We start from the raw sequence: 576716 nt of genomic DNA, 5'->3' as shown, positions 1-576716 counted from the left end.
TTTTTGGTTAAAAAAATCCCAATAAGTGTATTTTGATTGGATTGCGCAAAAGTTATCGCGTCTACAAACTAGGGGAAAGATTTATGCCATTTTTATTTATTTTTAATTTTTTACTAGTAATGGCAGCGATCTGTGATTTTTAGCGGGACTGCAACACTGCAGCGGACAGATCAGACCCCTAACTGACATTTTTGACACTTTTGGGGTGACCAGTGACATTACTATAGTAATCAGTGATAAAAATATGCACTGGTACTGTACTAATGGCACTGGCAGGGAAGGGGTTAACTCAGGGGGTGATCAAAGGGTTAAATGTGAGCCTGGGGGGGGGTTTCTACTGTGGGGGAGATGGGCTTGTGAAATCAACACAGAGACCTATGTTCCTAAATAGGAGGAACACAGGAGCTCTGTGTTGATAGCTGTGTTTACAACAGCAGACCACTGTACTCTCTTCAGAGGGAGCAAACGCGGGTGCCCAGCGGCAATCCCGCCTGCCAGCCCCATGGATCGGCTTCCCCGCTGGCGAGTGGGCGCATGTTCGCACCCCCAGGATCACTGCTACATACAGGTTCAGCCATTGGTGGGAACCAGCCGCCGTATAACAGCGGCTGGTCGGCAAGTGGTAATAACAAACATGTAACGCTGATAAAAAAAAAAAAATAGTAGATTTTTACCAATAATATTGATTTTACTTGTGTAATGTCTGGTCTTCTATGTCTTTGTTTAGCTTCCTATCACCAGTGTATATTCAGCTGTTTTGGAGAAAAAGATAATATATCTATTCATTTTATTTGCTTTAAAAACAATTTATTTCCCAAATGCTCATTTTTAATGCACAGCAGATGCATTGGGCTATTGCAAGAGCAGTCCCAACACATAGAAAATGCAATTTGTTCTCTTTACATTTAGGGATATCCATACTACTGCACTGCTGAGGTGTGCACTAATGCCTCGCACACACAATCAGATAATCGTACGGAAACAAAATCACTTTTGAATTGATCATGTGATAATCTGATTTTTAGTACACAGCTTTCCACAGCCGATCATGACATTTCGTCCAACAAAATCCAAAGGGACGAACACAAAAACGTTTGTGGTGCAATAGTCTAGTGAACGACAATCGTTTAATCAGTACAGTATGCGTTCGCTAAAATTCGATAGACAAAGACCACGCATGATTAGAAACATGAAAAGAACCCAGAAAAAGCCTGGCTGCCATTGTTTTTGTTTTGCTACGCAACCAGGAAGCTTTCCCAGAATCGTACTGAAAAAAATCATACGTTTAGTACGCATTGTTGAATTCGATACTAGTATCATGCAACAAAATGCGAATGATAAGTCTGATCGTGTGTACGAGGTATAAAAAAAAAAAAAGTGGTAGGACGTATATATTTTTCAATGCAGTGCACTGCATCGCAATGCCAATGCAGTGAATAGAACTGAATGAAATGTCACCTTGTGACATTTCGAAAAAAGTTTCTTACAAAAAAGTTACAATGTGATGTGCTGTTTTCAGTTCAACAGCACTGCCCCTGTGACACGGCACATGCAGCTGCTGGCGGGGATAAGCCCTAACAAGATGGTCAGCACCTAACAATATTTTAATCTTCAACCAACTTTGATTTGAATGTTAACATTATGCTTAACAGAAATGTCATCAATTAACTGCATTCTAAGTGCATTAAAACAAATGATGTGCGAAGTCTTAGGCCTCATGCAGGGCCGAGACAAGGGGTAGGCAGGAGGGACGGTTGCCATGGGCGCAATGATTTGTTGCAGGGATGGGGGGGCGCCTTGACCCTAAACCTAAGGGAAGGAGGGGCGCAGTTTGGCATCTTTGCCCTGGGCACTGGGCGACCCTGTCCTGGCACTGGCCTCATGCACACTGGACATTATCAAAACTCCAGTAGAAAGCTGTAGCTGTAGAAATTTTTTCAGCTTTTTTGCAATAGCGTTTTTTAGCGTTTTTCAGCTGCAGCGTGTTTTAGCAAAACTATACTCCCACAAAAGCCTTTGGCTCAAAAACACAGATAAAAAGCAGAATATTTACCAAAAATTGTGTAGCGCTGATACATGAATGGTGAACAAATTTGTTCACCATTCATGTATTAGCGCAACACAAATTTTGGTACATATTATGTGGACTTTTTTCTATGGGTCTGTGTAAGCAGCTTTTTTTCACATCATAATTTTATTCACCATTTTTTGACTTAGCGCAGAATTTTTTTGATTTATAAAAAGCAGAAAAGTCGCGTTTTTTTCCAGCGTTTTTTGGCGTTTTTCAGCGTTTATCAGAGTTAGAGTGTTTTTACAGCTGAAAAACTCCTCTCAAAACCCACTAGTTCTGGGGGTTTTTTTCCAGCCAGAAAATGCCCCTGCTAAAAACTGCTGATAACAGCCTATGTGTGCATGGTCACATAGGATAACATGCTGCGGAGTTTACTGGCTGCAGAAAAAATGTCTGATGCCAAAAACAGCCGCTGTAGAAACGTCCAGTGTGCATGAGGTCTTATATTTTAGAGAAGCCTGACCCCTGCCAGTATGCTGTAGAGAAGGGTCCTCATTTTCTGTTGGGAAACAGTGGTCTCTCTCCAGAGGTCTGCCTTTTCCCCTGCCAAGTCAGAGCCAGAGTTCACCAATCAGCAGGTAGAACAAGGTTATGAAACTTGCTTTTTATGTTTTTCTGCTCCAAACTTTAACTTCTCCTGCTTGCAATAAGGGCAAGACACTTTGTGGTCAAACACAAAAGTACACCAGCATTTGACCTAAAAAGAAAAAAAAAAACCCCACTAACAGCTACATCAAATCTAAACTATGTGAGGGTCCAGCTCAGGATCGGATGGGATCGGATGAGAACAGACAGGTGGTCCACTCTCATCGGATCTCCCATAGAGAACAGCGGGGATCTGACAGCTCAGTCTCTGCACACAGAGCGGAGCTGTCATCCACCTGCTCAGGGGGTATCTGTGGATCAATCCCCCGATGAGCAGAATGGACTCTGTCGGGCGCACCGTCCGTGTGAAAGGGGACTACCTCTGCTACCTCTGCTAGATTTCAGTTGATATAAGTGGCTGCCATTTTTTTTTTTTTTTTGCTTTGTGGAATTTTCCAGAATTGTTATCCATGTCTAAGTGCATAACCTCTAGCAGAAATCTATACAAAGTTTAGGTTAAAATTATAGAATGGAAGGGGGGAATTTACTAAAAGGGGTGCACACAGAATCTGGTGCAGCTGTGCATAGTAACTAATCAGCTTCTAGGTTTTATTGGCAAAGCCTAAGGCCCCTTTCACACACTCCGTCCGTCGGACGGACTCCATTTTTCTCAGCGGGGGATCGATCCGCCGACCCCCCGCTGAGCAGGAGGATGACAGCTGTTCTCTGTGCTGTGTGTGGAGACACAGCTGTCAGGTCCTAATGCATCTCTATGGGGGAATCGGATGGGAACGGACTGTCGGTCCATTCTCATCCGATCCCATCTGCTGGAAGGATGGAAAATAGTGTTTCTATCCGTCCAGATTTGACGGATCGGATGTCATCGGACATGTCTCGGCTGACATCCGATGCCCCATAGGGATGCATGGGGGGACAGTTTAGATCCGCCAAGAAAACGGACAGGCGGATCTAAACGGTCCGCCTGTGTGAAAGAGCCCTAATTGAACAAGCTGAATTTAGAAGCTGATTGGTCACTATGCACAGCTGCACCAGATTCTGTAGTCTTAGTAAATCCCCCTCTAAATTGCTTCCAGACTTCTGGGGATGCATTGTTGCACGAAAAATGGCACCCCCAATAAAATCCTTATGTTTACTGTAATCGTGGATCAGCTTTAGTGAATTACAACTAGAATAATGCCAGGGATATAATAGAACTGATCACATTACCAGGATTTTTCATGTATATACAGTAAAGTATTTATTTCTTCAACAAAACTGAATTTCCCTTTTAAATAATAAAGGGTAAGTACATGGCTAGAACAATCGATAAAGCTGTAATTTAATCATATGAAGCACCATTATTTCACATCTTAATGGAAGCACTTGCCTGCTGAAATCTATATATCCAGTTCTGCTCTGAGTCCATTAATCTCTGTATGGTCACAATATTTGCTGGTTAGCATGAGGCTGTGAGTGCTGAGTGAAGAATTACCCTGGATTATTGGACTAAAGCACTGCGGAGTCTGGTTCGCTTGTCTATAGTGTAGGTCTCATACAGATGTCTCATGTTTCATACTCAATTTCCAGATTAGAAAGCTTTCTGCTGGTCCATTGTTGAAGGGGATGTAATGATGTAACAGGGCTGTGTCTGCAGATGGATTTGAAAACAGTCCTATATACAGGATAACAGGGCTGATGCCTAGGGGCTTCATTTCTAGCAGTGATATGCAAACTGCAGAGCCCCAGTCCAACTGAACTGAGTTCCGATTGCAATAATTGGATATGAATGGATATGAATTTTGATTGGTTAATATGGGTTAAAAACGAGAAATAGTTAAAAGCTTTGTCCAAACTTCTACATGTGGGTCACGGGAGTGCATGTACATTTGCACTCATGTGACCCAGAATCAGGCTAAAGTCTGCTCTTGGCTGATGTCACAGAGCTAGTCCAGTTTCTGGATGTACTCTTGACAATAATCTCGGGATCCACTAAAATGCCTGACCACCAGCTGGCTCAGCCTCTCAGCACACTGCTGAGCTGCTCCCACCCCTCCACAGCCCAGCGCTCCAGTGAGCACTGGAGGGGCAGAGCAGAAAGATGGCGACTGACAGTCTCTACTCTGTGCTCGGAGCAGACCAAGAACTGACCAATCAGTAGTTACATCATTGCTCATTTTTTGGGCTTAGAGCCTGCAGGGGGATGACTGGTTATAGGTGAGTATGCATGTTTTTTTTTTTTGCTTCCCACACTTCTCCTTTAACCACTTGAGGACCGCCCCACGCAGATAAACTGCGGCAGGGTAACCCTCCCACACGAACCGACATACCTGTATGTTGGCTCGTGCTCTGGGTCTGGGGCACACACTGCTGGCAGCCTGCTCCCGCTGTGACCGGACATAGTGGGAGCCAATTAATGGGTCCGGCAGATGCGATGTCCGCCAGGACCCTTCGATTGTTCCGAGAAGAGGCAGAATGACAGTCTGCCTATGTAAACAGGGCAGATCGCCATTCTGTCACAGAGGAAGATGGAGATCTTGTGTTTCTGCTAAGCAGAAACGCCAATCTCTGTCTTCCTCTAGTTAGGCCATCCCCCACACAGTTAGAAAGCACTGCCTAGGAGCACACTTAACCCTTTGATTGCCCCTGATTTGAACCCCTTCTCTGCCATTGTCATTTATACAGTGACAGTGTATTTTTTAAGCACTTATCACTGTATTGATGTCACGGGTAACTAAAAAGTGTCACCCGTGTCAGATTTGTCCACCACAGTGTCGCCGTCCCGTTACAAATTGCTGATCTCCACCATTAATAGTAAAAAAAATAAAATAAATAAATTACATAAATCTATCCCATAGTTTATAGACACTATAACTTTTCGCAAACCAATCAATATACAATTATTGGGATTTTTTTTGTAGAAAATAAGCATTTGCCAACAATGCGTTACCGCGACTCCCGGAAAAGGAGAATCACACCTCAGTGCACCTCAACACATGTGCTTTTCAGTGCACAAACATGCACCAATGTAAATCATCTGTGCATTGGGGAAAAAAACCAAAACAATAGGATGTCTAAGCTTCACGCACTTCACCCCCAAATCAAAAAAATAACTATCTGGAGTGGCCAGCGTGATTGGCCTAGGAGTGTGGCTATTAAAAACATAATTGTAGGTCTTGTAATGTGGATGTAACCTACAATTATCTCCTAAATATATGCTTACTTTTTAACCTTTTGTGGCAGGTGCAACTTTAAGGCAAACTGTACGGAGAACAATATGGGAGGTTAACATGTTTTAACAGTGCTTATTCCACTGCTGTCATCCTGATTCTGAGTTCAGCACCTAGTGAGTCACTGGTCTGATTTTGTCAGAATTAGAGGAGAAATATGGCTGGAATGGCCAAGGTGGGAACAAACCTTTGGGCCCACCTCGTTGGGATTGCAATCACCCCCCCTTAGGTTAGGTTAGGTTAGGTTCATTTAACAGGGTTTGGCTATACATATTTCTCGGAGTTATTTAGAGTATTGGCTTATTTAAATGTATGGAGCAGTTTTTGTTTGTTAAAGGTCATGATGTTTGGTTACAGCTCAAATTCTGACAACTGGGCCAAGAAAGTTTAATGTAACCTGTGTATTGTATACTCTTTAACCACTTTACTACCGGAGGATTTTGCTGTCTTACGTCTGGGCCACTTTTTGGGATTCGGCACTGTGCGAATTTAACGGACAATTGCGCGGTCATGCAACGCCGTACCCAAACGAAATTTACGTCCTTTTTTTCCCATAAATAGAGCTTTCTTTTAGTGGTATTTTATCACCTGTGCGATTTTTACTTTTTGCGCTATAAACAAAAAAACTGCGACAATTTTGAAAAATAACAATATTTTTCACATTTTTTTATATGAAATTCCCCCCAAAAAAATGTAAAAATCAAAATTTTTTATCATTTTAGGCCAATTTGTTTTCTGCTACATATTTTTGGTAAAAAAAATTGCAATAAGCATATTTTGATTGGTTTGTGCAAAAGTTATTGCGTTTACTAACTAAGGGAAAGATTTCTGTCGTTTTTGGTGTTTTTTTTTTAACGAGAATGGTGGCGATCTGCAATTTTTTTTGCGGGACTGCGACATTGCGGCGGACAGATCGGACCCTTGACTGACATTTTTGACACTTTTGGGGGTACCAGTGACATTACTACAGTAATCAGTGCTATAAATATGCACTGTTACTGTAAAAATGACACTGGCAGGGAAGGGGTTAATTTTATTGGAGAGGGAGGGGTTAATGTATGCCTGGTGCTTACTGACATGTGTGGGGGGAGGTGACTGAGTGACACAGGGACAGATCGCAGGTTCAGCTATGCTGAACCCTGCAATCTGTCACTGTCTGTCACTTAGGAGATCCGCCCGCTTTGTTTACACAAGCGGGCAGATCTCCAGACTCGATTCCCCTGACGATCGGGGAAGAGCAGCGGCGATAGCTGCTCCTCCCCTGGCCCGACTCCCGCTGTGACTGAATACAGCGGGAGCGAGCCTCCGGCTGCATGCACGCGCCGCCGAGAGAGGGGAATGTCTGGCGACGTAGGTCTACGTCGCCAGACGTTATCGAGCCACTTTGCCGCAGTAGAGCTCCAGTGAACAGTGCGGAAGTGATTAAATGCTTTAATGGTTAATGTTGATGTTTGTTCTTGTTATCACCAATAAAGTGCCGTGGCCATTTCTTGCCACTTTGCCTTATGTTCTTTTTCTTACTGTCAATTGGTTGTGCTTGGGGACTGTGTTGGGGGGGTTGGGGTTGTCCTGCAATGTCCATGAGGTGCACACATATATTTTACTCCCCTTTTTTTTTTTAATGAACTACATTTTTCTAACCTTCTATGCAGAATATTAGGGAGCGTTTTGCTTTACTCACATCTCTTTTCATTCTGTTTTCTGCTGTTTTCTGAGCCCCTAGCTTCCAGGATCCATGCTGATTGGCTCCCCTGCTGCATTGTGAACACAGAAGGTCGGCACCATTCAAAGAATGGATTTGCATTTTCTGAATGAATGAAAAGCATTCTCTTATTGCATATCACCTCCCCACCTTATTCAGTCATAGAAAATTTTGCTTTTATAAATACAAAGCATTCTCTGAATCGCACGCATGACAAGCGGCCAGCTGCCTGTGTTTGCCTTGCAGCAGGGCAGCCACTGAGCATGGAACCTGGAAGCAAGTGGAGAACATTGGAGTAGCAATGACTACTTCTGTGATTTCCAGCTTCCAGAGGCATCAGGCAGGTATGGTATATACAGGGCTTTTTTTCAGCAGAAACGAGGGGGAAACGCAGTTCCGGTACCTCTAGCATAGAATTTATGCAATGGCAAGTGTGCTGGGGGGTCTACTGATGCTGGTTGCTGGAGGATCTATGGTCGCTGGGGGATCTATTGTTGTGGAGGGTCTTATGTTGCTAGGGAAATTTATTGTTGTTAGTGGAGGATCTATTGTTGCTGGAGGAGGGTTGATTGCTGCTGGGAGGCATCTACTGTTGAGGGAAATCTGTTGTTGGTAATTGGGGTTTATTGTTGCTGGAATGGGAGTATTTTTTATTTACTGATGGGGAGGGGGTGTCTGTTGTTGTTGGCTGGGAATCTATTGTATTTGCTTTTCTTGTTATTACTATCAAATTCCATACAAATGACTTGGTTCGGTATTCAGTAAAGGGGATGGTACTGGAAGGTGGGTAGGGGGTGAAAACTTAGGGACGGTGCTCGGAGGTGGGTAGGGGGCAGAGACAAGGAAGGAAAGGAAGAATTTGAAAGGAAGGAGTATCTGCACCTATTCTCTGAGAAAAAAAAAGCCCTGGGTATATACATAGTTACATTTTTCCAGGCTGGACCAGTGTAATTACCGTATTTTCCGGCGTATAAGACGACCCCCCTAATTTTCAAGTTAAAACATAGGTTTTGGGCTATACTCGCCGTATAAGACTACCCCCCCCCCCCTTCTGAAGTAAGGCAACACCATTGAAAAACATCAGATTTCTCATAGATCTCCAAGGTACCCCAAGTACTGTAATACATGTAATCTCTCATAATATCTCCAAGGTACCCTAAGTATTACCAGTAGATGTAATCTCAAGACGCTGGCTGTGCGGGAATCCTGAACTTGTATACCGTATGTACCGTAGCTTCGGCTACATACAGTATACCGCGCTGAGCCAATCACAGTGAGCGATGTATTCTATTATTGAATGCAAAGCCTGCTCGGATTGGCAGAGTCAGAGAGGCAGGCTGATGTTACCCCGCCAATCCGAGCAGGCTTTGTATTCAATAATAGAATACATTGCTCTTCCTGATTGGCTCAGCGCGGTACACTGTATGTAGCCGAAGCTACGGTACATACGGTATACCGGTACAGGATTCCCACACAGCCAGCGTCTTGAGATTACATCTACCAGTAATACTTATACTTAGGTTACCTTGGAGATATTATACTCGGCGTATAAGACGACCCCCCCATTTTTGGGGGATTTTTTTGAGGTTCAAAAGTAGTCTTATACGCCAGAAAATACAGTATATATAAAATATCCATACCTGGAATACCTCTTTAAATGTAGGACAGGGCAGCTGAAAATTGTATAAGTAAGAGGGAAGCCCTATACAGACATTGGCCCAATATCCTGCATCTTTTAGCCTCATCTCTGCACTGTGCAGGGTAAAGACAGGGTTGGAAATGTTCAGCGAATGGACTAATATTCTTGGTGATCAAAATCTCAGGATGTCTCCTTCACTCATAGTATATGAGCTTGCACGTGTAACTATAAGACAGAAAAGGATCTTTTATTAGTTGAATTGTCAACATCATCTTAAGTCTGTTGGGCCTGTTGAAGCTAAACTCCAAGCAAACATACATGAAATACATACATTTTATTACCAAAAGTATTGGGACGCCTGCCTATACACTAGGATTGCCACCTGATTCCTTTACACCAGGACACACATTAATTACACAGGTTCTGTGGCTGATTAAGGTGGTAATTAAACTCACTAAGGCCTCTTTCACATGAATGATCCGATTAGATCCGCCTGTCAGTTTTTTAGGCGGATCTGATCGGATCCTCCATGCATGCCTATTAGGCAGCAGGTGTCAGCGAAAACATGTCCGCTGACACCAGCTGCCACCCGCATCCGATCCTGTCCGTAAAATCTGGATGGATGGAAACCCTATTTTCTGCCAGTCCGCTCTCATCCGATTCCCCCATAGAGAGCTCTGACACCTCCCTCTCCGCACACAGAGCGCCTGGCTTTAATTCATCCTAAAGGTGTTCTATCGGGTTGAGGTCAGGACTCTGTGCAGGCCACTCAAGTTCCTCCACCCCAAAATTGCTCATCCATGTCTTTATGGACCTTGCTTTGTGCACTGATGCGCAGTCATGTTTGAACAGGAAGGGACAACCCAGAACTACTCCCGAAAAGTTAGGAGCAAGAAATTGGCCAAAATGTCTTGGTATGCTGATGCTTTAAGAGTTCCCTTCACTGGAACCAATAGGCCAACCCCAACCCCTTAAAAACAACCCCACACCATAATCCCCCCTCCACCAAATGATTTGGACCAGTGCAAAAAGTAAGGTCCATAAAGACATGGATGAGCGAGTTTGGGGTGGAGGAACTTGACTGGCTTGCACAGTCCTGACCTAAACCCAATAGAACACCTTTGGGATGAATTAGAGCAGAGATGTGAGCCAGGCATTCTCTCTAACATCAGTGCCTGACCTCAAAAACGCGCTTCTGGAAAAATGGTCAAACATTCCCATAGACACACTCAAAAACCTTGTGGACAGCCTTCCCAGAAGAGTTGAAGCTGTTACAGCTGCAAAGGGTGGGCCAACTCAATAGTGAATCCTACGGACTAAGACTGGGATGCCACTAAAGACAGGTGTCTCAATACTTTCGGTAATATAGTGCATACAGTTCCTTGCGAAAGTATTCGGCCCCCTTGAACTTTTGCGACCTTTTGCCACATTTTAGGCTTCAAACATAAAGATATAAAACTGTAATTTTTTGTGAAGAATCAACAACAAATGGGACACAATCGTGGAACGAAATGTATTGGATATTTCAAACTTTTTTAACAAGTAAAAAAATGAAAAATTGGGCGTGCAAAATTATTCAGCCCCGTTAAGTTAATACTTTGTAATGCCACCTTTTGCTGCGATTACAGCTGTAAGTCGCTTGGGGTATGTCTCTATCAGTTTTGCACATCGAGAGACTGAAATTTTTGCCCATTCCTCCTTGCAAAACAGCTCGAGCTCAGTGAGGTTGGATGGAGAGCGTTTGTGAACAGCAGTTTTCAGTTCTTTCCACAGATTCTCGATTGGATTCAGGTCTGGACTTTGACTTGGCCATTCAAACACCTGGATATGTTTATTTGTGAACTATTCCATTGTAGATTTTGCTTTGTGTTTTGGATCATTGTCTTGTTGGAAGACAAGTCTCCGTCCCAGTCTCAGGTCTTTTGCAGACTCCATCAGGTTTTCTTCCAGAATGGTCCTGTATTTGGCTCCATCCATCTTCCCATCAATTTTAACCATCTTCCCTGTCCCTGCTGAAGAAAAGCAGGCCCAAACCATGATGCTGCCACCACCATGTTTGACAGTGGGGATGGTGTGTTCAGGGTGATGAGCTGTGTTGCTTTTATGCCAAACATAACGTTTTGCATTGTTGCCAAAAAGTTTGATTTTGGTTTCATCTGACCAGAGCACCTTCTTCCACATGTTTGGTGTGTCTCCCAGGTGGCTTGTGGCAAACTTTAAACGACACTTTTTATGGATATCTTTAAGAAATGGCTTTCTTCTTGCCACTCTTCCATAAAGGGCAAATTTGTGCAGTATACGACTGATTGTTGTCCTATGGACAGAGTCTCCCACCTCAGCTGTAGATCTCTGCAGTTCATCCAGAGTAATCATGGGCCTCTTGGCTGTATCTCTGATCAGTCTTCTCCTTGTATGAGCTGAAAGTTTAGAGGGACGGCCAGGTCTTCGTAGATTTGCAGTGGTCTGATACTCCTTCCATTTCAATATTATCGCTTGCACAGTGCTCCTTGGGATGTTTAAAGCTTGGGAAATCTTTTTGTATCCAAATCCGGCTTTAAACTTCTCCACAACAGTATCTCGGACCTGCCTGGTGTGTTCCTTGTTCTTCATGATGCTCTCTGCGCTTTAAACGGACCTCTGAGACTATCACAGTGCAGGTGCATTTATACGGAGACTTGATTACACACAGGTGGATTCTATTTATAATCGTTAGTCATTTAGGTCAACATTGGATCATTCAGAGATCCTCACTGAACTTCTGGAGAGAGTTTGATGCACTGAAAGTAAAGTGGCTGAATAATTTTGCACGCCCAATTTTTCAGTTTTTTTATTTGTTAGCAAAGTTTGAAATATCCAATAAATTTCGTTCCACTTCATGATTGTGTCCAAGTTGTTGATTCTTTACAAAAAATTACAGTTTTATATCTTTTATATGTTTGAAGCCTGAAATGTGGCAAAAGGTCGCAAAGTTCAAGGGGGCCGAATACTTTCGCAAGGCACTGTATGAGAGCAATTTTACCAACTGAACAACCTGTATTTATATTTACATGCCCCTTCTAGACAGCACAGCGTGATTGGTGACCTCACTTTTTTCTAAGGGTCCTTTCACACGGGATTTCCGCCCGGCGGACTCCGTTTTGCTCAGCGGGGATCGATCCGCCGATCCCTGCTGAGCAGGCGGATGAGAGGTCCGTCTTACTTTGCAGAGACAGGCCTGTTAGATCCCTGCTCTCCTTTATGGGAGATCGGATGAAAACAGACTGCCTGTCTGTTTTCATCCGATCCTATCCAATCCGATTCTCCAGACGGATGTAAAATAGGGTCTGGACTTCACAGACAGGATTGGATCGGATAGCAGCAGAGATGTCACCGCTGACATCCGCTGCTCCAAAGGGCTGCTTGGGGCATCTGATCAGGTCCGCCTGAAAAACTGACAGGTGGACCCGATCGGAAAGCCCGTGTGAAAGGGGCCTTACTGAAAATGGCTTAGTCACCTCACTGCCATCAGCCACTTATTTGGACAGTAAAGGAGCAACAGTAGATAGAAAAGGTCATCCCTGTACTCCTGTCAGCCTGTCTCCTTCCCGCACATGTGCATGAAACAAACCTGATTGGTCCCTACTGCTGCCCCTCTCTCTCCAAGTCTGATTTCTGCAATTTACATGTACTTTCATTAGCTGCAGTTAAAAATCCATGTAACCATTTTTAATTAATAATACTTGGTTACTATTTTTATATCACTAGGGCAGCTGCAAGCTTACAAATAACACACGTACAGTAGATAAAGGTTTTTTTCAATAAAAGATGTGGCACGTGTTTACAATAATGCTCATCAGAGACTGAAGCAGAGTTTCCTTCTTCAGATACTTTCCTCGTCTGCAGAGGATGTTCCCCACATCCAGGGAGGAAGTCTATATTTATTCAGGGTCCCCAGAGGAGAATCAGCAGTGGGAGAGTGACTGAACTCCTGCAACATTCACATCTCACATGTTTCCCATGTCCTGTAACCTTGAGGAAGCCTGTAAGCCACTCAGCACAGAAAACCCCAGGATGTGGCTCCGGAAAAAATAGATAAATAATCAAACGGTTTAATCCTCCTTTCCAGTGGCTGGGGGTGCCTCATTTCCTGCTGCTCTGTTTTTGCATGGAAAGTGAAATCCATTTTCAAAGACATCCTAAAAATAACTAATCAAATACATTTCTAGATGGAGAAACTGGAGAACCACATGGGACATGATGATTGTATGGAATATTCAAATGGAACCATTCTCAATCTTTTACATGATGATATATAACTGCAACTACAAATGGAAAAACTGACTTTAAAGTTAAAAAAAAAAAAAATGTTGAAATAAAAAAACAGAACATTTTGTAATGATTTTTTGAGTGGAACAATTCACTTTGCTTCTGTACTGAATTATGCACTTAAAGTGGTTGTAAACCTCAGACTTGAAATCTGAACAAAAGCACATATTTCTACAGTGTTTACTTGCCGCTCTCCAAAGCGCTAAGTGTTACTTCTCTCTGCTGTCTAGTTCCTCTGTGATCAGCATGAGTCACATCTGACAGGTTTTCCTGACACCAAGAGAAAAAAAGGTGACAGGGGAGGGTTCAATCTGTGACTGACAGCCTCAGCTCTGTAAGGCCCCTTTCACACGGGCTTTCTGATCAGGTTCTCCTGTCAGTTTTTTCATGCGGACCTGATCGGATGCTCCATGCAGCCCTATTGAGCAGCGGATGTCAGCGGCCAGAGTTGTATAAAGTACTCGAAACCCATACTTGAGTAAAAGTACAAGTGCTCGATCAAAAAGTGACTTGAGTAGAAGTGGAAGTGCTCCATCAAAAAGTGACTTGCGTAGAAGTAATAAAGAATTCAACATTTTTTGTACTTAAGTATTGCAAGTAGTTTTTTTTTAAATTTTGCTACTCAAGTACTGAAAGTAAAAGTACCAGTAGTTTTGAAAAAAAAATTGCTACTCAAGTACTGAAAGTAAAAGTAAAAATTCTACTCCAGGAAAGTACAGATAACGCCTTTCGGTACTTAACCACTTACCGCCCGCCCGCCGTCATATGACGGCGGGACGGTGCGGCTATTATCCTGGGCGGACGTCATATGACGTGACCCAGGAAATGCACGGCAGGCGCGCGATCGCGGGCGCGCCGCCGTGCACTGCCGGTGTCGGGGTGTCCCCGGGACACCCCCCGTCACCGGCAGGGGGGAAACAGCCACTGGGCGTGGCTGTTTCCCACGTGATCGGCTGTGTTCCAATGACACAGCCGATCACAATGGAGGCGGCCGGGAGATGACCGCGCATGCGCGATCGGGAGCGCGCAGCGCGGTCATGTCGGTGGCACTGTGTTCCGTAGGAACACAGCTGTCACCGGCAGTAGTAAACAGTCACTGACAGTGACTGTTTACTATGTGATCGGCTGTGAATCCATTCACAGCCGATCAGAAAATGTAAACAAAGAGCAGTAACTGACTGTTACTAGCTCTTCTCCCCTCACACAGTTTCCAGTATGAGGGGAGCAGAGCTAGAAATAGTGAGTTACTGCTCTGTACACAGGTCAAAAGTAAAATCACACTAATAAAGGTCCCCCCACACAGTCCTCAGCCCCCCCCCCCAATGTCACCTGTCACCCAACAGTCACCTCATCAGTGCCCAGAAATTGACACCCATAACGTTCACATGTGAGCGCAGCGATCGCGGGCAGAATCACAGCGATTCTGCCCGCAATCCGGAAATCATTGCAAATTGCGGGACGCCTGTGCGTTGCCCGTTTTTTGCAATAGCACCCCAAACGCTGTGCGATGTTGCCACCATTTCCACCTGCCAAATCGCTGTAACATCGCGCAAACAACGCATGATGCCCAAAAAAGGTACAAGAGCTTCTTTGGGGCGTCATGCGTTGTTAGCGTGATGTTACCTCGATTCGGCAGGCGGAAATCGCAGCAACATCGCACAGCGTTTGGGGTGCTATTGCAAATCACGGGCAACGCACAGGCGTCCCACGATTTGCAATGATTTCTGGATCACGGGCAGAATCGCAGTGATTCTGCCCGCGATCGCTACGCTCACATGTGAACATAGCCTAAAGTTCACTGGTCACCAGAGACTGCCATCAGTACCGCCGTGCACCAACGCCCGTCACCTGTCACCCATCAGTGACCATCGCCCGTCACCCCATCAATCACCGTCACCTGTCACCCCATCAGTCATCGTCACCTGTCACCCCATCAATCATTGTCATCTGTCACCCTATCAATCATCGTCACTTGACACCCCATCAGTGATCGTCACTTGTCACCCCATCAATCATCGTCACATGTCACCCCGTCAGTGATTGTCATCTGTCACCCCATCAATCATCGTCACTTGTTACCTCATCAATCATCGTCACCTGTGACCTCATCAGTCATCGTCACCTGTCACCCCATCAGTCATCGTCACCTGTCACCCCATCAGTCATCGTCACCTGTCACCCCATCAGTCATTGTCACCTGTCACCCCATCAGTCATCGTCACCTGTCACCCCATCAGTCATCGTCACCTGTTTGCCATATACATGCAATCACTTACTGACCGCCTAACGACTATATGCGTCGGCCATTAAAAGCTAAATACTGGGGTTATGGCAGCAGATAGCCCCCATAACCCCGGTATTTTTTGAAACGGCGGGCGGTCGGCTTTTAGATAAGGGTGGTCCCAGTGGCGGATTCGCCGCGGAATTACCCTTATGGTGCAGGGGAAGAGGTGCCCCCCCCCTCCTGCCGCGTCCCAGACGTTTTCCCAGCTTACCGGACCCGCCGGCAGCGGGGAAAACTATCCGGTCCCGGATCCTCAGAGACAGGAAGTCGAGTGAGGGCAAGATGGCCCTCACTCAACTCTATGGTCTTGGAGGACCGGAGCTACGTCAAAAGACGTTGCCTAGCAACCGGTTTAAAGGGCCGCTTTTTTTTTTGCTTTTTTTTTTTTCCTCTTTCAACAATTTTTTTTTTTCTTTTCTTTTTTAGTGTAGTTGTGAGGTGTGAGGTCTTTTTGACCCCAGATCTCACAATAAAGAGGACCTGTCATGCCTATTTCTATTACAAGGGATGTTTACATTCCTTGTAATAGGAATAAAAATGATCAAAACATTTTTTTTTTTAAACTGTGTAAAAATAAAAAAATAATAAATAAAATAAATAGGAAAAAAAAAAAAAAAAAAAAATTAAAGCGCCCTGTCCCCGTTAGCTCGCGCGCAGAAGCAAACGCATACGCAAGTCCCGCCCACATATGTAAACGGTGTTCAAACCATACATGTGAGGTATCGCCGCGATCGTTAGAGCGAGAGCAATAATTTGAGCCCTAGACCTCCTCTGTAACTCTAAGCTAGTAACCTGCAGAAATTTTTAAAATGTTGCCTATGGGGATTTTTAAGTACCAATGTTTGGCGCCATTCTGTGAGCATGCGCAATTTTGAAGCATGACATGTTGGGTATCTAATTACTCGGCATAACATTATCTTTCACATTATGGAAAAAAATTGTGCTAAATTTACTGTTTTCTTATTTTTTAGTTAAAAAAAGTGAATTTTTTTCAAAAAAATCGCATCTGGAAGACTGCTGCGCAAATATGGTGTGATAAAAAATATTGCAACGATCTCCATTTTATTCTCTAGGGTCTCTGCTAAAAAAAAATATATAATGTTTGGGGGTTCCAAGTAATTTTCTAGCAAAAAAAATGATTTTAGCTTGTAAACACCAAGTGTCAAAAATAGGCCCAGTCTTAAAGTGGATAAATGGACAACTTTGTGTAAAGCGCTACTTGGATGTTAGGCCTATGTGTGTGGCCAGGCTGGGAAAAAGTGTTACACATGTGGTATCGCCATACTCGGGAGGAATAGCAGAATGTATTTTGGGGTGCAATTTTTGCTATGTACATGCTATGTGTTAGAAATATTGCATAAATGGACAGCTTTGTGTAAAAAAAAATGTGTTTTCATTTTCTTTCCACATTTTCCAAAAACTTGTGGAAAAAAATGACATATTCAAAAGACTCATTATGCCTCAAAAATTATACGTTGGGCTGTTTGCTTTCCAAAATGGGGTCATTTTATGGGGGTTTCCATTGTCCTGGTGCTCCAGGGCCTTCAAAAGTGCGATAGGTTGTCAGGAAATTATATGTGTAATTTGTGCTCCTAGAATGCCGGACGGGGCTACTTGAATGTTAGGCCTCTGTATGTGGCCAAGCTGTGAAAAAGTCTCACACATGTGGTATCGCCATACTCAGGAGGAGTAGTAGAATGTGTTTTGGGGTGTAGTTGCAAGTATACATGTGCTGTGTGAGAGAAATAACCTGTTAATATGGCAATTTGTAAAAAAAAAAAAAAAAAAAAATCTTCATTTTGCAAAGAGTTGTGGGAAAAAAATGACAACTTCAAAAAACTCACCATGCCCCTTATTAAATACCTTGGAATGTCTACTTTCCAAAAAGGGGTCATTTGGGGGGTATTTGTACTTTCCTGACTTTTTAGTGTCTCAAGAAATGAGATAGGCCTTCAGTACATCAGGTGTGGTCAAGTGTGATCAGTTTTCAATGATTCGCACCATAGCTTGTGGACTCTATAACTTTCACAAAGACCAAATAATATACACTTACTTAGGTTATTTTTACCAAAGATAAGTAGCAGTATAAATTTTGGCCAAAATTTGTGAAGAAAAATGACTAATTTGCAAAATTTTATGACCGAAACAAAGAAAAATGTGTTTTTTCACGATATTTTCAGTCTTTTTTTATTTATAGCACAAAAAATAAAAACCCAGTATTGATCAAATACCATCAAAAGAAAGCTCTATTTGTGTGAAAAAAAGGACACAATTTTTGTATGGGTACAGTGTTGCATGACTGAGTAATTCTCAGTCAAAGTGTGAGAGCGCTGAAAGCTGAAAATCTGTCTGGGCAGGAAGGGGGTGAAAGTGCACTGTAGGCAAGTGGTTAAGTACAGTAGTGAAGTAGTTCTACTTAGTTACTATACATCTCTGTCAGCGGCTACCCGATCCGATCCTGCCCGTGAAATCCAGACGGACGGAAACTCTATTTTTCATCCATCTGGAGGATCGGATCAGATAGAGTCGGATGAAAACAGACAGGCGGTCATCCAATCTCCCATAGAGGAGAGCGGGGATCTGACAGGTCTGTCTCTGAAAAGTAAGCGGAGACGGGCCTTTCATCCACCTGCTCAGCGGGGATTGGTGGATCGATCTGCTGAGCGGAAAGCCCATGTGAAAGGACCCTTACTGTGTGCTGTGTGTAGAGGGGGTGATTCACTTCCCTCCAATCAGCTCTCTTGTACAGTGTGAGACTGCAGCTCCCCACCCCCTGATTTGTGAGTCTGTGAAAAATCCTTTTCATCTCTGAGTTTTACAAGGATATACAGGACAAATGGCTGCAAATAAACAGATACAACTTATGTAGGAGGCTTTGTTTCACCTCTGTGAATCACCTGAAGGCATTTACTTCACGGGGTCTAAGTAAGGGTTTACAACCACTTTAATGCATTAACGTATAAAAAAAAAAAATCTTCTGTGGCCTTCTCTCCCCTAAGCCCCACCCCCCCCAACTTACTTGAGCCCGGTCTTGATCCAGCAATGTGCACAGGAGCAGCGGCTCCCTCGTTCCTCTTTGGCTCATAGACAGCAGTGGAATCCATTGGTTGAGCCCTACATGTCAGTGGACACAGTAAGTGGGATCAGGTGAGTGAGCATACAGAAGTGCCCCTATAGCAAGTGGCCTGCTATGGCGACACTTTGTGCTTAACGTGTAGCGCTAACATAAAACTGTTGACATCAATATAAAGTGTGTGACAATGATTTGAATAAAGTCCATATGGTGGTCCTTAAATGAATAAAGAAACCACAAAAAATGTGTAAGAAGAATACGTGGAAGGACCACAAATCCCAGCGCATAAATAAATAGTATAACATTGATTGATAAAAGTCCATATAGAAGTCCTTAAATGGAAAGGAATAAGTGGAAAAAATTGTGCAGCAAATTGTAAAAGAACCGCAAGTCCCAGCAGATGGATATTGTCCCAAACTCTTCACACTATGGCTGGAAGGAGATCACCTGTGATGCAAGGACATATAAAGTGGCTGCTTACCAGAACCATATGGCCATCCAACCTAATGGAAAAGGCCACAAACGCTTTAAAATAGAGGGAGTATGCAGGAACACCACATAAGGATCCTCGGGATGAGCTCATGCAGGGACATATGCGGACCATGTATATGGAAGGGGATAGAAGAGGCACATAGCGTAATGCTGTATTGTAACTAAAAGCAAGTTTATTTAAAAAAGGTGCACTCTCATTTCTGAAGAACGGGCATATCAGAAAAAACAGCTGATAACGATGGAAGTCGCGGCGTCCTGCATTCAGGCAATCAGTAGGAAGCCGGCGAAAGGGGGCATGGTGACGTGATGACTGCTGGGACTTGTGGTTCTTTTACAATTTGCTTCAAATTATTGTCACACACTTTATATTGATGTCAACAATTTTATGTTAGCGCTACACGTTAAGCACAATTTGTTTTTGGACTTTTCTATAGGTCTGTGTATGCGGCTTTCCTTTTGTCAGATCTTTATTTAATTTTTTCTTCACTTAGCGCAGAAAATTACTTTGTTTTTATGGCGACCATAGGCGTGTGCACAGGGTGTGCCGGGTGTGCCTGGACACACCCTAATCACCTAGGGCACATTAGCATTATCGCTCTGTTTGCCAGTGAGGAGATGGGAAAGATCTCCCTTGGACCTGCTCTGCCATAAGAGAAGTGCCACACACTTCTATTTCACTTTGCCAGCAGGGAGTGTAATGTATCGGGGCCATGTACATGTAGGCAAACACATGCATGTGTATTTAAACTTTGGGGTGCACACCCTAATGCAATAGGCTGCGCACACCTATGATGGCGACACTTGGCGGAGGGGAGGAGCCAGGAGCATCCTGGGGACCTGAGAAGAGAAGCAACGGGGCTGCTCTGTGCAAAACCATTGCACAGAGCAGGTAAATATATCATGTTTGTTATTTTAAAAAAAGAAAAATCCTAAGTTTACAATCACTTTAGAGTAGTTGTTAAGTTACTGTGCTAAATATACACACAGTCCTGTCAAAGAATATCATTTACAAAGTCACTGTTGAAAAATATAAAAAAAATGCCATTTAGATCCCTTTTTTCTCCTTTTTAATTATAGTCATGCAACAAAGATGTGCAGCACATCATGGAGCCGGGAGTGGGCATGACCATCTGTGACTGATGCCGCTCTAATGACTCGGAGATACTGCAGTTTAAACGTGAGGCTGTGGCTTGAAATTGCTGTCAATTATAGAGAGGAGGGATGGGTAGGAAGCATGGCTCCAAACAGACTACGGAAAGCTACAGGCACGCTTGAAGATAAGCAAACAGACCACACTGGCATGAATCGACTTTCATGTTCAGTTTACAACCAGGAGGAAGGAGAACTGGCAGGATAAAGAGACATATTTTTACTTTTTTTTTTTTCAGATTTTACTTTTGAATATTTTATAACAAATAAACAGGCAACCAGTAAAAAGAAAAAAGAAAAAAAAAATGTTCAGATCAAGGTCAAATCACTGTTCCAAACAGTATCATCATCGGTACATTTAATACATCATCATCTAGATTTCCTTAAATATTCATAGATAATCAAAGAGTTATACACAGAGATATTCATAAATATTTAGAAACATTCAGAAATACTCTGGAGGAGATATATGGATCTATTATTGTTAAAGGGTAACTCCACTTTTGTGGGGAAAAAAATAGCAAATAAAGAAAAAACAATATAGTGTATACAATAGCGACACAAATCATATTGTAATTAAATATTATTAAAACGACCTTTCCTTTTCAATCTGCAGCTGCTGTCATTTTCTGAAAATACAATGCAATATGGCTACCTGGAGCTGTCCTGTACACAGAATGTATACTGACCACACCCCAGAAACATAATTTCCTGCTTGTGTGATTGGCTCCAGAGGTGGCTCTGAGAAAGAGGCTGAGCCTCGAAACGTGTCAGCCGTCATCTCATCGGATTATGGACTTTCATATGGACTATTCCTGACACTGGAGCAACTGAGCTTGTTATGATCATTTTTACACCTGTGTTTGTGAGTAGCCATTTTCATATGTTGCATAAATAAAGCCTATTATTGAGGATAATGCGCTAGGTCGGTGCGCCCTTTAGTTTCTTTTTGCCTTTAGTACCGTTGGACTACCCCAGTCCTTTTTGGGCTGCAAGACCTAGCCATCCAAGACGCCAGCTGTAAGTCCCGTGGGGAGTGTGGTCGGGGAGCTTGGATTCTAAGCGCAGGAGAAGGGTGGTATCACCTTATTGTTTTGGAGTGATTGGCTCCAGAAGTCTGCCTAAGATACAAGTCAGATTTTCGGCATCCCCTGCAACAAAAATGTCATTTTTGGTGAGATACTCCCAATAGGAACACGTCTAAAGGGATGCAGGCCCAGCAGATTCCTTCATTAGTACTCTGCAGCTGCACAGCTGATAGATAATTATGAAACCACTCCCATTAGACCCACTCAGCACAGAGGCACAGAGGAACAAACAATGATTTCATCATAATAAAAGGTAGGAATCTGCAACAAAGGTTGTTATAATCCTGAAATGTACAGAGATCACCCAGAGGGGAAATGTTTTTTTCTCAACAAAAGTGGAGTTACACTTTTAATTTTAATAAGGATAACAAACACTTTAGAGAAAAATGCTGGTTAAACATGAACATTTGTATTTAAACTAAATTTGTATTTTGTCCATTTAATTCAAAGATGCAATTTTATTATAGAGAAGGGACAATAAGAAATACATACTTACACATTGCATGCTGTGTTACTTTATCTGATACCCCCTTACAAAAGTGCAATGTAAGTTTAAAGGGTAAAAAATCAGCACATAAAGAAAAAATAATATAGTGTATACAATTGCGACACAAATCATATTGTAATTGAATGTTATTAAAATGACCTTTCCTTTTTAATCTGCAGCTCTGTAATTTTCTGGAAATACAATGTAATATGGCTACCTGGAGCTGTTCTATACACAGAATGTATACTGACCACACCCCAGAAACATAAATTCCTGCTTGTGTGATTGGCTTACTGATTTTCCCAGAAGTCTGCCTAAGATACAAGTCAGATTTCTGGCATCCCCAATGGGAACACGTCTAAAAGGATGCAGGCCAAGCAGCCTTCCTCATTAGGGCCCTGCAGCTGCACAGCTGATAGATAATTATGAAACCACTCCCACTTGACCCACTCAGCACAGAGGCAAAGAGGAGCAAACAATGATTTCTTCAGAATAACAAAAGGTAGGAATCTGCAACAAAGTTTGTTAAAATCCGTGCAATGTACAGAGATCACCCAGAGGGGAATGTTTTTTTTTTTCTCAACAAAAGTGGAGTTACGCTTTAAAGGTTAGAGGAGGCTTAGGAAGCTCACTACCAAGTGAAAGTGCTTGGCCTGGTAAGTGTCTGTTCAGGCATGGAAGCTACTTTCCCATAAGTACCAGGTTTTCCTCCAGCTTTATACAGCAGGAGTGCTGCAATAAGTGATGAGAGGGTGTGCATGTGCAAAGTACAGAGCTGGTTTACAGCTGATCTCCAGAAAAAACATTCCCCAATTCAGCCCCAGAAGGTTTCATCCCCTTCCTGACTACAGCATTTTTTGCAATTTGGCACTGCGCTATTGTAACTGGTAATTGCGCGTTCATGCGACACTGTACCTAAATTAAATTTATGTCCTTTATTTCCCCACAAATAAAGCTTTCTTTTGGTGGTATTTGATCAAATCTGTGGTTTTAATTTTTTGCACTATGAACAGGACTGACAATAGTGAAAAAAAAAAAAACAATATTTTTAACTTTCTGCTCTGAAACATATCCAATAAAATTATGTAAAAAAACGAATTTCTTCATCAATTTAGGCCAATAAGTATTCTACTACATGTTTTAGGTAAACAAAATCCCAATAAGCGTGCCTTGCGCAAACGTTATTGCATCTATAAACTATGGGATACTTTTGTGGCATCTTTATTTTTATTTTAACTAGTAATGGCGGCAATCAGCGGGACTGCGACATTGCGACGGACAAACCGGACACTAACTTACACCTTTTTGGGGACCAGTGACACAAATACAGTGATCAGTTCTAAAAAAATATACACTTGTCACTGTACTATTGACACTATTGGCAGGGACGGGGTTAATGTCAGGGGCGATGAAAGGGTTAAATGTGTTCCCTAGGAGTGCTTTGACTCGGGGAAGACAGAGATCTGTGTTCCTTCTTAACAGAAACACAAGATCTCCATCTTCCCCTCTGACAGAATGGCGATCTGCCTTGTTTACATAGTCAGACAGCTATTCTGCCCCTCTCGGGAGAGATTGCCAGGTGCTGGTGAATATCAGGTCCACCGGGCCCGCTGATTGGCTCCCGCTGTGTCCAATCACCCCGGAACCAGAAGAAGCCGTGACGTACCCGTACGTGATTTTGCACAAACAGATCGCCCTACCGCAGTAAAAGTACGTGGGGCGGTCTGGAAGCTGTTAAAAAAAAACAACCCTAAATCTCTGTGTACTTACCTGAATTTGCAACCCCCTGTTATTAGATGAACTTCTGTCAAGCAGGAACAGCCATAGATAGATCAAAATTCGGCTGGTCTCTGAATGGGCTGCTTTAGTCATTTTCGGTAAACCACCTCTCCATCGATTCCCTGTCAAACCAGTTCAGTAAATTACATGGAGAGCTACATACACGTTAATTGTATAGGCACACATAAAAAAACAAATACTTACAGCTTTATTTAGGAACTCCCTTTAAAAAAATCAAAAAGTTAGCATATACAGTAGATCAGTAATAAGGAAACACAGAAATCTTGTGGATGGTTGAAAAAATAAAGTGGATTGTAAAGGTGAAATGAAAATTTCTGACCTAATGTCATTGTTGGAGAGTATCTAACCTTTACAGTCAGACTTGTTGAAGATCTATGTCTAGTTTCTACTGACCTTTCATATGCTAATTTTTTTTATGCGTATCCCAGATACTAAAAATCACATCAATATATTTTGGGTAAAAAAAAGGGAGAATTATTGGTCCAGAATGATAGGAGTTTCACTTTATAAACATATGTAGACAGATTACAAAATATAACTTCTGTATAATATATTTGTAAACCCCGTCTCTAAAATTGCATGTAATCTACAACAGCCTTTTTCAACAAGGGTGCGGTGAGGCTTCTTCAGGGGTGCCTTGGCCAAATGCCTAAAAATTGCCCCAAAATTGTGAACAAGCCAGCAGAAGGATAAAGCTTGCCTTTTAGTTACACAAAGCCACAGGATTTCATTTTGCACCATTACAACCTGCCCCTCTCTGTCAGCGCTGGGGCCACATTAGCTAGTGATTAAAGTGATGGAGAAAAACTGTGGAAGAAGAGAAACAGTGGAATACCAGTCAGTACCAGTGTGCAAAAATGTATTGGATTTGGAAGAATTGATCATCTCTAACATTGGGTGTCCTAGGTGTGTGGATGTTCATGTAGTATGTAAAACTATTAGAATCGTTTTTTTATGTTCATGTATTATGTAAAACTATTAGAATCGTTTTTTTTTTACGTTTTAGAATGGGGTACCTTGAGACTGTTCATAATTTTAGAGGGTGCCATGGGATTGTCCATAATTTTAAATGGTGCCTTGACTGAAAAATAGGTTAAGAAACACTGATCTACAAGATGGTAAAGTCATTTTAAAAGTCAATATTCTTAAACTGGCAACTTTTTTTAAAGTAATACTTGGTGGTCCAGCTAAAAGGATCCATGATCAGGCATTTCCTGTTACAGGCTGATAAAGCACTGTCCCTTTCTCCCAGTTGTGCGCCTGCGATGTCACCTCACACAAGCTTCTCATACAGAATACAGTTTTTTAGTTCAGCACACATTTTGCAGGCATGTTCTACTATTGTCACCATCAGGAAGCTCTGAGGAGCCATCCCAGGAGTGGACAGTAGACAGTAATGCTACGTTCACACTGTGCATGTCCTGGCACCAACAGAAATGCGCTGCCCTTTAGTAGACATGCGACAATGCCCTTCATTTTTGCTTGGTGAGGACCGAGGTCTGAGCGATCAGCAGTCATGTGATTGCTCAGTTCTGGGTCTTAGGACCAGCAGGGGACAGCTGCAGCATTGAACCAATGATGCAGCCCTATAGGTGAGTATGTGGGTTTCTTTTTTTGTTTTCTCTCACTCACACCTTGAAATTGCTCACTACATAAATATAGCTCATACATCGCAGTAATTGAAGGAGAATGGGTTTCCATCTCTGTATGATGGGACAGAGCTGATCAGGTTTGTTTCAAGGCTGCAGATAACAATAACAGACATGTGCCTATTGTCAATTATTCATCTTAGACCTTATGTTAGTCTAATCTAAGGCCGGTTCACCCCAAAAACACACAGGAATGCACGTGTAGGTGGGGTGCAGCGTGGTGCAGAGACAATAACTCACACAGGCAAGTGCAATAAGAACTTGTATTAAAGCAAAGCAGCAACAGCTCATAACAAACCCGGTAGGATAGCTACCCAGCTGATTTGGATTAGGACCAGAACAGTCCTCAAATATATATATCTGCTCCTTCCTAATGTCGTTTGCGCGCAAAAATGAATCAACCACGCTGACACACAGTTCAGTCAAAAAGTCAATTCTAATTTTAATTGTTCCTCTTTTGTCCTTATAAAGACTGAGGAAAATCCATTACAGGAAATAGTCATATATAATGCGTATAAGCTAGCGATTGGAGTATCTATGTATCTAAGATTTTCTTCCAGGATATGACAGCCTTCTCTTTTGAGTGGAGTCTCTCTCTGGAGTCGCCATCTTGCTTCTCCGAAGGCAGGGGTGATCTAACAAGCATTTTTGAGTAAGGAATAGTATGCAGCGGTAACATATATATACAAATAGAGTATGCATCACAAACTGAGATAGGCATTTCACTTTAACCATGAATGTCAGGATTACATCCATTACACAGCCAGGTGCACTCACAGTTCCAATAGCGGGACAGGCGCAGGTTCCATCAGGAATAACAGCGTCAGTTTAGGGGGGCAGAATACAGCCTAGCCTTCTGGTGCCCAATGGAACAGGAGTCTAGAGGAGCAGCGACCCTACGCTTTCCCTCCTCATCAGGAACCTTTCCCTTTTGCCATTACTGTCCCAAACAACCAGGGGTGACTGTCCCTACTCTGTCCACTCCCAAAAAACGTGAGCCTTAAATAGGCTCTGGCTGACCCATGATGGCTGCTTGAGTCACATGGGGCAGCAGCATCCAATGGGATAGCTTCCTCAGTGACCCAGGCAAACCAGAGGAAACCCCCTGACTTCCTCTCCAACAATAGTGCCACTGTAGAGAGCACCCCCTGCCGTAGAAAAAGTTGACTGCACCTGCCTACACGCGTCCCATGCATTGCATTTTGACAGCACTTTGCCAGAATAGTACTGTGAAAAAAGTATGGCTTGCAAAACTTTTAAAAATGCACTGCATCAAACCGCATTGTACTGCAATTGGTATTTGATTTGGTGCCCGCAAATGCACTGCAGATTGCAATTCAAATGCAGTTCAAACACAGTGTAAGAAACGTGCACGGAACGTACCTTTCCCACACCATATTCTGGGGTGAACTGGCCCTTTGATTTTTATTTCAAATTCCCCAATAATGCAGTATAAATGTTACAAACTATCTTAATAATGTGTAATGGGTACCAATAAAAAAAATAAGTGTGCACAACAGGATGGCAGTGGGGGAGATTTTTGTGTTTGACACCTGGAACACATTGGAGCAGATTATCCCTCTGACCACATCCTGAAGTTTTCATTGCCCATGCAGTAATTCAGACCCTCTAAACACATTTTACTTCCATTGTAAAAATCGAGGTTTGAAGCTGAACATGAGGAAGTGTCCGAAAAAAACGTTTATATGGCACTGCTGTCATAGTGAACATACTGTAAAAGCAGGGTGCAACTACGCACAATGGAACTGGTAAAACTAAAAAGAGGTAGACGTGTGTTGAGTGTTGGGGAAAAAAAAATCTTGTCATTTTAAGATGAGCTAGCTTAACCCGTTCATGACCAGAGTTTATTGATGCCCAGGAAAATTTTAGCAGCTTCAGCATAGGTCAATAAACTAGCTAAATTCCAGAAAAAAACTATTTTTGGACATTTGCTATGTAAAATGATGTTACCACTAATGTTGGATGTGGATGTTGCTGGGTTAGGTAAAAGAGCTACTTGGCTCATGCTCCTGCCTCCACCAGCTTTGTATTTATAAATGCATATTTAGGACTAAAGCCTCGTACACACGCAACGAATTTCCGCCAACCGGTCGTCCGTCTTTTGTCCAGAGTTGTGTTTTGTTGGTTGGAATGTGCTCTAGACTGCACACGAATTTTCCCGCATGACAGAATTCTACTTCAGAAGTGATGTCATGTGTTGAATTGCTTTCTTTGTGTTCTTTCATCTCTGAGCATGCCTAGTCTTCCTCATAAAATTTTTCCCCATCGAAATCTGTACTAATGAGACGAAAATCGGTCGTGTTTTGACGGTCGAAAAAAATTATATAGCCTGCACACCAGGATTTTTTCGGCCGAAAAGTCGGAGTCGGTTGTCGGAAGCACCATACTAACAAGCCAAAATTCGTCAGATTGGTCGTCGGACGAAATTTCCCGGCCGAATTTTTACTCGTGTGTACGAGGCTTAAGTGTAGGATGCATGACTGCTCCTTCCTATGCTGGCCATACACTAGGGCAGCCTTTTTCAACTGGGGTACCTTCAGGTTTTTTTAGGGGTGCCCTGCAAAATGCCTAAAAATGTACCCAAAATTGTATACAAGCCAGTAGGTTGATCAAGTCTGCCTTTAAGTCACACAAAGCCACAGGTTTTTATTGTGCACCATTACAACCCTCTAGTCGCTGACGTCCTAACAACCAATGTCATAATTGGTTAATAAAGAGGCTGTCGGGCACCTGCATAGTATCCTTGTTTGCCCCTGCCCTCCCCATCAGCACTCAGGTCACATTAACTGAGTGAGGGAGAGAAACTGAGGGAGAAGAGAAACAATGGAATACTAGTCAGTACTAGTGTGCAAAGGCGTGTTTGCTTTGGAAGAATAAATAACCTCTAACGTTGGGTGTCCTACATAAATAGATGCTGTTGCAATATTTAAACCTATTAGTTTATTTTTTTTATTTTTTGAATGGAGTGCCTTGAGGGTGTGCACAATTTTAAAGGGTGCCTTGACTCAAAAAAGGTTGAGAAACACAGTCCTAGGTAAGCTTTCAGTCAGCTTTAAACAACTATTTCAAAGCTTTCAGCAACATATTAAAATACAATGCAAATTCATTGAAGGAAAACAAAAAAATCATATTAATGCTACTAAACAGGCATTTTCTATTACTTACTTTGGTTTGATTACTTTAATGGCTCAAATGTTGTCTCGGCAGAATAAATCTGAGCTTTGACACAGTAATGTCAAAGAACACCATTATATTTCAATAGTCAAAGCAGATGCCAGATTTTGCCTCGTAGTGCTCAAAGCTCCTGGCAAACTTTAATCCCTTTTGAAAAACCTAATAAATTATTGATTTTAGTTTTTTTTTTACTTGAATTAGATCCGAGTAATCAGATATTTCTTCTGTAGAAAGAGTTACTAATATGCACGTCTTTCTTCCATGTATTATTTTATATTTTATGGAAAATAAGAAGTCTGTCTTGTTTCAAGCCTGTAAAGACCCTGGTGGTGGGTGGGTGATGTCACGTCAAGGCAGAAGCAGGCTGAGTAATGAGACCTGAAAATCCCACAGCTGGTAACTTAATAACGTCTGACCTTGTGAATTTAACCTTGTAACCAATACTACCATTTGTTTCCCTGGTCTAACCATATGTGCTTTATAAGGTCCCAACTTCCCATAACATACAAATGTGCCAGGAACTTCCCGATTTAATTGAAATTACATTTGTGTGTATCTTCCTGGGAAAGATCCTTCTAATCATGCAAAATATAATACACATTGTATTTTATTTAGTTATACTGTATATATATATAGAAAATCAAACCAGAACACTATCACTGAGCTCAAACCTAGCGCTCTATGTCAAAGAAAAATAATGGGCTGCCATTGCTTACATCTCCTTCTGAAAATTCTAAATGCCCAGGTGTCATGCTAACATAAACATAGTAGATGTAATTGTTGACTCCCTCTTCTAAAAACGCTACTTAACTGCCTACATACTGGTCCTGTTGCTTCAACACTTCCAGCCAGATCAAATATGCAATTGAGAACTTCTCTCCTTTTCCCATCTTTTCTGATCTGCATGCTGGTTTTAGGTTGGTGACTTTGAAATTACAAAAGCTCCCCAATAACCATGAAGCAAGATGGAAAATGCATACGAGTAGTCCAGTAGCAATAATCATCACTCCTACTCCTTCGTCTCCCCCTTTAACCACTTAAAGAGGTTGTAAACCGATAATTTTTTTTTCTTTTCTTTACATCCTGAAAGATAAAGACATAATGAGCTAGTATGCATCGCATACTAGCTCATTATCAAATACTTACCTTAGAACGAGCCCTCGCCGCGCCGCTCTCTTACCTCTATGACGGGCGACATGTACAGTCGCCCGTCTTCCGGGATCGCGGCATGCGGCCATCTGATTGGCCGGAGCCGCGGTGATGTCACTCCCGCGCACGCGCGGGAGCCGACGGTCACGGCACAGGGCTCTGAAGGAACGGCACGATCTGCCGTTCCTTCAGAGCGCATGCGCCAGTGACGTCACTGGCTGCATCAAATGTAAATATCTCCTAAACGGTACATGTTTAGGAGATATTTACAGTACCTATAGGTAAGCCTTAACATAGGCTTACCTATAGGTACAACTTCCTGAGGAGGGTTTACTTCCTCTTTAAGTCCCGGAAGATTTTACCCCCTTCCTGACCAGGGCCTATTTTGCTATTCGGCACTGCGTGACTTTAAGGGACAATTACGCGGTCGTGCGACGCTATACCTAAACTAATTTGACGTCCTTTTTTTCCCACAAACAGAGCTTTCTTTTGGTGGTATTTGATCACCTGTACGATTTTTTGATCATGCGCTATAAACAAAAAAAGAGTGTCAATTTTGCAAAAATAACAATATTTTTCACATTTTTTTATATGAAATTCCCCCCCCCCCCCCAAAAAAAATGTAAAAATCAAAATATTTTAACATTTTTGGCCAATTTGTTTTATGCTACCTATGTTTGGTAAAAAAAATCGCAAAAAGCGTATTTTGATTGGTTTGCGCAAAAGTTATTGCATTTACTAACAAAGGGAAAGATTTTTGTCATTTTTGTTGTTTTTTTTTTTAACGAGTAATGACGGCGATCTGCAATTTTTTTTTGCGGGACTGTGACATTGCGGCGGACAGATCGGACATTTTTGACACTTTTGGGGTTACCAGTGACATTACTGCAGTAATCAGTGCTATACATATGCACTGTTACTGTAAAAATGACCTGGCAGTGAAGGAGTTAACTTTATTAGAGAGGGAGGGGTTAAGTGTGTCCCTAGGGGCATGTTTCTCACTGTGATTGGCTGTGGCTACTAGTGTAAGAACAGAGATCAACGGTCCTACATAGTAGAACCGTGTGATCTTTATTCTTAGACAGGGAAGAATGACAGGCGGCTTTGTTTATATTAGCCGCCTGCCTTTCTTCCGGTGAAACGGACGATCGTGAGTGCACACGCGCGGGGGGGTCTGTGACCGCGCGGGAGCGAGCCTCCGGAGGCGCGCGCTCGCTCCCTAGAGCCTCACAGGCTAGCAACGTAGTCCTACGTCGCTTTGCCTGTGAGGGGCTGACTGCCGACGTAAATAGTCGCGCGGCAGTCGGCAAGCGGCTAAACATCGCTAAAGATTATTTACAAAGCATCCTAATTACGACCCTCTGGTCCAGATGGATTTTCAGCACTTTTCTAGCAAAACAACATGTTGAACATAGCACCACACCTGGCCCAACTCTTTATTCAAATTAAAATAGGCGGCTCTTTCTCATCCACAATGTTTACTGCCTAAATAGTGATGGCTCCCAAACCAAATAAAGATCCCAAGTGCTGATCAAATGACCATCTAATTTACTCCACACAGTACCTAACAAACAATTCAGAAAGACCAGGCTGAGATTGTTCCTATGAAGCTGACTGCATTCCAAAGATTCTTCAAATTAAACTTCACCTTGCAGTAAAATGCAAAGTCTGCTTACAGCACCCCATGTCAGTACTGCATCATCGGGGCTTTGGTACTTTCGATCATGGATGCAAGCTATTAATAATAAACCACAAACCAGATTTAAATATTATAGTTTTAAATCTTCTCTGTTCTGGATAGAACGTGTCACTAGACAATTTGTTCATATTATCCCTGGAACCCTAGGCTAAAACCATAAGACTAAGCTAAAATATTAAAGAAGTTGAGACCACTGGTGGCCAGAGACCATAAAATCTAATTTTCATTGATATATATACTGCTGTCTCTAACTATGCCATGTCCTCCTCCAAAAATTGTTTGTAAATCTGGATGATTTTGCCTCAAATTCATGGCTCATTGTCTGAGCCGATCCAAATCAAAGGCAACATTTTCACATATTATGGTTCAGGAGAATACACACCATTAACATGGCCTACCCACCTAAATGGCAATATGCATTCTGAGACTTCCCTTTCCAGACCCTTCTCCACATTATTTGCATACTACAGCCCAGGTTCCTGCAATTTATCTAGGGCAAATCTAGACCCAAAATAAAAGAAAAAAAATAACTAATTTGTTTAAAAATTCAGGAGGCATCTCCCATTCTAACATTCATAGGTATTATCTACCAACTAACATTGCTCTGATGTCCCACTTGCACTACAAAGACTACCATTCTGGGCCTTTTTGGACCGGATAGACTGCCACCTAATTTATTATAGGTATTTATATAGTTCTGACAATTTACATCTATAATGTACTTTCACATCAGTCCCTGCCCTTAAGGAGCTTACAGTGTCCCTATATCGCATTCATACATATACCAGGGCCAATAAACCTACTATCATGTCTTTGGAGTGTGGGAGGAAACCAGAGTACCCAGAGAAATCCAACACAGGCACAGGGAGAACATGCAAACTCCAAGCAGATAGTGTCGTGGTTGTAAATCAAACCGATTACCCTAGTGCTGATAGGCAGAAGTCTTAACTAGGGATGATCGAACGGTTTGGGTCGACCATCGGTTCGACCCGAACATTGACTGTTCGAAATTCGGCCGAATTCCGAACTTTTTGCGGAAAAAGTTCAGAATTCGGCAACCAGAACCGACCAAAATGCAATGGGACAGGAACTGGGCTTTAAAAGCCTGTGATTGGACCAGAACCATTGACTGTAGTGTAGTGTAGGGTGAACTGACTGCTATGGCAGGGTGACCAAACTCTTCCATGTCAGGGTGACCGCCTTAGAAAAAAGATCATTTGTCTTAGAGTTGCGGTAGAGCAGGGATAGGGCTCCGCTACTGTCACACCTGGCCGTTTTTGTTGCAGGCGTTTATTGGGCTTTTTTGTGGACGTCTTTGGAGGCAGGCATGACATCTGAACTTCTGTGTAGGGGTATATATACACACACATATAAGTATATATACACACACACACATATAGGTGTGAAAGTAGCGGAACCCTATGCCTGCGCTACTGAAATTATTTGCAGGCATAGGGCTCCGCTCCTATCACACCTATATGTGTGTATGTGTATATATACATATATGTGTGTGTGTGTGTGTGTATATATATATATACCTCTATACAGAAGTTCAGATGTTATGCCTGCCTCCAAAGACACCCAAAAAATGCCCAAAAAAACGCCTGCAACAACACACCTGGGCGTTTTTGTTGCAGGCGTTTTTTTGGGCATTTTTTGGGCGTCTTTGGAGGCAGGCATAACATCTGAAATTTTGTATAGGGCTATATATACACACACATATAGTCGGGAGTTGGCGTTCATCCGCACGGCGGTCCCACGAGGAAGCGTTGAATGGATGGCATTCTCTCCCCCGATTCAATGGTACAAAACTGAGAGCCTACATTTGAGCCGTACTATACTCTATGGTACGATCCTTTTCAGAAATAGCACATCCACTATTACACAGAATAACATCCCACGTGGGGATTCCAACATGACCGCTCTGCATGAGCCCTCCCGCTTCTGACACATTTTTTATGCTTTTGGTTATGTGATTGTGTCCATTGCAGACACGAATTAAGGATACTAAAAGGCATTGCACACTTACGTGTTCTTATTCCCCTGAAGAAGCGGTGCACTGCTGCCCGCGAAACATGTCGGGAATGGTTTGATGTTCAGCATTGGACCCATCTATTACCATCATTTATCTTTCGCCTTGTGTCTTACACATTTACGTCTGTATATGTCAGAATCATATGTATCAATGCTGTATTGTTTGTTTTTCGTTCTTTTAAAAATGTTATGTCAATAAATATTCCATGTTTTTAACTATGTCTTTATCATTTTGAGTACCTGGTACCTTTAAAGTCCCACCAGCCCTCTTGTCCTACTCTTTACCCTTCGGGGTACGCTGTTTCTGTTCCTTTCTTCCTCTCCATCCCCCCCCTTTTTCTCCTTTCCTTCCCTCTTTCCTACCCCCTTTTTTCTCCCCCCTTACCTGTTTTTTCCTCTTTCCGTCCCATTCCCCTCTGTCCCCCCCTCTTTTGGTCCTTCCCCCCTATCTTTGCTCCTTCCCTTTTTCTTCCCCTTTCCTCTCTGTCTTTTTCTTTCTTTTTCTTTTTTTCAACCCCAGCACTTACCTGCACACCTCAGGTTCCAGCTGTGGGTTTCGCTTTCGGGAGGTCTCTCCCCCAGCATTTAATACACACACATATATGTATATATATACCTACACACATATAGGTGTGAAAGTAGCAGAACCCTATGCCTGCACTAATGAAATTATTTGCAGGCATAGGGCTCCGCTACTTTCACACCTATATGTGTGTATGTGTATATATACATATATGTGTGTGTGTGTATATATACCCCTATACAGAAGTTCAGATGTCATGCCTGCATCCAAAGACGTCCACAAAAAAGCCCAATAAACGCCTGCAACAAAAACGGCCAGGTGTGAACATAGCGGAGCCATATCCCTGCTCTACTGCAATTCTAAGACAAACAATCTTTTTTTTTTCTGGTTCTGGACATGCTACAGAGCTGAAACTTCACAGGTACACTTTTTAGACCCCCCAGACACTAAATCCAAAGAAATCTCTTTTTTTTTTTTTTTTTCAATAATCTTTTCAATAATTGGCTCTCTATCAAAAACGACAATTTTTAAGAACTTTTTTTGTGTGATTAATAGTCCCTGGGGCATGACCCAGAACCCTAGGCACTTTTTAGGGGCATTTATTGGGTTTTAGGGCTTCAAAATTTTTTTTTTTGTTTACCAAAGTTCGGGTCCCATTGATTTCAATGGGGTTCTGGAATCCGGACCCGAACTTTCGGGAAGTTCGGGTGTTCTGGTCGAACCGAACTTTTCAAAAGTTTCATCATCCCTAGTCTTAACTGCTGTGCTGCCTGTTTCATGACAATATTTATCTGACTTATACTGCCCTGCTTCCCAAAAACATTTAATCATAGGCCCCTTTCACACTAACGGATCAATCGGATCGGTCTGTCCGTTTTTTCTGGCGGACCTGATTGGACTATCCATTGCTCTCTATGGAGCAGGGCGACCTGCTGGTGCACTCCGCCAGTGTAAAAGGGGACTTAGAATTAGGACAGGATGAGCTCCCTCTCTTTAACATTCAATGAAGAAGCAAGCTTTTAAATCTTTACTCTTTATTAGGGCGCACAGTGTTGAAATCTAGTTTATAACAGATAATGAGATCTGCTAGCACAGTATAGACAGAGTTAATTATGGCAAACACAACTCGTCAGCCTCTCATAAACAAAGAGAACTAAGTAGGATTTTCCAGTGCTGGATTTTTCATAAAAACAGCATCTAAAAAAGTAAGCTGCAACTTTTAAATATTTTTTAAAGTTATGCTATGTTAGTGGGGCATGTAAAAACATTAAACAGGTGTTGTCCTAATTTGCAAAAGTGGAAATACACTTTAGGGTGTTCATGCTTTACTCAAACCTGATGAAGTAAAATCCTTCTAGCAACTCTGAGACTCATATGACATCCCTCTTAGGGAACATATTCGCTGTTTACAAATTAGACACTACATTCTTACACCACTTCAAAACCATCTCCCCGATCATACTCACTGCATCAAAGAGTAAATGTTGAGGAGATCTGCAGACTCCTTGCTTTTATCTCTCTAATTTATGCTTCGTTAATGTTGTCTATAAAGAATTGCTCTTAGAACACACCAACAACACTGGGAAAGCAAACATAGAACATTGGAAAAATATACTATATTGTCAAAAGTATTGGGACACCTGCCTTAACACGCACATGAACTTTAATGGCATCCCAGTCTTAGTCCGTAGGGTTCAATATTGAGTTGGCTCACCCTTTACTGCTATAACAGCTTCAATTCTTCTTAGAAGGCTGTCCACAAGGTTTAGGAGTGTGTCTATGCAAATGTTTGACTATTCTTCCAGAAGCACATTTGTGAGGTCAGGCACTGATATTGGATGTGAAGGTCTGGGTCACAGTCTCTGATCTAACTCATCCCAAAGGTATTTGAGGTCAGGAGGACTCTGTGCAGGCCAGTCAAGTTTTTTCACCCAAACTCGCTCATCCATGTCTTTATGGGCCTTGCTTTGTGCATTAGTCTAAATCATTTGGTGGGGGGGGGGGGGGGGGGATTATGGTGTGGGGTTGTCTTTCAGGGGTTGGGCTTGGCCCCTTAGTTCCAGTGAAGGGAACTCTTAAGGTGTCAGCATACCAATACATTTTAGATAATTTCATGCTCCTAGCTTTGTGGGAACAGTTTGGGGATCGCCCCTTCCTGTTCCAACATGACTGTGCACCAGTGCACAAAGCAAGGTCTATAAAGACATGGAGGAGCGAGTTTGGGGTGGAGGAACTTGACTGGCCTGCACAGAGTCCTGACCTCAACTCGATAGAACACCTTTGGAATAAAGTGGAAAATGTGAGCCAGGCTTTCATGTCCAACATCAGTGCCTGACCTTACAAATGCACTCCTAAACCTTGTGGACACCCTTCTCAGAAGAGTTGAAGCTAAAAAGGTGCAAAAGGTGGGCCAACTCAAAATTTAACCCTACGGACTAAGACTGTGATGCCATTAAAGTTCACGTGCGTGTAAAGGCAGGTGTCCCAATGCTTTTGACAATATAATGTATTTGGGAAGCTACCACCAAAAGCTCTAAGAACATTTAGCCCTAGAAAACTCTGATTCTTTAGCGGTGGTACTACACTTAGCCCAAATAGCATGGTTTAGCCCAACATACCCCCACATGTTTCAGAGGATGCTCCTAATTTGGTACAATGGTGCATATCTGGTGGTTTTGCCCCAGGGTGTGTAAACACAACACATCACCAAGCATTAAGGTGTTCTGTATTATGGCAACCCATACATTTTTAATAGGCTAGTAATGTACCCTAACACACAAAATAATAACAAATATATTTTTTTAAAGTATAACTGTAGGCAAAACTTTTTTCTTATTTTGGATAGAGTAAGGGAGGGTTATAACCCCAATCAGTATTTTTTTTTTTTTGCCATCTGTGTCCCATTGGAAAGATTTACCGTCACGTCCTTCACTTCATTTGCTTTCACTTTTTATGATAATGGTAAACAGGACGAATAGTATTGTCTTCTCTCATATTGTAAAGCCAGAGGCGTAACTAGAACCTTCAGGGCCCCGGTGCAAGAAACCATAAAAGGCCCCCTGGACCCTGGCAGCACAGTATGGGGGGGGGGGACCAGGGGAGCACACAGGGGCCCAGAGACAGCAGAACACAAGTGAACTGGATAGGAGGAGTGGTGGTTGCAGCATACAGAGGAACCAATCTCCTCCATTTTCCTCCTGCAGCTACAGAAGGAAAAAGGAGGACAGTGATTTCTCTACATGCTGCCCCACCGCTCCTCCTATTCAGGTGTACAGGGGAACTGCATGGGCCCCCTGGAGCATGGGGCCCAGTTGCAATTGCAACCCCTGCAACCCCTGTAGTTACGCCCCTGTGTAAAGCGCTGTGCAAACTGTTGGTGCTACAATAGTGTAGCCCTGCCCCCAAGGGGGTGGCTTATAGCATGTGTATCCTCTTCACTTCTTCGACCCTGATGCTGTTCCAACCCAACTGAAACTATTTGTTCTGTCATTCTGAATAATTGGGGCCACAAGTATGGCACTGAAGAATCAGTTTACTGTTTTTGACTTTTGAAATAAACACGAATCAAAGGTAAGGCCAATGTTGCCAAGGAAGTAGATCCTGAATTCCCAACCAAGAATTTAGGTATAGTTCAGCACTCAGGATCTGGAACACAAGCCGCACATATATATGCAAATAAATGCATATGTATGTTAGAGGATTGCGTTCAGCAACAGTAAAAACACATTAAATTGTAATAGTGTACTTAAAGAGTGACCACAGATTAGAATAACTACGCTTAGTAACTTAATGTAGAATATACAATATAACAATGCTAGATTGCTATCAGAGTGCACTCTGGGTACTAAAGGGGGCCCCCTTTATACTGAATTTCAATAGTCTCCTGGAAAGTGAGGCCTCACTAGTCTTCACCGGCAAGGAAATCCCAACAATCCAAGGAAAGTAATTGTAATCCAATAAAGGTAATGATGATGAACTGTATTCCCCAAAGCAAATGATTAATGCAGATGTAGATACTGGATGTCTCTCACCCAAACAGGGAGCTCCGCTCTCCTCTGCAGCCAGGCCCCGCTCGACTTAGCGTCTCCTTCTGCCTGCCAGCCAGCAACCTTCCGCTCAGTCACGCTACTGAGACTCCTCCACACACTCACAGCGCCCGTCTCAGCTCCGGTGTCCGCCACTAGGCCTCGGCCTATTCTCCTGCAATCTGCAGCAGCTCTTGCCCTTCCTTCCAGTGCACTGTCCTCGAGACAAGAGAGTGAGAAACGATCCTGCCCCCATTTATAAAGACACTCCCAGCAAGCTACGCGCATCCCATTGCTCCCTGGGAGAAGAGTCTCTCTTACAGCAGTCTATGATCCTGGCTCCTCCCGGACTACATCTCCCATAACTCCAAAGTCACTGTCTATGCAGAACTTTAATAACAAATAACAGTTTGAACAATGCCAGCCGTGGGACATGGCTACATCAGTAATAATAGTAATAGTAGAAAGGGTGAATCTCCTTAAAGTATAACTAAAGGCAAAACTTAGTGTGGAGAGGGATCAGAACACTTGTCAGTTTTTATTGCTGTCTGTGTCCCGGTTAAGGAGATTCACTCTCTCTACTAGTCCTGTTTACCATTATCATTAAAAGTGAAAGTAAAAGAAAACCCCAAATTTTGGGTTGTCCCCAGAAAAATAATAAAGGGGAACTCTTCAAATGGGGATACTAGTTCCGGTTCCTTAAAGCGGAGTTCCAACCTCAAATACCTTTTTTAACTAAAAATACCCCTATAATACTAATCCATCGCCCTTTACAGATCCGCTATTCTCATACTTACAAGGTGTACAGTATTGGATTTTAGTCAAAATCTTACTTTTAAAAACGTTGTCTGAGCGTGGCCATCTTGGATGTGGGCATCTGAAGCCGCAGTGTAATCTGCTGTGCCCTTCTTCCTGATTCCAGGGAGTGTTCTGGGAGTTCTTCCTGATTCCAGCCTCCTGGGAGTGATGACAAACAGCTCCCAGGATGCAATGCAAAGGCAGAAGTGATGTTAGTGACCGTGGCCACAGAGAGGGGAGAAGGAGGAAGTACAATCAAAAATGCCTTGAAAATAAGGTAAGGGACCCCCAAAAAAAATTGAAAATGCCCAATTGTTGATCAGCATAGCGAGCACTCCAGGAATCACTAAAGTTGCAAAATAGACTGGAACTCCACTTTAATTTGCAGGTATTTCTTCTCACTTCCTGTTTAGGTATGAGACAGGAAGTGAAGGTAGATCTCCACAATGGGACACAGATGAGGAAAATAAATCTGACAGAGGTTATAAACCTCCCTTACTCTATCAAAAATGAAAAAAAAAATTCTATCGTTCTACTTTAATAGGGGCAAGAGTAGACATAAAAACAGGTGTTCTAGTCCATCTCCGCTCTATCGAAAAGTTTTGCCTTTAGTTAATTAGTAACACAATGCATTGATGTGCAATTTTAAATGAACAGTATAAAAATGCTTCATACTGCACTTTGTGCCTTACCATGTGCTACCACATTGTTTATATGTGAATGTGCCCTTAACCTGAATTTTCTTTAAGCCATGTAATAGGCATTTCCTAGTGTTTATTGGTGGCACTGCAGCTTCTTAACAAGGGTTTCTTTGCTTTGTGACTTTTCTCTTTGAACTACAGAGGACAGTGCACAGAGCCGGAAAACATTTGGCTGTTTTTTCTTGTCTAGAGACACAAAAAAAGGATTCAATTGACAGCTAACTATAGAAGATGAATGTCAAGAAGAAAATTAGAGCCACTTAGCGGTGGCTCCGACATTAAATACAAAAGCTTCCCACCTGACTGGAGGGTAATAAGAGGGTAATAATTAAATAACCAAAGTCGTTAGTATCACATTGTAAATACAGGAAAGTCTGTCTGCAGATTATCAAACCAAGGCTGTCAGATGATAGAATCAGAAAAAGATGCTAGGTGGTTACATTAAAGTCTAAAACAGAATAATCTCCAGTCATCCTAAAAGAGCATAATACAATAGAACTGACACTAAGCCCATGTTTTCATATGGAAAGAAGAGACAAATCACCCCACGGTTCTGGTGAAAGATAAAACAACCTACCTGTGCTTTACCATGAGCTTAGATGCCCTGAAACTTTGCATTTCCACCAAGGCATTTATTATTTTTGACATATGGGTATCATTCCCTTTGTATGGGGGAATGTTAGCTGCTTGTCATATTTTTACATAGTTAGTCTGGTTGAAAAAAGACACAAGTCCATGTAGTTCAACCAATAAAAAAAAAAAAAAACACACATATAAAACCTCCATATACTCACAGCATTCTAAGCAAAGTGTTTTTTTTTTAACAAAGAGACCCCCTGTCAATTTTTTTTTATGTATTTTTCCAATAGGGACATTTCCCCCCATGATGACCATTTTTAAGAGAAAGTGAATGGAAATCCAACATTTTTGAGTTGTCACCAGAGTAAAAAGTAAGGGGGAATTTTTCAGTGGTGACAACTGTCTATGATGGGAATTCCCTTCACTTTGAGGAGATTTCCTGTTGTGTCCAGACACAAATTGAAGAGAAATCCCCCCAGCAGGACACAGACAGCAAAAAAAACCCCTAACATGGTGTTGAAACCATCTTTGTTTACATTTTTTGGCTACACATACACTTTAATCTGCTCTTGGCAGATGTAACGTACCAATTAACTTCATTAGGTATAAAAATATAAATTATAGGAAGTTGTGACGGTCTCCAATTTATGTATTGAATCATCCAATCACTTTATATTTCAATCTGTTTACAACAGTACAAAGCATATGTTCCATAGTTACATAGTAGGTGAGGTTGAATAAAGACAATAGTCCATCCAGTTCAACCTGTGTAGGTGTGTGTGGCTGTAATCATCTCACATAGCCCTGAATGTTCTGATCCTTGAGATGTACAACTAAGAGTCTTTTGAAAGCCACTATACTTCCCGCAGAAACCACCTCTTGTGGTAGAGAATTCCACAATCTTGTAGCCCTAACAGTAAAGAACCCCCCACGTTGCCTGAGGTTAAAACGCTTCTCCTCTAATCACATTGTATGCCCTCCAGTCCTCATGCAATCCCTTTGACTGAATAGCTGTTTTTCTAAGCTGAGATCCCCATTGAGATATTTATAAATTGCTATCATGTCCCCCCTCAGGTGTCTCTTCTCCAGGGAGAATAAATCAAGCGATTGCAGACGCTCTTCATAATTAAGGTCCTCCAATCCCCTAATCAGTTTAGTTGCCCTTCTCTGGACTCTCTCCAGCTCCAACACATCCCTACTGAGGACATGGCGACCAGAACTGGACAGAATACTCCAGATGCGGTCGGACCAGAGTTTTATAAAGTGGAAGGATTATAGTCTTATCTCTGGAATACATCCCTTTCTTTATGCATGCTAATATTCTGCCGGCTTTGGCAGCTGTCGCTTGACATTGCATGCTATTGCCTAATCTATCATCAACCAAGACTCCCAGATCTTTCTCCATTTTTTGATTCCCCCAAGGGTTCCCCTCCTAACGTGTATTGTGCTTTTATGTTTCTAGTCCCCAAGTGCAAAACCTTACACTTCTCCACATTAAACCTCATTTGCCATGTTGTTGCCCACTCCGTTATTTTGTCCAGGTCATTCTGTAGGATATCTGCTTCATGCTGTGCAGTTATTGCCCTGCCCAATTTTGTGTCATCTGCAAAAACTGATATAGAACTACTGAGCCCGTCCTCAATGCTGTTTGTGAATAAATTGAACAAGTTTTGTCCCAGGACTGAGCCTTGGGGGACCCCGCTTACCACCTCAGACCAGTCTGAGTATGCGCTGTTTATTACCACCCTTTGGACACGCCCTTTTAGCCAGTTCCGTATCCAAGAGCAAACCCTGCTGTCGATACCTGTAGACCTTATTTTATAAATTAAGCACTTGTGGGGAACTGTATCAAACGCCTTAGGTACACCACATCCACTGGTCTGCCCCTATCTAGCTCACAGCTCACCTCCTCGTAGAATGTTAAGAGATTGGTTTGACAAGAACGCCCATTTGTAAACCCGTGCTGATTACTGCTGATGATGTTGTTGTCTTTAGCAAACTCTACGATATAGTCCCTTATCATCCCCTGCAGAAGTTTACATACTATCGATGTCAAACTGACAGGCCTATAATTTCCCGGGATATGCCTCCTCCCCTTTTTGAATATCGGAATGCTGTTAGCTTTCCTCCAATCCCCTGGTACTTCTCCTGTACTAATACTGTCAGAAAAGATCAGGAACAGTGGTCTAGATAAAATCTTACTGAGTTCCTTGAGTACTCTCGGATGTACGCCATCCGGGCCTGGTGATTTGTTTGTGTTAAGTTTATCCAGCCTTTTCCTGATTTCACCCTCTGTTAGCCATAGTGGCAAGTCCTGTGTATTACTACTAACCATACAGTCATGGTCATTATACCCCTCCTTTTCCTGTGTAAAGACTGACGAGAAAAAAGCATTCAGCACGGTTGCTTTTTCAGTGTCCTCTGTAACCATCCTCCCATCATCGTTAAATGTTGTGGTTACAAAGAGAATGAAGAACATATATTTGAACAAAAGTGAACATCTCCTATGAATAGAGAAGGGTGCGTTATGTGATTGCCAGTGGCAATTTGTATACTTATAAAGTGCACCCTGTGAGCAGGTCAAACATCACATTAGTAAAAGCACCTTTCATATAGCATGTGCAAGGTATAAACCTGAACCTATTCAAGGCCTAACAGGGCCATACATATGATAATAAAGGTATAGGTGCTCCTATCCTTAAAAATAAAGTGCCGCTAAGGCACCACTGCACAGTCAAAGTTCATTAGGATACAGTCGGCTCAATCAATCATCCAATCAATATCCAATATGCCATCTACTATATATCAGAGAATCACACTTTATTGTTACAAAATATTAAAAACAAACATTGCAGGGCCCCAATACATTCACAAAAAATGTTTTATTGATAGGTGGACTTTGGGGTGCTGTGCAGCCCATTGACTTCTTATATCTCCTGAGAGAGCCATTAGCAAGATTTTTCAGTCATAATTATTATTTCTGTTACTGGTCACTTGGAGTTTTATTTTTTTGGTTAAGGTATGTTTCCCACTCCTGTTGTATACACCATTCTATCAAATTAATTGAATGTTAGACAGGTAGGACAGTGCATTTTAGTCACTGTACAGTAGTTGTACAGAAATAAAACTCCAGTGCAGAGAGATATAAGAAACCTTCAAGTGGCATAAGGCGGTCTTCCCCTGAAAAAAGCATCAACCTTCTCTACCTGAAAAGCCCTTTATATAAGAAGATTATCTTGCACACAGTCCAAGGTTCCAAAGTCTATAGGTTCAAAGGCATTCAGCTAAAACATACTGTACATCTAGTAATGTGTTTTATTCCTGAAAAGGGTCTAAATTAAAGCTCTATTTTCCAGTTTTGGTGGGCTTCTCCCCCCATTCTCCTATTTAATGGTCTTCAATCTTAGGTTGGCCACCGACAACTTCACTGTCTGATGGACAGCCATGACATGGGCTGATCAAACTGCGTATATATCGTAAATAGCTGCTGTGTAGTTGTATATCCAGACATTATGCTTATCCCTACTGCTGATGCCTTGGAGGTTTCCACCTGTCAGGCCCAACTAAACTTCATAAATACCCATTGTGGGTGGCATGCAGGCAGGTGCAACTAGCTAGTCTGCCACTAGTTGGCTGTGTTTTAGAGTAATGTCTGGTAGTGTTATCAGGTGCTAGGCCCCTTTTGGTTAGAGCCCTCCTGCAGTGATGTCATAGTTGAATCAGTCCCCAGTTATGAGCCAGGTTGGAGAAGCCCTAGTGGAGTTAAGGCATGGGAGTCAAACACCCTACACTTATGCAGATGTAGCCAGCAAGTGGAGACCCCGGGACAGGACTGGAGGGTGGGGAGAGGTAGACCTGTATCCAGGAGAGGCGGCTGTGGACTTCCTGACCCTTATAAAGAAGGGGACTAGGGTGGGTAGTGAAAGGCCTTTTAGGCCTTTGCGAAAAGTCCCTGAGCGAGGCTATCTCGCTGGAAGGTCCCAGTAGCAGTGTACTTATGGAGGAGATGACTGCAGAGATCCCATTCTATAGAATACTAATGACCCCAGAAAAGATCGCTTATTTTAAATGCTGCATGATGCTTTCACATTTGACTACTGCAGACCACCCACTAAATGTGATTGACAATGTACTGTCAGGCAACACTGGATAGTATGTCAATGTGATATGATATGATGTCGATGTGCCATTTTCCAAGTACCACCAGTAAGGTGCAGCTACCCTGATTCTGTGTAGACTATCCTTTCGTAAGGATATAAAGGTCAATGGCCGGGAATGTCAGCTGGAGGCCTCTGGCATGGAGTTGGACACAATGTGATGGAGGGTACAACCTGAACAAGATGGTCACTGTTCTAACAAAGAGAGGAGCGGGGCAAGGACTCATGCTAATGGAATTGGCATCTTGCCAATCACAAGTCCCTACTTACAAGCAGCTGCAACTATAAAATATTTCCAGCCAGGCAGCCTTCTTTAAGTCTCCAGGATCTTCCCAGAAAAAAAAAATGATTAGTTGTCTTGAAATCGCTACAGTGCTTAGTAGTAATAATATTTGAATCAGATGTAATCACTAGCCATGTATGTGGGACCTACAATATACAAGAAGGATGACTGTTGTTGTCACCCCTCCTCCACCCCATCCCCCATTGGGATTAGTAAGGTTCAGCAAGAATGCATAGCTGTGATATGAGATACCATCTCATCATTTTCTTTGGAAATACAAGCTCCCTTATCCGAGGTTTCTCTGATTGGATGAGCTTGATTACTTCAATTTTATTGCTCCCAAAAGGGAAGTAAAGAAAGTGCAGTATGAGTCTATAAAAGTGACAAAGTCTGCTATATCTAAGCTCAGAGACCAGAGCCTCCATCATTTCGGTTTTATTCAATTTCTCCCTATACATGAGATATTCCTACAACACTTGCAAATGAACTAGCGAAGTCGACCATATTATTTACAGCGTTGCTGCTTCTTTTATTGGGCTAACGATCAGAGTCTGTTCTTTATTCAGCAGACATACAGAATTCTGACTGTCAGACTAATAATGTAATTGTCTCTGAGGTGTGATTATATTTGACAGATCAAATACACAAGTGCCAGATGATCCTTTCTATTAAAGGCAGTGACAGACAGATGAGAAGTGCCAAGTGACAAGATGAAAGGATGTCGCAGAAGGGAAATGAAGAGAACAGAAAGGTCTGAGGATGTAGGAGAAGCAGGGGAGATTACAAGGGTAAAGAAAGGAGAGTATAAAAAGGCAAAGAGAAGATAGTAAAAGGCAGTCAGGATTATGCATGGCGGTGTCACACAACGCCAGGGATTGTGAGGCTGACTATGGAGGCTAAGATGACTTACTGAGACTGTTGGGTGATGACATCTGTCCGTCCTCCAATGACACCCGTCACCAGTCACACTGTGTGCTTTATGTTCTGTTTGCTGGGTGGGTACACTGCAAGTGTGGTGAAAAATGTTCCAAATAATAGAAAATACATAGATAACAGCTGCAAAGAGAACAATCTAAATGGTCCAGTTTTTGTAAGCAATTTGCACATTTCATGCTTTACTGGGCCTTGTATGGACAGTTTTTTAAAGCAGATCTAAACTAAACCCACAACAGTAAAAATCAGTCTGTATATGCAGTAAAGCATGCCTGTTATACTCACTGTGGAACCTAAGGGGTTAACCCTCTGCATTGTTTAAAAAGGCTGTTTGAACCTGTCTTCCCTGATCCTCCTCTTCCTTCCTTGGCTTTTTTGACATGCATTTGCCCTTCCAGTGCTCCTTGCTGTTTAGACCAGTTATAGGTGGGGGAAGTGACCACATTTTATCAAGTCATATTGTAATTTAAAGTGGAACTTCACCCAAAAGGGGAATTTCAGTTTTTCTGCCTTCTCCCGCCACCCCCCCCCCATTACTTTTTTTTTTTGGGGGGGGGGGGGGGGTGCTCGCTTACACTTTTGCTTAGAATGCTTAATTGATTCAAGCAGAGGTTCATTCCCCCAGCCCCCAATTTTCAAAATTTACTCACAGAAAATAAGAAAAACTTTTTTTTTTCCAAATTTTCTGGCTTTTTTCTTTTTTTTGTAAGAAATAAAACCCAGCGGTGATTAAATACCACCAAAAGAAAGCTCTGTTTGTGTGAAAAAAAATGATCAAAACGTCATATGGGTATAGTGTAGCAGTATTGCGCAATTGTCATTCAAAGTGTGACAGCGCTGAAAGCTGAAAATTTGCCTGGGCAGGAAGGGGGTGAAATGCACTGTATTGAAGTGGTTAAAGCAAACTACCCATCCATCCATCAATGTCTCCATGCTTTACTTTGCTGAGAAATCATTTTGAAAAACGCCCCCTTACATTTCTGGCTGTGGTCATCTTGAGTAAGGACAGATGATTTATGTATCATTTACTTCCTGGAATCTGTCTCAGGCATGGGCTGAGCTGAGAACCCTCCCTCCCCTCCTGAAGACTCCTGGGATGTATGACATAATTTGCCTAGGCACAGGGGCGTAACTACAGGGGTCGCAATTGCACCCAAGCCCCCATGCTCAAGGGGGCCTGTGCGGCTCCCCTTTACACCTGGATAGGAGGGGAGGAGGGGGCAGCATGTAGAAAAATCACTGTCCTCCTTTTTCCCCCTGTAGCTGCAGGAGGAAAATGGAGGAGACTGGTTCCTCTGTATGCTGCCCATGCCACCCCTCCTATCCAGTTCATTTGTGTTCTGCTGTCTCTGGGCCCTGTGTGCTCCCCCTGGTCGCTCCCTCCCCTCTACTGCCGGTTGCCGGATGTTTGGTATTAGATAACTATACGACTTCTTACCTAATGTTATCCTAGATAATACACTTTTGGTACAATTATATACCTTGTGGACCCCCACATATTACCTTGTTTGGGCCCCTTTTGCTACTCAACCTGCTCCATTTCCCCTCAGGTCTTGGTTAACTCCCATGACAATCTTTTTCGTGTGGAACTAAGATATGTCTATGTTGTAAACATTTGCTGTCATTGTTTTCTGATTGTGTAATGTTTAGATACTAGAAAATAATGGTTATATGTATGTACTTATACTGTATTCATCTAATTGTCCGCTTTTCTAATTATACAGAGCATTTCACTACTAGCTCCAGACGAAGCTATTTTAGCGAATCATGTAGAGCAATTTGGCTCTATGAATTCTCTGATTGTCCTTATACAACATCAACCGATCTCGATGGACGGCAGCTTCACCTTCTGTCACCCCTCATGAGATCTCCTTGATGTGATGTATCCACTAACTTAGGTATAGCTTGTTTTCTTTGTATATTATCTGTTACCAATAAGGTTTCATTCACATGTCAGCGTATCGATCGGGGCAGAATCCCCGTGATTCTGCCCGCGATCTGGAAATCATTGCAAATGGCGGGACGCTTGTGCGTTGCCCGTGATTTGCAATAGCACCCCAAACGCTGTGCGATGTTGCCGCGATTTGCGCCTGCCGAATTGCGGTAACATCGTGCAAAAAAAATTGCGGGACGCATGACGCCCAAAAAAGGTACAAGAGCTTCTTTGGGGCGTCATGCGTCCTGCGATTTTTTTTGTGCGATGTTACCGCGATTCGGCAGGCGTAAATCGCGGCAACATCGCACAGCGTTTGGGGTGCTATTGCAAATCACGGGCCACGGACAGGTGTCCCGCGATTTGCAATGATTTCCGGATCACCGCGATTCTGCCCGCGATCGATATGCTGACATGTGAACGTAGCCTCAGCCCCACTGATATGTTGACTAAATAATTGCCTCTGTTGAGGCGCAATGTTCACACTTTGATGTAATTTTAATTATATTTATAAAATTGTTAATTTTAATATTTAGTGCCTCTAAAGTCCTTGCTTTTCCAACCCATCCATTTTTCTGCTGCAGGGGATGTGTCACAATAGAGAACCAGGAAGGGGTTGGTAAATATGTAATTTACCAGCTCCTTCCTTTTCTGAATGGACAGACAAAAAAATTAAATTAAATGATAAAATATAATACATTTAAAATACCAAAAAACAAAAACTACTGACACCAGTGGGTGAACTTCCAGGATCGCAAAGGTCACACTTGCAACCGGGCCCTGGAATTCCACCACCGTGGGGAGACCCCAAGATGGCAGGAAGGGGGCCCAATACAGAACATGTGAAAGGGTCCCACTGCAGGACCATAATAAAGGGCCACGCAATGAGAGTAAAGGGCCCCAGGATTAGTGGGAGGAGCCCCAGGCTTGAAGAGATGGGCCGGGGCCCTGAAGGTTCTAGTTACGCCTCTGCCTAGGCATGAAAAACTGGAAGTAACTGAAGAAATGCAAAAAAAAAGTGTAAACCAAGTAACTATATTATACTTTCCTATCCATTTACTAATACTAGCAGCATAAGGATTAGAAATAGTCCATGTTGATTGAGAGAGTGAAGTTGCACTGTAAATGTAAGTGCACACAAGAAGCCATTGTAAATGCTGTGAATAGTGAATTGTGGGCTCTTTTTCCCTGCACTGCTCTTTGTTAAAGAAAAAAGGCTGATCTATACCGTGTGCAGGAATCCGACAACTTCCAGTGCTAGATAGCGGCTGCCAAGGAAGATTTAGGTTGCCCTCAAGCACCTAATACTGGTTTAATTAAGCAATAAATTGAACCGGTTATCACAGAGGTCACCATGGACATAGACCTGCTGATTTCTCTTTATCATTTTACAGCCATGTCTGTCTCTGCTGGTAATACCAGAAAGCAAGCACTGATTGTTCCATGTGACAAAAGAAGGCCTGCAATATTTCTGTGACATCACAAGCCATGCTGACCTCTCTGATTATGTGTTGTCTGTGACATTCAAAGGTCAGGGGTCATGGAGGGCAAACCATGAAAAGGCTATTGTTGCAGAATGGAAAGTCATTGCTGTCTCAAAATCGAAATCTTGATGACTGAATAATTTATTTTAAAGGGCTACCATAGAGGATTGTAATCGTGTTACTTTATTTAGTCCGGATAATGATCAACTGAATGTCATTAATTATGCATCTTTTACATTATACATGCTTTTTATGCCATATCTATTTATTCCATGTATTTATATAACACCAACATAGTATGTAAGCAGTGCTTTACATACTATTCATTTACATCAGTCCCTGCCCTCAAGGTGCTCACCCCCAGGGTCTTGTCATGGGAACCCTGGAGCACCAGGTGAAGATTTCAAGGTTAAACGCATATTACACATATTACATGACTAAAAGAAACTCAACTTTATTGGTTCTTTTTCAATCAGAACAGTGCACCCATAGACCATAAGCTTGAGAAATGCACTAGGATTGTGCGGCCCCCTTTTTTTGTAGTTTTCTATGGGAGAGCGTGTTCATATGTATGCTTCACAGCGTATGTGTTTAAATACTCAGAGACAGCACTGGCATCTAATGGAATTTTGAAATGATGGCTTAACTCAGTGTCAGCGCTGACTGATCTTAGGTTTGTCTCTTGTATCCTGACACGTGCTCTGCATATGCTTCTTTGTTACTGACCCATCTTTCTCCTGACCCAAAATGGATCCTGCTCTGCACTGTTGCTTAACCAGTTTCTGAATTTGATCTTATGATACCATAAAGTGGCTGCCCTAAACTGCCCCAGGAACCACCAGAAGACTTCTATGTATACTCCTTCTTTCTGCTGTTACCAGTGGACTCTGCCATCCTGAACCATGGCCAAGCCAAAATTCCTCTTTAAATTTCTGTTGGTTTACCCTGTGGATCTACTGACTACTCACCTGACACTCCTGCCCACTTGTTCTGCTGGATCTTCCTGGTTGGCATCCCCAGTCTGAAGTTCCAATATTAGTTTTTTTCAGGGCATTTTTTCTCAGAGAATAGGTGCAGGAACTCTCCCCTTCAGGGTCACCTCTTTTCTTCACCCTCTACCCTTCCCTTGGCACCGTTCCTTGGTCCCACCTCCGAGCACCGTTCCTTGGTCCCACCTCCGAGCACCGTTCCTTGGTCCCACCTCCGAGCACCGTTCCTTGGTCCCACCCCCACGTAGTGCCCCTTTTAGAGAATACAGAACCAAGTATCAACTTGTGGTGCTTGGTCATTTGTATGGAATTTGTTATTGATAACAAGAAAGACAATAAAATAGATCCCCTGTAGCTAGCAACCATGCCCCCCCCCCAGAGACAATAGACCCTCCAGCAACAATAGACCTTTCCCTCAACAGTAGATCCCTCTCAGAATAATTATCCCCCAGCAACATAAGACCCCCAGCAACAACATTAGACCTCCCCCCGTGCAAAAATAGACCCCCTCTTGCAACAATAGATTCTCCAGCATCCAGCATCAATAGACCCTCCAGCACACCCTGGCACCACTTGCCATTACATACATTCAATGTTTGAGGTGCCGGAACTGCGTTCCCCCACGTTCCTACTGAAAAAAAGCCCTGGTTTTATTACAATCCCTTTGAAATATCTGTCTAATTTTCAGGGGCTTCTGGGCTGGAGATACATAAGAATCGTCTCTCCTTATTTGGGTCTCAGGCACATGACTCATGTTCTATAAGTGAGACAGAAGAATAAGAACATCTATGGTAAACAACTGCTTGAATAGCAAACATTGGGAAGAAAACTCTTCTAGAGGGTTTATTGTTGTTGACAAGTCTCAGTTGACCCATAGACCTAAAACGGCCATAAATTATTTGAATCTCAGCTGGTTCAGCAGGGACCAGCTAAGATTTGAACCATTTACGGACAGGCTGATTGTACCCCAGTCAATCCATCGATCAACTTTGATACAATCAGAATGTCTGATTTTTATGTGCGAATATTGCCAGCGGCTAAAGCCACTAGCAATCATCACTGTGTTTTCCCAGCAGGGATGGCTCTCTCCGCCTTTAGGAGAACACAAAAGCTCCATGGAAGGGATTCCCCCCATCAACACAGATTGTGTTGATGGGGTAATAGAGCAATTTTGTTTCCTGCAACCCGTGGTTGCAGGAAAGAAAATCACATCATCTAATCATCTATGGCCTGCCTTACAGTGGGGTAAAGAGGGAACTGTAACATATAAAACATTTTTATTTTTTTAAGCAAGAAGTATTCAAGCAACGAGTAAACAAAAGATAAGTAAAAGTGTAACCAGCATTTAGGAGAAAGAGCTGTGTTTTCTTTCCTCAAAGTCATAAAATGGCCACTCCACTTTAAACAGCCTAAAGATGTATAGCCAAGGTGTCAGGACTCTGCTATTGGTCAGAAACTGGAATGCAAAATTCTAACTTCTATCCCTGAAATTACTAAGAAAAAAAAAGAATATATATATATATATTTATATACAGTGCCTTGCGAAAGTATTCGGCCCCCTTGAACTTTTTGACCTTTGGCCACATTTCAGGCTTCAAACATAAAGATATAAAACTGTAATTTTTTGTGAAGAATCAACAAGTGGGACACAATCATGAAGTGGAACAAAATTTATTGGATATTTCAAACTTTTTTAACAAATAAAAAACTGAAAAATTGGGCGTGCAAAATTATTCAGCCCCCTTAAGTTAATACTTTGTAGCGCCACCTTTTGCTGCAATTACAGCTGTATGTCGCTTGGGGTATGTCTCTATCAGTTTTGCACATCGAGAGACTGAAATTTTTGCCCATTCCTCCTTGCAAAACAGCTCGAGCTCAGTGAGGTAGGATGGAGAGCGTTTGTGAACAGCAGTTTTCAGTTCTTTCCACAGATTCTCGATTGGATTCAGGTCTGGCCATTCTAACACCTAGATATGTTTATTTGTGAACCATTCCATTGTAGATTTTGCTTTATGTTTTGGATCATTGTCTTGTTGGAAGACAAATCTCCGTCCCAGTTTCAGGTCTTTTGCAGACTCCATCAGGTTTTCTTCCAGAATGGTCCTGTATTTGGCTCCATCCATCTTCCCATCAATTTTAACCATCTTCCCTGTCCCTGCTGAAGAAAAGCAGGCCCAAACCATGATGCTGCCACCACCATGTTTGACAGTGGGGATGGTGTGTTCAGGGTGATGAGCTGTGTTGCTTTTACGCCACACATAACGTTTTGCATTGTTGCCAAAAAGTTTGATTTTGGTTTCATCTGACCAGAGCACCTTCTTCCACATGTTTGGTGTGTCTCCAAGGTGGCTTGTGGCAAACTTTAAACTGCACTTTTTATGGATATCTTTAAGAAATGGCTTTCTTCTTGCCACTCTTCCATAAATGCCAGATTACTGCAGTATACGACTGATTGTTGTCCTATGGACTGAGTCTCCCACCTCAGCTGTAGATCTCTGCAGTTCATCCAGAGTGATCAAGGGCCTCTTGGCTGCATCTCTGATCAGTCTTCTCCTTGTATGAGCTGAAAGTTTAGAGGGACGGCCAGGTCTTCGTAGATTTGCAGTGGTCTGATACTCCTTCCATTTCAATATTATCGCTTGCACAGTGCTCCTTGGGATGTTTAAAGCTTGGAAAATATTTTTGTATCCAAATCCGGCTTTAAACTTCTCCACAACAGTATCTCGGACCTGCTTGGTGTGTTCCTTGTTCTTCATGATGCTCTCTGCGCTTTAAACGGACCTCTGAGACTATCACAGTGCAGGTGCATTTATATGGAGACTTTATTACACTCAGGTGGATTCTATTTATCATCATTAGTCATTTAGGTCAACATTGGATCATTCAGAGATCCTCACTGAACTTCTGGAGAGAGTTTGCTGCACTGAAAGTAAAGGGGCTGAATATTTTTGCACGCCCAATTTTTCAGTTTTTATTTGTTAACAAAGTTTGAAATATCCAATACATTTCGTTCCACTTCATGATTGTGTCCCACTTGTTGTTGATTCTTCATAAAAAATTACAGTTTTATATCTTTATGTTTGAAGCCTGAAATGTGGCAAAAGGTTGCAAAGTTCAAGGGGGCTGAATACTTTCGCAAGGCACTGTGTGTATATATATATATATATATATATATATTAAAGCACAATTTAATACAGTGTGATACATATTAGTGTCACAGTACTCCCTTTACGTAAAACAGATTAAGTTTTGAATTTAGTGGCCAAGAGCAATGCAGGTCCATAGATGTCAGGAAGAGCTTGTTAGGTTATGACTGTCAGCGGCTCATTGTGTTGTCTAACTAAATGTTAGGCTGTCTCTCCTTGTTAGAAACACGAAGGATCCTGAATACTATCAGTACAAGACTGAAAGTACAGAAGAGCTTTTTCTTCTCATTGACCTAGATACTGGCAGCAGCTGAGGTAGTGGAACATGGGTGGCTCAAAGCGCCAAAGGCAGTGAGATAGCCTGTTTGTGTGCTTCGTGTCTTATATAAGCGCCAGAATCTCATGCTTGCTCCTCGTGTACCACTATTCACTGCATGATTCTGGGAGATGAATATTTACAGTCACTTCAAAGAACTTTGATGTTAAAATGGATGTTATGGTTTTATAAGCAGAAAACAAAGATGTCACCACAGTGCACGTGTACATTTTGGACCTACATACAAGCGTGGAGTGTACAGATGGGGCTACTGCTTCTGGGCCCAAGGAGTCAGGTGGTCCAAACATAACTGTTACCCTCTTTTATTAGCGGTGCCTTCAAATTATATGTTGTTTTTCTTTTATATTGTTGTCTACTATTGGAACTTCTATTGCCTTCTGTTGTCTACTATTGGAGGGAACACAGTGACAGAGGAAAAAACTTTAAACCAAAGAACATTGGCGAATGGAGGGGAGAACCATGCCCCATAAAAGGAAAACACAGACCCCTCTTCACTCACCAAGAATAAAGGGACTTTAAATGTGCCAGACAACGGGAAAAGAAACAAAAACTTTAACTTCATAAAAATACCAATTTTTTTATGGTAAAAGAACAACAACACAGTCAGAGCAGAGTTAAAAAGAGGGTCATACAGAAATGAGATCAATGGCAGGCAACATCACCAATATACTCAGCACAGTCAGTGCTAAATGCCGTATGTTTATGAAACACGGCCTATATTTATGGTTGGGAGATTGCCAGCGGCCAAATGAGCTGCTATGACAGTAATATCGCCACTATTCAGGCTAACATAAATGCTGCCAAATATGAAGATATTTGTCTTTTCTTGTACACAATAGCATGCTTATTTATGTACCATAAGAAGAATCAATTACCATAAAGTCAACCCAGTACGAGTGGCCTATAGTTCATATAAGCAAATTACTCTACAGAATACAGAGATCCTGCACTGTACCTGTGCACAGCACTATAGTACCGACACAAAAAATGATTACTCTATCAATTACGTTTTGGTCATAAGGGTAAACTGCTACATTAATTTACACTGGTTAGTCATAGCATGATGACCATCCACCATAACATTACCATCCACCTCATTTGAGTAGGTCCAGAACAGCCCTGACTTGTCGAGGCATGGACTTCACTAGACCTGTGTAGGTACAGTCAGGTCCATAAATATCGGGACATCGACACAATTCTAATCTTTTTGGCTCTATAATGGATTTGAAATGTAACAAACAAGATGCGCTTTAACTGCAGACTTTCAGCTTTAATTTGAGGGTATTTGCATCCAAATCAGGTGAAAGGTGTAGGAATTACAACAGTTTGTATATGTGCCTCCCACTTTTTAAGGGACCAAAAGTAATGGGACAATTGGCTGCTCAGCTGTTCCATGGCCAGGTGTGTGTTATTCCCTCATTATCTCATTTACAAGGAGCAGATAAAAGGTCCAGAGTTTATTTCAAGTGTGCTATTTGCATTTGGAATCTGTTGCTGTCAACTCTCAATATGAGATTTAAAGAGCTGTCACTTTCAGTGAAGCAAGCCATCATTAGGCTGGAAAAACAAAACAAACCCATCAGAGAGATAGCAAAAACATTAGGTGTGGCCAAATCAACTGTTTGGAACATCCTTAAAAAGAAAGAACGCATCGGTGAGCTCAGCAACACCAAAAGACCCGTAAGACCACGGAAAACAACTGTGGTGGATCACCGAAGAATTCTTTCCCTGGTGAAGAAAACACCCTTCACAACAGTTGGCCAGATCAAGAACACTCTCCAGGAGGTAGGTGTATGTGTGTCATAGTCAACAATCAAGAGAAGACTTCACCAGAGTGAATACAGAGGGTTCACCACAAGATGTAAACCATTGGTGAGCCTCAAAAACAGGAAGGCCAGGTTAGAGTTTGCCAAACAACATCTAAAAAAGCCTTTGCAGTTCTGGAACAACATTCAATGGACAGATGAGACCAAGATCAACTTGTACCAGAGTGATGGGAAGAGAAGAGTATGGAGAAGGAAAGGAACTGCTCATGATCCAAAGCATACCTAGAAAAAAAACCCTCTTTGTGTGGGATTTTACAGGCACAGGCTGAGAAAGTTTTATGTAAAAAAGTAGAAAAACTTTTATTTACACAAAAAATACTTAAAAGAATACATATGTTGCACTGTCCCTGTAGGGCTTGCTGTTTGATGACTTGTTGGGCCTCCTCTGATTACCGGCATTTAGGGTACAGTTCACACATTCATCCTTACTCCCAATGGCTCGTTGCTCAATAAACATTCCAGGGGTGTTGGTTTTTAGTATTTATTGTGGAACTTGGATGGGAGAAGGGAATAGTGAGATACTCCAACTGGAACTATATACATTGGATAAGGACAACTCTCACTTGGCCTCACCAGGTTGCTTGTGAAAGCAGTAACACTGTTTAAACCATACTGCCACATGTATGGAAAGGGTTAAGTCCCCATGCTCTCTCTCTCTCCAGCAATAGACTTGGTGATCTACATTCTTTTCAGGATACTCACTGGCATCCCCTTTACTGACACCCATCCACTGACTCTTCTAGTTGCAGGGGTGACCCCCCTCAGGTCAGGCCCCTTGACACAGATCTGTACTCACTTTACTGCAGAATCAGATCCTTCAGTGTCTCCCCTCTCAGTCAGCTCCACAGAACCTTTGGGTTCAGTTCCTCTCTAGCTCTTTAAGCCCTCAGGTCGACTACCTGAGGCCGCATGGCACCTTTACAGAGGAGGCGGCAGCCGTCCCCTCCCTCCAGGACTCTGCTATCAAGGTGAAGGACCTGGCTTTTATACAATATCACAGCATGCACTGAGACACTTTCCTCTGCCAAATCACCAGGGCTGTATTAAACACCTGTGCACTCATTCGTCAGGCTTGCTCCCACTGTCCAATATGCCTCCCTGTTGGACCAGTGTGAAACACTCTGTAGACAGACTGAGTTGCACCTAAACACATTGAGCAGACCTCGCTAGCAGAACCTGCTCTATGGTAGGCAGAGAACAAATATAGATTTACCTGCAATCCCTCTGGTAAGCAGACAGGATTCAAAAACTATACTCTCTCTCTCTCTACCACCTACCACCTAGGAGAGTGCTACACATATATGCAGTTCGTAGCTTCAACCATAGCAATAAAAAAATCTCACAATGTGTAACATAAATGGGGACCCAAGAGGCAAAAGCCAGATGGGGGAGCACTTGATGCATTTTAAGGTGGGGTTTTGAGACTCTTCTTCAGAGGTGCCTAAATCTTAATTGGAACAACCCATCTGAGAGAGGTGTGCAAAAGGAAAAAAGCTGCCATATTAAAAACCCAGGATATCTGCTGTCACCATTCCAATGTGCCTCCAAATGGAGCCAGGGGGTCAGGACCCCACAACAGCACAACTGCTGAGATCACAGAGTGGGCAAAGAAGGATGCCTCCTTTATTAATTCGAAGGAGTAATCTCCAGATTGCTCAGGAAAAATCCAATGAGCCAAACTACTAAATTATTTAATTGAAATTTGTGTGGACCAAAGCACAGCCAATCCTGGCATACAACTCTGATGGTTCTCAGAATGTTGTGTACAGGCAGCATAGCACAGCAGCGTCATCAGACAACACCAACTTCTTCCATTTTTTTCAGGTACTTATATAGCGCCGTCAATTTATGCAGTGCTTTACATATGTATTATACATTCACATCAGTCCCTACCCTCAAGGAGCTTACCATCTAATCCACATTCATGCATATACTAGGGCTGATTTAGACAGGAGCTAGTTATTCTAGCAGTATGTCTTTGGAATGTGGGAGGAAACGAAGTACCCAGAGAAAACCCATGCAGGCACAAGGAGAACATGGAAATTCCATGCAGGTGTTGGGATTCGAAGCAACGACCCTAGTACTGCTAGGTGGAAGTGCTAACTACTTATGCCTCGTACACACGTGCAGATTGTCGGCCGAAAAGATTCGGCCGACGACCGATCGGCCGATTTTCGGGTTGTTAGTATGATGCTTCCGACAGCCGACAGCGCACTTTCGGCTGAAAAGAATCTGTCGTGCAAGCATTAAAATTTTTGTATGCCGACACCAGAGCGGCCGATTGTTCGCCAGTCAATACAGAATTCGGCCGACAGACAGCAGATTTGCAAGACTGGGCATGCTCAGAAAAGAAAAAACACAGGGAAAGTTAACCATCACATGACATCACTTCTGCAGTCGGCTGTAGTCGGCGGACAAAATTCTTGTGCAGTCTTTTGCACTTTTCAACAGACACGACAGCCCGGGGACAAAAGACGGCCGATCGTTCGGCCGACAATCTGCACGTGTGTATGGGGCATTAGCCACTGTGCTATCTATTGCCCTGTGGTCCAGTTCTGATGTTCACATGCCTATTGTAGGTGCTTTTGGCTGTGGACACAGGTCAGTATGGACACGCTCACACCTTCACTCCACATGTGTATCAATGAGCCTTAGCCAACCATGACCCAGTCACTGGTTTTCCTTCCTTTGACCACTTTTGATAGGTCCTGAACACTGCAGACTGGGAACGTCCCACAACAGCTGAAGTTTTGGAGCTGCTCTGACTCAGTCATCTAGCCATTATAATTTGGCCTTTGTTCAAATCCTTACAGTTGTCCATTTTTTCTACTTTCAAGACATCAACTTCAGGGGCAATATGTTCACTTGCTGCTTAAAATATCCCATCCACTTTCAAATACTATTTTAATAAGATATTCAGTGTTATTCACTTTACTTGTTAGCAGTCATAATGATATGGCTGATCAACATAGAAACATAGACAAGTGACGGCAGAAAAAAGAGAGTGGCCCATCGAGTCTGCCCATTTTTTTTTTTTAAGACTTGTTTTGTATTTTTGTTATCAGTATATATCAGCAATGATTTTAAATTCTGCTGCATCACAGTTGATCTTTATTTTTTCTTGTTCATTTAATATTATAGGCTTTAAATATGGAAGAACATTTGCCTAGGTAAACTGAATATGTCCTGTATGTACTTGAATGAAAAAGACATGACTTTAGCCAGGGACTGCAACCATCTAATGCACGGTGTTGTGACTGATAGAATAGAATTGACTTCTTCCTTCACTTCCATGTCAGCCCCCAGGGTCTAAACAAAGGAAAACACAAAGCTTTCACTGCTCAAGAGATCCTGAGAATAAATTCTACAACACAGAAACTACACAGCTGTCCTTGTTTTTAATTATTGATATCTACCGACCTTTCACCCCTCCTCTACACCCACTCTGCTGCAGCCCATTTAAACAGATCAAACAGATCAGATTGCAGTAAAGTTGTCTCCAGTTATAGATTATAAATGGAAGTGAATGTTAGCGAACACAAGGCATGACATGCTTTAGGGTGGCCATAGGGTGATGCTTCCTATTTAGAAATTATTTGAGACTATCAAGACATAGAGGTCGAAAACAAGCAGTACCTTATTTTTAACAACATAATATAGAAACAATACATTTGAGTGAAAGCATAATTTATATGCAAGACAGCCAAAGAGACCCAAAAAGGTCAAGTATCACCAGGGCTGCTGTTAGGAATGATGGGGCCCCGTACAGCCTACCTGATGGGGCCCCCTTCAACCCCATCCCTGGCCCCGCCTCAAAACAAAATGCAGGTTTGTCACCGTTTACGTATATATGTGCGGGACCAACATGCATGTTTGCAATTACTCATGAACAAGGGGGAATGGGGGCTTTAAAAAGGTTTTACATTTTATTTTAATTATGTTACTTTGTGCAAAGTTGCTGGGGCTATTATGATGCAGGGATGACCAAGATATCACCCTTCCAATCCAGGGACGTGCCAGTGTTCTGTCAGAATAGCGCTACCTATCAGATTCTGCTACCGGAAGTAATATACAGACTAGAACAACTTACTGCGCATGCGTCATGCATTCCAACATGGCCGCTATGCATACCAATAGCTTTCTTAATGACACGAAGCAGCGGTGGACATCTTCTTACACCCACGCAAGTCTTCAATTTTACATTTATTTTATCAGTAAACTGACCTTATAGAATAAATCACAGTATTACATTTGTATTATTATTGTATTCTAGTAAATATAGCGAGAAACCTGCGGCCAATGTGGTGACGGCCACCTTGGTACACCCCGCACTGCTCAGCGACAAACTGATTATATAGTGAAATAGACTGTTCCACTCGGCTGCGGTGAAATAGTCTATTTCAGTATATAAGGTGAGTTTACTGCTAAAATAAATGTAAAACTCCAGACTTTCGTGGGTGTAAGAAGATGTCCGCTGCTGCTTGGTGTTCTGTCACATTAGGAAACCTATTGGAACGCATAGTCGCCATGTTGGAACACATGGTGCATGCGCAGTAAGTTGTTCTTTCCGAATGCCACTTCTGCTAGCAGAATCTGATAGGTAGCGCTATTCTGACAGAACACTGATACATCAATGGGCGGGAAGAGGTTAAAGGGGAGTGGTTTGACTGCACATGTTTACTGTCCCCCAAACACAAGTTTAAAGTAGCATCTCACTGTGTCCTATGATCACCAGCATGAAAATCACACAGGCTACAGGTGCCCTGTCACAGTGTCATATGGATGCTGGGGATGCTGACTTTGTTATGCAGTAACACTCACTACAGTCATAGCTTAAAGTCAGCATCCCCAGCATTCATGTGACACTGTGACAGGGCACCTGTAGCCTGTGTGATTTTTATGCTGAGATCATAGGACACAGTGAGGACTCTATCCTCTGTTCTTCACTCACTGTGTCCAATCCAGCCACGCTGTCCTCCTGCTGTTCCCTGTCAGCTGCTGAGCAATCTGCCTCCGTACATGATCACACTCTGCACTTGAGTAAGGGGAGGCGGGGCTGAGCAGAGAATTATTGTATCCCTCCGCCAGGCAAAGCAGTGGACAGCAGCAGCCAGGACTATATTGCAGCAAATCACCATGGAACTAAATCCTATGTATACATGCGACCCGAAAATGGAAAAAAAGTCCCGCCACTGCACTCACTTCCTGGGCCCTTCTGCTGTCATTATAGGGCCCAGGAAAATGTAATTACACCCCCAAGAAATTACAAATTAGGAAAAGGTTTAGAAAAAACGATTTTTTTTGAACATGCAGAAATTTACTGTGATGCTGCCCGGGCCCCTTGTAGAGCTGATGGAGCCCGGGCCCGGTACAACAGGGCTGGTTGTACTGCCCTATCAGCGGCCCTGAGTATCACAAACAAAATAAAAGCATGAAGTAAGATTAAATTGAATGAACCTTATCCTAAATCTAGGTTAACATCTATGTGGCTGCATTTTATGCATTTTTTAGGCATGTTTTGCAGTTCGTTTTGCATTTTTAAACCCTTGTTTTTATGCGTTTTTGCATGCAGTTTTCATGTATTTTGCATTTTATGTTTTTTTCCTCTTTAAACACACTGTAAAAACATTGTATATAGCTGGTTACTAAGGAGCAGGTCAGGAAGCGGGCCACTGCATCCTTAGAAATGAGTGAGTCATCAGCTGTCAGCGGGGTTCCCCACTGACAGCTGATTGTGAAATAAAATACGTTGCTGGCAAAAAAAAACATTGTGAAAAAAACAGCATGGGGTTCCCCCCCCCCTTCCCCCAGATTCATACTAGGCCCTTTGGGTCTGGTATAGACTTAGAGGGTACACCACCATGCCAACGCCCAAAAATCCATACCAAACCCTTATCCGAGCATGCAGCCCAGCAGGTCAGGAAAGAGAGGGGACGAGCGAGCGCCCCCCTTCCCTCCTGAACCATACCAGGCCGCATACCCTCAACATAGGGGGTGCTTAGGGGCGGGGGCCTCGGCCTCTTCCCAACACCCCTGGGTGCTTGCCAGATTTGCTGTTTGGAGGCTGAAGAGTGGGAAATTTGAGTGGAGAGTGATAAAAATAGTCTTGCTTTTGACTGCTGGTGACTGTGGTTTTCATTTTTAGGAGCTCTTTCCTTGCAGGTTTTTTTGGGCTTTTTTTTTTTTACACTTTTTTCTGTCACTTTTTAAATAGTTTTTTTCTTTCTTTCCTTCCTTCAGACGACTAATTAAGGGGAGTGGTTAATTGGTCACGGGTGCTTCAAGTGCTATTTAAATTTCTGCAGGACTCTTTCTGAGCTTGCTCTTTCTTGAGCTTGCCACCTTTTTGCTTGCTGGATCTCTGACCAAGTGGACCTTGACCTTGGTGAGTTAAAAAAAAGAGTTTATAACAGGAGTCTTCTGACCAGTAAGTAACATCTGAAATTTTCTATTGGTTGTATTATTGTTGTAACTGGGAAAATGTGTGCTAGCAAGATTGAAGTTTTTGTGCAGTGCACAGTGTGCCGCATGCATACAATAACAGAGCAACCACTCCAGGGTGGATACCGCTGCAACAGATGTGAGCGGGTTGCCCTTCTGGAAGCTCACATTAGAGATCTGGAGGAGCAAATTGCAACACTGGGCAGAACTAACAACCTTGAAAGGGGTCCTCTGCTCGCTGAGCAGGTGGCTAGTGGGGTTAATGGGGAGGGTGGAGGGGTAAGTCAGTTTATCCAGTAGGAAGATGGGTTAATACAGTCAGAAGGAGTGGTAGGGGTTCACAGACAAGGAAGGCCAGCCCTGGGTTTGAGCACCCTAACAGATTTGCCATGTTGCGTGAAGATGTGGGTTTGGCAAGCTCAGAGGTGGCAGCCCTAGTTCTCACTGCTATCCCTAACAGCCGGGAGAGCAGTCCGTCTAGTAGAGGTGGTGAGGGCACTGTAGACAGTGCCTAGACAGTTGGTGGTAATTGGGGATTCTATAATCAGAAGGACTGATAGAATAATTTGTTGTTCAGGATCACCTCAACCGAATGGTTTGCTGTCTCCCTGGTGCCAGGATTCGGCATGTGGTGGACTGGATTGATAAATTACTGGGAGGGGCTGGGCATTACCCAGCTTTCTTGGTCCACATTAGAACCAATGACAGAATATATGGAAAGTGGAGGCTCCGTGAGAACCAATTTAATGAACTAGGCTGCAAGTTGGAGGGAAGGACCTCCAAGGTGATATTCTCTGAAATATTGCCTGTGCCATGCGCAACACAGGAAAGACAGGGGGAGATTAGATAGCCGAATGCATGGCTAAATACCTGGTGTAAGAAGGAGGGATTTGGGTTTTTAGAGCACTGGGCTCCCTTTTCATTGGGGTGCAACCAAATGCTAAAGATGGTTTTCACCTAAATGGAAGGGGGTCTTTTGTGCTAGGGGAGGGAGAGGTTTATTGGAAGGCTGGAGGAGTTTTTAAACTAGGATTGAGGGGGGAGAGTGAATTAGATTATAATGGGGCAGACAGGTCAGACAGGGGTCAGCCCCTATTGGTGGGTGGAATGGGGAAAGATGGGGGGAGAGGATAAGAAGATTTTCATGTTACAAACAACCATTGGAAATGGTACTATTTGTACCAAAATTACATATATGCAAAATAAGTGTACAAAATGTGACAATGAAATAAAGTGTTTGTTCACCAATGCCAGAAGTCTGCCAAGCAAAATAGGTGAGTTGGAAGATCTGGTGCACGAGGAGAACTATGTCTTAATTGATATTGCTGAATCTTGGCTTCATTCTTCACATGAGTGGGCTAATAATTATCATTGGAGTTTGTTATAGACCTCCCAGTATTAATGAGGAGATGGAGACTCAGATCCTGGCACAGATAGAAAGGGCTACAAGGGCTAGGACAGTGATAATAATGGGGGATTTTAACTACCCAGACATTGACTTGAGTAATGGCACTGCTGGAACAGTTAAAGGGCAAAAATGTATAAACCTATTACAAGACAATTTTATGGTACCGTTTATTGAGGCCCCCCACTAGAAATGATGCTCTGTTGGACCTAGTAATCTCAAACTATGCAGAGCTTGTTAATAATGTTCATATAAAAGAACATCTGGGTAGCAGTGACCATAATGTGTTTTCATTTAATGTTAGCTGTAAGCAAAAGACACATACAGGAAATATAAAAACACTTAACTTTAAGAGAGCAAATTTTCCAAGGATGAGGGCTGCTCTCTAGGATTTAGATTGAGGGGGAATATTGCCATCGATGAGCACAGAACAGAAATGGGAAGTTTTCAAAAAGACTTTATGCAAACTCACTGCAAAGTATATTCCCATGGATAATTATGGACTCCATGGATGGAGTTTAAAAGGCTAAAAATAAAACCTATGTGGCTCACAGCCAAAGTTAAAAAAGCTATAAATAATAAGAAAAGAGCTTTTAAGAAATATAAAAATGAAGGAGCACATTTACAAAGAATATAACAGAATATGTAAAAAGGAAATCAAGGACGCAAAAATTCAAAATGAATGACAGATTGAAAAAGATAGTAGGACAAACCCCTCAAAATTCTTCAAATATATTAATAGTGAAAAGGTTTGGTCTGAGCATGTAGGCCCTTTACAAAATAATCAGGAGTGGGTGACTGAGGACAAAGAGAAGGCAAATGTATTAAATACTTTCTTGAGCTCTGTGTCTACAAAGGAGCATGGGGGAGCTAAAGACCATAATGAGGATGGTATTGACACAGTCCCAAATGATCCACACTGGCTCAAAAGTGATATGGTGCAAAAATATTTAGACAGAATAAAGGTGAATAAAGTGCCTCGACCAGATGGCATCCACCCACGCATCCTAAAAGAATTGAGCGCTGTAATTTCAAAGCCTTTTTTTCAAATATTTAGGGACTTGTTAAGGACTGGAATAGTACCACTGGATTGGCATAGGGCCAATGTGGTGCCTATATTTAAAAAGGATCAAAGTCTTTGCCAAGTAACTATAGACCAGTTAGTTTAACTTCTATAGTTGTAAATATACTGGAGAGTTTAATAAAAGACCACATAGATGAGTTCTTGCTGTAAAAAAAATATTTTAGGCAACAGACAGCATGGATTCATGAATAACAGAAGTTGTCAAACAAACCTGTTTTCTTTTTATGAGGAGGTAAGTAAAACCTTGGAGAGAGGGGTGGCTGTGGACGTAGTATACTTGGATTTTGCAAAAGCGTTTGATACAGTTTCCCACACACGGCTAATGTGTAAGGTAAAGTCTACAGGCTTGGAAAGATCAGTTTGTAAATGGATAGAAAATTGACTAAAAGATAGAATTCAGAGAGTAGTAGTTAATGATTCTTACTCTGAATGGTCTAAGGTTATCAGTGGTGTACCCCAAGGTTCAGTGTTGGGACCCTTACTTTTTAATATCTTTATAAATGATATAGGGTCTGGGATTAAAAGTACCATTTCAGTCTTTGCAGATGACACCAAACTATGGCAGTTATAGGATTGAGACAAACCATTTAAGGCCCCATTCTCACCTGTGCGCTTCGGGAACACATACAGAAATACATGTTTCTGCATGCAAATGAGCGATAGAGTGCAACCTTCTCCTAACCCCTATACCTAAAGGGAAGTGGACCTAGTGTAAGATATATTTTTTAATGTTATACGCATGTATGCTAAGCAATGTATAACTGCAACATTTGCAGTTATTTATACCCTCCAAAAGTGACTCGCAGTGGCTCATTAGTTAGCACTTATGCTTTGCAGCAATGGGGTTCTTGATTTGAATTTTGGCCAGGACACTATCTACATGGAGTATGCACATTCTCCCTTTGTTTGGGTTTGTTTGGGTTTCTTCCATGTTACTGGGTGAATTGATTTGTGTCTAAATGTATTTATTATTTTATTTTCAGGTACTTTTATAGCGTGGTCAATTTACGCAGCGCTTTACATATACATTGTACATTCACATCAGTCCCTGCCCTCAAGGAGCTTACAATCTAAGGTCCCTAACTCACATACATACACAGTAGGGCCCATTTTCTTATACAGGATCCAATTAACCTACCAGCATGTCTTTGGAGTATATGTGCACAAATTGACTACGCATATGTGTTATTACAAAGAGAGCAATTAGAGACAGTTGAGGAAGGGTCTAGAGATCTACATAAACAATTCACCAGGAAAGCTCTGTGGAAAAAACTTTCAAACATATCAGACATGATGCCCAAAAAAGCTGGCCCATAGAATTGCAGAGAGTTGGATATAAGGATTAGCCATAGATGGTGCAATTTTCCACAGGTTGCAGGAGAGAAAAATCACTTGGTTCCCCCCCATCAACACAGTCAGTGTTAATGGGGGAATCCCTCCCTCTGAGCTTTTGTGTTCTCTCGGCGGGCTTGCGCTGCCCCTGCCGTGAGAACACAACGGAAAATTGTTATCAGATACTTACCGTAATTTTCCTTTCCTGGCCTATCCCCACGTCAGCACACAACTGGTTAACACCTCCTCTGGAGCCCACAGGACCACCTCTTCCTAGCTAAATAAAAGACATCCCCTCCCCAACTAAAGTGTTCAATAACCTAGTCTGCGACAGGCCACTAGGTAGGGAGTCCTGTGCTGACGTGAGGATAGGCCAGGAAAGGAAAATATGGTAAGTATCTGATAACAATTTTCTGTTTTCCTGACCCACCTCACATCAGCACACAATGGGATATACCATAGCGGGAATATAGGGCAATATAGGACACATGAAAAGAGATACTGACCATCAAAGAAAAGCTGATAAAGCCAAAAAGAATTGGCTATCTCTTGTCCCAAACTTGCTGACTGCACATCTAGTTTGTAAGGTTGAATGAGGGCTGCACAAGAACATCAAGCAAGCCATCTTACATAGATCTTCCAAGCAATCCTAGCATAACTGCTCCAAAGGCTGTCGCCCCTCTAGTCAGATAAGCTTGCAACTGTTTCAAAGCATAAAGGCCTACTTTCTGCATGCCAATTTAATCATCCTGGAAATCCAACAGTGGATGACTTCTGGGGTTCTGATGGCTAAATTAAAAGATTGTCCACTTTCCTCTTTGACCAACTACACTGTTAGTAACTTGACCATGTGTATGGAACTGAAGTCTTCCTGCTGTGCACCCAGTGACTCTTGTGCGAAAACTCGGAGGGACTACTTCCCAGTTTTGCTGGAAACTGGATGCCACTATAAAATTTAACTTTGGAGATAGACGTAGTATCACTATTTATGGTATAAAAAAAGAAAAGACACAAAAGGGCCCTTGCAGGAAAGTGTTAAAATCTTCAACATCCTTCTGTCTGAAGTAGTTGCTGTCAGAAGAACTAGTTTTACTGTGAGGAACTTCAATGGAAATGAAACCATTGGAGCAAAGCGTGCCGGCACCAGTGCTCTCAGATCCAAGCCTAAGTCCCACAGAGGGAACAAGGATTTCCTTCAAGGTCATATATAGATTGTCGCCTGCAAGAAGCATCTGGTCACTGGCTTTTCCACCCATCTGCAGCCTGGGAAAGATAAGGTAGAGATGTGTACCTTAAATGGAGATGTATGCCAGGCCAACCTCTAGCGCTGACTGTAAAATGTCCAGGATATTGGCTAGAGCAGGGAACACAGGCGAGAAAGCTTTTGCTGAACAAACTTCCTTCATATCCTCTCATATGTAGCGTTAGCGGATGATCTTCTTGTCACCAAGGTCTGAACAACCTCATATGAGAATCCCTGCACCGCTAGTCTGGCCTATTCCATAGCCAGGCGATTAAAGTAGTCTCATTGAATTGGGGTGCTGTCACTGACCTTGTCATAAAAGATTTCATTTGACCAGAAACGAGTTTGGTGGTGCTGATGACATTTAAGGGAGCAGTGCAAGCCAAGGCCTTCTCAGTAGGTGGAAAGGACCTATATGGTGTGGACTTGTTCTGTCCAAATTTGCAGAAGCATCTTTAAATTAAGGGACACCAGAGAGAGACAAAGATCAAATGGAAAATTCCATCACACTGTGAACCCATCTGGTATGACGGAGTCTTTGTATTGGTATCCTGTTGCAAATAACAGAAGCTGCGTGTTCAGTGGAGTCTCCCTGAGAACTACTGCTGGAAAGCCTCATTGGGCCAATATTGGTTTGAGGCACTAGTTCAAATATTCTCTGCCTAACCAAACCAATAGTTGATTTTGCTTTTCCTGGCATAAAGACCAACATTAACTGGCTGTAAGTGGCTCTCTGCCCAGTGAAAAGTTTCTGTTGCAAAATGTAACAGGAAAATGCTTCTGGTGTACCCTTGGCAAGCAATGTAGGCTACTGATGTCTTGTTGTCAATCAACTTCACTCAAGTCCCTTGAAGAAGACACTGAAAGGCTTGCAATGTTAGAAAAGGCTTACTTCTGTTCAGGATAATTGCGGAGTCTGCATTCCACTTGCTTTTTCAGATTGTGGACTCCCCAGACTGGGATCTGCCATCAAAATCATCCTATCTCCTGCGCTGAGAGGCATGCCCAGAAAGAACCACAGTGGTGATGTCCAAAATTCCAGTTCTTGCTGAATTTTTATAGGCACAAAGATTTTCTGATCCATAGACAGTTTAGCTCAGACTAAAGAAGGCAAACGGAAACGCCCTCATGTGCCCCCTGGCCCAAGGTACCACCACTGCCAAAAAGATTTCTGGGGCTGTGCCAATTCAGTAAAAGGCAGACACCTGAACTGAAAGTGACATCTGGCCACCTCAAATCCCACATGCCTTTGGTGCTCGGCCTTAATCGGTACATGGAAGTATGAGTCGGAAGGTCGTTTTACACTGACTGGTCCTCCAGCTGAACTATCCCTGTGACTGTCTGCGTGGACTTCATCCTAAACCAGTTGATGTGTATATACACATTTGATTCCTTCAAAATAAAACAGGTTCAGAAGGCTCTTGCCTTAGGTACTAGAAAAACTGGGGAGAAAAGCACCAAGATGATTCAATGTTTCTGGCATCACTGGCATGATGGCCTTATAGCAGTATAAATTCTTAAATGTAATCTTGCAAACATTTTCTCTTCTGAGATCTGTTGGCCATGAATGAAATGGATTCAGTGGTCAACTTTGGAATTCTCCATTGTACTCCCACCCAACTGTCTTCAGGACCCACTGGTCTTTGATGATTGTCATCCAAACCCTCCAGAAAGAGGCTACAATCATCAACTTCACTCAGGCCTTTTGGCCCTAACTGGAAGAGACTATTTGGGCTTACCTTCAAAAGACCTTCCAGCCATCTTAGCAACTTGCTCTGGAATTAATTTCATGTAAAAAGTATCTTTGAGGCACCTCCACTGTGATCTGTTAAAGCTGCAGCCCTTCCGATAAGACTTTGTCTCCTGTACCCTTTTGAAGTTCAATAGGCTTGAGTGAAAGATGGCTGCCTCCTCTTGCTAGTCTGTGGCCACAGTCCAGACCTTTCCTACTGTCATTTGCTTAATTGCGTTGTTCAGAGTTTGACCAAACAATAACCTCCCATTATTGGAAATGTTGAAAGCTTGTGTGGAAGTTCCTTCTGCCCTCCAGTGGAGTAACCACATTGCTCTCATGGCTGTGACTGAGTGTGCCAGCGCTTGTACTAGGTCTATCAAAGCATCAACCAAAAGTCATCTGCCAGGTTCAACTCCTTCAGAAACTGTGCCAAATCTTGCAGTTTCCAGTCTTCAGTTTAATGCCATTTCTAAACAGTTTATTTATCGGAGTTAACAATGTTGCTGGTTGACAGGCAAAACCTCTCTACAAGCCTGATGGCCAGATCACCACAGATCACCACAATTTCTGAGTTCCAGATGTGTTTCTGAATGAGTGTTTTTGATGCATTCCAATGCGTTCTCAATGCGTTTTGCCATTTTCCAGATGTGTTCAATACAGAAACAATGTAACATATTCTACTTTGTTGACTGCACTAGAATATGCTGCTTTGGTGTGAATTAGGTCATAGGAATCCAAATTACAAAAAAAAGAGAAAAAAAGAGATTTACTACATCTGGCCCTTTGACTGCAAACGTGAACATCCTCTACTGCAGTTTGAAGACCCTCAGGGTATCTTATGAGCCTGTCTGACCCTTTTGTCATATGACAAGTTGGGTCCATTTGTTCCGGTGAGCGTAATCATATGTCTTTCCTCTTGGTGTTGGGATCTGTTGTCCTTCGTGGATCACGCACATCACCCTGGAATTGATTTTTACGTTTTTGCACTTGGGACTTTTATGATATTTTAGTCACATTGTTCACTTTAATTATTGTACTTCTTTATTGAGTATTTTTTTAGCGCTGCACGTTATTCTATATATGGAATCCAAATTAAACACTGTCCATTTGTTCTTGATGCAGATTAAAAACGTACTGGACTGCATCTGGTGTGAACAAGTCCACTTTCCTATCCATAGGATCTTCAACAATTTCCCAATTTCTCTTTGGGATTATTTAAGTATTCTGTAAAGGCAACTGAGTTATAAAAAGGCAAAGACACTTGATGCGCCAGATGCTAGAGGGCAGCATCCACCCCTGGAAGTGCAATGCTTAAACATGCATCAGCCATCTTATTTGAATAAAGCTTAGAGAACCTGTTACTGTAAATTGGTCTTCTGGTGAGGTCTTTGTCATCCTTCATCAACAAACTCTTTACGCTCTGTCAATTTTGGAAAAGAAGGCCCTTGCAAATATCTGCATGCTTTTGCGATAATAGGGCATCTAGCCCCCGGTACTAAAAGAGACAATGAGATTGAAATCAAAAGTATGTGCACCTGACCTTCAACTCTGAAGCTTTTTTTTTGTGTTGCTTGTGGCGTGGTTATTTGCTGCATACTTTCTGCTATAGCCTCCTCAAGAGGGCTTAGAATTTACACATCCTATCATATTTAGGCATTTCCTATCATGCTGACATTAATACATGTGAGCCAGTACACATCCAATGCTTGGGGAGCATGAAAGCCGCCCTGTGGAGGGCTGTGTGGGATGCGGATTGTCCCGGGCAGGAGGAGATGACCATTGGCAGGTATTTTGTTTTTGGAGCATTTACGTTAAGGCCTTCTGCTCCTAAAATAATGCAAAACATCATCATTTGCAGTCCTTGAGCATTCTTTTAAAAACATGTCCCATTGCCCCCTCCTACCTTTGCTAGTCTTCTGATCCACTAACAGGTGTGGCAAGAAGACTAGCCTGGTGTGGCAAGAAGACTAACCGGTGTGACAAGAAGACTATTTTGCACATAATTTCCAGAGAAAATCATATTACCTCTTTAACCACTTGCCGACCGGTCACTGTACATTTACGTCGGTAAAGTGGCTCTCCCAGGCAGAATCAAGTTAATAAATGTCATCTGCCTGGGAGGAGCTAGGGGGCGAGCGCGCGCCACCGGCGGCGCGCTCCCGCCCCCAATCGCCAGCGATTTTTTTTACCAAAAATATGTAGCAGAAAACAAATTGGCCTAAATGGTTAAAAAAGTTTGATTTTTAATTTTTTTTTTTTGGGAATGCTATATAGCAGAATGTGTAAAATATTGATTTTTTTTTGCAAAATTTACGCTTTTTATTGTTTATAGCGCAAAAAATAAAAATTGCACAGGTGATCAAATACCACCAAAAGAAAGCTCTATTTGTGGGAAAAAAAGTACATCAATTTTATTTGGGTACAGCATCGCACGACCGTGCAATTGTCTGTTAAAATAACGCAGTGCCGTATCGCAAAATAGGGCCTGGTCGTTAAAGGGGAAAATCCTCCAGTCTGAAAGTGTTTAAGACTCATCTACCTTCATCCACTTACTTCAGAAGCAGCAGCAGGTGAGCCCATGCAACACATCTGGAGGCAGACATCAGACACAGTCAAAGTCTGAGACAAAACCAGTCAGACCGTCATACCCACAAGAGTACACAGCATAGCAGGGGAGAAAGTCAGGCAGTCCAATCCCCAGGAACACACAGCACAGGAGGGAGCAACAGCAACACGTCTTTTCCTGGAAGGACTGCAGAGAGAGAGAGAGAGAGAGAGAGAAAGGGAGAGAAGCCCTTTCCTCTGCAGACTTCCAAGACTGTTTATGCCATTGTTTGGCGCCTGGCGGATACCATCCCGTGCTGCCCCATCTCCCCATCCCCTGTGACATCATCCACAGCTGCTCTCAGGCTTAAAATAAAGCCACGAGAGCAGTGTGGTGCACTGCATTTACAAGACAGAAAAAAACCCAATTGAGAGGCAATGATGACATGGCAGAGCTTTTATAATACCACAACTGTACAATATCAATGCTGTTTAAGCATCATTTACCCATGGCCCGGCACACAGGGCACCTAGTTTCTAGGAAGGTTTACTTTAATTCTGGGTCGCAGATTCCATGAGAGGCTGAACATGGAGGGGTAGGTTCGGCAGGGATATACGTGCAGCAAACAAAGTACTTACCAACTGCAATCAATAGGTAGCCTGGAGTATGATCAAAAAAGAACAAAGCTTCAGTTGGGGGAGGGGCTGTCTTTTATTTAGCTAGGAAGAGGTGGTCCTGTGGGCTACAGAGGAGGTGTTAACCCGTTGTGTGCTGACGTGACGTAGGCCAGGAAACAGTGATTATTGGTAGAGGCTATAGCACTGGCAATAATCACATGAAAAATCAAACAGGCTGATTATTTATTTATTGATCGATCAACTTGGCTACAAATAGTCTGCCCATACATGGTTTGAATTTTGACTGATCCCTGCTGAGCCAGCCGAAAATCAGTCTATGGGGTTGATTTACTAAAGGCAAATAGACTCTGCAAGTGCAGTTGCTCTAGAACTTAGTACATGAGGTATAGCTTCACTTTGCAAAGAGTACCCAATCACATGCAAGAAAAATTAAAAAAAAAACAGCATTTTTGCTTACACATGATTGGATGATGGAAGTCAACAAAGTTTCTGCTCATTTACTAACCTCTGGAGCAACTGCACTTGCAGAGTGCACAGTCTTTTTCCCTTCAGTAAATCATCCTCTATGGCTGGCCTTATCCACCTCAAATCACCTAGTCAAATGCTGAAAAAAACATGCAAAACACAACACCAAAAAAACGATCATAGACACACAGCCCATGTGTGAATGAGGCCAAAGACTGGCTAAGCTTACTCTCTTTATCATACAATACAGAAGGCCAGCTTCTAAATTTTTAATCCTTTGTTAGGGCAGACAATGTTCAAATTAAGTTTATAACTGATAATATCAATTTTATCAATTTTAAAAATAGAATGTCAATAATGGCCTGACAATAGAAAATTTTCTTAACAAAAACTTTACACCTAAGATAGAGTCAAAAACAAATGATTCAAATAACACGTCCTGGAGTGGTTGGTGGCCTCAGGTTGTGATCCAGCCATGGGTTTGCTTTAAGTCAGACAGAAGGGATTTTAACCACACCACAATGCTGATGCTAATGAAAAATGCATTATGTGCAAGATGGTTTAATTATGGGCCTGCAGAATACATTTTTTTTTCATAGAAAGCACAGATGTCTGGACAGCATAATGTAAAGGATATTACGTAACCGGGGAAATCAGCTCCCATTTGTATCAAGTCTAATTGGTTTTGTATAATCACCATAGAATAAAATTGCAAAAGTTATATTATATTGATATAAATTATCACAGGAACTGCTGAGTGTTCATTATGATTAGCATCCATTTCTATTAACAATATACTTCCTAAACTAAAATGGATCTGTATTCTGAAAAGCAGATAGAAATTCTCAGGAAAATAGTATATATGTATAAAAAATGTATCCTATATTGGACAGATTACACTTTCCATTCACATTGCTGCCCCAGATATTTCTAGGGCTGTGGAAAACAGGAGATCCCTTTTGTTAATATGGTGGGAGGTCTCCCTAGTCCAGATGTTTTGTAAGGAAATTTAAACATTCATAAATCAAATGGTGTCATTATACCAATCAACCATAAAATTATTACCACTAATAGGTAAAGTGAATAATATTTTTATCTTGTTACAATGCCAATGCCAGAGTTGGTGTGATATATTGAGCAGCATGTGAACATGTTGTCTCTGAAACTGATCTGTTGAAAGTAGAAAAAATGGGTAAGTGTAAGGATTTGAGTGACTTTGACAAGGGTCAAATGTTAATGGCTAAACAACTGGGTCAGAGCAACTCCAAAACTGCAGCTCTTGTGGGATGTGTCTGCAGTAGTCAAGACTTACCAAGAGGCCCAAGGAAGGAAAACCAGCAAACCGCCAAGAGGATCATGGGCTGCCAAGGCTCACTGATGCATGTGGGATGCGAAGGCTGGCCTGTATAGTCTGATCTAATAGAAGAAGCTACTGTAGCTCAAATTACTAAAAAAGGTAATGTTTGTTCTGATAGAAGGGTGTCAGAAAACACACAGTGCATCGCATTTTGTTGCGTATGGGCTTGTACAACAGCAGACTGGTCAGGGTGTTTATGCTGACCCGTATCCACAGCCAAAAGTGCCTACAATGGGTATGTGAGCATCAAAACTGGACCATGGAGCAAAAGAAGAAGATGGCCTGGTTTTATGAATTCAAAAATAGTTTGAGGAACATAACAATGAGTTTGAGGTGTTGACTTCCAATCTAATCGAGCATCTGTGGGATGTCATAGAAAAAAAGGGCCATAGAAAAGAAAAGTCCATGGAGGCTCCACTTCTCAACTTACAGGACCAAAGGGATCTGCTACTGAAGGCTTGGTGCTAGATACTAGAGCATATTTTTAGAGGTCTAGTGGAATCCATGCCTTAACAGGTTATAGTGTATGATCATAATGTTATGCTTCATTAGAGTATATTGTTTAAGTCCACTAACAACACTCTTGCTTCATCATGTTACATCAGCTCCGCCAAACATAAAGTGTATCAAAATCCAAAACTTTCATTTCGTTTTGAATAGAGTATGAAAGGGCTAGAACCTTTGTCAGCATTTTAATGCTATCTGTATTAGTGCTGGCTAGATTCACTCTCTCTATGTGCCACAATGACCATTGTCACTGGGACTCAAGGAATTCCAAGATTGAGAGTTGTCACCGGCATAGAAAAAGAGGGAAGGTCTTCCAATGGGGACACTTGTCCTGGTGACAGGTGGAGAGATTTCCTCTAAACTCTTGTTGTGTATACAGTACAGAAAATAAAGGAACTAAAGCTGGTACCCTGCCGTCCTGGTTTCTGAAACCTTGATCCAAGACAACAATTCATAGGAATTGTTCCCATCAAATAGTACACAGCAACAGCCCTGAAGAAGGGAGAGTCTATTCCCCCGAAACGTGTTGGCTTGATGTACATGTTGTAAAATAAATGTTGTATTGTTCAGGTCTTTACCACAAGCTTCACCCCACAGCCAGGCACAAAGGCTCATTCACACATAGGTTGAAGGAATTAGGTGGGATATTTCAAATACTATGTACACTTAAAGACTTAGGTATTCTTTAGGACAAGCTATAATAAAGTCTGTGCTTATAGAAAACAGTAGACTTCAGCTTTAAAGTAGTAGTAGTAGTTAACGGTAACCTCCGTTTTTAGAGCCACGAAAGCAGAGCAGAAGTAGAAGATTATCTGGACAAAGATCTTCAGGACACCAGCCAGTGTCCCCTTTAACTAGACCCAAAGCTGACTCTCTCTAGCATCAGAAGGAGGGCAAAAGCACAAAGGTCCCCAAGGTCTTTGAGAAGCATCTGTAGGCCCAAGGACAGCTGGTTGCCTCCTTCCAACTTCCAAGCGAAACCTTACTCGAGTGATACCAGACCAGATCTTCAGCGGACAGCCCCCCAGTCAGCTCTCTTTAGTTCCAGTGTCTCGGCATACAGGCCCTCAGGTCGCCCATCTGAGGCCTTACGACAACAGACATAGCAGCATTGCCTGGCAGGACAGCGTGCCTCCAGACTAAACTAGTCCTCTGCAGGAAAAGACCAAGAGCTCAGTGTGCTTACAGAATAGACACAGTCTCCCAACATGCCATCAGAGGCTGCCTCTCTGTGATTGGCCAGGGCTGTATTCATATTCATGCTGCCATCTGCATAGCTCCCCACCTGACATCCAGAAACTTCTCAAGTTCCCTGAATAACAGGGAAGCTATCACACAGACTGACAGCAGCTGAGCACACTGAGCAGACCTGACTAGTAGAATGCAGCTTCACTGAGTACAGTGAGCAAATTATGCTTTTAACTAACAAACAATTACAGCCATACTGACTACAGCATGGGTCAGCAACCCACGGCACGTGTGCCAGAGATGGCACGCGACAGCATTTAGGACAGCACGCAAGGGGAATCCTGGGAAAGCTATCTCCCACACATTTATCTTAAATATAGCAGACCTGCTACAAAATATTTAGAAGAAAAGTCTTTGAGGTATCATTCTGTTCATGAAATCTTGAGCCACTTTTCTTTTTTTCTAGAACACCTTTTATCAGTACAACAGATTCGGGTGAAAGTCAATTAAAAAGATAAATTATTATTCAGAAGGAATATTGTGTAAGTGTAAAAGAAAAGAAAATCCCAAGAGGTTAAAAATCAACAGCTATATTGAAGTACTGGGTGTAAAACATCACTGTGCATATGTGTTTTTAGTATGTGATGTTAGTTTACCAGTGAGCTGCTGAGAGAACGATTTTAGTGCTTCTGCTGCGAACTTTGAGGATGAATAGATCCAACATTCCTGCAACCACACAGGTAAATGAGGGTTTTATAGCTCACTTACTGCTTGTTAACAGTAAGTATAATGTGGTTGCCCTTAGCCTGACCATAGATTTAATTTATGATTGCATAGGGCCACATGTAGGAGCTGGTGTCTCTGCATTTTAGAGCTGTTCTCCAGGCACCACTTTCTCACTCTCACCACGCCAACCAATTGCCATGTCAGTTTTAAAATGTTCTAATCTAAAAGAAGCCCCCTTTAATTACTTAAATCCATGGTCACATGACATAAAGAGCCCTGACTCTTCTCTTTCTTAGCAGAGTGGAAGGTGCCTTCTTTGGGTGTCCACAATACTGCCTGTGTTACGTAGGATACTTCCTATTGCCTGTTCAGTGGTCCAATGCCACTCCTAGAAGAGACGCCAGGAAGATCACATGTTGCTGGACTTACGTAGGTGATTAAAGAAAGGGGTTGCAAACTTTTATGAAAGAAAAATGGCTGAAGCGATTGGAGGGATGGGGGGGGGGATGGGAGGGGGTATGAGTTTGCCCAGAGATGGGCCTCAACAACAAATGTGAAGGAGTGCCAACATGCCTTGTAAAAAGGAATGCGGCTTAACAAAGCTTGCAGCTCTAAAAAAGGATGCAAAACACGCAACCTTTTTAGAACGTCATCATTTCTCTATAGTATATGTACATTCTAGCTCTCTTGGCTGTCCGCTAGATTATAGATTTAGCGTAGAGAACGTCATTCATTTCTGTAATACTAGATTTCGTCCTAGCATTGGAAGACCGAGTTGTAAGATTTGTCATTTTGTTACATGTAGGGCAGCTAGAGACCCTTTTTTCACGCCAGGTTACCCTTGCTGCAATAGACAATGAAGATCTAAGAAGTTGGTATCTATGAAGTTGTTATGGACTTTACAAATAACTTACATAGTTTTCTTTAATCTCTTTTAGTGCTCTTAGTGCTAGTTACAAGTTAATCCCTTAAAACCCCCCTGCTATTCCATTCACTGACTTTCCTCTCTCTGTGTTATACTGACCCAATCCCTAACTGGTCCTCTAATTATTCTGCAATTAGCTGCAAGACAGCAAGGAACTAATTCTGGGCGAAACTTTGAACTGTGAGTTAATTTGAGCATCTCGAAGGTCTGAGAGTGAATCTTCTGTGCTAGAATTTTCCATACATATAATTATGCACAAACAAGGCAGTATAAGGAAATTCCTTTAGAGGAAACTTAATTAAGCGCAGTGGGGAAGATTCGCAAAGATAATCATTTAGGTTTTCACTCCTTAACCCTATTAACGCTTGATACTGCCATGCATTTTGCACCTGAGGTGTCCAAGCCAATTTTGCTATTTTTTACATGCATATTAAAGTCTTGAAAGTTTGCAAAAGATCTCCCAAACTATATATTCCCTAAAAGTGCATGACTTATGGAGTTTGTGTGTATATGCGTGGTTGATTTGTCTTGTTCGCATAGGGCTGCTACAGCATACACCCCTGTGCACAGAGATACACAGGTGTTCCAAGCATCTCCGTGCAGGCAGTCCTTTTACTACTTCATCTCTTTAGCATAGACTAAATTGAAATCCCTAACATTATTTTAAAATGGGTTCTGGGATAACCCAATATTGTATGTGCAGTAATGGTTATGTGTAAACGTGTGCATCCTAATTCTGGGTATATCTATGTTACCTGTGTGCACGTGTGTTCTGTATGTGTGTGTTTTATTCTTTTTTATTTTTACAGTCTTCTTCAGTTTGCTTACTTTTACCTTTATTACCTTCACAAGGGTACTGACAAGGTCCCTGATGACAATATATACAGAGGGTGTTAGGATGGTGTTTTCTTATCAAGACATCACAAATCTAAATAGACCCCTGCTGTCTTACCTGTATGTTGCAGGAGAAGATCTGGGGCACATAGAAAAGAAATAGTAGTGGTAAAAAAGCACTTGTGGGTATAACTTTTCTATTATTTTGTAAAATTCTCCTTTAAGAGGGTGTGGAAGGGTGTGTGTCCTATACCCAACATACTTTTACTAATAGGTGTCCCTCGTTCCCATCTCAAAAAGTTGGGAAGTAGGTCTAAGATTTACTCTAAGCCACAAAAATATTGGTGAACATTAGATTATTATTACTGCTCTCCCTGCTCATTACAATAACTCCTACACATGCTGTGCTTGCCAACTCTCAGGGGGCATAGCCATGACATGATGACCCTGGCAATTAATGGGCTAAATAAAATCTGTAATGAGAAAGTAGTGAGACTGCCATTCCTGTCTTCTCTTTTCTACTTTCTCTCTGGGTAAGGCTGACCATACATGGAGCAAATTTATTTCCAGCAACCTATGGTTGCAGGAAAGACATTTTCATGATTCCCCTATCAACACAGACAGTGGTGATGCAGGAATCTTTCCTGCCCGCCATTGTCTTCTTTCCAGTGGGGGGGGGGGGGGCAGGGGAGGGCGGGGGAGGCTGTCCCCGCTGGGACAAGACAGTGATTATCACTAGCTACTTTAGCAGCCACTAGCAATAATCGCAAGAGAACCCGGCAGGCTGGTTGTACCCAATTTGATAGATCGATCAACTTGGTACATTCAGCCTGCATATTAACAGTTCGAATCTCAGCCATTTCCTGCAGAACCGGCTGAGATCTGAACCGTGTATGGTCGATAAACTGACTCAAAACAAGTTGTCAGATCTCTGTTGAACAGGGGATTCAGCCAATCCAGATGCAAATTTTTTTCCTTGAACAGAGATTACATATTCTTGAGGGCCCTTGCTTAGCTCCTAACTATCCCTCTTCTTGGTCATCTTAACTGGAAGCATGTGAGGGGTGGTTTCCTTGCCTGCATATTTTCTGCCTGAAGATGACTGTCATCCCAGAAAGTTGGGAGGTATGTTCCTGACTTGTATGCCAGTATTCTGGAGCAGCATTTTCATGAGGAAAGGTAGGTATTTCAGACCTTGTTTTATGTTATATAAAATTGAGGTACAGATCCACTCTAATTATTTGACCACCGGAAGGTTTTACCCCCTTCATGACCAAACCATTTTTTGCTATTCAGCACTGTGCTACTTTAACTGGCAAATGCTCGGTCATGCGTAGAGTCTACAAACCATGGTATACACACTGTATATATACAGTATGCTTGAAAATTGATCAATCATGATGTACTGATTGCCTATCTCATGTCCTGAGGCCGTAAAATTCCAGGATAGTACAAATGATCCCCTTTGGAAAGTAGACAGTCAGAAGTATTTAGTAAGAGGCATGGCAAGTTTTTTGAAGCTGTCATCTTTTGTCACAATTTTTTGGAATATTAGGAGATTTAATAAAATTAGTTTTTTTTTACAATTTTTTTTTTACATACTGTCACCAGTGCAGTGCAGCATCATCATATGACTGGTAAATGTAATATTTTTTTTTTACATACTGGTAACAGTATGTAAAAAAAAAAAAAAAAAACAATTTTTCTTTACATTTTTTTACCTTTTTCAGTAAAAAAAAAGAAAAACATACTGTAATCATAGTGACATTGTACTACTCTGGGGGGTTGATAATGTATTTTGTTAACACTATTTTAGCTTATAACAATGAAGATCACGGTTATAGGCAATAGTTTTACTGTCATAAATGACTTTCATTCATGACAGCTTGCTTACTATTGTGATGCTGTGATTGGCTACAGCTAATCACATGGTACAGGGTGCCATGTACCATGTGATAGCTGTCAGCCAATCACAGCATTTCAACACTAAGCAAGCTGTCATGAATGGAACTATTCATAATTTTGCTTACTTTGTAACCATGTGATCGCTATGATTAGTTATAGCGATCACATGATACCCTGACTGCTCATAGCAGCTGGATACCGATCTGCTGTGTCCACTGCCTGTGTGCCATGTACCAATACTTTGCAGTGAAATGGTTAAATTACAACTATAAACATTGAAATATGAATTTTGTTCATGATCTTTAGAAATACATATGTATGATGGATATTTTGTTTTCCTTAACTGATTAAATTGATCTCTATTTCAGATTGGTAAAAGTAGAACAGAGAGGTAGCCTGCACCACTGTGTTAAGTTTCACCAAGTAGAATTTTTTTTTTACATATAAAGACAAAATTTAGCCTAATGGGAGAAGAATGCTGGCCAAAGGGCTAGTCTTGGAGAGAGAGAGAGAGAATGGTGGCTGTCCGTAGAAGGCAAGGTTGAAATGATAGATCATTAGTATTTTATTAAAGTTCCTCTTTACCCACATTGACCAGCATGGCGGTGGGCTCCTCCAAACTCCTGGGCTGCCATCATTTCCCAGACTCCTAGACACACTCAGAGGATATAAATTCCATTGTTTCCTGTCCTCAGATGATCAGACAAACCTTGCCTAATCAGGTAGCAGTGACTGGGCACATTAGCTATCACTAGGCCTTTTGGCATGCATGCCACTGAATGAGACTGTAAGAGTATGCCAGTTCACCCTAAACCCCAGTCACTATGATGACACTGGGCTAGCTTGGCTTGCTCTTCCAGTGGGGTGGCCCTTTATCTTCAGATGCCTCCTGGTACAACCACACCTGGGACTTCTGCTGCGACCTTGACATCCAGAGGCTCCTTAAACCCCATCCCCCTTGAAGCTTACCCAAAGATCCCTGTCATCAACCACCTTGGCTATATATGATGTATAAATTTACCTATTCACAGCTCAACCATGTCTAGTCACGTGATCCCCTGTGTCAGCTAGCGGCGGCTACAGGGGAGAGGAAAGAGCTATCAACATTGACTGGTAAAGCCTGGAGTGAGGTTGACTGTGCAACCTACTCTCCCCTGCAGCTTCTCCTGACTGACATAAGGGAAACCAGATCAAATGACTGGACTGAAAATAGCTAAGTATATACATCTTTCTTACAAAAGTTTATCTGCATAGGTGTTAGGAGGGCAGAGTTGTATAAAGTACCCGAAACCCATACTTGAGTAAAAGTACAAGTGCTCGATCAAAAAGTGACTTGAGTAGAAGTGGGAGTGCTCAATCAAAAAGTGACTTGAGTAGAAGTACTAAAGTATTCAACATTTTTTGTACTTAAGTATTGCAAGTAGTTTTTTTTTTTTTAATTTTGCAAAGTAGTTTTGAAAAAAAAATTGCTACTCAAGTACTGAAAGTAAAAGTACAAGTACTGTGTTATGTAGTTATTAAAGAAAGAAGTCAAAAGTTTGAACATCATATTGTTTTTTATTATTTCAAATGCAGCTTTTATTTATACATACAGTAGCATTTATTTTCGTATGCGCTGATAATACACATGTTTTGAGCTTCATGAAATCTGCCATCTACTGTTCTGGCAGTGGTAATTTTTATAATAGTAACGAGTATCTTAGCAGCACAAAAAAAAAAATATCAGAGTAGAAGTATTGAAATCATTGAAAAAATGTAGTGAAGTAAAAGTGGAAGTAGGAGAAAAAAATTCTACTCCAGGAAAGTACAGATACCGCCTTTCGGTACTTAAGTACAGTAGTGAAGTAGTTCTACTTAGTTACTATACATCTCTGTAGGAGGGGGAAGGAGCATTTTTAAGACTAGTTAGGTTTACCCTGGAATTCTACTAGAGCTGTACTGTGCTGTTTATTACTACTGATGACTCTTTATACTCTGTTTTCTTAGATCGTGTTATTCTGAATTGTAGTGCCATCTAGTGTCCATTGTGGGAAGCCCCTTGACTACCCTGTACTACAATAGTTTCACTGACTGTTATACTGCCTTATGCTTGTTACATACATGTTTACCATCTTACTGGCATTGCCAATTTATCTTGAATTAGGCTGATACTTCTATATAACAGTATTATTAGTCTTCTGACCACTAAAGTGACTAAGACTAAGAGATGATCTATCAGGAGCTACAAGATCCCTGCAGGGTACGTCCAGCAGCAAAACTAACAATGCAGAAAGCGAAGACTGTTGTGAAAGCCTCTTTCTTGCAATACAAAGTCACTGTCTCTTTTCTGCAGTGTATTGATAGATGGATTTAACAGTACAAAGGGAGCTCTACAGGTAAAGGGGTGGAATCAGTACAAAAATGCAGCATCATTCCCATAAGCCCAGGGCACCGAAAAATGGTTCATCATGCACACATCGGTTATGAAAGGTTGTAGTTGTGATACAGAAGAGAAGGTTTCAAGTTGTGCGACATGCTTAGAACACATCTAGAATTAGAAAAAAAATGGTCATTGAAAAAGATGCAGTTGGTTTACTAATAATTTGTAAGGGAAAAATGCTTAATGCTGGCTAACCTGCCTGGTTACTATGTTTGAATGGAGCTCTCCTAACTAAACCACAAAAGCTGAAACCACAAATCCACAATCGTTGCTAGGAAGCACCTCTAAACAAACAGTAAATAAAGGGAAACTACACACATTCATTATACATTGTACTACACCCACGTTCATTTATAAGTAATATTTACAGGTTTCAACTTGGAGCTCAGCAATGCTATTTCTATTACTGCTGTAGCACCCTCCTAGGTAGGTGCAAGAGTAGAGTTTTGAATCCTTTCTGCTTACCAGAGGGATTGCAGGTACATTTATATTGTTCTCTGCCTATCAGTTAGCAGGATCTGCTAGTGAGGTCTGCTCAATGTGCTCAGGTGCAACTCAGTCGGTCTGAGGAGTGTTTCACACTGGTCCAATAGGGAGGAATATTGGACAGTGGGAGGAAACCTGACAAATAAGTGAACAGGCATTTGGTACAGCTCTTGTGATTTGGCAGAGGAAAATGCTTTGGTGCATGCTGGGATACTGTATAAACATCAGGAGCACATGTGCTTGGGGTTTTTCAGCTGGATAGTGGAGTCCCCGGGGGAGAGGTGGCTGCCTCCTCCTCTGTAGAAATGCCATGTGGCCTCAGGTGGTTGACCTGAGGGCATAAAGAGCTAGAGAGGCACTGAACCCGGAGGTTCTGTAAAGCTGACTAGGAGGGGGGACACTGGAAGGGTCTGATTCTCCAGTACAGTGAGTACAGATCTGTGTCAAGTGGTCTGACCTGAGTCGGCCACTCCTGCAGCTAGAAGAGTCAGTGAACCGGTGTCAGTAAAGGGGATGCTAGAGAGTATCCCGAAGATAATGTAGTTCATCAAGTCTATTGCTTGAGAAAGAGCAAGGAGACTTAACCCTTTCCATACATGGGGCAGTATGGTTTAAGTAGTGTGACTGCTTCCACAAGCAACCTGGTGAGTCCAAGTGAGAGTTGCCATTATCCGATGTTTATAGTTCCAGTTGGAGTATCCCACTATTCCCTTTTCCCATCCAAATTCCAAAATAAACATAAACACTAAAAACCAATACCCCTGGACTGTTTGTTGAGCAACAAGCCATTGGGAGTAAGAAGGAATGTGTGAACTGTACCCTAAGTGACTGTATGCTGGTAATGAGAGGAGACCCAAGAAGTCATCATACAGCAAGCCCTATGGGGACAGTGCTACACTTAAATAATACCAAACTTTGCATTACAGACGTACCCTGGACACGTCCACCCAAAAGAGCAAGTGCCTCTTTTTGAGATCATGTTTACATAGTGGTCCCTGAAGAGTTTCGGCAGGGATGCTCAGATGGCTCTGGGTGTATTAATAATGCCAGTGATCAACTTATGGGATGCCAAGGGGTGCCTTGAGCCACACTTGTTCCTACAACTGCCAACACTCAATGCTCCATGAGACTTAAACTTAAAGTATAAGTCCAGCCAAAAATTCCTTTCCATTTTTGAAAGAAGAGAAGAAAGATCAGAACCCATGTAGGGACTGGGGGAGGAGCCTGAAGATGGAGCTAGGAAGAAGCCAGAGCTAGGAGCTCCGGAAGAAGCCATCCTAGAATGAAGCGGTAACATCGCCCTCTAACCACTCGCTCACCCTGCTTTTCCCTGGGGTGACCTCCGCTGTGTTCGGTGGGAGAAAGGACCCCTCGCTGCCCTAAAAAAGGAGCATGACCCATAGCTGACGGAGGAGGAGGTGGTAATGGACCGGGTTGCAGGGCTCACGTGAGGAGGCATCCCTGGCTGAGATTGGGGACTTGGAAGGGGCGCGGAAAGCTCCGAAAGCAATATAAATGCTTCAGTCTGTATATGCAGTAAAGCATGCTTGTTTTACTCACTGTGGAACCTAAGGGGTTAATCCTCCGCTTTGTGTAAAAAGGCTGTTTGACCCTTTCTTCTCTAATCCTCCCCTTCTTTTACTGTACAGAGCCTTGGGTGTACTCTGCACATGCTCAGTTTGATGTGAATTGGTAGAGAATTTTTTTTTTTTTTTGGGAGGGTGCATGGGATCGGCACAGGGCCAATCAGCACTGTCCAGACAGAGGGTCGGGGGTCATGCAGCATCATAGGACAGTCAGAGAAGAATGAAAACTTCTCCTACAAGCTTTAGCCAGACAATGATAGAAGTCACAAGACTGCTATATACTGCTGATTAGAAAAGGTCTTTAGCAGTTTATATTTACTAAAATAATTGCATTTCAATATTCCGTATACTGTGGGAGACCAGATATAGTGAGTGCAGGGTCCTGTGTTTTGTGATACTTTAACAGGCAGAGAAAAGAAAAAGCTAAAAACAGCTCAAGTGCCTGTAGGAGCAGCTTCTTAGAGCTGCAGTGTGCATGAGGCCGTAGATGTGGTGGCTGCATTCGTTTTCACTTTTCAGGCTAAACATATCCTCAGTAAGTACAGAAAATACATGTGGATCTTGCCAGAAATGGAGTGCGCTTGTCACTTTATATGGGCTGAAAAGAAAGCACAAAGATTCATATTGTGATTGCGTAAACTACTAATCCCATTGATCCACCATGTAATGGAGATGAACAAAGGTAAACATGTTTGAAGTCCAGTCTATGTAACAACCATGGCCCTCCCTTACCCAGAAGGATACAATGAAGAATGGAATGTAGACGCAATGGGACCGGAAATGTGTTATTCGCAGGATCGCCGGGTGAAAATAGAGAACAAAAAAGCCTGAAAAGAAAAACAATGCAGCCACATTATCTAAGGACAGTGTTCTGTCCTCCCTATGTGTGAGGGTACATAGATTGACAGGCAGTATAACCCTGATTTCCTTCAATGCATTGACAAAGGAGCAAGGTCCAACTTCAACTTTTATTGCAAGGAAATACGTGAAATTAGAGTGGTAAAACTGTGGAACAGAAAGGAGAATACACTTACTAATGTATACTGACATGTGGCAATGCATATAAGACATTACTGTACATAGCAATGCAAATACAAGAAATGTGCACAAGATGTAAGTTACACAAGACATAGATACAGGATGATAATGTTAAGCATCCATAAGAGTATACACACCAGCGATGCCGCCATAAACTAAGATGAGGGAGGATGCAACTAGCTGTGTTTCCTCTAGCTGAATTTCCTGTAGAAAACAAGATATGGAGGGAAGATGATGTCACCAAAGTTCATAGGTGAAAGCTATGGTAGCTGGGCTGGGACAAAAATTGTTCCAATATGTAATATGTGAATGGCCACTAGATGGCGCTGGTACAACATGAACAGTAGGTTACACAGTAAATTACACATTGTGAAAACTCTCATAAGAATAACATGACAATATAATGATGGAGACATGACACTCCCCGCTTGGTATCCCAAGGATACCACATTAACTATTCTCTGGAGAGAGTAACAAAATCAGTTCAGTAACAGGTCTCTGGAAGAGTTTAGGCTCATTTTGCCTGCAGACTTTCACTTCCACCTTCCTGACTCTTCCATCTTCACTTGGAAATACTTTGGTTATCAGTCCCAAAGGCCAGTCATTTCTTTTTGACTGAGAGTCTTTTACAAGAACAACATTACCAACCTTCATGTTGGGTTTACTGGTTTGCCATTTATTCCGGGACTGTAGAGTAGGGATGTATTGTTTTCTCCATTTATCCCAGAAGGCATCCGCTAGAGTTTGCACTCGTCTCCACTGACACTTGTACAAATCTTTAGTGCTAAACTCACCAGGGGGAGCTGTAACCGTACCAACCTTTTGGGTGAGGATAATAGAAGGAGTGAGTAAAAGAGGATCTTCTGGATCACTGGATATTGAAGTCAAAGGTCTGGCATTCATGATCGTCACTACTTCGGCCATAAAGGTTGTAAGAGACTCATGGGTAAGCTTCAAAGTCCCCAGCTGTAGAAAGATAGAATCAAGGATCCTGCGGGCTATACCAATCATACGCTCCCAAGAGCCTCCCATGTGAGAGGAGTGTGGGGAATTGAATGTCCATTTACAGTCTTGGTCAGCAAGATATCTCTCTACATGGTCACTGTCGATGTTTGAGGGGATCTGCAGTTCCTTACAGGCTCCCACAAAATTAGTGCCTCTGTCAGAGCGGATTTGTTTGACCGGGCCTCGAATAGAAATGAAACGTCTGAGAGCATTTATGAAGCTGGATGTGTCCAAAGACTCAATGACTTCTATATGCACAGCCCTAATACTCATGCAGGTGAATATGACTGCCCAGCGTTTGCTGTTTGCACGACCTCCTCTGGTGTGTCGTGTAGTGACAGACCAAGGGCCAAACACATCAAGACCAACATTTGTAAAGGGAGGGTCTGTACTGAGTCGGTCGGCAGGAAGATTAGCCATTTTCTGTGACTGAAATATACCACGTAGTCTTTTGCAAGTGATACATTTGAAAATTAGACTACTCACAAGTCTTTTTGCTCCCACTATCCAGAATCCAGCTGTCCGTAAAGCTCCTTCAGTGAACAAACGTCCCTGGTGCTTGGTCTTTTCATGGTAGTGCTGCACAAGTAACGATGCAATATGACTGTTTGGAAGTATTATTGGGTTACATTCCTTACTCTCAAGTTTTGCCTTAGAAATACGTCCCCCAACTCTCAACAGTCCATTATCATCTATAAATGGGTCAAGTCTCTTAAGGGAACTGTCTTTAGGAACGCATTTTTGCTTTTGGAAGTGTTCAAGATCTTGAGCATAAACTTCTTGTTGGATACACCGGATGATAACGTCTCTAGACTGTGTGAGTTCATCCAATGTATAGGCTTTATGACAGTAATGCCAACCTTTACAATGTTCTGATCTTGTAGATGTGGCTCTAAAAGATCTGGCTATGTGGATCAAACCAGCTAATGCTCTGTTTAACGATTTCCATGTGGAAAACTTGTTGAATCGTTCAGATCCAAGATGTCTGTTAGAAACTGTTGTGGTGAGTACAGAAACGTGAGGACGAATCTCTGCATCAGAATTCGGCTCTGACAACTCAAATGTATCTTCCTCAAGAGTGTCCACTACTGGTCTGTAGAGGAATGTTGGCCCTGTGAGCCAGGTAGAGTCTTTGAGGTGGGCTGCAGGAACAGCTCTTGTGGCATGATCTGCCGGGTTTTGGTCAGTTGGTACATAGCGCCACTGGGTAGGCTGTGTTGACCTCCTAATTCTTTGCACTCTGTTGTGTACATAGACATAGAATCTCCTAGTCTCATTGTAAATGTAGCCCAACACTACTTTGCTGTCTGTATGAAACACTGTATTGTCAAGTTGTATGTCTATTTCTGACACAATAAGCTCTGCTAGTTCTACTGCCAGAACAGCAGCACAAAGTTCCAACCTTGGTATGGTGAGCTCAGGACATGGTGCCAGCTTCGCCTTGCCCATTACAAAGCCAATTTGAACTTGACCTTTATTGACTATTGTTTTGAGGTAAGCGACAGCAGCAATTGCTTTTACTGAAGCATCACAAAAGATGAACAGTTGCCTAGACTGAACCTCTGCTGGAGAGAGGTGGGTATATGACCTAGGTATGTGTAGGTTAGATAATGACTTTAAAGAGTCTCTCCATGTTATCCATAGTGCCTCTTTCTCTGAGGAAAGTGGAGAATCCCAATCACATGTATCTGTGGTTAACTCTCTGAGCAGAGTCTTACCTTGGATGATCACGGGTGCTGCAAACCCAAGTGGGTCATACAGACTGTTGATTGTAGATAAGACACCACGTCGTGAGAAGGGCCTTTCCTCTTGGTTGACCTGAAAGGTAAAGGTGTCAGACTTGAGATCCCAGCTGAGCCCCAGGCTGCGCTGCATGGGTATTGTGTCTGTAGCCAAGTCTAGGTCTTTCAAGTCGTTGGCGTGATCTTGAGTAGGAAAAGCTTCCATAACAACTTTACTGTTTGAAGCTATCTTATGCAATCTGAGGTTTGAACATGAAAGCATAGTCTGAGTCCTCTTGAGTAGGCTGATTGCAGCTTCTGGTGAGGGAAGTGACTTTAGACCATCATCAACATAAAAGTCCCTTTCAACAAACTTCTTAACATCCTGTCCATAGTCTTTTTCACCTTCTCGGGCAGAGAGTCTGAGTCCATATATTGCGACTGCAGGAGATGGGCTGTTGCCAAAAACGTGTACCTTCATGCGGTATTCTATGATGTCCTTGGTGGGGTCATTGTCTCTGAACCAGAAGAATCTCAGGAAGTTTCTGTGCTCCTCTGTAACTTGGAAACAATAGAACATTTGTTGTATGTCAGCAACTATAGCGATGGATTCTTTACGGAATCTGATGAGGACACCTAGAAGAGAGTTATTGAGGTCTGGTCCTGTCAAAAGAACATTGTTGAGGGAGACTCCCTGATATTGTGAGCTGGAGTCAAACACCACTCGGATTTGACCTGGCTTCTTAGGGTGATAAACACCGAAGATTGGCAGATACCAGCATTCTTCTTTTTCTTTCAGAGGTGGAGCTACCTCTGCATGGTTGTTTTCAAATATCTTGCCCATAAATAAGAAGAAATGTTCCATCATCTCTGGTCTTTTCTGGAAATTGCGTCTAAGTGAACAGAAGCGTTTTAAGGCCTGATCCCTGTTGTTAGGGAGACAGCGTCTCCGAGTTTTGAATGGAAGTGGTGCAACCCAGGTGTTTGTTTCATCCTTGAAAATTCCTTGTTCCATTATTTTTAAAAAGGTCTCATCTTCAAAGGAGGGAGCTATCTTGTGATCTTCTTTTGTCCTCTGGAACACTGTGCATCCTAAGTGGTCTAGGTCTTCACCACAAGAAGGGTTCTGGATTTCAGTAAAGTCCGAATATAGCATACCTGCAGGCTTCTCTCTTACAAGGAATTTGTTAGGGCAAGGCTGAAAGAGGGATGGACGTCCATTTTCCAATGTATGCGTGTAAAAAGAATTTACAGTGGTTGGCTTGTGGACATTTCCTAAGCAGACATCACCTATAATGACCCACCCTAGGTCCAGCTTCTGAGCATATGGAGAATTGTGAGGACCGTTTATCTGTTCTCTCACCTTGTGGACTCTTATGATGTCTCTTCCCAGCAGGAGTATTATTTGAGCCTCTGGATCAAGTGCAGGAATGAGATGAGCTATGGGTTTTAGATGCCAATGATGCGATGCAGCCTCAGGTGTAGGAATCTCTTCTCTATTGTTTGGAATCTGGTTACATTCGATCAGGGTAGGCAGAGGCAAGGATGCTTCCCCATTTACGGATTCGATTTGGTAACCAGTAGCTCTTCTGCCTTTTTCTTCACTCACACCTGTGCAAGTTTTAAGTGAGTATGAAGAGTTATGTCCTTTAATACTGAAGATATCAAAGAAAGCTGAGCTAGCAAGAGATCTATTGCTTTGATCATCAAGGATGGCATACAACCTTATGGCTTTCTCTTTGTGACCAATGGGGTACACTGTAACCAGACAAATCTTAGAGCATGATTTGTTACTAAGACCTTCTCCACAGACTTGGGTGCACTGGGGTGTCACTTCAGGAGGTTTTGTATCTCTCTCCTCCCCGCCGTGCTCTGCAGCCTGGTCTGAAGGTGTGAGAGTCCATGGAGGTGGCCCAGGGTGTAAAGCTGTAATATGCTCTCCACTGTCACATTCTGAGCATTTAATGTTCTCTGTACAGTCTTTTGCGAGATGAGAGGTAGATGCGCAACACCTGTAGCAAATATGGTTTTCCTTGAGGAAGGTTTTGCGTTCCCTGAGAGGTTTTCCTCTAAATCCTCTGCATTTCAGCAATGAGTGTGGTTTCTTATGTAGAGGGCACTCTCTGTGCAGGTCTTTTGTTGGGACCTTCTCAGTCTCTGCAGTACTGTAAGTTTTGATTGAGGAGTCTTTAAGAGATACACTGGTTTTGTGTACTGCAACAGGTGTACCTTTCAGGTTGCGAGGTGAGACAGGTTTACCTAGTTTGGGGTATGCGGTGTCAAACATTGAGAAGTCAAAGCTAGGATCATTTCTGGTCTTTGCTTGTTTGTGCACAAAGTCCACAAAGAATGAAAATGGAGGAAATTGGACATTGTACTGCTGTTTGTACTTGGAGCCTTGAGCGATCCACTTCTCTTGTAGACTAATAGGTAGTTTTTGTACAATGGGGTTGACACCACGCGCCGTATCTAAGTATGCTAGACCTTGCAAGTCTCCTTCGTCCTTGGCAACTTGGAGTTCCATCAGCAGATCGTTTAGTTCTCTAAGCTTTTGATAACCTTTGTTATGAATTTTGGGAAAATCTTGAATTCTTTGGAATAGTGCGTTCTCTATTACTTCTGGTGAGCCATAACACTCTTCAAGTCTCTCCCATATGGCGTTCAGCCCTCTAAATGGATAGTTAATGTTAATGTCTCTAATCCGCTTTGCATGTTCTGCTGACTCATTTCCTAGCCACTTGACTAGAAGATCAACTTCTTCACTTGCAGACAGATCTAGATCTCTGATCGTATTCTTGAATGATGATCGCCATGATCTATAGCCTTCAGGTCTGTCATTAAACTTGGAGAGCCCCTTGGTTATTAGCTCACGTCGGGCAAAGAATTTAAGGAAGTCTGACATACCTGCATTTCTGCTTGATGGACCCGGAGATAAGTTGTGGTGTAAAGGTCCCGGCGGGCTGGTATAGCTTTTTGGTGTCAACTTGTTGCTGTAATAGTCACCATCTACTTCAGGTTGCACTGAGGGATGATGGTATGCAAAATTGCTCTCTTGCTTAACATGAGGAGAATGGTCAGCAGAAGTTGCTTGCCGTGTGTGAGGATTCTGCTGCTCTTTAGCAGGGGTTGACTCTGCTCCTGGTCCTAAATGCAGACTGTCACCTGACTTAGAGTGCTGCAGTATGTAGTCTGTAGTGCGTTTCATGTTATCAGGATGACCAGGTTCAGGCCCAAGCATGTTGCTGAGTCTATCACTTGTGGAGTTTGCTGCTTCTTCTAAAGCTTCTGCTTCTGCGATAGCGGCTGCAGCTTCCTTCTCCACTTCTAGCTTTTCCAATGTTGCCTGTTGTTCAGCTAGGACTGCTTCCATGCGTGCTTTCTCTATTTTCAATTGTCTCTCTTGTTCAGCAAATGCTGCTCGCATTTTGGCGGCTTCAGCCTTTGCGCGGGCAATGGCAATAGTGGAGCTGCTCACTGACCTCTTTGAGCTTCTGGAACTGGCTGAGGTGTGGGACCTTGTCTCCAATGGATCAGACTTGCTTGTTGACATGGTAGCAGGTTTGCACACTTGCACTGTGTGGGGTTCAGTATCACGTGGTCCAACCTGTACTCGGTTGCTGTTTCACTGCAGCTTGTGAGAGGTCACAGCGTCTTGCATCAGCTTGTGCAGAATCTGCAGCTTTACTGTGTCTCTAGCTTGTTAGGAGGTCGCTGTTTTACTGTTCTGTCCTCCCTATGTGTGAGGGTACATAGATTGACAGGCAGTATAACCCTGATTTCCTTCAATGCATTGACAAAGGAGCAAGGTCCAACTTCAACTTTTATTGCAAGGAAATACGTGAAATTAGAGTGGTAAAACTGTGGAACAGAAAGGAGAATACACTTACTAATGTATACTGACATGTGGCAATGCATATAAGACATTACTGTACATAGCAATGCAAATACAAGAAATGTGCACAAGATGTAAGTTACACAAGACATAGATACAGGATGATAATGTTAAGCATCCATAAGAGTATACACACCAGCGATGCCGCCATAAACTAAGATGAGGGAGGATGCAACTAGCTGTGTTTCCTCTAGCTGAATTTCCTGTAGAAAACAAGATATGGAGGGAAGATGATGTCACCAAAGTTCATAGGTGAAAGCTATGGTAGCTGGGCTGGGACAAAAATTGTTCCAATATGTAATATGTGAATGGCCACTAGATGGCGCTGGTACAACATGAACAGTAGGTTACACAGTAAATTACACATTGTGAAAACTCTCATAAGAATAACATGACAATATAATGATGGAGACATGACAGACAGGTAAACGACAATATATTGCAGCTTTGGTTTATTTTAAAATAAATGTTTTGCCTGGACTTACACCTTTCCAGGATAATTAGAATATACTGCAGGAGCCTGCGTGGGTTACCTGCTTTCAGCATGAATCATGTTCTTGTTACTCATGCTGCAATGATGTGACACAACGCACACCCTCCACCCCCATATACCTGATATCACCTGCAGCCTACACTCCTGGCTCTGCTGCCGTCCTATCCCTACGCAGCATTCTAGGAAAAATGTTTATTCACAGTACCACCACCCACCCTGCTCTCTCTCCCACTCTATTCAACTCAATAGGATGGCAAACAATGTGAGCAATACTAATAAGGAATAGCTGTATACACCAATTAGACTGATAAGCTGTCAGCAGCCACTGAACAATGCTGGTTAATGAGTTACTTGGAGGTTAGTAACACACTGCATGGTATGTGGTTCTTATTCACAAGCAAATATCGCTCCTATCCAAATGATGTCATAAATTGGATTTGTTATAGTAACTTTCTAAGTGTTATTGTATTATTGCTGGTAAACGTATGACCCTATTAAACAGACATATGAACAGATGTATTGTACTCGGCTTCCTTTATGAAAATCCTTGAATGGAAAGCGTTTATATTGCTTGTAAGAAGAAGTCACTTTTCTCTTTTCATGTAATCACCTGCAAGAGGGAACTAAAAGGAATAAACAGATTGAGCCCCCGTACATATCGTGAACATATTTGACATGTCAAATCGCATGTGAAAATGGAGCCTATTGCCGGCAATGGCACTGTCCGATTCCCAAAAGTAGTTCCTGCACTACTTTTGGCGACTTCAGGAGCGATTTCAATAGACATCAGTGCATGAACCCACACAGATGTCTCTCAATTCGCCCCCCCAAGTCGGACTGAAATGCCGGTTTGAAATCATGCGAGTGTAGTGATGTGATAATTTCTTTGCCCATCTTTCAAGTGTGTGTTCCTGTTATGCAGTGTTTGTTTTGCCCTTTTTCAATATGGCAACGGTGTGCTCTTTATCTCTCTGCAAGAAGGATGAGGTCATCAAAAAGGGCAGAGCAAGGAATGATGGGTAAGACTGTGAAGAAAAGAGACATGAGGAGACAGACATGTTCCTGCTGGAGAACAGACTTGTAAGTGCTGTAACATCCCCTCACTGAGACACACAGAGACACTGCTGATGATTTCATGTTCCTGAGGAAAGTATCTTATGCTGTATGGTTCACTGAATGTTATTTCTTCAATACATGGACATTTAAACACTCTGCTGTGTGGATTACTGTCTATATGGATATGTTTTCTCAATTGGGATTTCACTTGCTAATCACAAGCCCTGATTGAGTGGAGGCACTGGCACTTACTATAAATCCTGTCCTGATCACACAGATTATATACTCTGCTCCTAAATACTACACAGGTGGCGTCATCATACCCCAGTAGCCGCCAAGAGTGATTAAAATAGCGCTACATTTGGAGGCACTGCTGAGATACAAATCTTGGATCAGGACATTAAGGAACGACCATGTCATTGTTATCTACAGAAGCTGTGAGGCAGTGGGCCCTGGAAGAGGGACTGCCACCTAAAAGGACATTTGCTATTTCATATGTACCTATCCGTGTGAGCATCCACAAACTGCAGGAGGCGCTAAAAGCAAATGAAACCTTGCGGTATGCCGCTCCTGTGGATAAAAGAGAGGAAGATGAGAGTTATGAACTGTATACCCATTATCTCTGTCTCAGTGAGGTGGATTTAAATCCAGTTAAAGGGCCCTTTTGTATATATCCGAAAGGGGCTGAAGAAATTGGTTGTGCTGTAGTATTTCCAGTAAGTTCACCTCCAGTAAGGCGGAAGTTACCAGCCCTGCCTGATAAGTGTGAACCATTGAATACAACTGCTGCATCAGGAGAAACTGTAAAGCTGACTGCTGCGGCTGTTAAGCAGGAAACAAATATTGAGCATCTGTTGCTAAAAGTCACTGAAGTCATTGCCCAGAATTTACATGCTGATTCTTATCGCAAATTAAAGGCTTTTTCAGGAGTGCTACCTGTCCCTGTTGGAGAAGAAAGCTTTGAGGTGTGGAGAGATTTTGCACAGCAAGTGATAGAGGAATGGACCTGCTCAGAGGAAAAGAAAAAACAGCGCATCATGGAAAGTTTAAGACCACCAGCATCCATTATCATCAGAGCTTACAAGGAGACTCATGTGAGTACCAGTGCTCAAGAATATATTGATATTTTGACAGATGCTTATGGACTGCACCGTGACCCTGATCAGATGCTTGCTGATTTTAAACAGACAAAGCATAAAGAGGGAGAGGATGTTTCTGTGTTTGTGAGGAGACTAGAAGTACTACTGGGGAGGTTGCTCACTGACAAGGTCATCTCTCCTACAGATGTTGACAGATTAAGGACTGCTCAAATAATAAAGGGGCTACTGCCGCATCACCCAATATCACCAGTTCTAAGAGTGGTTTTGAGGGAGAGGAACTTTACTTTCACTGAAATTATGACTGAAGTAAAGAGACAGGAGTCTTATATTATTTTTAGTACCCCTTCCAAGAGCAAAGTTAAACAGAATTCTGGGGTGGAGCCCACAAATGAGACTGTTGCTAAGAACAAAGAAGTGGGTAGACTCCCACAGCCTAGAGCTCTATCTGCTGATAAAACCTCCAGTGATAAGCCTCTCTTCCACATTAAATGTTTCCGCTGTGGACAAGCAGGCCATACAGTTCGTCAGTGTCCACTGCTTACTGACAGTTCTGAAATTCACAGTAAAGCTGGACATATGTACCAAAGAAAACATGGAAGATCAAGAAAACAAACGTTTACCAAGCTACCTGGGGTAGGCCGCAGATGTACTTTCAATTTGTTTGTTAATGATATACCCACTACTGCTCTGTTTGATACTGGTTCTCAGCTGACAATCATATACAGGCCCTTCTATCAGCAACACTTAAACCACCTCCCTTTGCAACCTGTGGACACTTTGCCTGTTTATGGTGTGGGAGAAAATCCTGTTTTTATGGATGGTTGCCTAGAAGTCGAGCTTCGCATTCCTGGCGTGATAGCTGAGGAGGATCCCCCACTTAAAGTTATTGCTTATGTGAGCCCTCCACCTGGGGGTAATGAGTATGCTCCTATGATTGTGGGTTCCAATGTTGAAGCTGTTGAGGCTGCTTTCATACGGTTTCTTCAGCCTCAACAGGGAACTCCCCTACCTTCACTGCCTGTTGCTCCAGAACTTCAAAATATCTGCCAAACTTTTGCTCCTGATCTTCCTGGAGGGTGTGTGGGAAATCCATGGCGTCCCATAGAGCTTCCAGCAGGGGGAGTGAGAGTGTTGCGGGTTTATGTGGAAATCTCACCAAGTGCAAATGGTAGTTTCTTTTTGCTAGAGACTGATACAAAAGAGGCTGCAAAGAATGGCTGGGAGATAGTACCAGAAAGGAAAGACTATCGTGTAAAATGTCCAAGAATGGATGTTGTTACTGTTCGGAACATTACCACACACCCAGTTATAATACCAGCCTGGAAAGAGGTAGCCTATTGTTACCCAGTGGAAACCATTAGCTCCTACACTGCTAAAGTCAAGGAGAAAGAAACCAAATTAGACTTTCACTTGAATGATGCTGATAGTCCTGCAGAGCACCAACAAGCACTAGGAGAGCAGCTAATGGAATACAATGATGTTTTCTCTACCGATGACATGGATGTTGGGTGTGCAAAGAGTATTCAGCACAGTATTCGCCTAACAGATAGCACCCCATTTAGAGAAAGATCCAGGCGCATACCTCTTAAAGATCTGGATGATGTTCGAGAGTGCTTGCACAAAATGAAAGATGAAAACATCATTGCTGAGTCTAAAAGCCCGTATGCATCCCCAATAGTGGTAGTCAGAAAGAAAAATGGTGGAGTGCGAATATGTGTTGACTACAGGACTCTAAATCGGCGAACAGTCCCAGATCAATACACGCTACCTCGCATTGAGGAAGCTCTTGATGCCCTGCAAGGCAGTAAATGGTTCACAGTAATGGACTTAAGATCTGGTTATTACCAGGTACCAATGAGTGAGGAAGATCAAGAAAAGACGGCTTTTATTTGCCCCCTGGGATTTTTCCAGTTTGTTCGCATGCCTCAGGGCATTAGTGGTGCACCTGCAACCTTTCAACGTCTAATGGATCGGACCCTGGGAGACCTTTGTCCCACTCAATGTATCGTCTACCTTGATGACATAATTGTCTTTGGCTCCACTCTGGAGGAGCATGACCAAAGACTGTTTAAAGTGCTAGATCGTTTGAGGAAGGAAGGTCTGAAACTTTCACTGGACAAATGTAAGTTTGCTCGTTCTTCAGTAAACTTTGTGGGTCACATCGTATCTGCAGAAGGGGTAGCAACTGATCCTGCTAAGGTGGAGGCTGTGGTAACCTGGCCCCGTCCCACAAATCTGACAGAACTGAGGTCCTTCTTGGGATTTTGTGGCTATTATCGTCGATTCATTAGAGGCTATTCCAAGACTGCTCGGCCTCTTAATGACTTGCTCAAAGAAACCCCTGGCATGGACACAAACCGCAAAACTCATTTCAGTGAGAGATGGACTTCTGCTTGTGAGGAAGCTTTTCTACAGCTTAAGAAAAGTCTTACAGAAGCACCAGTGTTGGCTTATGCAGACCCACAAAAGCCATACATTCTGCATGTGGATGCCAGCTATGATGGATTGGGAGGAGTCTTACATCAAGAGTACCCAGGAGGACTTAGGCCTGTTGCTTATATAAGTCGCAGTCTAAGCCCAGTAGAAAAGAATTATCCTGTTCATAAACTGGAATTTCTTGCCCTGAAGTGGGCTATTGTTGAAAAGCTGCATGATTACTTGTATGGAACTCAGTTTGAGGTGAGAACCGACAACAACCCCCTGACTTATGTTTTGACTACAGCAAAGCTAGATGCCACTGGTCATAGGTGGCTTGCTGCCTTGTCTAATTATCAGTTCACTCTCAAGTACAAGCCTGGTCCCAAGAATATTGGGGCTGATGCTCTTTCTAGGCGCCCTGGATTACCCATGAACTTGGAAGAAAGTGACTGGGAGGAAGTACCTGGGCCTATTGTGGCTGCCTATTGTGCTACAGCTGCTGTACAAGGAGACAATATTGTTTTCTCTGACCTACGAGCTATTGATTCCCTGGGAGCTGGTGAAGAGTGTATTCCAAACATGTATTGCTGCCCCACTGCTTTAGGGGTGCCAGAAAACATCCAGCTGCAAAAGAAAGACATGATCCTTCTACAAAAAAGAGATCCAATAATCAGACATGTCAGAGAGTCTGTTTTCCGCAAAGATCCTAACTACATGAGAAAATACCTACCTGAGCAGAGTACCTACTATTTTAAGGAATGGGAGAAGCTCAAAATAATTGATGGACTTTTATACAGGGTACATTTGTTTCATGATCATCCTGGAAGGAGACAGCTAGTGCTGCCTCAAGTCTATAGAAACTCTGTTATGAGAAGTTTGCATGATCAACATGGGCATCTAGGAGTTGAAAAAACCTATGGATTAATCCAAGACCGATTCTTTTGGCCACGAATGAGGGAAGCTGTTGTGGACTATTGCCGCCGTTGTGTGAGATGTCTGCAACGGAAAACTCTGCCTACTCGAGCTGCTCCTATGGAACACTTGAAAAGTTCTGGTCCCATGGATTTAGTGTGCATGGACTTTTTGTGTATTGACAATGACAGCAGTGGTGTGGGAAATATTTTGATTGTGACTGATCACTATACTCGCTATGCTCAAGCCTATCCCACCAAAGATCAGAAAGCAGTAACTGTAGCCAAAGTGCTGTGGGAGAAGTTTTTTGTTCACTATGGATTGCCAAATCGACTTCACTCTGACCAGGGGCGGGACTTTGAAAGTCGCCTAATTAAAGAGCTGTTAACATTGCTTAACATCAACAAGAGCCGCACCACCCCTTATCATCCAGAGGGTGATGCTCTCCCTGAACGTTTCAATCGTACCTTGTTGAACATGTTGGGTACTCTCCCTAATGGTGCTAAGCAGACCTGGAGCCGACATGTTGGAGCTATGGTACATGCCTACAATTGCACCAGACATGAATCCACTGGCTTTTCTCCTTATTTTCTTATGTTTGGGAGAGAAGCCCGTCTCCCTATTGACATTCAGTTGGGCGTGTCTACTGATGGAGTGGAACAGAGAAATCACTATCAGTATGTGGCACGACTTAAACAGAGTTTGAAAGAGGCCTATCAGATGGCTGAGGAAAATGCTGCGAAATTAAATGCTGCCAATAAAAGGCGTTTTGATTCCAAAGTTCGTTACAAAGACTTACAACCTGGTGATAAAGTGTTTCTCCGCAATTTGGGACCCTCAGCCAAACATAAGTTAGCTGATCGCTGGAGAAATGAGTTGTTTGAAGTTGTGGAAAAACTGCCTAGGATTCCAGTATACAGGATTCGAGGACCTGAGGGTCGGATCAAAGCCTGGCATAGGAATCATTTGCTTCCGGTACCACAAAGTGCAACTGTTGATGAGGAGCCACAATCTGACATTGCTACAGATTCTAATGATGTGCCTTGTGGCAACAGCGGAGACCAGAGTGATGACAGTGACTGGTTTACACCTCCACCAGAGTCTCCTGCACAGGTTCCTTCACCTAGCATTGATGGGGGCCTTCCTCAGAGGGGAGGTTTGAACCCAGCTACTCCGGCTTTTGAACCAACAGCCCAAAATTTTATGCCTACAGTTCCAGGCATAGTTGGAGCACCAAGTTTTCCCACTAATGCTGTCCCAGAGTTTTCTGGATTTATGCCTGAGGGGTTGAGGAGAGGAGATCGTGTTCGACGTCCTCCACCGGTGTTTACTTATGACACTTTGGGAAGACCCTGCTATGCTGTGCAGAACTATGTACAACCTCATGTTCTGACGGACATGATTGCAGCTCATTCTAGACTGGTTAGCATGATGCCTATTTGTTTTTAACCATACTTTCTTTGCAGCTAGCTCTGTAATAGATTGCTTCTGGAGAAGTGGTCTGCAGAAGGCGACAACGATGTTAATTTTTGTTGTTATTTTATGTGTATATCCTTGCCGGGTCGGAAGGATTTTCAGCAGGAGGAGAATGTAGTGATGTGATAATTTCTTTGCCCATCTTTCAAGTGTGTGTTCCTGTTATGCAGTGTTTGTTTTGCCCTTTTTCAATATGGCAACGGTGTGCTCTTTATCTCTCTGCAAGAAGGATGAGGTCATCAAAAAGGGCAGAGCAAGGAATGATGGGTAAGACTGTGAAGAAAAGAGACATGAGGAGACAGACATGTTCCTGCTGGAGAACAGACTTGTAAGTGCTGTAACATCCCCTCACTGAGACACACAGAGACACTGCTGATGATTTCATGTTCCTGAGGAAAGTATCTTATGCTGTATGGTTCACTGAATGTTATTTCTTCAATACATGGACATTTAAACACTCTGCTGTGTGGATTACTGTCTATATGGATATGTTTTCTCAATTGGGATTTCACTTGCTAATCACAAGCCCTGATTGAGTGGAGGCACTGGCACTTACTATAAATCCTGTCCTGATCACACAGATTATATACTCTGCTCCTAAATACTACACAGGTGGCGTCATCATACCCCAGTAGCCGCCAAGAGTGATTAAAATAGCGCTACACGAGTTTAACCACTTGCCGACCGCCGCAAGTAAATATACTGCGGCGGTCAGCCCCTCACAGGCAAAGTGACGTATATAAACGTCACTAGCCTGGGAGGGTCTGGGGAGCGAGCGCGTGCCGCCGGCGGCGCGCTCCGGCTCCCACGCGGTCACGGACCCCCCCGCGCGACCCGATGTCCGCCGGTCACTCAGCGATCGGCGGGGGAGAGGGAGAAAGGCAGGCAGCTTGTGTAAACAAGCTGCCTGTCAGTTCTCCCTGTGTAGAAACCCTGATCATACGGTTCTACTATGTAGGACCGTTGATCAGTGTCCCTACACCTCAAGCCACAGCCAATCACAGTTAGAATCACGCCCCTAGGGACACACACAGCCCCTCCCTCTCAAATAAAGTTAACCCCTTCACTGCCAGTGTATTTTTACAGTAATAGTGCATATGTATAGCACTGATTACTGTAGAAAGGTCACTGGTAACCCCAAAAGTGTCAAAAATGTCAGTCAAGGGTCCGATCTGTCCGCCGCAATGTCGCAGTACCGCAAAAAAAAAAAAAACACAGATCGCCGCCATTACGCGTTAAAAAAAAAAACAACAAAAATGACAAAAATCTTTCCCTTTGTTAGTAAACGCGATAACTTTTGCGCCAACCAATCAAAATACGCTTTTTGCGATTTTTTTTTACCAAACATAGGTAGCATAAAACAAATTGGCCGAAAATGTTAAAAAATTTTGATTTTTACTTTTTTTTTTTTTGGGGAATTTCATATAAAAAAGGGGAAAAATATTGTTATTTTTGCAAAATTGACGCTCTTTTTTTGTTTATAGCGCGTGATCAAAAAATCGCACAGGTGATCAAATACCACCAAAAGAAAGCTCTGTTTGTGGGGAAAAAAGGACGCCAAATTCGTTTAGGTACAGCGTCGCACGACCGCGCAATTGTCCGTTAAAGTCACGCAGTGCCGAATCGCAAAATACCCCCTGGTCAGAAAGGGGGTAAAATCTTCCGGGGCTTAAGTGGTTAACTGAACCTTGACGATTTCAAACCAGCATTCAGTGTGAACCTAGGCTAAGGCTCTATTTACACTTGTGCGACCTGTCATGTAACTTTGGACATCAAAGTTGCATGACAAGTCGTTCCCCATGTTTTCCAATGATAACCATTCATATGTAGCACCCTCCTAGGTAGGTGCTACAGAGAAAGTATAGTTTTGAGTCCTGTCTGCTTACCAGAAGGACTGCAGGTAAATCTATATTGCTCTCTGTTTACCAGAGAGCAGGATCTGTAAGGTCTGCTCATTGTGCTCAGGTGCAACTCGTTCTGTCTGCAGAGTGTTTCACACTGGTCCAATAGGGAGGCATATTAAACAGTGGGCGGAAACCTGACAAATCAGTTACACAGGTGTTTGATACAGCCCTGGTGATTTGGCAGAGGGAAAGTGCCTCTGTGCATGCTGGGATACTGTATAAAAGCCAGAAATACATGTGCTTGGGGTCTTTCAGCTGGATAGCGGAGTCCCGGAGGGAGGGGGCGGCTGCCTCCTCCTCCTCTGTAGAGGGGTTATGAGGCCTTATGTGGTCGACCCAAGGGCCTAGAGAGTGCCAGTGAGAAGCTGTATCCAGAGGTCCAGGGAAGCTGACTGAAAGGGGAGACACTGAAGGATCTGATTCTGCATACATTGAGTACAGATCTATGTCAAGGGGCCTGACCTGAGGGGGGCCACCCCTGCAGCTAGAAGAGTCAGTGGATGGGTGTCAGTAAAGGGGATGCTAGAGTGTATCCTGAAGATAATGTAGTTCACTAAGTCTATTGCTGGAGAGAAAACAACAAGGAAATGTAACCCTTTCCATACATGTGGCAGTATGGTTTAAGCAGTGCAGCTGCTTCCACAAACAACCTGGTGAGGCCACATGAGAGTTGTCCTTATCCATTGTGAATAGTTACAGTTGGAGTATCCCACTATTCATCCAAGGTCCAAAATAAACACAAAAAATCAATACACCTGGACTGTTTATTGTGTGAAGAGCCATCAGGGGTAAGGAGGGATGTGTGAACTGTACCCTAAGTGACTGTGTGCTGGTCAGAGGAGGCCCGAGAAGTCATCTTACAGCAAGCCCTACGGATACAGTGCTACAAATGTATGCGCGACTTAAAGTTTCAGTGACATCAAAGTAGTTTATGTACTACTTTAGTCTGACTTTTATGCAACTTGAGGGCCATAGACTTCAATGTTAACCCTCAGAAGTTGCATGAAAGTCGTACCTGAATGTTATACAATGCAACAGTTGTGCAACAGTTGTCAATTGTCACTGGTCAACGCCAAAATCAGATATGTCCAAGTTGCACCCATCCAAAGATGCACTCAAAAGTGGGAGTAACTTTGGAGTCGTACAAGCGTGAATGGAGTGTGATTGTCAGAGGCGTCATGTTTTCTAGTATAACTTCAGGCATAGTTTCACTGCCATCTCGGCTTTTGCACAGTGCATTTAGCCTAGTAAATGTTATTATGTGTTCTACTCCCTAGTATAACACTGATTTATGTGTACTGCCTATCAATATCAACATTTTGAATCTGTTCACACAACAAGGGTGCAGTAACAAGCAGGAGGAGAGCCTAGGGTGACAACACTTTTTTGTTCCTTTTGTGGAGGGGAGATTTAGATACTCCTTAATGAGAGAGTTTGGCACTATTGTTTAAAGTGACAGTCAGCACTCCTATTAGGATAAAGGTTTACCTTCCCAAACTGGAGCTCTACTGTATATTGCTTTTAAGCCTTGTATATACAGGCTTCAGATTGTATAAAAGCATTGTGCGCAGCAAGCCTTTGCAAAGCTTTTGGGTACATTTTGAACAGTTTTCTTGAAGCCTTTAAAGCGCCCTTTTGCTCCAGTTTGGGTCATTTAAACATTTAATGATGGAAGTGCTGACTGTCACTTTAAAGCGGAGTTCCGGCCTCTGAGGTCAAATTTAGAGAAAAATAACCCCGGGACAGTCAGGGCTAGTACATTCCATAATGGATAGCCTCTGAACTGTCCCGGGTCGCACTTACATGTAAGAAGAAATACTTAACCTTCAAAAGTTCTTCTCCAGCGCTGCCATCTCAGGTGTGGGCAGCTGAAGCCAGCGCGTCCTCTTCTGCGGCCTCTTCGGTGACGTCGGAGTCCCACAATGCACTGCACCGGCCCCGCTCGTCACTTCCGATGCAAGCGTGGCATCCCTGCACAGCTTCTGGGCATGCCCAGAAGCTGTTTAGCAGGGAATGAGGCGCCTGCTCCAGAAGTGACAAGCGGGGCCGGTGCAGGCGCATTGACTCCTGGGAGCGATGACGTTCAGCTCTTAGGAATCATTGCAAATCGGAAGTGAAGGCGTGGGCCGCGGCCATAGAGGGAGGAAGTGGAAGGAAGGTGAGTATATTTTCTTCAATATCAAGGTAAGTGACCAAAAAAAAATAAAAAATTGGGAGCATCCATTTCTTTTTCAGGTGGCCCTCAGCAAGCGGATGGCCCAAAATCGATTTTTTTCGATTTTGAAGCCGGTGTAACGTGAGAATTACCTACCCCGTGAGAAAAACCTACCCTCGTCACTTCCGGGCAGAAACAGCTGAGCAGCGCAGCAGTGCGCATGCTCAGAGCCCCGGATACCTAATGGAAGAACTGAGGAGCTTACTAGTGCGCATGCGCACTAGTAAGAAACGATCACGGTGTACCGTGAAAAAAACCTACCGACGCGGCGGTTACATAAAACAGCTGTGCTGAAATACGAGTCATCTCCGCTCCTGTCCCTGTCACTTCCCTGCTCTCGGCAAGTAAATATAAAAGCGGCTCTCGGCTCCGTGATTTATGTTTTCATACATCCACCGCCGCTTTTATATTTACTATCTGAGATCAGGGAAGTGGCAGGCACAGGAGCGGAGATGACTCGTATTTCAGCACAGCTGTTTTAATGTACCCGCTGCGTTACATACAGTGCCGAGCACTGAAAGTGACGAGATGTAGGTTTTTCTCACGGGTAGGTAATTCTCACGCAACACCGGAACTCGCTTTAACAGGCTGCTTCAAGCTTTTAACAAGTTTCAAGTAGTGCTGAAGCTTACTGAAAGCCTGTTAGGACACATTAGCACCTTCGCATTCTGGTGTGTTTTGTTAACGCGTTTATGTGCACTGTTTGCAAACTATTCATGCTGGCAATGCACCAAAATGTCCATTTTTGGTAACGCAGCATACTGCAAAGCACAGTAGTGAGTTACCATGCATTGTGGTGTACTGCAATATATGCGCTTTGGAGCTGTGTTGCCGTAGTAAGTTGGTGGGCCATTCAAAATTTGTTACACACCACACTCTTTGCATATGCTTTGTAAAGACTGATTATACAGTTATGCTCATAAGTTTACATACCCTGGCAGAATTTATGATTTCTTGGCCATTTTTCAGAGAATATGAATTATAAACACAAAAACTTTTCTTTCACTCATGGTTAGTGTTTGGCTGAAGCCATTTATTATCGATCAACTGTGTTTACTCTTTTTAAATCATAATGACAACAGAAACTACCCAAATGACCCTGATCAAAAGTTTACACACCCCAATTCTTAATAACCTGTATTGTCCCCTTTACCACCAATGACAGCTTGAAGTCTTTTGTGGTATTTGTGGATGAGGCTCTTTATCTTCTCTGATGGTAAAGCTGCCCATTCTTCCTGGCAAAAAGCCTCCAGTTCCTGTAATTTTTGGGCTGTCTTGCATGAACTGCATGTTTTAGATCTCCCCAGAGTGGCTCAATGATATTGAGGTCAGGAGACTGAGATGGTCACTCCAGAACCTTCACTTTATTCTGCTGTAGCCAATGACAGGCCGACTTGGCCTTGTGTTTAGGATCATTGTCATGTTGGAATGTCCAAGTACGTCCCATGTGCAGCTTCCTGGCTGATGAATGCAAATTTTCCTCCAGCATTTTTTGATAACGTACTGCATTCATCATGCCATCAATTCTGACCAAATTTTCTGTGCCTTTGTAGCTCACACATCCCCAAAACATCAGCAATCCACCTCCGCGTTTCACAGTAGGAATGGTGTACCTTTCATCATAGGCCTTGTTCACTGCTCTACAAATGTAGCATTTATGGTTGTGGCCAAAAAGCTCAATTTTGGTCTCATCACTCCAAAAGTGCCAGAAGGTTTGAGGCTTGTCTCTGTTCTGTTTGGCGTATTGTAAGCAGGATACTTTGTGGCATTTGTGTAGTAATGGCTTCCTTCTGGCGACTCGGCCATGCAGCCCATCTTTCTTCAAGTGCCTCCTTATTGTGCATCTTGAAACAACCACACCACATGTTTTCAGAGAGTCCTGTATTTCACCTGAAGTCATTTGTGGGTTTTTCTTTGCATCACAAACAATTTTCCTGGCAGTTGTGGATGAAATTTTAGTTGGTCTACCTGACCGTGGTTTGGTTTCAACAGAACTCCTCATTTTCCACTTCTTGATTAGAGTTTAAACACTGCTGATTGGCATTCTCAATTCCTTGGATATCTTTTTATATCCCTTTCCTATTTTATACAGTTCAACTACCTTTTCCCGCAGGTCCTTTGACAATTCTTTTGCTTTCCCCATGACTCAGAATCCAGAAATGTCAGCACAGCACTGGATGAAAGATGCAAGGGTCTGTCAGGAGTCCAGAAACCCATTGACCTTTTATACACGCACACTAATTACAAGCAAACAGATCACAGGTGAGGATGGTTAACTTTAATAGCCATTCAAACCCCTTTGTTTCAACTTGTGTGCATTTTATCAGACCAAAATCACCAGGGTATGTAAACGATTGATCAGGATCATTTGGGTAGTTTCTGTTGTCATTATGATTTAAAAAGAGTAAACACAGTTGATTGATAATACAGTCAGGTCCATAAATATTGGGACATCGACACAATTCTAATCTTTCTGGCTCTATACACCACCACAATTGATTTGAAATGAAACAAACAAGATGTGCTTTAACTGCAGACTTTCAGCTTTAATTTGAGGGTATTTACATCCAAATCAGGTGAACGGTGTAGGAATTACAACAGTTTGTATATGTGCCTCCCACTTTTTAAGGGACCAAAAGTAATGGGACAGATTAACAATCATAAATCAAACTTTCACTTTTTAATACTGGAACACATAGACATCACCAGACGCTGGGTTTCATCCCTGGTGATGCTCTGCCAGGCCTCTACTGCAACTGTCTTCAATTCCTGCTTGTTCTTGGGGCATTTTCCCTTCAGTTTTGTCTTCAGCAAGTGAAATGTATGCTCAAACTGATTCAGGTCAGGTGACTTGGCCATTGCATAACATTCCACTTCTTTCCCTTAAAAAACTCTTTAGTTGCTTTCGTAGTATGCTTTGGGTCATTGTCCATCTGCACTGTGAAGCTCTGTCCAATGAGTTCTGAAGCATTTGGGTGAATATGAGCAGATAATATTGCCCGAAACACTTCATAATTCATCCTGCTGCTTTTGTCAGCAGTCACATCATCAATAAATACAAGAGAACCAGTTCCATTGGCAGCCATACATGCCCACACCATGACACTACCACCACCATGCTTCACTGATGAGGTGGTATGCTTTGGATCATGAGCAGTTCCTTTCCTTCTCCATACTCTTCTCTTCCCTTCACTCTGGTACAAGTTGATCTTGGTCTCATCTGTCCATAGGATGTTGTTCCAGAACTGTGAAGGCTTTTTTAGATGTTGTTTGACAAACTCTAATCTGGCCTTCCTGTTTTTGAGGCTCACCAATGGTTTACATCTGGTGGTGAACCCTCTGTATTCACTCTGGTGAAGTCTTCTCTTGATTGTTTACTTTCACACACATACACTTACCTCCTGGAGAGTACAAAAATGTAACAGGCGCATTGGTCACACAAATAGGCAAGAGTCCATGGGGGTAAACAAAGTCCTAAAGGCATGGGGAGAAAAGGTCCACCAAATAGGGCAGCCATCCAGAAACCAAAGTCAGGGGTTCCACAGGGCTAGAAACAAAGAAGAAACAGAGGCGCCTCTAAGTGTAGACTTTGTATGTATATTTATTGATAAAAATATGCACTCACATCTGCAAGCAGGTACTCATGTAGAAAGACCCATTCTAATAGTTCTGAGATGGATGGGTGGTGAAAGCTGTCATCCGATCCTTATGCAGCCATCCTGCTGGAGCTGAAGTCTCCTCGCCTTGGCCGGCAGTTATGGCGGAACTGGAAACAGGAAACAAGCTCGAGGTAATCACTGAAGACGAAGCTTGGTTGGCAGTCGAATGCGGATGACGCCATGTATGTGTGACGCATTTCCGAGCGTGCATACTGCCGGGGGGAGGGCAGCCTCGCTCCTTCTTCACGGCGATTGCTGGGAGTGGGTCACCTGCGGCGCGCGCCCCAGACCCAGAAGTGTCAGATCACGTACTAGGCAGCCCTGTCACAGTATATGTGTGTGGGGAGGTCCACAAGCAGTTAAAACGTCTTAAACAGAACCTGTGAGGCTAGATTACATATCTAGTCTATTTTAATCTAAATTAAAGCAGAACTTCATTCAAAAGAGGATTGCGATTGGACCTTAACCACTTTAGCCCCGGAGGATTTGGCTGCTCAATGACCAGGCCCTATTTTGCGATTAGGCACTGCGTGATTTTAACGGACAATTGTGTGGTCGTGCGACGCTGTACCTAAATGAAATTGACATCCTTTTTTTCCCACCAACAGAGCTTTCTTTTGGTGGTATTTGATCACCTGTGTGATGTTTATTTTTTGCTCTATAAACAAAAAAAGAGCGACAATTTGGAAAAAATAACAATATTTTTCCCTTTTTTTTATATGAAATTCTCAAAAAAAAAAAAGTAAAAATCAAAATTTTTTTACATTTTAGGCCAATTTGTTTTCTGCTACATATTTTTGGTAAAAATAAGCGAACATATGCACTGTTACTGTAAAAATGACACGGGCAGGGAAGGGGTTAACTTTACTGGTGATCAAGGGGTTAAGTGTAACCCTAGGGGCGTGATTCTAACTGTCAGGGGCGTGGATAGTGAAGTAACCACAGAGACATGCGATCCTATATAGCAGGATCGCAAAGCCTCTGTGCTTACTTCAGGGAGAATGACAGACGGCTGTGTATACATCAGCCATTTGTCTTTCTCCCTTTGCTGCGGGAGATCGCGAATAGCCGGCGGCCATCAGAGCCGCCGGTCACACGCGCTGGCTCCCCAGGGAACGAGCGGGGGTGGGAGCGCGCCGCAGTAAATGTACGGTGGGAAGGGCGGAAGTGGTTAATCAATCAAAAGAATTCCTTTGCTTCTGGTATGGAGGAAACCTCATGCCCAATTTGAGAAAAAAAAAAAAAACGGCGCAGGGTCCCCACCCAGATGTATACCATGTTCTTTGAGTCTGGTATGGATCTTGAGGGGGAACCCCACGCCAAAACTGAAAAAAAAAAAAATGGCGAGCGAGCGCCCCCCCCCCTCCTCCTGGACTATATCAGGCCACATGCTCTCAACATGGATGGGGTGGGTGCTATGGGGTGGGTTCTTTGGGGGGGGGGCTCTGAGCCAAAGCACCTTGTCCCCATGTTGATGGGAACATGGGTCTCTTATCGACAACCCTGGGCGGTGGTTGTGGGGGTCTGTGGGCAGAGGGCTTATCGGAATCTGGAAGCCCCCTTAACAAGGGGATCCCCCAGATCCTGGGCCCCCCATGTAAATGAGTATTGGGTACATTATAACTGTACCCATTCACCCAAAAAAAAAGTGTAGTGTTACAAAAAACAAAGAGATGGTTTTTGACATGGGGAGGCCGGGATCTGGGGGCCTCCCTGTTAAAGGGGGCTTCCAGATTCCGATAAGTCCCCTGCCCACAGACCCCTACAAAGGGGACAAGGTGCTTTTGGGTGGGGGGGCTGTGTGCTTGAATAAGGGTCTGGGATAGATTGGGGGGGGTACACCGTGTTTTTTATTTTGGCGTGGGGTGCTTTTTTAGACCCACAGAGCACAAGTCGCATGCCACAGGGCAGATCATTTAAAATGATGATCCCAACTTCTATTCAAATCAATGAGCTGAAATCGTGCCCAAGTCGGACTAAAGTAGTTTAGGAAGCATTTTAAAAGTCAGATCATCACAAATCGGATCAGTTAAGACGGCTCTCATAGGGAACCATTGATTTTGACAAGTCATGCGCCTGGGCTGCCCCCTGCCAGTTCCTGTAGCATATCGTTGTTCATTGATGCTGCTCATCACATTTTAATGTGTGTTTAAACCCCAGAACGAACATTTAAAGCTGAGGTTTAGTGTTATTTTTTGGGGCTAAAGCACCAAACATATTAATTATCTGTAATGGTGTGTATCCCATCTCCTGCTGGCAGCTGTGGTGCCTCCTTCATAGCTGCCGGGCATTGAGTGGCTATCTTATACGATTGTGGTAGTTAACATATTTCACTGTTAGGGCTCATTTACACTTGCAGCCCTTTGAAGAGTGATTTATGGTGGATCGCTTTTTAGAGGGCATTTGACAAACCGTAAGGAGGCATTATATAACCTCCTTACTGCATGCTTTAAACCCTAAAGCCCGCACCACCCTGCTGCACTGCCTGACAAATGCAACAGGGGGTTTAATTGTTGTTGCAGTATATGTTCACCCTGTTCGCTGCCTTTGCATCTCAAGGGGAACGTCAAGCCCTTATGCTGGCCATACACCTGTCGAATTCCGAACAATTATTTCTGTTCAAAATCACACCTTTGAATAATCATTTGATTTTCTACCATTAGTGGGGCTGCAGCAATAGACGATTTTTGTGCTGTTATCGAATTTGAGTGATTGGGCTTGTCGAAAAGTCTTTGAAAAACAAACGAATATTTAATCAATGATGGGAGAATCATGCAAGAATTATAATTTCTGGGCGGAAATGTTCTTATCCATAACAACATGAAGTGAAATTGAAGGCTTGGTTGGTCAAATTTCGAAACCAATACTGGCACCATCGGATTACAAAATGCGCAAAATTTTTGATTTTCAATTAGCAAATAGATCGGAAATCAACCTATGTATGGCCTGCATAGGTCTGAAAAGTTGTGCCGCCTGCTAATGGCCTTCTGCCCTCACTGCCATTCAGAGACCCTTCTGTAACGGATCAACCAACACCCCGACTGGGTACGGTTGACGGATGCTCCTAGTGCTTCCCGAGGGCTCCAAGCACTCCACCAGACACCATAACCACCTCAGACCCCACAAACCGCCGCAGCTTGGTTTGGGTCTCACCGTCTCCTACCCACCCTGGACCTACAACAAGGCTCAAGGTTCCAGTGGGTGAACCTCTCTTTCCCCATAGAGTGAAGCAGGAACAAACTCTTACAAAAGCTTAGTGATTATTCAAGGGAGTTTGAAGAGCATAGCAATCCCTTGTAGCAGATTCCCCAATAAGAGACAGGACTCTATATTGAGGGTGAAGTCAAACTCAAACTGCTTATTCAAACACATGCACAAAGAGATATACACTGTGGGACAATCCCCCTCCCCCTTAGCAGCCAATCCACATACACATAGACATCCCATAATTGGTTTATCTTAAGGCAGACAGAAACAATAGAACAATGGAATACAGGCACTTACCAATAACAAACCCCACCCCATCTCACTATCTAGCAAGGGTCTATAAGACACTCCTGCAATATTCTAGCAATCTGAAAAGTCAAACCATTCATCTTCATACATTTCCTGAGAGATTTTGCTGACAAATATTACTGTCCCATCTGAAGCCATCCAAACCATTCTCTCACCGTCCCCCAAGTATCTGTCCCTCACTCCCAGTGATGGTAAACACCATCACACCTTCTATTACTAATCTCCCACAATGTATTGGGTTCTGTATATGGGGAAGGAGCTCTTGAGTGACAGAATTTTTATGGCCCACTTACAGACCATGATGAATTGTGAGAGACCAGCAATATGAGAAATGTGAATTTCTTTTTTTTTTTTCAGTGGATGATCCAGCCAATAACACACTTCCTATTCGAAGGCGATAGTGATCGCTTACAGCATTGTATCTATGGAGGAACTGTTACCTTAGGGCAGGAAGTGTACTAGGGCTACAGAACACCTCCCCCTCTCCTCTTCTCCACAACATGGAAGGACATGTTCTGCAGTTCTAACATTTGTTCTTATAACATTTTGTAATAACTCCACTGCACAATGCACGTATTGAATAGCTATATCAGAACATTTTTAGTAGTTTATTTAACAGACCAAAAGGGAGTAAATAGGAAGTTTGTTGTAAGGGTTTATATACAGTGTACCTTAAGCTTGTATTTATAAAAGAAAGTTGCATAGCATAATGTCCAGTAATGCACTGTACTTTTGTTCTGTGCAAATAGAGCAAAAAATGTCTTTTGAATATATCTATATTATATTTTTTTATTATCTAAATGTATTTATATCGTTAGGCTATGCTCTGTGAGGGCGAATGAGGTGCACCAAATGGAAATTTTGCTGCCGAAACTGAAAAGGCAGGATGCACTTGTCTGAAAACCGAAACTGAAAATAGTTTTTAAAAAATATTTCTAGTTTTATTATATTCGACTTTTTAATTATCAGCATGAATTCAAATGAATATACATTTATCATTGGCCAATAATGGCGCCTTTAGCACAAGAAAAGCTCAAGAATGCATCCCTTTAAATTCTATGTATGTTTTCACACTGGTCCGCTGCGCTTCTGTTGTGGTGTTAACAATCTTGTTTGCTGCATTTTTTTTTGTCAGTTAAGAAAAAACGCACCAAAAACACACCCTCCCATTGAAATGCATTAAAAACAAAACAGGAACACATCAATAATGTCTTATTGTCAAAATGCCGATAACACCATTTGCAACCGATATGTTTCAGGGGGCAAAATTTTGACACATCTCTAATTTTCATTAAATTAAAATACAAAATGCTGCATTTGGCCACTAGATGGCACTAAGTATAATAGAAATTTTCTTAAGTACTTGGCTCCATCTAGTGACCAAATGCGGCACTTTTGTTTTAAATCCATTAAACATATTCTAACAGAATAGGAAATAGCCTAATAACATAAATTTTCCCCCATTTTGGAAATTATGAGAGTACATGCACTTTTACTGGGCAAATTGGTATGCAAATGTTTTATAAATACACCCCCTGGAGTCAATGGTTAGGCACAGGAGGTGGGAGTGATCAGTAATCCCTTGACTTTACTAAGGAAAATATAATGTACTACACGGTTTTGAACAAACTGCTCTAAAAGCATTTCTACGATTACAATCGTTTGTGCAACATGAGCACTGCTACTCAATGCAAACTATGTCTATGTTTAATCGCCCAGGAGGTGCCTGGGCTACTATTATAAAGAGGCACTTAAAATCTTTTTCAGAAAATCTTCAGTACATGGACTATTGTATTTCTCATAAAAAAAATAATAATTTTAAAACGTTATTTGTAGTAAAACAAATTGAACTTAAAGTAATACTGATGTGTTCCAGTGCTGCAGATTTAAATAAACGAGCAGCCAAAGGATTAAGAGGCATGTTTCCCCTCTCACTCATACAGCAGCTGCAACATTTGGCACACACACTTTTTTTTTTAATTTAACTTGCTGAGTTCAGCAATTTTATAGCATGTTTTGATTGCTCACAGGTGGGACCGATTTATGCACGTCCAAGAATTTCTTTTTTATATAACTATGCATGTCCTAACAAAAAGGTACATTCAAAATAGCTGATGTGTAATAACAGCCGTTATCTGTTTATTAAAGAGAAACAAACACAGCACTAAAAATATATGATAAAATATACTTAGTGAAAATATTATCCAGGATTTTCAAAAAATTATATTGTTTAATATAAATTCCCATAGCCCTGTATAGTAAATTATTGCTAAACTATGTGATAAAAAAAAAAAAGTAAATTAAACCCTTTTCCTGGCAGATGCATTAAAATGCACATTTCAGGCCTAAAGATTAGGTAAACCCCCCAAACAATGTCCCATAAAGACTGGTGCAGACAGATTTAGCAAAAGTTTGTCACATGCATTCTAAAAGTGGCGCAGCGCGCGCCAAGTTCACGTACCTGTCTAGAACTTGTACTTGAATTGAGCCACATTTAGAATGCACTCAAGACACTTTTGAAAAATCTGTCGGCATCAGGGTCTCTTTCTGTAAGCCAAAAGAGCGTTGGTCTTCGTTTTCTCTACTTTCATAAGATATGAACTGTTAGTATTTTATTTTGAAATTGGTACAGGCATTTCTTTACAATGTATAAGTGACGCATTTTAGAACTACCCGAATTTGGTGCACGGGTTGTAGTCAGATGCTTCTTGAATTTGGTGCAACACATTAACAAGAGGGATTAATGTCAGAAAAGTGGCACAGCAGTTTTATAGAATTCTGCCCTATATATATTCTCCAGAGAATACAATGGTGGTAGCGGCAATATTTTATGTCACACAATTGTTGATGCAGTGCATATTGTCAGTAAAAATATATTTAGATTCATTCTAGTGCACAGAACCTGATATATTATGCATTTTGTGGTAAAATATAAAAGGTGAGGTTGTGTCAAGTAAAAAGATACCCAACAGGTCAAGCCTTAAAACTGTGTGCACCTGTGAAAAAGCAAAAGACTTTGGTACCCAAAGGTGTTTTTACAGTGCTTACCGGTTATCTGTTATGAGTTAACTATAAATAGTGGCCCTAGAATTATTGTTTTAATGGTAGCCAAGCACACTTTGATGTTTTTTTATCCAGCAGACGTGCAGTTCAATCAAAATTAGTCTGCAAATAATTGAATAGCCATAACTACCCTTCTGATCAATTTAGACTCAGATTCGATCAAACAGAGTTGATCAGCCAGGGTAGAAAATTATCATTCACTTTGCATCGACTAGCAGCACTGAGACGCTTTGATTGTGAAAATGATTTTATTTTGCTCAATCTTATCATGAAATTACAAGATGGAAACAGATGCGATCAATAACTTATGATCGTAACTTATGATCATATCTTAAAGTGGAGTTCCATTCAAAAGTGGACCTTCTCCTTATCTGTTTCCTCCCCCCCTCTGGTGCCACAATTGGCATCTTTCAAGGGGGAGGGGGGAGCGGGTACTTGTTTTTGACAGGTACCATATCTCCACTTCTGTCGGACCTCGCCGCGGCACAGGTTCAGGCCCCTACTCCTCCCTCTACTTCGTGGCCAATTACCGAGCGCAGCGCACTTTGCGCATGCGCAGTAGGGTTCCCTTACCGGCAATGGCGGCGGCAGCACCCGACATCGCGGTGCTGACATCGCTGGACTCCAGAACAGGTAAGTGTCCTAATAGTAAAAGTCAGCAGCTACAGTATGTGTAGCTGCTGACTTTTAATTTTTGGAGGGGGTGGCGGAACTCCGCTTTAACTATCATTCTAAATCCACTTCCTCGTGCATGGCATAACAATAAAATGGGTTGTCGACCATAAATTAATTATTTCTATCAGAAGTTATTAACCACTTACCGCATACTAACGTAGGTCTACGTCGGTAAGCTTTGCGGTAGTGTACCGGGATGATGCCTCTAGCTAGAGGCACCATCCCGGTACCGTGGTTTAGAGCCGACGGTTGGCTTTCCGTCGGTACCGACCGATGCGGCTCGGGAGCCGCTCGATCGGTACCCGGGGGGGCGGGAGGGGATGTCCCCCCCCCTCCCGCCGCCTTCCGTGGCTTTGCCCGGGGCTCCCGTTCCACCGGGAGCCCCGAGCACCCAGCCGGCACGTCCGCCGGCTGGATGGAGTCCCGATGAATCCCTGAAACGGCATCGATCGGGTCTCCGATGACGTAACCCGGAGGCGGCGTCCATGACGTCACTTCCGGGTTACTGTGCTGCAAAAGGCGGCAAATTTGAAAAACGGCTGTATGCAAAAATGCCGTTTTCGGCGTTTTGCATACAGGGAAGTGTAGTGGAGGGGTCTAGGGTCTTTTAGACCCTCGATCCCTCCATAAAGTGTACCTGTCACTACATATTGGTGTCACAAGGGATGTTTACATTGCTTGTGACAGCAATAAAAGTGATCAGATTTTTTATTTTTTTTTAAAACTTTAATAAAGTTAAAAAAATAAATAAAATAAATGGGAAAAAAAAAAAAAAAATTTAGCCGCCCCCGTCACCGTTAGCTCGCGCACAAAAAAAAACGTATACGGAAGTCGAGCCGCAAATGAAATCGCTGTTCAAACCACACATGTGAGGTATCGCCGCGATCGCCAGAGCGTGAGCAATAATTTAAAAAAAAGAGCTACACTCTAACTCAAAACTGGTAACTGTTAAATAAATTTAAAGTGTCGCAGATTGAGATCTCTATTGACCGTAGTTTGTCGCGATCCCACGGGGGGGCGCAATTTTAAACCGTAACATGTTGGGTATCTATTTACTCGGCATGACATGTTCTTTCACAATATACAAAAAAAAATGGGCTAACTTTACTGTTTAGTATTTTTTAAAATTAGTGAAATGTGATTTTTCAAAAATTTTCCAAAAAAATGGCGCTTTAAAGACCGCTGCGCAAATACCGCGTGATAAAAAATATTACAATGACCGACATTTTATTCTCCAGAGTCTTTGCTAAAAAAATATATATAATGTTTGGGGGTTCTAAGTAGTTTTCTAGGAAAAAATACTGATTTAAACTTGTAAACAAAAAGTGTCCGAAATAGGGCTGGGGCTTAAGTGGTTAATCGAAAAATAATTGATAATTTATTTGAAGTGTATATGGCCATCATTACTCAAGCATGCACAGCGATATGTGACATGGGTAGCGCAATCCTTGGGAGAGAGAGGAGGAAGAAGTGTTGTGTGGGGGCAAGGTAGAGAAGGTGAGCTGCCCCCACTGGTTTTCCACTGTCAGGAATGAGAAATTGGAGAACTAAAGAAGCCTGCAGAGAGGTAAGTGTTTTTGTTTGCAGTGTATGTACTGTAAATTTTAAGCAGTATGTATTTATTTTGAATGCAGTGTGTATGTGTATTAAATATGTGGATGCAATATTTATAAATGTTGTAAGCATTTGTATGCAGTATATATGTATATACATAGGTGGCACTAGGCTATATACTTCTGATTGCTAAACTATGTATGTAACATGCACCTCACCATACTCTAGTGTATTACCCACTCCTGACTCCCACACTCTGTACATTACACACCTGACCACTGCACTACATACTTTATCCACACCTGACCTATGCACTATGTATGTACCCAACCCAGACCCATTCAGTATTTATCTTACCCAACCCGGACCTATGCAGTATGCATACTACATACAACAATTCCAAAAAAGTTGGTACACTGTGTAAAATCTACAAAATTGCAATGATTTGCAATCTCAAAAACCCATATTTTATTCACAATAAAAAATTGAAAACATGGGATCATTTTGAAACTGATGGCAGCAACATGTCTCAAAAAAGTTGGGACAGGGCATCAAAAAGCTGCCAAAGTAAGTGGTACTAATAAGTATGGGATGAAAAAACATTTTGCAACTAATTAGGGTAAAGGCACAAAAAGAGCATCTTGGAGAGTCAGAATGTCTCAGAAGTAGAGATGGGCCAAAGGACCCCCTGTTTGGTTCACGCCAGAACTTTCGAACATCGCAAAAGTTTGAACACAAATGACGAACCCCATGGAAGTCTATGAGACCCAAACAGGAAAAATCAAAAGTCCCCATTTTGAAGGCTTATATGCAAGTTATTGGCCATAAAAAGGGAAACGGGGGCCTGGGTACTGTTCTGGAGGGACATGTATCAATGTAAAAAAAAACTTTTAAAATAGATCTCTTTAAAAGGAGCAGTGATTTTAATGGTGCTTAAGGTGAATCAATAAAAACGAAAAATCCCTTCAAATATTGTGTCTGGGGGGGTCCCCTTAGTCTGCCTGTAAAGTGGCCCATCTGTACAGTGTATATAACCTGCTGCAGCAAAACTGACATTTATAAAGGAAAACAAATTACATTTAAATGTATTTTCCCTGCATGCTTTCGTTATTTAGTAAACAACGGCTTAGGGAGCCAGTCTGTATAATAAGGCCACATTTTAGTGCACTTGAAACAAGATTACAGAGATTTTGGATAAATCCTGGTGTCTCTTCGGCAGACTTCGGATGGAAAAACAAGGTTTTGCACCACAGTGAGCAAGCCTTATGTGAAGAAGCCAAATTATAGTAAACTCAGGCCAAGATTAACCACTTGCCGACCGCCGCACGACTATCTACGGCGGCGGTCAGCCCCTCACAGGCAAAGTGACGTAGGGCTACGTCACTAGCTTGTGAGGGTCTAGGGAGCGAGCGCGCGCCGCCGGAGGCGCGCTCCCGCTCCCGCGTGGTCACGGACCCCCCCGCGCGTGTGACCGGCGGACCCGATGTCCGCCGGCCACTCTGCGATCGGCGGGGGAGAGGGAGAAAGTCAGGCAGCTTGTGTAAACAAGCTGCCTGTCATTCTCCCCTCTGTATGAGAGATGATCATATGGATCTACTATGTAGATCCGTTGATCACTCTGCATACAGCTGAAGCCACAGCCAATCACAGTTAGAATCACGCCCCTAGGGACACACACAGCCCCTCCCTCTCAAATAAAGTTAACCCCTTCACTACCAGTGTATTTTTACAGTAACAGTGCATATGTATAGCACTGATTACTGTAGAAATGTCACTGGTAACCCCAAAAGTGTCAAAAATGTCAGTCAAGGGTCCGATCTGTCCGCCGCAATGTCGCAGTACCGCAAAAAAAATCGCAGATCGCCGCCATTACGCGTTAAAAAAAAACAACAAAAATTACATAAATCCTTCCCGTAGTTAGTAAACGCAATAACTTTTGCGCAAACCAATCAAAATACGCTTTTTGCGATTTTTTTTACCAAACATAGGTAGCATAAAACAAATTGGCCGAAAATTTTAAAAAATTTTGATTTTTACATTTTTTTTGGGGGGAATTTCATATAAAAAAAGGGAAAAATATTGTTATTTTTGCAAAATTTACGTTTTTTTTTTGTTTATAGCGCGTGATCAAAAAATCGCACAGGTGATCAAATACCGCCAAAAGAAAGCTCTGTTTGTGGGAAAAAAAGGACGCCAAATTCGTTTAGGTACAGCGTCGCACGACCGCGCAATTGTCCGTTAAAGTCACGCAGTGCCGAATCGCAAAATACCCCCTGGTCAGGAAGGGGGTAAAATCTTCCGGGGCTTAAGTGGTTAACACTTTTTTTTATATAAAGACTGGTGTCTCTTTTACAGACTTTGGATGGAAGTAACAGGTGCTGAAAAAATGGCCTTTGGGTGTTTTTGGTGCCCTTATTCAGTGTTCAGTAACCTTCTAGAGGTAGTCTTGATGAAAGCAAGAATTGGCCTTGCTGTAAAAAATTTTAATTTGACGCCCCTGTCAAACCTTTGTGGAAAAATTGGTCTTTGGGTGTTGTTGATGCCCTTACCCCATAGCCTTCTAGAGGTAGTCTTGATAAAAACAAGAATTGGCCTTGCTGTAAAAAAACTAAAATTTGACCGCCCTGTCAAACTGTTGCAGAAAAATTGGTCTTTGGAAGTCGTAGACCACAAGAGCTTGTAGTGTTTATGAAGAGAATTCATTGTATTTGAATGACTTTCACATGATCACTACTACTTCCAATGACTTAACATGGGAGCAATTTCCCCAGACTGGAAACATACCAACACCCAGAGAGGGTCATGACATGGTATCCATACAGGAGGACCACCATCTGGGACTAACATCCTTAAAGAGACAGTGCATCATCAGATCACTGACAGCAACCCCCTGTGAGAGGTCCACGCTCTCTGGCCCCTTTGAATTGGGAGAAGCGGAAGAGGATTTGATCCCAGTTCTACCTTTGTGGAGAAATACTAGGTTCCATCTTCTCCCTTCATCCAGTGGTTTACATCACAAAACGCTCATTTGAGTGTTTTTGGAGGTGAGCGGCCATTATACTCAGATAAGGATTTAGCTCACCTGGACGAATACGCTGTCTCTACAGACAACATTTAAACCACAAGAGTCACCACCTATAGAAAGAAGAGTCACTAAAGTCACCTTACTCACCTCTTTCTATTGTCAGCACATCACTTTATTGCACCATTTTGCACTTTGGATGATTGTTCATATATTATATTTATTCCTTGATTTGCTTTCACTTTGCTTTTTTGTTATTTATTGGTATCATTTAGTGGCACGTATTTTTAGCCTATTTATGTATTGATTGCCCTTGATCACTTTATAGCATACTCATTGGTGGCACTATTCTTATTATCATTAGGCCTGTATTTTTTGATATACCGCACCTGAGCACCTTTCATCGTTTGTTGCGTCTATTGCTTAATATTGTTTACATTTTATTCATGTTTTAAGTAGCCACAGACAGCACACATTTGTGTTTATGCTATTGTGCCCCCTGCACAGACATTGTCTCCACTTTTACATTTGGATACCCTGAGTGTGCTTCTCCTCTCAGCACCATTTTTTAGTTTCATATCATTTCTTTTACCTTTATAAGGAGCGCCGATTTATTTCCTATTTTTCATACTTGTGGTCTTTAAAAGTTGTTGGTGCCTTCACCCCATAACCTTCTAGAGATAAACTTGAAGAAAGCTAGAATTGGCCTTGCTTTAAAAAAACAGAAATTTGTCGCCCCTGTCAAACCTTTGCGGAAAAATTGGTCTTTGGGTGTTGTTGGTTCCCTCACTCCATAACCTTCTAGTGGTAGTCTTGATGAAAGAAACAATTGATGAGAAAGTCTTGATGAGAGAGACAAATAGCGGAGGATAGTAAAAAAAACCCAAAGAAATTCTTTAAATATATCAACAGCAAAAAAACTAGGGCAGAGCATATTGCACACATAATTAACAATGATGGGAGGATGGTTACAGAGGACACTGAAAAAGCAACCGTGCTGAATGCTTTTTTCTCGTCAGTCTTTACACAGGAAAAGGAGGGGTACACTGACCATGACTATATGGTTAGTAGTAATACACAGGACTTGCCACTATGGCTAACAGAGGGTGAAATCAGGGAAAGGCTGGATAAACTTAACACAAATAAATCACCAGGCCCGGATGGCGTACATCCGAGAGTACTCAAGGAAATCAGTAAGGTTATATCTAGACCACTGTTTCTGATCTTTGCTGATAGTATTAGGACAGGAGATGTACCAGGGGATTGGAGGAAGGCTAACGTGATTCCGATATTCAAAAAGGGCCAGAGGCATATCCCGGGAAATTATAGGCCTGTCAGTTTGACATCAATAGTATGTAAACTTCTGGAGGGGATGATAAGGGACTATATATCGTAGAGTATGCTAAAGACAACAACATCATCAGCAATAATCAGCATGGGTTTACAAATGGGCGTTCTTGTCAAACCAATCTCTTAACATTCTACGAGGAGGTGAGCTGTGAGCTAGATAGGGGCAGACCAGTGGATGTGGTGTACTTGGATTTCGCTAAGGCGTTTGATACAGTTCCCCACAAGCGCTTAAATTTATAAAATAAGGTCTGCAGGTATCGACAGCAGGGTTTGCACTTGGATACGGAACTGGCTAAAAGGGCGTGTCCAAAGGGTGGTAATAAACAGCGCATACTCAGACTGGTCTGAGGTAGTAAGTGGAGTGCCCCAGGGCTCAGTCCTGGGACCAACCTTGTTCAATTTATTCATAAACAGCATTGAGGACGGGATCAGTAGTTCGTTATCAGTTTTTGCAAATGACACAAAATTGGCCGGGGCAATAACTGCACAGCATGAAGCAGATATCCTACAGAATGACCTGGACAAAATAACGGAGTGGGCAACGACATGGCAAATGAGGTTTAATGTGGAGAAGTGTAAGGTTTTGCACTTGGGGACTAAAAACATAAAAGCACAATACACGTTAGGAGGGGAACCCTTGGGGGAATCAAAAATGGAGAAGGATCTGGGAGTCTTGGTTGATGATAGATTAGGCAACAGCATGCAATGTCAAGCGGCAGCTGCCAAAGCCAGCAGAATATTAGCATGCATAAAGAAAGGGATGTATTCCAGAGATAAGACTATAATCCTTTCACTTTATAAAACTCTGGTCCGACCGCATCTGGAGTATTCTGTCCAGTTCTGGTCGCCAGTCCTCAGAAGGGATGTGTTGGAGATGGAGAGAGTCCAGAGAAGGGCAACTAAACTGATTAGGGGATTGGAGGACCTTAACTATGAAGAGCGGCTGCAATCACTCGATTTATTCTCCCTGGAGAAGAGACGCCTGAGGGGGGACATGATAACAATTTATAAATTTCTCAATGGGGATCTCAGCTTAGAAAAAAAGCTGTTCATTCGAAGGGATTGCATGAGGACAAGAGGGCATACCATGCGATTAGAGGAGAAGCGTTTTAACCTCAGGCAACGAGGGGGGTTCTTTACTGTTAGGGGTACAAGATTGTGGAATTCTCTACCACAAGAGGTGTTTTCTGCGGGTAGTATGGTGGCTTTCAAAAGACTCTTAGTTGTACATCTCAAGGATCAGGACATTAAGGGCTATGTGGGATTTACAGCCACACACACCCACACAGGTTGAACTGGATGGACTATTGTCTTTATTCAACCTCACCTACTATGTAACTATGTAAAAAAAATTGGCCTTGCTGTAAATAATGTAAATTTGGCCCCCCCCCTTTCAAACTGTTGCAGAAAAATTGGTCTTTGGGCATTATTGGTGCCTTCACCCTGTAACCTTCTAGGAGTAGTCTTGATAAAAGCAACAACTGGCCTTGCTGTAGCAAATTTTAATTTGACGCCCCTGTCAAACCTTTGCGGAACAATTGCTCTTTGGGTGTTGTTGGTGCCTTCACGCAGTAACTTTCTAGAGGTAGTCTTGATGAAAGCAAGAATTGCTGAAAAAAATGAAGTGTTACATAAACTCCTTTTTAAAATGTCATCAAGATATTTCATCCTCTGCTCCCTCAGTGCCGACAGGATGAGTTCAGAGACTTCACCCCCTGTAACGGTGGTCAAGGAGGGATGCCAATCACTACTGATAATTATTCTTGATGCCATGAATTCTCGGTTCCCTTCACAGGCTTTGAAGAATAGGGGAGCCCATGCACCGCAAGTTTGCAGAGGCATGAGAAGCAGACTCCCCGGGGTCACAGAGGATTACAGTATCTGGATCGGTCTCCTCCCAGCCACGTACTACTCCCAAGGTTTCTGGGGACTAAAAACCATCTCTTAAGATTGGATATATGTCTTCCTCTGCTTTAATGCCTCCAAAACTGCCATAATCCTCTTCCTCTTCCTCCTCCCTCTCCTCTTGTGCTATTCTATGGCGTTGCAAGAATGGTGTCTGCATAAAGTGGGGCTTGAGAGGAACAGAAGTCCTCCTTTTCTTCCTACTGCTCTGCCTCAAGTGTCCTGTCCATAATGCCATGCACAGTCTGCTCCAACAGGAGCACAACAGGGATTGTGACACTGATGCATGTATTGTCTCGGCTCACCATCCTTGTCGCCTCCTCAAATGGTGACAGTACAGTGTTCCAGATACACCACATCTGGAAGTATGATACTTATTCTGTTCTGTTCTACCTCTCTAGAAAACTGCTTAGTACAATTGACACAGTCCTGAAGAAGCGTGTTAGCGTGAAACATGTTGAGAAACCAGTGTTAGTAACTGAACCCACCCTGCTACTGTTGGACATCATTTTCTTTGCCTGTACGGGATCCCGCCGCCAAGCGGGGACCTAAGGATTGGTATATGTACAGTATGTTCCAAACTGTAGAAAGCAAGTTGGTGTACAGGGTTGTTGGTACATGCATCTGACTGAGAGGACAATTTGTAAAAATATCATTTAATACAGTGATGGATATATATTTTTTATTGTTGTGATATTTATGTATTTTTTAATAACAATACAACAAATAAAATAATATTGTTTTTAATTAATTGGTTGTGCCATTAAAGTCCATTTTTTGCAAATTTTTCTTGAATTGATTTAGGATGAGGCATAGAGTATTTGTATGATGCCCATAGTGCCGCCCTATGGTGACACTGCAAATTATATCACCACCAGCTGTATGGAGACATGGTGGCAAAACAAGCTCCAGCATTGAGCCCTGTTCTGCATACTTCCTATTTGCAAGCAGAGTTACCCAGTGTCCTGTGAACAAAATATACCTTGTCTGACAATGCTTGCTGTAACACAAGTAGGCAGTACGGTGGACCTTATTGCTGACTGCCTTGGCCAATGAGGCCAAAACATTGCCTTCCACGTGATGGTACAAGGCTGGTATATCGTTACATGAAAAGAAATAGCGACTGAAAATCTGCCATTGTGGTACAGAACATTCTGCAAATTCATATACGGGGGCAGAATCCACCAGACGGAAAGGCAGGAGTTGTAAAGGCAGCAATTTGGACAAGCTGGAATTTAGACACTGGGCATGTGGGAGACAGGGAATGCATTATTGTTTTGCGCTGCAGCAGCTGGGGCAGAGAAATTTGCCTTTTATACTCTACAGCTGGTGGTGTGCTGCTGGCAGATATGTTGCAAGGACCCATGACACCCTTTGCTAACCATCATCCCTGTCAGTGGATGCTGCTGGGAGGTCATGAGACATAGCAAGGGTAGATATGAGAGGCAAGGAGTGAGGAGGAGAACAATTGTGTCCCTTGTGTGTGGTTTTAGGTGCTCTTGCCAACAGGAGTTGGCAGTGGTGGGAGGTTAAATGTCTTGTCAAGCAGGTGGTACGCAAATGGCTAGTATTTTTGCCATGCTTGATCTGCTTGCGGCACAGATAGCAAATTGCAACAGTGCGATCGGCTGCACATGTGCTGTAAAAAAGGCCCACACAGCTGAACTGTGGGAAGTGAGCCAGGAGATAACAGCTCCACAATTGAATGGAATAGGGTGGCTGTTCTTTACTCTTCCATGATGCCTGCCTCTGGAGGACATCCTGCCTCATTGGGGTTGTTTCTCCCCCTCACTTTCCTCCTCTGCTCTATCCGGCACCCAAGTTGCATCAGTGGCCTCATCATCAGCATCCTCTCCATCCTCATCATCACTGAAGCCAACTTGGCAATACGCTGCAGCTGGGGGAACAGGACTGCCAATTTGTCATTTAGCAGTATTCTCCTCTCTTTGTTGGCTCCTGTTCATCCCTTCCTCTACCTCAGAACCAGCATCTGAATCAAGCAAAACCTGTACATCCTCAAGCAGCAAGTGGCTGATGCTGTGTTCAAATAAATCAGCTGACTCCTCCATGCATGATGCTGGGGCTATGGCAGGAGTAGCTGTGGACAAGGAGGCAGAATAAGCCAATCTGGCAGATGCGGTGGACTGAGCACTAGTGCCAGCTTAAAGGGTCATAAAGAATGAGGAGGATGAGGATGGTTTAGTAAGCCAGTTCACCACCCCCTCTACATGATGTGGCTGGATAGCAAGAGCAACATCACTAAACAGAGACAAAGGTGCCCTGCCTGAGGACGGACCACGTCCACCTTTGCCTGTGGACACAGATGCTGCTGGGCTTCTCATATTTGCAAGGGAACATCTGCCTATCCTTGTTGGCCTGACAGAAATGATGAGGGGGCTTATTTCCCAAATTTAAAAGATACTGGGAAATGTGTAATTGGATGCACTTTATTTAGTGAAAAGTGGTGTTTGGTGCACTTTAAATTGAGGGCTGACGCTGACTGACATGTAACTACAAAATACTATAAAAAAATAAAAAAAAAGGGGGAACAATGAGCAATGAGAAAAACTGTGGCTCACAATTTAAAAAAAAAGGGGTCAGGCAGGGGACAAAAAAAAGACACAAAAAAAATAAGCAAGCAGCAACCAAAAAAAAAAAAGGTATACAGCCCTAAATGTTATGTAATGCTGTGTTAAACAATGCACTACACTAACAGACTACACTGACACACTATTCTCACACACTATACTAAAAATAAACGTACACACTGAGAGTCACAATAGGTGAACAGTGAACACACTAACTGTTGTAGCTAAACGAGCCCTGCTCTATCTATCTCCACTCCAACACACTGCAAGAGCTGGCTTTGGGAAGTATGCTTTCATAGTGTGGGGTGGGACTGGGCTGTGATTGGAGCAAGTAATTATCACTTTGTCCAATCAGGGCTCTGACAGTGCTAATTGGCGAAGCAAGGCTTCATTCAATTAGGGTCCTAGATTGCACTGTGAAGCACACAGTGCATTGTGGGGTGCTTGGCAAGTGGACATCCTGCCAAGCTACCTGCAAATTCAGATGTTCGCTGAACGGTCGAACAGGCAAAGTTTTGGCTGAACTTATGCTGGACTCAAACTGTTCTCCCATCTCTACTATGAAGTAAAGAAGGGGAGAGGTTCACCAATCTGTAAAAAGCTGCATCCAAAAATTGTGAAACAATTTCAGAATAATGTAATAATCCTTGATGTAAAATTGCAGACTTTAAATACTGTATATCATTATCTACACTACGTTAACTCATCAAAAGATTCAGAGAATCTGCAGAAATCTCTGTACGCAAGGCACAAGGCCGAAAAACACAATATTGGAGGCCCGTGATCTTTGGTCCTTCAGATGGTGATGCATTAAAATAGGCATGATTCTGTGATGGACATCACTGGACTCAGGAATACTTCCAAAAATCTCTGTTTGTGAACCTAGTGTGCCATGCCATCCAAAAATGCAAGGTAAAGCTCTATCATGCAATGAAGAAGCCATATCTGAACATGATCAAGAAACAACACTGTCTTCTCTGGGCCAAAGCTCATTTAAAATGGTCTGTTGCAAAGTTGAATGAAATTGACACTCTTTTTGACAACCATGAGCGCTGCATCCTCTGGACCAAAAAGGAAAGGGACCTTATGGCTTGGCATCAGTGCTCAGTTCAAAAGCCTGCATCTCTGATGGTATGGGGTACATTAGTGCATATGACTTGCACATCTGGAAATCAGTGCTGAAAGATATATCCAGGTTTTAGAGCAGCATATGCTCCCATCTTTTTCAGAGAAGGCCTTCCATATATCAGGATAATGCTAAACTGCATACTGCATCTATGGCAACAGCATAGCTTTGTAGTAGAAGAGTCCATGTGCTTAACTATCCTGTCTGCGTCCAGACTTTTCACCAATTAAAAATATGTAGCACATCTTGAAATGAAAAATACGACAAAGATGACCCAGGACTGTACAGCAGTTAGAATCCTATATAAGGCCAGAATGGGACACCATTACCCTCCCAAAACTCCAGAGTTTCCAGACCTTTACAGAGGGTTGTTAAAAAAAGAAGAGCAGATGCTACACCGTCCTAAACATGGCCCTGTCCCAACTTTTTTTTTAGATGTGTTGTTGTCAATTTCAAAATTACCTTTTTTATTTTTTCAATTGATACGTTTTCTCAGCTTAAACATTTGATATGTTTTCTATTGTGAATAAAATATGGGTTTATGAGATTTGCAAATCATTGCATTCTATCTTTATGTAGATTTTACACAGCGTCCCACCTTTTTAGGAATTGAGGTTGGCCTTTTGACTTCTGCGCTCTGTACGCAGGCCTAAATTTTAGGCCCCTCATTCTGTTTACACAGTTTTGACACACTCACCAGTCACTGCAGCACCCTACTCTGCCACCCATTCTGAGGAATGTTGATTTTTAAAAGCTTCCAAGTATGGTGATTTGCAGAATTGCCACTTGCTATTCTGGGCAACTAGATCAGTTTTTCTTTCAGGCACTGTTGATTGAGAGGCTGTTTCTAGACCTCTTTTGTGCCTAGTAAACACCTGCCTTTTCAAACATTTAAATGTACCCTGTAATGCGTTAATCATAGAAATGACTGATTTCCATCACTGTGCATGGTAGATACTTGATTTTCATATGCTGTGTGATTTCATACATCTATCCATTGCCAGTTCTGAAAGGCAGCTGTGATGGGTTTTCTTTGTTAGGGAACTGCGCCATCTATTGGAGAAAACTGTTACCACAATAAGAGTGAGACTGTACTGAGTTCTATGCGACTTCTATCTGAAAGTTAAGAACTATACAATTTAACATATTTCTCCTAGAAAGAGCTCTCCTTTAGGAAAAATAAAAATAAAATGTCTATATTGGTCATAAGGGACCTGTACATATATATTTTTGCCTATCCCCTCTTCCTCAGGTTAATACGTTATTTCACCCTTAGGAGCTCATACACACTGCCTGCACCCTACTGTTTTAGTGTCCAGGCAGATGTAAATTTTCAACTGCAGTGAGCCATGGTGAGGTGCAAATAGATAAAAGTGCGAGCTTAGGAGAAGGGATAAGAGACTCATCATAGATTTTGTTATGTATTTGAAAGATTTGTTTCCAAAATGATTGAATTCAGTTACATTCCCACCATAGGTGCAGACGGGTTCCTCTTGTTCTGCAACATCACCAGCATAGGAGTGATGTGGTGAGTCCTGCGCTGTCTAGGGGAAACTATTCAAAAGGGTTGGTATAGATCTCAGATGCTGCTAGTACCAGAACTGGTAACCATACAGTGTCAAAATCATATAAGGGTGGGGGGTACTGCGCTTCTGGGTTGATTGTGCGTGAACTGTGCTCAGTATTAATGCCTGTCACGAAAGATGGGGGGAACTACACCGTGTGTGGGTGGTTTACATAAATATGGTACTATATACATAAAGTGCAAAATTAATCCATACTCAAATAAATATTCTCACAGTGCTAAAATTACTAAAAAAGGCACTCTAAAAAATATATATAGATAAGAGAATATAAAACCACTTAAGGTGCTGATAATGCAATAGTGACAGATAAAGTGCTCAGGTGCATATACAGATGTGAAAAAATACAATATAAGCAAAATTAAAGTGTCCTCTGTGCTCCACAAAAATACAGCAATCTGGGTGAAATACAGTCCAAAATGGTTAAGTGAGTGTTCAAGTGGGGGGAATTCCACAGGTGATGCTCCTTCACCTAACACCGTGCTTAGGGTGGTGGGGTGCTTCTCCTCAGCCCCTCTAAGTGTCCTAGCAGCTCACCTCAAGGTCTAAGGGTAAAGGCCTTATAGCTTATCCAGGGGGCTCCTCTCCAATCCTGTTACGTGTTCCACTAGGGCCTGATATCTGGGCTGCTGCGGGTGGGTTAGTTCCCTACTCCCGCTCCAGGTTCCCAGCGGTCCCAATGGATCTCAAAACAAAGGCTCAAATGGTGCAAGTGTGTCATGGAAAAAGGGGTGCTTTATTTAAATAAAATTAAAAACTCACATTTGTTGAGAGAGATAAGCGCATATAATAATATCGGAGTGGGATCGTGGTCCTCACTTCCGCAGTGTGCGTCACTTCCGGTCCGAGTGTCCCTACGCGTTACGCCACTTCCGCATCACGTGGCTTCTTCACGTGGCTCCAGCATACATCAGAATTTTCAGGGAAGATTCGATTAAGTGAAACCGGGTCCTGGTACCATCTAGATAACAATTTGAAATGTTTCTCTCCTAACAAGAGATGGAGGATTTGTGCGTGAACAAGAATGAGGTTTGCTAATCTTCAGGAGTGATCTCGACCCCCACATCCCTTGACTATAGGTTTGTATAAGTAGAGAGCAAACAGTGAGTATGTGAAAGGATCTCTTTATATATCAGTGACAGTGTATGACAAGGTGTCTTTGAGAGGGAGCACAAACCTTTGAAGGTCTATGAACCTGTCCTAAAGGTGTGTAGATTCTTATAATAAAATAATAGAGTTTCCTTTCCACTATCCAGAGTAGGGATTTTAAGGTGCCTAATGATGATGTCAGCAACACTTTAAATATAAAAAATTCAACAATTTATTAATGTATAGAAAGTTAAAAAATATTTCATATGGACAATGCAACAATAATATGATCCAGTATACATATAATGAACTCGATATTGGTAAGATCTGAAAAATAGCATATAAATGCCTAAGGATCAAAGGATTTCACCCTATTCAGGGGCTTCTTCAGGATCCAAAATTCTATGCACTACTGTCACGCACCTTGACGCAGAGCATGACGTGCAGAGGGAGACCTCTCGTACAGCCCTGGCTCAGGCACCACTGGAGTTGCAACAGTGGATACGAGAGCGCAGTGAGGTAAGAGTGCCTGCACTGGTCTTCTGTTGGCAGTTGAGAAGAGTAGCTGATAAGTCACTGAACACGGCTGGATTGCTGAGCAGCAGGAAGAAGCAGGTACAGAGGTGCGGATGCACAGCGGATGCAGGACAGCGTCTCCAGGCACTGGAAGGAGCTGGATGGGCAAAGACTGGAGCAGGGTCAGACAAGCGGTTTCAGACACAGGTAATCAGATACAGTTCAAGCAGCAGGCAGAGAGTAGTCGGTGTACAGGCAGGGGTTGGCAGCAGGATATCAGGCAGGAAGCAGGTATAGCAGAGTCAAGGCAAGCCGGGGTCAGGACTGGAGATAGCAACGAAGTCAGACAAGCCAGGTTAATACAGGAATCACTATAAGCACAGGAACAGAACTCAAGGTAAAGCTGCAGATCAGACAGCAAAGACACAGTGATGCTGAGGTGTTTAAATAAGGCAGCCTGTTGCCAATCACTGAAATTAGTCTGCACTAAGTTAACCCTTAGGTGGCAGACCCATGACAACTACATAGACAAAAATAATACACATAAGTCCAAATAACAAATTGAATACATAATATTCAATAAAATCATCTTATGCAACATTCTCATTTGATTATTGTTGCATAGAATGTTGCATAAGATGCTTTTATTGAATATTATGTATTCAATTTGTTATTTGTCCTTATGTGTATTATTTTTGTCTATGTAGTGCATATAATCCTGGATCCTGAGGAAGCCCCTGAAAAGGCGAAACACGTCAATCCTTAGGCATTTATATGCTATTTTTCGTATCTCACCAATATCGAGTTAATTATATGTATACTGGATCATATTATTGTTGTATTGTCCATATGAAATGTTTTTTAACTTTCTATACATTAATAAATTGTTGAATTTATTTATATTTGGATTTTTTATAAAGTGTTGCTTACATCATCATTAAGCACCTTAAAATCCCTACTCTGTCCCTGTCGTTTTCTCCATTTGGAGAGCGGACAGGAAACCCCATTATTTGATCTATTTGAGGATAGTGCCATCATTTTTTTGATGTAGCATTCCCCTCCTTTCCCTCTCACATTAGATTCTTATAATATTTCATCAAACCTAGATTTGTTGACCAGTTTAGAGAGATTGTGGGGTTTTCCGTCCGAGCTCTGAAAAGGCCAAGCGTGGGGAGTACAAATGAGTGGGCTGTGGGGCACGATAACGTTTCATACAGTAAGTGTCATAGACCGAAGCGCGACCACTGTCAGGTAACACTAAGTTATCAAAAAGAGGGGTTAAAGGGCTCTGTTCCAAGGAAAGGGAATAATGCCCTCGACAGTGATACCAGACTGATAGTAGTGCCTAGCTCACCGGCGAGAGTGACGATAAGGACCTATAGGTGGTATCATATCCCCACAACTGTGCGCATAAATCTACAGGGGACATATCCTGTTCAACCACTGTAGAGGGTTTCATGAAAGGATATGAGGACCATTCAAGCAGGTGGGAGAGTAGGGCTAAAGCGTGATATCGGGAAGACTCGTTCCGTCTTCAGATTTGGGTGTGCACAAAAGTTTGTGTTTCAGACAGGATAAACCTTGCCATAAGAACTTTATTGCGAGAGAGCATAAGGTACGGAAGAAAGCTGTTGGGAGGTTAATATCTATAGCTTGAAAGAGGTATAAAAGTTTGGGTAGGATGTCCATTTTAAATATGTTGATGCGACCAAACCAGGTAAGGTTAAGATGATTCCAGGATTCTAAAGACCGTCTGATTTGGGTTAATAGGGGGCTATAGTTGAGAGAATATAGATCCTGTAAACAATGTGGGATCTCAGTGCCTAGATATTTAATCGACTTTGTTTGCCAATGAAAGAGTAAGTTATTCTGGAGGGTAGATAGTACATGGTTAGATAATGAAATATTTAAAGCTTCAGTTTTGGAGATATTCAATTTAAAGTTGCTAAAGGATCCAAATCTATGAAGCTCATGTAAAAAGGATGGGTTACTGATTTGAGGCTGGGTAACATAGAGAAATAAATCATCAGCATATAAGGATAATTTACAGTGAGTGGAGGGAGTCTGAATGCAATGAATGGAGTGATTATTTTGGATAGCTTGTGCTAGATGTTCAATGGCTATGGCAAACAGTAAGGGGGAATGGGGGCAGGCCTGTCTGGTACCATTCGCTATAGAGAATGCGTCAGACTTCATCCCGTTAGCCAAAACCACAGCAGAGGGAGAGGAATATAAGGACATTATTTTAGAAAGCATCCTGGGGCCTAAACCAATCTGTTTTAGGGAGAGGTGAAACAACCAGTTAACCCTATCAAAAGCCATTTCGGCATGACAAGCCAAAAGACAAGTAGGGATATGTTGTTGATGGACATACGAGATATGATGGAGGGTCTTGATCGTATTATCCTTGGCTTCCAGTCCAGGTATAAAGCTGACTTGATCTCTATGATTCAAAGTCGGCAAAAGCGAGCCTAAGCGATTTGCAATGATTTTGGAGAATAGCTTCAAGTCCACATTTAAAAGTGAATTGGGAGGGGGTGTGACCACGGCATGAGCTCCATCCAGCCCCATCCTTTACACCGCTCCCGCAGCAGCTGAATAGAGGCAAACCCACACCTTGTGATGCCCCCAAAGAGGAGACATTCCCCACAGCCTCAGAGGACCCCGCTGCTCCATTCCAGCTCCCTGGATGTCTTTTTTTTAAGACAGGACATAGAGGCCTTGGGGTTAGAGTAGAGGCGCGGGAAACCTCAGTGGAGAACATATTCCCTACTTTGCAGGCCCTGCAGAAACTCAGTAAAGCTCAGGACCAACGCATTGACTCTTTACTGGATCGGCTAGATGATATGGAAAACCGCAGCCGCAGGAATAACATCCGCATCAGGGGCCTACCTGAAGCCACTGCACCCAGAGACATAGTTCCCACTCTTCAAGGGGTATTTAAGCAAATTCTTGGCCTGGAGGCTCCAGACCATATTGCAGTCGATCAAGCTCATATAGCCCTGCGGCCTCCTTCTGTTGACCCAGCTATACCACGAGATATCATATGCAAGCTTCATAAATATTTGCTGAAGGAATGCATCATGTATCATGTCAGGGGGTCCGTCACGTGGACACGCATGTTGATGCAGCGCAGAGCCCTTAAGCCGCTCCTGGAAGCCCTACAAAGAAGCTCACCTGATTTACCAATTGGGTTTTCCCTTCAGTCTTTCCATCACTAAAGATGGGAAACAGGTCACCCTAAGGCAGTGTTTCTCAACTCTGGTCCTCAGGGCACACTGACAGGCCAGGTTTGCAAGAAAACTGAAATACATCACAGGTGATATAATTTGCTGCTCAGTGATTGTAGTATTCTAGTCTGCAACTCCCCAAGGTAATACTTAAATCTGGCCTGTTAGTGTGCTCTGAGGACCGGAATTGAGAAACACTGCCCTAAGGAATAAAGCGGACTTACCTCAATTTCTCCCTCGCCTTGGTTTGCCTCCTATGGACATTCCAGACTGGCACACCTCCATGGAGATTCCTGTGCCAGCTCGCTCCCAGCCCTGGAAGCCGGTACGCTGCAGGGGCCGGAACAAACCTCGTAATGGCACATCTCGATCCGCTGGATCGCTGCCACCTTCATTGACGGCCTCATGAGTAACTGCCTGAGACTCTGTTGCATCTATTTTATTCATTTAGGGTTATTGTTTTTGCTGTGCCATGCAGCACACACATCTATTTTTAAATGTGCTTTTTCGCCAGAGCGGCTCACTGGCTGGTGCTCGCTGGATGCCTCTCCACTTACCTCAAATATGGTAACTCTTCTGAGTAATGTTCCCTAGTTTGGGAGGTGCGGGGGCTGTCATCCCCTCTTTGGTTGGGGAGGCTGGGTGGCGGCCCCTGCACCGTTGCTCCAGTTACTACTGGTATTCTTAGAACGGCTCCTAGGTGTTCTGTTTCTTCCATGTTTTGTTTCAGTGTTGTTACTCTTGTATTTTCCTGTCTTCTTTGTCTTCTCAGCTGTGTATGTTTCCTGGATCGGATGATTGCAGGTCTCTCCCCACCGCCCCTGGAGACCCTGTTAGTCTCCCTACCAACTATCATGCATGGCTTCCCTGAAGATAGCGTCGTATAATGCCCGTGGCCTAGGCTCCCCTTCTTAATGCAGTAAGTTGTGGCTTGAGACAAAAAGACTGGGTACACAGTACCTCAGCAACTCACCCCGACCAAAGTCGGGAGGAGTTGCAATTGCAATACATAAACATTGCCCCTTTGTTCCCTTAGATCACTATTCAGACCAAGAAGGCAAGTTTGTCTTCTTAAAAGGCACCATGTTTTAACGCAAACTCACCCTTGTTGCAGTATATGCACTAAACACCCAGCATATTACGTTCTTGGATAGGGTCCTGGAATCTCTTTCCACATTCAGGGACAGACACTTGGTAATGGAGGGTGACTTAAATGTAAGACCTGACCCACAAATGGACACATACAATGGCCATTCAGTACACTCCTTAGCATTCATTAAACATTTTCATAAATCCCTGCAGGCCCATCATCTGATTGACTGCTGGAGAGTGCTACATCCTACGGCCAAGGATCTTAGCTATTCTTCTGCTTCTCACAATGTCAACAGACAAATTGATTACTTGTTGGCAGACCAGCAATTTTTTGGAGCCGCTCTGTGGCACGTCAATCAGGACCCTCACCATATCTCATGATGCACCTATCTCCGTCTCTTTCGCCCCACTGTGTCCAGATGCGAGACAGTGGACCTGGCACTTGAATGAGAACCTGCTGGATTATGCTGTGGCGCTGAAGCAGGTTTCTAACACTATCAACCATTATTTTGCAGAGAACCAACCGGGGGAGACAGGGAGAGCTTCAGTTTGGGAATGGACACAAAGCCGTTATCAGGGGGGGATTGATCTCCCAGGGATCTAGGCAGAAAAAAGCACACAATGGGGAGTTGCAGTCTTTACTGACCAAACTCCGAGCTGCTAAGCTCAAACATAAGTGCAACACGACCACGGCACTGGCCAAGGAACTCCAGACCCTCAGGGAGGAGCTCTCCAACTTATTGTAGACTCGCATACAGGCCAGGTTGCGGCACATCTCTCATAAGTTTTATTAGTTTTGAAATAAATGTGGGAGACTCTAGCCAGGGCCCTTCGGCATCAGTGCACATCGGGATATGTTCATAAACTTCACATCACCCTAGGCCCCCCAACGGTGCTATCCTGTAAAATCACGGAGGACTATTTAGGGACTATTATGCCTGACTCTATCACCTCTATCACCTCTCTGACACATTCACCGGGTCCACATCCACCCAGACAATGGAGATCCTTTCACAGTATCTCAACAAGGCACAAGTCCCCCGACTTACGACGCAAATCAGTAAGAAGCTAGAAGAGCCTATTTCCCTGACAGGGATAGAGTAGGTTGTCAAAGATCTGCCAAAAGGAAAAAGCCCATGACCTGACGGGTTACGAATGCCTATTATTATAAATTTTTCCCCCTTCTCTCTAACCCTATGTGTACATATTACAACGCCCTGGCCTCTGGAATAAAAAATCCCCAAAGAGACCCTACTGGCCCACATTACAGTTCTCCAAAGTAAGGAAAGGACCCTACAACATCAAGTAGCTTTAGACCAATCTCGCTATTGTATAATGATATTAAGGTACAAGCGCGGGTCTTGGCAAATCGCTTGAAACCCATCCTAGCAACTATAACACATTTTGACCAGGCAAGGTTCATAGCAGGAAGGGAGGGCAGGGACAACTCCAACCGGGCGATCCAGCTGATCCACTGGGCAAACTCCCAGACTGATTTTCCACCCTGCCTTCTACTGTCTACTAATGCTGAGAAGGCCTTCGACAGAGTGGATTGGGTGTATCTCCGAGTCGTATTGACTAGGATGGGCCTTGGACAAAATATGCTCTGGTGGTTAGAGTCCCTATATAGCTCCCTGGAGGCTCAAGTCAGAGTGAATGGAGTTCTCTCTGATCCCTTTCCTATATGGAATGGGACGAGACAGGGGTTTTCCTTGAACCTCTACTGAATATGATTCATCTGAATCCTAACATAATGGGATTTAGAGTGGGGGCAATGGAACACAAACTATCAGCTTCTGTCCTATTTTATGTAGCCGATCCATTGATCTCTTTCCCAATATCATGTCAGAATTACAGGAATTCCACTCACTGTCAAATTTCAAAATTAATTACAGTAAGTCGGAGATTCTCCCAATTAATATCCCGACTGGTCTCCGGACCCAGCTGCAAGCTTATTTTTCCTTTGCATGGTGTCGCTCCTCCTTAAAATATCTGGGCATTTACCTCCCAGCTCAATTTTCACAATTATACTCTAGTAACTATTCCCCCTTGCTCTCCACAATTAGAGTAGACCTGCTGAAGTGGGTCCTGGATGGGCCGAGTCAGTATACTGAAGATTAATTTGCTGCTGAGAGTTCTTTTATCTCCAGATGGTACCTATCTCATTACCCAGATCTTTCTTCTCAGCCCTCAACGGCTTACTTTTAAAATTCATCTGGCAAGGACGGAACCCATGCCTAGCTATCCGCACGTTACAATGCCCTAAAAAATTGGGGGGACTGGGAGTCCCTTCCCTCAGGAAATATTATGAGGCGATAGCCCTGCAGCGGATATTAGACTGGCATCATCATGTTAAAACTAAAGCATTGGTTCCTCTTCAGAAATATTTGGCTGGTTCAAATTTATCTCATGCCCCTTGGCTCTCTTGGGAATATAAAGGACTTTTGGATCTCGTGTCCCCCATCACTGCCCATGTATTGAGACTGTGGGATACCTTAAACACACAAGAGACGCTGTTTCCTTCTGTGTCTCCACTTGCACCTCTGAGGGGTTTCCCCTGGTTCACTCCTGGGGAACACCTGTCCTACTTCCGATCTTGGGCATGGGATGGGGATATACGCTGTGGAAGGTTTGTACAAGATCAGGGCCTTGTCTCTCAAGACTGGCTTTGTGACCAGTTTGGCTGTTTCCCAATGGATGACTGGCGTTATAGACAGTTACATCATTTTGTTCGCAGTCTACCTCAGGCTCCAGTCCTCTATGACTCAGTTTGAGAAAATATATATGTCGGCTGCTCCTATCCCTCACTCTCTCTTTGTCCTATATGAGATTCTGCAGATGGCTGGGTCCAGGGGTAAGCCAATCTATATACGGGAGTGGCAGAGAGACCTGCAGCATACCTTCACGGAGACCCCACTGGACCACCTATATAGTCTTACCTGAAAGAGTTCTGTGGACACAGGGATGCAGGAAAATAGCTTTAAGCTATTGACCCAGTGGTATAGAGTCCCTGCCACTTTGACTAGGATTTTCCTGGGAACTTCGGATGCCTGCTGGAGGAACTGCGAGCTTCAGGGCTCCTACCTCCATATTTGGTGGGAATGTCAGAAGCTCTGCCCATTTTGGCAGGATATCAGGGCGCAGATAAGGTTATACTTGATATTGATATGAATGATCCTCCCTTAGAATTACTAATTTACGTGCCCCCTTTTCCTCTTAGCCAATACTGTAGGTCGGTACTACCCCTCCTCTTGAATGCGGCCAGGCACCTGATCCCTATATATTGGTAAACAGCTCGGTCCCTGGGCAGGCTGACTGGATCCGCCTGGTTAATAATATCATGACAGCGGAGGAATGGGTGGTAACATGCAAGGACAGGCATGAGAGATTTTATGGTATTTGGGCCACTTGGATACATTATACCTCTAGCGCAGCACTGGCTTCCCAGCCTATAGCCTTTAAGCTATCTTTGTCTACATTACAGGGGAATTGAATTGACCTAAATTGCAATGAATAGATTTAATATAGTATAGTGCTGTCACAGATGGAGATAGGCTTGCTAAAGTTTCATGGAACCCTTTCGACACCATCACTTGTGTTTCCAGGTATAGCGCTGATTGTTATTGTCTTGAATGACAGCTATTGTTGTTTTTCTTTATGTATCATATCTTAGCCCCCAATCCCCCACCTTCCTCTGCTCTCCCCCCACCTCCCCATTCCCACACCCTCTCCCATTCCCATTACACACCTCCCTCTTCTTATGACTCTGTATAAAGGCAGCTTAAATGGAATAATCACATGATACATGTAACTGAATGCACTAAAGGGCCTTTATTGTCAATTTTAAATGATACTGATCTATGTTATGCTGCCATTCTTGGGCGTTTTGCTCGTCTTACTGTATGCTGCCTTGGTCTTTTCTTTCTGGATGTTTTTCTTTCTGATGAAAATTGAACTAAAGATTATATAAAAAAATAAAAAATAAAAGTGAAATGGGCTGGATAATATCTATTTAGGAAAAAAAAGATCTTTTTTTGAAAGACTCTGCCCTGGAAAAAAAACTGGTGCAGTTATAAAGTAATTATAGGTGCCCATACATACCTGCAGGGACAGAGTCTCTTTAAATAAAGAGTTTATGGTAAGAATTCCCACCATTTATGCCAGCCTTCCTCAGCCAGGATTCCAACATATGTTGTGAGGAACTCCTTATCATTTAGATAAGTAACCACCCCAACACCTGTGGTGTTTCTAGCTATCTAAAGGATGCCTTCTTCCTACTGATTACCATTGTGAAGGTCATAATCCCCTCTGACCACCAGTGTGCTGGGGCTCTGCTTTTACTAACTCTCCCAAAGACCACTAATATACGGGAATCCTTCTCCTACTGATCACCAATCTAAGAGGGTCCTTCCTTACTGACTACTAATGTGCAGGCCATATTCACAACTGACTACCAGGGTTATTGGGCTCTTCTTTCATAACCATTCCTGATGACCACCAATATAAAGGGATTCTTATCCCTTTATAAGAGGGTCCTTCCCCACTAATATAAGGGGCCAATTCACTGACTCCAATATAAGGGTAATATTCCCAACTAACCACCAGTGTGATAAAGCCCTTCTTTCACTAACTCTCCCAATGACCACCAATGTAAGGGAATCCTTCTCCTACTGATCACAAACTGAAGAGGGTCCTTCCCCACTGACCACTAATGTAAAGACCATATTCTCAACCAATTACCAGTGTTATGGGGCTCTTCTTTCATTACCATTGCCAATGACCACCAATATAAGGGGATTCAAATCCTACCCACTGACCACTAATATAAGGGGCCAAGTCACTGACTCCAATATAAGGGCCATATTCCCAACTAACCAACTAACCACCAATGTAAGGGAATCCTTCTCCTACTGGTCAGAACCCTAAGAGGGCAATTCACTGACCACTAATGTAAGGGGCAATTCACTGACAGTGACCACCAATGTCAGTGGGCAGTTTTCCCTTAACTAGCATAGTAATAATTCTACCACTGGCTGCCAATGCAATGGAACATTGCAAATGTCACTGTGTGCAGTTGTTTTCTGGCCAACATTATTATTATCCACTTATTTTCAGTATCATTTCTGAAAATATATTTGTCATACAGAGTAGTCCTGGGTGTCAAATACACTAAATATGAAGCAGTTCTAATTCTCTCATTTATTCCTATATTGCAACTTACTGTTCATGCACATACACAGAACAATTAGTTTTAGTGATCACCCTTCCTGTCACAGCTCTGCATATATTACTTGCTTGTTGAGGAAAGACGCAGGAGGTATCTGAAACGCGTCAAAATACGTTTCTATGCTTTTTGTAAAAAAAAGTTTTACACAATAGTCCTTGTGTTTATAATAGGTCTAAACAGACAAGGTGTGTTTAGCTAGTTGTGTGCTTTATTGAACTCTCTGCATGGACTTATGAAACTATTTTATTATGTAAAATCTTCTAGGAACAAATGCAGGATCTGAGGTGGCATTGTGGTAGCCGGCAGCAGTAGATCTAAATGGATAAAGTCTGCACCCAGTATGGCAGCTGGATATGTGAATGAAAGAAAAAGCATCCTGGAGAACCTGGAGGAGTGTTGGGTCCTAAATATAGAGAAGCAGACAGAAAAAAAGATCTGGAAAGGAAAGGGTTGATGTACCCGCACTGAAGAATAATCTGCACTGAGGACAAATGTGTATGAAAGAAAAAACATCCTGCAAGTACATTTCTAAACAAAGTTTGATGGTGTTTTTTATATTACACAACGAGAAGCTCCTTTTTTTGCCACATTCATAGAGAGAGCAGACAGGAGTGTTAAGAACCCCAGGTAGATAGAAAAAGCATCTAGACAGGAAAGGGTGTATATGCCTACACAGAGAGCCACTTTACATACAAATGGACAGCTGCTGGAGTGCTTTACCTCTCTGGCAGCTGTTCATTCATTCCCAGCCACAGTAGGGGGCAGTGTGGTGTGCAATTCAACAAATCCCACACAGCCCCCCTCCCCCTTTTTCTTTTTTTTTTGTACAAACTTAATTTGAAGTGTAAAAAAGTGTACTTAATTTATGTCTCTGTACCACACAATGTGCTGCTGTACAGTACAATGCAATTCTGTACAGATGCAGCGATAAAATGCAGAATGTCTGTACTGCGTTGCAGTGTGAATGGGACACACTGGAAACAATTGTTTTCTGTGTGTCCTTGCGGCGACAGGCATTTTATAATGCAATGCTATGTGCAAAATAAGGGAGGCAACTGCCAAAGCTACAGATGGTATTACTATTATTTGAAAACTTGGTGGTTACTTTGTGAACAGAAGAATCTGTGTGAAAAGAGCTATTTAAAGCAGCAGCCCCCAACCTTTTGGCACCAGGGACCGGTTTCAGGGCAGCCAATTTTCCCAGGGGCCGGGGTGGGCATATTCATGGAGTCTGTCCTCAGCCCCCCTTCACACCACAATCCCCCTTTACAGCACAGTCCCCCTTTTCATCACAGTGCCCCCTTTATATTAATGTAACGGGGGCTGCACTGCAAAGGGGGCACTGTGATATAAAGGGGGAACTGTGAGATAAAGGGGACTGCACTATAATGGGGGAACTGTGATATAAAGGGGACTGCACTATAAAGGGGGAACTGTGATATAAAGGGGACTGCACTATAAAGGGGAACTGTGAGATAAAGGGGACTGCAATGCAAAGGGGGAACTGTGATATAAAGGGGACTGCACTGCAAAGGGGGAACTGTGATAGAAAGGGGACTGCACTGCAAAGGGGGAACTGTGATATTAAGGGGACTGCACTTTAAAGGGCGAACTGTGATATAAAGGGGACTGTACTGCAAAGGGGGCACTCTGATATAAAGGGGACTGTACTGCAAAGGGGGCACTCTGATATAAAGGCGACTGTAGATGCTGCCATCCATAATAATGGAGATTGTAAAATTAAAAACAGTTTGTCTGGCTTTAGCTTTACACTACTAATTCAGCATCTTTGTGTGAAAACAATGATCATTTATTTAAGACATATCATTAAAAGAAATCTTGTTTTTGTAGTTTGAATCTGTTTTGTACAGGCTGTTCTGGTGCAGCAAATAAGGTTAGATATTCTTTACAAATGTAAACTTGCTTTTTAATACAATGAATAATTTACATACAAAAATGATTATGTCAATCAGAGTTTCAAAGCAAAAAAAAAAAAATGCTATTCATAAATGGACAGATAGGCCAGAAACATAATGGATAGAGTGCTTTTCTTTCCTTGAAAGTTTCACTTGAATATGCAAATTGTTCATTTGCATCTAGCCTCTATTAAAGATCAAACAGTGGCTTAAAACTCACATCTCTAGTGGTCTGGATATACTTCTGTACGAGCCGGTTTATTGACTGCTGTCTAAATTTGACCTAGTATGTGTATGTATGCATGGGAGTTAGAGACCTTAGATTGTAAGCTTCTTGCGGGCAGGGACTGATGCAAATGTACAACATGTAAAAGCACTGCATTAATTGTTGGTGCTGTGTATACCTATTATAAAAATCTGTGACTATGTCCCAACACAAACTAAAAAACTAGCAGTGTGAAGGGATCAGCATGTTATCATATCTAGCCACAAGATGGCAGCATAGACAAAGCCTAATAAAGTAGGTAGGACCTTTAGATGTAGTGTGAGGTTTAGCTAAGCAGAAAAAGTATTTCACAGACTAGCCAATGGGTGCTACTTACAAGAACGCTGTGTTAGATGTATGCTGCCATTCTGGCAATGTTAGTTGTTAGTCTCTGGCTCCAGCTAATTAGCAATTAGCATTTTCAATAGGTCATAAATGGCAGCTATATACAGTATCTCACAAAAGTGAGAACACCCCTCACATTTTTGTAAATATTTTATTAAATCTTTTCATGTGACAACACTGAAGAAATTACACTTTGCTACAATGTGAGTGTACAGCTTGTATAACAGTGTAAATTTGCTTTCCCCTCAAAATAACACACAGCCATTCATGTCTGGCAACAAAAGTGAGTACCCCCCTAAGTGACAATGTCCAAATTTGGCCCAAAGTGTCAATATTTTGTGTGGCCACCATTATTTACCAGCACTGCCTTAACCCTCTTGGGCATGGAGTTCACCAGAGCTTCACAGGTTGCCACTGGAGTCCTCCTCCACTCTATGACAACATCACAAAGCCGGTGGATTTTAGAGACCTTGCACTCCTCCACCTTCCATTTGAGGATGCCCCACAGATGCTCAACAGGGTTTAGGTCTGGAGACATGCTTGGCCAGTCCATCGCCTTTACCCTCAGCTTCTTTAGCAAGGCAGTGGTCATCTTGGAGGTGTGTTTGGGGTCGTTATCATGTGGGAATACTGCCCTGCGGCCCAGTCTCTGAAGGGAGGGGGTCATGCTCTGCTTCAATATGTCACAGTACATGTTGGCATTCATGGTTCCCTCATTGAACTGTAGCTCCCCAGTGCCGGCAGCACTCATGCAGCCCCAGACCATGACACTCCCACCACCATGCTTGATGGTAGGCAAGACATACTTGTCTATGTACTCCTCACCTAGTTGCCGCCACACATGCTTAACACCATCTGAACCAAATAAGTTTATCTTGTTCTCATAAGACCACAGGACATGGCTCCTTAGTCTGCTTGTCTTCAGCAAACTGTTTGCAGGCTTTCTTGTGCATCATTTTTAGAAGAGGCTTCCTTCTGGGAGGACAGCCATGCAGACCAATTTGATGCTGTGTGCGGCGTTTGGTCTAAACACTGACAGGCTGACCTCCCCACCCTTTCAACCTCTGCAGCAATGCTGGCCGCACTCATACGTCTATTTTCCAAAGACAACCTCTAGATAAGACGCTGAGCACGTACACTCAACTTCTTTGGTCGACCATGGCGATGCCTGTTCTGAGTGGAACCTGTCCTGTTACACCGCTGTATGTACTGCAGCTTAGTTTCAGGGTCTTGGCAATCTTCTTAGAGCCTAGACCATCTTTATGTAGAGTACGTAACTATTCTTTTTTTTCAGATCCTCATAGAGTTCTTTGGTGAGGTGCCATGTTGAACTTCCAGTGACCAGTATGAGAGAGTAAGAGCGATAACACCAAACTTACCACACCTGCTCCTCATTCACACCTGAGACCTTGCAATACTAACAAGTTGCATGACATCGGGGAGGGAAAATGGCTAATTGGGCCCAACTTGTACATTGTCACTTGGGGTGTACTCACTTTTGTTGCCAGCAGTTTAGACATTAATGGCTGTGTGTTGAGTTATTTTGAGGGGATAGCAAATATACACTGTTATACAAGCTGTAAACTCACTACTTTACATTGTAGCAAAGTGTCATTTCTTTAGTGTTGTCACATGAAAAGATATAATAAAAAATATTTACTAAAATGTGAGGGTTGTTCTCACTTTTGTTAGATACTGTACATCCCTTGGTACAGGTTTCCCAAATCGGACACATTGTATAATTTGTGTTACAATGAAGAGCTCCATAGAGTAACGCAGGCCATAGGATGATCAAAATTTGGCTGTTTCCTTCTGAATCGCCAAAAATTTGATCTGTGGGTAGGTCCTGTTGGCGCCACAAACCTGAAGATAGAAGGAGCTGGGGAGAAAATTGTTTGCTGAGCTATGACTGCAGCCAATCACACACTATTCGACACGAGTCACTATTCGGATGGCAAGATCTTTAGGTAGTTTTCCAAATTTGCTTAGTACTTTTATCATGGAATTAATAACCTGTATAATAAAAAGAAACCCCCTAAAGATCTGCATCAATAATGACAAATGCAAATTATAAAGTGCGCTGTACTATACTGTGTGTGTATATACTTTATGTGATCGTGAAAAAAATATATACCTCTTAGCTAGAGTATATAAAACAATGAAAAAGACAAATATGTTACTAAATCCCTTATGATATAATAAGCATATAAACTGTTATACCAAATCATAAAAAATAAATGTGAAATATTATTATAATTCCCACTACAATAATCACATTTATTGTACATAATCCCAGAAGTCCATTGACCTCAGTGAAATGATCCATACTGTGAAAGTGTAAACCAGTATAACAAATCCCCCTTTACATTTATGTGCTCAAAATAAAGACAAACTGTGCAGCTCACCAAAGTGTTTCCCTCCAGGACTTCACACTCACCAAATATTAATGAGCTCCATTTACGAAAAACTATAGCAGTGTTAAACCCAAGCTTGCAGCTTACCAATTCTTAGATGGGATGGCTGAATTTTTTTTCTTTTTTAAGCTTTATTTCATCTATTTTCATCTAGTGATCCAGCCAGTACATCTGTTGTTTTATCAAAAGGAAAAGGTCTCCTGCAAATGTATCAGTTTACAGGGATGGGACGAACCATTTAAAACTGGCAGGGGGTCTTATAATGATCAGCTTTTATTCATTTATGTAAAACTTTTAACTGATTATAAAAGTGAGAGCTGGAGTTCAGATTCAATGTGTTAGTGTATTTAAATCTGTTTGTACATCTAACACTCCTCATCCCCAAGACTGACAATGCTGCTGTCCGCTGTGCCCCCTTTACTCCTTCATCCAGAGTGGGGGCACTCTCATACAGGAGGTGTGTTATTGACCAGATCACTAGGTATAAATAGAGGGAAAGAAAGCAAATGTAGCCACCACATCTGATTGGTAAACTGCAACATAATACATTTTTGGATTTGGGTTTAATACCGCTTTAAGGTCAAAAAGCACATGAAGTAATTGCAATGGCAAACCGCACTGCTGCTTAGGTAGCCATACACTTATTCAACATCCCACATAAGTATTCAGTCACTTGTCCAGCTTATATCATTGGGCATTTAGTAACGTATATTTTTTCATCAAGTTTCATTGTTTTATATGGTTATTAAACAGACACACACAAATACACAGTACTGTGCAAAAGATTTAGGCAGATGTGAAGAAACGTGTTCATGGATTCCGGGAGACGCTAACTCAATTTTAGCACCTCCTGGAATCTATGAACACTTTTCTATTTCCTGTTTGATACACTTTGTATTATTAAAGGCCCGTACACACGTACCGATCGTCGGCATACAAACGTCGGTGGACGAAGGATCTGCCGATTGTACGCGTGTTAGTATGGTGCCTCCGACAGATGTCTGCGCACAATCCGCGGACAAAAGTCTTTCTTGCAAACATGAAAATATTTGTATGCCGACACCAGAACGGACGATTGTTCGCCTGTCAGTACACAATTCGGCCGACAGACCGCAGATTTGCAAGACTGGGCATGCTCAGAAAATAGAAAACACAGGGAAAGTTAACCATTACATGACATCACTTCTGCAGTCGGCGGACAAAATTCTTGTGCTGTCCTTGTGCTGTCTTTGCACTTTTCAGCAGACACCGACATCCCGGGGAGAAAAGAGGAACATTTGTAAAGCCCCGTACACACGTACCGATGGTCGGCTTACAAATGTTCCTCTTTTCTCCCCGGGATGTCGGTGTCTGCTGAAAAGTGCAAAGACAGCACAAGGACAGCACAAGAATTTTGTCCGCCGACTGCAGAAGTGATGTCATGTAATGGTTAACTTTCCCTGTGTTTTCCATTTTCTGAGCATGCCCAGTCTTGCAAATCTGCGGTCTGTCGGCCGAATTGTGTACTGACAGGCGAACAATCGTCCGTTCTGGTGTCGGCATACAAATATTTTCATGTTTGCAAGAAAGACTTTTGTCCGCGGATTGTGCGCAGACATCTGTCGGAGGCACCATACTAACACGCGTACAATCGGCAGATCCTTCGTCCACCGACGTTTGTATGCCGACGATCGGTACGTGTGTACGGGCCTTTAGCCGACCATCGGTACGTGTGTACGGGGCTTTAGGCTGCATTCACATGTCAGCGTTTGGATCGCGGGCAGAACCGCCGCGGTTCCGCCCGCGATCCGGAGATTATTGCAAATCGCGGAACGCCTAGCGTTGCCCGTTGATTTGCAATAGACCCCCAAACGCCGAGCGATGTTGCCGCGATTTCCGCCTGCCGAATCGCGGCAACATCGCGCAAACAAAATCGCGGGACGCAATACGCTCCAAAGAAGCTCTTGTACTTCTTTGGAGCGTATTGCGTCCCGCGATTTTGTTTGCGCGATGTTGCCGCGATTCGGCAGGCGGAAATCGCGGCAACATCGCTCGGCGTTTGGGGGTCTATTGCAAATCAACGGGCAACGCTAGGCGTCCCGCGATTTGCAATAATCTCCGGATCGCGGGCGGAACCGCGGCGGTTCTGCCCGGGATCCATACGCTCACATGTGAATGGAGCCTAAGGAGGCTGCAGCAAACACTTTGTTTATTAGTTTTAATATTTGTTTATACATTGTGTTTTTGGTTTAGATTGTCTTACTTATACATACACATGCACTTATAAAATTCATTGAATTAATCATTACTAGAGAATGGCGCAGTGTTAGGTGGTGTATAGATGTAAAAGAAATGCTGTAAAGTAAGAATGCTTTCAAAAATATATTTACTTTAATGGTTTGTTTTTATCAGTTTACAAAATGCAAAGTGAGGGAACAGAAGAATCTAAATCAAAATAATATTTGGTATGACTACCTTTTGGCTTCAAACCAGCATCAATTCTTACACTTGTACAAAGTCAGGGACTTTGTAGGATTAGAGTCAGGGGCATGATATACCAAGTAGGTTTTAACCACTTTAATTTTAAATAGATTTGGCTGCTCAAAGACCAGGGCCTATTTTGCAATTCGGCACTGCGTGACTTTAACGGACAATTGCGTGGTTGAGCAACGCTGTACCCAAATGAAATTGACGTCCTTTTTTTCCCACAAACAGGGCTTTCTTTTGGTGGTATCTGATCACCTCTGCAATTTTTATTTTTTGCGCTATAAACAAAAAAAGAGCGTAAATTTTGAAAAAATAACAATATTTTTCACATTTTTTTATATGAAATTCCCCCCCCCAAAAAATGTAAAAATCAAATTTTTTTAACATTTTAGGCCAATTTGTTTTCTGCTACATATTTGTGGTAAAAAAAATCGCAATAAGCGTATTTTGATTGGTTTGCGCAAAAGTTATTGCATTTACTAACTAAGGGAAAGATTTATGTAATTTTTATTGTTTTTTTTTAACTAGTAATGGCGGTGATCTACGATTTTTTTTGCTTGCAGGACTGCGACATTGCGGCGGAAATATCGGAACCCTGACTAACATTTTTGACACTTTTGGGGGTACCACAGTAATCAGTGCTATACCTATGCACTGTTACTGTAAAAATGACACTGGCAGGGAAAGGGTTAACTTTATTAGTGATCAAGGGGTTAAGTGTGTCCCTAGGGGCATGCTTCTAACTGTGGAGGGGCATGGCTTTTGATGTAACCACAGAGACATATGATCCTACATAGCAGGATCGTATGATCTCTGCAGTTACATCAGGGAGAATGACAGGCGGCTTTGTTTACATCAGCCGCCTGCCTTTCTCCCTCTCCAGCGGAAGATCGCGAGTGCCTGACGGACATCGGAGCCGCCGGTCACTCGCGTGGGGATCCCAGTGAACGAGCGGGGGCAGGAGCGCGCCTCGGTCGGTGCGCGCTTGCCCCCTATTGGCTCGCGGACGAGTGACATACCGGTACGTCACTTTGCCCAGGAGGGGCTAACCGCCGCAGTATATGTACTTGCGGCGGTCGGCAAGTGGTTAATAATCATCAGTTTCATATATAGGTTGAAACAGTCATTAAATGAAACAGAAACAGGTGTGTAAGCTTTAAACTGGGTGAAGAACAGCCAAACTCTGCTATCAAGGTGAGGTTGTGGAAGACAGTTTTATGTCACAGGTCATAGATCAGGTCATTGAGCACAGCAACATGCTATAAGACAGTTATTCTGCATCAGCAAGGTCTCTCCAAGCAGGCTGGGGTTTCAAGATGAGCTGTTTAAGCTTCTTCTATGAATAAGCACAAAGAAACGGGCAACGTTGAGGACAGTAGACACAGTGGTTGACCACGGAAACAATGCAGCAGATGAAAGACACATCATGCTTACTTCCCTTTGACATCAGAAGGTGTCCAGCAGGGACATCAGCACAGAAATAGTGGAAACCAGTTGGACCCAGGTACACCTATCTACTGTCCAGAGAAGTCTGAAAAAATGGTCTTCATGGAAGAATTGCAGCCAAAACGTCATACCTCCATAGTGGGAACAAGGCTAAGTGACTCAACGATGGACAAAAACATAGGTACTGGGGTACAGAAAAATGGCAGCAGGTAATCTTGCTTGATGAGTCAAAATTTCAAATATTTGGCTGCAGCAGGAGGCAGTTTATTGGCCAAAGGGCTGGAGAGCAGTACAATAATGAGTGCCTGCAGGAAACAGTAAAGTAGGTTCCTTACAAATCTGGGGCTTCATTTCTGCAAATGGAGTTAGAGATTTGGTCAGGATCAATGGGGTCCTCAATGCTGAGAAATACAGGCAGATACCTATCCATTATGGCATACCATCAGGGAGGCATGTGATTGGACCCACATTTATTCTGCAGTAGGACAACAACCCCAAACATGCCGCCAATGTCTTCAATAACTATCTTCAGCGTAAAGAAGAACAAGGAGTCCCGGAAGTGATGGTTTGGCTTCCATACATCCCTGCTCTCAACATCGAGTCTGTCTGGGGTTACATGAAGAGACAGGATTTGAGGCCGCCTATATCCACAGAAGTCTGAGGTTAGTTCTCCAAGATGTTTGGAACAACCTACCTTGCCTGGGTGCAAATGTACCTAGAAGAATCCATGCCGTTTTGAAGGCGAAGGGTGGTCACACAAAATATTTATTTAATTTGGATTTCTCTTCTGTTCATTTACTTTACACTTTATTAACTGATAAAAAATAAACTATTAACACTTCTGTTTCTGAAAGCATTCTTCATTGACATACCTGCCCTAAACTTTTGCACAATATATATATGTGTGTGTTAAAATGTATTTATTTATTTATTTTTAAACAGTTTTTTTTTTGTAGGACAGTGCACTTTATAATTAGCAACTATTTATTATGTTCTGTATTACAAATTAGGTCATAACATTAATATGCAGTAGCTCAAAGGTTTTTTTTAATCAGTAACAGATCTTTCGAGATTGGTATCTTACATTTTCATCTACATTTATTACTACATTGTTGGCAGATTTATGTAGTTTGAAGTAAGATAAAGGTAACACTATTGCTGGAAATGACTCCAATAGACCAAAAATGTGTCATCTTACCATCAAATAAAAGCTGTGGGGCTTGGCTGTGATAATTGTGTTCCTTAGTCAGACTGAATTGCTACTTTTGGTGTCATCATCATACAAATAGATACCATTTATTCCTATTACAATATTTGCATGACTTTACTTTCATCAGCAGTCTGTCAGAATACTTAAAGTATAACTAAAGGCAAAACTTTTTCCTAAATTTTGGATAGAGTGGAGATGGATTAGAACACCTGTCGGTTTTTATTGCTGTCTGTGCTCCTGTTTTCACCATCTCTATTTGCCCTGTTTACCATTATCATTGAAAGCGAAAGTAAAAGAAAATCCCGAATTTTGGGTTGTCACCAGAAAAGTAATAGACGGGAAATCTTCCAATGGGAACACTAGTGCTGGTGACCTAGGGGCCCCAAAGGATTCCCTTAATTTTCAGGGATTTCCTCCCACTTCATGCTTGGCTATGGGACAGGAAGTAAAGGGAAATCTGCACAATGGGACACAGATGGAGAGAAAAAAATCCGACAGGTTATAACCCTCCCTTACTTTATCTAAAATGAAGAAAAACTATTTGCCAATAGTTCTACTTTAAAGCATTATTTTTGTTTGTGTGTGTTTTTCCTGTATTTGCACCTGGTGACCTTTGTTGTAATAGACTTCTTGTTTTAGGATGCCTCCACTCTGGAATGAGGAACAAGGAAGACACCTTTGGACAGCAGCATTGCCAACATGGGCAGTGTACAGGGCCGCTGATGGGGGGGACCACCAGCCCTTTTGTGGGGGTCCCGAGCACACAGGGGGGCCCACATAGAGAGGGGGATTAGTGATGGACAACAAATACGGAAATCTTCCTCCAGCACCTGAATCTGATCTGTCCCTCTCCCTGCTATCAGCTTTTATCTGTTGAGAAAGAGACAGTTGTCCCGCACTAATCCCCCTCCCTTGTGTGGGCCCCCCCCTCCCAGCAGTCCAGTGTTAATTTTGGCACCAAATTTCAATTTAGTTTTAGTCTTAGGACTAAAATGGCATTTTAGTTTTATTCCCATTTTAGTCTTCTGCAAGTGTTTTCGTTTTAGTCGTATTTAGTCGACTAAAACTCCAGTACATTTTAGTCGACTAAAACGTCCTACATTTTAGTCGATTAAAACTCATTTTAGTCAACTAAAACTCATTTTAGTCATCTAAATGGTCATGGTCAGGTCAGAGAGGAGGCCTGTAATGCTGCTGCCTGCAGTCAGTGCAGTGAGTGCACACAGTGCTGCTCAGAGTGCTGGATGGGGGTCTCAGGTTTAAGGGTGGTCTCTGGTCTGACTCTGAACTGAAGTTGTTGAACAGGATGGGCCGGGCGGGCCTCAGCGGCCTATATGCACGCACACAGTCCTGGATGGATGGCGGAATCGGATGCCAGTGGTGACTGGTGAGTGGTCTGAGGGGACTCAGGGAGGCAGTAATAGCTGGCCTGGCTGTTAACTCACAGTGGGTGCTCTGCTCTGGATGTGGTGGTGGCCGGGTGCCAGTGCCGTGTGATAAGTCGGGCCTGGCGCGTCTGGCTGTATTGCTGCAGTGCTCTGGTGAGGTCAGGTGACTGGTCTCGAGTCGACTCTCTTGTAGTAGTCCACTCCTCACGTCGGACGTCACGGGGCACGCCACGCCAGACGCCACACAGGCGGAGCTCCGTGAAAACCGGAAGTTGGGTAAATGTCCCTGCCTCACATTCTCGTTTAGTTTTAGTTCATTAACGAAAACGGATTTGATTTTCGTCATAGTTGTCGTCATTTGACGAAAATGTGCTATACTTTGCGTCTCGTTTTCATCAGTTGAAAAAAGCCGGTGATGAAAACGTTTTCATTGACGAAATTAACACTGCTGTAAACTCCATTGGCTGTAATGTCATTGCACATATTACCTGAATATATTACCAACATTAAATATTAGGGAAAAATATAAGAAAAGCCTTTTTCTTAATTGTTTAGTTTTCAGCAGCTTAGTAGATGCTCCTTACTTATGCGTATGCGGTGGTGCAATACATGTTTAAACTTTAATGTGCAATTATTACATGGATGGAATTGTGTTGCTGATATAGAAATGGCCAGCAGAGGAGTGTTCATTTTGATGATGTCAATTTTTTATTTAGTTTTAGTTATAGTCTTATGACTAAAATGGCATTTTAGTTTTAGTCGTATTTTAGTCTTAAGATTAAAATGCCATTTTAGTTTTAGTCGTATTTTAGTCATCTGAATTGTTTTAGTTTTAGTCGTATTTTAGTCGACTAAAATTGTGTTAATTTAGTCGACGAAAACGTTTTAGTCGGTTTTAGTTGACGAAATTAACACTTCTCTCTGCTCAGGAGTTTATTTGTAAATTGTAACTTTGTTTCTCTCTCTCTGATCACTGAGCTCCAACTGCCCAGCCTGTATATTTTTCTCATCTCATCTTCTTTTTTATTTAACATAGTTTTATTTTTAGATTTAGCAGGAATTATGCAAGTTATGTTATATTTGTGTCTGATAATAGAGTGATTTTGTTGTAATTTTAGCTAAATATATCTTTAATATTTTCTTGGTGGGGCCCTGCCAGGTAGTCTGTTCGGGGCCCCGCGATTTCTAACAGCAGCCCTGGCAGTGTATGTTCCAAAGATTGAGCAGAAAGTAAGGTTTTTTTTATTGCAGAAGAGACATTTCATATCTGTTCTGCAATAAAGAGCAATTTGGGACTTCAAGGCTAAGTTCACCTTTTAAAAAAAAAAAAAAAAAAAATCCAGGTTAGAAATGTGCATTTATTATATTTTTAAACGGGAGACTGCAAAGTATTGCACCAGCGATCAGCAGACCACAGGTGCAGTTTCAGGCTCCTACATAGTCTTCCTCCAGCTTTCAGCCCATACCTCTGTACTGGCTGTCAGTTTACAAGGTAGAGGGAGTGTGAATGGACTAATCAGCAAGCTCACAGCCCATTTAAACTACAAGTCTGTCTGCCATGGTGTACAGATTCCTGTGGATGGATGACAAAGCTGTGCCTAGACAGGCTCAGAGCTCAGCAGGGACCAGCCAAATTTCAATCCATCTATGAGCAGGCTGGTTGTATAAGGCCTCATGCACACTGGATGTTACCAAAAAGTCAGTAGAAAGCTGTAGCCGAAGAAAGAGTTTTTCAGATTTTTTTGCAGTAGCATTTTTTAGCTTTTTTTAGCTGTAGCGTTTGCTAGCTTTTTTATCAAAACTTTACTCCCACAAAAGCTTTTGGCTCAAAAAAGACGAATAACCGGGTTTTTAGCTTTTATCAGAATTAGAGCGTTTTTACAGCTGAAAACGCCTCTTAAAACCAACTAGTTCTGGGGGTTTTTTTCCAGCCAGAAAATGTCCCTGCCAAAAACTGCCGATAACAGCCTATGTGTACATGGACACACAGGATAACATGCTGCGGAGTTTACTGGCTGCAGAAAAAAGCATCTGACGCCAAAAACACTAGCTGTAAAACATTCCGTGTGCATGAGGCCTTACAGTCAATATCTTCACCGACTTCTGTAAAACCAGCCTGGATTTTCTTTCGCTTGATCAGTGCTGCCGGCTAAAGCCAGCAACACTGAACATTGTATTCTGACAGTGGGGAACCCCCTGCTGTCAGAATACAATAGCTTAGCTTGAGAGGGAATAGAAATGTTTTTTGTTTTTGCGTTCAACTTATGGGTTGAACAGAAGACAACCTCTAATTAAAGAAAATGGATTTAGGGAGGTTTCAGGATTTGGTTGTCTCGTAGAAGCAGCAAATTGTCCAAGACAGGTGGCATTTCCTGCTATTGGCTGAAATATTTGTACAAAATGATATCTTGCAAACAACACACCAAATAGTAAATCATTTGTATATGTTTATTATTTCTGTTTTACAACTTGAGAATGGAATTTGCTGTCACAATGAACTATGACCTTTATGTAATGACTTTCTGTCATTGCTGAACTGATGTAAATGGAAAACTGCCATCATGTGTGTTTGTAGTACCAGCAAAATATATAAAATGCATCCTCCCGGTCTAGTCTAATATTTTCAATGTAATCTAATTGATATTGAAAAATGACATAAAAGTAGAAGAGAAAGAGGAGAAAAAAAAAAAGTAAACACCCACTAGACCAGAGGGCAGAAAAAAATAAATTAACCACTTAAGCCCCGTAGGATTTGGCTGCTCAAAGACCAGGGCCTATTCTGCGATTCGGCACTGCGTGATTTTAATGGACAATTGCACGGTCGTGCGAGGCTATACCTAAACCCTGTCCTTTTTTTCCCCACAGAGCTTTCTTTTGGTGGTATTTGATCACCTGTGCGATTTTTATTTTTTGCCCTATAAAAAAGAACAACAATTTTGAAAAAATAACAATATTTTTCACATTTTTTTATATGAAATTCTCAAAAAAAAAAAAAAAAAAAAAAGGTAAAAATCAAAATGTTTTAACATTTTAGGCCAATTTGTTTTCTGCTACATATTTTGGGAAAAAAATCGCAATAAGCGTATTTTAATTGGTTTGCGCAAAAGTTATTGGGTTTAATAACTACGGAAAGATTTGTAATTTTTATTGTTTTTTTTTTTTACTGAGTAATGGCGGCTATCTGCGATTTTTTTGCGGGACTGCGACATTGCGGCGGACAGATCGGACCCCTGACTGACATTTTTGACACTTTTGGGGGTACCAGTGACATTACTACAGTAATCAGTGCTATAAATATGCACTGTAAAAAATGACACTGGCAGGGAAGGGGTTAACTTTATTGGAGATCCAGGGGTTAAGTGTGTCCCTAAGGGCGTGCTTCTAACTGTCAAGGGGCATAGCAGGATCGTATAGTCTCTGCTGTTACACCAGGGAGAATGACAGGCGGCTTTGTTTACATCAGCCGCCTGCCTTTCTCCCTCTCCAGCGGAAGATCGCGAGTGGCCGGCAGACATCGGAGCTGCTGGTCACTCGCGCGGGGATGCCAGGGACCGATTGGGGGCAGGAGCGCGCCTCTGGAGGCGCGTGCTCGCCCCCTACAGGCTCCTGGGCGAGCGATGTAGTACTACATCACTTTGCACAGGAAGGGCTGACCGCGGCATTAAATGTACTTGCGGCGGTCGGCAAGTGGTTAAAAGTTGTAAAGGTAGTTTTTTTTTTTTATCTTAATGCATTCTATAAATTAAGATAAAAAGACTTCTGTGTGCAGCAACCCCCCAATACTTACCTGAGCCCCATCCCTATCCAGCAATGTCCACAAGTCCCTCAGCTGTCCAGGACTCTCTCTTGATTGGCTCTTGATGCTGTCAAAGTCAGTTAGCCAATCAGGAGAGATGGGGGGGGCAAGCAGCAGCTCCGTGTCTGAATGGATACACGGAGCTACAGCTGGGCTCAGGTGCCCCCATAGCAAGCCGCTTGCTGTGGGGGCACTCGAAAGGAGGGAGGGGCCAGGAGCAACAAAGAGGGACCTGAGAAGAGGAGGATCCAGGCTGCTCTGTGCAAAACCACTGCACAGAGGAGGTAAGTATAACATGTTTGTTATTTTTAAGAAAATCACCTTAAGCACCCACCAGAGGGAAATTTTGTTTTTAAGGTTTATTGGGGACTATGCACACCTATTAAATTCAAGCCCTTTGTAAAGTTTTTCTTGATATAAGGTTATGATCCACAGACCATCTACACCAGAGATATATTTGTTTTTTCCTCTCTTCTTTGGAGGAACAAGGATGTATAAACCAGTGGCCTGGCGATTCTTCATTACGAACTTTTCACTTGTGTAGATTTTGTATGTCGCTAAAAAGTCAATATATGCATTACATCCGTGATTAAGGCGTTTACACTAAGTGGAACTTTGTGTGTGTGTGTGTCTCATTCACAACTGAATACATACCTTGGTTTGTATTTAGGGGTGCTTTTCCTGGAGTAGTTGCTGTGGGTTGGGTTTTAGTTTACATATTGGCCAATTTTTTTATTTTGGGGTTTTTTGGTTTTTTTTTGCATTGTTTTTGACATAATAAAATTATATATGTATGAATATTGTGTCCAGTTGTCCTTGTCCGAGTCTCTCTACGAGATCTTGGTACAGGTGTTACATACATAGTGGTTGAGCCTCAGTCAGGTTTTTATCCGTTTTAGTTTTTGTTGTGTGCTTCCGTGCTTTGTATTTTATCCAGGTGTAACTCTTATGTTTTTGCTAAAATAAAATCGCCCAGATTCCTTTTGTAAAGCAATGCTGTCATGTATAAACTCTGCAATTAATTACAGCTGCTTGTTTTTTGGACTTCTAGATCCCAGCAATGTTTTTCAGTTCATCTTGACCAAACTGCTCTAGCTCTGTGCCAGGGTGTATGGGAACTGGTGATGAACAGTGAATTTTAAGATTTGCCACATGTTCTATTCAAATTGAGATTTTTTTTTTTTTTTAAAGTAAGGCTTGGTTGTGTGTAGGGTCATGGTCCTGACAGAAGGTGGACCTCCAATACTATACTTCATTATGGCGATCTCAGTTTCCAGACCGATTAGAAGTCTGGGTTGTCCAGCAGCCAGTGTGCGCCAGGGACAAAAATTTATATACATATATATTTCTTTTTTTGTAGCTTCATCACACCAAAATAATCTTTTCCACGTTCAATTTTTTTAAGTAATTGCTTTATTCTCATCACTCTTCCCTAAAGCCAAGCACCCAAGTATCAGTAATGTCATGGACAATATTTTCTCTCAGTTGTGGATTATCGTAGTTTCAACTGGTCTTGGTTGCTTTGCTTCTGATTAATGTCTTCCCTACTTACCCATTGAATTTTGGCTGGTGGTATTCTTTAGGCAGTTGCAGGTGTGCTAAATTTTTTTTTTTTTTTTTACAAAATAACAGATTTTACAATACAGAGGAAAAAAAGATTTAACCACTACAATACCAGGCACTTTTACCCCCTTTCTTGCCCAGGCCAATTTTCAATGTTCAGCACTGTCCTACCTTTAATGACAATTGCACGGTCCTGCAACACTGTACCAAAATCAAATTTTTATCTTTTTTCACACAAATAGAGCTTTCTGTTGGTGGTATTTAATCAGCACTACCTTTATTTGGTGCTTAAAAAAAAAAAAAAAAAAAAAAAAAAAAAAAAAAAGAAAATTAAAATAAAAATAAAAAAAACATTTTTTATAAATTTTGCAAAAAAAAATTTTTATTCATACATTTAGGCCTATTTGTATAATGATATTTTTCTTTGGTGAACATAACCCAAATTTGTATATATTAGTCTGTAGAAAAGATATATCCACAAATTATGGTGTATGTAAAGTGCATCCAGGAAGGATTCACAGCGCTTCACTTTTTCCATATTTTGTTAAGATACAGCGGTTATTCCCAAATTGATTAAATTATTTTTGTCTAAATTCTACAAACAATACCCCATAATGACCACACGAAAAAAGTTTGTTTGAAATCTCTCCAAATTTATTAAATTATAAAAAAAAAAAAAAATCACATGTACCTATGTATTCACAGCCTTTGCTCAATACTTTGTTGAAGAACCTTTGACACCAATTACAGCCTCGAGTCTTTTGGAATATGCTGCTACAAGTGGGGCACACCTATTTTTGGTCAGCCATTTTCAGATCTCTCCAGAGATGTTCAATCGGGTTCAAGTCTGGGCTCTGGCTGGGCCACTCAAGGACATTCACAGAGCTGTCCCATAGCCACTCGTTTGACCCCAAGATAACAATGTCCTGTTGGAAGATGAACCTTCGCTCCAGTCTGAGGTTCAGAGCGTTTTGGAGCAGGTTTTCACCATGGATGTTTCTGTGCATTGCTGCATTCATTTTTCCCCCAATCCTGACTAGTCTCCCAGTTCCTGCCGCTGAAAAACATCCCCACAGCATGATGCTGCCACCATCATGCTTCACTGTAGGGATGGCAGTGGTCAGGTGATGAGCGGTGCCTGGTTTCCTCCAGACATGACGCTTGCCATTTAGGCAGGAGAGTTCAATCATTGTTTCATTAGACCAGATAACTTTGCTTCTCATGGTCTGATTCCTTCACGTGCCTTTTGGCAAACTCCAGACAGGTTGTCATGTGCCTTTTACTGGAGTGGATTCCATGTGGACACTCTACCATACAGGCCTGATTGGTTCTGCAGAGATGGTTGTTTTTCTGGAAGGTTCGCCACTGAGAAAGGCTCAGAGTGACCATCTTGACTAAGGCCCTTCTCCCCAGGTCACTGTTTGGCTGAGCAGCCTGCTCAAGGAACAGTGCTGGTGGTTCCAAACTTCTTCCATTTACGGATGATGGTAATCTGTGCTCATTGGGCCCTTCAATGGTGCAGACATCTTTCTGTACCCTTTCCCCAGATCTGTGCCTCAATACAATATCAAAGGTCTACAGACCATTCCTTGGACTTCATGGCTTGGTTTGTGTTCCGACATGCACTGTTAACCTTATATAGACAGCTGAGTGCCTTTCCAAATATTGTCTAATCAACTGAATTTACCACATGTGGACTCCCCAATCAAGTTGTAGAAACATCACAAGAATGATCAGTGGAAACAGGATGCACCTGAGCTCAATTAAGTGTCACGGCAAAAGGATTTGTTATTAATATATTTACAAAGATTTCAAACAAACTTCTTTCACATTGTCATTAAGGGGAATTGTTTGTAGAATTTTGAGGAAAATAATTAATTTAATCCATTTTGGAATAAGGCTGTAACATAAAATGTAGAAAAAGTGAAGCCCTGTGAAAACTTTCTGTGTGTATATATATATATATATATATATATATATATATACACACACACACACACACACACATCTATATCTGAAAATTGATCCATCCTGATGTAGTGACTGGTCTCATTTCTTGAGGCCTGAAACACCAGAACAGTACAAATACCCTCCAAATGGTCCTTTTTTGGAAAGCAGAGAGTCCACAGTATTTAGTAAGAGGAGTGACAAATTTTTTTAAAGGTATCTTTTAAAAATGGATTTTTGTAAAATCTTACCGTAAAATCCTTTTCTCTTAAGCTCATTGACAGACGTAGTCCTCCTTGATTAATATCAACTCGGGTTATACTGCCCTCCACAGGAGGAGGACTAGACAGGAAAGAAAACGTTCTGGCCACACCCTAGGGGCAGTCCCAGAGGAAATATCCTCTCACTTCCTGCTACAGCAAATCAGTTATGTCACAAAGCAGTGTTTAGAAAATTTAACCCAACTCAAAAACAGAGGTGAGGGTACTACTTCTGTCAATAAGCTTAAGAGAAAAGGATTTTACGGTAAGATTTTACAAAAATCCATTTTTCTATGTCGCTCATTGACAGACGTAGTCCTCCTTGATTAATATCAACTCGGGACATCCCAAAGCAGTGCCACAAATGAGGGGTGGGAAAATGGAAATCAAAATCCAATCTAGAAGGCCCAACCGGTGCCAACTAGAGGTTTTAAAGGCTCATCAATCACACGATGAGACTCCACTGAAATTCCAACGGAAAAAAACCCTCGAGGTAGACCACCGGTCTCCTCAAATTGCAGCCTGCAAAACCTTGCGGCCAAATGAGGCATCGGCCAATGCCATCACATCAACTTTATAAAATTTTGTAAAGGTATGAACCGACGACCAGGTAGCCGCCTTGCACACCTGGACCACTGACGCCTGATGGCGGTAGGCCCAGGAAGTATTGAGTGCTCGAGTGGAGTGTGCCTTAACAGGGAACGGAGGATTCCGACCCCTAATCGAATAAGCCTGTACCACCGTCTGTCTGATCCATTTGGAGATAGTCGTGGCAGATGCAGGCAACCCCTTTCTGGGGCCATCCGTGATCACAAAAAGTGAATCCGTCTTACGGAACGATTCCGTAGCCTTCAGGTATACCCTGATTGCCCGAACCACATCCAAGGAATGCAACGCATATTCCCGAGGATGATTGGGCTGAGGACACAAGGAAGGTAGCACAATATCTTCATTCAGATGAAAGTCTGAAACCACCTTAGGAAGAAAGGATGGCTTCGGATGAAGAACTACCTTATCCCTATGAACCACAAGATATGGGGAATGGCATGATAATGCAGCCAGTTCTGACACCCTGCATGCAGAAGTGATAGCCACCAAGAAGGCCACCTTCTGGGATAATGTAAGCAAGGGAATCTCCCTGATATTTTAAAGGGAGGTTTCTGCAGAACCGACAAAACCAAATTAAGATCCCAGGGCGGTAAGGGCGCGCGCACTGGCAGAGCCAAGTGCCGCACGCCCTGGATGAAATTCCGCACCAAGGAATGAGTAGCCAGCGGCTTCTGAAAGAAGATTGCCAACGCTTAAAACCTGACCCTTGATAGTGCTCAAGGATAGTTTCTGCTCAACCCCCTTTTGCAGAAAAGCCAAAATTCGGGTCACCAAATAGGTACGTGGGGGAAATCCCAACGATTCACACCACGCAATATAAGTCTTCCATGTGCGATAATAGACTTTGCTAGAAGTCGCTTTCCTTGCTTTAATTAGAGTAGGAATAACTGAAGCTGACAATCCCCTGTCCTTCAGTACCTGGGTCTCAATGGCCAGGCCGTTAAAACCAGCGACTGTAAAGCACGATGGAAGATCGGTCCTTGAGACCGCAGATCCTCCCTGAGAAGAAGTCTCCAAGGAGCGTCTGTGACTAGCCTGCCCAAGTCGGCGTACCCGGCTTGACGAGGCCAGCCCGGAATTACCAGGATAACTGGGAGTTCCCTCCACCTCTATCCTGCGGAGAAATCTCAGCAGTAACTTGAGAGGGGGGAAGGCAAACAGTAGCTGATACTTCCCCTACGGGGCGCTCAGCGCGTCTGCTGCGTCCGCTAGAGGATCGCGGGCGCGAGCCCTGTTGAGCCAACCTGCCAACAGATCCATATCCGGGGTGCCCCAATGAAGGGACAGCTGGTGAAATACCTCTGGATGAAGAGACTATTCCTCTTGATCCAGAATCTGATGGCTGAAATAATCTGCCTGTCCACCCCCGTGATAAATATCGCGGAGAGAACTGTTCCCCCAATAAAGAATGTTGGCCACTTCTATGGCCGCCAGGGCACTCTTGGTGCCCCTTGGTGATTGACCTAAGTCATGACCGTGGCATAGCCCGATTGGATCCGAACCGGACTGCCCTGGAGCTGCTCGGTCCAGTAAATCAGACAAAGTCTGATCGCTCTCAGTTCCAACACCTTTATCGGTAACCTGGAATTTATCAGAAGAAATGACTTCCCCTGGCTGAGCACCGGAGACCGAAGCCACCAGACCAGAGCCTCCCTGGTCTGCTCGCTCAATCGGATCCGATTGTCCAGGGAATCGGGATTCCGATTCCATATGAGAAGACTCTCCTCTTTGGAGAATTCGGGTATGAGACTGGGCAAACGGTACTGCCTCTAAGGAGGCGACCATCAATCCCAGCCAGTTGACGGACAGCAACATCCGAATCATTGACTGAATCTTCTGGAGTTTCTCCGCCTGGAGAAACACTCTTGCCAAGGATGTACCTAAAATTAGGCCCAGATAGTTCAGTCTCCTGGTGGGAACCAGGGATGATCTTTGGGAAAAGCAAAGAAAACGCTGATGTCCTGCGAAGATGGGGATATGAAGATAGGCATCCTAAATGTCTATGGACGCCAGGAAATCCCCCTGATGCAGGGAGGCCACCACTGTATGGATGGACTCCATCTCTTCCAACACCAGAATTGGACGCACCTAGCCCTTTTTCCTGGGCATTGTGAACAGGTTCGACTAGAACTCCTCCAAGGAATGGTAACTACCACTGCTTGTTGCATCAAGCTGTTCCCCGCAAAGCTTTTTAAGCGACCCGGGGATGTCGAATATTGGAAGGGAAGAATCGCACCGGTGGAAGTGATCGAAACTCGATCTTGTATCCCGACCATATGACCTTGCGAACCCCTTTATCATCCGGGATTCTGGAAAGCCCTGGATCCGGAAACCGGTGAAGACGTCCCCCCCACCCTAGAGATGGGTGGGGCCCATTCTGTCAATCCAACGAGATAACAGTGGCTTTATTTAGTCTGGAAATCGTGAGTCCACTATTGGTGGTACCGTCCATCTTTGTAATGAGGGATTCCTCAAAATGATAGCGCCTAGCAATGCGTTTGGAAATAGCAGGGGCTCGTTTACGGAAGACCCCATTTGGGCAAGGGAAACCCTTCACCATCTTGGTAGGCTTGCTAGTACCAAAAAAGGAATATGAGTCTCAGCTACCTCTGCCGGTGTAACCTCAAGATTTAAGGTTTCCCGGCAATGACAAGCTCAGAATCCGTATCTGAAGTATCAGATGACATAGGGGTAGGCGGGAGTCGCTCTTCTTGACCCCCGTCCCTGACAGGCTACCTCCACCCGGGATACCAAAGACTCCAAAACTGCTGATAATGCATCATCACAAGTGGGGTACTGGAGGGACCGGCAGCCACCCCGAGGGGATCAGGTGGGGATACATGAGTGGCAGGGTTCATGTAACAAGACACTTGCCAGCAAACACAAAAAAATTAATTGCAAGAAAAAAACATTTTTTTTTTTTTTAACTTGGTCCCCCAGCTCAGTAGCGTCTACCTGCTTGGACTCCTCACAGAAAGAGAGAGAGAGAGAAAAAGAGAAAGAGAGACCCCAAGGCTCACCTGATGCACAGAAGTTTCTTATCAAACTGCTTCCAGCACTGTCTGTTACAGACAGGAAGTCTTTGGCTTGCTTTCCCTGGGCCAAGGAGGCGGCTCCGCCCCTTTACACACCTTCCGCTGCCTCCCAATTACTCCACGAGGTGTTTGGTCACCTCAAACATGGCCGCCCCCATGCTGGAGACACGAGGCTACGCCAATATGGCGGCCTCGTGCGATCTGCAGGAAAATGGCGGCGGCCTGTGTAGGATAGCGGCGGCTTGCAAGCTAGCAGCGGCCTGCGGGATGTGTGCATTCGGGCTGCGGAAGTGCCTCGGCCTGCGGGAGGCTGTGTGGCCTGTGGAAGTGACCGCCTTTCTGGAGGGATGGCGATCTGTAGCTGCAGTAACTCAGGCATAGGCATCGGCCTGTGTACACCTAGACAGGTAGGATACCTCTATACCTCAATAGTAATGCCTTTTAGTAGTCTGCCACTGACTTCAGTCACCCTTACAGTCATATAGTGACTTTAGATAGTCAGCTCCCAAACCAAGCCTCCTGGTTTCTATTCACAAAAATCACACTCAAATTGGGGGATCTGTGACCTGTTATAGGATAGAGGGGAGACCCAGAAAACCAAGTGTCCGACCATCCCAGAGAGGGGCCCGCGTCCACCAACAAACCCGACAGGGGGAGAGGGGGAACATTCTACTCACCATACCGGAACCAGGCGGGCGCCAACTCCTGACAGAACCCCTCTCCACCGGGGTGGGGGGGCTGTCGACCAATACGGACGCCGTGACTCTGTTGGTCATTGGCGTCCAGGCGAGACGTTTAACTCGCAGGGTCAGTCCCCGTCCAGTGAGACTATGTCGCGGCCGACCCAGCGCGGAGCTATGGCCTGCACGCGCTCGTAGGCTGAACTGGGGTGACCACTGGATCTCAACATCCAGCCCGTCGCCCAGTTTCAGCGTACTTGCTTGAAGATCTCACAGAAACACTAGAGAAAAAAAAAAGCTGTCTAAAAAAGTATTTCTAAAAAAAAAATCTTGCCAGGACCGAAGATCCTAGCAAGGAATCTAAGTCCTTACTCCTAACTAGACAGAAAAAAAAACTGATTTGCTGTAGCAGGAAGAGAGAGGATATACCCTCTGGGACTGCCCCTAGGGTGTGGCCAGAACGTTTTCTTTCCTGTCTAGTCCTACTCCTGTAGAGGGCAGTATAACCCGAGTTGATATTAATCAAGGAGGACTACGTCTGTCAATGAGCGACAGAGAAAAATGGATTTTTGTAAAATCTTACCGTAAAATCCTTTTCTCTTAGCTCATTGACAGACGTAGTCCTCGGTGATTCAACACCCTCGGGTTATGCTGCCCTCTACAGGAGTAGGACTAGACAGGAAAGAAAAACGTTCTGGCCACACCCTAGGGGCAGTCCCAGAGGGTATATCCTCTCACTTCCTGCTCTAGCAAATCAGTTATGTCACAAAGCAGTGTTTAGAGAATTTAACCCAACTCAAAAACAGAGGGGCGGGTACTACGTCTGTCAATGAGCTAAGAGAAAAAGGATTTTACGGTAAGATTTTACAAAAATCCATTTTTCTCTATCGCTCATTGACAGACGCAGTCCTCGGTGATTCAACACCCTCGGGACGTCCCAAAGCAGTACCACAAATGAGGGGTGGGAAAATGGAAATCAAATCCAATCTAGAAAGCCCAACCGGTGCCAACTAGAAGTTTACAATGCTCATCCTCAATGATGAGACTCAACAAATTTTTCAACAGAAAAAACCCCCCGAGGTAGACCACCGGTCTCCTCAAATTGCGGCCTGCAAAACCTTGCGGCCAAATGAGGCATCCGCCGATGCCATCACATCAATCTTATAAAATTTTGTAAAGGTATGTACCGACGACCAGGTGGCCGCCTTACATACCTGGACCACTGACGCCTGATGGTGATAGGCCCAGGAAGTACTGAGCGCTCGAGTGAAGTGCGCCCTAACAGGGAACGGAGGATTCCGACCCTTAATAGAATAAGCCTGTACCACCGTCTGACTGATCCATGTAGATATGTTCGCGGCAGACACAGGCAACCCCCTTCAAGGGCTATCCGTGATCACAAAAAGTGAGTCCGTCTTACGAAAACAAGTTCGTAGTAGTCAAGTGTATCCTTCTGAACCCCATCCAAGGAGTGTAATGCAAACTCCCAAGGATGGCTAGTCTTAGGACACGGGGAAGGTAACACAATACTTTTATTCAGATGAAAAACTCTGAAAACCACTTTAGGAAGGAAGGATGGATTCGGAAGAAGAACCACCTTATCCCTATGAACCACCAGATATGGGGAACGACAAGATAATGCGGCCAGTTCTGACACCCTGCGTGCAGAAGTAATGGCCACCAAGAAGGCCACCTTCTGGCATAATGTAAGCAAGGGAATCTCCCCAATATCTTCAAAGAGAAGTTTCTGAAGAACCGACCACACTAAATTAAGATCCCAGGCGGTAAGGGTGCGCGCACTGGCGGAGCCAGATGTCGCACCCCCTGGATGAAATTCCGCACCAAGGAATGATTAGCCAAAGGTTTCTTGAAAGAAGATTGCCAACGCCGAAAACCTGACCCTTGATCGTGCTCAAGGATAGTTTCGGGTCAAAAATTCTGTGCAAAAATTCGGGTCACCGAATAGGTATGTGGGGGAAATCCAATAGATTCACACCATGCAATATAAGACTTCCATGTGCTGGAAGTCGCTTTCCTTGCTTTAACTGGAGGTAGGAATAACTGAAGCTGACACTCCCTTGTCCTTCAGTACCTGGGTCTCAATGGCCAGGCAATTAAGCCAGCGACTGTAAAGCAAGATGGAAGATCGGTCCCTGAGACCGCAAATCCTCCCTGAGAGGAAGTCTCCAAGAAGTGTCCGCGACTAGCCTCACCAAGTCGGCGTACCAGGCTCGACGAGGTCAGTCCGTAATTTCCAGAATAACTGGAATTCCCTCCACCTCTATCCTGCGAAGAAGTTCCCACAGCAACTTGAGAGGATGGAAGGCATGCCGTAGCTGATACTGCCCCCACGGGGCGATCAGCGTTTCTGCTGCGTCCGCTAGAGGATCGCGGCGTGAGCTACAAACCTCTGCACCTTCCTGTTAAGCCAAGGTGCCAACAGATCCACATCCGGGATGTCCCAATGAAGGGACAGCTAGTGAAAAACCTCTGGATGAAGAGGCCATATGCGATTGGATCCGAATCGGGCTGCTCTAGAGCTGCTCGATCCAGTAAATCAGACAAAATCTGATCGCTCTCAGTTCCGATACCCTTATTGGTAATCTGGATACTATCGGAAGAAATGACTTCCCCTGGTTGAGCATCGGAAACTTCCTGGTCCGTTCGCTCAACCAGATCCGATTGTCCAGGGAATCGGAATTCTGATTCCATTAAAAAAGAATCTCCTTCAGGAGAATTCGGGTATGAGACTGGGTATACGGTACTGCCTCTAAGAAGGCCACCATCAGTCCCAGCCAATTGACGGACAGCAACATCCGAATCGTTGACTGAACCTTCTGGAGTTTCTCCGCAAGGAGAAACTCTCTTGCCCAGGATGTATCCAACCTTAGGCCCAGATAGTTCAGTCTCCTGGTGGAAACCAGGGATGATCTTTGGGAAAGCGAAAAAACGCTGATGTCCTGCGATGATGGGGATATAAAGATAGGCCTCCTAAATGTCTATGGACGCCAGGAAATCCCCCTGATGCAGGGAGGCCACCACTGTACGGAGGGACTCTATTTCTTCCCAAGTCCAGATTTGGACGCACCTTGCCCTCTTTCCTGGGCATTGTGAATAGGTTCGAACAGAACCCCTGAAACCGTTCAATGTTAGAAGGGAAGAATCGCACCGGTGGAAGTGATTGAAACTCGATCCTGTGTCCTCCAGAAACTGGTGAAGACATCCCCCCCACCCCAGAGATGGGTAGGGGCGCATCAGGCTGTATCTTCAGGCTTGGCTGAGCCGGACTTTTTGTTTAGCCGACCAGCGCCCTTTGAAACCCCTCTAAAGGGGCTTTGGAGGGTTTCGCCTTATCGCCCGCCCTCGCGGAAGGAACAACTCTTTATGAGCAGAAAAGGAAGGTCCTCGTTAGTTACGAGGTCCTTTTATCCTAACAGTCTGTGGCAAGACAGCAGGTGGTACCGTCTATCCTATAAAGAGGAATTCCTTAAACGGATAGCACCTAGCCATGCGTTTGGAAATAACAGGGGTTCGTTTCAAAACGACCCCATTTGGGTAAAGGAAAATCCTTCGCCCTTTTGGTAGGCTAACAAGTACCAAAAAGGAATCTCAGTCTCAGCTACCTCTGCCGGTGTAACCTCAAGACTAAAGGTTTCCCGGACGGACACAACTAGTGCATCCACCACTCTTGTGCTATGGCGGAGGCAGAAACGTGCTCCTCACTGCTGAGGAGATATTACCTGAGACAACAGCCCCTGAAGTATCTGATAAACAATAGGGGTAGGCGGGGGTCGCTTCTTGACCCCCGTCCCTGACAGGCCACCTCCACCCGGGATACCAAAGACTCCAAAACTGATGCCTACCCAGAGCGGCAACACTCCTGCCTGGCTGTCATTTTACTATAGGCCGGACAGGAAGCAGTTAACTAAACCTGACAGGTGCTTCTAGAGAAAACTATCTCAAAATGGTTTTGGTTTTGATAGTTCCCTGGTCTAAAGATATCGGCATGTTCTCTAAGACTATGACCGTCCAGAAACAGGTGTATTTTATAATGGAAACAACGTACACACCGGTGTACAAAATAATACAATTAGCCAGGACATTTCACTAAGCTGCCTTCCATATTTAAACTGGTCACAACTGATGAGTAATGCATTGACAAAGTATTTTTTTATTTTATACAATAGTTCTATTTATTAAAATTTACATTCAGCAAAATAATTTTCTGTAGCAATTTTAGCTTTGTAGACATTCTAGGGGTCAGTGAAGATATTCTGTGGTAATTTCAACCTACAACTTCTGCAGTTTTATTTTTCAGACCTTTTGGTGAAGCTCTTCCTCTAAAGAAAAAAAAAAAAGAAAAGTTTCGTAAGTTTCGTAGAGTTTATTATCTGATCATTATTCCAGCTGGTCAAACAAGGACAGCAAGCCTACACCAAACAAAAATAGTGTCCCTCACAGCTCTAAGAGCTCATTCAGACAGGATGGCAGGCTGCCGTGTCAGATGCAGCTAAAAATCATATCTAGGTGCAGAAGCACATTGTGCTATGTCCACATACATTCTGTAATGCATTCTGATGGGCTAAAATACACTACAGCTCCCAGACACAAGACGACATTTTACAGTGTACACCCACATTTTCCGATTTACAGCTGTGTGCTAATGGTCTAAGGGATGTTCACACTTGACTACATTTCTAACGCTTAATAAACACTCCTATAGCATTAGCATGGGTGGTAGACTCGAGTTAATGACCTTTAGTATGGGCGTTTGACATTTACAATGAAGAGTTACAAAAGCTCCCCTATGGGCAGTTTTGAAGCATTTGACAAGCATTAAGGTGCGTTAAAACCGCTCCACAAATACCTATTCCATTACAGTAAATGAATTAATCTTAATGCCTTGCAACCACACTGCAACTGCCTGCCAGAGCATTTGCAAAGCATTACCATAGACTTGAATAGGAGGCATTGAAAGGCTTCAAAACGCCTCCCGATTCGTCCTGACTAACGCATGTTTTGACAGTGTTACAACACTGTTACTGTCTATTGGATCTTGTGCATAGGCGTATGGAGGGGTGTTTTTAACACCTCAAATTCTTGCTTTTAATGCCAGTGTGAACTTAGTCTTAAAGATAACCCAAACCTGCCAATCCTTTAAAACCAAGAAAAACTACCATCTTAGCATCTGTGTGATCTGCAGTTGCCATGGAGCTGCATATTATCAGTTATGACACCAGCCATTTAATGGCTTAACAGTTCAGTTGAGAGCACAAGTGACTACATTTTTTTTTCAGGTAATGCCATGATTTTAACTGTTGTGGGAAACCATTAAACCAAAGCAGTTATGGTACTGGCGCTCCAAAAGGTTCCTTTTTTTAAAAAAAAAAATAGAATTTTGGGTTTTCACTAACTGTAAGCCATAATCATCAAAATGAAAAGAAAGAAATGCTTAAAATATATCACTCTGTGTGCAATGTGTGTAATGAATCTATACGAGTTTCACTTTTTGAATTCAATTACTGAAATAAATTAACTTTTTGATGATAAATGGATTTTGTAAAATCTTACCGTAAAATCCTTTTCTCTTAGCTCATTGACAGACGTAGTCCTCGGTGATACAGCACCTTTGGGTTATGTTGCCTCCACAGGAGTAGGACTAGACAGGAAATGCTCTGGCCACACCCTAGGGGCAGTCCCAGAGGGTATATCCTCTCTCTCTCTGCCTCAGCAAATCAGTTATGTCATAAAAGCAGTCTTTAGAGAATTTAACCCAACCCAACTCAAAAAAACAGAGGGGCGGGTACTACGTCTGTCAATGAGCTAAGAGAAAAGGATTTTACGGTAAGATTTTACAAAAATCCATTTTTCTCTATCGCTCATTGACAGACGTAGTCCTCGGTGATACAGCACCTTTGGGAAGTCCCAGAGCAGTATCACAAATGAGGGGTGGGAAAATGGAAATCAAATCCAAATCTAGAAGGCCCAACCGGTGCCAACTAGAAGTTTACAATGCTCATCCTTAATGATGAGACTCAACAAAAAAATTTTCAAACAGAAAAAAACCCTCGAGGTAGACCACCGGTCTCCTCAAATTGCGGCCTGCAAAACCTTGCGGCCAAATGAGGCATCCGCCGATGCCATCACATCAATTTTATAAAATTTTGTAAAGGTATGTACCGACGACCAGGTGGCCGCTTTACATACCTGGACCACTGACGCCTGATGGCGAAAGGCCCAGGAAGTACTGAGCGCTCGAGTGAAGTGCGCCCTAACAGGGAACGGAGGATTCCGACCCTTAATAGAATAAGCCTGTACCACCGTCTGACTGATCCATGTAGATATGGTCGCGGCAGACACAGGCAACCCCCTTCAAGGGCTATTTGTGATCACAAAAAGTGAGTCCGTCTTACGAAAACCACTTTAGGAAGGAAGGATGGATTCGGAAGAAGAACCACCTTATCCCTATGAACCACCAGATCTGGGGAACGACAGGATAATGCGGCCAGTTCTGACACCCTGCGTAGAGAAGTAATGGCCACCAAGAAGACCACCTTCTGGGAATGTAAGCAAGGGAATCTCCCTAATATCTTCAAAGAGAAGTTTCTGAAGAACCGACCACACTAAATTAAGATCCCAGGCGGTAAGGGTGCGCGCACTGGCGGAGCCAGATGTCGCACCCCCTGGATGAAATTCCGCACCAAGGAATGATTAGCCAAAGGTTTCTTGAAAGAAGATTGCTAACGCCGAAAACCTGACCCTTGATCGTGCTCAAGGATAGTTTCTGCTCAACCCCTTGTTGCAGACAGACCAAAATTCGGGTCACCGAATAGGTCTGTGGGGGAAATCCAATAGATTCACACCATGCAATATAAGACTTCCATGTGCTGGAAGTCGCTTTCCTTGCTTTAACTGGAGGTAGGAATAACTGAAGCTGACACTCCCTTGTCCTTCAGTACCTGGGTCTCAATGGCCAGGCCATTAAGCCAGCGACTGTAAAGCAAGATGAAAGATCGGTCCCTGAGACCGCAAATCCTCCCTGAGAGGAAGTCTCCAAGGAGCGTCCGCGACTAGCCTCGCCAAGTCGGCGTACCAGGCTTGATGAGGTCAATCCAGAATTTCCAGAATAACTGGAATTCCCTCCACCTCTATCCTGCGAAGAAGTTCCCGCAGCAACTTGAGAGGATGGAAGGCATGCCGTAGCTGATACTGCCCCCACGGGGCGATCAGCGTTTCTGCTGCGTCCGCTAGAGGATCGTGGCGCGAGCTACAAACCTCCGCACCTTCCTGTTAGGCCAAGGTGCCAACAGATCCACATCCGGGATGTCCCAATGAAGGGACAGCTAGGGAAAAAACCTCTGGATGAAGAGGCCATATGCGATAGGATCCGAATCGGGCTGCTCTAGAGCTGCTCGATCCAGTAAATCAGACAAAATCTGATCGCTCTCAGTTCCGATACCCTTATTGGTAATCTGGATACTATCGGAAGAAAATGACTTCCCCTGGTTGAGCATCGGAGACTTCCTGGTCCGCTCGCTCAACCGCATCCGATTGTCCAGAGAATCGGAATTCTGATTCCATTAAAAAAGAATCTCCTTCAGGAGAATTCGGGTATGAGACTGGGTATACGGTACTGCCTCTAAGAAGGCCACCATCAGTCCCAGCCAATTGACGGACAGCAACATCCGAATCGTTGACTAAACCTTCTGGAGTTTCCCAGCAAGGAGAAACTCTCTTGCCCAGGATGTATCCAACCTTAGGCCCAGATAGTTCAGTCTCCTGGTGGGAACCAGGGATGATCTTTGGGAAAGCGAAAAAACGCTGATGTCCTGCGATGATGGGGATATACAGATAGGCATCCTATATGTCTATGGACGCCAGGAAATCTCTTTTATGCAGGGAGGCCACCACTGTACGGATGGACTCTATTTCTTCCCAAGTCCAGATTTGGACGCACCTTGCCCTCTTTCCTGGGCATTGTGAATAGGTTTGAACAGAACCCCTGAAACCGTTCAATGTTAGAAGGGCAGAATCGCACCGGTGGAAGTGATCGAAACTCGATCCTGTGTCCTCCAGAAGCCGGTGAAGACATCCCCCCCACCCCAGAGATGGGTAGGGGCGCATCAGGCTGTATCTTCAGGCTTGGCTGAGCCGGACTTTTTGTTTAGCCGACCAGCGCCCTTTGAAACCCCTCTAAAGGGGCTTTGGAGGGTTTCGCCTTATCGCCCGCCCTCGCGGAACGAACAACTCTATACGAGCAGAAAAGGAAGGTCCTCGTTAGTTACGAGGTCTTTTTATCCTAACAGTCTGTGGCAAGACAGCAGGTGGTACCGTCTATCCTGTAAAGAGGAATTCCTCAAACGGATAGCACCTAGCCATGCGTTTGGAAATAACAGGGGTTCGTTTCAAAACGACCCCATTTGGGTAAAGGAAAATCCTTCGCCCTTTTGGTAGGCTAACAAGTACCAAAAAGGAATCTCAGTCTCAGCTACCTCTGCCGGTGTAACCTCAAGACTAAAGGTTTCCCGGACGGACACAACTAGTGCATCCACCACTCTTGTGCTATGGCGGAGGCAGAAACGTGCTCCTCACTGCTGAGGAGATATTACCTGAGACAACAGCCCCCTAAGAGGGACCTGCAACTGCATTGACCAGTTCCGAATCCGTATCTGAAGTATCTGATAAACAATAGGGGTAGGCGGGGGTCGCTACTTGACCCCCGTCCCTGACAGGCCACCTCCACCCGGGATACCAAAGACTCCAAAACTGCCGATAATGCATTAAAAACAAGTGGGGTACTGGAGGGTCCTGCGGCCACCTTGAGGGGATCAGGTGGGGATACCTATGCGGCAGGGTCAATGATTATACAAGACACTTGCCAGCGACAAAAAATGACAAAGTAAAAAAAAAACTTTTTTTTTTTTTTTTGTGTCCCCCAGTCGCAACAGCGCCCCTCAGTGTTACCTGCCTTTTTGGACCCCACAGAGAGAGAGACAGACCCCAAGGCTCATCCCTGATGCACAGAAGTTATCAGCTTGCTCAGTGCTTGTCTTGTTACAGACAGGAAGTCTTTGGCCCTATTTCCTGGGTAAAAGAGGCGGCTCCGCCCCTTAACACGCCTGCCGGCTCCTCCCCCTGGCTCCATGAGGTGTTTGAGTCACCTCAAACATGGCCGCCCCCATGCTGGAGACACGAGGCTACACCAAAATGGCGGCCTCGTGCGATCTACCAGACAATGGCGGCGGCCTGCACAGAATAGCGGCATGTCTGCAGAAGGATCTCGGCCTCACAACCCTTCACCCTCATGGTGGTCAGCGTGGTCGGAGGTACCGGACCCTAGCGGGCCTTATGCGGTCCGCTGCTTAGCTGGAGGAATGATCTGGAATGCAGTATACATGTATAGACATCGCCCTGTGGCTACTGACAGGTAGGATACCTTATACTATCACAGTAAAGTTCTAGTACTGCCACTGACTACAATCATTTACACATCTTTACAATTAGATTGTCAGCTCCCAAACCAAGCCTCCTGGCTTCTTGTACACAAAAATCACACTCAATTAGGGGGATCTGTGACATGTTGTAGGATAGAGGGGAACCCATCCTTACCATTACAGAGAGGGGCCCGCGTTCACCACAAGACCCGTCAGGGGGAAAGGGGGAACATACTACTCACCATACCGGAACCAGGCGGGCGCCAACTCCTGACAGTACCCCTCTCCGAGGTAGGAGGGCTGTCGACCAATACGGGCGCCGTGACTCATGGTCTTTGGCGTTTCAGCGAGACGTTTAACTCGCAGGGTCAGTCCCCGTCCAGTGGGACTATGTCGCGGCCGACCCAGCGCGGAGCTATGGCCTGCACGCGCTCGTAGGCTGAACTGGGGTGACCACTGGATCTCAACATCCCGCCCGTCGCCCAGTTCAGCTTTCTTGCTTGAAGATCTCACAGGAACACTGGAGAAAAAAAGCTGTCTAAAAAATCTTTTCTAAGAAAAAAATCCTGCCAGGACCGAAGATCCCAGCAAGGTATCTAGGTCCTTACTCCTAACTAGACAGAAAAAAACTGATTTGCTGAGGCAGAGAGAGAGAGAGAGGATATACCCTCTGGGACTGCCCCTAGGGTGTGGCCAGAGCATTTCCTGTCTAGTCCTACTCCTGTGGAGGCAACATAACCCAAAGGTGCTGTATTCCTAAAGTGGTTTTCGTAAGACGGACTCACTTTTTGTGATCACGGATAGCCCTTGAAGGGGGTTGCCTGTGTCTGCCGCGACCATATCTACATGGATCAGTCAGACGGTGGTACAGGCTTATTCTATTAAGGGTCGGAATCCTCCGTTCCCTGTTAGGGCGCACTTCACTCGATCGCTCAGTACTTCCTGGGCCTTTCGCCATCAGGCGTCAGTGGTCCAGGTATGTAAAGCGGCCACCTGGTCGTCGGTACATACCTTTACAAAATTTTATAAAATTGATGTGATGGCATCGGCGGATGCCTCATTTGGCCGCAAGGTTTTGCAGGCCGCAATTTGAGGAGACCGGTGGTCTACCTCGAGGGTTTTTTTCTGTTTGAAAATTTTTTTGTTGAGTCTCATCATTAAGGATGAGCATTGTAAACTTCTAGTTGGCACCGGTTGGGCCTTCTAGATTTGGATTTGATTTCCATTTTCCCACCCCTCATTTGTGATACTGCTCTGGGACTTCCCAAAGGTGCTGTATCACCGAGGACTACGTCTGTCAATGAGCGATAGAGAAAAATGGATTTTTGTAAAATCTTACCGTAAAATCCTTTTCTCTTAGCTCATTGACAGACGTAGTACCCGCCCCTCTGTTTTTTTGAGTTGGGTTGGGTTAAATTCTCTAAAGACTGCTTTTATGACATAACTGATTTGCTGAGGCAGAGAGAGAGAGGATATACCCTCTGGGACTGCCCCTAGGGTGTGGCCAGAGCATTTCCTGTCTAGTCCTACTCCTGTGGAGGCAACATAACCCAAAGGTGCTGTATCACCGAGGACTACGTCTGTCAATGAGCGATAGAGAAATTCTAATTTTTTGAGATGCACCATACTAAAAAAAAAAAAAACAACTTGCCGTTTTCTTCCCTATACTGTCAACCTGATGGCCTTAAAGAAGTGAGTGGGTTGTGTATGAGGGTAACAAGAGTGCAGAACCTTGCTATCCGACAACAGATTTAGAGCTTCAACCCAGCACTTTAGCTTTGTATTGTCATGTGGCCTTGCCTGCCACCATCCTCTTTAAAACGGATAGGTTCACCGTTACCACAAAACTGCTTATGCAGATAAGGGGCATCTCTAGATAAAAACAAACTGCGTATCTCTGACTAAAATTAGATTGTAAGTCTATTTTTTCCCCTTTAAAAATAACAAACATGTTATACTTACCTGCTCTATTGCAATGGATTTGCACAGAGCAGCCTGGATCCTCCTCTAAACGGGTCCCTCTTTTGCTCTCCTGCCCCCCCCCTCCTGTTTAGTGCCCCCACAGCAAGCAGCTTGCTATGGGGGCACCCCAGCCGAGTCACAGCTCCCAGAGACCATTCAGACACAGAGCCCTGACCCAGCCCCTCCCAATTGGCTAGCTGACCTTGATTGACAGCAGTGGGAGCCAATGGCGCTGCTACTGTGTCTCAGCAAAATCAGGAGGGAAAATCTCAGACAGCTGAGACACTCATGGACATCGCTAAACAGAGAGGGACCGCAGGTATTTGGGGGGGGGGGGGGCTGCTGCACACAGAAGGCTTTATCCTAATGCATAGAATGCATTAAGATAAACAACCTTCTGACTTAACAACCCCTTGCTTTAGGAGTAGCCATTTACATACCTTATAAAGCAGACTGGAACACTCCCAGGACGTTACTAAGTGAGGCCTAGTCATCACTGCTCACTTTCACGATCACAGGAGTGAGCTCTCAAATGCTGAGCTCAGAGTTACTGCATCAGGGAAGAGAGTATGTGAGGATTTGAATCAGAGAAAGTGCTCAATCCTGTGATGGTGGTGAGCAGTGATGACTAGGCCTCACTTAGCAACATCCTGAGAGTATTCCAGTCAGGCTTCATAAGGTATGCAAATTACCTACACCTATAATAAGGGTATAAGTCATCTCTAATCAGAGCTACAGTTTGTTTTAATCTACAAACTTCCCTTACATGCAGTAGGCAGTTTTGTTTTGTAAAGGTTAACTATCCTTTAAAAATGTTTTTTTTTTTTTTTTATAGAGCTTATGTTTCTTTCCGACATGTACACTACTGTGCAAAAGTTTTAGGCAGGTGGGAAAAGAAGCTGTAAAATTAAGAATGCCTTCAGAAATAGAAAAGTGTTAGTTTATTTTTATCAATTAAGAAAATGGAAAGTAAATGAACAGAGGAGAAATCAGAATTAAATATTTGGTGTGACCACCCTTCATCTTAAAAAGAACAGCATCAATTCTTCTAGGTACACTTGCACACAGTTTTTAAAAGGATCTTGGCAGGTAGATCGTTCCAAACATCTTGGGGAACTAACCGCAGATCTGTGGATGTAGGCTGCCTCAAAACCTTCTGTCACTTCCTGTAATTCCAGACAGACTCAATTTTGAGATCAGGGCTCTGTGTGGGCCCAAACCATAACTTCCAGGACTCCTTGTTCATCTTTACACTGAAGATAGTTCTTAACATACATGATATTAGGACTTCGTTTGGGGTTGTTGTTGTGCTGCAGAATAGATTTGGGGCCAATCACACAAGTCCCTGATTGTTTGCCATAATGGATAAGTATCTGCCTGTATTTCTCAGCACAGAGGACACCATTGATCCTGACCTAATCTCCAACTCAATTTGCAGAAATGCAGCCCCAAACTTGCAAGGAACCTCATCCATGCTTCACTGTTGCCTGAAGACACTCATTGTACTGCCCTCCAAACAACAAGCTTCCTCCTGCTACAGCCAAATATTTTACATTTTGACTCCTTAGTCCCGGGCACCTGCTGCCATTTTTCTGCACCCCATTTTTTAGGTTTTCGTGCATAGTGGTGTTGCTTATCCTTGTTTCCACATTGGAGGTATGGGTTTTTGGCTGCAATTCTTACATGATGACCACTTCTTTCCAGACTTCTCCAGACAGTAGATGGGTGTACCTGGGTCCCACTAGTTTCTACCATTTCTGTGCTTATGGTACTGCTGGACATCTTCCGATGTCAAAGGGAAGCAAGCATGAGGTTTTCCATCTGCTGCATCAAGTTTCCTTGGCTGACCACTGTGTCTACTGTCCTCAATGTTGCCCGTTTCTTTGTGGTGATTCTTCAAAAGCGCTTGCACAGCACATCTTGAAACATCAGTTGCCTTTGAAATCTTTGCCTGGGAAAGACCTTGCTGATTGAGTCTAAGAACCCTGTTATTGTGCTCAGTCTTGCCATGGTGTAGCATCTTTGACATGAAACAGGCTTCCACAACCTCACCTTAGCCGCAGCGTTTGACTGTTCCTCACCTAGTTTAAAGCCTCCTACACACCTGTTTAACTTCATGACGATTTCAACCGACATATGAAATTGATGATCATTAGCACTTGCTTGGTATAATTGGTATCGCATACACCTGACGTTAATCATACAAAATCCCAGACTGTGCAAGTGTAAGAACTGATGCTGGTCTAAGGCCAAACGGTAGTCACACCAAATATGGATTTGATTTCAATTAAACTTCTATTTGCCCTCTTTGCATTTTGTAAACAATTCAACTAGTATACTTTTTAAAGCCTTCTTACTGTACAGTATTTCTTCATACCTGTCTAAAAAAAAAAAAAAAAAAAAAAAAAAAACAAACTTTAGCACAGTGCTGCACCTGTGAAGAGAGCAGGTTGAGCGAAGCATTACAAAATAAAGTTACCTTTCCGCTCTGGTGCCTGAAAAAATGCCAACTTTTAGCTTTAATATAACATTTCTGGGGATGTAAATGTTAGCATAAACAGAGTTCAAAGATAATTTCTTACCTGTTTTGACAGTGACCCATCAGTGAAACCATGTTACACATAGAAACTTCAAGGACCAAAAAGTGGCACACAATTAGCCAAAAAAAAAAGATTCCCAAGTACAGAAAAGAAATATACAGATGGCAGGGGTATTGCAGAGCAGGTCTAATCCATTAAAAATCTCACATTTCTTTGTACTGGAGCTTCTCTCGAAATGTCAGATGTGTCTTGGAGTACCTCTTAACCTTTCCATAGCCTAATGAGTGCAGTAAAACCATCGTAACAATAAAGGAGAAAGAAGTACATAAGACAAGCCTAAAAGGCTTTTGGGAAAAAGATAAACCCCTTGTCCTCAATAGTAACAGGATGTTCATTTCAGAAAAAAAAGGGTCTCATCTCAACTTGCATGCCAAAATAAACTCTTTGTACTCCAGGCCCTCTGACTCCCACGATACTGCAAGCATCGTTTGGTGGAACATGAATTTAAGGACCATCATTGATTTTTACCAGCAACTCTAAGCACAATCCTACGTAAGGAGATCATGAAGCTGTCCCTTACAAATCCCACAATTTAGAAAAAAAAAGACAGGCCAGTCATTTTTTGAACTATATGATGAAAAAACAAATACCTGCTCTTTGATTTGTTAATTATTATGAATGCATTGGTTATATCTGTCCGCTAAATTGGGTGGAACCCAATGCTGTTCTGTCTTGTACACAGCACAGTTATCTCAAGCATTGAGATATTTATCTCCCCCCAAGTTCAGCTAGGTGTTATGAAGGAGAGAAATGTTATAGTCCCCAAAGTGTGTTACTGTCATGGTTGCATAGTGAAAATAAAGTGGGGGGGGGGGGGGGGAATAGAAATCAAAGAGAAATTAATGCAACCATCGAGGAACAGTAAACCTCAAATTATTACATTTTTGTCCTTGTGTTTTTAAAGGGTAATTTCACTTGTAAAACAAATTAAAACTAACTAACAAGTTCCCAGCTGCTCATGTTCCACTTGTCTGCATGTGCTAAGAATCATCAACTGCCCACTTCTACTGGTGTACCACATTGTACACAGCCCCAGAGGCTGTGTAACAGCATTATGTGGGCAACTGGCTCATGATCATGTGACAGCATTAACCAAGGTGAGTCTTGTTTTGTCCCAGAAGAGGCGACCTATTGGTCAGCACTTTCATGGAATTGAGCTAACCAAATGCCGCAAGCTAGTGCCTTTATTATGCAGTATAAAGTTTGGAAGTGTATGGATCCATGCCCCAGAAGATTTGGTCAATGGATGATGCACAGCACATGCAGGAGAGTGTTAAGGATTCACTGAATTATGCTTTAAATACACTTCATATGATGTCCTGGACTGAGAGGAGATATCTGAATAATGCCTGCAGCTCAAAGCATCAGATATTTAAGCCAGCGAGGGGACAGTAACACTCCCCCCTACCCTTCTCTGGGCTTTCTTGACCGTGCGATCAGGAAGCCGGAAAATGAATCCCTTCGACAGTTTAATATAGAGCTGGCGATGAACCAGATGGTCCCCGGCCCTCTCTATGACCCCTGGAGGCCGGTAGCAAGGCAATTTCTGGCACAAGCAGAGGCAGCAATGTGGAGAGATGTGGGGACTTTTAGACCCTGGATCTCTCCTTAAAGACCTGTCATGCACTATTCCTATTACAAGGGAGGTTTACATTCCTTGCAATAGGAATAAAAGTGATCAAAAAATAAAAAATTAAAAGGTAAAGTCAAAAAAAAATTTAAAGCGCCCCCATCCCCTCTTGCTCGCATGCAGAAGCGAACACATAGGTAGGTCGTACCCGCATATGTAAACTGCGTTCAAAGCGCACGAGGTATCAGGTATCACGAACATTAGAGCGAGAACAATAATTCTAGCACAAGACCTCCTCTAACTGTAGACTGGTAACCTGTAAACATTTTTTAACGCATAGCCTATGGAGATTGAAAACAATGCGTTTTTTGTACTTATCGTAAAGTTAATCGATGGACACAGTGCTCCATAAATCATAACTACTGGGCTATATTTGCCTTTTCCAGGAGTAGGACTATGCCCATGGGCTGTCCTCAGCTGGTATAAAACACCACTCTCTGCTCTAGGTAATCAGTTTTGTAGCAAGCAGTATTAGAAGTATCAAAACTCCTTAGAGGGGTGGGTGCTGTGTCCGTCCAACTCAGAAAAATGGATTTTACTGTAAGTACAAAAATTCCACTCTCATCCATCGACGGACACAGTGCTCCAAAAACCATAACTGGGATATCCAAAAAGCAGTACCAAAAAGAAAATGAGGGGTGGGGAAAATAAGAGCCGTAACCAGGACACAGGAGCCTTAAGGAGCCCCATCTTAAAAAATTTAAAGAAAAAACACCACTCAAAAAGGGAAAAGCCCCTCCTAAACAGCGGCCTGCAAAACTTCACGGCCAAAAGAAACATCTGGAGATGCCAAAGTATCTACTTTGTAGAATTTTGTGAAGCACCAACAACCAAGTGGCCGCCTTGAAAACTTGAGAAACGGACGCATGATTACAGAAGGCCCAAGAAGCACTCAGTGCCCGAGTAGAATGCACCGTGACAGGGAAAGGAGGAACCTGACCTTTAAAAGAATAGGCCTGAGTCACGTCTGTCTGATCCATCTGGAGATGGTAGCCGAAGAAGTGGTAAACGCTGCAGGGGGGAAGGGACCATTCCAGACCGGCCAGGGAGGGATATTACAGATACCGCATGTTCTGCCATCCCCATGGAGTGGGCCCACATAACACCCCCTCAGATGGCACCGACCGCGGGCTCTGCTCCGATACGGACCTTCCACCCTGAGTTGAGACATTCTGGCAAAAACGAATCTCTCCGCAGGCTCGTCCTCATCCGTCGGGGCACCATCGCGGCGAGGCCTAGGCGGACCAATAACCTGCACACGCTCATTGGTCAGGCTGGGACACCATAAGGATCTAGATTATCCAGTGCGAGGCCCAGCCCGGCTGTCGCTTGTAGTTCTCCAGGAGGATCCCCCAACTAGTGATAGTGAGTGAGGAAAATAAAATCAAAATTTCTCAAAGAAAAAGGAGTCCCAGCTGGGAAGCCTAGTCCTACTCCAACAGCTAGGCAGCAAGAAACTGCAGAGCAGCACTGATTAGCTGAAGGGTAATGTCGAGAGGGACAGCCCCCTAAAAGGGTGTCATGGTTTAACTCTTTTTTGTCAAGTTTCTCACTACCTAGCCTGCTCCTGCAGAGAGGGCACATTACCCAATGGTAAAGGCATATTGAACGGGCTGCGACTGTCAGAGGAGGCAAGAGAAAAATCTTTTGGCACTACTAAAGGATCCCCCCAATGCTAAGGGTACCTATCAGCAGAGAGAGATCACAGGGACCCCCAAGAACCCTACCGTCCGGAGGAGCACCGCAATTCAGACCAAGCAACGCCATCTGCTTGATATATCCTGGGACAGGAAGAGAAGGAGCTCCATCCTCTCCATGAGGTTTCAGGGTCTTGCCGGACTAAAGGAAAATGGCCACTGATGTCATCAGTCTACACAAACATGGCCGCAGAAGCATGCTGCCAGGAAATCTCTGTGCCTTCCACGCCGCTGCGCCCTCTGCAAGGAGACCACCCCCACCAAAAAGGTACTGTACTCCACCAGGCAGGGACGTTTAGGGGAACTCTGCTGTGTGCTCTTCACTGCTGCACCCTCTGCACTGGGGACCCTGCAAACTGAAACCTACCCACACACAGTAGGGCATGCACCTAGGGGTCTCCTCTGCATTGGAAACTCCCCATTCTTCCAGGGCAGGACACACACCACCCCAAGATCTTTACAGAAGGAAAATGGAGGGGAGATCCCAAGGATGGGAGGAGGGAACCCGCAGGAAGGCTTGACCATCCCAGAAGGGTACCTGCATCCACTCCAAACTGCCAAAAGGGGAAGCGGGGGACTGTACTTACCTTTCCATGATGGAGGTGACACTCCAGGCAGAAAGCTTTGCCACCGAAGTGGGGGGAGCTGTAGGGCATAGGAAACGCTGCGATTCGGACCAGCGCCCGGACGTATGCAGCCCTGCGAGACCTTTAAAATAACAGGCCAGCCTCTGTCCATGAGGCTACGTCGTGGCCAACCTAGCGTGTAGCTGCAGTCTGTACAGGTTCGCTGGCTGGGCGAACCACTGAATCTAGATTATCCAGCCTGTCGCCCGGCAGGAGAAAGCAAAAAGGATGCGGTGGAAGGAGAAAAAAAAAAAATTTCTATGACTAAGAGATCCTACCAGGAAGCCTAGTTCCTTACTCTTGACTAGACAGATTAAAAGGGATTAACTAGAGCAGAGAGGGAGGTTATATTTTATTTTTAGTCCTACTTTTGGAGGAGGAAATATACCCCGGTAGTTCTGATTTTTGGAGCGCTGTGTCCGTCGAACGAAAGAGAAAAAGATTATGATGTTTACATATAGGAGAGGAATGCCAGAATTGGATTGGAGTGGGGTGGAAGTGGTTAGGTAGAACTTCAGTCACAACACAAATTAGTAACCACAGTACATAGGTTGTGTAGATTTGGTCTTTTGAATGGGAGCTTGCATATTACCTGAAAAGGATGCTGTGGCTCCTAACAATCGGTTTCTCTGATGAAAGGTAATAGAAGGATTCGGCAATATTTAAAGTGTATTATATTAAGGCCTCAGCTGTTTTAGACACATGCAGAATTCAATATCAACAACCGGTCCAAAATCTTGCAATATTTTATTTTTGGCTTCACTGTACATCTAAACCGATCGCTAGGAACTTAATCTTTAGAAGGTTATTAGACAGAGAATACTTTTAAATTGTGGATCCTTGGCTAGCAGGTCTAATCATTTGAAGTCCCAAGCATCTCTGCTTTGTCTCTAACCTAAAACTCCTGGTTTACTTTTATATCATTAATTTGGGCTAAGCTACATTCAGTACTATGGCCCAGCAGTGGTGCAGAGACTTCCCAGCTACACCCGCAACAAATCGTTATGGGCTAAGTGCTTCTCTGCCACTTACAGGAAGCTTTTTTTTTTTAGTGACTACAGGGCTTCCTGTAATTGGAGGACGAGAGACAGGAACAGATGAGGTCACTGAAAACAATATATTAAACTTCCTGGGTGACTGATCTCAAGTTTCATAAGAGACCATGACTACAAGCCCACTGAAAACTAATGGAGAATCTACTAATACATTACCAAAACAGATGCAAGGGCCAAAAAAATAAACTGTATTTTTGTCTTTACTGTAAAATCCTTTTCTCTGATGTTCTTTGAAGGACACAGCTCCATATCTTCTTTGACCCCTGGGTTATGCTGCTCTCCATAGGAGGACTAGGTGGAAACAAAGCTTGACTATGTCCCTAGGGGAGTCCCAGGCTGTATACCTCCCACTTCCTGCTATAGGACTTCAGTTTGTAACAAGCAGTGTCAAAAGAATACATAACCCACCTCAACAGAGGGGTGGGTGCTGTGTCAGTCAACGATCACAGAAAAGGATTTACATTAAAACAAAAACCTAGATTTTAGTAAGAACTTTCCGTAAAATCCTTTTCTCTGAAGTCCAATGACAAGACGCAGCTCTTATGCTTCTTATACCATAGGGTTATGCTGCCCCCTACAGGAGTAGTACCAGGGAGGAAAAAATTCCCTGAGACGCCTAAAGGGGCTGTCCTTCATGGCATAACCCCTATACACACTACCACAAGCCAGTTTCGTAGCAAGCACTGAAAAAGAAAACACAAACCAGCCCCATAACAGAGGGGTGGGTGCTGCGTCTGTCAATGGACTTCACGGTAAGTTCTTACAAAAATAAAGTTCTCTATCGTCCATTGACAGATGAAGCTCTTATGCTTCTTATATCATAGGGACGTCCCAAAGCAGTGTAGGCATGAGGGGTGGGAAGAACGAAAAAAAAAAAAAAAACGGCTATGTTTAGCCTTTGGAAAAACATTACCTAACTGGGTAACAAAGCTCAACCAGGAACCACAGGAGCTTACCCATAGAAAGCAAATATAAACCCTTGAGAAAAAAAAAAAAAGTCTCCTTAAACAGCAGCCTGCAAAAACTTTGCGGCCAAAGGATGCATCCAAAGATGCCAACAAATCTACCTAGTAGAATTTTGTTAAAGTATGCACGGACGACCAAGTCGCCGCCTTACACACCTGAGTAACAGAGGCCTGAGGAGGAAAAACCCAAAAAGGCACTCAACGCTCTGGTAGGACACGCTGTCAAAAGGGAAAGGAGGAACCTGACCCTTCAATGAATAAGCCTGTACAACTGTCTGCCTAATCCATCTGGATATAGTCGCAGAAGACGCAACCAAAACCTTACGAGATCCCTCAGTAAGGACAAAAAGAAAAGTCTGATTTCCCAATGGACTCCGTGGCCAACCGGTAAACCCTGATCACCCGAACCACATCCAGAGAGTGCAAGGCAATTTCCTTGGGATGCTTAGGCCAGAGCGAAGGCAAAACCATGTCAGCATTGAAAAGGAAATCAGACACCACCGCAGAAAGAAAAAACGGATTATGTCAGAGAACCACTCCATCTCTGTGGACGACCAAATGAGGCGAACGACAGGAAAGCACCGCCAACCCAGATACCCTGCAAGCAGAAGAATAGCCACAAAAAGGCAACTTTCTCATAACAAAGGCAGAGATATGTGACAAATTTCTTCATGTATGCTGTTTGCGGTGGCTAACCGAGGTTCAGCACCCTCGGATTGTAGATACAGGCTCACCTGAGCAGTTTTACTCCTCTCTACATAGCCAAGCAATAAAGACAGAGTGAGGACATATGGCTAGATGCAGTAAAAAGCCCAGGAACCAAGACATTAGACGGACCAAACAAAGATTGCTTTATTTGTACAAGAGTCCTTTTAAGGGAACAACCCCCTTGAACACAAGGGAAGGGCTCTGCATTAGCCAAAGCAACCAAAGACATCCAGAGGGACACCAGGGTGACAAGGAAGAGAAACTTCTTGCAACGAGTGCACAATAAGTACAAGAGTCAAGGTTCCAGGAAGAAGCTATACAAAGCAAGACCTGCAGGGTAATTGGAATTGCCTAATGCCAATCGCCCAACAGAAAAAGTTGCAGGATACGTTCTAGAGAGAGGTTCTTGATCACACTAGGCGAGAACTACCACAACTGACAGATTGCAGAGCAAGAAGTAACACCCAACCTAGAAGTTGGGATGTGCCTAGCTGGTCTCATAAGTAAATTAGAGCTTCCAAGAGATGTCTGAGCAAAGTAGTTATTTACTGGTGATGCAAAAAAGTGGAGTACCCACAGACTGCAGGTAGAGACAAAAAAAAAAACACTCATGAGAGCACTAAAAGCTAGGACAATGCAGCCTTTTCCAGTATAAGCCAGCAAATTGAGACGGTGAGAGCACAGTGGCTTCATAGCCAGTGAACAGGTGACTTGGCAATTCAACACTGACAAGATGTAAAGGCATATCAGAGCGGAGGGTCTGGTGATTGTATAAGGCCATGTTCACACAGGACAGAATACAGCATACACACAGGCAAAGGCAGCGGTTATCCACATGGGATGAAGGGGTGTTGCACACGCACCGATATCAAAATTGGAAGCAGTGACCCAAATGACATCAGTGTGACTGCCTGCACGGAACACCTGTAGGAGATAAACAAGTCCTCAAGAGGATACAGATGTATGTAGTACACCTCGTGTAAATGAGGCCTAATGGTAAGGCAGAGAGAAAACAAGCACAGGCTCTCAAAAAAAATCCACTCAAATAAGCGGACAAACTCTCATGGAGCAACCAGGGGGTGCAAATGAGATTATGTTCCTGAACATGGAACCAGACAAGATAAAAAGTGCCATGCTGAAGGAGAGCGTTAGTGTTAGACCCAGGTACTCTGCACAGTATAAGGTGGGTAGAGGAGCACAAGAAGTATGCAGGATCATGTGAAAAGTGAGCATTAACATTTGGCCATATGGTTCAATAATAAGGGTCAGAAGCCTTGCAGCAAAAGGTCTCCAAGGCACCCGGGGATAGGAAAGTTCAGGGTGTGATGAAGGGTATAAAAAAAAAAAAAACATTAAAGAATGCAGTGATTTTTTTTTCAGCAATATAGGAACTACTTTGGTTTGTAACTGGGGAGTAAACCCCCTAGTTTGCTATTAGCAAGGTAGAAAACTCTTGCGTGATGGATATCTTTGGAGTAAATAACTGGGCAGGTGTCTAACTATTGCAAATGACATAGTGGCAAGTCTATAGGAAACCTTGCAGGAGCCCACCCGCTGTAACAATTTGGACTGAAGTTCTAAGGCCGTGAAGAGACATGCATCCCTAAATGTCATTGTCCTTGTGTAGTATTTGGAAGGTCCATGTAATGTTTCTTAAAAAGGAAAGAAAATGTCCCCTTGCTACTGTAAAGCTTCAAGAAGTGGGGAAACTTTTTGTGAAGCAGAAAATAGGAAACCCCCCCTATTTAGAGGCGGCTTCTGAACAGGTCTGTTGGGCTTAGAGGTGCATGGCAAGGAGGATATGCAGTAGGGATGCCTTGAGGGGGGAACATTATAAAAGTCGGTAGAGGAGGCCCATTTATTAGACATGTGCAACTATGGTTTGTGGGATAGGAACTTTATGGCCGCCTCAAAGCTTAGGGAACAATTCCAAAGCAGCATACTTGAAGGACATGTGCAAAATGCACCTTTCCTGGGCTGGGTCAGCAGGCCAAGCTCTAAGCCATAAAAGTTGGCTTAAATCTTTCAAAGAAAGGTTAGAAATTCTGGGGATTTTACCACGTCTCCCCATAGTGTATATGCAAACAAGTAGAGCCAGGGGCAAGCACTGTAATCTTGATAAAAGAAATGGATTATCTATACCCAGAGAAAGTTCACTATAGTTCTCAAGTCCAATTTTCCATAGTCTAGGCAACCAACAAAATGGCAACAGCCAGCAGCAGGGCCTGGACCTGCCAGAGCAAAGGAAGCGTTTAAGTTTCCATATGCCTATCAACTGAATCCTTAGAGGGAATCACCTTAATAGAAACAGATTTAATGCAAGAATGGAAGTTCTACACTGGGAACAGTCCATTTCCGGCTAAATTCTACTTCCACCAGGTACAAGGCGCCAAAATTCAGGAGTAAATAACTGGGCAAATCATTTTAGAATGCCCAATTCGCTTGATCAAGTAGAATGAAAAGCTTTCTACAAATAGCAAACTTGTGTGGCCAGGGGGAATATGTGGTGGATGTGCAGCACTAGGTGTGTTTAGTCAGACACTAGTACATCCTGCCACAACAGTCCACAGTTGCAAGAAGCTGAAAAACGTCACAAAATGTATGAGGTGAAAAATCTTCAGCAACCTCTAAATTCTAAAATCTTAGTGCCATCCTTGTTTTCTGCAAATAGAAGTGCGGTAGGCATCCCAGTTTGTAAATTGTTAAAAATTGTGGGAGTAGATGCAAAATAATGCTAGATCTGATAGATAATGCTTAGATCTGTTTTTGGGCATGTTGCACACGTGTAACGGAGCCGGTATCAAGGGGGAGGAACACTTGGACATAAAATCTTGCTCTTAAAGGTAACTGCCATCAACCTAAGCAGTATGTTTCCTCAGGGTCTACAGCAGAAGACCTGCTGACTGGTCCTACTCTCAAGCACCTGTAATCCCACAATTGATAGAGTATCATTGCCTGTGTGATACTCATAGAATGGATGTAGAGTGAAGGGGTATGGCGCGTCCAGTATGAAGGATTCACAATAACCCAGGTGCTTGCAGAGTTCCAGTAATGTCTGAGGTATCAGGCAACAAGCTTGCATTACCAGCAGAAAATAGCAGCTGAAGTGCACACAGTTAGGGATCCTTTAACCACTACATCATTAGCCAAAACGGAACTTCTGTTAAGAAGTTGAAAATTTAAATAGATGAAAAATGTTTAAAATCAACTAAAGCCAAATGAGCTAGGAAAAAAAAAACCTCAAGGGTGTAGATTACCCCATAAACTGGGCCTTCCAGGTCACTTGTATGCTAGCACTGTGGTGTGTCTTTTCGATAAGGGATACAGTGTAGAGTGGCCTACAAATCCAATTAAAATATTGATCCAATAATATATTGCTTAATACCTGGATGCAATCATACAGGGAAACCCTGTCTTACATTCCCCACATAACTGATACCATTCAGGGTGGCCATACCCCTGAATTGAAGGCACACTTTTCAAGGAAAGGCATAACCCTTAAAAAAGGGATCCCGTGAAAGCCCAAAACATTAGCTTGTTACGTCATGTGAACAAAAGGATATGAATATCACTATACCAAGGTGTGCTGAAGAAGATTCTCCACCCCCCTTCCCCAAGACCACTAAAGGGGTTGTCAGGGTGACACAAGGACCATGGCCCTAGACCTGCACAGAAGTGGGTAAGGTTTCCAAGGAATACACCAAATGTAACTAACCTGGTAGCTGCTAGGGAGCCATAAAGCAATAAGATTGACAGAATTGTCAGTTTTACCAGGTAAAAGTTGTCAAGTGAAAAATAAAATCTCGGGGGAGAAGATTCATCACATGATGAAAATTGCAGAAAATGGGAGCCTCAGAGTAAGAAAGGTTATACATACACTGGGGTGGTCCCAGCAATCCTTTTGCCAGTGTCCAATTCCCTAAAGATCATGGCATACAACCCATAGTCTAATGGGCCATACACACCATAAGATTTTCTGAAAATTTTTTCCTTTAGATTTACCAAAACCATATAATATGAGGTCAAACCTAAACACTTTCAATTTGTATGCAATCAGGCAGGCCCTTGCACTACATAGAAAAGGTAAATCTGAAGGAAATCTAACCACAAAAGTTGGATAGCGTGTATCCAGCTTAAATCAATTGCTTTGCCCTATATGATTAGGATGCGATTCATATCTTAAAAAAATTACATTATGTCACAACACTCTCGCAAGACGTACTTCTGAAAATGCTTTGGGCGTTTCCTTTACTCGTGCAGCTTATCCGCGGAATTTACCAGCCTGAGTAAAAGCTGATTAGTAACATTATGGTCATATACCGTTTCATGAGATGACAGAATGCAGTTTCCTCCATGACCTTTTGAAAATTAGCCTGTGGGTGGACAACAGATTATACCAAACCCCATAAAACCATTTAATACAAACAGATGTTTATGGGGTGTGGTTACATTTTTGGAACAGTTATACATCCTATAATGTTAAAGAAAAGTCAATCAAACCAAAATTATAGATGCATTGCCAATACAAAACATTAGTAATCAACTTTCCTGTATGACAAAAAAATGTCAACACAATAGGTTTATGTTACCATAGCTAAATCCTGCTTCCAGCACTATTGCCTTGCCATGTGTTTGTCAATCTCTTCATGGCCACTACAAGAGGATGATAACAGGGGATGGAAGACCTGCTCTGTATTGATCAACCCATCCCTGAGACCAGAGTTTTCACACTGAGCGTAGGGAGACTGTAAAAGTATTACTGGAAACAGGATTCATCTTCAGCAAAAGGTAAGCTTTTGTACTGCCATGTTTCCAATGGCTTCTGGGACAAATGCAGATATAAAATTTTTTAGCAAACATCAAGATATAATTTAAACGAGTTGCATTTAGCCATTTTGCAGCTTGTCAGTTTATAATCAAGGAAGTTTACACATTACCTGAGCAAAGTCTCCAACACAGGCTGTTTTTAGCATCCCATAATCTTCCATTGTTTTTTTAGGGCCAGATAACCAGTAGTCCTGGTCGTGTTTTTTTCCAGAGCTGAAACTCATGAAATGCCAAGTCCAAGCTGAGCTGATAAATGCTATATATGTCCAGCATAGATTTACTTGTCAGAAAGTCCCCCGTTGGAACGTCAAATAAAAAAAAAAAAAAATACCGAATTCTGGATATGGACATACGCATGAGATGCATTGCTATAATCTAGTTGTTGTAAACCAGATCAGACATTAACCTTATCTCAAAGTACCCTCAGACACCACCAGCCAAGGATTCTCATGGGAAAAGTTAATTGACAGAACGAGTTGAGGCGGCTTGCTTGAGCACTACTAATTTCCTCGTATAAGCTGGTACTAGATAGTGTCTCCGTGCACTTCAATTCTGCATAGACCAATTATGAATAAGGGGCCAAGTAAACAGTTTAGAAACCGACTGGCAGACTTTGCTGCTTGATGGCAATCTGACCATTCCTGCATATCCGACTGCTTTAATGTTTATGGGCAACATTAACCACTTCCTGACCGCCTACCACAGATATACTGCGGCAGGCTGGCTTGGCTGAGTGAACCGACGTATGGGTATGTCGATAGGCGGAAGCGCTCCTAGGGGCGCCCGCCCCTACTAGGAAGCGAAAACGACAGTCTACTGTTGTAAGCACAGCAGACAGTTCTCTCTGGAATGAACACAGACTGTAAACCTCCTATTTAGGATAACAGGTCTCTGTGTTGATTGCCAGTATTACAGTAACAGTGCATAATTTTTAGCACTGATTACTGTAGTAATATCACTGGTCCCCCACCTAAGAGTGTCAGGGGTCCGATCTGTCCATCGCAGTCCCGCAAAAAAAAAAAAAAAAAAAAAAACAGTTAAAAAAAGGACATAAATATCTTTCCCGGTTAGTAAACACGATAACTTTTGCGCAAACCATTTTAAATATGCTTATTGCGATTTTTTTTACCAAAAATCTGTAGCAGAAAAATTGGCCTAAAATATAAAATTTTGATTTTTTAAATTTTTTTTGGGAATGTTATATAGCAGAATGTGAAAAATATTGTTTTTTTTTCCCCAAAATTGGTCGCTTTTTTGTTTATAGCGCAAAAATTAAAAATAAAAATCGCACAGGTGATCAATTATCACCGAAAGAAAGTTCTATTTGTGGAAAAAGAGGACGTAAATTTTGTTTGGATACAGCGTCGCACGACCACGCAATTGTTCGTTAAAGTAACGCAGTGCCGAATCGCAAAATAGGGCCTGGTCAGGAAGGGGGTAAAAATCTTCCGGGGCTGAAGTGGTTAATATAACCCCCACCATTACATTTTGTAAACACTACTAGAAAAACCTCACTGGCCTCAGCACTTGCTGCTACAAAGTAGATATATTTTTCAGATGTGGCCTGCAAACCATTGTAGCCTGCATTCTACTTCTATGAAGTTTCATTAATGCAACCAACAAGCTGCCAGTTAAATTGGCAGTACCCAGTCTTCACTTTACTACATAGACTGGTGGAAAGAAATACCTCCCTAGAATAGTTCCTGTCATTTCAAAGCAATCAAAGGGCAGTAAAGCTAAAGATTTTGTGGAGAAGCAGAGGTCTATCTGGCAAACTAAAGGAATATAAATGCGGAGGTGGTGGAATTTTTTTTTTTTTTTTTTTTTAATAGAAGAGTCCTTTATAGGGTTAGTTCACCTTTACTGACTTTTGCACAAACCTCTGTATGCATTAAAGTGCCCTCAATTCATCGACATGCAGTGCTCCGTTTTGTCAAAAAAACTACTCTTCAGGTACTCATGGGATTGCCCTCCCTCCCCTTTCTGTCTTGCAGATAGCAGATTGGAGAGGAAGGGCAATGAAATAGGCAGCTGAAAAAAAAAAAAAAAAAAATGGAGAGCTGCCTGTAAATGTATTGAGCCTTATTGCATAGAACGGTTTGTGATAAGTCTGTAAGGGTGAATCAACCTACAAAAGTTAACCTCCAAGCAGAATTTAAGAGACATTTCATCAAAAGATCCTTTAAACACATTTACCTGAATTTGACCTGGTGAAAGCTTCTTGCAGCCGCTGAACAATGAAAGGAGGTGAAGCAGCACAATGAAACAATCAGTTGTGCTGTAATGCATGGAACATGTTGATGGAGGAGAGAGCAGAGTAAAAGATTAGTACATAATGTTTCTCCTTTCACTGTTCAGTCATGAGAAGTATACCTGCAGGTGTAGCCGAACATCAGCAGTCTCCCCTGCTCTGCCAGACAGAGCCATGAGGCAAGGCAGAACTGTGTAAATCTTGGAAGAGGGTGTAAAGGAGGTACAAACCCACACGTATTTCACGTTAGACTGGCATTTGGCTTTGAACCAGACCATGTTACATTAGAAAAATGGGAGCTGCCAAAGCTTCATTCTAAGTATGCTACTTAATAGGCAAGGAGTTTTCTTAGATGTGCGTATCCAGTATTCTGAACCGGACTGCATTGTGAGTCAGGCGCTCAAAGGGCACTTAAGCAAAGATGGCAGCTGTGGGTCATTACCAATACAACAACGGCAGCTCACATATTTCCAACTTGCTAGGGCCTTTTCGGCGTTGCAAAAGTTTCTTCTGTGAAAGCAAGTCATTAGAATGGCAGAGAAATAGGTCATTACACAAATGAAAATTTCTAGTTAAAACATTAAAACCACAACAGATTTACCTCGGCATGAAGCCAATAAGAGTGAAAAACAAGGATTTCAATGTTTTATTAGAGGAGGTGGATTGTATCTGGATGGTAAAATACAGTTTACAGGGTCCAACATAGCAGGATATCACTGTAAAAGTAAGGGCCCAGGCAAGGGATGGAATGAAAGCAGTAGGAAACTGGGGCTTTTGGGAGAGAACATGTATGGGAAATATTGCATGACGCGGCAGCTTCCATCTCACTTAATGCTTTTCCACACTGGAAACAGCAATTACTTAGAACACAAATTTCAAATAAATTAGAACTTCATTATTTTGCTGTCATTTGGCAGAACATAGGCAAGTTTACATTACTTGTGGGTATTGTTTAAATAAGGCAACGCCAGCCAGCACACAAGTCTTAAGTCCAATGTTCCTTACTGTGCTATGGATACTCTGACACTGGCCTTAGCCAAGAGGGCAACCAGCAGAAGCACTCTGGCATGGATATAGTAAGTCAAAATACCTTTTAATAGACTAACACAGATATGAAATAAAGCAAAGTACTTGCTCATGGGAAAGGAGATATTTGGAAAATGAATATAAAAACAGATACTCTTGGACAAAAAAAAAAAAATCTGAAATTAAATGGGGAACTGTAAGATCTACATTGTTTTTAAAGAAAAATAAAGCTTAAAAAATGTATTCTACCCCCTCGCCCCCCCCTCCCCCAACTACTATTAACAAATTGAAGAATTCTACCCACCTATGAGCGTCACTTCAAAACTTCAGTTTATTTGTCCTATTTTCTTTTTCATTATAGCTTTGTGTTCTCTACATGCTTACAAAAGAAATTAACAGACTGGCATTTTCCATTCACAAAAAGTGACAATGGGTGCAATTTAACGTTGTGTGGGGGGTTTGGGCTAATAGTAGACAAAGTCAAGACATGAAGTAGCGGAACATACCTGTAGAAACAAATGTAGAAAGACCAAATTCAGTCCCCCCTACCAAAGCAGCACTGGGACACAGAACAGAGCAGCATCGTCAGTTAGTAGTGTTGACGTAACACCTCCACCCCTTTTATTTTGGTCCAGATTTATTTATATGTCTACAAAAGACATTTGGTTGCAATTTAATGTTGCTAGCTGTGTGCCTGCAGCAGCCAAATATGCAAAACATTTAACTGCAAACCACTTGTATCCAAAGGATCTAAGATTTTTGAAGAGCAACATGTTGAGTTTGGACTTTAAATGGTGGAACAAACCTCTTTAATAAAGCGCAGCTAAAAGATCAAAAGCCTACCCACCTGTCAGCCAACCAGTAGCCGTTGCTTCCGGTTGGGAGCGGCCACAAATTATTCAATAGCAAAAGGTTCTTTGTGCCAAGGTCAACTTCTCAAATAGCAGTTGTGCGGCTTTCGGTGAAGATTTCTGTGCTAACAGGTTGGTAAAAAGAAAAAATTAAACAGTTGGCAGGGTATTTTCTATTCTTGGTTGGGCTTGCTGATTGGCTGATGGAAAGCTAGGGATCACAAGCCCACAGTGACCAATTTGGAATCCGTTTGCTCCCAACACTAAGCCAAAAAATATCTTCAGTAAGTCCATTCTCTTTGCATGTTCTTCTAAAAATATACTCAACATCTTCACGTGCTGCATCTATTTTGTGGTAGACAGTGCTCAGGTAAACATGCCCCCCCCCCCTTTACACAAAACAGAGGCAGCCATTGTAGAATACAAGATTTATGAGCTTTTCAACATTGGCAAGAACTGGAGCCACAGGCCCCTGTAAGGGATTAGGGCAGCAATGTTGGCCCTCACAGAGCATAAGTACTGGGTCAGAACACAACTGGGACTATAGAGTCAAAGCTCTACTCAGTGAGTGGCTGGGATCTAGTATTTATGTGCATGCAGCTACTGGAATCCGTAGGATTTAAATGAAAAGGGTAGGTCTGCAAACCAAAGAAATAAAAGTCTATAGAGGCAAATACTTAAGGCTTTTGTTTGTCTATCAGAAGGTCGGTGAAGGATGTAGCCAGTGACAGTGGTGGGTTCACTCATACCAGTCTACTCAAACCCACACTAATGAGCAACATTCATACAGAAATATTACACTTAATTACAGTAGTATAGCATTAACTTTGTAGCCAGTGTACATAGAAAGTGTTACATTTTTCATTCCCACCCACCCCCAATTTTTTTTTTTTTTTAAACATTCAACCTCAAACTTTGTTGTGATCATTATACTCTCTTTCACTAAACACAATGCCAAACGGTCCTGGAATTCCTTTGCACAGGGCATAGTGTGCCTTGAGGAAGTAATCTGTGTGGCTGTCCAGCAGCAATTAAAATACCTTAATGAGGAACTACAGTGCAAAAGCAACATCCAGCACCAGTTTTGATGGAGCTTTCTTTTGGATGTGTAAAAAAAAAAAAAAAAAAAAAAAAAATCTGTAATCTTAATATAGGAACTGAAAATAGGGTGCCTAAATGTGTCAGAAATCAATTGCACATGCATGCCAAACACATTGGAGTCAGCTAGTTCTTGGTTATAGTCACAAGACTACAAATTTTATAATCCTAGTACAAAGCAATGCAAAGCAGCTAATTTGTGGATGTAGCTCAATATCCTCCTGTTAGCAACCCCATTAGCTGACTTCTCATGAACAAAATGCTTTCTCCATTGTGTAGGTAAATATTTATGGAATTAACAGTCTCCTTATAATGCAAAACAAAAAAAAAGAAAAAAAAAAAGTTTACCATCCTCATAAGGTTTATACGAGGTTGTGTTTTTTTTTTTATTTCCCCCCCATACTGACTTTTACAGAGGTAAAGCCAAAGGGATAAAAAGAAAATTTAGAAGAACCCATAGCCCCGAAACAGTGGCATGCGACTACGTAATGTTTAGAAATAGAATTTGGAAGAACATACAGCTTAGGAAAAAAAAAATGGAGTATAAAAACACACAATTTCACAGTCGACAAAGCCTTACAGCCTTTAATTTACATAAATACAAAGCCCCAAGTTTTTTTCACTAGTATACTTTATGTAACCCTTTGGTTCCCATGGGGCACATGCCGTGTCAGCACTTCACAGTGTATTCCACAAGCTCCTTAAGCTTCTAGAGCTTTTGTGGTCAGCAAAATTGAAAAAAAAAAAAAAAAGTTTCACGTAAACAAGCATATATTAACAAAAAGGAGCTTGTGTGCCTTATTTTCTGAAATCTCAATACCGTTAGCTACATTTAAACAAAAAGGGCCAATGTGTCAGTTTTGCAAGAAAAAAAAAAAAAACACAAACACAAAAAAGCTTTGTTAGGGGGACATCAACTGGCACCCCTAAACCGAAACAAAAATTCTTATTGCTGGCTGAATTTCTTCATCACTTCAGTATCCTTAAAGGCACGATATGCATTTGAGATAAAGCTGTTCAGTGGAAAGCTAGGACTCTGCAATCAACTTCTTAAAATGGCCAATTTATTTTTCCTCCAGTGAATGTGTACCAAGGCTATCTGATCTAGTCATTCTAGTAAAATTGTAGGTATCAGATATTTTAGCTATAGTCTCTTTGAGGTAACCCCATGGATAAGAAACACTATAAAAACAGCAGACACTGGCACAACCCTCCTAATCATTTGCAGAGTTGCTTCACGGTACAAGAGTGCTCCTCTACACAAAAAGCAAATTGCTCCCATGGCTACCGGCTTAGGCTTCACCCTCCTGCACCTACCCAAATTGGGGAATCACTGACAGGCAGCTTCACTAACAGCTAGTAAGGTGTGGGAGAGGACAGCGCAGGACCAAAGGACAACAGAAGCACCAAGTGTACCCAACTGTTCTGATTTTGAGGATGCTCTGAAGGACTTGAGAGATGTCAGCAAGTAATGCCTCGTACACACGCAACGATTATCGGCCGACCGATTGGCCGTTTTTTGTCCAGTGTTGTTGTGTTGGTTGAAATGTGCTCTAGACTGCACACGAATTTTCTCGGCCAACAAAAACCAACTTCAGAAGTGATGTCATGTGATGGTTTACTTTCCGTGTGTTTTTTCTTCTGAGCATGCCCAGTCTTGCTCATCTGATTTTTGTCTGCCGAAAATCTGTACTGATTGACGGAAAATCGGCCGTTGTGTTGACGGCCAACAAAAATTTTATAGCCTGCACACCAGATTTTATTCGGCCGAAAAGTCGGAGTCGGTTGTCGAAAGCATCATACTAACAAGCCAAAAATCGGCCGATCGGACGTTGGCCAAAAATTCACGGCCAACTATCGATGCGTGTGTACGAGGCATAACTCACAGATTGATGAGTTTCAAGCAACAGGTTTCTAAAATGAATTTACATCTCTCCATCCATGGTAATAAAAGTGTTCAAATCTGCATTACCGCTACAAAGAAAAAATGCACCCAAATGAACATGTACAGTGTTAACTAATGCACCAGCACATGTACATGAAGTGAAAGCTTTTTGTTTTTTCGCTTTTTTGTACACGAAGGCTCTTTGAAGGCCCATTAAAAGTATATAAAAAAAAAAATCCACACAAGAAAAAAAAATAAAAATACAGTAACTGGGCCATTAAAGATCCACATGATCTACGACTGCCATTTGATAATTTAGCAACATGACTGGCCCCACCTATTACAAACCCAATTTTAGTAGAAGAGGGGGGGCTATCATAACAGCAACATTTGCATGGAGAACTACACCTGCACATGTCTACTAGTCACTATAGCATGCTTTGATGCTGGTATCAAAAGTCTGAGGGCTAGTTCACACCACAAAAACATCTTCCAGATCCGTTACGGATACGTTTCTGCATGCGCGTTGTTTTAGGTGTTTTGTTGCATTTTTGATGCGTTCCTGATGTTTTTTCCTTTTCTCCCCACTGTACTGGGGTCCGGTGCATTTTTTTATACGGTAGGTGGGTTCTGGTGCCATTTTTAGAGAATTTTACTGCATTCCAGTACAGTTCTGTGCTGAAAAAATGCAGCCGGTTCTACTTTAATTTATGGGAACCAAACACACTGAACTGCAAGCATTGGTGTGAACTATGCCATTAAAAACCATGTAACCTACTTTCTATGCATTTTGGATGAAGGACAAAGAAAAGCATGGGAACACGTGGTGTAAACTAGCCCTTTTTTTCAGACAGTGGTTGAGAAAAGAAGCTGATCTCTAGAATAGATTCAGCTTAACAGTGGGAAACTCTTAAAAAGAAATGCTTAAAGACCCCTAAAACTGAATTTGAGTCTTTGGTAGATACTGGCAAGTTGATTCACCCTCTGTTGTCCTAATCTATTTAGGGACCCCTGCTGGTGACAGCAGTTCCTTAAGCTGCCCCACCAACATGCATTGCCCCTTGCATTCTGCCCTGGCCATAGACAGTTCAAATTGTGTATGGGCAGGCTGAATGTACCAAAGTTAATCGATCAAACAACTTGGGTACAACCTGCTTGCTGGATTTTACATGCAATTATTGCTAGTGGCTGTTATCTGTGTTGATGGGGAGATTGCGCAAAATAAATTTGCTTCATCTATGGCCTGCCTAAAGTAAATGAAGGACCCAAATGCAAGTTTAAGCCAAGCAAAGAAACATCAGTATAGGCAGGACTTTCCTCTAACAAAAAAAAAAACAACCAAAAAACAAATACCATCTCATTTGTGTAAGGCCCCTTTCACACTAGTGTGACTTGTCCCGCGATTTTGGACTGCAAAATCGCATGACAAGTCGTTTTCCATTATTTTCAATGAGCCCTATTCATATCAGTGCGTTTTAAAGTCGCACCGACTTCAAAGTAGTTCCTGCACTACTTTGCCACGATTTGATTGAGTTTTGAGCCATAGCCATTGCTTTAAAAATCGCAGCAAAGTCGCGTCAAAATCGCGACGCATAAGTGTAAAAGGGGCCTAATACCACATGGATTTTAGGTTTAGTGTCCCTTTAGCTTTAAGCGTGAATCATTTTCTTTTGGTGACCTCTAACTATAGCAACCTGCAATCCACATTGATCACAGACTTATTTTTCCAGTCATTTTCTCATGTCATTCTTCAGTGACCACAAATGTGACTACTGCTAATGCAGGCTGAAGTTTTATTTTTAAAAGAATACAAGTGCACAGGAAACAAACACACAAGGGAGTCTTGACCATCTGCATCCAAGTACAAAACTTGATATTTTTAGAGGTTGAAAGGGAAAATTGAACTGAAATATGTAAGCTACCATTGTGACCTTCCGAAAATACTTTAAGTTACTGACCCAAAACATACATGACTTCAGAACACCGAGGTCACTGCCGCAATTTTCTGAAACTACACTTCAGGCATCAAGCATTTTCAGGAAAGGTGACAACGGCAGATACTTTCTCTGTATAGGTCTATTTTATCATCAATTTAGAGCTTTGATCAAAGCACACAAAGTGTCTATTACTTATATCATGACAACTTATGGAAAAATTAACAAATGGGATCATAAAAGCATACAAAGAAGTTAACGTTTTAAAAGGCTCAATTTTAAAGATTTCATGCTATCAACCAAAGTCTGAAAAAAAAAAAAAAATGGAATACTGCAAGTGCTTAAAAACTAGTGACTAAGGCCCCTTTCACACAGTGGAGTCCGTCGGCAGACTGTTTATCTCAGCGGGGGATCGATCCGCCGATCCTCTGCTGAGCAGGCGGACGACAGCTGTGTCTCCGCGCTGTGTGCAGAGACACAGCCGTCAGGTCCCTGCTGTTCTCTATGGGGGAATCAGATGGGAACGGACCGTCTGTTCGTTCTCATCCGATCGACGGATGGAAAATAGGGTTTCCATCCGTCCAGATTTGACGGATCGGATGTCAGCTGACATGTCTTCACTGACATCCGATGCCCCATAGAGATGCATGAGGCGTCCGTTCAGATCTGCCAAAAAAAACAAAAAAAAAAAACTGACCGGCGGATCTGAACGGACCTGTGTGAAAGGAGCCTTACAGTCAAACTTAACATTTTCATGGTGGAAAGTCTGGGGGGGGGGGGGGGCAAATGTATTACCTACAACCCATCAGTCTCCCAGTCATGCCCCTTAAAGGGTTTAGCTGGCCATACCCTGTAAGAATTTGGGCTTGCTCCTGCTGAACCAGATGAAATCAGTGGGGTCATCACCGAGCAGGAAGTCACAGACCAGAATAACTTCTCTCCCTTCCATAATTCTTTGAATTTTGTTTTAGTCTGTACCTCCACTGGAGAAATTTCCTGACAGCAACTGAAAGGAAACTCTCCCAACAGTAGTTCTATGCCAAAAAAAAAATAAATACATTTGAAAATGAACAATCAGATTGATTACCACAATTAAGCTGAGCATACACTAGACTTTTATAATGAATGCTCCTATGAACATGCACATGAAAATTCTTAGTATGCTCGACGCGCTAAATGAATGTCGTTCAAGAGCAATTCAATATTTGGTTTGAGAAAAATGTTCCTTCATGCGCTTTCCAGTTTTCTTGTCACTGTGGTTAAAAACTAACACTGATTTGACCCCGCTAAGGATTAGAAACTCAAACATGTATCCAAAAAAAAAAAAAATGTCTAATCAAAGACTTCCTGTTAGTGTATTACTCAGCTTTAGGAGAGCCCATTCAGACTACTGCCACTAGATCGAGGTATAGTTAAAAAGCAGTGAATTTGGCATTAACCAAAGACAACACTGCAAGCAAATATTCCTGTTACATGTGTTTTAAACAGGGGCAGATTCACCGCCGGTGAATGTTTGGGGAAAGTCACGTTCACGGCTTTAAATATGCCACCTAGTGTTTTTAACCCACAATAAGAATTGAAATACTCTCAAAAATAACACTGGACATAAACACAATCTCACATGATCAGGTAAATCATGGAATTAAACAGGCAATATTTTTCACAGATTTAGTGGTTTTAATAAACAGGGCTATAAAGGAATGATGGTGAAGTGTGGGTGGATGTAAAGTGACATGTTGCCTTTAGCTTTATGGTCAATAGTGGCAGCAACTTGTAGATACTTACTACAATATGCTGTTTGAATGTTCCTCTGATCTAAACAGAAGAAATGAAGGAATTTGTACACTAAACTTGTCAGACCTGCATTTCTCTTGCAACCAACCTCATCAATGAAGGTATCTAATTTCTTAAAGTGACATGGACTTGAGGACCTTCTGATGCTTGTGTTCCTAATAAGACAGCTGTCCAACACATCTCAGGGGAATTAGCCAATCAGACAAGTTAGAAAACCTGCCTAATCTAGCCCTCCAACTAAGCTGGCACTGCAGGTGTCCACATGCATGTCATCCACCCTGTGCTTAAGGATAGTCAGCTTGTTCCTGCACACCCAACCATCCTCTACAGCTTATGGCCCAGCCACAGTCATTTTATTAGCTCCCAGCAAGCTTTTAGGGCTACAAAAAATGGCTGCTTCTTCTAAGAAACAGTTTTTTCTCCTTACTAAAAGCATTAGTGTCTACCATATATTACCCATCTGTAGAGCAAATATACATGCTAAAAAGGTGCCAAGCTGCATTCTCTGCAAGGTTTAAATATAGGGAGGATCTAGAAGAGAAAGCAAGAGCACTCCAGTGGATGATGGACTAACGCTTACCTGCAGGTCATACTGCTGGCCTCTATGTTATACACTAGAGACATTTAATCCGAGTTAGGTTGCCTTTATGTACAATATGATAAATGTAAAAAGCTACTATTTAAGCATGCCTATGCCTTTAAATTTTAGAAGCCAAATGTTCTTACAGTACAGTTTTGTTGTAAGTCAATTTAAGGCACTATAGCAGCTAGGTAACAAACATGGATAACAAAATTAGGGCCGACCATAGACGGAGTGATTTTCTTTTCAACAACCACAGGTTGCAGGAAAGAAAAAACAAAAGATCGCTCGATTCCCCTATCACAGTGTTGACAGGGGAATCCCTCTTGGGGTGCCATTGTGTTCTCCCAGTGGATGAAGCTGTCCCAGCTGGGAGAACACAGTGATTATTGCTAGTGGCTAGAACAGCCACTAGCAATAATTGCATGTAAAATCCAGCAGGCTGTTTGTATCCAAGGTGATCAACATACTTGGTGGGTACATTCAGGCTGCCCATACATGGTTCAAATCTCAGCTGGTTCCTGATGAAACGGCCGACATTCAAACCATCCGCGGCTGGCTTTAAGTACCAAACTGCTTTAGTGCTCTCAAGCAGCACCTAAAGAGAATAAAAAAAATTGGAGGGGGGAGATAAAATGAGGCTACTTTTTATCTGGGTCCTTAATACAAAACTTTGATTATATCTGTGCACATTTCAACACAGGAAGAACAGAACTTGGCTGGTACTACACCCAGAATTTACTAAACCCTAAGAGAAACATAGAAGGTTGTGTACACGTTTACAGCAAATGCCTGTTTGCTTTTGTCCTTTTCCCAACCTGGGGTACAATAATTGTTTGCTAAAGAGTCCAAATAGTCATCCAAGCAGCAGCACAGTATGTTTTCACCTACACCTGTTACATCTCCATGGAAGGACACCAGTGGCCTCGGATTCCAGTGAGAAGCTAACATCATGGAAACCCAGCACAAAAGATATTTTGCGCCGTGTCGGATGTGCAGAGTAAAAGCTACCAAACAGGGGCCAGAAATAGTAAACCAGAAGGACCTTTGGGTTCTTAGCTTAAAAGTGACTAATATACAACACTGTTGAAATGCACTCTGGCTAAAAACAATGGAATTTTAATGGTTCCTCTGAATTTGTGTGCATTCCTATTGCATTTCTTGGCTGCACAGTAGTCAAATATGGGATACAATGAGACAGGTTACTTTTCCTCAATGGCACAAAGATACCAGTAGATTGCAGAACAGAGGTACATCAATATTAGGATCTGTGGATCCTGCATATCCAATTCCCTGACAGTGCTAACGAGGAGATTGACCTTTTCAACCTGTATTGCCTGAAGCAAGAGTTAAGGGGGGCAGGGAGGAAGAGAACAAGGCATAACACGCATTAGGGCTTAGTGTTCCCAAGATAAAAACAAAGCAGCATATAGAAGCCCCTCAGTGTCAGGAAGATAAAAAATTGAAGGCAACACAGTCTCCACAACCACTGACAAAAGTATTGTAAGGGATAGAAAAAAAATAAAAATAAAGTAGTACACTAAACCTAATGAATTGCAGCACCAAATGGCTTGCATTGCATATAATGATCACAACAAGTTTGGCAATTGAAGAGGATACAAGAGCCTTGCTAATCACTTAAGACTAAACCCTCTCATTTGCAGTGTGACTGTAGCCTACCTATACCCTGGATGCTGAACATGAATACTTCGACTATCAGCTGGCTCAGGAGCTCTACTCATTTGGGTTCTTTGAACCTTGCCAAGGGGGGCCATGCTCTGATCTCTAAAGCAGGACTGCTGAAAGTCCGCTCCAGAAAGGTAATCCATGGTCTGCATCACGTTATTCTGATTGGAAGATCCGCCCCCAACTGCTCTATAGTGAGTACCACCAGCACAATCCAAGGGTGCACCAGCTGCCTGTGCTCCATGGAAAGGCATGGTGAGGTCCTGTGATCCAGAACTGTCGCTGTTTGGAGTAGGCAGAATGTTATTCCATAGAGGCTGAAAATAATGTCCATTAGTATATGGCAGAGGACCCGGCAAGCCATTCACAGGAGGGGAAGGGGTAGGTTTATCAATGGGGGGTTTTAGGCCAAAAGACTGGCTCATGCACAGTTCTTGAGGGTAGTTCTGCTTGCCAGGAAAACCCTGCGCAGCAATCTCTCTCTGAGTGTGTTTTCCAGGAGGAATGGCAGATTCTCCACACATTTGCTGCAGATGTGCCAGCTGATGCTGGTTCCACGACATAGGTTTCAGGTCACCAGGGTATGAAGAGGGAACTCTGCTCATGTTCACCATGGGGACATTGCCAGAGGCAGCAGAGGAAATAGCAGCAGCGGCAGCATGGTCTACAGCTGATCCAACACAGGAAGGCATAGGGATGCTGTGAGTAGAGACCCTGGTGCTTGCATTGATAAGCAGGTTACGACTAATAGGGCTGGGGTTGGCAATCTGTCCCTCACAAACTGAGGTAGTGCCTATGCCAGCCCTAGCCTGACAGAACTGGTTGATCTGGTGCACAATGCTTCCAAGGTCTGGTGGTCGGTTTTGCTGCAGGGTTGCAGCCATAGAAAGGGGGATGGTTGAGGTAGACACTGTCACATTCGGAGGGGCATCTGCATCGGGCATCTTTCGAGTTCCATGTAAACCAGGCTGCAGAATGTTGTTAGCAGGGTGTGGCAGAGTCTGGTGAGTCACACCAGGGGCATGCTGTAAAGTTGACTGCTGGGGCATGCTTTGGACATGTTGCGATCCCATGTTCTGTGGATGCTGAATTCCCTGTGAATGCTGCAGCGCTTGAGACATATTCTGAGAGTGCTGCAGGACCTGAGGGAGGTTTTGTTGGTGCTGCAGAGTCTGTGACATGCTCTGCTGACGTGGCATTGTCTGTGGAATTCCCTGCGCATGATGCAGTGCCTGTGGCTGTGGTATGCTCTGTGCATGTTGCACACTTTGTGGATGCTGAAGGGCCTGCGGCTGTGGGATGCTCTGCGTATTTTGCAGACCCTGAGAATGCTGCAGCCCCTGTGGCATGCCTTGGGGGTGCTGCTGCAGGCTATGTGGGTGCTGCAGTCCAGGTGGCATGCTTTGAGAGTGTGACATAGTCTGCTGTTGCATGTTCTGGGCATGTTGCAGAGTCTGAGCATGCTGTAGGGCTTGCTGGGGGCGGGTAAGCCCCTGAGGGTGATTTAAAGTGCTAGGTGCAACATATGGAGCAGAGGGAGGATTCATCATGGAGTCTGGCAAGAGGCGGGCACGGTTGCCGTCAAAGCCCTTCAAAACACTTTTAGCAGGGGACTTGACGATTGCAAGAAGACCAGTTTTTGTGCTGACCTGTGACGGATATGGACTATAACGTTGTCCTGAAGTATCTAGTCCGTTCACGGTGCGGCGTATATGCTTTCTCTGTGGAACCTTGACGCTGTTTGGGAAGATTTTTATTGTAAGGGGATTATTGGCAACTGTCTTAGCATAAGCATCCAATTCTGCTGGAGTAGGATGCTGAGCAGATCTCATCTTCTGTGTAGTATCCCCTGCCAAAAAATAACAAAAACAAACCATGTTAAGGCTTGTGAAGCTTTCAAGAGGAAACAAAAAAAAAGAAAAAAAGACCAAATCAACATGCTGAGAAGTACATACTTGACATATAACTGACATGTGTAAAATGTAATCATTTTCATACCAATATCAGGACTTTTGGTATAACTTTAAAGTACTAAAATTGAAATTCGGCTGCAAGAGGTTCCTGTACATCCCTTTTGATTTCTTCAAATGAGCCATAAAGCTAAAGTCTCCTACGCAATACTATATATTTTTTTTTTTTGTTTAACTCAATGGGTTGAACACAAAAAAAACAAAAAAACTTGCAGCTCAGGTCGGAGCCGTTGTAGTAACAATCCAATGTTAGTACAGAAATTCTCCCTGCTGTGCCATTGTGTTCTGACGAGGACGCCACAGGGGGAACATTCTGGCAAGCACTCTCTGCCATTGGCTGAGAGCGCCGATTGAGAGCCGGTCAGCAGGCCTTTTTCGGGTTAGGACACTGATGGAAGCCAGGCGAACTCTGTTGGACCAGCTTCCGTACACACGTGTACTAGGATTAAGGAGAGAATTCTGTAACTCCCCTTTTACACTACACCATGGAGGCTCTCCTTCAGTGACAAGCCAAAAGTGAGGTCTAGATGGGCCCCAATTTTAGGGATCCTGGAGCACATACAAAAGCTTGGAGAGGTATGCAACTTCCAGGTGTCTGCTTTCCAGGCCTATTGCCAGTCTAATTCTCCTGAACCCTACTTTGAGAGCAAACTGAAAAGTAATGCAAGTTAAGTCAGCTTTAAGAAAAACACCTTTCTAAACAGGCCACACTTAATGATTGTTAAAAGGTTTGGGTTTTTTTTTTTTTTTTTTTTTTAAACAAACATGTTATACCTACCTGCTTTGTATAAGGGTTTTGCACAGAGCAGCCCTGATCCTCCTCTTCTGGGGTACCCCGGCGTAGTTTCTGGTGCCCCCCACGGAGAGCTGCTTTCCAAGGGGGCACCCGCCTGGGCGCACTCAAGACTCCCGCTGCTGCGTCCATTGACACAGACAGGACTCGTTCCCGCCCCCGCTATTGTGTCACTGGATTTGATTGACAGCAGCAGGAGCCAATGGCTCCTGCTGCTATCAATCTACCCAACGAGGACCCGAGACAGCAGCTGGAGTTGCTGGGCTCATGCTTGTCACTGGAACGTTCGTGTTCAGGTAAGAATAAACGTGGGGTTTGGGGGGCAGCTGCAACCAAGGAGGTTTTTCACCTTAATGCATATAATGCATTAAGGTGAAAAACCTTGAGACTTTACTTACAATTCCTTTAAAGTTAAATTCTGACTGATTGTGGTTGGACAAGTTAATGTATTTAAATAGTACAATGGACTACAAAGACAAAATTACAAGTATACTTTGTCAGATATAAAACAGCTTCCAGTGTCTTGTAAACATTGCAATCTGTGACAAGGTAGAGTTGATTATTACCTAATATTTAGTTTCTACAATAAGGTGTACAGATACCAAAGCCAAGTTCAATTGCATGAAAGAACAGCAGAGAGGTGGGTTCACATTTCAAGAAAGTTCAGGAGTTAAGCATAAGCATAAAATATGACCAACCATATAGTATTTGGCTGTAAAAATCAGTGGTTAAAGCAAAACTCCAGGCAATTTTTTATTTCTACCCATGCGGTGGGGCTGTGCCTGCACTGCATGGGTTTACCTACTCATTCTGGTCTAGGGGTTTGGAGAGCTAAGACATACTCACTCAATCTTCCCAATGCAAGAACGATCCTATTGACTCCAGCCCATCCATTTACAGTTTAAAAAAAAACGTTCCATTTTTGCCACGTGCCCCGAATGTAACTGTCAAATTGGTTGTGCTCTCAACCAAACTGTCAAACCAGCCAATGGCTGGAGTCATAACTGATCACATGTGCAGCACCATGGCAGTTGGAGGATTAAACAGAGGCCAAAATGGCAGTTTCCTTGGCAGAAAAGTTTACTTCTGCTTTAGGGCTCAGTATTATTTTAACCCCACAACAGCTCTGGAGCCAACCGATTGGGTCCTTAGGCACCCAAACCGTCGTAAGGCAGAAAGAGCTCTCAGACTTGTGTAAGGCTTGAACTAGGGCTGCAACTAACGATTATTTTCATAATCGATTAGTTGGCCGATTATAGTTTCGATTAATCGACTAATCGGATAAAAACCTCAACAAATAAAAAGTTGGTGTATAATTTAGTTAATATTCTTGAGTATCCATATGCAGTAGTAAATATAAATATCCAGCTATATATTTGGATATTTATTCCACTCTGAGACAGATATAACGTATGTATTATTGGAGGTTTAAATGTGGTAAATATCAGACTCTGAGACCAAAATTTTTAAAATTTGAAAAGACCTAAAACACTTTTTTGCTAATTTTCAGACCGGATTGGTATACAATATTCATGATAGACTTAATAGGCAGGTAGTTTGATACAAGCTCCCTGCGCCTGCTGTCACTTAAGCTGGCCATAATACACAAACTACATTTTTTTTAGAAAATTTTTAAAAACATTCATCCGATTTTACAACCATTAGTGGGGTCTATTTGGTGTTCGTTGTCAACAGTGACAGGAATATTTGAAGGAGCAGAATGGAAAACTTCTCGATCAAACAAATCTTCATATAGTGTATGTGGTTTTTGCTCAAGTTATATTAATTTTAAAATTGAATGTTAAAAGCAAAGGGAATTTTCAAACACTCGTCCATTCAACGAATATACAAATCGTTTTTGTAAAAAAAAAAAAAAAAATAGATGCAAACATTTTTGTCCAAAAATCCAATACATATATGGGCAGCAGAAGACATTTAGTAGTAGCAGCATGCTTTTTTTATCACCTGTCATGATGGGGTTTAAAAAAAAAAAAAAAAAAAAAAAAAAAAAAAATAGCCCTTTATAGTAAAAAAAAAAAAAAAAAAAAGAAGCAGATAATCGCTACGTAATATAATTATAACTTCTACTGTGAAACAGTGAAAGTATTTATATCTTGTATCGTGTGTATGTATATAAAAAAAATAAAAAATAGGCCCAGAAGTCGGATATGCAGGATATTTTATCTGGGAGTCAAACATGAAGCTATATGAAGGGTGGAGGGGGGGGGGGGGGGACATTTATATATTATAGTACTAACAGCTGGGACTTTTTTTTCATGGATATAATAATTTTGAATATATTGCACAATACTAGTAAACTTTTACTCTAAATGTAATTGTAATGCCTTATATCACCTCTAGTCTATCGGCCTCCACCTTCTCTGGGTTCAGATGCTCATCTTCCCTCAGAGCCCTTAAAGTGATTGTAAGCAAGGTATATAGCAAGGTAAAAAAAAAACTCTGCCTTTAGAATCACTTGGTTCCTTCTCTTGCCCAGGACTACATTTCCCATGATGAATTGCTCCTCACACATTCACAGGTTCTCTGCCATCTACATACATGTATTGAAGGTGTACTGAGCTGTATGTGCGTTGCACTGTATTTTCTGATATGTAAACAAATAATGCATTCTGTATGCAGGACAACTAATCGGCTGACCGATTAATCGATTACGAAAATAGTTGACAACTATTTTCATAATCGATTAGTTGTCGATTAATCGATTAGTTGTTTCAGCCCTAGCTTGAACGAAGGTAAGCGAAGCACATGCTCCCCATACCCAAAAACGTAACAATACAGTGGCGCAGAAGCAAGGGTAAGATGGCAGTTCAGTGAATTTATCCTTTGCCCTAAATAGGAAATACGGCAGTTCAGGGACCCTACTGCTTTGCTCAGTCTGTTAAAGCACAGGTTCACTAACAGCAAAACCTATACCTTGCTAATTCAGAGAAGAGTAGCAGGTTTGCTGGGTAGAAGGCATTCTGCAGTGCTTCTAGTTTCACTCACTATCAACCAACAGGTTTATTCCTTTCCCCACCTTCTTTGGCGCTTAAATCAGCATTAAGCTGGCCAACTACCCTCACATGGCAGTCCTTAGCCCAGTGTGAGCTCTGACCCAGAACCTGCATAAAGATGTACTAGATATAAGGGGATGAAAAAACCCCAGAGGGGTGCGAGCTGTATTGCTCAATGAACTACAAATGGATTTTACAGCACATACAAAACTACCATTTTGTTTCTTGTTCAATGAGGAGCACATCAATTCTGATACAATTGGGATGTCCAAAAGCTGAGATGTCCAAAAAGCATTCCAGTACAATTAAGGGGTAGTCAACATGGAAAAAAACACCACACTACAGGGCTCACTAGAAGGACTGGGGGGCCACCTGCAGCCAAACATGAATATGAAAGTGGTGAACCTCCCTACCTGGTAGGTAAAACCTGACAACACAACTAAAAGGGAGAGATAAGAGGATCAACCTCTTGCTCCAGAGCAGGTTGAAAGTCGCCATCAGAGAAGAAAGACTATACAAAAAGGAGACCTGAACCATATAAAAGCTAAGCAACCAGAACACAACAAAAACAGATGGACCAATAAAACTGCCAATGGGGAAGAGAGGGCCAGCAACCTGTTTTATTTAACAAAGCACTAAGGATAGGTTCAGTTAAAGGACCAACCAGTCTACATGAGAAGACGAAAAGGCAGTTTATTCCTAAGGGCCAAGTTGATAAAATTCACTGACCAAGTAGGTTACCTAGCCACACAAGCTCACCAAGCAAGGTAAACCAGGGAATGTATGTCATTAAGGGATCAAAATGTACTCCAGGTGTAGGTTTTTTTAAAAATGACTTTAGCTGTACCTCCACTCAATGGACACAGGTGGTAAACAAAGAAGCCCGAATCCTACAAGAGTCAGGCCTTTCAAAAATGTGGTGACTAGAAGGCTTCAAGAAGCAACAGGTTTGCCCAAGCGAAACTGTTAACCTGAAATCCTGTCTAAGGAGGGGAGCAGATCGAGCCAACCCTGGTCAACCACGTAGGTGCCAGGGAGTCCCTCCGCAGAGAAGAGGACCTCGATAGGTAAGACTTCAAGTCAGCTGTTGCTGAGAGGGGGGTCAGGGGGACCTACCGTAACAGATTTAAGTTCCATGAGGCTGTTTGCAAACAGAAGCAGTAGGGGGGATGTCTCTTAGGCTGACTAGCCGGAAAGAACATGTAACACTCCACTTAGGGGATGGCACCAGTAGTTCTTAATTGTCGGGAATTTAGAAATGGTACCCAACAGTGTGGCTAGGGAGGTAAGCCCAATTGACTCCTAAAGCGAGTCTTCAGACAGGGAGGTCACACCTGGGGCTGTGCCACAACTCTGGACACACAAATCATTCACGGCCAACTTACCAGTACACTCAGGTCTGGAAAGCACCACAATAAACCTAGTACCCAAAGGACATGAGGTAATATTGTTGTTTGCCAATATCCAATCCTTATGTAGGCAGCAGAAACCGTGTCCCTTCAATGAACATGAAAAGTAAAACCATAGGCAAACTGGAAATCAAGTATTCCTGTAAATTTGAGTCTGGCCTAGTAATCCAATTTTTTTTAAATGATCACAGGCTCTGTTCTTAGCTGCATAAGGATCTTTCAGAGCTGGGGGAGGAGGAGAAGTAGTATACGGATCTTCCCAATGGATGGTTGTGCAGGGGGTCGTGTCAGCACAAGTCTAATCACTGGAGAGCAGCCTCAGATCTCAGTATAGCTAGAAAACGTTCCATGCTGTGCGTTCATACCTAGTGTGGTCAGTTTTTAACAGGAAAGCAAAGTGACAGGCAGGAAAAGCAGCAGGATACTTTTCACACATTACATGGTAAAGCAGGAACATATTAGGAATATGAAATTCTGGGTCGACAATGCCTTTAATAGAATATAGGGATTTCTAGCGTTTCGCTACAAATTTCTGTACAATATTACTGTATGTATGGACTGCATCTTTATACACCAGACCCGCTACTTGGATAACCATAAAAATGATATACCAGGGCGTGTGAGACACAAAAAAAAGGTAATTATAGGGTAAGCACGATGTAATAAAAAAGTCTAGCTCTGCTTTGTAGTTTTACATCAAATCTCGAATAATGCTAGGCTACCCTTGCCAAGGACTACATTTATCGCAGTTTTCTATAGGGCATTACATTTCACCATGCCTGTGTTGTACAAAAAAAAAAATTATTTAACAGCCAAGTACAGCATTTTCTTTTACGAGTGTGAATGAATAACAGTACTGCACACTTAGTAGCCTCAGTTTCTAGCACATAACATATGCATGAAGCAAACCGAATACAGGGGACAATCCTGGACTTATGGGAGCTACACGTTGAATAATCAAGGTCAGAAATGCAGTAAAAAAAAAAAAAAACGTACAATGGGGGGGGGGGGGGGGGGTAAAGTGAAAAAAAAAGGACTACATTCTCACTACTACCGGTTGCTCAAATAGCAAATTCACAAACAAGAAGCTCGAAACACAAGGAACTAAGTCTGTCAAGGACAAAAAACTACAGCAAAGGATCAAGAATTTGCATTAATTTAAAAAAATTAACCCGCTGAAAACAGATATTGCAGCGGGCATTACTGTATTATATTTGTACACAATTATTTTTCATACACCCAGGTAACATCACAAAGGCACATTAAACTCCAACATATGTATGCCCTTATCACATATCCCACCCCTGTTAGTTTGAAGTCGAGAGAATGAAATCCTGGGCTAAAGTGCTTACATTATAGAGCAGTTTACTCATTAAATTACTCCTGCAGAGAGGTCTGCCAAATAGACAGCTATGAATAAAACCAACTCTAGCACTAAAAAGCAGGGAGACTTGCATTTAGGGCAAAGCTGAAGTAGCCTCTGGACTAAGAAGTGCCGTGATGTCAATTCCTACGTGCACATAATACGCAATGCTTACAATATCAGCAAGAGAGCAATTTGCAGCAAAAGCCCAAATGCTTAAATATTCAGCTTCTCCTGGGCTTAGTGCTGGCCCGTGAGGCGGTCACTGACAGCCAGAAGTACTAGCACTAGAACCTGCTAGAGGCAATGGTGCTCATTGTGCAGCCTGCTGTGCTCAATACCGAATGTCTGCAGCACAGTGGGCTACATGCAGCCTACAGTCAGCATTGTTGGGCACCTGGGCTCAGCCATTCTGGATAGATTATCCTCAATGGATCATACACCCTTATTTAACTGAAAGCTTGTGCACGTCATTTGAACATGCTACATATGAGGATTCATGGCCGTCCTTGAAAATGGTTCTAAAGGCTCAAGGTTTTTTTTACCTTTATGCATTCTACGCATGAAGGTAAAAAACCTGTGTAGAACAGCGCACCCCCCCCCCAATATTTACCTGAGCCCCCTCTTGATACAGCGATGTGCATGAGAGCCCCATCTCTCCAGGGACTCTCCCTCCTCATTGGCTCGGATAGCAGCGAGAGAAATTGACTTACAGCCAGTGAGCCAAAGAGGGGGGGGGCAGGGCCAAGCAGCCACTCTGTGTGTGCATGGACACGCAGAGCAGGGGCTCGGGAGTGAGCCTGATTGGTTCTGCCCATAACAAGCAGTTTTCTCTGGGGGCTCTTAGCAGGAGGGAAGGGCCAGGAGCACCGGCAGGGAGCCCGAGGAGAAGAGGATCAGGGCTGCTCAGTGCAAAACCAATGCATAGAGCAGGTAAGTAAAACCTGTATATATATATATATATATATATATATATATATATATATATATATATATATATATATATATATATATATAAATAAAAAGGAGAAAAGGCAGTTCCGTGCACATTGAAGTCGCACCCAAAATCGGCAAAAGTAGTGCAGGAACTACTCTTGCAAATCAGTGCAGCGCTGCAAAGTCCGCCTTGCACCAACTGGAACAGTACCATTGCATGCAATAGGCTGAGACGTGTCATGCGCGCCAATGTGAACGAGGGCTTAATACCACTTTCATTTTTTTGCCTTTTTTTCCTTCACCTGGTGATCTGGCCAGCAAGACCATTTTTCAAAAAACAAGCTGTCCCGCAGATTGTATGTTACGCAGATGAGACAAACCATTTACCACCAACAGCAGTGCCTACAATGATGAGCTTTTATAGAACCTTTATCCCATAAAAGAAATAAAACGGTTTGCTGTAACTGCTTATAAAGTATTAGCTGAAGTTTGGCTTTAATTTGTTTGTGTATATAAATCTGCTTGTGCATATAACATTCCCCTCCCCCAGACTGCTGCACAAAAGGTGCCCCCTGTGTTCCTTTAAAATAGTTAGAGGGCTTGTGATCAGATGCTGTAGCATTTCAACAAATAAAGTTTGAATAGGATTGTAGTCAGTCTCCAACAAAACTTGTTTGTCATCCTAAGGCCTCTTTCACAAGGGTGGTAAAAACAAGTGATTAAGCTGCAGTTTTACACCCCCGACCGTATAAAAAATTAACATACAGCGGAAGGGCTGCATGCATGCATGCTGCCACACTTTGCATTTTGCCAAATATAACTCGGCTTGTAGTCAAATGGCACTACCTGTCAATCTCAGCAATTCAAGTCAATGCTGCAACCATGAACCAAACACTTGGCCTGTGGTTACAGTGTGTTAGTTCCATTCAAAATTGCCATTCGGCAAAGAAAAGAAAAAAAAAAGTGAAAAAAGGAGGGCATTCAGGAGGCAGCAGGATCGCCTCCTGAATGCCTGGAAGCCGTTTAGCCCTCTGAAAGATATTTCTCTTCAAAAGAGAGCAATCCACTGCAGTATGCTTTTCAGAGATTGCAGCTGTGTGAACTTCTTAAAGTGACACTCCACCCAAAAGGGGACGTTCCACTTCTTTGCATCCTCCCCCTCTTAATTACTGGCATATTTTTTTTTGGGGGGGGGGGGGCGAGTAGGTAACTGGTTTTGACAGGTACCCGCTCCAACTTCCGGTCAAATAGCCATGGCAATCTGAGCGGAAATTCACCTCCCTTTAACTGCAGCCTTCTGGGACACATCACAGGTCCCAGAAGATTACGGGACCATTCACAAAGCACATCAAGGCTCACACATGGGCAGTGCAAAAACGGCTGTGCAGGGTGCCTGGTTCCGATGGCAATTAAAGAATCGGCTCGCGTGAGGACAATGCTGGATCCTTTGACAGATAAGTGTCCTTATATTAAAGAGGTTGTAAACCTCAGAAAAAAAACGAATGCATAATGAGCTAGTTTGCATCGCATACTAGCTCATTATCAAATACTTACCTACGAACGAAGCCCCCACAGTGCCGCTCGCTCACTGGCGACACGGCCAACACATTCAGTTGTCTTCCTTCCAGGTTTACGTCCTCCAACCATCTGATTGGCCGGAGCCGCGATGACGTCACTCCTGTGCATGCACTGCCGTTCACAGCACAGGACAGTTCCTTCAGAGCACATGCGTCAGTGATGTCACTGGCTGCATGCAAAGTAAATATCTCCTAAACGGTGTATGCTTAGGAGATATTTACAGTACCTATAGGTAAGCCTATATTAAGGCGTACCTATAGGTACAAGTTACAGAGGAAGCTTTACTTCCTCTTTAAAAGTCAGCAGATACAGTATATGCAGCTGCTGACTTAATTTTTCCTGGGGGAGACTGGCGCTCCTCTTTAATGAGCAACATAGATCAGCATTCAATTAAAAATACTCTATGCTAACTAAAGAGTAAGCCATTTTCCCATGGTTTTCTCAGACAGGCATGGTAACAGTCATGCAGCACACGTAAATTAAGACACTGGAACATTTCTCGCATTTAGACGCAAGACAACAAAAACTCTGACTAGAGAACTTACAAATCGCTAGGGAAGACAGATGATTGTGCTACATCGAAATGGCACCACATCAGAGAAGCAGATTTCTGCAACTTACTAGACCTGTTAGAGAGAAGGTATAACAGTCAGAAGGCAGAGTAATCATGTTTACACCTGTAATGGCTAAGCCATCAGCCACTGAAGAATAAACTATAGCTCCATGCCCTGTGTAAATTTGTAAATCGGCAAGACGCTTGTTAGCTCAAACACTGAAGAAGCAAAAAAGCCAAGAAAAAACTGATTTCTTATCATCCAGAGCCTAAAACTGATGCCATTTTAAATTACACTGTGTGCAAAAGCCTCCTTTACTCAAGAACTTAAAGCCTGTCGTCAGCACTCTTTCTTCAAGACAATGGTCTTGATAAAACTGTAATTAAAGTCATTTTCAGAGAATTGGTAATCCTTTGACTGCAGATTAAGAAAAGTAGCTGTAAAATTATCAAAAACTGCATCAGGCTCTTGAGTCACTGAGAGAAAGGGACTATAAATGTAAAGATTTTGGAAAAGGCAGAAAATGACAGATCAGAGACTAGAGGATATAAACGTGCATCTTCCAACAGTAGTGTGTCCAACCCCTCACTTCTGAGAGCAACCCAAATGTTTTGTGGAGAAAATCAATTGGATGTTAGAAAACCTTTTCTGGTTGCTGCTGTTCTCCTGCAGATAGCTCGAGGAGTTAGTTGCCCATTTTGTCCTGTGTGGGGGGGGGGGTTGGATACTCAACAGGTAATCTTAAAGCTGGCCATGGATGCATTAAAATTCAGCCAGTTAAGCAAGGACTGGCCAAATCTCGATCCAAGTCTCACTTTGCATGAGATGAAGTCATCCTTTAGCCATAAGAAACTCTGGCATGTTTCCGCAACAAAAAAAGCTATTTGAATGTGGGCAAAAGCCTTACCGCCTAGTCCCATTGATAGAATTGGGCACCCATGGATAACCTTAATGGGAAATGCTTGCAAGCTGGTACTAATCACTCTCCTTTCTATGAATTATAGAGTGTACACACACCCCTGCACTTGCGCACAGGATTAATGCAATATAAATTTTATTAAATGTTAAAGAAAAAAAAATAAAAATACTTTTGGTGGCTTAAAGCAGAAAAATATCAAAAAGATAGAGATTATATCTCTCTCTCTCTCTCTCTCTAAAGGTAGACCGCGCTCATAAACAACCACTGAAAAATTAAAGATAGAAAAACCACTATGTGGCAATGATGAAGTACTCAAAGTCCCATATATTGTGCTATCCACTCCAATACACTTCACTCTAAAAAAACGCCCATGATATACATAACCCCCCCCTACAGGTAGTCAACACCAGCTTAGAGATAGTTTTCAGATTCATCAGATGAGGTAAGTGTTCTCAGGATAGGGATTTATAAAAAGAGAAAGGCCTCTCATTGCACAGTATTCAAAAACACGTTTACTAAAAGTAAAAGGTTCACTTACAGTATAAAAACTTGCTCTCAATCTTGTTATGATCAGGGGACGCCGTTCCGCATTCCACACAGCGGAAGTGATGTGTTGCTTATTCCTATCCCAACGAGTTTCGTCAGCAAACGTCTGATGTCATCAGTTCTCTGATGAATCTGAGAACTATTTCTAAGCTGGTGTTACTACCTCACAAGTCACGTGTGTTTTTTTGGAATAAAGTGTATTGAGAAGATAACCCAATATATGGGACTTGATGAGCACCTCATCATTGCCACATGGTGGTTTTTCTATCTTTAATTTTTGGTTGTTTATGAGCGTGGTCTATCTCTCGCCTCTCCTTTCTATAACAGGAGAAGGATGAGGCTGTTACCTTGAGGTTCACTTTGGTTTGAGCCAAGTCAGAGATAGCACAGCAGTAGAGTCCTCCGTCACAATGAAGCTGTATATTGTAAATCTATTGTCAGCCAAGTCCACTAAATGCAAGCATATATTCATTCACTATAAAAATTGGGCCAATATAAAAAAAAATCTAAGAAAAACAGAATGAGCCTTTTATACGATGCATGCAACAAAAGTGTGGTCATCACCAATAAAAATTGGGTTGCAGTTCCTTGGCCAAAACAAAAAAAAAAAAAAAAAAAAAAAAAAAAATCTAAGAAAACGGAATAAGTCTTTTATAAATGATGCATACAACAAAAGACTGGTCAAAAAAAAAAAAAAAAAAAAAAAATATTCACAGTTCACAGGAAAGAAAACAGAAGAGGTTCAACTCTACAGATCTATATTTCTGGCAACACTTGTCTTTGGCTACGTTCACATGTAGGCGTTTTGGGGGCTTTTCTGCTCTAGGATCAGCTCTCAAAATGCCCAACAAGACAAATCCTATTCATTTCAATGGCCCCTGTTCACATCTGAGCGTTTTGACGCCGTGAGAAAAACGCCCAACGCTCAAAAAGTACACGAGCTTCTTTTTGGGCAGATTACAGGCGTTTTCCATTGGTCTCTAGTCAATCTAAAAACGCCTGCACAAAAAACGCCTGTAATAGCAACGCCAAGATGTGAACGTAGCCTTAAAGTCTAACCCCACCAGATTAACCGTTTCCCAAATCCGTGACATTCAAGGCATGTCCCTTCCCTCTGGTAATAACTGTTGCCAGTGTGATTATGTCAGCTCTCAAACGGCAGGTGTCATTACTAATCACATGTGCAGAACTAAATAGAAGCCAAGAGACTAAAGCCTCGTACACACGCAACGAATTTCCGCTGACCGGTCGTTTGTCTTTTGTCCAGAGTGGTGTCTGTTGGTTGGAATGTGCTCTAGACTGCAAACGAATTTTGTCGCACGACAGAATTCTACTTCAGAAGTGATGTCGTGTGTTGGATTGCTTTCTTTGTGTTCTTTCATCTCTGAGCATGCCCAGTCTTGCTCATAAGATTTTTCCCTGTCGAAATTTGTACTGACTGCACGAAAATCGGTCGTGTTTTGACGGTGGACAAAAATTTTATAGTCTGCACACCAGAATTTTTTCGGCCGAAAAGTCGGAGTCGGATGTCGGAAGCATCATACTAACAATCCGAAAATCGGCCGATCGGTCATCGGATGAAAATTCCTGGCCGAATTTCGAAGCGTGTGTACAAAGCTTAAGATAGCACCGTCGCCAGCAATAAAAGGATAGGAATAGAGATGTACCGACATATCTGCCGAAAAGAAGGTTATTGGCGCTTTGCTGATTGGAAAAAAAAAAAGTGCTGATAAAGGCAGCCAAAAAACACCGGCGATTTTGCTGCATTTTTCAAAAGGTCATGTGACTTAAAAACCGCATCAAAAAGGCAACACGGGTGCCTTTTTTTATGCGTTTTCAATGCATTTCAATGGGGAGGTGCAATTGTTTTTTTTTTTTTTTTTAACTGCCCAAATATGCACCAAAACACTGTCACATGGCAGCAACTCAATGCATTTAGGCATCTAGACCTGGTAAAGACGACTTGCTGAAGTTCAAACCGAGCATCAGAAAAGGGAAGAAAGGGGATTTTAGTGACTGAACCAGGGCTTGACAAATTTGCTTGAAATCTAGGATCCAGCTGAAAAAGTTAGGAGACAATTTTTTTTCACTCATGCTGAATGGTTGGCTTCTCTCGGACCGGCTGCCATACAAACAGGCCCAATGGCAGCCAGTTTTTATTGAACCGGCTGATGTCAGGCATTCGACCCATGTGCTTACTTCTGAGAAATATTCAAGGAGCACTCCAACCGCCATGACCACTTGAGTGATTTGAAATGGTCATGGTGGTAAGAGTCAAACACTGCACATGCTGGGATATTTAGGCCCCTTTCACACAGGCGAACCGTTCAGATCCGCCTGTTCATTCAGATCCGCCTGTTCGTTCCTATGGGGCATCGGAAACATGTCCGCTGACATCAGACCCGATCCGTCAAATCTGGACGGATAGAAACCCTATTTTCTATCCGTCCAGCGGATCGGATGAGAACGGACCGACGGTCTGTTCCCATCCGATTTCCCTCATAGAGAAGCATGGGGAACTGACAGCTGTGTCTCCGCACACAGCGCGGAGACACAGCTGTCCTCCTGCTGCTCAGCAGGGGATCGGCGGCTCGATCCCCCCCGCTGAGAAAAACGGAATCCGTCCGACGGACGGATAGTGTGAAAAAGGGCCTTACAGTTATGTGCTGGGAGCTAGTTACACACCTAGCACATGTGACTTACTGCTGACTGGTACGAGTCTGGGCACTGCTGGCGGGAAATGCTGGCAGAGATCACAAGCAGCGCTGGAGGAAGCATACAGAGCCGATGCTTCGTGCATCTCACCTCTCACAGGCGGAATGCATTTGATATCACTCCACCTGTGACAGGACGGAGCCGGAACTGCACAGGAAACATCGGCTCTGTTCTCTCACAGCTGACACCGTTTTTTCACCTGACATCCCAAGTCTCCTGTGAGTTGCGGGAGTCTCCCGCATGCGAGTGCGACACTTGCGGGTGTCAGGGAGACGCAGCCTTTTTTTATATTACAGCCTTTAAAGCATTGCACCTATAATCAAATCACAGGAGCAATGCATAGAAACCCTTAAGACACTCCGTAATCTGTCTGCCGGTACCTTTGGTACAGGCAGGTACTGACTACCTCAAAAGGGCTACAAGGATGCTCACCACGGCCCTCACAGTTTGGTGAGAACTATAAGCAGTCAGTTGCAGAGACTGATCATACTTGTAGTCTACTTCATTCACAGGAAACTTAATGAACAAAGTAGTTGGGGCAGGGCTTTCAAATTGTGGCAGCAGGTGCAGGCAGAATATCCCCTGCCTGGTGCCCAAGCGAGGAGAGTTGGAATCGGGTCACTAAAAGCATGCTACACCCCAAATATAGGTGCAACATTCTCCTAAAGGTGACCTCAACCTTTAAAGGTCTTTTATATGAGCTTTCTTCAATGTCTTTTGAGCAGCCTTACATTCGACTCAAAATCGTCAATTTCCTTAGACTTCAATCTGATTTCGAGCAACTGCCTTGGACAGCTCATTTAATTAAAGTTTGATCCTGGCTGGATGCATTGCAACAAAACTTACCAGCCCACTATATCAAACATGCTGAATTTTGATATTTGTATGGGGTAATTCCGGTAAAAGAGGAATACTGAATAGTTTCATTTCATGTGTCTTATATACTTCTCCACTTACGCCACACTGTTCAGTGACATTGTAGACAAAGCATTGTATAGATATGGATACTTACAATGGCCAGTTTCTAGTCATAATGTATACACATTTTCCAAGAAAAAAAACAAAAAAAAAAAACACGACAACACTCAATTGCTGCAAATTCTTCAAAAGTGTTAGCTGGAGCATAGCATTCATTTCTTGGTCACCTACTTAAACTCCATTTAAAACATGTCCAACTACTACCCCATCTACAGGGGGACAGCCATGCTGCACTGCAGAACCAACAATGACATCACCCCATTACAGGAAGTGGAAAATCAGTTCTACCAGCAGGATCAACAATTAATAAAGCCATGTTACAGGAGGACACCTGTGTGTAATAATTTAGCATACTTTCCTTCTGACACAATGGACCTAATGAATCCATGCAGCAGAATAAAACATCAGTCTGTGCTGCCCAACAACCATTAATCATACTAAAAGTTGTAAATGTTTTTTATTGCTTTGGGCAAAACAGATTCAGATTGGCCAAACACCCCAACTGCACTTTTAACAATCCTCAATGCCCCAGCCATTTAAGACTACCACAGATGGCAATGAGAGGTTCCAATCACAGCCAAAAAGCCTCTATTTAAAATGAACAATCCTGAAACAATTCAACAGGTATTAGGCAAGGCACAAAAAACAGATATCCAAGTATTAGCAGTTTTAAGAAAGCAAAGTTGGACAGTACTTTTCTCAAACTCAAAATCCAGCTGAACATCTTCAATAATTGTAAATGTGGGCTTTTTTAGCTGAACATATAGGCGTACTGGCAGCAAACAAGGATAGGTCAGCGTTCGACCTTTGTTCGCAAAGGGTGGTTTTAAACCGTGCAGGGCCATGTTTACAGGCACAGGAACACAGATGTTGCATGCATCCCCAAACTGGAACTCCCATAGCTGTCAACTGGGACACAAAAACTGCTCCCAAAGTGAATTTTGTGCGGGTAATGGCCCTGAAACGCACCATGGGTATGCCTAACAATTGCAGCCAAAGCATACAAAAAAGCGGTATACTGACCCGATAGAGTCTAACTAGGAAAGAGTGACAGTCATTTCATTGTTGCCAAAATACTGCAAGGCCTTCTTCCTGCTCTTGTTTTCTCAGGGAGATAAACAGTTTAGATGTAAGGTCCCATTTAAAAGTGCCCTTCTCTGCCCCATTCTAAAAGCAGAACCTGCAGGAGAGGAACGAGGTAGTTAGTATTCTTAAACTTTCCCCTGACTTCCACTCAGGGCACCTAGGTGACATATCATCCTTCCTCCGAAATCGCTAGGGAAATGTGGAGTACTCCCAAAATCAAACAAATGCTCCAAGCACTGTGTCTTCTTGTGAGATCTGGAGTGATCACTTTTACCCAGGATCTAGTCCCTGCACCACAGAAACCAAAGGAAAGGCAAGAATCTTTTATCGTGGGTACTTCTGCCCTCGAGATTCAAATCTAAAAAAGGTCCCTAACTCGCATTCATACATAGGCCCCTTTCACACGGCCTTTCCGATCAGGTCCGCCTGTCAGTTTGGTAAGACGGACCTGATGGGACCCTCCAGTCTCCAGACGGATGGTGTTCCTATTTTTCATCCACTCAGCGCAGATCGGATGAAAAACCGACAGACGGCCCATTTCCACATAGAGGAGAGCGGGACTGTGTCCATGTCTGCTCAGCACAGCGGAGCGGAGTGGACAGGACCTGTCATCCTCCTGCTCAGCAGGAATCAGCGAATCAATCCCCCGCTGAGCAAGTGGAATCCGCATAACGACAAAGCAGACCTTCAACCATAAATGACAGTATCATCCTCTTACTTCCTAGCCTGTTACACAACCATATTTTTTCCTCCCCGAAAGTACCTTTTTTTTGCTGGTACTCACTTCCACTTCCGTAGATTAATTTGAGGCAGAAATGAGGTACCATTAGCCTGCCCATCCCCTCTGTGTCCTTGGATTTACATCACATACCATGAGGCCACAGAACCAGTCTCCCTGCAGTCTGCGCATGCACAGTAGGGGGCCAACTGTACGAGACTAGGATGTAACAGCCAGCTCCCCCGCATGCAAGATAGTGGCAAAGATGATCAGAAGCCCTGCAAAAAGAAAAAAAATGATTGCATTGAAGACAGCACTGGGTTTTGTGCTGCCTGTTAGTTTTCCTATAGCCCAATGACGTTTCTATTTAAAACATGGATCTTGCAAATTCAGCAGATTCCACAAACATCCAATGCCATGCTTAGTCTAGAATAGGCATAGTTTAGGGTTATTGCGCGTGTAGACCATATTCAGTATTGCTATTTTCACACAACTGCTCGGGACATAGGCAATGCAGTCAACTGATGTCTGTAGTCATTCACATGACCACAGAAATCTTAGAAATAAAGCAAGCTGTGTTTGCATTAATTTTGTTTTTTTCAGCAAATAAAATTTATACTTAATCATGCTATCATATTCGAGATCAGATGACTACAGCTCAAGACAAGGCAAAGGTTAACAGAGCCTTGCTAATTTAACAATTGCATCCATTTATATGAAGCCTTCAAGTAGATTGCCATTTTGAGGCGTTTCCTGTACACATCAGGGAGGTTTTATATTGAGCAACATGTAAACGGTTTAATGGCTGAAATGTAAACGTATCTTATGTTAAATATATGCCCTTAATTAGTGTAAAAGAGTGGATTATAAGAACTGATTGCAAGTTATTGTAGACTAAATGGGTTAAAAGACGTCCAGGCATGTCTGGTTCAAAGAGCTCCATTTCAGAAGGACTTCACACCTTTATGTGGTTGTAGATGCACTGGTTACTGCAATGCACCATGAACCCCGTGTTTGAATCGTACCCCAATGTACTAAAGCAGGGGTGTCAAACTCAATCATTGCGGAATCAGCATTATGGTTTCCCTCAAGGGGCCGGTTGTAGCTGTAGGACTATATAAATGTATCCATTCTTTATCATATTAAATAATTGACTCTCCATTCAATTATTACTGGTTTTAGTAATATCGGCTCAGACAGAACATAGTTCTGCCATGGTGTTCTTTGTCAGAGGTCTCCAATGCAGAGAGAAGCGTAGAATCTGGCGGAGGTGTTCTGTCCCCGTCTGATGCAGACTTCTGAGACAAGCGGGGGGCCACAGCTGCAGGAGAGGAGCAAGGGCCACATGAAATGGCTTGGCGGACCGGATTCGGTCTGCTGGCCTTGTGTTTGACATGTGTACTAAAGCAATGCACCGGCGTTTCAGCACACTGCGACACATTGCATTAGGAAAAACAGGGCATAGAAAGGAACGTGTTACCAGCTCACCATGGATCCATTTATTAAAGTGACCACAACACAAACTGTTTCAGTTCAACATTTGGAAAACCACAGAATTGTGCATTGACCCTGTTTGCAAGGTGATTGGTTTATTAAATGTTTGAACAATTTACTATGAGCCCAGGGTGCTGGCCGTTTATAGAAACCTAGAAAAGTGACAACAGAAAAAAGGGCAAGTAGTCCATATCTATGCCCCACCCCCTTTTTTTTTATAATTTATATGCTTCTGTTTTTTTTTTTTTTCAGTTTTTTTTCCGGAGTTAAGTTTTAGGTTTGTCCCAAGCATGCTTGAATCCATTTACTGTTGTGTTGACTGACTCAATACCTCAGTTTGAAGTCTGTTCCAAGTATCAACTACCCCTTTGGTAAAAAATAATACCTTCTAAGATTAGTTTTGAGCTTTCCTCTACTTAGTTTGAGGTTTGTGCGCCTGTGGTTTTGATCTTGGTTTCAGATTAAAAACCCTGCCCTCCTGAAGCTTATGCACCTACGGGATCTATTTAAAAGATTCAATCATGTATCCCCTTTCCCTTCTTTTCCCCAGATATATTAAGTTCCTGCAGTCTTTCCCAATACCTTTTATCCCTCAGACCTTTCACCATTTTTGTTACCCCATCTCTGAACTTGTTCTGTCTTAATATTTCATTGTAATAACTGGACAGTATTCTGAATGAGATCTCTATAGAGGAATCAGAACCTCCTTCCTCCTGCTAGTGATCCCTCTAATGATGCATCTTACAGCGCTATTTGCTTTTCCCACTGTCTGGGAACACGGTTTGCTCATTTTACAATCATTTGAAATAAGCAGCCCCAAATATTTTTCTTCTGTAGTGCTGACCATCACCGCATCCCTTAAATTGTACTCCATCAAGGGGTTCTTTTTCCCCCTAGATGCATTTTTTTTACATTTAGACACATCGAACTGCAGTTTCCACTGCTTTGACCAATCTTCCAGCAATGCCAGATCATGTTCCATGTTCGACAACTCCAGGGATATCAACCCTATTATACACCTTTGTATCATCAGCATAAAGCCATTTTATGTGCTTTTTAATACAGTAAATGTACTGACACCAACCGACCTGCTAGCAGTTGCTCCAGCACCGGTTTAGTTCCTGGAACTTGGCACCTCCTTACTACCTTCTCCAGAACATGCACAACACAAATATATTGGAGGAAAAATAGCGCAGGCGCCACTTGTCATCAATGCTGTTACACTGGCAGACCATTGAAAATGAATGGTCTACCAATGTACCACGCCATGTCAAGGGTTTCAACTCTGCCCTCTCAGTCCGTAGAATGCGCTGGAGAAGAAAAAAAAAAAAGGGCTTGAGAATGTTTGAGAGGTAAACACCAAGTACATATGGGTTCTGCTGAGGTCTAAGAATACACTACCCCTAAGGGGTAAAAAATAAAAAAGGAGTAGCAACTATATATATATATATATATATATATATATATATATATATATATATATATATATATACACACACGTTGCAGCTACCCTTAGACCTACTAGTCTAGTGTGGGCTTAATTATCACCCCTACCACCCTCCTAGTAATCTCTGTTCCTCAACAACCAACATACATTGGATATAAAAAGTCTACACAACCCTGGTAAAATATGTCAGGTTTCTGTGATTTAAAAAAATGAGACAAAGATAAATAATTTCAGAACTTTTTCCACCTTTAATATGACCTATAAACTGTACAACTCAATTGAAAAATAAACTAAAATCTTTTTATTTTGTTAAAAAATAAAAATATGGTTGCATAATTGTGCACACCCTCTTATAACTGGGGATGTAGCTGTGTTCAGAATGAAGCAATGACAGTCAAACTCATGTTAAATAGGAGTCAGTACACACCTGCCGTCATTTTAAAGTGCCTCTGATTAACCCACAATAAAGCTCAGCTGTTCTAGTAGGTCTTTTCTGACATTTTCTTAGTCGCATCCTACAGCAAAAGCCATGGTCTGCAGAGCTTCCAAAACATTAGAGGGATCTCATTGTTAAAAGGTATCAGTCAGGAGAAGGGTACAAAAGAATTTCCAAAGCATCAGATATACCATGGAACATAGTAAAGGCAGTTATCAAGTGGGGAAAATATGGCACAACAGTGACATTACCAAGAATTGGACATGTCAGGGAGGCTGCCAAGAGATCTATAGCAACATTAAAGGAGTGGCGGGAATATCTGGCAAGTACTGGCTATGTGGTACATGTGACAAAAATCCCTCATATTCTTTATATGTCTGGGCTATGGGGTAGAGTGGCAAGACTGAAGCCTTTTCTAACAAAAAAAAAATATCCACGCTTGGCTAAATTGAGCAAACACATCTGAAGTCTCCCAAAAGCATGTGGTAAAGTGTGTTATAGTCTGATGAAACCAAGTTTGAACTTTTTAGGCCATAATTCCAAAAGATACGTTTGGTGCAAAAACAACACTGCACATCATCAAAAGAACACCATACCCACTGTGAAGCATTGTGGTGGCAGCATCATGCTTTGGGGCTGATTTTATTTCAGCTGGAACAGGGGCCTTAGTCAAGGTAGAGGGAATTATGAACAGTACCAATTACCGGTCAATATTGGCAGAAAACCTTCAGGCTTCTGCTAGAAAGCTGAACATTAGGAGGAACTTCATCTTTCAGCATGACAACGATCCAAAGCATACATCCAAATCAACAAAGTGGCTTCACTAGAAGATTAAAGTCTTTAACCGGTTGCCGACCGCCGCACGACTATATACTGCGGCGGTCAGCCCCGGCCAGGCAGAGTGACGTATCGGTACGTCACTCGCCTGTCACTGACTTGCGAGCCTATAGCGAGCGGGCGCGCGCCCGCCGAGGCGCGCGCCCGCCGCGGCTCGTTCACAGGCAAGTCAGTGCGTGTGACCGGCGGACTCTATGTCCGCCGGCCACACTACGATCGCTCCTGTGAAGGGAGAAAGACAGAGCAGCTTGTGTAAACAAGCTGCCTGTCAGTTCTCCCTGTGTAAAAGTAAAGATCTGACCGTTCTACTATGTAGAACGGTTGATCTTTGCTTTTACACCAATAGCAATGTCCCTACACAGTAGAAAGCACGCCCCTAGGACACACTTAACCCCTCCCTTCCCAATAAAGTTAACCCCTTCCCTGCCAGTGTCATTTTTGCAGTAACAGTGCATATGTATAGCACTGATTACTGCAGTAATGTCACTGGTAACCCCAAAAGTGTCAAAAATGTCAGTCAAGGGTCCGATCTGTCCGCCGCAATGTCGCAGTACCGAAAAAAAATCGCAGATCGCCGCCATTACGCGTTAAAAAAAAAAACACCAAAAATGACAAAAATCTCTCTCTTTGTTAGTAAACGCGATAACTTTTGCGCAAACCAATCAAAATACGCTTTTTGCGATTTTTTTTACCAAACATAGGTAGCATAAAACAAATTGGCCGAAAAATGTTAAAAAATTTTGATTTTTACTTTTTTTTTTGGGGAATTTCATATAAAAAAATGTGAAAAATATCGTTATTTTTGCAAAATTTACGCTCTTTTTTTGTTTATAGCGCGTGATCAAAAAATCGCACAGGTGATCAAATACCACCAAAAGAAAGCTCTGTTTGTGGGAAAAAAAGGACGTCAAATTCGTTTAGGTACAGCGTCGCACGACCGCGCAATTGTCCGTTAAAGTCACGCAGTAAAAAAATCGCAAAAAAACCCCTGGTCCTTTAGCAGCCAAATCCTCCGGGGCTTAAGTGGTTAAATGGCCCAGCCAGAGCCCAGACCCGAATCAGATTGAAAATCTGTGGGGTGATCTGAAGAGGGCTGTACACAGGAGATGCTCTTGCAATCTGACAGATTTGAAGTGTTTTTGCAAAGATGAGTGAGCAAATATTGCCAAGTCAAGATGTGCCATGCTGATAGACACATACTCATCCCCAAAAAGACAGTGCTGTAACAAAATCAAAAAAAGGTGCTTCAACAAAGTATTACTTTAAGGGTGTGCAAACTTATGAAACCATATTTTCGTTTTTTTTATTTTTACTTCTCTCTACCTAAAAAAAATCAGTTTGTTGTTCAACTAAGTTGTATAGTTTATAGGTCACATTAAAGGTGGAAAGTTCTGAAATGATTTAGCTTTGTCTCTTTTTTTTTTTTACATCACAGAAATCTAACATTTTAACAGGGGTGTGTAGATTTTTTATATCCACTGTATGTACTTGAGGAATACTCCAATTTGTGGAAGAGAGAAGTTTCTATGGATGTGGAATCTTAAGGAAAAAAGTCTGATGGAAGCTAAAGAAACAGGTTGTTTGGCTTTGTACAGGCACTGACAACCCACAAAGTACTAAAAGAAAATAAATTGCATCTACCACCAAATCATTAAGTGTTCTTTCAGTAAGACGCATCTTAATATGGTTTGTATAACATGCTCACTTCACCCTTTTTTCAATCCCACGAGTCAGACTTGTAGACTTCCAAAAAAAAAAAAAAAAAGTTATGCCCTTGACATTATGTAAAGAGAGCGATTTACTATATATCAGAGCTAAAACATTCAGTGATCAAATACATATTTTTTGAAAGAACATGGGGGAAACTATTGACAATTACCTCTTCTGAGAATGCTTGTGGCCTGGCTGTCTTGATGATCAAATGGCTTTAATACTTTTTGAGGCAGTGACCTGAATATGCAGATCAGAAAATCTGACATTCAACTGCACGCATGTTCTGGTTTAGTGACTCAAAAGTATGCCAGAGACAGCCAAGCAACTAGTAACCTTAGGCCTCAGTCACACTTCCAGTTTCAAACCTGCAGAGAACACTTCTAAATGCATATAAATGCAGTGATTTCTCAATGGCTCCTTTCCAACTTGACGTTTAGCTGCACTCAGGGCCATGCAGTATACTCGTGTTGAGAAAAGGAAAAAAATTGTATGTCCAGGATTTGAACTCTAAATGTGGCAATACTGACGTAAACATGTAAATCTGCTTTGAAGAAGGATCATCTAAACGCAGGAAAAAGCGATCCGAGACGCATACAAGTTGTTTATACTTTCAAGATAGCTTTTATAAATGCAGGAGTTCCAGTGTGAGTGAGGCCTTAGAAGGTGGTCAGCAATGGCAGACCCTGTGCTTCACTCAGAAATCACCTTTAAATGAACATGCCCTATGTAAATCAAGATGCAAAGCGATAACATTTGTGGGGAATAATATATATTAATGTAACCCATTACATTTGGATTTAGAGTGTGATCTGTATGTTCAGTGATAAGGCCCAATACCCAGGGAGCGTACAGCTCTGAACGCTGACAGTATACATTTGGGGCAGTGCATCTGCACAGACTCAAAACTGGGAGCAGCAGCTGTGTCTGTATAGCCACTGCACCTCACTTGACATCAATTGGATTTCCTGCAGGAGAATGCACAAACACCTGTGCATCCCTGTACAGGTAAACGCAGCCCTCAAACAGGAGTAACTGTAGTAAGCTCTACGTGAATGAGGCCTAAAGCAGCACATAGATGAGTTTCTTTTGACCTATGGGTTGAATAAAATAAAAATGGAGCTGGATTCCGCCAAGGTGGATAGGGGAACCCTCCCCACTGAGCCTTTGCATTCGGAATGCTGGAAGACTTCCCTGCCATCAGAATACACTGATCAGCACTGTAAGCTATAGCCCACAGCGCTGATCCAGCAGGGAACATCTGATAGGGCGGTTGTACAGAAGTCAATTGGTAACCTCCCTGCTATTTCAAGGAGCTAAATTTGGATGGTCCCTGCTGAACTGGCAGAATCTTAATCTATGCATGGCTGGCTTAAGAGTCACTTTAAAAGGACAAGCTTACTATGCAGTCACACTATCCTTAAGAAATTTCATATGCTGATTAGATCTTACACTGACCCTCTCCTAAGGTAACATACCTGTGGACTATATTCATAACAGAAGCCTGTCAGAAAACCAGCCCCTGTTTAACACAGCTCTGTGTGGTCTGGAGCACAAGTGGTTAGAAAGAAAGGCTTTACACCCTTTATGACAGACATTTTTTGCCATTTAACACTGTGCTACTTTAACTGGTAATTTTGCGGTCATGCAACGCTGTACCAAAATGAAATGTAGGTCAGTTTTTTCACACAAGTAGAGCTTTCTTTTGGTAGTATTTGGGTTTATTTTTTATTCAATTAAAAAAAAAAAAAAAAAGACAATTGTGAACAAAAATATATATATTTTTTTACCTTCTGCTATAAAAACATACAATTTTTTTTATCGAATGTTTAAAAATTTAGCTCAAAATGTATTCTGCTACATCTTTGGTAAAAAAAAAAAAAAAAAAATCCCAATAAGCACATATTGATTGGTTGGTGTGAAAGGTATAGCGTCTAAAAGCTATGGTATATATACTGTAATTTTGTTTATACTAGTAATGGCGATGATCAGTGATTTATAGCGGGACTGTGATAGTGCAGGCGGCAATTTGACACTGACACTGGGTGGGAACTGATTGACACTGACATCACCAGTGACCCTAATATAGTGAACAGTGCCAATATATACTGGCGCTGTACTAATGACTGGCTGAAAAGGGGTTAACCGTGTTTATAAAATCTGGGTTATTTACCAACACTGGAGAGTGAAAAATCTGGTGCAGTTGTGCATAGTAGCCAGTTTATTATTTCATCTTCTTCAATTAAGCTTTGACAAAAAAAAATTAAAAATCTGGAAGCCGATTGGTCTCTATGCAGAGCTGCACCAGATTTTGCACTCTCCAGTTTTAGTAAATCAACCCCAGTGTGTAACATGTGCTGCTTCTACTTCTACTTGCAGGGAGAGAGAAAAACAGCCACATCGCTGCTCTGTGTACAGAGCCTTGTGTTGTTAGTGGCTTGGTTCTGATTCGCTAACCTGAACAGCAGATCCTGGCCATAAATGATTGGTCGGGACCTGAAGACCAACTTGTGCTGTACAGAGTCACAGCACAGATGGGGGGACTGTCATGTGCCCCCTACCAGGAGATGCTGGGTCGTACATGACCAGACGCAGAGCAGCCATCCCACTGCAGTATTTTTACAATGGGGTGGTGTGCAAGTAATAGGATGCAGCAGCCATTAACCTCCCTGGCGGTATTCCTGAGTGTGGCTCTGGGTTAATTTTCAGTACCAAAAGTGTTAACCTCGAGCCACACTCGGGATTACCCCAGAATGTTACTCACCTTCCCTGCGCTCCCCCGCCGTCCTCACTGTCTCTCCCCGCTCTGTGCACGGCCGATTACCGGCACTTGCCTTCCGGTTCCCTCCCTGCGAGCGTTACGACGCAGGGGGATGGAACCGGCTGCAAACTCAAAAGTATAAATACACTAAATGTCATGATACAAAGCTGTGATCCTAAGGGATTACACTGTATCATGCCATTTCACCACAGAATTGCACCTGATTACTTTTCCAGTGCCCTGCCTGTGCTTTTCCAGTTCTTTGTGCCTGGAAAATTTTTAACGACCATGGCGTCCAAAAAGCGTTTGTGCAAAAGCACTTTTAGACGAACTGGAAAACAGCGACACTGAGTTACTTGAAGAACTAAGCGATAGCGATTCGTGGGAAAATTCGTCATCAGGTACGGAAAGTGACGACAGCGATGATTCTGATGTCTTTCTGGCACATAGCTTGTGGAATTTGGGAAGTATATCAAAGGATTCTTCAGAATTTCCATCAGAGCTATGTGCCCGAAAGAGACATCAGAATCGTTGCTGTCCTCACTTTCCGTACCTGATGAGAAATTTTCCCACGAATCGCTATCGCTCAGTTCTTCAAGTATCTCAGTTTCGCTGTCGCTGTTTTCCAGTTCGCCTAAAAGCGTTTTTGCGCAAAAAGAGCGCTTTTTGTACGCCATGGTCATTCTTAATTTTCCAGGCACAAAGAACTGGAAAAGCACAGGCAGGGCAGTGGAAAAGTCAGCAGGTGAAATGGCATGATGCAGTGTAATCCATTAGGATCACAACTTTGTATCATGACATTTAGCGTATTTACATTTTTAAAATTGCCGCCGGTTCCACCCCCATGCGTTGCAACGCCCGCAGGGAAGTGAACTGGAAGACAGGTGCCGGCATCGGAGGACGGCGGGGGAATCGCAGGAGAAGGTGAGTTTTAAAATGTAAAACAGATTTCCGTACAAAACAATGTACCACTTTTAGCACAGAAATCTGTACATAATCATACCGCCAGGGAGGTTAGGACGAGCTCCCTGACTGTGCTCTTAATACTTTGGAGCCCGGATAAGCACAGCGGCTGCGGAGGAGCACGTTGCGTATGTGAGGCCCTCAGGAAAAGGATGGTGCTGCTTCCTATAGCACAGGGGGTGATGTGTCCTTACAGCTATAGGAAGAGCATGGGGAGCTGTGTAAAGGTGCTGGCAGGCTTTGATTATGGTGAATATGGCCCACAGGTGTGTTAGGGGAGTCGGGAATGGCATGGTTATAAAATCATTAGCACAGAGTGCCGTTCTTATAATGCAACTCCAGCTAAACCCAACTAGTCCTAAAACTGTCCCCTCCCCCTCATAACATCTATGCAGACTAACCTGTGTAATAGAAGATGTACTTATTGTCAGCCTGTCCCGGTCACATGATCCTGTGCCAGTTAGCGGCAGCTGCAGCGGAGAAGAGGGAGCGCTAACAGACAGGCCATAGGAGCCTATGCATGATGTCACCACTCCAGGCTTTAGTAGCCGAGTGCCCCTTCTCCCCTGCAGCTGGCACAGGGAACAAGGATCACAAGACCAGAGCGGCCTGATAAGTACATACTTCTTTTCTTACACAGCTTAGGTGTTAGGAAGAGGGGGGAGGGAAACTTAACACTAGTTAGGGTTAAACTGGTGGACCGGCCCTTTAAACATGGAGGACCTATGCTGGGAACATGCTGACCACTGCACATAAATTCATTTACAATGGGCGCGTCCCTCACCAAAGGCTTTCCCTGGATATAGGAAGGATGTAGAGTGATAGATGTGTGAGCCTCCCCCCCAGAAGGTGACAGGTTCTCTTGCCTATAGATGTATAGCCGGTGACAGGGAGGGGAGCCCGGCAGCTGTGTGCAGGCCCCGGACAAAAGCACACTTACATTTCTGAAGTCCAGTGTTCATCTGCGGGGGAGGGAGAAGCAGGAAGGCGAGGTCACCTGGTCCTGGGGATCAGGCCAGCATGGCAGAGCCGCACTAACACCACATGGGGGTCGCCCTGTACAGACAGAGAAGAGAGAACACAGGTCAGCAGCGGACACAATATCCGCGGGGCGTAGCCGGGACGGGAGCAGCGTGCGGCCAGCAGCCGGCTTGTGGACTCAGGAGGCCGCAGCGGCGCCTCTCACCTGGGCTGGATCGGAAGGAGATGAATGGCAGCGCTCTGCCCCGTCCTCCTAGTGCCTGCTGATTTGCCGATTACTATTTGGTGAATCAGCAGGCACTGAGAGAGGGGCCGAGCTCTACCGATCGGTCCGCCCGCAGCCGGTGACGTCAGCGCGCAAAGCGGCGTGCTGCGTCAAGACGCTTCACGCATGCTGCTCCCCAGCCAGACATGCCCCGCCCCTCTCGCGGTCACAGCAGGCCGGGGGAGGAGGGGTGGTTAAGGCGGGGCTGTTTGCGGCACTGTAAGTTGCAGCGGGTTCATAGACCGTCCGTAGGGGCGTGGCCACAAAACATGTACGTCAGTTACACGGCCCTAACGTAATACATTACCACCGATATATAGTCATTCTGAGGCTGAGCTCCATACAGCAGAAGAACAATGTGCGGGGGGCGTGCGAGGAATCACTAAATGTCATTAGACAACAATGGAGACCGCCATCCCTGACCTCTTATTTTATGTGTGAGGCCTGCCTCAGGAACACATGGTACAATCAGTATTACACCAGGCCTTAGCTGCAGTGATATCTGCATTGTGCTGCACTCACCAGACCCACTCACAGCACGACACTGCCATAAAGGAGGTCTCTGACCACTCCCAGCACTATACTGCCATAAAGGAGGTCCCTAACCAGTCACAGCACGACACTGCCATAAAGGAAGTCTCTGACCACTCACCAAGCCCAGTCACAGCACGACACTGCCATAAAGGAGGTCTCTGACTACTCGCAGCACAACAGCCATAAAGGAGGTCCCTGACCACTCACCAAGCCCAGACACAGCCATAAAGGAAGTCTCTGACCACTCACCGAGTCCAATCACAGCATGACACAGCCATAAAGGAGGTCTCTGACCACTCACAGCACGACACTGCCATAAAGGAGGGCCCTGACCACTCACCGAGCCCAGGCACAGCACAACACTGCCATAAAGGAGGTCTCTGACCAGTCAACAGGCCCAGTCACAGCATGACGCTACCATAAAGGTGGTCCCTCACCACTCACCAAGCCCAGTCACAGCACAACACTGCCATAAAGGAGGTTCCTGACCAGTCACAGCACAACACAGCCATAAATTAGGTCTCCGACCACTCGCCAAACACAGTCACAGCACAACATAGCCATAAAGGAAGTTCATGACCACTCACAAGCCCACTCACAGCATGACACTGCCATAAAGGAAGTCTCTGACCACTCACCAAGCCCAGACACAGCCATAAAGGAAGTCTCTGACCACTCACCGAGTCCACTCACAGCACGACACAGCCATAAAGGAGGTCTCTGACCACTCACAGCACAACACTGCCATAAAGGAGGTCCCTGACCACTCACAGCATGACACAGCCATAAAGGAGGTCTCTGACCACTCACAGCACAACACAGCCATAAAGGAGGTCCCTGACCACTCACCAAGCCCAGTCACAGCACGACACAGCCATAAAGGAGGTCTCTGACCACTCACAGCACAACACTGCCATAAAGGAGGTCCCTGACCACTCACCAAGCCCAGTCACAGCACAACACTGCCATAAAGGAGGTCTCTGACCACTCACAGCATGACACTGCCATAAAGGAAGTCTCTGACCACTCACCAAGCCCAGGCACAGCACGACACAGCCATAAAGGAGGTCTCTGACCACTCACCAAGCCCAGGCACGACACAGCCATAAAGGAGGTCTCTGACCACTCACCAAGCCCAGGCACAGCACAACACTGCCATAAAGGAGGTCTCTAATCACCTCATACACTTTCATTGTGATGATATATTTGGTTTGTTTCTCAATCTGTCCCCCATATACACACATCATTAGGAGTCAGGGACAGGTGCATCAGAAGCAAGCTACATTTTCTTCAAGCCGAACATTTTAGAGGCACACACCTAATTGTTTTTTATTTTTATAGTATACACTAGTGTTTTTAAACCTTTTACCAGTCGGGAGGCCCTTAAAAAGTGTTCCAGTCTTGAGGCACCCCAGTCGAAAAGCTTGGTTCACATTACTGGGTGTCGTGGAACACACGCAAAATCACGCTCATTCCTTACACCTAGACCAGTGTTTCTCAACTCCGGTCCTCAGGGCACACTAACAGGCCAGGTTTGCAAGAAAACTAAAATACATCACAGGTGATCTCATTTGCTGCTCAGTGATTGCAGTATTCTAGTCTGCATCTTCCCAAGGTAATACTTAAAATCTGGCCTGTTAGTGTGCCCTGAGGACCGTTGAGAAACACTGACCTAGACAAATGCCTTGCTCTTTAGGGGTGCCGTTATTTCTTAGTGGCAAACGTGGGGTGTTTTTAGAACAGCACACTTTTTTTTTCTTTTTTTAAGAAAAGGGTCCAGACTTTTCCCTGCAGGTAGGGTAGCCCATGGAAATGAATGCCACCAAGGGTTTGTTCACATGTGAGGGGCAAAGTTTTGTAACTGATGGCTGAACTGATGAGGGATTTCTTTAACAGCCCTGTTTGGGGGCTTCAGTGAAATATCAGGGGTCTTAAAAAACCCTGATGTCTTACTTTTGAGACCAAGAGAATTTAGGACAGAAATTCCTCAGTTACTTTCTCTGCAGCCTTAGCGGCACTGGACAGTGAATGAATGGAAGGTGCTCTGTGCTGAGTAACTTCCTGTTTATTCGCAGACTGAAACATAGTAAACACAGTTTATCATGCTTCAATTATGAATGAACACAGGGAGTGATGGGTACCAGGGGAGCACACAGGGGTATCAGAAGGAAGAAGAGGCATTTCCTAGACCCAATCCCCTGTATTTTACACCTGCAGCAGCTGAATGCTGGCAGGAGGGAGAGGAGAACAGACATTCATCTACTGCAGAAGGAAAATACAGGTGAATGGTTCTAGTAAATGCTACCCCTCCTGTCCAGGTTTGACAGGAAGACTGCACGGGCTCCCTGGAGCATGGGCGGGGTCACCATTGTGACCCCTGCAACCCCTAAGGCTACGCCCATGGTCCAGGTTCAATAATGTGGGTTTCAGGTGGACTGAAACCCAGACACAATTCAAAAGTGCACTGTCTGGGTGAGTCCCAGACAGGTGGCAACTCTATGAGTATTTTGTTCAGCAGAGGAGTGCTGAGTGTATGATGGTGGGTAATATGTTCAGCAGTGGAGTGCAGAGTGTACAATGGTGGTTAGTATATTCAACAGAGGAGTGTGGAATGTTTGATGGCGGTTAGTATATTCGGCAGAGGAGAGAGGAGTGTATGACAGTTGGTAATTTGTTCAGCAGAGGAGGAGTGCCTAATGTATGCCAGTGGGTAGTATGTTCAGCAGAGGAGTGCTGAGTGTATGATGGTGGGTAGTATGTTCAGCAGAGGAGTGCTGAGTGTATGATGGTGGGTAGTATGTTCAGCAGAGGAGTGCTGAGTGTATGATGGTGGGTAGTATGTTCAGCAGAGGAGTGTGGAGTGTACAATGGTGGTTAGTATTATTTTCAGCAGAGGAGTAACAAGTGTATGACCGTTAGTAATATGTTCAACAGAGGAGTGCCTAATGTATGATGGTGGGTAGTATGTTCAGTAGAGGAGAGCTGAGTGTATGACGGTGGGTAGTATGTTCCGCATAGGAGTGCGGAGTGTATGACAGTGGGTAGTGTATGACGATGGGTTGTATGTTCAGCAGAGGAATGCTGAGTGTATGACAGCAGGTAATATGTTCAGCAGTGGAGTATGTTATGTATGATGGTGGGTAGTATGTTTAGCAAAGATGTGCTGAGTGTATGATGGTGGGTCGTATGCTCAGCAGAGGAGTACGTAATGTATGATGGTGGGCTGTATGTTCAGGTGAGGAGTGCGGAATGGTGGGTAGTATGTTCAGAAGAGCAGTGCGCAATGTATGATGGTGGGTAGTATGTTCAGCAGAGGAATGCTGAGTGTATGATGGTGGGTAGTATGTTCAGTAGAGGAGTGCGGAATGTATGATGGTGGTTACTATGTTCAGCAGAAAAGTGTGGAGTGTATGATGGTGGGTAGTATGTTCAGCAGAGGAGAGCCGAGTGTATGACGGTGGGTCGTATGTTCCACAGAGGAGTGTGGAGTGTATGACGATGGGTTGTATGTTCAGCAGAGGAGTGAGGAGTATATGACAGTGGGTAATATGTTCAGCAGAGGAGTGCTGAGTGTATGATGGTGGGTCATATGTTCAGCAGGGGAGTGTATGATGGTGGGTAATATGTTCAGCAGAGGAGTACATAATATATTATGGTGGGCAGTATGTTCAGGGGAGGAGTGCAAAATGTATGATGGTGGGCAATATGTTCAGGGGAGGAGTGCAAAATGTATGATGGTGGGTAGTATGTTCAGCAGAGGAGTGCTAAGTGTATGATGGTGGATATTATGTTCAGCAGAGGAGTGCTGAGTGTATGATGGTGGGTAATATATTCAGCAGAGGAGTGCTGGGTGTATGATGGTGGGTAGTATGTTCAGCGGAGTGTGGAATGTATGATGGTAGTTACTATGTTCAGCAGAAGAGTGCAATGTGTATGATAGTGGTTAGTATGTTCAGCAGCAGAGTGCAGAATGTTTGATGGTGGTTAGTATATTCAGCAGGGAAGTGAGGAGTGTATGACAGTGGGTAATATGTTCAGCAGAGGAGTGCTTAATGTATGATTAGGGGTAGTATGTTCCGCAGAGGAGTACGTAATGTATGATGGTGGGCAGTATGTTCAGCACAGGAGTGCTAAGTGTATGATGGTGGATAGTATGTTCAGCAGAGGAGTGCTTAATGTATGATTAGGGGTAGTATGTTCCGCAGAGGAGTGCGGAGTGTATGACGGTGGGTAATATGTTCAGCAGAGGAGCGCTGAGTGTATGATGGTGGGTAGTATGTTCAGCAGACGAGTGTGGAGTGTATAATGGTGGGTAATATGTTCAGCAGAGAAGTGCGGAATGTATGATGGTGGGCAGTATGTTCAGGAGAGGAGTGCGGAATGGTGGGTAGTATGTTCAGCAGAGGAGTGTGGAATGTCAACGCCAGCCGGTGGTAGAGATGCTCCGCTTCCACCCCTGTAATCCGCTGCTGCACACTGATCAAGAAAGCTGGGGGCAGATGGAGGGGGTAAAATACGGGCCGGCAGTTTGTTTACTGAGCGGTGGTGTATTTACTTAGTGGCTGTGAAATTACATAGAACTAGGGACTGTGTAGCTGATTGGGACAAATTTTGGACAGTAGCCAACTATGTGAACCCGGACACATGATTCAAAACCCGGACAGGTGGCAACCCTAGCTACATACACTTACTTGATTCTGAATAGCTTGGAGTTCCTCTTGTATTTACAGTGTTCTAAATCAAGGGCAAAAAGCAGCCCAAACACAAAATCCAGAGTACACAAGTACCTAAAGTTGTTCTAAAGGCTGAAGATTGTTTACCTTAATACATTCTCTGCGTTAGGTAAAACGCCTTCTGAGTACAGCTCCCCTAAATACTTACCCGAGCCCAATCTCGGTTCAGCATTGTGCAAGAGAGCTGCCACTCTCTCCCTCCTTACAGGCCCAAAGACAGCAGTGGGAGCCATTAATTTCTCCTACTGTCAATCACAGCCAGTGTGGAGGAAGTGGGGGGAACTGCAGTTTGGCTCTGGATTCAGCCTGCATGAGTGCACCCCTAGCAAGCAACTTACTATGGTGAGCAGTCAACAGGAGGGAGTAGCCAGGAGCGCCAGTGGGGGACTCGGGAAGAGGAAAATTTGTGCTACTAAATGTAAAACCATTGCACAGGGAAGGTAAGTATGAAAAGTTTGTTATTTAAGCTAAAAATATGGATTTACGATCACTTTAAAAAATAGGTTCACCTGTGGCACATGTTACACACTATACCTGTTTCTAGGATGTAACATGCTGCAGCACCTATCTACTTGCAGGCTCCTGTGTATAAAAAAAAAAAAAAAATAAAAAAATCACAGCTCTCGCTGCTGTCAATCAGATCTTGTGAGGAGGGAGCGGGTGCCGAGCCGCGCTCTGTTCATCGGTTGACACACACAGCCCGCTCAGGAGCACGCCCACATCAGTGCCTCCATTGCAACCAGCTTGCTATGGGGGCACTTAGAGAAGAGAAGGAGTGGAGAGTGCCAGCAGGGGATCCCAAAAAAGATTTGGGGCAACATTGTGTTGCGAAGGTAAGTATTACATGTTTATTATTTTAAAACAAAAATTATACATTTACAATCAATTAAACCAAACTATCTAAAAATAAACTAATGTGTTGAGGGAAGTTGGAATTTAATAAAGTAATCTCTCTTTTCTCTCACATCCTGTAAACATGTTCACAGTGTAAGACTGACAGCACTGTGTACAGCAGAACCACCCTGATTGGCTCAGAATCCTTCCTCCTACAGTCCAAGTGTCGCTGTACACAGAAGATGTTAGGAAGAGAATATAAAGTAAAAAGCAGGTGTTTATACTGTATACCAAATATATACAGTGCCTTGCGAAAGTATTCGGCCCCCTTGAACTTTGCGACCTTTTGCCACATTTCAGGCTTCAAACATAAAGACATAAAACTGTTATTTTTTGTGAAGAATCAACAACAAGTGGGACACAATCATGAAGTGGAACAAAATTTATTGGATATTTCAAACTTTGTTAACAAATAAAAAACTGAAAAATTGGGCGTGCAAAATTATTCAGCCCCTTTACTTTCAGTGCAGCAAACTCTCTCCAGAAGTTCAGTGATGATCTCTGAATGATCCAATGTTGATCTAAATGACTAATGATGATAAATAGAATCCACCTGTGTGTAATCAAGTCTCCGTATAAATGCACCTGCACTGTGATAGTCTCAGAGGTCCGTTTAAAGCGCAGAGAGCATCATGAAGAACAAGGAAAACACCAGGCAGGTCCGAGATACTGTTGTGAAGTTTAAAGCCGGATTTGGATACAAAAAGATTTCCCAAGCTTTAAACATCCCAAGGAGCACTGTGCAAGCGATAATATTGAAATGGAAGGAGTATCAGACCACTGCAAATCTACGAAGACCTGGCCGTCCCTCTAAACTTTCAGCTCATACAAGGAGAAGACTGATCAGAGATGCAGCCAAGAGGCCCATGATCACTCTGGATGAACTGCAGAGATCTACAGCTGAGGTGGGAGACTCTGTCCATAGGACAACAATCAGTCATATACTGCACAAATCTGGCCTTTATGGAAGAGTGGCAAGAAGAAAGCCATTTCTAAAAGATATCCATAAAAAGTGTCGTTTAAAGTTTGCCACAAGCCACCTGGGAGACACACCAAACATGTGGAAGAAGGTGCTCTGGTCAGATGAAACCAAAATCAAACTTTTTGGCAACAATGCAAAACCTTATGTTTGGCGTAAAAGCAACACAGCTCATCACCCTGAACACACCATCCCCACTGTCAAACATGGTGGTGGCAGCATCATGGTTTGGGCCTGCTTTTCATCAGCAGGGACAGGGGAGATCGTTAAAATTGATGGGAAGATGGATGGAGCAAAATACAGGACCATTCTGGAAGAAAACCTGATGGAGTCTGCAAAAGACCTGAGACTGGGACGGAGATTTGTCTTCCAACAAGACAATGATCCAAAACATAAAGCAAAATCTACAATGGAATGGTTCACAAATAAACATATCCAGGTGTTAGAATGGCCAAGTCAAAGTCCAGACCTGAATCCAATCGAGAATCTGTGGAAAGAACTGAAAACTGCTGTTCACAAACCCTCTCCATCCAACCTCACTGAGCTCGAGCTGTTTTGCAAGGAGGAATGGGCAAAAATTTCAGTCTCTCGATGTGCAAAACTGATAGAGACATACCCCAAGCGACTTACAGCTGTAATCGCAGCAAAAGGTGGCGCTACAAAGTATTAACTTAAGGGGGCTGAATCATTTTGCACGCCCAATTTTTCAGTTTTTTATTTGTTAAAAAAGTTTGAAATATCCAATAAATTTCGTTCCACTTCATGATTGTGTCCCACTTGTTCTTGATTCTTCACAAAAAATTACAGTTTTATATCTTTATGTTTGAAGCCTGAAATGTGGCAAAAGGTCGAAAAGTTCAAGGGAGCTGAATACTTTTGCAAGGCACTGTATATATATATATATATATATATATATATATATATATATATATATATATATATATATATAGTATTAGATGCCTAGGGTAATTAACTTATGAATGGTACCAACTTCCTGATGGTAGACAATATCTAAAAACGGGATATAGGGATAAGAGAGACCTCAAACTCCCCAGTTAGAGAGGTACTCAATGGGAGAAGGGAAAGGGAAAGTGGGAAAAATTCTGGATTTTGGGGTACCAATATCTGATGGTTATAAAATCAGAATATCATTTGTTAAAAAGACATATCTTTATTTAATATAAAAGACAAAGCAAACAAATATGCATAATAACAAAATTGGCAATAATTACATACAATCAGAAGTGACTGATACTGGTTTGAAAATACACAGAACTGTGGAGAGTAGTCGGGATATCTCCACAAATTTTTCTCTACATGTTTCGCGGACTGAGCCGATTCTTCAGGAGAAACAATAATTTTTTAAAAAACACGATTCTATAAAGTAAAGCAGAAGTTGGGTGAGCCAAAGACATAGTTTATAAACATTTGCGCAATCTTAAAGACATTAAGCCAAATGTATGGGGAGGAATATCCATATTACCTGAAGTCACCATAGAGCAAAGTGTGTTTAATGGAGAAAGCAGGATCATCAATAGTGTCTCACCGGTGGGTATGGGAGACCTTAGTATTAGTATAAAAAGATAAAGGCATTAAGGAATTGGTATATCCATAGATTCTGTCAATGTATATGTGGGGAAAGAAAAGAGGAGCACAGGAGAACAGGGGGGGGGGGGGGGAGAAAAAAAAAAAAAGTTAGTAATTTTTTGATGGAACAGGACAGATCAACTTGGAGGCTAAACACCTTCATCCTTACCCTGTTACGATTCATTCTTACTCGTAACTATTTTACATTTATGGAGGATATTTATCTACAGAGGCAGGGCGTGGCCATGGGGACCACCTGCGCACCATCCTATGCGAATCTCTACCTGGGGGGCTGGGAGAGGTTTGTGTTTGCAGACAAAACTCTAACACAATATCTATCTTTTGTGCCATTTTGGTACAGATACATAGACGATCTGCTCCTGGCCTGGACAGGCCCCATGGACATGCTACACTCATTCTTGGACAAGTTGAATACAAATGATTGGAACTTACGATTTACATATGAATATCATATATCTCAAATTACTTTTTTGGATCTTACGATCTCAAAATCAGCTGATGGAACCATCTTCACAGATCTCTACCGCAAACCATCAGCGGGAAACACTCTTTTACATGCGTCTAGTGCGCACCCCCAACCATTGATTCAAAGTATTCCTTTTGCCCAATATCTACGCCTAAGGCGTAACTGTTCCAGAGATGATGATTTCCACATACAAGCTAATACCCTTCGGGACCGCCTCCTTCAAAGGGGCTATTCCCGTACGATCCTAAGAAAGGCCTTCAACAAGGCCCACGCCAGGAGCAGATCGTCTTTATTGTATCCTTCTAGAAAATCAACTGCGCCACAAACAGTAAAGCTGATTACCAAATATTCAGCACATCATCAACAATTACGTTCAGTGATTACCCGTCACTGGCATTTACTTACTGACCATCATGTTATGAAGAATTACGTTAGGGAAACCCCAGAATTGGTCTTTCGGAGGGCTACATCACTTCGTGACCATCTGGTTCATAGCCACTACACTACAGACAGACCCCGTTCCACGGGCACCAGGGGCACTTTCCCTTGTGCCGACTGCCCCCGCTGCCCTTGGATATTAGAGGGTTCATCGTACCGACTCCCCAATGGGGAACTGTGGTCACCCCATTCCCACAGTGAATGTGGGACAAGAGGTGTCATTTACCTGATGATTTGTCAGTGCAACTCTTTTTATGTTGGTAAGACAAGATGAGAGCTGCGCCAAAGAATAGGAGATCATTTGTACTACTCCTCAGGTGGAAAACTTACAGCAGTAGGATGCCATATTGGTATCCATCATAGATACCACCCAGAAGTGGTTAAATTTATTGTCCTTGATGCCATACTGGAGGATCCCCGTGGTGGCAACTGGGACAAAAAATTGCTTCAATGTGAGACTCAGTGGATCGAGAGACTTAATGCCACTATTCCACCGGGCTTGAACTAAGTGGTTTCATACAAGCCTTTTTTATAATATTCAAATGGGTTACCTATGGTACCCCTTGTCTCTTCTTTCTTTTATACGTCACCTCTCTTTTTGGTCCACTTAGAACATACAGTGGATCAATATTTTCACTATCAACATTTAAGATTCCCTTATTCCTCTATTTCCCTCCTTTTCTGTGTTTTCTTCCTTTCCCTTCCCCCTTTCCCATCTCTTTCCCCACCCTTCAACCCCCAATGGATGTCAATATACATAGTTTGATGTATCCCTCCTTTTGGGTCTTTGATTACCCCGAGATAACTATGTACATTGAAAAATGTCTATATCGGTATTCCGATATATAGGCACATCTAATGTGATGTTTGTTGCATTTTATATGTATCTATTGCTTTACACGTGATATGTTACTGTATTGTGGGCTTCAATATATATGCTTAATGCCACTACTAATGATTTTATTTCCCCTGTCGACACCTGGGCACAGTGTTAGGGAGACACTAAACGGGGTCTGGTCTTCCCGGCGGGTATTTGTCCCCCCAACCAGCGGATATCCGCTGGTACCGCCGGATTTCCAGTGGAGTGCGACGGTGCTGTTGATACGCATGCACACTTCGGAGGGACTGGGCGCCTGACGTCGGACGCCGCTATTGCGGCGCCGTGACGTCAGATGCGCCTGGAGACACATAAGAAGCCGGCGCTGCCATCATGGCGGCGTTGGCTTCTTGTGCTCCATGCAGAGAGGACAACGGCGAGGCGATCCATGAGGTAAATACAAGAGCTTGGACTGTTATAGGATATACTGTCATTCACCTATCTGCTTTGAGATATTCTTATTTTAACCCAATCCCCTGCCTGTGTATGGCTTATGTCTCTGCAGGACCATTCCCCCCTGACTTATTAGGGTTATTCTGAGATGAAACCAACCACCCTCCGGCTGGATGGGGCGGCTCGACTCACATTTATATGTATATAACCTAAGCAACCAGGAAAACCACCCAATGGTGAGATTCTTGCTGGATCTATCCAGCCTCACCCGAGCCTTCAGGTTATATTATATGCTAGACTATACCTTCCAAAAACGGCCTCTGTCAACATACAACCTTTGTGATGTCCTTGCGCCCTCTCTGCATGGTTTAAGCATCGTTATATCCATTAAAAGGTGATCATTATATCCTAATATCAATTGCCAATGTATATCTACACACCCTGTCTTTCCCTCCTTTTCTTTCTTTTTTACCCCTATAATCCTCCCCTTCTTACCTTCTTCCCTTGATCTTCTCCTTTCCACTTTTTCACTTCTGATTGTATGTAATTATTGCCAATTTTGTTATTATGCATATTTGTTTGCTTTGTCTTTTATATTAAATAAAGATATGTCTTTTTAACAAATGATATTCTGATTTTATAACCATCAGATATTGGTAGCCCAAAATCCAGAATTTCTCCCACCTTCCCTTTCCCTTCTCCCATTGAGTACCTCTCTAACTGGGGAGTTTGAGGTCTCTCTTATCCCTATATCCTGTTTTTATATATATATATATATATATATATATATATATATATATATATATATATATATATATATATATATATATATATATATATATAAAATAGATGATTAACACTGAATTTTCAGGTATGGCTTTTTTGCATAGTTACATTGGTCCAGCTTGCCATATCTGTGGGACTGCTGCAGAAACAGAGAATCACTGTAGTAGTTGCTGAGACTCCTGCGATTGTCGCTGTTTTCAGGGCCCCTGTGTCAGATGGCTGCCCTTCAGCATACTAACCACAGGGGGGGGGGGGGGCACTTGCTCATTTTGGCCGTTAACAGAACCCTTTGAATTTTCTCAAAGAATGCAGGGCATTCTCTGACTGGATGAGGTGGAAAAGTGAGGCAGCAACGTCACGATCTCCATCTCACCCAATCAGAGAATGCCTTGCAATCTTTGAGAAAAATGCAAGGAGTTCTGTGAATTGTGCTGATGCAGAACAATAACCCCCTGTGTGTACTTTGCAGAAAGGCAGCTGCTCAGCATGGAACCCAGAAGACAAAAGCAAACGCTGTGGTACCCCCAACTCCTACAGTGATTCTCTGCTTACACAGCATTTCCATGGGTATGGCATATGCATTTCACCAAACAGTTATGTAACCCAAGCGCTCACTCCATCGGGAATGGTGGGCGTGCTGCTCTCCTCAGATGGGAAAACTCCAAAACTATAAACACAAAAGAAAGGAGGAGCAAGCACCTAGTGCATTACCCTTGGACACCTTCTGTTAATTTACTGAATGCCAAAAAACACTCACAAACATGAAGATTAAAATTGCATAAAACCAATCCACCTCATGTGGAAAGACATGTCCCTGTGTTTAGGACGGCTGACGCGTTTCGGGAGGCAAGCTCCCTTCCTCAGAACTGGTCCATCATCTTCAAGGCTCTAACTTATACTGAAAATACCAGTGTAGATCCCTCCCCCCCCCCAAAAAAAAAAACATGTGCACTGGGCGTGGTCAAAGGGAATCTATATGGACCAAAAGTGTCAACATGGGGACATCTATAGTAATCGCCAGCCATCCATAAATAGCCATTACAATCACCTTCCATACATGCTGGCTGTATCCCCGTTTCCCCTTATGGTCCACACCTTAGTCCTACTTGCCATGTCAAACGCAACGACTCCAGGCCATCTCATAAATGTCTCATTGCCTAGGTAACTTCCTTCATCTGCATGGAATCTCTCAGTCAGGTATGGCATATGTATACCATCTCCACACCTGGAATAATCTCCACACCCGGAGTTCAGCTACAATGCATACATATTTGGCGTTTATTTGTAATAGTTTCCTTAAAGTGATTGTAAAGTCTCTTTTTTTTTATTAAATAACACACAGAGTGGCCTGGATTCTCCTCCTCTGGGCTCCCTCTTCACTGCTCCTGGCCCCTCCCTCCTGTTAAGTGCCCCCAAAGCAAGCAACTTGCTTTGGGGGGCAGCAGAGCCAAGTCCCGGCTCCCTGTGTCCATTGAGACATGCAGCCGCAACCTGGCCCTGCCCCCTCTCTCTCCTGATTGGCTGGTTGACTTTGATTGACAATCATGTCACGCTGCTGTCTCAGCCAATGAGGAGGGGGAGACATTCCTGCAACATCGCTGGATAGAGATGGGCTCAGGTAAGTATTAGGGGGGCTGCTGCACACAGAAAGCTCTTTATAGAATGCATTAGGATAAAAAAAACTTTCTGCCTTTACAATCCCTTTAAAGTGCGACTAAACCCACACGATAAAGAAAAAAAACTATCAATAAATGGTTTATTACATGCTTATACTCACTCAGTCACTATGAGATTTGTTTTCTGTATTCTGCAAAATAAAAATAAAAAAAAAACCTGGTTGATTTTGCTGCTCTCTATCTCCACCTTCTGTCCATGTCGTCATTTCAGCTAGGGATTTTGCAAAGCAGTGTTGGCAGCTCTGCACATGCTCAGTTTTCAGTGAGTTTCCATGCTGAGCATTTCATCCCTATCACATCTGAACAGCCCATGTGACTATAGAGTCACACATATGGGTGTACACAAAATGGTAAATGACAGCCCACTCCCTCCCCTCCTCTTCCCTGCCCACTAACCAGCTAAACACAATGGGGTGGGATATTACATGTAGATTAATGGAGGCTTCACCTCCATCTTATTCTAAGACACAGGCTGGACGAGCGTGACACAGCCTGTGATTAGCAGAAATTTGCCCACACCATGTAATTGCCAAAAAATAATAAAGATTTTCTTTCAAAACTACTTATTGATATTATTTATTTTAACTCTGTATTCCAAAGGCTGTTTTTTTTTGTTTTTGTTTTTTGAACATATGACCAGCAGCAGAGGACTAGAAGCTATTCCTGCTTATGTTTGCCTGCAGACAGGCTGGGAAAGAGCTGGGTCAGGTGACAGTTGTATATTGATTAGGAAAAAGGTAGATTTTTTTTTTTTAATTAAAATAATTACAGTGCCATCATCCACATACAGATATAGAACGGACAATGTAAATTAAACAGTGTGTTTAGTATCACTTTAAGTTTCACTTCAGAATTTAAAAAAAAATAAAAATCTGTCATTAAAGAAAGCATTGGTGTAAAATGACCTCACACAATAGGGGAAAAAACTTGTAATGAACACTTGAGAATGGAACCATAAAATCATTTAATGGGTAAAAGTCAAAGAAACAGACATTCGGCAGACTGCGACATCTCATACTATGTAGGAGGCTTTTCACATGCTGTGTTAATGTCACACTGACCAAAAAGAAAAGTTGTCAAGTGGAAGAATTCAGTACAAGAATAACAATATTCGTCTAATGTGCTGTAGAGGGACAGCGATCAGGAACAGAGATTATTCTCAATTCTTTATGAACATCTTCTTTATGTAATAAAATAATTCTGAGCAGTTTGTGACCTCAGATAATACAGGGACAGAGTACTTTTTTATTATATGCGCTCAGGGCCCATTCACACCATGCAGAGAGCCATACACTGTAATAAAGGGCGTATTTCTGTGCCAGGGAGTCACAGGTGTTGTGTACAACCGCCTGTACAAATCAATGGCAGGCTGTGCCTGCATGCTGGTAACCGCCTTTAAATGTGTACGGAGGTGGGTGAATGGTCCTGGATGCACACTGTATACGCATTAAGATAAAAAACATTCTAACTTCACAACAACATTCAAGTGCAACATAGCATGGCTTAAAGTATAACTAAAGGAAAAACTTTTTTTAGTTTTGGATACAGTGGAGAGGGGTTAGAACCCCTGACAGTTCTTATTGCTGTATGTGCCCCTGTTAGGAGACTCATCCTCTCGATTTGTTCCGTTTACCATTATCATTAAAAGAAAATCAGAAATTTTGGGTTGTCACTAGAAATGTAATAGAGGGGAAATCTTCCAAAGGGGGACATGCCGATACAGAGTACCGATACCTTTGCGGTGCAATTTGAGCCCATACAAAGTGAATGGGCTCAAATCGCACTACAAAGAATAGCATGCAATTTGAAAAGGAATGTAGTGCGGTTCCTGTCCGAATCATATACATTTTCCCGCACCGCTCATGTGTGAACACAGGCGTGGTCGTGCAAATGCTTAGAATCGGCACCAATGCCGGTATCGGTGCAACCTCCAGTTATAACCCTCCCTTACTCTATACAAAATAAAAAAAATTACCTTTAACCACTTCCTGCCCGTCATACAGCAAAATGACGGCCGCAAAGTGGTTGCACTATCCTGACTGGGCGTCATATGACGTGCAGTAGGATAGACTGCTCTGCGTGCCCCTGGGGGGGCGCGCAGAGTGGCAATCGGAGGTGCGGTGTGTCACTCTGACACTCCGCATCTCCAATCCCGGTAAAGAGCCTATGACGTAGGCTCTTTACTATGTGACCAGCTGTGTCCGATCACAGCTGGTCACATAGTAAATAGGAAGTGCCGTTGATCGACTTTCCTCAGTTCGCGCCTAACGGGGGGGGGGGGGTCTGTGCTGGTAATCAGAGCATTAATTAGCAGTGCAGACCCTTGGGGGAGAGCCGCCAGGGATGCACACCAGGGATGCCCACCCATGCCACCAGGGATGCCAATCAGTTCCCAGGGAGCCTGTCAGTGCCCTCCTCATCAGTGCTGCCCATCATTGCCATCTATCAGTGCCGCCCACCAGTGCCCATCATTGCCATCTATCAGTGCCGCTCACCAGTGCCCTTCATTGCCGCCTATCAGTGTCCACTATTGCCGCCTATCAGTGCCACCCCATCAGTGCCTCCTCATCAGTGCCTGTCAGTGCTCATCAGTGCAGGAAAAAACGTATTTACAAAATTTTCAAACTTTTCGCTCTTATTTTTTATTTGTTTAGCAAAAAATAAAAAAACCTTGCGGTGATCAAATACCACCAAAAGAAAGCTCTATTTGTGGGGAAAAAATTACATACATTTGGTTTAGGTACAGTGTTGCATGACTGCGCAATTGTCATTCAAAATGCAACAGCACTAAAAACTGACAATTGGCCTGGGCAGGAAGGGGGTGAAAGTGCCCTGTATTGAAGTGGGTAATTCTACTTTAAAAAATATTTACAAATTTGTTGGTTACAGCATAGATAATACAAGTCCTAGAAAGCCTTTCCATAGTATATCTCCTAGGTTTGTGTGTTCACAAACCAGTCTTCAAGTACTGTTAGAAGTGCAGTTTTTTTTTTAAGCACTCTTCTGTCCTCCAAGTAAAGGTCAGCAAGCTCTGATTCCAGATCAATCAGGTCATTCTGCCCCATAATTCAAATATTTTAAATGTCTTACATCTTTTGTGAGATCGCAATGCTTATGGTCACTTGCTTTAATGCTTAAAGTAGATGTAGCTATGACATTTGGTTTAATAAAGCATCATCTATCATAAACATTACCTAAAGTAAAACGCAGTACTTGTTTTAATGTTTTCACCCTTTGTTGCATCTCAGAGCTGCTGGTCTCATGCAGCCTGTTTGTAGCCACTTCCCGTCTACAAGCATGTACTCCAGCAATGACATTTCTCACAGAGGATTTCGTGATGGTGACAACAATGGATCCATGAATGAGCAACATTGTTTCCTTTGGGAGTCTGTGTGAAAGGATTACACAATGCAGACAATGAAGAAAGAGAAAGTAAGCAAGTAAAGCTAGAGATGCAAGTAAACAGCCTTGATTTAGGCCTCATGCACACAGGAATCTCTTTTTAACTCTCGTAGAAGCCAGCAGCATTTTTGCAAAAAAAAAAGCCTGACGCTTGTAAAAGTGTCTAACGCCTTTGCCAGCGTTTAGGAGCGTTTACAGGTATCAAGCACTTAGGAGTTAATTCATTTCATTGGCCAGAAGACATAATTTACTCTGGCCATTGAAATGAATTATTGCTCATGCGCTAAGCACACCTAGCGTTAACAAGCGTTTTCAAGCGTCAAGCGTCTTTCTGCCCAAACTCTGCTTCTCCTGGAAGCACTGGCAGAGGGGTTTTTTTCCTGCCTCTAAACATTGCTAAAAGCCCGTGTGTGCATGGACACATAGACTAACATTCAGGGGAGTTTAGAGGCAGGGAAAAAAAGACAGACGCCCTTAACATGCAAAAACGCCCACTGTGCATGAGACCTTACTTGTAGGGCATACACCAATGCCTATCTAGTTCTACAGGGGAATCTGTTTTTCGATTGGGGGGGGGGGGGCAAGGTCCCCCTGCAGCCCTAAAACACTGTAGATATTTAGCAGGAGGCTGTTTACTTGCATCTCATTCTGATGTTCTGGGCTTCATTCTCTTTATTATCTGGATTTATGGTGCCTCTGCTGTTGTGCACCTCCACTATAACCCCAAGACCCTGGCGTCATTGTGTGGTATGGACTTAACTAGTTTTTTAGGGTAACAATATGTGAGTGAGAATGGGATGTAAGATGTTGTCATCTTTTATTAGAAGTGCCTGAAGGAGGACCTTCATGGCAGGACCATGAGGCATTTTAGTGGAAGTTGCAAAATACTGAAAAATTGAATTTTTGACTGTTTTGGTTGAGCTCCTGTTGCCTGGTTGGCTACTGTTTAGCTGTGGGAATTTTTTGCTTTTCCCAGCCCTTATATTTAACGCTGCTTTCGGACATCCCATTGGTTAAGAAGATCAGAAGCTGTGTCCATCAATGAACGAAAGAGAAAATGGGATCTTTGACTTACCGTAAAATCCATTTCTCTGATGTTCATTGATGGACACAGTACGCACCCCTCTGTGGAGTTGTAATTCTTCTGACACTGCTTGTAACAAAACTGAGTACCTATAGCAGAGAAAGGGAGTATACCCCCTAGGAATGACCTTAGGTGTAGCCAGACTTTTTTCTGCCTAGTGTCCTACTACTGTAGGGGCAGTATAACCCAACGGTTAGGAAGATCAGGAGCTATGTCCATCAATGAACATCAGAGAAATGGATTTTACGGTAAGTCAAAAAATTGGATTTTTGTCTTATCGTAAAATCCTTTTCTCTGAAGTTCATTGACGGACGCAGTCTCTGATCCATATCAGTAGGGTTATGCTGCTCCTACAGGAGTAGGACACTAGGCAGAAAAAAATGTTCTGGGTATGCCTATGGGCAGTCCCAGGGGGTATACTCTCTCTCTTCCTACTACAGAATGTTAGTTTTGTATCAAAGCAGTGTCAGAGAAAAACAATACCAACCCAACTTAAAACAGAGGGGCGGGTACTGCGCCCGTCAAGGAACTTCAGAGAAAAGGATTTTACGGTAAGACAAAAATCAAATTTTCTCCATCATTCATTGACGGACGCAGTCTCTGATCCATATCAGTAGGGACGTCCTAAAGCAGTGCAATAAAATGAGGGGTGGGAACAGCAGAAAAATAAGTCCCCAAGGCTAAACCATAGCCAACCAGGCAACATAGGACTCATCAGAACAATAAGATGAGACCCACCTAAAAACATTAAACACCCTCAAGGGAGACTAAGAACCCCCTTAACCTTCCTAGCGGTATTCCCGAGTGTGGCTCTGGGTTAAATTTCAGTGCCAAAAGCGGTAACCCCGAGCCACACTCGGGGTACCGCTAGGGAGATTGCTGGATCCTGTAAGAGAGGGTACTCACCTTGTCCCCGGGATCCAGCAATGTATCCCGGTGGTGTGCGGCGGCCGGATCTTCCTCCCGATGCTCTGTGCCCTGGCTTCCGTCTCCTGCGACGTGACGCTCGAAGGGGGGATGGAACAGGCGGCAAATTCAAACAGTAAAACACACTGATACATTACAAAATAAATTCACATTAGTTTGCCCCCCAGTGCCCTTTCCTGCAATTTTACTGTACTTTTTATGTACATATATATATATATATACGTATATCTATATATATGTATCCACACACACACATATATATATACACGTGTATATATATATATATATATATACGTATATCTATATATATGTATCCACACACACATATATATATATATATATATATATATATATATATATATATATACACACACACACACACACACACTTTAACTTATTTATATTATAATTTATGATTTTGTGTTTCAAACTTTATCATACCCGAGATGTTATAAAGAAGAACGCACAGTAAAAAAAAAAAAAAAATCATATGTAAATAGTTGGTTTGGGCTGCTCATTCTTAAGAATTACATGCAAAATAATTGTACCGCTTTCAGCACCTAAAATCGGAAAGAATCATACCGCCAGGGAGGTTAAACAGCAGCCTGCAAAACTTTGCAGCCAAAAGACGCATCTGCAGATGCCAGCACATCCACCTTATAAAATTTTGTGAAGGTGTGAACAGACGACCAGGTAGCCGCCTTGCAAACCTGAAGCACAGATGCCTGATGGCGGAAAGCCCAGGAAGCACTAAGCCCCCGAGTAGAATGCGCATTAACTGGGAAAGGGGGAACCTGACCTTAGTCGAATAAGTCTGCACCACCGTCTGTCTGATCCATCTGGAAATAGTCGCAGCAGATGCAGGCAACCCTTTCTTAAGGCCATCCGTGAGTACAAAGAGCGAATCTGACTTCCGAAAAGACTCAGTACTCGCCAAGTACATCCTGATTGCCCGAAGGACGGATCTGGACGAAGAACCACTTTATCCCTGTGAACCACCAGATAGGGAGGACAAGACAATGCCACCAGGAAGGGATAAAGTAAGTAGAGGAATCTCCCGAATACTTTCAAAAGGAGGTTTCTGGAGAACAGACAGCACCAAATTAAGGTCCCAAGGTGGCAATGGAGGTTGCACCAGAGGTACCAAGTGTCGCGCCCCTGGATGAAGTTACGCACCAAGGAATGGGTGGCTAATGGTCTTTGGATGAAAATTGCCAAGGCCGAGACCTGACCATTGATAGTACTCAAGGCCAACTTTTGATCAACTCCCCGTTCGAAGAAAAGACAAAATCCGAGCCGCCGAGTAAGACTGAGGGGGGGCCCCAAAAGACTCACACCACGCAATTCATGCCTTCCATGTACGATGATAGATCTTCAAAGAAGTCGCTTTCCTCGCATTCAGTAGAGTAGGAATCACTGAAGCAGACAATCCCCAGTCCTTCACACCTGGCTTTCAAAAGCCAAGCAGTCCAAGCCAGCCACCGTAAAACAGAATGGAAGATTGGCCCCTGATACAGTAAATCCTTCCTGAGAGGAAGTCTCCAAGGTGCGTCCGCGACTAGCCTGGCCGGATAGCTCTCAGCTCCAGAACATTGATTGTTAACTTGGATTCCTCCAGGGACCAGACTCCTTGAGCAGACAACCTGCCAAGAACACCTCCCCACCCGGACAGACTTGCATCCGTGGTGACAATTGTCCAATATATAGGGAGGAAGGATTTCCCTTGCTTGAGCATCGGGGACCGAAGCCACCAAATCAGGGAACACCCTTGTCACCCGGCTCAGCTGGATCGGATTGTCCAGGGAATTTGGATTCTTTTCCATTTGAGAAGGATTTCCTTCTGGAGAATCATCATGTGGAATTGAGCAAAGGGGACCGCCTCAAAGGATGACACCATTAGTCCCAGAATTCTCATACAGGTCTGAAGGGACGACCATTTGCTGGACAGTAACAGATGAATTGCAGACTGGAGTTTTTCCAGAGGAAGAAACACCCTGGCTGAGGACGAGTCCAAAGTCAGGCCCAGGTAGTCCAGTCTCATGGAAGGGACCAGGGACGACTTCTGAAGGCTCAGAATCCACCCGAACTCCTCCAGAGTTCTCATGGTGATTTCCAGATTTGTCACCAACACCTTGGGAGACTCTGCACGTAGAAGTAGATGATCCAGGTAACCCAGAACCGATATCCCCCACTGCTGCAACAGCGACAGGACCGGAGCCAACACCTTTGTGAAGATCTGAGGAGCAGAGGCGAGATCAAAGGGTAACGCCACAAACTGATAGTGATCCTCTCCCACTGAAACATGGAGAAACCATTGGTGTCCTGCACAGATTGGGATGTGAAGGTAGGCATCTTTGATGTCTATGGAGGCCAGGAAATCCCACTGATGTAGGGAGGCCACCAACGTGCAAACAGATTCCATCTTGCATTTTTGAACTCGCACGAAGCAATTTAGTGATTTCAAATCCAGGATTGGACGCACCTTGCCTTCCTTCCTAGGGACCGTGAACAGGTTTGAATAAAAGCCCTGAAAACGTTCCACACGCGGGAACTATTACTCCCTGTTATACCAGGTCCTGCACTGGGACGGATCGAAACTCGATCTTGTAACCGGACCGTATGACCTCTTGAACCCATTTGTCCGGTATACGGGATTTCCACAAGTCTGGGAAAAGGCAAAGATGTCCCCTCACCCTAGATACGGGTGAGGGCGCACCTTCAGGCCGAAGTGGCCTTGTCCTCAGGTCTGGAGAAACGAGATTTCTGTTTGCCAGACCAGGGTTGCTTGGAATCACCTAAGGGAGTCTTGAAGGGCTTTGCCTTATTTACTGACCCTGAGAGTTTGTCCAGAGGAAGGAGCACTCTGGCTAAGGCCGAGTCCAAAGTCAGACCCAGATAGTCCAGACGGAACCAGAGCAGACTAATGAAAATTCGGAATCCAGCCGAACTGCCTCAGAGTTCGTATGGTGATCTCCAGGTTTTCCATCAGAGCAGTAGGAGACTCCGCTCGCAGAAGGTGGTCATCCAAGTAGCCCAGTACTGCAATCCCCCATTGGCGTAACAATGCTAGCACCACAGCTAACACTTTTGTGAAGACCTGAGGAGCAGAGGCAAGATCAAAGGGTAATGTCACAAACTGATAATGCTCCTCTCCCACGGCAAAGAGGAGGAAGCGCTGGTGACCGTCGCATATTGTAATGTGAACTTAAGCATCCTTGATATCAATTGAGGCAAGAAAATCCCCCGGATGCAGAGATGCCACCACCGTGCGAATAGACTCCATTCTGAACTTCTGCACCTGTACAAAGCAGTTCATCGCCTTGAGGTCCAGAATTGGACGCACTTTGCCTTCCTTCCTGGGAGCTGTAAACCGGTTTAAGTAAAGCACCCGAAAACGTTCCGATGTCTGAACCGGGACAATCACCCCTTGAAGTAACAGGTCTTGCACCGCCCCAAAAAGACCCTGTAATCAGTCCGGGGACAGGCCCAAGTTGGAAGGAAAGAACATTTCCGGAGGGTAAGGTCGAAACTCGGTCTTGTAGCCGGACTGTATGACTTCCCCCACCCCTGATACGGGTGAGAGCGCACCTGTTTGCTGAAGGAGCCTTGCCTGCGGGTCTTGAGAAGCCCACTTTCGACTTGCCAGACCAAGTTTGCCTGGATCCAAAAGAGGAGACCCTAAAAGGCTTTGATCCCTTGTCAGTCACCCTTGAGGGAAGAGAAAACTTCTTATGAGCCGACATGGATGGCCCACATCTATGACGAGGGTCCTTGCCCCTACTAGCCTGCGGAAGAAAGGTACTTTCCCCCCTGTGAGACCCTTAATGATATCATCCAGGGTCGCTCCAAAAAGGTGATCTCCTTAAAAAGGAAGATCAGCCAAGGTGTTTTTAGAAGTCTGGTCCGCAGACCAGCATTTGAGCCAAAAAATAAATAAAAATACGCCGAAGGACCACTGCTGAAACAGAGTGCCTAGAGACTAGGGAAGCCACATCACTGATAAACTTCAGCCCCTGGACCAACTGGTCCGCCAGCTCAGCAATAGCAGGGGGGAGCTTTCCCCCTCCAGGTCACGGTGTAAAAGCTAAGCCCACTCGGTCAGAGTTTGGACACCAGTGGTTTTTCTACCCCGGTCCTTAAAGAGTAATTCCACTTTTGTTGAGAAAAAAAAAACATTCCTCTCTGCTCCATATTAAGTCAATTAGGGATTTGTCACTACCAGTACTTTCTTCATATGCTCAGACTGCTGCTGTCCGAGTGCATATTTCCTTCATTCTCTCTGGGTAATCTATATACAGTGCAAAGATTTGTAACAAACTTTGTTTCAGATTCCTACCTTGTGTTATTTTGAAGAAATCCCTGTGTGTTTCTCTGTGCCCCCTTGCTAAGTGGGTCTAATGGGAGTGGTTTCATAATTATCAATCAGCTGTGCACCTGCAGAGCACTGAGGCAAGCTGCTAGGTCTGCATGCCTTTAGACGTGTTTCTACTGGGAGTATCTCACCAAAAAACTGAATTTTTGTAAAATCTTACCTGTAAAATTCCTTTCTCTGAGTCCTCCGACAGTCGCCGCCTCTTCATATTCGTCACAATGGGGTATTAGACTTTGCTCCGAAGGAGTAGCTAGGCAACAGAATATGTTAACATTAAAGCTTTTAACATATCCCACCCTCAAGGGGTGGTCCCCTCAGTCAATACCCTCCTACTTCCTGCAACCATATCTCAGTTTCAGTGGAATAGCAGTAGAGTATACAACCAAACCCCAAAAGAGGGGCGGGGGCGGCGACTGTCGGAGGACTCAGAGAAAGGAATTTTACAGGTAAGATTTTACAAAAATTCAGTTTTCTCTTACGTCCTCCGACAGTCGCCGCCTCTTCATATTCGTCACAATGGGGATGTCCCAAAGCAGTGCAAACATGAGGGGTGGGAAACGCATCCGCGCCGTAAGGCAACGCAGTCTCCGCATCAAAGAAAGGAACCTTACCAAAGGAAGGAAACCAGCTGGGCAACAGGAAAAAAACTTGCTCAACAGGAGCAACAACCCAGGAAAAACAAATAACCAGGGGATAAAAAACGTATCCCAACAGCCAGGGGTCCCAACACGGGACCCTAGGGAACTGCCGCACTAAGAACCTTGCGGCCAAAGGAAGCATCCGCCGATGCCTGAACATCTACCTTGTAGAATTTTGTGAAAGTGTGCACGGTCGACCAGGTCGCCGCCTTACACACCTGGGCCACAGAAGCCCCATGACGACAGGCCCAAGACGTACTCAGAGATCTAGTAGAGTGCGCCTTCACAGGCATAGGGGGAACTTTCCCCTGCAAGACATATGCCTGTTCAATGGTCTGCCTGATCCATTTGGCGATGGTAGAGGCCGACGCCGCCATGCCCTGCCAAGGACCCTCTGGAAGAACAAACAGAGAATCCGTCTTACGAAAAGACTCAGTCGATTTAAGGTAAACCCTAATCGCCCGAACAACATCCAAAGAATGCAACCTCGCCTCTTTCGGATGTTTAGGCTTCGCGCACAGCGAAGGCAAGACAATATCCTCATTGAGATGGAATTCTGAAACTCGCTTCGGAAGAAAAGAAGGATTAGGTCGCAAGACCACCTTATCCAAGTGAATAACCAGATACGGAGACTTGCAGGACAAAGCCGCCAGCTCCGACACTCTGCGAGCCGAAAGTGATCGCAACCAAAAAGGCGACCTTTTTCGGTGGAAACGCATACATCAGCTTGTACCGATGCCACGGGACCACTAACGCGTCCGACGCGTCTGCCCGAGGGTCACGCGTCCTTGCCACGAACCTTCTCACCTTGTTGTTCAGACGAGACGCGAACAGGTCCACATCTGGCAGACCCCACTTCGCGCACAACATCTGGAAGACAGCCGGGTGGAGAGACCATTCCCCCTGATCCAGGGTCTGGCGACTCAGATAGTCCGCCTGCCAGTTCTCCACCCCCGGAATGTGAACTGGCGTTATCGCCGGGACATGAGTCTCGGCCCAAGACAGAATGTCGGCCACTTCCCGAGCCGCTCGGGCACTCCTGGTGCCCCCTTGGTGGTTGATGTAGGCCACCGCCGTGGCATTGTCCGTCTGCACCCGAACCGGACAGCCCTGCAGCCGGTCCGTCCGACGACGAAGGCAGAGGTTTATTGCACGTAACTCCAAAATGTTGATCGGAAGGGAGAACTCCCCCTCCGACCAAGTTCCCTGGGCGGACAGAACGCCCAGAACACCACCCCAGCCCAACAGGCTGGCATCCGTGGTGATCACCGTCCACGAGACAGGACGAAAGGACTTGCCCCCCGACACCATCGGGGACTGGAGCCACCACAGAAGATCCCTTCTGGTGCGATGGCTCAACGAGATCTGAAGATCCAGAGAGTGAGGTCGCCCGTCCCACCTGGACAGGATCTCCGCCTGGAGACCCCGCGTGTGAAACTGGGCGAAGGGAATCGCCTCGAAGGCCGAGACCATCAATCCCAGACATCTCATGCACGCCCGCAGAGACGAGTGTGGAACGTCCCTGAGGGACCTGACTTCCTCCTGAAGAGTCCTGAGTTTGTCTTCCGGCAGGAAGACCTTCGCCTGGACCGAGTCCAGGATCATTCCCAGGTAGGGAAGACGAACCGCCGGACTCAGAGTCGACTTTGGAAAATTTATCGTCCAACCAAACTCCTGTAGAGTTTGCATCGTGACAGACAGGTCCTTTTCCAGACCCTGGCTGGACGCAGACCGAACCAGAATGTCGTCCAGATACCCCAGGACAGAGATGCCCTGGGCTCTCAACAAGGCCAGAACCGGTGCAAGCACCTTGGTGAAAACCCACGGAGCCGAGGCGAGACCAAAAGGTAACGCCACGAACTTGTAATGATCCTCCGCAACGGCGAATCGAAGGTACCTCTGGTGACCCTCGAAGATCGGGATGTGAAGGTACGCATCCTCCAAATCGATGGAGGCCATGAATTCCCCTGGGAACCAGGGCAGCCACCACCGACCGCAGGGATTCCAAGCGGAACTTGCGAATCCGCACAAAGCGGTTCAGAGCCTTCAAGTCCAGAATTGGACGAACCTTGCCCTCCTTCCTGGGCACGGTGAACAGAATGGAACAAAACCCCCGTGAGGGAAAGAATCTGCTCTCCGGTCGAGAGAGAAACTCGATCTTGTAACCAGATCGAACGATTTCCTGAACCCCCCGGTGCCGCACGCGGACCAACCAGGGTTGAAGAAAACCGAGCAAGCGTCCCCCCACCCCAGAACTGGGTGAGGGCGCCCCTTCAGGCCGCACTGTTATGGGCAGCGGGTCCGGACTGACCGGACTTCTGTTTCCCAGACCAGGGCTTCTTTTGAGAGCCTTGACCCTTGAACGGTTTGCCCTTGTAGTGCGACCGAAAGGCACGAAAGGACCCCTGAGAAGGCCGAAAATTAGCATGCTTCTTCCCAGGAGCTCCCTTAGCCTTGGGGAAATGGGGCAAGAGAGTGCTCTTACCTCCGGTGATCCCCTTTATCAAAGCATCCAAGGACTCCCCAAAAAGGCGAGACCCATCATAAGGCAGATTGGCTAAGGTTTTACGCGAAGACTGGTCCACCGACCAACACTTCAACCAAACCAGGCGGCGAGACAACACCGCCACACTGTGTACACGTGCAGCCAATGGGACTAAGTCCAAGTCCGCATCACACAGATACATGACACCCTGATGGATTTGATCCACCATAGCCAGTGTCGTCGGCGAGGCCGAATCAGCCACTAGGACGCGCCTAAGCATCTGCGTCCAACTTGCGACAGCCTGGGCTGCCATAAGAGAGGCAAACAGAGCTTTTAGCATCGAACCCGCAACAGAATAAGTATGACGGGCAAGAGACTCCATTCTCCTATCCGTGGCATCACGGAACACCGGGGAATCCTCTGCAGGAATCGCAGTGGATTTGTTTAAAACCGCAATTGCGTGATCCACCGGGGGTGGCACACACCACAGTTCATCAGTGGAAGGCGGAAAAGGATAACGCAGCTTGAACCTACTAGGTACAGCAAAAGGTTTGCGTAAGTGGCGCCATTGTTCCTTAACAGCGCGCTGAAAATCATCAGTGCAGGGAAAAACCTGCGGTGTCCTGCGTTTTCTCTGCGTCCCATAAGCCGCCAAGGCAGCGGGAGGACACACTTCATCCTGCAAACGCAGCGTTTGTTTTATGGAAGCAATCAGTTCATCCATGATTGCAAGCTCTTCAGGCGAGCCAGGGGGAGAATTATCAACCCCTTCAACTTCAGCCTCCACCTCGGACCCCACGAGATCCAGGGAGGAACGGGACCCCGATAAGGAGACCCCCGCCATAACAGCCCCATCACCTTCACCCTCAGAATCAGAGGAAATAGAAACTCTGGGTCTTTTAGTAGATTGAGCAGCCACCAGCATCTGCACCTGAGCAGCAAGGCCAGCCACTATAGCGGCCAAATCCCCCCCTGGGGGGGAAACAGCAGACCCCTGGGCTTTCCACCAAGTTGGCAGGAAATTTGCCCTCCTGAGAATCCATTGCCCCAATATAATATGCCGGAGAATAAAGGGTTAACTGCCCCTTTAACAAGCGCGGCGAGCGCAGCCCACCGCACCTCACACAAGCACAATGAGACCCCACAGGGACAATAAACTGAACACAGGCAATGGATATAGGAAGGACAGAAGGATAAAACCTGAGGAGATCCCTGCCGCTGCTGCTGCCTCGATCGGTGCACCCAGGAGAAGAGGAAGTGATGAAACCAGGGCGCTCTATTAAAGCCTATGGAAGGCTACAAGAAAATGGCCGCCGACATGTAGAACATGCGGCCGGAGCGAGCGCAGGCAAAATGGCGCCGTTTGGCGCCGAAACCGCCGCTCCTACAATACAGTTATGCAGATAACACTATCCATGCAAAAAAACATGGCAGATCGCCGCAGCGATCGCTGTATCGTGCCCCAACATGACAGAAAACATGCCCCACAGCACACAGCTCTGCACACTGAACACAGGCTGACACAGACAGTGTCACACAGCTCCCTCCCCCCCCCCCTTGCAGCCCACAGCATGCAGCAGAGTGGAGTGATAAGGAGACAAAACAGTGTGAACAGGGGCAGGTTACACAGTCCCAGACTGACACCCCCCCCCCCGATATACAGGTCCCCACATAGATACACTTACCTCTCAATGGCGTGGGGGACCCGCACAGGCGAACAAGCCGCTGCACATGAGGCAGGGAGAGTCGCATTCAGGACGCACAAAACGGGGGTTAAGAAACCGCACAGCGTCCAGTGAGGTAGCCACCTCACCAATCATCCCTGCACCGAACAGGGATGGGTCGTTCACTGCGCCAGGAGCGTTACCTGGCTGAACGCTCGATGGCAGGCTGGGAAGCCACTGACCCACGACCTGCGACCAGGGGGATCAGCCCGAGACCCAGCCCGCATAATCCTCTTCATCAGAAGAACTAACTAATGCTGACAAAAAGAACAGCTAAGTAAAGAGAGAGAGAAAAAACTCAAACAAAAATCCAAAAAGAAGAACAGAGGCTGGGGCAAAAAGCCCCAGCACAGAGAGAACCAGCTACTCCTGACAAGCTAGACATTGAAACTGAGATATGGTTGCAGGAAGTAGGAGGGTATTGACTGAGGGGACCACCCCTTGAGGGTGGGATATGTTAAAAGCTTTAATGTTAACATATTCTGTTGCCTAGCTACTCCTTCGGAGCAAAGTCTAATACCCCATTGTGACGAATATGAAGAGGCGGCGACTGTCGGAGGACGTAAGAGAAATGACATTTTTGTTCCCGGGGATTCCTGAAATCTGACTTGTATCTAATGGGGTTTGCATGCAACACTTGAGTTCGTCAGCTGTGTTCACTCACTGTTCACCTTTCAACTGCAGCCAGATTCATTATGAACTTTCCCTTCACATTGTTTTTATTTATTCACAATTGGATTTTGAGCACCATGTTTTTGTAATAAACATCTATGTTGAGTTTTCATTGATTTTTTTTTTTTTTTGCATCCACTCTTTAGAGCACATATATGCCAAGATCTGTTTGTTCTTAATTTACTCCCATTAGCATTTTATTCATGCTATGTTCATTCTATTAGCGCACCAGCACACATTTTTCATTTATTTCTGTCCCACGATTCAGGGATTTCTAGGTGGTGCTTGTAAACTCTTGGACTAGCGCATCTTATTTTTACACTTCTACATAAGTGTAAAAGGCCTGAACTGAAAAAATACAGGTACAGGCACAGAGCTATAGGCAATGTCTGTAGGAGGCTGACACTACACCCACGATCCACTGATTGCAGGTGCAATGCTCTGCATGCTCCTGTGAAAAAAAATAATTACACTTTTTTTACCTGCAAAAATATGTGCTTTTATTATTTTATTTTTTTTAATAAAGGTGAACTTAGCCTTTAGGCTGGGCTCACACATATGTGATGCAGGAACTAGCGTGATTCCTGTACGGGTTCCTGCATCGCATGTCACTCGTAGGCAGTTCACACTACCCTCAGCAAACTGCTGTGGGTGTCAATAGAAAGTTAATGGCCCCCGACACCTTTCACCCTGCCCATGGGATCTATGACTAAGCCCCATGAGTGGGGCAAAACTTGTTGGTGGGAGGGGCGTAGCCAGTATGGATATAGACTGAGGCGGCTATCATTCATATATGTATGATGGGTTTGCTTGGTGTGCAGCGATCGGGACTTTCCTTTTCCCTGTCTGAGCTCACTAAACTTGGATACAGTAGTCTGAGTGATAACCCAATGCTTTCCCTAGGTTACATTTATTTTTAATAGTTTTATTGTTTTTCTAGCCACAAGAAAAAAGAAAATTACTTCATGGTTTCTTAAAAAACAAAGATTTGTACGATGTGGCTGTGCTGTCAAAGTGGCCATAGCATGCCAAGTGCATTTGTAAGGACAGTATGAATGTTGTGGGACATACTGGTAAAAGTTTCTGGTAGATGGAACATTATGAAATATTATGTTCCTAAAACAGCGACAAGCTTCTGTAATAATGTAAGCACAATCGGTTTGTCTAATGTCCAGTACACACTAAAAGAAAATCAACCGAACGATCGTCCAGTTTTCCTCAATGTTTTACAGCAGATTGAAACAGAGGATGGTACCAATTGTACAAAAATTGTCAGACAAAGGCTTTTTTTTTTTGCTTGACTATTGTTTATTGTTTCTGATCATACGCAGTCCTTCGTATCCGATTTTGTTTGTGCAAAAACAGTAGACATTAAACGCAAATCGTTAGTTCTGTTCACTTACCAGAAAAAGTTTGGAGTTGGTGCCTTCGGAAATTTTCATTTGGAAAGTCTGAATCGAATGTCAAAAGTTGTGTACACACTATACGAAAATCTAATGATCATTTCTCGTACAGAATGATTCTTCTGATTTTCTCTTAGTGTGTATCCCACTTTAGTCAGTGTTAAATACACTGATCTTGCCTTTCGACTCAAAAGCATGACCATTACCCAGATCTGTAGAATACAGGTTGTATATATTACCTTTTTACTGTGGGAAGTTCTTTTGTTAACAACATTTTTAATTACCTGCCTATTCAAGCTTGCAACACAAATGCTAGATCATGTGAATGTGGTTTAAATGTGTATTTTATGTTATGTTTCTGCTTCAAGAAGCAAAGGCTTGTGCATCAATAACTGCATTATGCATATGCAATAAAGGGAAACTATAACGCGTGAGGTCAGCAACCCAGTACACATGTGCCAAGGCAGGCATGCCATGTCTTTTTCAGTGTCACTGCAACAGCTTACTAATCTGTCAATTACAAACCCTAGTCTGCCCTTCCTGGGCCTGAAGCCCACCCACTTCAGTGACATTCAGGTGCCAGCCCTCCTCTCAGTATTAGCATAGGCCTGCCAGCGGCTTCAGACATCAGTGTAACATGTTCTTTCTTCCTTCTATTAAGCCCGGGACAAACAACCTTAACCACTTAAGCCCCGGAAGATTTTACCCCCTTCCTGACCAGGGGGTATTTTGCGATTCGGCACTGCGTGACTTTAACGGACAATTGCGCGGTCGTGCGACGCTGTACCTAAACGAATTTGACGTCCTTTTTTTCCCACAAACAGAGCTTTCTTTTGGTGGTATTTGATCACCTGTGCGATTTTTTGATCACGCGCTATACACAAAAAAAGAGCGTCAATTTTGCAAAAATAACAATATTTTTCACATTTTTTTATATGAAATTCCCCCCCAAAAAAAAGTAAAAATCAAAATTTTTTAAAATTTTCGGCCAATTTGTTTTATGCTACCTATGTTTGGTAAAAAAAATCGCAAAAAGCGTATTTTGATTGGTTTGCGCAAAAGTTATCGCGTTTACTAACAAAGGGAAAGATTTTTGTCATTTTTGTTGTTTTTTTTTTTAACGCGTAATGGCGGCGATCTGCGATTTTTTTTGCGGTACTGCGACATTGGGGCGGACAGATCGGACCCTTGACTGACATTTGTGACCCTTTTGGGGTTACCAGTGACATTTGTACAGTAATCAGTGCTATACATATGCACTGTTACTGTAAAAATACACTGGTTGTGAAGGGGTTAACTTTATTTGGAAGGGAGGGGCTGTGTGTATCCCTAGGGGCGTGCTTTCTACTGTGATTGGCTGTGGCTTGAGCTGTAAGGACACTGATCAACGGATCTACATACTAGATCCGTTTTATCAGTGTCTTTACAGCGAGGAGAATGACAGGCAGCTTGTTTACACAAGCTGCCTGACTTTCTCCCCCTCCCCCCGCCGATCGCCGAGTGACCGGCGGACATCGGGTCCGCTGGTCACACGCGCGGGGGGGTCCGTGACCACGCGGGAGCGCGCCTCCGGGGGCGCGCGCTCGCTCCCTAGACCCTCACAAGCTAGTGACGTAGCCCTACGTCACTTTGCCTGTGAGGGGCTGACTGCCGACGTAGATCGGCGTTAGGCAGTCGGCAAGTGGTTAAAATAGGCCTGTTCAGCAGGAACCAGTGGATCTATAGTCTGTGTGTACAGCTGTCTGTTCACAGAAGCCAGTCTAACGGCCAGCTTCTGTTGAGTGATCTTGCTAGAAAACCAGCATTTGATCAGCGCTTGCAGCCACTGGCTGCTAAACCAGCCAGTTTTGGGCCTGCTTGTCCTGGGCTTAACCCATCAGCTCATCAGTATAGAGATAACAGTGAATGAAGGACCTAGATTTATCGCTCTCACTTTGGCATGCATGATAATACTTAATGTGTGTGCCGCAATGGTCGCTTTTATAAGCATGTGAACCAGATGCGTTTGTATGTGCATCCACTAAGCACAGCCTGTGGTTGATGAGCTTAATCCCCCTGCCAGGCAGATCTGAACTCAGATGTGCTTACAGCTGAGCACTTCTGGGTTCAGACCTTCCCTTGAATTATATCCTAATACCTGCCGTGATGGTCCCAGACAGTAAAAATGTATGGCAGCCTGGAATTTGTTTACATTCCAGCTTTTCTACCGATATAATAGTTTCATCGGTGGCTGTGAAAGTGTTAAAGGAGTTTTTTTACTTTCAGTAGAAATGCGGAAAAACTTTTCAGTCCCCAATTAATACTGTTGGGTGGTGTCTGCCAAATACTTGACAGCTGTCAGCTGAAGAGAAAGTCTCCATGCTACATAACCGATGTGCAGCACAGATCCAATATTATGCTGTATCTGTACTTTAAGGATTCATTGACATGAGAGCAGAGGTTAATGCAGCGTGCAGAAGGGCCATGTTCATGTGTATTCTGCACAGCCGCAGCCAGCAACCTGCTAAAAATCAATGAAAGACTGACAGATGCAGCAGCTGCTGTACGGGGATCTTAGTGTCACTAAACCCACATCACAAAAAGCTATCAAAAACATGGTTGTATTACATGCTGTTCATACTCACTCCGTCACTATTGGATTCATTTTCTGTAGTCTGTAAAAAACCTGGTTAACCCTGCTGTTCTCTATATCCCCCTCCTGTCCATGTCCCTAACTCAGCTAGGGATTTTGCAGAGCAGTGTCGGCAGCTCTGCACATGCTCAGTTTTCAATGAGATTCTATGCTGAACATTTCATCCCTATCACATCTAAAAAGCCCATGTGACTATAGAGTCACACATATAGGCGTATACACAATGGTAAATGACAGCCCACTCCCCTCCTCCATGCCCACTAACCAGCTAAACACAATGGGAGTGGAATATTGCATGTAGATTAAAGGCAGCTTCACCTCCCTGTTATTCTAAGATACAGGCTGGAGAGGTGTGACACAGCCTGTGACTGGCAGAAATCCACCCACCCCATGTTATTTCCATAAAATAATAAAGATTGGATTGCAAATACATATTTGTATGACAATTAAAACCGTTTATTGATATATTTCTTTTATCTGTATTCCAAAGGCTGTTTTTTTTTTTTTTTTTGATTTTGAACATGTGACCAGCAGCAGAGGACTAGAAGCTACTCCAGCTTATGCTTCCCTGCAGACTGGTTGGGAAAGAACTGGGTCATGTGACACCTGTATATAGATTAAGAAAAGTTTTTTTTTAATTAAAATAATTACAGTGCTCACAGAAACGTTGCGGTTTGGGTTTGCAAGTGGTTTACCAGAATAAGGGCTAAAGATATCAGCCATAACCCCTGGTAATGTTTTTTCACAGCCAGCGGAGGGTTTGCTCATGAGATGCTTGAACGCTTTCAGAAGTAGTCCAGCTTGCCAGTGTTTCTTCAGGTTACCGTTCCCGCCATTTTGCCTGAGAAACTATCTGACGGTGCGGCCGGCTGGTCACACAGGCGATCAAAGAGTAGATCCCCTTTGATCGCCTCTATGGTCTTAGAGGACCAGAACATTGCCATCCAGGCTGAAATTAAACATTTTTTTAAATGCAAAATATCAAAACACTTTTTTTTTTCTACTGCTTTTAAAGGTAAATGAGAGATTTGGGGTCTTTTTGACCCCAGATCTTTCCATAAAGAGGGCCTGTCATCCTTATTTCTATTACAAGGAATGTTGTTTACATTCGGTGGAAGAAAATGCTGACTATGACCCTAAGAACACCATCCCTACAGTCAAGCACGGAGGTGGAAACATGATGCTTTGGGGCTGTTTCTCTGCTAAAGGTATAGACCGACGTTGCAGCATTGGAGGGGGTCATGTATTGTAAAATCTTGAATGAGATCCTTCTTCCCTCAGCCAGAACACTAAAGATGGGTCGTGGATGGGTCTTCCAGCATGACCCAAAACATAGTGCCAAAGGAGTGGTTCAAGAAGAAGCAAATTAAGGTCATAGAGTGGCCTAATCAGTCTCCAGACCTTGAGCCTATAGAAAATGTATGGAGGGAGCTGAAACTTCGAGTTGCCAAGAGACAGCCAAGAAACCTTAAGGATTTAGAGAAGATCTGTGAAGAAGAGTGGACCAAAATTCCTACTGAAATGTGTGCAAACCTGGTCACTAACTACAAGAAACGTCTTACCTCTGTACTTGCCAACAAGGGTTTCTCAACCAAGTAATAAGTCATGTTTTGCTTGGGGATCAACCTGGTTTAGAAGAAAATATACTTGCCTTACTTCCTCTTCCTCCCCTCGGCGGCCACGGCGATTCGTCACTTCCTGGCTTGCATTGATTCCTGGGAGCTGAACGTCATTGCTCCCAGGATTCAATGCGCCTGCACCGGCCCCGACGTCAGTTTCGGTGCAGGCGCCGTCATACCTTGCTAAACAGCTTCTGGGCATGCCCAGAAGCTGTGCAGGGATGACGCTGTGGCACCGGAAGTGACGGCGGGGCCGGTGCAGTGCATCGTGGGACCGAAGAAGACAGAAGAGGACACAGAAAAGGATTGCGCTGGCTTCAAGCTGCCCACACCTGAGATGGCAGCGCTGGACAATACTTTTTCAAGGTAAGTATTTCTCCTAAAAGGTAAGTGCAACCCGGGACAGATCAGAGGCTAGCCATTGTGCAATGTACTAGCCCTGACTGTCCTGGGGGTATTTTTATTAAAAAAAAAATTTCCCAGGGTGGAACTCCGCTTTAAATTAAACAAAACCAGGAAAGAAATACTCTGGAGAAACAAGCACTGCCATAACCTGTTGATTGTACAGCTCTGTGTGCTCGCTACATAGAGTGCATTTGTCGCTTCCCTGCGCCGGCCACTTCACATTTATTAGCAGACTGTTGAGACTTGCGAATAAATTGGTTATACCAAGGCCTGCTACGCTCACACAAACAACATTCGAAAAGAAAGACCTTGACACAATCTGCTACATACCTGGCGTGTGAGGAAAAGCGACGCAAGCAATAGCCTTGGCATGATACACCGTCACAAGTAAAATGGTAATCTACATTACATTATTAAAGCAAAGCCTTTCAGTTGCAGCCCCATACAGCAAGACCTGCAATTTCTCACAGCCTGCAATAAGCAGTGTTTTCAAAGGCCTTTAAAAAGGAGCAAAGTCACAATACTGGCTTTCCAACCTTCAAAGCTTATCTGAAATACATTAGGAAAGACGTCCTGTGACCCCACCATTTACAATTCAAACAAGCCTTTCAAAAGCCCATGAATACAAATGAAGGGAAAGAATTCCACACGCAAATTTTCCCAGCATCCGCCTATTGGAAGTGGCAACTGACAACACAATTCAGGGCTCCCTTCACCACCCTTTCCCTGCCAGCCAATTCACACTTGACAGACGCTGACAAAGATGCAGAGGCTGCAATGAAATAGTCGTCTGTGGGGACAGCAGCACCGCAACTCTGTCAAAATGACAGATAATAAACAGGGAAATGACTTATCACACATTTACAGATCCCTTTCCCAAGTCTTTAGACAGTATGCAGTATAAATATGTGCCTTCTAGTCACGAACATGAGGCAGTCATCCCCACAGGGACATTGTCTGCAGTAGAAGCAACTTGTAGTTTTATGGAGTGCCTCTCCTGTGCCTGCCTCATCTTACAGTTACAAATAAATATCCCTGTTTTAGGCCTCGTTCATACGGGTGCATGAGACTGTAAAGCATATATTGCTGACGTAGTTCCACGCCTGGGACACACAGCTGCCTCATACAGCTGACCACAGTAATATATAGCTGTATGCAGTGCATAGGAATGGGCGTAAATCTCTGGACGCAGGCAGAGTCTGCAACCGAGGGAGTACAGTTTTAGACTTTAAAGTGGATCTTCATTGCATCTGAGCAGCACAAACCAAAAGTGCCACTTGAGTAATTTTTAATATTCAAATCAGACTCCCCCATCTATCCACATCTCCATGCTTTATTTTGATAAGAAATCTCTTTGAAAAACACCCCATAGGATATCTGACCGTGGTCATCTTGAGTAAGGGCAAATGATTCATATAGCATTTACTTCCTGCCCTTAGCTCAAATATGAATACAGGAAGGTGTGCTTAGCCGAGAAAACCCACTCCTCCTCTCCTGAAGACTCCTGGGATGTATGACAGCATTTGCCTAGGCAGGAAAGCAGGAAGTAAGTTAGGAAATGTAAAAAAAAAAAAAAAGTTTAAAACAAGTAAATATAATATACTTTCCTATCTATTTACTAAAATTAAAACCTTTTAAGTTTTAGGCTTTACACTTAAAGTGATTGTAAAGTCATGTTTTTTATTTTTCTATTTAAATAACAAACATGTCAAACGTACCTCCTCTGTGCAGTTGGTTTTGCACAGCGCAGCCCACATCCTACTCTTCTCGGGTCCCTGGCTGGAGTTCCTGGCTCCTCCCTCCTGCCCAGTCTGCTTGCTGTGGGGGCACCTGTGTTGAGCTGCAACTCCTTGTGTCCATTCAGACACAGAGTGGCTGTTCGGCCCCGCCCCCTCTCTCTCCTTTATGGCTGAGTTTGATTGACAGCAGTGGGAGCCAATAGCGCCGCTGCTGTGTCTCAGCCAATCAGAGGAGAGAGTCCCAAATGGCACTCATGGACATCACTGATTGACATCACTGAATAGAGAGGGGGCTCAGGTAAGTATTGGGGGGCTGATGCACACAGAAGGCTCTTTAGCTTAATGCATAAAATGCATAAAGATAAAAAAACCTTCTGACTGTACAACCACTTTAAAGTCTAAGTTTGGCATAAGGAAAAAACTGAGAAACTGGCACAAAGGACATAACAGTTAGGATTTGTTCACAAAGGGCATACATAACTAAACACACGTGGAGGGCCCTGTTTACCTGCACAGGGATGCACAGGTGTTTCAATGCATCCTTGTGCAGGCAGTTCCAATGCTTTCAATTGGGATGCAGCAGCTGCACAGACACAGCTGGTGTTCCCAATGTGACATCCATGTAGGTGCACAGCCCCAAACGCCCCGTTATAGACCCCTAGACATGGTTATGTACTTTCCTGTGTGATGTGTCCCTTGTGCCGATTCTGTTTGTTTTTGGAGAAACCAGCCTCCCTCGTAATCTTCCAGTGCGGCAGGGTTAATGCAGCTTAGGCGCTGTCAGGATCTCTTGCCAAGAGAGCTCAGCTATGCCCAACCTCTTCTGTTTGATCTGCCATTTAGAGAAGCCATACTACAGCTTCTATGAATGACAGAGGATCTATGAATGGAGGATGGGGGGGGGGGGTGACTGATGGCCCCGTCCCCTCCATTTAGAGATTCTGTGTCGGCTCTAGATGAGAGCTCCTGACAGCCCTTTAGCTTTATGATGTGTCCCCTGTGCTGATTGTTCATGTTTTAGGAGGAGTCTTCATCTTTCCTTACCATCCCCCTCCCACCCCCAGCTGTAATCTTCTGGTGAGGAGTGGGGGGTAGGAAAGACGTAGATTCCTCAGCACAAGGGACACATCATACTAACTGTAAGTTATGTCCCTTGTGCCAATTTTTCTGCTTTTAACTTAGGCCAAACTAGTTAAACCTTTCTTGCCTTAACTGACCTTTGCCAGGAAATGCTGTTATACTAAATTCTTTGTTATACTAAATTTTAATAAAATCTTAAAAGTGTAAGGGCCTGTTCACACTAGAATCGGACAGGAAAGTGGCCTACGTTCCTGTGCGATTCCTATGCGGTGCAAATTTTCAGCCTATTCAATAGCAGGGGGGTGAAATAGCACAGGATCACACCAACAGTAGTGCATGCATTAATTTAAAAAAAAAACAAAGCATAATATTGTTGTATCATGCGATCTGGTGCAGGGAAATGCACTGCGTTTTCGATCTGCATTTGGGGTGTTGTCAGGATTATATTAACACCCTCAGCAGGTTGCACACCCAGTGCGTTTTAAATGTGGTATGGGAAACACACACGGAATGTGGGTTTCCCCCTCCACATTCTAGAGTGAACAAGCCCTAACTCCAGACATACATAAAATAAATATTAAATAACCAGCATCCAAGCTTGTGCAGAAAAATAGAGTTTTTGTAAGAACTTACCGTAAAACTCTTCTCTGAGTCCTCCGACAGTCGCAGCCTCCGCCCCTCTGTCTTTGGATTTTGGGGTTGTTGCCTTCCGGTAGTGCTTGCTACAAAACTGAAGGACAGTAGTAACTGTGTCAGGATAATGGCTGATGGACGGCCCCCTGGAGGTGTGTCTAAGTGTAGAAAGTTTTTTTATTAACCTTTCAAACTGCCTAGCTTGCTCCTGCAGAGGGCACCATTACCCACTCATGAAGGCTTAATGAGAGGCTGCGACTGTAGGAGGACATAAGAGAAATAATGATTATGCTACTCTGTAATACAGTGTTGCACTTGCCTTACTCCTTAGCAGTAGCATGTTCCCTGCTGTTGAGTGGCAGAATGTTGATGGGAACTCACATTATCATGCACCATAGTGGCAGCTGTTCCTGCACTGTATGTGATGATGACAGCAACAGGAGCGGTGACAAGTCCAGTAGCAGACCAGCAGCCACAACGGGAAATGGCGAGGAGCAAGAGCGCAGGGTTGTGGTTTAGGGGAAGTGTTTCTCTGTATTCTCATAATACCTGACTGATCCTGCCTGGTTCTATCCTCCCCCCTGTAAACTGACTATGGCTTATCATGGCAGCTGAGCCCTGACACCGTGGTCAGTTTACATGCCTCCATCACCCGCAGCTCTCCTGTCCTCCTCCCCTCCCTGCCTGTCAGCTAATGACAGTAAACCCCCCCCCCCTCCTGCTGCTGGGATAACTTTAAAAATCTTATATATTCCTCTGTGTCTCAGTATGCTAGGTTCTCCTGTCTCCGTGATTTATAAAGAAAAATGCCGTTAATACCAGTTTTTAGAGCGCCGACTGGAGCTCATGTGACCCGCTGCCTCTCTCCTCTCTCTGTCTGACAGCTGCAGAGGAGGAGAGAGCCGGCCAGTCACATGAGCGCCGAGGGGTGTTCTGAAAACAGGTATAATGGCATTTTTTTTTTTTTTTTTTATTAAATCAGAGAGACAGGAGAACCTAGCATATCGAGACACAGAGGAATATATAAGATTTTTAAAGTTATCCCAGCAGCAGGAGGGGGGGGGGGGTTTACTGTCATTAGCTGACAGGCAGGGAGGGGAGGAGGACAGGAGAGCTGCGGGTGATGGAGGCATGTCAACTGACCACGGTGTCAGGGCTCAGCTGCCATGATAAGCCGTAGTCAGTTTACAGGGGGGAGGATAGAACCAGGCAGGATCAGTCAGGTATTACGAGGTGCCAAATGACACAGCACAAGCACTGTGCTATATAACATGATTTAAAGGAACAGGATCTTTATTTTTATTTTTGGGGGGGGGGGGGGGGGTAACAAACGCTTTAAGCAGATTCCACTTCACATGGCCCTCAATGGATATAATGTTCCAACATAGAGAGACACTTCATAGTGTAACACGCCCAGCACAAAATTAATTTAAATCCAGAAAACTCACTCACCAATGGTACATAAGGGCATGGATGAGCGAAGTTTAGATCCGCCTGTCAGTTTTTGAGGCGGATCTGAACGGTCCCCCCATGCATCTCTATGGGGCATCGGATGTCAGCGGAGACATGTCCGCTGACATCCGATCCTGTCCGTCAAATCCGGACGGATGGAATCCCTATTTTCCATCCGCTTGGCGGATCGGATCAGATGAAAACACACAGAGCGGAGACGGATCTGTCATCCGCCTGTTCAGTGGGGATCGGCGGATCGATCCCCCGCTGAGCAGCACGGCTCCATCAACGGAATGGAGCCATGTAAAAGGGGTCTTAGACTGGGATGCCATTAAAGTTTGTGTGCGTGTAATGGCAGGTGTCCCAATACTTTTGATAATATAATGTATGCGGGCCGGCATGGCCTACTGCCATCCCTTTCCTGGCCACCCAGACAGCATGTGTGGAATAGTTAGAGCCATAAACCATTTTTTTTTAACTTATTTCTAGTTACTTTGTATATCATTTTGGTTACAATACATTGAGGAAATATAAACCAGCCCTGTACTGGATTATAACTGAACAATGTAATAAACCTCTGCTCCTGAATTTAGGGCACTCTCACATTGACTATGTTTGGTTCTGGCCCAGTTTACACCACAAGTTTTTTTCCTGCATCAAAAGTGCATGGAAAGTAGGTTATATGGTTTTGAATGGCATAGTTCACACCAGTTCTTGCAGTTCCAGTGGGTTCCAGTAAAAAAAGTAGAACATGGTGCATTTTTTCTGCACTGGACTGTACTGGATGATTGCTGTAAAACGCATAAAAAACAAACCAGAAAATGCAACTAAATTCACCAAAAATGCATGTCCTTATTTAAGGTTAAAGCGGAACTCCTACCAAAAGGGGAAGTTCTGCTTTAAGGAACCCCCCGCTCTTCTTGCACAATTGGCACTTCTTCCACTTCCGATCCGAGCGCCGCGAACTGAGGAACTGAGGGTCTCCTCCCTTCCTCCCCCCTGCAGTCTTCCGGGACACTGGCAGGTCCCAGAATACTGCATCCAACAATCCAGGATGCGCCCCTTGACTTGCGCATTCGCTGTGGGCACCCGGCTGTGAAGTCGCAAGTTGTCACAGCCGGCTGCCCACAGTGAAGATGCCGGAGCTGCTGAGGGAGGACGCAGGATAAAGACGGCTGGGGTGAGCTCACCGCTGGACCGTGGGACAGGCGAGCGACTGTTTTTTAAAAGTCAGCATCCACACTTTTTGTAGCCGCTGACTTTTATTTTTTTTTTTTATAGCTGCCTGGAGCTCCTCTTTAGGAAAAAAAGAGGGGGAAAAATGCACTGGAATGCATCATAAATGTGTCAAAAACGCGCATGCAGAAAAGCATCTGGTTTGCATTTGGACTGCGTCTCTATGGTGTGAACTGGCCCTCTAGGTTTTTGGAAACAGGCCGTATTTAGCGATTCCTGAACACGAACATAAACCCTACTTTCTAGCACATTCTGTAGTTAAATGTTAAGCTGTATTTAAATGACAGGCTTAAACTTTAAAAAACTGAAGGAACAAAGAAGACAAACTGTACTTTTACCTTGAGAAAAGTCTACAGTCAGGTGTCTAGAAATCTCACAGATCAAAATAGAATATTCCCTTCAAAATGTTCTGAGGCTAATTATGTTGAGACATCAGGTACGGAGAACATGGGCTTGTTTCAATTATTGGCAAGATCAAAAAAAAGGAGCTTCTGTTTCAGGCTCTGTTCTCAACCGTTCTGTATAAATGAGCGTCCGCAGAAAAAAAAAAAAAGTAATAAAACAAAAAAAAAAAAAAACCTATGCAGAAAAACGACAAGAAGCACGCTTCAGGTTTTCATATGAAGCAATAATCATGCATCCCATGCAGACAGATAAATTCATTTTTTGTAGAGGAAAAGTGCCCTAAGAAAAACAGGTTTGCTGTATAAAAAGCTTAACAGAAGAAGCCACTAGTCTCTGAATCGGAAATCATAAAAAGCAAACATGCCCATCAACTCTTAATAAGACAAACTGCTGCAAAGTCACTTCTTCCTAAGTGAACATTCAGGAGGATCGCATACTGTCACCGCCACCGAAATGCAGCATACGTACAAGCTTTAAGATTCTGTAAAGTTGAATATTTTATTCAATTGTAGATCAAAAGTAAATTCTGCAGCTCCTTAAAATGTATACAAAAACCAGTCACATTAACCGCTGTCCATTACAATGTTTTCAATCTAATCTCTCCACCGCAGTCATATAGAGAGAACACAGAGGGGCCAGGAGGAAGAATATTGATATACCTGCAAGAATCGAAGGAGGAAAACCTATTTAAAAACGGCACATGTATACAAATTGCATGCAGAAAGTGTCTATGTACAAAAACTACCAGAATAGAAAAATAAAATAAATAGTAGGGGGTTAATAATGCTTTGTCTCCAGGAAAGGGGCTGTATTGGTCAATGAGTAAATTGAGGGGCACTTTCCTGGAGACAGAGCATTATTAACCCCAAATTCTAATATTTTATTCTGGTAGTTTTTATGTACACTTTCAGCATGAAATTTGTATGCATGCACCGTTTTTGAAAGGGTTTTCCTCCTTTCGGTTCTTGCTCTCTTGAAATGCACAAACTTTCAACTCCCAGGCATTATCGAATTGAAACAAAAGATAATCTGACAAGTTTCTTAAAACTTTGCTCCAGGCAAATACCTAACTGCATAGTTGAAAAGAAATGGTCTTGTCTGCCAAAATATTTTACAATTCTGTTTAGCTAGTCTTGTGATCTAGGTTCCCCTGCCAGACTTCATAGCCAGGTCCCTTTTTTCATGCAGTTAAACAGTACAGTTGGTTATGGATCCAATAGCAGTTTATTAATTGGACGTCAACATTCATTCATGTGATCCAGGAAACCCGTCACACCGCATGGCAAGTACTTGATCCACATTGCAGATTACACAATCATTAGCCCACGTTCACAATGGTCCGGTTTGACAAGTCAGATCAGAGCCAACTGCTGGCAATTGCACCGTCTGAATCAGTGTGGCGTGGCACCAATTCCCTAAAGTAGTTTCTGCAATACTTTTGGCAACTTGGGGGGGGGGGGGGGTGATGTTCATACACATCTGTGCATGAACCCGCACGGATGTCTGTTAAATCGCCCTCGAAGTCGGACTGATATGCCAGCTTGAAATCGTGAGAGTCCAGCTGAACTGACACAATTTCAAAACAGCCTCAATGTGAACCTGGGCTTAGGCCGACCAAAGAGGGTTCGAATCGTGTGTGGGCAGACTGAATGTACCAAGTTGATTGATCAACTTGAGTGCAACCAGCCTGCCGAATTCACTAGGGATTATCGCTAGTGGTTGCTATAGCCGCTAGCAATAATCATTGTCTTCTCCGGGCGGTGATGCCCCATCAACACAAAATAGTGTTGATGGGGAAATCCCATCCTGCTGGTTCATTGTCTTCTCCGCACCAGGAGAAGACAATGAATATTGCTAGCGGCTATAGCAGCCACTAGCTATAATTGCAGGTAAAACCGGCCATGCTGGTTGTATCAAAGTTGATCGATCATCATGTATGGCCTGCCCTAATCATGCTCAAAGCTGAAATCTAGGAATTTATTTTTTATTTGGACACAGTACGAGTCACACGTTATCATTAATAAAGATTATTATAGGCAGGGCTTTTTTTTCTCAGGGAATAGGTGCAGGAACTCCCCCCTTTTGAGTCCTCCCTTGTCTCCGCCCACTACCCGCCTCTTAGCACTGTCCCTTGGTCCCCCTCTTAGCGACCTTCCAGTGCTGCCCCCAGTATCGTTTTGTGGTGCTAAAAATTTGTTTGGAATTTGTTCTTGTCACAAGAAAAGCAGTAAAATAGATTCACTGGAGCAAGCAACTATAGATCCCCCCAGCAACAATTGTTCCCCCACACAATAGCCCCCCCCCCCCACGTAGCAACAATGGACCACCCACAACAAAATAGCACCCCCAGCAAAAAAAAGATCCACCCCAGCAACATTAGACTCCCAGCAGCAACAACAGATCTCCAAGCAGCGAGCATCTATAGACCCTCCCAGCAGCAACAACTGACTTTCAAGCAGCCAGCAACAACAGACCTCTCCCTCAACAATAAATCCCTACCAGCAACATAAAACCCCAAGCACCAATTTACCTCACCACCAGCAACAATAGATCCTCACAAAAAAAAAAAAAATAGATCCCCCAGCAGCCAGCATTAATGGACCCTCCAGCACACCCTTTGCTATTCTAGACCCTCCAGCACACCTCTTCCTATTACATACATTTGGTGTTGGAGGTGCCAGAACTGCATTCCCCTGCGTTCCCGCTGAAAAAAAGCCCTGATTATAGGTCTTGCTGGCTTTGGTTTACTGTAAACATCCAAGCATCACACAGGGGGATCTTGATGAGATCAGCTGTGCCATTAGAGGATCCTGTCATTTTCTGTCCCTTTCCTCTCCCATCACCTATTCACAGAATGTCTTGTATTCCTTTTAAGGAGTACAAGGTATTCTGTGAATAGAGAAGGAGAGATCCTGCCACTCCTCTGCCCCGATCTCCCCTTATCCAATCATACAACATCTTGTATTCTGCAAAGGGAATACAAAGTGTTTTGTGAAATGGACGAGGGAAGACGAAAAACAGGATCAAACAAGAGGATCCTTCAATGTCACAGCCACTCTCTCTCATCCCCACGGTGGTGGAATATAATTTTGGGTAAACACCCCATGTTTTTCTGCTCCCTTCCTTTGTTTTTTTTTTTTTTCATAGATTTTCTGATGTTGTAGGTGGGGGTGTGGTGTTTATCCTCGGACTCTGGGATCCTATAATTGGGGGCTTTTCAATGTAATCCTTTGTGATATCTGTATTCTTATTTACTTAAAGTGGTTGTAAAGTCAGAAGGTTTTTTATCTTAATGCATTAGGATTAAAAGCCTTCTGTGTGCAGCAGCCCCCCTAATACTTACCTGAGCCCTCAGCCCCCCCCTAATACCTACCTGAGCCCTCAGCCCCCCTAATACTTATTTGAGCCCCATCTAGATCCAGCGATGTAGTAGGAGTGTCCCGGTTGTCTGGGACTCTCCTCCTCATTGGCTTAGACAGCAGTGTGGAGCGATTGGCTCCCACTGATGTCAATCAGAGTCAGTCAGTGAATCAGGAGAGAAAGGAGGCAGGGCGGGGACGTGGCTCTGTATCTGAATGGACACAGGGAGCTGTGGCTCGGCTCGGGGGCCCCCATAACAAGCTGCTTGCTGTGGTGGAACCCAACAGGAGGGAGGGGCCATGAGCGCCAAAGAGGGACCCAAGAAGAGGAGGATCCGGGCTGTCCTGTGCAAAACCAACTGCAACAGAGCAGGTAAGTATAACATATTTATTTTTAACTTAAAAAAATACGAGACTTTACAATAACTTTATTGATTGAAGGCTTTGATAGTATTCCTATTATTATAATTATTATTATCTTTTGGATCTACTTTGCAAATAGGGACATTTATTGATATACTTCTTTTTGCAGCTTACAGTGGGCAGTGTGTTGTTGACAGTAGCTCCCCAGGGCCGGACAAGCTCACCTATAGCCACCTTCTTACACACATTCCAGAGTTGCAGTCATTTTCTATAAAGGTGAACAATCAAGAAAATTATTCTAATAATTTTCCTTTTTTTTTTTTTTATTCTCTCCCTTTCTCCCCTCTTTCCGAAGTGGATATAGGATATTTGGGGACAATAAAAAATTCCTTATACATACCTTTTCTTCATTATTTTTGTTTATGTGTTGATACTTATCATACATCCAATTTAATATATACTGTACAACGTTTTATATTGTTTCAGCAACCTTGCATTTGAGATCCTAGGTCCTGATGAAGGCAGGGATCCCGCGCAACGCGTTGCCCCTTACACGTTGATCTCAAGGCCAAGTTATGTACAGTAAACCCCCCTCCATTGTGGGGGTTACGTTCCGGACCCAGCCGCGAAAAGTGAAAATCCGCGAAATAGAAAACCCCTACTAAAATGCACTGTAGGCATGTTTTTTTTACTGTCACTGTACGTGTAAAAGCATTTTAAGGTCTTTAAACACACTTTTAAAACAATAGAAACTCATTTAAACACATAAAAGAGACATAGCAAGAGCTATGGAAAACACAAAAATATTTCATTTTTAATGCTTTATATAGTAAAATAACATTACAAAAAAAAACGCAATATACCAGGACCGCAAAAACTGAACCGCGATGGAGCGGGGGTTTACTGTATACCAACGTTGGTTCTATATTACATGTACCTTTGGCTATCACAAGTTTTAACCTTTTACTGCCAGGTCCGTATGGCCCTACAGAACTGCTTGCAGCTGGCCAGATCTCTGCGCTGTATGGACCTCATTCCTGCTTGTGTTATAGGCTCATGGTTACTTTTGTGACCATGAGCTTATATCAGAATTGTTCAGCAGACTCTGCTGAACAAAATCTTAGCTCATCCGCTAATCAGCGCTATAACCCCAAAAAGCCACTGTGCAGAGGCTTCCATTCATTCAAAAGTACTACAGCTGTGCCTGCAGAGAAAAGGACTGAACTCTCTTCTCTGTCTAAAGAAAGAGACATTTGAGGTCTGATGAGACCCCTAATGTCTCTCTAGAGCACCCTCCCCCACCATTAAAAAAAAAAAAGAAAAACAAAATGAATTGTATCTGTTCAAAAAAAAAAAGGACGAATGAAATCTGGCCACAGAGGACAGAGAGAAGGCGAAAGTGCTAAATCATTTCTTCTCTTCAGTCTTCACAAAAGAATTGGGGGGCAAAACTAACCCAGCTTGTAATGTTAAATTAAATAATACACCTCAGGAAGTACCCCATGGTTAACAGAAGATAGACTTAGAACTAAACTAGAGAAACTTAACATAAATAAATACCTGGTACTGGATAGCTTGCATCGCAGGATTCTTAAAGAACTCAGCCAGGTGATAGCCAGACCGTTATTCTTGATCTTTATGGATAGTCTACAGACGGGAATGGTGCCAGCTGCTTGTAAAAAAAGCCAACGTGGTACCAATATTTAAAAAAGGGCCGAGATAAATTCCGGGTAACTATAGGCCGGTAAGCCTAAGATCAGTAGTCTGCAAGATTTTGGAGGGGATGTTAAGGGACTATATACAAGACTTTAGTAATGAAAACGGTATTATTAGTAGTAACCAGCAAGGATTCATGAAAAATCGTTCTTGCCAGACCAATCTTTTAACCTTCAATGATGAAGTGAGTTGCCATCTAGATAAAGGGAGGCCTGTGGATGTGGTGTATCTGGACTTTGCAAAGATATTTTGACACAGTTCCCCACAAACGCTTACTGTACAAACAAAGGTACATAGGTATGGACCATAGGGTGAGTACCTGGATAGAGAACTGGCTCCAGGGGCGAGTCCAGAGGGTGGTGATAAATGGGGAGTACTGGGATTGGGCAGGTGTGGAAAGTGGGGTCCCCCAAGGATCTGTCCTAGGACCAATCCTGTTTAATTTATTCATAAACTATTTAGTGGAGGGGATATCTAGCACAATCTCGGTATTTGCAGATGATCCTAAACTAACTGGGGCAATAACTTCTATGCAAGATGTGGAAACCTTACAAGCAGACCTGAACAAAATAATGGGGTGGGCAACTACATGGCAGATGAGGTTTAATGTTGAAAAAATGTAAGGTAATGCACTTGGGCATCAGAAACATGAACGCAAGCTACTCGCTGGGGGGGGGGGGGGGGGGGGAGGGGGGGGAGGGGGGGGAGGGGGGGGGCAACCTCTGGGTGAATCTAAGATGGAAATGGACTTTGGGGTCCTAGTGGACAACAGGCTTGGCAGTAGCATGCAATGTCAAGCCGCTGCAAGCAAAGCCAACAGAATACTGGCATGAATAAAAAGGGGATTCACTCCAGAAATAAAGAGATTATTCTCCCACTTTACAAAACTCTGGTCCGGTCACATCTGGAGTATGCCGTCCAGTTCTGGGCACCGGTCCTCAGAAAGGATGTGCTAGAACTGGAGAGAGTCCAGAGAAGGGCAACAAAAATAATTAGTAGTGGTGCACCGAAATTTCGGCAACCGTAATTTTCGGCCGAAAATGGGCCTGTCCCATTTCGGTCGAAAACGGGTCATATATGTCGAAAATGAATGGCCGCCGCAGCAGCAGCTTTCACTTCAACTTATATGGTGCGTGACCCGAGGCCTGCCGTTTGTACCTCCTCGCCCGCCCTGTGCTAGACTGGTTGCTGAAATCGCTAGCCGCCTGGCGTCTAGCAACCAGTGACGTCACGGTCCTGAGAGGAAAGCTGGGCCGAGAAGAGGACTCAGCTTGCAGAGTGGACGAAGATCTTCCTAGTCCTCCTCCACACCTATTACTGACTCTGGCTCCACCGACCTCCTCCCTCCATCTTCTACTGTATGGCCGCTGCGGATAGGAAGAACAGGAGCAGAACCCAGAGTCAACCTGCCATCTGTGGGGAGCAGTGAGTGATAACATATTATGTGTTTTGATGTGCATCATTGTTTCCCTATACTTAGCTACCCCCTGGCACTATACCTGTATAATACAGCTATGGGACAGGTATATGGTGCCAGGAGCATCTATATAGAGGCTGTAACTATTTTAAAATCATTTGGGGGGGGGGGGGGGAAGTAATTTTCGTTTTTCGGCCAAGGGCATCCTGAATTTTCGGTTTCTGTTTCGGCCCAGAATTTTCATTTCAGTGCATCCCTAATATTTAGGGGAATGGAGCACATTAGCTATGAGGAAAGACTACAAGTGTTGAACTTATTCTCTCTGTAGAAGAGACGCTTGAGAGGGGAATATATCAATGTACAAATACTGTACTGGTGACCCTAACATAAGGAACAAACTTTTCAGAGAAAAGGAATACAATAAGACATGGGGGAACTCACTAAAACTAGAGGAAAAACGGTTTAACCTTAAAATACGTAGAAGGTTCTTTACTTTCAGAGCTGTGGGGATGTGGAATTCTCTTCCACAAGCAGTGGTATCAGCAGGGAGCATCGATAGTTTCAAGTCAGGTCAACTTTGCCATGGGTGCAAAGCATTGCATGTAAACACCACTGTCCGCTTTCTATTGCAGCCTAAGGGATGTGGCTGGTGGGTGGCAGAAACACAGCTCATTCGTGCACTCCCCCCCCCCCCCAAACTAAGTCTAAACAAAGCCCAAGGCCTTGTTCACACGGAGCATACTACTAGAGGGCCGTGTTTTGCTGTAGAGGAATGCACAGGTGTCCCGTGCAAATAAGGATTTTAGCGGGTTTTTTTTTGTAAAAATATTGATTTGATAAACATTTGTGCAAAAATCGCAGGGCCTTAAAAATCAGTAGCACATTCTTTTTTTTCTACTGGTCATGTGCTTTCAGAAAATATATTTTTTTTGGGGTCTTTTACAAACTCTGAAGGATGCAGGTGAAAAATGAAAACCTCCAGATTTTTGGAGAAATTTTTGGGTACGTTCGATTTTTACCATTTTGCAAAAAGGCGCAACATAAAAATTACAAATATTTGTAATTTATTAACTCCATGCAGGTTAAGCTTTTATATTCAGTATGAATTTAGAGGAATTTTGTAAAATTAGCTGTGTTTTTATGTGCAAATATATTGTTTTGATAAACATTTGCGCAAATACCACGGGGCCTAAAAAATCAGTAGCACCTTCTTTTTAATCTAGAGGTCAAATGCTTTTAGAAAATATATGGTTAGGGGGGTCTTTCACAAGTTCTGAAAGCGGTAAGGGAAAAATGAAAACCTTCAGATTTTTAGAGGAATTTGGATAATTACACTTTTGATAAACATTTGTGCAAATATCGAGACCTTAAAAATCAGTAGCACCTTCTTTCAATTCTACTGGTCATGTGCTTTCAGAAAAAATATGGTTGGGGGGGGGGGGGGTCTTTTACAAACTCTGAAAGCTTTTAGTAAAAAATAAAAAAACAAAGGAAAAAAGGAAACAATTGCAAAAATGGTCTGGCCAGCTGAGTTCAAAAGTGGAGCACAAGGCCTGGCAGCAAAAGGGTTAAATGTTTTCAACTTCTGTGTTCTCTACATGTTGTAATAAAGTGGATTTTTTTTTTTTACTTCACGTTATCTTTTGTGTGTACTATTTATTTTATTTATTTCAGGTACTTATATAGCGCTGTCAATTTACGCAGCGCTTTACATATACATTACACATTCACATCAGTCCCTGCCCTCAAGGAGCGTACAATCTAAGGTCCCTAACTCACATTCATACATACATAGTAGGGACAATTTTATACAGGATCCAATTAACCTACCAGCATGTCTTTGGAGTGTGGGAGGAAACTGGAGTACCCGGAGGAAACCCACGCAGGCACAGGGAGAACATGCAAACTCCAGGCAGGTAGTGTCGTGGTTAGGATTCGAACCAGTGACCCTCTTGCTGCTAGGTGAAAGTGCTAACCACTACACCACTGTGCCGCCCTACTATTGGAGGTATATTCAAAATCCGAAATATAGTATATACCATATTTTTTTTCTATCTACAGTATATAATTTTCTGGGATGATAGTGATATCTCCAACGCCATGTGATAAATAACACCCTACCCCTACATATAGGCTTGATCTATGTAGTATTTGACATCAAACTCAGATTTGTAGAGGAAACAGCAGCAATCTGGACCCAGGATTCATTAGTGGTAACTTATAAAAACTGCTGTGTTAAGAAAAAAAAAAATCTTGTAGTTCCACTTTTAAGTTTTTCATTAGTGATTACCATTGCCTAAGCAAAATAGCAATGCTGATCAGGTTAACGTGCTGAAATTATTGGCATAAAGTGTAAGAAAGGGTAGGTTTTTGGGGTAGCAGCTGAAATGTTCTTGCAGCATGAGATGAAACGCTTCCAGCATTTAAACCGCAAATGAACTCTTCAGAGAAAGCATCACAACACCAGATAATTGGAAAACATTTCAAGACATATTTGGGAAGCCGTTTATAAAAGCCTAAGGGAACGCACAGTTTTACTATCTGCTGTAATACAAACTGTACTCTTGTAAATTGCTACAGCAGTGGAAACTGTGTGCAAGGTATGCATGGATCAAGTCTTTTATACATAAAACAGCATAAGCATACAAGACACAAGAGCTTCCAAACAGTTCCATGTACACAGCAACTATCTGGTAAACTTCCCTTGCGGGTTGCATACCTGCAAAATACCTGGACCACTGATATTTGTGTGGATTCGGCTTCAGAAGCATTTTGTCAGCAAAGTTACGGCAGGTTTATACAAAGACCTGAAGCCAGGTAGCTAAAATAAAGAACAGCTGGTGCAACTTTCTGGAGACTTTTCAGCTGCCACTAATAAAACATGCTTCTAGCGCCTGAAAAATTCTCTGCCGGCTCTTAGATTGCACTGACTGGTTTCTGAATTTTTTTTTTTAATCTGTTTATTAAGGTAATAAAAACAAAACAAAACAACAATTAAACAATCAAGACAAAAACAATGCATGCCTTGGTGGTGTAACCCATACAGGCAAAAAATAGAATGAATACAAAAATTATGACAGAAAGACACAGGTTGCACCCAGTAATGAGGGGGTGCTGCTCAAACTAACAGTAAAAGTAAATAAAGAAATAATAAACAGAGGTACGCGACATGTCAGGAAAACCACTTAGACTATCTGAGTAATTCTAGCCACTTGTGCCACACCTTATCATATTTTTTGTGGCCCTATGCATGTATGTATCTTTGTACAGAGGTTGACTGTTGTTCACAAGTTGTTTCCAGAGGGAGAGGGATGGAGGAGAGGGCTTTTTCCACTGCATCGTAATCGACTTCTTGGCGTAAAAAAAAGAGCACATTGATCAAAGTTTGCTCCGCTACAGTTGGTACTAAAGACTTAACCAGGCTAGCAAGCAAACTCCCATGGTGGGTTGTATGGAGAGGGATGGAACAAGGTAACTAAGGCTAACACCTCTTCCCAGTAACTTACAACACTAGGACAGGACCAAACAATGTGGGCAAATCCCCAGAGGAATTACCGTACCCCCAACACTCCGAGGAACTGGAAGGGTTCATCTTGCAGAGCCTGTAGGGGGTAAAGTAGGCTCTATGTACTATTTTGAACTGTACAAGGCGGTCAACATAGTGAGACCAAAGTCCAGAAGCGGATTTCCCAAACAGCATCCCAATCATCATTGTCCAATCCTGGAATGTAACACTGCCAATGGTTCCAAAGCCCTTCCAGGGGGGATAAGGACACAAATATAAAATGGGAGTAGAGATGAGAGGTTGGGCTTCTCATCACACTCTGAGCGGAGCACCCGCTCCAATTCAGATTGGACAATTATGCAGGCAGACTGTGGGAATTGGGTAGTGAAGGTATGAAAGAGCTGTAAATAACGAAAATGATAATGCGTAGGAATAATGTAAGTGGAGTAAAGCTGAGACAAGCCTTCTTGTTTCCTCCAGAGGTTCTGAACAGTTTACCTTTTTCTTGCGCCCTTGAGGCACGAAAAAACCGCCTGTGAGCCATGAAAGAGGGTCCCCTCTTACTGCCAGGTGCCTTAGCTTTTGAGGATTGGGGTAGCAGAGTACTCTTACCACCCCGTTAGCCACCGCTGACACTCTGGAAACCACAGGACCGCAGCACACAGGTACACCAGGGCCTGGGCCATCTGGTCCGTGAGCTCAATCAGAGTTGGGGGAATTGTCTCAGCGTTCAAGTTATCCCTAAGCACTTTAACCCATTCTGTAACCGTCTGAGAAACCAGGACGGATGCGAATACAGGTTTAAGTATCGAGCCCGCCAGCAAATGTAGGTGGCGGGAAAGGGATTCCACCCATCTGTCCACCAGGTCCAGAAACACCGGGGAGTCTTCCACAGATACCACAGTAGATTTGTTCAACGTGGAAACAGGGTGATCCACCGTAGGCGACACTGTCCAGTGATTTGAGACTGAGTCAGCAAAGGGATAATGGCGTTTAAAGCACTTTGAGACCACTAGCACCTGCTTAATGAGCCGCCATTGCTCATTCACAATATCGTAAAAGTCTTTGGGACAAGGAAACAAACATTTTTAAAAGTATAAAAAAAACTGAGAACGAAGTCCCAGCAGGAAACCTAGATCCTACTCCTTCACTAGGCAGCAAGAAACTGATATGAGAGCACAGCGTGTCTGGGGTTATGTCGTGAGGGACAGCCCCTATAGGCATGTCGAGTGAAAACTTTTCACAGCCTAGTCTACTCCTGTAGATGGCGCATAACCCAATAGAGAAGAATATATATATATATATATATATATATATATATATATATATATACAGTGGGTACGGAAAGTATTCAGACCCCCTTAAATTTTTCACTCTTTGTTATATTGCAGCCATTTGCTAAAATCATTTAAGTTCATTCTTCTTCCTCATGAATGTACACATAGCACCCCATACTGACAGAAAAACACAGAATTGTTGACATTGTTGCAGATTTATTAAAAAAGAAAAACTGAAATATCACATGGTCCTAAGTATTCAGACCCTTTGCTGTGACACTCATATATTTAACTCAGGTGCTTTCCATTTCTTCTGATCATCCTTGAGATGGTTCTACACCTTCATTTGAGTCCAGCTGTGTTTGATTATACTGATTGGACTTGATTAGGAAAGCCACACACCTGTCTATATAAGACCTTCCAGATCACAATGCATGTCAGAGCAAATGAGAATCATGAGGTCAAAGGAACTGCCTGAAGAGCTCAGAGACAGAATTGTGGCACGGCACAGATCTGGCCAAGGTTACAAAAAGATTTCTGCTGCACTTAAGGTTCCTAAGAGCACAGTGGCCTCCATAATCCTCAAATGGAAGACGTTTGGGACGACCAGAACCCTTTCTAGAGCTGGCCGTCCGGCCAAACTGAGCTATCGGGGGAGAAGAGCCTTGGTGAGAGAGGTAAAGAAGAACCCAAAGTTCACTGTGGCTGAGCTCCAGAGATGCAGTCAGGAGATGGGAGAAAGTTGTAGAAAGTCAACCATCACTGCAGCCCTCCACCAGTCGGGGCTTTATGGCAGAGTGGCCCGACGGAAGCCTCTCCTCAGTGTAAGACACATGAAAGCCCGCATGGAGTTTGCTAAAAAAAACACCTGAAGGACTCCAAGATGGTGAGAAATAAGATTCTCTGGTCTGATGAGACCAAAATAGAACTTTTTGGCCTTAATTCTAAGCGGTATGTGTGGAGAAAACCAGGCACTGCTCATCACCTGTCCAATACAGTCCCAACAGTGAAGCATGGTGGTGGCAGCATCATGCTGTGGGGGTGTTTTTCAGCTGCAGGGACAGGACGACTGGTTGCAATCGAGGGAAAGATGAATGCGGCCAAGTACAGGGATATCCTGGACAAAAACCTTCTCCAGAGTGCTCTGGACCTCAGACTGGGCCGAAGGTTTACCTTCCAACAAGACAATGACCCTAAGCACACAGCTAAAATAACGAAGGAGTGGCTTCACAACAACTCCGTGACTGTTCTTGAATGGCCCAGCCAGAGCCCTGACTTAAACCCAATTGAGCATCTCTGGAGAGAACTAAAAATGGCTGTCCACCAACGTTTACCATCCAACCTGACAGAACTGGAGAGGATCTGCAAGGAGGAATGACAGAGGATCCCCAAATCCAAGTGTGAAAGATTTGTTGCATCTTTCCCAAAAAGACTCCTGGCTGTATTCGATCAAAAGGGGGCTTCTACTAAATACTGAGCAAAGGGTCTGAATACTTAGGACCATGTGATATTTCAGTTTTTCTTTTTTAATAAATCTGCAACAATGTCAACAATTCTGTGTTTTTCTGTCAGTATGGGGTGCTATGTGTACATTCATGAGGAAGAAGAATGAACCTAAATGATTTTAGCAAATGGCTGCAATATAACAAAGAGTGAAAAATTTAAGGGGGTCTGAATACTTTCCGTACCCACTGTGTATATATATATATATATATATATATATATATATATATATATATATATATATACACACAGTATATAGGTTTTTGGCTCAGTTTTCGGTTCACAAAGTTGGCTGGGGTCATAAATTTCATAAGCCAGGATGGGATATAAAGTTCCAGTGTTTAGACTATTTTATCAAAAGCTAAAAGCTGACCATTACTCTATTTTCTACTCAACCTAAATTTCCCCCCCCCCCCTTCTTTCACATAATCACAAACTTTTTTTAATGAATTACTTTTTTTTTGTACAACTACTTTTTTTGCCTGAAACCCCCAGCATGCTTGGATTTGTATTAATTACAGGGAGCATTCCAAAGGTGATCAATAATATCTCACAGGTCCGTTTGTGGTTTTGTTGGAAGGGTAGTTTAGGTATAAAACACTTGGTGTGGCTCTTGAAATAATTGTAAAAAGAGAACACATGATTACAACATCCAATCAGACAAGCACGGTTACGGTATGTCATTTAGGTTCCTCCATGTCCTCAGAAGTTTTCCAGGATACACGAGGCATACAAAACGTTCAACACCCCTGGTAACAATTTGAATGATGCAACAGCAACAGTTCCCATATAGCTTGCTGGGAGTCCAAAAGGACTGCCCAATAAAATAAACTGCATAACCATATAAAATATAAATGGCTGCCCCCCCGTGTCATTACATGGAAATGTTAAACAACCTGCCCAAACATATTTGTAGATCACAACGGTGATTAACCTCCAAATATCCTCCATAGATTATAAAAGCAGAATGTGTATAACCACAGGCAAGTGGCAGAATATACAGTCTGCAATCAGCATCGGACTCAGTCAAAATCAATTACAGTATGCTGCACCATAATTAGCTAGGAATTGCCTTACAAAAGGGTTTCATCTAGGTCACACTTCACTTTGTATCTCTGGGCTGGATAGGAAATGGCTATGAAAGGGAAAGGAGCTGCAGGGCATTCACCTTGAAACAGTAGAATGTCACAAAGAATGCCTAGATTAAACTAAAGAGAGTTCAGAAAATAACCAGGATAAATCCATAAGGACGACCCCTTCTTGGCCAGACATTGGCAAAGTCCAGTTCACAAAGCTGGTTGAGATTTTAAAATATCATAGGCCCGGGTGAGAAATAAAGTTTGTGTTCACAGTTTTATCAAAGACTAAAAGCAGAGCTTCACTCTACTTTCTGGTTTAACCTAAAATTGCTCCGACCCCCCCATCTATCTCCACTTTTTTTTTTGTCAATAATAACATTTTGGCATTGCTTAGCAGCCTCACAGGAAGCTTCAAGGACCTCAGGTGATACACAGAGAATAAACAAATCCTCCTACATAAGTTGTACCCATTTATCTGCTGTATACTCTTCTCTACATCCCTTCAAACTCCAAATTTATCAAGCTTGTCTGAGCATGCAAAAAAAAAAAAAAAGGGAAGGCGAGCTGAAGTTACCCTCTGTAGAGCTCAGTGAGGAAAGCTCTGAGAGCTGATTGGAGGGAAGGGGGAAGGGGCAACCCCCCCCCTCTTCCCACAGGAACAGGGCTGAGGCTATTAATCAGCTGGAGCTCTGTCCTCTGTCACCACTTGTCTTTTGGTCTTAGGAAAACTTGTCAGAAGTGATTCATCTTAATAGAAGCAGGAAACATAGATTACACTTAGTGCTCTTAATTGAGACAAGTTAACACAGAGCAGGGAGGTCAAACCCAATTTTGTTGTGGGCCACGTCAGCATTATGGTTGCCATCAAAGGGCCAGTTGTATTTGTAAGACGGAGTCTGCTGAATGCTGAGACCAGGGGAGGCAGAGACAAGCCTCTCTGCAGCTTCACAGAGAAGCACAGGATCTGGCGGAGGAGTTCTGCGAGTCCTGATCCCTGCTGCCGACTGCTGAGGCAAGATGGTGGAGCCGCAGCTGCAGGAGAGGTGTGAGGACCACATTTAATGTTGTGAAGGGCTGGATTTGGCCCCCGGGCCTTGTGTTTGACACATGCACTTTGTTCATAGTTCATGTCTGAGGTTTACAGCCTCTTTCATGGCAAACTACAATAGAATTGCATGCGCTGCCTCATTAGGGAACCTTGGTGCAAGAAAGAAAGATGGTGGTGGGGGATGGGACTTGCAGAAGAGTGACAACGCAGGATCTGCTGAGCTTGAGTATATTTATGCAGCATTAAGGCTCCATTCACACCAGGAGGTGCGACATAGTATGCACACTTTTTTGCACCCGTTTGCTTAGGGCTGCCATATGCGTGAGATACACAAAAACAGCACTATTTCAATATGCATGGTACTCTATATGCAAGGATGCGTGGGAGAACGGTTAAAAATTAATAGCACTGTGGAGCAACTGCAAAAGGCCAGTGTACTTTGTGCATTGCTGAAAAGCGGGCGATTCTACATGCATTTCCGCAAAGCACTGGTGTGAACGAATCCTCAAAGACAGGAGGTAAAGGGTACATTAGCTATATTTATTGGGGGGGGGGGGGGTAAAGTTCCTTTTTACAGGAAGAACTCCAGGATGCCAACAAAAATCAACTATTAGCGCAGCTACGCATTTAAAGCAATAAACAGGTTTATAAATATATTACAGTTCAGGAGAAAAGTCTAATACAATATTCATGACATCATCACCAATTCAATATGCAAGTTTCTGCCCGCACTAGGAGCAGGGTGGAAATGCTGGGATCACATCACATCCTGCCCTTCTCACTCTACTGTGCTTAGAAACTACACTGTGGGTGCTGTGTCTGTCAATGAACATCAGAGAAGTAGATTTTACGGTAAGCCGAAAATCCCATTTTCTCTTTCGTTCATTGACGGACACAGCTACGGATATTCTTAACCATTTGGACATCCCAAAGCAGTGTTATACATGAGGGGTGGGAACAGCAAAAAAGTTCCCAAGGCTAAACAGTAGCCAACCAGGCAACAGGAGCTCAACCAAAACAACTGGAGCCCACCTGAAAAAAAAAACACACCCTCAAAGAGGATCAGGTCCTCTAAACAGCAGCCTGCCAAAACCTTGTGGCCAAAAGAAGCATCCGCAGATGCCAACACATCCCCTTTATAAAACTTTGTGCAAGTGTTCACCGACGATCAGGTGGCCGCCTTGCAAACCTGCATCACTGTCACCTGATAACAGAAGGCCCAGGAGGCACTAAGTGCCCTAATAGAGTGCGCCTTGACAGGGAAAGGAGGAATCTGACCCTTGATGGAATAGGCCTGTCTGATCCATCTGGAAATGGTCGCAGAGGAAGCGGACAACCCTTTACGAGGCCAATCCCTGAGCACTAATAGTGAGTCTGACTTCCTGAAAGACTCCATAGCTGTCAGAACACCTTAATTGCCTGGACCACATACAAGGCAATTTCCCTTGGATGTTTAGGCCTGGGACACAGGAAAGGGAACACAATGTCTTCATTAAATGAAAATCAGAGGCAAGAGCCAAACTCGATCTTGTAACCGGACCGGATAACTTTGTGGACCAACTTGTCTTATCAGGGAAGTCCACAGGTCTGGAAACCAGCGAAGACGTCCCCCCACCCCTGATATGGGTGAGGGCGCACCTTTATGCTGAAAGAGACTTGTCCCGAGGTCTGAAGAAGCTCACTCTCTGTTTGCAAAACCAGGTTCGTGCGGAGGACCTGAAAGGCTTCAAGCTCTTGTCAGTCGACCCTGAGGGACAAACAAACTTCTTATGAGCATAAGCCGAGAAGGAAGGCCCACGTCTACGACATGGTTCCTTGCCCTTAGTTGTCGGTGGAAGAAAGGTACTCTTCTCCCTGTGAGACTTTTCATGATGTTATCCAGGGTAGCTCCAAACAGGCGATCTCCTTTAAAGGGAAGCTCAAGGCCTTTTTAGAAGTCTAGTCCGCAGAACAGCATTTGAGTCAACAGACACACCGAAGGACCACTGCTGAAACAGAAAGCTGTGCCATTAGGGGAGCAGCATCCAAAGAGGCATCACAGATAAACTGCAGCCCCTGGACCAGCTGGTCTGCCAGCTCAGCAAAGGCAGGGGGAGCTGTTCTCCCTCCAGGTCACGGCATAAAAGCTTAGCCCACTCGGTCACAGTTTGTGACACCAGAGCAATGGTGAATATTGGCCTCAGTGCTGAACCAGCCAGACTGTACATAATGCGGGCCACAGTCTCTGCCTTTCTGTCAGCCAGATCTTTAAAGGCCGAGGACTCTTCAACCAGAATCATGGTTGCCTTGTTCAATCTGGAAACTGGAGGGTCCACCACCGGGGCAACAGTCCACTTCTTAATAAGGGATTCCTCATAGCGGTAATGCCTAGTAAAACGCTTAGAGTCCCCAAGGGGATGCTTTGGTCGTCCCCACTCTGTAGCGACATTTCTGTCAAAAAAGGCGGGGAAAGGAAACACCTTTGCTGCGCTGGAAGGCTTGTGAGTGCCAAAGGGAACCTGCTCCTCTGTCACAGCTGCAGTTGCATCCTCCATCTTCAAGGTCTCACACACAGATAAAATCAGTGCTTCCACCAGCACCTTTTCGTGCGTGGTTGCAGACATGGAGGAATCACCTGGCGTGTGGTTGCAGACCCAGCAGGGTGACCTACGTCCGTGGTGGCCGAATCAGATTCAGGATCTGATGAGACAGATGAGGCAGGGGAAGGCGGGGACGGCGAGTGCTTTTTGGTAGCCCGTCAGCTGAAAGCCATCTCCACCCAGGACACTAAGAACTCCAGGTCAGCCGTCAGTGCATCGATAGATGGTTGGGACTCGGAGGGCCCTGCAGCCTGAGAGAGGGGATCAGGTGGAGAAATGTGCTCCAAAGACTCCATGACTCACCAGGGGAACCCCACAAAACAGGTGTAAAAACACTGCAAGGGACACCCCCCAGTCGCCAGGCACAGAACACCAAGCAATCCTCAGCAGAGAGGGAGAGAACCCCACTAGACTCACCGCCCAGCAGAAACAGGCACCTGCAGCCACCAGGATAATCTGCACAGCACGCGCGGCGATCAGGAAGTAAAAGGACTCAGGAGTTAGCACCAGGGGATGAGGAGGGGCTCCCGCCACCGATATCACCGCCCACAGGGCTCCACAGTCATGGCCACTGATATTTTTGTTTTTCCTTTTGAGATAAAGGTTTTACATAAATAAATAAAAGCTGACCATTGTAAGCACCCCTGTCAATGATAAATTGTTTGTCTCAACCCTCTAACTGCCATATCTGCAGGCTTGTTCTTTTGAAAAACCACAGACTTGTGAGTAGGACATCAGGTTAAAAAAAAAAGCAAGCCACAAAAAAGAAAACGAATGCAGCCATCACATCTAAAAATTGGTAAGCTAAAATGTAATAAATGTTTGCTTTTGGGTTTAATACTGCTTTAAAGCCTCGTTTATACCAGTGAAACATGTTAATATGCAAGAAGATGAATGTATTTAACTTTCTCCCGTCGTTATTTACACAAACTGCCTTTTATGGGGTGAATGGGTAGGGGTACAGTGTACCCCATACCCATTCACATAGGGAGGGGGTCCGGGATCTAGGGGGCCCCCTTGTTAAAGGGGGCTTCCAGATTCCGATGAGCCCCCTGCCCGCAGACCCCCACAAACACCGGCCAGGGTTGTGGTCATGAGGCCCTTGTCCTCATCAACATGGGGGCAAGGTGCTTTGAGGTGGGGGGTGCAGAGCCCCCCCTGCCCCAAAGCACCCACACCCCCCCATGTTGAGGGAGTGTGGCCTGGTATGGTCCGGGGGGTGGGGCCGCTCGCTCATCCCCTCCCCTTTTCTGGCCTGCCGGGCTGCATGCTCGGATAAGGGTCTGGTATGGATGTTGGGGGGGACCCCACGCCGTTTTGTCGGCATGGAGCTACCCTCAAATTCCATACCAGACCCGAAGGGCCTGGTTTGGAACCTGGGGGGACCCCCACGCCGTTTTTTTCCCCATTTTGGCTTGGCGTTCCCCCTCAAGATTCTCACAGCCCAAGTCACGCCGCAAGTTGGATCATCTTGTTGGATTTCCATTCAAATCAATAGGCTCCCATAGGGAACCATTGATTTTGAATGGAGGCAGAAAAAACGCTGCTAAAAGCTACATGGCCAAACGTGCAATAACGCTAATGGAAAAAGCTACTGAAAGCACGTTTTTACAGCTGCTTTTTCCCGGCGTCAAGAAACAGCTTTGGAGCTCCTTTTTAATATGCCCTGTGTGCATGCAGCCTAAGAACTACAATTACATTTTTTTCATGCCGTGTTTCCTACTGCAGTACAGGAACAGTAGAAATATATTGTTTCCCACGATAACAGGTGTGTTGCTGCAGTACATCCGAAAAAATCTGCTGCTTGCAGAGAGTTTATTGCATTTTAATCTCCATTTAAAGAACCGCGAGCGACATAAAGACATTGTGGTGTGATTGTTTAAGGGCATGCTATAGTAAAATTAAAATTATGACAAAACAATGAAAAAAAGGAGTCCAAAAGAAAACACATATGCCAACACAACCCTGCTAGCAGACTTTCAACAAAAGTTTTAAATAGTGCTGCAGTCAGTGTTTCAGCACTATTCCAAAAGTGCTATAATTTTTAGTGTTTAGAATCTAAGGGCTTCAAAAAAAAAAATCTTACTGAAACTCACGCAAAAGCTTTGCAAATGCCTTGTAAAATCTTGCTCTTATAGAATATGAAAAAATGAAATCGATCCAAGATATAAACCTCTATGCAAGGTGATATTAGATATGAATTTCAGTAGCGCAGGAGTGGTGGTAAACCCTTACCACCTACGTGCTGTTAATATCAATTAATCTAATAAGCCACTGATCTCTCTGATGCACCAGACTAAAATTATGATTAGCAGGATATTGCACACTTTCTCCTAAAATCATAAAAAGTCAATAAAACAGAAACCTCCAATAGCGTGATAAAGTTTAAACCTTGCCTTCCTGTCTGCAGCCATATATAATTTGAAGCCAACATGTACAAGGTAAAAAAGACAGTGAGAAATATGTGGACTCCTACTGTTGACTTTTGAATCATTGAACTGGAAAGAGCATGCAGCCAGCAAAATACCTCAGAGTTGGCACTTGTTTTGGTTCTGAAAGTATCAAAGCCATTGGATTAGCATAACACCATGCAACCAGAACTTTCAAAAGGTGGCTACATATTTCTTAGCAAACTTTTACAATTTGCATGAGTGTTTTGGAAGCACCAATTTTAAATTCAGTTCAATAAAAAATGGATCGGCACTAATTCTGAATGTTTTAAAGTCCGTAATGGAACTTACAGTGTCCTGTGGGATTTAGGGGCACCGTAAGTAGATGAGTCCACAAAGTCTCTGGGCAGCCATTGGCAGGTGGGGGAAAAAGACTGAAGCAATTTTTCCAAATAGGTAATGAGAGAAAAGACAACAAGGCGCCTCTAAATGTAGACTGTAGACAATTTATTGGACATAACACGTAGTAAGACACTCACATGTTCCAAAAGTATATGAGCCTGAAACTGGTGGGGCAATCAGTCCCTCTATGGCGTTCTGGGTAGTCCGGTTCTTAGCCTGCAGCGGTGTTCTGTTCTAATCTTGCTTCCTCCGTGAGCAAGGATCCTAGCTTGAGAAAGGAGCATGCCAGTAAGTCAGGGCCATGCGGCGCATGCTCCGAAATGCGTCGCAGGACTTTGACGTCACTGGCGCATGTTTGCGGCTTACTGTGCTGGTCCGGCCCTCGTTTTCGTCTTCGCTCCCCGGAAACCGGCTAACACAGTCATGGAGGAAACAAGATTAGAACAGAACACTGGATCCGCTGCAGGCTAAGAACCGGACTACCTAGGATGCCATAGAGGGACTGATTGCCCTGACAGTTTCAGGCTCATATACTTTTGGAACATGTGAGTGTCTTACTACGTGTTATATCCAATAAATTGTCTACAGTCTACATTTAGAGGTGCCTTGTTGTCTTTTCTCTCATTTAAGTTCAGTTCACACTGCTGCAAGCCCAAGGTTGTGCGACTTTCATTGCAACTTAGCATTGCAAATTGATGCAATTTTAATGCGATTTTGATGTTTTGCAACTTTGGCAAATCAAAATAATACATGGGTGTTGATTTACTAAAAGCAAATATACTGTGCACTGCAAGTTACTGCACTTACTTTAGATCTTAGTAAATGAGGGGTAGCTCATCCAATTATGTGCAAGCAAAAATGCGTTTTTTTTATATCAGAGGTTGAAGCAGAAAGAGAGAGAGAGGTCATTAAACTGGACGTGCCTTGGAAATTGGACTCCTATTCTACATGCGACATGCTTTATGGAATATTGTTACAGTTGGCTGCATAAACCAGGATAAAATAATCTGAGTGGACTTGTTCTTTAGCATACTTGCATTGATATCGTTAGATGACATCAGCAGATCAATATATTTCACTTGAGGGCTGGAATGACTATAAAAAAAAATGATTTATCCTCAGCTATCATCAATGCACCAAGTTGTGACCCCCTGGTCCTTCACACTAGAAAATAGCTGTAGGCTTTCTTATACAGTATGTTTCAGGTAAGTAAATGTTTTGCTATGGCTAAATCAATGGTTTACAGTTCCAGAAATACATCAAGTGCAGAGGGCTGACAAGGACACACAGCAGAACCGTCAGACAGTAAATGCAGACTATTGCACTTACTTATCCCTCCACTGCAACTTTGTCATCTCATGTTATTAAAGCCCATCAAGCTCATATTTTAGCCCTGGGATAACCACAGGCAAGTCAATTTTTTGGAAGTAATTATCGCTGCTATGTACAATAAAAGTTAATTGGACATAATTGAACTGAAGCCCTAATTTGAATGAAACAGTCGCTGGCAAGGTGCCATTCCCTGCAAACGAAACTGCTCCTGATAATTTGCGGACAAACAAGAGCTGACTCTTGCGGTTAACTCCGCCACATGACAGCGTGCAGCTTTGCTAATTCCTAGCCCAGCATGCCAAGATGCAAGAGCTCAGATGACTGCTTCCCAAGACGAGACCTGACTTCACTAGCTGCCAGCTGCAATACAACCACTAATTGTACTAGAGGAGAATGAGTAAGAGAGACTGGTAATCGAAAAAAGTTATAAGAATTCAATATTAAAGGACCACTAAACCCTGCTGACACCGCTAAAGAACACGAGGAAAACTAAAACTATACACTTCAGCACCCACAGCTGCTTTTTCCATATGGACATGAACAATTGTTACATTTCAGCTATGGCCCTACTGATTCAGCAGAGACGTTGTCATTACCTAAAATGACAAAGTGATTTATTTTTTGTTGGTGGTGGAGGGGAAGCGATTATTTTAAAACAACTAGGGCAAAGGTTCCCATCCTGGGGTCACAGGGCATTCAGGGTTATGCAAAAAAAATAATTCAGTAATGGGGCCACACTGCATCGAGCATTTCCACTGTGCAGGTAGCCTGGCTTCAGGGTGTTATTGTGTTTTTTGGTGCTGATGGCCAGCTCGCTTGTGGTATTGAAATGCAGAATGCTGATCTAGGGCAGTTGGAATCGGTGTGAATTTTGGGAGCTTCTCGCTCTCTCTCATGCAGACCCCCTCCATTCTACCAGTTGTTATAACCCACCCCCTCCGAAAACCGTAGACAAAGTGATTTGCCGATATTATGGATGCTGTTGAACTTATGGCAATGGGATGCTAAGGGGCACACACAATAAGAGGTACATTTATCAAGCAGGAGTGTGTGTTTGTGTATATGTATATATATATATATATATATATACACACACACACACACACACACACACACACACGCATACATATACACACACACACACTATATTGTCAAAAGTCCAAAAGTATCGGGACACCTGCCTTTTCACGCACATGCACTTTATTGGCATCCTATTCTTAGTCCGTAGGGTTCAATATTGAGTTGGCCCACCCTTTGCAGCTTTAACAGCTTCAACTCTTTTGGGAAGGCTGTTCACAAGATCAGTCAAGTTTCTCCACCACAAACTCACTCATCCATGTCTTTATGGACCTTGCTTTGTGCACTGGTCCAAATCATTTGGTAGAGGGGGGATTATGGTGTGGGGTGGTTTTTCAGGGGTTGGGCTTGGTCCTTGTGTTCCAGTGAAGGGAACTCTTAAGGTGTCAGCATACCAAGACATTTTGGACAATTTCATGCTCCCAACTTTATGGGAACAGTTTGGGGATAGCCCCTTCCTGTCCCAACATGACTGTGCTCAAAGCAAGGTACATACAGTGCCTTGCGAAAGTATTCGGCCCCCTTGAACTTTGCGACCTTTTGCCACATTTCAGGCTTCAAAACATAAAGATATAAAACTGTAATTTTTTGTGAAGAATCGACAACAAGTGGAACACAATCATGAAGTGGAACGAAATTTATTGGATATTTCAAACTTTAACAAATAAAAAAAACTGAAAAATTGGGTGTGCAAAATTATTCAGCCCCCTTAAGTTAATACTTTGTAAAGCCACCTTTTGCTGCGATTACAGCTGTAAGTCGCTTGGGGTATGTCTCTATCAGTTTTGCACATCGAGAGACTGAACTTTTTGCCCATTCCTCCTTGCAAAACAGCTCGAGGTCAGTGAGGTTGGATGGAGAGCATTTGTGAACAGCAGTTTTCAGTTCTTTCCACAGATTCTCGATTGGATTCAGGTCTGGACTTTGACTTGGCCATTCTAACACCTGGATATGTTTATTTGTGAACTATTCCATTGTAGATTTTGCTTTATGTTTTGGATCATTGTCTTGTTGGAAGACAAATCTCCGTCCCAGTCTCAGGTCTTTTGCAGACTCCATCAGGTTTTCTTCCAGAATGGTCCTGTATTTGGCTCCATCCATCTTCCCATCAATTTTAACCATCTTCCCTGTCCCTGCTGAAGAAAAGCAGGCCCAAACCATGATGCTGCCACCACCATGTTTGACAGTGGGGATGGTGTGTTCAGGGTGATGAGCTGTGTTGCTTTTACGCCAAACATAACGTTTTGCATTGTTGCCAAAAAGTTTGATTTTGGTTTCATCTGACCAGAGCACCTTCTTCCACATGTTTGGTGTGTCTCCCAGGTGGCCTGTGGCAAACTTTAAACGACACTTTTTATGGATATCTTTTAGAAATGGCTTTCTTCTTGCCACTCTTGCATAAAGGCCAGATTTGTGCAGTATACGACTGATTGTTGTCCCATGGACAGAGTCTCCCACCTCAGCTGTAGATCTCTGCAGTTCATCCAGAGTGATCATGGGCCTCTTGGCTGCATCTCTGATCAGTCTTCTCCTTGTATGAGCTGAAAGTTTAGAGGGACGTCCAGGCCTTCGCAGAATTGCAGTGGTCTGATACTCCTTCCATTTCAATATTATCGCCTGCACAATGCTCCTTGGGATGTTTAAAGCTTGGGAAATCTTTTTGTATCCAAATCCGGCTTTAAACTTCTCCACAACAGTATCTCGGACCTGCCTGGTGTGTTCCTTGTTCTTCATGATGCTCTCTGTGCTTGAAACGGACCTCTGAGACTATCACAGTGCAGGTGCATTAATACGAAGACTTGATTACACACAGGTGGATTCTATTTATCATCATTAGTCATTTAGGTCAACATTGGATCATTCAGAGATCCTCACTGAACTTCTGGAGAGAGTTTGCTGCACTGAAAGTAAGGGGGCTGAATAATTTTGCATGCCCAATTTTTCAGTTTTTTATTTGTTAACAAAGTTTGAAATATCCAATAAATTTAGTTCCACTTCATGATTGTGTCCCACTTGTTGTTGATTCTTCACAAAAAATTACAGTTTTATATCTTTATGTTTGAAGCCTGAAATGTGGCAAAAGGTCGCAAAGTTCAAGGGGGCAGAATACTTTCGCAAGGCACTGTTAAGACATGGATGAGCAAGTTTGGAGTGGAGGAACTTGACTGGTCTGCACAGAGTTCTGACCTCAACTGGATAGAACACATCTGGGATAAATTAGAGTGGAGAGACTGCGAGCCAGGCATTCTGATCCAATCATCATCATCAGTGTCTGACCTCACAAATGCGCTTCTGTAAGAATGGTCAAACATTCCCATAGACACACTCCTAAACCTTGTGGACAGCCTTCTCAGAAAAGTTGAAACTGTTATAGCTGCAAAGGGTGGGCCAACTCAATATTGAACACTACGGACTAAGACTGGGATGTCATTAAAGTTCATGTGCGTGTAAACACGGACGTTCCAATACTTTTTATATAGTGTCATATATAGTAAAAAAAATGATATTTACTGCAGGCAAATATATCACTAATCTAAAATATGCAAACCAGAATGATCCATCTACAATTAAAACTTTGAATTTACTGCTTTTTAAATATGCAGATACAAAGTTCAAATGTTATACTATAATTTGTTCTGTTCATTAAGGGACTACATTATGCTTAACAATGCTAAATAAAACATAAAAGTCCTACGTTTTTTCTTTTTTTTAAATGAATATTTACCTATTTTTAGTCTTTAATTCTCATGAATCTGTGTCTTTTTTCATTATTTTATGTCCATACCATATTGCAGAAATTTCTGCCCTCCACATAGACATAGTGAGAAACCAGTGATATTTTATTGAGCACTTGAGGCCACACCACTGCGTACAATTGTGTCACTAATAACTCAGGGTATGGGAACACCTAATGGTAAGCCTGTGATTCTGCACATCACTGATTCTCAAGTCTACTAGAAGTTTGACAATGCAAAGAATGAAAAACCATACTGAGGTTAGTTTCACAGATTAGAATAAGTTACTGTAGGCTGTAATTCCATCCAAAACCCTCTAAATCAGCCACTCTTAACAAGGGTTCTGTGTAATCCTAGGACTCCTCCAGCAGTTGCTAGGGGTTCCTTGAGATGTGACTTATTGGCCACCCATTTATAGATCCAAAGCCAACAATCACCTGTCAACAGCATGACACTAATGATCTTGGTTCACTATCTTTCGCAGGGGGCGGTTGGGGGGATTCTTCCTACTAGTAACCAGAGTAAGGAGTATTTTTCCCAATGAATCCTGTTAAATTGGTTCCTCAAGGGTAAAAAGGTCAGGAGGATGCTCTAAATGTATTAAAGTTAAATTAAGGGAATTAAAATAAATTAGGGGTCTTTTTTACAACAGCATAGTTGGTACTGTTTCCTGGATAGCAGCAAAAATAATATTTTACTCGTTACCCGAATTTGCTGTTTAAAGCAGTACTCTGGGCATATTGTCTTTAGATAATGGGAAAGGGTTAGAACTATTAGCAGATGTTTATTGCTGTCTGGGTCCCCATTGGGGAGGATTTACACTTCCTGTTTCTTGTCACTAATACATGAGATCCTTCCAATGGTAACATATACAGCAGAAAAACTACAGTGGGGTACATACTATAAGAAAAATTCCGTACGAGGAACGATCGTTAATTTTCATATAGTGGGTACACAACTTTCGACATCCGATTCAGAATTTCCAAATTAAAATTTTCGAAGGGACAAACTCCAAAATTTTTCTTGTGCGTGAACATAACTAACAATTTTCATTTAATGTGTACTGTTTTCATAGGAGGAAAAAAAATCAGACGCTAAAGACTGCACATGATCAACAACAATTAACAACAAAAAGTCAAACAAGAAATAAAAATCCTTTGTCGTTCGAGAATTTTCGTACGATTTGTACCATCCCCGGTTTCGACTTCGACTCCGGAAAACCAGACAATTGTTCGCCCGATTTTCTGATAGTGTGTTCCCAGCTTAGGAGATAAGGGTTTCAACACTTTGATTTCCGAGTTCCCGCTTGGAAAATACCTTCCTGTTACAGCCACCACTGTCATTGCAACAGGAGATTAGGTTAAATCTATTCAAAGGATATCAATAAAGCAATACAAACCTAAAGAGAGGATAACTAACCCTTGCTAGCACTACAAAAATTTTTTTATTGTGGTCTGTGTTCCAACTTTTGCCTACAACAATGTGAGAGGATATGCCTCCCAATGGGGACCCAGATAACAAGACAGATCAAACAGATGCTATAACTTTCTCCCACTGAAATTCTAAACTAAATAATCATTTTTGGCTTGGATTCCACTTTTATGTTGAGTAAAATCAGTAAAAACGTGATCTGTCCCCCATTTTCAGCAATCTAAATCCATAAACATCCATATCCTTTTAACTAATGCTGAATGGTTGCTAAATTAAGTCTGGTTCCACTGAAAAGTAGAACTGGCAGTTACTTCTGCATGAGAAGCCAAGCATTTGGGAACCAAGGGGAGAAGAGCCAGCGAACATGGCCTGTGTTAGAAGATACAGTTGCTGACGTAACCTTGTAAATCAAGCGGACATCCCATGAGTCCGCATTGTGCTTAGTATACCAGATTAGGTAAAGGCTTTGCATAGGATTGAACAAAAACATAGGAAGGCAAGCTCTAGAAAAGAATAAATCCCAATGAAATTAAAAAGAGCTCTTGCAAATTGTTTTATGATTATGAGCTATAAATCTGATCTCCCTAGATTTCCACTTAAAACTGTCCGCAGAAAGCACATTCGGCTTACCGCTGAAGAAAGTTCACCTGAAAGTCACAGAGTGCTGTCCTTTCAGGCCATTAGACAGTAATCTTGCTGAAAACTTCTTAGTCATTTAAATAATGTTGGCTTCAGCTATTTCACGTTAATCCCTGCTGGGCATTTTCTGTATTATGTGAGGCTGGGAAGAAGGTTGGCAAAACGACAGAAGCAGTTTCTTAAAACAGGGAATTAAAAAATAAGCCCAATACATGTATATACAGTACACCCTCACATATAGTTAAAGACCTGTAATTTAGTGTGTCCCTCAACCCACTCCCCTCACTCAATGAAAAAAATCAATCAGATGAAAATAACCATAGACTTGTGCCTGTAAAGCCCCGTACACACGCACAGATTGTTGGCCGTAAATTGTCGGCCAACGTCCGATCGGCCGATTGTAGGCTTGTTAGTATGATGCTTCAGACAACCAACTGCGAATTTTCGGCCAAACAAAATCTGGTGTGCATGCTATAAAATTTTGGTTGGCCAACAACAGAACGGCCGATTGTTCCTCAGTCAGTACAGATTTCGGCAAACAAAAATTAGATGAGCAAGACTGGGCATGCTCAGAGAAGAAAAAACACACGGAAAGTCAACCATCACATGACATCTCTTCTGAAGTTGGTTTTTGTTGGCCAACAAAAGTCCAGTGCAAGTCTAGAGCACATTTCAACCAACAAACACTGGACAAAAGATGGCCGATTGGTCGGCCAACAATCTGTGCGTGTGTACGAGGCTTTAGACATGCGTTCTCACAATCAAATTCTATGTTAATATCAGGCAAACCTAAAAAGGACCCCAGTTTCCCAACAAAATTGGAAAGAGAACTCCACACAGCATTCTCCCAAGCTCAAACAGATAGAATTCTCTTCCAAAATAATGCCTCTTTGGCAAATACAAATCAAGAAACAGATACAAAATTCTAACCAGTTGGTAAAAAACATCCCAAATTTTACAAAAAATTATGCCTTTTAGCTAGTGATGTTGGAAAATGGAGGAATCACTCCCACACATTTTCAAGGACTGCCCATTATTGACCAACTTCAGGTCTGGGATTAAAACTTCTATCAAACCTCTGATCAGATGTTAACTGGCAGACAAATCAGCCACTTATCTACTACACGATACACAAATATCATTTGAATGCTATAAGAATTCCCGTCCTAAATACCTTTCAAACGCCGCTAAAGCTTGTATACCGATGATCTGGAAAAAGACAGACCTGCCTACCATGGAACAATGGCATGCTAGAATTTCCCATATGCAACTGATGGAATGTCTTACAGCATGTTTAAAGGATCAGAAAAATGCTTTCAAATATGGTCACCATTGTTGATGTATAGGGACTATTCAGATTGAAAAGATCTGCTATCAGACTTTTGTTGGAGGGAGATCTATCCCCTTCCCCTATCCCTCAACCCCCTCCCCCCCCCACCCTATTTTCTTTCTTCTAGCCAACTTTCACTGACATCTTCATTTCCCCCAAAAAACTGAAAAAAGTGATTGCGGCAGGGAAGTGGTCTGTCAATATCATTTTAAGGGCCCTTTCACACGGGCGCTCCGTATGTCCGCAAATCATCCTATTTTTTTGAGGATGATTTGCGGACATAATGTAAGTCAATGGCATTGCGGATGTCAGCGGAATACCATCCGCTGACATCCGATTTTCCTCCTTTCAGTTCTGTTCCGTTTTTTGTAACGGAACAGAACCCTATTTTTCCTCCGTTCAAAAAACGGAAAGGAAGGAAAATCGGATGTCAGCGGTGTCATCCGCAATCCCCATAGACTTACATTATGTCCGCATATCATCCGCAAACGGATGGGATGATATGCGGACATACGGAGCGGATGACACAAGTGTCATCCGCTCCGTGAAAAAAAGTCCCGCAGTGGAGAAAAACAGCGGAGCGGCCGTGTGAAAGAGGCCTTAACCACATTACTTACCATGTATCTATTATTTTTTTTTTAAAGTAACAAACATGTTATACTAAGGCCCCGTTCACATACAAGCGACGCTACTCGGAGGAGGACATTGAAGTCTATGGCGGTCGCCTCCTGGTCGCCCCAAAGAAGCTCCGGACCCTTTTTCTAAGTCGGAGCGACTTGTGTCGCTCCTATTAGAACGGGTCCGCAGCTTCCCTATGGGAGGCGACCTGTGAGGCGACCAGGTCGCCTCACAGGTCGCCTTAGTGTGAACGGGGACTTACATGCTCTGTGCAATGGTTTTCCACACAGCCACCCTGATCCTATTCTTTGCTATGGGGGCACTCGAGCAGACTTGGACACCGCTGGTAAATAAAGTGCTTTAATATTTTAATTTTATGATGAGAAAAATCAGCATGAGATTCAGGAAAAATCATTGGTTTTAAATCGTTTGTTACCCTAACATTTCATATTCCTGATATCCACGATCTAACACTAACCTATATAGCCCTGTAAAGAAGAACTCAGTATACGTACCTTTTATGAAGCCGATCCGACTCAATCACACGCTGAGCTGTCATCTGCGGCTTCGCTGTGGAGGCAAGTACAGAGGATGCCCCATAGTAAGTCTAAAGCCCCATAGTAGGTGAAGACATTTCCCATTCATTGCACAGTCGTTGTCGGCCGGGTCCTCTGCAGAGCTTCCACCACTGGAGACCGGGTTGGATCGGCTTCAAAAAAGGTATGTATACCGATTTCTTCTTTACAGGGCTAGATAGGTTAGTGTTAGATCATGGGTGACTGTAGATGCAGGGATTTTAGTGTTAGAGTATCAATAAAAAGTTAAAGTGTAAGTCCACCCTAATTTTATGAGATGCACCTGTATAAAACAATAATTGCATCGCTCAAATGTTATAATGCGTATATAATTCACACCAAATACCAGTGCAAATCAGATGATTGGCCCATTGTAGATGACAGCTTCCTGTTGGACTTGGAAGAGCATCCGAACATATGTGAGCTCATCCCTGCTGGTGGACTAGCCATTTGCCCTCAGCTTGCCTTTTTTTTTTCTCTTAGCTTTCTAAGGCTCCTGAATGTAGAAAAATAGTATTCAGGATAAAATTGTTTTGACCACTGGCTGCAAAACGTGTCAAAACTGCGGTCGGCGGTCATATTAGGGTATGCCTAAATGAGCCCTTACTTAGTTCAGCTCCTCTTTAACATAACAGAAACCTGCATAGAGTTGGGAACTTTGTTCCTGGCTGCAGCAGATGATTCACAACATACACAATTCATTTGGAGCTGTCCAAAAATTATGTAATCCATTAGCTTGCCTGGTTGGATAAAAATTGGTTTGGATAGTTTAGCTTCATTCCATTTTTATATTTAAATTATATTTTACATTTTTGGTAAATCTAAAAGAAAATTGTGCATAGATTGTATAATCAGATTGTATATTGTATAGCCAGCTTAAAAGGCTTGTAAAAGAAAATGTTTTTCTTTTGAAAAATAACAAACATATCTATAATTACCTGCTCTGTGTAATAGGATTGCACAGAGCTGCCTCGATCCTCCCCTTCTCGGGTCCCCTGCTGGCGATCCTGGCTCTTCCTCTCGATACCCATAGGGGCACTTATGCGGCTTGTTCCTGACCGTAGCTGCTGCATCCATTGACACAGACAGCGGAACTCGGCCCGCACCCTCATCACTGGAGTTGATTGACAGGAGGGACAAAGCCACAGCTCTCATGCACAGAGCTGGATTGCGACGGGGTTCAGGTAAGTATAAGAGGGGTGAGGGGGCGAGTGTGAACAGAAGGTTTTTTACCTTAAAGTAGAACTAGAGGCAAAACTTCTTCTTTCAATTTGGATAGGGCAAGGGAGGGTCCCATTGCGAAGATTTCTCTTCACTTCCTGTCCCATTGCAAAACAGGAAGTGAGAGGAAATTCCGGCAAATTGAGGGAATCTCGTGGGGACCCCCAGAACACCATAACTAGTGTCCCCATTGGACGATTTCTCCTCTATTACTTTTCTGTGGACAACCCAAAATTTGGAATTTTCTTTTACTTTAATTTTCAATGATAATGATAAATAGGACAAATAGAGAGAATGAATCTCCCTGAACATGGACATGGGTTCTAATCTCTCTCCACACTATCCAAAAAAAAAAGTTTTGCCTTTATTCATACTTTAATTCATATAATGCATTAAGGAAAAAAACTTGAGCCTTTAGAATCACTTTAAAACCAATACCGCTACCTATCAGATTCTGCAACCGGAACTTACTGCGCATGCACCATGCTTTCCAACATGGCCGCTATGCCTTCCAATAGGTTTCCTTATGCGACAGAACACGAAGCAGCGGCAAAATTTTCTTATACCCACGCAAGTGTTGAATTTTACATTTATTTTAGCAGTAAACTCACCTTATATACTGAAATAGTCTATTTCACTCTATAATCAGTTTGTCGCTGAGCAGCGCGGGGTGTACCAAGATTAATACTGTGATTCAGTATATAAGGAGAGTTTACTGCTAAAATAAGTTTAAAATTCTAGACTTGCGTGGGTGTAAGCAGATGTCCGCTGCTGCTTCGTGTTCTGTTACATTAAGAAACCTATTGGAACGTATATCGGCCATGTTGGAACACATGGCGCATGCGCAGTAAGTTGTTCTAGTCCGTACGTCACTTCCGGTTGCAGAATCTAATAGGTAGTGGTATTCTGATAGAACACCCTGTGTTTTTATATCATCTGAAGCAGAAAATACCCACAGTTCCAATCTCTGTCCCTGCCCACTTTGCCACCTCACTCCCTATGCTACAAAATATGTGCAGTCTCTATCCTGCAGTTGTAATGTTTAAACAATAAAATAAAAATAAGAAATCTGTGGCACCATCTACCACTAGAGTTTTTCAGAGACATAGGAAACAAGTAGTTGATTTTTTTTGTAACATCTACCAAATTTTGAAATATTCGCCTTGGACTTCAAATACTGATGGAATGAGAGAAATGTGCCAATGTATCTAACCTTCAAACTGCTGCATCTCCAAGTGATTTCACTTGGGTAACATCCAGTTTTTATTAAAACGATATAGAGAACCTTTGCTTGACTTCATGTTTATGGGGAAAATGTAGTGAGGTGTCTAGCCAGTTCAAAGTTCACCTGCCTAAAGGCTGCCGTGGGGCAAAATCTCAGGCATTTGACAGCCACATAAAATGGATATGTTTACGCTGTCAGTTCTTTATGTTCTACATGTGGGTCACAAAAATCAATTTCAATCCATGTTGAGCATATTTGCTGGTATTAATATTTATTTTCAAAACTAGACCTGTAGTTTAGGGAAACTTAAAGCAGAGTTCCGGGCACAAAATCAACCTTTTTTTTTTTTGTGCCCGTCCGCTTGGTCTCCTTAACCTGAAAAGGAATTGGATAGTTAGGTATTTTTTTTTTTTATACTTACCTTGTAATTGTTGATCGAATATACTCACATATTCTTCACTTCCTCCCTCAGCGCCGCGGCTCTGCAGTCACTTCCTGTCTTGCGATGATTCCTGGGAGCTGAACGTCATCGCTCCCAGGAATCAATGCGACGGCACCGGCCCCACTCATCACTTCCGGGGCATGCCCAGAAGCTGTGGAGGAATGCGGCGCCGCACCGGAAGTGACGAGAGGGGACGGTGCAGGCGCATTCTGGGAGAAGAAGACACGGAAGAGGACGCCGAAGAGGATCGCGCCGGCTTCAGCTGCCCACAAGAGAGATGAAAACGCTGTGGAAGAAATTTTATAAGTGAGTATTTCTTCTAAAAGGTAAGTGCGAACCGGGACAGATCAGAGGCTAGCCATTGTGGAATGTACTAGCCCTGACTGTCCCGGGGGTATGTTCAGTGAAAATTTTTTTCTGTGCCCGGAACTCCGCTTTAAATGCAGTAATGAAAGTAGGTACCATAGGGCAGTGGTCCTCAACCCTGGCCTACAGGGCCCACTAACAGGCCAGATTTTAGGTATTACCTTGGGGAGATGCAGACTAGAATACTGCAATCACTGAGCAGCAAATGATATCACCTGGGATGTATTTCAGTTATCTTGAAAATCTGGCCTGGTAGCGGGCCCTGTAGGCCAGGGTTGAGGACCAAGGCCATAGGGAACACAGGCTCTGACCTTTTTTTTTTTAAAAAAAAAAAGGGGGTTTTAAAAATGAAAGTAAAAAAGAGCAAATAAAGAAAAAACAATATAGCATATACAATTGCAACACAAATCATATTGTAATTGAATGTTATTAAAAATGCCTTTTCTTTTTAATCTGCAGCCGTTGCAATTTTCTAAAAATGCAATGCAATATGGCTTCCTGAATGTGTACTGACCACACCTCTCCACACACAAACATCATTTCCTGCTTGTGTGATTGGCGCACTGATTTTCACAGAAGTCTGCCTAAGGCTGGCCATACATTATACAATTTTACTTGTACAATTTTCCTTTAGATTTACCAAAACCATATAATATGAGGTCAAGTCTAAACACTTTCAATTAATATGCAATCAGGAAGACCCTTGTACTGCATAGTTGAAGGTAAATCTGGCCAGATGTAATTTAAGTCAGATTTCTGGAATCCCCTGCAACAAAAATGTCATTTTTGGTGAGATACTCCCAATAGGAACACGTCTAAAGGGATGCAGGCCCAGCAGATTTCCTTATTAGTGCTCTGCAGCTGCACAGCTGATTTATAACTATGAAACCACTCCCATTAGACTCACTATGCACAGAGGCACAGAGAAACAATCAGTGATTTTTTTCTGAATAACAAAAGGTAGGAATCTGCAACACAGGTTGTTATAATCCCTGCAATTTACATAGATCACCCAGAGGGGAATGTATTTTTCCTCAACAAAAGTGGAGTTACGCTTTAAAGCTCACCTTGTGCATCATTTTAAGCACCATCTTCTATACCAATGGGAACCTATTCAATTAGAAGGCCTCATGGACACTGGATGTTTATTCTGCTGCCCTTAGGAGCGTCTGGCATTTTTTTCCTGCTTCTAAACGCCCTTGCATGTTAGCCTATGTGTCCAGGCACACAGACATTAAAAGGAACAAAAAACCCCACTGCCAGCACATCCAGGAGCAGAACCAATTTGGATGAAAAAATGCTTGACACCTGTAAACACGACTAAGCACAAAGCGCATTTAGCACTTAAGCGTAAATTAATTTATAGGACCAGAATAAATTATTATTTTGGCCAAATAAATTAATACCGCCCAAGAGCTTGACGCGCCTAAATGCATTACATGCATTTCTGTCCATGCATTTTCCTGACAAAACACGATGGCCAGGAGACAAGGGGTCTAGGAGAGATCGCAAAATGTCCAGTGTGCATGAGGCCTAAAGACTTTAGTTTATGGAAGAGTTTAGTGTCACTTGATTTTCTAAGTGCCAGGTACACTTAACGTTTGTTCTCCGGATTCCCACAGCGCTCCCAAAGTCCACATGTGAAAAACAACTTTTCAAAAGTCAGCACACGCATTGCACTTTTCATGCGCTCTCTCACAATGCTAATGCAAGATGGGTCAAATTTTGGCCGATTTTTGCTGAATTAGACAAAGTTTGAGCCATGGGTGGCCCTGCAAGCACCACCCGGCTTAACAAAAGTTGATCAGATACAGTCACTGTTTCAAGCAGCAGAGATTCCTCATCCATGCCATTTGGTGTCTTGCCGTTTATGACAAGTTGTTTAAGCATCTAGCACTTTTTTGGTGGTACGGGGGATTGGTCTACTCACCTTTAGGTTTTTTAGGGAGCTCCAAAAGTAAGCTGGAGAGCTAGGATGTTAGTGAAGGGGTGTGACTCCTTTGGATACCATATTAATGTAGTCTTATTTGGTATGAGCTAGTTACAGATTTTATGTATATATGAACACGTGGTGAGCAAAACGCTAAAAGAACCTCTATATATTGCTACTTGACTCAAGATACACTTGGGCCACAGGTGGGCTGGTTGGAGGATGAGACAGTCTTACCTTACTAAAATGGCACCTCCAGATGCCTGTATGTAGTTTCAGTTTTTTTTCCTTTTTTTTGCAAATACCGAGATCTCCTTATTGATACAAATATTCACTTGCACTAAGAAGTGCTTTGACCTCCCTTTACTGCACAGTAAAACACAGGGCACAGCAAAGGTTAAAAAAACTGCCCATCTGTGGGTAGGAATGGCAGCAAGAACTGAAACCTTGTTTGGCCCCTAAATGTTATCCAAATGTAGAGGCAGAGATGTATAGTAACGAAGTAGAACTACTTAAGTACTGTACTTAAGTGCCGGAATGCGGTATCTGTACTTTCCTAAAGTAGAATTTTTTTCTCCTACTTCTACTTTTACTTCACTACATTTTTTAGATGATTTCGATACTTCTACTCCGATATTTTTTTTTTTTGTGCTGCATCGTTACTCGTTACTTTTCCTCTACCTTTCCCTTTTTCTTTTTTGTTTGGTTTCCCTCCTTACTGCTCTCTCCTACTCTTTCAATTATCCTCCCTATTCTGCCTTCCCCCCTCCCCTCCCCTTTTATATAGGAAGGCAAAGGTAAAGATACCCCCCTTTTTCATGGGTACCTGGTCTCTGGCCATTTGGGTAGCGTTGTTCCGCTCCAGGCTTCCGCTGGGCCGGCGTGGAGTGCTCCCACATGCACCTCTCGGCGCTCTGACATGTGTGGCGGCCTTCGGCCACTCCGCTCCTCCCCTCCTTGTCTCCATTCGCTGACGTCTCAGCGCTGGGAGGCGGGGATTCTGGCGGCAGCGCAGTAGAGGCACGTGCGCATGCGCAGTGCGATCGAGGCATTGGCGGCCATCTTGGTTAAGGGAAAACATGGGGGGGTCTCTGATGTAACTTAGGGGGGGGGCTTTGTGTGGGCGGTCTCTGATGTAAGGGGGCTCTGTGTGGGGGGTCTCTGATGTAAGAGGGGTCTCTGATGTAAGGGGGGCTCTGTGTGGGAGGGCTCTGATGTAAGGGGAGCTCTGTGTGAAGGGGCTCTGATGTAGGAGGAGCTCTGTGGGGGGCTCTGTGGGGATGGTCTCTGATGTAAGGGGGCTCTGTGTTGGGGTCTCTGGATGTAAGGGGGGCTTTGTGTGAGGGGTCTCTAAAGTAAGGGTGCTTTGTGTGGGGGGTCTCTGATGTAAAGGGGGCTCTGTGTGGGGGGTCTCTGATGTAAGGGGGGCTCTGTGGGGATGGTCTCTGATGTAAGGGGGCTGTGTGTTGGGGTCTCTGATGTAAGTGGGCTCTGTGTGGGGGTCTCTGATGTAAGGGGTCTCTGTGTGGGGGGTCTCTGATGTAAGGGGGCTCTGTGTGGGGTGTCTGATGTAAGGGAGACTCTGTGTGGGAGGGCTCTGATGTAAGGGGAGCTCTGTGTGGAGGGGTTCTGATGTAAGGGGAGCTCTGTGGGGGGCTCTATGGGGGGAAGCTCTGATGTAAGGGGGCTCTGTGGGGATGGTCTCTGATGTAAGGGGGCTCTGTGTTGGGGTCTCTGATGTAAGGGAGGCTTTGTGTGAGGGGTCTCTAAAGTAAGGGGGCTTTGTGTGGGGATGGTCTCTGATGTAAGGGGGCTCTGTGTTGGGGTCTCTGATGTAAGGGGGCTTTGTGTGGGGGGCTCTGATGTAAGAGGGCTCTGTGGGGGGGGTCTCTGATGTAAGGGGAGTTCTGTGTGTGGGGGGGGTCTCTGATGTAAAGGGGGCTCTGTATGGGGGTCTCTGATGTAAGGGGGCTCTGTGTGGGGGGTCTTTGATGTAAGGGGGCTCTGTGTGGGGGTCTCTGATGTAAAGGGGGCTCTTTGTGGGGGCTGGGGGGTCTCTGCTGTAAGGGTGCTCTGTGTGGGGGGTCTCTGATGTAAGTGGGGCCTCTGTGGGGGGTTTCTGTTGTAAGGGGGCTCCGTTGGGGGGTTTCTGTTGTAAGGGGGGCTCCGTTGGGGGGGTCTCTGATGTAAGGGGGGTCTCTAATGTAAGGGGGGCTAAGTTTGTAGTGATCATAAAAAAGAAAAGTCAAATGAAATGCAAAAAAAGTGCAAGAAAAAATGTGCAGGGCGCTGGTGGGGGCGCCACAGGATCAGCTCGCACAGGGCGCTTGAACACCTAAGGCCGGCCCTGGTTGGGAGGTTCTTTCCCATTAACAGCAGATATGAAATTATATTCATCTTGTTTTGTCACATATATATATTTGAAGATTCACAATATTTTGAACTTTTTATTGACTTAGATTTCATACACTCTTCCTTTATTTCATTATTGGAATATATTGTTGTATATCACATTGGTTTATATATGATTTTGCGCACCAATAAGCTGTGGAGAAAAAAAAAACATGCAGGGAAGAGAAGTAGGGATGCTTTAAAAGGGGAAGGGAGGGACATACTTTATCTTTTTTTTTGTTTACAAAAAGTTACAGCCTAAGGAATTGTGATTGTCCTTTAGGTTAATCATTTGAATAAATCATTTGAAATAATAAAAAACAATATGATGTTCAAACTTTTGACTTCTTTCTTTAATAACTACATAACACAGTACTTGTACTTTTACTTTCAGTACTTGAGTAGAATTTTTTTTTCAAAACTACTGGTACTTTTTACTTTTAGTACTTAAGTAGCAATTTTTTTGAAAAAACTACTTGCAATACTTAAGTAAAAAAAATGTTGAATACTTTAGTACTTCTACTTAAGTAACTTTTTGATCGAGCACTTGTACTTTTACTCAAGTAGAAATTTTGAGTACTTTATACAAGTCTGTGTAGAGGTCAAAGAAAGATAATCAGAAGCCTTATGATCTCTAGAAGACCCAAACTAACTTTTCGTTTTGAACAGAGAATTGAATGATTCTAACCCATGCCAGGTGATTTCTTTGTAGCTGTCTGTGTATAATTGGGGAAATTCACCTTCACTTCCTGACCCAAAAATCCAACAGGAAACGAGTGGAAATCTCTTAACCCTCCTCTTATGTTAGAATTCCGTTACTATCCATGATGTTAGGGTCAGTTTTGACCCGTGTTTTAAATCAGCCATAAAATACCCTCTGAATAATTATTTATCATCAAATTTGTTTCTTACCTCTTGGTTACCTTGTTAGGCTTCTTTATCCTTGAAAAGATTGGTTTTAATATTTTTGGTGTGACCCCTTAGACCTTTCTTTTGATAGCATACCTCTCATTGTCAAATTTAAAAAATGGTAAAATAAAGTCAGCAACTCTGAAATGAATTTGTCCTATGTTTCTTCACTTTATTTAGAGAAGCAGACAAGCAGGAAAAGAGATAGGCCCCTCCCTAACTACAGCTCACAGGGTTGAGAGTTGATTGGCTGTCAGTGTTACTAAGCAGAGAGAGTGTTTATGATTTCAGTTTTGGCACTTATTAGTGTCCTAAAATCCTATATTATAACTGGGTCAGAATTGACCCTAACACCATGAACGTCTTAATTTTCACCACAGTATTTTATAATTTAGTGAAAAGGATTATTTTTCTATTACATTGTTTAAATAGAGGTTCCTGACAAAGTAAAAAAATCTTGATGCAATAAACAAATTTATGTGATACTTCTAGACATTCAAAACCTGAAAACGGGTCAGTTTTGACCCTAACACAAGAGGAGGGTTAAGTGAAGGGAATTTCGCCTCCTAGACTGTTGCCCAAGGAATAAGTATCCCCATTAGAGGAGTTCCCCTGACCTCTCAAAACTTTGGATTTCCCCTCAATTCCTGTTTGGGTGACAATGGTCACCAGTACAAATAGAATGGCAATTCTCCCCAGCAGGGACTCGGGCAGTAATAAAAACTTGACAGAAGGTTTAACTCTTTCCTAGTCTATCAAAAAAATAAATACAACAGGTTTGGTGCTTAGAGATACACTTTAATAACTCTTCTATCCCCCAAGGTTTTAGGGCAGCAAGAACTAAGTTAAGCTGTAATCGAACGCCTGCATTTTTTATAACATCTTTTTTTTTTTTTTTTTTTATTTGCCCAGAGGGGTTAGGAGTCGTCTGTGGGGCAGTCACTTAAAAAGACCCTTTAACATTTTAATGTCCTTGGATGCTCCATTGAATAATGAATTCATTTGTAGTTTCCATAAAGAATAAATAACTATAAAATAAATGTTGCCTTGTGTAAGCCCTCATAAAAACACCTTTGCAGTACCATGCTATTAAGATAATTTTTATTATTATAAAAGCAGAATGGGCTGATTCCTGGTGACAGACCAGCTTTACCAAGTGCCAATCTAGTAATTATAGCTAGCTGTGTTTTTAATGAGTCATACCAGTCGTGGATGTCACCCATGTCGTTTTTACAACATTTAAAGCTAGGTAATCCGCACAGGGCTTCTGTGTGCAATTATTAACTCGGCATCCAATTATTTTATTGCATGCGCACGCTGATCATAATCATTGATTAAATGTTCACACAAAAATCATTTATACAGACCATATAACTTCACTATCATTCTCCATCATAAAGATTTTTGGTATAATCATTCAAAATCATTCAAGTGCACTTATTTTGCCGAAACATAATTTGGCTGGCTGGTGAGGTAATTGTTGTTCATGATTATATAGCCTAGTTGGGGGTCCAAGCACATGAACATGATCAGGGAAGGTACACAATATGCTAGACATAAACTATACTATAAAGCATGGGTCTCCAAAGTTTCTAAACAAAAGGGCCACTCTACTTTTCTTTATTTTCTGGGAGGGCAAGTCAGTCAGTGTGATTATAAAATGCCCTGGTGTCAATGGGAGTAAACAATACCCCATCATTGCTATTAGTGGGAGGGATAGTGCTCCATCGTTGCTATTAGTGGGAGGGATAGTGCTCCATCGTTGCCATTAGTGGGAGGGATAGTGCTCCATCGTTGCTATTAGTGGGAGGGATAGTGCTCCATCGTTGCTATTAGTGGGAGGGATAGTGCTCCATCGTTGCTATTAGTGGGAGGGATAGTGCTCCATCATTGCTGTTAGTGGGAGGGATAGTGCTCCATCGTTGCTATTAGTGGAAGGGATAGTGCTTCATCGTTGCTATTAGTGGGAGGGATAGTGCTCCATCGTTGCTATTAGTGGGAGGGATAGTGCTCCATCGTTGCTATTAGTGGGAGGGATAGTGCTCCATCGTTGCTATTAGTGGGAGGGATAGTGCTCCATCGTTGCTATTAGTGGGAGGGATAGTGCTCCATCGTTGCTATTAGTGGGAGGGATAGTGCTCCATCGTTGCTATTAGTGGGAGGGATAGTGCTCCATCGTTGCTATTAGTGGGAGGGATAGTGCTCCATCGTTGCTTTTAGTGGGAGGGATAGTGCTCCATCGTTGCCATTAGTGGGAGGGATAGTGCTCCATCGTTGCCATTAGTGGGAGGGATAGTGCTCCATCGTTGCTATTAATGGGAGGGATAGTGCTCCATCGTTGCTATTAGTGGAAGGGATAGTGCTCCATCGTTGCTATTAGTGGAAGGGATAGTGCTCCATCGTTGCTATTAGTGGAAGGGATAGTGCTCCATCGTTGCTATTAGTGGGAGGGATAGTGCTCCATCGTTGCTGTTAGTGGGAGGGATAGTGCTCCATCGTTGCTATTAGTGGGAGGGATAGTGCTCCATCGTTGCTATTAGTGGGAGGGATAGTGCTCCATCATTGCTGTTAGTGGGAGGGATAGTGCTCCATCGTTGCTATTAGTGGAAGGGATAGTGCTTCATCGTTGCTATTAGTGGGAGGGATAGTGCTCCATCGTTGCTATTAGTGGGAGGGATAGTGCTCCATCGTTGCTATTAGTGGGAGGGATAGTGCTCCATCATTGCTATTAGTGGGAGGGATAGTGCTCCATCATTGCTGTTAGTGGGAGGGATAGTGCTCCATCGTTGGTACAAGGGGAAGGAATAACGCCCCGTCACTAGTGTCAGTGGGAAGAATTGTGCCCCACTGTTGGGGTCATTGGGAGGAATAGTGCCCCAAGGGCCAGATATAGGCAGGCAAAGGGCAGCAGTTTGGAGATCACTGCTATAAAGAATAAAAAATTCTGGATATGTGGGAGAGGAAAAAAAAAAAAAGACAGGCCTAAATTATTGAAAATGTACTAGCACAAACGCAAACTCTCCTAGTCTGGCCCCAGGAAAACACCCGGGCTGCCACTACCTATGAATGATAAGGGGACCACACTTCTGAATACATCTGGTTGAGAATCTCTGCTCCCCGGCTAGTAATCCGTTTTTTCAAACTCACATGCTGCTTTCTAGCAGTCAAATGGTTGATAAAACCAATCACTTCCACTTATTTGTTTACAGCAAACCTTCTGGCAATGGCACGTATTGATGTGCCATGCTGGAGGAAGTGAACTGCCTGTGCAACCTCTATAGGGTCCAGGTATCTCCTCATGCTACCAGTAGTGACACTGACCCTAGCCAAACACAAAACTAGTGAAAAACAGCCAGAAAATCTAAGTAGGCAAACAAATGCCATTGGCCTCTACCTGTAAAACCATTCCCATTTTGGAGTTTGTCTCATTGTTACCCATCTAGTGCACCTGTTAATTTCATTAACACTAAAGCAGTTGAAACTGATTAACAACCCCCTCTGTTACTTAACTGACTATATCAATATCCCAGAAGTTTACTTGATTTGATGCTTTATTCTAATTAAAAAGTATTCCTTTAATTTTTTTCAGCAGTGTATTTAAAAACTTAAAAAGTGGCCAATGCATAACTTACAGAAGGATTTTTTTTTAAAGGAATTCGAAAAAAAAAACGAAAAAAAAAAACGTACCCAAAATGCTCTGCTCTGCTCAAAGAAGAAAATACGGAGCATATCCCAGGTCAGCAACTTAAAGTGGATGTAAACCCCATTAATGAAATCCGACCTGGGCACATATATCTGTAGTGTTTACTTATCTCTCTCCAAAGCCCTAAGTTCCATGTCTTTCTGCTGTTCCTTTCCTCTGTTATCAGCATGATAACTTCTGACAAGCTCTCTGACACAGGAGATAGAAACAGCTGGAACTTTGTGTCGTGGGAAGGGACTAAGAGACAGATAAGCAAAGAGCTTGTTTATTCACAGCACAGCTCTGCAAGTTTCTTCATTCCTCTGCCTATGTTGAGGGGGGTGTGAGCCTTTTCTCCAAACAGCTGTCACACAGTGTATGCCAAGACTCCCCCCTACCACTGCTGAAACAGGAAGAATATTTTCCAACATAATGTGCACTTTCTAAAGAATACAGAAAGTTGAAAGCAGCAGATACACATGTAAAACTTATGTGGGGAGATTTGTCTCATCTCTGTGTATCATCTGAGGCTGTTCACTTCACTGGGTATATGTGAAGGTTTACATTCACTTTAACCTTGAAAAAGGGACAATTTTTGACTACAAACAAAACAATTTATATGGTTTGCATCAAAGTGATGTTGGTATCTCCAAATCAGATAAGGAAGACTTGTTTACATTTCTTTTTTTTTTTTTTTTATCAATAATTTTTATTAAAGGTTTTCATGAGAAATTGACAAACAGAAATTTCAAAGGTACAGAAAAGAGTACCGTCAACATAAGCATAACCGCTTCAAGTATCCTACTACAATTACAATGCATAAATGTTGAAGAAGAAAGTTCTGGTAGTATAGGCAGTCTTTGCATAACATATGCCATACATCGTGAAAAATTGACATATGGATATGTAGTGTAACCGGGTAACTGACAATACCCAAGCAGGACCGGCATCGGGATCACGAACCTCCCAATGCAGCATAAAAAAAAAAAAATACAGGTCATGCAGCCCACTGCCCCAAACTGACCCCAGTGCTGCCCATATAACTGCCCATAGGGTTTAAACATTGGAAGGTGTAACTGAGCTAACGGTACATGCCCGTAAGGCTAAAGAGATAGGAATAAGAAAGAAGGAATAGCAAGAGAGAAGAAAGAAAGAAGGTAATAGAAAGAAAATTTAGCAGGACCCCGCCCAGCACCCCCCCCCCCGTCCCGGACTCCCGATGCCCCAGACTCCATTAACTACTTCCGGTAAGATAACGGAGCCATGGCTCAAACACCTTATCAAACTGCTTCATTTTATCATTTAACATGGCCGACATACGTTCATTGAGCATTATCCATGTAAGTTTATGGCGGAGCTGGTTGAACGGCAGAACTGGAGATCTCCAGGATCGTGCTAGCGTTACCTTGGCAGCCGTGAAAATAAACGAAATAAGCCTTCTCTGTGCCCCCGCGGCAGCATCCACCTTCAATCCCAGCAAAGCTTGCTGAGGGGATTTAGGCAGGTTCACTTGCGTAAGTGTGTATATAAAGTTATACACCCTAATCCAATAACGGCGCGCCTTAGGGCATTGCCACCAGATATGGAACATGGTTCCTTCCTGACCGCAGCCACGGAAACACAGAGAAGATGTGCCAGGTACAAACTTCGAGATTCTCGCCGGCACCATATACCAGCGCAACAATACTTTGTAGTTCGCTTCAATGATGGAGGTATTGATCAATGATTTGGAGGCGGCTTGAGCCATATTTCGCCAGTCGACCAGCTCAATGCCCTCCTGCAGGTCGGCCTCCCACTGAACCATGTATGGCAGCTTCACAGAAGAGTCAGACAATATATTGTAGAGTATGGAGATATAGCCACGAAGCTTGTCATAATTCCGGCAAAGAAATTCCATGGGAGTCATAGTAGTTAAGTCAGAAACCTGAGACAAAGTACCTAAAAAGTGTACGATTTGGTTAAAACGATAAAATTCAGATGATGGTAAAGCATACTTCTCAATCAATGCCTGTTTCGTTAGAATGCCCCTGTGGTCGCAGAGATCCGCTATCCTTAGAAGCCCCTTATTTGTCCACCATTGGAAAGAGCTGGGAGAGAGACCCGGGGGGAACCCGCTGTTGTTGAGAACAGGTGCTAGGGGAGTGTGGAGCGATTTGAACTTATGTGCTTTGGACAATCTGTCCCAGACGGCCAACGAGTGGGAAAGTGCCGGGCACAATACAGGGGGGCGCTCTCTGGGCGGCAGCCACAATAAATGAGATATCAACTTACCCGGGACAGAGTGTGCCGACTTGTTTACATTTCTATACATCTTCATCATGTTTGTCATGGTGACTATTACCGAAAGAAATTCCAAAATTTCAAGTGGTCCCCAGAAGAGGAATAGAGAGGAAACAGTCCAATGGGCACACTGGTTCTAGTGACTACCAGGGATTTCCTCTCACTTTTAGAAGTGGCTTTGCCACTAGAAGTGAAGGGAAATCTAATTGGAGGCAGATGACAAAAGAACAAAAACAAATAAACTGACAGGGGTTATAACTCTCCCTTTTGGAATCTAAATCTTGGATTGAGTTAAAAAAATGCATATCACTTGGAAAATCTTACAGGTAACTAGGAGATGTGTCTGGAAATAGTCTTCATTTAACCATCTCCTGTTGCGTGTACACAGTCATTAACCATATTTCCTTAATTTAATGTAGTGGTGTTAAATAATTCCAGCTCCAGTATTCTCTGATAACTCATGGATATACCAACTTGGAGTTCTGGAGCATTACACACACTGTTAACTAAAGAGCTACAGGTGTTGGTTGACAGCAAAAGCTTTTAAGCTAATACATTTTTAATAGTAATGTACCCCAAGGTTGCTCAAAATCCTGGCAGTGTTGTGCACGCCGCCATAATACAATGCCAGGTCTGACTGACCTATGAGCAGACTTGGACATTGTCTTTGAGATCTGAAAGGATATGAAAGTAGAAACTTTAAGTCCATGTCTGCATAATGCATTCAGAAGGTCAGCTGTGGCCCGAGTTTCTGTTCTGGAAAAAGTATGAATAGCGTATGCTGTCAGGGAATACCTGTAAATTCCTATTTTAAATGTGCTGGAATACACTCGGGTGTACTTTAACCACTTGCGGTCGCTGCACTGCCTATTTACCTCAGCAGTGTGGCTCTCCCGGGCAAAATCACATTAATAGGCCTCATCTGCCTGGGAGGCCCCTAGGGGGCGAGTGCGCGCCCCTGATTGTCAGCGGGGAAGCCAGTGCGGGTGCCAGACGGCTCCGATTGCCGCCTGACACTGGCGATCTCCCCCCCGCTGACAGAGAAGGACGGACGGCTGATGTAAACACAGCCGTCCGTCCTTCTCCCTGCAATGATCACAGAGACCATGTGATCCTGCTATATAGGATCGCATGTCTCTATGATCATTTCAAAAGCCCACCCCCCCCCCCACAGTTAGAATCACTCCCCTAGGCTTACATTTAACCCCTTGATCACCAATAGTATTAACCCCTTCCCTGCCAATGCCATTATTACAGTAACAGTGCATATTTTTAGCACTGATTACTGTAGTAATGTCACTGGTACCCCCAAAAGTGTCAAAAATGTCAGCTAGGGGTCCGATCTGTGCGCCGCAATGTCGCAGTCCCGCCATAAATGGCAGATTGCCACCATTACTTAAACAAAAATGAATAAAAATGACATTAAACGTCCCCCTACTTTGAAGACGCGATAACTTTTGTGCAAACCAATCAATATCCACTTATTGCAATTTTTTTACCAAAAAAATCGCAGATCGCCGCCATTACTAGTTAAAAAAAAAAAAAAAAAACAATAAAAATGACATAAATCTTTCCCGTAGTTAGTAAACGCAATAACTTTTGCCCAAACCAATCAAAATACGCTTATTGCGATTTTTTTTTACCAAAAATATGTAGCTGAAAACAAATTGGCCTAAAAATGTTAAAAAATTTAGATTTTTAAATTTTTTTTTTTTGGGAATGTTATGTAGCAGAATGTCGCTATTTTTTGTTTATAGCGCAAAAAATAAAGATTGCACAGGTGATCAAATACCACCAAAAGAAAATTTGAGGGAAAAAAAGACGTCAATTTCGTTTGGGTACAGTGTCGCACGACGGCGCAAAACGCAGTGCAGAATCGCAAAATAGGGCCTGGTCATTAAGCAGGAAAATCTTCCGGTCTTAAAGTGGTTAAAGCAGACCTCGCTGTCAAAAACTGGCAGTAGGCAGGCTCTTTACTGCAGAAGAGACTTGTAATGCAATGCAATAACAGAAACTTACCTTCTTGCTTACGGTCTTATTTGGCATGTACACTGAGCTGTGCAAGCGCAGCTCAGTTTACATTCCAGCACAGCGCCTGTGTATAACATCCTAGTATCTAGAGGTGCACCTAATAGAAATTTTGGTGCCAAAACAGAAAATGAAGACTGCACTTGGCCTAAAACTGTTAATGACAGTTTTTTAAAAAATATTTATATTTTTATATAGATTTGTATCATATTCGACTTTTTAATTAATATCATGAATTTCAATTAATATTAATTTATTCTTGGCGGGTTTAGCGCAAGAAAAGTTCAGGAAAAGTGTATCCCTTTAAATTCTATGTAGGTCTTCACACTGGTCCGTTGCGCTTCTATTGTGGTGTTAAGGCCCTTTCACACTAACATATTTTTCCGACGTTTTTTCCTTGGTAGAAAAACGCAAGAAAAATTTTCCCTTTAAATCCTATGAGACTTTTCACACCACTACATTACAGGTGCAGTGCGTTTTGAAAAGTCCTGCATGTTACTTCTTTGCAGCAGCTTCCCATTTAAATGAATAGAAATTGCGGCAAAAATCACGGTAAAAACACCCCATAATTGTGCGTTTTTAAATCATGTCCATTTTTCACAGGTCCAGGCAACCCAAAAAATGCACAGCAAACAAATCTGAAACACAGCAAAATCGCTGTAAAAAACACATATGCGTCTTTACTGCGATTTTGCTACAGAGCAATGTAAAAGTACCCCTAAAAATCTGGCTTGCTGCACTTTTTGGTACGTTTAAAAAAAATACCTCCCCGTTAAAATGCATTAAAAAGGCATCAAGAACACACCAGTATTTAATTTTAAAAGCAGTTTTGCGTCACAGGACCTGTGAAAAACAAACCATAAACACAGTAAAATCAAGGCAATATCGCTGTGAATTCATGTTTTCGTTGCCATTATTGGCACCTTTTTCTGTTACCCTTTTTGGCCGATATGTTTTGATGCATATCTACTAGTAACACTTATTTCCATGAAAGGGTAAAGCAGAACTATAGGCAAATCTTTTTTTTTTTTTCATTTTGGATAAAGCGGGGGAGGGGTTATAACCCGTCAGATTTTTCGCCATCCGTGTCCCATAGTGGAGATTTCCCTTCACTTCCTGTCCCATAGCCAAACAGGAAGTAAAAGGAAATCCCTGCAAATTAAGGGAATTCCTAGGGGACCCCCTTCACCACAGAACTGATGTTCCTGTTGGAAGATTTCCCCTCTAATATTTCTATGGGGACAATCCAAAATTAGGGATTTTCTTTTACTTTCACTATGAATGATAACAGTAAGGCCTCTTGCACACGATACTCCTGTTTGGGCATCTTGCGGCTTAAAAATGCTCAGTACAGCTTTTTGAGCTAAAATATAGCCCATTAATTGTAATGTGCCTATGCACACAGGCGCGTAAACAAGCGCTGTGTATTCTTCAGTAAGAACAAAATAGAAAAATCTGCATTTTTGGTCAGTAATTTAAGCCTCAATACTCGCAAATACACTCGAATACACGCGAATACTCTCAAATACTCGCAAATACATACAAGAAAAAAGGTCTGGAAAAAAGTAGATGCTCAAACAGGAGTGTTGTGTGCAAGAGGCCAAAAGGAGATGCTCAAACAGGAGTATCGTGTGCAAGAGGCCTAAACAGGACAAATAGAGGGGATGAATCTCCTTAACGGGGGCACAGAAAGCAATTAGACCTGACAGGGGTTTTAATTCACTCTATCCAAAACTAAAAAAAAAAAAAAAAAAAAAAAAAAAGTTTTGTTTTTAGTTCTACTTTATTCCCTCATTGAGCCTTTGCCTCCCAGGTAAGCAGTAGACTCAAAATAAATAGCAAAGAATGCTAAGGCCCCGTTCACACTGGGGTGATCCGACTTCCCGGGGCGACCTCCGAGGTCGCGGTGCGAGCAGCGCTCCGCGACCTCGGAGCGGCCGGCACGGACTTCATAACATTGAAGTCTATGACGCTCGCTCCGGGTCGCCCCAAAGAAGCTCCGGACCCTTTTTCTAAGTCGGAGCGACTTGTGTCGCTCCAATTAGAACGGGTCTGCAGCTTCCCTATGGAAGGCGACCTACGGCGACCTGTGAGGCGACCAGGTTGCCTCACAGGTTGCCCCAGTGTGAACGGGGACTAACAGAGCTTTCTATACCATATTTGTTTATTTACATGCCAGTAAAATCCACTTACATGGTAAAAATCCAAGTAAAATCCCTGAATAAATCAAATACTGCTCTCCTATGTTGCCAATAAAGATCCCCTGAAGACATTGTGCTGATGCAATACATAGGGAATATTGAGTGGCGTCATGATGCCACCAGTGGCACCGCCATAAAAGGATTCCGGAGAGTGGAGTTGGTGAGTGGTACAGTGGGAAGTATACACAGCAATACAGGAGAGTTGTGTTAATACAGTGACATGGACCTAAAAAAGTGTTAACCCTTGATGGGAATAAGTGATTCTAGGTCCTGTATACTATAAGGTTCCCTTAAACAAGGTGATAGGATAGCACAACTGGTGATTTGTGGGAATCATGGTGGTGGAGAGCACTAAATTAATTTTGCATTAGGACAACGACCCTAAACATACAGACAATGCCATTAAGAACTATCTTTTTTTTTTTTAGGTGTATTACTTTATATACGGTTTTTTTTTATATAATATGAACAAAATCTTTATTGTAAAAATAAATAAAATAAATCAGAACAGGAAGCACCATTGACACGTGATTCAAAGAAGATTTCGGGTTTTCCAATGAGAAAAATCAGCAGAAACCATATGCCTTCAGACTCTCTTTCTCTGACCAATACGCCATACAGCACATTTGAACAGGCAGGCAGGGAGAACGAGTTGCTCAAGTATGTACATAAATTTGAGACTGAGCTATTGAGCTCTGCAGACAACACACATTTTTCAACAGAGCAGCTAACATAAGTAAAGGAAAACCTTTATAAATTTGTATTTAGCCCCAACATAATTAACCAAGAAAACATATCTGCATAGCTCCCAACTGTCCCTGATTTCGAGGGACTGTCCTGGATTTGAAGCAAAGTCCCTTTGTCCCTCTTTCCTCCTCATTTGTCCCTCATTTTGGTCTGATCTATGTAATTATATATATAATGCACTATTTATCTATCAAAAGGTGTTTCCCAGTGCTAAACCTTTCATCCAATTTCTAAATTGCTGCATTTGTAAATACAAAATCCAATATAAAGGAATAGTAGCGGTAAAGAAAGTACTTGTAGATTTAAAGAGATTGTAAACTCGTTTAAGATTTTTTTTTTTTTTTTGCAACCTGAAAGAAAAACACATAATGAGCTAGTATGCATCGCATACTAGCTCATTATGAAATACTTACCTTAGAACGAGCCCCCGCTGTGCCGCCCGCTTACCTGTATGACGGGCGACATGTTCAGTCGCCCGTCTTCAGGGATCGAGGCATCTGGCCATCTGATTGGCCGGAGCCGCGGTGATGTCACTCCTGCGCACGCGCGCATGAGCCGACGGTCACGGCACGGGGCTCTGAAGGAACGGCACCAGCGGCCGTTCCTTCAGAGCGCATGCGCCAGTGACGTCACTGGCTGCATGTAAGGTAAATATCTCCTAAACGGTACATGTTTAGGAGATATTTACAGTACCTATAGGTAAGCCTTATCATAGGCTTACCTATAGGTACAACTTGCAGAGGAGGGTTTACTTCCTCTTTAACTCATTTTTTTTGTATAATTCTCCTTTAAGGGGGCGTGCCAAGGGGTGTGTCCTTTGCCTACATACTTTTGCTAATAGGTGTCCCTCATTCCCATCTCAAAAAGTTGGGAGGTATGTGTCTGTATTTGTCCAGATTAACCAAGGTTTTGCATCAGTAATACATTTTTCCCTAATAGGCTTGCAGTTAACTTACAATATTTTACAAGTCGGTGAGATAAAAAAATGTGTTCTGGTACTGGAATCCTTCCAATAAAGAAAGTAGAGCATTTCCCCCAAGATTATTGATTCCCTTCCTTATACAGACATATTTTACTTTGCAGCTTCTACATTGTTCCAGGCATTCACCATTACTGTATACCTCTCCGGGTAGAGAATCAATGCTCAATGTGTTTATAATGCCAAAAAACGGGAATGCTGGCATTTTGCAGAATACAAATGAGGCAATTTCTAACCTTTTGCTGCCTTTAAAAAGTATGTCAGGGAGAGGCAAGAAACCTGCATAGAGACGGTGCTTCTGCTGTAGTATGACTAAATCCATAGGGCGCATGAAACAGGTTTGTAGCTGATAATGTGAATATAAATTCAGAAGGAATTTAAAATGATTAAAAAAACACATTTCGAATAAAAAGATCATTCACAGCAGGTAAAAAAAAAAAGAAGAAAAATCTTTCATAAGCCTGGTCAATTTAAAGAGAGCAGAGGTTACACACAGTAAAATATGAATTTCATATTGATCAGTAGGCAGCTAAAGTTTTATGCATATATAAACTTTCAATGTGAATAATGTAGTTGGCCCCATCCTTTGGCTTCCAAAGCTCCTATTGACCAATAAGGATGTCCACCACGTTTAAGGACCAAGTGAGATGTTCAAGAGGTGAGAGGGGACAGTTGTACTTTAACAATAGAAATAAAAATTTGCATTCAAATTCAGCTGTCTGTATCTCTTGAGCTACTGCTAGCTTTAAAGTGACTGTAAAGCTTTAATTTTTAAGTGGACCAGATCCTCCTCTTCTCAGGTCCCATGCCAGCGCTCCTGGCCCCTCCCTTCTGTCGGGTGCCACCACAGCAAGCAGCTTGCTATGAGGGCACCTGAACTGAGCCTCTGCTTTGTGTGTCCGTTCAGACACAGAGCGGTGATTCAGCCCCACCCCCTCCATTTACTGATTGGCTCACTGGCTAGGGTTGACAGCAGGGGGGTCCAATGCTCCCAGTGCTGCCAATAGCCAATCAGGAGTGCAAGTCCCCGGAAAGGCAAGGCTCTCATGAACACTACTGGATTGAGAAGGGGCTCGGGTAAGTATTGGGGGGGGGGGCTGCTGCGAACAGGTTTTTTACCTTCATGCATAGAATGCATGAAGGTAAAAAACCTTGTGCCTTTACAAACAATTTAATGTGTTTTTTTAAGGATGGTAACCTCTTGCATATGTAGCACTACTCCCATGGGATCTGCTGTGTGTGGGTTTCCTTGGGTTACCATTAGCAACAACAGAACAGTCTGGCATTTTTCCAAGTGTTTTACCTCAGACAAGAAGCAGTCCAGTATCTTTGGTTTTTAGGTTTTGGAACTTGGATAGGAGAAGGGAATGAGTGGGACACTCCAACTTAAAGAACTATGCACAATAGGCTGGGACAACTTGAATAGAGCTGAGTAACGATGTGTAACGCTGAATAGAGCTAAGTCACGGCTAGGCTGCTGCTTCACTTTGCCCTTGGCTGTGAATGAAATAATAGAGGAAAACGGTAGACTGTACTGCTGAACAACTTCAGGGCCCTTCCTGGCACCCCCTTTGTCCCTAATTTTCAGGGTAAACTACTTGGCACCCACTTTCCTTTAACAATCTGGGTGAGCTAGCTCCTTGATACCCTAACTTCTCTGGAGTGGTCTCCTCTCCTAGGCAGACCCTTGAGCAGATCCCTCAGTAATCACTATACCGTTTTCCCAAAGTCTTCTGCCCAACAGCTCCACGGTTTTATAGCCAATCCCAGGATGCATTGCAGCAATGCCCACCCACTGAGACAGCCATAAACCCTGGTGTGCTACTGGTTAGGTTTCCTCCACTGTCCAAAAAGCTCCCTTATTGGATACAGTGGGGAGACTCCCTTAGACCCAATAAATCACACCTGGAAACATGGGACAGGCTAAACTAATAGATCTAGCTCTCCTGATAAGCAGAACAGAGCCACCAAAATGTGTTTTCCTAGCATCTACCTAGGAGGGTGCTACACATTTTTTTAATGTTCATTCTAAACTGATCAATTTTATTAGAAGGTTTACTTTAAAATGCATCCTTGACTCAAATACAGTCATGTAAGGCAATAAAATCTTCCTTCCTGCATCTTGTGTTTTTCACCAGCATATCATGTGCATTGATCATGTAGTTTCATGGTGTCATTTGTTGGCCTGTATGTGCAGCCTACAGCAGCGTAAATTGTTAGATTCCTTAGTCAGCAATTTGTTTGTGTAGAATAATGGCACTGCTCAGGTCAATGCATGGCCTCTGTCTTTAGTGTGAGAACAGACACTTGCCGTGAAAAAACTACATATCCCACAATCCCTGGGTCTCAATCTAGTGCCCTTCAAGTGAGAATTAGCTGCCAGTAATTAGATCTGCCAGACACGAGCATGCATAACATTCCAAGACAGAGAGAGCGCATTGATGCAGCTAGAAGATCAATTTTTTATTCCATTAGCATGCCGACATTTGTGATTTGGACACTATGACCCAGAATAGGAAGTTGTGTTGATACTTTGGCAGTTAGGGACAGCCAACTGTAGCAAACCATGGACATTGAATTAATCAGCCATGACACTACATGTGAGCGAATCATTACATGTGTAAGGCAAACAAAAGACACAGGGGGAGGGGCTATACCTAAACTAATACCTAACAAAAAAAAAACATTTGAAAGTGTACAATACCATGCAATTTAATTATGATCAGAATTCATTTTAAACTACACAACCACTATTGCAACGATTGCACATTGTGCAAATTCAGTTGTAAAAACGCTGCTTAACTTTGTAAATCTCCAGAGACTTCTTCTGGAACCTTTAAAAGCCAGGTAAAGAAGCTATATTATGACAAAAGCTGGTTAAAATGTAAAAAAAATAAAATAAAAACAACATTTAACCACTTGCCCACTGGGCACTCATACCCCCCATCCTAACCAGACCAATTTTAACCTTTATCGCTCCCACATTGACAATTACTCAGTCATGCAACACTGTACCCGTATTATATTTATGTAATTTTTTTCACGCAAATAGAGCTTTCTTTTGATGGTAGTTAATCATCACTGGGTTTTTTATTTTTTGCGCTATAAATTAAAAAAGATTGAACATTTTGTAAATTTTGTTTCTATTAAAAAAAATTTCAAATTTACTAATTTTCCTTCATAAATTTTGGCCAAATTATGCTTCTGGGACTCCACGAATGGAGAGGGGAACCCACACAAATGAAAAGTAAAACACTGCAAGGGACAAACCACCGCGCTGTCGGCACCACAAGGCTCAGCACAGAGCACTACCTGTGCAATAGCAGAGAAGGAGAGAGAGAAAACCTCACAAAAGTACTCACCACCACCGATCAGGTACTCACTGCCTGAACTAAATGCACACCATGCGGCGATCAGGAAGAGGAATATACATGGATCAGCACTAGAGGCCGAGGAAAGGCTCCCACCGCCGAATCACCACCCATCTGACTCCAAAAACATGGCCTTTGCTATTTTCAATGATAAACCATAGGAAAATGGCAGCCGAGGCTACACAAACATGGCCGCCGAGGCTACACAAACATGGCTGCCGATCTGTAGCTTTAAAGGTTACAAGAAAATGGCGGCCCCACTTGGTTCCTGGGGGCCCCAGGGGTGATCCCATCAGCACAAAAAAACGATCCCACCAGGCCCACCTCCCCCCAAGGAACGATTGTTCGGTCACCGGCGGCGCGCTCCCTCCCAAGGTATGTCCAACCAAGGAAAGGGTGGGGGGAGGCGTGAGCAGATGGGGGTTAAGGCCTGCATTAGACCACCGAGAAAGGGGGGAACGCTGACTGGGAGGGGCTCTGACTTTCCCAGAGAGGGGCTCACCTTCAACCCAAAACCCTCCAGGGTACCACACCAGGAACAGGGTGGGCACCGCTCCGGACAGACCACCTCTCCGTCGTAATGTGGGTGCGTCGGCTAGGAGGAAATATTGCGACTCGGGCCAAAGTCAGTTCGTATGCACCCTCGCAAGACGTTTAACTCGCAGGCCAGCACCCGTCCAGTGGGGCTATGTCGGGGCCGACCTAACGTGGAGCTGCGGTCTGCACGTGCAAACTGGTCAGACCTTAAGGATCTAGATTATCCAGTTCCTCACCCAGTCTGGCACTTGACTGTAGATCTTACAGGAACAAAATAGTAGAAAGAGGAAAAAATTCCATTCAAAAAGAAAAAATTGCCAGGACCAGAGATCCCAGCAAGGAAATAGGTCCTTACTCCTGACTAGGCAGAAAAAAAAATAATACCTATAGCAGAGAGTGGGTGTATACCCTCTGGGACTGCCTCATAGGAGTAGTCAATCTTTTGTCTGCCTAGTGTCCCCTACTCCTGTAGGGGGCAGTATAACCCATATAGTCATTAAGATGAGGAGCTGTGTCTGTCAATGAACGAAAGAGAAATGTTGATTATGCTATTCAAAATATTATAAATTCTGAATCATTTCATTGTGGGCCATGACCGATTACCAAATCACTTATGTGGCCCTCACTCTTGAAAATGTTGAGCAAGCCTGGCAAAGATAGAGCATAGCAACCCTAACAGGAATTGTGTTACTGCCCAGATCTCCAGGTAATAATAAAGTAAAAAAGAATAAAAGAAAATACATTTAATAATGCAATTTCTCAGATATAACCTCTGGCACCAATGATCTTTTTAGCTATGTGTAAGGAGAGCATCCTTCCCACTGACCACAAATTAGGGGCTCATGCACATGGGCACTGTGCTCTGAACAGTGTAAATTAGCAGTTTATCAACTTAAAGTCCGGGTAACTGTCAATATACGTCATGTATTTGATGTTATATACCAGGGTTATGGCAGCAGATAGCTGCCTTAACCCCAATATTTTTTTTTTTTTTCAGTTAGGCAGCCGGCTTTCTGATAAAAGTGGTCCCAGTGGCAGACTGGCCACGGAATCACTTTTATAGGCCGTGGGAAATGTGCCCCCCCTTCCTGCAGCTTCCTGGTGGTTCCCGACCCTACTGGAGCAGTGGGTAACCTAGGAACTGATCCGGTGATACCGATGGCTAGGCCCTTGGAGGACCGGGACAACGTCTGACGTCACTTCCGCCTCTAAGGCATAAACAAGGGATTTTTTTTGTTCCCTTAAAGGCAAAATTTATTTTTTTGCTTTTAAAGGTAAATAAGAGGTCTTTTTGACCCCAGATCTCCCAATAAAGAGGACCTGTCATGCTTATTTATATTACAAGGGGTGTTTACAATCCTTGCAATAGGAATAAAAGTGATCAAAAAAGAAAAGAAAAAAAATTAAAAGGGAAAGTGTAAAAATAAAAAGTAAAATACATAAGAGAAAAAAAAGTGCCCATTCCTTTAAGCTCGCGCGGAAGCGAATGCATACGTAAGTCGCGCCCGTATATGTAAACAGTGTTCAAATCCCACATGAGGTAGTGTCACAATCATTAGGGCGAGAGTAATAATTTTAGCACTAGACCTACTCTGTAACTCTACTCACTCGAGCACTACTGCGGCAAAGTGGTTCGTTATCGTCTGGCGTTGTAGACCTACGTCACCAGACACTCCCTTTTCACGGATGCGTGCGCGCGCGCGCCGCCGGAGGCTCTTTCCCGCTGTATTCAGTCACAGCGGGAGTCGGGCCAGGGGAGGAGCAGCGGCGATTGCCGCTGCTCTTCCCCGATCGTCGGGGAATCGCACAGGTGATCAAATACCACCAAAAGAAAGCTCTGTTTGTGGGAAAAAAAGGACGTAAATTTCGTTTGGGTATGGCGTCGCACGACCGCGCAATTGTTAGTCAAAGTCGCACAGTGCCGAATGGCAAAAAGTGGCCCAGACGTAAGACAGCAAAGTGCTCTAGTGGTAAAGTGGTTAAAGCATCGTAGTTTGTCGGCATTCCACAAGTGTGGGCAATTTTAAAGTGTGACGTGTTAGGTATCTATTTACTCGGCGTAAAGTCATCTTTCACATCATACAAAAACACTGGGCCAACTTTAATGTTTTGTTTAAGATTTATTAGTGTATTTTCTTCCAAAAAAATTGCGATTGAAAGACCGTTACGCAAATACAGTGTGACATTAAATATTGCAATGACAGCCATTTTATTCTCTAGAGTCTCTGCTAAAAAAAAAATATATAATGTTTGGGGGTTCAAAGTGATTTTCTAGCAGAAAATACAGATTTTTACTTGTTAACAACAAATGTCAGAAAAAGCCAAGGTCAGCAAGTGGTTAAGCAGCTAGAACCACCTAGAGGTGCATACAGGCAGCCTATGTTACTCCATGATGATGTAGCAGCTGTATGGACACAGCCACACATCCTAGTATGAAAGGCGTGCAGAGATGGGTGAGCGGCCCCGAATGCAAGCCATGTGAGTCTAGGGGTGCTCGCCCACCCCTGCATGCCAGTCAAATTAAGGACATGGAGCCAAGTCTGTACAGTGGAACGCATCCCCATAGACCAATATCAGCTGCCTGCATGCAGCTCCAGCTACATCTCATTCACACTGTATGGGCAATAGTGCTGCTGTGTTTGAGCCTGTAAGAAGCATCCTTCCCAGACTAATGTACTGTGAGCTGCAGATATAAGTCTTGGCAGGAATTCCCTATCTAGAGTGCGCCATATATATTTGTTTGTTAGGAATTTCCTGAGACCTGAAGGTTATTTGAAGGGTTCCCCCATATTAAAAATGTTGATCTAAACCAGGGGTCTCCAAACTATAGCCCTCCAGTTTTTCAGGAACAACAATTCCCAACATGCCTAGTCATGTCTGTGAATGCCAAGGTTTTACACTACCTCATGGGAGGTGTAGTTCGCCAAAAGCTGGAGGGCCATAGTTTGGAGATCCCTGGAATCCATGTATAGATAATTAGGAAGACTTTGCAGTACGTAGTGGTTTGAAAACTGAAAGAATATAGACTCAAATAGAAAGGTGTGTGGCTTACATAACTATACATATGTAATAAGGGGTAGAGCATGTTTGAGGAGCCAGGCACAATGTCCAGGGTAATTAGAGGGCCCCAGAGTATTGCTAAACCCTTACTAACGCTACCAGACACTTCACATTTGAATTCCTGCCATGTCAAGATCTTTTTCTAATCGTTGCGGTTGAGGCGGCACCAAAGCATACGCTCATAAACCTGCACACGAGTAAATTAACTTACAGTGTTCGGTCTGGGAACAATCACAAGACAATTTATTCTCTGCAGTACCTTAATCATTCTTATGTGCTAGGGCTGTAAAATCCTACTTTAATCTTAATAAAACAGCATTAAGCAGCAGAAGATATTGCCATGGATTTCCTGCATTTTGAAGAATATGAAGCTTAGATCAATAGTTCAAGCAGGAAGAGATAATGGCTGTTAAGGTTTATTATGTGCTAAAGAGTTGAGTACAGCGCTGATACATCATGTACTGATTGTTTTAGAAATGAGATACTGTTTGTTAAACTATTTGGCTGCTCATCCTTAGTTTATGTCACAAACTTGAAGAATGATGAAAGCAGCCACATGCAGGTAAGGTAAGCATACAGGGTCTAAAGTATCAAAGATGTTTAAAAAGAAAACAGTGTCTGTTATTCTACAGCACCCAATCAGACTAGTTGTGTTTTCTACCGTTATTAGAACATTAAGGGCCGGATGTGAATGGCTTGCATGAGCACCACAGACCCTTCTCCATTCCACAAAATCAGACCAGTTTAGTGTACATTCACTCAAAATTAAAGAATTCCAGGTATGGATATTTTTACATAGATACATTGGTTTGGCTTGGGCAAATGCAGCTATGCATATACCACACCTGTAACATCACTGTGGAAATCACTGCAGTAGGCATCCCCTACTCCAGTGATCATCAAATAGCTTTCCGGTCCCACGCCAAGCTGCTGCCCTGCTGTGAACATAGGAGGCTGCCCGCTGGCACCATTCAGAGATGGCTTTGCATTTTCTCAATGAATGTAAAGCATTCTCCAATTGGACAAGGTGGAGAGTGTGACTTCACCAACCCACCTCTCTACCTTGTCCAATCAGAGAATGCTTTACAACAATTGAGAAAATGCAAAATGATCTCTAAATGGTATTTGTGGAGCTTTGTGTGTTTAGAATGCAGATGGGCAACCGCTCAGCACAGGACCTGGAAGCCAGCGGTAATCACTGTAGTAATAGTCCCTAATACAGTGATTTCTAGCTACTAGAGGGATCCCCTAGGAAACATGTAAAACAGTAACAGGTTTCCCATTCTGCAGCCTCCAAAATTTACTGAGCAAGATCTGCAATACTCGATTTCAAATAGGGCACCATCTGCTGGTGAAAAATGGTATTGCAAAACACATTCATCGCACCTAGCAGGAATTTCAGGCAAATAGATAACCTTAGGTTAGAAGATTTACGTGCGGTTTTACATTCTAGACAATTCTTGGTTCAGCAATTCACCATCCTGTGCCATCTTTCCACCTGCAGTCTCTTCACTGGACAGAGAATCTACATCATCTGTGTTCAGTGAGCACAAAACTAACCTATGAAGCAATAAACCGGACCTAAAAACCTAGAGCTAAACCTAAAAGTAGCAGTGTGCTCCTCACGACTAAGAGAGATCTGTGTTTATCACAGGCTGGAAAAAATTACAACAGTGGAATGTATTTAAATCATGTATTCTTTCTTTTGCCTGAAATTCCACCTTGACAGTTTCCCAAGTTTATTGTCTGTGTACAGAATATTACCATCTGTTGGCCAGGCAATCCAGGAGACCGTCAAGGTGGATTCAAAGTATCTACATTATTGTGAAGCATTTCTAAATGTTGGACCAATGTAATATAGGTATGAATTGTTTGGGAATGATAATAGCAGAATATATTTCCTGCTTGTTCAGAACACTTTGGTATCAAAATAGACTGACTTTTGTCCTCCACAAGTCCACTTGGAAGAGCTTGGATGAACACTCGGTTACTACTATACAGAAAGGCAGATGTGATATTGCAATTCACTTATAAAATCCCAATAATGAATAGGTTTGGTGCAGTAATCCACAGTGACCCTGTCCTTGGCTTAAAGGCCTCATGCAAACTGGGCATTGGCCCAACTCTTCTGAATGCCTTTCCCCTAGCAGGAGAAAAGCAGTGTTAAAAACTTGCCTTAAGCCGCATTTTAAGCCTTTGAACAATTATTTAATTGGCCAGAATATTAATTTACTATGGCTTAAGTGCTAAACGTGCCTAGCATTTAGGCGCACCAGGTGCATTCAGAATTCTGTCCCTAAATGCCTATGTGTGCACCGACATATTTTTTAAAATTTTTTTTATTTTTATTTTTTTTAGCAGCAGTGTGCATGGGGCCTAAAAATAGAGGCAAACCAGGATCTGCAGAAATTTTCTTGAACCCAACTGTTCTGCCACCCTTTCCTTTTAATTTCACACTTTGGCAGAGTTATGGTTAGATTTGCTTCAGATCTGACAAACTTCCAGGTTTTTTTAAATGCATTGTTACCTGATGTAACCTGTGGTTATTTTAAATGCCTTATCCCCCTAATGAAAGCTGTGGCCCTTTGCTATAGGACACAGTGGTGACACAGAAGGAGAAGGAGCCACAGCGCATTGCAGGGGACGCAGGCATGTGATATTCCCAGTCCAATGTGACAGCAAAGATCAAAGAGTGTTAGGATTTAAAAGAACGAAGAGCGCAAAGATCAACATCCCCATTGAACATGGCATTGTGGATTGCTGTACTGCTCATAACTGTGGGTCATTTAGCTTTTCATTGTTGCCACAAAAAAGGCTGTCAGCTACATTAATGGAAAATATTGTGGAACTGTGCAACACTGGTTTCCTGCTCTTTACCACTGTCAGCCACTAATGGGATTATTTACTAAAACTGGAGAGTGCAAAATCTGGTGCAGCTCTGCGTAGAAACCAATTGGCTTCCAGGTTTTATTGCCAAAGCTTAAACGAGCAAGCTCAATTTAGAAGCTGATGGGCTACCATGCACAGCTGCACCAATTTTAGTAAATCTTTGCCAAAATGTAATTTTGAAACACATTTCGAATTACAATGTAACCTTAGCACGGGCAGCATAATATAATCATAGACACAAATCCTAAAAGAATGTCTCATTAGTGTTGGATGACAAGGACAGGTACCATTTTCTAACAAACAATATGTTGGTCTTAAGACATGGATTTTTCAAATACAAGTCTTTTTAGTCAGAATCGCCATTACCTCAGCCCTGCTCTTTAGTGATTTTTAACCGTTAAGTACATAATCAGCAGAAACAGCCCAGCTACACAAGTTATACTGATGGTAGTTAAGGCCACTAAGGCAGAAAATGACTCTCATTATATGAAAAATGATAAACAGCATGTGTAATGCTCCCTCTCGACTGCAGCTTCAGCCTCTTCATACAAAGCCGCCAAGCATAAATGCTGTATCAATTTGCATATATTGTTTAGTAGTTGTATGGCCTGTTGGTCTCACTGGAAGTTTACAGACACACTGTTTCAATGAAAAATCCTTCCAATTTTACAATTGGATGTATTTAATGAGAACAGAAAATGTGTACCGTAGCAGAACAGGACAGGAAGAAGGGGGTATGGGAGCACTGAATAGCCTGATGTAATTACATGTCCTATCTGGTGGTATCTCCCAGGGTGGAGACTAAAACTAGGCTGTTCTCTGGCAAACAGGGGTATCAGGAATAGAGATGGGTTTGGGCATGTTTGCGTTCTCACGTGCCAGATCCCGCCAGGAAGCCAACACTGCACTCTGCTAATCACAGGGGGTGAGACGTTTCCCAATCTGCAGCTGCACAGATTGGGAAATGTCTCAGTGCCTGTGATTAGTGGAGTGCAGTGTCAGCTTACTGGCTGGATCGGGCACGTGGGAACTCGAACATGCCCAAGCTCATCTCTAATCAGGATGGGTATGCCAGTAGACAAGATGGCTTCGCTGGATGGACTTATGTGCTTCTTCACAGGCTAATCATGTTACTTCTCATGATTTTTGGAATTGGGCACATGCGCCCGCACAATGGTGCACGTACCTATGCGCATAGGCGTGCTTACATGCACTCGCTGGCCCAAATTGGGGTATTTAAACTGTGCCAGTGCTCAGGATCAGTGTTGCTTGGTCTTCAGCCTTCTGTGTATCCTGAGACCCCGTGATTCTGTATCCTGACTCCAGTTGCTGACCCGGCTTACCTGACTACTCCCTGAACTCTGCCTGCATTGACTTCGGCTTGTCTTCTGACCACCACTTCTGCCTGCTCCATTTGCTTCTGTTCCTCTGATCGAGTCCTGACCTAACTTGATCCCTGACCATGCTCCTGCCTGTGCCTTTGCATCTAAACAGACCGTGTATGACCTGGCCTGCCTGATTCTGCAACTCTTCTGGTACCTACTTACCATCCTGCTGTGCCTGCTGATCTACAGTCTGCTACCAGTATATGCCTCACTGCCCACTGTTGCCAGTACTAACCTGCTTCAATCTGCTGCCTACCAGCTCACCTGCTTCACTGAGGACCACAGACGACTTCTCCTGCTTGGTATGGACACCTGCTCTGCTACTAGCAAGACTTACAGGCACTCGTGCCCACTCTGCACACCTGTGCCTCCTGTTCACACTACCAGGGGCCCTGAGTCAGAGATGTAAGAGAGGCCTTCCTCATCATATCAGGCTCTGCTACCAGGTATGTGATAAGGAGCCATAGTTGAGCTTTTGTAACAACATGACCAAACATACAAGAAGGAGAGTGACTAATTGTTTGTGTAATTTTACTGCCCTCCATAAAAAGCCAACATTTTAACGCATGCGGAGATTATAAAGAGCACTATACTTTTGCAAAAGCGGGTGTAACAGGTAACCCCATGTGTACAATGCTCTGGCCCTGCCAATTAAGTTGAGCAGGGAGTGGAGGAGACGCCTCATTTGAAGGGTCCAGAGAGACAGGGCTGGCAATAAGGAAACTTCAGCACTAAAGTTAGAATTACTCTTGCGCCAGGCTTGGCACATGATAATGGACCCTGCAGTGAATACATCTGGGATTGGGGTTATCTGATTGAATGTTAGGGTCCACGCAATACTCCAAATCAATCTTCAGAGCGGAGGAAGGTGGCTTATTCAGATAGATATTAAGGGTGGCCATTACAGTGGGGAGTAGATCACTGCCTGTTGTAGCCTCTGAGAGTCCTCATAGTTTGATATTGTTCCACTTGCTGCAGTTCTCTAGGTCATTCAAATGGAGCTGCAGTTGCACTTCTCTTTGGCTGGTCTGGGCTTGCTGCTGTTCAGATGAAGCCACTCACTGTTCCAAACAGGGCATATATAGAGTCCAACAGCTCATGTCAGAGTTCAGTAAGAACTGCTTTCGGAGTGGACTGTATTTGGGCAGCAAATGAGGTTAATTCTTCCCTGGTCAGGAGGGACTGTTAGATGTGAGCTAGATCTGGGGCATTAAAGCCTTGTACACACGATGAGAATATCGGACAAAGGATCATTCGTTTTATTTCTTTTTGCATGCTAGTTTCATATTGAAAACCAATACGTTACTAAAGTTACGAAAATTCCCGTAGGACAGAATACAACTTTGGAATTGATGTAATGTGTTGTACTGTTTAATGTATTCTTTCATTTCCGAGCATGCATGGTCTTGATCTTCTGATTTTTTTTTTTTTTGGGCGAAAATGTATTGAACAAAAATGGTTATTTCTTGTATCATATTCTAAAAATTATCGAGTTTGTCTCTTCGGATAGTTTTGCATTAACAGTCGTAATTGTGTACTAACGATCAGATTATCATATAATTGCTTCAAAAGAGGTATTTTTCATCAGATTTTCTCAGTGTGTACCAAGCTTTAGTGTCAGCTACAAGGCAGTGACAGGCCATTTACCAGGCTGCACCGCTGGAAGGAACAGAGAGGCTAGAGCTGGCCACGGCTGAGGAGGGAAGAAAGGTATTGGCTTGCTTGGGAATTGTAGGTGAGTAGAGGGCAAGCCCATCCGTACTCCTAGATGTTGCAGAGCACGTGTCCGTGGCCATTATGGTTGCGGCAGCTGGGGGGTCCGCTGATGTGTTGGTGGTGGTGTGTGGGAATAAAAATAAAAAAATAAAAAAAATCACATGTACATAAGTATTCACAGCTTTTGAAAAATATAAGTCTAGTGCACTTGGTGTGAATGTGTACAATTAAACAAATGTACATTCATATATAAATATAGTAAACATGACAGTGCTAACCGTTTATATTTATTTATATATGAATGTACATTTGTTTGTTAATTGTACATATTCACACCAAGCGCACTAGACTTATATTTTTTACTTTCACATTATTCCAAATCAGGTTTTTGGAACTCTAGTTGCTGCTACACCTCTTATATTTCATATCTGCGCACCCTTTTTATTCATCTTATTCACAGCCTTTGCCTTAACACTCAAAATTGAGCTTAGGTGCATCCTATTTCCACTGATCATCCTTGAGATGTTTCTACAACTTGACTTTCCACCTGTTATAAATTCAGTTCACTGGGCATGATTTGGAAAGGTACACACCTGTCTATAAAGTCCCACAGTTAACCGTGCATGTCAGAGCACAAACTGAGCCATGAAGTCAAAAGAATTGCCTGTAGACCTCCAAGACAGGATTGTATTGAAGTACAGATCTGGGGAAGGGTACAGAAAATTTTCTACAGCACTGAAGGTCCCAATGAGCACAGTGGCCTCCATCATCCGTAAATGGAAGAAGTTTGGAACCACCAGAACTATTCCTAGGGTGGGACTCCTGACCAAACTGAACGATCGGGGGAGAAGGGCCTTAGTCAGGAGGTGACCAAGAACCCGATGCTCACTCTGACAGAGCCCCAGAGTTTATTTGTTGAGAGAGAAGAACAACCCTCTCTGCAGAACTCCACCAATCAGGCCTGTATGGTAGAGTGGCCAGATGGAAGACACTCCTCAGTAAAAAGGCACATGGCAGCCCCCTTGGATTTTGCCAAAAGGCACCTGAAGGACTCTCAGATCATGAGAAATTCTCTGGTCTGATAAAACAAAGATTGAACTCTTCAGCCTGAATAGCAAGTATCATATCTGGAGAAAACAAGGCACCGCTCCCCACCTGGTTAATACCATCCCTACAGTGAAGCATGGTGGTGGCATCATGATGTTGTGGGGATGTTTTTCAGCGGCAGCAACTTTGAGACTAGTCAGGATCTAGGTAAACACGAATGCAGCAATGTACAAAGACATTCCTGATGAAAACCTGCCTCAAATCGCTCTGGACCTAAGACTCGGCCGAAGGGTCATCTTCCAAGTGAACAATGATCCTAAACACACAGCCAAGATAACAAAGGTGTGGCTACAACACTGCGAATGTCCTTGAGTGGCCCAGCCAGAGCTCAGACCAGAATCTGATTGAACATCTCTGGAGAGATCTGAAAATGGCTGTGCACTGATGCTCCCCATCCAACCTGATGGGAGCTTGAGAGGTCCTGCAAAGTAGAATGGGAGAAACTGCCCAAATTCAGATGTGCCAAGCTTGTAGCATCATACTCATACAAAGACTTGAGGCAGCAGACAAACCAACTTCTTTCACATTGTCATTATAAGGTATTGTTTGTAGAATTGTGAGGAAATAAATTAATTTAATCCATTTTGGAATAGGGCTGTAACATAACAAAATGTGGAAAAAGTGAAGCACTGTGAACACTTTCTGGATGCACTGTTAATTGCTAGCTTTGTTAGGTCACACTTCTTGTTCCACATTACAAAATTAAATTTGTAATGCTTATAAAACAATTCAATAAAAAAAAAAAAGTTATTTGAAAGAGAAAAGAGGTTTAGGACTAGCAACGTTTAAATCGCCCTTTTAGGAATGTCAACATGCCTGAAATAAACATCCTGAAATAGAAGAAAGTAAAATACTTACTCTTCCCGCTGTTCACACAGTTGAACGCTGCTCTCTCAAAACAAATAACTTCTGAAATGTTGCAAAAATGTACACTTCTGGGACCGGGGGCCTCCTGGTCTCCCGCAAATTCTAAGTCACTACTGTGTCACAGGGGTCATTAGTGATAAGCAGCACCACACCTTACCTATCGATCACTGCTTGATTTACACTATGTGATGAAAAACATGCTGCAGAATCCTCCTCCAGGCAGCCAGAATAAACAGAGCTTTTGGTTTAGTGACTGCATGACATCACAGGCCGTGAAAAGGCGTTCAAAAAGCAGTGGAGGCAGAATAAATTGTTTTTTATTAAAATGTGGAAGGAAAGACAGAAAATGGGAGGGGGACAAACTGGAGAAGAGCTTTAAACATGGTGCCATACCTGACTTTAGGCTCATTTACTGAATTCTTGAGTTATTTTACCATTTGTTTTTGTTTTTATTCTGATAGTTTTCTCCTGGTTGTTTTTTTTATTTTCAAACATAAAAATTGAATTTAACTGTAAAGCCTTATTTTCACCCCAAAAATGGAGTTTTGAAATCACTAAAGGTATTACTGCATGGATCAGATTAATTTACCACTAACATGTTATTTTATCAATTTGTGTATTTCACAAAGATTATCGCACTTTATCCCATTTTAAAATTCCTCTGGCTTCAGGGTGGTAAACACTGGGAGGTATTTGTGGTGGCGATAAAAATACCTATTTTCAGATATTAAGAAAAGCAAACAACACATGGTAATGAAAATTCTACATGCTTTATTCTTTTGTGAATTAAGCCTGAAGTTTGAATAGAAAGTACCTCTTCATGTATATTACACATGCCATTATTTAATCAAGCTTTAAGTCTGTAGAAAAAAAAAAAAACTCTTTTCTTTGCCATAAGTAGAAAAATCATTGTTCCACAGCAACAAGCCTTGGCGGCCTAGATCACATGGTCTTTGGCTACCAATTACTTCAGCGAAAAGCTTATTGTGTTCATTCAGCAAAGAGATAAGAGGATCAAAAATGCTGCCCCGCGTACATACTGTAGCTGATTACAAATTATACAGAGAATAACATATAGGATTACTTACATTAAGTTGATCTTTTTCATATGTAAATCTAATAAGAAAAAATAAAAGCATGTAAGTTTCATGTACTTCTTTTTTTCATTACATCTTATTCATTTACAATATTATTATTCATACTGACCACTCTCTGAGAATAGAAATATACAGCTGAATAGGCACAAGAACCAATAACCCCCAGCCATGTTGATGTCCTCATTGTTCTTCTTTCCTGCTACCTATATTAATAATATATTTCCTAGATTTATCATCTTCTACTATTGTGACGCATGTAACATCTTTCGGACACCTCATTCTCTCAGGCCTGTGGTCTGGGTGCCATTAAGTTGATAGGCGCCTCGGACTTATTTGCACTATGCTTGTCTACATACGTACCTGTTCATCTCACATGTACTTGACAAACGTTTTTTTATAAGACCTTTTGCTGAACATTTACAACACTGTATTTGTGTTTTTTTTTTATTTTTTTTTACAATCCCCTATTATAGAACATTTAGGACCCTTTTTTGCGATGCTCAAGGTGTTCGAGGAAAATTCCTTAATTTTAAAGATGAATTCCAGGTATGGATATTTTATACAGTTACATCGGATCGATTTAACTATGTATATACTATGCAAGCATTCTCTGATTGGATGAAGTGGAGAGGAAGAGCTCTGCGTGATGCTCTACCTGGTTCAATCAGAGAACACTCTGCATTCACTCAGAAAATGAAAAGCATTTGCAGAGACAGCACAAGTTGTCACTATGGCAGCTGGGTGAATCCCAACGTTATTGTCAAGATCCTCCCAGAGCCTGCAGCAGCTCTGTGACATCAGCCAACTGCAGGTTTAAGCTGCTGATGGCTGATTCTGGGTCACAGGAGTGCACTTATTTCCCAGAAGAGCAGTATGACCAAAAAATCTTTGGCCATACTTCTCTTTTATAAAAGCAGAATATCCATGCTCAGACATATACACTATATTACTAAAAGTATTGGGATGCCTGCCTTTACACAAACATGAACATTAATGGCATCCCAGTCTTAGTCCGTAGGATTCAATATTGAAAAGTTGGTCCACCGTTTGCAGATACAACCACTTCAACTCTCATTTGAAGGCTGTCCACAAAGTTTAGGAGTGTGTCTCTGGGAATGTTTGACCATTCTTCCAGGAGCTAATTTGTTGAGGTCAGGCACTAATGTGGAAGAGAAGACCTGGCTCACAGTCTCCGCTCTAATTCATCCCAAAGGTGTTCTATGGGGTTAAGGTCAGGACTCTGTGCAGGCCAGTCAAGTTCATCCATGTCTTTATGGACCTTGCTTTGTGCACTGGTGCGCAGTCATGTTGGAACAGGAAGGGTCCACCACCCCCCCCCCCCCAAATTGTTCCCACAAATTTGGGAGCATGCAATTGCCAAAATGTCTTGGTATGCTGACGCCTTAACAAGCCCAGCCCCTGAAACAAACACATAAAGACTTGGATGAGCGAGTTTGAGGTGGAGGAACTTGACTGGCCTGCACATAGTCCTGACCTCAACCCGATAGAACACCTTTGGAATAAATTAGCGTGCAGACTGTAAGCAAGGCTTTCTCGTCCCAACATCAGTGCCTGACCTTACAAATGCGCTTCTGGAAGAATGGTCAAACATTCCCATATACACACTCCTAAACCTTGTGGACAGCCTTCCATGAAGAGTTGAAGCTGTTATAGCTGCAAAAGGTGGACCAACTCAATATTGAACCCTACAGACTAAGACTGGAATGCCATTAAAGTGGTTGCAAGAAAGAAGTTTGCACCATCTATAACCTGCCCTAGAGAGGGCAAAAACTACAGAAACTACAAAGCTTTAGGGAAAACCACATTGTATTCTAACACACTGGATTCTCTGACTCTATCACATAAGCATTTCGGTGAACCTGCCATTAACAAATGTTTCAAGCAGGGTTTCAGCACAATGTCTCTACTGTGGTCAACACTGTATAAAACCCATCTTTCCTTTACAGTTTAGTGAGGAAATGGCCTGGAACAAGCATGTCTCCAATGAAGTCTTGTGACATCTGCTATACATATGATGGTTGTGGGCCAATGGCTCACTAATTAGTGAATCCAGGCTCAAAATTACAGCTTTGGAATATGAAGCTTAAAACACAAGTCCACAATGGCAACCCAACTTTTGAAGTTAGTAGTCTGAAGAAAGCTGCGACTTTAAAATCGTACAGTTATCTGGAAAAGATTTTCGAAAATTTGATCTTTTCTATGGTTCATTAACAAAAAAATCTAAATGACAGCTGGAATTTTTGGTTGTTTTTCCCACAGAAAAAATGCAAAACAATCGAGTACATACTATGTTATAACAGCAGCTTTTTTTTGGCAGCAAAAACGGTTACCGTTTATGGAATTTATTATTGCCCAAAATATTTCATAAGCACTGATTTACTGTACTGAGTAACCTAAGGTCTATGTCACATTAGTGATCAGAATTGTGTAGACTCAATTTACTGGCTGCTTTGGCATCCCTCCATCTATTGCTTTCTAAATCAAAAGGTGTCACCTAGAGCAACTCCCTTATTAGCAGTCAGGCTTTGCAGCCTCAGCCAGAAAAGCAGTGGCTTTCATTAGGGAAAGTGGCAGATGTACTTCTGCCATTGGCAACACCTTATTAGTGTATCATGTGGCCCTAAGAGATGTAGGAACACTAGATAGTACCCATGCATAGACTGGAGCTGATAGGAGTTGGTTATGTTTTCATAATGAATAAAGCAAGGTGGAACCTGTAGATTCAATTATTTAGAGCTGAACATAAAGTCCAAGTTTACCTTTTTCTAAACCAATCCTCCCATCCTTCCTAAACAACTTACCTTAGTTTCACAGTAGCAGTTGATTCCTCTGTGATGGAAAATATTATTTTCAGCAATGCCCGCTCCAGCTCACCTACCGGTAGTCCCCATAGAACTCAAAAGTGGTCATATGAGGGGTGTGTCCGGCCGTCAGCCAAGATGGCCGCATGAAGAATGAGCTCCGCTGCACCAGCGCCTTAATCCTCGGCTATCCGCTAGTACTCTGCATCTACAAGCCTATCCCTGCTATCACGCCATTCAGGACGTCTTTGGGGTCCCCCCGGTGCCTCTATTTTTGATCCCGGACCCGGATCGCCGCAGAACCGCCTTTGCGGCCTACCTGGAGCACCAAGGCCTGCACGGCTGCCACGACCCGCCATCCTGAGCTCCGTAGGGGAGGTAGGCACCGACAGCATCCCTACACACCATCCTGCCACACAGTGCTGCCCCCCTCTGCCCTGACCTGCCCCGCTGTGCCTCCGGGACCCTCTCCCCCATCGGCCGCGGCCTACCTGCCAGCACTCGGCCGCCATCTTCCCGGCCCCCTCGCACTTGCTGGGCACCCCTGGGAGTCCCCCCTGCCGGGAATCAGGACCCCAGACCCCATCTGCACCCTGGGAGGGAGCTTGAGTAGCCGCATGCCCAGCTTATCCCTGCCACAACTAGGGATCCCCCTTTGCAGGAGTTGCGGCCTACGTGGGACCCTCTTACTGTGCCTCCACTGCGGACCCCAGGACAAGGTGCATCCCCTGCCCATCTCCTCTGACAGCTGCCACCACCTCCACCTGCATGCCCTGTGGGCTGGCACTCTAGCAACTCAGGACAGCTAACTGCAGCCAGACTGTTAGTGATGCTCTGCACTGCTCTGCAGAAAATTGCTCCCAGCCATCTGTGAAAATTCCTTAACTTCACTATACAGTTATCTCTCTCCCTGCAGTTTTTTTTTGATCATTTGAGTGGCTATACGTGTGGATGCATGCATTGACGGCTGTTGCTATTCACGCTACACCCTAATCACATCTGTGGATCTATGTACCCCTGATTTGAAGATAGCAACCATGCAGTGCTGAGCCGAGGGACCGTCCGGCTCCGGCAGCTGACCTCTCAGTCTAGCTACACCTGCATTCCGCATTTCGACGGGCAATTCCCACCCCGCTGACTCTCCAGAACTCCAACAAAGCTCCATAAAACGCTATTTCCTTTGCACTGCGTCTACAGAACCCCAATCTCCTAGGCCAGACAAGATGGCTCATGGCCGCACAGGGGGCAAAACTAAGCCTCCCCCTTCGGTTTCCTTGCCCTCCTCCCTAGATGGGGACTCAAGCCGCAACGGGCATGCGGCTCTCCCGGACACTACGCCTTCAACTCCCATCCCATCTTGCCCCTCTACCTCCCGTGGAGAATTGGAACAACATGCCGATGGGGGTCCCCTCAGGTCAGAAACAGCCTCCCTCTTGTCGCCTTTTCGCTTGGACTTTGACTCCTGGGCCTCCAAGATGGAACTCTCACTGCATGCTGAACTGAACGCAGTTCGCCAGCAAATCTCCCTCACTGACTCCACAGTGGCATCCGTGACCGCTACCCAGGAGGTCCATGAAACTTGCCTGACTGCACTGGGACCATCTCCGACGCTTGCGCCAACAGCAACTCTGCATTGATGATGTGGAAAACAGGAGCCATAGAAATAACATCAGGATCCAGGGGCTCCCCGAAGCCACCTCGAATGCAGACCTCAAACCCACGGTGCTTGCCATCCTCAACCAAGTCCTGGAAAGAGCGAAGAGCACCCCCATTGACCTGGATAGAGTACACAGGGTGGGAGGCCCAAGTGGGAGAGGCAATGGTCGCCACCGTGATGTGTTGTGCAGGGTTCATTATTATACTTTGAAAGAAGAAATCATGCGAAAGGCCTGGCAATTGGGACCCGTGAACTTTGATGGCTCCTCCATACGACTCTACCCTGACCTTTCCCGCAATACCCTGTACATGCGGCGGGTGGTCCGACCCATACTAGACCTGCTGCGCCAAATTGGAGCTACCTACACATGGGGGCATCCCTTCAGCATCAAGGTGACTTTTAAGTCATGCAAATTTGTACTGGCTGATCCTGACCAGTTGCCTGACTTCTTTTCCTTCCTGGGTCATGCTCCGGTGGATATCCCAAACTGGCTGGATCCCCCTGACGACCGACTGAGGCCCCAGCTCCCGGGCCCTCTTCCTCAGAGGAGCCGTTGCCCCCGTTCCAGATCTGTTTCCCATAGCCGTGGACCTCGTAGACCCCAGTCCCCGGAAGCCTGAAGAACATGCACTCTACCTCCCAAGCTATCTGTCCTGATCTGCCTGGGTCCTGCCTACGGACCTCCTCTTGACCCTATGTGACTTACTATGTTTTTCTCCACAGCTCCCGGCATTTCTATATTTCACCAGGCTTGCCCCTGCCCTTCGCTGTAGTTCTGCTCAGCTGGGGTTCGGGGAGGCCATTCATCTCCCATCGTCACCGCTGGCTCCTGGCGCATCAGCCTTTTGCATTTAAGGTTTGTGTTCTTGATGCTTTCCTCTGTTAGCAGTTGCACTTTTCCGCTGTTTCTGGTATATGTATGTTGAGCTTTAATATTTTTTAATTGCCTTACTCAGGTGTATGCATTTGTTTCTTCTCAGGTCTGCTGAGTAGCCGGACCTACCTATGAGTTTCTGACTCCTTCTTCGTAACTACTCCCCCCATAGGTTGAGCACAATCCGTGCTTGTCAAGAGTATATCACATGGTGCCCTGCTTTGGGCACTTTAGCTTTCCTGGCTCCTCCCCTCGGAGCCTCCCCTGTCTACCACTAAGTTCCACTCAAGTTCCTCCTCATTTGGTGCTCTTTCTTTCTCTCTACTCCTTCTGTCCATCTGCTTCTTTCCTCTAGTACTGGTTTCCGACCCTTTCCTTCTGACGGAGTTCTCCCTCCTTTTTCTCTGTCCGCTCCCCATGCATCCCGCTATGGCCCACACGGTAAGTACCCGCCCCAGGCTTGCCCTGGGCTCCTATAATGTTCAGGGCCTCAACAATGCTTCCAAACGGGGTCAGGTTCTCTGCCACATGCACAAACGCTGCGTTAATGTGCTGCTTTTACAGGAGACGCATTTTTGCTCCTCTTCTGTCCCCTCTTGTTCCAACAGGTAATTTAATAGATAGTTCCATAGCTCTAATCCAGTCCAGAAGTCCAAAGGGGTGTCCGTTGCATTCCAACACCCGTCATCCTGATCGATCATGTTGTGGACCCGCATGGCAGGTATGTACTGGTTACGTTTTCTCTCTGGGGTTTGAAGTATACAGTTGCCAATTTTTACCTATCCAATACTGATCAGGTCGCCCTGGCTCTGCAGTACCTGGAGCTTCTTGTCGGGTTCGCGGAGGGAAGGGTTATCCTGGGTGGAGACTTTAATCTCCCCCTGGACCCTGGTTTAGATACCTCTTCCTTCCGATCGTCTCTCTCGTATGCGAAGCTGAAGGCCCTGAGGCGTGCCCTGCATGACATGCACCTAGTTGACATTTGGAGGGTCCTACACCCAACTTCCCGGGAATACACCCATTTCTCCTCTGAGCATCGGTCGTACAGTAGAATCAACAATTTTTTCATGGATCATGGCTGCTTAGACTGGTCCCCAGATACTGACGTGGTTTGGTCTGATCACTCTCCGATTTTCCTAACGCTCCCCCCCACCCCCCCCGGCCGCACCGCTTCGGAGTGGACCTGGAGACTTAACGACTCCCCTGTTGGCCAGGCCAGACTGTGTTGACACGATCTCCGCTGCCATCAAAAAAAAATTTGCGGACCACGCTGACGACCCTACGTCCCCCCCGCTACAATGGGAGGCACTCAAGGCCGTACTTAGAGGAACCTTTATCCAACTTGGTACACGCCTCAAGAAGGCACGGTCGGCCTCTATAGCAGATGCGACCCTTCGGCTTCGCACGCTTGAGACGGCCCATAGACACAATCCTTCTGATGCTGCCCTTGCTGACTTATCTACAGCCAGGTCCCAACTTAGAGACCTCTATGTAGCCTCAGCCCGCACATATGACCAGAAACTGGCTCTTCACAGGTACAAGCTTCAGGATAAATGCGGCCGCCCGCTTGCTACCGCTCTCCACCCGCGGACCCCTTCCACTTTTATCACCCATATTCATGACCCCTCTTGGTCCCTTGTAACGACCCCGGCCCAGATTGGTCAGTCTTTCACCGACTTTTACCAAACACTGTACCACATCTCTGCGTCTCTACCCCACGACTCCCACGATGCCCCTAACACTGCTAAGGCTGCATATATTGCTAAGACGGCTCTGCCATGCCTGGATCCTGAATCTGTGGCAGACCTGGAAACACCAATTTCGGAGGACGAGGCAATTGCGGCTATAGCATCAACCCCCTCTGGCAAGAGTCCTGGCCCCAATGGCTTTACAGCCAAATTCTTCAAGATCTTTAGCCCTCTCCTGGCCCCTTTCCTAGCTGGGGTCTTAAACTCCATCTCTGATGGATATGCCTTCCCACTTTAGACGTTGGAAGCGCACATATCCCTCATTCCGAAACCAGGGAAGGACCCCTCGCTGTGCTCCAACTACAGGCCCATATCCCTGATTGGAGTGGACCTCAAACTTTATGCAAAGATCCTGGCGACCCATCTGAAGCCGCTCCTGCCAGGGCTCATCCATAAGGATCAGCTGGGGACAACACCCTGAAGACCCTTCTTCTCACTGACTATGCTCGCACACAACGTCCCCTTAGGTTTACTGACGGTGGATGCCGAAAAGGTATTCGACCATGTGGACTGGGACTTTTTACGCCTAACCCTGGAGCAAATCGGTCTTGTCCCACTGATGCTGACTAGGATCATGGCCCTGTATGACTCCCCTTCCGCCAGAATTCAGATAAATGGGTCCCTGTCTTCTGCCTTCGGCATCCACAACGGCACGCGTCAGGGGTGCCCCCTATCTCCCCTCCTGTATGTCCTTGTGATGGAACACTTAGTCATCGCTCTCCGGACCAATCCTGATGGTTGCGGGATTTCCACTAGCCCCATACACTCCAAACTTGCGCTGTTCGCTGATGATTTGCTGCTTTATGTCACCTCACCCCACCGATCCTTCCCTGCGATCCTAGCCGAATTCTCTGACTTTAGCCTAATGAGGAACTTCAAAGTGAACCATTCCAAATCAGAAATTCTGAATATCTCCCTGTCCAAGTCGACCCTTGGCCGCATTTCGAGCACGTACCACTTCAAGACAGGATCGTCTTCCATCCGCTACCTGGGTGTCACTCTCCCTTCGGATCCAACCCGCCTTTTCACTGAAAATTTTATCCCCCTCCTAACTAAAACCCTCTCTGATCTCTCTACCTACTCTTCGAAACGGTTGAATTGGTTTGGACGGATTAATGTGATGAAGATGGACATTCTCCCTCGCTTCCTATACTTGTTCCAAGCACTACCTGTTTCTATACCGACCCCTTTCTTTGATAGACTATGCAAGGCCCTTTCCCGTTTCGTACGGCTCCATAATCGACCTCGCCTGAGGTACGCGACGCTCTTTCTCCCGAAGTCCAGAGGTGGTACCGGTATTCCGGACTTCGCCCTCTACCATCGTGCGGCGACCCTGACGCGCCTAGTTGATTGGTTCCACAAGGGCCCCAACAAATTGTGGGTGCAAATTGAGCAGGTTCTCACCCCCTTGGATCTCAGGGCTCTTCCGTGGACCCCCTTACACCTTCGTGGGTCGGTACCCACCCCAGGTAGCCTGACCTCTCAGACCCTGCGGACTTGGGATCGTCTCAATGGGACGGGCCGACTCTACAATCCCTGAGGTCCCATGACGCCCTTCTTTGGTACTCCGGCGTTCCCCCCGGCAGTCTGCTGTTCGAAGTTTGGGCCCTGGAATGTGACAGACCATCGCCGTGTGTCCAAACTCTTGCGAGCGGACCCCTCCTTGTTGCTCCTCCACAACCCCGTTGCACAGGCTGGTGACTCTGCTGGCTGGCTGCATTGGCGCCAGGCCCTCTCATGTGTGTACCTTGCCCTCACTGGCTGATGTTCGAGGGGATCGGCATTTGACACCCTCCTGCTTCAAGACGATCCCCCCATGCACACGGTGTCCCTACTGTACTCTCTGTTTCTAAATACTCTCCGTCCTGATCGTCCGACCTACACTGCTGCTTGGGACAAAGGCCTAGGTCGAGTCCTTTCGGATGCTGACTGGCGTAAATGCTTCGCTATGACCCACTCGCTGTCCCCCGATACACGAGTTCAGGAGAAGGGTTACAAGCTTCTGACCCGATGGTACCGATGCCCTTCTTTTACTAAACACGTTGACCCTCTCTGATATTTGTTGGAGGTGCTTGTCGTCTAGGGGCACACTTCTGCATATTTGGTGGGACTGTCCACAGATCCACCGGTTATGGACCGACGTCATTGCTCTGTACTGCCAGCGACCACGATTTCAGCCACACCGGAACTCGCCTTATTGTCTCTGGTGCCTGGTTCTTTCCGCTCAATTAAGAGGGATGTTCTCAGGTTCTTCTTGGCAGCTGTCAGGGCTGTGATCCCCAGACATTGGAAAACCACCCATATACCTTCTAGGCTGGAGTGGACCCTGGAGTTGGATGCAATTAGAGACATGGAGAATTTGTTGGCACGGGAGGGGGGAAAGGGAGGAACGGTTCTCCGCCACGTGAATGTCCTGGGACATGTTCCGATGTTCGGATGCCTTCAAGTCCTGGATCGATGCTCCAGTGTTGCCTGGTGCCGGTGGAACATAGTGGGATGTACGCAGCCCCTTCTGATCTCTCTCCCCTGCTTATATTTACTGGTCTTTCTCCGCCTCTCTTTCTGCCTCTGCAGTCCCTTGCTTTTTTCTCTGTCCCTGCAGATATGTCATTGACTATGACTGTTGCCTTCTCTATGTTTCCACACGTTGCTCCTCAACATTACCCGGCATAGTGCCTTGTTATAGACTTCTGGCCTCAATCCTTGACTACCTCCTTTTTTGATACCCGCTGTAATGAGTTTTCTACCGCTGTTGTTACTTGTTTCTCTGTCACAGATGACATGCACCCTCCTAAGATAGGATACGTTCTCTTATACTAATCCTCTCCACTTGGGTCCCTGTGGGCCTGGAGGTTTCACTGTGCAACATGCTTCTGTTGCTGATTACTGACGTATACTGTGATTGCCTTATCTGTTTGTTCCTTATATTCTTGTTCTCTGCTCTGTCAATCGAAATGTTTTGCCCTCTTTCTTTTTCAATAAACATAGATTGAACTAAAAGGGGTCATATACTGAAAAAGAAAACCCTCAGTGTAGTACGGTCCGATTTGAGTCCCAAAGTTCTAACTCTGCAGACACAGACAAAGCTAAAGAGAATTTCTTTGAAAAAAGGTAAACACAAGGACCACTCAGCCCCTATGACATGGTGATAAGCAATTAGCTAAGGTTGGGGAGGTTAGAGTAGTGTAAGGCCGGCCATACCTGGTTAGAATCTCAGCCAGTTCAGCAGGAACCGCCCGAGATTCGAACCGTGTATGGGCAGGTTGAATGTACCAAGCTGACCAATCAACTTGGGTAAAATTAGCATGACCCAGAACAAGAATACTGTTAGTAAATCATTGTGATGCCTTTTATGCACATACTTGATCACGTCAGTGACTCATCAGGTAGAAAACAATGGATCAGAATAGAAACCCTTGAACATGTACCTTCAAACACAAGTCAGCAATGGCAAATCCCATGTTTACACTCCAAAAGGTTCCTTTTAAATATTTGAAATGTGGGGTCATATCTAAGGCACCTTTCAGATGGGAAGACTCCAGCAGCGGATCCACCTGCTCAGCAGGGAATCTGTCCGCTGATCCCGGCTGCGCAGGTGGATGATAGGTCTGTGTCCGCTCTGCTTATACAGAGCAAACAGAGACACAGCCTGCTTTCCTCTATGGGCTGTCAAATGGAAAAGGACTGCCTGTCCGTTTCCATATGACTGTCATCTGATCCGCCAGACGGGGAACAGATCCCCCATCTGTCTGTTTTTAGCAGATAATATAGAATCAGATGTCGGCGGGTTTCAACATACACATATTCATTGACACCCGCCACTTCATAGAGGGCAATGGATAATCTGATCGAGTCCACCTAAAAAACTGAAAGGCGGACCCAATTGGTCCGTCCGTGTGAAAGGGGCCTCATAAGAAAAAGAGGGGTAATTCCAAAAAAGGGGAGATAGTAGGAGATATCTGGTAGTTCTAAATATAGGGAGGTAATGCTTTAGAAGGACATTAAAGGTATATCCCTTTGCATCTGCTGAAACCCACTGAACTCCCTTGCTGAATAAAGCGGAAGAACTGTAATGAGAAAGATATGCATTTTATGCTGAACATCAAATCCAGGACATATGCTGTAACATGCCTAATGCATAATGTTATAGAGATTGTTAACAGGCCGCTGTGTAAGCTAACCATCTATTAGCTGATATTTATTCCAAGTTGACCTGCTGTCAGTTTTTTGACTGCTGCTTTAGCTCTCAAAGAGCAGACCTGTACATGACATCCAGAGGATTAAACTGATTGAAATGCAATTTGCCTAGCAACTCTTCATTAGGCAGGGTTTAAAAACAGGCCAGCAATCCAGTCCACTTCCTTATCTGTTTGCTGAAAATAACAGACTCTACCGTGTCCTTTACCCAAGGCTAACCGTAGAAATTAGCTAGCGCTCTGAAGAAATGGGCCAATTTGAATGTTCATTTGTCTAATAGAACGATCATTTGGATTAAAGAATCACAACTTTCACACAACTATTGCACTTAATGAACAGTTCAATCAATAAATTATTTTATCTCAACAAAACCATTGTTGTGCCCAATGACTCTTTTTAAACAAGCACATTGGGGTTGATTTACTTAAACTGGAGAGTGCAAAATCTGGTGCAGCTGTGTATGTTATCCAACTAGCTTCTTCACATATGCCACACCTGCGCAACTTCCTTGGCTGTAAATGATAGCCATGTTTAGTTCCACTTTAAGATAATCAAATTCCCATACATGAAGAATTGTTTCTACATTTTTTGGCACTATGGCATTTATACACTAAATTGTCAAAAGTATTGGGACCCCTGCATTTACACATACACTTTAATGGCATCCCAGTCTTAAGAGTTTGGGGTGGAGGAACTTGACTGGCTTGCAGTGCCCTGACCTCAACCCAACAGAACACCTTTGGGATGAATTAGAGCAGAGACTGCAAGCCAGGTCTTCTCATCCAACATCCGTGCCTGACCTCACAAATGCACATTCCCATAGACACAATTCTAAACTTTGTGAACAGCCTTCTTAGAAGAGTTGAAGTTGTTATAGCTGCAAAGGGGGGGGCCAACTCCCTATTGAATCCTACGGATTAATGCTGGCTATACACTAGCCCAAAAATCATTTGAAAATCTGTCATTCGGTTCGTTCCTTCATTTTTTGTCCAGTTAAAGCGGAGTTCCAGCCATTTACTCACCTGTCCAACGGTCCAGCGATGCGGCCGCCGGAAGCCTCGATCCTCTCCCTCGGCGCCGGCATCACTGCTGTGGGCACCCGGCTGTTACAGTTTGCGGCTTCACAGCCGGGTACCCACTGCGCATGCGCGAGTCGCGCTGCGCCCCGTGATTGGCCGGCAATCTTCTGGGACCTCTGACGTGTCCCAGAAGATTGCAGGGAGGGAGGGGGAAAGGAGAACTTCCGCTCAGGGCGCCGCGGCGCTCCGAGTGGAAGTGGGAGCGGGTACCTGTCAAAACTAGGTACCCGCTCCCCCCCCCAAAAAATGACATGCCAAATGTGGCATGTCGGGGGGTCAGGACTCCCTAAAGCGGAAGTTCCACTTTTGGGTGGAACTCCGCTTTAAAAGGCACAAACAGAAAATCGGTTTTAACTTTTTGGAGCTGAAAAATCAAAGGAACAGTTTAGAAAATTCAGACGAATGAACGATAAATTGAAAGGTTAATGTGTTTCTCTCCCGAACTGTTTGCACTAGGCATATGTGACAAAATGAACAAAAAATACATTCATTCATGTACAATGAATGATTTATCAATCAAAATTCGGTGATTACATGATGGCACGATCGTCTGCTCTCACCGCCAAGTGTTCGTTTTTCGAAAATGAGTTTAAACAAATTTTCATATAGTGTATGGTCAACATAAGACTGGGATGCCATTATAGTTTGTGTGCATGTAAAGGTAGGTGTGTCCCAATACTTTTGACAATATAGTGTACGTTGCAATACATATTTTTCCAGTTGATAAGTTCATTGTTCACAAGCCTGCTGACCATTGTGTCTATGGCTTGTTTTACAAATGCCTACAAAAAGAGAATATTTGGCCAATCCAACAATTAATTGTATGCCAGTATGCCCTTCCTATCTGAGCCTGGCTAGAAAAAGGTATTTTCCGGGCCAATCCTTATTGATTACCCCTAAAATAATCTGGTGACCTTCTTTCTCCCTTGCTATCTCATAAGCCAGATCATAAAGGTTTGTCTGAAGTCAATGTGCATGTTTGTACAACAATCCTTTGCTAAAGACATGGTTCAGCAGTCAGATCGTCCTTACACAACTGACCATAACTAAAGTCTTTATGAAGGTGCACCTCAGATCTTTGAACATTTTTTTTTTGAAAGATCAGCCTATCGACAGTAGGGATGGGCTCAGGCGTGTTCGGATCATAGTCCCAATCCACCTGAGCAATCCCGCCAGGAAGCCGTCACTGCACACCACCAATCATGACAGCCTAGTCAGGGCATGTCAAGAAAAACGATTTGTTTCTAGACCGATTCATAAATGGGAGGGTCTCATTCATTAGAGCCACTTGGTGAAAGCTCAGCGTTCTGATGAGCACAGTTGCAGTGTTAGCATTTATTTTTTCTTTTAAGGGTTACAACCACTTTAAGTATAACGTGTTTTTTAGCAGCAGGCTTGTTTTGAGGATTTTTATGTTTTCTTTTGTTTTTTTTGTTGTGTTTGGAACTGTCTACACCAGATACTCGTGATCTGCCCATCTGTTTGCCCCTGCGCGGGCGTCTTTTTGTACCTTTATTGTGAATTCAATAAAAAGAATTTGAAATAAAAAGTATAACAACATGTTTGTTTTTTTTAAATTACAACCTTTAGAATCTTTAACTTTTATTATTTTCATCTTGTTATAATTTTCACAAAAACAAAAAGCAGAATGCAGGATAAAAAGCAGGCAATTTTATCTTTTACATACAGAGTTTCTATTTAATTGCAGAGATTACCTAACTAGATAAAGTAGACAGTTTGTGCAGCTTGTGCTACAGAAAACCCATGTGACTCCTAACTGCATATTTCCATCTTCAGCTCCTAGATTTATCGGAAAATATGTGGAGGTGACCAGGTAAGGCTCCTTTCACACTTGTGCAAATTGTTCTACGACTTGGGACTGCAAAGTCACATGACAAGTCGTCCTCCATGAATTCCAATGAGTACCATTCATATCTGTGCAACTTCAAGTCGCAACGACTTCAAAGTGATCCCTGCACTACTTTGTTCCAACTTTGATGCGTTTTGAGGTCCATAGCCCTCAAGATTACACAGCCATTGCTTCAAGTCCAGTCAAATTGCGGCAAAAAAAAAATCGCCGCAAAATCACGCAACGTTTAGGTGGAAACATAGGTTTGAATACACTTTACTTCTTCTAAGGGGATTTCAGCACTGTAACTGTACTCATCAGAACACTGAGATTTCACCAAGTGGTTATAATGAATGAGACCCTCCCATTTACGAATCAGTCTAGAAAGGATTGGTGAAACAAACCGTTTTTCTTGAGAAAATAAAATTTTAGGAATCTGCAACAAAGTTTCTTAAAATCCTTGCATAGAAAGGGTCTTGTCATTTTCCCAACAAATGTGGAGTTACACTTAAAATTCCGAAGCCTGTCAGTCGAATCTAGGAGCCAGGGAAAACATACTTCTGTTGGCAAATGAAAAGCCTTGTAAAGCTTAGAAACCAGTGCAATGGCCCTGGGATTTGTCTAGCCCAAATCTAGCAATTTCATGATGTAATGACATTCATTATCCTAACTTTTGTTATTGGGAGTGGATTGATGATTATGTATTTCTCAATAGCATTCATTAGAATTATCTGACTCAATGGAGCATCAGTGCTACATTTATGAAGACACTTGTCTTGCTCTTCTGCATTTCTCCTTATAAATGATTAGTATAAAACCAGGGCAGAACTACTGCTGTATTTGCCAGGTGATCGTAATAATATAATAATAACCATATAAAATAATAACCATAATATAAGTACACAATCAAACCTTTATTAGCCCACAATCACATTGGTCCGATTTGACATGCGATTTGACATGTCAAATCTCATCTCAAATCAGAGACAATGGCCAGCAATTGCACTGTCCGAATCGGTGCGACTTTGCCACACTGATTCCCAAAATTAGTTTCTGTACTATTTTAATCAATTTGGGGGGGCGATTTCCATAGACATCTGTGCAGCAACCAGCAGACCTACAGAGTCGTGAAACGCGTCAACCGTGTCCATGTCTGTTCGATGCACCGTTGTCTTTTATGAATGGGAATAAACACTTCAAGTTCATTCATCTCTGAGTGCGGTCACTTTTTCTCTTTGGAAGCTTGATTACTAGACGGCGGATCCGACCAGCACCTGGATATTTGTGCCTCACCTGAGCGGCTTTCCCTGTGTTGCTTGAATGTGTGTGTGAATAGACACGTGGTGCCTCTGCTCGGTGGTGAGCCTGCTCAGGTGCCCCCAAAGCAAGCTGCTAGCTCTGGAGGCATTCAGCAGGAGGGAGGGACCAGGCGCGCTGGCAGGAAACCAGAGAAAAGGAGGATCAGGGCTGCTCTGTGCAAAACAATTACACAGAGAAAGTAAACATTTTTATTTATTTATTTTTTAATTCTGCCTTTCATATCGCTTTAAGCAAATTACAGTGCAGATTTGTGGCGCTTGTGTGAATGATTTACAATTCACACAGCAAACTTTTAACTTTAACTAGCCATAGACAGACTTTCGTTTGAAAATGGTCGCTTTCAAAATGTTTGTTAAATTGTCCCCATTACCCATCAGAAAATTGACCATAGAGTTTAAAGACTTTGTCTTACATCTTTACATAGATGGGAAGATTTTTGTTAATTTCATATCTGAACAAAAGAAATTCTAACTGTGAATGTGGTTTCATTTAGAAATAATCATATTTACTGCATTGCGCATGTGCGAAGTAAAGTGTATATAGTATTTGGTAGGTTCAAAGGCATAAACATAGCATCAGTTCCATGCATCCCAAAATCAAATGTTCAAATTCGACCCATTTGTAAATCAAATAAAACATTTTAGGAGCTTTCTAACTACATTTGTGGAATTACTGATGGTACTATCGCATGCTCCAACAAACTATTTTTTTAGGAAATTCCATAAGAACATTTGCACAAAATTCTACCTGCGTATGGATATTCCTTGAATCTCTTGTTTTGATTTCTAATGTCGGTGAGAAAATTTTCCAGACCCCCACAAGAGAAAGAAGGTGGCAGTGACATTCAACCAAAGCAGAAATACCAGTTTTGGCTGCACTGACCATTTAAATACAATATATGGACATGCTATAAAAACCTGATTAAAACCAAAAGCTCCCAGTATTCGGAATTTATAGTAACAAGCAACATATATATTTACCTTATAAGAAGTCAAGGCAGGTAACTCTAGAGAAGAGTAGAGTGCAGCACCAGCATATTGATTAAACTGTCATAATTAGCCCCCAGTTACACTGACCTCTGAGACATGCAGTACATTTGACTTACCATGCAGCCTTAAAATTCGTTTTAATGTTTTCCAAAAGGTCTCCAAATAATTGACATTCAGCCTGTCTGCATGAGGCGCTAAGCATTAGTCATGCTGTTTGCTAATCACCGGAAGATAAACTTGTTCCGCACATCTAGTTAGAGATGCCCAGTTGCAGCAACTTTTAGAAATTATAGCAATCCAATTAGCATGCATGCACCAGCTGGCTGGGAGATGCCAATTTTAGATCTTTATGTTTAAAGGCTAATTAGATTTTTTTTTGCCTCTTTTATAAAACTGTGGTGCTGACCCTGTTTCCAAGGCTGAAAATTCTGGATACAGAATATATTTTAGGTTTATTTAAAAGTGGTTATGAAGGCCAAAAATCTACGGTGCTAATCTGATGACTGGTCCGTAATATTTAAAAAATGTTTCTGTAGTATTAAGTAACAGAACGGTCAGGTCTTTTAAAAAGATGGCAAAGTAACTTTTTTTCATCTTCACTCAGAAACCTAGAATACTTTTCGCATCCGTTCTCGAGACCATAGGTGGAGGTGAGCTATTACAGGCCTGACCCCCGATTCCAGATTAATTGGCCAAAATTTGAGCCATGGGTGGCACCACTGCAAACTGAAGGAACAAGGAGGAGAATTGTTGGTCAAACGGTGACTTCATCCAAGATACTGCAGCCATTTTCAGATATTTCGACAGCCGTAGCAGAATACAACAATCAGCATGGGAGATTCTTCCATCCCAGCTGAGATCAAAGAAAAATGTAAGAAAAATTCAAAGAGCCAGGTGGCAAATTGTCAGCGAGAATGCGGGCTAATCCAACAGATGCAGCCACTGTTTGGGTATTTTGACAGCCGGCATGGGTCACAAACATTTTTCACCAATTTTTTTACCAATTGGTTTATTTATTATTCACCTTTTTGGTCACATTCTCCATACCAGTAGTTACTTATAAGGTCAATATCACAAATTTGCACTTATTCATTACTGCATAATTATTTATTATTAATATTTATTATTGGTCATTTGTGCATTGTACCATATACTGGCTTTCGGAATATTGGTTTATTATATTTATATGATATACTTATTTATTTATAAGGTCACTGTCACCACATTTGCACCTATTCACTATATTAATCCCTAATTTTTATTTATTTATTAATATTTATTATTGGGCATTTGTGCATTGCACCAATACTAGTTTTTAAATACTGGTTCATTATATTTATACGACATACTACACCCTATTTATTTCCCTTTACTTATTGTGCGATTACATCTGGCAGCGCCAAATTACCTCCCCATTCACCCACCTTTCGTAACATCTTACAATTTACACCCATATTCAGGGTGTAACATATTACGAATGGACCGGCCTCCACCCTCCCTGATCTCCGCTGTAACAGCTAGCGGGGTTCTTCTCCCTCCCCACTAGCTGTCTGTCCCCGCCCTGAAGCATTATTGACTGACGGGGCTATGTGCATTGAAAATGACAAGGACCGGCAGCCTTTGCAGCTGTCAGCTTGTAGTTTTCAACTAACTGTGGGGAAGCAGATACAATGGCAGATCTGCAGGAGACCTGCACGGCACCAGCCCATCTGCTGATCACTGGTGCAATGCTTTACAGGCTCCAAAAAAATAAATAAATGCAAATTTTTCTACCTGCAAAAAGTCAACTTATCCTTTAAGAAACACAGGTCTTTTAACTATCCCCAGTCTGTGACCAAAGAGTGAACCGCAAATAAGCTCATCTCGTCATTTCTGTCACTCTGCTCTCTCTTCTATTAGCATCCACCTTGCACTGCAGAACAATTGACTGGCCCCTTCTGCCCTCCCTCTCAGAGAAAACATGCCTCTGGCAGAAATTATGATGAAAATGGTTTTGTCAACGAAATTAACACTGCATGTGAATGAGATCTAAGGATACACATTTTATAAAGTGGCAGTTAATTTCTGCTGAGTCTAAGGCCCCTTTCACAAGAACGGGCCAACCGGGTCCATCTGTCCTTTTTTCAGGTGGACCCGATCGGGCCACCCATTGACTTTTATGGAGAGGTGGATGTCAGCCTGCCTGGTATCTGATCCAATAAGATTGATAAAAACAAACGGGTGGCGATATGGTCGCCATCCATCCAGTGGGTCGGATTGATTGGGATCGGATAAAAATGGACAGGTTGTTCGTTTTCACCCGGTCTCCCCATAAAAGAGATCGCCATCCATCCAGTGGGTCGGATTGATTGGGATCGGATAAAAATGGACAGGTTGTTCGTTTTCACCCGGTCTCCCCATAAAAGAGAACGGGACTCTGACAGGTCCGTCTCTGCACAGTGAGCAGAGATTGACCTGTCATCTGCCTGCTCAGCAGGGATCAGCAGAACGATCCCCGCTGAGCAAGCAGGGTCTGTCCAAACAGATTCGCCCCGTGTGAAAGCGGCCTAATGAATTTTAAAATTACAGTCACATGGATTAAATAAAGATCCATATCCTTCCGTTAAACACTTTTTTAAGTGCACTGGTAACACATGTGCACATATCAAGAGGGAACTTGGGTGACCCCACTTCAGGAGGTAAAAGGCTTTTGTACACATTATACATTAAAATTGATGCTGGGTTCCCCTGGGACACACACACACAAACGCCTCGTTTCCACTGAGCGGAACGGTTCGGGTCGGTACAGTTTGGAAGGGTTAGAATAGTCCGGTCTATTCAGGTGAGCGTTTCCACTGCAAGTCGGGCCACCAGGGACCATGCGGGGTTTACACCAAATGAGGTGTTTGTTTTGCTCTTTCATTTGATGTGAGCATTGAAGTTTTCCTGTCCGCCAATCAGTGGAATCTATCGTGTGACGCCAGTAGCTCCGCCCTAACCGTACCGTACCATTTCCTATGGCCCTACATCTGAAGCAGGACCAGGAATGGTGCGGTTTGGTTCTGTTGTATGGGCCACTTTCATAATGGAAACACTCAAATTAGCGTACCATACCGAACTGACCCGAACCGATCCGCTCTGTGGAAACGAGGCAATAGATACTGTAGTGTATACCACCTTACAAAGCTCTGTAATGGTCCTATTACCCCTTGCCTGGTATTCTTTGTAGAATATGCCTGTCTTGGCTACAATTTTCTCTTACTGTTCTACAGCAGCCCTAAAGCGAGGGTAAAAAAAAGTCCAACTTAAACTGTGAAAAAAATTCACATTGATTGATATTACGTGTTTAAATCTGGATTTAAAAACCACCAATACATATAGACTTTTATTAAAACAATATTCAAACAAGGTAAAACATGGTTGGCACCAAATAGCTCTTAAAGATATTCTATTTTTGATATTTGAATAAAAGTATCATTAATAAACTAAAAAGCAGACTAAGCTGAGGTCTGGACCAAGCTTACTTTACAAACGTCTTCTGCACAAATCTTTTCAATGCTACTAATAGAAAAATGTTCTACGTTTCTCCAGGAATAATCTTAAACAGTCTTTCATGTGACTATAAAGTAAAAATTAGATCACATCAGAGCTTTCTGTAGTAACAGTGAGGACCAAGGGTGCAGATGGCAGTCATAACAGGCTTGATCATTTTGAATTGATCACCTACCTACAAAATCACTAAAAAAGTTATTTATAAAATGTGGAAGGTATTACAAAGGTACTGGGAGTGAGTGATGTATGAGAAAAAGCAGCCTTTGCAGTGTCAAGCCAAACTTCATTCTCCCCAGCATAGAAAAAAAAAAAAATTTACAAAACATAATGCAGACTAGCTGTCCATCTCTGCATATATTTAGTAACAGCTCTAATTCTGTCCATCTCTCGTCTCTCTGCCATTAGTTCTCAAACCTTTCATAATTGGGAGTATTTCTGCTTTCGTGGCTGAAGTCATTTAAAGGAAAACTGTCATGAAAAATACAGACATGACCTGCTAAAAATGCTACCTACCTGGCTGACACTGGCTTCAATACATTGTAAGCCACGAAGGCTAGCCATACACATTTCTCTTGTTCAGCCCATGGCTCCTTCAACAAAAGTTACCTGAAAAACCAACCTTTTTTGACCCAGGTGGTCCCGATAGAGCCATCCATGGCTTAAATTACAGCCGATTAAGCAGGAATCATCCAAAGTTCAAGATGTGTATGGGGTTAGCTCACCCTTTTTAAAAACACCTTTCCATAATTCTAAATAGAGATGCACCAAAATTTTGGCGGCCAAAACATATTGGCCGAAAAATGTGTTTTCGGCATTTTGCCAATTGATAAAATGGTGCCAATAATGGCGCTGAAAACATACACGATTTTACCGCACCGTTGCTGTGATTATGTTGCGATTTTACTGTGCTTATGGTGTGTTTTTCGTAGGTCATGCGACTCAAAAATCACTTTAAAAACGTAACATGGGTGCGTTATTGATGTGTTCGTGCTGCATTTTCAATGAATTTCAATGGGGAATTGCAATTTTAGTGACTAAAAATGCAGCAAGCAAGATTTCTTAACACCACAATGGACCAGTGAGAAGACATCCCTTTAGAATTTAAAGGGATGCATTTTCCTTGAGATTTTCATGTGCTAAAAGGTGTTGGTAATGGCAGACAATTTCATATTCTTTTAAATTAGATATTAATTAAAAAGTCAAATACAAAACAATTGTATGTAAAAATATATTTTTTTAAAACTGTAATTTTCGGTTTCGGGACCAAAATTTCCATTTGGTGCACCTCTAATTCTAAACTAATTATGTTCCTCCCATACAATTTTCGCATGGAGTGAAGCCTGCCCCAAAAGCCTGTCTTCTTTTCCAGGACGGACCAGCCGCTAAGCAGGGTATACACATGAATTTTTTTTTTTTTTTTTGTTTAACCAGCAGGTTGAACAAAAAGAAAAAAATGTACAAAATCCTTACTCACTGGTACTTCACCCCGGTCAGACTTCGCCGACTTTTCCCGGAGGCGTCTGATAGGTGCTGGCGGTGTCAGCAAGAGGTGGGTACCAGGTCCCACATTTTCTGGTCCTGTCCTAAACTAAACTTCTGGTCCGAAGTACGCCGCATCTCCCAACTGATGACTGAACGGGCCGTCCCCGATGACCCGGCATTTTTTCTGCTCCACTGCATGGGCATGGCTCCTAAACGCTACAAAAGATCGGTGCTGCGACATCTTGAGGACGCGGCGAAGTCCTGTATTAGCCTTTGCTGGAAAAGCCCTTCCCCCCCCCCCCGAGGGTCGCCCTCTGGCTACAGAGGGTTAAGTGGATAAATGACTTGGAGAATTTGGTGCTCACTGCACAGGGTAGAAAGGAACAGTACTCTAAAACATGGTCCTGCTGGAAATCGTTCATACTATCTGACGAGGGACTGGCACTACATGGCCTCCCCCCGGGGTCGGGGACATGACTGGTGGTGAGGTCACACGCACGGGAGGAATTTATGGTCGTTCCCTTTGTCGTCCCTGCTCGCCCCTCCTCCGCTTTGTTTTCCCCTTCTCCGGCGCTGAGCCGGGTACTTCCCTGCTACTTTCTTTTTCTTTTCCATGGCCCCTCCAATCCTTCCCTTTTTTTTTTTTTTTTTTTTTTTTATTCCTCATGCTGTCTGGCCTTACCCTTCTCTCATTTTTCTCCCTACTATCAGTATAAAATTTAGTTGTTTGTGATCCCATGTGCATACTCTTACATGCAGTACCCTCATACGCTTTGTGACGACAACAGCGATTGTTCTGTATACCGCTGTTTCTCTAATCCCCGACTTCAAGGGACAGTACTGTGATTATACATATGTTTATATATGGGTATTGTAAGTTTCTCTACATGCTGAGTTTCTTATGCCTTGCACTTTTCAGGTGTGCTGTTTGCCGATGTTGCTGATTGTACTTTGATGCACTTTTGTAACCTTTTTCATTGTTTAAATAAAGAATTTGAAAAAAAAAACAAAAAAACTGACAGATCCCCACATCAACACAAGCAGCAGCGCCAATGTATTCTAACAAAATAACGATTGCAGATCTGCATTAATTTGTGCCCTTCAGGCCTCAGGCGCATGGGCACTTAGTAGCGATTGTGTGCGGAAGCATAAAAATTCCCTGCTCCTTCTGGTGCCCAGGAAGCCGCACATGCTGCCGCCAATACAAGTGAATGGCTTACACAGCCATACTCCGGTCACGTCAGAAATCTACAGAGATTTTATTCCTCAGCACACAGGAGCTGCTAAGCGTCTGTGTGTAAAAGGCCCAGAGTACAGCTTTAAGTTGCCCACTTTTCCCCTATTGTAGTAAGAGGCAGATAGATCCTGACAAGGCAGTTCTTGCAACATTGATTTTTCAGGGGATCACTGTAAAAAGACAGTCATCATCAGTAGGGAGGCAAAGTGTTCTCACAGTACGTTATTAAAGTGTCCTTGTTTGTAGGTAAGAGCCTTGTCACAGCAAGTATACAGTGTAAATGTCGCCAGCATGCGCAGCTCATTATAATATTGCAAAGAAATGGGATTTCTTGTACACTCATGCACTATATACAGTTAAAAATAGCTAGTTAAAAAAAAACAGCTTGATTTGGGAATGCATAGTAAGTAATAGACACAGATCTACATTGACCGGTGGTTAAAGAGTAAAAAGTCAGTTATTCTGAGGAAATCCAGAGAGGGTGGCAGGCCAGGCCCTCATATAGATATGGTTTAGGTGAGGCAGCATTATGTATATTTGAACAGAATGTGTGCTAAACACAATAAAATGGGAGTCCAAGTAGGTATTTCCTTATTCCACAAATGGCAAGGTACAACCACAAACAGCCAACGCATTTCGGGGCAAGGCTTGGTAATGCTGATACTCATGTAATAGAAATCTCCATCACTCTGAATAAATTACCCAACTTGTCATGGGAGTGTCTAGAGGAGATTGTGATAGACGTTAAAGCCCTGAAAAAGGGATTGTTTGGTCCCCGAAACGCTTTATTTCTTGTGGTTATATTTTTTTCCATTTGTGGATTATTAAAATGCCTACTTGGACTCATTACGTGTGTTTCACTCTCATCATGTATGGAAGGTTGGAATACACATAGATTACTCTACAGAGTAGAATACACATAGATCTCTACTTTGCAGAGAGCTGCCACAACATGGCTGTTTCAGGCCCAACTAAAGACTTTAAATCATAACTCAGCTTTTGTTGAGAAAAAAAACATTCCCCTCTGGGTGATCTCAGTACCTTACAAGCATTTTAACAAACTTTGTTGCAGATTCCTACCTTTTGTTATTCTGAAGAAATCATTGTTTGTTCCTCTGTGCCTCTGTGCTGAGTGGGTCAAATGGGAGTGGTTTCATAATTATCTATCAGCTGTGGCAGCTGCAGGGCTCTAATGAGGAAAGCTGCTGGGCCTGCATCCCTTTAGACGTGTAGCAGGATTCCCAGCCTTTTTGCTGGATGTGGGTCCGCCAGGGTTACCGCTAGCAACAACAGCACATTTAAGCATGTTCTCCAAGTGTGAGCACTGAGACAAGAAACAGTCTGGCATCTTTGGTTTTGTATTTATTTAGGAACTTGGATGGGAGAAGGGAATGAGTGGGATACTCCTCTGGCTCAACTATACACAATAGAATGGGACACTGAGAAAAATGCCTCTTGACGCTGACTTGACGTTGGCTGAATGCCAGTCAACGCCCGTTGGCGCTACTTAGTTCTGACTTGCTGCCTGTGAATTTGAACTGACTTCTGACACTCTCCAGTGATACAAAAGTCCTTTGCACTGCTCCCGGCTGAGGTAGCTTTACTGTGAACACTGCTGCAACTCTTAACTCTTCGGGGCCCACACTGGCACCCCCTTTGCTCTTCAGGGCTTAAATTCTGGTACGCCCTTTCTAATCTTCTACACGGGCTAGCTGGCTCCTGGATCCCTCTGACCTTCCGGAGTGGTCCCCTATCCTAGGCAGACCCCGGGCAGTACTCACGACACTGCTTTCTTGGAAACTCCGGCCCCCACAGCTCCGCTTGGTCCTCAGCACACTGGATCCCTCTCTGCAGCTCAGCTCAACCCTCTGTCTTCTTAGGCCAGCCGTCTAGGATACCCATTCCACGCTGACAGGAGGAGAGACAGCCGTCACCTCCCTCCTGGGACTCTGCTTCCTGCCAAAGATAATCTGTCATGTGCTCTCCTCAGACTTATACCCCTTCCCAGGATGCCTTGCGGCATATTCTGCCCTCTCTGGGATAGATACAAGCCCTGGTTTGCTATTGGCCCAGTTTCCTACACTGTCCAATAAGAACCCTCATTGGATACAGAGGTGGGACTCCCTAGCCCAACAGTCACACCTGAGGACACATGACAGGCTAGCTAAATAATTGCACCCTGCGGATAAGCAGACAAGGTCTTCCCTATAGGTTACCTAGCAGCACCTACCTAGGAGGGTGCTATAGACGTGTTCCTATTGGGAGTATCTCACCAAAAAACTGAATTTTTGTAAAATCTTACCTGTAAAATTCCTTTCTCTGAGTCCTCCGACAGTCGTAGCCTCTTCATATTCGTCACAATGGGGGTATTTGACTTTGCTCCGTAGGAGTAGCTAGGCAACAGAATATGTCAATATTAAATCTTTTAACATATCCCACCCCCAGGGGGTGGTCCCCTCAGTCAATACCCTCCTACTTCCTGTATCCATACCTCAGTTTCAGTAGAATAGCAGTAGGGTACATAACAAACCCCAAAAGAGGGGCGGGGGCGGCGACTGTTGGAGGACTCAGAGAAAGGAATTTTACAGGTAAGATTTTACAAAAATTCCGTTTTCTCTTACGTCCTCCGACAGTCGCCGCCTCTTCATATTCGTCACAATGGGGACGTCCCAAAGCAGTGCAAAAATGAGGGGTGGGAAACGCAGCCGCGCCTAAGGCAACGCAGTCTCCACATCAGAGAAAGAAATCTTACCAAGGGAAGGAAACCAGCTGGGCAGCATGAAAAAAACTTGCTCAACAGGAGCAACAACCCAGGAAAAAACAAACAACCTAGGGATAAAAAATATATCCCGAAAAGCCAAGGGTCCAAAAACAAGGGACCCTAAGGAACTGCCGCACTAAGAACCTTGCGGCCAAAGGAAGCATCTGCCGATGCCTGAACATCCACCTTGTAGAACTTTGAGAAGGTGTGAACGGACGACCAAGTCGCCGCCTTACACACCTGGGCCACAGAAGCCCGATGATGACAGGCCCAAGACGTAATCAGAGATCTGGTAGAGTGCGCCTTCACAGGCATGGGGGGAACTTTCCCCTTCAGAGCATAAGCCTGTTCAATGGTCTGTCTGATCCATTTGGCGATGGTGGAAGCCGACGCCGCCATGCCCTTCCGAGGACCTTCTGGAAGGACAAACAAAGAATCCGACTTGCGAAAAGATTCAGTCGATTTTAGGTAAACCCTAATCGCCCGAACAACATCCAAGGAGTGCAAATCCACCTCCTTCGGATGTTTAGGCTTCGCGCAGAGCGAAGGCAAGACAATGTCCTCATTGAGGTGAAATTCCGAAATCCTCTTCGGAAGAAAGGAAGGGTTAGGTAGCAAGACCACCTTATCCAAGTGAATGACCAAATACGGAGACCTGCAGGACAAAGCTGCCAGCTCCGACACTCTGCGAGCCGAAGTGATCGCCACCAAAAAGGCGACCTTCTTGGACAACATAGACAACGAGATCCTCCTGATCTGTTCAAAAGGAGCATGTTGTAACACGGATAGAACAAGATTCAAGTCCCAAGGAGGCAGAGGTTCCCTCCTAGGAGGGACCAGATGCCGCACCCCTTGAACAAATGTGCTAACCAAGGAGTTAGACGCCACAGGACGTTGAAAAAGAACGGCCAGCGCAGAGACCTGACCCTTGATCGTAGCCAGCGCCAAACGCTGGTCAACACCCGTTTGAAGGAAGGACAACACCCTAGACACCGAGTATGTGCGAGGGGAACACCCCCTGGACTCACACCAGGCAAAATAGGCCTTCCAAGTACGGTAATAGACCTTCCCCGAGGAAGACTTCCTCGCGTTGATCAAAGTGTGAATGACCTCAGGGGAGAGACCCCTATCCTTCAGGACCTCGGTTTCAACAGCCAGGCCGTCAAAGCCAGCGACTGTAAAGCAGGATGGAATATTGGTCCTTGAGACAGAAGATCTTCTCAAAGAGGAGTCGACTGCCAGAATCACGAGGTCTGCGTACCAGGACCGGCGAGGCCAGTCCGGCGCAACAAGAATCACCGTGTGCGGTTCCGAGTTCAACCTGCGAAGGAACCTGGACAGCAGTTGAATCGGTGGAAATGCATACATCAGTCGGTACTGATGCCACGGAGCCACCAACGCGCCTGATGCGTCTGCCCGAGGATCGCGCGTCCTTGCCACGAACCTTTCCACCTTGTTGTTCAGACGAGACACGAACAGGTCCACATCTGGAAGACCCCACTTCGCGCACAACATCTGGAATACATCCGGGTGGAGGGACCATTCCCCCTGGTCCAGGGACTGGCGACTCAGATAATCCGCCTGCCAGTTCTCCACCCCCGGAATGTGAACCGCCGTTATCGCCGGGACGTGCGTCTCGGCCCAAGACAGAATGTCGGCCACTTCCCGAGCCGCTTGGGCACTCCTGGTGCCCAATTGGTGGTTGATGTAGGCCACCGCCGTGGCATTGTCCGTCTGCACCCGAACCGGACGGCCCTGCAGCCTGTCCGTCCAAAAGTCGAAGGCAGAGATTTATCGCTCGCAATTCCAGAATGTTGATCGGAAGGGAGGATTCCTCCTCCGACCAAGTTCCCTGGGCGGACAGAACGCCCAGAACACCACCCCAGCCCGACAGGCTGGCATCCGTGGTGACCACCGTCCATGAGAGAGGACGAAAAGACTTGCCCCCCGACACCGCTGGGGACTGGAGCCACCACAGAAGATCCCTTCTGGTGCGATGACCCAACGAAATCTGAAGAGCAAGAGATTGCGGTCGCCAGTCCCACCTGGACAGGATCTCCGCTTGGAGACCCCGCGTGTGAAACTGGGCGAAGGGAATCGCCTCGAAAGCCGAGACCATCAATCCCAAACATCGCATGCACGTCCGGAGTGACGAGCACGGAACGTCCCTGAGGGACCTGACTTCTTCCTGAAGAGTCCTGAGCTTGTCGTCCGGTAGGAAGACCCTCGCCTGGACCGAGTCCAGAATCATTCCCAGGTAGGGAAGACGAACCGACGGGCACAGCGTCGATTTTGGAAAGTTTATCGTCCAACCAAACTCCTGCAGAGTCTGCATCGGGACGGACAGGTCCTTCACCAGACCCTGGCTGGTCGCAGACCGAACCAGAATGTCGTCCAGATACCCCAGGACAGAGATGCCCTGGGCTCTCAACAAAGCCAGAACCGGTGCAAGCACCTTGGTGAACACCCGTGGAGCCGAAGCGAGACCAAAAGGTAGCGCCACGAATTGGTAATGATCCTCCGCAATGGCGAATCGAAGGTACCTCTGGTGACCCTCGAAAATTGGAATGTGAAGGTACGCATCCTTCAAGTCGATGGAGGCCATGAATTCCCCCGGAACCAGGGCAGCCACCACCGACCGCAGGAATTCTATGCGGAACTTGCGAACCCGCACAAAGCGGTTCAGAGCCTTTAAGTCCAGAATTGGACGCACCTTGCCCTCCTTCCTGGGCACGGTGAACAGATTGGAATAGAACCCCCGAAATCTGTCCCGATGAGGCACCGGAACCACCACTCCCTGAGCTCGCAGGTCCCGCACCGCCAGGTGCAGATCCCGCAACCGCTCCGGAGACAGTTGAAGATTTGAGGGAAAAAATCTGCTCGCCGGCCGAGAGAGAAACTCGATCTTGTAGCCAGATCGAACGATTTCCTGAACCCACCTGTCCCGAACACGGGCCATCCAGGGTTGAAGAAAACCGAGCAAACGTCCCCCCACCCAAGAACTGGGTGAGAGCGCCCCTTCAGGCCGCATTGTTATGGGCAGCGGATCCGGACTGGCCGGACTTCTGCTTACCTGTCCACGGCTTCTTTTGGGAGCCTTGACCTTTGAAGGGCTTGCCCTTATAGTGCGACCGAAAGGCACGAAAGGACCCCTGAGAGGGCCGAAAAGAAGCATGCTTCTTACCCGGAGCAACCTTAGCCTTGTGGGATTGGGGTAGGAGCGTGCTCTTACCACCCGTGATCCCTTTTATCAGCGCATCCAAGGGTTCGCCAAAAAGGCGAGATCCCGTATAAGGTAGATTAGCTAAGGTTTTGCGCGAAGATTGGTCCACAGACCAACACTTCAGCCAAATCAGGCGGCGTGACAACACCGCCACGATGTGCACACGTGCAGCCAACGGGACTATATCCAAGTCCGCATCACACAAATACATGACACCCTGATGGATTTGATCTACCATAGCCAGCGTCGCTGGAGGGGCAGAGTCAGTCACCAGGACGCGCCTAAGTACCTGCGTCCAATCCGCGACAGCCTGAGCTGCCATAAGAGAAGCAAAAATCGCTTTCAGCATGGAACCGGTAACCGAATAAGTATGACGGGCAAGTGACTCCAGCCTCCTGTCCGTGGCATCCCGGAACACCGGGGTATCCTCAGCAGGAATCGCAGTGGACTTATTCAAAACAGCCACCGCGTGATCCACCGGAGGTGGCACACACCAACGTTCATCAGTAGCGGGTGAGAAAGGATAACGCAGCTTGAACCTACTTGGCACAGCAAAAGGCTTCCGTATATTGCGCCATTGTTCACTAACAGCGCGCTGAAAATCCTCAGTGCAAGGAAAAACCTGCGATGATTTGCGTCTTCGCTGCGTCCCATAAGAGGCCAGGACAGCAGGAGGACAAGGCTCATCCTGCAAACACAGTGTTTGTTTGATAGAAGCAACCAAGTCATCCATAAGTGCAAGCTCTTCAGACGAGCCAGGGGGGGAATTATCAACCCCTTCAACCTCAGCCTCCACTTCAGACCCTACAAGGTCCAGGGACGAACGGGACCCCGATAAGGAGACCCCAGCCATAGCAGCCCCATCACCATCACCCTCTGAATCAGAGGAAATTTAAACTCTGGGCCGTTTTGTGGATTGAGCAGCCACAAGCATTTGCACCTGAGCAGCAAGGTTAGCCACAACAGTAGCCAAATCACCCCCCTCGGGGGAAGCAGCAGCAGTCCCCTGGCCCCCCACTAAGGTGAGAGAAAATTTGCTTTCCTGAGAATCCATGCCCCCAAAAGTGTGTTAGGAAGAAAAGGAGTACTGCCCCTTTAACAGCGCGGCGAGCGCAGCCCACCGCATACAAGCACACACCGACCCCCACAGGGATAAACACAAAACTTAGGCAAGGAATACAGGGATAAGGAAGATAAACCTGGAGAGACCACTCAGCTGCTGCACCGATCGCTGTTGCTCAGGGAAAGGAAGTGAGGAAACACAGACCGCTCCTATAAAGCCTATGGAAGGCTCCACAAACATGGCCGCCAGTGAGGGACTAGCAAAGGCAGAGCATGCAGCGCTGACATGCGGCCCGAGCGATCGCCGCCAAAATGGCGGCGCTTGGCGCCAAAAACGCCGCTCCTATCACACAGATATGGCCAGCACACGCCTGCAGCTATAATAAAAATGGCGGACCGCCGTAGCGGCCGCCGCATGTATGCACCAACATGTATAACATCATGTCCTATTATCATACAGCATGTCACACAGATAATCACAGTATTGACACTGAACAGTGTACAACAGCCCCCCTCCTTGCAGCCCACAGCAGCATTAAACCAGACAGGGAGCCCAACAGTGTGAACAGGCATGCAGGGTTACACAGTCCCAGACTGACACCCACTACACATACAGGTCCCCACACAAAGTATACTTACCTCCTGAATGGCGTGGGGAACCCGCACAAGTGATCAAGCCACTGCACATGTGACAGGGAGAGTTGCAGCCAGGACGCAGTAGAACTGCGGTGCGAAACCGCATGGCGTCCAGTGAGGTAGCCACCTCACCATAGCATCCCTGCAGCGAACAGGGATGGGTCGTTCACATATGCCAGGAAAAATACCTGACTGAACGCTCGATGGCAGGCTGGGAAGCCACTGGCCCACAACCTGCGATCAGGGGGGCCAGCCCGAGACCCAGCCCGCACGATCCTCTTCATCAGAAGAACTAACTAATGCTGACAAAAGTAACAGCTAGGTAAAGAGAGAGAAAAAACTCAAATAAAATCAAAAAAAGAAGATAAAGGCTGAGACAAAATGTCCCAGCATAGAAACATCCAGCCACTCCTGAAAGCTAGACAATGAAACTGAGGTATGGATACAGGAAGTAGGAGGGTATTGACTGAGGGGACCAACCCCTGGGGGTGGGATATGTTAAAAGCTTTAATATTGACATATTCTGTTGCCTAGCTACTCCTACGGAGCAAAGTCAAATACCCCCATTGTGACGAATATGAAGAGGCGGCGACTGTCGGAGGACGTAAGAGAAATTATATTTTTGTTGCAGGGGATGCCAGAAATCTGACTTGTATCTTAGTGCAGACTTCTAGGAAAATTGGGGAGCCAATTACACAAGCAGGAAATTATGTTTGTGGGGTGTGGTCATTACACATTCTGTGTACAGAACACCGCCAGGTGGCCATATTGCAGCTGCAGATTGAAAAGGAAAGGTAATTTTTAGTAACATTCAATTACAATATGATTTGTGTTGCAATTATATTACGCTATATTGTTTTTTTTTTCTTTATTTGCTATTCTTTCCCCAGGAAAGTGGAGTTACCCTTTAAATTATACACAAAATAATTGGCATCTTGCTCCTTACACCAACTTCTGTAGCATTATAAAAAGGTATGTCTAGATAGTTTACATTTATTCCCTTTTCCAGCTCTGAAGGCTGTGTTACATCAAAAGACAGCTAAGCTATTTTGCTTAATTTTTAATACAGGCCTCATTTGTTAGGTTTCTTTCCTCTTCCATGTTCTAAATCAGCAATCTTCTTTGCCATTATAATAGTGCTCTATTGCCAGTGTAGGGCACAGAGCTTTGTAAATGGCTGCGGGGAGTAAAGCAATTTAAAGGTGATGTCTGCTATTTAATGCAGCGTCAACTACAGCCTTAAGTGTATTCTTTGGCGGTTTAGTTACACAAGCCAAAAATCAATACTGTACGAAGGCCCTGGTGTCCTTCAATCCTTTGTCAAACATGGCGGCCCCTGTGTGTTCTTGTTTGAGGGTTTCATTCTGAGATCTCGGCTAAGACTTTGTTTGCTTCACTGTTGCACTGACAGCGATTGTTCCAATATCAGTCTGACCTTTTAACTGTACAGATGACAGTCCTTTGAATCTCATTGTGCCCTTTTAAAAAAATAGAATAGTGCCTTAAAGTGAAACTAGAATGTATTTTTGGTAAATATACAGTACATTCTCAGTTTTTATTTTGACGTTTACCTTGAAATACCTTTTGAAAGACCTTTTACCTTCCACTATATTGTAATTCATAGTCAGAATAGCAGTTTCTCATTTAAGTGGCTGTGTGTATGGTAGACGATGTAATCAGAACGCCATGGAATTACAGATGTTTATCTGCATGGTGTCCATGTTTTCTGACCTCTAGTGCACACTGCATAGGACCTCTAGTGCAGCAGTTTTAACATGGGGGAATCCTTGAAGTATCTTTCAGGTTTCAGGGAATCCCTGCCAAAAATTATTATATCTACAGCTCTGTGGTGGTCAGAACAATGCTCCTTACATTGGTGGTCTTTGGGAAGAATGAGCCCCTTACAAATAGCTAAAAAGATCTCAGGTGGCATTGGTTGATAATCAGACTTGTATAAAGTACTCGAAATTTCTACTTGAGTAAAAGTACAAGTGCTCGATCAAAAAGTGACTTGAGTAGAAGTGGAAGTGCTCGCAGAAAAAGTTACTTAAGTAGAAGTACTAAAGTATTCAACATTTTTTTTACTTAAGTATTGCAAGTAGTTTTTTCAAAAAATTTGCTACTTAAGTACTAAAAGTAAAAAGTACCAGTAGTTTTGAAAAAAAAATTCTACTCAAGTACTGAAAGTAGAAGTACAAGTACTGTGTTATGTAGTTATTAAAGAAAGAAGTCAAAAGTTTGAACATCATATTGTTTTTTATTATTTCAAATGATTTATTCAAATGATTAACCTGTGTTTGTTAGTAGTTTCTTGATGCACTTTCAGCGCTGTAGCACCATTTATTTGTTTGTTTCATATTTTCTTTTTATTGGAAAGATTTGGTATAGCAGCTTTTATTATACACAGCCTTTATTTTCGTATGCGCTGATTTACAAATGACATTATACACATTTTTTTGAGCTTTATGCAACCTGCCATCTACTGTTCTGGCAGTGGTAATTTTTTTAAAAGTAACGAGTAACTATGCAGCACAAAAAAAAAAATACTTGAGTAGAAGTATCGAAATCATCGAAAAAATGTAGTGAAGTAAAAGTAGAAGTAGGAGAAAAAAATTCTACTCTAGGAAAGTACAGATACCGCATTTCGGTACTTAAGTACAGTACTTAAGTAGTTCTACTTCGTTACTATACATCTCTGTTGATAATCTAAGAGGGAGAAATGGTGCATTGTTCATGGAACCCCTAGTGACCTCTGGAGGAACCCAGGTTTAGAAAGGCTGCTCTAGTGCAGGGGTCTCCAAACTTTGTAAACAAAGGGCCAATTTACTGTCCTTAAGACCTTAGGAAGGACAGACTGTGGTCATCGGGGGGTAGAAAATGTTCCAGCATCAATGGGAGTAAACAATGCCCCATCTTTGGTGTCAGTTAGAGGAATTGTGCCTCATTGTTAGTGCCATTGGTAGGAATTATGACTCATCATTGGTGTCCTTGTGAGGAATTATGCCCCATTGTTGGTGTCAGCAGGTGCAATAGTGACCCAAGGGCAAGATAAAAGCAAACCACCGGGCTGCAATTTGGAGACCACTGTTCTAGTGCATACTGCATGGGTGTAATACAGGGAATCACTTCTACAGATACCCCAGGAATCTAGGCTTCAGCTAAGAACAAGTCATGGCCACGATGGAAAGGAGATCACCACCCAAGGTTTACAAGCATCATTAAAGTGGAGTTCCATACATTTTCGTAACTTTAGATCTATGTAATCCCCTTTAAAACGACTTTTACCAATGGAAATTTTTTTTTTTTTTGCTAGTAAAATACCTTAATTTCTGCTTTATTCCTCCTCTCCTCACTTCCAGGTCCGATCGGCGATGACGTCATTCGGCGATTCGCAGTGTGTGCTGGGATGTATTCCATTCCAGAAATCTCGCAGTATTACCCAGGAGCTGAGCTGTACTGTGTGTATTCAGGCCGTGACCTGCCCCGCCTCCAGAGTTGTACTGTATGCATTGTATTCAGGACGTGCTCTGCCCCGCCTCCGCCCCACCTCCTCTCAGTGAGCTCAGTGAGGATATAATGCTTTCAGTCCTCGCTCACTGAGAGGAGGCGGGGCAGAGAACGGCCTGAATACAATGCATACAGTACAACTCACTGAGAGGAGGCGGGGGCAGAGGCGGGGCAGGTCACGGCCTGAATACACACAGTACAGCTCAGCTCCTGTGTAATACTGCGAAATTTCTGGCATGGAATACATCCCAGCACACACTGCGAATCGCCGAATGACGCCATCGCCGATCGGACCCGGAAGTGAGGAGAGGAGGAATAAAGCAGAAATTAAGGTATTTACTAGCAAAAAAAAAAAAAGTTTCCATTGGTAAAAGTCGTTTTAAAGGGGATTACATACATCTATGTAATCCAACGTATTAAAAATGGGTGGAACTCCGCTTATTCCATCAATGCAAACAGCAAAGTTTAGAGCAAAGCAGCTAGTGAGCAAAGATATTTTACTGATTTACCTTTGGTAAACAGCAATTAAGTTGGAGGCAGCCTGTCTGGCAATCACTTATCAAAGTGTGAGGATTTGGTACCCAGGCACAACATTGCTACATAACTAGTGCATCGTGGAACTTTGTTCATACCACCAGAGAGGATCACTGCATAGAACAATGTGGCCCCTACCAATCCTGACCTGTGTGCTCCCTTCTCATTCATTGATGGCTGCATTTTTTAAAACAAGCTACAACAAAAGATCAGACGAAAGAGAAATTAGGGACATGGAGAAACACTCTATTAGATGCAATGTTACTGGCAAAGGATAAAAAAAAAGAATTTCTACAAAGAACTACCTGTAATTGAATGATTTCATAACTTACCTCGGATTTAATAACCCCCATCCCCCCATCTCCCACTAATGCCAATGAGCAGATTGGCAAGTTAGCAAATGGATAATATGAAATATGAATAATGCAAAAAGTAACATGGACCTGCAACGTACAAATGCGCAATTTTTAATTTGCAATTCAAAGCAGTATTAAAAGTTACATGTTTTCACTCTAATCACGCATGGAAATATTCCCCATTATATTGTTTAAAGCATGCGTGCATCCACATACTTTTGTTTTTTAAAGGGTAACTAAAGTCAAAAACAAAACTTACACATATGCTTCAACTTTCAATTCTGAATTGTATTATATGGTTTCTTTAAAACGCTGTATATACTGAGGCCCCATACACATCTTGGCATTGTTGCAGAGAACCACATCTGTATCCATTTCCTTTATGCCCATGCTGGAGAAGTTCTAGGACACCATGGGCGGAAGTCATGTCAGCTTGGGGACGGACTGACCCCACATATCCTCCAGCCCAGTGAGCACCTCCAGCTGCTGTGATTTTCTATCATCTGCGGGACAGGGAAACCTACAGTGCATTGCAAAAGTATTCGGCCCCCTTGAACTTTTTGACCTTTTGCCACATTTCAGGCTTCAAACATAAAGATATAAAACTATTTTTTTGTGAAGAATCAACAAGTGGGACACAATCATGAAGTGGAACGAAATTTATTGGATATTTCAAACTTTAATAAATAAAAAACTGAAAAATTGGGCGTGCAAAATTATTCAGCCCCCTTAAGTTAATACTTTGTAGCGCCAGCTTTTGCTGCGATTACAGCTGTAAGGGCCCGTACACACGTAGCGATTGTCGGCCGTAAATAGTCGGCCGATTGTCGGCTTGTTAGTATGATGCTTCCGACAACCGACTGCGACTTTTCGGCCAAACAGAATCTGGCGTGCAGACTTTAAAATTTTTGTTGGCCGTCACCAGAACGGCCGATTGTTCGCCAGTCAGTACAGAATTCGGCCGACAAACAGCAGATTAGCAAGACTGGGCATGCTCAGAGAAGAAAAAAAAAACACGGAAAGTTAACCATCACATGACATCCCTTCTGCAGTTGGCTGTTGTTGGCCGACAAAATTTGTGTGCAGTCTTTAGCACTTTTCAACCGACAGGACAGCACCGGACAAAAGACGGCCGATCGTTCGGCCGACATTCGATACGTGTGTACGGGGCTTAAGTCGCTTGGGGTATGTCTCTATCAGTTTTGCACATCGAGAGACTGAAATTTTTGCCCATTCCTCCTTGCAAAACAGCTCGAGATCAGTGAGGTTGTGAACAGCAGTTTTCAGTTCTTTCCACAGATTCTCGATTGGATTCATGTCTGGACTTTGACTTGGCCATTCTAACATCTGGATATGTTTATTTGTGAACCATTCCATTGTAGATTTTGCTTTTATGTTTTGGATCATTGTCTTGTTGGAAGACAAATCTCCGTCCCAGTCTCAGGTCTTTTGCAGACTCCATCAGGTTTTCTTCCAGAATGGTCCTGTATTTGGCTCCATCCATCTTCCCATCAATTCTAACAATCTTCCCTGTCCCTGCTGAAGAAAAGCAGGCCCAAACCATGATGATGCCACCACCATGTTTGACAGTGGGGATGGTGTGTTCAGGGTGATGAGCTGTTTTGCTTTTACACCAAACATAACGTTTTGCATTGTTGCCAAAAGGTTCGATTTTGGTTTCATCTGACCAGAGCACCTTCTTCCACATGTTTGGTGTGTCTCCCAGGTGGCTTGTGGCAAACGTCAAACGACACTTTTTATGGATATCTTTAAGAAATGGCTTTCTTCTTGCCACTCTTCCATAAAGGCCAGATTTGTGCAGTATACGACTGATTGTTGTCCTATGGACAGAGTCTCCCACCTCAGCTGTAGATCTCTGCAGTTCATCCAGAGTGATCATGGGCCTCTTGGCTGCATCTCTGATCAGTCTTCTCCTTGTATGAGCTGAAAGTTTAGAGGGACGGCCAGGTCTTCGTAGATTTGCAGTGGTCTGATACTCCTTCAATTTCAATATTATCGCTTGCACAGTGCTCCTTGGGATGTTTAAAGCTTGGGAAATCTTTTTGTATCCAAATCCGGATTTAAACTTCTCCACAACAGTATCTCGGACCTGCCCGGTGTGTTCCTTGTTCTTCATGATGCTCTCTGCGCTTTAAATGGACCTCTGAGAATATCACAGTGCAGGTGCATTTATACGGAGACTTGATTACACACAGGTGGATTCTATTTATCATCATTAGTCATTTAGGTCAACATTGGATCATTCAGAGATCCTCACTGAACTTCTGGAGAGAGTTTGCTGCACTGAAAGTAAAGGGGCTGAATAATTTTGCACGCCCAATTTTTCAGTTTTTTATTTGTTAACAAAGTTTGAAATACCCAATACATTTCGTTCCACTTCATGATTGTGTCCCACTTGTTGATTCTTCACAAAAAATTACATTTTTATATCTATGTTTGAAGCCTGAAATGTGGCAAAAGGTTGAAAAGTTCAAGGGGGCCGAATACTTTCGCAATGCACTGTATGTAGATATATTTTGCATGTGGCCAGATATGTACTGTGAGTTCTAACATTTTTTTAAAATGCCCAATAGATGCCGCTTTAATCCCTTTCTACACATATACACACACACAGGAGCAGTGGAGAAAATGGCATGCGATTCGGACAGGAATCGCACCGCATTCCTGTTCAAATGCCATGCAATTCTTTGCACTGCGATTTGCGCCCATTTATTTTGTATTGACGCAAATCGCACCGCAAAGGATCAGTTTTGGTATCATTTGGACACGTAGCGATACTTGCGCAAAAAATGCGTGGTATCGGCACTGGTATCAGTTCATCCCTAGTCTTCGTATTATATATTTTTTTTTTTTTGTACATCGTGTATGATCAGATTGTGACATGGATGGGGCTGAATTAAAAGCAGAGAGGAACTCACAAAAGTCTACTGGGAAATTGCTTTCTTCTTGAGGCATCACCCTCAATAAAAAGAGTTCCCTGCCACCTCCCTTTTGTACTTTATTTCTGCAGAACAGACAATGTCTGGCTACAAAAGCCTGTATATCTCCACAACAATGAACAGTCCTGCATTCTGCCAATGTAATGGGTTTCCTCTCTTTACCACAATAGTAACACTTTTTTTTCTTCATAAAGTTAACAGGTAAGTGGTCAGTTGTCTGCAGTTTTCAACTAGTTTTCTATGCTTTTAAAAGGCAGTCTGCGGACGAACAATATACAGGAAGCATGGCAGATAAAACAGCTCACACTTAACTAAACAGAAAGTGTGGAAACAGGGTCAGACATCACAGCCTGCCACAACACGGGAAATGTCAGCTTTTTTTTTCACAAGGTTTTAGCACTCCTACCACAACCCATACACACCTACACAACTGATGTCCTGCACTATGTGCTAACACTTCAAAACTTTTACACTTTTCAAAGCATGCTTGTCCATGCGGTCTGCATATTTGAGTATTGGTTGACATTTTTAGTTGTGTGGCACCCTCCTAGGTAGGTACTAGGAAAAGTATATAGTGGCCCTGTCTGCTTATCAGGGGGTCCTGATTCAGTTAGTGAGGTTGCCACGTGTTTCCAGGTGTGGTCTGTTGAGTCTGGGGAGTCTCCCCACTGTATCCAATGAGGGCTCTCATTGGACAGTGGAGGAAACCTGGCCAATAGTGCGCACCAGGACAAACAAGTAAAATAGTGCAGCGAACAAATCAAATAATGGTCCATATAAGTCCATAAGCCAATAGCGCACCAGGGCTTATAGCTGTCTCAGTGGGCTGAGTTTGCCGCAATGCACCCTGGGATCGGATATAAGCCTGAGGGGAGCATGTGACAGGGGGTCTTTGGTGGGAAGCAGAGTCCCAGGAGGAGGATGACGGCTGTCTCTCCTCCTTTTAAGAGCAAGCCAGAGTGTCCTGAGCAGTCGGCCTAGAGGACCGGAGTCTGAGCTGGGCTGCAGGAAGGATCCAGAGTGCTGTGAAGCTGCTGGGCAGAAGTTTCCAGAAAAAAATCAGTGTTGTGAGTACTCAAAACTGCCCAGGGGTCTGCCTGAGAGAGGGGATCACTCCAGAAGGTCAGAGGGATCCGTGAGCCAGCTAGTCAGTAGTGGTGGCTTAGAAAAGGGGGTGCCAGTATCTAAGCTCTGAAGATTAGAGAGAGAAAAGGGGGCGCCGGTGCGGGCTTTGAAGTGTTCAGCAGTGCAGCAGTGCATTCAAGTGGCTACCTCACCAGGAGTGCTTAGGGGAGCTAGAAGAGGACTTCTTTCGTCAGAAAGCAGTCCCAAGTCAATTCAGCGTTAACAGGCATCTGGCCAGCGTTAACCAGCATCAAGTCAGCGTTGATAGGCATTCAGCCAGCGTCAAATCAGTGCCAAGTAGTGATATTCAAGTGTCTCCGCCAAATGAGCCTAGTTTAGTTCCAGGAGTATCCCACTCATCCCTTCTCCCATCCAGGTTATCAAATAAATACAAAAACCCAAAGATACTAGATTGGTCAATGTCTCAGTGCTCACACTTGGAGAACATGCTTAAATGTGCTGTTGTTGCTAGTGGTAACCCAGCAAAACGGCTGAGAATTGTGCTACAGTTGGATGCCAGCAGAGTAAATGAACTGGAAACAAGATCTCTGAACCCAAGACCCAAAGTGTACCCCCTGCCGCAGCCAATAAAAGAGGAACTCTATCTCTTCCTGATGGATATCTCAACTATGTTACAATGGAGCTACAGACCAACAACATATATTGGTGGTACTCCTTGCTCTCTGTGTGCAGCTTGTTGCATTCTAGACTGGGCCACCACCTGGTAGTTCTCTGTGTACTTTGTAGAGTAGCAGCCTAGTGCTGAAATGCTCTCTAGGTTTCACCAAACAGAGCTCAAATGGACAGAACTGTCAGGTGGGGTACAAGTAAAATTCTGGCTTTGTTGGGGACCGAAAGAGTGTGGCGCAGGAGCATGCGTGTGGCCCCCTGGAAGTGCCAGGGGGCTCACTTGAAGCCCTCTTTTTCAAGATGACCACCACTGGCATACATCTTTTAAATACATACATGCCAACTGCCTTGCCACATCTGTACCTTTAAAGGTTTTACTTGGAATTTAAAATTTTGTACCAGATAACTCATCTGGCTCCCTACAGACTACTCTGCAGTTGAGCCGTACCATCTTGTCTAACACCTACTCCAATATGTGATTAGACAGTAGTAAACACATTACATTTTGGGGGAGTTCCCAACATACTTGCTGCCAGCCTTAAAGTGATAGTAAAGTCTCATTTAAAAAAAGGTCTCAGGTCCCTTCCCTTCTATTGGGTGCCCTCACTGCAAGCAGTTTGCTATAGGGGCACCCGAGCCAAGCTGCAGCTCCGTGTATCCATTCAGACACAGAGCTGCTGTTTGGCCCTGTCCCCCCTCTCTCCTGATTAGCTGACTTTGTCTAACAGCCACTGGAGCCAATGGCGCCACAGCTGTGTCTCAATCAGGAGGGAGAGTCCCAGATGGCAGAGGGACTCGTGGACATTGCTGGACAGAGATGGGGCTCAGGTAAGTATTAGGGGGTGCTGGGAAGGTTTTTAAAATGCATTAAGATAAAAAAAAAACCTTCTGACTTTACAACTCCTTTAAAAGTGGGCACCATTTAAAATTGTTTCCTATTAAAAAAAAAAAAAAGAAGGATGAGACAGCTGTAGACTGAAATAGAAAACTAATTTTAAACATGAGGCCTTACACCCCAGAAATGCTTATTTAGCACATAACCTGCACTGACAAGCTAAACAATTGGAAGTGTCAGAAGTGTTAAAAACTGCTGAATGTGATATACAAGTGTTTATTTTAATGTTGTTCAATGTCAATGTTCTCTAAAACATCCATGTATACAGTTTTATAGGAATACATAGTGTTTTTTTGGACTTGAAGGTGTTTTTCTCAGGCAGTCGGCAAACACCCCACTAGAGCCATAAACACAGACAAAACCAAGAACACTCTGTGCAGGAAGAGTTATTCACATGTCTCATTCCATCATATATCCAAAAACATAGGAGGATTATTATTTCTATTAAAGCAGTAGGTGGAGCGACTCAAATTATTGATTTATGCACCATCAGGCAGATGCACATCCAGGACAGCTGGTTTTCTGACTCAGCAGTGGTGCACAAAAACAAAACACCTAAGTGTATATATAAAAAAAAAAAAAAAAGAACACGTGAATAACACACACAAAAAAGTGCACTTCAGGCGGTCTCTGTTGTCCACCCCCCAAAGGCGTAGGACCTTTCCCTAACCCCCTTAACGTGCAAGGCCTGACTTGGTCCACCTACCAAAAGGGCCTGGTAGACACCACTCTTCATGGTCAGCCGAAGCCGAACAACAAGTACTAGGTGAGAGGGCTCGTCTGAAGAGAGACCCTCCCTCCCAGTTAAGGGGAAGAAGGAACCGGATAGCCACCCATCCTCCCCTAGACATCAGGGTAGGCCTGAGGACCCACACACTCCATTTTAGTGAGAAAAGAAACAGACAAAAGTGAAAAGTGACAAAATGTGAGGAGAAACATAAATTAAATAAAGAATGTTCTCGAAAATGTCCGTGTATACAGTTTAATAGGAATACATGGCATTTTTTAGACTTGAAGGTGTTTTCCTAAGGCAGTTGGGAAACACCTCATCAGAACCATAAGGCTCCGTTCACATCTAGGCGTTTTGGGGCGTTTTTGGGGCGTTTTTCTGCTCTAGGATCAGCTCTCAAAACGCCCAACAAGACAAATCCTATTCATTTCAATGGCCCCTGTTCACATCTGAGCGTTTTGACGCTGTATACAAAACGCCCAACGCTCAAAAAAGTACATGAGCTTCTTTTTGGGCAGATTACAGGCATTTTCCATTGATCTCTATTCAATCTAAAAACGCCTGCACAAAAATCGCGGTAAAAATCGCGGTAAAATCGCGGTAAAATCGCGGTAAAAAACGCCGCAAAAATCGCGGTAAAATCGCGGTAAAAAACGCGCGAAAAACGCTACGCTCAGGTGTGAATGTAGCCTAAACACAAACAAAACCAGAGACTCTCTGTACAGGAAAATGTATTCATATGTCTCATTCTATCACATATCCCAAAAATAAGAGGATTACTACTTATTTCAGAGCAGTGCGTGGAGCTACACAAATTACTGCTTTATGCCCCATCAGGCAGATGCACATCCAGGACTGCTTGTCTTCTAAATCTGCAGTGGTGCACAAAAACAAAATTGTACAAAAAAAGCGCATTTGAACAACACACACAAAAAAGTGAACTTAAAGGAATTGTAAAGTCAGAAGGTTTATCTTAATGCATTCTGTGCATTAACCACTTGCCGACCGCCGCAAGTACATATACTGCGGCGTCAGCCCCGGCCAGGCAAAGTGACGTATATATACGTCGCTAGCCTGTCACCGGCTTGTGAGCCAATAGCGGGCGAGCGCGCGCCCGCTGAGGCGCGCCCGCCCCGGCTCAATCCCTAAGAAGTCCGTGCGTGTGACCGGCGGACCCGATGTCCGCTGGTCACTCGCCGATCGTCGGTGGAGAGGGAGAAAGGCAGTCGGCTAATGTAAACAAGCCGCCTGTCATTCTCCCCTGTGTAAAAATGGAGATCAGACAGTTCTACTATGTAGGACCGTTGATCTCTGTTTTTACACTAGTAGCCATGTCCCATCACAGTTAGAAGCACGCCCCTAGGACACACTTAACCCCTCCCTCTCCAATACAGTTAACCCCTTCCCTGCCAGTGTCATTTTTACAGTAACAGTGCATATGTATAGCACTGATTACTGCAGTAATGTCACTGGTAACCCCAAAAGTGTCAAAAATGTCAGTCAAGGGTCCGCAAAAAAAAATTGCAGATCGCCGCCATTACTCGTTAAAAAAAAAACACCAAAAATGACAAAAATACTTTCCCTTTGTTATTAAATACGATAACTTTTGCGCAAACCAATCAAAATACGCTTTTTGTGATTTTTTTTTACCAAACATATGTAGCATAAAACAAATTGGCAGAAAATGTTAAAAAATTTTGATTTTTACATTTATTTTGTGGGAACTTCATATAAAAAAAATGTGAAAAATATTATTTTTGCAAAATTTACGCTCTTTTTTTGTTTATAGCGAATGATCAAAAAAAAAAAAAAAAAAAAAATCGCACAGGTGATCAAATACCACCAAAAGAAAGCTCTGTTTGTGGGAAAAAAAGGACGGGAAAATTTGTTTAGGTACAGCGTCGCACGACCGCGCAATTGTCCGTTAAATTCACGCAGTAAAAAAAAAACGCAAAAAAACCCCTGGTCAGGAAGGGGGTAAAATCTTCTGGGGCTTAAGTGGTTAAGATAAAAAGTCTTCTGTGTGCAGCAGCCCCCCTCAGCACCCCTAATACTTATCTGAGGTCCCTCTCTGTCCAGCAATGTCCACAAGTGTCTCAGCTGACCGAGATTCTCCTTCTTGATTGGCTAAGACACAACAGCTGCAGCACTGGCTCCCGCTGCTGTCAAAGTCAGCTAGCCAATCGGTGAAGAAAGGGGGAGGGGCCAAGTTGGGACTCCACGTCTGAATGGACACAGGGAGCTGTGACTCAGTTCGGGTGCCCCCATAGCAAGCTGCTTGCGTTGGGGGCACTGGACAGGAGGGAGGAGCCAGGAGCACAGAACAGGGACCAGAGAAGAGGAGGATCCAGGCTGCTCTGTGAAAATCCACTGCAACAGAGCAGGTAAGTATAACATGTTTGTTATTTTTTTTTTGGACCACCCCCACAGGAAACTGATAAGAACAAATGCTACACATGATCTTAGCCAAAAGGCAGAGAAGTCTATCGAGTGCAAATATAGCCTATAATTATACAGCTATCTATTCCTGAACTGTTTTGGGCTTTTTCGCCACCACCTCTGAAGTGTATGGAAACCAAGCCCTACTCCATAGAAGCCATGGTTTCCACTCACTGTACTGATAATGGCCAAAAAGTCTGAAACAGATAAACGCAGTTTGGAATAAATAGCTCTATAATATTAGGTTATAGTTGCACTATACACCAGTGGCTCTGGAGGTTTGACTGTTGGGCCATAAAGGAATCATTTGCAAAGCTCTGCCCCGTGTCCTAAAATAAAAAGAATAATCATTTTGAGATATGTGAATGAATGAGAGATGTCTACTTTTTTAAGAAGCCTTTACTAGGCTATGTACTAATTTTGCTAGAGGGCTTCTTGATTGCATTAGTCCCTTTCCACCATAACTTGTATGTTTGTACCATCGCTCTGTAGAGAAAAAAGGAAACACGGAGAGCGAACAGTAAAAAAGCTTCAGAATAGTCTTTTCTAAACCCTTTTCTATCTGGCACAAACATGAATTAAATTGGTTTGTGCAGTTTTCCTCCCTCCTCCCTAGATGTTGAAAAAGTTCTAACTATATCTATCTGTATGCCAAGTGCCGGAAGCGCTGCATGTAACCCCTTGGCAGGGCTGGGGTGGTTCTTTTATTATTACTTGATTTCTTTAATCTGTGACACACACTGAATGTTCCAGCCTGGGCAGCGGCTGATTGATGCGTAAAAGGTGTAAATGGCTTCTGTGTTAAAGCTCTCAGTGGGAAGTTGTCTGTGCCTGGGGACTAGTGGCCATGAGTCAGCTAGCATATTGATGATGTGATTTTTATCTCTGGGGTTTTTCACACAGTTAAAGCTCGGACTTCTGAGGACTAATGGCTGAGGGAGTCGAGCGATAAAATTAATTAGCTCTGATATTGAATATGCAGCCGTGGACGGCTAGTCTGTCTGCAATATGTTTTGTCAGCTCGATTTTCACGATGCTGGCTATAGCAAAGCTCGGCTTGACAAAGGGAAGACCATTTTCTATAGCGTAATAAAAACGTTTAATTTTTAAATGAGTAGCAGAATTGCTAAATTTAGGATTTTTTAACTACTGTCTTTGCTGCCAACCAGCAGCTCTCGAAAATGCAGCATTTTTATTTGTGTCTGCATCCACCTGTTTGCTACATAACGGTGACCGATTCTTTACAGAGGGATGGGAGCAAACTACCACAGATATGCCTGTAGCAAACTGCCAACCCTGCTGTCATGGCTGAATGTCTCACCCCTACACAGTCATATTGGCCAACCACTAGTGCTGCACAATTAATCGTTAAAAGATCGTGATCTCGATTACACCCCCACACAATCTTAATCCAGCATTTCCATGATTCCTGTAAAAAGTGAAAGAGACAGATAAAAGAAACATTGTATCTTCTTATCTGTTGTCCTGTTTTCATTTGCAGACCAAAAGTTCATCCCTTTGATCTGTAAATGAATAGTCAGTTTGAAGCAACCTTGGCAAGTAAAAAATATTTATTATTTTTTGTTTTGTATTAAATTGTTCCTTTGTTTAACCCCTTATTAACCTTTTTACTCTAATCAGTCTTATTAACTCCTTATTCTCCATTAAATTATTATTTTCTTGCCGATTTGTTTATTTACTTCTATTATATAAAATATTAATAATTAAAACTTTGTTTTCTTTGTTCAATAATATTTTTACGCCTTTAACATATATTTACACGTTTCTCAATAAAATAAAGCACAAAAAATGTATTTATTTTATTTGTAAAAAACCTTTTCAAAGCATTGTACCATTGGGGACAGCTGAAGTGTAAACAAAAAAATTGCAATAGGTATCAGTAGTTAGTATCGGCGAGTACTAAAAAAAAAAAAAAAAAAAAAAAAAAAAAAGACCCTAATACAACTTAAAAGGTAATTTTTATTTCTTTACACATTACATTATTTTTCATTACATTTCTTTAGTTTGATTGAAGCAAAGAGTATTATGTCTAATATTTTCCATCTTGTTTGATAACCTAATGTTCAGGGGTTGTAGAACTTTAATATAAGTTATAAAGTTCTTCAGAATCGTGATCTTTATTCTAAGCAAAAAACAATAATGATTCTCATTTTTTACAGAATCGTGCAGCTCTACCAATCACCATGGTGTCAGACGGCGCAAGAGTGTTTCAGCATTTTTAGGAGCTGCCAAAACTTTGCCTGTCGCAACAGCCAGAGATTCATTGATGACAGGTAGAAAAAAAAGAGTCATTAAAACCAAATCATCAATAACTATCAATACATGCTATATTACATTGTGCTCATACTCATTCATTCAATCAATAGAGCATTGATTTCAGTAGGCTGCAAAAATCCTGGTTGATTCTTCTGTTCACAGTCTCTCCCTCCTTGTCTGTGTACCCACTACAGCCTATAATTGTGTAGACAAGCTGTTGACATCTACTGAGCATGCTCCAGTTTCACTTCCCTTCCAAGCTGTTCATTTCTTTTTTTTCGTATCTGTGCAGCCCATGTGACTATAGTCACACATGTGTGCATACACACTGTGCAAAAAGACACTCCCCCCTCCCTCCTTTCTTCTCCATGTTCTCATATAGCTAAACACTGTGGAGGCGGGAGATAAGATGCTAATTGATGGAGGCTTCACCTCCTTGTTGGTCCCAGCACATACACACCATAGACATGCTACAGAAACTGGAGTACCCAGAAGAAACCCATGCAGGCACAGGGAGAACATCAAAACTCTATGCAGGTAGTGCTGTGGTTGGGAATCAAACTAATGACCCCAATGATGCTAGGTGGACATGTTAACCACTTTTTTTTTTTTATATTTACCACTTTAAGACCAGGCCTTTTTTCTGACATTTGTTGTGTATAAGTAAAAATCAGTATTTTTTGTAAGAAAAATATTGAAAAACCTAAACAATTTTTTTTTTCTACCAGAGACCCTAGAGCAGGCATGTCCAACCTGCGGCCCGAGGGACGCATGCGGCCCGGAAACCACAGGCAATGCGGCCCACTGCCCCCTGACAACTTTTTTTTTGCTGGGGAGGAAGGAAGTCGGGTCAGGGGCACGGCCACAGCAGCTTCCAACTAACGATAGGCAGAGGCTGCCTCAGAGGGGAGGGGAGTATGTGCAGTGTTTCTGACTCCTACCACCATGACCACTTCAAACCACTGAAGTGGTCATGGTGGTTAGAGTGTTCCTTTATTATCTCTCAGAAGAAGTAAAGCTCTGTATACTGATTCCATTTCATTTGATCATCCTCTAGTTGTGTTAAATTAGTGCGGGGGGGGCGCGGCGGCGATTTATTACTTATATACCTCAAAATTTCTCTACACTCAATGTGGCCCAGAGAAGCCAAAAGGTTGGACACCCATGCCCTAAAGTATAAAATAGCAGTCAATGCAATATTTTATGCCGCACAGTATTGGTGCAGTGGTCTTACAAACGCAATTTGTTTAGAAAAAATACACATTAACCACTTTACCTCCAAGCCTATTTTTGACACTTTTTGTTTACAAGTTTAAATCAGTATTTTTTGCTAGAAAACTACTTAAAACCCACAAACATTATATATATTTTTTTAACAAAGACTCTGTCCTTTAAAAAACATTTTTTTGGAAAAATTACGAAAAATCACATTTCACTGCAATTAAAAAAAAACTAAACAGTAAAGTTAGCCCATTTTTTTTGTATATTGTGAAAGATGATGTCACGCCAAGTAAATAGATACCCAACATGTTACGGTTTAAAATTGCGCACACCCGCAGAATGGCGACAAACTACGGTCAATAAAAATCTCCATAGACGACGCTTTAAAGATTTTTAACGGTTACTAGTTTAGAGTTGGAGTGTAGTGCTTTTTTTTTTTAATTATTGCTCACGCTCTGGTGATCGTGGCGATACCTCACATGTGTAGTTTGAATAGCGATTTCATTTGCGGCGCGACTTCCATATAAGTTTTCTTTCATGCACAAGCTAACGGCGACGGGGCGGCTACATTTTTTATTTTTTTTAAATTTTAACACAGGTTTTAAAAAAAAAAAATCTGATCACTTTTATTGCTGTCACAAGCAATGTAAACATCCCTTGTGACAGAAATAGGCAGTGACAGGTACTCTTTATAGAGGGATCGAGGGTCTAAAAGACCCTAGACCCCTCCACTACACTTCCATGTATTCAAAACGCCAAAAACTGCATTTTTGAATACTGTCACTATTTGAATCTGCCGCCTTTAGCAGCAGAGTAACCCGGACGTGACTTCATGGACGCCGCCTCCGGGTTAAGTCATCGGAGACCCGGTTGAAGCCGCTTGCAGCTTTGATCGGGACTCCTTCAAGCCGGCGGACGTGCCGGCTGGGTGCTCGGGTCTCCCGGTGGGGCGGGAGACCCGGGCAAAGCCGCGGAAGGCGGCGGGAGGGGGGGGCGCGTCCCCTCCCGCTCGCCGGGGTAAAGATCGAGCGGCTCCCGAGCCGCATTGGTCGTTACCGCTGGAAAGCCGACCGCCGACTCTAAAAACCGGTACCGGGGTGATGCCTCTAGCTAGAAGCATCACCCCGGTACAACCACGCAAAGTCAGCCGACGTAGGTCTACGTGGCTAGACGTAAAGTGGTTAATGAATGAAAAAATAAAACTGTAAAGCTTGACCAATATTTTTTTTATAATGTGAAAAGTGATGTTACGATACCTAACATGTCAAGCATTAAAATTGCGCACACTCGTGGAACGGCGACAAACTACGGTACTTAAAAATCTCCATGGGCAATGCTTTAAAAATATCACAGGATACCTGTTTAGCGTTAGAGATTAGATCATGTGCTAGAATTATTGCTCTCGCTCCAACAATCGCGGTGCTACCTCATATGTATGATTTGAACACTGTTTACATATGTGGAGCTACTGCGTGCGAGCTCGGAGGGATGGGGCGCTTTAAATTTTAATTTTTCTTGTTTATTTTTCACTTTTTATTTTAACACTGTCCCTTTACTTGTTTTAAACAATTTTATTCCTAATAAAAGGAATGTAAACATCCCTTGTAACAGAAATAAGCATGACAGGTCCTCAAGACAAGACCCCAGATCTCTCATTTACCTTTTAAAGCAAAAAAAAAAAAAAAAAAAAAGTAATTTCGACTTTGAGGGAAAACAAAAATCCTTTTAAGCCAGAGAGGCGCAAGTGACGTCAAACATTGTTCTGGTCCTCCAAGGGCATAGAGCCGAGTCAGGGATATCTTGCCCTAACTCGGCTTCCTGCCCAGACATCACAACGATCGGTTCGGCTCTGGGCTTACCAAGGACAAGCTGGGCAATGACCAGGAAGCGCCGGGAGAGGTGCATATAAAAGTGATCCCGTAGCGAATAAGCTGCTGGGACCACTTTTATATAAAAGCCGACCGCCTGCCTTAAAAAAGATACTGGGGTTATGGCAACTAGCTGCTGCCAAAACCCCGGTATCGAATGTCAAAGTAATGACGTACATTTAGATTAGGCGGTCCACAAGTGGTTAAATACAGTGGCATTTTTATACTGTACATAAATAGAAGGGATAATAGCAAATAAGCATTGTATATTTCACTCATTTGTTACCTCAACTTTTTATATTCCTGATTTGTGCCTGCCGTACCATGTACTTGTATAAAAAAGTATCCTGTTCTCTTTATTTTGCTTCCTATGAGTGAAAATCCCTGGAGTTCCTGCCAGTCCCCTTGCTTTCCTATTAATAACTGACCACACTAAGCAGACACACCATGGTCCGTTCTTTAGCTATGCTGGAAAATCAGCCTGCTCTCCTCCGATCATCAGACTTGTCCTGACCCCCCCTCCCTCCTGCACAGCCATTCACTGGGAAGCTCAGTGTGCTGTTGCTTCTCCCCCCCCCCCCCCCCAGCTCTTATGCAGCTGAGAACAGAGTGCGTGTAATCACTTGTAAAAAAAAAAAAAGGGGGGAAAAAGGTGTTTATAATTTTTGAAATATCTATACACACACGTTTTGAGTTTCATTTCTATTTTAAACTGAATATGTTGTTTTACAAGATGTTCATTTACAATCCCTTTCAGGTTTGATAGGCTAATGCAGGTGCCTACATTCTATTTCTACTGTATTTGGTGTACACAAATTCTCCAGAAATGTAATTTCTTGCTGGCGTGAATGGCGCAATGGTTTTCCCAGAAGTCTGCACTAAGATATAAGAAAAATTTTAGGCAGTATTTTTGGTGAGATACTCCCTAAGTGTTAATCACTTCTAAAGGGATGCAGACACTACGACTTTCCTAATTGGAACCCTGCAAGTGCATCAGCTGATTATATTGGTAACAGACACGCCCATTCAGGAATTATATCTCCAAGGATATAGTGGAACAAACTGCTTTTTCTTAAAGTGTTAATCCACCCTAAAACTAAAATCCCTGCATCTATAGACCCCCACGATCTAACACTAACCTATCTAGCCCTATAAAGAAAAAATCAGTATATTTACCTTGTTTGAAGCCAAACCAGCCCGGTCTCCAGCAGTGGAAGCTCTGCAGAGGACACGGCTGACAATGGCTGTGAAATGAATGGGGAGTGACGTCACCCATAGACATACTATGGGGCTTTCGTTGTTGGATGTGTCCTCTGCAGCCACCTACACAGCGAAGCCGCAGATGACAGCTCAGCGTGGGATCGGGTCGGATCGGCAAAAGAAAAAGGTAAGAATATGGATTTCTTCTTTACAGGGCTAGATACAGTGCTTTGCGAAAGTATTCGGCCCCCTTGAACTTTGCGACCTTTTGCCACATTTCAGGCTTCAAACATAAAGATATAAAACTGTAATTTTTTGTGAAGAATCAACAACAAGTGGGACACAATCTAGAAGTGGAACAAAATTTATTGGATATTTCAAACTTTGTTAACAAATAAAAAACTGAAAAATTGGGCGTGCAAAATTATTCAGCCCCTTTACTTTCAGTGCAGCAAACTCTCTCCAGAAGTTCAGTGAGGATCTCTGAATGATCCAATGTTGACCTAAATGACTAATGATGATAAATAGAATCCACCTGTGTGTAATCAAGTCTCCGTATAAATGCACCTGCACTGTTATTGTCTCAGAGGTCCGTTTAAAGGGCAGAGAGCATCATGAAGAACAAGGAACACACCAGGCAGGTCCGAGATACTGTTGTGGAGAAGTTTAAAGCCGGATTTGGATACAAAAAGATTTCCCAAGCGTTAAACATCCCAAGGAGCACTGTGCAAGCGATTATATTGAAATGGAAGGAGTATCGGACCACTGCAAATCTACGAAGACGTGGCCGGCCCTCTAAACTTTCAGCTCATACAAGGAGAAGACTGATCAGAGATGCAACCAAGAGGCCCATAATCACTCTGGATGAACTGCAGAGATCTACAGCTGAGGTGGGAGACTCTGTCCATAGGACAACAATCAGTCGTATACTGCACAAATCTGGCCTTTATGGAAGAGTGGCAAGAAGAAAGCCATTTCTTAAAGATATCCATAAAAAGTGTCGTTTAAAGTTTGCCACAAGCCACCTGGGAGACACACCAAACATGTGGAAGAAGGTGCTCTGGTCAGATGAAACCAAAATCAAACTTTATGGCAACAATGCAAAACGTTATGTTTGGCGTAAAAGCAACACAGCTCATCACCCTGAACACACCATCCCCACTGTCAAACATGGTGGTGGCAGCATCATGGTTTGGGCCTGCTTTTCTTCAGCAGGGACAGGGAAGATGGTTAAAATTGATGGGAAGATGGATGGAGCCAAATACAGGACCATTCTGGAAGAAAACCTGATGGAGTCTGCAAAAGACCTGAGACTGGGACGGAGATTTGTCTTCCAACAAGACAATGATCCAAAACATAAAGCAAAATCTACAATGGAATGGTTCACAAAGAAACATATCCAGGTGTTAGAATGGCCAAGTCAAAGTCCAGACCTGAATCCAATGGAGAATCTGTGGAAAGAACTGAAAACGCTCTCCATCCAACCTCACTGAGCTCGAGCTGTTTTGCAAGGAGGAATGGGCAGAAATTTCAGTCTCTCGATGTGCAAAACTGATAGAGACATACCCCAAGCGACTTACAGCTGTAATCGCAGCAAAAGGTGGCGCTACAAAGTATTAACTTAACGGGGCTGAATAATTTTGCACGCCCAATTTTTCAATTTTTTATTTGTTAAAAAAGTTTGAAATATCCAATAAATTTTGTTCCACTTCATGACTGTGTCCCACTTGTTGATTCTTCACAAAAAATTACAGTTTTATATCTTTATGTTTGAAGCCTGAAATGTGGCAAAAGGTTGAAAAGTTCAAGGGGGCCGAATACTTTCGCAAAGCACTGTAGGTTAGTGTTAGATCATAGAGGTCTACAGAAGCAGGGATTTTAGCGTTAGGGTGGACTTATCCCTAAATAACAGAAACAGGTAGGGACCTGTTACAAAGTTTGTTAAAATATTAGCAATGTACCTTGATTTCCCAAAGGGAATTTTTTTTCACTCCAAGTAGTCATGCCCTCAAGAAGTGCCACTTCATATACCCCACCCTGAAGATAACACCGTACTTTCCGAAACCAGAGCAGCATGTGATGAGTGAATTTGCTCATCGGCACCCAGTCACTCTTCAAAACAATTATGATCTGGCAATAAATACGAAGCTAAGCTGTTGTCTGCTTTGTGCTGTGTGCCAGCAACGAAGACAAGAAAATATAAAAGGAAAACTGAAGAGCAGCAGGCCTTGTTTTTCTTAGTATTCTGTATAAGCAGAATCACATGAAAGTAAATATTCAGAGGAAATTCACAGCAAGGCACCACCCTGATTGAGATATCAATGTTCTTATAGTTAAAAAAAACATCCTGTTATGTATACATGAGATAACAATAGAAACAATGTGATATTAGCAGCAAATGCTCTCTGGAATCAACTAGGGAAGAGAGGAAGATACCTACTATTGAAAGGGGAAGTGTACCTACCTCTAGTGACCATTAAAAGTCATGCCTAAGAAAATTGGAAGACCCTGTATTGTGATCGCTGTTTAGTGACGTGTCATCTTCTCATACATCGACCTGACTTTATAGCTATCATTTTCAGATTTCACTTGCAGCGATACCTGCTGGTAAAATGTGGTATTGCAATGCAACCATAAATCACAATGGCCGCCTATGGAAACGTGTGCATTTGTGATGAATGCGCTGGGAAGGGGTGGGGTGTCTTTGATATTGTTTTACAAAGGGATTGTTAGTGAACAAGTACTTTGAAAGTGTGAAACCCATCGATCTCTGTATCTTGTGTACCTTTGACGTATGGTAATAAAGGATTTACTGTACCTTCCTAGCAGCTGGTGGTGTGCGGCCGATTTCTCATTTATTTCTACTGTTGCAGTGGTGGCGAGCCAGGGCCAGCACCCACAGCACCAGGATTGCTCACCCGAGCAGTGGTTGTCTTCTCATTTTTACAAAGGGATTGTTAGCTGTAAATACTCTACTACGATGTTCACGGAAGATCTAATGAAAAAACATTTTTTTTGTATTTCATAGTGGCCTAATATGCTTGGAATGGGTAGAACTAAAGCACTTGTTCGTATCCAACATTTACCACGGCTGAACCACGCTTTTACTGCTCCCCCTTTTAGCTGCAATGGTACATGCTGCTTCAGGAATTATACCCTGTGGGTTCGTTAATAACCTTCGCCAAGTGCTTGGGGCCGCTCGGCAACCACATGCAATGCATGCAGTTGCGGCGCACCAGCGCAGGGTTCAAGAGGTTTAAACAAGCGGTGAGGAGGTGAGAGCTTCACATTCACTATCTTGTGCAGGAATCATGATGTCCAGGAATGAAATTCCCTATTCATTTATGGGAGGAGCAATGCTTTTTTGTTCCTGATTTAGACCTGCTAGAGAGTGGCAAGACAATTCTTAATTTTTTTTTTTTCCCAAACACATTTGTGCAACAGAAACAGGCTTGTTGTAATGCCAACAAACTTAAAAATAGCACGGTTTTGCATTTGGACTATTTATATATTACAGATACCTACAGTGGGGATCGAAAGTTTGGGCACCACAGGTAAAAATTTGTAATAATGTGCATAAAGAAGCCAAGGAAAGATGGAAAAAATCTCCAGAAAGGCATCAAATTACAGATTAGACATTCTTATAATATGTCAACAAAAGTTAGATTTTATTCCATCATTTACACTTTCAAAATAACAGAAAACAAAAAAATTGCATCTGCAAAAGTTTGGGCACCCTGCAGAGTTAATATCTTGTACTGCCCCCTTTGGCAAGTTTTACAGCTTGTAAACGCTTTTTGTAGCCAGCCAAGAGTCTTTCAGTTCTTGTTTGAGGTATCTTTGCCCATTCTTCCTTACAAAAGTCTTCCAGTTCTTTGAGATTTCTGGGCTGTCTGTCACGCACTGCTCTTTTAAGGTCTATTAATAGATTTTCAATTATGTTGAGGTCAGGAGATTGTGAAGGTCATGGCAAAACCTTCAGTTTACACCTCTTGATGTAATCCCTGGTGGATTTCGAAGTGTGTTTAGGATCATTATCCATTTGTAGAAGCCATCCTTTCTTTAACTTCAGCTTTTTCACAGATGGCATCAAGTTACCATCCAAAATTTTCTGAAATTTTATTGAATCCATTTTTCGTTCTACGTACATCTTTCGTGAGATGTTCCCTGTGCCATTGGCTGCAATACAACCCCAAAGCATGATTGATCCACCCCCATGCTTAACAGTTGGACAGAGGTTCTTTTCATTAAATTCTGTGCCCCTTCTTCTCCAAACGTACCTTTGCTCATTCTGGCCAAAAAGTTCCATTTGAACCTCATCGGTCCACAGAACTTGTTTCCAAAATGCATCAGGCTTGTCTATATGTTCATTTGCAAAGTTCAAACGCTGATTTTTGTGGTGAGGACGTAGAAGAGGTTTTCTTCTGATGACTCTTCCATGAAGACCATATTTGTACAAGTATCTCTTTATAGTGGAATAGTGTACCACAACTCCAGTGTCTGCTACATCTTTCTGGAGGGAATCGTGCAGTCAAACGTGGGTTTTGAATTGTTTTTCTCACAATCCTGCGAGCTGTTCTGTCTGATATTTTTCTTGGTCTTCCAGATCTTGCTTTAACTTCCACTGTTCCTGATGACTGCCATTTCTTAATTACATTCCTAACAATAGATATTGACATCTGAAAACGCTTTGCCATCTTCTTCTAGCCTTCTCCAGCTTTGTGAGCGTCGACAATTTTCAGTTACAGTTTTCTAGACAACTGCTTAGAAGATCCCATGGTGCTGATTGTTGGGGCAAGGTCATACGAGTCTGGGCATTTAAAACCTTTGAGATTGACATCACCTGGTCTTCCCAGACGATGATTGAGAACAATCCATGACACTGGCAGGTCACAGCCTTGCAACCCCACACATTATTGGTCTCAGAATGCTTTACAGTTGGCATGACACAGGACTGATGGCAGCGCTCACCTTTTCTTCTCCAGACAAGGTTTTTCCCGGATGCCCCAAACAATCGAAAGGGGATTCATCTGAGAAAATTACTTTACTGCATTCCTCAGACTCCAATCCCTGTACCTTTTTCAGAATATCAGTCTGTCCCTGATGTTTTTCCTGAAGAGAAGTGGATTCTTTGCTGCCCTTCTTGACACCAGGCCAACCCTCAAAAGACTTTGCCGCACTGTGTGCAGATGCACACCTGCCTGCTGCCATTCCTGAGTAAGCTCTGCACTGGTGGTGCCCCGATCCCGCAGCTGAATCAAATGTAGGAGATGGTCCTGGCGCTTGCTTGACTTTCTTGGGCACCCTGAAGCCTTCACGAATGCAGTGGAAATGTTTTTTTTAATGGATTAAGTGGCAAAAAGGGACTTTGCAATTAATTGCAATTTATCTGATCACTCTTAATAACATTCTGAAGTATATGAAAATTGCCATGATAACAATTGAGGCAGCAGACTTTGTGAAAATTAATATTTGGCCTCTTTCACACGGGCATTCCCTATGTCCATATATAACCCCATCCATTTGCGGGTGATATACGGACATAATGCATGTCAATGGGATTGCGGATGTCAGCGGATGACCATCCGCTGACATCCGATTTGTGTCCTTTCAGTTCTGTTCCGTTTTTTGGAACGGAACAGAACCCTATTTTTTCTTCCGTTTAAAAAACGGAAAGGACGCAAAATCGGATGTCAGCGGTGTCATCCGCAATCCCATAGACATACATTATGTCCTTATATCATCCGCAAACGGATGGGATGATATGCGGACATACGGACAGGGTGACACAAGTGTCATCCGTGTCCGTAAAGAAAAAAAAAAAAGTGCCGGAGCGGATCGAAATACGGTCCGCTCCGTGTGAAAGAGGCCTTTGTGTCATTTTCAAAACTTTTGGCCACGGCAGTACTATACACATACTAGGGCCAATTTATCCAGGAGCCAATTAACCTACCAGAATGTCTATGGAGTGTGATAGGAACCTGTAGTACCCAGAGGAAATCCACGCAGGCCTATGCTTTATATTAAATGCAAACAGTGCTTACCGGCATTTGTCTTTGATTGCCAAACATTGAGGCAAACTGGAACATGAGCACACAGCTAATAAGGCAATAGTGGATGGGGAAGAAACTTGGGGAAATTATGTTGAAGAAGCTAATGACAGAAAAAAGACAAAGTGCTCAGAATATCTGGATTATCAAGATTTTCCCTGTAGAAATGGGCTGTGGAGGTTTTGTTACTGCATCTACAATCAGAGTTTTGAAGAAGATGGGAGTAATGCCTAGTACACACGTTGGGAATATGTTATATGTCTTATATCGAAAAATAAAAGTGGTTACTAAAGTTACGATAATTGTCATACAACAGAATAAAAATTTGGAAGCGATGTAATGTATTGTATTTTTAGACAACTGTACTGATTAAACGAAAATCAGATCTGGTATCGAATGTGAAAAATGTTTGTGCTTATCCCATTAGATAATTTTGCATTAATTGTTATGATCGGCTCTCGAAAGCTGTGTACTAACGATCAGATTATCGCACGATTGCTTCGGAAGTGGTATTTTTCCTTTGATTTTCAGATCGTGTGTATGGGCCTTCAAGTAGTCCCTCTCTCCCAACAAGCAATCAAGTCCTTATCAAATTTAGCAAAAAAGCAGCTTTGAATTAAAAGGAAAGAGACCAATAGGGTTGCAAGACGAGAAAGGAGGGTATGGAACTGGGGGGGGGCATACCTGGGATGCCAGATATCTCCATTGAACCCCGTAGTCGGCCAATCTCAACATTAAGAGTGCTGACTTAACCATAGAATTGAAACACCAAGTCCTTTTAACTCTATTGACCAAATGCCAATGGCTGAGACCCTGATGGTTTAGACAATTATGGCCAACATTTTGTTTATGTCAGCTGAAAAGAAGAACCCAGACATGTGCTGTCCAATTGATGTATCTGCATGTCTGGTATAAAGAACAATTCTCCAAGGGCTTGCTAGTTTCTGACTGAATGATCAAGAAATATAATGTATGGATACCTTTATACATGGCAAGGTTTTTATCTCCAGTACGCTTTGCCTGATGCCAGACTGAATCAATTGCAGACAGTGGAAGAAAAATGCTAGCAGCGGGCTAACAACACCTTTGTCACTGCGCATTGTAAGCTAAAAAGACAAATACTGCAAGTTAAGCATACAGTAATATAATGCAGAAGACAGAAGTGCTGCCTAGGAACCAAAAGGAAATGTACAAATGAATTATAGCCTGGTAAGACAAAAGCCTCCGTGAATTTACTTGCAGTTTTGCACACACCAGCCTTGAAAACCATGACTAAGCTTACTGCTCCGGGGAAAAGGAAGTGACTAGTTGAGAGGAGAGATGAAAAAGAACTATTAATTTAGTATTACAGATTTCTTTCTGGTCTACATTTTCTGAAAGGGAACCTGATAACAGCAATTTAAAGCACTTAAAGCTGAACTCCAGGCAGATATGAAAAAAAGGTAATCCAGTGAGGTGTTTTATATAAAAAAATATTACATGGCAGTAGCATAAATACCTAGGGGCTTGCTTACAATTGCAGCTGCAGGGTGGTACAAACAGGTGGTTAAGCTGTGCTTTTATCCCCCCATTGCTTTTAAAGTGGTAGTAAAGTGACGGAAAAAAAAAAAAGGTTTAGTATGCATTGCATATTAGCACATTATTTAAAACAAAGCTCTCCAGCCCACTGACAGAGCTTCCATCTTCACGCAATCTTCCCTCCGAGTTTGCAGGCTCCAGCCTTTTGATTGGCTGCGCCATGACGACGCATGCTGTCCATTAAGAACGCAGTGCGCATGCGCCAGTGACGTAACCGGCAGTTACACAAATAAGTATCTCCTAAACTGTGCACATTTAGGCAATATTTAAAGTATCTACAGGAATTATTATAGGATAAACGAAAGGACTTTACTACCAGTTTAACCACTTCAATACCAGGCACTTTTCCCCCTTTCAGCCAAGGCCAATTTATAGCTTTTAGCGCTGTTGCATTTTGAATGACAATTGCGCGGTCATGCAACACTGTACCCAAACCAAATTTATGTAATTTTTTCCCCACAAATAGAGCTTTCTTTTGGTGGTATTTGATCACCGCAAAGTTTTTCTTTTTTGCTAAACAAATAAAAAAAGACCGAAAAGTTTGAAAAAAAAAAAAGTTTTTTTGTTTATGTTATATAATTTTGTAAATAGATATGTTTTTTCCTGCACTGATGAGCACTGATAGGCACTGATGGGTAGCTGGTATGTGGCACTGATGGGTAGCACTGATATGCAGCATTGGCGGGCACTGATAGGCAGCACTGCTGGGCACTGAAAGGCGGCACTGGTGGGCGGCAATGATGGGCACTGGTGGGCAGCACTGATGGGGAGGGCACTGGCGGGCAGCACTGATGGGGAGGGCACTGGCGGGCAGCACTGATTGCCATCTCTGGTGGCCATGGTGGGCATCCCTGGGGTCATGGGTGGGCATGGGCAACCCTGGTGGTTCTAGTGGCACCTCCCTGCCCCAAGGGTCTGCAGAGCATTGATTACCAGTGCAGACCCCCCCCCCCATCAGGAGAGCGGCAGATTGGCTCTCCTCTACTCGTACCTGTCAGGCACGAACTGAGGAAAGCCGATCAACGGCACTTCCCATTTACTATGTGACCAGCTGTGATTGGACACAGCTTGTCACATGGTAAAGAGCCTACATTAGTAGGCTCTTTACCGAGATCAGAGATGTGGTGTGTCAGAGTGACACGCCGCATCACCAATCGCCGCTCTGCGCGTCCATCAGGGGGCGCGCAGAGCGCATTATCCTGCTGCCGTCATACAATGTCTGGTCAGGATAATGCAACCACCTTCCCGCCGTCATTTGCCTATAGGGCGGGCGGGAAGTGGTTAAAGCAATATTAAATCAAAAACCAAACATTTAATATACTACACTTTACCAATTTTCAGACGTGATGATGGTATTAAGTTTATTTTTTTTCAGAGCTCCCAGAGCCCCAGCAATGCCAGTGAGAGCCTAAGTGAGGGGAGGGAAGAGCTGCAGAAATGCACAGCGCTGGATCAAATTAGGGCTCAAGAAAGTATAAGGGTGGGTGAGGGGCAACATTCAATACCCAAACATTTTTCACCCTAATGCAAGGAATGCATTAATGTAAAAAAAAATGTTTAGGCTTTAGAACCACTTTAACATTGACAGGGGTGATTACAATGGTGAGCTTGTATTTATTTATGTAAAACCTTTACCTTTAACTAACTGATTAAAAATTCTTAACTGGAGTTTGGCTTTAATTTTCTACTGAACCTAAATCTGCTGGTACATCTAACCCTCCCCAGACTGACAATGCTGCTGCCCAAAAGGTGTCCCTGTTGCTCCTTCATCCACAGTGTATGCACTCTAATACAGGAGGTGTGTTACTGGTCAGATCAAAAGGTGGTAAAAAGCCTAAAAAAAGAAAACAACTACATCTGATTGGTAAGTTGCAATAAATTACATTTTTGGTTTTAATACCGCTTGACATTGTAAAGAAAGCTGGACAGGGGTGTACACATGCAGAAGCCACAATGCTCAGCATCATGGCCACAGTAAAAACTATTCCCCCTGCTGGACTCCATGGGCAGTACCTGCCATCAAAATGATCCAGCAGCGCAGTGTGGTGGTACAGCATTTATAGGGTTAGAACAGGTGGTGAGGAGGTAATATATTGCCTCCACACCTCGTGTCAAAGGGCTTTAAAATGTGTTACACCTCAGATCACTTTTCAGGGGTGCATCAATTATCTGCACCAGAATCAGTAATCAACCACAGCACTCATATTCAGGTAGGAAAGAACGTCAATCAGGACTCTTTCTTTGCACGGTGCTTTGAGATGACCTTATCAGTGGTCAATGAGGCAGCTGCAGCTCAATTAATGGCAGGAGGCTAATTGGTGACCAAGCCGCATTGCCTAAAAAGTGAGGTCACCGACCTCAATCCATTTGTTCTTGTGCTGAGATTTCGGCACCAAGAACAAATGGAAATTATTCAGCACCATTAAAGCGGTTGTAAACCCTATAAAAAAAAAAAAAAAAAAAAAAAAAAACCTGCAAGACAAAGGCATAATGAGCTAGTATGCATCGCATACTAGCCCATTATGTTTAACTTACCTTAAAACGAAGCCCCGACACGGACATCGATGCGGGCGCTGCCATGATCCCTCGTCGTCTCTTCCGGGTTCGGCGGCTCCGGCGCGCTGATTGGCCGGAAGAGACGGCTCCAGCGCGCTGATTGGCCGAAGCCGCGATGACGTCACTCCCGCGCATGCGCGCGGGAGTGATTTTTCCGGCAAGCTCCCGGCAACTTAATTGAAGGTCCCCCCGGACCTTCAGAGCGCATGCGCCGCTCGCGCGAGCGGCTGCATGCACTGTAAATATTATTTGTACCTACAGGTAAGCCTTATTATAGGCTTACCTGTAGGTAAAAGTGTCAAAAAGCGGGATACAACCGCTTTAAAAGGGAAATGGTGCATATTTTGCATATCACCCATTCTGCACACTAAGCTCCACAAACGTAAACTTTTACCTGTTTCTTAAAGCGTTTCTATGGTCACAATGTAAATGATATATTCATTTTCACATTGATATTCCACAATATCTAGCCAGCTTCTATTAATCTGAACACTTTTGAAGTTTGTAAACTTATTTGGAAAAGATCCCCACTCATTTTATCCTTGAATTCTGTGCAATGTATGCCCTGTGGGTAGGCATTGCTGTGTCACACATTTCACAGAGCCTGCCTTCTTCAAGGCTAACCCCACTTTCGTGGGGAAAAAAATAGCAAATAAAGAAAAAACAATATAGCGTATACAATTGTGACACAAATCATATTGTAATTGAATGTTATTAAAAATTACCTTTCCTTTTCAATCTGCAGCTGTTGTAATTTTCTGAAAATACAATGCAATATGGCTACCTGCAGGTGTTCTGTACACAGAATGTATACTGACCACACCTCAGAAACATCATTTACTGCTTGTGTGACTGGCTCGCTGATTTTCCCAGAAGTCTGCCTAAGATACAATACAGATTTCAGGCATCCCCTGCAACAAAAATTTCATTTTTGGTGAGATACTCCCAATAGGAACAGATTTAAAGGGATGCAGGCCCAGCGGCTTTCCTTAGTGCTCTGCAGCTGCACAGCTGACAGATAATTATGAAACCACTCCCATTAGACCCCTTTTAGCACAGAGGAACAAACAGTGATTTGTTCAGAATAACAAAAGGTAGGAATCTGCAACAAAGGTTGTTATAATCATTGTAGTGTACAGAGATCACCCAGAGGGGAATGTTTTTTTCTTAACAAAAGTAGAGTTACGCTTTAACTACAGAGATGCTGAGAGGAGGAGATTCAGGAGGCGAGTCAGTAAAGGAATCATGGGATATATAGTCCTTAGAAATGGAAAGTAAAGGGCAGAGGAGAAGCATGCAGGGAATTCAGGAAGTGGTGGAAAGAGATGGCCAGACAGGCAGAGCTTACAAAACGAAAGGAGATTTTTCACATATGTAAGTTTATATGGGACTGACAAAAATAAATATTGTTTGTACTGTTATTACAATGCTAATGTTATAAAAGGAAAGTGTATGCCAGGACTTTGGATCTCTAATAGCCACCTCCACCCTTAACACTCCCCCCTGGCAAAAAAAAAAAAAATGTCCGTTAGTGCTTAACCACTTCTGGACTAGAAGATTTTCCCTCCTAATGGCCAGGCCATATTTTGCGATTCGGCACTGCGTTAATTTAACGGACAATTGCGTAGTCGTGCAACGCTGTACCCAAATAAAATTGACGTACTTTTTTTCCCACAAATAGAGCTGTCTTTTGGTGGTATTTGATCACCTCTGCGATTTTTATTTTTTGCACTATAAACAAAAAAAGAGCGAAAATTCTGAAAAAAATCTTTCTGCTATACAACATTACCAAAAAAAATTAAAAAATCCAAATTCAACATTTTAGGCCAATTTGTTTTCTGCTACATATTTTTGGTAAAAAAAAAAATCGCAATAAGCTTATTTTTGATTGGTTTACGCAAAAGTTATCGCGTCTACTAACTACGGGAAAGATTTGGCATTTTTATTGTTTTTTTTACTAGTAATGGCGGCGACCTGCAATTTTTAGCGGGACTGCAACACTGCGGCGGACAGATCAGATCCCTAACTGACATTTTTTGACACTTTTGGGGGGACCAGTGACATTACTACAGTAATCAGTGCTAAAAATATGCACTGTTACTGTAATAATGACACTGGCAGGGAAGGGGTTAACACTGGGTGATCAAGGGGTTAAATGTGAGCCTAGGGGAGTGATTGAAACTGTATGGGGGCAGGGCTTGTGAAATGACCATAGAGACCTGTGATCCTATATAGAAGGATCACAGGAGCTCTGTGATCATCTCAGGGAGAAGAACGGTCAGCTGTGTTTACAAGAGCTGACCGTCCTTCTCTCTCAGCGGGGAGCGATCGCGGGTGTCAGGCGGAAATCTGAGCCGCCTGCCCCGTGCATCGGAGTCCCCTAGCTGCAGGCACGTGACCAGCGTAACCCTACGTCGGTTCGCACAGGAGGGCCAGCCTGCCTCAGTATTTATGCAGTGGGCGGTACGCAATCGGGGAAACCTTCTAACCGTTGACCTAACCTACAAATTAAGCCCTAAACACTTAAAAAGTGTCACTAAACCCACATCATAAAATAAAAAAAAGATATTAGTGAATGATGTATTACATGATGTTTATACTCATTCAGGCAATATAAGATTTGTTTTCTGTATGCTGCAAAAAAAAAAAAAACTAATTTGATTCTGCTGCTCTCTATCTCCACCTTCTGTTCATGTCCCCAATTCAGCTGGAGATTTTGCAGCTGTGGTGGCAACTCTGCACATGCTCAGTTTTCAGTGAGTTTCTATGCTGATCATTTCCTCTCTATCACATCTGAGCAGCCCATGTGACTATAGAGTCACAAATGTGGGCATATACACAGTGGTAAATGAAAGCCCACTCTCTCCCTCTTCCGCCTCCATGCCCACTAACCAGCTAAACACAATGGGGGCGGGATATTACATGTAGATTGATGAAGGTTTTACCTCCCTCTTATTCTAAGATACAGGCTGGAGGTAGGCGACATAGCCTGTGACTGTTGGCAGAAATCTACCCAGACCATTTCTGGCAAAAAATAATAAAGATTTGGTTTAAAATATATATCTGTATGACAATTTAAAACAGTTCATATTAATTTGTTATTTTACACTGTATTTCAAAAAGGCTGTTTTTTTTTCTTTTTGAACATGTGACCAGCATGAGAGGACTAGAAGCTCCTGCTTATGTTTCCCTGCAGACAGGTTGGGAAAGAGCTGGGTCATGTGACAGCTGTATATCAATTAGGAAAATGGTACTTAAATTTTTTTTTAAACTTAAATTAATTACAGTGTCACCATCCATATACAGAAAAAAAAAGGGACAATGCAAAGTAAACAGTGTGTGTTTGGTACCAATTTAGCCCTGATTTTGCTACAAACCATGCTTGTCTTGCATCATTAGCCTCTGTACAGGCAACATGCAGGTCTTGCTTTCCCCTTTGTACTAATTTGCCCTATGCTGCTGGGCGGTGTGGCTGAAATAAAATTGCAGCTGGACACATTTTAAAGCCCTTTGGCAGGACAGACTGTTAATGTAAATATATTTAGACTGTGCATTTAGATGCAGTGGGGACACATGATTTGGGCTTTTGTCCACCGTTTGTGGTGGCCTGGACCTATTTTGGCACCACGCAACTCACATAGGTACTTTCCATGAAAGTATGCAGAAAGACTGTGCTTCTATGTATGAAATATCGGGACACATTAGAGGGAGTCTTAAATTAAAATTCAAGGGAGTACAATTTGCAAAATTTTCTTCTGGCAGAGGTCCAAATCCTATATTTGCACCATAACACATCACAGTCCCCTTTTACATCCTTCCTGCACATCACTGCCCTCAGCGCCCCCATCATATCACAACCCCCTTAACATCACGCCTCCTCTTTACATCAGTGTCAAAAGTCCACCTTTACATCACAGACCCCCCATTAACCACTTGCTCACAGTAATCCTACTGCGGCAGTGCGGCTCTCCTGGGTCCAGCGACGTAGACCTAGAGTTAACGCAAGACACAGCGGGAGTCGGGCTGGGGGAGGAGAGGTGGCGCCTGATCGTTGTGGAAACGGTGAGAAGATCCGCCTGCTTATGTAGACAAAGCAGGCGGGTCTTCTCAGTGACAAATGGGAAGGGATCTGCAGACTCAGCATAGCTGAGACTGCAATCTCTGTGTCTGTCACAGAACCCCCCCCCCCCCCCACATACACATCAGTAAGCATGAGGCATACATTTAACCCCTTGATCACCAACAGTGTTAACCTCTAAAATGCCAGTGTCATTATTACAGTAACAGTGCATATTTTTAGCACTGATTACTGTAGTAATGTCACTGGTCCCCCCAAAAGTGTCAAAAATGTCAGTTAGGGGTCCGATCTGTCCGCTGCAATGTCACAGTCCCACAAAAAAATTGCAGATCATCGCCATTACTAGTAAAAAAAAAAAAAACAATAAAAATGGCATAAATCTTTCCCGTAGTTAGTAGACGCAATAAATTTTGCGCAAACCAATCAAAATACGCTTATTGCTATTTTTTTTACCAAAAATATGTAGCAGAAAACAAATTGGCCTAAAATGTTAAAAAATTTTGATTTTGAAATTTTTTTTTGGGAATGTTGTACAGCAGAATGTGAAAAATATTGTTTTGTTTTCAAAATTGTCGCTCTTTTTTTATTAATAGCGCAAAAATAAAAAATAAAAATCGCACAGGTGATCAAATACCACCAAAAGAAAGCTCTATTTATGGGTAAAAAAGGAACGTCAATTTTATTTGGGTACAGCGTCGCACGACCGCGCAATTGTCCGTTAAAGTAACGCAGTGCCGAATCGCAAAAGAGGGCCTGGTCATTAAGCAGGAAAATCTTCTGGTCTTAAAGTGGTTAAAGTCGTCCAACAGTGTCCTCAGTTTCCCATCACACATCACTGACCCTTGCAGTCATAGTCCCCCTTACATTACTTAGCCTCCCTTGCACAGTCCTACCAGGGCAGAGGCACAGCCGCTGGGTGTTCTGTGCTCTCTCTGGTCCCCCACCCAGCTGCCATTATCCCCACAGCAGGCAAGGGTGTGTGGTGCTGCAACTCAAGACAGAGGGTGGGAGCTGCCCAACCTATTAAAATCCTGTCCTCTGTTCCGATATGGAGCACCACATGCCCCGACCACATAAGGATGATATCGGCAGGCAGGCGGGAGACCAGAGAAAGAGAGGACACCCAGGCGGATAAGTGGCACGGCCACAGTCCAAAAAGGACTGTCACTTGGTCTGGACCACGGTCCCCCATTTAGTGAACCCTGCATTAGAGAGTTTGTTTTGATTGGCTCGCTTTTAGATAGAAAGAGAAATGAAACCTCTATTAGATTTAAATCGTTTTACTTTCTTCCTGGTTTGTTCTTAAATTGGCCTGAAATCACCCCACCACCACACCGATACTGTATACTACAGGCCTCCCAACAGAAGACCCTGTGTTTTTCCTCTGCCATTAATTTTCAATTTTCCTCCTACCTACCAGGCTGGACAACTGTGCATCTAGTCACCACCATTGCCTATGACGGTGTACGTTTAGATCGGAAGGTATACAGTCAGGTCATCAGAATGCAACCTGCTTTAGTACAGGAAATGACACAGCCTGCGTACTCGGTAAAGCACTGGATATTATTGACATTATGAAAAATAGGTATAATTAAAATATGTTCGTAGATGACATCAACCAGATTCTATCATGGGTAAAATATGAAAAATATCTGGAAATACTTCTAAATAAAAAAGATTACATTTACAAGACAGAATTAATGACCAGGACAGAATTTTCCAGTATTGTCTACCCACCTCGTCTTTATCACTCCTAGCTTGGTGTCCTTGTTTCTAGCCTTGTTTACTTCCTTCGTAAAACAAAGCTAGCTGATCCTACTTTGCACACTATATAATCTAACCACATTCCAGTCTTTAGTTGTCATGTGAGTCCAAATGAGTTCAAAGGACCGCAGTAAAGATGTTAACGTGACAAAATTCTTAAAGAGAAACTGTCATAACTAAATTGTTTAGTTGAAAGTGGTAAAAGGCATAAATATTTATTTTTCTTAGAATAATAAACATTTTATACTTAGAATGGAATGGAATTGCCCAGAACGGCCCCTTACCTCCTCTTCTGGGGGTCCTCCTCTTCTTGGAGTGCACCCACAGCAAACTGTGAGCTTTGAGGGTAATCGTACGGGTGTATTCCAGAGCCAGGCTGTGTGCCTCCATAGACACACATAGCACCCCTGCTCCAAATTGGACAGCTGCGCAGGTGCACGGACCAGAATGCAGACAGTGTGCGTTTGGGACCGCGCACTCACGCAGCTGCCAAATTGGAAGCAGCAGTTGTGTCAATGCAGCTGCATCCAGAAAACTGCCTGCACAGGGATACATGGAACACTAGAGCATCCCTGTGCAGACAAACATGGCCCTCGCACAGGCATTCACTTAAAGTGGTTCTAAAGGTGGAATGTTTTTTTTACCTATGCACAAAGGAAAAAAACCTTCTGTGTGAAGCTTCCCCCCAGGCCTCCCGAATACTTAACTGAGCCCCATATAAATCCTGCGATGTGCACAAGAGCAGCTGCTCTCCCAGCTCTCTCTCTCCTCACTGGCTCAGACACAGCAGCAGGAGCCATTGCGGACATTCACAGTCAGTGAGGAGGGAGCAGGGGGTGGGGCGGAGCCCTGTTCTGTGTGCATCAATGTAGGGCTTGGGAGTAAGCACAACAAATGCCCTACAGTAAGCCCATGGGTAATGCCCAGGTTCTGTCAGTGATTTCTCCTCTTCACTGAGAGCGGCTGTTGGAGAGATCATGTGATTGGACTGGAGCACCCTCAGAGTAGGTAAAGACATTTTCCTTTCATGGGGTAGATAGAATAGGATTTAGAAGGGGAGTGGGGGCAGGTTTAAACTTAGGAAACAAACAGAGGGGGGCACAAACGCATAGTGCATTACCCAAGATTTATTAATACAAAAAGTCAAGAAGTCAAATGGATACTCGCAGAAAACAGAAGTAGCAAGCATAACAAATCCAATCATTAACCAGTGTGGAATCAAAAATGACCTGACTGGTGCAAATCAGTATCAGCAAGCTAACGTGTTTCAGGGACCCAACCCTTCCTAGGCTGGACTTTCACATTAACCCAGTGCTCCAGCCCCCCCCCCCCCCCCTTACAGAAAAATTAAAAGTCAGCAGCTACACATGTTAAAAACAAAAAAAATGTCTTGAAGGCCACACCCCGATGCAACTCACATTTATTAGGTTATGTAGAGTCCTTACAGCATTGCAGAGGTACAAGTACCAGAACAGAAACTCTGACGCGTTTCACATTTCTACTAATTGCAAGCCCTACCTATATCAATTCACATGCACATATTGTTGTTATAAAATCATTACAAAGTATATAACAAAAAGCATTTTGAAACATAAGAAATGAACCAACAAGTTCTGTGTGAACACATACAAAAACAATATGTATACATATACAGTATCTCACAAAAGTAAGTACACCCCTTAACAAGGGTAGGGGCTCTAAGAGATACAGTCTTGATGCCCCTAGATAAAATCTGAGTATAGACCGGATCATTATACAGTACATGAAGATATCAAAGAACAGCATCTTTGATTTTATCAAATTGAGCACTGAAAGGAGTGGAAAAGACAGTAACATTGATTCATCCAGCCCTATTCCTATTTAAATTATAGCCGTCAGTTTTACTGTCTTTATCCCTTAAAAGATTCCCCCGTGAGGTATTGACAGCGATGTTAATGGCTCCATTTAATACAGACTCAGGGTAACCTCTCTCCCTGAATCTAAGGGTTATGTCAGCAAATTCCTTATTAAAGTTGGTATCCTTACTGCAAAGATGTCTAAGCCTTAAACATTTGCCCACAGGTATTCCTCGTATGGTGTGACTGGGTGGACTTGAGTCTGCTCTCAAAAGGGTGTTACCCACCGATGGTTTTCTGAACAGACTAGAGATCACTTTGATACCCTCGCCTGTTAACACCATGTCAGAATGCCCCTTGAACCGTAGATTAAGGGCATTGTCGTTAATGTAAGACAGGCATCACTAAATGGCGGACTGCTGGCCAAATGCAGACCGCGTCACTCTCCCATTCGGACCACAGCGGTCCCGCCATTTAGGAGCCTTTTCTTCCCCCTGCCATTGCTCTGTAAACCTCACAGCACCGACAGCGGGAGGCGGGACAGTTCAGTATGGAGAGCGAAGCTGCCCGAGGTTAAGAAGCAGGTGATTGACTGCTAGGCTGAAGGGCAGTCCTTGCAGCCAATAACTATCTTGCAACATCCGCCTCCATCCGGACAGCACAGCATGTCTCCTTCTGATCTGTCTGTGTAAGGTAGGACAGTGAGGGAGATGAAGTTAAACAGGACTAAGGACTGAATGTGGGGGGGGGGATGCCATGGATTGAAGTGATGAGGCTGAGGACATCAAAGTGCGGGGAGCAGAGGACTGGAATGTGGGGGAGAAGAGGACTGGAATGTAGGGGGGCAGAGGACTGGAATGTAGGGGGGCAGAGGACCGGAATGTGGGGGGGCAGAGGACCGGAATGTGGGGGGAGCTGAGGACCGGAATGCGGGGGGAGCTGAGGACCCGGAATGCGGGGGGAGCTGAGGACCCAGAATGCGGGGGGAGCGGAGGATCCGGAATGAGGGGGGAGCTGAGGATCCGGAATGAGGGGGGAGCTGAGGATCCGGAATGAGGGGGGAGCTGAGGATCCGGAATGAGGGGGGAGCTGAGGACCTGGAATGTGGGGGGAGCTGAGGAATAGGGGCAGAGGACATTACTGTTAATTGGAGTAGTTATCAAGGAAGTGTGAGAACACCCCTGTAAAAGGGTGGATGGGGATGATGTAAAGGGGGAGCTGAGGACACTTGATGTGCAGGGTAAAGGGGACTGTGATATGCAATGGGGACTGAGGACACTGATGTAAGAATGGGTTAAGTCCTTTTTGAAGGACTGTGTGGGGTCACCTTTGAGTTTGATGTATGTGTTAAGATCAGATACAGTGCCTTGCGAAAGTATTCGGCCCCCTTGAACTTTGCGACCTTTTGCCACATTTCAGGCTTCAAACATAAAGATATAAAACTGTAATTTTTTGTGAAGAATCAACAAGTGGGACACAATCATGAAGTGGAACGAAATTTATTGGATATTTCAAACTTTTTTAACAAATAAAAAACTGAAAAATTGATCGTGCAAAATTATTCAGCCCCTTTACTTTCAGTGCAGCAAACTCTCTCCAGAAGTTCAGTGAGGATCTCTGAATGATCCAATATGGAGACTTGATTACACACAGGTGGATTCTTTTTATCATCACTAGTCATTTAGGTCAACATTGGATCATTCAGAGATCCTCACTGAACTTCTGGAGAGAGTTTGCTGCACTGAAAGTAAAGGGGCTGAATAATTTTGCACGATCAATTTTTCAGTTTTTTATTTGTTAAAAAAGTTTGAAATATCCAATAAATTTCGTTCCACTTCATGATTGTGTCCCACTTGTTGATTCTTCACAAAAAATTACAATTTTATATCTTTATGTTTGAAGCCAGAAATGTGGCAAAAGGTCGCAAAGTTCAAGGGGGCCGAATACTTTCGCAAGGCACTGTATCTGACGTAAAGCCTCATATTTATTAGCTTCAGAGTCAAGTACCACCACAGAGCCTCCTTAATCTGCATTTCTTATGACTATACTCACATCACTGCTAAGATCCTTCAATGCTACTCTCTCAGGGACAGTAAGGTTATCATTTATTGAGACACCTGAAAAACTGCAGGCCAAGTGAGTTGGTCCGCAATACTTCTCGACCAGCCTCTGAAAAAAATCCATGTCTTTGCCCTGTAGAAATAGGGTAGGGTAGAAATCAGATCTTAATTTAAAGGGAACCATAATATGGCCACCCACAGGATCCTCAGGACAAGGACACGATTCATGGGCTAAATCAATCAAGTCTTGTACAGCACAAACATCAGAAAATAGTGGAGAAGGAGGTGACTCACCTGTAAGAGACAAATTTTCCACAAGCTCTTCACCATTTTCTGACACACCAAAATAATACTTCTTTACCGTAAGCGTCCGAGCAAATGTATTTACATCCAAAAGCGTACCGAATGAATCAAAATGTCTAGATGGGAAAAAATGTAAGCCTTTAGATAACAAAGACACTTCTGGATCCTAAAGAGGTCAGTTAGACAGATTGAGTACATTTGTTGTTAATATTGTACTCGCCCGTAATGGATATCTGCCGCTGCTTGCTTCACCTGTGTCTTCTACCTCCTTACCTTGTTTTCCTGTCTTTTTACCTTTTTTTGCTGTAGCTGCTGACTTTTAATATTAGGACACTTACCTGCCTTGCGGCTTCACAGCCGATTCCCTACTGCGCATGCGTAAAGCGCGCTGCTCTTTCTGAATGGCAGGGCAGCAGGGAAGGAGGACGGGGGCCAAACTTCTGACGGACCTCTCCATGACGAGGTCAGACGAAAGTGGGGACAGGTACTTGTACACTCCCCAAAGATGCTAAATGTGGCACCAGAGGGGGGGGAGAGACAGATAAGCGGAACTTCCACTTTTTTGTGGAACTCTGATTTAAGTATGCATGTGAGAACGAGGCCTTAGAAGTACCAAACTGAACAATGCAAGTTTAAAAAAAGATCATTCCTAGAGTTCAGCTTTAGGGTGCATCTTATGCCTGTCACCTCAATGCAGCTCAGACATGTTTCGCTCTGTAAGCTACGACTAAGTACTAAGTGACGTGCATCAAACGGAGAAGGTGGTTAGTCCAGCACCCAGACCTGAATTACAAGGACAATGCAAGTAATATTGAGTAGGGATCAACCGAGTATCGGTGGGGCCGATAATCTTTTTTTTCTTAAGTATCCGTATCAGTCAAAAACCTGCTGATATGACCGATATTGCTTCAAGTGGTTGTACTGGAGTGATGCCTGCAGCTACGGGCATCCCCCCAGTACTTTTTTTTAGAGCCGACGGTTAGCTTTCTTGTAATAACAACGGATGAGGCTAAACAGCCGCTCGGCTGTTATTACAAGCAGCGGGAGGGGATGTCCCTGCTCTGCCCGGGTCTCCCGTCCCACCGGAAGGCCTGAGAAACCAGCCGGCAGGTTTGCTGGCAAGCCGAAGACCCGAACGAAGCCGGAATCGGCTCCGATATGGTCTCCCATATAATAACTCAGAAGCGATGTCATGACATCATTTCCGGTTACTGGAGCCTTACAGGCGCCAGATTTAAAAAAAAAAAAAAAATGACAGTATTCAAAACAGTCAAACTTGGCGTTTTTAAGTGCAGAAGAGGGGTTTGGTGTCTTATAGACCCCAGATCCCTCTATAAAGAGTATCTGTCACTGCCTATTACTGTCACAAGGGATATTTAAATTCCTTGTGACTGCAATAAAAATTATCAAAAAATAAAAAATGTAAAAAGGATAGTGAAAAAATAAAAACTTTAAATGTACAGAATATCGGAACCTAATATCGGCTATCGGCCTGATGGGTGGCCGGAAAAATCGGTATCGGCCCTGAAAAAACAATATCAGTCAATCTCTCTTCTTTAGGGCTCTTTCACACGGTCTGCTCCGTAGGCGGATCCGTGTTGATCAGCAGGGATCGATCCGCGATCCCCGCTGAGCCGGGCGGATGACAGCTCCGTCTCCGCTTGCAGAGCGGAGAGGGAGGATTCTCAGCCCCCGCTGCCCTCTATGGGGGATCGGATGAGAGCGGACCGCTTGTCCGCTCTCATCCGATCCGATTACTGAACGGATGGAAAAATAGGGTTTCTATCCGTCCAGATTTCAAGCACAGGATCGGATGCGGATGGCAGCGGGTGTCAGCGGAGGTGTCTCCGCTGACACCCGCCGCCCCATAGAGTTGCATGGAGGATCCGATCAGATCCGCCTAAAAAACTGACAGGCGGATCTGATCGGATCGCCCGTGTGAAAGAGCCCTTACTTTTCTACTTCTTAACCACTTAAGCCCTGGAAGATTTCACCCCCTTCCTGACCAGGGGGTATTTTGCGATTCGGCACCGCGTGACTTTAACGGACAATTGCTCGGTCGTGCGACGGTGTACCTAAACAAATTTGGCGTCCTTTTTTTCCCACAAACAGAGCTTTCTTTTGGTGGTATTTGATCACCTGTGCGATTTTTTTGATCATGCGCTATAAACAAAAAAAGAGCATCAATTTTGCAAAAATAACAATATTTTTCACATTTTTTTTATATGAAATTCCCCCCCAAAAAAATTAAAAAATCGAAATTTTTTAATATTTTCGGCCAATTTGTCTTATGCTACATATGTTTGGTAAAAAAAAAAAAAAAAAAAACCGCAAAAAGCGTATTTTGATTGGTTTGCGCAGAAGTTATCGTGTTTACTAACAAAGGGAAAGATATTTGTAATTTTTGTTGTTTTTTTTTTTTTTTAACGCGTAATGGCGGCGATCTGAGATTTTTTTTGCGGTACTGCGACATTGCGGCGGACAGATCGGACCCTTGACTGACATTTTTGACACTTTTGGGGTTACCAGTGACATTTCTACAGTAATCAGTGCTATACATATGCACTGTTACAGTAAAATTACACTGGCAGTGAAGGGGTTAACTTTATTTGAGAGGGAGGGGTGGTGTGTGTCCCTAGGGGCGGGATTCTAACTGTGATTGGATGTGGCTTGAGGTGTAGGAACAGTGATCAACGGTCCTACATAGTAGAACCGTATGATCATTGTTTCTACACTGGGGAGAATGACAGGCGGCTTGTTTACACTAGCCGCCTGCCTTTCTCCCTCTCCACCGACGATCGCCGAGTGACCGGCGGACATCGGGGTCCGCTGGTCACACGTTCGGGGGGGGGGTCCGTAACCGCGCGGGAGCGCACCTCCGGCGGCGCGCGCTCCCTCCCGGCGGCGCGCGCTCGCTCCCCAGAGCCTCACAGGCTAGCGACGTAGACCTGCGTCGCTCTGCCTGTGAGGGGCTGACTGTCGCAGTAAATCTACTGACGGCAGTCGGCAAGTGGTTAAGTTGTATGACTCTCCAAAGACTGTACATACGTGTGTGTGTGTATATATATATATATAAAATTATGATATTTTAAAAAAATGACTTCATGTTTGGTCAGTGAATTAATTAGCTCATCATACACAGTAAGCAGACGAATGCTTATGAACTTTGAAAGAGCGTTCCTTCCAAACATTACCAGGCCTTTAAATTCCAGGACAGAAGGGAGAATTCCTGAGCTGCATTTTATCACCCACTTGACATTTTTCTGCATTTACCCCAAACCAGCTTACTACCTATCACAATTTCACAGTCCACAGGACATAAAAATGACATATTAAGCAGAACTTGTTATTGTTGCATCACACACAGGTTCTGGGTATTTTATCTGCAAGAAAATTCTACTTGACGTGTTATATGTCTGAGTAGGGAGAAGCATGATAGCGGGATGGAGGCGCATACAGCCAATAATAATAAGACATCGGGGAGCAGAAACAGTATGATTGATCACCAGCTTCCATAATGACTGCAGATCTCTGGCTCATAATTCTGCTACAGCTATGTCTAATTACGTTACTTAATACAATGTCTCTCAATTACAAAGTTCCCTATAATTATGTGTCAAAAAGAGTTGCGCGGCTATGGCAGTGATAAAACCCTGCTGGCACAGGACTCTTCTATACAAACACCAGACAGGGGGAGAGGACAATGCTAAAATTCCCCCAAAAACCCAATACTGTGTAACAGAAATGTCAGCCACAGACAATGCAAAGTATTACGCCAGTTTTGTTTAAAGAGAAAAAAAAAACTACCTGGGTCAACTATACATTGGAAATATTTTAGCACCCCCACTTCTGAATAAAGATAAGAGAATCAATTTGCAGTTCACCGTGAATTGGGCTAATCTGATAATATGCAGGCAAGCTGTGATTCGTCTGAATATTTGTGTGGAGCAGAGCATGAATCATTAATCCCGACAAGCAGATTAACGATTTCCGCAATCCGTCACAGATCGCAGAAATTGGCAAACAGATAACTAGGCAAATCAGCAAATTGCAATTCACCTGAAAAGTATCATGGCCAATAAGCAGCTGCAAATCAAAGTGATTAGTTCTACTTCTGAAGATAATGGGGATGGTAATTGTCCCCCACAGCCACTTACGTTTTGCAAAGTGAATGCCAATTGGGAGGTTCTGCATTTCCTCCAAACACATGGTATAACTCAGTATTTAAAGCTGATAAACAGCTTTTAGTGACGTTTAAATAGTTCATTCAGATCAAGTTGGTCCAAACAAACCATTACCTTTACTACTAGATGTGCTGGCTATGTGTGCAGCATTAGGGGCATGTAGCCTCTGCTACATACAGTATACAGCGCTGTGTTCCGGCAGAGAGATGGGAACTTCCGTCTGCTCCCAGAACAAAATCAAGTCAGGATACAGTGAGGGAAAAAAATATTTGGTCCCCTGCTGATTTTGTACATTTGCCAAGTGACAAAGAAATGATCAGTCTAAAATTTTAATGGTAGGTTTATTTTAACAGTGAGAGACAGAATAACAACAAAAATATCCATAAAACACATTTAAAAAAAAAGTTATAATTGATTTGCATTTTAATGAGTGAAATAAGTATTTGACCCCTTCGCAAAACATGACTTAGAACTTGGTGGCAAAACCATTGTTGACAACCACAGGAGGTCGGACGTTTCCTGTAGTTGCCCACAAGGTTTGCACACATCTCAGGATTTTTTCCCACTCCTCTTTGCAGATCCTCCCCAAGTCATTAAAGTTTCAAGGCAGATTTTTGGTAACTCGAACCTTCAGCTCCCTCCACATATTTTCTATGGGATTAAGATCTGACTAGGCCACTCCAGGACCTTAATGTGCTTCTTCTTGAGCCACTCCCTTGTTGACTTGGTCGTGAGTTTTTGGGTCATTGTCATGCTGGAATACCCATCCACAATCCATTTTCAATGCCCCGACTGAAGGAAGGAGGTTCTCACTCAAGACTTGACCGTACATGGCCCCGTCCCAGGTCCCTTTGATGCCGTGAAGTTGGCCTGCCCCCTTAGCAGAAAAACACCCTGAAAGCTTAATGTTTCCACCTCCATGTTTGACGGTGGGGATGGTGTTCTTGGGGTCATAGGAAGCATTCCTTCTCTTTCAAACTCGGAGAGTTGAGGCCAAAGAGCTTGATTTTTGGTCTCATCTGACCACAACTCTTTAACCCAGTTTTCCTCCAAATCATTCAGATGTTTATTAGCAACTTCAGACAGGCCTGTACATGTGCTTTCTTGAGCAGTAGAACTTTGCAGGCGTTGCAGGATTTCAGCCTTCGCGGTGTAGTGTGTTGACTATGGTCCCAGCTGCATTGAGATCATTGACAAGATTCTCCCATGTAGTTCTGGGCTGATTCCTCACTGTTCTCATGATCATTGAAACTCCACGAGGTGAGACCCTGCCTGGAGCCCAAGACCGAGGGAGATCGACTGTTATTTTGTGTTTCTTTCATTTGCGAATAATCGCACCAACTGTTGTCCCCCTCTAACCAAGCTGCTTGGCGATGGTCTTGTAGCCGATTCCAGCTTTGTGTACGTCTACAATCTTGTCCCTGATATCCTTGGACAGCTCTTTGGTCTTGGCCATGGTGGAGAGATTGGAATCTGATTGATTGATTGCTTCTGTGGACAGGTGTCTTTTATACAAGTAACAAGCTGAGATAAGGAGCACTCCCCTTAAGAGAATGCTCCTAATCTCAGCTCATTACCTGTATAGAGCCAAAAATCTTGTTGATTGATAGGGGATCAAATACCTATTTCACTCATTAAAATGCAAATTACTTTATAACTTTTTTGAAATGCGTTTTACTGGATATTATTGTTGTTATTCTGTCTCTCACTGTTAAAGTGAATCTACCATTAAAATTATGGACTGATAATTTCTTTGTCAGTAGGCATATGAACAAAATCGGCAGGGGATGAAATACTTTTTTCCCTCACTGTAAGCATTGCTTAACCATTCACAGGGAGCTTTGTGTTGTATGAAAGAATACAAATCTTACTTTGAGTCCCCTTTCACATCGGCGTGATTTGACAGGTCAAATCGCATGACAAAAATGGAAGCCAATTGCAGTCAATGACACTGTCCCAATCGATGCAATGCCAACTTTGCGGTGCCGCACCGATTTCCAAAAGTAGTGTGAATAGCTAGGAGGGGACTCTGTACTAAGGAGTATATCGCAGCACTATACCCACATAGGAAAACTAAATTGAACAAGGGGCCCCCAACTCTCTTCCAAATAGAGAAGATGGCGGAAAAGAGGGGATTTTAAAGTGCCCCCTTAATTATATAATAATTGCCAGTACTACATTAATCCACAAGTTGATAAAAGCATAATCCATTTTTTTTTTCATCAAATGTTAAAAAAACATATATATTGTCAGTACAACAAGCACATTCGAGGAAACAGATATGATCAACCTGGAAAAACAAGTGCTTAAACAGGTACATATGGATCTGTATCAACGCGTTTCGCCCAATTCGAGAGCTTCTTCAGGATCCACGTATCTGATGTTTAAAACACTAATATACCATTAGAAATGTGATCCAATATCTGCCTCAAACACAGCAAGAATACAGCCGAGACACATATATTACATCAATGTGTGAAGTTCTTTAAAATCAAATAAAGATGGGCCAGTGAATAGCCACCATCCCTCAAATAAAAGTGTCCCAGGGGTTAAGCTCACACCTTGATTAGGTGTATGCAACCCAAAAAGGCTACCATTCAGCCGAAACTCCCGATCTAAGAACCCCCGAATTATCAGCATCCAAGTTTGATTAAAAACATCCATCACAAAGTGGGAGGAAAAGGAAAAAACAAAACCCCCCAATACCTGTTATCACCATCAAAAAGTTCCTGCACTACTTTTGGCAACTTTGGGGGCAACTTCAATAGACATCTGTGCATGAACCTGCACTGCAGTCTTTCAAGTCGCCCCCCAAAGTCGGACTGAAATGCGGCTTTGAAATCATTCAGATGTAGATGATTTCAAAGCCGCGTTCAATGTGAACAAGGGCTGATCATAATGTCATCAGACCACCTCTCTGACTCAGCTAATCAAAGGAAGCTGGATATTCATTTACAGAATACAAAGTTCCCTGTGAATGGCTAAGCACCAGTCAGTTCAACTCGTTTTTGTTTTGGAAGCAGAATGAAAGTTCCCATCCCTCCCGGTACACATCTAGTAGTGAAGTAATAGCTAGTTGGGACCAAGCTTTAAATGTCACTAAAAGCTGTACATCAGCTTTAAAGAAAAAACAATCCCAACAACTTATGTTATTGCTGCATTGTACTGGTAGATTAATTCAAAGTTTATATAAACCCATGCTATAGATTGCAGCTTACCAGTCCTTGGATGTGGTGGCTGCATTTGTTTTCGTTTTTCAGGTTATTTTTTTCCTTTATTTTCACCTGGTGGTCCTACCAGCAACATACTTCATGTCCTAGAGCAACAGCACTGCCTCATTGTATAGTGTACCTTAGAAAGAAAGTGTGCTAGGACTACAGAAACCCTCCCTTCTCCATAACATAGGGGTGAGGTGTTCTGTAGTTCATTTAGGCAAACTACTGTAGGTAGGGCTAACAACATCGCAGAGTATACAGACCGTACACATTCACTAAATTCTGGAAGATTGGACAGATATAACAAAATGCTGGCTAAATGGATTCAAATAAGGGAAGTTCTGTATTGGGATTTTCATAGACTTTTTAGAACAGTACTGCACTATTTTTTTTCTGATTGCCCAACCTTCTTAAAGAAGACATAACTGGGTTAATTGTAGGAAGTTTAGTACACTAGAAAGATTTACTACACCAGTGACCAGATCTCAACACATACTCTGGGGATGCAGGAGCTGCCTACTTTATTTGTAGCTCAGGCGTTCTGCAGAGAAAGGTGGAAGAGAGCCAGCATTAAAGGAATGGCAATGAAGATACTGAGGAACACCATACTACAAAATGATATAACTAAGGGCCTTTTGTGATTGTGTAATGTGACATGCATTTTGGATTAAACCAAAAATTATACTTCTTGTCCCTAGAATATTGCCAGTATTTTATGTTTAAATTACTGTTGTGTCAAATCTCTATGGTACCTTTAAAGTGTTATTAAACCCACAACAGTAAAATCAGTCTGTATATGCAGTAAAGCATGCTTGTTATACTCATTGTGGAACCTAAGGGGTTGATCCACTGCATTGTGTAAAAAGGCTGTTTGATCCTGTCTTCTCTGATCCTCCCCTCCTTCCAAAGTCCCCAAACCATCTTCTGATAGTACAGAGCCATCCAGACAGAGGGTCAAGGGTCAGCCCCAAAGAAAAATAAGGAGTGAATGAAAACTCCTCCTACAAGCATTAACAAGCCTTAACCAGTGCTCAGCTAGACACTGATAAAAGTCACAAGACTGCCATAAACTGCTGATGAGAAAAGATATTTTGCAGTTTATATTTACTAAAATGTTTGCATTTCCATGTTTTGTGTACTGTGGGAGACCAGATATAGTGAATGCAGGGTCCTGGGTTTAGTAACACTTTTAAAGCGGCTCTTCAGTAATTTTTTCATCTATTAAATCTTCTGCCCTTGTTGTTTTAACTTTGGATAGTAAAACTTTTTTTCTGCCAGTAAATACCTTGTACAGCCCACTTCCTCTTTCTTGTCTGGTCATTAGCCCTGCATAGCCTAATGACTTACTTCACAGCTTTCTCTCCCACTCTCACAAGGGTCTGCCAGCAAGGGAGGGAGGGAGGAGTCATAGGACAGCCAAAGAGAGCTGCACAGCTGGAGGGGGCTGGATGAAGGCGGAGATAACAGGAGACTGCAGAGATCCATGAGTATTCATTCAGAGAGGAGACATTTGCTGGCAAGCAGTGGTGTGAGTGTGTCTGTGTATGTATATATATATATATATAAAAATGTGTGTGTAAATCCAGGAAGTGAACAGGCAGCAGCTTCAGCTGCCCACAGTTAAAATGGCTGCAGTTACATAGTTGTTGAGGTTGAATAAAGACAATAGTCCATCCAGTTCAACCCGCGTAGGTGTGTGTGGCCGTAATCATCTCTCATACCCCTGAATGTTCTAATCCTTGAGATGTACATCCAAGAGTCTTTTGAAAGTAGCCATGCTTCCTGCAGAAACCACCTCTTGTGGTAGAGAATTCCACAATCCTGTAGCCCCAACAGTAAAGAACCCCCTGCGTTGCCTGAGGTTAAAACGCTTCTCCTCTAATCGCATTGTATGCCCTCGTGTCCGAATGCAATCCTTTCGACTGAATAGCTTTTTTTCTATGCTGAGATCACCATTGAGGTATTTATAAATTGCTATCAAGTCTCCTCTCAGGCGTCTCTTCCCCAGGGAGAATAAATCAAGTGATTGCAGACGCTCTTCATAATTAAGGTCCTCCAATCCCCTAATCAGTTTAGTTGCCCTTCTCTGGACTCTCTCCAGCTCCAACACATCCCTCCTGAGGACTGGCGACCAGAACTGGACAGAATACTCCAGATGCGGTCGGACCAGAGTTTTATAAAGTGGTAGGATTATAGTTTTATCTCTGGAATACATACCTTTCTTCATGCATGCCAATATTCTGCCGGCTTTGGCAGCTGCCGCTTGACATTGCATGCTATTGCCTAGTCTATCCTCTACAAAGACTCCCAGATCTTTCTCCATTTTTGATTCCCCCAAACGTTCCGCCCCTAAAGTGTATTGTGCTTTTATGTTTTTAGTCCCAAAGTGCAAAACCTTACACTTCTCCACATTAAACCTCATTTGCCATGTCATTGCCCACTCTGTTATTTTGTCCAGGTCATTCTGTAGGATATCTGCTTCATGCTGTGCAGTTATTGCCCTGCCCAATTTTGTGTCATCTGCAAAAACTGATATAGAACTACTGATCCCGTCCTCAATGCTGTTTATGAATAAATTGAACAAGGTTGGTCCCAGGACTGAGCCTTGGGGGACCCCACTTACCACCCCAGCCCGAGTATGCGCTGTTTAGTACAACCCTTTGGACACGCCCTTTTAGCCAGTTCCGTATCCAAGAGCAAACCTTGCGGTCAATGCCTGCAGACCTTATTTTATAAATTAAGCGCTTGTGGGGAACTGTATCAAACGCCTTAGCGAAATCCAGGTACACCACATCCACTGGTCTCCCCCTATCTAGCTCACAGCTCAGCTCCTCGTAGAATGTTAAGAGATTGGTTTGACAAGAACGCCCATTTGTAAACACGTGCTGAGTTTACCTACTATCGATGTCAGACTGACAGGCCTATAATTTCCCAGGACATGCCTCTGGCCTTTTTTGAATATCGGTATCGCGTTAGCTTTCCTCCAATCCCCCGGTACATTTCCTTTCATAATTTTGTCAGCAAAGATCAGGAACAGTGGTCTAGATATAACCTTACTAAGTTCTTTGAGTACTCTCGGATGTACGCAGTCAGACTTAGCGGAGGGAGATTTCTGCAGCATATTTGGCAAGTACAGAATCACAGTACATATAAAATAATATGCAAAGTGGTTGGAGGGAAACTATAAAATGGCAAATATATTTTTATTACAAATTATGTGAGGAGACTACAGTTCATCTTTAAAGACCAATAGTTCTTGGTTAAGTGTGACGTTTGTTGTGTAACATGAGCCCCTATTCTATGCTGCCTAAATAGTTTTGGGTCCCTGAACCTTTTTAAAATTTTATCTGAATTCAGTACACCATTTCTGCAAAATCATACTGTTTTTACAATGCAGGGACCTATTCAGAAGCAGCGGAAGAGGCTCTTTTTTACCAGAAACTTCGTATTTGCACACTGCAGGCACCCGAAGAGCTTACAAACATTAACATGACAGGTTTGCTTATAGGTTTATTGAAAAGCAGTGGTATTTCCTCCTACTGAATGAATGAAATAATGTTTGCTGTGAGGTAACATAGTACAGGCATCACCACAAATGCCAAGTGCAGCAGCGTCCTTTAAACCGAAATCTCCGACATTCATTCCTAAAGCAACACACAAAGACTTTGATGATCACAGCTGGTGGGGACATGTGAAAACAAACTGTATGATAAGAAATACTGCATAACGAAATCTCTGCAAACTCAGCAAGGCCTCAAACACTGTCACTAAGTCCATTGTTCTTCAACTCCCTTTAACAGCGATTAATACCCTTTCCAGCAAGAGTTGAAGTTACAGAGTTGAGACAAACCATTTAAAAAAATGACAGGGGTGCCTACAATGGTCAGCTTTTATTCATATAAGTAAAACCTTATATCCCAAAAGGCCAAAAATATGTTGCTGAAATTGTTAAAAAAAAGTGTTAGCTGGTGTTGGACTTTATTTGTTAAAGTAGTTGTAAAGCCTAAACATTTTGTACCTTAATGCATCCCCTGCATTAAGGTGAAAAATGTTTAAGTGTCAGCATCTCCCCCTCACCCCCCCCCCTTTTACTTACCTGGGCCCTCATTCAATCCAGCGCTGTGCAGGTCTGCAGATCCCCTCACTTCTTGGTCTCGCTGGCTTTGCTGTGGCACCGGAAGCCATTGGCTTCCAGTGCTGCCAACCAAAGCCAGTGAAGGAGCGGGGAGGGGGCGAGTTCCACTGTCTGTCAATGGACAGAGGGGAGGGGCAAGGAACCCCAGTGGGGGACCTGAAAGAGGAGGTTCTCGGCCACTCTGTGCAAGTCCACTGAACGGAGCAGGTAAGTTTAGATGTGTTTTTTTTATTTATTTTTTAATTTAAAAAAACGTACCTTTACAATCACTTTAATTACTTGTATGAACTCCATCTAAAACTGCCAGTTCATCTAACTCAGGGGTCTGAAATTCCTCGACTGCAATCTACTCACAGACCACGGGCAGCCGACGTCTAAATCGCAACCACATTGCTGCTTTGCCGATCCTTCCCCTCTGCCTCCACTTCTCTCATGTTCACAACAAACCAGAGAGCTGGAGGCAGCACAGTACTGAAAGGAGGGCGGGAGAGGGAGATGCCTCAGTTAACCTTTCACGTAAACCAGCAGGTGATTGGTTGCTAGGACGCCGGGCTGTTACCAGCTTGTTAATATGAAAAGTTAGCTCTCTCAGCTCCCGCCCTCCATCCAGTACTGTGCTGCCTCCCACTCTCCTGTACACCCACTGTAAGGTACGGGAGTGCAATCTACCTACACATTGCACTACTGGGGGGGGGGGTGACGTGAAAGGGCAGAGGACACTGCTATGGGGGGGGTGATATGAAGGGGCAGAGGACACTGCTATTGGGGGGGGGGGGGGGTGTGATGTGAAGGAGGCAAAGAACAACACTGTATGGGTGGGCAAAGGGCACTACTGTGGGGAAAGCAAAGGATACTACTGTGAGGTGGAAGGCAAAGTACATTACTATGGAGGGGGGATGACAACGAGAAGGTGGACCAGAAGGCACTATGTGTTCTTTATGCTGTCTTTTATTGGGGGGCTGAATAGGTTCTAACCCTTTGTTCTATTCAAAACTAAAAAAATACTGAAAACAGTTTTTTTTTTTTTTTAAATGGCTTTACCAACACTTTAAGTGGAATTAAACCCTTTGATTTAACAGTTTAAAAAAACAGAAACATTCCTGACATGTCGGGAATGCACCTGCCACGTTGGTTGTGCTCTCAACATAATGGCAGTTGAAGATAAAACATAGGCCAAGATGGCAGCTTCCATGGCTGAAAACGATAGGAGGGTTTAGTTCTGCTTTAAAGCCAGCTGAGCACACATCATAAATGACAGGTGACAAGCATGTATTCTGCTATCCCCTGCAGCCAGAATTAAGAGGACACTTTACAGAACCACACAGTGGGTAACTCCTGAAGCCTCCAAATTTTGACCGACGTGTAACTTTAATTATTTATTGGCATAAAGAAACCCATTAGGGGTAACAGCACCACTTCAGCTCCAGTTATTATAAACCAACCCCAGGGCACAATGGGAAATTGAGGCATCTTTGGATTTCTGGGTTCCTCTCTGTAAAAGTTTTGACAAACCTTTCACATCAATAATAATCTTCTTGACTTTGATTTAATCTGTGCACCCCTGCTTTAAGAAATGTTTTGATACTTTACTCATTGCAATGACTAAGATTGCTTTGTTGTACCCCTATGACATTAGCCTTTAGAGGAGTGATAGAATAATGAAAAACAGAAATGTTTCCTGATGAGGTGACATGCCATACATTTGCTGAGAGCCAAGTCCCCTTTCACCAACACAATGATGACCTGAGTAGGTGAACACGTGGCACAAAATCAGCAAATAAATCTAAGCAGTTCCAGTTCACATTTATGCCCTGGTGTACGAGTTTACATATAAAGTACACTGGTGCCAAAAGGAAAAGAAAAAAAATAATGAAAGCTGGTACATAACTGTAGTCACCAAAGGTGCCAGTACCTCCCAAAAACATTGCAAAACTGCCTTTTTAAGAAAGGCCAGAAATCTATTCAGCAAATCCCATCCATCTCCAAAGACCTCACCTTCCCCCCTTACCCACTTTGTTTAATGCTCTGTCTAATAAGGGTTCCGTTACACGGGTGCTAAAAATGCAGCGCACAGCAAACCGTTTTGTATGCAGCAGTACAGAAGTCAATACGATCCATTCATATAGCTGCCCCAAATTGAAAGCCTTCAGCAGCATTAAAAAAAATTTCACGAAGCTGCGTCCAGAGCCGCAATTTCTGCGATAATTATATTTGTACACATGTAAACATTTTTGCTAACATTTAAAGAGGATGTCTGGGTATAAATATTTTATACATGGTTACAATGGTCCCTCTGAGACCGATGTAACTATGCATGTCCCCCTTGAAGCTAAAAATCACTGAAGTAGACACCTATACACCTGTGTACTCCATTTACTCCTCACCTTGTCCAATCAGAGAATACACGGCAAAGTATTCTCTGAAGGGCGTCTGAGCGGAGTGGCAAACATCCAACATCCTATGTTCAGAGTGTAGCCGCTCTGCACGGGATCGGGAGGCAAGTGAAGGTCAATGGAGTGGTGGTGTCTACTTCAATGATTTTCAGCTTCCAGTGGGATCAGCGAAGCATTTTATATACATACCTACATTGGTGCAAGCTGAACCAATGTAACTATGTATAAAAAAAAATTAAAACACACTTGAAATTCTTCTTTAATTGGCTTCCGCCACTGTCCTGAATGAGTAGGACCTGAACCAACCAAGCGGCAGCAGAGCATGCACAGAACGACCTTGGCTGATTATGAATAAACGCTGAGGCCAGTCTGCACATGAACTGCTGCCACATTAAGGCTACATTCACACCTGAGAGTAGCGTTTTCGCGCGTTTTTTACCGCGACTTTTACCGCGATTTACAGGAGTTTTTACAGGCGTTTTTTGTGCAGGCGTTTTTAGATTGAATAGAGACCAATGGAAAATGCCTTTAATCTGCCCAAAAGGAAGCTCATGTACTTTTTTGAGCGTTGGGCGTTTTGCTCACAGCGTCAAAACGCTTAGATGTGAACAGGGGCCATTGAAATGAATAGGATTTGTGTTGTTGGGCGTTTTGAGAGCTGATCCTAGAGCAGAAAAACTCCCCAAAACGCCTACCTGTGAACGGAGCCTAAGCTCTTGTACTTCTTTGGAGCGTATTGCGTCCCGCGATTTTGTTTGCGCAATGTTGCCGCGATTCGGCAGGCGGAAATCGCGGCAACATCGCTCGGCGTTTGGGGGGCTATTGCAAATCAACGGGCAACGCTAGGCGTCCTGCGATTTGCAATAATCTCCGGATCGCGGGCGGAACCGCGGCAGTTCTGCCCGCGATCCAAACGCTGACATGTGAATGCAGCCTAAGGCTACGTTCACATCTTGGTGTTGCTATTACAGGCGTTTTTATGGGCGTTTTTTCAGGCGTTTTTACAGACGTTTTTTGTGCAGGCGTTTTTAGATTGAATAGAGACCAAAAAGAAGCTCATGTACTTTTTTGAGCGTTGGGCGTTTTGCTCACAGCGTCAAAACACTTAGATGTGAACAGGGGCCATTGAAATGAATAGGATTTGTCTTGTTGGGCATTTTGAGAGCTGATCCTAGAGCAGAAAAACTCCCCAAAAAAGCCCCAAAACGCCTACATGTGAACGGAGCCTTAGGCTCATTCTGGGATGACATTTTAACAACAATAGTGTGCAATCAGTGGCAATGGTGTTGGTGGCTACACATTGTTGATATTTACATGTCATCCCTGAGCAGCGGCAGCCAATAGATTTAATTTCGGTAGTACAAAAGTAAACGTCACACAAATGTGTATGAACGATGGATACAGGATCTTGTTGCCAGAAAGATCCAGTGCAATTTCCATAAATCCACGTAACTGAACCCTAAATCACATGACTGGGCACAGCATACTGATTTGCAGGATGTAGGGAGGCTTTTCCTCTATGTGGAAGTGTTTGCATGTCAGATTCCAGAAGGGAGGGAGGGAGGAAGTAACGTTCCCTTGAAGGCAGTTTTGGTGGAGACTGTCAAAAATGATGCGTACAGGTACATACCTTTTTTTTTTAGTTTGTTGCTCCAGCACAGACTGACTTTTCTGCACAGAATGCCGGCTTCCCCTGCATGCAGACAACAGGTACACTTTAAAGAAACCATAAGGAGAGGTGATAAGCATAGGAAAAATGACTTGGCTTCTCCAGCACCAATGACGTCTGCTGAGGACAGTTCCAGTAGAATGAGAGGTTAATATAAATGTTATATAGAATTAACACAGGTGTTTGGCGTAGCAGGTTCCCTCTTATAAATTCCTTCAGTTCAAATTCTCAGCTCTCCCACCAGCTTCTAACCGTTCCACACATAAGCTTTTAAATAGAGATTGTGATTATTTATTGACTTCTCCAGAGCCAGCAATAAAACTTCACAACATGCGGCTGTCTGAAATTTCTCTCATTTTCACTGAAAGGTGCGCGCTTTGTTTTACACCGCAGAGACGGCTCCTTTCAAGCTAATGAAAGTATGCAGTATTCAGTAAACAGTCTCAATATCTCCGGGCTAAACCAGGCAGGTTTAATCAATATACCGATTCTCATTTAACAATTCGAACTCGGCTATATATATGTAATTGTGCTGCATATTTTTAGACCACATTTACCAAGAATTAAAAGGTACATTCCAATAAAACATGAAGGGTTTACAATCAATCGGACACAGGAGGCACATCCTATTTGCTGACAGACTCTAATTTTAATTTATGTGACTGCCTGTTACATGTAGTTGCCAGCATGCTTGCATGCTGAACAGCCTGAACCTTAGAAGAAAATGTAGACCATTTGAAACACAGTCAGTGCTATAAACCCATTGTGGCATGCTTTTTGTTACCTGCACAGAAGTACAGTAAAACCTTGGATTGCGAGCATAATTCGTTCCGGAACCATGCTTGTAATCCAAAGCACTCTTATATCAAAGCAAATTTCCCCATAAGAAATAATGGAAACTCAGATGATTCGTTCCACAACCATTTATTCATAAGTCCTTCAGTTTATAGCCCATATAAAAAGATTATAGCATTGCGATAGGTTATATAACCATAAAATGTCCATCCACAAATAGCCTCTTCCATAAGGGGATTAGAAGCAAAATCCAGCAGGAGCTACAGAGTATAAAAGAGAAGAGAGGCGCCTCTAAGTGTAGCAATATGGTTCCATTTAATGAAGGTACAACATCTAGCAACTCACATGGTTGATGAATAAAACAGGCACATCTAGGTATGCAGGCATCCAGGATAAAGCTGTCCACATAGACTATCTTCTGCACCGCCAGCTGCCAGTCTGTAATCCTGACCGGGAAGACCACTCTGCAGTAAAGCGATCTGAAAGCGAGGGGCAGCATGGAAGGGATGACGTAGATGGCGGTGAGGGAGACGTCTATGTGGACAGCTTTACCCCGGATGCCTGCATCCTTAGATGTGCCTGTTCCAATTATCAACCATGTGAGTTGCTAATTGTACTTTCATTAAATTTAACCATATTGCTACACTTAGAGGCGCCTCTCTTCTCTTTTATACTTAGCTGTGACTTGAGGCTACTTGTATATCAAGACATCGCTTGTATATCAAGTCAAAATTTATTTGAAAATTTTGCTTGTCTTGCAAAGCGCTCTTAAACCAAGTTACTCTCAAACCAAGGTTTTACTGTATTGTATAAGGCTCGGTTCACACTGAGTCACCCAACTCTGAATCCGCCCATGCATCGCGACTTTGGCGGGGCTTGCAAACGACTTCTCTAAAAGAAGTCAATGCAAGTCACCCCCAAAGTAGTGCAGGAACCTTTTTCTAAGTCGGGGCTACTTGAGTTGCTCTGATTAGAACGGTTCCATTGCACAGAATAAAGCGCAACTTGTCAGGCGGCTGAGTCGCCTGACAAGTTGCCCCAGTGTGAACCCAGGTTAAGACATGTTATAGTTTAATTAGTATCTTGTTTGGTGCTGTTACACATATTTTGTAGTCCCTAATTCCAGTCTTGTACTCAGAGGTCCCCAACTCATGTGGGATAAGGTGTCCTCCCTGCAAGCAGTTACTGCACATAACGCAGAACTAGAATCCTGTAGGGAGCTAGAGTTTTTCAGGAAGAGACAGACTCCTTGTAATACGTATTTAATGTATATCGTCACAAGCATATGCCGTACAATCCAGACTCATTCTCAGCATACCGAGAAAAGAGCCAGATCCCAAGACAAGCTTGCTTTACAAGAGTTACATCATCAATGGTCCTCTGATGCCGGAGGAGCAGCATCATTGGACCCGGTGGAAGTGTTGGGGAGATGGTGGCAGTGAATGGAGCAGCAAATAGAGCCCTAGCCACTCACAACTGAAGGAGGACACACTAAGAGTGGAGTGTGCCATAAAGTGGAAGAATTCTGTGCATACGTGGGCATAAGAGCTCACTTAAATAGAAAGAGATGCACCCAGTACATTAACAGCATCAGCTCCGCAAGGTTTTACCCCCTTCCTGACCAGGTCATTTTTTGCAAAACAGCACAGCGTTGCTTTAACTGACAATTGCGAGGTCATGCGATGCTGTACTCAAATAAAGTTGATGTTTTTTTTCTCACAAATAGAGCTTTCTTTTGGGGGTATTTGATCACCTCTGGGGTTTTTATATTTTGCGCTATAAACAAAAAAAAGACTGTCAATTTTGAAAAAAAAAAAAAAGAAATATTTTTTTACTTTCTGCTATAAACTTATTCAATAAAAAATTTAAAAAAATCTAAATTCTTCATCAGTTTTGGCCAACTTGTATTCTGCTACATATTTTTGCTTAAAAAAACCCCAAAAAGCGTGTATTGATTGGTTTGCGCAAAAGTTATAGCCTCTACAAACTAAAGGATAGATTTTGGACTTTTTATTAATTTTTTTATTGTTTTTAGTAGTAATGGCGGCGATTTTTAGTGGGACTGCGACATTGTGGCTGAAAAATCTGACACTAAGTGACACTTTGGGGACCAGTGACACCAATACAGGGATCACTGCTAAATAAAAAAAAAAAAGCACTGTTACTGTATAAATTACACTGGCAGGGAAGGGGTTAACATAGGGGTGATCAAAAGGTTAAGTGTGCTCCTAGGGAATGTTTTCTAACTGTGTGGGGGATGGACTGACTGCAGGAAGAGAGAGATCTGTGTTCCTGATTAGTAGGAACACAAGATCTCTCTGTTCCTGTCTGAAAGAACGGCGGTCTGTCTTGTTTACATAGGCAGGCGGCCTTTTGGTCAATCTCCTGAACAATCGCGGGTGACCGGCGGCCGGACCCGCTGATTGGCTCCAGCAGTGTCCAATTATAGCAGGAGCGCAGCTCCGGCTGTGCACGCGCACCCTCTAGAGCCTTTGTAATAAAATCACATACAGGTGCATGATTTTGCGCTTAAGGGCCGCCCTGCCGCAGTAAATGTACATGCGGCGTTCTTTAAGTGGTAAAGTGCTTAAAGAGTTACTAAACTCAGGACCCTGCATTCACTATATCTGGTATCTCACAGTACAAAGAACATGGAAATGCATTCATTTTGGTAAATATAAACTACTAAATACCTTTTCTCATCAGCAGTTAGAGCAGTCTTGTGACTTCTATCAGTGTCTGGTTAAAGCTTGTAGGAGGAGTTTTCATCCTCCCCTGGTTGTCCTATGCGGCTGCAGGGCCCATGACCCTCTGTCAGGGCAGTGCTGAGCTGATCACATGCATTCTCCCAAGAAAAATAAATTCTCTAGCAATACACACCAAACTGAGCATATGCAGCTTGCCCCCAAGGCTCTGTTCTACTAGCAGATAGATCAGAGACTGTGGAAGAAGGGGAGGATCAGAGAAGACAGGATCAAACTGCTTTTTTTTTTACAAAATGCAAATTCTACAGTGAGTCTAACTAGCATGCTTTACTGCATATACAGACTGATTTTACTGTTGTGGGTTTAGTAACACTTTAACTGATGGAGTAAACTTCAGTCTGGTTGCTGAGGGTTACCGCACTTTGGACATCACTGTATTGGGCACTTCCTTATCAACCACCTTTTTATCGCCATATTCCAAAAAAAAAAAAATGCAGGGGAGGTGGTTTGACGAGTGCTGTCAAACAATCACAGCACTAAAAACTAAAAATGGTACAGGCATTCTCTAATCAAACATAAAAAAGTAGGAAATGGCAGGCAGGTATTCAAGTGGTTAAATAAAGTGACAGCAAATTGCTTGCATACACAAATAGCATTTACCAACTCGGATCCACATTTCTGTACAAGGGGAAATCCACATGGGATCACACTTCGCTGCAGCCACAGACCATCTCGAGGAAGACAGTTGGTCCTTACATGAATATAAAGTGCAATGTATGTAAATGTATTTTACAATGGAGATTACAAAGAGTCTCAGAATGTCAGCTAGTAAATGGTGTGAGATGGAAGCCTAATTCACGCCTGCTATAATGTGATTTTTAGAAGTAAAGGAGACTGATGTTTATTCATACCCTGGACTGCAGCATGAGACAGCATAAAGACTGCAATAATATGCAACAAGGGCATTGATCCGGCACCGAGCTCAGATCCTCCACACAGGCATCTGTCTAATTCCTGTTAATTAGCACAAGGCTCTTGATTTATAATGCCCTTCATTGGTTGTGTGGCACATGACACTGAAGATGGAATACTTCCTTCTGTTACAGAACCGTACCCATGAAGTGTGCCACTGGCCCTCTGTAGCTGTATGAAAGCTTTTTTACTGTCATTAAAGCGGTAGTATCCCGCTTTTTGACACTTTTACCTACAGGTAAGCCTATAATAAGGCTTACCTGTAGGTACAAATAATATCTCCTAAACTGGCATGGTTTAGGAGATATTTACAGTGCATGCAGCCGCTCACGCGAGCGGCGCATGCGCTCTGAAGGTCCGGGGGGACCTTCAATTTATTTGCCGGGAGCTGGCCGGAAAATCACTCCCGCGCGCATGCGCGGGAGTGACGTCATCGCGGCTCCGGCCAATTACCGCGCCGGAGCCGTTTCTTCCAGCCAATCACCGTGCCGAAGCCGCCGAACCCGGAAGAGACGGCGAGGGATCATGGCAGCGCCCGCAGAGATGTCCGGGGGTCCGTGTCGGGGCTTCGTTCTAAGGTAAGTTACACATAATGGGCTAGTATGCGATGCATAATAGCTCATTATGCCTTTGTCTTGCAGGTTTTTTTTTTTTTTTTTTTAGGGTTTACAACCGCTTTAAAATGTATATAAACCCTCAATTTATTATTCAGTGCTGGGCATCTTGCCTCACTGTATAAAGTTTTTTTTAAAGCAGAACTTCAGGGAATAAAAAATTGTAACCTACACAATGGGTCCCCTCTGTGCTGCAAGGGTTCAGGGAGAAGCATGGCCAAAGCACTTTTGGCCTTACTTCTTCTTTGGGTCACAGGAGTGCACTTAGTTATGCACTCCTGTGACCCAGATTCAACCGAAAGCAGGATAAAGGGCCGCTGTTGGCTGATGTCATAGAGCTGGTCTAGGCTTTACTGGGATCCCGACAAAAATGTCAGGATCTGCCCAGATGCCTGGACCAGTAGCTGGCTCAGTTTCTCAGCCCATAGCTAAGAGCCCGAGCCAGCCTCACCCACCCCCTCCACAGTCTGGCGCTACAGTGAACGCTGCAGGGGCAAAGCATAGAGCGGTTACTTGACAGTCATCACTCTGTGCTCAGAACAAACCTGAGAACTGAGCGATCAGCATTATTTGAGCACTTGGTTGTTTGTCTTGGAGCTAGTGGGGGTCAGCTACTGAGCCATCTCAGTAAGTATGTATGTTTATTTGTTTTCATTCTTCTCTTGGGGGATGGGGGAAGATGAATATGGTAATGGTATGGTAATGAATATGGCAACCTAAAAATATTAAACACCATTTCTTGCTCCCATGGCAACTGCACTCTCTAACACCCTGGGCAGATCCTTGGCAACTGCTGGTCTTGCATTGCAGGGGATGGCGTCAGGGAACTGCGACTGGTTGGACAGTGATGAGAAATGGCTTTGGGGAACTCATTTTGAAGCCCAAAGGATGTCTGCGAGAGAAAGGAATAAGGGAAAGCTGGCCAAACACTAGTAGAGTTTTGTTTCAGATTTTTCATTTCAAGAACATTTGTTCGATTTTCTAATCAATGACACAAATTTTCAACCATAGCGACAAGAAAATTTGAAGAAGCAGGATAAAAAAAATTTCCCAAACTAGTTTCTAACAGCATGTATAGTTTTTGTTCAGGAAAGTCCATTCATTCTGAACCCAAATGATAAAAGCAAATACAATTTTGAAGTACCGTACTTGTGAATGACATTTGTCAGATCATTGAACAGTTAGCGTGGAGAGAGACCCATTGTATTGTTTTTCAGTTTTATGCAGCCTTAAAGTGGTTCTAAAGCCTAAACATTTTTTACTTTAAAGTGTTACTAAACCCATGACAGTAAAATCAGTCTATATATGCAGTAAAGCATGCTTGTTATACTCACTGTGGAACCTAAGGGGTTACTCCTCTGCATTGTGTAAAAAGTCTGTTTGATCCTGTCTTCTCCGATACTTCCACAGTCCTCAAACTATCTCCATATAGTACAGAGGCTAGGGGACAAGCTGCACATGCTCAGTTTAGTGTGTTTTGATGGAGATTTTTTTTTCTTCTTGGAAGAGTACATGTGATCAGCACAGAGCCAATCAGCACTGTCCAGACAGAGGGTCAGGGGTCCTGCAACCTCATAGCACAGTCATGGGATTATGAAAACTCCTCCTACAAGCTTTAACCAGACACTGATACAAGTCACAAAACTACTCTAACTGCTGATAAGAAAAGGCGTTTAGCAGTTTATATTTACATAAATAATTGCATTTCCATGTTTTGTACTGTAGGAGACCAGATATAGTGAATGCAGGCTCCTGGGTTTAGTAACACTTTAAAGCATTCCTTGCAATAAGGTAAAACATTTTTAGACATGGATATCTCCCCCTCAAACCCCCTTTTAAATACTTGAGCCCTCATTCGATCCAGCGCTGTGCACATCTGCCCCTCTTCTCTCCCCTCACTTCCATGTCTCTAGGATGCTGGTGTCAATCAAAGCCAGTGACGAGAGAGGGGGGGGCTGAGTCCCGATGTCTGTGTCTATAGATGCAGACAGCGGGACTCAGGAGCGAGCAAGCAGGTGGGCCCACATAGGAAGCATTTTCCTATGAGGTACCTCAGATAGGAGGAGCCAGAAGTGGTGGCAGGGGACCTGAGAAGAGGATGTTCTGGGCTGCTTTATGCAATTCCATTGGACAGAGCAGGCATGTATAAAAAAATAAAGAAAACTAAAAAAAATTATACATACATACCTACCTACATATATATATATAGATATATTTGCATGTACATTCACTTTAAACAAACAGAAAATGTTGCAAAGTTTCCCACCTGGAGACCCTGCACTGTTACAGGCCGACACCACTGGCATACTACAATAAAAACATTTTCCTGAACTGAGGAGCATTGCAGTGCTCAGTTGCTTCTCCCTCTCGCAGTCTGAGCTCTGTCCTACAGGGAATAGTAAGTGGCTGATATCTAGTCCAATTAAGGTACTTCTACTGCTTGAAATGTAAAAAGATCAATTTACTGGTGTTAATGAATACAGAGCTGCATCCATTTGATCTTCCCGGAGTTGAACATCAATATTCTGATGTTTTGTGGTTACTTATTATGATAAATGCAGTTTTCTTATTTTTCAGTTTTTTTGGGTTCTACATTAGAATCCTATTTCTAGCAGTGTAGTTCTGAGGCCTGCATAGGTAAGAAGTCCAAGTCCTTCAGGTCAGAGGTTTGCTGAGGTCCCGTGACCAAATGCCAACTCTGCCTCTAGGACTGCAAAGCTGCATGCTGGACCAGTAAGTCAAGTGGGCAGAAATCAATATATAATCACAGCAGCCAGTACAGCAAACAATTACCAAATCTGCAGGGGGCTTCTTAGGAGTATGACACGGCCACTAACCTCATTAGAGGTTATAAATATATATTAAAAATGGAACTTTTCTTTTTTAATTAATAAGCAGTCCAGATTAGTGAAAGTGGGACGCTCATTACATTTAAACCTTCCTACAGCAAAGTAGATTTTGATTATGTTTGACCATAAGAGGAACAGTCTGAATAAAAAATATTTTTGGTTTAGACCAACTCTCAACTGTAAAGAAAAACCTGTACTGAGGGAATCCATAGACTGGCATGGCTGACCTCTTCAAAAAATACCAGTGGTCTGGCTTTTAATGATTCAGTGGTCACTAATTAGGTCCCATTCAAACATCCATCGGCCATGGTGCAGCAAGTGTACCGTGGATGACTGAGAAATCTCAACTGACAGCAGTCGTTCAGCTAGTACAACTCGGTGACAGGCTGAAACCAGCGGTGCTCTCCACATCTGTAGGCAGGTATCCACATTCATCCAGTGATTAGCTGTATTTGGGACAAATGATCCCTCTTGGGCACAAGCTGTTTATGTGCAGGCACACAAAGATTTTGCCCACAGGACTTTAGCGAGGCACAGCCAACAAATACAAATTTACAAAGATGGTTTTATTCATACAAAAGACAATAAAATGACAGTTACATACAAAAGATAAAAAATGACAGTTACATACAAAAGGCAAAAAATGACAGTTACATTTAAAATCATCTTAATGCAAAATTGACAAAAAATATCTATACATGGATCACCATCACGGAATACACCAAAGTTTAACTTCCAAAGGATAAGTACTTTGTATGGATTCTCTACGCGTTTCGTGAGAAAAAAATTTGTTTCCTCAGGAGGGGTACATATGAATATTTAAAAATAGAGACAAGGTGGATTCTCTTTCTCCTAAATGACCTTGTCTCTATTTTTAGATATTTATACGTACCTCTCCTGAGGAAGCGAGTTTTTATCTTGCAAAACGGTTAGAGAATCCGTACACGGTACTTATCTGATGGAAGTTCAACTTTGATGTATTCACTGATGGTGATCCATGTATAGATAGATACCTTTGTCAATTTTGCACTAAGATGATTTTAGATGTATGTAATTTTTTAGTTTTTTTGTATGAATAAAACAATCTTTGTACATTTTATTTGTTGGCTGTGCATCGCTAAAGTCCCGTGGGCAACCTCTCATTTTGTATGTTTAAGCCCAGAATTGGACATCTGTTGCCGTCACCAAATGGAACACCTGGGATCTTAGCCCCAAGTAGCTGCAGGTTTAGTGAATGAGGCCTTATTTCCACTGACCCAGAACAAGTATGCAACCCAAGGGTACTGACTTTGCTTTGGCTTCACCTGCAACAAACTTGTTCCGGACAGTGGCCTAACATGCTGAACACAGAGATAACCATGTACTAGTACATTTTCATTAAGCAGATCTGTAATGAGAGCCTCTCTTAGTACACATAGGTGTACTCTGAACTCACCCTGTCACTATGGGGCACTTATAAATAAAGGAGTTTGAGGTCATGTGCCGCTGGAAAGATACATCTACTCTTCCCTCACTTTGTATACAAGTGTGACTGCAGTGACAGGGCCACTTGAAAGTGTAGGCATCATTTTTTTTTTTTTTCTTTTTAAAATTTTGGATAAAGTAGGAAAGGGTTAAATCCCTGTCTATTCTTTTCCTAACTACACCCTATTGGGGAGATTTCTCTACACTTCCTGTCCCAAAGATGCACAGCAGGAAGTGAGAGAAAACCCTCTACAGAGTAAAGGTAATTCCGCTCTTAGGCTGGGGTCACACTAATGAGAATTGGATGCGGGTTTTCCCGCATCGAATACGCAATGGAGGCGGTTCGCACATCTCTGTGGCGGCTGCGGACCGGATTGTGCGTCTTTGGCTCAGTTTTTAGGTCCAAATTCAGCCAAAAGTTTGGGACGGATTCTTCCCTGAAATAGAGAACAGGGGCGCACCGGACCCCTGCTGTCAGCCGCATCCGTTTTAAGTGTGAACCCAGCCTTAGACAGCGGCTATCAAAATAGATGTTCTCATTAGATTTCCCCTTGCCTCCATTGCTGGTGACAACAGTAAAATTTTGGCAGGACAAATAGAGAGGGTGAATTTCCTCAGCGGGGACACAGATAGCAATAAAAACCTGAAAGGGTTTTTAATCTTTCTCTACTCTACCATGAAATGCTTTATTTTATTCATCTCACCCAACCGTGTTTCAGCAGTCATTTAAAGTGAAAGTGCACTCTCTCAATCAGCATTGGCGAAGTTTAATCCTGATGTTGCTAGCATTAGTAAATAGATAGGAAGGTACATTACATTTACAGGTTTTATACTTTTTCTTTAGTTCCTTCCTACTTTCCTTGCCTAGGCAAATTATGCCATACATCCCAGGAGTCTTCGGGGGGGGGGGGGTTCTCAGCTAAGCACACCTTCCTGCATGCATGCCTGAGGTAAGGGCAGATGGATTCCAAAACAAACAAAAACGGGGGTCTTTGGGACTTTAAATGAGGCGCTTGATATGGAACCAAGCACCTCCATCCCTATTCTAGATACAAAAGAGGAAGAAGTTTGAGACTTTAAATGAGGCGTGTGACACAGCCAATAGGAATAAGGCATGTTTATTGTAATTAATGATCACAATGCATGTAACAAAAATAAGAATGGTAAAATTAAATGACAAACATTGTAGAAGAGAGCTGAAATGCATTTAACAAAATGGCACAATTGCACAAACGGTAAGTATAGTATGACTGTAGAATTACATGTACTGAATTGTAGGAAAGTAGACCCATTTATCAGAATCGCATAATTGCACAAACTTTGTATAATATGACTGTAGATGCATAATACGTATTGCTGAATTCTATCAGAGTAGGTCTGACGCATTTCTGTGAACTGTATTTTCACTTCATCAGGGGCAGGTATATACTGTGCATCTGTAAAAAATGTATGCATATATATATATATATCAAAGGATGTGGATAATGGTATAATGTTGGAATGGAGGAAAAAACCTGGGCCTAGTCAACCTACAATGCGGCTCTGATCTACTACTGCATGCTGATATGGATTGCTGGACATGGCTGGAGGTACAGGTCTCTCAGGAGTGGAGGGGGTGTATAATGTGCGGACAAAGTATGAATGGGCCAAAGCTGGAAAAAGGAAAGTGAAAATTATCAAAATATAAACAAAAATTGTATAAAAAGAGATACCGTATATACTCGAGTATAAGCCGACCCAAGTATAAGCCGAGACCCCTACTTTTACCACAAAAAGATGGGAAAAATCATTGACTCGAGTATAAGCCTAGGGTGAGAATGCAGGGCGGCGGGCATGGTGCAGGAGAATGCAGGGTGACTGGCATGGTGCAGGAGAATGCAGGGTACTGGCATGGTACAGGAGAATGCAGGGTACTGGCATGGTACAGGAGAATGCAGGGTACTGGCATGGTACAGGAGAATGCAGGGTACTGGCATGGTACAGGAGAATGCAGGGTACTGGCATGGTGCAGGAGATTGCAGGGTACTGGCATGGTGCAGGAGAATGCAGGGTACTGGCATGGTGCAGGAGATTGCAGGGTACTGGCATGGTGCAGGAGAATGCAGGGTACTGGCATGGTGCAGGAGAATGCAGGGTACTGGCATGGTGCAGGAGATTGCAGGGTACTGGCATGGTGCAGGAGATTGCAGGGTACTGGCATGGTGCAGGAGATTGCAGGGTACTGGCATGGTGCAGGAGAATGCAGGGTACTGGCATGGTGCAGGAGAATGCAGGGTACTGGCATGGTGCAGGAGATTGCAGGGTACTGGCATGGTGCAGGAGAATGCAGGGTACTGGCATGGTGCAGGAGATTGCAGGGTACTGGCATGGTGCAGGAGATTGCAGGGTACTGGCATGGTGCAGGAGATTGCAGGGTACTGGCATGGTGCAGGAGATTGCAGGGTACTGGCATGGTACTAGAGGATCCGGGGTTGTGGGCATACTACAGGAGATGCAGTGCTGTGGGCATGGTACATGTGGACCATGCCCGCAGCACTGCATCCCTCGTAGTGTGCCCGCAGCCCATGGCAGGTAGTGAAGCTGTTTCACTTACCTGTTCCAGAGGCGCCTTCATTTTAAAAATGGCGCCGCCCGGGGCGACACGTCATTGCGCACGCGCCGCCGCCGCTCGTATACTTTCGGCTATTCCCGGCCTCTCCCGAGCGGCGCCGGGAATAGCCGAAATTACACGAGCGGCGGCAGCGCGTGCGCGGTAACATGTATGCGACGGGCGGCGCCATTTTTAAACCTTAAACCCGTCGGAGAGGACATTTTTTTCCTTGACTCGAGTATAAGCCGAGGGGGACGTTTTCAGCACAAAAAAATGTGCTGAAAAACTCGGCTTATACTCGAGTATATACGGTAAACGGTGAAGGATATTGAGGGCAGATGGAGTCCAGGGAGTAAATGCTACATGAATCATCTGCGCTTACAACCAGAAATGCTAGGGGGTGTTTTTTCAAAAGAAAGCATGGGGACATAATTGGATGGGGGAGTTTGCTTTGAATATGAAAAATGAATTAATAAATGTTGTGGGTGCTCAGATGCAGTGTAGTTACACTTTAACCACATCCCCCCCCCCGACCTATAGCAAAATGACAGCCGGGGCGGTGCCTTTCCTGTTCTGACTGGATGTCATATACATACCCCTGGGGCACACAGCATGGCAACTGGTGGTGCGGTGTGTCGCTCGGGCACACCACATCGCTGATCAGGATGAAGAGCCTATGACGGAGGCTCTTTACCATGTGATCAGCTGTGTCCAATCACAGCTGATCACAGTGTAACTAGGAAGTGTCAGTTATCAGCATTCCCCTTATCCATGCTTACAAAGTGTGAGTAGAGGAAAGCCGATAAGCGGTTTTCCAGATAGGGGGGGATGATTATCAGTGCAGCCCCATCAGTGCCTCCTCAGTGTACATCAGTGATGGAGAAAATCTACTTATTTTAAAAATTTTATAACAGAAATAAAGAAAAACTTTTATATTCTTTGAAAATGTTCTAAATTTTCTGTCTTTTTTCATTTGTTTATCAAAAAATAGAAAAACTCAGTGGTGATTAAATAGCACCAGAAGAAAGCTCCATCGGTCTCAAAATTCATTTTATGGCCGTGCAATAGTCGCTGAAAATGTGACAACGCTGAAAGCTGAAAATTGGCCTGGGCGGGAATGGGGTGAAAGTGCACTGTATTGAAGTGGTTAAAGTATGATCAAAGGCAAATCATTTTGTTTAGATTTGGAGAGGGATCGGATCCCTGTCAGTTTTTATTGCTGTCTGTGCCCCCATTAGGGAGATTCAACCTCTCTATTTGTCCCATTTACCATTATAATCCCAAAGTTTGAGTTGTCCCCAGAAAAGTAATTGAGGGGAAATCTTCCAATGGGGACACTAGTTCTGGTAACCTAGGGGTACCCAAGGAATTCCCTCAACTTTCAAGGATTTCCTCTCACTTCCTGTTTGACTATGGGACAGGAAGTGAAGGAAAATCTCTGCAATGGGACACAGATAGCAAAAAATTAACAATCTGACAGGGTTTATAACCATTCCCAAGCAAAAGTAAAAAAAAAAAAAAAAAAAGTTTATTGCTCAGGAGAAGAAAATATATGATATTGCTGCTGCTTAGGCTACATTTACACTAGCCTCCTGCATTTGCCCTTTTCGCTACCAGAACGGTTTTTGTTTTTTTTTGCACTCAACTTCTTATGTCACATGATTTTAGCACAAAGGTTTATCAAACACAAATTTCGGTAAAAAGTACACGCAGGTTAAAGTGATTGTAAAGCTTCATATATAAAAAAAAAAAATAATGTTATATTTTCCTGCTCAGTGTGACGGTTTTGCACAAAGCGGCCCCCAACTTCCCCTACTTGGGTCCCCCACTGGCGCTCCTGACGACTCCTATTTTCAGCGTGTCCCCATAGGAAGCCACTTCCTATGGGAGCCCATCTACCAGCTCACTCCCGTGCCATGCTGCCCGCATCCATATACACGGATAGCGCAGCGCCGCTCCACTTTTCTTCCACCAATGCTCTCTGCAGACAGGTTTTGATAGACAGCAGCTGGAGCCAATGGCTCTCACTGCAGTCTCTGAGCTAAGAGGAGAAAGGTGCTCAAACAGGCACAACACTGGTTTAAGAAAGGACTCAGGTAAGTATAGGTTGTGAGGGGGCAATACAAATAGAGTCTACCCTGCACTTCACTGAAGCGAATGGAGCGCAGAACACATTTTATTAGCTTTTTCTACATCCACAACAGCCAGTGAAAGTGACAGCAGAAACCAGAAGTCAGGCATTCCACATCGCTTCTAGGTTCCTTCTAGCTAGGGAAGATCAGAAAAAGGACTTTCAATGATGTGACTCCCCGGGAACACTCACCATGTGAGTCCTGGTCCTGTTTCACCCCCACTCCTACCAATATATGATATATATATATATATATATATATATTATATATATATATATATATATATATATATATATATGTCAGTAGCAATGAAAGGGTTAAATAAGCTACAAAATTGTATACTTTCCAAATTGAGTTCTCCTACGTTTAAAGAATAACTCCACTTTTGTTGAGAAAAAAAAAAAAAAAAAACACATTCCCCCTCTGGGTGATCTCTGTACATTGCAGGGGTTATAACAAACTTTGTTGCTGATTCCTACTTTTTGTTATTCTGAAGAAATCATTGTTTGTTCCTCTGTGCTGAGTGGGTCCTATCAGAGTGGTTTCATAATTATCAATCAGCTGTTCACCTGCACAGCACTAATGAGGAAAGCTTCTGGGCCTGCATCCCTTTAGACGTGTTCCTATTGGGAGTATCCCACCAAAAATCACATTTTTGTTAGAGGGGATGCCTAATATCTGGCTTGTATCTTAGGCAGACTTCTGGGAAAATTGGGGAGCCAATCATACAAGCAGGAAATTATGTTTCTGGAGGGCGCTCTGTGTACAGAACAGCTCCAGGTAGCCATACTGCATTGCATTTTCAGAAAATTACAACAGCTGCAGATTGAAAAGGAAAGGTCATTTTTAATACCATTCAATTATAATATGACTTGTGTCACAATTGTATTTTTTCTTTGTTATTCTTTTTCCTCACAAAAATGGAGTTACCCTTTAAATGTACTTGTGTTTTTAGGTAGGTTTTGATTTTTTTCAGAGTGTCCAATCTGCCCCGGGATCTCACAGAATTCTATTTTCTGTAAGCGTAACTGAACGCATCCTAATGAGGGTAAAGGAACAGTGAGAATTAAACCATTTAAGATTACATGCATATGCTTTTAGAAATGTCCTCTAAACACGTATGCCATTGTCAGTGTGAATGAGGCCTTGCTCTGTGTAACAGATCCATTTGTCTTTCTTTCAGACATGGAGATTAGCTCAGGGTCATCACATGACGCTTATACTGCAAAGTAACATCCTGACTCGTATTGAAAAAAAAAAAAAAACACATTCTGCTGAGCTTCCAATAGGAAAACCGCATGACATAATTTCTTCACCCCGGCTGGAGATCAATGCTAGACAGAGGATTTATTCCCTACAGAACATCTAATCAAACAAATCTTTTTTCGAACAATTTAGTGTTATCATTTTAAGCCCAACTCCAGCCACACATTTTTTTTTTTTTTTTAAGTTTGGATCAAGTTGGAAAGAGTTAAAAATTTGGTGTTAATTTCTGTCTGTGACTTTCTTAGGTAGATTTTACTCTCACTTCCTGTCCGTGTTTATTCAGTACAAAAAAGGTGGAGGGAGGCAGGTGTCCTGGGAAAAGAAGACACCCCACCAATGAAAACATTGTTAAGAGGTCTAATCTAACCTATCTTTACATTCCTATTTTAGGACAGCTCACTGTTGGAGAGAATTCTCATCACTTCCTGTCCTGACAGGAATTCGGATGCCGATGGCATTAAAAAAACCTGACAGAGGCTATAACCCTCTAATGCTCCATCAAAAACTAAATAAAATAAATCATTTTGGATACAGTGGAAAAGGAATACCAGAATGTGTATAACATGTTCCATCTATGGTTGGATTCTAAACAACTGTTCCATTACTTTATCATTTATATATAATGGGTCTGTATGCACATTTTCTAGTAAAATAAAAAAAGGTAAAGGATACATAGATAAGAAATGTACAGTGAAAACATTACAATAATCACAGTATTAAAATATATAAAAATATACTTCAGGAAGAAGTCTAAGAAACCATGGACAGCAATGGAAATGATGGAGCAATCAGAACAAAACATATCTAGTGGTATACAGTACAATGTCTTGCAATGGACTACACCCTCATTTTCACACTATTGAAACAAAGGACAATATGAGTTTTGACATCAATAAATCAATCATAGCTTATCATTACACATTAGCAGCATGTTCCACACACCAATAGTGGGGATACAGGGAGGAGAAGGCAAGAGTAGTTCCTGATATGCAAAGATGAGATGGGAGAGAGCAGATCCAGTAAGTAGCCTTGAGTAATATACATGACAAACCCCCATATGCAGCTTTGAGTAGTATTCACAGCAGACCCCATAAGTAGCGTTTATTATACATGGTGGTCCCCATATGTAGCCTACAGTATCATCCATGGTAGAGCCCATAAGTAGCCTTGCATATTATCTATGGCAGACCCTATAAGAAGCCAGGAGCCTTATCCATAACAGACTTCTATACATAGCCTTGAGTATTATCCATAAGTATCCTTGAGTATAATCTATGGGGGCCCCACAAGTATCCTTGAGTATAATTCATAGCAGACCCGCATATAAAGCCTTGAGTATGATCCATGGCAGACCCCATAAGTAGCCTTGAGCATTATCCATGGCAGACCCCATAAGTAGCCTTGAGCATTATCCATGGCAGACCCCATAAGTAGCCTTGAGCATTATCCATGGCAGACCCCTATACTGTGAGCAGTCTTTAGTACTATCTATGGCAGACACCACAAGTAGCCTTTAGTATAATTCATAGCAGACCGCACAAGTAGCCTTGAGTATTATCCATAACATACCCCCATACATAGCCTTGAGTATTATCCATGGCAGACCCCCATAAGAAGCCTTGAGTATAATCTATGGGAGCCTCCACAAGTAGCCTTCAGTATTATTCATAGAAGACCCCTATTTGCAGCCTTGTGCATTATCCATGGCAGACCTTTATACTGTAAGTAGCCTTGAGTACTATCTATAGAGGACTCCACAGATAACCTTGAGTATAATCCATGGCGGATCCCATTTGCAGTTTTGAGTGTTATCCATGGCAGACCCCATATGCAGCCTGGAGTGTTATCCATGGAAGACCCCATATGCAGCCTTGAGTGTTATCCATGGAAGACCCCATATGCAGCCTTGAGTGTTATCCATGGAAGACCCCATATGCCGCCTTGAGTGTTATCCATGGAAGACCCCATATGCAGCCTTGAGTGTTATCCATGGAAGACCCCATATGCAGCCTGGAGTGTTATCCATGGAAGACCCCATATGCAGCCTGGAGTGTTATCCATGGAAGACCCCATATGCAGCCTGGAGTGTTATCCATGGAAGACCCCATATGCAGCCTAGAGTGCTATCCATGGAAGACCCCATATGCAGCCTTGAGTGTTATCCATGGAAGACCCCATATGCAGCCTGGAGTGTTATCCATGGAAGACCCCATATGCAGCCTGGAGTGTTATCCATGGAAGACCCCATATGCAGCCTTGAGTGTTATCCATGGCTGCCCCATATGCAGCCTGGAGTGTTATCCATGGAAGACCCCATATGCAGCCTTGAGTGTTATCCATGGAAGACCCCATATGCAGCCTTGAGTGTTATCCATGGAAGACCCCATATGCAGCCTTGAGTGTTATCCATGACAGGCCCCATATTAGTAGCCTTAAAGTAGAAATTAACTGAATCTGAGCACTACGAACTGATAAATGCTATTTAAATTATTTTATTTATTTTTTTAAATGCCCATGAAGACTCCTGGGATGTATGACACAATTTTGTCCAGAAACCAACCAAAGAAATGTAAAAAAAAAAAAAAAAAGAAAAATTTAAGACAAATAAACTATTTACTAAGGCTAGCAGCAAAAGGATTAAAAATACACTGCTCAAAAAATATTAAAGGAACACTTTGAAAACATATCAGATCTCAATGGGGAAAAATATCATGCTGGATATCTATATTGATATAGACTGGGTAATGTGTTAGGAACAAAAGGATGCCACATCATTTGATGGAAATGAATATTATAAACCTATAGAGGACTGAACTCAAAGACTCCCCCAAAAATCAAAGTGAAAAAATGATGCAGCAGGCTAGTCCAGCAACTCAAAATGGTACTCATGCATGCCTACCAATGTTTGGGCATGCTCCTAATGAGACGACAGATGGGGTATTTCCTCCTAGATCTGGACCAGGGCATCACTGAGCTCCTAAACAGTCTGAGGTGCAACCTGGCAGCGTTGGATGGACCGAAACATAATGTCCCAGAAGTGTAGTATTTGAGCTAGTTCAGGCGAATGTGGGGGCTATTCAATGGTATCAATTCCTTCATTCTCCAGGAACTGGCTGCATACTCTCGCCACATGAGGCCGGGCATTGTTGCGGACCCACTGCACCAGTGTAGGGTCTGACAATGGGTGGAAGGATTTCATCCCGATTCCTAAATACTGTCAGGGTGCCATTGTCTAGCCCAGTGATGGCGAACCTTGGCACCCCAGATGTTTTGGAACTACATTTCCCATGATGCTCAACCACACTGCAGAATGCATGAGCATCATGGGAAATGTAGTTCCAAAACATCTGGGGTGCCAAGGTTTGCCATCACTGAGTCTGTGCATCCCTCCATGGATATGCCTCCCCAGACCATCACTGACCCACCACCAAACAAGTCATGCTAAACGATATTACTGGCAGCATAACGTTCTCCAAGGCTTCTCCAGACTCTTTCACGTCTGTCACATGTGCTCTGGGTGAACCTACTCTCATTTGTGAAAAGCACAGGGCACCAGTGTTGCAAACCTGCATATTCTGGTGTTCAATAGAAAATGCTAATCAAGCTCCATGGTGCCGGGCAGTGAGCACACGGCCCACTAGAGGACGTTGGGCCCTCAGGCCACCCTCATGAAATCTGTTTCCAATTGTTTGGTCAGAGACATTTACACCAGTGGCCTGCTGGAGGTAATTTTGTCGGGCTCTGGCAGTGCACAAAGGAGCAGATACCGGCCCTTCTGATGGGTTCTACGACCTTCTACGGCCATGTCCAGCTCTCCTAGAGTAACTGCCTGGCTCCTGGAGTCTCCTCTATGCTCTTGAGACTGTGCTGGGGGACACAGCAAACCTTCTGGCAATGGCTCCATGTGCCATCTTGGAGGAGTTGGATTGCCTGTGCAACCTCTATTGCAGGGGCCTTCAAACTATGGCCCTCCAGTTGTTCAGGAACTACAATTCCCATCATGACTAGTAATGTATGTGAATGTCAGTTTTACAATGCCTCATGGGACATGTAGTTCCGCAACAGCTGGAGGGCCATAGTCTGGAGATCTCTGCTCTATAAGGTCCAGGTATTGCCTCATTGTATCAGTAGTGACACTGACCCAAGCCAGATGCAAAATTAGTCAAAAACAGTAAGAAAAAATGAGTAGAGAAAAAAAATGTCAGTGGCCTCCACCTGTAAAACCGTTCCTGTTTTGGGGGTTGTCTCAGTGTTGCTGATATAGTGCACCTGTTGTTAATTTAATTAACACCAATGCAGATGGAACCGATTAACGACCCCCTCCACTACTTGACCAGATCAATATCCCAGGACTTGATACTGTACTCTGATTCTGTTCCTTTTTTTGAGCAGTGTAGTTCATGTTGATTCAGAGATTTTAGTTCTGCTTTAAAGTGTCCCAAAACCAAACAACAGTAAAATCAGTCTGTATATGTAGTAAAGCATGCTTGTTATACTCTCTGTGAAACCTAAGGGGTTAATCCTCTGCATTGTGTAAAAAAGCTGTTTGATTCTGTCTTTTTCTGATCGGCCGATTGTAGGCTTGTTAGTATGATGCTTCCGACAGCCGACAGCGCACTTTCGGCCGAAAAGAATCTGATGTGCATGCTTTAAAATTTTTGTAGGCCAACACCAGAACGGCCGATTGTTCGCCAGTCAGAACAGAATTCGGCCGACAATCAGCAGATTTGCAAGACTGGGCATGCTCAGGAAAAAAAAAACACACGGAAAGTTAACCATCACATGACATCACTTCTGCAGTCGGCTGCTGTTGGCCGACAAAATTCATGTGCAGTCTTTTGCAGTTTTCAACAGACACGACAGCCCTGGACAAAAGACGGCCGATCGTTCGGCCGACGATCGGTACGTGTGTACGGGGCATTCTTCTACAGTCCCCAAACCATCTCCTGATAGAACAGGGCTTTGGAGTCACTCTGTACATGCTCAGTTTGGTGTGTATTGCTAGAGAGTTTTTTTTTTTTTTTTTTTCTTCGGAGCGTGCCTGTGATCAGCACATCACCAATCAGCACTGTCCACACAGAGAGTCAGGTGCAATCATAGAAGAATGAAAACTCCTGCTACAAACTTTATCCAGACACTGATAGAAGTTACAAGACTGCTCTAACTGCTGATAAGAAAAGGTATTTAGCCATTTATGATTACTAAAATAATTGCATTTCCATGTTCTGTGTACTGTGGGAGACCAGATGTAACGTAGTGAATGCAGGTTCCTGGGTTTCTTAACACTAAGCATCATGCATGTCAAACCAAATAGTCTTGAATATTATACATGACACACCCCATTATCCACAACAAACTTAAGGACGTGTTTCCGATGCCATTTTTTCTTAATGGCACCCAAATGTGGTGCGAATTTGCCACGATTGCCGAGTGAAAAAACGCTATTAAATCGCAGCAAAAATCACAATGCCAAACGCTCCTGGCTCTGTGCCAAATTTGGTACATGAGCTTCTTTGGAGCGGAGGTAGGTCCATTCAAATAAAATGGTGCCGCAAGCAAAAAAATCTAGAAAAATCGCTGCACTACGCTTAGGTGTGAATGGAGCCTTAATGTAATCTTACTCATTACTGCATAATCATTGTTACATATTCAACGGCTGGGAAAAAAAAAAAAAAACAGACTGTAAGGGTCCTTTCACAGCGGCGGTCCGTATGTCCGTTTTTCATCCCATCTGATTGTGGATGAAAAATGGACATAATGTATGTCAATGGGATAGCGGATGTCAGCGGATGACACCGCTGACATCCCATTTGCGTCCTTTCTGATCTGTTCCTATTTTTCTTCCGTTTAAAAAAACGTAACGGACACAAAAACGGATGTCAGCGGTGTCATCCGCAATCCCATTGACATACATTATCTCCGTTTATCATCCACAAACGGATGGGATGATAAACGGCCATACAGAACGGACACTCCAGAGTGTCATCTGTGTCCATGTAAAGAAAAAAGTACGTGGAAGAAAATACGGTCCGCTCCGTGTGAAAGGACCCTAAAGCCCCGTACACACGTACCGATCGTCGGCCGACGGAACGTCCTACAAATGTTCGCGGCTGGTGTGTTTGTTGTTTGTCTGTTGAAAAGTGCTCCAAACTTGCCCAGGACATTTGTCTTCCGACAGAAAATGACGTCAGTACGTTCCACGCACGTTCGCCGCTACAAAAGAGGAAGTGAGTGTTTGGCCGTGACCCTTCTGGGCATCTCGCGCTGATTTCGGTAGCATTTGTTTGGTTGACGACATTTCGCTATTTTCCGAGACATCGTTCGAGAATTTATTATGGCGACCGTGAATTCGTCCGTTGCTGTCGTTAGTGTTGGAGTTTTGGCTCTGAGACGACGTACGAGCAATAGGAAGAAGAAGCGGACCTCCTGGACGAAAAATTGGTTGCTTAACCGTGATCAATTTTCTCATATGTCCTTGCTGAGGGAGCTCCAGGAAAATAATCCTGATGACTTCAGGAATTATTTGAGGATGACGGATCCCATCTTTTACCGTCTTCTTGCCCTGGTGTCCCCCTATATTCTGAAGCAGGATACTTGTATGCGGCTTGCAATTACTCCTGAGCAAAGGTTAATTGCGACGTTGAGGTATCTTGCAACAGGGAGAAGCCTGCAGGATCTGAAGTTCACCACAGGCATCTCCCCCCAAGCACTTGGAGTCATCATCCCTGAGACCTGCTCTGCCATCATCAAGGTCTTGCAGAAGGACTATATCAAGGTATGTTTTATTTTTTACATTACATGTATTACTAGTTTCACCTGAATTATGATGTTTTTGGATGTACAGCAATTGACACAGGCCATTATTTGTAAACTACCCTCTGTCCGCATGCACATAGTAGTAAAGATGTAGATTATCTTTAACCATTTGTAAAATTACCCACTAACCACCCCACCATTCTCTCCTATGTGTCCCTAAACGCATTGCCTGTTAACAGTATTTTGAATTTGGGTCATTTTATTGCTTTCCCTCAAACAATTATTCCTTGGCCAATGTTTTAGTACCTAGTTAATGATTTATCTAAAATACATCAGTCCATCCATTCCCACCTATGATTCTGTATGTTTATGTAATGATGTTAAAACCTTCACTGACCACAAGCCCTAATTGATGTATAAATGCCCAGTTTTACTTACCCATCCCCCCACCCACATGCTAAATCTCAAAGTCAGCATATACCAAAGCTCAAGTTCAGAGGTCTTCAAACTATGGCCCACCAGTTGTTCACGAACTTCAATTTCCATCATGCCTAGTCATGTCTGTGAATGTGAGAGAATTACAAGGCCTCATGGGATGTGTAGTTCTGCAACAGCTGGAGGGCCGTAGTTTGTAAATCTCAGCTCTAGCTGGTGAGTATAATGGGCCATACACACTAGAAGATTGTCAGAACAATTTATCCTTCCGATTTACCAAAACCAAATAATATGAGGTCCAACAAACACTTTCAAATCCTATGCAATCTGGTAGGCCCTTGCACTACATAGAAAAGTTAAATCTGCACGAAAAAGTCTTCAGAGAATCTTCTAGTGTGTATGGCCCTTTACAATATAAGAACAATAGGAGGTTGAAAATAAATGTATGTAGATGTTACATCCCCATATCCAAACCTTTGCCTTCCTGTTGTATATTTTTTTAGCAAGTTGCATAAGCATTTAACAGACAACTGTGTGTGTAATTAATAATGTGATGTGCTCAAGCACTAATTTTTTTTTTTTTTTTTTTATTTTTTCCCCACAGTTTCCTTCAAACGCAGAGCAATGGCTGGAGATTTCTGATCAATTTCTGGAGAAGTGGAATTTTCCCAATTGTGGGGGTGCTATTGATGGGAAGCACGTCCGCATTGTCCCCCCTCCGAATTCCGGCACATTTTATTATAATTATAAAGGTTTTTTTAGTATAGTCATGCTAGCCATAGTTAATGCAAACTATGAGTTTATTTTTTTGGATATTGGCAAAAATGGCCGCAATTCGGATGGGGGAGTTATTGATCAGACGGAGTTCGCTCGTCGTCTAAAGAACGGCACTCTGAACCTGCCATCCAGGGAGCAAACTGTTGAGGGTATGAGCTTTGTGTTTATCGCAGATGAGGCTTTTGCGCTTGGGGAGCATCTCATGAAGCCCTACCCTCAGAGGAACCTCACCCCAGACCAAAGGATTTACAACTACCGGTTGTCCAGAGCTCGCAGAGTTGTGGAGAATGCCTTCGGGATAATGGCCAACCGGTTCCGGATATTCCTGACGTCCATAAACCTGGCACTGTACAAAGTGGATAATGTGGTCTTGTGTTGCTGCATTTTGCACAACTTCCTACGCAGGAATGCACAAAATTATGTCTTGCAGCAACTGGATACTGACCCTGCTATGCCAGGTACAAGTGGAGAGGCCCAACCTTCTAACCAAGTGGAGTCCATGACGTCAATGGAAGTTGGACGGTCAGCATTGGCATCACACAGGGCCCGTCAGATCCGCCAGGAATATCTGGACTATTTCGTGGGGAGAGGAGCTGTGTCCTGGCAGCAATCACTGTCACAAACACATTAATCTTGTTAAAGATTGGACACACAAGATAAATGTCAGAGATATATTATTTTTCAACACATTAAACAAAAATTGCAATGATTCTGTATTGTGGATTATAATCATTTGGGCACATATGCCAAACACAATTATTTGGGTTAATCATGTGTTATATATGTGTGACTTTGGAAGGGTTAATACATTCATCAGTGTGTTTCTTGACTGTAGTCTCTCACCAGCTGATCCAAAGTGATGATGGCCATGTGTTATTTTTTAGCCAGTGGTGTAAATACAAGGGCCTTCTGCACCCCACAAAATGTACACAAACCCTGTCACATTGAGAACTAGGTCACACCCAAGGTTCATCTAATGTCACCTTATATTGGTGTTCATTGTCCAGAAGTTGCCCATACTATATATTTCAGATAATACATTAGGGTATTAACAAAGTACCTACACCTGTTATGTTGTGTTCATTTATGACATCCTTCTCACTGCCCACCAATGTTAGGATATGTCAGTGTTATGTGAAACTTGATCATTGTTCATCTCAAAGTGTTATATATATACAGGTAATGGAAAGTGAACTAGAGCAACGAACAAGCAATACACTATAGATTACACTGATCTCCCTACACTGATTGCTACTGGCAATATCAATGCCATATTGAATCCTAGGACTGCTAGTACCTTGAGTGTTGAGTCACACTTATGCGATGCGGGAAGTCTGCGACTTTGCAGCCTTCCAGCATTGCATAAGGGTGACCCGCCACTTACTTTTTCCACAGGATTGTATTCCACAAGTGTTAAGCACTGTGCGATCCAATCCAGATACATCAGAAATAAAGGGTCATGTGCGACTTGTATGCGTGTTCAGTGCGAATGTAGCCATACAAAGTGTATGTCTCAATTCACACTGCACATCTGATGGCATGTAATATCGTAGCGCACTGCTCCTTTATTACATGCGATCAGATGTTCATGCGAAAATCAGCTATACAGTTTGTATGGCTCAATTCGCACTGCACTCGCACAAAAGTCGCACATGATGCATTTATTCAGCCGCATCAGGATAGGATCGCACAGTCGTTCAAACTTGTGTGCTCCGATCCTGTGTGAAATGTCAGATCGCACTGTGATATGCGTTAAAACTGGGGGTATCTTTAACATTTCATTGACACCTCCAGCAACTTGCATATGGCAGTGTCCAAAATGCTTTCATTAACATGTAAGTATGTGAATAGGACAGCCATCATACATTTAGTGCTTCTTTACACAGCTTTAGACCTCGACCCCCCAACGAAAGTCTAATAAAGAATTGAACACACATTGTTGAATGTAAAAATGTTTTAGTATCAAACATTCACAGGGTTAGGGTTAGGGTTAGGGTTAGGGTTAGGGTTAGGGTTAGGGTTAGGGTTAGGGTGTTGGAAAGTGCTTTTCCCAAACTTGGGTACACTCTTTAACATCTGAGTGTCATAAAACTGGCCTAAAATATTATATAAAAATGGGAACATCCCAATACAAACTGTAAAAAATTTTATAATAATTATTTTTAAAATTTGGCAAGCATGTCCACAAAATCACGCATCTTTCCTTGCAATGCCGTTGCAGTCTCTTTTATTTGCTCGAGGTCTGAGCAGCATTGAAGAGCCTCACGGGTCAATTTGGCCAATGTGCAAGTGTGTAATACATGATCTGGAAAATAAAATACAACGGAGTCAATGTGAATCACCTACATGAGGTCATAATATAGAAACATTTGGTGTGCAGGTAATCTTTAAATTCCTCTCGAGTTAATACCTACCCTGTTCTTATGCTCTTTTGCCCTAGGCTCTTCATCTTCCTCCTGACCTCTTCCAATGCTGTTGCTGATGATTCTGCCGGTCTCCTGAGCTTACTATATATTCATTAGGGGTGTGAACGCATGATGACGTCATTGTGAGGGCATGGTTGTAATGTATATATATTAAGATGCAGAGACCAGAGACGGGCAGAATGCACGGCAACAGCATTGGAGGAGGACAGGAGGAAGAAGAAGAGCCTAGGGCAAAAGAGCAGACAACATAAGAGCAGAAGATTGGACAGCAGAAGACTGGAGAGGAGAAGATCCAAAGAGCAGAGTGGAGAAGACCGGATGAAGATCTTTAAGAACATTTCATAAACGTCTCCTGTCGTTATTCACATACACTTCCATTTATGTGGTTAATGTGTAGGGGTACTATGTACCCCATACCCATTCACATAGTGATTGGGGTCTGGGATCTGGGGGCCACCCTTTGTTAAAGGTTGCTTCCAAAGTCCTAGGAACCCCCTGGCCGCATGACCCCCCAAAACCACCAGACAGGGTTGTGGGGATGAGGCTCTTGTCCTCCTCTACATGGGAGTAAGGTGCTTTTGGGTGTGCGGTGCAGAGGCCCCCTGGCCCAAAGCAACAAAACCCCCCCATGTTGAGGGCATGTGTCCTGCTGTGGTCCAGGGGGTGTTTGGTCCGCTTGCTCGTTCTCTTTCCTGGCCTGACAAGCTGCATGCTTGTATAAGGGTCTGGTAGGGGTTTTGGGGGTAACCCACGCTGTCTTTTTGTTGTGGGCATACCCTCAAACTCAATACCACACACAAAAGGCCTGGTTGTGAACTTGGGGGGACACCCACGGTGGGTTCTTCAATTTTTTGGTGTAGTTCCCCCTCAAAAATCTTCACAACGCAAGTGGCCCCGCAAGTCAGAGCATCCTGATCCGACTTACGGTGCGACTTCCATTCAAATAAAGAGGCTCCCATAGGGAACTAGTGTTGTAAATTGGAGGCTAAAAATAACACTGATAAAAATCATTCTGAAAAAACCTACGTGGGCACACAATTGGCTCTTGGACACTTGGTCCTGGTTCCTCCACAGTTTCTGAACTGGCTTCCATGCTGCTTGGCACGTTGCCAGGAGATCGGGCTTCTGACCTGGCTGGGGATGCCACATCCTGGCATGATGCAACATCTGCAATGTAAATTTGTAAGGGAATACAAGAATATAAGGTTAAACAATCATTGCAAATACACATATTTCTATGATCCCACTACACAAAAATCTGTGACTACCAACCTTCTTGTTGCTCTGGTGTCTGGTCACTTGTAGGCTCCACCAGGATTATTTCCGGCATAATGTCTTCATCTACATAATACAAAACATTGGCCATATCATAAAAGTCACAAGAGGTACATTTGTTAGGACATGGTGCCCTGCTTGATAGCTCTTTTAGTAACAAATATGAAGACATGTACATGGTTATCTACGAAAAATATGGTACATTAATGTTTGACAGTGCATAGGAACCAATTACCTTTAGTGGAATCTGTGCCACCTTCTGTGCCCATGTCCTCCTCTTCTTCCTCCACTGCAGATGGAGCTGCCAAACCTCTCCTCCTCCTTTCCCACTGTTTGGCACGGAGTTTACGTTTTTCTCCTATTTAAAGGTTTGAATAATAATCTGTGATTAATAGGAATGTTTGCTGAGAAGATTCGTGCAGGAAAGAACGTTCGTTGCAACACAATACATATATTTTTCACTATGGCTTCCTGACTTTTAATGTCATATACTAAAACATCAACAATAGATCGATCAAATCACGACATGACAACTAAAATGAGTAATCTAACTTTTTACATAGACATTATAATCTAGACATGTTAATACAACATACACAAAATTATAAAAAACATATTGCATGATTAAAAAAATAAAGAAAAAATAAAACTTACTTTTTTTCAAAATCCGATGGATTTGGGAAAGCTGATCCTGCTCACGGTGTTTGAGGTCAGACCATCGTTTCCTAATCTGATCTTTCGATCGCTCGACACCGAATTTTCTGACCAAACAGGCCACCACCTTGTCCATGATGCCATCTTTCCTGGCATTGGGCCGCTCGTAATTTGCCAACTTTCCATCGTAATCCATTTTTTCTAAAATGGAGACCATCTCCACCATTTCTGGCTTTGACATGGGTGTAGCCCTTGATTTTCGGGTGGCCCAATCACTTCGGCCCCCACTAATTGAGCTCCCAGATTGTTGAGACATGGTTCCTAATTAAACAATTATTATTCCACTGCCTCAGGTGTGAGTGTCGCATGTAGGCCTGATCTTCGGCACGTACACACCCCTGCACAAGCCCGCCACTGGAGGAGGAGTTGACGCCTGCGCTGTATTTAAAGGACGCCAGATCGTTCGGCCGACGATTCGCTAGCGGACATATCGAGAGTTGGAGCACGATCGAGCGGCGAATCACGACTTTTCCCCACAAACAAAGGTACGACTCTTTTAATAGAAAGTGTGTGTTTTGGGCCCTATACAGCTTTTATTAGGAATATCTTTATTATGTGCCAAAATACATGCTATTTTAATATGTTTTGTGTTGTTTTGTGTCTTGCAGGCATATACTGTCCTGCAATATGGTGGACAATTTCACCACCCACAACTTTTTAATAAGTTTTATTGATGAGTTCAGGCAACTGCCGTGTTTGTGGCAAGTGAAGTCCGCGGATTATAAAAATCGAAAACTCCGAAAACAGGCCATGGAACATTTGGTGGCCTTCTACAAGCCCGTCTATCCTGGGGCAAATTTTGAGTATATACGCAAAAAAATAAACAGTATTCGTACTGCCTACAGGCGGGAGTTAAAAAAAATAGAGGAGTCCACCCAGTCTGGAGCAGGGGCACGGAATGTACATGTACCACGGCTGTGGTACTATGATAACATGCGGTTCCTGGCAGACACCTTGGAATCCAGGCCGTCAATTTCTACACTGCCTTCTACATCGGCAGAGGGCTCAGTGTCGGTAGATCCAAGCCAGGATGAGGATTTCCTGGAGGAGAGTTTTACTCAGGTATGGCATTTCACAATATATTGTCTGCTAAAATGTAATCATGTAACAAAATTATAAGCTAAACCATAATTGACCCTTTAGGTAAACGGGCATAGCAAGGGGTTGGCATGACAGGCAACCGCCAGGGGCGCAGGCCAAGGGGGGTGGGTCACAAAAACATTGGCATTGTTTTATTGTTTATTTTAACAATCCACTCAGCCTGCACACCCCAGAACCCCCAGTTTGCAGGCGGATTCATGCAGGTGTAAAACATTGAGAGCTGCTTCATGCAGGTGTAAAACATTGAGAGCTGCTTCATGCAGGTGTAAAACATTGAGAGCAGCTGAGCCAAAAGACCAGGAGACTGAGACTGCCTCTCACTGCATCCCCAGCACCCCTCCGGTCTTACAAACACTGCTGCATCCCCAGCACACCTCTGATCCTTAGAAACACTGCTGTAGCCTCAGCATTCCTCTGGCTCAACCTTTTTTAATACAAAACTAACAGCTCCTGCAAATGATACATCCATCCTTGCTTCCATGTCTCTGGTCTCTCACTCTGGGTCAGCAAGGCAGGTGGCTTCCTTATTCATGTTTCCCTGCACTGCTTCACCCTCAATGCCCTACATCAAGCCCTCTGCAAGTTCAGGCCCCTCTCTCTCTGCAACCCCCTCCTCTCTCTCTCACACCCCCTCTTTCTCTCCCTCTCTCTATCTCTCAACCCTCTCTTTCTTTTTCACACCTGAGACAATGATTGCCCACTAGAGAGCTCTACACTGGGCAAACAAGGGGCAAATTAGAAACTTTTAATGCCCTTTAATTTTTTTTTGGGGGGGTGGGTTACAGTTTTCCATTGATCTTGGGGGGGGGGGGGGTTGTTGCCAAATACAGCTCCTCAACAAGGGCACTGGAGACCCTAGATATGCCACTGTATGTAAAGTCTGCTATTTGTTCACAATAATATAACAAACATGACTTTTTATATACACTATAACATTCTAATCAATTGTTCATTTCATCAACAGGGAAGTGTCACTGAGGAGGAGCCAGGTTGCAGCCAGGAGCCTGGGGAGCCTGTGGAGCCTGAGGAGCCTGCGGAACTCTTTCCACCACCACCTCCTCCTGCCAAACGGAGGCAAAAGAGGAAACACATAGACGACATCACAGATGAATTCATACAGGAGGCCACCATAGCCCTCCGTAGGAAACCGGAGGCAAATGAGTCCTTCGGGAATATGACTGCCAAAATCCTGGATAAGGTGGACCTCAGGCAGTGTCAGTATGCCAGAAAAATTATTCTGGATGTGCTGCAAAACGCTGAAAACGGCATACTTAATGAGCACAGCCATGCATGCCAGGAGCACCCGTGCCCTCCACCTCCACCTCCACCTCCACCTCCACAACACCCACCACCTCGCCAAATGCCACATGGCCAGTGGCAATATGGCCAGCAGGATCCAAACCTGCCCTCATGGCAACCTGATTATAGCTATCACCAACTTTAATTTTTGTAACCCCCTATTATTTACTTTACCCCTGTTTGCCAGTTTCTAGTTTAATTTTGTCCAAATGGACCTTTTTTATGTTTAGTTTATTATACGGAAAGTATTGATGTTTGCTTTTTTTTTTTTTTGCTGAGATCCAAAAAATAAAGAAAATTGAAAATAAAAAATGGCCTATCTGAATTTGTTAACATGTTTAATATTGTGCATAACCTGAAAAATATGTTTTAGACATTAATTCATAAAAGAATAAAGGGTCATATCAATAGTTAGATCTTTGGTGTGAAAATACAAAAATAATGGTGAAGAGTTCAAATTATTTAATTCTAAAATTTGATAGAACAGATAGAATAGACAAACATTATCTTCATCATAACAGAACACATGCCTTTTTATTAGAAAAGTATGGCATTATGAGCAGCATCTTCCTTCTTCTCACATTTATCAAGATGAGCATGTGCTCCGCATTTCACCTATTTCTTGGACTTCCGCGAGCCGAAAGTTCTTTCTGAATAAAATGTTGAGTTTACTAGAGAAAATTCTTCCGGGAACTCATTTGGTTTGATCATGCGTGTTGGGATTTGTAGCTGTGTGTCGGCAGAATTGCGTACTGACAGGCGAACAATCGTCCGTTCTGGTGTCGGCATACAAATATTTTCATGTTTGCAAGAAAGACTTTTGTCCGCGGATTGTGCGCAGACATCTGTCGGAGGCACCATACTAACACGCGTACAATCGGCAGATCCTTCGTCCACCGACGTTTGTATGCCGACGATCGGTACGTGTGTACGGGGCTTTAAAGAACATTCTGTGTGTTTGCACAAGTAGGTGGCCTAATCACATCTCATATGGGAGGATGATTTCATGTCCAGTGATACAACAAAACTAATCTGCCAATCTCAAATCTAGGCAAAATAATTCAGCCAAAATAGCACCAGGATCCATCAAATTATTAGTGCCGGTTCACACATATGCGATGTCAGACATCGCATGTGATTCACTTTGCAAAACTATGCAAATTACATGTGATGTCTGTGCTTTGCGAATTCAGCCATATAGATTGCATAGCTGAATTTGCATCACATTCGTACCAAAGTCATACATTACCCTTTTTTTTGGTCTGCTCCAGAATTGGATCACATGGGTGTTCACACCTATGCGATCCGATTCATGTCCAAACTGACAGTTCGCACTGCGATATGCGGACTGATCTGGGGGTGTCATTAACTTTGTATTGACACCCCCAGCGATTCGCGTATGGCAGTGTGAACTGCCTGCAAGTCGAGTGCGATGCGGGAAAACGCAGTGGATTCGCAGGGTTCCCGCATCACATATGTGTGAACCGGCACTTAGTGGGCATCAGTTAAAGATATTTGGAAAAAAAAAAAAATTATATATATATATATATATATATATATATATATATATATATATATATAAAATCTGCAGCAGTTGGAATGCCCAGCAAGGGCCAAAGGAATCAAATCCACATGACTGGAGTGTCAAAAATAACAATAGACTATATCTTTCACATGCATCGAATGACAATCCAATGAGCTTTCTTCAGCCTCGTACACACTATTCATTTTTTCCGTTCAAAAATAAAAAAAACTGTCAGCTCTGGTCAGAGCCGCTTTACTAATGATCTGACGTTAGTACAGCGATCGCCCCCTGCTGAGCTGTTGTGTACTGACAGGAGGACGCCCCCCGCTAGAACACTCCGATCAGCGCTTTTAGCCATTAGCTGGGAGCGCTGATCGGGAGGCAGTCGGCTGCTGGTTTTCCAGCATGCTTGGCCGACTTCTGTCTGACCGAGAGGCCAGAATTCCAGCTGTTTTTTATTGAACCGGCCGTTGTCGGCCAGCATTTGGCCCATGTATAAGGGGCTAAGACTTCGTTTACACTGGTGTGGTTTCAGATGTGACTTAAGTTGCATAGAATTGCACGACACTGGAAAACACATCAATGATTTCCAAATCATCCTTTCGATGATTGCCATGCACAGCTGCTCCAGTTTTGATAAATCCCCTTCTATGTGTCTCAAAAAATAAAAAGTTAATTTGGGTACAGTGTTGTACGAGAGAGTAATTGTCAGTCAAACTATGATGGCACTGGAATTAAAAATGGGCTGGTAATGAAGGGGGTGTAATATGATGATATTGAGGTGGTTCATTAAAGGATAGGTTTACCTTCTGAACATGTTCGATCCATATTTAGGGTGTAACATGTTCAGCATTCACCTCAGCCCCCTCCTTGTGACAGCAGGTGGGGGCTCCTCACGCCCCCAGCCACGGTCACATTTTTAATTGGCAGTTTGGGAGTTCTGCATGGGCACACCATTCATTCACAGGGATCTGTCAGTGAATAAACTAGAAGTCCGCCTGCCGTGGTTGTAGTTCTCATTGGATAGCATCCTAGTCCATTCACAGTCCCTCCAGCTAGCCAGTACTGAGGTGAAGGCTGGACGGAGACTGTACAGGAGCCTGACATTGCACCTGTGATCTGCTGATCGTGGGTGCAACACTATGTAGGCTTCTGAAAAAAAAAAAAAAATGGACATTTTTACCTGCAAAAATACGTGTATGCATTATTTTTTTGTTAAAGGTGAACTTACCCTTTAAAGGACAGCACCTCTGCAGCAATGACATTGAGCCACTTCTAGGCAAAATCTGAAAGGGGTGTGGCATAATACTTTGGATGTCCACAGCACATGGCATTACAAGTATCATAATCACTATTGAACTACATGACCCAATGCCACAAACCTCCCTCCAGAATAGGAGGCTGTCCATTTACCAGATTAAAGGATAAAGTAACTTTTTGGGAAAAAATAATAAATGCACATTTTTCTGTCATGCGGGTCTCCAGCAGATTTACCAGTGTACATCCCATACGAGCAAGCAGATACAATCTGACATAATGCATGAATGAATACCACAGTGCTCCACCGCACCATAGTAGTTCATTAAAAACTACAAGTTGATGATCGCAAGGGCTGCCAGACCTTGTCATTTTCAATGCACATAGCCCTGTCAATCAGTCATGCAGCCAGGTGGGGGCGGAGCCCCGCTCACCAAGTTTTTTAAAATTGTGACAGCTAGCGGGGAGGGAGAAGATCCCCGCTAGCTGTCACAGCAGGTATCAGGGAGGTGCAGGGTACCAGGGTGGACAAAAATCAATTTTTTTTTTAATCAAAAAAATCAGATTTATTGGATTTAAATCAGATTTTTATTTGATTTTTATCAAATTTATTTTAACAAAATGCTATCTAAACATAGTTTTCTATTTAGATACATTAATCATTTAGTTTATTCAGCATGAAATGGAGCTTAGTTATGTAGCATAAGGCTGTATATTCTGCAATATTTACATTTTTAGTAAACTCATTCAATGAATCCAAGCTCTGCAAGCTGAGAACATGCACTGCATTGATGCATTTACACAATTTTACACTACCAGAAGGAATGAGTCCTTACATTTGAAGTGCACCTGTCATTTCACATCCACCATGGCAGTGCATGTTAGCGGGCATCCATTTACCAGCTGCCGCCACGTCCCTCACCTTGTTGTGTCACTGCCGCATCACCACCTGTCCCATTAAAGTGACTGAGACTGTCAGTGAGTCAACAGCGTGTCAGAGGAGGAGAAGCTGCAGGACAGAGATGAGAGTTGCTCTTAAAAAATTATGATTTAAATCAAATCCACCCTGCATGGTACGGTCCGTTCATAACATGTTATACCCTGAACATGTTACAAACGGTGAACTTATCCTTTAGGGACCCAAGGACTTGTTCAAACCACTATTTCAGCATTTGGGATGTTTTTTACATGCATGTTTAGATGCATTTTTGATGCACTTTCAATGTGTTCCAGTGCTTTCCTTCTCCTCTTAATTTTGACACTTCAAAATTCTTAAGACTATGCTTTCTAATGTGCGTTTACATGCATTTTGACACGTTCCAGGTGAAAAAATTGCAACACGCTTGACTTTTGTTTCTGGAAAGCACTAGAAATGAACAACGATGTAAACTAAGGTTCATAGGTACACATGGTAATTACTGTACATGCATTGTGGATATGGGTTAAAACTGCACCTGGTGTGAGTCAGTCCTAATGCCATCCTAATCCTCATCTCCAACATTCCATAAAGTATTTTTTTATTACATCTCTCTGGGGAGACTCGGTTCTAAATAATGTGCTTCCAATGAGGACTGCGGATCAGGACAATGACACAATCTGTCCCGTACACAGCTGATGATAACCAATAATCCTCATGTAGACAGCAGATGTGAGTATCCATCATATAGGAGCAGTGCAATCACATGATCACCTTGTATACAGTAGTGATCTCTTATAGGAAGGTCATTAGGAGAGTGATCCATGCATTCTAGAATGATGAGCTGGTGATCACAGCAGCTGCATTAAGAAGCCTCATCATCAGTACAAAGCAGGCAATAATAATGCTGCACCCTCCTGTGACAGTATGTGTGACAGGGGAGGGATGACCCTTCATAGATGGAGGACTGCAGCACCTGGCACAGATGTAGACACCACTGAGGAGCTCTACAAAGGACTGTAGGGTAGTGAGCACAATGCAGGTGCAGGGGATGACAGGTGATTACACTTCATCCCTCTGCAGATCTCATCAATCATGACCCCCGTTCAGCAGAACACAGGGGGAGGAGAAGGGAGCCTGCCCCTGATCACAGGCTGTCAGCTCCCTCTCCCGGGTCATCGCCGTGCTTGGAAGGGACAGCTATGACTGTGGATGACATAAAGGTGACAGTATGAATCATTGTACACACTGACCTCAATCCCCCCTCCCCATCTGTCCTGTCCACCCCACCATGCCCCCATCACATATGTCTCCGCACACAGACATCAGCTGTCACCAACTTACCCGGGATTCCTTCACCGTGCAACCCTGAACAGGCTGATCCCCCGACTAACACACTGCAGGGCCGGGCTCAGAACACACCGGAAGTGACGTCTGCCACTGAGACACTTCCACTGCCAAGGGGCGCCATTGTGGAAGAGGGCAGAGATGGAAGAGGAGTAGTGTGCAGCTCTGTTTATGAATGAAATACTAGTGTGACATAAAATACATAAACCTTGTATGGGGTATTCTCATAGTATTCAGTATGTCGCTTTCTCTTGGGGGTAGGTTGTGAGAAATATCACTCCGCAAACAGGATAGTGCACTAAACTTCTAGGTGACAATAGCCCCGTACACACGTACCGATTGTCGGCCGTAAATATTCGGCCGCCGACCGATCGGCCGATTGTAGGCTTGTTAGTATGATGCTGCCGACAGCCAACAGCGCATTTTCGGCCGAACAGAATCTGTCGTGCAGACTTTAAAATATTTGTTGGCCGTCACCAGAACGGCCAATTGTTCGCCAGTCAGTACAGATTTCGGCCGACAGACAGCAGATTAGCAAGAATGGGCATGCTCAGAAAAGAAAAAAGACAAGGAAAGTTAACCATCACATGACATCTCTTCTGCAGTCGGCTGTTGTTGGCCGACAAAATTCTTGTGCAGTCTTTTGCAGTTTTCAACAGACACGACAGCCCTGGACAAAAGACGGCCGATCGTTCGGCCGACGATCGCTACGTGTGTACGGGGCTTTAGGCTAGAGTCAAACTTATGTCAATTGTATGCGGGGACACATCCAATTCGCATTACAGGAGAGTGTGACCGTCTCACACCTGCGGGGGCGGCCGCAGTCTGCATTGGGATAGGGTCCTTTGCGTCTTTTGGCTCAGTTTCAGGTCCGATATCAGGCAGAAATTCTGACCTGAAACAGACAACAGGGGCACACCGGACACCCAACGGTGAGCCGCGGCTGCAGCTAGTATGAACCCGGCTTAAGAGAACCAGAACGTTCACTAAGTGGAAGAGTGCATTTGATAATAAAGCTGGCAGTGCTTTGACCCAGGACAGGGTAAACAGAAGGGATTCCCACCCTGGAGCAGTCATCTAAACAATTGGGAGCAGAACTACTGCAACCAGCATATAACATTAACCATAAGTCTAGGATGCACACCAGTATGGAAATATTACAAGCTTTATATAAATAAAAAAGAATAATAGTACATATATCCAATATATAAACAGGTATCACCAGCAAAGGAGTCCTAGAGTGCATATACCTGGGTATTTATAATCCTCATGATCATGACGCAGCATCCATCTTTGTGTCAGAGACCTGTGTCAGAGACAGGGAAATCCTCCAATGGTTGTCCAACCAGCCTGGAATGCAGATTTTCACATGCATTAACTGGTGTGGCACTGGAGCTCAGTATCACCTACCTAATGTGTATCTTAGACCTAGTAGTGACCTTTTTTTTTTTTTCTTTCCTTTAGAAGAATAGTGCTTTATTAGACTAAAGACAAGACCCTAGTAATTTTTAATTTGTCAAGCAACCAGACCTCTGTCAAGTGGCTGTCAGGTGTCTAACCTGGCTCCAGCATATGATGGTTATTGAGCCCTTTGCTAAAACTTGCTATAGAATCCAAAACCAGAAGGGACAGGATTAACTAAATAACAGGAACTCTATTTAAAAAAAAAAAAAAACAGGTTCATCTAATAACATACAGCAAGGTGACCACTACACATGCACACTGTACCAAACTATCTCATATACAAAGCTAGCCATCTGGTATAGTGCATGTGAGATAACAACTAGGAAACAGATCACCAGTCGATAGCTATCATGTATACCCAGAAGCTATGGGCAACCATAGTAAACTGTTAAACATAGGAGCACTTGCCTAGTAGGAATAGGTGAACAGTTCGGTCTGAGCATCAGTTCGGGCTGAACATTTGCCCATTCGGCTACTCGCCGAACATTCGAATTTGCAGGGTGTTCGCCGGATGTTCGCCCCAAAGAACACCCTTCAATGCAAAGCACTGCACATCACATTCTACGCCGTGATTGGACAAAGTTTTGCCCAATCAGAGCGCAGTGTATGCTGGTTGTGATGTGGATGAGTCATCAGCTGTCAATGGGTTTCCCCGCTGACAGCTGAACAATAAAAGAAAAGTGCCGGTTTAAATAAAAATTAAAAAAAACAGCATGGGGTCCCCCCCCCCCCCCAAATTCATACCAGCCCCTTATCCAGAATTGCAGCCTGGCAAGTCAGAAAAGGGGGGAGGGATGAGTGAGCATCCCCCCATCCTGAACTATACCAGGCCACATGCCCTCAACATGGGTGCTCTGGAGTAGGGGGCTCTGCCTCCCTACAACCCCTCCCTTAATTTGCAGGGATTTCTTCTCACTTCCTGTTTAGCTACAGGACAAGAAGTGAAGGAAAATCTCCGAAATGGGACGCAGATGGAGAAAAAAAATCTGGCAGGGGATATAACCCTCTCCTGCTCTATCCAAAATGCAAAAAAAAGTTTTGCCCATAGTTCTACTTTAAGCAGCAGCTTTTCCATGGACAGGGCATGTGATCTCATGTCTGACCTATCTTTCTATCCACCTCCTTTCTCTGGGGTTTTGACCCCAGCTAGCAGGGAAAGGAAAAACCTGTCTATAACCAACCAACTCAGTGGTATTTAACAAACATCTATTTACAAATGCAGACAGTAGAGGGCAGCAGACCCCCACAAGTGCTTATGTCTTAGTGCTTGTTCATACCTAGTGCTTTGAAGGCTAAGTTCACCTTATTGCAAAAAATACAACTGACAATTGAATACTTACTGTACCTTCCCTAGTTTTCCATGGGAGATTATTCCATGTGCATGCTGCCATGAAGGCACCAAGAAATACAAAAATGGAATAGTTTGCCTTCCATAATTTTCCCTTTCCTGTTTCCTGTCCTTGGGGACATAGACATGGAATATATTGTCATGGAGGCACCAGGAAACACTACTGTCTCAAGGTCCCTGCAGTGTTGGCAACCGTCAGTAATTTTACTGGCAGCCAGTAAAAAATGGGCAGTTTTCTCCTGCCAGTAAATGCCAGTGATAGGAAAAGGTTGCCAGTAAAAAATATGGCTGTGACACTCAGTTTGGAACTGCGCATGCCAAGACTGGGTAAGTGCCTGCTACAGTGTGTTCAGGCGGGCTGGTGGGGGGCAGATCTGGTGGAGGAAGTGCCTGGTTTTATGGTGCAAGGGAGCTGAGCTACCTCATGTGTAGGTCTACGGGATGGGAGCAAGGCAAGCCGGGAGCGGGACTGTTAGTGCTCTTTGGAATGGAGTGTACTGAAGGGACCACCCAACGTGGAGAGAGACTGTCACTGTGACTCAGGAGGGGACGTGTTGTTGAGGTGCCATCATTATCTATTGCACACTGCTTTCACTGTCACTTTGAGAGTCAATTTCATGTGTGTGTGCCTGCCCATTCTAATTTATTTCCCTCCTGAGTCCTGTTCCTGAGTTATTTACTTCCATATCAATAAAAAATAAGAAATATGTTTTTAACCACTTCAGCCCTGGAAGGTTTACCCCCTTTCATGATCAGGCCATTTTTTGCGATACGGCACTGCATCTGAAAATTGCGCAGTCATGCGATGCTGTACCCAAATAAAATTGATGTCCTTTTCTTCCCACAAATAGAGCTTTCTTTTGGTGGTATTTGATCCCCTCTGCGGTTTTTATTTGTTGCTCTATAAACAAAGAAAGACTGAGAATTTTGAAAAAAAAAAACCAATATTTTTTTACTTTCTGCTATAAAACATATTCAATAAAAAAATGTAAAAAAATCGAATTTCTTCATCAATTAAGGCCAATATGTATTCTGCTAAATGTTTTCGGTAAAAGAAATCCCAATATGCATATATTGATTGGTTTGCTCAAAAGTTATCGCATCTACAAACTATTGGATAGATTTATATAATTTTTTTTTTTTTTTTTACTAGTAATGGTGGAGATTCGCGATTTTTAGCGGGACTGCGACATTGTGGCGGACAAATCTGACACTTTTTGGGGACCACTGACACCATTACATTGATCAGTGCTAAAAAGAAAATGCACTGTCACTGTACTAATGACACTGACAGGGAAGGGGTCAACATCAGGGACGATTAAAGGGTTAACTGTGTTCCCTGGGAGTGCTTGCTAACTGTGTAGGGGGTGCTTTGACTGGGGGAAGACAAAGATTCATGTTCCTGCTTAGCAGAAACACAGGATTCCCATCTTCCCCTCTGACAGAACGCCGATCTGCCTTGTGTTCATAGGCAAACCGCCGTTCTGCCTCTCTCGGGAACAATCGACAGGTGCCAGCGAACATCAGGCCTGCTTGGCTCCCGATGTGTCCTTTTACAGCCGGACCGGGTCACCGACGGCGTGCATGCACGCTCCAGACTCCGGACAAAAAAATGACATACAGGTATGTGATTTTGTGCTGAAGGGCCGCCCTGCCGCAGTAAGAGCCCATTCACACTAGCGCGACTTGTGAGGCAACTTGTGTTGCCCCAGGTAGCTTGACATAACAAAAGCAATGTTAATCAATCAGTGCCGTCTTAATTGGCACTACTGAAGCTGCTCCGACTTCAGAAAAGGGTCCTGTACTACTTTGAAGCGACCTGTAATCCGACTGTCCCATATACTTCAATGGGAGTCGCCTCCTTATCTTAATTGAAGCGACTTGTTATCAGACTTTTCAGGAAGAAGAAAGAGATTAGCCAGGCATTCCCCACAGACAAAGTCGCCTGTCTCTTCAAAGTAGTGCACAAGTCTCTTCCAAGTCTCTTCCAAGTCTCTTCCAAGTCTCTAAACAAGTCTCTTCAAGTCACGGGGCGACTTTCTGGTAGTGGTAGTGTGAACCAGCTCTTAATGTACATGGAGCAGTCCGGAAGCAGTTAAATGACTTTGCTAATTGCATATTGTACTTGTTTGTAGCCAAAATGCTGAAATTTGCGCTTAAAACTATGATATGTAACTTTTGGAAATACCAAAAAAGCTTGGCTGTGCCAGTAAATTTCCATCTGGTAGGTTGGCAACACTGGGCCCCAGTGACCCTGCCCAGTTTTTAAAGAGTGTGCTTAGCTTAAATGTCTTAGGCTCCATTCACACCTGAGCATATTGTTTTCAGGCGTTTTTCAGGCATTTTTTGTAGGTGTTTGGAGGCAAGCATTGACATCTAACAAAAACGCCTGTAATCTGCAAAAAAAGAACATCATGTACTTTTTTGAGCTTCAGGCGTTTTTCTTCAGGCAATAAAAAACAGTCATATGTGAACAGGGGCCATTGCAATGAATGGGATTTTGCTTGTTGGATGTTTTGAGACTTCAGAGATGAGCGTTTTTTACGAGCTGAAAAACGCTCAAGTGTGAACAGGGCCTTACCAGTTGGCCAGGACTGACTTTCCCAATGCCTGCCACAAAAACTCCCACTGAAGTGATCAGTTGTATCCTGCCCAAGTTCTAGTGCTAGATATCACCAGCACATCAGATTCAAACAAAAAAGACAGGACACTGTTATTGTCACACAAAAAAGCAAAGTTTAGAGGCTGCTAAGGACCTCTTTCACAGTCAGCAGTGACTGCTTGATTTAAGGCTGTCTGAGGAAGAAGTCCTTAGCATGGGCGTCCGCAGAACTTTTTTCAGGGGGGGCAACATTTTAAGGTCACCCATGCTCCGCCCCTTTTCAACAATGTCATGAAGGGGAGGGACAAACAGCAGCATTTATTTTTAAAGCATTTGTTAATCTAAAAAAAAAAAAATTGATACTGTTCCCTTTAAAGCATGTTATACAACACAGTGCTCGTGCTGTCTAATTTGGCCCTTTCTATCACCTAAAAGACCTGGCTGATCCTGCCTGGCTATGTCCTCTCCTCTGTAAACTGACCACGGTATACCATGGTGGCTAAGCCCTGACACTGTGGTCAGTGTACGTGCCTCCATCATCCACAGCTCTCCTGTCCTCCTCTGTCTTCTACGCTGCAGGCAGCTGTCAGATGGGGAGAGGAGAGAGCCGATGGGTCACGTGAGCAGCCTCAGCCCTCTGAAAACTGGTAAAGAATGGCTTATTTTTTTAAAACATAGACACAGGGGCAAACAGGATTATTAAACAGATCAGACAGGATTGTATAAAGTGGCTTAACAATCACTTGAATTGAATATTATATCCCATATAACTGGAAGCAAAAAACAAACTGGTGTTAGGGAATTTGAAGGCCTTTGCTCACTGCTGGGGTAACTGGTGTCCTGAAACACTTGACACAAGGCAAAACAAAGCATCTGCTATTAAATGTTTTGCTACCCTGAAATCCTGAAAATCGCTTACTTTACCCTAAATATAAAATGAAGACCAAGAAGGACCAGATATTCTAGACAGTTAATTGCATAAAAACACTATTCTAACATTCTCATTAAGAGGCTCTGGAGGCTGAACTGCTGGTTCCAAAGTGCCACAGCCACAACAACAAGGAAGAGCCCAAGTGAACTATATTCTTAGGGATACTGGGTAAATACAATATTCTGGTCAAAATACTGAACACTATTTACCAGAGCGGAAATGACCACATTCAATAGATTCTATTGCATCTGTAGACAACTGAAAAATGCTCATCTAAAACAAATTCTGACCTGCCACAAAGAGCTAACATTTTAAGTTGAAATACATTTGCACCAAAATAGTAGATACTGTTTTACCTTCTAACATAACCAACATGCCAATAAGGGAATTAAAGGTTTGAGATGAGAAGCACCCAACTCACTAGTAAAATGCTGCTCATAGGCATAATATGTGATACAAACACCAAAAACTCAAGAACAACTGAATCACATAAACACTATACTAGTTTCCGATAAGGTGGTTCTCAAAAGATACCTTGTCTTTTGTAGGAATCTAAAACTCTATCCTGCCATATTCTATACCAACACCCAAGAAATAAATGTGGAACAAGGCAGAACTGTGATTCAGCAGCATAAGGGACACAATATGTTGCATTAACCATCAAACTGGAAGACCAAGGGATCACTTTCCACATGCTTACTGCACTCTGGTTTTGAGAACAAACTTCCTACTAGGCAACAGTGTTTTGCAAAGCAGATTTCTGCAGCACTGTAGTAGAAATGTACTGTGATTTACTAAAAGAAAAGCAGAGCCCTGTACTGAATTGAGAGGAGGAGGAGCATTGGAGAATACAGATCTCTGTGGCTGAGCCCCAGAGGGGATTATGTAGCTACACCAAAAGCCTTCCAATGCTTCACTATGGAATCTTCATCCTGCTTATCAAGAAAATAAATTTGAGATGAAGCAGGACGAGAATGACCAAGGAGTTATAAGCTCCTGACCAAAAGCAGAGAATAAACAAAACAGATTTAATGTCAGGTTAGGACTAAAAGGGCATCTGGACCAAATGGTCTAATCACAAAAAGATCTAAATATACTGTAGATTTAGATAAATCAATCAGAATAGGCTATCAACATTAGATCAATAAAGAACAAGAACACTTAGGAACTGACAAATGATTAAACTCATTGGACTCTTCAGGTATTACAGACAAGAGGTGATAACCTAAATAAACAAATAGAGGAACTATATGAGGCAGGATCCTCTCTTATCATTTTCAAAAGAAATTTATGAAAACACAATCTTACCTACATGTCCTGTTCTGTGACACATTGTGTACTGTCTGTGCACTGCTCTTCTACTTTTCCTAATAAAACAAAGTGGGAAAACGATATAGCTATATGAAAAACAACATAAGGCAACTCATTCATAGATTTAAAACTGACAGCCCTTAAACACCCTCATTTCTATAAAGGAAGTAAATTAAACCCTGAGACAAGTCAATGATGATAAACTGACTGATCAGCCTGCTAACAATCACTGATATAATAATAACAATGACAGCCTTGACCCTTGACATGCTGTATACTGGACAGGAGCACTACCATTCTAGTGCAGTACCTGCAATCACTGCTGCAAATGAACACACAACGAAAACATTTCACAGGTCAGAAGTGAGAGAAGTGAAAGAGACAGGAGAGTGAACTAACAGGAGGTGACTAAAGTCTGACAGCACATTGACAGGGAAGTAGAGATCGACTGATTATCAGCTTTGCCGATATATCGAGGGCCGATCTGCACTTTCCCCGATATATCGGAATCGGCCACCAAGGTGACAGATATTGATGATATTTCGGGAAAGTGCTTGTACTGGAGTGATGCTTGCAGCTAGAGGCATTACCCTGGTACTGGTGTCCATAGCCAACGGTCGGCTGTCTTGTAATGACAACCGATGCAGCTGAGAAGCTGCTCGGCTGTCATTACAAGGAGTGGGAGGGGGCAACCCCCCCTCCCTCCACCTTCCGCGGCTCGCCCGGGTCTCCCGTCCCACTGGGAGACCCGGGCAACCATCCTGAGCAGCCGCCGAAGAGAAGACCCGATCAAAGCCGCATTCTACTCTGATCGGGTCTCCATGTAAAAACCCAGAAGTGATGTCATGACATCACTTCCGGGTACTTGGCGCCAAATTCAAAAAAATTACAGCATTCAAAACAGCCAAACTTGGCGTTTTCAATGCTTTTAAGTACAGAGGAGAGAAACCAAGGGAGTGTCCCTGGGGAATTTAACCGGACAAGGCTAGGTAGTAGAAGAGTATGAAAAAGTGGGAAAATAGAATAAAAAGTAACATTTATTGTTTCATATTAACCACTTGCCTACTGCGGCAAAGTGGTTCGTTATCGTCCAGCGACGTAGACCTAGCCGGAGGCTCGCTCCCGCTGTATTCAGTCACAGCGGGAGTCGGGCCAGGGGAGGAGCGGCGGTGATCACCAGATCCCTCCACAAGAGTACCTGTAAAACAAATAAATAAATAAATAAAAAAAAAATTTTAATTTACGAAAATATCTGCCAATATTGGCTGATACTGATATGCGATGACCAAAATATCGGTATCGGTATCGGCAATAAAAAAAACAATATTGGTTGATTACTACAGGGAAGACACTGACACTGAGGAGACTGAAGAAGACAGAATAGAGTGAAGTCTGTGTACATTCCCAGCCCTCAGAGCCTTCACTCACCCCTAGCCTGTGATGATGATGATGATGAAGGTCCTGTTGGAGAGGTGTTGATCAGTCGCTGTCGGGCCATGGTAGCAGCTTCAGACCCGCTGCCTACCTGGCTCATGGTGGCAGGAACAGTGTCTCTGTGGGTGTCTGAAGAAGACTAGGGCCTCCTCGTCCTGAGTATTCTTTCATGGTGGCTCCTGCCCTGTCGGCCTATGCGCTGACACTTCCAGTCAGCGGTTCTCCTCTTCTGGTCCCTGCCAAGTCCCAATAGCAACCCGGTCCCTGTGGTGATGTGATGCTTATATGGTCTTGCCGCAGTTCCTAGTCTGCCTACAGATAGATGAAAAGTTCCCTGGCTGACCTCAGGTAACCTATTACCATCATTATACAAGATAGCCCTGGTACTTCAGGAATGAGAGGCACAATACAGGCCCAGGGCCCACAGATGTAAGTGATGATACAGATGTCACCACTGAAAACAGGGGGGAAAATGTAAAAAAAAAATGGATTAAATAAAAGACATAGGCAATCCTTCCTCCAAGGGAATTAGTCCTTTGAAGTAGTTCATGAAGTAAAATATCCATTCTGGGCTGAGAGCAGGTCAAAAGATCCAGAAGGAAGGCTGAGGAGAATCCAGAGGTGAGTCCAGCTGACAGACCTGAGGTAAATGCTGACTCCGCCCAGTGACAGGAGAGGATATACGTAAAAGGTTACACTCATTGGCTAGATGTTTCCCGCCAAAAGATTTGTCACCAATCCAGTGCTCTGCAGCTGAGGTAAATCTTCCTAGCAACAGCAGACAGCTTGTCACCTGAGACCCAAAACAGAAAGAACCAGCAAAGCAGCCATGGAGAGACATGTACCTAACAATCATCATAGCCCTCTATTAAAAGTACAATTTATTTATAAAACAAATGGGTGTTAGCAGATGCGTAACTAGAACCGTCAGGGCCCCGGTGCCAGAAACCATGAAGGGCCCCTGGACCCCTGGCCGGGGCCCTTCCCTTCAAGCCTGGAGCTCTTCCCACTGATCCTGGGGCTCTTTACTCTAATTGCGGGGCCTTTATTACGGTCCCGCAGTGGGACCCTTTCACAAGTTCTGCAGTGGGCCCTTTTAATGCCATCTTGGGGCCTCCCCATGGTGGTGGAATGCCAGGGCCCATTTGCAAGTGTGACCTTTGTGATCCTGGAAGTTCACCCACTGGTGTCAGTAGTTTTTATTTTTTGGTATTTTAATTGTATTATTTTTTATCCATTTTATTTATTTTTTTTACAATGTCACTGACTATAACTCTGTCCATTCAGAAAAGGAAGTAGCTGGTAAATTACATAATTACCGACCCCTTCCTGGTTCTCTATTGTGACACATTCCCTGCAGCAGGAGATTGGAGGGAGCACAGTGGGGGGGGGGGGGGGGGGGGACAGCACAGTAGAGTGGGAACCAGGGGAGCACACAGGGGTCCAGACACAGCAGAACACAAGTGAACTGGATAGGAGGAGTGGTGGAGGCAGCATACAGAGGAACCAATCTCCTCCATTTTCCTCCTGCAGCTACAGGAGGAAAAAGGAGGACAGTGATTTCTCTACATGCTGCCTCCACTGCCCCTCCTATCCAGGCACCCTTGAACTCTGCACTATGTATGTAGCTCACCCCTAAACTCCACACTATGTATGTAGCACACCCCTGAACTCTGCACTATGTATGTAGCACACCCCTGAACTCCACACTATGTATGTAGCTCACCCCTAAACTCCACACTATGTATGTAGCACACCCCTGAACTCCGCACTATGTATGTAGCACACCCCTGAACTCTGCACTATGTATGTAGCACACCCCTGAACTCCACACTATGTATGTAGCTCACCCCTAAACTCCACACTATGTATGTAGCTCACCCCTAAACTCCACACTATGTATGTAGCACACCCCTGAACTCTGCACTATGTATGTAGCACACCCCTGAACTCCACACTATGTATGTAGCTCACCCCTAAACTCCACACTATGTATGTAGCACACCCCTGAACTCCGCACTATGTATGTAGCACACCCCTGAACTCTGCACTATGTATGTAGCACACCCCTGAACTCCACACTATGTATGTAGCTCACCCCTAAACTCCACACTATGTATGTAGCTCACCCCTGAACTCCACACTATGTATGTAGCACACCCCTGAACTCTGCACTATGTATGTAGCACACCCCTAATCTCTGCACTATGTATGTAGCACACCCCTGAACTCTGCACTATGCATGTAGCTCACCCCTAAACTCCACACTATGTATGTAGCACACCCCTGAACTCTGCACTATGTATGTAGCACACCCCTGAACTCTGCACTATGTATGTAGCACACCCCTGAACTCCGCACTATGTATGTAGCACACCCCTGAACTCTGCACTATGTATGTAGCTCACCCCTGAACTCCACACTATGTATGTAGCACACCCCTGAACTCTGCACTATGTATGTAGCACACCCCTAATCTCTGCACTATGTATGTAGCACACCCCTGAACTCTGCACTATGCATGTAGCTCACCCCTAAACTCCACACTATGTATGTAGCACACCCCTGAACTCTGCACTATGTATGTAGCACACCCCTGAACTCTGCACTATGCATGTAGCTCACCCTAAACTCCACACTATGTATGTAGCACACCCCTGAACTCTGCACTATGTATGTAGCACACCCCTGAACTCCACACTATGTATGTAGCACACCCCTGAACTCTGCACTATGTATGTAGCACACCCCTGAACTCTGCACTATGTATGTGCTACATACATAGTGCAGAGTTCAGGGGTGTGCTAACACCCCTGAACTCTGCACTATGTATGTAGCACACCCCTGAACTCTGCACTATGTATGTAGCACACCCCTGAACTCTGCACTATGCATGTAGCACACCCATGAACTCCGCACTATGTATGTAGCACACCCCTGAACTCTGCACTATGTATGTAGCACACCTCTGAACTCTGCACTATGTATGTAGCTCACCCCTAAACTCCACACTATGTAGGTAGCACACCCCTGAACTCTGCACTATGTATGTAGCACACCCCTGAACTCCACACTATGTATGTAGCACACCCCTGAACTCCACACTATGTATGTAGCACACCCCTGAACTCCACACTATGTATGTAGCTCACCCCTGAACTCCGCACTATGTATGTAGCACACCTCTGAACTCCGCACTATGTATGTAGCTCACCCCTAAACTCCACACTATGTATGTAGCACACCCCTGAACTCTGCACTATGTATGTAGCACACCCCTGAACTCTGCACTATGTATGTAGCACACCCCTGAACTCCGCACTATGTATGTAGCTCACCCCTGAACTCCGCACTATGTATGTAGCACACCTCTGAACTCCGCACTATGTATGTAGCTCACCCCTAAACTCCACACTATGTATGTAGCACACCCCTGAACTCTGCACTATGTATGTAGCACACCCCTGAACTCTGCACTATGTATGTAGCACACCCCTGAACTCCGCACTATGTATGTAGCACACCTCTGAACTCCGCACTATGTATGTAGCTCACCCCTAAACTCCACACTATGTATGTAGCACACCCCTGAACTCTGCACTATGTATGTAGCACACCCCTGAACTCTGCACTATGTATGTAGCACACCCCTGAACTTCACACTATGTATGTAGCTCACCCCTGAACTCCGCACTATGTATGTAGCACACCCCTGAACTCTGCACTATGTATGTAGCACATCCCTGAACTCTGCACTATGTATGTAGCACACCCCTGAACTCTGCACTATGTATGTAGCACACCCATGAACTCCACACTATGTATGTAGATCACCCCTGAACTCCGCACTATGTATGTAGCACACCCCTGAACTCTGCACTATGTATGTAGCACATCCCTGAACTCTGCACTATGTATGTAGCACACCCCTGAACTCTGCACTATGTATGTAGCACACCCATGAACTCCGCACTATGTATGTAGCACACCCCTGAACTCTGCACTATGTATGTAGCACACCTCTGAACTCTGCACTATGTATGTAGCACACCCCTGAACTCTGCATGTAATGCAACTCTGTACTTACTATGTACTGTACTATGCACTCCTAGTATTTAATGCATAGCTCCCTGATTTTGAGGGACTGTCCCTGATTTGGAACAAAGTCCCTCTGTCACTCTTTCCTTCTCATTTGTCCCTCATTTTGGTCTGATCTATATCTTTCAAAAAGTGTTTCCCAGTGCTAAACCTTTCATTCAAATTTCTAAATTGCTGCATCTGTAAATGTCAAAAGTCAATTATTACAGTAACAGTGCATATTTTAGCACTGATTACTGTAGTAATGTTACTGGTTACTATAAGGACATGGATGAGTGAGTTTGGGGTAGAGGAACTTGACTGGCCTGCACTGAGTCCTAACCTCAACCCAATAGAACACCTTTGGGATGAATTAGAACAGAGACTGCGAGCCAGGCCTTCTCTTCAACATCAGTGCCTGACCTCACAAATGTGCTTCTGGAAGAATGGTCAAACATTCCTATAGACACACTCCTAAACCTTGCGGACAGCCTTCCCAGAAGAGTTAAAGCTGTTATAGCTGCAAAGGGTGGGCCAACTCAATATTGAACCCTACGGACTAAGACTGGGATGCCATTTAATACAATGCATGTTAACGTACGGTGTAAGACACATGTGCTAATGTAAGCAACAGTGTGAACTGGCCCTTAATGTTCATTTTCTTTAAAAAGCAGCCACAGCCTAGAAAAGCCTGTCCTCTGCCGTCACGGTGCAGAGAAGGGCCTTTGCTTTCTGTGGGAAAGCAGTGGCTTCTCTGCAGAGGTTTGGCACACTTTCCAGCTGAGTCAGACCTATAGCTCCGCAATCTGCAACCCTCATGCTGATTGGAGATTACATCTTACTTCCTGTTGTGTCTACAGGAAAGGAAATAAAGGACATCATTCCAATGGGGCAGGGATGGAAAAAACTGTAAAATACTGACAGGGGATTTAACCATTCTCTACTCCACAATCTTAATCGTAATCCAAAATGTAAAAAAGCAACAAAGTTTTGGCTTCATAAACTGTATACTATACTGTAATCACCACAAACAAATGTATTGGTAGATGTTCAGGAACTGCATATGTAAACTGCACAAAATAACTGATATAGCTGCCCTCCTAGATTGTAAGCTCAAGGGAACAGGGCCTTCTGATTCCTCCTGTATTGAATTATATTGTTATAGGGTTTTATAGTTTGAGCTCTAGAGAACTGGAATTTTTTTGGTTATAGGTTGATGATTCCTATTCGTAGTGTGCCAACATCCCTGGTTAGTAGTACAAAAAGGTTTTGGTTCCTCGGACCAGTTGTGGGACTTTGAGGCAATTTGAAAGAAGCGATTAAAGCGTTTGTGCGATTTTAAAGTTTTTCGTAAAAACATCTTTATTTACAGCATATATAAAATAATTATTATGTGCTGGGTGGGTAAGAGGCCCATCCGTGATAGTGCACGAAATATAGAGGTGTGACACTGTGATTATTGGTGACTTTTTAGAAACACAATATCCTGCCATCCATGGGTGTTGGATGTTGCAGGAGGCGTTTCAGTTCCACTGCGTTTCGCTTTGCCTATTCGGCCATGCCTTTTTCAAGGGTTCACCATATCTATAATGATATCAATCACTATTAGTATCATATGGTTTAACAACAATTCTTGATTTGTATAATCTGTGGTCAAGGTATTACTTGCTTACATTTAGTTTTTTGTACAGTCTCAAGATCAGTGTGTATGGGGGTGCCTCTCTTTTTCTCCAGGGTAGCCACAGGGTCCCCAAAAAGAAAAGGAGTACGGTGGTATTTTTTCTGAAAGACCAAGTTTTGTTTTAGTAACATTGTTAGATGTGTTGGTAGGTATTTGGCCACCTTGCGGGTCTCAAGGATACTCACATGGTCCCGGGATCTCCGAGTCCCTCACAGTAAGTGCCCTTGATTGTAGTGGCTGTTCCCTAAAAATATATATTTTTATTTTTATCTTTATTAGGTAAATTTGTTTCAAAATAGGGGGGGGGGGAAGGTTCCCGGACTGTTTGTCCTGTGATATGTAGGTAATTTACCTTGCTTGATTCTTTTATCCTGTGATGCAGGGTAATCTTCCTTAACAGTGATGAGAACTCTATATACTCCTGCCATATAACACTATGGCAGAGGTATATAGATGATATCTTTATTCTGTGGAACGGACCCCAAGATCTCATGAAAGACTGCTTGGATCGCATGAACAAAAATTCTTTCAACATGTATTTTACCATGCAATACAGCCAAACGAAGATTAGCTTTCTAGATACCTGGATCTACAAAGACCCCAACGGCAACCTCAACACAACTCTATTTCGAAAAGAGACTGCAGGGAACACGATACTGCATGCGGACAGCTTCCACCCTGTAGTCCTCAAAAAATCTATTCCGTACAGTCAGTACTTAAGACTTAAGAGGAACTGTACCACCAAAAAAGACTTCAAATGGGAGTCTGATAAACTGACTGAACGACTGATAACTAGAGGTTACTCAAAAACATGTTTGAGGAAGGCCTTTAATCGAGCAAACGGAAAAGAACGACATGAAGTCCTGTTTAAAAAACAAACCGAAAAACCCACAGAAAGGACCAACAGAATCATTATGCGATATACTAACCAGCACAATTCCATCAGGAAAATCATTAGCAAAAACTGGCCAATCCTCAACGGAGATCCGAGTCTGAAACATTTGCTCCCAGAGAATCCACTAATTACATTCAGGAAAGCTGGATCCCTCCAACAATCACTAATACCTTGACCACAGATTATACAAATCAAGAATTTTTGTTAAACCATATGATACTAATAGTGATTGATATCATTATAGATATGGTGAACCCTTGAAAAAGGCATGGCCAAATAGGCAAAGCCGAAACGCGTTGGAACTGAGACGCCTCCTGCAACATCCAACACCCATGGATGGCCGGATATTGTGTTTCTAAAAAGTCACCAATAATCACAGTGTCACACCTCTATATTTCGTGCACTATCACGGATGGGCCTCTTACCCACCCAGCACATAATAATTATTTTATATATGCTGCAAATAAAGATGTTTTTTACGAAAAACTTTAAAATCGCACAAACGCTTTAATCGCTTCTTTCAAATTGCCTTGAATTATATTGTAACTGTACTGTCTGCCCTCATGTTGTAAAGCGCTGCACAAACAATTGGCACTATATAAACCATGTATTATAATAATAATAATATTATTTATCAATAATTAATAGTATGTCAGAATTCACTTTGGAAGTCATAGAATATCAGTTTAAGAATATATTTTCCCCCTTTTCTCACAACCATTCATTTGTTGGTCATGGGCCAATAATAACTAGATGGCTTGTGGTGCAGCACCACCATGTTTCCAATAACAGAGAAATATAAAATGTAATGGTCTGCCCTCACTTCTAAAAGTGACCCCAATGAGCATGACTGGGCTAATTCTTATAAACTTAAAGAAAAGGAAAATAGAAGGGTAACCCACTTCAGCCAATCAGATGTAAACTTATTATTTTGAAGAGCAGATTAAAAACAGAAGGACAAACCTTGCTGCTGTGGACTACACCTCTATAAACTCCACTGCATCTTTTTACATGAATACTCCATAAACACAATCTATATCAAAACAAAAATAAGTAAACTACAATTATATAAAACAGATTAGAATCTTGTTAAAAAAAAAAAAAACGAATAATAAGTAGGTATGGCGCTATGTCTGTTGGCCTATATTAATTAAGACTATTGCCCTCTGCTGGCAAAACATCACAACTGGTCAAAAGAAGTAGCTGTTACATATACAGTAGTGGTGGGTCTACTAATAAAATTATGCAAATATACATTTCTATCACACATTTGAATATGGATACAGGCTGTAAGGTCCGGTTTCCCAGTTATGAAATGCTAGCTACCTGCTCGGCTGTTATTATTTCACTGCTTGCCCAGCTTTCGGCTAAAGGTAAGGTGACCAGATTTTTAAAGTGAAATCCAGGGACATTTTTTTTATTGGCAAATTACATAGGACTGCTTAATACACAGAGCACGTTGCAGAGGACTGCATAATACACAGAGCACTGGGCACAGGACTGCTTAATACACAGAGCGCTGGGCACAGGACTGCATAATACACAGAGCGCTGGGTACAGGATTGCATAATACACAGAGCACAGGACTGCATAATACACAGAGTGCTGGGCACAGGACTGCATAATACACAGAGCACTGGGCACAGGACTGCATAATACACAGAGCACTGGGCACAGGACTACATAATACACAGAGAGCTGGGCACAGGACTACATATTATACAGAGACGTCGGCATCTGAGCCACCAGGCTGTTTCTCAGCCAGCATGGGATGCCCTGTCTACATTTTTCCGGCCCTGAATCCGGGGACAAAACCGGGGACAGACTTGGTCCGGGGACAGTGTCCCCAGTCCAGGTACTGTCCCCGGAAACCGGGGACGTCTGGTCACCCTGGCTAAACTGAACATTCACATTGGAGGCGGGTTTGAAATCGTAGGAGTTCCTCTGAACTTGCATGATTTTAAAGTCACATTTTATTGCAAGTTCAAAGGTTATTTGAAAGACATATCTGCAGCTTCACTGCACAGATGTCTATTGAAATCGCCCCCAAAGTCATCAAAGGTAGTGCAGGAACTTCTTTTGGAAATTGGCAAAGTCAGGCGGTGCCATTGCCGGCGATAGGCTGCGATTTGGCATGCAATTTAAAATGTCAAATCGCATGTCATATCGCCCCGATGTGAATGGGGGCTTAAAGCCCAACTTCAGGAAAATTTTGAATTAGTGCATTGTGTATCATTAACCTTATTACTCATCCATGTAATGGATCAAAGTCACAGTTTCCTTCATGAACCAAGCTAGTTTCCTTCCCTGGTGACCTGGCATTTGTTCTCCTTCCTCTGGAGCCTATGAGGGAGGACCCAGCTGCTGGATGTGGTGTCTCCACCAACAGTAGGTGCCCACATCATGCAGGCAGTGAAGCTGACTCCTGATGAAGGACCTCGGAAAGTAAACAGAAGAGGAGAGAAGGATCGTCACATGACTTTGGTTTCTGGCATTTGAAGGGGGCTTTTTTTGTCCTTTGTCCAATCAACATTATTTTTATTCCTAATCCTGCTAGCATTAGTAAACAGATAGCAAACTATATCATATTTACTTGTTTTAAACTTATTTTTTACATTTCTTTAGTTACTTCCTGGTTTCCTGCCTAGGCAAATGATGTCATACATCCCCGGAGTTTTCAGGAGGGTAGGAGAGGAGGAGGGGTTTTTCTCAGCCAAGCACACTCTCCTGCATGCATGCTTGAGGTAAGGGCAGATGGATTCCAGAAAGTAAATGCTACTTGAATCACTTGCGCTCAAGATGGTCATGACTAGAAATGCTAGGGGGATGTTTTTCAAAGTGATTTCTCATATATGGATTTTAGACATATATATTTTTGGACACATATGGAGTTTGCTGTGAATATTAAAAATGAATTGAATATTGTTTTTGGTTTCTGGTGTTCATATGCAGTGAAGATCTGGCCAGATACCTACATTAACAAGAATTGTGTTGTGAGTTACAGGTAAAAAGAGTTTGCATACTCTCGTTCCCTTCAAAATGTCTTTTTCTTGTATCCTTAAAAAGAAAACAGGAGACATCTTACAAAGAGTGGCGGGTTATCATCAATTCAATGGTGTATTCTTTCATTCACTGAGACAATCTCTACAACAAAAAATGAACCTAAGCAGGTTTTCTGTAGATGGTAACATACTAGAGAACAGTTACCCACTTGCCGACCGCCCTATAGCGGTTTTACTGCTACAGAGCAACCGCGCCGCACAAAACACATATATACATGATCCTGAACTTCCAGGTATCGGGCGCGAGTGATTATACACAGCGGAAGCTGATCTCCGAGTCCCGCGGACCCGATGTCGGCCGGCACCCGCTGATCATTCGGTACATAGGTAGAACGGCAATCTGCTTATGTAAACAAGGCAGATCGCCATTCTGTCAGTAAGAAAGGCATGCATCCTATGTTCTTACAAAGCAGGGACACGGATCCATCCCTTCTTCTAGTAAAAGTACCTCCCACACCACAGTAAAACACCAGCTAGGCACACAGTTAACCCTTTGATCGCCCCTGATGTTAACCCCTTCCCAGCCATTGTCATTAGTCCAGTGACAATGCATATTTTTAGCACTGATCACTGTATTGGTGTCAATGGTCCCCAAAAAAGTGTCAGTTAGTGTCCAATTTATCCCTCGCAATATCGCAGTCACTGATCGCCGCCATTACTAGTAAATAATTAAATAAATAAATACATAAATAAAAATTCCATAAATATATTTCATAGTTTGTAGACACTATAACTTTTGCGCGAACCAATCAATATATGTTAAGTGGGATTTTTTTTTTTACCAAAAATATCTAGAAGAAAACATATTGGACTAAATTGATGAAGAAATTAGATTTTTTTAAATTTTTAAATTTTTTTTATTTGGATATGTTTTATAGCAGAGATTAAAAAATGTTTTTTGTGCTATAAATAAAAAAAGACAATTAAAAAAAAATAAATAAAAAAAACCCAGATGTGATCAAATACCACCAAAAGAAAGCTCTATTTGTGGGAAAAAAGGACATATATTTTATTTGGGTAGAGCGGAGCACGACCGCGCAATTGTCAGTTAAAGTAAGGCAGTGTCGTATCGCACAAAATGGCTTGGTCAGGAAGGGGGGTAAATCTTCTGGAGCGGAAGTGGTTAAAAGTTTAGTTTACCTTTAAGAAAAACTTTCTATGCGGGTAAGAAGTGCCTGTAGATAGAAACAAATTGTGCAGCTTTAATAAGATAATGATAATGTTTTATAGATAATGCGTTAGCTATATCCAGACAACTGGACAACTTGTTACAAATTTGTTGCAGTGTTGAATTGTAAGTCTTGTTAACTTGCTGCACATTTTCACTGGAAAGTTGTACACTTGCAGAGCACTTGAAGCACAAAGTTCTAGTTGACACTTTTCCAATTTGTGGCAAATTTGTGTGGCAAGTCTCTATCAAGAGCAAAGTTGCAGTGGTAAGTCTACAGCAAGAGCTCTGCAAGTCTACAGCATGAAAATTCAGTCACAGTGACCCCCTGTGGTGGGATGACTATTGCACAACATAACTGTCTGAACCAGAACTTGCAGCAGACTTGCAGAATGTTAGCAAAGAAAGTTGATCTGGAGTCATGTAATGCAGACTTGCTGCAATTGTGCAACAAACTTGTGAAGCCTGGCAAGTCTAGAAATAGCTTATCAAGTCCTTTTTAAACTTGCAGTACAATTGATTGCTATCTGGGTAGATGTAGGCCATTTAGGTGCCTCCCGAAGCCTGGCAAATCCCACAGTTGACTTGTTGCTAGGACATTGCTAAGACACTACCAGCCATTACTGCTTACCCTCATCATCACAGGAACAAGCACACAACCCCTGCACATGGTTAACTAACTTCTCCATTGCAGCGTCACTGACATCAGCTACTGTAACAAGGGAGAGAGAGTGCATGCAAGGGGGTTTCGAATCAGCTGGGAGGGTCTTAGCAACAAGGCAGGACAGGATAATGCCATCTCTGGAAGTTTTTCAGCCAAGCTTCGGTAGTTATGTAAATGGACTTCACCTACAGAAAGGGCACTTTAAAGAGTATGTAAACTCAACATGAAAATTATCAAACGCCAACCCCGCGCTATGTGTATATACCTTTAAGTGAAAGAAAAACTGTTGCTGCTGTTCTTCATCCAGTGAAATCAACCCAAAATATATACCACAACGCAAAACAATGTAAATAGTGAAAAGATATAAAAAATTAACAAATTATAGATACTGTATATATATATATATATATAACATAGATGTGCCCATCAAACTAAACAAGTGATGGATATCATTTCATTGTGCCGTGACTGTGTGTGTGTAACAATTAAAGTACCAAGTATATCTCTAAAAAAATGTTTTTTCTTAACTGTGAAATGGGGTGTTTTCCTAAAAAAAGGTCACCTGTGAAATAATCAATACAAACAATGTGAATTCTAGAGATAACAAAAAATTTGGAGAAAAATAGTCCATTGTTCTAATAGTCAAGTGTCCATTGAAAGTCTGTGGGAAATTGGAGTGCTTCTATGCCTGAAGTACCGTGCTATTCAGTGACTCTCATGCAGCAAGCTGTGCAAGCTCCACACCCCAATGTGCTTAGACTTACCAGAAGACGTGGACCCCTTAGCAATACTGCATGGGGGTTTAACAAGCTTTTTCTGGCAAGTAGAGGGACAACACTTCCTGTAGATTCTGTATGGTCACCACTCATATATAAGAAGCAAAGGGAATCCAAATAGTGTAAAACGTTCCCTTTATTGGCAGCATATAAAGATTTTTCACTTACAATGTTGCAGATCAACAACTGCATTTCATAACCCAATAGTGTGAGGAAGGACAGCCGTACGATATTCAATGTGGTTAATGTGGATAACAGCGCAGCGTGCGCACTTCCGCGTGCGTTCCACTGTTAACCGGATATGGCATCACTGGGGAACCAGAATCTTCTTTGACTCATTTCGCCCCTCCCACAGGGCGTTATCAAAGACCTTTGATGGCCTTTGACAAAGGTCAAAAGTATGTAGGCATAGGACACACCCCCTGCCACGCCCCATTAACAGAGAATTATACCAAAAAATGATTACTTAAACCCACAAGTCCTTTTTTTAACCACTACCAGGGTTTTTTTTCAGCTGGAACTTGGTGGAACTCAGTTCCGCTACCTCTGGCCCAGGCCTTCTCCTCACCACTATCACTTGTAAACACAGAGGTTCGGCTTCTGTGTTTACAAGCGACAGCTTGTCTCACAACAGCACCCACAGATCTGATCTCCTGAGCAGCTCTCACTGAGTGCAGGATGGGGACAAGGGAGATGCAGGTGCCTAGGGTGCAGTGAGGACACCTACACCTTTACAGGATGATCTCCCTGCAAGTAAGTGATTCAGAGCCACCTACAGTTTACAGGGATGTATTAGAGCTGGCTGGGTGCTTAGTAAAGCAACAAAAGTAAGACATGTGGAAGATGGAGTTTTTAGGGGGGGGGGGGTGATAGGGGCAGTGGAGGGGTAATTGCATGTAGAGGTCAGAGCTAAAGAGGGGTAAAAGTGTGACATGGATGGTGGATGCAGGGGTAGGCAGCTGTGGAAGAGGGCTGAATTCGGCCCTCTGTATGCAGAACTCCCTGAACTCTACATTATATACATAGTACACCCCTGAACTCTGCACTCTGTGTTAACCCCTGCCATCTCAACCTGCACTTGGTACCTAATGCACTCCTGGTATTTAGTGCCCATTTAAGATCCTCCCACTTTTAGTGAAATATGACCACACCCACCATTTTGATGCGATTTGGAAGGTGTGTGTGTGTGGGAAAGGGGGTCTTGGTTGAGTTCCTGCACCTATTTTCTGAGAAAAAAAAGCCCTGACCACTAATTGTCCTTTATACTGGCTTTTGAAATTTACAAATGCAGCAATTTGGAAATTGGATGAAAGGTTTAGCACTGGGATAAAAAGATAATTAATGCATTTTATATACAACTATATAGAACAAACCAAAATGAGGGACAAATGAAGAGGAAAGAGGGACAGAGGGATTTTGTTCCAAATCAGGGACAGTCCCTCAAAATCAGAGACAATTGGGAGCTATGTAAGCAGTATATATTCAAACACATAAAAAATAAGTGAACAACAGATGAAAGTTTAACCACTTGCCAACCGCTTACTATATATAAACGTCGGCAGATTGGCACCCGCAGGCAGAACCACGTATCGATACGTGGCTCGCTCCTGGGGCTCTGAGGCGCGCTCCCGTGTACCCTCCGCCCGCGGGATGGTCTGATTCGGTTCAGAACCGATCAGTCATCAGGTCCAGGTTAATGATTTTTGGCCTGGACCTGGTGATCGGTTCTGACCAATGACAGACCGACCTGTGCCTGTGTAATGTAAACAGGCACAGGAAAAGGTCCTTTCTTCCCTCCTAGAGTCCTTTTGGAATCCAGCGTGAGAGAAGAGAGGATCAAACATGAGCACACCCAAAAGCAAATACACACACACCTAGCTAGGCACATTTAACCCTCCCCGGATCACCCCCCAGTTAACCCCTACACCCCCTGTCACATTGAACACTATATACAGTATATAGCGGTTTTGCTGATTTCTGTAATAGTGTGCCTTGTGACTTCATTTAGCGTAAGCGACAGTTTGTTTCTGTCCCAAATAGGTTTAGGGTATCCGCCACCCATCCAATAAAGATTTAACCCCCGGACCAGCCCCAGTTAACCCCTTCATTGCCCTGTCACAGTGTCACTTTTATAGTGTACAGATCCTTTTTCTGATCAATATATAAGTGACACAGGTGACATTAGTTAGCGTTAACGCTAGTTAGCGTCAGTCTAGGATAGCGCAGATCCCCGCCGCATAGTTAGAAATATAATTTACCCTTTGATTACCAGTAACACACACATACACACACACACATACACACACATACACACACGAAACAACTCCATTACTAGTATAGTATCTGAACGGATCAATATCTTTGATCTGATCAGAACTATACTAGTGTCCCCAATAGTTTAGGGTTCCCAAAACGCAGCATTAGCAGGATTGGCCACGACACCTGCCAGCACCTGCATTTAGCCCCTCCGACCAGCCCACCCCACCCAGGCAAGTGCAGTAATCAATAGACTACTGTCATTTCCAAAAACACATCATACAAAACTGCAGCGTTAGCAGAGTCAGGCCTGATCTCTGCTAGCACTAGCAGTTTTTTTTTGTAGCTTTTCAAATAGTCCTCGACAACCAGGTTTCTTTTTCACTTGTGAGTCACACTAAGTACCTGTAAATTTAGTGGCTAAAATGTCCAAACTGAGGTACGCTAGTTAAGAGGCCTACAGGATACTGGCCATGCCAGATGAGAGCGATGGGGAAGCCTCACTGGCAGAATCAGGGTTTGTATACGAACCTGTAGAGAGCAGTGGCTCCCTGACATATAAGTCTGATGATGGAGGGGTCCCTGCTAAGGTCAGGTGTACCCGACCCCATTCTGGAGTTGCTGAGGTGCAGAGATCGCAGTGTGCTTGTATGCAGCAGAGTGTCGGTACTAGTGCCACTCAAACTTCTGGTGAACTGGCAAGCACCAGCGGCCTAGTACACCCTGATCCTAGACATACCAGCACTGCAGTAACACTTGGTGGCGTGGCAAGTCCCATAAGTGCAGTTCAAGCTGGTGCAGTGGCTAGCACAAGTAGTGGCCCGCAGCCACCGAGAATTCGAACACAGGCCTGTAGAGCCCAAAGTGTCCTCCCTGATGCGCTGGCATGTCCTAATTGGCAGCCCACAGATTCTACAGCGCCCGTACTTCCCCCATTCACTGCCCAACCCGGAATTCAGGTGGAAACAGCCAATTTTGCTTCCCTTGGCTTTTATGAGCTGTTTTTCATGGAAGATCTTTACAGATCTATTGTGGACCAAAGTAATTTATATGCTGGTCAATTCATCGCCACACATCCAAATTCGTCCCTTGCCAGAGAATTCGGCTGGAAACCTATAACGGTTTCCGAGTTTAAAACTTTTTTGGGCCTATCCTTCAACATGGGCATAACTAAAAGGAGTGAACTGCAGTCATATTGGTCCACTGACCCAGTCCTCCATATGCGCGTTTTCTCTGCTGCCATGGCCAGGGGGAGATACGAGCAAATTCTGTGGTTCATGCACTTCAGTGACAATGAACTCTGTCATTCTAGGGGGAGACCCTGCATATGACCGGCTCCACAAAATTCAGGCCCCTCGTAAACCACTTCAATCAGCGGTTTGCAGCCTTGTTTACCCCCCAACAAGTTGTCTGCATTGATGAGTCCCTGATTAGGTTTTCTGGCCGCCTTGCTTTCAAGCTGTTTCGACCCCCGAAAAAGCGTACCAGATACGGGGTCAAGCTGTATAAGCTCTGTGACAGGGCCACAGGCTATATAGTAAGTTTTCGTGTTTACGAGGGTAAAGATAGCACTGTGGAGCCCCGCAACTGCCCAGACTACATAGGGAGCAGCGGCAAGAATGTATGGGACTTGGTGTCACCCTTATTCAGAAAGGGGTACCATTTGTACGTGGACAATTTTTATACAAGCGAGCCACTTTTTAGTCATCTTCTTCAATTACAAATTGCCGCATGTGGCACCGCATGACCTAATCGCCGGGGCTTCCCCCAACGGCTTGTAGATTCCCATCTTAGTCCGGGGGAGAGAGTCTGCTTCAAAACTGACAAATTGTTTGCAGTGAAGTGGAGGGATACACGGAATGTTTTCGTTCTGTCCTCCATTCACGCAGACACGGCGATCCAAATTTCTATGGCAGCTGGTGTTTTGGAGAAGCCCCTCTGTGTCCATGACTACAACCTTAATATGGAAGGGGTGGACCTCAATGACCAGCTTTTGTCGCCGTACTTAGTTGCCCGTAAAGCCAGACGCTGGTACAAATAAGTGTCTGTTTATTTATTCCAATTTGCTTTGCTGAAGGCTTTTGTGCTATACAAAGCATCAGGAAGAAGTGGATCCTTCCTACAATTCCAGGTTGAGATTATCAGTGCCTACCTGTATCCAGGAGGTGCTTCTGCCCAACTTCCCCTACCAGATGCAGTGAGCCAGCTGCATGAGAGGCATTTTCCCTATGCCATCCAGAGTACCCCTGCCCAAAGACACCCCCAAAAAAGATGTTGTGTCTGTAGTAAGTGCGGATTTAGGCATGACAGCCGTTATTGTTGTCCCACCTGTCCTGACCAACCTGGTCTCTGCATCTGGGAATGTTTTGAACGCTACCACACACTAGTGGAGTATTAGCATAGGGTACAGCACGGCACAGTCTAGGGCACACTTACACAGGTTCTTGAAAGATGTTAGATGGCTATCGTCATTTTGAGAGACCCTAAGCTGGAATGTTACTTGCAGGTGAAGAAAAAAAAAAAGTGTAAAAAAAATTACAAAAAAAACATAAAATAAAAAAGCCAAAAATAGTTATTATTTTTCTGTTCTTACTCTGCTCTTCTACTTCTACTCTTTCTACCTTTACTGTTTTTCATTGGTAACCATTTTTTACTTTTCAGGTACCAATATAAGGTTTTATGTTTACTGTTCTATTAACCAGTTTGCCTTGCAGGTACACCCATCAGCTGCCACACTGATTTATATATATTCTGACACAAACAGCATTTGCGCTCAGCATATATGGAAATTTATGATGGGAGCGCTGTAGGAGGTAATTTCACCACCCAAGTGAAAAAAAAAAAAGGTATACATGGCTTTAATCATGTATACCCATCATTAGAAAAGTGGGTTGGATGTTTTGGGCAGCTAATGATGGGTATACTACACATTTTCTGGCGGAGATTTCCTCATCCACATCGATCGATGTGGATGAAGGAATCTATTAGGTTCTCTTTTTTTCATTCAGCCCACAAACTGCATGAAAAAAAAAAAAAAAAAAAAAACCTACAATATATGCCAAACAAGGACCAGCAATGTACTGGTACGTTGCTGGGCTTTGAGTGGTTATACCAGGATAATGCCTGTAGATTTAGGCATCATCTTGGTATTGTTTTTTACAGCCAGCGGTAGGCTTACATGTAAAAGCAATCCTAGTGTATAATTAGCCGCTAGACTGCTTTTACAAGCAGTGGGAGAGGACTCCCCCCCTCCCACTGCCTTCCGCGTTTTTTCTCAGGCTCTCCTGTCCCACCGGGTAACCAGAGAGTGCAGCCGGAGGTTCAATTATCTAACTATAGTGCTGATTGGAGACAAGAATGGCTCCAATCATCTCTATGGCCTAAGATACCGGAAGCTACGAGCGGTTCAGGACTTTGGTTTCGCCATAAATAAACAGTGCCATTAGGAAATTGGGAAAGCATCTTATCACACCAAACTTGGTGTAGTCAGATGCGTTAAGGTCAGAGGAGAGATCTGGAGTCTAAAGGTCTGTCACTACAGATTGCTATCATAGGGGATATTTAAATTCACTGTGATAACAATAAAAATGATAAAAAAAATGAAAGGCAAGGTGTCAAAATAACATAAAAAAGCAAAATAAATAATAATAAAAAAAAAAATAAAAATTCAAGCACCCCTGTCCCCCCATGCTTGCGCACAAAGGCTCATGTAAGCGTCGGTCTAGTGTCATATGTAAACAGTAATTTCAACATGCATGTGATGTAACGCTGCGAATCCCAGGTCGAGGGCAGTAATTCTTGCAGTAGTCCTCCTCTGTAAGTCCAAAGTGGTAACCCGTAAAGACTTTTAAAGGCTTTTAAGAATGTACGTAGTTTGTTGCCGCTGCACGGGCATGTGCAGTTTTAAAGCATGTCATGTTTGGTATCTATGTAATCGGCATAAGATTATCTTTTAAATTTTACCAAACAATTAGGAATTATATAGTGTATTTGTGCATTACATTTTAAAAAAGTGTTTTTTTTTACGCAAAAATTGCGTTTGGAAAATCTGTGCGCAAATACCGTGTGACAAGAAAAAATTTCAACATCCACCATTTTGTTTTGTAGGGTCTCTGCTTTAAAAAATATATATAAGTTCAAACACCCAAAATGACCCCTTTTTGGAAAGTAGACACCCAAAGCTATTTGCTGAGAGGCATGTTGAGTCCATGGAGTATTTTATATTTTGCCCTAAGTTTCGGGAAAATTACAATTTGTTTTTTTTTTTTGTTTTGTTTTTTTACACAAAGTTGTCACTAAATGATATTTTGCTCACGCATGCCATGGGTATATGTGAAATGACACCCCAAAATACATTCTGCTGCTTCTCCTGAGTACAGGGATACCACATGTGTGAGACTTTTTGGAGGGTAGCTGTGTACAGGACCCCGAAAACCAATCGCTGCCTTCAGGTTTTCTAATGGCGTAAATTGCTTATTTTACTTCCTCACTACCTGTGACAGTTTCGGAGGCCCTGAAATTTCAAGATAACACAAAACCCCCCCAAATGACACTCCAAGCTAATTGCTGAGAGGCATGGTGAGTCCATGGAATATTTTATATTTTGCCAGGAAAAATTATTATTTTTTTTATTTATTTATTTATTTTTTTACACAAAGTTGTCACTAAATGATATATTGCTCACACATGCCATGGGTATATGTGAAATGACACCCCAAAACACATTTTGCTACTTCTCCTGAGTATGGGGATACCCCACGTGTGAGACTTTTTGGCAGTCTAGCCATGTACAGGACCCCGAAAACCAATCACCGCCTTCAGGCTTTCTAAGGGCGTAAATTGTTGATCTCACTCCTCACTATCTATCACCGTTTCGGGTGATTTCTACCTACTACCTGTCACAGTTTCAGAGGCCATGAAATGCCAAGAAAGCACAACCCCCCCCCCCCCAAATTACCCCTTTTTGAAAAGTAGACACCCCAGGGTATTTGCTAGGATGCATGGTGAGTATTTTGCAGCTCTCATTTATTTTGGAAAATTAAGAAAATAAAGGAAAATGCATTTATTTTTCTCTTTTTTGCAATTTCAAAACTTTGTGACAAAAAGTGAGATCTGCAAAATACTGCCTCTCTGCAAATAGCTTAGGTTCTCTACTTTATGAAAAGGGGTCATTTGGGGGGGGGGGGGGTTGTGCTTGCTTGGCATTTCATGGCCTCTGAAACTGTGATAGGTAGTAGGTAGAAATCAACAATTTACGCCCTTGGAAAGCCTGAAGTCGGTGATTGGATTTCGGGGTCCTGTACGCGGCTAGACTGCTAAAAAGTCTCACACATGGGGTATCCCCATACTCAGGAGAAGCAGCAGAATGTATTTTGGGGGGTAATTTCATACCTCCGCTCCAGTAGACGTCCAATGATGAAACGCGTAGGGCTGCACTTTGCGTTAACGTCACTTCCGGTTTGCAGTCTGCTGTGTTTGGAACGCTGAAGCTTCCCGGCGCTGCACCTGACACTCTTAATCGATCAGCTCAAAACTTTACCGTGAGTTACTATGATCTATTTTACTTAATTCACAGTATATATTACACAATGGGGATATCTTTATGTTTGAGCACCTACATGGGACCCGCTTATCTGAGAGGATTTCCAGGAACCCTGTTTAAGAGCATCAGACCGGACTCAATCCCCCTATGGAAACTCATTCACCCATTTATGGTTAACTTTTTTTCTAAGGGTGAGTGCGACCTCTAGTGGACATTTAAGCTACAGGCACTTGAGTTTCACCATACTCACCCTCACATCACAATTTGTCTTTCTTAACACAGACTTTCATTTAAGCACAGTTTTCTATATGAGGGTTTTCCCCTTGTTTTTATTCCACTATTTATTTCTCTGTCATGGTGTTATTTCCTTATTAGTCAGGTCAATGAGACCTTGAAGCACCATCTATAGTATATTATTTTCTTTCACTTCACATTAAAATCATTTATCTGCACATTGTGATATTCTTTGCAGTATTTTTCAGCACTTTTTAAGGTGTAAACATTGTACCAAGATATCAATCCTTGCTAAAATTGCACCTTTGCACTTCCACTTTAATCCGCACATTTTCTATATAGTGATTGTTGCTTTGCGGTCTGGGTATACCACTATCTTGACATAGTATATATCAGGTAGTGCCAATTCCGACCATTTATCTTTTTCCTATACAAACTTGACTCCTATTCCCTAGGGGTTGGTTGGTGGCAGCTTCCACACCTGAAAAAAATCTCTTTCAGTATTCCATAGCGCTGGTCACCCCCTTATCCTTTGCTCAATAGCATAATGTGCTAGTATGCATTGCATACTAGCACATTATAAAATACTTATCTTAGAATGAAGCCCGATCACCACTGAGGGGGTTTCCATGTTCCATCCCTGGCATTTCTTCCGGGTCCGTGGGCTCCGCCGCTGTGAGGGGCAGGAGGCGCGATGACGTCACTCCTGCGCATGCGCGTGAGAGGCCTCCATTCTGGCAAGGAAATGTGTAGGTTCAGGAGATATTCATTCTACCTACAGGTAAGCCTTATTATAGGCTTATCTGTGGGTAAAAATCACCAAGTGGGTTATACAACCACTTTAATGTACTGTACATAAACCCTTTTGAAAAGGGTTCCTTTGTTAGCTAACAATATTCTCGTCCTTTCCTACCAAATCTTTTGTGGGTGTATGACATCATCATAGACGCATAGACAGCGGATGGTCTCCTTTACAACACTGTCCTCCCTTGGTAGGATTATTTCAGGTGTAATGGTATCCTGCGTTGGGACCCCAGTTTGTCAGGCCGCCATTTCGTTAAAGCTGTCGCAAGCAACCATTTTGTGTTTCCGAGCTCAGCTGACAGTTTTAAAAAAACAAAAAGGTCATTCCTCTATCCGCCCCCCACCCCAGCTCCTTTTGGTAGTGTCAATTACCCCCCCGGGGTCACTGAACATTAGTATGCATGGCTTCAAAAAACTCTTATCTAAGCAGCAGACTGACCCCCTAGCCACTATGTCTCCTCCTGCTCAGAGCGATGTCGTAATCTGAGCAAAGCCATATGGCTAATAGGTTGTGTAACAAAGCATTCAAGGGCTCTGTTATTTGGGACACAGGTACACACAAAATCATAACTTTATACACAAGCAAGATATGCCTCTAGAAAGTATATATTTGAATGCAAGATAAAATACCGATCGAAGTAAGATCAAACATGATTACCTTCGTTGCTAGGGAAGACAAGCTAGCGATCAGATGCCTTACAGGTCAGAGGTTATTCCGAGAAAACCCGTGTTTAGTGTCTGTGAATAATAAATTCAATACCGTACCATAAAATATCAGTTTCAAGAATGTAACCATTACATATTTTGAGATATGAGTTCTGTTAATAATGTGTCTAAGCGGGAGGTGTCTTAGCAGTTTACGAGCCTCCGGGGCCGCCCACGGCCCCAGCGTTTATTGGTCAAGTACTTCTGGTGACACTCCCTGGGGGGGGGGTCAGAGAAAAGGAGAGAGCTGATGGAGCTCTCAGTTCTCATCTTACCATCACAGCAGAAACATCATGCTGGAGGACCAATCATGTTCAGCTTCTGAAACTAAGATAATACCAGGACTTTTTGAATGCAAGTATACCATTTCTAATTCTTATCTATTCTTCTAAATTGCTGAATTGTGTCTCTATTTCTTTGTAACCCATTTTTCTGTAAATATTTTTATTCGCACCAATCTTAACCTTTCTTATAATTAAACCTTATTTTGAAAACTGTTAATTTTGCCTCTAAGCTCTTAAACGCAAACTGACCCAAAGAACCTGTCTCCTGAAAGAGCGCTACTGTTTAGGACAAATCATCTGAACATTCCTGTCTGAGGTGACAGTGTGTGTTACAGATGGTTATTCTAAAGTCATAATTGGTATTTCTAAAATTACGAGCATCCTCTGGGCTCATTATAACATAGAGGTGGTGGCAGAGAAAGGGTTAATTGTTTAATTAGCCCGGTGACAATCGCTCTCAGTCTGCTGGCACCTAGATTGTGGTCCCGCAAGCTGGACAATCTGTGTTTCGGGCGCAGCTGAGAGTGGCATTGTTACGCAAGTGACGGCAGGGTGTGAGATTGATTGGTCTTTGGTCACGAGTTGGATGAGAAGGCCAGGGGTCTGATACCCGCCACCATCACACCAGGTATTACTCTTTTGGGGAGATTTACTAAAACTTTTGCACAGAGAATCTGCTGCAGCTGTGCAAAGTAACTGAGCAGCTTCCAGGTTTTACTGTCAAAGCTTAACGCGGAACCTTACTCCCCTCAGCTCCAGCGATGCTCCATCCTCAAGCTCCCCACCTGCCCACTGACACCTTTTGGGTGGCCAGCTTCTGGGTGTTGATCGGCGGCTGCTGTCATTGGCCAGGCAAAATGATGTAATACGTGGGAGTTCAGTCAGATTTGGCATTTCCGAATTTGTACAGAAAACCGGGGCGGACAGGCAGGTAAGAAGCTTTAATGCACAAGAGACAAAGCATGTCTCTTCTGCATTAAAAATTCTGCCTGTCCTCGGAGAATATCCTTGTCCCGATAGTGCGGAATCTTTTTCAAGCTCACAAATTTAACAGAAAATTGCGCGGTTGTGCAACGCTGTATCCAAATAAAGTTGATGTCCTTTTTTTCCCACAAATAGAGCTTTCTTTTGGTGGTATTTGATCACCTGTGAGATTTTTATTTTTTGCGCTATAAACAAAAAAAGAGCAACAGATAATTCTGAAAAAAAAAAAAACATTTTTCACTTAAACCAAATGGTGCAAATATCAATTAAACTTAAAACACCAAGCTGCGCAAAAAAAGTGTGTAAACAAATAATCAATAAATATTCTTGATGTATCCAAAAAAAATAAGTGAATAATTGTAGAAAAATCAATAATAAACTATGAAAGTTCAAAGAAAGTCTCATATAGTGCTGTAAATTAATGTTGCTATAAAAGGTCACAGGGGACGAAGTCAGGAGTGACGAAACACATCAGGGCGGGGCTACACAGCAAACTGAACTATAATACGGAGGAGCGGAGAACGGTTCCCTAGGTTCCCTTTACCAGCGTGGAGGTGGTGAAGACCGGAGGAACGCTCCGTACCCCCTAAACTGTATACTAATGTGCATCTTTTTTTGCAAACTTTGTAAGTGCAATAGAAGATAGGGATGATTGAACTTTTGAAAAGTTCGGTTCGACCAGAACACCCGAACTACCCGAAAGTTCGGCCCGGATTTCAGAACCCCATTGAAATCAATGGGACCCGAACTTCGGTAATCAAAAAACACCATTTTGAAGCCCTAAAACCCAATAAATGCCCCTAAAAAGTGCCTAGGGTTCTGGGTCATGCCCCAGGGACTATTAATCACACAAAAAAAAAGTTCTTAAAAATTGTCATTTTTGATAGAGAGACAATTATTGAAAAAATTATTGAAAAAAAAAAAAAGAAAAAAGAGATTTCTTTGGATTTAGTGTCGGGGGGGGGGGGGGTCTAAAAGGTGTACCTGTGAAGTTTCAGCTCTGTAGCATGTCCAGAACCAGAAAAAAAAAGTTTGTTTGTATTAGAATTGCAATAGAACAGGATAGTGGCTCCGCTATTTTCACACCCGGTGTCAGGAACGCTCCCTGTGCACACTGAAGTACTGTCATGAATCTGCAACCTAAGGGTTAACCTAGCTCAAGCTAATTTCATTAACTGACAACAGGCTGCCTTATTTAAGCACCTCAGCAGCACAGTGTCTTTGCTGTCTGATCTGAATGAAGCTTCTCCTGTGTTCCCGAACCTGAAACCTGTTGTATCCAGTTTGATTCCTGTTTGACCTCCTGGCTTGTCCCTCACCTCGCTTGTCTGCTGCCCGCCCTGACCTCGGCTTGTTTGTGACCACTCTTTGTCTTATCCTTGTCTGTTTATCTGCCACTGGATCCGGACCTGTTCACCTCCTGGCAGGGCAACCCTGAGGACCGCGACCTGGTGCTATACACGCAGCAAAATCCATCCTCACCATCTGAGGCTCTGGTGAAGACCGGTTGGCACTTAGATTCCGCACCTCGGGTTAGCCTGCGTCTACTGCCTAGGTGACTCGTCTGTGCTCCATCCCTCGGTGAGCTAGAGGCTACCCTCTGCACATCAGGCTCACCTCCAGAGTCCTGACACCCGGCTTTTTGTTGCAGGCGTTTATAGGGCTTTTTTTGTGGACGTGTTTGGAGGCAGGCATGACATCTGAACTTGTGTATAGGGGTATATATACACACACACATGTACGTATATATACACATACACATATATAGGTGTGAAAGTAGCAGAACCCTATGGCTGCGCTAAATAAATTATTAACACCCATAGGACTTCGCTCCTTTCACACCTACAGTGGGTACGGAAAGTATTCAGACCCCCTTAAATTTTTCACTCTTTGTTATATTGCAGCCATTTGCTAAAATCATTTAAGTTCATTCTTCTTCCTCGTGAATGTACACATAGCACCCCATACTGACAGAAAAACACAGAATTGTTGACATTGTTGCAGATTTATTAAAAAAGAAAAACTGAAATATCACATGGTCCTAAGTATTCAGACCCTTTGCTGTGACACTCATATATTTAACTCAGGTGCTTTCCATTTCTTCTGATCATCCTTGAGATGGTTCTACACCTTCATTTGAGTCCAGCTGTGTTTGATTATACTGATTGGACTTGATTAGGAAAGCCACACACCTGTCTATATAAGACCTTCCAGATCACAATGCATGTCAGAGCAAATGAGAATCATGAGGTCAAAGGAACTGCCTGAAGAGCTCAGAGACAGAATTGTGGCAAGGCACAGATCTGGCCAAGGTTACAAAAAGATTTCTGCTGCACTTAAGGTTCCTAAGAGCACAGTGGCCTCCATAATCCTCAAATGGAAGACGTTTGGGACGACCAGAACCCTTCCTAGAGCTGGCCGTCCGGCCAAACTGAGCTATCGGGGGAGAAGAGCCTTGGTGAGAGAGGTAAAGAAGAACCCAAAGATCACTGTGGCTGAGCTCCAGAGATGCAGTCAGGAGATGGGAGAAAGTTGTAGAAAGTCAACCATCACTGCAGCCCTCCACCAGTCGGGGCTTTATGGCAGAGTGGCCCGACGGAAGCCTCTCCTCAGTGTAAGACAACTGAAAGCCTGCATGGAGTTTGCTAAAAAACACCTGAAGGACTCCAAGATGGTGAGAAATAAGATTCTCTGGTCTGATGAGACCAAAATAGAACTTTTTGGCCTTAATTCTAAGCGGTATGTGTGGAGAAAACCAGGCACTGCTCATCACCTGTCCAATACAGTCCCAACAGTGAAGCATGGTGGTGGCAGCATCATGCTGTGGGGGTGTTTTTCAGCTGCAGGGACAGGAAGACTGGTTGCAATCGAGGGAAAGATGAATGCGGCCAAGTACAGGGATATCCTGGACAAAAACCTTCTCCAGAGTGCTCTGGACCTCAGACTGGGCTGAAGGTTTACCTTCCAACAAGACAATGACCCTAAGCACACAGCTAAAATAATGAAGGAGTGGCTTCACAACAACTCCGTGACTGTTCTTGAATGGCCCAGCCAGAGCCCTGACTTAAACCCAATTGAGCATCTCTGGAGAGACCTAAAAATGGCTGTCCACCAACGTTTACCATCCAACCTGACAGAACTGGAGAGGATCTGCAAGGAGGAATGGCAGAGGATCCCCAAATCCAGGTGTGAAAGACTTGTTGCATCTTTCCCAAAAAGACTCCTGGCTGTATTAGATTTAAAAGGGGGCTTCTACTAAATACTGAGCAAAGGGTCTGAATACTTAGGACCATGTGATATTTCATTTTTTCTTTTTTAATAAATCTGCAACAATGTTAACAATTCTGTGTTTTTCTGTCAGCATGGGGTGCTATGAGTACATTCATGAGGAAGAAGAATGAACTTAAATGATTTTAGCAAATGGCTGCAATATAACAAAGAGTGAAAAATTTAAGGGGGTCTGAATACTTTCCGTACCCACTGTATATGTGTGTATGTATATAAATACATATAAGTGTGTGTGTATATATACCCCTATACACAAGTTCAGATGTTATGCCTGCCTCCAAAGACGCCGAAAAAATGCCCAAAAAAAACGCCTGCTACAAAAACGCCCAGGTGAGGGTCCATAATTGGAGTTATCAGCTGAAGAAGTCGCAGATGTATGACCTCATCCATTTGGCTAAGAAATGGCTGCAGCCAGAAATTCTGTCCGGACCAAAAATTTTGGAGCGAGTAGTCATGGACAAATTTCTTAGGTCTCTTCCTAACACCCTGCAGAAATGGGTGAGCCATGGTGGTCCGGAAACCGCAGACAAATTAGTAGACCTGGTCGAAAGGTACCTAACAACGGAGAATTTGACCTCTTTTCCCAGAGATGCACAGACTTTTCACCCCAAGACCAGACCCTCCCCACCTATAAGTAAGACTGCGTCAGGGGATGGGGTGGAGAGAGGATCCAAAGAGCAACTAGAGGTATTAGCAGGACTACTACTAATGTTTGGCGAGAGCGGCCTGGAAGACCCATCCCACAGGAGAGGACCAGAAGGTTGATTTGTCACCGTTGCCGGGAAGAGGGACATGTAGCAGCGGTTTGCCCAGCGGTTTGCCCAGCGGATGATGAACCCAAACATTGTGACTTTCTGACAGGGAGACGACAGTCCTTTTTTGCAACCACATACACTGCAGTAAAGGGGAATGAGAAACCTTTATATAGAATGTGTTTAGATGGTAAAGATGTTGTGGTATTGTTGGATTCGGGTAGCCTGGTCACCTTAGTGAGAAGTGATCTAGTGGTGAAAAAAAACTTACATCCTAAGAAAATGTCTGTAGTTTGTGTACATGGGGACACTCGAGAATATCCGGTGACTACAGTTACTTTTGAAACATCCCTCGGTATCTTGTGTCACCAAGTGGGTTTAGTTCCCAAACTGCCACATGACGCCATTGTGGGAAGGGATTTCCCAAAGTTCTGGGAACTCTGGGATTGCCCAGATTCCCCAGTAGGTGGTTCTTCTGAACCTGAACCATCTACTCCAGAATCCTCTAACTGTGAGGATTATCCTGAGTTTCCGTGCTCAGTCTTAGCCGGGGAAACACCAGTCCCTAGGGAGGAGCCTGCTACCTCAGAAGAGGAACAGCGGCCGTTAGGGTTGGATGACCTTAAGGTGCACCGAGAAAATTTTATCACTGAGCAATTGAGGGACCCCACATTGCTAAGAGCCCGGGAAAATGTAGTAAAGATAGATGGGGAGCTAGTTAACCCTGACGAGAGGATTGCCCTCCCTTACTTCATTATTGAAAGGGACCTCTTATATCGAGTGTCACAGAGGATAGAGGACACCGTTGAGCAACTGGTAGTGCCTAAACCGTACCGCAAGATGGTTTTGGAACTGGCCCATGGGCACATTCTTGGGGGACATTTGGGAGCAGAAAAACCCGGGAGAGAATCACCCAGAGGTTTTATTGGCCTGGGATAACTAAGGAAGTGGAATTGTACTGCTCTTCCTGTCCAAAGTGTCAGATTAATGCACCCATGCCCCATTTCCGCAGTCCGTTGGTACCCCTGTCCATTATCGAGGTCCCTTTTGAGAGGATCGCCATGGATTTGGTTGGGCCCTTACTGAAGTCCACTAGAGGGCACCAGCACATCTTGGTAATAATGGATTATGCCACCCGTTACCCAGAAGCGATTCCTCTCCGAAATACCTCTGCTAAAACCATAGCCAAGGAATTATTTCAAGTTTTCAGCCGGGTGGGTCTGCCTAAGGAAATCCTAACTGACCAGGGCACCCCGTTTATGTCTAGGGTGACAAGAGAACTTTGTAAACTCCCGAAAGTGACCCAGTTACGTACCTCAGTATATCACCCTCAAACAGATGGGTTAGTGGAGAGGTTTAATAAATGTTAAAACAAATGTTGAGGAAGGTGGTGGATAAAGACGGAAAGAATTGGGATTATCTGCTCTCTTATCTGATGTTTGCCATTAAGGAGGTTCCCCAATCATCCACAGGGTTCTCTCCATTTGAGTTGCTGTATCGGAGGCACCCCCGGGGCCTACTGGACATTGCCAGGGAAACATGGGAGAGTGAGAGTTCCCCTCATCGAAGTGTGATTGAGCATGTGGCACAAATGCAAGATAGAATTGCCCAAGTGATGCCGATTGTGAAGGTACATTTAGCCCAAGCCCAGTTGGCTCAACAAAGGATTTACAATCGTGGGGCCCAGGTCCGTTCTTTTGCACCTGGTGATAGGGTGTTGGTGTTGGTCCCCACGGTCGAAAGTAAATTCCTAGCCAAATGGCAGGGGCCTTATGAAGTGTTGGAGAAAATAGGGGTGGTGAATTATAAAATTAGCCAACCGGGAAGACCAAAACCTGAGCAGCTCTATCACGTGAACTTGTTAAAACCATGGAAGGATAGAGAGTCCTTGGTCGCTGAGACTACCCGAGTTTCTGCTCCATTTAACCTGGCTGTCCCTGAAGTTGGGATAGCAGAGACTCTGTCCAAAATTCAGAAACAGGAGGTTAAAGAATTTGTGCTCCGTAATAGGGAGAAGTTTTCAGACCTGCCAGGTTGGGTCTCTGGAGTTAAACATGACATCATCACCACACCAGGGGATAAGGTCAAGTTAAAGCCTTATAGAATTCCAGAAGCCCGGCGAGAGGCCATTCACCAGGAAATAAAAAAAATGCTTGAGTTGGGGGTGATAGAAGAGTCAAATAGTGATTGGTCCAGTCCCATTGTCTTAGTGCCCAAACCAGATGGAAGTTGGCGGTTTTGTAATGATTTTCGCCGCCTGAATAAAATCACTAAGTTTGACACCTATCCTATGCCCTGCATAGATGAACTAATTGATCGCCTAGGCACTGCCCGGTACATGACCACGTTAGACCTTACCAAGGGTTATTGGCAAATTCCTCCCTCCGGGTCGGCCAGGAAAAAAACAGCATTTGTAACTCCAGATGGATCTTTCCAATATCGGAGGATGCCTTTTGGGTTACAGAATGCTCCTGCCACATTCCAACGCACCATGGATAAGACCCTTCGGCCTCATCAAGCCTATGCTGCTGCATACCTCGATGACGTGGTCATTCACAGTGAGGATTGGGACTCACACTTACCAAAAGTTCAGGCTGTGTTGGATTCCATCTGGAAGGCTGGATTTACAGCCAATCCAAAAAAATGTACCATTGGGCTAGAAGAGGCGAAGTATCTGGGATATACCATTGGTAGAGGTATAATCAAGCCCCAAATAAATAAAGTTGAGGCTATTAAGGATTGGCCACGTCCCACCAACAAGAAACAGGTTCGTGCATTTTTGGGGATTGCAGGTTATTATCGCCGTTTTATTCCCCATTTTGCCTCACAGGCTGCTTCCCTGACCAATTTGACCAAAGGGAAGGAGTCTGTCATGATCAAATGGACTCCCGAGGCAGAAACAGCTTTTCAGGCTTTAAAACAGGCCTTATGTAGTCAGCCAGTTTTAAAGTCGCCTGATTTTTCACGAGACTTTGTGGTCCAGACAGATGCATCAAATGTGGGTTTAGGAGCTGTACTGTCCCAGATTATCAATGGGGAAGAACACCCTGTTATGTACCTCAGCCGAAAGTTGAAGGCCCATGAGGAGAATTATGCCACCATTGAGAAAGAGTGTTTGGCAGTGAAATGGGCTTTGGATTCTCTCCGGTACTACCTCCTGGGTAGACAGTTTGAACTGGTGACGGATCATGCCCCATTGAAGTGGATGGCACAGAACAAGGAGACCAATAGGAGAATAAATAGGTGGTTCCTAGCCCTTCAGGAATTGAGTTTTGTGGTAATTCAAATGGGGAATGCAGATGGTTTGTCCCGAGCACATGCGTGCCTGGCAACCTGTGTCCCAACCCTAGGGTTGAAACAAGAGGGGGGGGGGGTATGTGACAGGAAGTCAGGTAAATCTATGGGTGTTGTCACAGACGGGAGATACATTTCTTCTTGGTTTAGACAATTCACCAATTACTATCAGGTGTCGGCTGCAGAGGTAGGCAGGAAGGTGTACGGAAGTTGAGAAAACTTTCAGCTGTTCAGAATGAGGCAATTAAGGCCTCTATAATTTGTCCAAAGGGAGTCTATTGATTGCTGTCTCCTGAGGCTGTGTAAGCTGGGGAGAGCAGTCAGATGAGAGACTTCTAAAGGTGAGGTGTTGAACTTTTTCTGTGTAAAGAAAACACAAATGGACATTTGAGTGTCTGCTGTAGGATCAGCAGTGTCTGCCCAACAGTAGGTTGGGAAGACTTCTTAGGTAGGTTCCTGTGTGTGAGAAGGTAGACGCCCACAGCGGCCAGGTTTTATTTTGTGTTTTATTTTGATTTTTGATGTTTTTGCTGCATGCACTTGTTTGAAGAAATTGGAAGAATAAACCATAAACTGATGTTTTCAACCACTCCTCGGCTATCTCCCTGTGTGACAAACCCCCCCAAAGGGGTTATCCACACCTGCTACCGAGCTAATCCCTCACAGTATATATACATACATGTGTGTGTGTATATATATACCCCTACACAGAAGTTCAGATGTCATGCCTGCCTCCACAGACGTCCACAAAAAAGCCCAATAAAACGCCTGCAACAAAACGGCCAGGTGTGAAAGGAGCGAAGCCACTATCCTGTTCTATAGCAGATCTAATAGAAACAATCTTTTGGCTATGGCTTTCTATGGCGGTCACCCTGACATGGAAGGGTTTGGTCACCCTGCCATAGCAGTCAGAGTCAGTTACCCTACACTACACTACAGTCCCCTGACACTTAACACTTTCCCTACAGAAACTACATTATTAAATCTAACTATAGTGGAAAATAGCACCCTAACTACACTAGATATCCCTTTCCTCACACTAATAATTGCTAAATGACACTTTGAAGCAGGAGTAACAGAACTGCTTCCACTCTCTTCCACAGCCCCAGTATTAAAGTGCTAGAGATTTGGCGGGGCTATCTTATATACTGGGGGGCGTATTCACTACTGATTGGCCTCTGGACCCCCCTAGTCACTCCAATCACATTTTACTGATGGTTCTGGTCCAATCATGGGCTTTTAAAGCCCAGTTCCTGTCCCATTGCATTTTGGTCGGTTCTGGTTGCCGAATTCCGAACTTTTTCAGCAAAAAGTTTGGCATTCGGCCGAATTTCGAACAGTCAATGTTCGGGTCGAACCGATGGTCGACCCGAACCGTTCGATCATCCCTAATAGAAGAGGGTTTTGTATTTTAATAAATAGTATTGTTAAATGTTATCACACTAGTGGAGGTTTTCTTTTCCCTATATGACTACACGGGAGTCGTTTGGAGGAGGAGGCTAGAGATTGCCATTCTACCCAGAGGCTATTGGTGTGATATAACCCCTACTGTATGTGCGAATTTGCTCTTACCATGAGAATGGGCGGCAACATTTTCTGGTGAGTGACCATAAATCAAGGTGATCTGTTTAATTCACAGGAGCCACATTATTGAATTGTTTATCTTCACGGGAGCATTAAAAGGATTTAATCAAGGAGCACCTTTTATAGCAACATTAATTTACAGCACTATATGGAACTTTTACATGAACTTTCAATGATTATTATTGATTTTTCTACAATTATTTACTTATTCTCTTTAGATACATCAAGGATATTTATTGATTCTTTGTTTACACACATTTTGCGCAGCTTGGTGTTTTAAGTTGAATTATTATTTGTACCATTTGGTTTATTTTATTGTTTATTAAGCCATGGCATCATTATTATTATTAATAATATATCATTAGATCATATAGTTATTGGAATTTTACTATAAATTATTGAAATTGAATTTTTTCCCAATTTTTCACTATTTCATAGCGCGAGAGATTAATTTATACAATATTTTTCACTTTCTGCTATATAATATTCCCCCCCCCCCCCCCAAAAAAAAATGTAAAAATCATTTTTTTTCATCATTTTAAGGCCAATTTGTATTGTGCTACATATTTTTTGGTAAATAAAATCCCAATAAGCGTATTTTGATTGGTTTGCGCAAAAGTTATCCTGTCTACAAACTAGAGGAAAGATTTATGTCATTTTTATTTTTTTACTAGCAATGGCGGCGATCAGCGATTTTTAGCGAGACTGCGACATTGCGGCGGACAGATAGGACCCCTAACTGACATTTTTGACACTTTTGGGGGGACCAGTGACATTACTACAGTAATCAGTGCTAAAAAATATGCACGGTTACTGTAATAATAACACTGACAGGGAAGGGGTTAACCCAGGGGCGATCAAAGGGTTAAGTGTGAGCCTATGGGGTGTTTTCTAACTGTAGGGGGGATGGGCTTGTACAATCAATACAGAAACTTGTGTCCCTAAATAGGAGGAACACAGAAGCTCTGCATTGATTGTTGAGAGAACAACGGTCTGCTTTGTTTACAACAGCAGACCTCCATTCTCTCTTCACAGGCGAGCAATCACAGGTGCTTGGCGGCAATCGTGGCCGCCAGCCCTGTGGATCGGCTTCCCCGCTGGCGAGTGGGCCCGTGCGTGTGCCCACAGAATTGCTCCTGGGGACTGCCATACAGGTACGGCGATTGACGGTAACCTGCCGACTTGCCATCGTATATAGGCAGTGGCTGGTCGGCAAGTGGTGAGGATCCTGCATTTCTGGGTCTGGGGCGCGCATGAGCCCCGCTGGCGACCCTCTGTGATTAGACGCAGCGAAGCGGATCTGCAGGTACTGTGGACTCGATGTCTGCTAGCACCCGCCGATCATTAAGCAGAGAGCCAGAACGGCAATCTGCCTATGTAAACAAGGCAGATCGCCTTTCTGTCAGTAGGGAAGGCATTGACCTTGTGTTCCTTCAAATCAGGAACATGGATCCATGCCTTCCACTAGTAAAAGCACTTCTCCCACACTGTTAGAATACATAGACTAGGCATACAGTTCACCCTTTGATTGCCCCTGATGTTAACGCCTTCCCAGCCAGTGTCATTAGTACAGTGACAGTGTATATTTTTAGCACTGATCACTGTATTAGTGTCACTGCTCCCCAAAAAGTGTCATTTAGTGTCAAACTGTCCGCCACAATGTCGCAGTCCTACTATAAGCCACTGACCGCTGCCATTATTTGTAAAAAAAATGAAAATATCTCATAGTTTGTAGACACTTTTGCGCAAAACCAATCAACCTACACTTATAGGGATTCTCCCCCCCCCCCCCCCCCCAATAATATGCAGCAGAATACATATTTGTCTAAAATGATGAAGACATTTTATTTTTCAATTTTTTTTTTCATGAGGGTACGTTCACACCTAACAACTGAGATTTGGCATGCGATTTATTGTGCCAATGTGAACGGCTGAAGTTAGAAGCTGATTGGTTAATACACACAGCTGTGCCAGATTCTGTGCGCTCTCGTTTTAGTAAGCCCCGCCCCCTTATGCCCTCCATGAGGGGTGATGTGGGTATCGGAACTCCTCCAAGTTTTATAGATATAGATTTACAATCGGTATGAAAAGATACCGGGAGGAGAGACATTTTTCTGACTGAGCCGGCACCTTCTTCAACTAGTTTTATAAAGGAAATCACAAGAGAAGCCTCTGGATAGATATTGTTTTGCCACTACTAAAAATGGCGTCCGATGTCTGATGACACGCCATGTTAGTGACCTCAGTAAGGCGACATTCCAATATGGCAGCGTCCTTAGGCTCCCCATGAGACTCATGTAATCCGGTATCGGGACGAAGATGTGGGGTGCTGCTGTGAGGGCGGTGGGGGCCGGCTGTGTCCGGGGTCTGGTCGGGAGAAGAGCAGGTCAGTGTCCGCGGGGTGTGATCAGCACAATGATAGGACGGGGGAGGGCACCGGTCACTGCATGACAGCTCTCGTCACAGTGCAACACTCAGTGACAGCTCTGATCACAGTGCAACATTCAGTGCCAGCTCTCATCACAGTGCAACATTCAGTGCCAGCTCTCATCACAGTGCAACACTCAGTGGCAGCTCTGATCACAGTGCAACACTCAGTGACCGCTCTCATCACAGGGCAACACTCACTGACAGCTCTCATCTCAGTGCAGCACTCAGTGCCAGCTCTCATCACAGTGCAACACTCAGTGCCAGCTCTCATCACAGTGCAACACTCAGTGCCAGCTCTCATCACAGTGCAACACTCAGTGCCAGCTCTCATCACAGTGCAACACTCAGTGCCAGCTCTCATCACAGTGCAACACTCAGTGCCAGCTCTCATCACAGTGCAACACTCAGTGCCAGCTCTCATCACAGTGCAACACTCAGTGCCAGCTCTCATCACAGTGCAACACTCAGTGCCAGCTCTCATCACAGTGCAACATTCAGTGCCAGCTCTCATCACAGTGCAACGCTCAGTGCCAGCTCTCATCACAATGCAACATTCAGTGCCAGCTCTCATCACAGTGCAACGCTCAGTGCCAGCTCTCATCACAGTGCAACGCTCAGTGCCGGCTCTGATCACAGTGCAACACTCCGTGAAGGGCTCTGATCACAGTGCAACACTCAGTGACATCTCTGATCACAGTGCAACACTCAGTGACATCTCTGATCACAGTGCAACACTCAGTGACATCTCTGATCACAGTGCAACACTCAGTGACATCTCTGATCACAATGCAACACTCAGTGACATCTCTGATCACAGTGCAACACTCAGTGACATCTCTGATCACAGTGCAACACTCAGTGACATCTCTGATCACAGTGCAACACTCAGTGACATCTCTGATCACAGTGCAACACTCAGTGACATCTCTGATCACAGTGCAACACTCAGTGACATCTCTGATCACAGTGCAACACTCAGTGACATCTCTGATCACAGTGCAAGACTCCGTGACATCTCTGATCACAGTGCAAGACTCCGTGACAGCTCTGATCACAGTGCAAGACTCCGTGACAGCTCTGATCACAGTGCAACGCTCAGTGACAGCTCTCATCTCAGTGCAACGCTCAGGGACAGCTCTCATCACAGTGCAACACTCAGTGACAGCTCTCATCTCAGTACAACACTCAGTGACAGCTCTCATCTCAGTGCAACACTCGGCGACCTCTCTCATGACAGTGCGACACTCGGTGACAGCTCTCATGACAGTGCAACACTCGGCGACCTCTCTTTAATGACAGTGCGACACTCGGCCACCGCTCTCATGACAGTGCAACACTCGGCGACAGTGCAACACTCGGCGACAGCTCTCATGACAGTGCAACACTCGGCGACAGCTCTCATGACAGTGCAACACTCGGCGACAGCTCTCATGACAGTGCAACACTCGGCGACAGCTCTCATGACAGTGCAACACTCGGCGCCAGCTTTCATGACAGTGCAACACTCGGCGACAGCTCTGTGGGTAAACCTTGATCGCCTTCTGCAGAGTGAAAGCTTGTGAGAATCAGATGGTTGTGCTAAAGAAAGAGACCATATGATCTGTCAGGATGGCTCTGTGTCCTACATCAACTATGATATTTTGGGCTAGAAAGCTAAGATCTAATAACAGATCGAAAAATGAATCTATAAATAAAGCCCAGGATCTTAAAATAGATCTAGTAGTAGAGCCCAAGATTTAGACAGGATTTGAACAGTTGAGCTCAGGATCTAAAAATAGAAACCAGGATCTAAAAATAGATTGTACAGTTGAGCCCAGGATTTTAAAATAGATTCCAGGATTTCAAAATAGGTCAAAAGTTGAGACCATAGTTTAAAGGAGAAGTACAGCTTGTTTGGCAGTCCTTCTCCTGTGGATCACAGTACAGGCGGTCCCCGGATTACAAACATCAGACTTACAAACGACTCCTACTTACAAATGGAGGGAGACAACAGGAAGTGAGGAGAAATCTCCCCCTAGGAAGGGAAATTCACTCCTGTAAGAATTCTCATGGGAAAAAGGTGTCTGCACTGAAGCTTTATTACCAATCTTTGTCTCCACAACAACCCAAAATTTTCAAAATCCAGTTGTCATAGGGACAGAAAGTGAGGTGAAATCTTCTGAACAGGGGTACAGACAGCAAAACAAATGGTACAGGGGTGTTAACCCTTCCCTATGCTATCCAAAAAATGTAAAAATTATTCTTTTGGCTGAAGCTAAAATTAAAAAATGTACCTGTTCCGACTTACAAACAAATTTGATTTAAGAACAAACCTACAGTCCCTAACTTGTTTGTAACCCGGGGACTGCCTGTAATGCAGCTTGTTCTGTACTCCTGTGACCTGCTTTCAGCAAACAGCGGGCTAAAGCCCCCTGACAACACAGAGACGGTGACAGACAGCAGCTCTCTGTTCAGGGAGCTGGTTCGAGCGATCGACGGTGTGTAGAAACCTTTTTTTTTTTAAATCGGTGTGGCACCACAAAGTCTGAGTTGCACCATTTTGAACAGTCCCATCGCCAACAATAGGGTCACTGTTTGGGGTCATGCGATTTGGACCTTGCAAATCACACGACAAGCCACACTGGTGTGATCGGGGGCAGTTAAGTCCAGAATTGAAAAATAGATTGAATAATTGAGCCCATGATCTAAAAAAATAAAGAAAGTTGGAACTTTAGTTAGAAAATTAGGTCCGGCTCGATCACCTTAAGTGATTGTAAAGTCTTGTTTTACTTACCTGCTCTGTGCAGTTGGTTTTGTACAGGGCAGCCTGGATCCTCTTCTTCTCGGGCCCCTCTTCAGTGCTCCTGGCCCCTCCCTCCTCTTGAGTGCCCCCACAGCAAGCAGCTTGCTATGGGGGTACCTAAGCAGAGCTGCAGCTCCGACAAGGAGCTGCCATTTATCGCCACCCCCTTTCTCTCCTGATTGGCTAGCTGACTTTGATTGACAGCAGTTGGAGCCAATGGCGCTGCTGCTGTGTCTCAGCCAATCAGAAAAGAGAGTCCCGGATGGCTGAGGGACTCGTGGACAATGCTGGATAGAGGTGGGGCTCAGGTAAGTATGAGGGGGGCTGCTGCACACAGAAGGTTTTTTTTATCGTATTGCATAGAATGCATTAACCACTTCTGGACTGGAAGGTTTTCCCCCTAATGACCAGGCCATTTTTGCGATACAGCACTGCAGTAATTGAACTGACAATTGCACGGTCGTGTGACACTGTACCCTAATAAAATTGATGTCCTTTTTTTCCCCACAAATAGAGCTTTCTATTGGTGGTATTTGATCACCTGTGCAATTTTTATATTTTGCACTATAAATAAAAAAATAGTGACAATTCTGAAAAAAATAGTTTTCACTTTCTGCTATAATGCGCAAAATTTATTGTGTCTACAAACTAGGGGAAAGATTTATGTAATTTTTATTTCCCTTTTTTTTTATTCCCATTTTTAGTGGGACTGCGACATTGCGGCAGGCAGATCGGACAACAAACTGACATCTTTTTAAATTTTTTTTTTTTTTTTTTACAAATATCTGAAAAGCGTGGCATACATTTGTATTCAGCCCATACTTTGTTGAACCACTTTTCACTGCAATTACAGCTGCAAGTCTTTTTGAGTATGTCTCTACCAGCTTTCCACATCTAGAGTGAATTTTTTTGCCCATTCTTCTTTCAAAATAGCTCAAGCTCTGTCAAATTGGATGGAGAACAGCAATTTTCAAGTCTTGCCACAGATTCTCAATTGGATTTATGCCCCATTAATGCGTATTTTCATGTTTTTTACAGAAATGCCTTTCATTCTTTTAACATGAGTTCCTATGGAACATGTTCACATCAGTGCATTTTTGTGCCTCTGTGTTTTTTGGAAATGGTCTGGGACTTTTTTACCTGAAAAATGCATCCAAAATGCAAGTGTTTTTGCCACGATTTGCATTCTTAAATCTGCCCAACAACAAATTTTCTAAAAAAACCCCATAAAAAAAAACAAATCAAAGCAAAACTACAGAAATGCTCAAAAGCAACATGCATAGGTGTGAATCGAACCCTAGGTCTGGACTTTGACTGGGCTATTCTAACACATGAATATGCTTTGATCTAAAACATTTTATTGTAGCTCTGGCTGTATGTTTAGGCCTGGTTCACACCTATGCAGGTTGCAGTTGATGCATATTCCACGTGCATTTTTAGTTTTTCAGTACAAATTTTTGATCCATTGAAGTCTATAGAGCCAAAAACACAACCTGCTGGTCCCTGGCCCTTTCCATAAAATGCACAGATGTCAACATGACCCATAGGAAAACATGTTGAATGGACTGTAGTGTGTTTCTACAAAACTGAAAACGCACTAAAAATTGCAAAGGTGTGAACCAGGCACTAGGGTCATTGTCCTGCTGGAAGGTGAACCTCCACCCCAGTCTCACGTCTTTTGGTCTTCTGCAGACTAACCAGTTTGTTCTAAGATTGCCCTGTGTTTGGCTCCATCCATCTTCCCATCAACTCTGACCAGCTTTCCTGTCCCTGCTGAAGAAAAGCATCCCCACAACATGATGCTGCCACCACCATGTTTCACGGTGGGGATGGTGTGTTCAGGGTGATGTGCAGTGTTAGTTTTCCACCACACATAGCGTTTTGCTATTAGGCCAAAAAGATCAATTTTGGTTTCATCTGACTAGAGCACCTTCTTCCACATGTTTGCTGTGTCCCCCACATGGCTTCTCACAAACTGCAAACAGGACTTCTTATGGCTTTCTTTCAATGATGGCTTTCTTCTTGACACTCTTCCATAAAGGCCAGATTTGTGAAGTGCACGACTAATGGTTGTTCTGTGGACAGATTCTCCCACCTATGGCGCTGTGGGTCTCTGCAGCTCCTCCAGAGTTACCATGGGCCTTCTGGCTGCTTCTCTGGTTAAGGCCAGTTTCACACTTCACTTGTGCAACTTGTCATGCAACTTTGGACATCAGAGTTGCATGACATGTCGTTCCCTATGTTTTCCATTGATACCCATTCATATATGCGCAACTTAAAGTTGCAGCAACTTAAAAGTAGTTAATTCACTACTTTGGTCCGACTTTCATGCGACTTGATGGCCATAGACTTCTATGTTAACCCTCAGAAGTTGCATGAAAGTCATATCTGAATGTATTATACAATGCAACTTGTGTGCAACAGTTGTCCATTAAAACTGGTCAAAGCCAAAGTCGTATCAAAGTTGCACTCCAAAGTCGGCACAACTTTGGAGTCGTACAAGTGTGAAAGGGGCCGAATACTCTCCTTGCCTGGCCTGTCAGTTGAGGTGGACGGCCATGCCTTGGTAGGTTTGCATTTGTGCCATACTCTTTACATTTTCCGATGATGAATTGAACAGTGCTTCGTAAGATGTTCAAAGCTTGATATATTTTTTTTTTATAACCTAACTCTGCTTTTAACTTCTCCACAACTTTATCCCTGACCTGTCTTGTGGGTTCATTGGCCTTCATGATGCTGTAGGTTCTCTAACAAACCTCTGAGGGCTTCACAGAACAGCTGTATTTATACTGAGATAAATTGCACACAGGTGGACTCTATTTACTAATTAGGTGACTTCTGAAGGCAATTGGTTCCACTAAATTTTAGTTAGGGGTATCGGAGTAAAAGGGGCCAAATACAAATGCACACCACACTTCAGATTTTTTTTTTTTTAATTTGAAAACAATTCATCATTTTCCTTCCACTTCACAATAATGTGCCACTTTGTGTTGATCTATCACATGAAATCCCAATAAAATAAATTTACGTTTTAGGTTGTAACATGACAAAATGTGGAAAATTTCAAGGAGTATGAATACTTTTTCAAAGCACTGTATAGGTTTTCTACACTGTGTGTATGTATGTATGTGTATGTGTATATATGTATATATATATATATATATATATATATATATATATATATATATATATATATATATATATATATATATATATATATATATATATAAATATATAAATTTATTTTTTTAAGGGCTTGAACATCCTGAGAACAGAATGTTAGGGGCATTTCACACCAGTGAGTTTTAGACATCTGAAAAACAATAATTTCCTGTGTCTCCTATTCACACCATAACATTACGTTGCGCCAAAATGCAAAATGTATGTCAGCAAACATCAACAAGTGCTAAAATGCAACTAAAATGGATGGAAATGTAGATGCATTTTAGTGCAAGTCAGTGTGAATTGGCCCTTAGTGGCACTTTTCGTTAGTCTAGTAGTGGGTAATCTCATTCAACTGGACTAGTTCTGTAACATTGAAAATGTTTTTAGCTTGACCAAGCCACTTCCTCAGTTCTAATGAGTGTCAGGATAATACCCCAACACGGGTAGCACCAACACCTTGATCCAACCACCATGGGAAGGCAGATGTTATTGGCTGAGGACAGAATGTGAAAATTGTGGAGCTCCCCCCTAACCTGGTAGAGGGGGGGGGGTCATTTTAAAAGCTAATAATACAAAAGTACTGTTATCCTTTAAAGCTAGTGGGTCAACATACTAGCCAGGCAACTAACATTTTTAGAAGGAGGCAAGTAATGGCACCTACCATAACGTTGCTGTGATCGGTTTGCATTAATGCACAACAGCCAGTCAGTTAGCAATGTTGGCCTGCAAATTACTCTTTTGAAGACTCAAAGCAGAGTTCAACCCGTTTTTGTGCTTATTAAAAGTCAGCAGCTACAAAAAGTGTAGCTGCTGACTTTTATTAAACACACACTCACCTGTCCCACGATCCAGGGACTTGGCCATGTGGGCTTGCAGCTTCACAGCCAGGTGTGCACTGCGCATGCGTGAGTCGCTCTGCGCATCCTGAGTGGACGGGCAATCTTCTGGAACCTGTGACATGTCCCAGAAGATTGCAGGGAGGGAGGGGGAGAAGAGAACTTCCGCTGGAGCCACCTAAGTGGCCTGAGCGGAAGTGGGAGCAGGTTCCTGTCAAATCTAGGTACCCGCTCCTCCCCCCCAAAAAAATGACATGCCAAATGTGGCACGTCAGGGGGTCAGGAGGCCCTAAAGCGGAACTTCCATTTTTGGGTGGAACTCTGCTTTAAGCTGGCCATAGATGAATCAAAATTCAACTGGTTCAGCAGTGACCTGCCAAATATTGATCCATGCGTAGCCCATCCCAACGATCAACTTCTGTTGAAAGGGAATGTTGGAAATTTTTTCACTGTTGGCGGCTACTGATCAGTGTATTCTGACAGCAGAGATTCGCCGCTGTCAGAGTACAATGTCTCAGCAGGGAGGATTCTTCTATTCACCTCGCTTGTGTGGATGAAGGAATCTGTTCATAAATTACTCTTATTAATCAGCCTACTGGCTGATTAATAAGAGTAATTTATGGCCAGCTTAAGGCAGTTCTGCTACTATACTAAAACAGCACACTTGTAAAATATGTATTCCTCCATTTTGCAGCAGTGAATATATATATAATTTTTTTTTTTTTCATAATCCATTTTATTGCTAACACTGACTTTTACAAACTTTACAACTTGTAACTTTAATGTTTCTGCTTCTAGCCTGTGTCATACTTGTAAGGAAGCGGGAGCCTCTGAAGATAGCCACGTTTGCAGCATGTCTGCATGGAAAGGACTCTGCTATGGGGAGTTTGCTAGGGGTGAGCCAGGAGCAGTCTGCAGAAGAATTTCTCACTCCACAGCCACCAGCTGTTTCCTTTAATAAAGGTAAAATCTACAATGTTACCTGTAACTGTCTGGGAGGGTATATTGCTACAAAAGCTTTGCACATTTTCTTACACCAGGACTTGACAAATTTGTTTTGACTCTAGAAGCCAGCTAAAAAAGTTAGAAGCCAGTTTGTGCATGGGGATATATAACGTGTATTGCAATCTGCGCTTTTATGTGTAGGCGTCCCAATGGGTGTGTTTACGTTTGTACGTGTGTATATGTGCATGTCTTCCCTGTGCTTCACTGAATGTAATGCAGAAAACTGTCAACAGGGATCCAGAAGTGACGTCATACACATTGCTTCTGGGTCAAGAACAAGATTGGCAGAAGAGCAGACATATGTCCACTCTCCTCCCTCTCCTCTACCCTGCGGCACCTGCAATGCTGGTCCTGGGCCCGCAGATGGCCACGCGGAACCCCTGGATATATTGGGGGGGGGGGCTGGGGCACTTTATGCAGCGCAGCGGAAGGCATTTGGACCATCCTCTGTAGGACACAGGCCCAAGGCAGAAAGACATCATCAAAGCCTGTTCCTCACCTGGCCACCATATGCATGTAAAGCCAAGTACACTGTCAGCACAGGTCGGAGCCGATGTTAGTACAGCAATCTCCCCCTGCTGAGCTGTTGTGTTCTGACAGGGGGGCGACCCCTCACCAGAACACTTAGGCCAATGGCTGAGAGCACTGATGGGAAGCTGGTCGGCTGCTGGTTTTCCAGCATGTTCGTCCAACAGAAGCTGCCTGAACGGCTGGCTTCTGTCGGACCGGCTGCCATACACACGGGCCAATTGTCGGCCAGTTTTTATTGAAACTTTTATTGTTGCCCGGCGTTTGATGGTGTGATGGGCAGCGGTTCACTAGGGAAGGACAGTGCAGCAAGGTGGGGGGGATAGCAGATCCAGTGACTCATGCCACTTTAAGCCCCTTTCACACAGGCGCCTCCGCTAAGTGGAATCGGCTTGCTCAGCGGGGTATCTCCCTGTTGAACCCCCTTGAGCAGGCAGGTGACAGGCGGGATTGTATTTCCGTGTCCGTGCTGCATAGCGGAGCGGGCACGCACAAACAGTCCTGCTCTCCTCTATGGGACAGTCGGATGGAAACGGACCCCCTGTTTGTTTCCATCCGATGCCATCTGATCCGATCCACTGAACGGATGGAAAATGGGACCACCGTCTATGTGTTTTGGCTGACAGGATCAGATGACAATGGGTGTAATCCGCCGCTCCACTGGAGGGGTCCGATCAGGTCTGCCTAAAAGGGGCCTTCAGCTGTGTGGGGGCTGTGGCATGGTAGGGAGAAAGTGCAAAACTAGAAATGAAAAAATAAAAATTAATTTTAATGGGAAAAAATAAAAAAACAAATGAATGGAAAAATAAATGGAACTGAAGCCGTTCCAACCAGCTGCCCCACACTCCCTGTCCAATCATTGTTATGGAAAAGGTGCCAGATCAAGCTCGCAACACCTTCAATCTCTTCCCAGCTGTCAGGCAGTGAGAGCAGGCAGGGGAAGCCCCCCCCTCGCTGTCAGTAACTGCTTGTGGCAGCCCCTGCCACCAGAAGAGGGTGCCAGTTCCCCTGCCAGTGTAAGCAATGTAAGGACAATGCCCTCAGTCAACAAAGCGAGCGCTGCATCTCACTCCAGCAGGCCGCAAATCTTAGTCTGCGCAACCGCGGGGGCCACATGGGGACAAGACACCTGCCACAGTCTATCCCAGGCCTCTGATTCTTGGCGCCAATGAGTCCTGACGCGTGGGGTTTGTCAAGCCCTGTTTTACACTAAAAGTAAAGTACAGTTTTTTGTTACCATAAAGTAATGTTCAATTGGACTTTCACATTTTTTACATGACTTCTCTATAATGTTTGCTATGGTATTAGCATATACACTACTGTGCAAAGCTTTTAGGCAGGTGTGAAAACATGCTGTCAATTCGGAATGCTTTCAGAAATAGAAGTGTGAATAGTTTAATTTTATCAATTACCAAAATGGAAAGTAAATGAACAGAAGATAAAATCAAATCAATGCTTGGTTTTACCAACCTTCGCCTTCAAAACCGTATCAATTCCTCTAGGTACACTTGCACACAGTTTTTGAAGGAACTCGGCAGGTAGATTGTTCCAACCATCGTGGGGAACTAACCGCAGATCTGTGGATGTAGGCTTCCTCATATCCTGCTGTCTGTTTGTGTAATGCCAGACAGACTCAATGTTAATATCAGGGCTCTGTGGGGGCCAAACCATCACTTCCTGGGCTCCTTGTTCTTCTGTACGCTGAAATTAATTCTTAATGACATCGGCTGTATGTTTAGGATCGTTGTCCTCCTGCAGAATAAATTGTTGGCCAATCACATGCCTTCATGATGGTATGGCATGGTGGAAAATATTTTGCCTGTATTTCTTAGCATTGAGGCACCATAGATCCTGACCAAGTCTCTAACTCCATTTGCAGAAATGCAGCCCAAAACTTGCAAGAAGCCTCCACCATGTTTCACTGTTGCCTGCAGATACTCATTATTGTACTGCTCTCCAGCTCTTTGGTGAACAAATTGCCTCCTGCTACATCCAAATATTTCAAATTTTAACTCATCAGCCCAGAGCAAATTTCTTTTCTTTTTGACTGCAATTCTTCCATGAAGACCACTCCTGGCCAGACCTCTCCAGACAGTAGATGGGTGTACCTGGGTCCCACTGGTTTCTGCCTGTTCTGTGCTGATGGCACTGCTGGATACCTTCCAAAGTTTAAGCATGATGTGCTATGCCATGAATGCATTAAGATAAAAAAAAAACCTTCTGCCTTTACTATTTCTTTAAGTTTCCTTGGCCGACCACTGAGTTTACACTCCTCAACCTTGTTTCTTTGTGCTTCTTCAAAAGAGCTTGAACAGCACATCTTGAAACCCTAGTCTGCTTTTGAAATATTTTCCTGGGAGTTCACTTTAGTTGCAGAGTTTGGCTGTTTCTGTTTCAATTAATGACTGTGTTTCAACCTACATATGAATTTGATGATCTTTAGCACCTGCTTAGTATAATTGGTTAATAATACACCTAACTCTAAGGGTCCTTTCACACGGGCTTTTTGCCTGGCGGACTGTATTTTGCTCAGCGGGGAATCGATCTGCCAGTCCCCACTGAGCAGGCGGATGACCGGTTCGTCTCCGCTCTCTGTGCAGAGATGGGCCTGTAAGATCCCTGCTCTCCTCTATGGGAGATCGGTTTAAAACCACCTGTCTGTCTTCATCCAATCTTATCCGATCTGATCCTTCAGACGGATAGAAAATAGGGTTTCCATCCGTCTGGATTTCACGGACCGGATCGGATAGCAGCGGGTGTCAGCGGACATGTCACCGCTGACACCCGCCGCTCCATAGAGGTGCATGGAGCATCCAATCAGGTCCGCCTGAAAAAACTAACAGGTGGACCTGATCGGAAAGCCCGTGTGAAAGGGGCCTAATCCTCCAAAATCCCTGACTTTGTGCAAGTGTAAGAATTGATGATGGTTTGAAGCCAAAGGGAAGTCGCACCAAATATTGATTTAATTTAGATTTTTCTAATTGGTTTGTTTGATTGATAAAAATAAAAAATAAACGATTAACACTTCTATTTCTGAAAGCATTCCTAATTTACAGCAGTTTTTCACACTTGCCTAAAACTTTCACACAGTAGTGTAAATGTTAATGCAATAGCAGAAATCCAAAATTACTGTATGATTAAAAAAACTGTATTTCACCTTTTTAGTGTAAGAAAATATGTAATGTGCAAATAGGATGTGTAGCCATTTTCCATTAGAATTGCTATGTGCTTTGTACCTGCTTAGCAGTTGGGCACAATGTCGGGGATTGGGAGCTGTTAAAGGTACAGTATACGCAGGCAACCCTAGATCTTTATATCTGACAGGAATTTTATTTTTTATTGTTTTCTTATTTACCATGGTGCAGTTGATTTAACAACTGCCTCTTGAGATGGATTCTGCAAATATCAAATTACTTTGATGGCAGGATATCAGGTTGGAGGAGTAGGCATTCTTAGGTTGCATTAGCATGCACATCATCCTAGATAAAGCACACATGTAATTGAATCTCCATAATTGAAAGAACAAAAATCCAATAAATGAAAGAAGTGGTTCAGGACCACTTCTTTCATTTATTGGATTTTTCAATGGTGCACACGGGCCAAATGCCGGGCTGTTCAATAAAAACTGTCCGACATTCGGCCCGTGTGTATGGCAGCCCGTCCGACTGAAGCAGGAGGCTCTGATTGGAGCTGTCAGGTTTTTTTTTTGGTTCAACCTGCTGGGTTGAACCAAAAAAAAACTCATGGTGTGTACTAGACTTAAGACTGGGAGGAAAGGGTTAGATGATGCTGAATGTCATCTAACCAGGAAAGAAGCGGGCTCTTTCTAACATACTTCAGCTACTAATGTACAGTGCGAGAAGCTAAAAGTGTTCAGTACAGGAAAGGAGCCTGTACAACTGTGTCTTGAGTTCAGCTTTAAGCAATGCAAAATAGCAAAACTTGCTGTAGTTATTTTGTTTAAATTGCTTGAGGCAAAGACCTTGCTTTAGTCAACAGGAAGAAAAACATGCATATATAGGGAGCCATTATGTTATCTTCTATGTAATCTAGTTTGATTTTATGCAGTTTTGGTTTAGTAAATTGTTCTTTACTTCTGTCTCCACAGCTGATCAAGACGGTTTATTGAGACATACCCCAGATCAACCAGAGAACCCCAAAATCCTTAAAATAGCTATCATAGGGGCCCCAAATGCTGGAAAATCAACATTATCAAATCAGTTACTTGGCAGAAAGGTATCCAATCAATAAGTCTCAGTAATGCCTTGTAAATATGGTATTCAAGAGGATTACATATTATGTGTGCAAGTTGGCACACATAGACTCTTTGCCATGCTAATCCAATCGCTACATTACTTCAAAGTCCCAGGACCAAAATAAGCACATTGGCCTTTTTGGGCTCTCACCTCACTTACAGGATATGTGTGCCAGGTTAGTGCCTCAGAAGAAATTGGAGTTAAAAGATCAGCATAACAGTCAGACAACTAGTATTTTTAGGACATCAGAAATTGCAATCTATAACAGACTATATACATTCTTGAAGACCTCTTTGATTTAGGTCCCAGCTCTACAAGTGTTGAAGCACTGTAGTCGCATCTTGCCACGTCACTAAATCTAACATACTGTGATAATTAAGCCAAGCTAAAACGTGACCAGCTAGACAGTAGCTGATATAACATATATGCTTTAGACTGTCCCTTCTCCTTTCTGGAGATGGGACATTTTTTAAAGTGTTAATAAAGAACCAGCGGAATGTAAGATTTCCTGATTGGGTGAGACGACCAAAATAATGTGCACTATACTTACCTGTGTGCCCCTGATCCATAGTTCCTTAACTGCGAAGTTGAGTATAGAGTACACTTGCCGTCTAAAGACACCTGGGGTTAGCTGTCTATGGATGTGCACTAAGATTTCCCCCATCAATCTGCAGCGTTCAAAGGATGTAAATGCATTGGAGCCTTGAACTTTAACATCAATTTAAGTTACATTACTCCAGGCTCTTGCATTCCTGGAGATCTTTAATTGAATGACCCTTTTTTTGTATTCTCATAATAGAGGTTATAATCATTTTATAGGCACATATGTACAGAGTTAGTCCACCCAAGACCTACAAGGGACCACTGTAATATTACAGGAGGGATACAGCAATTTTACAATAACAGAAAAATGGGAAATGTAATATATAGGGAAACAACAGTTGTAAAGTCTGTGCAGCAGCAGAGCCTAACCGGAGTGACTAAATACTGTCCTAGTTAGTGTTTTTGACTCCTAGAAATGTGTAAGTATTTTTCATGAAGTTGGTAAAGCTGTGTTCTTTTTCAAACGTCATATTAGAATTCTTGAAACTCTTATTAGAAGCTGTGATGCTGTCAAATGGGCCGATGACCTCTCTTGTGGTGCTCTTGAAGTATTAGTTTACCCTTACCTTTGTAACCCATTCAGTTTAAATAGAAATGGAATGGCAAAACATGTATCTGTGTGTATATATATATATTTCTTTATCGTACATCAGGGGACACAGAGCAGCCATAATAATTACTATGTGGGTTATGCGCCACCTATAGGTGACTGGACAATGGCAGATCAATCAAACAGGAAGTCCTCCCCTATATAACTCCTCCTACACAGAAAGTATCTCAGTTTTTTTGCCAGTGTCTGTAAGGTGGTGGTCAATGATGACACATGTGCTCTTGGAGTATACTTAAAGGTCTGGACGGTTCTGTTAAGAAGCAGGACCTCAATCAGATCCATTCGAAAAAGCTGTCAGCCAAAATGGATGATACCTGAGCTTTACTGGATTGGAGAGAAGATTCCTCGAGGTTTGCCTGTAATGCAGCCTTTTGGCGCTGGACCCTGCATAAGGAACCCTGTGCAGTGTTTGTTCTGGCCAAGGTGTTTTCCTGCAGGGTGCTATATAGGTTCAGGGGAGTGGACCCTGATGGGCGAAGATTAGACTCCTGTTAGCTCAGGGTCCTGCAGCAGGAAGGGTAAGTCTGCATTTTGCAGTTTCTCTCTTGTTTTTTTTTTTGTTTGTTATAAAAAGACCAGATCGATGGATCTCTTTTTCTCCCAGTGGCCACTGGGGGCAGTGTACTGTTCATGCTCTGTGTACTTCCCAGGAGTATTGGACTGCAGTGTCTCCCCGCTAGCCACTAGAGGTCGCAGGTTAGTTCAGTATGGCCTTCTCCTGTAAAGACAGGAAGTAGAAAGGCGGCCATTTTTGGTGGACTATGTGGGCTGAATGGGAACACGTGTTTGCATAAACGCACATTTGCATAAACTCATGCCTACTTGCTTCCATAAACGCATATTGCATTTTCGCATATTTTCATTTGAACCGCATACATATATGCTTATTTGCCTTGAACTGCATGCATTTATTCTCTTTTTCTTTGAACTGCATGCACATATTCTCTTTTTTTGCCTTGAACTGCATGCACATAGTCTCTTTTTTGTCTTGAACTGCATGCACATATTCTCTTTTTTGCCTTGGACAATATACATAAATGCATGAACAGCAAGAATACTTACATACCTACATATTAGCATACCTAGGTGCCTACATAATGGCAAACCTGGGTACCTGCATACTTGTATACCTACGGGGTTGCACAGTGGTAGACCAACGTTGTTTTGGGTCTGCATCCTTGAGGGACTGCGAATTAGGTGTTTGCTAATAAAGTTGCTAATTTATTTACCTGTTATACCAGCTAAAATGGCTCCAGAAGGGAGAGTCAGCCAGGGGGGGCAGGTGCACCGCTCTCAGGTTCAGTGATCTGGCGGTGTCCACATCTCCTGATGTCCAGTGGTTTCAGGTACCTCTGAGCCACTGTGGTGTTTGGCATTGCAGTGTTTTCTGACTCGATCATTTTTTGCCAGATGGACTGCGGCCGCATTACACTGAACTTTCCTGATATCCGTTGATCAGAGCCTAAGCAGGATCAAGCCTGGTTAGTATTTGGATGGGACTGCCTGCGAATACCAGGTGCTGTAAACTTTCCTCTCCTGAGTGAGGGAGGCATCTGAGGCTGCTGTGGTTTGAGAGTATCTCGAACCAGAGCATCAGACTCTGAGGTGGGTCATTTCATCTTTAGCCGGCAGAAACCCGCTAGGTTAAGTACACCACTTGGTACCTTCTGGATCTGCCACAGAGTCGTCAGTCTTTTGCCTTGCATTGGCTCTTAGAGCAGAAGCTATGGGCTCATTATTGTAAAACACTTGAATGGTAGCTGTTCCAAAACCAAATGGAAACATGAGTTCTATCTTAAGATCTCAAGCCGCTGGGCATCCTTCTGTTTTAGATAGGTGCGGTCTGTTCAGTGATGACCTCTCCTGCAAGAGGTAGATTTCGTGGTCCATAGTCATCAATAACGCATATCTTCATGTGCCATTTTTTTTCCAGGCTCATCAAAGGTTTCTGCAATTGCAGTAGAAAGTCATCTTTTTTTCATTTGTGACTCGGCCCTTCAAGCTAGCCAGAGCTCTCAAGGGTTTGCAAAGCTGGACTTGCTAAAGTCGCAGGGGGTGTCAGTCTTGGTATACCCTAATAATCTTTGCTCAGGAAGAAGTTGGTTTCAGGTTTTCTTTCGACACATTTCTGAAGTTGTATCTAGGTTAATGCATGTTCCCTAAGGACAGTTCTACTCCAAGTATTTTGTAGAGAATTATTCCCTCTGTCTGGAACATGATGATCCAAGCATTGAATTGTCAGAGGGCTTTGTTCCCGTGGTGTTGCAGAGCTAAAATTGTTGGTTGAGGGTTCGGAGTCTGGAGAGGGCGAAAATTCTTCCTTTCAGGGGTTTGGAAGATAACCACTGAGGCAAGTTGCTTCAGTTGGTTTAAAGGTGGCTACAGTTCTGTGGACTTGGTTTCTACAGGAGAGAATACTGCCCATCGATATCTTGAAACTTTTGAGTACACCTTGCTCTAGATTATTGAACGAACCAGTTGTAGGTTCAGTACCAGTTCACACATATGTGATGCGGGAACCCTGCAAATCCACTGCGGGTTTCCACATTGCACTCGACTCGCAGGCAGTTCACACTGCCATATGTGAATCGCTGGGGACTTCAATAAAAAGTTAACGACACCCCCAGATCAGTCCGCATATCGCAGTGCGAACTGTCAATTCGGACATGAATCAGATTGCATAGGTGTGAACACACATGCAATCTAATACTGGTGCGGACCAAAAAAGGGTCCTGTGCGACTTAGGTCCGAATGCGATGTGAATTCAGCCATACAATCTGTATGGCTGAATTCGCAAAGCACAGACATCGCATGTGATTTGCCGAGCAGTGCGCTGCAAATCACATGCGATGTCTGACGGCGCATATATGTGAACCGGCACTAAACCCGACAGTGCATCTACAGTGTAATATAATCAACCACCAGCGCAGCACTAGGAGTCGTGCAACTCTGGAAGGGAACCACATTCTGTTTGGGGTAGAATAGGTGCTGTCTCTGTCGCCAGTACATATTCCAGGTATAGAAAAATGACAGTAGGGGTTTCCAGTCATCAGCAACTTATGCCGAGGCCCGCGGTCCCTGCTTCCTGAGACATTTTTTAGCAATCTGCCAATGTTGGGGAACTCTACAGGTGGATCTACTGGATTCCAAGCTCTACAAGTTGGACAGGTTGTGTCCGTATTGAGAGTCCCACTGGAAATAGGGGTGGATGCACTGGTAACACCTAAGGGACCAGTTCTCCCTAACTGACACCTTCCCTCTGTGTCGACTACTACTGCATGTTTTGTAAAAATCCGGGAGGTGGTAACACTGATAATAGTGTTAGCCGAATTAGCCCAGGAGGGCTTGGTACTCTGACATAGCCTTGGACACTTACAGTCCAGCTGGACCTAATGGTCTGGAGTCCTGTTATCTCCACTCTGTTGAGCACCTGGGAGCCGGCTTAAGGGAGCTTCAATTACAGGACTTGGAAATATTTTATGCCTGGGGTGAAACCAGGAAGTGACACCTGCAGATATGTGAGTGGGAGTTTTTTCTTTTCTCCAATCGGGAAGGGAAGTGAGATTGGCTTTAAAATTAGGGGTTTGATTCGCCCCTATCCATTTTTTTTCTTGAGGCTGTTGTTTCTCACTCCTTGATTCATACTTCATACACGGTGTAGCACAGAGAGTCCCGCCCATCAGGGCACCCTTGGGACTTGAATTTGCTTTTGACTGTTCTTGCAGAGGCCACCTTTTGAACTATCTTGAGAAACCGTAATTCCTTTGACTCAGAAGGTGGCTTCTTTGGTTGCTATCACCCCATTATCAGTGGGTCCTACTCTACCCCCCACACACACCTGTACTCAATCAGTGTCCACCATCAAGTGGATATAGGAGGAGTCCCCTGTAGTGCATTTGCACATCCTTCCCAGCAAGGAGTATTATCTCCAAGGGTTAGAAAGGCTGGATTCATCTCTTTTTCATGGATAGAGTAGGACCCACTGATAATGGGGTACTTTGACGCAGTAGTGGGCTTGAGCACGATATGGCCATATGGTGGGACCAAACCCCCATTTTTATTTATGGATTGTCTTCAGATTTGGTAGTTATTTCTTTTGCATTTGCGCGCTATTCTTTTTTAATATACATGGTTTTCTACTTTTCACTTGAATCAGGACAGTTACTTTTCTTTTCTAATCCTCAGTTGGTAGGAGTAAGATCGCTGCATACTCTGGAGGTAGTTCAGGTGGTCAGGTTTTACTTGAATTGTCGGCGCAGGTCAGGAATCCTGTTTTGTGCTCCCAGCAGAGCCCTGGAGGGGCAGGAGGCATCCAAATGAACTATATTTTCTCTTACGTCCTCCGACAGTCGCCGCCCACTTCATATTCATCACCAATGGGGTTATGTCCTTTATTCCGTAGGAGTAGCTAGGCAATAGAATATGTTAGTACAAAGACTTTTAACATATCCCACCCCCAGGGGGTGGTCCCCTCAGTACATAACCCTCCACTTCCTGTATCCAACTCAGTTTCATTTGTCTAGCTGTCAGGAGTAGCTGGAAGTTTCTGTGCTGGGGCACCTTGTCTCAGCTCTCTTTCCTTTCTTTGGATTTTATTTGAGTTTTTTCTCTCTTTCTTGTTAGCTGTTATTTTACCAGCGTTAGTTAGTTCTTCTGATGAAGAGGATCATGCGGGCTGCGTCTCGGGCTGACCCCCCTGGTAGCAGGCTGTGGGTCAGTGGCTTCTCAGCCCGCCATCGAGCGTTCAGTCAGGTATCGCTCCTGAGTTATCTGAACGACCCATCCCTGTTCCGTGCAGGGATGCTAGGTGAGGTGGCTACCTCACTGGACGCTGTGCGGTTTCTCAACCCACCTTCTGATGCGTCCTGGATGCGACTCTCCCTGCCTCATGTGCAGCGGTTTGTTCGCCTGTGCGGGTCCCCCACGCCATGTGAGAGGTAAGTGCATTTATGTGGGGACCTGTCTGTCTGGGGGGTGTCAGTCTGGGACTGTGTACCTTGCCCTGTGTTCACACTATTACGTTTTCCCTATCTCTCACATTGCAAGCTGTGGGCTGCAGGAGGGGGGGCTGGCTGCACTCTGTGTCAGTTTTCTGTTTGTGTGAACGGCTGTGTGCTGTGGGGCTTGAGTTTCTCATGCTTGGGGCACATTACAGCGCCGCTGCGGCGGTTTACCATGTTCCTTTTTTGGGCAGATGGTGTGTTTTACTTCTCCCTCATGGGGTGTGGGAGCGGCGGTTTCGGCGCCAAACGGTGCCATTTTGGCTGCGATCGCTCCGGCCGCATGTTTTACATGCATGGCGGCCATTTTCTTGTAGCCCCCATAGGCTTTCATAGAGCGCCCTGTATGCCAGCATTTCCTTTCCTTCAGGAGCACCGCAGGCAGCAGCAGCAGCACCGATCTCTCCAGGTTCATTTCTTTTTATTCCCTGTATCCTGCCTTGGTATACTTGTCCCTGTGGGGGTCCCTTGTGTGGGATGCTTAGTGAGTGGGCTACGATCGCAGCGCTCTCTTAAAGGGGCGGTCACCCATTTATTTTTGCTGCTACAAGGGCATGGATTTTCAGGAATACTAGTTTGCTGCCAATTTAGGGGGAAGCCAGGGGACTGCGGTTTCCCCCCCCGGGGGGGGATTTGGCTGCGATTGTGGCTAGCCTTGCGACTCAGGTGCAAATGCTGGTGGTTGCTCAATCCTCTAAAAGGTCCAGAGTTTTCAATTTCCTCTGTTTCAAGAGGGTGATGGTACTGGGGCTGCTGGGGCAGAGATCTCCTTATCGGGGTCTCGTTCCTCCCGGGACCTTATAGGGTCAGAAATGGAGGCTGAGGTAGAGGGGGTTGATAATTCTCCCCCTGGCTCATCTGAAGAGCTTGCGCTCATGGATGAATTGGTTGCTTCTATCAAGCAAACTCTGCGTTTGGAGGAGGAAACATGTCCTCCAGCTGCCTTGGCGGCTTATGGGACGCAGAAAAGGCGCATATCATCGCAGATGTTTCCATGCACTGATGATTTTCAGCGCGCTGTGAAAGACCGATGGCGTAATATACGCAAACCTTTTGCTGTACCAAGTAGGTTTAAGCTGCGCTATCCTTTTACGCCCGCTACTGATGGGCGTTGGTGTGTCCCACCTCCGGTGGACCAGGCGTTAGCAGTTTTGAACAAGTCCACTGCGATTCCTGCTGCAGACACCCCGGTGTTCCGGGATGCCACGGACAAGAGGATGGAGTCCTTTGCCCGTCGTACCTATTCTATTATGGGTTCTATGTTGAAAGCTTTATTGCTTCACTTATGGCGGCCCAGGCGGTCGCGAACTGGACGCAGGTGCTTAGGCGTGTCCTGGTGGCTGATTCTGCCCCCCAGGCGACTTTGGATATGGTGGATCAAATCCACCAGGGTGTCATGTATTTGTGTGATGCGGACCTGGATATGGTTCCGTTGGCTGCACGTGTACACAGTGTGGCGGTGTTATCTCGCCGCCTGGTTTGGTTGAAGTGTTGGTCTGTGGATCAATCTTCACGTAAGACCTTGGCCAATCTGCCGTTTGATGGTTCTCGCCTTTTTGGCGAATCCCTGGATGCCCTAATTAAAGGGGTCATGGGGGGTAAGAGCACGCTCTTACCTCAATCCCACTAGACTAAGACGGCTCCTGGAAAAAAGAATGCTTTCTTTCGGCCCCCTCAGGGGTCCTTTCGTGCCTTTCGGTCACATTTTGGGACAAGCCGTCCAAGGGTCAAGGCTCCCGCAAGACGCCGTGGGCAGGTAAGCAAAAGTCCGGCCAATCCGGTTCTGCGGCCCACAACAGTGCGGCCTGAAGGGGCGCCCTCACCCACTTCACAGGAAATCGTTCGATCTGGCTACTAGATCGAGTTTCTCTCTCGGCCGGAGAGCAGATTTTTTCCCTCAAGTCTTCTGTTATCCCCGGAGCGTTTGCGGGACCTGCATCTAGCGGTGCAGGACCTGAGGGCTCAGGGAGTGGTGGTCCCGGTGCCTCATCGGGACAGATTTCGGGGGTTCTATTCCAATCTGCTCACCGTGCCCAGGAAGGAGGGCAAGGTGCGTCAGATTCTGGACTTGAAGGCGCTGAACCGCCTTGTGCGGGTGCGCAAGTTCCGCATGGAATCCCTGCGGTCGGTGGTGGCTGCCCTGGTTCCGGGGGAGTTCATGGCTTCCATCGACTTGCAAGATGCGTATCTTCACATCCCGATTTTCGAGGGTCACCAGAGGTACCTTCGATTTGCCATAGCGGAAGATCATTACCAATTTGTGGCGTTGCCTTTTGGTCTCGCCTCGGCTCCAAGGGTGTTCACCAAAGTGCTGGCACCGGTTCTGGCTTTGTTGAGGGCCCAGGGCATTTCGGTTCTGGGGTATCTGGACGATATTCTGGTTCGGTCTGCGACCAGCCAGAGTCTGGAGAAGGATCGGTCCGTCACGTTGCAGACTCTGCAGGAGTTTGGTTGGACGATCAATTTTCCAAAGTCGACATTGTGCCCATCGGTTCGGATTTCTTACCTGGGTATGATTCTGGACTCTGTCCAGGCGTAGGTCTTCCTGCCAGAAGAAAAACTCGCAGCTCTTCAGGAGGCAGTCAGGTCCCTCAGGGACGTTCCATCTTCGTCCATTCGGACGTGCATGCGGTGTCTGGGATTGATGGTCTCGGCTTTCGAGGCGATTTCCCTTCGCCCAGTTTCACACACGGGATCTCCAAGCGGAGATATTGTCCAAGTGGGACGGGCGTCCGCAGTCTCTGGATCTCCAGCTGTCATTGAGTTCTCAGACCAGAAGGGATCTTCTGTGGTGGCTTCTATCCCCCTCAGTATCGGGGGGCAAGTCTTTTCGTCCCCTTTCGTGGACGGTGATCACCACGGACGCCAGCCTGTCGGGCTGGGGTGGTGTTCTGGGCGTTCTGTCCACCCAGGGTGTTTGGTCGACGGAGGAATCCTCCCTTCCGATCAACGTTCTGGAACTGCGAGCGATACTCCTCTGTCTTCGTCGTTGGACGGACAATCTTCACGGCTACCCGGTTCGGGTGCAGACGGACAATGCCACGGCGGTGGCTTACATCAATCACCAAGGGGGCACCAGGAGTGCCCGGGCGGCTCGAGAAGTGGCCGCGATTCTGTCTTAGGCCGAGACTCGTGTCCCGGCAATATCGGCAGGTCACATTCCGGGGGTGAAAATTTGGCAGGCGGATTATCTGAGCCGTCGAACCCTGGACCAGGGAGAATGGTCCCTTCACCCGGCTGTCTTCCAGATGTTGTGCGCGAGGTGGGGTCTTCCGGAGGTAGACCTGTTCGCGTCTCGTCTGAACTACAAAGTACCATGGTTCGTGGCAAGGACGTGCGATCCTCGGGCAGACGCGTCGGACGCGTTGGTTGCCCCGTGGCATCAGTACCAACTGATGTATGCGTTCCCGCCGATTCAATTGCTGTCCAGGTTCCTTCGCGGAACCGACCACGGTGATTCTTGTGGCACCGGACTGGCCTCGCCAGTCCTGGGACGCAGACCTCGTAAATCTGGCAATCGACGCCCCGTGGCGTCTGCCTCTTCGAGAAGATCTTCTGTCGCAAGGACCGATCTTCCATCCTGCTTTACAGTCGCTGGCCTTGACGGCCTGGCTGTTAAAACCGAGGTCCTGAAGAACAGGGGTCTTTCCCCTGAGTTCATTCACACCTTAATAAATGCGAGGAAGTCTTCCTCGGGGAAGGTTTATTACCGTACTTGGAAGGCGTATTTTGCCTGGTGCGAATCCAGGGGTTTCTCTCCTGACACTTATTCGGTGTCTAGGGTGTTGCCCTTATTTCAGACGGGTGTTGACCAGCGTCTGGCGCTGGCCACGATCAAGGGTCAGGTGTCTGCTTTGGCCGTTCTTTTTCGATGGCCTGTGGCATCTGATTCTTTGGTTAGCACTTTTGTGCAGGGGGTACGTCATCTGATCCCTCCTAGGAGGGACCCTCTTACCCCTTGGGACTTGAATCTAGTTCTATCAGTATTGCAGCATGCTCCTTTTGAAAGGTTCAGGGAGATCTCGCTGTCTTTGTTATCCAAGAAGGTCGCCTTTTTGGTGGCTATCACCTCGACTCGTCGAGTGTCGGGGCTGGCAGCCTTGTCCTGCAAGTCTCCGTGTCTGGTTGTGCATTTGGACAAGGTGGTCTTGCGACCTAACCCTTCTTTTCTTCCAAAAAGGGTTTCGGACTTTCATCTCAATGTGGACATTGTCAAACCTTCGCTTTGCGCGAAGCCGAAGCATCCGACGGAGGTGTTGCTTCACTCCTTGGATGTTGTCCGGGCGATTAGAGTCTATCTCACATCGACTGAGTCTTCTCGCAAGTCGGATGCCTTGTTTGTCCTTCCGGGAGGTCCTCGGAAGGGCATGGCGGCGACGGCTTCTACAATCGCCAAATGGATCAGACGGACCATTGATCAGGCCTATGCTCTGAGGGGGAAAGTTCCCCCTGTACCTGTGAAGGCGCACTCTACCAGATCTCTGAGTACGTCTTGGGCCTGTCGTCATGGGGCCTCTGTGGCCCAGGTGTGTGAGGCGGCGACTTGGTCGACCGTACACACTTTCACGATATTCTACAGAGTAGATGTTCAGGCATCGGCTGATGCTTCCTTTGGCCGCAAGGTTCTTAGTGCGGCAGTTTCCTAGAGCCCTTGTTACGGGTTCTTTGGCTTTTTGGGATTTTTGTTTTTTCCCTGGGTTTTCTTGCTCCTGTTGAGCGAGTGTTTTGTTCTTATGCCCAACTGGTTTCCTTCCTTTGGTAAGGTTCCTTTCTCTGATGGGGAGACGGCGTTGCCTTGGGCGCGGCTGTGTTCTTCCCACCCCCTCATGTTTACACTGCTTTGGGACATCCCCATTGGTGATGAATATGAAGTGGGCGGCGACTGTCGGAGGACGTAAGAGAAAACGGAATTTTTGTAAAATCTTACCTGTAAAATTCCTTTCTCTGAGTCCTCCGACAGTCGCCGCCCCCGCCCCTCTTTTGGGGTTTTGATGTACTCTCTACTGCTATTCCACTGAAACTGAGTTGGATACAGGAAGTGGAGGGTTATGTACTGAGGGGACCACCCCCTGGGGGTGGGATATGTTAAAAGTCTTTGTACTAACATATTCTATTGCCTAGCTACTCCTACGGAATAAAGGACATAACCCCATTGGTGATGAATATGAAGTGGGCGGCGACTTTCGGAGGACTCAGAGAAAGGAATTTTACAGGTAAGATTTTACAAAAATTCCGTTTTTTTCTTTGGATCCCCTGGGTTTAATTATTCAAGCCAATGGCTTGAAAGGGCAAGGTCCCCACCCCTTTTTGGTGAGAGCTCTCGCTACCAGGTGTGTAGGGGCATCTTGGGCCATCCACCATCAGGTGTCAGTGGCTCAGGTGTTTAAGGCCACTACATGGTCTTTCGTTGATATATAGTCACAGGATTTTTCCAAATGGATATCAAACCCACTGAGAATAAGCACACATTGTAGTGTGTGAAACGTGTTTATCTTATCACTATTGTCACGTTGGGATGTCCAGTCAATAAATCTGGAATTTGACTTCATCTGGAGTGCAGCCGTTTCTTTTTTTTTTTTCATTGATTATCCACGGAGGCAATCCGGGGCGTGCACCGGTGTATGTCATCTGGCTTATCCACCTTGAGAGTTCTTTTTCTTGGTTCACTGAGAATACTGCTTTGGCCACAGTATGTTACGGGCGGCAGAATATGTCCTCCTCAGGTGGCAGTTTCTGTAATTGTGTCTCCCTCCCCTCAAGGGCAATGCTTTAGGACATCCCACATAGTGATTGTTATGGCTGTTCTTTGTCCTGTGATGTACGATAAAGAAAATTGGATTTTTCCTACAGCTTACCTGTAAAATCCTTTTTTTGGAGTACATCATGGGACACAGAGGTCCCTCCCCTCTTTTTTGGGATATTCATTGCTTTACTACAAAACGGAGGTACTTCCTGTGTAGGAAGGGTTATATAGGGGAGGCCTTCCTGTTTGATTGATCTACAAGTTTCCATTCACCTATAGGTGGTGCATAGCCTACATAGTAATTATTATGACTGCTGTGTCCCGTGATTTACTCAAAGAAAAGGATTTTACAGGTAAGCTGTAGGAAAAACCCAATTATATTTTGTTTTTATAAATTATCCACATAATCTCTGTTCTTGGCTACATAAAGAGCATGGAGAGGTGGGGGTGGAGAAACAACAGAACACAAAGTAAATGGCTGTGCAGGGGGGGTAGGGATTTGGGGGTGTCAGTACAAGTCTGAGATCAGTGCAGGACAGGCAGGCTGTTTTCTTACATAGCCAGAAAACTAAACATGCGGGGAAGGGTGTGCTTCGCTTCTATGGCAGAATCACCAGGTACTTCGCACTCGGGAAGCAAGGCAAAGAGAACAACTACATGATACAGACACACATCAGAAATATGAAATGTTGGGGTAACATATTAAGGGAGTGAAGTATTTTTATATAAGAATAACAATTTTTTTTTTTGCAGCTGTTTCCAGTCTCCAGTAAAGTGCACACTACTCGCTGCCAAGCACAGGGTGTCATTACAGAAAGCGACACACAACTGGTAAGTACTCACTGGCATCTCTTTGTGTGTATTCATAGAGACATTGGGGTAGAAACATAAATAGAATGCATCGAAGTAAAAAACTTTGAGCTTTTTGAGCCACTTTAAACTTGAATTAGATTTTTGCATGACAAAATAAATTGGGGGGAGGAAAAAAAAACGCAGCAAATGAACTGTTGCAACTTTAACATAAACAGCTGATGCCTACACATGCAAAATCCGTTTCAAATCCGTGCATATTGTCTATAAAAACTTTATTCCGGTGTCTCTACCGATAGAGGACATGTTTTAAGTTTTATGTTCTGTACATAAAACAATAACATTTTTACTATTGTAAGTCAAATCCATTTTTTTTTCCCTCTCCAGATTCTCCTTGATACACCTGGCATGGTCAATGCCATTAAAGTAAAAAGGTAGGGTACTGTCATACTTGCATTGAAGGAAGTATTCTGTTATTTTATTAAATGGTATCTATAGGACACGAAGGTGGTACAATTGTATTTACTCCCTTTGCTGAGATCTGTTGGTTTCTGTTCCTATTTATTCATGTTTAGTTTTTCTAATTTAATATAACCTAGCTTTCCTAAAGCCTGCAAAGGCAGGAATCGACTTTTGCTCCCAACAGGCCCCAAAGGTGCATTCGTGTCATACTACTAATGACTATATTATGAGCTGACATGTCGTCTTTGTGCAAGAAAAGGCCTTCAGATGTCTTCCTAAAGTCAACATTTTGATGTTTAAACAAACAACAATTGACCATTTTTAACCACTTCAGCCCCGGAAGGTTTTACCCCTTTAATGACCAGGCCATTTTTTGCGTTTCGGCACTCCATTGTTTAAATAACTAAGTGACACTTTGGGGATCATTGACACCAATACAGTGATCAGTGCTAAATAATATGCACTGTTACTGTATGACACTGGCAGGGAAGGGGTTAATACTGGGGGTGATCAAGGGGGTTAAGTGTGATCCTAAATTGTGCTTACTAACTGTGGGGGGGAAAGCTCTGTGACAGGCACACAGGGATGGATGTTTCAGGCTAGCTGAGACACACAATCTCATTGTGCCTGTCTGACAGGAGAGCCACCTGCCTTGTTTACATTGGCAAGTGGCTCTCCTGTCAGTTTCCCTGAAGATAGCGAGAGGCTGGCAGCGATCACACCTGCTCCTCCCGCGTCTGGCTCCCTCTGTGTCTAATCCACATACACATAATACCACATACACATAATCACGTAGATCTATGTGATTATGCACAGCCGTGCTGCCCTGCTTCAGTAAATCTGTGTGGGGCGGTTGGCAAGTGGTTAAAATGAAAACCCTTTCAAATTCCTCTTCAAGACCAGACACCACAAGGTGCATGTTATTAACCTTTCTTAGCCCCCAAAACATTTTCTTTGGGTACTTCTCTGAAATTATTTCACTTTGTTACTGGGACCACTGATAGTGGCTCAGTAGCCAATTGGGCCACTAGTGGACAGGGGAATGGTAGTTGCTGTGGCCCAACAGAAAATGGGCCCAAGTACGAAGGGAAACTAGTAAAACTGAGGCAAACAAGGAGGAGTCTTTGCCTACAAAATGTACCTGCAGGTACCTTGCACCTGGTGTCTAGTGCAGATAAATGTACAATCCATGACAGGTTTGCTTTAAAACATTTTTTATTGGCTAAAAATCGGAGTGCCGCACCTGAGGATCGAGTGTGCCTTCCAATTGATCTGTTCACTCTAAGTCCCGGTTCACATTTGTGCGATGCGGGAACGCTGCGAATATGCAGCGTGATCTCACATTGCATCCACACCTCTGGCAGTTCACACTGCCATATGCGATACGCAGGGGGTGTCAATTAAAAGTTAACGACACCCCCAGTTGCAATCACATATCGCAGTGCGATCTGCAAGTTCGCACAGAATCAGATCACACAAGTGTGAACCAATATGCGATCTGATTCTGCTGCGGATAAAAAAAAAAGGGTCAGGTGCGAGTTTAGTGCGGATGCAGTGCGAATTCAGCCATACAAAGTGCATGGCTGAAATTTGCACCGTACATGAGATCGCATGTAATTTAGGAGCAGTGCGCTCCGAATTGCATGCGATCTCCGCGATCGCACTAATGTGAACCGGGGCTGAAGTTGTGGGCACTCTAAAATTTGGAGGAAAATTGTAAGCTCTGTATATTGCACAGATTTTTACCAAATATTATTGTAGATCTTGCCTGCTTGCACTCTGTTTCAGAGAGCTTGTTTCAGTGTACTGAATTAAGCATTTGCTGCAAAGCTTTTATCGGTCCCACAGTCAACATCAGTTCCAATGTACTTTCCATATTGGACACCGCTTTAGATCTGGGAGAGGCCATAAACCAATTACAGGAGCAGGGGGATAAATATTCTGGGGAATCCTGTCTACAAGCTAAAGACTATTTTTTAGTTGCAAGTAGAAGTTTTGCAGGTTGACAGACTGTCATCAAGGGGCAGTTTTAAAACAGCTGGTCTAGGAAAGAAAGGTTATGCTTAACAAAATGTCAAAAGTTTAACGAAACCGAAGTCTCTAGCTCTGGGCATGTTCATGTGAGTACCAATGTGTTACTGTGTTTTGTCACGTGTTTGTAGCAGCCATACCCATTTCCGATGTTCTTTAAATCCACATTTATTGCTTTCTATACCACAATTCACCTGTAACATTTCTGAACTGTGGTGTTAAAGTGATTGTAAAGCTTTAATTGTTTTTTTAAACTTAAACAAACATGTTATACTTGCCGGCTCTGTGCTATGGTTTTGCACAGAGCAACCCCTATACTGCTCTGGGATCCCCCGCAAATGCTCCTGCTCTTCGGTGAGTGCCCCCCATAAAAAGCTGCATTCTATGTTGGCACTCGTGCAGGCTGGATCCCTAGCAGCCCTGTCTGCGTCTATAGCTGCCCCAGCTCCCTCATCAAAGAATTTGTTTGACAGCAGCAGGAGCCAATGGCTCAATCAATCTGCCCAGTAAGAAGGGAGAGAGGGGAGAGTGCTGCTGCTCTCATGCACAGCACTGGATTTGAATTTGGCTAAGGTAAGTATAAGTGGTGGGGGGTGGGGGGGGGGGATCCTTGGGCACATAGAATGCATAAGGTAAAAAAAACCTTGCGGCTTTAGAACTACTTTATGCTGCTTTTACCTTATCTGTACTATGTTAGAATCTATATTTCTCTTTCGTTCATTGACGGACACAACCCTGGAATCTTCTTAACCATTGGGTTATGCTGCCCCCTACAGGAGTAGGACACTAGGCAGGAAAAAGTTTTACCACGCCTATGGGGCAGTCCTAGGGGATATACTCCCACACTCTGCTATAGGCATTCAGTTTTTTTCTGCCTAGTCAAGAGTAAGGACCTAGTTCCTTGCTGGGATCTCTGGTCCTAGCTTTTTTCCTTTTTTTAAATATAATTTTTTTCCTCTTTTATTATTTTCTGTTCCTGTGGGAACTACAATCAACTGCAGATTTGGGTGACGGACTGGATATTCTAAATCCTTATGGTCTCCCCAGTCTGGCCAGCAAGCGCACTCAGGCCTCAGCTTTGCACTAGGTCAGCCACAACATAACTTAGCCCCACTAGACGGGGGGGCTGGACTGCGAGGTAAGCCTGAGTCGCAGCGTGCCTCTTGGCGTACAGCACCCCCATTCCAATGGTGCAGTGGTTTGCCCAGAGCGATACCCACCCAGTTCCATGGTGTGGTAAGTAGTGTCCCCCCTCTCCTCTGGTGGTCTTTTGGGATGGACGTGGGCCCCTCCCTGGGACGGTCGGACCCCTGAGTTCCCCTCCCTTCCCCCCAGCCCCTCTAAATGGTCACTGTGGGTCTTTCACCCCCCCCACCCTTCCCTGGGTGCGATTGTGAGCTGGCTTTGCCACATGCTCCTATGTGGGTTGGCTGTAGTTGCTGCTGACTGGGCTGCTGGCCAAGCTGCTGATGCTGACCCGTTTTTTCCTGGGGCACAATAGGGGGTTGAGCAGGGTTCCCTGTCATCCTGGGGGTTGGTGACTAGGGCAGGGATCCTACGGAGGTTGTTAGACTGGGGGAGTCTAACTATTCGCGGGTACGCGCCTCATACGCCTGGATCCGGCCTAAAATTTAGGCCATGGCTTTACAGGCTACTCTGCGGAACCTATGTGAGGCGGCCCTGTGAGGATGGTTGAAACCACTGCCTCCCGTGTGGGCATCCGCCTACCCCTCTGCTGTCCTGGGTTGTAGGATCCGCTTGGGCTCACGTCCTGGCGGTGGGAAGCCCTCAAAATTTTGGCTGCGGCCTACTAGGCCTTGGGCCCGAGTTGGGCGCCGCTGTTGAGGGCCGGCCTCAGTGGGTCTAGCTGAAGCCCCCAACTCCCCCCCCCCCCCCCCCCCTTGGGCATCTGCCAGGCTGAGGATTTGTGCTATTTGCGGCTGGGCCCCCACAAAAGTTTAGGCCACGGCTTGAGGCCCCCTGGGCCATATGGTCAGCTGGCACCTCCTTTTAACCTGGTGGTGCCGCTTCATTTTTAGTGACAGTCTTGCCGCCATTATTATGTGAGCGGGGGTTCCCTGCCTGCGCATCCACGTCACGACAGGCGGTCTACCTATAAGGGTATCTGTCTCCATGGGTAGCAAACGCTGGTGCCATCTGCTTTTTGGCGTCCCCTCCAGCCGATTGGCGCGTGTGCGTGCCTTCACTCCATCGTTTTGCTTAACAGAGCCGAACTGCCGGAGTATAACTACGGTGGCTGGTTGGCAAGTGGTTAAAAAGTAGACCACATTTTTTACTGTTTTGTTTCAACAGGTCACACAGACAATGTCCAAGGGGTAGATTTATGATGTGACAATCCCCAAACATTCACAGCAATTGTATCATTTCTTTGTCAAAAAAAACAAAAATTCCCAGCTAAATTACCAGCCAGCCTGCAACAAACCGAACTGAACCTGTCTAGCAGTTTACATTAAAATCAAGGGGTTCAGTTTGCACACATTTGCAAATATGTTTTTGCTGGGTGTCCAGTGCATCCCTGAACATTTTAAGGAGGGATAGGCTCTCTCCAGACATACCTACCCTTAATCTATCCATTGTTATTCATGTGCACCAACTTGGGACACTCTTTAAATGATAGTTAGAACTGCAGTATACTGTGACGTGTCCACTGCAACTTATGCATACATTTTCAAATGTGTGCAACGAAACCCCTTATTTTTAACGTGAACTGTTGAAATGGACAGTTCAGTTTGTTGCAGCCTGGCTAGTAATTGTTTGTTTTTTGGCATGCGTCGCCCTTCCATGTGCTCCTTGCTGCAAAGGCTAGTTAAAGCTTGGGGTAGTTGCCATTTGCTTGTATCTTTTTCCCGGTGTATAGGGTTTAAATTGGTTCTAAAGGCAGAAATTTTTATACTCTAACCACTTGCGGACCTCCCACTGTACATATACTGCGGCAGGGTGGCGGCTATGTGCCAGATCACGTACCTCTGTGCCATATCACTGATCTGGATTCAATGTCCACCGGTATCCACCGGTTATGCAGTACACAAGGCAGATTACCTTTCTGTCAGTAGGGAAGGTATGGATCCTGTGTTCCTGCAAAGCAGGAACATGGATCAATGCTTTCCCCTAGTTAAAGCACTTCCCACACAGTGAGAAAAGTCCAGGCTAGGCACACAGTTAACCCTTTGATTGCCCCTGATGTTAACCCCTTCCCAGACAGTGGCATTAGTACAGTCACAGTCCATTTTTTTAGAACTAAGCAATGTATTAGTGCCACTGGTCCCCAAAAAGTGTCAAAAGTATCAGTGTCCAATTTGTCTGCTGCAATATCGCAGTCCCGCTATAAGTTGCTGATTGCCGCCATTACTAGTAAAAAATATAAAAATATCTCATAGTTTGTAGATGCTATAACTTTTGCACAAACCAATCAATATACGCCTATTGGGATTTTTTTTTTTACCAAAAATATGTAGCAGAATACATATTGGTCTAAAGTGATGATGAAATTAGATTTTTTATATTTTTTTATTGGATAGGTTTTAAAGCAGAAAGTAAAAAATATATATTTTTTTCAAAATTGTTGGTCTTTTTTTGTTTTCTAGAGCAAAAAATCAAAACCACAGATGTGATCAAATACCACCAAAAGAAAGCTCTATTTGTGGGAAAAAAAAGGACAGTGTCGCACGACCACGCAATTGTCAGTTAAAGTAACGCAGTGCCGTATCGCAAAAAAAAAAATGGTCTGGTCACCAAGGGGGGTAAATCTTCCGGAGGGCAAGTGGTCAATGACTTCTTTGCATTCTGGTAAAAAAACCTTTCTCCCCTAACCCCCCCCCCCCCCATACTTACCTGAGCCCGATCTCGATCCAGCTCTGCTCTGTGTATGAGAGCAAAGGCTCTCTCCCTTCTCATTGGCTCAGACACCGCAGCGAGAGCCATTGGAAACTGCTGCTTTCAATCACAGCCAGTGAGGAGGGAACGGGGGGTGGCCCAAGCCCTGCTCTGTCTTATGGACACACAGAGCACGGCTCGTGAGTGAGCCCGAATGAGTGCCCCCAAAGCAAGTGACTTGCCATGAGGGCACTTGAAAGGAGGGGGGGGGGGCAGGAGCCTGGATGGGGGATCCAAAAAGAGGAAGATCAGGGTGGCTCTGTGCAAAACCATTCCACAGAGCAGGTAAGTATAACATGTTTGTTATTTTTAAAAAATACAATTTAAACCTTTACAATCCAACTTTAAAGTATAACTAAAGATGAATTCTTTTTTTTTTTTTTTTTGCTGCCTGTTGGGAGATTTACCCTGTCTATTTGTCCTGTTTGTGAAATAAATAAAATTAAAACCCGCGCTTCTAGTGCTAAATAACTGTGTTAAAATATTAAATTAATGCAGCTGCTGTGCATCTAAGTAAATCTTAGAAAAAATATGTGAAAAATTAATACATTTCAGCATTTCATATAAATGTGTAAAAACAATGTTGCTGGTGAATATATAAATATATAAAAACAACCATGTATTGTGAACAATAAATAACACAATTCTTATTCGTGATATATCCAATAAAGTGCAAAGTGATTGATATAAATATGAAAATAGGAAACCAAGATATGTTGCAACAAATTAATAAAACAGTCCTTAGATATTATAGTGTCCAAATAAAGTGCTCAGGTGCAGAAACCGATCATTCAAACGGTGCTCAAGTGATTGGCCAGACCCTCTAGGTTCCCTACTCACCACAGATATGAGTTTCAAACGTTTGGTCAGATCACAGATGGCTTTGGCAACCCAGCTCTTGGTAAGGATATTCCAGGATTAAAGATGCCTTGTATGGGATCGCTCCGACTTTTCATTCACTTCAGGTCTATAGTAAGGGGACAGGCTCAATTGGTGTTGGTAGTACAACACAGGGACAACCAGGAACAGTCCAAGCAGGTTTGTTTGGCACTTTAATTCTGCAAGTAAACATCCTTTCAATGCAGGAGGGCTTTGTACAGCAACTGAGAGGAAAATATTCCACAACAGTCTTAACTGGGATTGCCACCTACAGAAGGTCCAAACAGTGGTAGATTTCATTCAGAAGGCCGGACTAACATGCTAACATACATCACATATTTGTCCTGTTTACTGTGTCACCGAGAATGAAAGTGAAACCAAATCACCTGAACAGAAATAAAGGGGAAATGTTCCAATGGGAACACTAGTTCTAGGCACCCTGATGACAACCAGGGTTTCCCTCATTTCGAAAGAATTACCTCTCCCTTTCTGTTATGGCTATGGGACAGGAAGTGATGGCAAATCTCCTCAATGAGACACAGATGACCAAAAAAAATTACAGAAAAAAGCATTATAGCAACATGGAAAAAAAAAAAGTTTTGCCTTTTTATTTCTGATTTGAAATTATTGATTCAGTGGGTTCCTCAGTTTGAATCCCAACCAGGTGTTTGCATGTTCTTGCAGTACTCTGGTTTTCCTGCTGTGCTCTAAAGACATTCGATTAGATTATTGGCAGTAGTATGCGCAAGGATCTAAAATTCCCAAATGCAGACCCTGATAAGACTGGTGAATGGCTAATGTAGTACACATTTCATTAATGGATCTGTGGAATAAGTAAGGTTCCAAGGTTAGAAATCCATATCTCTATTTTCTGAAGCCAGAAATATAACCTTTACATTCAGTAGTAAACAAAAAAGGGTTCAGGGTCATTTACTAAAAAAAAAAAAATAAGAGGTAGGGCTCTGCCTCCCCTACCTCCTCTGACTGCACGTCCCTGACTTGCAGTGAATGTTACATTCACGGTTTTATAAATACTGTATGTCCCAAAGTTAATGGATGTGTCCATGTATGAAGATATTTGTCAGTACATGGAGGCTTTGTTACCGTTATATCAGACTGGGGTATAATTAGCTTAGAAAGGAAATAATGGCATGCACGTGCACACTAACAAAATATACATTATTAATGTGTGCTATGTGCAGACCCTGCATTTTGCATTGTGTTTTACTCTACTCATTTTTTTCTGTAAGGCTTACTGCTTCCTACAACGTGGGCTTTTTATGATTCTTTCTGTAACCATGTAAACAGAGCAGCCCTGAGAACTGAATTCATAAACGGGTATTTTCTTTAACACCCATATGGTGTTTTCTTGTCACAAGGCTTCCATCCAAGCGAAAGATCAATAATATATACATATTTGATCAATAGTTTTCATATTCATGTTGGCTTTAGGACTTTGCTGCAGGCAGGGAATCAATGACCAGGATAGAGAAGGTTAATGTGAGATTAGATACCGTTAAGCAGAAATGTTGGACCCTTCTGTGGATTCTTTGAGGGTTGGTGCAAAATACTCAGCTGCTTGGAACAGTTATAGCTTGATAGGCAGTTTTAGGAACCAAGATTTGCAGATCCTACCATGGTACTGATGTCGGGCATTGTAGCAAGTGGAAGTGTTTTTGGGTTGCTATGTACCGTAGGTTGATGGTACATGTGATAATCACAGATTGCAGCATTGTGTACTTAGTGGGAATTTTATAATGGGTTCTTACTACTTGTGTTTTACAATGCATCCAGAAAGTATTCACAGCGCTTCACTTTTTCCACATTTTGTTATGTTTCAGCCTTATTCCAAAATGGATTAAATTTATTATTTTCTTCCAAATTCTACAAACAATACCCCATAATGACAATGTGTAATAAGTTTGTTTGAAATCTTTGCAAATGTAATAAAATAAAAAAAAATCACAGGTACATAAGCATTCACAGCCTTTGCACAATACTTTGTTCAAGCACCTTTGGCACCAATTACAGCCTCAATTAGTGTTTTTAAGTATGATGTCTTTTTTGAGTATGATGCTACAAGCTTGGCACACCTATTTTTGGGCAGTTTCTCCCATTCTTCTTTGCAGGACCTCTCAAGCTTCATCAGGTTGGATGAAGAGTGCCGGTGCACAGACATTTTCAGATCTCTCCAGGGATGTCCAATCGGGTTCAAGTCTGGGCTCTGGCTGGGCCATTCAAGGACATTCACAGAGTTGTCACGTAGCCACTCCTTTGCTATGTAGGCTGTGTGCTTAGGGTCGTTGTCCTGTTGAAAGATGAACCTTCACCCCAGTCTGAGGTCCAGAGCACTCTGGAGCAGGTTTTCATCAAGGATGTCTCTGTACATTGCTGCATTCATCTTTCCCTCGATTCTGACTAGTCTTCCAGTTCCTGCCATTGAAAAACATCTCACAGCATAATGCTGCCACCATCATGCTTCACTGTAGGGATGGTATTGGCCAGGTGATGAGCGGTGTCTGGTTTCCTCCAGACATGGCGCTTGCCATGCAGGCCAAAGAGTTCAATCTTTGTTTCATCAGACCAGACAATCTTGTTTCTCATGGTCTAAGAGTCCTATAGATGCTTGTTGGCAAACTCAAGAAGGGCTGTCATGTACCTTTTACTGAGGAGTGGCTTCCGTCTGGTCACGCTACCATACAGGCCTGGTTGGTGGAGTGCTGCAGAGATGGTTGTTCTTCTGGAATGTTCCTTCTCTCCACAGAGAAATGCTGGAGCTCTGTCAGAGTGACCATTGGATTCTTGGTCACTTCCCTGACTAAGGCCCTAACCATTGGATTCTTGGTCACTTCCCTGACTAAGGCCCTAACCATTGGATTCTTGGTCACTTCCCTGACTAAGGCCCTAACCATTGGATTCTTGGTCACTTCCCTGACTAAGGCCCTAACCATTGGATTCTTGGTCACTTCCCTGACTAAAGCCCTTTTCCCCAATTGCTTAGTTTGGCCGGGCAGCCCGCTCTAGGAAGAGTCCTGGTGGTTTCGAACTACTTCCATTTATGGATAATGCAGGCCACTGTGCTCATTTGGATCTTCAATGCTACACAAATATTTCTGTTCCTTGATATAATCCTGTCTCAGAGGTCTACAGTCCTTGGACTTCATGGCTTGGTTTGTGCTCTGACATGCACTGTTAACTGTGGGACCTTATATAGACATGTGTGCGTTTCGAAATTATGTCCAATCAACTGAATTTACCACAGGTGGACTCCAAGTTGTAGAAATATCTCAAGGATGATCAGCGGAAACAGGATGGACCTGAGCTCCATTTTAGGTGTCATGTCAAAGGCTGTCAATACTTATGTACATATGATTTTTTTTTTTTTTTTAAATATTTGCAAACATTTCAAACAAACTTCTGTCACGTTGTCATTATGATGTATTGTTTGTATAATTTTGAGGAAAATAATGAATTTAATCCATTTTGGAATAAGGCTGTAACATAACAAAAAGTAGAAAAAGTGAAGCGCTGTATATACTTTCTGGATGCACTGTAAGTTGCATCCAATCCCACTTGCTACATAGCTCAAGATTAGTAGTGGAAGAGTAAAGTGTTTCTGTCATTCTGTAGCAAGAAGTGAATAATTTGTTATTGGAGCCCTCCATTTACTGATTATTGACCCATGTGTGGGAAGAAAAGTGACACCTACCGTTAAACATCATCCAGCAGCAATAAACCTGTAACCAGGGCTGTCTTTAACGCTGGGCAAAAGGGGTACTTGCCCCGTGCCCAGTCATTGTTGTGGGGCCCAAAGCAGCAGCCCCTTGAGTCCGCGCGATAGGCATTAGGAGGGATAGAGCCATTGGAGGAGGCTGAAGCACGCACTACACTAATCCGGAAACTGCAGGGATTAGAGTGTGGGCATCACAGCACGCTACATGACTCCCTTCTAACCACGCCCACCCTGCACCATCAACGCCGCCTACACTGGTCGTTCCAACCAGGGACACGCCCTCCTATTCAGGATACTCTTACTCTGGAGACGCTGCACAACATAGCGAGGTGATGTCACGGAAGGGCTGTCACTGGTCCCTGGTATGTGGAGGAGAGCACTGCACCTATCAGCCAGTAAGCTGGGTGGATCAGGGTGACGGGTAGGAAGAGGATTTACTCCAGGCAGACAGCTAAATACACATAAGTGATTTGTATTCCTTATGTGAATGCATGGTACAGTGGCTGTGGTTGTTCTGTCAGGCCAGGTCTCATCACCTCACCCTGCTGACTCTAGGACTGATGGGGGCGGGGTGTGCTCTTTACTAAAAGGGTCAGTCCACTTTACCGAAAATCTGGCCCTGTAGGTAAAAACAAACTGTTCTCCTATGAGCAATATTGGATTCTATACCCCTCCAGAAGCCTGTCCAAAAACTCCCATAGCTAAATTCCCCGGCCTACCCTATTGCTAGGACATGGTCATGGTCCTGTGGAGCACTAGTCATTGTTGCTCACCTCCGTCATCACATGATGCCCATTCCCTCAGATTTAAACACTGCACATACACTTTCTTCTCTGTTGCCATAGTGAGGAGCTCAGTATCATGGCAACAGGGTAGATATTGCACAGCACTTGTGTGGCATTTGAATCCGAAAGCTTGTGGTGGGCATCAGCAGCTGGAGTGCCCCAGCAAAATCTCTCTTGGATTCAGAAGTTGCAGGTGCACTGTGCACTGCCCTGTTGTCATGGCATTGAGCTGGTCACCATAGAAACTAGAGAGAATGTATTAATGGTGTTTAAATCAGAGAGAGTGCCCTCTGTAATGACAGATGTGAGCATCAGTATTTTGGAGCTCCAGAAGCCTGCCTGAAAAACTTCTACAGCCGGTGTCCCCCCATCCTGTTTATAGAATGGAGCTCCAGCCCTTGATGCCCTCCTCTGCCATTGCAAGAGCGCGCTCTCTCAAATACAAACACTGCCCTATGAAGCTGTCAAACAGTGGTAGATCCCCTCTCTGTGTGATTAGCTGGCTCTCCTCCCGATCCTTCCTGTGATCCCTGTGCAGTGATGGGCTTCACTGATGAGGCTGTATTGATGGGCACTGATGAGGCTGCATAGATGGGCACTGATATGCTATAATTTTTGTAACTTCATTCTGCATAAAACATTTAACAGTGTCATTTTATGACATAATTTAAAGGGTGTGTTGAGGGGCGGGGCTGGATAGGGTTTGGGTGGGGCAACTGGTGGCAAGCAATTCCGAAGGCCTTGCTAGTAACTCAGGACTTGACATTTTTAGCCCTGCATTTGTTTATTTTTTTTTTTGTAATGAACTTGTAAAACACTGCACCCACGATCATCAGATCATGGGTGTAATGCCACGGTCCTACAGACTGTCTGTGTACCTGTCTGGCTGTACCTCTGATATTGCCAGGCAGTCACTCTGTGACAGGAAGACTTAATGAACTAACACAGTGCTCAACTGCGCCATGTTAGCTCATTGTGAACTACAAGCCGACAGCTGCAAAGGCTGTCAGACCTTGTCGTTTTCCCATTCACGGAACACTGTGGATGGATGACGCAGCTGGGCGAGCAGGGCCCCGCTCAGCAGCGTTTTTTGCAGATTGTGACAGCTAGCAGGTTGAGAAGATGCCCCTGCTTGCTTTCAGAACAGGGGAAAGCAGGGGCCAGTGTATCTGTACCATGTTACACCCTGAATATGGGTGTAACATGTTACCAAAGACCCCCTGCCTGTGCCCCTCTAATCCCCTGCTGTGACAGCAGGTGGGGATCCTCTGCTCTCACCCGCTATCACAATTGAATGAATAAACTACAAATACTGTCTTCCACCGCGGCAGACGGCTTGTAGTTGTCAATGAATTGCGAGGGCGCTCCTGAGTACTCTCATAGTACGTTGATCTTCCTGCCCTCTAGTAACCATCTGCCAGTAAGGGAGGTACGTGCAAACAAATACAGTAAACCCCCGCTCCATCGCGGTTCAGTTTTTTCGGTCCCGGTATATTGCGTTTTTTTTTGTAATGTTATTTTACTATATAAATCATTAACAATGAAATTTCTTTGTGTTTTCCATAGCTCTTGCTATGTCTCTCAGTATCTTTTATGTGTTTAAATGAGTTTCTATTGTTTTAAAAGTGTGTTTAAAGACCTTAAAATGCTTTTACACGTACAGTGACAGTAAAAAAAACATGCCTACAATGCATTTTAATAGGGTTTTTCTATTTTGTGGATTTTCACTTTTCGCGGCTGGGTCCGGAACGTAACCCCCGCAATGGAGGGGGGTTTACTGTACACTGATATTCTGTGGGAGACTGACATTGCACTCATGATCTGCTGATCACGGGTGCAATGCTCTGCAGGCTCCAGAAAAAAAAAATTTCAACTGGAAAAAATATGTGCATTTATTTATTTTAATAATTCAGCCTTTTAATAATTTCTACCTTTTGTTTATCTATGTTCGGCCTCCTGGTGGGTGAAATTGTTTCAACTGTTATTATATTTCTGTACGGCACACGGTTTATTACGAAATGCTAACTAAAACGTCAAATAACATTTTTATTATTTATAAAGCCCAAAAGCATATTTGATCTTGCTAAGCCCTAAAGATATGTAAAGAAAAGAAAAACGGAGTTAAAAAAACCATAAAACTGTATGTCTTTGGGTTACATAATATAACGGGGGAATATAGTCGAAGAATGCATTTCCTCCTGCGCTTATACAGAGGACAGGGATACATGCGCTTTGTTCATTTTTTCACATCTTGTCTATCAACTTGTAGGCATAACCTGGAGAAGTCCCTTCAGCAGGACCCGTGGGAGTCTGTGAAGTTGGCCGACGTGGGTACGAGTATTCTCCTATTTACACTTTGCCTGTGGGTTATGGGAAGGTCACTGTCAGTCTGAGCGCCGTGCATATACATTGCCTTATCTCCTGGGGCCAAAAACCTGTTCTGACTGGTGCGCAGCAGATGTACGGGGAAACCGATTAGAAATATATTACTATATATGCAAAATAGGGCACCGTATACCCGGCCTGAATAAAAGATGTGAAGATTAATGACAGGAATATATGCCTGTATGCCAGTACAAATTGTAGCAAGAGGCTTAGAATACCACAAGGTTCTGAAGTGAGCAAGTGCGTTAAAGGGAGCCGCCTGCTTAGTGAATGTCTGCGGAAGGCCCATTAGAATTGCAAATGAAATCATAAGTGAGAGGCTTCATTCTTCTCATATTCTGCGACTGTGACAGTTACATGAGCTGGGATATTGAGATTGTTCCTGCCTTGTACTATTTAGACATAAATTACACACTACACCTGCAGTATGAAGAGGGTCTTATTGAATATGCATCGTATTCTGAGTCAGTAAATATATTTATCTGCATCGCTGCACCTGAAGTATATTTTAATACTGTATTTCTTTAATATGACAGAAGAAGATATTGGGGGAAAATGATCTGAATACAAAGCTGCATTTATTCTGGATGCAGGCATTGCTGTTTTGTTTGGTTCTGATGTTAAAGAAACAGAACACAGCCAACTAAAATGGGGTTATAGGGTTCTTTTATTGTACCAATTAGAAGATACTAGTTTTTTTAGAGCAGAGGGCTCCAAAATCTCTAAAGAAAGGGCCAGTTTACTGTCCTTCAAGCTTTAGGGGGGCCGGATTGTGGCCATTAAGAGTAGAAAAGGTCCTGACCTCAGTGGGGAAAAAACAATGACCCACCTTTTGGTGTCAGTGCAAGGAATTGTGCCACATCGTTGGTGTCATTGGGAGGAATCAGCCCCATTGCTGGTGTCGATGGGGGAAATTGTGCCTGATTGTTGTCAGTGGGAGGAAGTGGGCCCCATTGTTGGTGTAGATGGGGGAAATTGTGTCTGATAATTGGTGTCAGTGGGAGGAATTGTGCCACATCGTTGGTGTCATTGGGAGGAATCGGGCCCCATTGCTGGTGTCGATAGGGGAAATTGTGCCTGATGATTGGTGTCAGTGGGAAGAATTGAGCCCCATTGCTGGTGTCAATAGGGGAAATTGTGCCTGATGATTGGTGTCATTGGGAGGAATCGGGCCCCATTGCTGGTATCGATGTGGGAAATTGTGCCTGATATAATAGGTGTCAGTGGGAGGAATTGGCCCCATTGTTGGTGTCGATGGGGGAAATTGTGCCTAATCATTGGTGTCATTGGGAGGAATTGTGCCCCTTCACTGGTGTCAGTGTGGGGGGGGGATTATGCACCATTATTATTGGTATCAGTAAATTAAATAGTGCCCCATGAGCCGGCTAAAAGCAAGCAAAAGGCCGCACCTGGCTCCCAAGCCGCAGTATGGAGACCACTGGTTTAATGTAAGTGTGAGTGTAACTTTTTAGTAGAAAAAAAAAAAAAAGCTGTCTTTGTCCCCATGTATACAGGCTTTGAAATGAGGAGCAAATGCATGTTTATGATGAACACTGAACAGTCTGACACCAATGGCTCAATGAATTGATCACTGTGCTGTTACATAAAGTTAAAGTGGAACTTCCCACTCCCAATCAACATTTGATTATTTCGATTTTGAAAAAATATTGCTAGAGATGAAGTAAAAAGCACCACATCCCTATAATTAATGGTAACTACAATGAAGGGGGCAAGAATGGGACTTTAAAGGTGCAAATGATGGAAAAAAATCTGAATTCTCAAAAAATTGTACATTTTATTAAACATAGAAAGTGAGGACAAGACAATACATCAATATTAAAATTGGTAAAATCAAGAAAAGGCACTCGAAAATATCAACTCTGCATGTTTCGCCATCTTCATAATAGCTTCTTCAGGAGTTTTCGTAGATATTTCTCAGGAGTGAACATTTCTAAGTGACAAAAAGAAAAACATAAAGAATACAGCAAGTGTATGTACATAGGGCATATCACAATGGTCCTAAATTGAGTGCCCAATTGGTTTGCATATTTGGAGAGTATTGATACAAAGAAATGTACCTTAAAATGACCTGAACCTTTTCTTATGCCGGAGGTGGAGGCAACAAAGGTGATGCAGCCAAGGTGAGCAGGAAGGGGGGGAACCGAGACATCCAACCTCTTAAAGTTGACCCATAGAGAGGGTGACAGCCAAGCTGGGAATAATAGGTAGGAATAATAGAGACCATAGCGTGGAAATGTAATTCAACCAAAGATTGCAAGACCTCCTTAATGGAGACTAGTTATCAGGTTGCAGAATTGTTAATATATTCACCTGATTTAGATAAATGTGCAGTTAATTCACTGGGTACCCCAATATCAAAGAAGCAGGGAGGGAAGACAATATTCCCTTAATATCCCCAAGTGGGAGGTATCCCTTTAAGAAAAAGAGGAGTTATTAATTTTGAAAAAATTGACAAACACATTATAAGTTTGTCCGGTTTAAGGGTATGAATACTTACCCAAAGATTGCAAACTGAGCACATGGATTATCATGTAGTATTTAGAAATACACCGCCGTTCAAATTGAATTTTCCAATAGTGCGCTCAATGAGGGAGACTGCACGAGAGGAGAGAGAGAGGAAAAACCTGGAAGGATAATGGTCAGCATCTCATAAACCAAAGATGAGTAAAAAGAGGGGCAAAAGATGAAGAGAATTCCATTACCGCAAATAGTCTTGACGTTCGTGTGTCATTCCCCGGTGGTCTAGTGTAATACTGACCATGTTGCGCTGGCATTTATACACCCTCTCCACTCCCTCGGCGTCTGAAGTCACCGAGAGAGTGAGAGCGGGATACGCCCGGTGGTCCAATGGAGACCGAACAGGAAGTGCGTCATCAAGACGCGACCGCATCACATGGTTCCGCCGGAAACCGGAAGGTCGGGGATGACAACATCCGGTCCGGGCGCCATGTACGCAAAGGAAATAGCGGATCGCAGTAGGCAGTCCAAAAAAGATCCATAAACAGCACTAACAATATCCCGAAGGGACAGGATTGTAAAAATACCTGTATTACCTAAAGACTTGGGAAAATCTGGTGAAACATTAAGGTCACAGCAGAATTGATTGACCCAACTAGTAAATGATTGAGATTATATTAAAAGTTGATGGGACGGAAAAGAGGTATAGTAAGGCTCCATTATAGATCACCTGGGAGTTTGAGGGCGGTGCTACTACTAGACCGGGTTGGACCAATTGTGCCCGGAAAATAAATGTAGGGCACCGCGGGTGCCCATATGGGCAACAAGATCAGAGGCTGGAAAAGGGACTCGGTTCCAAATTCCCCCAATATGCTCACCTGAGGGGTCCACCACCCCTAGCCGCATCCACCCGACGGCAGGGGTCAGGAATAATAACCTGAGAAACAACCGAAAGGGGTTTCTTGTTCCTTGATGAGTAGATATACTACATCTGAAAGGTAAACATACAATTGCTGTCAAGCAAATTTTATTAAATATATACACGTGCCATAATATTGAAGGCACCAAAAAATAAGGGACTTTGTAAACACAAGTTCAGAGTCCACTATGCTGGCTAACACCCAAAACGCTGTGCTAAACCAGCAATAAATAAGTAAGAATACCTTATAGAATAAAGCAATATGTCAAATTTACAATTAAGTAACAAGAACAAGATAGGCTTAATTAACAAAATGAATACACATTTTTCTCCAGCAATATAGGGGTAATGGGAAATGTAATCCCTAATCGTAAATTTTGAAAAAATATTGCTAGAGATGAAGTAAAAAGCACCACATCCCTAAAATTAATGGTAACTACAATGAAGGGGGCAAGAATGGGACTTTAAAGGTGCAAATGATGGAAAAAAATCTGAATTCTCAAAAAATTGTACATTTTATTGATTATTTAGAATCCTCGTGCTGCTAGCATTAGTAAATAGATAAAGTATGTCATATTTACTTGTTAAACTTTTTTTCTTTACCATTTCTTTAGTTACTTTCTGGTTTCTTGCCTAGGCAAATAATGTCATACATCTCAGAAGTCTTCAGGAGGGGAGGAGAAGGGGTTTTCACAGCTAAGCACACTCTCCTGCATGCATGCTTGAGCTAAGGGCAGATAGATTCCAGGAAGTAAATGCTACATGAATGAATGAATCATTTGCCCTTTCTCAAAATGGCCACAATGCTAGGGTTTGTTTTTCAAAGTGATTTCTCAACAGAATAAAGCATGGAGACATGGATGTATAGGGGAGTTCCATGAGAGATATGAAATAGGGATGAAGCAGCCAATTCAAACACATGTACTAGGTGCACTATTGTGCACAGCTCTCTGGATTGTAAACCCTTAAAAGGATCACACAATTAGTAGTGAATTTTATAAAATGCCTAAAATGATTAAATAATTAAGATCCACAAAATTGGGAATGCAAATTTCCTGTGCACAAAGTGCAAGGTGTAACCAAACAAAAAAAATGGAAGTGCTGGAATCAAAAGTATATATTGCCTGAAATAACCAAATTCATATTAAAGTCCACAAAAATAATATATAAAAATTCTAAGTTCATGTGCACAAAGTGCAAAATATAAATAAACGTGCTGGTAGTGCAAAAAAATTGTGCAAATGCAATAATAAGGTGCTCCTGTGTAAGTGCTGGGGTGCTCCTAGAATAATCACTGGTGCCGGGTGACTTGGTCCCCTTCAGAAAACCTACTCACCAGAGAGGATGGACCCTTGTCAGGGGTCAAAAACGCTTGTATTCAGAGGAATCCTCCAAACTGTTCCCCTAGTAGGTTGGAAACCATACCATATCAAATACTCTTCTTGGTGGAAGGTGCAATGTGCTGGACAGTATTCTTTCAATGCAGTGGCCCTAGGCAGCTCCGAAAACATTAAGGAATCCAGAATAGTGAAGCCATTTTTAAACTTTATGAATTGCCACAAAGAGATATACTCCCATGAAATAATATTGTAGGATGCAGATAAAAAATATCAAAAATGGTTTCGGGAACACCACAGACGCCGCAAAGACCTTTGATAACGCCCAAGTGGGAGGGCGAAACGCGTCGACGCACTTCCGGTGCGGCACCTTCGGACCTCACTTCCTGGTCATTTCCTGGTTCTCCATGGAACGCACACGGCTGCGGCGTTCCCGGAACCATTTTTGATTTTTTTTTTATCTGCATTCTACAATATTTTATTATTATTTCACGTGAGTATATTTTTTTTGTGGCAATGAATAAAGTGCATTTGCACAATTTTGTTTTGCACTACCAGCACTTTTATTTATATTTTGCACTTTGTGCACATGAACTTTGAACTTTTATATATCATTTTTGTGGACTTTATTATGAATTTGGTTATTTCAGGCACTATATTCTTTTGATTCCAGCACTTCCATTTATTTGTTTGGTTACACCTTGCACTTTGTGCGCAGGAAATTTGCATTCCCAATTTTGTGGATCTTATTTTTTTAGTCATTTTAGGCATTTTATATTTTCTGCAAGTGCTGTGTTTTTCTGTTTTATTATTTTGTCTAAGTTTTTACTTGGTGAACAGCAACTGCACCACACCTATTTATTTACATTATAATATTTGATATTATATTTGTTTAAGCGTGGGTTTAAATCATTACATCACATAGTAGTGAATTTTACCTAATAACACCGGTCAGCATTACCAAATCAAACATTTTTGAGTTTCCTTTTTTTTTTATATGCTAAAGAAAAAAAAAATCTGCTTTGATATAGTTTATTAAATTTGCTGCCTAGGGTAGTTTGATTGTCTCTGGCTGTCAGCTTCCCTGTTGGCATCTCACATTATTAGAAACTGTTAATTTATTTGCTGTCTTCTTACACTTAGTGACTCAGACTGCTTCTTAAAAACCATCTCTGTTCTCTCCAGTATCGTATAACTAGATGCTTTTTTCTGTTCTTTAAATTGGCGTAGCCGTAGTCTAGTTACTGTAAAAAGGAATCCATCCTAAATACTGGGTGTTGCCACCATCTTTTCAGAAAGCGCTAGTTCTGTGGCTGCTGTTCTGTTTCACCATTTTTGATGGTTCTTTGAAGAAAAATGTAGGATAGAAATTTGGCTTCAGTGACTGCATAAACTGTATGTGCTTAAACTGTATGTGCTATGTCAAAGTCAGTAATACACTTCATAGTAAGGCCAGAGGATGAACATGACAATCGAGGAAGTAGCTCCTGTTAAACAGTGACAGCTGATGTAATTAACAAATATCTCATTAGTAGTTCTAGCATAGGGAGATGAAGTTGGAGGAGAAACAGTTTAAATTTAAACTGTGTAAAGTGGCTGTTTACTGTCAGAGCAGTAAGGATGTAGAACTCCCTTCCACAATTGGTGGTGTCAGCAGGAAGTGTTAATAATTAAAAAAAAAACCAAAAAAAAAACACTTAGATGGGCATCTTAAGGAACGCAATAAACAGGGATATGGGAAATTGGTTTTGACATGAACACGCATAGGATGAACTGGTGTCTGTATTCAACCTAACTAGCTGTGTAACTATGTAAGTTTATGCTGATAGCAATGTTTTCTCTTTTCTGCAGTGCTAGTGTTGGTAGATGTTTCAGAGAAGTGGATGAGAAAGTCTTTACACTTGGAGGTCTTCAAATGTTTGTCCCAGAACCAAGATGTCCCCAGCATCCTCGTACTAAACAAGGTAAATTTGAGCACATTATGCTGGCCATAGACAACTTGAAATTTTGATCAGTTTAGCCCTGGGTGGTCCTGACAGCAGGACCTGGGTGACAGAAGTAAGTTTAACCACTTCAGCCCTGGAATGTTTTACCCCCAATGACCAGGCCATTTTTTGCGATATGGCACTGCAACGCTGTACCCAAATAAAATTGATGTCCTTTGTTTCCCACAAATACTGTAGAGCTTTCTTTTGGTGGTATTTGATCACACCTGTTTTTTTTTTTTTTTTTTGCGTTTATAAACAAAAAAAAAGTCCGACATTTTTGAAAAAAAATATATATATATTTTTTACTTTCTGCTATAAAACACATCCAAAAATAAAATTTAAAAAATCGAATTTCTTCATCAACTTTGTATTTTTGGCCAATTTGTATTCTGCTACATCCCAAAAAGTGTATATTGATTAGTTTGTGCAGAAGTTAAAGTGTTAACAAACTATGGGATAGATTTATGGACTTTTTTTTATTGTTTTTATTAGTAATGGCGGCGATCAGCGATTTTTAGCATTGCAGCAGACACCTCTGACATGAAGTGACACTTTTTGGGGACCAGTGACACCAATACAGTGGTCGGTGCTAAAAATATGCACTGTTACTGTATAAATTACACTGGCAGGGAAGGGGTTTTACATCCGGGGCGATCAAGGGGTTAAATGTGCTCCTAGGGAGTGTTTTCTAACTGTAGGGGGGAATGGACTGACTGCAGGAAGAGAGAGACCCGTGTTCCTTGTTAGTAGGAACACAAGATCTCTCTTCCTGTTTTAGGAGGCATGCGCACCCCCCTAAAGCCATTTTACAAAATCACGCACAGGTACGTGATTTTGCGCTTAAGGGCTGCCCTGCCGCAGTAAATGTATGTGGGGTGGTCCTTAAGTGGTTAAAGATTGACTGAGCTGGGTGAAAAATCTTCAGCTGGACTGCATCCACCCAGATGATATTCAGGCAGCTGCAGGTGCTGCAACTGCCGATTAACAATAGCCGGCGGCGCAAATTTCCCCATCTACTCTGTTTAATGTGGATGGAGGAATCTATTGATTCCTCAAACTGATTATCTGGCCATGTATAGTTGACTTTGGCCAGCCCTTTCTAGGATGAGAACACTATAGATAATAAAGTACATCTAAAGCTTTACTCTTTGTTTCCCAATATGCACATCAATACTTCAGCATACAAGCTCCCTGTGTGTTGTGCTTGTCACACCAGCCCTTTTTTTTTCTTACAGAGTTAAAATCATCCATGTTTTTTCCAGTTTGGTTATCTGAGACGAGCAGTTGCGTTTATTTGTATATTCAGATATCTCTGTTGTAACATTCTTCCATTGTGTATGGGTGTAGCAAAAGCAACATCTAAAGATATCCAGACATGTTTTAGAAAGTGCTGGGATCACAGCACTAAAGTTAGACTTTATTTAGGACCTTATTTAAGACCTTATTCACATGGGCAAACTATACCATTCACAGCCATATACCAATTTGACAGCCATGCACATGCTCAAACACCAAATCGCTGTGTTCAGAGCTGTCTAATTGGGGGCAGCGACTCTGTCCATGCAGCTGCTATGTCGTTTTTGACAGAAATGATACTGCCTGCATAAGGATGCACAGAACACCTGCGCTTCCTTGTGCGGGCAAACACAGCACCCGCATGGTTGTATGCTATTGTACGCCTATGTGAACGAGGCCTAATACAGTTCTGATCTGCTGATATTTGACCTGGGTTCATGGGAAAACAATCCCTATAGAATATATCAGAAACTCTAAGTGAATTAAAAAATCAGCAATACATAAAGGACCCTTTCACGCCTATTTGCTTTTGCGGCGCTACAGTGGGGGAAATTGTTATTTTATCCCCTGCAGTTTTTGTAAGTTTCCCCCTCTTACAAAGAAAGGAAGGGTCTATAATTTTTATCATAGGTGTATTTTAAATTATAGAGACATAATATCAACCAAAAATCCAGAAAAAACACATGATACAAATGTTTAAATTGAGATGCAGTTCAGTGAGTATATTAAGTATTTGATCCCCAAGCAAAACATGACTTAGTACTTGGTGGAGAAACCCTTGTTGGCAAGCACAGATGTAAGAATTTTCTTCTTGGTGGCCAGGTTTCTTAGGCGATAGATGCATAGGATTTAAGGGAATACTTCTGATGCGCTTCTGTCATGCTGGAAAGGTGCCTTCTACAGTGGGAAAAATATATATTTGATCCGCTGCAGATTTTGTAAGTTTGACCACTTGCAAAGAAATTAAGAGTCTATAATTTTTATCATAAGTGTATTTTAAATTATAGAGAGTTGGTTACCAGGTTTGCACACATCTCAGGAGGGATTTTGGCTAATTCTTCTTTACAGATCTTCTCTAATTCCTTAAGGTTTTTTTGGCTGTCGCTTGGCAACTCTAAGTTTCAGCTCCCTCCATAAATTTTCTAAATGATTAAGGTCTGGAGACTGGCTATGCCAATGTGCTTCTTCCTGAGCTACTCCTTTTGTTGCCTTGGCGGTATGTTTTGGGTCATGCTGGAAGACCCATCCACGACCCATCTTTAGTGTTCTGGCTGAGGGAAGAAAAGTTCTCATCCAAGATTTTACAATACATGGCCCCGTCCATTGCCTCTCAATGCGGCAAAGTCTTCCTATACCTTTAGCAGAGAAACAGCCCCAAAGCATAATGTTTCCACCTCTGTGCTTAACTGTAGGGATAGTCATAGGGTCATAGTCAGCATTTTCATTACTCTAAACACAGTGAGTTAAGTTAATGCCAAAGAGCTCAGTTTTGGTCTCATCTGACCACAACACTTTCTCCCAATCCTTCTATGAATCATTTAGATGTTCATTGGCATGACTGTACATGTGCCTTCTTGAGGAAGGGGACTTGCCATGTTTGGAGGAAGAAAAATGCTAACTATGACCCTAAGAACACCATCCCTACAGTCGAGCATGGAGGTGGAAACATTATGCTAAAGGTACAGGTCAACTTTGCGGCATTGAAGGGCCAATGGACAGGGCCATGTATTGTAAAATCTTGGATGAGAGCCTTCTTCCCTCTGCCAGAACACTGAAGATGGGTTATGGATGGGTCTTACTGCATGACAATGCCCCAGAACAAACCGCCAAGGCAACAAAGGAGTGGCTCAAGAAGAAGCACCGTAAGGCCATGGAATGGCCTAGCCAGCCTCCGGGCCTTACTCCTATAAAAAGTTCATTGAGGGAGCTGAAACTTTGTGTTGCCAAACGACAGCCAAAAAACCTTAAGGAATTTGAGAAGATCTGTAAAGAAGAGTTAGCCAAAATCCCTCCTGAGATGTATGCAAACCTGGTAACCAACTCTCTATAAAATAAAATATACCTATGATAAAAATGATAGACTCTTCATTTCTTTGTAAGTGGGCAAAATTACAAAATCTGCAGCGCATCAAATATTTGTATTTCCCATTGTAGAAGGCACCTTTCCAGCATGACAGAAGCGCATCAAAAGTATTGCCTTAAATCCTATGTACCTATTCACATCTTTGTGCTGCGTGTGCACTGCGTTTTGAAAAGTCCTGCATGCAGCATCTTTTGTGCGCTGAGTAAAAAGTGCACAAAAAAACCGCATCTTCCAAATAAATCCAAAGTCCAAGATAAACATTTGCATGCTGGGAGTCGGTGATGTAATATACAGTATTCTGAAAACGCATTAAATGCGCTGCACTGAAATTTAGTGCAACACCTTAAAGAAAAAACTGTTTTTATAAATGGTATATATAGTTTTTATGCGCTATAGTGTGAAAGGGCCCAAAGTAAATGTGTTTTACTTCAGCCTTTTTGTTTAGGTACACACTTTGGAAGAAAACTATTGCATCATAACATTTTTGGCCTGTAGCAAGAGATAACCTTTATCTCCAGTGCTGTGCTTTATGTCCTGTTAACTATTTCATATATGTTTACGTTACATCCAGTGGCAACTCCCATCACAATCCTCCTTACATTGAAGTAGATGCTTGCTATTAGTTTTCAAGAATTTACTTCTAACTTTCTGTGTAGGTACTGCTTTGGCCAACACTATGAAAAAGAACCTGATGTTTCCAGTACTTATTAATTATTCAAGTCATTTTTTTTATTTTTTTTTAACAGAAGGAATGTTTATTGGCATAGCAGTGTACATGTAAATCACAATAGAAATACAGAATGCAATGCACAAACTTTCACAGTACAAGGAAGGTTGGAGCATTAGATAGGCAATCCATGAAATAAAGGCAGTAAAAAAAAACAAACATGTAAGCCATCTTATCCAAACCAGGGAACGCAACCTAGGTGTATAATTCAGGAATGTTAGAAAAGCGATTGCCACATCATCTTACTTCCATTAGAATGTATGGGGGGGGGGGGGGAGGGGAGGGTAGATAGGGAGGGTCATGGAGGATTTTAACATTTTTTGTAAGGTAAAGATAATACTAAAATGTCTTGACTCCACCCACACGGACCAAATGTTATTGAATTTCTTGGGACAATTACGCCCCATATATGTCCGCTTAAATGGGTGTAAGGTGGCATTAATCATATACCTCCACGCAGAGATTGTGGAAGGGTCATGTGACTTCTGTTTAGACAGAATAGCCTTCCTGGCATAGTATGCAACATAAAAACATTTGACATGAGTAGTCGTAGGTAAGTTATCAATTACCCTTAGTAGAAGAATTAGAGGGTCCAAAAAATTAAGCCCACTGATCACACTGATGTCAGCAACCACTGACTTCCAGAAGTCTTGGACCAATGGACAGGACCAAACCATATGCACAAAATTGCCTATCTCACCACCGCACTTAGGGCAAAGATCATTTGTTGTACGATAAATGACCAACAGTGTCTTTGGCGTGTAGTATACTCTGTGAAGGAATTTCAACTAGACAAAGCGGTCCCTAGCTGGGATCATAAGAGGAAGGTATTGCTGAAGGCTTCTGCTCCAGTTGTCTTCTGTCAAATTCGTTATATCCCATTACCAGGCCCGAAATTATCACTGGACAGTAAAGTAATTTGTGCAAACAAGTCTAAGGTAAATAGGTAATAGTGTTCTATCAATATTACGAGCTGAAATACGTTTTTCAACTGAATGAAATTCAAGAGTTATGGGATCAGGAAACTGTGCTCTTAAAGCATGTTTGAGCTGTAGATATCTGAAATACATCCAGGAAGGAAGCTGAAATTGGTGCCTCAGTTTTGTAAAAGAGGGAAAACGTCCTTCAGACATTATATCGCATAGTCCGGATACCACATCGGTCCTAAATCTGTGGATCTGGAACGGTGTGCAAATGAGGTAACGATGGGTTTCCTTATAAGGGCGTATGAGGGGAGAAAGTTTTGAGGGTCAGCAATAGATACAGTAACCTGCCTCCAAATCAGTACTGTGGTTTTCGATGTGGGCATAGTTATGTGGTTTGGACCGAGGCATCCGTTACACCAGATTGCTAAGCTCTGAAGGACCTGATAAGCGCCACCTCCAAATTCACTGCAGGGTTGGATTGATCTTGGGCAAACCACCACCTCAGGAACACCAGGACCGCCGCCCAGTAATATTTCTTAAAGCAAAGCAATGCCAACCTTCAAACAGGGGAAGCTGTAAGATGGACCTAGCGATCCCACGGACAGAACCTGTCCAAACAAAAGGTGATGGCCTGGTCCAATTTAGCAAAGAAAGCATTAGGTATACGGTCCAGGTATGCCTAACTACATATAAAAATTTGGGGAGAAGGGTCCTACCTACTGGATTCTATGGCATTGTTTTCCACATAGAGCATTTATAAAGGAATTGTTGAAAGACCGGTTAGAGATTATCATCCAAATAAGTGTCAAGTCTTTTAAGTAACCCATTGGAGGGGGAGCAAGCAAATCCAGAGGAGGCACCCCGCCCATCAAAGGAAAAAGACCCGACTTACACCAATTAGTTTTAATACGGGAGAATGAACCAAAGAGGTCTATAACCTCCAAAGCCATCGCCAGAGACTGCCAGGCATCTCTTAGATAATGAGTGTCATCGGCATAAAGGGATACCTTTTCCACCAAGGGCTGTACCGATATCCCATGAACCAACGAGGAGGCCCAAAGCAGTATTGCCAATGGTTCAATGGCCAGGGCGAGGAGGGCCAAGGAGAGGGGACAACCCTGTCTAGTACCCCTGTGGAATGGGATTGATGCGGAAAGAATCCCACTTGTGCGAACCCTGGCTGTCAGAGCCAAAAACAACAATTGCAGCCATGAGATAAAAAGTGGGTTCAAAACCAATCTTGCGCATTACCAACCACAAAAGGTCCCACTCCACCAAATCAAAAGCTTTTTCAGCATCAAGGGAAGCCACCACCCCTGAGACCTCCTAACCTCTAGCATTGGCAATAACTGTAAACAGTCTTCGCAAGTTAATATCAGTCCCATTACTAGTAGTCTTCCTAATATACTTCCTGTTGCTGGACTTCAGATATGTCCACTGTTCTTCATCTCTATTACATGGGGGTTGACGGGATTTGTAGTTTTACATAAGAAAGCTGATTGTTTTGCTGTTTTTCCAGCTCACAGAAAGTGATAAGGACACTGCATTTCTGGCAAGATCAACAAGTATTTTTCTGTACTTGCTGAAAATGTTAGACTGAAAAGTGGAAAACGAATGCAGCCACTTGATAAAAGAACTGGTACGCTGCAATATTTTGCATTTTTTGTTCTTGGGTTTAGTTTATAGTTTCAGTGGCTGTTGACATCTTCCCAGACATGCTTCCCCTGGTAGCATTGTAAGTGCCGCACATTCTTATGTGTAAAGTACAGAAAATCTAACCTCTTGTTTCTCTTGCTTCAGGTTGACCAGTTAAAGGATAAAGGCTGTTTGTTGGAGATCACAGAAGCACTGACTGAAGGAGTAGTGAAAGGAAAGAAAGCTCATGTACAATCTAAAATAAAAAGTTCACATAAAAAAACAAAACCAGAAGATGCCGGATTTGTAAAGAAAGATGAAGCCTGCCAGAACAGCACAGAACGGTCACAGGGATCTTTAATACCAGATCCATCCTTGGACATTCCTGCAGGTCTTACTAAGAGGGAATTGACACGCAAAGACTTGGAGAAGGTTGGGTGGGCCCATTTTCAGGAGGTTTTCATGCTTTCAGCCATAGATGGACATGAAGTAGAGACGCTTAAGGTAAACTACATTTTTTAGTCACATGGATTAAAGTATATCTAAATCAAAAACAAACTTTAAATGGATCACATATAACTTTCCTCCTCTTACCATAGTTCCTTCCTTACCCTTAGGGCTCTTTCAGATGGGCAGACTCCACCAGCAGATCCGGAGGACAGGTCCAGGTCTCCTATCTGCTAATGCAGAGCAGATACGGACACATCCCACTTTCCTCTATGGGTGGTCAGATGTCATCCAATCTGCCAGACAGTTGGAGAACGGATCCCCTATCCGTCTGTTTTTTAGCGGATAGGATCGGATGCCGACGGGTGTTAATGGACACATGTCCGTTGACATCGGCCACTCCCATAAAAAGCAATGGATGGTCCAATCATGTCGTCCTAAAAAGCTGACAGGCCCGCCCATGTGAAAGGGACCTACCTTTGACCCTTAACCCATATATTAATACAAAAGTTGGCTCACATCAGACTTGCTGCCATGCGTCTGTAGTTCTACCATTTTATAGTGACTAAGCTAGAGCACTTGATAATTAACACAATTTTCTATATCGAGTGATCTCTTTTATCTATAGTTGACACTATAATCTTGTATACCCTTTTCTGTTTATATTGTGAAAGCAGATTGTTGAGTGGTATTTTGATGTGAACTTGTAAATGAAAAAAAAATGAAGTCACAACTTACCAGTTCTAGGATATGGTAGCTACACTTGTTTTCTTTTTCAGTCTATGTACATTTTCTGCAAGTACAGAAAACCTGTTATTCCCCACAGAAATCTTTTATCCTTGTAAATTAGCCTTCCCAGCTGTCTTATGTGAACTACAGACCCCCCCCCTGTAATTGCTATGTGGAGAGGGAAGGTGTTTTGTAGTCCAACTCAGCCTAGTGTGACAAAACTGCTCCTCCCATACAGTACATCAAGTGTTGTCATATTAGGATAGGAAGTGTGTTATTGGAAATATAGGAAAACATGAAGGGAAAAAAATTGAAAGGCAACATAAGATCCACCACATCTTGCCCCTGTACTTTTTGGTGAGGTGCCCACCCGGTAGGATAAAAGACATGCCCATTGCTGTCAGACCTCAAACCAGCATGCCTCTTCGCAAAGAGTGAAATCTTTTCACTCATCCCATACACTCTGCAACTTTGTAATCATTTCACAACTGGTGGGGTCTTGATCACATAACCCATAGTTTAGGGATCGACCGATTATCGGCAAGGCCACTATATCGAGGGCCGATATGCACTTTCCCCGATATATTGGTATCGTCCCGGAGGTTACTGATATTGCCGATATTACTGTATGTAATATTAGTGTATGTAAAATCCTAGCATCCACTTTATTAGTGTTTTTCCAGTGTGTTTTTGTAATCTAAATGTGTGAAATACCTTAATTACCTCGCCGCTTGGCCCTTCCGTGACCCCCAGTTGTCAGTGGGGGAAGAGAAAAGGACAGCAGAGTGGGAGATGTAACGAAGGTATTTCACACTATTCTAATCGACTACCCGACGCCTCTGTGTACACTGCAGAGGGGAGGGGCTGAGATCCTCCTCTGACAGCTATGAGAGGAGAGTGGGAGATTAGCGAGGAGAGCCCGGAGCAGCGATGTAATGAAGGTATTTCCCACTATTCTATTACAAAAACACACACTGGACATTATATCAAACACTAATAAAGTGGATTCTAGGATTTTTAATGACACTAAACTAGGTTCACACAGGATTCCTGGCAGGCAGGGAGGACCGCACATTACAGCTCAAAGACCTACCCCACATGTTCAGTACCAGATTTGTGTCAAAAATTGTCTTTATTTTCAAAACTTTAACTGTACAAAATATCGGCCGATACCGATATGCAATGGCCAAAATATCGGTATCAGCAACGATAAACCGATATCGGTCGATCCCTACCATGGTTCTTTCTGAACAGCTACAAAATAGTTTTTCAGAACCACCAATGTTTTGGGTGGGTAGGCCATCACGCATGGGCGAACCACTACTTTTGTTCAACTTCATATTATGGTTGGCGAAATGTCCCTTGTGCTGGCAATACCACATATTACTCTACCAGCAAAATGCAGAATACCTAATGCATGAAGTGTACTTTAGTGGATAAGCGCAGCAGAGGGTGCATCTGAGTGTAGCAGTATCAAAGCTAATTTTATTCACAGGACAATATCAGGCATATACATGTAGAAATGTCATTCAGGGTTAGCTTCCAGGGATGGATCTTCACAGAGCAGGATGAGTTTCCTTGGGAGGGATTGCAGCACCTGTGACTGTACTGCAAAGAAGACACCACTGGGGGCAGCAGACAAAGTGTAGCAATTGGTGAAAAAAAAGGTGTAAATTGTAAATAGCAACTCGCAGAAGTAAAGGGTTAGTAGCCTTATAACGTTGGTCTTCCACTTCACGACCATCCTGTGGTCTCCCAGTGACAACTTAACCCTGCTTGGCTCCCCTACATCTGGATGGATAATTGAACCCACGTGAATCAGAAGACCCACATGTTATAAGGCTCTTAACTGTTTACTTCTATGAGTTGCCATTTACATTGATTTTCATTCACCTATTGTAATGGTCTTCAAGCTGCGGCTCCGGGGCCAGATGTGGCCCTTTGCTTGCCACCCCTTGGGGCACTATTTCATCCACTGATACCAATGATGGGGTCCAGTTCCTCCCAATGACACCAACAATGGGGCCCAATTTCTCCTAGTGGCACATACAGTGGGGGCCAATTCCTCCCAATGACACCAACCACTGGGCCCATTTCCTCCCAATGACACCATCAATGTGTCACTATTCCTACTAATAAGGGGGCACAATTACTCCCAATGATGGGGCACAATTACTCCCAATGATACCAAAGACAGAGCATTGTTTTATTCCCACTGACATCAGCCACAGTCCAGCCCCCCTAATGTCTGAAGGACTGTAAATTGGCCCTTGATTTTATAAGTTTGGAGACCCCTGACTTATTGCTTCATGTAGTCTGTTGCCTCTGGTGGTGTCTGCTTTGCATTACAGGCACAGGTGCTGCAATCCCTCCCAAGGAAGCTCATCCTGATTTCTGAAGGTCCATCCCTGGAAGCTGGCCCTAAATTATGTTTTTACATGTAATTGCCTGATATCAATACATTGTCTTGTAAGTTGCCAATTGTGTTTATAAATGTTTTTATACTGCTACACCCAGATGCGCCCTCTGCTGTCTATTACCATAGAGATTTTTCAGTCTCTTGAGAGGTGCTGCACTACAGTGTGTTGGAATCACTCCACCAACTCACCCGGACCCCCCAAGCCATTTCCCTTCAGTGTGTTGGTCACATACACTTCTGCATCATATCTTTCCACATATGTATACCTTAGTGAACATACAATGCTGACTAAACAATTACTGTTTTTGATGAATGGCAGTGGGAGGGAGCCCACTAGTATTGCTCATGTATTGGGCCTTGGAATTAAAAGTGATTGTTTCCTTGTTTATTGGTATTTGACAGAATATAATATAGATAATATTATATGCTCTGACTAGTTTGGGTCAGTTTATCTAAATCCACATAAGACACAGTATGATATGTCTGCTTCTTCTCTTGTTTCAGAGGTACCTGATGAATCTTGCCAAGCCTGGAGAATGGTTATTTCATAGTGATGTTGTTACCACCCAGTCACCCCAGGAAATCTGTGATAATATTATTAGAGAGAAGCTTCTTGAATACTTACCCCTAGAGATACCATACAGTATCAATCAGGTAACATGCACCAATCTAGATCTGGCTTTTCTATTATATAGAGCAGAAATACCTTGTGAAATTGTGGGGTTGTTCTGAAATGTGTGGGTACAATTGCTGTTTAAAGAAAACCAGTAGTGACAGAAATATGTAAGCTGTCATTGGTTTCCTTCTGAAAATGCCATCTCTGGCTTTACTTTCAAAAGATACTAACCTAGGATAAGTAAGCTGAATAAAAACCGAAAATTGAATGGCAAATACTGTAATTTTCCTTTCCTGACGGCTCCATGTCAGCACAGCTGGGAACTAACTAGCCACACAGGGGAGGGATAATGCTACACACTCCTTAATTCTGTATAAAAAAAAAAAAAAGCCATAATGCCTCTGCCAAACTCATGTCATTAAGGGTGCTTTTACACAGTAATGAGCCATGAACGTGGCTGCCTTGCAGGTCGTCTCTGGGAACACTCAGCCTGCTGTCACTCACAAGGTCGAGATCCTTCTAGTAGAGAGTGCTGTGATTCCCGGCACAGCCAACCCTTTCAACTTGTAGGCCAAGGAGATGAGCTTCACCAACCAAGCGGCAATAATCTTGTTGGACACCATGAAATCGTTGTGTTCCACCTGGAATGACAAACCGGTGCTCTGACTTTCTGATGCCAGAAGTCGCCTTGATGTAACACTTTAAAGCTTGGCCTACGTCCGATGGGCTTAATACTTAGGTACTCTCCAAACAGGACAGGAAGTACAACCTCTTGTGTGATATGGACTCTGAAGGCCACTTAGGCATGATCTCGAGCATCGACCTGAGTACCGCCCTGTCGGGGATGAACGCGAGAGAGGGTTCTTTTAACCCCAAGGTCTCTAATAACGACTCTCTTCTGGCTGATGTAATTGCCCCCATATCATTAAGTGTTAGATAAAGAGTGTGTGGCTCTCGTGCTATCAAAATAGGGAAAAGAGTGGTAGCCTTAATAAAGCGAGCAGCACCGATAAAGTATACCCAAATTATTTTAAAATAATATTGTGAAAAAGTGCTGCGCTATGTGGCTATGGTGATAAATGATGTAGCATAGATAATCTTCAATGATAAACACAATAATAGCCTTGGTGATATGATGTGATAAACAAAACCAGTAGAAATTAATAAAGAATAAATAATCAAAAATTCACATGCAAATAAAAATAATGTAAAAAAATAATAAATAGATGAATAATTGATGAGTTGGTTTAAAAAATCTTTCGTCATGTGATTAGGAACAAAAAATCGTGAATATTCATTAATAATAAGTAGATGATCAAAAATACATATACAAATAGAAAATAAAAATGTGTAAATGAATGATGGTAAAATAAGTAAAATGCTTCACCGTGTGATTAAAAATGTGATTAATATGCAACAAAACAGTGACTATACATATATTATTCAAATGTGAGTCTTGAATGTGCTCAATCCAGTGACTACAATGCAGGTTGGTGAGAATCTTCAGTGTAAGTGACACCTCTGTGTGTTCAAGCCGCTCACCTTCCTGCTGCAAGGTAACAGCATGAATTTCCTTGGCTGCAGCTTCTATTGTAATGAAGGGTATTCTCTGTTCCTCATCCTCTATTTGTGATATTCTCCGTATTATATGTGAAAAAAATAGTGGGGATCCATAGCGTAATCCAGTTTATAAAAATGGGCTTTATTAACCACTTCCCTCGAAGCGACCTAGCCCTACGTTGGCTCAGAGAAGTGGTTGTACCGGGATGATGCCGGCAGCAAGAGGCATCATCCCAGTACCGTTTTTTAGAGTCGGCGGTTGGCTTTTAGGTGATGACAGCCAATGCGGCTCGGGAGACCCACCGGGAGACCTGAGCAACCAGCCAGCACATTCACCGGCTAGTTGTTCGGCTTTGATTTGGTCTCCGATGTAGTAACCCGGAGGCGGCATGATTTCAGCATTTTGAATACATTGAAGTGCAGTGGAGGTGTCGGGGGTCTTTTGGACCCCCTATCCCGCCATAAAGAGTACCTGTCACTATCTATTACTGTCACAAGGAATGTTTACATTGCTTGTGACAGCAATAAAAGTGATCAGATTTTTTTCTTTAAAACTGAAAACTGTGCAACAATTAAAAAATGTAATTAAAAAAATAGGAACATTTTTTTTTTAAAGCGCCCCTTTTCGCCGCAAGCGAAAGAAAACGCATACATAGGTCATGCCCCAAAAATGAAAGCGCTGTTCAAACCACACACATGAGGTATGCCCGCGATCACCAGAGTAAGAGCAATAATTCTAAAAAAAAGGGCTACTCTGTAACTCTAAACTGGTAACCCTTAAAAAAATGAAAAGCGTCGCCTATGGAGATTTTTTTATTGACTGTAGTTTGTCGCCATTCAGCGGGTGTGCGCAATTTTAAACCATAACATGTTCGGTATCTACTTTACTCAACATTACATCATCTTTTACAACATACAAAAAAAATGGGCTAACTTTACTGTTTAGTTTTTTTTAAATGCAGTAAAATGTAATTTTTCCCCAAAAAAATGGCGTTTGAAAGATGGCTGCGCAAATACTGTGTGACAAAAAATATTGCAACAACCGCCATTTTATTCTCCAGAGTCTTTGCTAAAAAAATATATAAAATGTTTGGGGGTTCTAAGTAATTTTCTAGCTAAAAATATTGATTTTAACTTGTAAACAACATGTATTCGAAATGGGCTTGGTCCAGAAGTGGTTAAATAACAGCAGGGTACTCACTTTTAACAAAGCTTAAAATGTGATGAATCCACGAGCGCCGAGCTCGTTCGCACATCCCTTCCGGTATTCTGGTGCCCTGCGCGTTCCGTCACAGCATGTGACCTCTTCGGGGAATCAGGTGTCGCACTTAAGATTCTCACCAGCCTGCATTGTAGTCACTATATTGAGCACATTGAAGACTCACTTTTGAATAAATCACTGTTTCATTGTATATTATTCAAGTTTTTAATCACACGGTGAAGGATGTTGATTAATTTATCCATCATTAATTTATTTATACAATTTTTTTTTCTCTTTGTATATGTATTTTTGATCATCTACTTATTATTAATAAATCTTTACATTTTTTTTTTTGTTGCTAATCACATGGTAAAATATTTTTTTAAACTAACTCATCAATTATTCATTATTATTTTTTACATTATTTTTATTTGCAAATGAATTTTTGATTATTCATGTCTACTGGTTTTATTTATTACATCATATCACCAAGGCTATTATCTTTATCATTGAATATTATCTATGTTACATAATTTATTACCATAGCCACATAGCGCAGCACTTTTTCACAGTATTAAGTGTTGGATGCCCGCTGTATGCCGGTGAAAGCAGAGATAGCTAAAATGTGGGCCTAGCGTACGTACGCATAGCCCTAAATTAAGCCCCGCCTGCAGAAACTTAAGAGCTTGACAGACTTCTTAGAGTCCAGTGTAAAACCGTGATCAGCAGTAATCCTGTGAATTTGTCATATTCTATTATGGGCACTGTTAGGGCTGTTCTTTATTGCTTTAGTAAAAGTATTCACAACCTTTACAGAGCATTCAAGATCTATTAGCCTCTGCCTCTCAAGCCCCAAACCATCAGCTTGAGCCTGTCACGTGCTGGATTAATGGGACTTTGGAGAAGATTTGATCTTAACTCAGGAGGAGCAGATGGTACCAAGGCCCCATCAGCCAATCTGGGTTCATCACCAGAACTGTCGCCTTCTCCCCGCCACAACCTCAGCAGAAAGCTGAGAATCCGAGAGAGCAGCAGCAAGGCAGAAGCTGTCTTGGAGATCCACTCTGTGATCCGCACCTCCATCCCGATTGCCTGCAGATTCTGGACCCTGGAATAGAACTTTGGTAACTTGGTGTTGACTGAGAATGTGAACAGGTCTACCTCTGGAAGAAATTATCGAGCTCTTTTAGTTCTGGAAGAATTGCAGCAGTCTGGACAATTCATTGTCATCCTGGAGAAATATTTTGCCTGAAAATTCTTCCAGGCAGGCACTTAGGCTGCAGATAGCTGCAGAAGAATGGGATGCACCCCCTTCAGGAGGGAGAGACTGAGTGCCCCCTTGTTTACAGATGTAGGCCAGTCATGTTGTCTAATTTCACTAAGACAGATCCACCCTGGATAAGGTGACTGAAGGCTTGGAGAGTTGGTTTTTTTGATTGAACCAGATGGACTTGTGTCTTTTTTTAACCTGACTAACTATGTAACTATGTTGGACACCATCTTGGACCCTTGGAAAAAAAAAAGCCATTGACCCTGAGCCTATTGCTCTTGAAGTAGGGCTCCCCAACTACTTTGCTGGTGTCTGACTGCAGCACCAGCCACTAGGTCGTCAGAAGGGAATGATATTGTAGAACATTTTGCTTCTCCAACCCCAAGTTTAGGCCACTGGTCCAGAAACCCAACTTGACAGGGACAAAAGTTCAACTGCGCCTACCTGACTTGCTGGAGCAAGGTGATTTCTGCGGCTCAATTTGTGACATGAATGATGTAAGATCTCCAAATATGGCCTAAAAATGCTTGCCTTAAGGGACCACATAGGTACAGCTTTGGTGATGGACATGTCCAAAGAGGGGCCAGGCCACAAAGTGTCTATAAGACATTTATGGGTAGCACAATCCCCAAACTACCAGAAAGCATCCTGACATGGAGCTCTTCTCTGACTTCTTGGATTATATGCTGGTTCACCATTTTTTTCCTGGACTCCCAGCCAGAAATGCAGAAGCTAACCTCTCTGGAGTGGGAAGTGGAAACGGACTCTTGAACTTCATTCTCCTTTAATTCAACAAACGTTCATATTGAGGCAGGAAGTCAAACTAACTGCTGTTAATTTAGGCTTCACCTATTAAGATGAAGAGCAATGCAGTGATTGAGTACGTCCTCGAAGACCACAGCATCAACTGTGCACACTCCCCTAGGGTATATAAGGTACAGAAAAGAGATGTATAAACATTCTTAATCCATGATACCCTGGGGGTATTAAGTACAGAATCTAAAGTAATTGGGGAAAGATTCATTGGGTGGGAGGAGAGTGACGTAACCCGCACACAAGGGGATTTTACTTGGTTGCCCAATGCTTCCTGTGTAGTTATGAATGCTACAGTACCCTTGACTGTATAGTGTTACAAATGGGTGATAAAGACCCTGCAATTAAAGCAACAGACATGCTGAAAGAGGATACAGGAGATGTCCTGGCTACTGTCTCCCCAGACTTTTGGTAAAGCACTGTGTGGACTTTTCCTTTTGATCTTGTTGGTCTTTCTGCCAACATGGATCATAATAAACTGCGTGTATCATCCAGAGGACTTAGGCCCATTCAGGCCTGTGTGTTTTGAGGACTATGACAAAACAAATGAGCCCAAGCACCCCCAATAGGTGATTTTTCACTGCCCATAGGTCCAATTATAAATATACTTAAACAGCCATTATGAGAGGCAAACTTGCAGCGACCACCACTCAGTTGTCACAAGATACCCACCATTCATGGTATGATGTTTTTTACAGTGTGGTCACCCACAGGAAGTGAGGTGGTAACAACTATTTTCTACCCAGTTGCTGTCTGTGTTATTGTTTTGGTAATACTTGTTCTGTATTATTGCTATTTGGTATGCACTATCAAAAAAAAAAATGATTAACAAAATGATTAAAAAGGCTGATGATCAGGCTTGGACAAGCCTGTTGCCCAAGTGATTTATTGGGATTTATCATATTCATGATAAAAGAGGGGACTGAAGGGTTAATGGTGTTTTCATTCTGTATATGTATTCTGTTAGGAAGTGTCCATAGTAGTAAGATGACCACGGTCCAACAGGGTACAGATGGGGTCAGAGGGGAAAAAATCCATTTAACTCCTGCAGCTTCCATTAAGACCTGGAATGGATCTCCACATTTGCATGAGGAAAGAGACAGAGGGTGCTGGAGTTAAAGCAGTTGTAAACCGCTTGTGTATTTTTTTTTTTTTTTTTTTAGGACCTGCAAGGTAAAGGCATAATGTGCATCACCACATACGTATGCTTGATTGATTTAGCAGTATTGCAGTTATCTTATATTGTACTTATATTTTATCATATTGTACTGTGTATACAGATCAGAGCTGTAGTAGAGGCTGCTATTGAGATGTACACTGTAAACTCTCACAAAATGTTTTGATCACAGGTTACAAATTTATGGGAAGAAGGTTCCAGTGGTGAATTGGTTATTATGCAAACGTTGCTGGTGGCAAAAGAAAACCATGTGGTGAGTTTTTTTTTTTTCTTTTTTTTTTTTTTTATCAGACCACTAAATGCAAGTTTTACCATTCAGAGAAAAGTAACCACTTTATCCCCCCACCCTTCCTCAGAATCATGTACTTCCCTTTTCTTTGCTCCCACTTCTGGTCCAATAAACACCAGGAGCTGAAGGACATCCCCTTTATTTTTGGGTTTGTGCTGTCTGGCAGGGGATGCCTGAATTAGAATTACAACTCCTTTAGCAGGTTCCCTTGTGTGGATTCCAGCTGCGTGTTTAGCAGCTTGCCTGTAGTTCAACTTTAAAAAGATTTTAACCTTAACCACTAGCTGACCGCTCACGTTGCTGCTACTGCAAGAGAGCGGCTCGGCTGGGTCCAGCGACGTAGACCTACGTCGCTGGACTCCTCCCTCTCTCGGCGGCGCGCTCCCACTGTATTCAGGCACAGCGGGAGTCGGGCCAGGGGAGGAGAGGCAGTGATCACCGCCGCTCTTCCCCGATTGTCGGGGAAAGAGTGAGGAAATTCACCCGCTTGTGTAAACAAAGCGGGCGGATCTCCTCTGTGACAGGCAGTGACAGATCACAGGATTCAGCATAACTGAACCTGCGATCTGTTTCTGTCACACAACCCCCTCCCCCCACACACGTCAGTAAGCATGAGGCACACGTTTAACCCCTTGATCACCAACAGTGTTAACCCCTTCCCTGCCAGTGTCATTATTACTGTAACGATGCATATTTAGAGCAATGATTACTGTAGTAATGTCACTGGTCCCCCCAAAAAGTGTCAAAAATGTCAGGTGTCTGATCTGTCCGCTGCAATGTCACAGTCCCGCAAAAAAATCGCAGATCGCCGCCATTACTAGTAAAAAAAAAAAAAATAAAAATAAACAATCAAAATTACAAATCTTTCCCGTAGTTAGTAAACGGGATAATTTTTGCGCAAACCAATCAAAATACGCTTATTGTGATTTTCTTTTTTTAAACCAAAAATATGTAGCAGAAAAGAAATTGACCTAAAATGTTAAAAAATTTTGATTTGTAAATTTTTTTGGGGGGGAATGTTATATAGCAGAATGTGAAAAATCTTTTTTTTTTTTTTTTTCCAAAATTGTCGCTCTTTTTTTCAAAAATTAAAAATTGCACAGTTGATCAAATACGACCAAAAGAAAGCTCTATTTGTGTGGAAAAAAGGATGTAAATTTCATTTGGGTACAGCGTTGCACGACTGCGCAATTGTCTGTTAAAGTAACGCAGTGCGGAATCGCAAAATATGGCCTGGTCAGGAAGGGGGTAAAATCTTCCAGTCTTAAAGTGGTTAAAAATACGCTCATTGAGAATTTTTTTGTCAAAGACATGTAGCTAAATACATTTTGGCCTAAATATGTGACAAAAATTGAATATATTGGATATTTTTTAACTGTCAAATAAGAAAATGTCAATTTTTTCACAAAATTTTCGCTCTTTTTCTATTAATATCGCAAAAAATTAAGAGCGCAGAGGTGATCAAATACCACCAAAAGAAAGCTCTGTTTGTGGGAAAACAAGGACGTAAATTTCATTTGGGTACAGCATTGCATGACCGTGCAATTGTCAGTGCCAAGTTGAAAAAAGTGGCCTGGACGTTAAGCAGGAAAATCCTCCGAGGCTAAAGTGGTTAAATGCCACAAAGGCCTGTCACTATTGTTTGGAAACGATCCACTGCCCCATCAATTAGCCTTTGGTTAAGCAAAATAATAAAACCCAGCTTATGGAAGAGACTGTAGCTTCCGCTAATGGCACTGAAAAACAATATTGTAAAACCTGGTTCTATTGGAAGGACTTTATGTACTCGTTAACTAATCAGTCTTCTGTGACGGACGCTTGAGGAGCATTGATTCAGTTATAACTGTACTCCAGCTTTCAGATCAGAGGTGCACCCTGCTCTCAACAGCATCCACTACTATTTTCAACCCCCCCCCCCCTTTCCCCCCCCCCCCTCTTTTCCTCATCTTCTATTTCCTCTCTTTTTCTTCTTTTCTCTTTTACCCACCGGAACCTTTTTCACTCTGAGAAATACCAAAGCCAAAGTTTTTGTTCACATAACTACCCATCTGGTTGCTCTGCTTATATGCAGAAATATATCCGGCTTTCTTCCTGTTCCATCCTCGGTGTTGGTTACTGGAGACATCGGGTTCCAAGGCCGAATAAAGGGTAGTTCTTCCTATGCAAAGTCATTGTCTAAGAAGATATTAAAGTGTGTTCACAACATATTTAACTGTTATGCTGATCGCAATGAAATACCTCAGGGATGAAGGAATTGTCTCGAACTTGATACGCTCTGCATCATTGTATTCCTAATGTTCCTTCTTATATGCAAGTAGCTCTACGAGTATTCATATTCTCATGTATGTTTGATCTGCTGAACACACTATGTATCTCTCGTAAATTTTGACTTTCTCAGGTGGCTACTTGTGTGTAATTTCGCTTTGCAAAATAGAAAAGTTATCAAAAAAAATAAATTAACTAAAAAAAACACGTTTTTTATTATATCATTTTCTCTGTGGAAGTGACTTTTCCAGCTCTGGCAACATCTCATGCTGCCATAAGGGAAGAGGTCATTAGGAGATGTGGAGTAAAGCTGACCAGATCATTCTCCAATTCTGTTGGTAACAATAACTAACCGGTTTCTGATGTGTAATAATGTTATGTCTTGTAAAAGATTTATTTACTTACACTGAACAAAATTATAAACGCAACAGTTTTGTTTTTGCCCCCATTTTTCATGAGCTGAAGTCAAAGATCTAAGACATTTTCTATGTACACAAAAGGCCTATTTCTCTCAAATATTGTTCACAAATCTGTCTAAATCTGTGTTAGTGAGCACTTCTCCTTTGCCGAGATAATCCATCCACCTCACAGGTGTGGCATATCAAGATACTGATTAGACAGCATGATTATTGCACAGTTGTGCCTTAGACTGGCCACAATAAAAGGCCACTCTAAAATGTGCAGTTTTATCACACAGCACAATGCCATAGATGTTGCAAATTTTGAGGGAGCGTGCAATTGTCATGCTGACTGCAGGAATGTCCACCAGAGCTGTTGCCCATGCATTGAATGTTCATTTCTCTACCGTAAGCCGTCTCCAAAGGCGTTTCAGAGAATTTGGCAGTACATCCAACAGGCCTCACAATCGCAGATCACGTGTAACCACACCAGCCCAGGACCTCTTCATCCAGCATCTTCACCTCCAAGATTGTCTGAGACCAGCCACCCAGACAGCTGCTGCAACAATTGGTTTGCAGAACCAAATAATTTCTGCACAAACTGTCAGAAACGGTCTCAGGGAAGCTCATCTGCATACTCGTCGTTCTCATCGGGGTCTCGGCCTGACTGCAGCTCGTCGTCGTGACCGACTTGATTGGGTAATTGCTCACATTCAATGGCATCTGGCACTTTGGAGAGGTGTTCTCTTCACGGATGAATCCCAGTTCTCACTGTACAGAGCAGATGGCAGTCGGCGTGTATGGCGTCGTGTGGGTAAGTGGTTTGCTGATGTCAATGTTGTGGATCGAGTGGCCCATGGTGGTAGTGGGGTTTATGGTATGGGCAGGCATATGTTAGGGACACAATGCACACAGGTGTATTTTATTTATGGCATTTTGAGATCCTGAGGCCCATTGTGTCATTCATCCACGACCATCACCTCATGTTGTAGCATGATAATGCACGGCCCCATGTTGCAAGGATCTGTACACAATTCCTGGAAGCTGAAAACATCCCAGGCCTTGCATGGCCAGCATACTGACCGGACATGTCACCCATTGAGCATGTGTGAGATGCACTGGATTGGCGTATACCAGCCTTTCTCAACCGGAGTCCCCCGGCATATTAGTGTGCCGCCAGATGTCCTCAGGTGTGCCGCTGGATCATGGAAGAGAAGGGCTGTCAGATGAGCCCCGATCTCCCGATCCCCTGCCGAACTGTACATCGGTGCTGTGAGGGAGATCCGTCAGCCTCAGCAAAGTGAAAGTAAAGGGAGGGGTTGTGTGTTGTGCTCTCTGCTTCCCCCTACAGTGCAGTACCCGGCTGTGTGAGGAAAGGTATTGTACTAGAATTACTGTATTATTGTACTAGAATGTACTAGTATTGTACTAGAACTTTTAAAGTGTGTGTGTGTGTGTGTGTATGTGTACACATGTGCATGTGTCTGTGTGTTTGTACATGTTTGTATGTGTCTGTATGTGTGCATGTATACATGTGTTTGTATTTGTACATGTTTTTGTGTGTGTGTTTGTATGTGTCTATATGTGTGCATGTATACATGTGTAAGCATGTGTGTACATGTGTCTGTATGTGTGCATGTATACATGTATTTGTATTTGTACATGTTTTTGTGTGTGTGTTTGTATGTGTGCATGTATACATGTGTATGTGTGTGTGTGTATTTGTACATGTGTTTGTATGTGTGTGCATGTGTCTGTGTGTGTTCATGTATACATGTGTATGCATGTGTGTGCATTTGTATGTATGTGTGTGTGTTTGTACATGTTTGTGTGTGTGCGCATGTGTCTGTATGTGTGCATGTATACATGTGTATTCATGTGTGTGCATTTGTATTTGTGTGTTTGTACATGTGTTTGTGTGCGTGTGTTTGTGTGTGTTTGTGTGTGTATGTGTTTGTATGTGTGTATGTATACATGTGTATGAATGTGTTTTTGTACATGTGCTTGTATGTGTGCATGTGTCTGTGTGTGTTCATGTATACATTTTTATGCATGTGTGTGTTTTTGTGCGTTTGCACGTGTGTGTGTGTGTGTGTGTGTGTGTGTGTGTGTATGTGTACATGTGTATGCATGTGTGTTTGTACATTTTTTTGTATGTGTGTGTGTGTGTGTGTGTGTGTGTGTGTGTGTGTGTGTGTGTGTGTGTGTATGTATGTATGTGTGTGTGTATATATATATATATATATATATATATATATATATATATATATATATATATATATATATATATTGTGACAGGAAGTTAAGTAAATCTGTGGATGTTGTCACAGACAGGAGATACGCTTCTGCTTGAGTTAGACAATTCACCAATTACTATAGGGTGTCGGCTGAAAAGGTATCCAGGACGGCTTAAGGAAGTTGAAAGGCCTTCAGCTGTTCGGAATCAGGAAGTTAAGGCCTCTATAATTTGTCCAAAGGAAGTCTAAGGATTGCTGCCTCCTGACGCCGTGTGGGCCGGGGAGAGGAGGACAGTCAGATGTGTGCCTCCCGACGCTGTGAGAGCCTGGGAAGAAGGATTGCTGCCTCCTGACACCGTGTGGGTAGCGGAGGATAATCAGATGGGTGCCCCCTGAAGCTGTGTGAGCATAGGAGGGGAAGACCTCCTGGAGCGATGTGCGCTGAGGAGGGTAAAAAGTGTGAAGACTACTCAAGGTGAGGTCTTGGATCGTTTCTCTGTGAAAAGAAACCAATGGACATTTCCTGTGTGAAGGGGAAATTAATCAAGATTGAAGACTACTCAAGGTGAGGTCTGGGACTATTTCTATGTGAAAAGAAATAAATGAACTGTTTGCTATGTGAAGAGACAAACAAAGGAATGTCCTCTATGTGAAGAGAAAAGGGACATGTTCAATGGACATTTGTGTGAAAAGAAAATAAATGGACTATTGAGTGTCTGCTGTAGGATCAGCAAAGTTTGCCCAACAGTAGGTTGGAGACAGACTCCGTAGGTAGGTTCCTGTGAGAGAGGTAGCCGCCCACAGTGGCAAGGATTTATTTTGTGTTTTATTTTTATTTTGATGTTTTGACGCTTGCACTTGTGTGAAGAAAATTGCATGAATAAACCAAACTGTTGTTTGCAACCACTTCTCGGCTATCTCTCTGTGTAAACGCACCCCCCCAAGGAGTCATCCATACCCGCCACCGAGCTAATCTCCCACAATATATATATATATATATATATATATATATATATATATATATATATATATATATATATATATATATAAATATATGTGTGTGTATGTTACTTTTAATCCTGACCCCCCCATTCCTGTACTGTCAGAACTGCTTTTTAGGGCTAGTTTCTGATAGCAGCAAGGGGTGCTTCTCCTTTGAAAATCAATCCTTGCTTAGATCAATTTTCAGAGGCATTTGGCAGGTGGTAAAGAGGCAATATGTTGCTTCTCACCTCCTGTTTTAAGCCCGGAAATGCAGCACCACCACACCGCAACCATGCACACAGTTGCAGGGTGGTTGCAGTGCAGCCCCATTCACCCTGGGTATACCTCCAGCTGCAGCCACCACATGTTTACATCCCCAGATGCTGCCTCTGCAGCTAAAGGGAAGCAGCTGAGGATAGTAAAGACAGCTTAACCATGTGATTTTACTGCCCCTCGTACCTGACATGTGAACAAGCCCTGTGTTTTGTATATGTGCTGCGTGTAGGGCTTCAATGGGCTTCCCTACCAGAAATGCAGGGAAAGAAGTCCCTGACCCTTTTTTTAAACTTGTGCCGCTTCCAAAGCACCCCATGTTTTTCAAAGAGCAGAGCATTTGTCTGTGTGTCAGGAACGAGCACGATTCTGCAATACACAGTAACGTGAATCAAACCTTGGGCAGGGGTGCCTCAAGACTAAAAATACTTTTCAAGGGCGCCCTGACTGAAAAAAGGTTGAGAAACCCTGGCGTATACAACAGCATATTCCAGGTCCTGCCAATATCCAGCAACATCGCACAGCCATTGAAGTGGACCAACATTCCACAGGCCACAATCAACAACCTGATCAACTCTATGCGAAGGAGATGTGTTGCACTGCGTGAGGCAAATGGTAGTCACACCAGATATTGACTGGCCTTTGGACCCCCCAATGCAGTAAAACTGCACATGTTGGAATGGCCTTTATTGTGACCAGCCTAAGGCACACCTGTGCAACAATCATGCTGTCTAATCAGCGTCTTGATATGCCACAAGTGTGAGGTGGATGGATTATCTCGGCAAAGGAGAAGTGCTCACTAACACAGATTTGACAGATTTGTGAACAATATTTGGGAGAAATAGGCATTTTGTGTACATAGAAAATGTCTCAGATCTTTGAGTTCAGCTCATTAAAAATTGGAGCAAAAACAAAAGTGTTGCATTTATAATTTTGTTCAGTGTAGTTATGAAAATATGGTTCAGCTTGGAATTGCCTTTTTAATAAGATTTTTTTATTTTTCTTTGAACAGAAACTAGTAATTGGTGCTGGTGGTCAGCTCATCAGCAAGATTGCCAACGAGGCTGGACGAGACCTAATGAATGCTTTCCTCTGTGAAGTCCGACTGCGTCTTACTGTAAAGTTTAAAAAGTGACGTCAATGAATTGATTACATTTTCTTTTTAACAAAGCTCCAAACGGATTACCACACAAAGCTGGAAACCAGGCCTGCCTGCCAGAGATTGTAGCACAGTTTGGGATAAACTGAGAGCACACTGGAAGACTACAAAGGGGCCAATTCACTAAACTAAATTTGTTATTTTATTGCTAATTAGTATTTTCACATCGAAACATTCAGTTTACTACAGTGTATAGCTGGGGTAGTCTTTTAGTTTTTGCATAAAATAGAAAAACCACTGCAAGCTTTTTTTTTTCTCATAATGTTTTTTTGTTTCCATCTCTAATGGCTCCACTTACTGCTGTTTTCAATAGACACATCATGGAATATCTTCAACCAGGTTCTGATATTTCAGGTTCCTGGAAACATGATCATTTTTTGTACCTGGGGTTTATTTAAAAAATGTTACAAAATCAATAATATAAAACTGTGCTAACAGTAAATTCAGGTGACCTGTAAAAAGTTATTTTAAAACTATGTTCTATAGTAGATAATAAAAGAATAAAAATGAAAACACACAGCACGTGTCATTGAATGGTGAGATGAGTACAAAGTATTTTATGGATAAGGTAATCAACACTGGCACTGAAGGAGATGTCATAAACACCTTCATTTACGAAAGGACAATTACTATTGTCGTTAAAACACCTATGAACTAAATTTAAAGCAGAGTTCCACCCAAAAGTGGAACTTCCGCTTTAAGCACTCCTCCCCTCTTTACATGCCACATTTGGCATGATATTTTTTTTTTGGGGGGGGGGGGGGCAGGTACCAAGTTTTGACAGGTACCCACACCCACTTCCGCTCAGGCCACCTAGACAACTCAAGCGAAAGTTTCTCTTACGTCCTCCGACAGTCGCCGCCTCTTCATATTCGTCACATATGGGGGTATTAGACTTTGCTCCGAAGGAGTAGCTAGGCAACAGAATATGTTAACAATAAAGCTTTAACATATCCCACCCTCAAGGGGTGGTCCCCTCAGTCAATACCCTCCTACTTCCTGCAACCATATCTCAGTTTTAATGTCTAGCTTGTCAGGAGTGGCTGGCTCTCTCTGTGCTGGGACTTTTTGTCCCAGACTCTTTCTTCTTTTTGATATTTTGTTTGAGTTTTTTCTCTACCTTTACTTAGCTGTTATTTTTGTCAGCATTAGTTAGTTCTTCGGACGAAGAGGATCATGCGGACTGGGTCTCGGGCTGATCCCCCTGGTCGCAGGTCGTGGGTCAGTGGCTTCCCAGTCTGCCATCGAGCGTTCAGCCAGGTAACGCTCCTGGCACGGTGAACGACCCATCCCTGTTCGGTGCAGGGATGATTGGTGAGGTGGCTACCTCACCGGACGCTGTGCGGTTTCTGAACCGCCATTGTGTGCGTCTTGAATTGCGACTCTCCCTGCCTCATGTGCAGCGGCTTGTTCGCCTGTGCGGGTTCCCCACGCCATGTGAGGTAAGTGTATCTATGTGGGGACCTGTCTGTCTGGGGGGGGTCTCAGTCTGGGACTGTGTAACCTGCCTTTAATCACACTGCTTGTCTCCCTATATCTCGGCTGCATGCTGTGGGCTGCAAGGGGGGGGGGGAGCTGTATGACACTGAGTATGTCAGGCTGGGCAGTGTGAGGAGCTGTGTGCTGTGGGGCATGTTTTTAATGGCATGTTGGGGCATATACAGCGATCGCTGCGGCGATCTAACATGTATCCATATAATGGGATAATATTGTGTGTGATTTTATGCACTGTGGAGCGGCGATTTCGGCGCCAAACGGCGCCATTTTACCGGCACCCGCTCAGGCCGCATGGTTTACATGCACGGCGGCCATTTTCTTGTAGCCTCCATAGGCTTACATAGAGCGCCCTGGCAGCATCACTTCCTCTCTCCTGGAAGCACCGATCGAGGCAGCAGCAGCAGCGGAGTCTCCTCAGGTTTTATCCTTCTATTCCTGTGTTCCATTGCCTGTATTCAGTCTGTATATTCCCTGTGGGGGTCTCATTGTGCCTGAGTGTGGTGCGGTGGGCTGCGCTTGCTGTAAGGGGGCAGTTAACCCTTGGTTGTCTGGCATACAGGGGCAATGGATTCTCAGGAGGGCAAGTTTCCCACAGTATTGGTGGAAAGCCAGGGGACCGCTGTTTCCCCCCCAGGGGGGGATTTGGCCACTATTGTGGCTGGCCTTGCTGCACAGGTGCAAATGCTGGTGGCTGCTCAATCTACTAAACGGCCCAGAGTTGCTCTGTCCTCTGATTCTGAGGGTGAAGGTGATGGGGCTGTTCTGGCGGGGACCCCCCTATCGGGGTCCCGCTCCTCTCTTGATCTAGTGGGGTCTGAGGTAGAGGCTGAAGTTGAGGGGGTTGATAATTCTCCCCCTGGCTCGCCTGAAGAGCTTGCAATCATGGATGAGTTGATTGCTTCCATTAAGCAGACGCTACGTTTGCAGGACGAGGTGTGTCCCCCAGCTGCCTTGGCGGCTTATGGGACGCAGAGAAAACGCAGGACGCCGCAGGTTTTTCCCTGCAATGCTGATTTTCAGCGCGCTGTTAAGGACCAATGGCGCGATTTGCGCAAGCCTTTTGCGGTACCAAGTAAATTTAAGCTGCGTTATCCTTTCTCGCCTGCCACTGATGAACGGTGGTGTGTGCCTCCGCCAGTGGATCATGCTATTGCGGTTTTGAACAAAGCCACTGCGATCCCTGCAGAGGGATCCCCTGTTTTCCGTGATGCCACGGATAGGAGACTGGAGTCTCTTGCCCGTCATACTTATTCTGTTACGGGTTCTATGCTTAAGGCTCTGTTTGCTTCTCTCATGGCGGCCCAGGCGATCGCAAGTTGGACGCAGATGCTTAGGCGCGTCCTAGTGGCCGATTCGGCCTCGGCGGCGACCCTGGATATGGTGGATCAGATCCACCAGGGTGTCATGTATCTGTGTGATGCGGACCTGGACCTGATTCCGTTGGCCGCGCGTGTGCACAGCGTGGCGGTGTTGTCTCGCCGCCTGGTTTGGTTGAAATGTTGGTCGGTGGACCAATCTTCACGTAAAACCTTAGCCAATCTGCCTTATGATGGGTCTCGCCTTTT

At 43.5% G+C, this 576716-nt stretch overlaps 2 protein-coding genes across 4 annotated transcripts; one reads left to right on the top strand and one right to left on the bottom strand.

Moving 5' to 3' along the window:
- Positions 1-199884: 199884 nt before the first annotated feature.
- On the bottom strand, positions 199885-459361 carry FAM222B (family with sequence similarity 222 member B). 3 transcript variants are annotated; one of them, XM_082244835.1, is made up of 5 exons: positions 459349-459361; positions 394361-394469; positions 338099-338126; positions 229701-229820; positions 199885-202386 (listed from the first exon to the last, which is right to left on the bottom strand). In XM_082244835.1, exon 5 carries the CDS (start codon positions 202367-202369, stop codon positions 200528-200530), a length of 1842 nt encoding a protein of 613 aa, XP_082100961.1. In that variant the 5' UTR covers positions 202370-202386; positions 229701-229820; positions 338099-338126; positions 394361-394469; positions 459349-459361; the 3' UTR covers positions 199885-200527. The 3 variants fall into 3 exon arrangements, with proteins under 3 accessions (XP_082100961.1, XP_082100960.1, XP_082100959.1); XM_082244834.1 differs by having other exon boundaries at positions 229705-229820; XM_082244833.1 differs by lacking the exons at positions 338099-338126; positions 394361-394469; positions 459349-459361 and adding an exon at positions 229951-230053 and having other exon boundaries at positions 229705-229820.
- Positions 459362-502732: 43371 nt separating this feature from the next.
- On the top strand, positions 502733-573849 carry ERAL1 (Era like 12S mitochondrial rRNA chaperone 1). Its single transcript, XM_082244836.1, has 11 exons — positions 502733-502877; positions 510503-510667; positions 515346-515473; positions 528203-528280; positions 528647-528693; positions 542313-542374; positions 549014-549126; positions 555983-556321; positions 559917-560066; positions 566222-566302; positions 573508-573849. The coding sequence occupies exons 1-11, from the start codon at positions 502811-502813 to the stop codon at positions 573628-573630; spliced, it is 1353 nt and encodes a 450-aa protein (XP_082100962.1). The 5' UTR covers positions 502733-502810; the 3' UTR covers positions 573631-573849.
- The last annotated feature ends 2867 nt before the right edge of the window (positions 573850-576716 follow it).

The sequence above is a fragment of the Pelophylax lessonae genome (genome assembly GCF_965119305.1).
Source record: "Pelophylax lessonae genome assembly, chromosome: 2".
NCBI lineage: Eukaryota > Metazoa > Chordata > Amphibia > Anura > Ranidae > Pelophylax > Pelophylax lessonae.
The sequence above is the reverse complement of the archived record's forward strand: the minus strand, read 5'-3'. Positions and strand labels throughout refer to the sequence as shown.

Bases quoted from the DNA above. Each gene is read 5' to 3' on its own strand.
- FAM222B (XM_082244834.1), bottom strand. From the start codon at position 229,726: ATGAACACTGGACTTCAGAAAT. The intron at 202,387-229,704 runs GTAAGTGTGCTT...ATTTTTTGGCAG, and splicing joins GAACACTGGACTTCAGAAAT to GGGATACTACACAGAAGATG.
- ERAL1 (XM_082244836.1), top strand. From the start codon at position 502,811: ATGTGGGGTGCTGCTGTGAGGGCGGTGGGGGCCGGCTGTGTCCGGGGT. The intron at 502,878-510,502 runs GTCAGTGTCCGC...TTCTGCTTCTAG, and splicing joins TCTGGTCGGGAGAAGAGCAG to CCTGTGTCATACTTGTAAGG. The intron at 542,375-549,013 runs GTACGAGTATTC...TCTTTTCTGCAG, and splicing joins TGTGAAGTTGGCCGACGTGG to TGCTAGTGTTGGTAGATGTT.